The 458,577-nt window shown below is 52.2% G+C and overlaps 29 protein-coding genes and 3 long non-coding RNA genes across 81 annotated transcripts; 17 read left to right on the top strand and 15 right to left on the bottom strand.

Annotated features, from left to right (window-relative positions):
- The first annotated feature begins 3,158 nt into the window (after positions 1-3,158).
- On the top strand, positions 3,159-10,268 carry LOC311445256 (uncharacterized protein). Its single transcript, XM_084537183.1, has 3 exons — positions 3,159-3,196; positions 4,751-4,842; positions 8,544-10,268. The coding sequence occupies exons 2-3, from the start codon at positions 4,776-4,778 to the stop codon at positions 9,740-9,742; spliced, it is 1,266 nt and encodes a 421-aa protein (XP_084393309.1). The 5' UTR covers positions 3,159-3,196; positions 4,751-4,775; the 3' UTR covers positions 9,743-10,268.
- HMOX2 (heme oxygenase 2) lies at positions 9,232-19,426 on the top strand. 6 transcript variants are annotated; one of them, XM_084537191.1, is made up of 6 exons: positions 9,232-9,343; positions 14,311-14,421; positions 16,194-16,311; positions 16,998-17,489; positions 18,445-18,565; positions 18,649-19,426. In XM_084537191.1, exons 2-6 carry the CDS (start codon positions 14,339-14,341, stop codon positions 18,771-18,773), a joined length of 939 nt encoding a protein of 312 aa, XP_084393317.1. In that variant the 5' UTR covers positions 9,232-9,343; positions 14,311-14,338; the 3' UTR covers positions 18,774-19,426. The 6 variants fall into 6 exon arrangements, with proteins under 6 accessions (XP_084393317.1, XP_084393312.1, XP_084393313.1 ...); XM_084537186.1 differs by lacking the exon at positions 9,232-9,343 and adding an exon at positions 10,460-10,617; XM_084537187.1 differs by lacking the exon at positions 9,232-9,343 and adding an exon at positions 10,475-10,552.
- Positions 18,881-38,514, bottom strand: CDIP1 (cell death inducing p53 target 1). 7 transcript variants are annotated; one of them, XM_084537193.1, is made up of 6 exons: positions 38,380-38,514; positions 23,551-23,644; positions 23,063-23,161; positions 22,385-22,528; positions 21,838-22,102; positions 18,881-21,414 (listed from the first exon to the last, which is right to left on the bottom strand). In XM_084537193.1, exons 3-6 carry the CDS (start codon positions 23,145-23,147, stop codon positions 21,303-21,305), a joined length of 606 nt encoding a protein of 201 aa, XP_084393319.1. In that variant the 5' UTR covers positions 23,148-23,161; positions 23,551-23,644; positions 38,380-38,514; the 3' UTR covers positions 18,881-21,302. The 7 variants fall into 7 exon arrangements, with proteins under 7 accessions (XP_084393319.1, XP_084393321.1, XP_084393322.1 ...); XM_084537195.1 differs by lacking the exon at positions 38,380-38,514 and adding an exon at positions 37,501-37,949; XM_084537196.1 differs by lacking the exon at positions 38,380-38,514 and adding an exon at positions 37,222-37,364.
- Positions 38,515-38,600: 86 nt separating this feature from the next.
- On the top strand, positions 38,601-44,263 carry LOC311445252 (uncharacterized protein C16orf96 homolog). Of its 6 annotated transcripts, XM_084537178.1 has the most exons (14): positions 38,601-39,068; positions 40,168-40,272; positions 40,536-40,616; positions 40,820-41,150; positions 41,493-41,578; positions 41,744-41,854; positions 42,064-42,225; positions 42,480-42,568; positions 42,805-42,867; positions 42,962-43,057; positions 43,135-43,258; positions 43,342-43,441; positions 43,561-43,641; positions 43,774-43,977. In XM_084537178.1, the coding sequence occupies exons 1-14, from the start codon at positions 38,613-38,615 to the stop codon at positions 43,851-43,853; spliced, it is 1,965 nt and encodes a 654-aa protein (XP_084393304.1). In that variant the 5' UTR covers positions 38,601-38,612; the 3' UTR covers positions 43,854-43,977. The 6 variants fall into 6 exon arrangements, with proteins under 6 accessions (XP_084393304.1, XP_084393301.1, XP_084393302.1 ...); XM_084537175.1 differs by having other exon boundaries at positions 40,820-40,900; positions 41,012-41,150; positions 43,342-44,263; XM_084537176.1 differs by having other exon boundaries at positions 43,342-43,641; positions 43,774-44,263.
- Positions 44,264-44,793: 530 nt separating this feature from the next.
- On the bottom strand, positions 44,794-50,820 carry UBALD1 (UBA like domain containing 1). Its single transcript, XM_084537199.1, has 3 exons — positions 50,626-50,820; positions 46,572-46,631; positions 44,794-45,846 (listed from the first exon to the last, which is right to left on the bottom strand). Exons 1-3 carry the CDS (start codon positions 50,731-50,733, stop codon positions 45,526-45,528), a joined length of 489 nt encoding a protein of 162 aa, XP_084393325.1. The 5' UTR covers positions 50,734-50,820; the 3' UTR covers positions 44,794-45,525.
- A 3,664-nt stretch (positions 50,821-54,484) lies between these two features.
- MGRN1 (mahogunin ring finger 1) lies at positions 54,485-105,505 on the top strand. Of its 4 annotated transcripts, XM_084537149.1 has the most exons (18): positions 54,485-54,644; positions 59,020-59,138; positions 61,383-61,471; positions 65,673-65,819; positions 77,878-77,995; positions 81,978-82,044; positions 85,551-85,603; positions 88,962-89,009; positions 94,652-94,720; positions 96,722-96,881; positions 99,057-99,166; positions 99,907-99,972; positions 101,724-101,947; positions 103,090-103,213; positions 103,719-103,764; positions 104,457-104,564; positions 105,066-105,112; positions 105,272-105,394. In XM_084537149.1, the coding sequence occupies exons 1-17, from the start codon at positions 54,557-54,559 to the stop codon at positions 105,104-105,106; spliced, it is 1,677 nt and encodes a 558-aa protein (XP_084393275.1). In that variant the 5' UTR covers positions 54,485-54,556; the 3' UTR covers positions 105,107-105,112; positions 105,272-105,394. The 4 variants fall into 4 exon arrangements, with proteins under 4 accessions (XP_084393275.1, XP_084393273.1, XP_084393276.1 ...); XM_084537147.1 differs by lacking the exon at positions 105,066-105,112 and having other exon boundaries at positions 105,272-105,505; XM_084537150.1 differs by lacking the exon at positions 99,907-99,972 and having other exon boundaries at positions 54,487-54,644.
- A 232-nt stretch (positions 105,506-105,737) lies between these two features.
- Positions 105,738-108,430, top strand: NUDT16L1 (nudix hydrolase 16 like 1). Of its 2 annotated transcripts, XM_084537473.1 has the most exons (4): positions 105,738-106,238; positions 106,378-106,453; positions 106,532-106,638; positions 107,384-108,430. In XM_084537473.1, exons 1-4 carry the CDS (start codon positions 106,011-106,013, stop codon positions 107,840-107,842), a joined length of 870 nt encoding a protein of 289 aa, XP_084393599.1. In that variant the 5' UTR covers positions 105,738-106,010; the 3' UTR covers positions 107,843-108,430. The 2 variants fall into 2 exon arrangements, with proteins under 2 accessions (XP_084393599.1, XP_084393598.1); XM_084537472.1 differs by having other exon boundaries at positions 105,743-106,238; positions 106,378-106,638.
- A 3,069-nt stretch (positions 108,431-111,499) lies between these two features.
- On the bottom strand, positions 111,500-130,922 carry NAA60 (N-alpha-acetyltransferase 60, NatF catalytic subunit). Its single transcript, XM_084537146.1, has 7 exons — positions 130,816-130,922; positions 119,114-119,229; positions 117,622-117,751; positions 116,219-116,315; positions 113,675-113,909; positions 112,636-112,821; positions 111,500-112,175 (listed from the first exon to the last, which is right to left on the bottom strand). Exons 2-6 carry the CDS (start codon positions 119,221-119,223, stop codon positions 112,665-112,667), a joined length of 729 nt encoding a protein of 242 aa, XP_084393272.1. The 5' UTR covers positions 119,224-119,229; positions 130,816-130,922; the 3' UTR covers positions 111,500-112,175; positions 112,636-112,664.
- A 328-nt stretch (positions 130,923-131,250) lies between these two features.
- INTS15 (integrator complex subunit 15) lies at positions 131,251-140,498 on the bottom strand. The gene is made up of 6 exons (XM_084537145.1): positions 140,125-140,498; positions 139,614-139,835; positions 138,165-138,330; positions 135,819-136,346; positions 133,199-133,238; positions 131,251-131,945 (listed from the first exon to the last, which is right to left on the bottom strand). The coding sequence occupies exons 1-6, from the start codon at positions 140,317-140,319 to the stop codon at positions 131,747-131,749; spliced, it is 1,350 nt and encodes a 449-aa protein (XP_084393271.1). The 5' UTR covers positions 140,320-140,498; the 3' UTR covers positions 131,251-131,746.
- LOC311445244 lies at positions 131,957-137,226 on the top strand. The gene is made up of 3 exons (XR_014698317.1): positions 131,957-132,597; positions 134,345-135,587; positions 136,702-137,226. It is a non-coding gene; the product is annotated as an uncharacterized lncRNA (long non-coding RNA).
- A 677-nt stretch (positions 140,499-141,175) lies between the features above and the next one.
- On the top strand, positions 141,176-145,202 carry LOC311445241 (deoxyribonuclease-1-like). Of its 2 annotated transcripts, none has more exons than XM_084537142.1 (9): positions 141,176-141,429; positions 142,550-142,697; positions 143,082-143,170; positions 143,308-143,391; positions 143,488-143,603; positions 144,006-144,118; positions 144,531-144,685; positions 144,762-144,858; positions 144,980-145,202. In XM_084537142.1, exons 2-9 carry the CDS (start codon positions 142,551-142,553, stop codon positions 145,031-145,033), a joined length of 855 nt encoding a protein of 284 aa, XP_084393268.1. In that variant the 5' UTR covers positions 141,176-141,429; position 142,550; the 3' UTR covers positions 145,034-145,202. The 2 variants fall into 2 exon arrangements, with proteins under 2 accessions (XP_084393268.1, XP_084393269.1); XM_084537143.1 differs by lacking the exon at positions 141,176-141,429 and adding an exon at positions 141,859-141,920.
- A 2,738-nt stretch (positions 145,203-147,940) lies between these two features.
- Positions 147,941-151,069, top strand: LOC311445242 (deoxyribonuclease-1-like 2; the record flags this gene model as incomplete). The annotated part of the gene is made up of 8 exons (XM_084537144.1): positions 147,941-148,087; positions 148,375-148,463; positions 149,336-149,419; positions 149,561-149,661; positions 149,773-149,885; positions 150,025-150,179; positions 150,287-150,383; positions 151,019-151,069. 8 exons carry the CDS (start codon positions 147,941-147,943, stop codon positions 151,067-151,069), a joined length of 837 nt encoding a protein of 278 aa, XP_084393270.1.
- A 232-nt stretch (positions 151,070-151,301) lies between these two features.
- Positions 151,302-157,678, bottom strand: ECI1 (enoyl-CoA delta isomerase 1). Its single transcript, XM_084537141.1, has 7 exons — positions 157,585-157,678; positions 156,937-157,056; positions 156,300-156,427; positions 155,536-155,682; positions 154,066-154,187; positions 153,506-153,684; positions 151,302-151,844 (listed from the first exon to the last, which is right to left on the bottom strand). Exons 1-7 carry the CDS (start codon positions 157,622-157,624, stop codon positions 151,678-151,680), a joined length of 903 nt encoding a protein of 300 aa, XP_084393267.1. The 5' UTR covers positions 157,625-157,678; the 3' UTR covers positions 151,302-151,677.
- A 164-nt stretch (positions 157,679-157,842) lies between these two features.
- Positions 157,843-160,480, top strand: PTX4 (pentraxin 4). 2 transcript variants are annotated; one of them, XM_084537140.1, is made up of 3 exons: positions 157,843-158,492; positions 158,613-159,123; positions 159,383-160,480. In XM_084537140.1, the coding sequence occupies exons 1-3, from the start codon at positions 158,199-158,201 to the stop codon at positions 160,015-160,017; spliced, it is 1,440 nt and encodes a 479-aa protein (XP_084393266.1). In that variant the 5' UTR covers positions 157,843-158,198; the 3' UTR covers positions 160,018-160,480. The 2 variants fall into 2 exon arrangements, with proteins under 2 accessions (XP_084393266.1, XP_084393265.1); XM_084537139.1 differs by having other exon boundaries at positions 157,843-159,123.
- A 546-nt stretch (positions 160,481-161,026) lies between these two features.
- CLCN7 (chloride voltage-gated channel 7) lies at positions 161,027-178,089 on the top strand. Its single transcript, XM_084537138.1, has 25 exons — positions 161,027-161,193; positions 164,159-164,230; positions 165,372-165,443; positions 165,573-165,638; positions 166,243-166,375; positions 166,612-166,721; positions 167,455-167,535; positions 167,737-167,799; positions 168,321-168,404; positions 169,437-169,530; positions 170,127-170,191; positions 170,514-170,630; positions 170,953-171,007; positions 171,568-171,628; positions 171,965-172,103; positions 172,686-172,779; positions 174,173-174,342; positions 174,679-174,730; positions 175,055-175,182; positions 175,387-175,472; positions 175,712-175,844; positions 175,976-176,035; positions 176,358-176,534; positions 176,646-176,726; positions 176,837-178,089. The coding sequence occupies exons 1-25, from the start codon at positions 161,059-161,061 to the stop codon at positions 176,921-176,923; spliced, it is 2,415 nt and encodes an 804-aa protein (XP_084393264.1). The 5' UTR covers positions 161,027-161,058; the 3' UTR covers positions 176,924-178,089.
- Positions 178,090-178,729: 640 nt separating this feature from the next.
- PERCC1 (proline and glutamate rich with coiled coil 1) lies at positions 178,730-180,607 on the bottom strand. The gene is made up of 2 exons (XM_084536449.1): positions 180,468-180,607; positions 178,730-179,620 (listed from the first exon to the last, which is right to left on the bottom strand). The coding sequence occupies exons 1-2, from the start codon at positions 180,491-180,493 to the stop codon at positions 178,834-178,836; spliced, it is 813 nt and encodes a 270-aa protein (XP_084392575.1). The 5' UTR covers positions 180,494-180,607; the 3' UTR covers positions 178,730-178,833.
- A 2,491-nt stretch (positions 180,608-183,098) lies between these two features.
- Positions 183,099-200,975, top strand: LUC7L (LUC7 like). 3 transcript variants are annotated; one of them, XM_084537136.1, is made up of 11 exons: positions 183,099-183,283; positions 184,838-184,932; positions 189,887-189,985; positions 190,674-190,784; positions 191,479-191,622; positions 192,066-192,242; positions 193,076-193,164; positions 196,936-196,965; positions 197,910-198,074; positions 199,155-199,216; positions 200,614-200,975. In XM_084537136.1, the coding sequence occupies exons 1-10, from the start codon at positions 183,223-183,225 to the stop codon at positions 199,180-199,182; spliced, it is 999 nt and encodes a 332-aa protein (XP_084393262.1). In that variant the 5' UTR covers positions 183,099-183,222; the 3' UTR covers positions 199,183-199,216; positions 200,614-200,975. The 3 variants fall into 3 exon arrangements, with proteins under 3 accessions (XP_084393262.1, XP_084393261.1, XP_084393263.1); XM_084537137.1 differs by lacking the exon at positions 199,155-199,216 and adding an exon at positions 183,659-183,729 and having other exon boundaries at positions 183,100-183,283; XM_084537135.1 differs by lacking the exon at positions 199,155-199,216.
- Positions 200,976-201,677: 702 nt separating this feature from the next.
- FAM234A (family with sequence similarity 234 member A) lies at positions 201,678-221,585 on the top strand. Of its 3 annotated transcripts, none has more exons than XM_084537134.1 (12): positions 201,678-201,692; positions 207,600-207,902; positions 208,965-209,081; positions 209,401-209,586; positions 213,390-213,520; positions 215,714-215,843; positions 216,293-216,431; positions 216,812-216,952; positions 217,168-217,246; positions 217,680-217,832; positions 218,698-218,800; positions 218,953-221,585. In XM_084537134.1, exons 2-12 carry the CDS (start codon positions 207,638-207,640, stop codon positions 219,162-219,164), a joined length of 1,656 nt encoding a protein of 551 aa, XP_084393260.1. In that variant the 5' UTR covers positions 201,678-201,692; positions 207,600-207,637; the 3' UTR covers positions 219,165-221,585. The 3 variants fall into 3 exon arrangements, with proteins under 3 accessions (XP_084393260.1, XP_084393259.1, XP_084393258.1); XM_084537133.1 differs by lacking the exon at positions 201,678-201,692 and adding an exon at positions 205,651-205,801; XM_084537132.1 differs by lacking the exon at positions 201,678-201,692 and adding an exon at positions 207,104-207,521.
- Positions 221,586-223,107: 1,522 nt separating this feature from the next.
- Positions 223,108-227,658, bottom strand: RGS11 (regulator of G protein signaling 11). Of its 2 annotated transcripts, none has more exons than XM_084537130.1 (17): positions 227,550-227,658; positions 227,022-227,118; positions 226,676-226,726; positions 226,499-226,605; positions 226,365-226,416; positions 226,221-226,279; positions 225,952-226,028; positions 225,746-225,827; positions 225,553-225,621; positions 224,886-224,915; positions 224,746-224,807; positions 224,457-224,570; positions 224,211-224,326; positions 223,939-224,026; positions 223,685-223,823; positions 223,533-223,615; positions 223,108-223,461 (listed from the first exon to the last, which is right to left on the bottom strand). In XM_084537130.1, the coding sequence occupies exons 1-17, from the start codon at positions 227,607-227,609 to the stop codon at positions 223,341-223,343; spliced, it is 1,407 nt and encodes a 468-aa protein (XP_084393256.1). In that variant the 5' UTR covers positions 227,610-227,658; the 3' UTR covers positions 223,108-223,340. The 2 variants fall into 2 exon arrangements, with proteins under 2 accessions (XP_084393256.1, XP_084393257.1); XM_084537131.1 differs by having other exon boundaries at positions 224,886-224,909.
- A 521-nt stretch (positions 227,659-228,179) lies between these two features.
- Positions 228,180-231,922, top strand: ARHGDIG (Rho GDP dissociation inhibitor gamma). Its single transcript, XM_084537129.1, has 6 exons — positions 228,180-228,603; positions 229,666-229,848; positions 230,557-230,640; positions 230,724-230,800; positions 231,186-231,249; positions 231,331-231,922. Exons 1-6 carry the CDS (start codon positions 228,195-228,197, stop codon positions 231,528-231,530), a joined length of 1,017 nt encoding a protein of 338 aa, XP_084393255.1. The 5' UTR covers positions 228,180-228,194; the 3' UTR covers positions 231,531-231,922.
- Positions 231,923-232,131: 209 nt separating this feature from the next.
- PDIA2 (protein disulfide isomerase family A member 2) lies at positions 232,132-236,631 on the top strand. Its single transcript, XM_084537128.1, has 11 exons — positions 232,132-232,427; positions 232,820-233,026; positions 233,256-233,389; positions 233,455-233,592; positions 233,665-233,781; positions 233,860-233,985; positions 234,069-234,263; positions 235,713-235,833; positions 235,996-236,177; positions 236,265-236,351; positions 236,507-236,631. Exons 1-11 carry the CDS (start codon positions 232,178-232,180, stop codon positions 236,585-236,587), a joined length of 1,638 nt encoding a protein of 545 aa, XP_084393254.1. The 5' UTR covers positions 232,132-232,177; the 3' UTR covers positions 236,588-236,631.
- A 2,322-nt stretch (positions 236,632-238,953) lies between these two features.
- Positions 238,954-316,469, bottom strand: AXIN1 (axin 1). 7 transcript variants are annotated; one of them, XM_084537105.1, is made up of 11 exons: positions 316,213-316,466; positions 315,290-315,389; positions 313,362-314,330; positions 275,216-275,356; positions 265,588-265,684; positions 257,345-257,482; positions 250,963-251,516; positions 247,475-247,651; positions 245,978-246,223; positions 240,320-240,487; positions 238,954-239,417 (listed from the first exon to the last, which is right to left on the bottom strand). In XM_084537105.1, the coding sequence occupies exons 3-11, from the start codon at positions 314,237-314,239 to the stop codon at positions 239,291-239,293; spliced, it is 2,526 nt and encodes an 841-aa protein (XP_084393231.1). In that variant the 5' UTR covers positions 314,240-314,330; positions 315,290-315,389; positions 316,213-316,466; the 3' UTR covers positions 238,954-239,290. The 7 variants fall into 7 exon arrangements, with proteins under 7 accessions (XP_084393231.1, XP_084393229.1, XP_084393230.1 ...); XM_084537103.1 differs by lacking the exon at positions 315,290-315,389 and having other exon boundaries at positions 313,362-314,333; XM_084537104.1 differs by lacking the exon at positions 315,290-315,389.
- A 16,024-nt stretch (positions 316,470-332,493) lies between these two features.
- Positions 332,494-335,358, bottom strand: LOC311445232. The gene is made up of 3 exons (XR_014698316.1): positions 335,046-335,358; positions 334,046-334,177; positions 332,494-333,845 (listed from the first exon to the last, which is right to left on the bottom strand). It is a non-coding gene; the product is annotated as an uncharacterized lncRNA (long non-coding RNA).
- Positions 335,359-344,162: 8,804 nt separating this feature from the next.
- On the bottom strand, positions 344,163-349,446 carry MRPL28 (mitochondrial ribosomal protein L28). Its single transcript, XM_084537096.1, has 5 exons — positions 346,077-349,446; positions 345,848-346,000; positions 345,545-345,679; positions 344,835-344,921; positions 344,163-344,545 (listed from the first exon to the last, which is right to left on the bottom strand). The coding sequence occupies exons 1-5, from the start codon at positions 346,365-346,367 to the stop codon at positions 344,468-344,470; spliced, it is 744 nt and encodes a 247-aa protein (XP_084393222.1). The 5' UTR covers positions 346,368-349,446; the 3' UTR covers positions 344,163-344,467.
- PGAP6 (post-GPI attachment to proteins 6) lies at positions 346,512-366,765 on the bottom strand. Of its 4 annotated transcripts, XM_084537080.1 has the most exons (13): positions 365,831-366,763; positions 361,327-361,504; positions 359,452-359,659; positions 359,228-359,361; positions 358,562-358,827; positions 357,040-357,365; positions 356,164-356,257; positions 355,599-355,722; positions 354,673-354,809; positions 352,375-352,553; positions 351,720-351,866; positions 351,146-351,262; positions 346,512-350,284 (listed from the first exon to the last, which is right to left on the bottom strand). In XM_084537080.1, the coding sequence occupies exons 1-13, from the start codon at positions 366,441-366,443 to the stop codon at positions 349,988-349,990; spliced, it is 2,820 nt and encodes a 939-aa protein (XP_084393206.1). In that variant the 5' UTR covers positions 366,444-366,763; the 3' UTR covers positions 346,512-349,987. The 4 variants fall into 4 exon arrangements, with proteins under 4 accessions (XP_084393206.1, XP_084393207.1, XP_084393208.1 ...); XM_084537081.1 differs by lacking the exons at positions 346,512-350,284; positions 351,146-351,262 and adding an exon at positions 350,305-351,096 and having other exon boundaries at positions 365,831-366,764; XM_084537082.1 differs by lacking the exon at positions 346,512-350,284 and having other exon boundaries at positions 351,226-351,506; positions 365,831-366,764.
- Positions 366,766-367,104: 339 nt separating this feature from the next.
- Positions 367,105-381,910, top strand: LOC311445228 (uncharacterized protein). Its single transcript, XM_084537102.1, has 2 exons — positions 367,105-373,057; positions 381,662-381,910. Exons 1-2 carry the CDS (start codon positions 372,692-372,694, stop codon positions 381,701-381,703), a joined length of 408 nt encoding a protein of 135 aa, XP_084393228.1. The 5' UTR covers positions 367,105-372,691; the 3' UTR covers positions 381,704-381,910.
- Positions 374,932-375,829, bottom strand: LOC311445225 (hemoglobin subunit alpha-A). The gene is made up of 3 exons (XM_084537097.1): positions 375,615-375,829; positions 375,262-375,466; positions 374,932-375,157 (listed from the first exon to the last, which is right to left on the bottom strand). The coding sequence occupies exons 1-3, from the start codon at positions 375,707-375,709 to the stop codon at positions 375,029-375,031; spliced, it is 429 nt and encodes a 142-aa protein (XP_084393223.1). The 5' UTR covers positions 375,710-375,829; the 3' UTR covers positions 374,932-375,028.
- Positions 375,978-378,853, top strand: LOC311445229. Its single transcript, XR_014698315.1, has 2 exons — positions 375,978-376,845; positions 377,175-378,853. It is a non-coding gene; the product is annotated as an uncharacterized lncRNA (long non-coding RNA).
- LOC311445227 (hemoglobin subunit alpha-D) lies at positions 377,829-379,027 on the bottom strand. The gene is made up of 3 exons (XM_084537101.1): positions 378,719-379,027; positions 378,362-378,566; positions 377,829-378,004 (listed from the first exon to the last, which is right to left on the bottom strand). The coding sequence occupies exons 1-3, from the start codon at positions 378,808-378,810 to the stop codon at positions 377,876-377,878; spliced, it is 426 nt and encodes a 141-aa protein (XP_084393227.1). The 5' UTR covers positions 378,811-379,027; the 3' UTR covers positions 377,829-377,875.
- Positions 381,631-388,165, bottom strand: LOC311445226 (hemoglobin subunit pi). 3 transcript variants are annotated; one of them, XM_084537098.1, is made up of 4 exons: positions 386,137-388,165; positions 383,641-383,810; positions 382,478-382,682; positions 381,631-381,908 (listed from the first exon to the last, which is right to left on the bottom strand). In XM_084537098.1, the coding sequence occupies exons 2-4, from the start codon at positions 383,733-383,735 to the stop codon at positions 381,780-381,782; spliced, it is 429 nt and encodes a 142-aa protein (XP_084393224.1). In that variant the 5' UTR covers positions 383,736-383,810; positions 386,137-388,165; the 3' UTR covers positions 381,631-381,779. The 3 variants fall into 3 exon arrangements, with proteins under 3 accessions (XP_084393224.1, XP_084393226.1, XP_084393225.1); XM_084537100.1 differs by lacking the exon at positions 386,137-388,165 and adding an exon at positions 384,159-385,495 and having other exon boundaries at positions 383,641-384,007; XM_084537099.1 differs by lacking the exon at positions 386,137-388,165 and adding an exon at positions 384,159-385,495.
- Positions 388,166-388,309: 144 nt separating this feature from the next.
- NPRL3 (NPR3 like, GATOR1 complex subunit) lies at positions 388,310-438,701 on the top strand. 10 transcript variants are annotated; one of them, XR_014698314.1, is made up of 15 exons: positions 388,463-388,655; positions 391,212-391,281; positions 396,547-396,585; positions 400,268-400,397; positions 404,108-404,182; positions 407,312-407,465; positions 408,282-408,363; positions 417,376-417,513; positions 418,268-418,424; positions 418,881-418,987; positions 420,250-420,379; positions 430,168-430,357; positions 430,859-431,063; positions 431,489-431,681; positions 437,930-438,701. XR_014698314.1 is itself a non-coding variant. In XM_084537084.1 (14 exons), exons 1-14 carry the CDS (start codon positions 388,538-388,540, stop codon positions 438,093-438,095), a joined length of 1,749 nt encoding a protein of 582 aa, XP_084393210.1. In that variant the 5' UTR covers positions 388,474-388,537; the 3' UTR covers positions 438,096-438,701. The 10 variants fall into 10 exon arrangements, 9 of the variants coding, with proteins under 9 accessions (XP_084393212.1, XP_084393210.1, XP_084393213.1 ...); XM_084537084.1 differs by lacking the exon at positions 430,859-431,063 and having other exon boundaries at positions 388,474-388,655; XM_084537086.1 differs by lacking the exons at positions 396,547-396,585; positions 430,859-431,063 and having other exon boundaries at positions 388,310-388,655.
- A 2,436-nt stretch (positions 438,702-441,137) lies between these two features.
- Positions 441,138-457,146, bottom strand: MPG (N-methylpurine DNA glycosylase). Of its 3 annotated transcripts, none has more exons than XM_084537094.1 (5): positions 456,952-457,146; positions 451,861-452,009; positions 451,027-451,252; positions 447,668-447,872; positions 441,138-441,660 (listed from the first exon to the last, which is right to left on the bottom strand). In XM_084537094.1, the coding sequence occupies exons 3-5, from the start codon at positions 451,246-451,248 to the stop codon at positions 441,266-441,268; spliced, it is 822 nt and encodes a 273-aa protein (XP_084393220.1). In that variant the 5' UTR covers positions 451,249-451,252; positions 451,861-452,009; positions 456,952-457,146; the 3' UTR covers positions 441,138-441,265. The 3 variants fall into 3 exon arrangements, with proteins under 3 accessions (XP_084393220.1, XP_084393219.1, XP_084393221.1); XM_084537093.1 differs by lacking the exon at positions 456,952-457,146 and adding an exon at positions 456,721-456,800; XM_084537095.1 differs by lacking the exons at positions 451,861-452,009; positions 456,952-457,146 and adding an exon at positions 456,721-456,793.
- Between the last annotated feature and the right edge of the window lie 1,431 nt (positions 457,147-458,577).

Here is a 458,577-nt window from a genome sequence, read left to right as displayed (position 1 = left end):
AAAGATAATTTTAAATATCACATCTGTACTGTCAGGGTTTGGACATAACCTACGATGCTTTCTCGTTTATGAAGCTGACAAAATGTCTCTTGTAATTCTAAATTTTTTCTCAGATGACAGATAAAGGGTTTAAAATCTTTTACAGCCTTTAAGAACGCAAGGACATATCTGACATTTTGCTGCACATTTTCTGAAAGCAATTATTCATTCTCCTGCTCCATTAATCCGTAAGCAAAGAGTGCCTCCCCAAGCTAACATTGGCGTTGCCATCTGCCAATGATCATATGTTGCCCGTTTGATTTGTATGGGGTTCTGTGTTTCTTACCTTCTCGATGCAGGCTCATATTCTGCCTTGGAAAATCCATTGTCATCATTTTTTATTTCCGATTTTGTAGTGGCATCTAAAAAAATATATTGATACTTCTATTTGTTTTAACACTTCCAAGGCTGCAGAAAAAAAACACACATTTTCAATTAAGGTTTTAATTGTTTTTTAAGTTAAAAAAAAGGAGCAGGTACATTACTGGCATTGATGAAACCTTCTGTCTTACCAAGATGTACCATGTGAACTTTGAATGAGTTCTGGAAAACACTGCTTCTAAATTCACTGTGGCAGTCAGAAGATGTGTGTCATTGATTTATGGATACTGTTTTGTATCCATTTTTTTTGTATCCATTTTTGTGTTGTTTTGTTTATTGCCACATTTCCTGCCTAAAAAAATAGTCTCAAAAGGTTTATTCTGAAAAGCTGTGCGGCAGATGTGTTTGTAATAACCTTGCATATGATAAGAGCGCTGTTGCGTTATACAGACGCAGGTCTGTCCTCTTACTCTAAAGTCACCCTGTCTGTTAATGACGTTTCTTCAGTGGATATAATCCATCCCCATGGCCAAGACCTATGCAGGAGCCAATTTAGCCACAAAACACGAGAGTACTATAAAGCATAGAGTAGTGACTGCTGTGTTTTCCCTTAGTACTGGGCCAACAGACTACAAATATTATGTTTATAGTGCTAGCGTTTAGATTTCATGGGGATAAATATGAAAGCAATCCTTCCTGCAGTTCTTTTAGAAGACAAGATCTGTTTGGGAAATACGTTTCAAATGTACTCATTTGCTTTTTGCTAATGCTTTAAATCATTCCTGTATAACATTTCTTTCAGAGGCATTGTATATAAGCTGCTTGTTGTTTAATGAAACACCAGAGTGCCTGGAAGAGACGACACAGCCTTCAGCAAAGATGTCTCTGTGATTCAGCTGCTGTCCCCAGAACAAGGTTTCAGAGGTACGTGCAGTGTTTCTCTGCCCAGGTCTCTTGCCACTGGCTGGCCAGCTGCTCTAGTGCCCAGACAGTCATCTAGTAAGCTTAAACTGGGGCATAAGTTCACCTCAGTATGGGACATTCACTCACTCCTTGCCTAAGCTCAGCACAAGCCCACTTCCCCCTTTCCCATTGCACTGTACCACAGCGAAGGCCACATTGCCACTCGTGACCTAGGACAGTCCAGCTACCTGATGCAGCACACCTGGTAAGTCCTGATCTGCCAGCAGGACACTGAGCCCAAGTCCAAATTGCCAGGGCTCTGCTTTGCTGCCCTCTGGTGCTTTCTTCTCAGAAAGAGTTGGTTATTGTCATGTCTCAACGTTTGTTTGTCTTCATTGAAATTCTGCAACAAGGTGTCTGTGTTTCAGCCCAAGGTGGGTGTTTGCTGTTCACCTGACAGAAACCTTCCCAGAAATGCTTTTTCTTTTATACCATTTACTTTCCTGGGTGTTGGTGCAGAGAAGGGTGAAAGATGGTCGTGTTTGGCACAGTGGCATAGCCGATAGACAGGCACTTGAAGGGGATTGAGCAAGTGAAGCCAAGAGGAGAGAGGAATGGCCTGACTTTGGAAGTACCGGCAGCCCATAGGACATCCTGGGCTGGAAGGGGCTGCAACACATTTGGGTCTGCTGGCAACCCCAGAGACAGCTCCCAGACTTGGCAGTGTGACTCATTTTCCTGCCAGTCTCCCAGTTTTATGAACATAAAATGTTCGTCTCACATTGTAGAGCTACTGAGGTTACAGGGAAGACTTGGAAGGGCTAAATAACAACATCCAGTTTTAGAAACGTGGCAGCACAAAGGGAATGACAGGCATTAAGCTGGCTAAAATCATCCTTGGTTTTGTGCTCTTTCACTGGAGCCCAGCCATATGCCAGGGCTCTCTCCTTGTGCCATGAGAGGCAAACAGACTGCTTTTCTGGGCAGTGAAGTCCCTTGTTCAGTGTCAAGTGACTGGCCATCCTGTTCATGTGGTGGCTGCTTGTGACGTGAGAGGACAGACAGTGATGTGCTCTGCCCAAAGCCAGTGCTGCTGGCGCTGCCTCCTGCCCTGGCAGCCTCAGCCTGAAGCCAGCGAGCTCCTGCAGCACCCAGTGCCTGCAGCTCCAGCAGCACCTGCTGGGAGTCTCACAAGCTTTCATGCTCCGATGTTTATGGGAGGCTAGAGTGAGAAGTCCCCTTAATGTCCCTTCAGCACAGGCTGGATGGCAGAGTCACCCCAGCACCATGAGCCCAAGAGGAGGAAGGATTTCACCTTAGCGCCCTGCTCTGTGCTGATATTACTTATTCAAGTGTGTTGTGTTCTTTCTCTGCTTTCTCTGAAGCATCTGTCTTGTCAGCTGCTGGGCAGGGAGCTGTGTGCTGTACTCAGAGCTTGGGTTTGTCAGCCATATGTACTCCACATGGGGTGTGCAAACAGTGTGGATGTGTTTTGTCCCAAGTGCAGTATACAGGAGCCCTGCACCTCCTTGGACTCGCTGCCCGCTTCTCACGCCTTGTGGCACAAAATCACAGTGAGCACAAGCTCCAGAGAAATGGGGACAGAGAACCAGAGGCATATGAGCAACATACCTCAAACAGCTTCTGCTGCAGCTAATGTCTCCCAGTGGGAGTGATTTTTCCCTGTGTGCACACCATTGTGGTGATGCTGGAGCCAGGAGGAGGTGAAATCTAAGTCCAGGAGGGTTTAAAACAGAGGCCGTCTGTGGGACTGGGGATGCTGTGATGGAAGTTTGAGTTGCACACCTTTTCCTTTCATTGAAAGAGGTTGTCCTTGGCTGGAGGAAAACAGCACAGCTTTGTTCTGTGGAGATGTGTGGGCTGGGTGTCCTGGGAGAGCCCCGCTGGCTTCTGGCACTCTTCAAACTCTGAGGTGAGGAAAGCTGGAAACCAGATGCGTCTCAGCCATGCCAAAGCGATTGCAATCAGATGTGTGAAGCATTGCCTTCACACTTAGCAAGTGTTTTGGCAGAATAGCTGTTAGCTACCTGTGGGTCAGCTCCTTGGGTCCCTGGAGCCCAGCCCAGCCACTGTATTGTAGCACCTGCCTCCATTTTCTGGCAGACACTCATCTCTGCCAGTCTGGAGGTTGGAAGAGACCAAAGCCAAGCCACTTGTACATGTCTCCTTCCCACCCACCTATCACATGTGATTTGTCTCAATTTTCTACTGTGGGCAAGGACAGTTCCCAACGGATGTGTCTTCCTAGGCAGGGATTTCCCCTTTGATGCACTCTCCCTGCAAACACTTGGCAGTGCTTAGTGTTACGTAGTTATCTTTGGAGCAAGTAACTCATTTCTCCTCTCCTAAGGAGAGGATACCCATTGCCAAGTCAGGTATTGTTTCTTGCACGGAGCAAGATGGGCAGCTGGTCGCCAATCTCAAGGGCTCTGAAGAGGAGTTGCCAAGTGGCCCCTGTGCAAGTAAAGCATATTGGACTTCTGGGGAAATGCTGGTCAGAGAGGTAAAAATCTGACTTGCCAATGTCTTAGCCCCTTCTGGAGATGGGCAAGAACGAAGATGGAGCTTGCTTGTGTGTCCGTAGCCTGTCAGCGTCTCACAAAAATAGCAGAGCTGACACAGAGTGCATCTTTCCCATCTCCCCAGGGCTGCACGCTTGCTTTCTGACAGCCAGGGACCTACCATCAGCTTGCAGTCATTCGTTTGGCTTCTTTGTTGCTTCTGCAGCTGGTTGGCCCCTCTGGAGCAGTTGTGCTAGACTGAGCATCAAATATGCCTGACACTTCATACCAGTAAGCTCAGGTCAGACTTTGAGGAGCAGAGCAGGCTTTTGTGTTTGCCAGGAGCTTTCCTGCTTGCGGAGCCCTTGCTAGCTCCGGGCTGGGTGGCTTCCTGGGGGCTGTGGTGAATCGTCCGTGCAGCCCCACTGCGCCCTGCCCATGGGGTGCTGGGGGAGGCCTGGCCATGCCCCACTGGGGCGCGTCAGCAGGGTGAATCTCTCTGTAACATATTAATTTTATCTCATTTGAGCTTTCTGGGCAATTCCATTTATTAGCAGTGCTTCTGACTGAGGTGGGTATCCACGCTATTTAAGCGATGAACAGAAGTAGGTTCCTTATTGGCCAATACATTAAGTTTTGTTTTGTTTTGTTAAATCTTATAAAATGCATTGTGAAAGCATTAAAATGCATTATAAACGCATTGTCAGAAGCCGGGGGAACCGGCGGCCGCCCGCCATTTTCCGCCTCCCTCAGAGGCGAAGGCGCCGCCCGCCATTGGCCGCCGCCATCACGTGACAGCCACAGCGGCCGCGGGGGGCCGGGGCCGCGGTGCGGGGCTGAGGGGGCTGCGGGGGGCGCTGGGGCTGCCCGGGGGGGGCTTTTTGGGGGGTTGCGGTGCCCCCTGACCCGTCGGAGCGCCCCGCTGGCAGGCAGAGGCTGGCTCACGGCTCCGTTTTCTCCCCCAGCAGGCCCCCCGGAGCGGAGCCGGCCATGATCTCCCAGACGGGCCGGGAGGCCGAGCTGCGGGCCCACGGGAAGGCAGCTCCGAGCCGTGCAGGTAAGGGGCCGCTGCGGCCGGCTGTGAGCCTGCCGCCGGGGGAATTGCTCTGGCACCCCCGGGGCCTGCCGGAACGTGCAGCAGAGGTACCGGGGCACACCGGGTCCGTCCAGCGTTGGGTGCTCCAACAACGGCTGTCAGCGGGCACAGGCGAGAGCAGGCAGCGCGTCTGCGGTCTGTGCCTTCACAAGCTCCTGAGTGAGACGTCTTGGTATCTCATAGCCCACTTCGTATGTTCTTGCCTGCTGAATTTATTTGCGTTTTTAGCATCCATGACAGCTTACAGGAAGGAATTGCACAGCTTCGTTAGCTGCCTCCTTTGGGTTGCTTTGAAGCCTCCTTCTAGTAGTTTGTATGATGCCAGAAACTCTTTTTTCAGAGCAAATGGTGCAGAATGGATCCCTACCCACTCCGCAGACCACTTGTGCTTTTACAGACATCTGTTATATCCCCTATCAGCTGTAGCTTTTGCAAGCAGAACGGACAGATGAGTCATCTCCAGTACAGAAGCTGTTCCACGCCTTTGATTGTTCATTTTCCAATGTATTTTTCTCAGTGCTATTAGAGCTTCTGTAAGATGGGGGATCCATCCGACCCCTTGCATGTAATCAGGATGTGGACTTACTGTGAATTCAGAGAAGCAGGGAAGAATGACACTCTTATTTTTCCCTCTATTCTTTTCCCAACAGTTGCTGATGTTTGGTTAGCTGTTTTGCGTGCCCTGCAGGTGTGTTTTTCATCAATGTGTTCTAGTGCCAAGATGCTGTTCCTGAATGATACCAAGAACACCCTAGGCTCATCCTCGTATAAATGCAAGATATAGATGCTTTCCTCCCCTGCAGTTCTTTGTTTACCTGCAGTGAATGTCCCCTGCCACCTAATTGGTCACTATCACAAGGCTCTGCCACAGCTGATCTTTACGGTCATCCTTTGTTTCCTTAACCCTGGATAACACAGACACATCAGCAGATGTCTCCATTTCCCCCTTTGCTCCATTAGTACTTTCTTTTGGGTCACTTTTTCCATGGCAATTTAGTTTCTTCATCAGTTATGTTGAAGGAAAAATGTCATTCAGGAATGTTTTTGGATGCCTGATCTCCCTTTTGTTAACACTGGTGTTATCTCTGAAGAACTCCAAGTGGTTTGTGAGATGAGACTACTTTTTCCAAAGGCCATGCCAGCTCTTCCCCAGTATGCCCTCTTTGATCATCTGTCAGTAATTCTTATATTCCAGTTTCTGTTCATTTGCTTGGAATGTCTGTTGAGCTTCCTGGTCCCTGCATCTCCCCTTGAGCCTTTTCTCTGGCATCACATCAGCCACCTTCCAGTCCTGACAGTGAGGTACAACAGTTAAAAGAGTCCAGCTGTGTTGTGAGGCCACATGAGCAGCACTGCTGAGTTGGAGCAAAGGTCTGTACAGCTCAGAGCCATGTCTCGGGGATTTCGGGACTGGCCAGAAGTAGATGCCAGGGAACAGAATAAGCATACGGTGACACCTCCCAGCACACTCTACCATTCTTCCACTTAAAATACTTCCAGAAAGTTACAGTCACCATGATTTCAATTAAACCCTTTACAGACAACTTTTCCTGGATACCAGTTAAGATTTCTGGTAGGTCAGAAGTAACAAAAATGGTTGTAAAAGTTTCATAGCGGAGAGCTGGAACCATGGCAGTAAACAATGTAATATGAAGCTTAAATTTTCTGAATTTCCCCAAAAAGTACAGAACACCATAAAAGACTTGATTCTTGTGTGCTTTGAAGACTTCTTCAAGTTCTACATAAAGAAGCAAAATTCTGTGTAAGTACCAAATTTAGGGTAGATGAAGAACATCTCTCTGCCACAACAGCAGCACAGCAACGTCACTAGCTTCATCATCTACTCGGTAAGTCTGATGTACAGGTCAAGAGCTTCATGCTGGTCTGCCAGAAATGTCATTTTAACCTGTATTTGGGCATCATCTTACACTTTTCCTCCAGGCCTGGATGGACGGAACTGCAGGCAAATGGAAATACCTTCATGGTGAAGAGCAAAATTCCATTTCCTGTTTCTCTCAAAAGATGATTTAATGAAAACTTTGAGGGAAAAACTGGACTGACTGCCATACCAAATTGCCATGAAAGGTATCTCAGGAGTTTGCTGTGAAATCATACTGCGATGCTTTCTTACACTGACTACAAAGAGGAAGATTAAACGTGTGTATGTATTGGTCTGGTTAGAAATTGTAGGCTCAAAGTCCTTCCTTTATTGCATACTTACGGTTCAGTAGTGACTCTCGTCTTCCAAGACATGCAGTTCCTTATCGCAGCTCTACCAGACCACAGGAAGCGCCTGTGGTTTGTACATCTATCCCACAGGAACAGTTTGTTACCAGCTTGTTTCACAAGAGTTTTCACAGAATCAGAAGGTAGCAGCCAAATCTGTGTCACTTTGGGGGAGAAAAAAATCCAGAGGTCTTTGTGGCTGTGGCTTTAGACTTCAGCCTACTCCACGTTTTGGGTGTACATATACTCAACAGCAAGACAGCCTTTATCTCTGGAAGTCCATGTAAAGAGATGCCGTGGAAATCTGTTTGCCTGATGAACCTGTCTTAAATTCGGATGTGACACCTCTCTTCAGAGATAGGTGTTGCCATTTCGACATCCCACGTACTTCCCTCCGATGTCCATTTCCCCTTCCCTGCCAGCAGAAGGGTGCGTGCTCACTGCTCCTGGCTTGCCAACTGAGTGTAGAGGCCTGCTAGGAGCTGTTCCTCCACTGTCAGCAATTCCCACAGCACAGTCAGGGTTACAGGCTTTGGAACCTGTTAAGGTGCTCCTCAAACCAGATTTCAGCAGTGGAAGGAGTCACTGCGCTCTGTGAATGCCCTGGAAATCTGTACAAGCACCTTGTCCTTGAACAACTTTCAAGTGACCTGGGTCTGCGTAGCATGGATTGGTACCGTTAACACTTCTGCAAGGCAGCGTGAGCAAGAGGGCCGGTTTTTGCCTGTGTGCCAGGAGGCGTTCATACCTTCAGCTGGCGTTACTTCCACTGACTCGCACTACCTTCGTCTTTCTTGTCTGTCAGATTTCCTCCGTTCATAATCTGGAATCAGCTGTGCTGGGCCTTCGGTGTGCTCAGACTGTGTTCTGCCAGCGGTGGCTTTGACAGTGGATTTGTTCTGCGCTGCTGGAAACAGAAAGTTACTTTGCTGCTGCTGTAAGATTGGCATCAGCCGTGCTCCAGGCAGTGGGCATGTTTCATGCCTTAGGGCCAATGTCGTCTTTGTGCATTTGCTCTCTGCATTACCAGCAGCACAAGTAAGAGCAGAGATAGCATCCTTTGTAATGAAAGTCACGTTCTGCTGAACAAGGTAGTTCTTTATGACCCTTCTCTGAATCCGGTTCAACTTTTAATAGCATTTTCAGTTATAGTATCCCAGAATAGCAGCAATCTTCTTCCATTTGAGCATTAAACTTTTACCTGCGATGTGCATATAATTTCAGTAGAGTCATGTTCCTGCGGAGCATGCAGGGCTATTTTCAGGGTTTGTTCTGTGAGCGCTTCAAAATCCACCCAGTAGATTGGAGGGAAATACCAGAAATTTTGAACCTTCAGGTCAATCTGCTGAATTTTTAGAATTTGTCCCCTTTTGCTTTCCCCTGTCCAAAGCTTCCTTTCTTGCCTGTTACTCTTCTTGATTCTCATTTTCTTGCAGCTGAGGACAGGATTGCGAGCAAGAAAGAGGAGAATCCCCACCAAGGCATTCCTGGACCAGGGAGGCCCGAGGGCTTACTGCCAGGACTATCCAAGGAGAAGAGTTCCCAGAGTATTGCACATGACCCGGTTCCCCCCCACAGGCCAGAAAGGGTTCAGAGACCTCCCCTGGGGAGGAGTCAAAGTCGAGTGACGCTGCGTGGAAAAAGTTTCAGGAGGCTGCCAGACATCATCCAGCAGAGAAACCCCGCTGTGGGGAGACTGACGATATGTGGGGACTGTGGGAAGAGCTTCAGAGTGAGCTCCAACCTCGTCCAGCATCGGAGAATCCACACTGGAGAGAAACCCTTCACCTGCTCCGACTGCGGGGAGAGCTTTCGGCAGCGATCGCACCTCATCCAGCACCAGCGGGTCCACACCGGGGAGAGGCCCTACGAGTGCACCGAGTGCGGGAAGAGCTTCAGCATGAGCTCCAAGCTGATCCGGCACCAGATCACCCACACCGGGGAGAAGCCCTACAAGTGTGCCGAGTGCGGGAAGAGCTTCTCTGGGAACTCGCAGCTCATCCAGCACCAGCGAGTGCACACCGGGGAGAAACCCTACGAGTGCAGTGACTGCGGGAAGAGCTTCAGCGTGAGCTCAGCCCTGACGCGACACCAGCGGGTCCACACCGGGGAGAAACCCTACGAGTGCGCAGAGTGCGGGAAGAGCTTCAGCCAGAGCTCCGAGCTGATGAAGCACCAGCGTGTCCACACCGGGGAGAAGCCCTACGAGTGCGCGGAGTGCGGGAAGAGCTTCACGGTGAGTTCTGCCCTCATCCAGCACCGCCGCTTCCACCTGGGCGAGCGCCCCTACGGGTGCACTGAGTGTGGGAAGAGCTTCACGGTGAGCTCCCACCTCATCCAGCACCGCCGCTTCCACACCGGGGAGCGCCCCTTCGAGTGCACCGAGTGCGGGAAGAGCTTCTTGTGGAGGTCGGCCCTGCTCCGCCACTGCAGGGTGCACACAGGAGAGAGGCCCTACGCCTGCGCGGACTGCGGGGACAGCTTTCGGCAGAGCGCCCACCTCACCCAGCACCGGCGCACCCACACCGGGGAGCGGCCCTACGCCTGTGCTGACTGCGGGAAGGGCTTCACCGTCAGCTCTGCGCTGCTGCGGCACCAGCACATCCACAGGGCCGGGGAGCCGCAGGAGGGCTGAGGGCAGGTTAGCTCTGGTGCCCCGTGACATCCCCGGGGAGAAAAGCCTGGTGTCGCTCTCCCTTCAGTCTGTTGATTGAGTGAAAGCAATTTGTTTTTAGGAGGATGGAAAGTTGACTCTTCAGATCCTAAGAAGCAGAGGTGGAAGAAAGCGGAATGCAGAGAGCTGAACTGGAGGCGTGATGCTGTGGGGGGAGGAGGTGGTGGTCGGAGGGATGGCTCTGAGGGGAGACAGGAGGAGCAGCGTGGGATGCCTCCGCGGTGTGCTTGAGGAAGGGCAATACCCGGCCTGTTCTCCGGGCACGTTTGGAGAATTCAGAGGGGGCAGTAAGCGGGGCAGCAGCGAGCCCCCAAACACCACCCAACCCCTGCGCCGTTGGGGGGCTCTGGCTGCCGTCCCCCAGCCCCTGCGGGCCTCCCGCGCCCCCTGACGGTGCTGGGGGCTGGCTGTTCCCCCTGAGAAGCGCGTTGTGACGCTGTACGTCCCCGCGGGTGCAGATCTCCAATAAAGCAAAAACCCCCCCTCAGCCACCGCCCCGTCTCCCTCCCGCCGCCCTCACGGCCGGGGCCCGCCCGCCCCTCAGGAGCCCCCCCCTCACACTGCGCCTGCGCGGCCCGCTGAGGCGGCCACAGCGGGGGCGGGCCCGAGAGCCCGGCGTTTCCTCCAATCGGCGGCCCCGCGCGGGCCGTCGGAGGCTGCTGATTGGCCGCGCCGCCGCCGCCCCGCGGATAAATGCCGGGCGGCCGGGCCGCGCCTCGCGTCAGCGCCGCGGGGCAGCGCGAGAGCGGCGGCGGCGGCGGCGGAGGGGCGGTGAGTGGTGCGCGTGCGCGGCGCCGTCCCCATGGCAACGCGGCGGGGCCGGGGCCGCCCCTGAGGTAACGGCGGCGCCTGGAGGGGGGGGGGGGCGCGGCCGGGACTCGCCGCCGGTGCTGGGCCCGGGGCCCGCCGCCACCAGGCCGAGGCGCTCGGGCTCGGCCCCGCCGGGATCCCGTCACATCCCGGGGCCGGCCCTCAGCGGGGCTGGGAGCACCGAGGCCTCGCGGCCTCCCGCTGCCCTCCGTGGGGCGGAGAGGCCGCCGTGCTCCGGTCTCCCGGTGCCCGTCCGTGTGGGGCCGTAACGGCCCGGTGCCGGCCTGCTGGGGGTCCCGGCACGTCCAGCTGTGTGCCCGCTGGGCTCCTCGGTACCCCGGTGCTTGTCCCGCTGTGCCCTGCCGCCCCCTGCCTGGCCCACACGAGAAGGTGAAGCGCTGCCGGTCACCGGGAGCTTCCCTCCACGATGAACTCGCTGAGGTGACTGCAGCTGGAGGGGGGCAGGAGCCGTGTGTGCTTGGGCACCGCTGGGAGCGCCTGAGGCTTGAGGTGCTGGCTGTGTGGGGTCAGGGAAACGCCGTGACTTCTGCTGTGGGTCTCCATTTGCACCAGCCGAGTGCCTCCCCAGAGGGAGAGGAAGGTGAGAAGCTCTTCCCGTGTAATTGCCAGGTTACCTTGGTGATGGCTTCCAGCTGCTAGGCCTGGAGTTGTGGGGTTTGTCTCACCTTTGAGACGCTTGGGTATGTCCAACCGTGCTGTGCTGATTCTCAGCACAAGGATGCAAGCTGTGTGCGTTTGGGGAAGCACCTTCAAGTCGCGTGCTAGTTGAACAGCAACTGTGAACTCTGTACTGAGTGGGTGTTCTGTGAATTATTGAACTTCTGAGAGTGCCTGAGCAAAGCCAGGACTTCCAGTCTCGGTTCCCTACTGCAGTGTTGTCCCTTGACTTCCTTCAAAGGGCAGGGTCAGCCCGGGGTTAGGCATTGTCCTACACTGAGAACAACGGCTGCGCACCTCAGGTGTGAAGCTCGCTGTGCAGGTGTCTGTAGGGGAAAAGCAAGTGCTGGCTAGATGAGATGGGGACATTTTCTAGGAGAGCTTTAGCGCTGTTATTGGAAAACAAATGCTTGGAGTGCTGAGTTGTCCCGTACCAAAACTTCTTTCCACTTCTCCTGCCCTGCTACCTCAGGTCTCGTGGCCATTGGACTCCTCCCAAGCAGGGTGCTGGGGAGGTATGTGTTTACCCTGAACATCAGCCAGGGGCTGGATGAGCACAGAGCTGCTCCCAGCAAACGAAGCCGTGTTCTGGCCTCCGAAGTGGAGGCAGGCAGCTCCTCAAACCTCCCTCTCAGCATGTAGGACACTGCCTCCTTTGAAGGAGAGGGATGGCCCAAGAAGCCAGTGCTCTGACCAGTGACCATGTCATCGGATTTCAGCTGCTGGTTTTGACTAAAATCAGCGGTCTGTGGTGAGGTGGGTTATAATGCTTTGATTTTTCCCCACCTCCAAGTTTCAGGATCCTAATATGGAAGAGGACGGGGTTTTGATTGGTGCTGACTTGTCTCTTGAGTTTGTGGCTCATCAGGGAGCTGTCTGTGCTAGAGCCTGTATCAGGAAGATCTACATGTAAGCTTCCTTATTTTCCTGGACGTGTGCTGTCCTCACCTCGTGCTGAAGGGCCTGGTGTCCCTGCTGGATGTTTTGCTGTGGAGGTGAGCACGTCAACCCGAGCTTTAACAACAATGGCACGCGAGGTGTGGGTCTGAGAGCGTGCCAAGGTCCTTAAATGACTTCTTGTGTGCTAACCCCTTCTGAGGGGAGCAGTGCAACCTGAACAACAGCTCACCCTGCTGAGCGGTTGTGCTTCTGCAACGCTGGTCACAGCTCGGGGCAAGTGCCCGTGAGCCCCCTCAGGTGCTCTCTGCATAGCCTGGCGAGCAAAGCGCCGGTGTTGGCAAGTGCTACCAAAGTGTGCTCAGGGACATGAGGCTTGCCTTGGTGAGAGCTGAGCTCAGGAGCTGTGCTGTGTATGTCTGCAGTGGGCTGGGAGCCTCTGACCACTGCTGCCTCTGAATTTCTGGAGTTTGTTCTGTGTATTTCTTCGGGTTGGGGTCACCTTCTGCCTTATACCTCCTCCAAGGGATGAGCGGTGCTGGAGCGCCCTTCGTGGCTCCTGGTGCCTGCTGCTTTGCATCCGGGGCTGGGAAAGCAGCACAGCACGCCCTGCCTCGGGGCTGCAGCTCCTGGGAGGGATGAGACAAATCAGAACCAGTTCCTCTGGCTTAGATTTGGAATCTGCATTTCTCGGGCAGTGCCAGGCCTGAAGGCAGCTGAGCAGAAAGCCAGGCTGCCATAAAGAGCTCCCCCCTCTGTCAGCAGCGAGCTGGCTGGCTTGCTGTGCAGGCAGCCTGGTCCCACTCGTGCCCGCGGCAGGCTTCAATCTGAGCCTGGGGCAACCTGCAGCACTGCAGGCACCCCCTCGTGTCTCCGTGGCTGTGCTCAGAACACCTCCGAGGCTCTCGCTGCCATGTGGGGCTGGCTGCAGTCCCGAAGCAGCCTGGTTTGGACCCGTTGGACGCTGCTCTGTGCTCCCACCCAGGGCAGGCCCTGTGGCAGTGAGTGCAAGGAGCACCCCAGCATGGGTAAAAGCTTTGCCCTGGTGCTGTGTCCCCGAGCTGGGGCAGGGCCCTGCTCCTCCACACCTGGGGATGAGCTCAGACCCAGCTCCTGCTGCTCTGCAGGGCTGTGAGGGTAGCTGTAACCCGAGGGCTGGAAGCTGGGGCAGTTAATTTATAACTAGCGCTCTTTGTGTTAGCGTTTTGCGAGCTTGGAGCCACCAGGTGATCTCCCTGTTCTGGCTCTGCACAGACTTGCTTGGCGTGCCTGCAGCTGTCGATCTCATCTCTTTCCCTGGCCTCCAGACACGGGCTGAGTGGTGAGCCCACGGGTGCAGCCTGCGCAGGGAGGTGGGAGCCAGGCTGGGAGAGCAGGAGGGGTCCCTCCGAGCAGCCAGGGCTTCCTGGAGAGCCAGCAGGGAGCTCAGTGCCTGGCTCATCTGGCAAGGCTGCCTGGAACTCGGTGGTGTAATCAGCACAGCACCGATTACAGCTCCATTTTCTAAATGAGGTGGCTGGATTTGTGGCATAGCCAGGGTGTTCGGCTGGGCTAAGCCAGGTAGACACCTGCTGCTGCTTCTGGGTGCTTCTCATGTAGCCTGCTACTTCCATGTCTTTTCCTTTTGCAAAAGGGGGGGAGGGAGGGATTGCAGTTGCTTCTGGGGTTTGGAGTAAACCCTGTTCAGTGGGAGAGGAGTGTCTGAGTGGTAGCAGGAACACTGTCTGTAGCTCACTGTGCTCAATAGTAGCTGCTCTCATGCTTTGTGGAGAACAGCCTGGGGAAGGCAGAGCAGTGGGGTCTGCCCCTGCTTTGGGACAGACTCCAACTCCAGCCTTGGATGATCTGTTTGGTAGCAGCAGTGGAAAGCGGCTTGCTCCCAAATTCAGTACTGGTTGCTAACGTGGAGATCTTGGGGTGTTGGCTGGGGGTTAGTGATGAAGTTTGGAGGAGCTGAACTGAACAAGCAAGGCTGTTCTCTTGGAAGTGTCCTGGTGTGCAGTGAAAAGGGCTGGTGGCTGCTCCTTGCTGCCCCGTGTGTGGTGCAGCTGCAGGACTCCCTGCTGGGCTGCTTGGTGCTTCCTACCCATCCCTTTCGTTAAGGCAGCTTCCCTCTAACATCCCGCTCCAACTTTGCCTTTCAGAGTGCCTAATCCCCACCAGAGACCAGCAATGCCGTCCCTTGTGGAGAGCTCAGAAGGGGGAGACGAAGGGGAAAGCTTACGCTATGAGGAAATGGAAGATGACAACGTCAGGTGAGTAGCGCTGGCCCTGCCTTACAACATGGCACAGACACAGTCTTGGGCAAGGCAGGAGAGCTCCCAGGTAAAGGAGCGGTGTTTCTCCACGTCTGAAAGGGAGTGAGGGACTAGAATAGGTGATTAATTAAATGCACGTGCAGTAAATTCTGTTTAATCAACAGTGTACAGTTCCACCAGAAAGGGTGGAAGGAGTGGCAAGGAGTGACCTGGCCAGGGCTGTCAACAAGCAGGGGGTGTTTTAGGCTTTGCTATCGAACTGAAACTTCAGAAGTGCTTTGGCCATGTAGCAGTCTTGTTTGTGCCTTCCCCGCCAAGGTGAACTGGCCTTTCATGGCTTGCTGGACAGCCTCATGTGACAGCAGCGTCTTGTTTTGAAAGATGACTCTTCCAAAATAAGGGTGAACTCTGCTCCAGTGAGCTGCATCCCTTGTCTTTGCGGAACACTCGCTGGTCTAGGCAAGGGGCTGTTCCTGGAGGTCAGCTTAAAAGACAGAGGCAGGCACAGTGTCAGCCTCCTTCCTCAGTTATGCTCTCCTCCAGCCTTTGTAGTAGCTACATGACTGCTCTGAAAAGTGCATGCGGAGCAGCCTGAGTAAGCTGAGCTGGAAACAAGTCCAGCTGAGACTGAGGCTGCCCTACAGCTAAAGGAAATAAGTAGTTGCGTTTATTCCTACAGAGACTGGGGCTGTTTTGTAAGGTGATGTTCTGCAGAACACACATGGACGTTACTTAATTCAGCGGTACACAACTGTTTGCTTGTCCCTCCGTACAATTAGTAGCTGCCAGCTTGTAGACGTGATGCAGTTGCACTCAGTGCAGTCCATCAATCATGTTTTAAAAGCAAAAACTTAAGGTATGTAGATGAGAAGGGCGAGTAGGGTGGCTCCCAGGGTACCTGAATGGATGGGTTTGCTTCTCTTGGAGTCACTTCTCATGAAACTCAGCCTGTTCTGCTTCCAGGCACTCCTCTTGTGTCTGGGCCTTCTCTAGCCTGTTGGATGCATGAGTATGGAGTGTTCAAAGTCTCTCTTACAGCTGACGTACACAGTTTTTAGGACTGCTTTGCTACAGATAGCATGTTCAAGATGCACTGTGGCATAATTTTGTGAGCGTAGGTGTTGAGAACTGTACCTAACTTCAGGTAGTGCAGTGGCTGTAATCCAAGATGATACATTTCTAGAAGGAGAGCTTATGAAAACCTGCAAAACCAGTGTAATGCAGGATAAGTAAGCTTTTTAAGGATTTTCCTGCCCTGTTCCGTTGCTGGGTTCTCATTTCTTCTTCAGCAACTAATACAATACCACTGATGCCCCAGTTAGAAAAGCTAAGGTCTTGCCTGTGTGTTCATCTGCAGAGACCAAGGAGGGATACTGCTGAGGCTCCTGGGCTCTTTAGGCTGCCCTGGCAGTTGCCCTTGATACACTCAAGGTCTCCTTTTTCAGTGTTGCTGGGGCTCACAGGGGTGAGAAGCAAAAGTAACAGTGCAAGCACCTGGGGATTCTTGGCAATTGCTTCGGCATCCTGGGTCTGAGCTTCTGGTAAGGATCAGGCCTCTCGCACTGGCAAGTCTGGCTGGCCTGTGGGTGCCTGGCTGCTGCCCCCATCACTTCCAGGTGGTGCCAGTTGCAGCCTGGGGTGGGCTGAGGGACCCCCAGGATGGCTGCCCTGGGCTGGCGGGGGTGGAGGCTCCCACCAAATGCAGCAGGGCCAAGCTGCTTGCTGTGCCTGGAGGTGGAGTGAAAGGAGCTCTCCCTGCTTGCCTGCAGCCCCACCGACCTTTCAGAGCTGCTGAAGGATGGGACTAAGGAATCCCATGACCGTGCGGAGAACACGCAGTTCGTCAAAGACTTCCTGAAAGGACGGATCAAGAAGGAGCTCTTCAAGGTGAGTGTGGCTGTGCTCCTTGGCAGTGGAGCTCCTTGACGTACCCAATAACTGGTGCAAGCTGAAGTGTGCTGGCCCAGAATAACTTGGGTGGAAGTGCTGGGCATCTGGCCATGTGTGTGTGGGCTGCTTGGGGCAGGTGCAGCTGCCACACAGACACCAGTGGTGTGAGCTGCTCAAGAGTGAAGTCTTGGGTGTGTTTATGGCACTGATTTCGGCCTCTGGAGACAAAGCTAGTTTCTGTCTTAGTCAAAGCTAAATCTTTGACTTTGCATAAAATTCTGAACAGAAGGGGTGGGTTTGGGGGTACAAGTAGCACTGTCTGATCCTGAAGGTCTTGGCACACTCGGTATTCTCTAGCACGAGGCTGTTGGTGCTGGTTGTACCTTCAGGATGAACTCAGTCCCTGTGCCTTGCCAACAAGGTGACAGGAGGCCCAGAGCATGCAGCTGGCAGCATTCAGTTAATTCTTAGCTCCTGCTCTGTAGGCAGTGTTGTTAGGAACACTGGTAGAAAAGATTCTTCAAGTGACACGTGCCTGGTATGGGCTCTCCACGCAGGTTTTGTGTAGAGCCGTGGGGTTTTCTCCTCGATTACCCCAACTCTCTGCAGGGGTGGGGAAGTCACAAGGTGTCGTGTGCCTCTCAAGTGAACGGCCTCTCACATCCGCTGTGCTTTGTCCGTAGCTGGCTACTGTGGCACTTTACTTCACGTACTCTGCTCTGGAAGAGGAAATGGATCGCAATAAGGACAACCCGGTCTTTGCTCCTCTGTATTTCCCTCTAGAGCTTCACCGGAAAGAAGCATTGATCAAAGACATGAAATATTTCTATGGAGAAGACTGGAAAGAGAAGATACAGTGCTCAGAGGCAACGCAGCACTATGTGGACAGAATCCACCATGTGGGGCAGCACGAGCCTGAGCTGCTAGTGGCTCACGCTTACACACGCTACATGGGGGACCTCTCAGGTGGCCAGGTGCTGAAGAAGGTAGCCCAGAGGGCCCTGAAGTTGCCCAGTACTGACGAAGGGATCCAATTCTACGTGTTTGAAAACGTTTCTAATGCACAGCAGTTCAAGCAGTTGTACAGAGCAAGGCTGAATGCGCTGGACTTGGACAAGAGCTGTAAGGAGCGGATCGTGGAAGAGGCCAACAGAGCCTTCAGGTTTAACATGCAGGTACTGCATCCCTTGAGCCCCTATAGATGTAGGTGCTGCAGCTTCCAGCCCTGGACCAGCTTTTAGGCCTGGGTTAATTCAGCCCACTGCTCGCCTGGGCATAGTGGTTTGGATCAGAGGCCAGATGGAGGTGCACTGGTGTGTGTGTGGGGGGGGGTTCTGCCTTTGCTGCGTGGGATTCTAGGTTGAATAGTTCTTTTGCTAGTTTCTGGAGACATGGCTGGTATCAGGCAGGAATTCCTCCCACACACCAGCACCACAGCTGAGTCCTGGAGGCTAAACTGAGATGACTGCTGTAAGATTGCCACGGGCTGTATGGCTTTGAAGCAGCAGTGGGAGCAAAACTCTCACTTTGAAGCAGCCTCAATCAATTTGAGTGCATTGCACCTTACTCATCCCCCATCTCACCCAGAGATGCCGCACGGTGCTGAGTGGCCAGACATGTCTGTAAGCTTGTGTCCTCTTGATACTTCCCTCAGTGTTTTCCTGTCATAAAATGTGACTGAGCTGCACTGGGGGATGAGCACAGTCTCAGTTACTGGCTGCAAGCTTTCATCTGTGCCCACAGCAGGTCGCTGTGGTTTAAGCTGGTCAGATGTGTGGCAGGACGTGGTAGGCTCCTTTGTTTGTTGGGATCCTTGCAGAAGCTCTGGCAGCAGGGAGGGGAGAACTCTGCCTTGTGGCAGGCTGGAGGGCAAACATCAGGGCGATGCTGCGTCTCACTGCTGGATTTAACAGCTTTTGGTATGTGCTACGCCTTCTGAGCTGTGGCACATCCCAGACGTCACCACACATCTGCCTGCAAGGCACTCCGAAACGAGTACCAAATGCTGCATCTGGGGCTGGGTGGAGGGAGGCAGCAGCAGCTCCTGCTTGTTCTCCAGATCATCCCATGGCTCTGGAGGAACGCTGCCCGGCTCTGCTCACCTTGTGTGCTCACTGTGCCCACGTGCAGGTATTTGATGAGCTGGACAAGATCGGCAAGTCGCTGACAGAAGAAGCCCAGGAAGGAGGCCTTCCAGTCCATGATGGAAAAGGAGACCTGCGCAAATGCCCTTACTATGCAGACAAACTAGGTAGGTGGCGGGCAGCGAGGGAGCAGCTGCATGAATATGGCGAAAGACTCGCAGCACTGACGATGCTTTCTGTGTCCTGGCAGGCAAGGCAGCACCCGGCTGTCCCTATCACGCTGCCGTGGCTGTGGCCAAGCAGCCCCTGGTGCAGCTGATCCTCGCGGCTTGCGTTGCTGTGGCAGCAGGAGCTGCGGCGTGGTACATGATGTGATGCCAAGGCTGCCACCTGGCTCTTGGTGGTGGCAAGGCGCACCCTGTCCTTTTCCAAACTGTTCCCTCGCCGTTGGTGGAGTTGACTGCAGGGAAGTAATGGGGGGGGGGGGGAATTCTGGGGGACTGTCCAAGACTTTTTGCACACCAATAATGCAAGCACAGTAATGTAATGTCTTTAGCTAACTAGTGTACAGGACTGGTCTGGTGAGAAGATGTGAGGATTCCAGTTCAGCGCTGCTCTGCTCAGGCTGGAGCAGCTTTTAAGGCTCGAGATGTCTTGTCCTGTAGTGACAAAGTCTACACATGCTTGGCTTTTCATCTCTTTCCCTGGAGCAGTCTCTGGAGGGTGTTTCCTGCCCTGGGCTGCAACCCAAGAATGTGTCATCAGTCTTTTCAGTACTCAATTTTGTACCCTGAGAAACTGATGTTTCTGTCATGCTGTGGTGGCTGTGCCATGGGCCCGTTAGCTCAAAGGAATGTCCTGCTTGTTGCAGTGTCCCAGGGACCAAGCATAACTCACGGGTGGAAGCTCCCTGGGTGAAGGGACAGGACCAAATGTGTGGGTTGGGGGTATGGAGGTGTCAGATGTATATTGTGCAACATCAGTTCTTTGCTGAAGCCTTGACTGGAATAAAAACTTGCTATGCTGTAGCTGGGGAAAGCCAGAGGCATCAGTGTGGGAGAATGTAGGGGTGGGAGGCTGGGATGGAGGTTAATGGGGTGAAGCGGTTTTGTCCTTTTCTGACTCACCTACTGTGTCACTCCTGTCATGCCCACCCCATCCCTGCTGTGTCCTCTTGTTTGTTCTTTTACCCAGCTCCTGTGAGGAGGTAACTGGCTGCTGCCCCTGCTGACCTGGGCCTTTCCCCTTCTGAGGAGCCTCCTGGTCACCCCTCCTCGTCCTCTCTGATGGGAGGAAATGTTTCCCCCGAGGCAGGTGCCCTGTGTCACACAGCTGCTTCCGTGCCCTCTGTGTCCCAGAGCAGTGCTGGGCCTCACCAAGGGCTGCTGGTGCCTTCCTCCAGCACTGCCCCTCTTGCTGCCTTCCTTGGTGGCTGTGTGGAGAGGAGCGAGGTGCCTGGGCTGCAGCCTGGGGATGTCACCTCCCTCCCCCTAACACCATGAGCTGGGGGGATGCTGCCCCTCCCACACACACTTACACAATCCCTTCCCAGCTTCCTTGGGGCAGATCTGTGCGTTTGGGAGCAGGGGGAAAAGAAAAGACAAATGCTGATCTCAGGGTCTGATGTTTATTTACATACAAACACTGGGACAAGTGCCACAGTTCCACCTCTGAGCAAACAGCAGCTGCCTGGGGCTGTGTTTGCAGACCTTACTGAGGAGCCTTCCCTGCCCCCCCTGCTTAGCTGGGGGGCTGCGTGCTCCAGCTGCAGGAGCTGTGGGAAGGGGTGCGAGGTGTGGCCATAGAGGGACTGAAAATGCCTCCCAGGGCCTCTTGCCCCTGTCACAGTGCTGCTGGCAGCTGGTGTTGCTGCCTGCTTGCCCCCATCCTTCTGCCCTGTATGAAGTGAGCTAAAAGTAACCCCCCACACCCACATGCAAGGAGGAACGCCACGGGGGTGCCCCCCAGACCCTGCTGGGCTCGGGGTGGGGATGTGGGTCTGCTCCAGAGCTGGGAGCCGGGTAACAAACTCCCCTACTCTACAGTGCTGGGGGCAGGTAGCAACATGCTGGATGCACTTCTAAGGGCTTGCCAGGTGGGCGAGGAGCAGCCGGGGGCTTTCCTTCCCCAAAGCATCCCCAGCAGGGCTGGCAGGAGGCGCATGCAGCTGGTGCCCTGGCAGGACAGGTGGGCTGATGAGGGGTGCAGTGCCGCAGCCCCAGGGCAAGGCAGCCACCCTGGCCTCACACACACACACACACGCCTTGAAGGCAGCTCTGTGTGCTCCTGGGGACGTGCTGCCTGTGGGCTGCACCCTGACCTGGCTGGAGAGGGCCTGGAGCCACGTCAGAACCTCACACTGACCCCTCTGTCTCCTCAACACCGAGCCTCCACCAGGCCCGTTCCTAAAAGAGCTGAGCCAGGTGACTGCATCCTCCCGTGTGCTCCGTTGGCTGCTCGGGCTCCCCCTGTGCCCTCCAGGTTAGTGCCTGCCCCTGCTTGCAGCAGCTCCTGCTCAGGGCACCGTGTCTGAGGGGTGGGTGCCTCCGTCAGCTGCTGCTTGTCCCCAGCTTGCTCCAGTGTTGCCCTGGAGCATACAGGGTGCAGAACCACGTCCCGCTCCTGCGTGCTGCCAGGCAGCTGCTGGAGAGAGCCCCCATGCACAGCAGCTGGGGCCTCAGCCCCCTCGTCCCCTGTGCAGCCACACCAGCGTCCCCAGTCCACCATTCACATCAGGACCGGAGCTCGGGGAAGGTGGGCCCAGCTCGGGGCAGGAGGGAGGCAGGGGGATGCACATACACACCACCAGCGGGTTAAGCGAAGGAGTGTTGCACACGCGTAGACTAGGACGGCAGTGGGAGAGGGGCCGGTGGCATTCCAGTGGCTCGGGCTCCCGGGGCGCTGTTAGCACATGCGCTTGTACGTGTAGATGTAGGCCTTGCAGTTGGGACACGTGTGGGTCACGTCCTTGAAGTCGTCGAACAGGCAGGGGATGAGGCAGCAGCAGAGATCACACCTGCAGCACAGGGAGATGCAGAGCTGTGAGCCCACCGTGGGCACAGCTGCAGGCGCAGAGGGACAGCAGGAAGGGCCCACGGGGCAGGGGGGTGGCTCTGGGGCCAGGAATCTGCACCAGCACGGTGAGTGCCTGCTGTAAGGCAACACCACAGCTCTGCAGTGCTGCGGTTCTGGGCACAGGCACCTCCACCACAGCAGAGCCTTGGAAATCTTCCCCCGGCAGGAGCTGAGGGCTCCAGGCACTGCCCCCCCAGCAACCCCCATGCGGCCCCAGCAATGATTCAGTGCCGAGGCCCCCGCTGTGTCCACCAGCACGGCCAAAGCCGCTGGCATCGGGGCCACCAGGACTGGTGCAGAGCAAACCCCATCACTGCACGGCTGCTGGTGGCGGGGAGGCCCCAGCTCTGCCCGCAGCACCTACCCCACGAAGCAGCAGAAGAAGCCGAGCAGGAAGCTCATGAGCCCGATCTCATAGGAGATTTTGGTGGTGATGGCTTGCTGGCAGTGGGGACACACCGTCTGCACCGGGGCGCCCTGGAAGATCTCTCCCTGCAGCACGGTCACCGTGGTGGCAGCCCCCGAGGGGACGAGCACTGTTGCCGTGTGGCCACCAGGCGATGGATAGTGGCCCGGAGCAGGGTAGTAGCCCATGGGAGGGTGAGGGCCTGGCGGTGGGTAGTAACCTGCTGGGAAGGAGAAACGGGCACAGATAAAGGGCTGTGGGGGGCAGACGAAGCCACATCCCCAGGGCACGGTGCCCTGCTGCTGCAGCACGCCCTTGGTTTTGGGTTTGGGGGCTGCCCTGCTCCAGGGTGGGCGCCATGCCCCCCAGCCTGCCCTAAGGAGCCCGCTGCATGCCCCTAAAGGCAGCCCCAGCGCCCCATCACGGCCTCCCCTCCCTGAGACACCCCCAGGACCCCCACCCAGGACCCCCGCCCGTCACCACCGCGGCTCCTCGTGGCACTCACCAGGCGGCACATAGGGCCCGGAGCCGTCAGTGGGCATGTGGGGGGGCACGAAGCCCGGCTGCGGAGGCTCATAGGGAGGGGGCCCAAATTCAGGAGGGGGGACGGGAACCCCCTGGGGCTGTCCCACGGCTGGGGAGACGCCATCTGGAAGGAAACACAGAGTCACGGGAGGCAGCAGAGGGGAAGGGGGAGGTCGGGGCTTGGCTGGGTGGCCTCTGCTTGGATGGGGGCTACGGAATGGGAAGGGAGGGCTGCAGGGAAGAGGTGAGGGGGACAGAGCAAATGGGGAGGGGCTGGGACAAGCATGGGGAAGGAACTGGGCCTCTGCGCCCCGTGGGCAATTCCCCCAGCACACAGCAGGAGGCCTGTGGGGCTGCGCTGAGCGAGGCCAGAGCCTCGTCCCCTGGGCCACAAGCAGCCCCAATTCCCCCCCCCAGCGAGCAAGCAGCGCAGGGGGGGCTTTCTGCTCTCATCATTGCTCCCGGGACCTCCTGCCCTGGGCGATGCGGTGACACAGAGCAGGGCATCGCACCAGCCACCCCAGTGCCTGCACGTCCAGGGCAGTGCAGAGAGAAGCAGCCACGGCCCAGCTCCTCCCGGGGAAGCCGCGCTCCCCCTGCTCCTGCCCTCCCAGCAGAGACCCCCCCAACACCCCAGAGCAGCTGGGACCCCCGGTACCTGTGGCAGGGGGCGGGCCGTGCTTCTCCTCTATCAGCGGTGCCGAGGGGCCGCCCGGGTAGGGTGGCGGGGGGTCGTTGGACATGGCTCGGGGCTGCCCTGCAAGGAAAGGTGCCGTGAGCTGAGACGCCTGATGCCCACGGTGCCGGCTGGGAGGGGGTGGCTGCTGACCCGAGGCTGGGGCTGGTACCACTGCGGCATCGGCCTCAGCCCCACTGAGGGGAAACACAAAGCCACAAAGCCTTGGTGTGAGGCCGGGCAGGCCGTGCTGGAAGCTGACCTGCCCTGTGCTCCGGGACCACAGGCAGGGAGGAGCTGCCCACAGCTTCCAAAGCCCCCCGGCAGAGCCCCGTGCAAAGCTGCACCCCCATGGGGATGGCAGCACCCCCTGAGCCTGAAGCACAAACTGGGGCAGAGAAGCAGAGCCACAGAGAACACCTCTAAATATCACCGTGGTGTGGGACAAGATTGATGACCGTCAGGCTTACCTGGCCTCTTCCTTGCTGCAAGGAGCTCAGAGGTCTTGATGCAGAAGACAACTTCTCAGTAGTGTGCTTCAGAAGCTGCCTTACCCTCCCAAACCTGCGTGGAAGGAGACAGGGAACAAGTGACATTAAGGAGCCACCGTGACAGCGCAGCCTTGCCCGCCGTGCCCCCGCTCCCCCTGCCCAGTGCAGATGTGGGCGAGGGGCTCCGGTCAGGAACCGCCTCATTGTGCTCCCCCTGGCTCAGCACGTGGCAAAGCCACTGCTGCAGGAGCTGAGACGCTCCCCGGGGTATTTCTCACCCCAAAGACCCTGCGGTGCCCGGGGGGGCTGCAGCACCTTGCAGTGGTTCCCCCGACAGCCACCTCGCAGCCTCGCCGGCTCCTTCCCGCACAGCTGGAAGGCAAAGCAAGCACTGAGGCATGGGCTGCAGCCCCAAAGGCCCCTCCGGGAAGGCAGAGCCCCCCGGCAGGGGGCTGGGCATTGTGGGGTTACGCAGCCACGGTCCCCCAGGCCACGGTGCTGGTGCTGCCATCGCGCCTTTGGCCGTGTCCTGGCCGAGGGGGGGCTGCCAGGGAAGGGCTCCGGCAGCTCCGGCACTCCAAGGAAGCGCGATGACATCAAGAGGCGCGATTTTCCTGTTTACTCTGGCTCGGTTCTGCCTGGTAGGACGTGACTAAATTGGGAAATACAAGTGAGAGGCTGCTCGCTCCATGCTTGGGAAGGCTGCCACCAGGCACGGGGACGCGGTGACATTGCTGTCAGTGCCCGGGAGGCAGCGCAAGGAGCTCCCCTCGTCAAGCCAAATCCTCCCCCTGCCCGCGGCCGGCCAGGAGCCAACGTGACTGCGCCTGTCCCGTGTCCCTTGGGCTGCTGCTCCACTGGCCAGCTCAGCGTGCTGCAAGGACGGGGCTTTCTCAGCAGCTCCCACTCCAGCAGCCCACAGGCGAGCAGGAAAAAAACGCACCCAGGCGATAACCAGGCTGCAGAAAGCTGCCACGGAGCTCGGGGTGAGGGTGCTGAGCTGGGCAGCAGCCACCAGGCTCCCTCAAGCGCCAGCGCTGATCCCGCATGCTGGGAAACTGCTCAGCTCCATGGCACCACAGCAGGCTCCTGCCCCAAGGCAGCCCTGTCTCACACAGCAGGTCACAAGCCTGCAGAGGAGCCCCGTCAGCACCGTGAGCCATGGAGAAGCGTGCTGATACACCCCGGAGCTGAGCAAAGCCCAGGAGAGCCATCGGGTCGCCCCTGGATGTCAGTATGTACTCCCCAGCGTTTTTAAGATGCAGACGCACACAGCCCAGCTGGAGCAGCTGGGTGGGTCAGCCTGCTGCATTTCCTCTTGGTTTTCTTCCTTAAAAGCCAGAGGACAGAGACACAGCCCGTGTCATGCTTTCAGCAGAGCCGCTGCAGCACACAGCAGTCCCAGGCTGAGGAAAGCACCTGAGCCCAACGCACAGAGCGCTGCAGAGCCCTCCTTCTCCTTCAGTGACCTACAAAGCCACAAACTGGGCCGTGCTCCTTTTAGCTTCACTGGGGATGTCAAGAAAAAGACGGCTTACTCTTCCAAAAGCAGCCAACCAAGCCACCCTGCGTGCCAGGAGCTGCCTGTCCCCATGCCTGACAGGGATCCTAGAAGCACCCAGCCCATTTGGGGTGTCCCCAAGTCCCTCAGCCTCGCAGGCCAGCTGTGCACCAGAGCTTCTCTCTCTCATTACTGCTCAGATGCTGGCAGGCCAGCTGAGCTCCCAGCAGGAGAGCAGTGGATACATGGAGCCCCAGAGGTCAGGAGCTGCACCCAAAGCAGGAACCACCCCAGAGCTGCAAGGCTGACTGCTGAGTCCTGGAGGATGCTCTGGGGCCTCAGCAGAAAGGGCAAGCCAGGCTCACCTCAGCCTGTGGGACGCTGCTCCTTGCTCAATTCCCCATCCCAACCCTCCACCCCTTACGGAGCAGCAGGAGGACAACCAGAAGCCTCCACCAGGGGTCTGGCTGAACGAAGCCGTCCCTCCCCAGCGCCCTGCCACGGCTCCAGGCTGCAGATAACGGCGAGGGCGATGGGCAGCAGCTCGCAGAGCCCCACGGGCACTGGGAGGAAGGAAGGACGTGCATGGGCTGCGGGGCTGTTGTGCTCGGAGTTAGCAGGCTCCGTCACTCGTAATGCAATATTCTGCTTATTAAAAGAGCTCCGTAAAGAGCAGGGCATTGGCTGCGTGCCCTTCCCTGGAGGAAAGGAAAGCCTGCTCCTTTTAAGCTTCTCAGAAGCCGTTTCTCCTGTGCTTTCTTTTATCCTAATGTGAGAAGCACAAAACCTACTGCAGCCCATTTCCACCAGCACCACGTGGGGCTGCAGGGCACGAGGGCTCCCCTCTGCGCCCGGTCTGCCCTGAGAGCATCACTCACAGCGCTGCACAGCCCCTTGCCCCCTCTCAAAAGCAGCGGGGCCAGAACCAAGCGCACAGACCCTGCCCTTGTGTGCCCATGGCAGTGGTGCAAGCAGCCCTGCTCCCCGGAGCAGCATGCTGGCCTTGGAGGATTACACGGCGAAGGATTACACGCTCCCTGACTGTCCTGCCACGGCAGCCTTTGGGGTCTGAGTGCCTCTGCAGGAACAGATCAGAGTCCGAGCTGCTCGCGGTGGGGTGTTGGGGAGTGGTCAGGACCACAAAGCTGCCCCACTTCAGCCACGCTGGTTTCCTGCAGCTGCAGCACCGGTGCCATCTGTGCCACGAAAGCAGCCGAGACCAAATTAGCTCCTCTCACGTGGGAATAACCATTCCCCCACACGCTGCATCCACACTAGAGCTTACTGCAAGAACCGTATTCATAAACCAGCTGCACACCCAGGGGAAAATAAAAATCACAAATAATTTAGGCTGAGTTTACCAGGACTTGAGTTTAAGATCTGATGGAATCAAGAATGCAGGTCCTTTGGGAGCAAGGTCTCACGATCATAAGACTCAACAGGAGCTGGTTACCAGCAAAAGGACGGGGGTGGACGGAAGAGATTGTATTTCTGGCGAAGAAATGCAGGTCGGTTCTAAACTGGAAGAGCAGAGCACAGCTTCTGCTGGCTGCTCTGCTTTAACCTACCTAGAGAAGATCACCGCGCGATCACTGGAACATGGCTCCTGTTAAAGACAAGCAAAGGGCAGGAGTGGGCTGGAGGCACAAGCAGCCGAGCAGAGCCAGGATCAGGGGGCAGCGGGACCGCTGGGTCAGCTGGATCAGCCCGTCCCTCCTTCCCTCTCTGGGGACACCACCAAAACTGCCAGCGATGCGTTGGTCACGCTGCTCCTGCTGTTCCTGCTGTCCCACTCCAACCCCTGCTGCTCCGAGAGGTAGGAAAAAAAAAAAACACTATCCATCAAAGCAGTGCGATGAAAACCTTACAGTTTCTAGCCTGGGTTTATTTGTAGCCAGATTATGCCCATCTGTTCTTCAGCCCGAACAGCTTTCCTTCGCTCCCTGCTCTCTGCGAGCAGCCATCATATCATGACTCAGACTTTGTTTTGCTGGGCTGAGCACACCGAGCACTCGCAGGGTTTTTCTGGGCTGTGTTTCCAGTGAGCCCATTGTCTCCCTCACATCTCGAACGGCCACTGCAGCAACCCAAAGCCGTGCTCAGCCTTGGCACCATGAGCACCTCCTGGGGCTGCTCAAGCTGCTCCAGCGAGCTCCATCCACCCTGCAGTGCTACTGTGGGGCTGCACCGGGTCACTCCTGGCCCTCTGCTCCTGCCTCAGAGCTCGGGGCTGTTACAGGAGGCTTGCATTCAGCACAGACACGCTATGTGGATGCCCATGAGCAGGCTAGGCTGGAGATGTGGCTTAGCTAAAGGGAAGAGCTGAGAGCAGATTGCACTCCCACTGCTGCCCATGGCCCTGTCCCAGGAGAGCACAACTCCCTCACAACACCAAGGGCAGAGGACCCAGCCCACAGCAGCCACAGCCTCAACCCACACAACCTCCCTGCTCTGCTCTGTGCTCCCCGACCTGCCCAGGGTCCCCCATCAGGCAGCTCTGGGGCAAGAAGAGGAGCTGAGCTGTGCCAGGTCTGTCCAATATTTTTAAGAGGAAAAAACACGCTACATTTCAATGTGTAAGTAAGAGAAAAGGATGCAACCACTTCCAGCTTCACTGTAGACCAATCAGACACAAACTTCAGCTGCCAGGCTTTGTAAATACATCTTCAAAAATAAAGTCAAGAGCTCTGAAAAAACTGGGCTCCCTCACCAAGGCCGGCCTCTCCCCTTTTAAAAAAGGAACAGCGTCGTGGCCAACACCACCTCATCTTCCTGGCCCCAGGGAAGCTAACCATGTGCCACCGGCTTTTTCCTGCTGCAGAAATGGGTCTGAAAGTCTTTTCAGAGTGATGCCAAGGCCTTGCTGAAATCAGATACTGCCAAAGACACACGCAGATGCAGCTGGGGTTCGGCTCGGCTTCCAGCACGGGCCTCACCTCCCTCAGGCAGGATCGCTGCCTCGGCTCAGCCTGGTTTGAAGGGCTTCTGCCGCTAGAACGCTTGGCCAAAAAAAGGTAAATACCTGCTGATTCAGGACTTAAAGGGGAGAAATACTGAGAACAGGGAGGAAGTTAAATTTGCTAGGGATGAGCACAAAGACAGGTCAGATGTTAGCAGAATGCCACTCGATCGGAAGCCTGTTAGCCTTTAGAAGGGCTTTAGGGGCACGAGCAGAGGCTGCGGGGAGCACTGGCAGCTTGGAGGTGGACGGAGCCACGCCTGATGGCAGTGAGCACATTGACGTTTGTGAGCAGCACCCCCACGGCCAGCCCAGACCTCCTGCGGCACGCTCACTGTCACACCTGTGCCACCGAGGGAGCCACGGGTGCTGCCCGTGCCACGCGCATGCCCACACGCCTGCTCGCACAGCTCGCGGGGACGTGGCTCAAATCCCACCGCTCCTCAGCACCGCGCGCCCCGCAGCCGGCAGCGCTTACCTGGAGAGGAAAGACGGCAAAAATCCCCGCTGTGAAAGCAGTGCTGGGGCTTCCTTCTGCCCGCCTTTCACGCAGAGCAAAAAGAGCTGTTTTCTGTGTCAGCCAGCCAAACTTCCCCCGCTGCCTTGCCTCTTCCCAGGCGCGTTTGCTGCCTCCAGCCTTTGTGTTTCCCCCCGGGGCCAGGAGGGAAGGAATAACAGAATAACAGCAGGCAGCGCTGCAGGGAGGGCACGCACTGGTGCTGGACCAAGCAGCACGTCCCCCCGCTGCACCCCGCCGGTCACCCCAGCGGCACCTCAGGAGCTCAGCATCCTGGTCCTGGGCAAGCAGCAAGAGGGCGCATGCCTACAACACAGGCGTGCACGGCGCCGACGGGAGCCCAGCGTAAGGACCAGGGGAAAGGTTTGCTCTTTTTCCGAGCGACTCAGCCGTGTGTCCCCGAGCACAAGCCGTGCGCCCTCAGCGTCCCTGGAAGGGAGAGGAAACCCGCCGTGCAGAAACAGCCGGGCTGTTCTGTCCCACACCTCTGCAGTCAGACTTCAGCTGCGGAAAACTGCTCCTTCCAGGAGGGTCAGGCTCTTCCTTCGGCGCAGAGATGGAGCTCAGCAGCAGTCCTTCAGAACAAGGGCTGCTGGAGGAGAACGCGATTCACCTCCATGCTCCGGCCGTGTCAGACAGCTGGGGCTGCTGTGCAGCACGCCGGGCTCTGGAGAAGCATCCCCACTGTGGTCATTTTACCTTGGGACCTTGGACATGCCATTTGACCTCCTGCGTGCCACCATACCCCAGCAGGCAAATCAGCCACGAGCAGGATCCTCGCTGGAAGCCAGGAGCTGTGGCCGAAGCGAGCTTTCTCAGGGTATTACATCCAAAGCACCATCAGATAACCTCCCTGATGCAGTCCAGGCACAGCTGTTCTCAGCCAGAAATTCAAATTACAGCTTCGTGCAGCTCCTCTATATGGATTTCAGCAAAAGCAGAGACAAAATCCCCCTGCTTAAGACAAGGATGGTTTATCTGCAGCACCCCCAAAGGGTTACATGCGGGAGGAGGGCTTGCAAGGACCTGCTGCCGCCTCTGGGATTCTCTCCAGTGCTTTTCGCCTCCAGATGGGCTGACCCAGCGCTTGTTAGCTGCAGAAACAGCATTGCCAGGACCCGGTTAACCTGAGCATTTAAAGAAAAACTATCCAAAATGAAAAGAACAAAGTGGGGCAGCTGCTGCAGGTTCCTGAGCTGCAGCAAGCGTCACACTTCTGCAGAGCTCACCGCGCCGGCAGCAGCATGTGACGAGAGCCAAGAGGGGCTGCAGGGGAGCTATCAGCACGGAAGGGCTAGGAAGCGAACACCTCCCTCTCGAGGGGTGCTCTGTGTCAGGCATTTCCAGCTCCTGACCTGCTCTCCAGAGAGGACGGACTGCAACAGGCCAGCTGTTGGCGTGGGTGAAAAGATGTGAAATAAAAGAAACGTGAAGGGCAAACCTGTGTTCCTCTGCACCTTAGCCATCTGCTCCTGAGAGACTCAGGTGAGAAATGGGGTGCCCCACGCCAGATCTCTGGAGAACCAGAGCCTTTCCGTGGGACTTTTGGTGAAGGTGACAAACAGCCCAAACACACGCTCGGTAACACCCATGAGAAAGCACCCAGCGAGATCACTGGCTGTCGTCCAGCGCCCAGGACATCTACCTGATCTTTACCCCGAGTGGAAAAACACCACGTTACGTCTTCCATTTGTTATCTGCTGTACGTTAATAACACAACCTGCAATGACCTAGAGCAAACAAAACAAGATTACTCCAATACTACAGTGTTTTAACACAGCACCAAGCTTAACTGCGCCACGACGTTAGCTGTTTTTTGCTTCAACCACTCAAGCAGCTTAAAGGCAAGTACAAATCCCAGAGACGAAGGGGCAGGAGCCCTATAGTTCCTTGCATTACCAACAACCACAGCTCTGTATCTTGTCCCTGACGGCAGCCTGTAACAGATGCTTAAAAACGAGTTAGGAAGGAAGCACAGCACGAGCCCCCTGACCTCCCCCCTGCTCCCGGAGCATCAGGCAGCCTGGGGCTTCCCCAGGGACCACCCTGAGTTCCTCACAGCCCACTGGTTTGCTGAGCTTACATATGGCAGCAGCAAGCTCTGCTCTTCAGTTACCTCCACAAAAAAGAAGCATTACAGTCATGAGAAGTTGTTATAGCCTGCTGCCTGCCCCTTCCAGTGCCTGCCTCCCAGTTCTCTCACAGAGAAGATGAATACAGGGTGATTGCCCACTGCTTCTCACAGGACAGCCCAGCTTTCTATAGCTCCCTTTCCCAGCACTGTATTAAAAATATTTGATTCCTTTATCCACGCTATTTGTTCATTACTCCCTCATTCTATAGAATTTTTTGAGAGAAAGTCAAATAATCCAGCTACATCATTGCTGAATCGAGCTGATTAGATGTGTGACTTCCATCAAATAACACACTGAGCTCCAAGGGAGGAGGAAATTAAAGTCGTACAGGATCAGCACTTTTGTGGAGATGTAGCCGCATTTCAGCTTCAGAATTAATCAGTGCCCAAGAGCCTATTCAGAATTCCCTTGCAGATTTTGCAACACAATGAAATAATTTCGAATACATCGATGGTGATTCCAGATCCACTTTCCTTCCAAGAGATGTACAAAATACATGTCCAAGTACTGGTGTTTTCTTAGCTAAGGCACAGCACCAGTTTGCTATAGGGCTGACTCCAGCCTCCAAAAACATTTGTGCAAATGCTCTCCCCACAAATACCCCTCTCTTGGCACCAGAGAAGCTGCTGACATCTCAGTTTAGCAGGTACAGTGTCACCTTGCGTTTTTTTCTGAGGACGCGTGAGAAGCGCTCTGTGTCATTCCACTTTACTTAAGACCACGACAAATAAGCGTGGTTTGGGGTTCACCCCAGCTGCAACGTACGCCACGAACTCTCTTCTGAGCCCTGCCACCAAGAAGGACCACAAGCACAGCTCCTGGGGTCCCGTCTCTGCTTCCAGCCAGCCCGCGCTGAGTATCCGTGTCTTTGGTTTCAGTTTGCAGCACCAAGTTCTTGCCAGCTCCTTCATAACCCCTCACCCCAACCTCTGCTCTCTGCCGAACCACGGCACGCAGCGAGTTGCTGCACATCTGTGCCTCCGGTCGTGCCAGAAGCTGCTCCCCGTGCCCCCAGCTCACCGCTGCTGCCTGCTGCAGGGCAGCCCCAGCAGGGCAGATGGCAAGGGCACGCGGAGCCCCATCGTGAGCCCGCCTCGCTTAAATGTAAGCAGATCCAAGAGGAACATTGACAAAGACACAAATCAGCCAGCCACACTCTAAGATCTGCACAGAGCGCAGGGCTGCATTCCCTTGGAAAAAAAAGGTGAGGGAGAGAGTCGGCATCCTCATGCCTCCCCAGGACACGGCTCCAGGCGCTGGCACACGTAGGACAAGAGCCACACCAGCTCCAGAAGAGCAGACATAGAAAGCAGAAGACCTTGTGCTGAAAATCTAGGTATTTCGACTGATTTCCAAGGCATCTCCACTACTCAGCAGCACACTTCCTCAAGTCCCTCTTCTAAGCATTTCTAAACCCTTTCTCAGCCTCTCTGTCAAGTTGTTACCGCAGCGCTTCACTTTTAGACTTGGAGAGCTGCTGATCAGAGGGTTTCGAACAGTCCCAGGAGCAAAGGCAGGGTCACTGCTCACGGCAGGAGATGAGATGGGTGGAAATTCAAGTGCATAACGCTAAGATGCCCACAGGATAAACATCATTTTATTTATTTATAAATAAATAAATAAATAAATAACAATTCAGTGGGCTGCTTTGCACTCACAACTGACTAGAAATCCAATCTCAAGGTAACAGCAGTGCCCCAGACACAGCTTTCACATCTACCATTTGAGTCACTTGCAGTGGGTCCTAGCACGAGTGGAATTTACAGCTGCAGCGAGGGGGGCTGCCTCCATCCCAGCTACTAATTATTCTCAGAAAGGCTAATTTAATCCGGCAGTGAATGTTCTCAAAGCCTCCTTGCACAGAAACGCTTTTATCTTGGTTGGCTTAACAACAATACAGCAGACCCAAAAACGTGGAGGGGTGCTGGAGGAGAACACTGCCCTTGTGTTTCCAGTTCTCCAGTATTTTGTCTAAGAAATTTATCTTGGTAACCACAGCCTGTGAGAAAACAGAGTGCCTCTGTTGTTTTTAAAAGCCAACTGTATTTTCTAGGCAAAATATACAACAGCTCTGGCTACTCCCCCTCGTGTATAACTGCCTGGACAGAGCAGTGCGAGCCAGCAAATATTGCTCAATATTAGGCACCGCATTCGCTTCCAGCCACCCAGCTGCGGAGCAAGAGCTGTGCCGCCCGGCCTGGGAGCACTGCCTGCCCTGGAAGGTGGCTTCCCACAGCCCACACTGCAGAGGAATAAACTTCAGAAGAAAGACAAAATCCTCCGTGGCGAGAAGCTGTGTACCTGCCTCGTGAGGCATGCCAAAGGGAATCCCAGGGAACGCTCCAGGTTTGCAGCCTCTGCAATCCGTGGGGGCGGGCAGTAACTAATTAAGTCATCAGAAAGCTGCTTTTCCGTGATTTTAAATCCCAGTTGGTATTTTCCCTTTACTTCTCACCGTGTTACCTGTGCTGTATGGACACGGTGATAAGAAGTGACCCTCACCTTCACAAGGCAGATCACTGGAGAGCCCAGCACAGCCCCCTGGAATTAGAGGGGATAAAACAGGGGCTTTAAAGCATTACAACAGGCACAGCTGTAACAGGATAACTCTGTGCTCTTAGGAGTGTCACCATCACCCTGCCACTAGGGTAAAGCTAAAGGTGCTCGGCCTGGACCAGCCTGGTTCTGCACTGCTTTGGTACAGGGGCAAGAACAAACCCCAGGTGGCATCCAGCAATTTAGGACGATTCAGTAATCCGGGGACAAGGAAAAGATCAGAGGCAAGCAGGGCTTAAAGCCAGGCCAGAGGAGGCAAAATAAATAAATAAACAAAGTAACACAAACAACACTCCCCTTGTTGCTATCAGCCAGGAACTACTGTCCCAAGAATAGCCTATTCAGAGACCAGGAAACTCGGAGAGCAGCAGGGAAGGGCTGAGTCATGGCCATTTGGAAAAAAAAAAAAAAAAAAAAAAAAACAACAAACCAAACCAAAAAAATCAGCCCAAAAGGGAAGGAGAGAAAACACAGACAGCAGCTGTCCTGGGTCTTGGCACTGTGAATGAGTCAACCCTGTATCGATTAACAGATTAACAGGCAAGGCTGGCGGTGCCCTGCGACCAGCACCCTGCAACCATGGCACAAAGCAGACTCACAGGCTGGAGGAACAACTCCCAGCAGGGCACTGCCGTCCAGCTGAGGGCTTGGGAAAAGAAGCCTCCGGCTTGCCCTACCTTGAGCTCTGAGGCTCAGCGAAGCAGGGTGAGAAGCAGGAAGGTGCTGAGCCCTCCCTGCCGTGCCTGCTGCCCCAGGGTCCCGCACACAACCCGCACCCACGTGTAGCTGCCCCTCGGCCCCCGCACCTCATCCTGGTGAACGGCTCAGTCACTTTGGACATCAGTCAGGGCTCCCTTTGGATTGGGAGTTTGCACGTGGTTTGCAGCTCGGACACCCAAACTTACCTCTCCACAGCAGTGGAAGCTAGACACATTCCTTCCAAAAGCACCTTTTCCAAAAAGTGCAATAGGTAGCCAGCCTGTTCGGACAAGGCACAGAAGATTTTCTTTCTAAATGCAGAGAGTAGGTAGCAAAGAAGGCTTGGGGACACCCTCAGCTGGGAACGTCTGGTTCCAGGCATGGGGACCACCATCTCAGCATGAATCCTTCCTTTTATAATCTTAAATTCTCTTAATCTATAAGAGAACTGGGTATTATTCCATTTTCTTGCATATAAAACAGGTAAAGGAAACAACTGCTACTAATACAAAGCTCCTTTGCTGATCACAATAGGTGACAGAGACATAAATTACCCAAATCGCATCTAAAGCCCCAGCTCTCACCTTTGTTCTCTGACCAGCTCGGGTTTGAGAGCTACAAAGCCCAATACACAGCTCACAGCTGTTACTCACGAGTCCTAAGATGCTAATTACATTGCCATCTTTTGGGGCTCTCCCTTGTATTTGCTCACATGAATTTTAAGCCTGCTGAGAGAGCCCTGATGAGGCACAGCTGCTCTCCAGCAGGGCCTCGCTCAGGAGCTGTGCAGGTGAACCCATTCCCCTCCCGGCTCCATCCTCCGCCCGGGGCTGTGACCAGCGCAGGCCTGCTGTGCTCACCAGGCTCCCCAGCAGCCTTTTTGCACTGGCACAAAGGCACTACCTTTCAGACCGCAGCCACAAGATGCCTCCGAGTGCACGAACCCAACGCTAAATCTTAACAGCAGCCAAGAGCTTCCGTCAGCGTCTTGTGCCAGCAGTAAAAAGCGTGCTCCCCCTGCCTCCGAGACTTTGTACTGTTGAGAAAATGGATTGTGGTTTCCTATGGCTTCTGTGCTAATTGTCCTCCCTCTGATCAGACAAGGAAATACATCCTCTGCATAGCAGCCATGCCTCTGACACTGCCTAGGAAAATCGTGTCGCTTCTCCCTAGCTGCGAGGCTGATAGCAAGGGAACAGCAGGAAAACAGCGATGTGAGCATCGCGTCCCAAGGCAGGAGCTGCAGGTCACGCGTTTTCGGAAGACAAAACAGAAACACATCTGTGTTTGCAAACTGGTGCCTTGTGCTGAAATCTTTAGCAGAGTAAATCTCCATTTCAGCCTAGAATGCTTTGTCTTTGTAACAGCTGCAAAATCAGGACCTGGAATTAAAAAAAAAAAAAAACAACCAACCAACAAACAAACCCAAATCTCCCAAGATTTGCAGAACAACTGGAGTTCCCAATGCAAACTCTCACTTTTACTGTACGGGGCAGAAGGGAAGAATGCTGCACAATTTGCATTGCTCCTTTTAGAACACCGCTGACTGCTGCTGAGGGCCATGGGGCATATCAGCACCTACCTGGTGTTTCCCAACTCCCTGTCCTTCCTGTTTCCAGCAGCTCTGCACTCATCCGTCTGGGAGAACAGTTTCTCATCCCTGTGCTGTCTGACATTTTACTCAGAAGTTAGCATACCTGCCTGGAAGCTTGGAAGTACCCCCAGTCCTGCTGTCTTCATGATTATTTTAATCTCCATATTACCTAAATACTATTTCCTCCCCAGTCTCAGCTGGCAGCCAGCAGTCTTACCCTTAGCTTAGTGCAAAGCTGAACACAGAAAAGCTACCACAGCACTGACCCTACGTGCAGCACATATACATGCCCACGTACACACCCATGGTAATACCCGTACCAACAGAAGTAACACATGGTCCTGCTGTAGGCCCTACAAAAATTGCCATTTCAAAGAATTTTTAAAACTTCTCTTCTTGCAACCTAAGGTATTATCTCCTGATTAAATCAAGTACAAGAAATTGAATGTAGAGCTTTACAACAGTACCACAGACAGATGCAGAGGACCTAACCTCATTCTTCTCTTTACCTATAAGCAAAAAAAAAATGATCTTGGATCTGAGCAGCTACTAGAAGACTGCATATCTCCCTCCCAAACCACTCATACTGGAAGATTTCTGCATCAACCACGTCTTTTATATGCAAGTGTTTATCTCCTAAATTCTAATTTGAAGGAGGAAAAAAGATAAACTTTTACACAACGAAGTTTCTTGGAGCCCTTCTCTCACCGTGTCAGTGAGCAATGCCGGCACTGGTAACACTTCTGCAGGTCACAACGCTGCTCCAAGGACCCAGAACCCAACAAAACACAGTGTGGGTGTTGGGGACAAGCTCTTGTCTGGCCCCTGGCTGAATGCCCTTTAGCTGCAGGAGAGCATTAGCTGCTCTCCCAGTGAGCATCCACCAGTCGTGTTTCATCTCGAAGGAAAGCAGCACCATGATTTGCATCACTGTGCAACTTCACATGCTGATCGGGAAGTGAGCTTCAAAACCATGCTCATAAACTGAAACAAGGCACTGCTGGAGACACCTTCCCTCCCGAGACAGGCTCCAGCCCGAACAGATGCCTGAGGAACTGAATTTCAGACAGACCCACGTAGAACCTGTTGAGGGAACACACCAAGAAACTCTGCACAGCCTTCTGTCTTCCTAGGAAGGGCTGAGGCTCAGGAAGAGAAGATCCCTCTCTGCTGACTGTCCCAGATACATTCGTAACAAGATCTTTTGGTACTCAGCATAGGAACACACACCCCCAGCACCTCCCTGGCTGCAGCCCTGTGTGGACGCAGCCACCGGAGCCTCACCAGCAGCACGGGAAGGCTGAGCGTGCTCGCTCCGCTCAGCACCAGTCTGAGGGGAACACCTGGGGCAGCGGTTCCATCATCCCATCCACCATCCCATCCTTGTTACAGCCTCACCCCCCTCCTGCCCTCAGTCCATGCCACGCAGACAGCCTCGCGTAAGTTCCTTAAGTCCCCCAGCCCTCTACTGCCTACCTTCAATCAAACCCTCTGGAAAGCACAGGGCCCAGCTGAAAAGAAAGCACTGTTTCAAGCATGTTGGTTGAAAGGAACAAATAGGAAGACAGCCTGCAGGTTCACCAAGTGTTTCTTAGCATATTTTACATCCAAATAACTATAATTTAGAACATTTCTAGTTAAATTCACTGTGTCTGACACCTGGAGTATGCCAACCCCTGGTACACTCACCAGTTCTGCCCGGTGCAAGGAGACCGTCTCTGAACAACCATTCCAGTCCTGCCACGGGCCAAGGGGCACCCACCTACACTCACAGGTACTCGGAGAAGTTTCAGCTTGAGCACGACTCCTGCGGGTGATCTGGAGGATGCCGGCACGAGAGTGCTCATCCCAGCCCGCCCCTTCCCACTCCCTGTGGCTGGGGAGCACCCCCCAGGTCCCCAGGCCCCCTCCCTGCCTTTAGCAGCGGTCGCAACCCCCCGTGCACCCCATACAGCAACCCAACGCCACCTTAACAGCTCCCGCAGCTTTGCCTGTCTGGTCCCCTCGGGAGGCAGAACCGAGATCCCGCTGCTCTGACGGGTAAAGCCTCCCGCTAGGTACGTGCTGTTGCACAGCGTTATCCATTAGCTGGAAGGGCTCTCCTCCTTTCACAGGGCTCAGGCTGCCAACGTGCTGACAGATAATTCCATCCCCACCATCGTCATCGTCCCTTCTCTCCCTGCTTGCCAAGAGAACCGGGTTTGTTCGGTCTCTACCACGGGCCCGTCCTTCCTGATCACCAAGCGGGCAGCTCCAGCCCCAGCTCTCCTCTCCGGAGCAGGGCTGGCTGGAAACACCTGCGTTGGTACCGCCGCCGGGCTCCCTCCTCTCCTGGGGAGCCGCCTGGGCACCATCCTAGCGGCCCCCTCGCAGCTGCTGGCAGCTCACAGCCTCCGTCCCCATGAGCTGGCGCGACCTCGGGCAGGGCGCTCGCCCTACAGCCGCAAGGCTCTCCCCCAGCACACGACCTCGCCTTGCCTACGATTAAATTTCACCCTTCGCAGCAGGCCGCTAGACGCCGACCCTTCTGCCCCAGCCCTTCCCCACCCTGCTGGGCGCACCGAGATGAAGCTTTATAAGATCTCCCCGGCACCCTGCTGCATTTTGGGGCCATCTGAGACCCCTCTCCCAGCCCATATCCCCCCGTGGCCGGCGCTGCACCAAGCAGCTGACCGCGTTTCTCCCCGATTCCCTTCCCGGGGGCAAACAGCGCCCAGCCCGGAGCCTCCCCGTGCCCCAGCCCGCAGCACCCCGCTGGGTTTGGGGTTTGGGGTGCGGGCTGCGGGCTCCCGGCCCCGCTCCCCCCCGCTCCGTGCCCCCGGTTCCCCGGGGCCGCCCCGCACGTACCGAGCCCGGCTCCCGGCTCCCGGCTCCGGCGGCTCGGGGCCGGCACCTGGCGGGCTGCGGGGCGGGGCGGCGGCGGGGCGGGCCCGGCAGCGCTGTCAGGGCCCGGAGGAGGCCGGCGGAGCCTCGGCCTTGCGTAGCCGGGCAAGCCGGGCACGGTGCCGGGGGAGCCGGGCAGGGAGCGGGGCCTCCCCCCCCCGAGCCCATGGCCCGGCGGACCCCGGCCGTTTGGTGGGATGGGGCCGGGGCAGAACCCTGGGGTATCACCGGGTAACGGGGCTGTGACCTCAGCCCCAGGCGGGCAGCCCCGGGAGCTGGAGGCAGCAATGAGCGTCTCGGTCACGCTGGCGGAGCTGGCGGATGTCGCCTTCCGCACGCCCAACGGCTGCAGCGTCAATGCCGGTGCCCTCCACCTCCTCCTGCGAGGCCTCCTGGAGCACCTGCGGCTGCAGGATGCCTCCACGCAGCTCTCGGAGGACGAGAGGGGGCTCCTGGAGCCCGGGGCTGGGGCTGGGGGCAGGCCCCGTGCCCTCGTTCTGCAGGCGGAGGGGCGGCCAGGCAGCCCCAGAGGGTCCCCGGGCATTGTGGAGCCGCCGAGCCCCAGGCAGGACGCGGGCAGGCCAGGCACCGACGCATGCCAAACAACACAGCTGACGAAGAGGATGGAGGCAATCGAGGAGGGCATGACGAAGGTCAGCAGCTGTCCTTGGGAGTGTGCCCATCTTCAGCAGGGTGCCAGGCTGCTGGCATGGCCCTGTGCCGGGCGTCATCCTGCCCTACACGGTGTCCTGCCCTACACAGGGATGTGTCTGTGTGGTGCCTCGCCAATGCAGGGACTTCTTCCTGGGGATCTCTGTTGCCCTAAGACTGGAGAGCCTGGCAAAGTGTAGAGACATGTTTCAGGCTCAGCTGCCACCAGTTACACTGTGGGAGTCTCATTAAGGAGCAGTATTTTAACATGGGCACTGGCCAAAGGTCGTTTTGGCCACATTACACTTGTCTCCAAGGCTCTAGCAGCATAAACTCTGAGATTTGAGTCTGCTGGGTCCCATCCTGCCCTGACAAGAGTCCCCACAGTTGTACTTGGGGCCTGGGGTGTCCCAGTGCATGCTGAGTCTCCTGTCTCTGCCCTGCGACACAGAATGGCTGAACTGCAGATGACAGCAGTGCTGCCTCGTGGGCACCTCAGGACCCCATCCATAGGAGACGTGGCCATGGCACAGGTTCAATTTATTTGGCTGTTAAAGTTCAGATCCCATGTTGGAAACACAGTATGCGGCATCAGAGCTGGCTTCATCGCTCAAGTTGCACGTGGCAGCACAAGGATGAGCTGTGAGAGCTTTGTGCCCTCCCTGCTTGGAGAAGGGCTGGTGTCCAGGCTGGACTGTGGAAACCTCCGAGGCAGCACGGGGCCAGCCTGCAGTAAACCCAAGATTTCTTCATCTGTTGTGAGACCTGACAGCCCCAGGCTGGTCCCATCTCATATTTCATGAGCTCAGCTTTGAGCACGAGCCAAGAGCAAAGGGAAAAGGTGGCAGCACTTTGCCAGGGCGAGGCAGCTGGAGCCAGGATACATGTTCCCCTTCACCCTCTTTCATCCGAGTTTAGGGGAGCTCCATGGGTATGGCCACGGGCCAGCCAGATGTGATTGATGCTGTGGGGCTGTGGCCCCTGTGGGATGGAGCCCTGTGTCCCAGAGACACCTCCGGGCTGCTCAGCCTCCCTGCTCACCGCATCCCCCAAGCCTGCAGGGACCCAGTGGCACCAGCTGAACCCCTCCCTGTTCCTCAGGTCACGGACAAGCTCCAGGAGATGCTCACCACCAGCTGCTCTCTGAAAACCACCATCGAGGCCTTCCAGGAAGAGCTGCAGCTGCTGAAGGACAATTTCCAGAAGGTGCGTGCGTGGAGCTGGGCTGGTACTGGAGGGCCCTCAGCAGAGGGGTTGTGACAGGGATGAGATCTGGGTCTCGGGCTCCTTCCCACCCCAAGGAGGAACTGGGCGATGTGGGATCTGCCCAGGGGTTGTGGACAGACCTCACAGAGCCCCACCGTGGCCTGGGCTGGGCGCTGCTGATCCTTGCCTATCACTGCTGGTACTGCCCCCCACCATGCCCACTCCCTGTGGATACCGAGCCCTCTGATGTCCTTGTTTATCAGGCTGGTCTGGAGGAGCTGCGAGAGCAGGCGGCACAGCAGGACAAGCACAGCAACCTCCTGCAGAACATCCTGGGCCAAATGGTGAGCGGGGAGAGCCCCGGCAGAGGGGCTGGGAGTGGGCGCCCACGGCACCGGTGCTCAGAGGCACTCAGCGCCCAGCCCCTGCAACCACCCTGCAGGCTTGGGGACAGAATGGCACTGGGGGTTCTGGCAGGGTTTGGTGTCACTGTCCCCAACCCAGGGCTCTCCTCCTGCACCAGGGCTGATTTCTCTTCTGGTCACAGGCAGAGGTGCGACGGGAGCTGGGCACCTTCCCCTGGCAGGCCAGTGTGCTGTGCTCACTCTGCAGGGTGTCCACTGGCGAGGTTTGTGCACACTCCCGGCTGCCAGGCTCTTTGCTGGGGGCTGTCCCTTCGGCTCTGGCACGGCACAGAGCTCTCCTCCTTCCCGAAAACCTCAGGGCTGTTCCATTTCAGCTTTCCAGCCGGGAGCCCAGCCCTGAGGCCCCCCAGGAGCCAGCCCAGGAGGCACAGTGCAGGCTGAGCTGGCTGCCGGAGCGGCACGTGGCCGTGGAGACCTGCATCAGCTGCCACGAGAAGCAGCTCCAGCAGCGTGGTGAGCACTCATGGCCCCACCACGTCTGCTCGCTGTGCTGGGTTGTTCCACTGGGTCCTTGCCAGGACCAGTGCGTGCTGGTGCCACACTCAGCCATCCCGGCTGGGTCCCCAAGCTGCTGCAGCCTCCTTGTCCCTCTGCCTTGCTCCCAGACACACCGGCACAGACGCTGTGGACGTGGCTGCTGCCCACGGGTGCCCTGGTGCGGGTCATACCTGGGGGCTGGCAGCAGGGCTGGGGCATGTTCCCAGCCATAAAGCCACCCGGGTTAGGGACAGCGCTGTGCTGTTGGCCTGCAGGAGCCAGTGCTGCCTGGAGCAAAGCTTTGGTGTCTGTTTTCAGCAGATTCGGGGACCCTGGAGGATGTGGCCATCCGACTGGAGAAGGTGCAAGGCGAAGTAAAGCACCTGCAGGACAAAGGAGAGAAGGTGCCAAGATTCCCAGACCTCAGGGTTGCTGCCCCGTGGCCTGGGGTCTGCAGCCCATCACCCTGCTCACCAGGACTGCTCTGGTGTCATCTGCAAGCCTCCTTCACTGCCTCGTGTGGGTGCCTGCCATGTGCCTCACCCGGGGCCACATTTTGTCCTCCCTAGGGGCTGGATTTTGGCAGGGAGGTGCTGAGCCAGGTGGGGCAGCTGCAGGAGCAATGCATGAGACTCCAAGAGGCTGCGGAGCGGCTGTGGGCTGACACCGAGGACACCCAGGTGAGCATGGTCCCGGGCTCAGCTGAGGAGGAGCCACTCGTGCCGTGGTTTGTGTCCGATCTGGGCACTAGGAGCACTAGGCAGGCGCTAGGGCAAGGCAGATGAGGCACTGCCAGAGCAGGGAATGAGCCTTGTGCCTAGGGGAACCCCAAAAGGGGAACCCTGTGGGCAGGCAGGGCCGGGGGGCTGGCTGGCACTGTGCCCCTCAGAAAGCAGACGAGGCCGTGCTGGAGCCCAAAGTGAAGCAGGACGAGCTGCAATGCGCCATGGCCCAGCTGAGCGAGATGATGCAGGACCTGCTGCAGAGGATGTCCCTGCATGGCCAGGCCAGACGGAAAGCCCTGGAGCTCGTCAGCGAGGTGGATTCCAAGGTAGTGCTGTCACCTGGGGAGGGTGGTGGTGACGGGGACACGCACCAGGGGGCAGTTCCCCCGGTACCATCTGCACCAGGAGGGTGAGCCCTGAGTCTGCCAATGCCAGGAGTCCCCGTGCCAGGGCTGGGCACGACCCAGGGTGTCCCCAGCGTCCCTCGGGGGCAGCAGTGTCCCCTGAGAGGGGCCTGGTGTCCCACTGGGCCCCTCTGCCCTCCCTGCACGGGTTCTGTGCAGTGCTGGCTCCCCTGCAGGCGCAGTGGGAGCAGGTTTGGAGGCTCAGCAAGCAGTGCCACTGCCAGGGGCCTTGCTTCGATACCAGCGGTCCCACCGGCCTCAAGAGGTGAGGGCTGCTGGGTCCCATCCTGTCCCGGCACATCCCCTTCTATCCTATTCCACCCTGCCCCATCCCATCTCCCTCCACCCTGTCCTTTCTGCCCCCAGTCTGTGCTGTCCCTGCCCCTCCTGCCCTGCCCACCCCATCCAGATCCCCGTTGTCCCACGGGGTTCTGGCCACCCGGGGGACCTTGCGGGGTGGCTGCGTGCTGTCAGGGCACTCAGCAGCCCCCTGCGTTGCAGGCACCACTTCCACCCAGTGAAGTGCATCTCCTGCGACAGACCCCTGGCCATGGCCCCGAGGCCGTGAGTACCGTGCAGCCCCCCTGTGGGACCCCCCCTCACGCCGCACCCTCACTGGAGACGGCTGCCTGCCTCTGCCTTCCCTCCTCGTCCACAGGCACTTGGTGACGGTGCGCAAGGCCAGCCTGCACCTCCAGCCTCGTCCTGCCAGCGCCGGGGGCACCAACCGCGGGGCACAGCAGCTGCCGGGGAGGTGAGGGCTGCCAGGTGACACGTGTTGGGGGTCCCTCGCCCTGAGTAGGAGCACTAAGGGCAGTGCTCCCTTCCCAGGGACAGCGAGGGGAGCAACCAGGCCAGCCGGGGCCCCGTGACCCCCCCCAGGCCACTGTCCACCTCCAGCTCCCTCGCCACCGTCTGTCCCTTCGGAGCCCCCGCGGATTTCAGCTGCCAGCAGGTGAGCCCCCAGCCCCGTGTGCCCCAAACCAGCCAAGCCCAGCCTCAGGCACCTCTGATGGCATCGGCTGCTCCTCCCTCTAGGGCCAAGTGGATATTTTGGGCATCGACGGGGTCATCTACAAGGGCAGGCTGAGCTCGCAGGCTGCCAACGGGACCATCGCCCCAGGCAGGGACCTCCCAGGTAGGGGAGCGGTGCAGGGGCACCACGTTAGCTCTGTCCCGAGCCAGCACATCCTGACAGGGGTGCCTCAGATCCCTCAAATCCTTCCTGCAACGGCGTCCCTGCTTCTCGCCCTGAAGGCACGAAGTCCCCCCAGCCCCCTGCGGAGAAAACGCGGCGCACCCCCAAGTATGGCAGCCACTACGTGTCCCCCTACTCCTGTGAGTGCCTGTCCCGGGCGTCCTGCTCGCTGCCAGCCCCACCGCCTGGGCTCACCCCGCTCCCTGCGCTCCTCGGGTGCCACCCGGGGGTGTCGTGCCCCGTGCAAGGCCGGTTGTCTCCCTGCCCTGCAGGTGCTGCCATGCGGACCAGAGCTGTCTCCTCGGGGGGCCGGTGGCAGGCCGCTGCAGGTGGCAGGACGGCGGGTGTCTGAGGTGCCCGGGGGGGCTGTAGGAAAGGGGCTGGAGCCTCGGGGGATCAGGGGGGTGGGAGCCGTGCTGCCCCGGCTGCTCCTTCCCCCTCCAGCTGTGTAACACCACAGGCCATAAAGATTTGCTCTGCTGCCTGCCCTGCGTGGTCCTTGGGTTCGCTGGGGCACGTGGGGGGCGTCCTGGGGGAGTCAGCGACCACAGCCTGACCCCCCCAGTCCCTGTGGGGGCGTGCAGCCTGGCCACGGCACCAGGGGCAGCAGGGCACAACCGCACCTGTGCTGGGGCTCTTGGTGGGGCTCAGGAGGGAACATCCAGCTCCAGCCCTTGTTGTCCGTCCTCTGCTGCCTCCCCTCCAAGGGCAGAGGCAGCCCAGGTGGAACCACCGCTTGTAGGAGCTACTTTAGCAACACAAAGATTGAAATGAATTACTGACCGGAGAGCACAGGGATGCAGGGGCACGGGGAGAAGGCTCAGCAGGGGCGGCACCCTCACAGGGATCTCTAAGAGGGGATTGAGAGGCCAAGGAAACGATCAGAGCTGGAGAACCTCTCCTGTGGAGAAAAGCTGAGAGAGATGGGAGCTTTCAGCCTGCAGGAGGCTCTGGGGAGACCTTACTGGGCCCTTTTCATAAATAAAGGGGGCTTGTAAGAAAGATAAAGACTTTTTATCAGGGCCACATAGTGGCAGGACAAGGGGCAGTAGCTTTAAACTAAAAGAGGGCAGATTTGGGTTAGCTATTAGGCAGAAATTCTTCACTCAGAGGGTAGCGAGGCCCAGGCTGCCCAGAGGAGCTGCGGGTGCCCCATCCTGGGCAGTGCCCAAGGCCAGGCTGGGGGGGATTTGGGCAGCCTGGGCTGGGGGCCACGTCCCTGCAACCCCCCTGTGCCCCAGGCGGCCTTCCCCACGTCCCACCGCTGCTGCGAACGAAGCAAAGACACGGGGTTGAAAGCAGAAGAGCGTGTATTGCAAGCGGCTGCGGCGTGTCCGGAGAGACTTCCAGCCGCCAGGAGAAAAGAACAGAGGGGTTAAAAATGATCCCAGTCTCTAGGGTTACACATTGTCATGCAAACAGCCCCGGGGCAAACCCCATCCCAGGAGGGCGAGGGGGACGGTGCCGCTCCCCAGTGCTCCCCCCAGCCCCACTCACCCGCTGGCCCATGCGGGGTGCGGGGGCAGCCCCTGTTCTCCTCCTCCTCCCCAAAAAACAAGCGGTGCGGGGCGTCCACCCCACCAGGACGCGTGGGGCCGAGGGAGGGGGGACACGGCACGGTCCGTTCCGTGCAGCGGGGCGGCACGGCTGGCGCGGGGACCGTGAGGGGGTCTCCTCCGTTAAGTGTCACTCGCATGCAAACTCCAGTGTCCCGAGAGAGAGGAGGGGGTCGCCCCCTCCCCGAGAGCCCGAGCACAGCGTGGGCCCAGGCAGAGGCTGGCAGCGGCCTCGCGTCCCACGCAGCCTCCCGCTGTCCCTGGGGAGCTCCGTTCAGCTCTAGGACAAGTAAAAACTACTTCAAACCAAACCCATGCAAGGCAGCTATTTGCTCGTGTGTGTCTCTGTGGCCGCCAGACGCCCTGGCGGCGGAGTTCCTCTCCTCTTCGGGGAGGGGGGGAAAAAAAAATATATATATATATATTTATACGCAGGGGTCCCCGCCACGTTCGCTCTCCGCTGCGGCCTCATCTCTCTGCCTCCATGGTCACGTTGGCCTTCTGTTCTGCCGTGGCCTGCTGCGAGACGGCGGCCGGCCAGCCCGCGGGCTGCACCGGGGGGGCCGGAGTCCACATGCTCTGCTGCTGGCCGGGGGGAGAGGCCGTGGGCCAGGCGGGGTTGAAGGCCCCGTGCTGGGGCAGCGGCGGGGCCGGGGGCGGCGGGGAGGTCGCCATGGAGGCCACGGGGCTGCTGCTGTTGAAGCTCTCGGAAGCCTTGAGGCGGGAGAACATGGTGAGGGCGTCGGGGAAGTTGGGCGGCGTGGCCGGCGTGTTGGCGGGAGTGCACATCTGCGGGAAGGAGACAGGGGGTCAGGGGAGGCGGGCGGCTCGTCCCGGTGCATCGGCCCTCAGCGCGGCAGCGCGTGGAGCCCCAGTGCCTCCAGCTGAGCCCCGGCTCAGGGAAGGACACTTGGGGACCTGTGGGACCTCGCTGCACAGCCCAGGTCCTCTCCTGGTAGGGGGGGACCGGGCAGCCTTCCTGATGATGCCCCGCACCCTTTCCCCTCCACGCACGGCCACGCAGCAGCCGCTGGTGCGAGCTGTGCTGCAGCTCCCTTGCTTTGCCAACTCCTTCTGGGTGCTTCCTGCAGGCAGCGGTTATTTAGGGCTCTGAAGATTAATCCTGTGGTAAGAGCTCCTGTCAGAAGGCCTGGGCAGGACCCCGCTGCGCCTCCTGGTGCCACCAGGGGCCTGCAGCTCTCTGGCTTGGCAGGCACCAGGCTCAGCCCCTGCCCCCCAGGAGCCTGGGCGCACTGCGGCCACGCCGGGCGTTTGCTCTGCACGCTCCAAATCCCCAATTGTCCTGGAGAGTCAAATGAGGCCACGGCAGGCAGCAAATCCCTAAGACACATCTGCCCAGGCAGATTACGGGCTGCTGGAGCACGGGAGTTAATGGAACAGAGCCTGGGGAGCGCGGGGAGAGCTGAGGCGGGCAGCAGCCTCGTGTCCGCACGCCCCTGTGCGCGCACACCCCACGTGCGAAGCAGCGGCTGGAGAGGTGGGAGAGCACTTACCATCTGATGGTGGTGGCTGTAGGGGATGTTTGTTTCTTGAAAAAAAGCACTGAGAGCAGTCTGAAAGAAAACAAAAGGAAGATGTTAGCAGCAGCAGGGAAGCACAGCGCCCCACCTTACTCCTGTATGCACCAGCGGGGCTTTGCGTGGCCGTGGTGGGGGCAGCAGCCTGCCTCCAGCTCACTCCCTGCTGCAGAGGGCACTCGTGTGGTGCCAGAGCCACACTGCCCAGCGCCTTGCATCCGTTACCCGTTTTGGCCACCTCCTGGCAGAGCTGGGACAACATCCAGAACAGGCCCTGAGGGGCTGGGCTGCGCATGCCACGGAGCCAGCAGCAGCAGAAGTTGGAGAAGCGGCCACTTTGGGAGCAGACCCCAGCAGGGGTTTCACAACTCAGAGATGCTCTGCAACTGCTGCAGGCAGGGGGAGGAGGGAACCTGAACCCAAACCCAGCAGGGGAAGTGGCGTGGCAGCTGGCGAGACGCGTGCCCTGAATGGGACGGGACCACAGGCACAGAGCTGCACAGGGCAGAGAGACTGAGCCCGCTGCAGCGTTTTGGTTTGCTTCCAGTTCAGAGCAGCCATAACCTGGTGGCTGTCATATGCCCATGGCACGTGACGGGCCGAGGAGGGCTGCACGGAGCGAGTGCCGGGCGCAGGCTGGCGGGGAGGGCAGCCCAGGCGCAGGTTTGAGGGCTGGGAGGAGACGGCGGCGGCTCTGGGGGCACACGGGGCTGGGCTGATGTCAGGTCGGCAAAAATGAAGCTGCCCCATGTTCTGTGCCAGGTTTTAGTTGAATTGGGGCTAGAAAACGGTGCTTTGGTTCGGCGGCAGGTTATACACAACAGGAACGTTCGGGCAGCGGGCTGGGCTCATCTCTGGGCTAAGACAAAGCCCCCACCATCCGCTCACCCCTCCCCGTGCCTCGGGTGCGAGACACGGGGCTGCAGCAGCACCGAGCCCTTGCTCCCCCCTGGCAGCCAGCAGTGGGGTTACCCGAGCTGCTCGGACACCCGAGAGGCAGAGGCAGGCTGTGCCAAGCCCGCTGCAGCCCGAGCACTGCAGCCACGTGAACGCTGTGCTCTCCTCCTCCCGGTGCCCACAGCCGCACGCTCGGGGACGAGCGTTGGCAGCTCAGCCGGCACGGGGCCTGTGGTTTCCTGGCTGAGCTGCTGGCAGGACCAGGCGGCGTTACCTGGCTGCTACAGACCTCGGTGGGGGAAGCAATTGGTGCTGCAGAGCGTGGTCACTGCCCAAGCAAGGCTGCTGAGGTGATTCCTGTGTTCCTCACGGGGCAGGCTGCGACCTCTGCAAGCGCCCAGCACCTCGGGCAGGACGTAACGGGAGGGTCTGCGGGCCTGGAGATCAGCCCCAGCACCGCGCCACCTTCATCCCGGGTGAGGTCGCACGGCTCTGCCCTCAGACGCTATCTCAGGCAGCGGGGAAGGCGATAAGGAAGGGGGAAAACAGCGAACGGGAAGCAGGCGCAGAGGTGTGGGTACAGCCCAACGCCATAAGGCGATTAGAGCTGCTCTGTGCTCCTGTGCCCCCAGTGGCCTCGGGTCTGGGACCGTGCCAGCAGCAGGCGGGGGCACAGGAGGCCCCTGCTGTCCCCACACCCAGCCCCGGGATGAAAGCTGCCCTCTGGGCACAGGACACACCACAACCACGGCCCCTGTGCCCCAAACACCGCGCTCTCCCCGCCTCAAACTGCCTGTTTCCAGGAGCAGCAGCAGAAGCAGCTCCTCCGCTCGCTGCTCCGGGCCTCGTGTACCCCCCAGCCACAGGGGGGGGCATCCCCAGGGGCACCGGGTGCCAGGGCCATAAGGCCCCGCGCTGATCGCAGCGTTTCTCCGCTCCCCAGGGTGCCAGGAGGCGGCGGCAGTGATGGGGGCCCCTCATCCCGCAGGGGCCCCCTGCCCCTCAGCCACAAAGGAAGGGGAAGGAGCTCGCTAGAGCATAAAGACAGCAGAAGAGAAAGTGGAAATCCCAACCAGAGCCACAGCGAGCAGAGCCGGGCACCTGCTCCTCCCCTTGCACAACCTCACCACCCTGAGCGGAGACACCGCGCTCTGCAGCAGCAAAAAGGCACGAATTGAGCTTTTTTTTTTTTTTTTTTTTAAACAGCTGACGTCTTCTTATTCTTCCCAAGCAGCCCCAGGGGCAACCAGTGCGTCAGAAAGCCAATTAATACTCTTCTACCTGAGAAAGGAGCCCGGTGCACGGCTCAGCCCCGAGCTCAGGCTCTGCCAACACCTCGCTGCCGGGGCCCAGCCGCGGTGGATGTCCGCTGCCCTTCCCGGTGCCCCTCCAGCAGGGGCACCCGTGGCCCCTCAGGGCCCCGCTGCCAGCCCCAAGTTGCCTCCTTCAGCCCCCTCAATGTCCCTGCCGGTCCCTGGGAGCAGGGAGGCGATGGCAGAGTGCAGCACGAGGAGGCCCCGGGTTCCCTGTGCGACAGGAGCAAAGCCACAGCGAGCACAAGGGGAGACCCACGTGTTAGCCACGAGCTGCTGCCCATGCCCTGAGGACAGGGGAGCATTCCTGCAAAATAAACGGCTTCCTTGTCAGGGGCCCGGACACAGTACGGGCTTGGAGCAGCTCATCCTGCAGCAAAGGCAGCTGTACGTACCCCCAGAGCAGCTTCCCACCCGCCCCCACTCCCACGCGCTGTCCCGGGCCGTGTTCCTTCCCCCCAGACAAAGCGCAGGGCCAGCAGGACACCAGGCAGCCAAACCTCTCCGCAGCACCCTCCCCCAGCAGCCCTCAGGGGATTGGGGCCGTCTGGAGGTTCGCTGCCGACCCAGGGGCTCCACCAGCAGGTCGGGCTCAGCGCAGAGCCAAACGTGTCTGACCGGGGGGATCAGGCCCCTGCTGGCTCCCCAAGGAGCACATCACCCCACGGCCTCCCTCTCCCTCCTGCACCCCCGTGCAGAAGCAGCGAGCAGGGCTGGAGCAGGCAGGTGCTGCTCCAAGCACTGGCAAAAGGAGCCGGGGCAGCAGCCTGCGGGCACCAGAGGGCTCGCACCGTGCCCCTGAAGGAGCGCTGTGAAACCAAGGAAACTCTGACTGAAGGCAGCGGAAATTAGCGCTGAACTTGCCTGCACTCCACCAATTTATTCTCGCCACAGAGCCGGGCCAGCCAGCAAACGGGCACCAGGCTGGAATAACAAAAGCCTCAGCACATCGCATCCGAGAGGTGCGAGCGCTCCGGAGCCGGGAGCCAGCACCTCCCCGGCGTGGCTCCCCCGAGGAAGGCATGCCCAGCGGCCATTTTGCAAAGGGAATTATCTGACCGTTGCACCAAAAGTGAGTGGGAACACGGTAATGGCTCAGCGCAGCGCGTTTGTTTACAGCCCAGCTTCCTCTGAGTCATGTGAGCGCCGAACCGGCAGCAGACGGCTGTTTGGACTTGTGCAACTCGCCCAACGGTGGCAAAGTTCCGCCAGGAGCCCTTCGGAGGAAAAAAAGCAACTTCTGGGGGCTGCCACCAGCCCTCCTCCCGTCCACGCTGGGGTGGGGGGGGTTGCTCAGAAGGCCCCAGAGGGCCGCCGCCGCCGCCCCGTGTTGGTAAACAAAGCCCTGGGCACGTCACGCACGCAGCGCGCCCGCCGCTCTCGCAGGGGCCGTGCCGGGCGAGGCGTGGGGTGGGCACGGCGGGGCACGACGCCTGCCGGGCCCACGAGCGTGCAGGGCCTCGTTGGGCTTGGTTTGAAGGAGCCGGTGCGGTGCTGGGCACGCCGCCTCCGTGCACGCCGAGCGGCTGGCGAGGTGCTGCCGCGCTGCCTGCTCCATCCCACGGCCGCCACATCGCCGGGAGGCCCCGGGACGGGCTGCGGGGGCTGCGGCTCTCGCCCAAACCCCGAGCAGTGCCCAGGGCCCGGCGGCTGCACGGCAACGGCAGGGCCTGGGGCCACCGGGGGCTACCGGGGGGGGGGTGCCGGGCCCGGAGCGCTGCGGGGAGGCCCTGAAAGAGAACGAGGGAGCCCCGGGACACATCCCCACCCCCCCCCTCATGTTTGGGGCCCGTCCCGGCCCCGGGGCGCGGCCGCCTCACCTCGAACTGCCAGTGCGCCGCCTGCAGCAGCTGCTTGGCCTGGTCGGCGGCGCAGCCGGCCGCCAGCACGAACTGGTTGATCATCACCTGGTGCTTGAGCTCGTCCATGGCCCCCCCCGCCCCCTCCTCTTCCTCCTCCTCCTCCTCCTGCTGCTTCTTTTTCTTCCTCCCTTCCTCCCTTCCTCCTCCTCCTCCTCCTCCCGCCGCCCTCACGGCGCCGCCACCATCGCGCAGCCGGCGCGCCTCACGCCAATGTTTACTGGGCACTGACTCACGGCGCCCGGCCAGCCCCGCGGGGCGGGAGCGGAGCCCGCCCCCGGGGGCTGCCGGGATTTGTAGTTCCACCCCCTCCCTCCGCCGCCGCGCTGCCCCCCCGCGTAGCCGCCGCGCGGACTACAGCTCCCGGCAGCCCCCGCTTTGTTTGCAGGAGCCGGCGGGCGCTTGAGTGACGCGGCGCGTTGGCCAACCGCCGCCCGCCGTGCGGTAGTACCTGGCCATATATGGTCAACAACGCCGCTGCCCCCAATGAGAGGGCGGCGGGGGCGGGCCCGGCTCCGGGCGGGGGGTGATGGCGGGGGGAGGGGGGGGGGCGCGGTGTTTACAGGCGGCCGCGTGCCGCTTCCTGCTGACGTGCGGCAACGGCCGCGCGCGCGCACGGCGGGCACGCCCCCGGGGGGGGGCTGAGGCCTGGGGCCGTGGTGGTGGCAGCGAGAGAAAATGCCGAATAAAAGTCAAATACCTGTCGTGAAATGTGAAATAAAAGTCAAATATCTGTCGTAAAATGTGAAATAAAAGTCAAATATCCCTCAGGAAACGGCTATAAAAATCAAATGCCCCTCAGGAAATGCCGCATAAAAGTGAAATGCCCCTCATGAAACACCAAATAAAAGTAAAATGCCCCTCATGAAATGCCAAATAAAAGTAAAATGCCCCTCATGAAATGCCAAATAAAAGCAAAATGCCCCTCATGAAATACGAAATAAAAGTGAAATGCCCCTCATGAAATGCCAAATAAAAGTAAAACGCCCCTCATGAAGTGCCAAATAAAAGTAAAACGCCCCTCATGAAGTGCCAAATAAAAGTAAAACGCCCCTCATAAAACGCTTCTAACCGAACGTGCCCGTGGCTCTGCCCCGTGAGGTGGCAGCACGTGAGGGAATGTTCTGGAAGGATTCAGGGGCTGCAGGCTGAGGGGTGGTCCCGGCACCGCATCCCTGCCCGCACCGCAGCCCCTGTGGCGAGGCAGCCGCTGGGTCTGAAAAACATGAAGGAAAACCCCAAAAACTCCAAAAGGGAAGGGCCAGGGGGAGGCCTGCAGCCCATGGGTGTGAACGCAGGTCTCCCGGAGGGTTATTTTAACCAGACACAACCAGACGCTCTTGGAAATCTCGAAGTTTGATTCACAAAGGGGAAGGGTTGGCCCCCGCCTGGCAGCGCTGTCGGGGCGGGTCGCACGCCCTTTGGAGCCGGGCAGCGTTCAAAGAGGCAAAGTTCAGGGGCTCGCCGCTCCTCCCGGGCAGGAATAACCCCGGAGAGCCTCCGGGGCTCCCGAGCCGTGCTGTTTTTACAAACACCCGGACAACAAAGTGACAGCACCAGGGAGGGGGCAACAGATTCAAAGCGGTTGGCGTCACCGGGCAATAAAAGCCCTGCACAGCCGGACTTTGGCTGCTGCTGGTGAGCGGCAGGGTGCAGGCGGTGTAATTCCTGCTTGCTGCGGGTGTGCTCCTCGCTGCTGCCATGGCAGGTGCTTCCCAGGAGCCTTCTGAAGGAGCTGGCTGGAGAAGGGCGCGTGGCAGGGGAAGCCGAGTGCCCTCCTTGACTCCTGGCCGGGACGGAGGTGTGTTCCCCGGGTCACGCTCTGGTAGCTGAGGTCCCGCTTCAGAGCACCGTTCCAGCCCCGTTTTTTGGGGAGAAGCGGTGTTCTGGGTGACAGCCGGGTCTGGGACATGGCGATGTACCTTGGTGGCAGCGAGCGTGCTGGTGGAGTGTCCTGAGAGCAGCTTTACCTGGCTCCCCCTCAGCTTGGCATCGCTGCACACACAACAGCCCCTGGGGGCTCAGGATGCCCTCGTGGGAGCGCTTTGGGGATGTCAGGGACAGTCTCCTGCCCTCCCAGCCCCTCTCCCTGCCTCTACACCCACAGCACAGTGAGGGGAATAGAGGCTCAGGGAGCCTGGAGGTGACAGAGCCACAACTGTGGCTGCAGCACAGCCCCGAGAGCTGTGGAGAGAGTGGAGAAAGTGGCACCCGGGAGGCTCCGGGCAGCCCAGGGCCCATGTTCCTCTGCTGCCCGATGAGCCCAATGTTCCTGGGGCTGGGGGAGCAGCCAGGTCCCCACTGTGCTGCCGGCAGCTGCTGCGGCCCCGAGCCGCTCGCTTTCCCTCCCCCATGCCTCCAGCAGTGGGACGGAGGCCGGCGGTGGTGCAACATCCTGCCTTTGTGCGAGCCAGCACTGGGCCGTGGCCAGCTTCTTTGGGGCTGACAGTGTGGCCCAGGGCCCTGCTGCTCATGTTGGCCACCCCCTCCGTGGCTGCTCCTGTCCCTAAAACCACTCAGGGGCCATCCTGGTGGCTTCAGGACACCAGGACACGCAACAGGCAGCACCAGTGCTGTGCAAAGCCAGGCTGAGCCCTGGTGCTGTGCATACACGGGGATGAACTGCTGTGGGGATGGGGCAGCATTTGGTGCTGTCTCACGGTGTCCCCCTGGACAAAATGTCTGGCACACAGGTAGATAAATACACGATGTGATGGGCAGACTGCTGGCCCATGGGGTGGGCTCGAAGGGTTGTGGTAAATGGGGTGATGGCAGGATGGCAGCCAGTCACTGGGGGGGCTCCACCAGGCTCCATCGGAGGGCCTGTTCTCTTCCAGTGTTCAGAAGTGACTGCACACAGGACTTGAATGCACTCTGAGTAGGGCTGCAGGTGACACTGAGTTAGGAGGAGCTGTAGGCTGCCTCAAGGGTGGAGAGGTCTCGCAGAGAAGCCTTGATGAATTAGAGGGCTGGGCAGTCACCAGCTGCGTGAAGTTTAACAAGAACAAGTGCTGGGTTCGGCATCTGGAACAGCACATCCCCACGCACACTCCCTGTGCATCCCCGTGCAGGGTGCACCCTTGTGCAGGGTGTATCTGTGCACGCTCCCTGTGCACGCTTCCTGCTCAGGGCGCATCCCTTTGCATACTCCATGCACATCCTCATGCAGGACACATCGCCGTGCAGTGCATCCCTATACGCACTCCCCATGCACCCCCGTGCAGAGTGCATCCCTGTGCAGGGTGTCTCTCTGTGCGTGCTCCCCATGCAGGTTACACCCCCCATAAGGGTGCATCCACACGCACAGTGCATTCCTGTACATGCTCCTGTGCATCCCCAGGCAGGGTGCATGCGCCTGTGCAGGGTGTTTTTCCATGCATGCTCCCTGTGCACTCCTGTGCAGGGTGCATCCCCGTGCATCCCCTTACAGGATCCATCTCCTTGCAGGGTGCATTCCAGTGCAGAGTGCAGCCCCATGCATCCCCTTACAGGGTGCAGCCCCGTGCAGGGTGCATCCCATGCGGGGAGAATCCCAATGCATCCCCTTACAGGGTGCAATGCCTTGCAGGATGCATCCCCTTACAAGATGCATCCCGTTACAGGACCCATCTCCTTGCAGGGTGCAGCCCAGTGCAGGGACAGCCCCGTGCATCCCCATTACAGGACCCATCCCCTTGCACGATGCACCCCGTGCAGGGCGCCCCCCCCCGCCCCGCTCCCCGCGGAGCCCCGCCCCCTGCCGGCGCGGTGCGTGCCGGGAGCTGTAGTCTCGGCGGGGAGCGGACTCGCTTTCCCGGCGTGCCCCGCGGCGCGGCGGGCAGGGGTCGGGGTACGGGTGCGCGTGCGGGCCGCTCCCCGCCGCTCCGCGCCCCCGGCCGGCCCCGCCGCCGCCATGGGCTCCCTGCTCAGCCGGCGCATCGCGGGCGTGGAGGACATCGACATCCAGGCCAACTCGGCCTACCGCTACCCGCCCAAGTCCGGTGAGCCTCGCGGCCGCGGGCACGGCGCCTGGGGGCGGCCCGGGCCCCTCAGAGCCACCCCCGCACCCCCCCCCTCCGGTGCCTGCCCCCGGGGGCTGAGGCGCTGTGAGGGCGGCGGGGCCGTGAGGGGCGGCGGGGCCTCAGCTCCTGGCACGGGCAGCGCCCGGCACCCGGCAGCCGCTCACAGCCGGCGGCTGCTGAGGGAGAAGTTCGGCGGGGCTGGGGGGCAGCAGGCTGGGGGGACAGCGGTGAGGTTGGGGTGTCAGCACCGACACTGGGGTGACAGCAGGGACATTGGGGTGCCAGCAGTGAGGTTGGGGTGTCAGCAACTATATTGGGGTATCAGCACCTCTATTGGGGTGCCAGCAGTGAGGTTGGGATGTCAGCAGTGATATTGGGGTGCCAGCACCGACACTGGGGTATCAGCACGTATATTGCGGTGCCAGCACCTGTATTGGGGTGTCAGCACCTGTATTGGGGTGTCAGCAGTGACATTGGGGTATCAGCACCTATATTGGGGTGCCAGCACTGACACTGGGGTGCCAGCACCTCTATTGGGGTGTCAGCAGTGATACTGGGGTGCCAGCAGCGATGTGATGGTGACCCAGTGCCTCCCCCCACCTCCAGCCCGGCCTCGTGCGATGTTTTCCTTATTCCCATACACCAAGCTCAGCAGCTCTTCTCTCCCAGGACGGCCGCTCGCTGCCCAGTGCCCGTGTTGGTGTTGTGCTGCAGGCATCCCAGGCAGGCTCAGGGAGCTGCAGAGCGCCAGCCCGAGCTCCTTCCCTCCCTCCTTCCCTCCCTCCATCCCGCTCGGGCAGGTGCGGTGTGGCCCCGCTCAGAGGCTCGGTGCTTTATGGCCGTGAGATCGGGGCCGTGTGATGAGGGGAGCCAGGTTCCCCCTTTCCGATGGGAGGAGGGGGAAGATCTTCTCAAGCAGAGCCCCGACATCCCCGTGCCTTGCCTTGTGGCAGGTTTGCAGGCAGGGAAAGGCCCCGAGCTGCCAGCTGGGCTCTGTCTGCTGTGTCCTGGGCCCTGCTAGCAAGTCCCTGACACACACAGCTTGCACCTGACGTGTGGTGACACTTGGGAAGGATGTTAGATGCAGGCTGGATTAATTATTGCTACCACACACGATGAACATTAAACTGCTTCTTTGAAATCCTCATCCTGGTGTTTCTGTGCTGCTGTAATTACCTGGGCCAGGATTTAACGGCGTGTTGCGTTTTAGCTGTGTGTCAGTCAGGTCCGATCTGCGTGTTCACGTGCACCCAGCAGGGCTCTGTTGTCCCCCGTGCTGTCAAAAAGCACCTCCCTTGTGAAACCAAGCAGCTATTGCTTTAGTTGAGTAAAAAAATATATATATATTTCCTTTAAAGGCAGTCAGGTGCTTGTTAGTTGTGGCTGAGCTTTCTGTCACGCTTGTGGGCGTCCTGACAGCCTGCTGGCTTCAGGCTGGGGCTTTCTCTTTGCTTTCCCCAGGTTTGTCCGACAAGGGGGCTGTTGACTTCGGGAAGGGAGAAGGGCTGCTGGAGCTCGGGGGTGCTCCCTGCAGAAGAACAGGTCCTGAATGCTGCCGGGCTGGAGGGTGAAAGAAGGTCCCTGGCAGATGGGGTGTGACACATTTCGGTGTGTGCTGAGGGGTTTTCCTGACCTCCTGGTGCTCCCCGGGCTGCTCAAACCTCACTGGTGAGGATGCAGAGGGCAGGGAGCAATGAGCTTGCTCCTCTGCAGGCATCCCGTGTCCTTTCCCTCCAAACCCAAACTGCTCTGGGCTCTCAGCGGGCGCCTGGGCGAGCTGCTGCGGCTCTGCTTGGCCGCCGGCCGTGGTCGGGGTTGCTTTGGGGGACACAGGTTCGCGTTCTGGAGCCATAAAGCCCTGTTAGGCAGGTGGAAAAGGACCCGAGCACAACGTGTGGGTATCCCGGCTGTGATCCAAGCAGTCCCAGAGGGAAGGAGCTGCTTTGGCAGGCTGCGCCCGGCGCTGCCACCTCGTTGAGTCACGGCCGCTCGCTGCTCTGTTGACTTTTGGCGTGGTTATGGCTGCGCCGGTCGTGCTCTGGGGCTGTGGGATCCGCCTCGGTCCGTAGGAACCAGAGGCACGGGCAGGTCGTTCAGCGGCCTCGCTGCAACCTCTGCGTGGTGTGGTAGCTGGGAATCCGTCTGGGAAGATGCCGAATCCGTCTGGGAAGATGCCCTGCCTGTTCCTCCAAGGTCCTGGGTGCGGATCATCCTCATTGCCTGTCCTGTGGCACGGGGAGACAGGGCTGCAGTTCCCAGTCCTCGCTCTGCTTCTGTGCCTGGAGCAGCAGAACGATGCGTGGTGTTGCCCCCATCGCGTTAGCAACCAGCCAGCAGCGCTCCGGTGTTCCTGCAGCTCGTTCCCCAGCTCGGCTCTCGTTCCTGCAAGCTCATCTGCAGCACGGAGCGCGTGCACGTGCCCTGGAGCCGGCTGTCCCCCTCTGGAGCAGCCTCTTGCGATAAAACAGCAGAGCCTGGCCTCGTGGGAGCAACAAGAAGCCGGGTTGGAGCACTCTGAAGCCGGCCTGGTTTGTTGTTTGCTGTGAGAATAAAGGCCTGCCCCCACGCTGGGCTCGGTGCTGAGCAGTGTGCTCGGCTGGGTGCCTGGGAGGAGCCTTGGGTCCAGTTTTGCTTGCGTGAGACCAGTTACTGAGCCAGACTTGGCCATTCTGGATGTTTGGTATTTTTATTTTATTTTTTTTCCCCAGACACTGTCAGGTTTTCCCCTGCCACCGTATCTCTTGCATCTACCACTTCTACTTCACCTACCTTAGCAGCATCCCCCGTTCTTGTTCTTTTCCCTGATACTCTCCCATATTTTGTGCCAACCTTCTCTGGGGAAGGGAAGTTTTGGGCAGAGTTTAAGCTGAAGGAAGGGCACGGTTTTCTCTTTGCTCTGTCTTTTGTTTCTCGTTCCCCCCAGCTGGTGGGATTCGTTCCTCGTACGCACGTGGCTGCTGTTTGCTGGTGGCTTTCTGGCTGTAGTGGTTCTGTGCAGGGTTAATCCCCAGATCTTTTCTTTTCTTTTTTTGGGCCTGTAGTCACAGCCCTGTGTGAAGCTGGGCTCGCATAAGGCAGGCCAGGGGTGTCCTACAGACTGCGGGATGCATGGGAACAGGGTCCCCGAGGCAGCGTGGACTGGATAAAAACCTGAAGCAGCGTTTGCCGTGGAGCTGGAAGCAGAGCCCCGAGATGCAGCAGGGTGTTAATGCGTTCTCACAGACGCTACGAGTTCTGTCAGTCGTGTGCCAGGTGCGTGGAAGCAGGGCATCCTGGTGACCAGATTTGCACAGAAGAAGGAAGAAACCTATTTTTTTCCCTCTGGAAGTTCTCCTGAGGTTTCTCAGTCCTTGGTGTGACGTTTCCACAAGAGCTTTCCCAAAGCATTTCGTCGCCGGCTTGGGCAAAGTCTCGGCTGCTGGTGGCAGTGGGTGAGAGGAGCAGCCTGGGGACGTGGAAGGCACAGGAAAGCCCCACAAAATTTCGTTTGCCAAGTACCAAATGCACTCACGTGTGAGGAGGGAGCTGACTCTGACCCTGCTAACCGGCTGCTGCGATTCGGAGGCATCCTGCACGAGCGTTGTCTTCACGGTTAATCAGATGAGCTGCTCCAAAACACAATCCTCCTTGACCCATGTAAAATGTGAAATTAATTCCTAACGCCCAGCGTTCGTCACGCTGTTCTGAGCCTTAGTCTCAGCATAACCCACGGCGGCGTGTCCTGGGTCGAGCTAGCTGTGCTAGGAGCCTGCAGCTTGGATTATTTGTAATTTGTTGCTTCTGGGAGGGTTGGGAAAAGGTTGTCTGTCACCTGGAGCACCTACACTTCCTTACGTGGATTCGAGGCAGGTTCTGGACCGATGCTGAGGTCGGTGGTGGTATCTGGGAAGAGCAATGTGCTTCTGCACCGCAGACAGCTGGGTGCTCGTCAGCTGAGCTCAGCAGTAGGGAGCACTCGTCGGTAAAGCACTGCCATCTGTGCAGAGGAAGAAAAGGCTTTCTTGAAGCATAAAGGACAAAAAAAAAAGCCTTAATGGCAAAAACAGACCCATTCATGAAAGCCCTTCCATTTCGGAGTAAATTACGCTTGCTCCTAGCTAAAGGGGTTGCAAATCCTTCTGTAATGCCCCCGTAACCATTCGGATGATTCCTTGCTGCTGCCGTGACTCGTTTTAAAATAAATGTGCTCTCTGTGCATTGCACCTAGGGAAGTGAATGCATGTTTGGCTCAATCCTTAACCCTCCCCTCCCCCCAAAAACCAACCAACCAAACAAAAACCCTTCAGGGAAAATCATAAGGTCCAAGCCCTTCTGTTCCCTGGTGTTTATTATTATTTTATTTTATTTTTTCTAGGAAACTACTTTGCAAGTCACTTCTTTATGGGAGGCGAGAAGTTTGACACCCCTCACCCCGAGGGCTACCTTTTTGGTGAGAACATGGATCTAAACTTCCTTGGGAACAGACCCGTTCAGGCAAGTTCCTGCATTCTGTCCATGTTACACTTTTTTGCTCAGAAAGCCTCCTCTTCCGATTTCCCAGTTGGAACGTGGAGGTACTTTGGGGCTCACAGATGTCTTATGAGACTAGAAAAAGCTGCCTGCTCCAGCGATTTGCTTGTTTTGTGGGAGCAGGCGGTAGCGCTGTCGTGAGGGGCAGGTAAAGGGTCATGTTTGAGGTTTCTTTTGTATCTCAGAATTGCTTGAAAACAAAAGGTGACCGAGTAGGAGCCATTTGGGGACGTTTTCAGAGTCCCGGAGAGGAAAGGGAAAAGAGCTGCTTGCTTTGCCAGCTGTTTCCTAGATGTTTCTGCAGCTTCAAAACATGAAAAAGAAAAAAAAGATGTAATGGCTCTCATCTTCACAAAAGCTGTGAATATTGGTTAATTCGTGCTCGTAGAGCTCAGAGGGAGTTTAGTCTCATCCTGCTTTACAGCTGCGGGAAACTGAGGCAGGATGCCTTGATGTTTTGAATTTGTACCGGGGATGAGCACGTTCTCCCTTCTGAGTTATCCAAGGGCTGTGCCCTTGGTCTTCTCTTCTCAAGACCGTGGTTATTTCAGAGGGCTCCGCAGGGAAGGACAAGTGAGAATGCAGAGCCCCTGTTTAAGCAGGAAGTGCAGGTGAGCAGCAGAACTAGGAAGGAGGGACTTTACGTGGGAATTCCTCTGTGCTAACAGTGCTGTGCAGGCTTGGGGGTGCTCGCCAAACACCCTGTGCTGTCTGCGTGCAGGGCAGCGATTAAAAGCTGACCGCTTTCCCTTTGCTCTGTGACTGCCAGTGAAAGCAGAAGACACAGCTTGGTTCAATATCCCCCGTGCCTGTGGCTGTAGGGACTAACCTGGGAGTCTCAGAGTTCAGTTATCTGCATGTCTCAGCCTGGGTTTCCTTGCAGACATCCTTGCTCTGAATTTCATCATTTCTTCACAGGGGAGTGGGTGAGAGTACTACTGACACAGTGGGACCTTTGCCAAACAGGCTTAAGAGAGGGAGGCTGTTGTGCTGTATAGTTTGCCTATGTGAAGTTAATGCCCTTTGGCAGCTCTGATTAATCTTCAAGAGAAGACACTCGAACATGCAGCAGCAAAGCTGCTTTGTGGAATTGGGCCAATTTCTCTTTTTTTGAATAACTGAGGTCTTGACTGCTCTGCGTGCAGCAGTGCCGCTGACCACAGCGTTGAGCAGTCAGGTTGCGAAGAAAGTGAAAGCCAACCCTGGCAATTCTCTGCTGCTTGTGGCTGTGCCGTGGGACCTTCTGTGGCATTCTCATGTTGGTCAGGAACCAGCACATTTTCTTTCAGTCTCTGTTTCTCATCCCACCGATCCGTTTTTGAGCCCTGAGCGGACAGTGCTGCAGGGCTGTGTCCTGGAGAGCTGTGTGTTCGAGGGACCACAACCCTCGTGCAGCTGCTGGTTACGTCCAGAGTAACCTCCAGCCTGAAAGCCCATCCCAGAGCTCTGCCTTCGTGTCGGGCTGTTGCTCTGAGGAGGAGTGTGCCTGCATTCCCAGTCTGAGCACCTGCCAGGTTTGGCAGCTGTGTGAGCGCACGTTTCTGCCTCAGCGTGCCCCGAGCAGGCAGGAGGCACAGCTGTAAGGGTGGTGGGCCCCACAGCACGCAGCTCACCTCCGTGGGGGTCCTGTGACCAGCGTGGAGAATTCCAGCCCGAAGCCAGGTCCTCCTCTATTTAAAGAGAAGGTCTCTTGACTGTGAACTAGACTGAGACCCCTGTTCCTGTCTCTCTCTCTTTTTTTCCCCCGGAACATTTGCCTCATTGTTTCAGAATAAAAGAGCCCTCCCTGGTAATCCAGAGCTTCTGCATGCTGATTAGCAGCCACATCGCTGTTTGCATGCTGTGACACACGTAAAAGCTGCATTTTTGCTGCTCACGCTGGAGGTCATTTCTTTAGTGGAAATAAAAGCTAAATAAAAGCTCATGAGAGCAAGGCTTTCTACACTGCAAACTCAGAGTGCGGAAAAAGAGCTTGTGAAAGCCCCTTGTACTCCTGGTTTGAACTACTGCTGGGCCAGGGCACGATTTTCACTCAGAAACAGGCTTTATTTATCCATAAATATAATTCTCTATTACTGTTCTTTGTGGCTGCTGTTGTACTGAGCACACTTAGAGGTGTTCCTTGATTGGGGTAAATTGTTTGTCAGGTAGCATGCTGCTACCTTCAATTGCGCAATAATAAGGCAATTATTTGCATTTTTATTTCAGTTTCCCTATGTAACTCCAGCTCCACATGAGCCTGTGAAGACGCTGAGAAGTTTGGTGAATATCCGCAAGGACTCTCTCCGTCTCGTGAGGTACTGTTCCTGCCTGAACTCTTTGTTTCATTTAACCCAGCGATTGGTGTCCAGGGGGACAAATGCTAAACTGCATTTGATAAGGTTTTGAACAAATAGCTGGATCCCAAATCTTTGTTTCATCAGAGCTTTCATGTAGTTCACGTGCTTCTTATCCCTGGACTTAAGTAATCTGTAGTTCCAGAGAGAACCAGTGTCTGCTCTGTCTACAGGAGAAACTGGAGTGGTAAACAAAACCTTGATTTTTGCCTGGAATCGTTAGCACAAATGGAAGATACTAGTCAGGTCAATAAACCGTGCAGACAGATTCCATTCTGCATTGTTGTGCAAGCCAGCAAGTCGTTTCTGGTGCAAGTCACTGGCTGGGAAGACTGATTGGTCTTGAGTGAAACTTCCCCAGGTTTCTTCTGCTGCCAGGATAAAGTTTGGTGGGAGCGTTATGTGCTTGTTTAAATGGCTTGCGTCCCGTTAGCAGGCCTGGGTAATCTTGGAGATCTGTTACCTTTCACTGCGGAACACTGAGATCTAAAGCAGCACCAGCAGAAATGTGAATTTGGGTTAAGTGCAATGGCTGACACAGCCCTTGGGCTGCCCGCTTCCAAACATATGGCTGAGGAGCTGGGGCCCAGCACACAGCGCTTTGTTTTGGTCAGGGCGGCTGGGCAGGTGGCCAGCCAAAGCATTTCTCAACGGCCCTCGAGTCGCTCTGAATTCTGTGTTACGGGCTGGAGTACTGGCAGGGGGCCAGCTTCAGCTCTCAGCCAAGGTGATTCGGAGAGCACGGCACAATGTGAGTAATCTGAGTCATAACAATGCAAAACACGAGTTTGTTTTTATCTTTTTTTTTTTTTTTTTTTTTTTTAAATACCAGTGGTTTCAAAACTGATTGAGCAGGAAAAGAAGGCAGGATGTCTGAAGAAGTAACCACCGATGAACTGCTCCGAATGCTGTCCAGCTTTTTCAGCTAAAGGGTGGGAAGTGCTTCTCTAGACAAAAGTCTCCCTTTCCTCCCAGGACTTGCTGTGGAAAGGGCGTTTCGTTCTCCTTGCAAGCATCCGCATACACAGCACAACATCTGTTGGGAGCCGAGGGGAACGTGGCTTTTTTCAAAGGGAGAGGATTTGCTGTGAGTGGAGGAGCTGGGCGGGTGTAGTACACGCAGTTCTGTCGCTTTGCTTTCTGTGAGTTCACGTCCTGTCCTCCCAAGCAGAGCTGTAGCTCCTGGGCTGTTTGGAAAGTAATGTCCAGGTGCCTTGGCAGTGTCTTTGCCCTGACAGGGTTTGCATCCCTGCAGTTCCCAGTGCTGTTGATCCTTTCTTCGCCTCGTGGGCTCTCACAGGCTCTTGTGCTGCTGCGTTAGTGCTGACGACAGCACCACCACCATTATTCTATTTCATTTTATAACAATGTAGACCGAGAATGGGATTTTAATTGCCAGTCCCCAAGGGCACAGTCCGTCTTGTGCTTTTCCACAGATCTGGACTGGAGACTTTTCCTTTTTCCCTCTGTACATGTATAGGCACTTTGTGCCCTCTCCACCTGGATTTGTAGGCAAGCGGTGGTTAAACCTTGGAGATTCTTTCCAGAAGCAGTTAAATTTTCACTTCCTTCACCAAATAAAGTAATGCTGAGCTGAGGGTTTAGGTACCAGGTAGATTTTGATGGTTTATCAAGCCATTTGGTCCTTGCAAGCCATTAGGTTCTGCGTGTGTTTAACTGAAAATCCGTTGATCATGCCTGAACAGGGTGTTGATCCATAATTTGGAGTACAGAGCGTTGTGGAAGAACATGAGGAAATTCTCACCCTGGCTTTCTGCCCTGCTCTGACCAGACAAAATCCTGAGCCTTGCCAAATCCTGAATATTTAAAACAGCTTTGGAGAGAAGCAAAAATCCTGTGGATATTGGTGTCAAAGTTCTGAGTCTTTGATGCCTCATGTGAGTGCTTAAATTCCAACAGAATGAGGCTCTGGGAGCCTCAGAGGAGGGTAGCACGAGTTTTGCTGTTAACCACTGGCAGTAAAAGATAGTCTCGTGTCTGTCTCGTGCCCCTCTTGGTCCTGGCTTGAAGGCTGTGGAGGCGCTTCCAGTTGCAGGAGGGTCAGCTCACGAGGCAGTGTGTTTCCTGGAGCAGTTGCACCCCGGCTCGCACTCTTCTTCAGTGTGGTCTTTGGACTTGGAGTAGATCATCGTGGCACAGCAACGAGTGCTCACAGAGATGGCAGCCAGTTCTTATTTCATCTGGTGATTGCCCTGAGACTGATGTAATCCATTTATCCGCACATCTCATCTCATCTGTATCTTATGCCTTCCTGCCCACGTGTGCAATGAGAAAAGGTCTATGAGCTAACTCTCATCAGTGGCTGCCTGGAACAGCTGCTGGTTCTCCCCTACTCTACTTCTTCTGGAAGAACAGGCAAGTGTCTGTTAGCCTGGAGATCTGCTCTTCTTGCCCTTTGCTGCCTACCTTGGATCAGAGGAGGGCAGTGGAGAAAGCTGATTTGCAGCTTGTGCTGCTGCTTTCTCTGGACACGCGTAACGCTTGTGAGTGGTTTGTTGCCTTCTGTCTTCTTGGGCTGATCCAGCACAAAATGCTGAAGCTACACTCTGTGTTTTCTATGAAAACCTGCACTGCTGGCTAGTGTTGCTTGTGTACATCCTTGAAGTGCCACGATTTTACTCTCTGAATGCTGCTTGCTTCTGTGAAAATAATCTTCTTCTATAACTGGCTGTTGTATCTTGGCTGCTGCAGGTGTTTAGACTACCAATTCTTGGGTTTTGTCTTTTTTTATACTAGCATGTTGGGTGTATTCTAGCTTGATTTACTGTTCCGATGTAGGTGAATGTCTGGCAAAAGTCTTGTTTTGAGCTCTCCAATTCCTTCAGACAGGAATGCAAGTGTATGCCATAGAGATACTGCTTCATTGAGGTCACGTTGTTACAAGTGTTTACGTAAGGTATTTGATTATGTGGCTCTTGAACTTTATTTTGCACTTTCTGTATTAATTTGCTGGAGCTGAACATTTCATTCTTGTTCAGCACATTAAGTAAAAGTCATGCAGGAACTCTCTTAATTAGGCAGCAGTTATTACATCTCGGTGAACTTGGTAAGTACGGACTCCCTTGACAATTTTTAGATTGAATTATGGAGGTATGCCTAGCCCATTTCTGGCTCTTTTCATCAGTGCAGCATGTTCGTGGAGGCCCTTTAATGAAGGGAGAGGCTGCCTGATACTGGGAAGTCAGGGATGGTGCCAAGCTTCTGAATAGCTCAGCTGCCTGGCGTGGACCCAGGCATCTTGGCAGCGAAGCTGCCTCTGATGGACAGTGGGGCTGGGCAACAAAGCAGTGTTGTTGTACGCTCCTCAAAGCCAGCCTGCTGCATCCACCATTCCTACACAGCACACGAACTAACTGTGGCACCTGAAGTTGTAGGGTTACGGTGGGATTTGAACTTACCTTTAAGAATCTGCTTCTGCTCTGCCAGTGAATCACATCCTCCCCCTGTTGCTTGGTGCTCAGGGGCAGGGGAGCTCTCCACATGGTACGTGGCATTTGCTGCTTGTTCCAGGGTCTGTTGGTCTCCCTGGCCATTGGCACGCCATAGCTCACTGCTCATCCATAGCCATACCTCACTGCCCTGGAGCCTGTGCGCTTCACAGCACCTGTTTTACTGGGGCAGGAAGGAGGAATAATCTGTGGTGGTGATCAGCCGCCGCACAGTTGGATCCAGCTGTCCGGTAGCCCAAATCCAAGTTATGACTCCCCTTACGTTTATTGAAAAACCTTGTAAACTCATTTTTGAGTTGGTTATCCTGCATCAGTTTTGCAGTCGAATGTTTAATTTTTATTTCTTTAATAAATGTATGTAAGCTTCAGTCATGAACGTTTCTTCTCCTGACGTTTGATGTTCAGTAGGTCACCTTGGCTCTTTCTACGGCTGTAAGACTGGGAAGATCCCTCAACATCATCTCTGTGCAATTCACTTTGGAGAAATAACTTACTACCTGTCATAATAACTGGACAAATCTCGGAAGAAATTTCCTCAGAGGAAAGAATGGAAATCTCCTGGGCATTGTGGAAGCCTGCAATGCCTTGCCTGCCCAGGACACCTAGATTGGACTACTTTTGTCTTGATTTTCAGAGTGAACTTTGTCACTAATGAATGCCTGATGTTTTAATCCTCTGGCATTGTCTTTCAGGTATAAAGATGATGTTGACAGTCCTACTGAGGAGAACGGGAAGCAGAAAGTCCTGTACAGCCTGGAGTTCACGTTCGATGCAGATGCCCGTGTTGCCATCACAATCTACTGCCAGGCTACGGAGGAGTTTGTCGGTGGCATGGCCGTGTAAGTCCTGGGCTTGTGGGCGTGTGGATGGGTACAGGAGCTCTTGGGCAATAAGGATGTCTAACATCTCTTGTTAATCACCATTTAGACAATGCTGCCACAGGTGAAATCTCAGTTTTGTTTGATATATTCTGATAGCTTTGAATATTGCTTTCACTTCCTTCCCCCCACATAGCCAATTTCCTCTCATTCCCTTTTTGGTTCATCTTTTGTGTGTGGGGAAACCATTTTGTGTGCAACAAAGGAGAGGAACTCATGGCTGTATGCTTTGTAAGCAAGATGATTTATGAAATTCAAACAAACAAACATCGTTTCCCCTCAAATGCTACCTGTTTTTTCCACATCACCCGGGTCACTGGGTTTTTGTGTTCCCTGTGATGGGAGCATCTGGGCCACCAAAGAGAAGTTCAGTCTGACATTTACATAGTTAGTCTGTGTGCAAATGAGGCCCACCTAAAGCCCCTTCTGGCGTGAATGACCACCTCAGAAGAGGCTATTGAGAGATGGCTGTTAGGAGGATTTACCGCCCAGCAGCCCTGTCTCTGTTTCCTGCTAGGTACAGACTGTTTTGGGTAGCTGTATAAAGAACAGTCCAAACATGGTCAGTGGAGTCTTCCTCATATATTTCATTCTAGTAATGCATCTGTACAAATTTTCCAGCCTTTTTCTCTAAATCACCACGTTTAAACCCTTTCAATCGACACTGTATCCAGTAAGAGTACAAAGTTTCCCCTCTGTATTAAGGGTTAGGGTGGCTGAAACTTACTCTTCTGTGTGGTAGGTATCCTTGAGCTGCTGGTACATCATGGCAGGCTTCCAATAACCATAGGACTAAAGAATTCTTCCTGTTCTATGGGTAAAGGAAGATTCAGGCTGCAGAAGCTCTTGGCTTCTTCTAGTAGAGGCTTTTGGCTGATCAGCAGCTCTGTGCACGCAGTGCTGACGGCTTCTGCAGTTGTGCTCTTCGTTTGGGGGTAAGGTGAAGTTTTATTTGAGTGATTTTCAGAGGTTTCAGCGGGGAGAAATGTATGAAGACCATAAAATGGCTTGTATGCTTTATGCAGAGTATAAACAGCCCACTATTGATCAATGAGAAAATAGTTTTAGAAGTGAGACAAGCTCAGTGCTCCCATCCAGATGTGCATTCCTCCGAACTAGAGGATATCCTGATCGAGGATTTTTAGGCCCCTCGCTTCCGTTTGAGCCTGTGGCTGCCTTTATTTTGGGGAAGGTAGTGAATTAGCTCTTTCTAAGTGCTTGAAAAATATCTTTCACCAAACTCGGAAAACCTTTTCTGTTTAGATCCAGGTTTTCTTGAGCAGAGCTGAATGCAGCATCAGCATCATGCATGGGTGCCTTAGAAATCCTGATAAAGTTTCCATGTTCTGTTTCTTAGGTCCTTAGGTTTCCTGTGAATTTAGTGCTAGTGAAGTGTTGGAATGGCAGCCTTGGAGATTGAAGTCCTCTTTTCCTAATACAGGTACAGCGTGGACAGGCAACCAGTTTCCCTTGTGCTGCCCTGCAGAGCATTCCTTGTGCTTTGAAATAAGAAAGAAACCATCTGTGGGCTAGTGGGGAGAGCTGAGGGCCTCTGTGGCCAGGGTGGATGCATTTATGTTGTCAAACTTCAGGCATGGCTTAAGTGATCTAAAACAAGACTTGCTGGTTTATTTCAATCTTGTTTTGCATACTCGTTTGTTAGTTTATCCCAAATGAAAATTTGGTTGCCACTGATCAGTAACAACAAAACATTTCCATTTACAACTCAGTGTAAGCTTCAGATCAAACTTTGTACTATATTTTATGAAGACTGTAAGTCTAGAAAGAATATGCATATGGTTTTGAATTTATTCTTTCAGATTCTTTGTTTTACATTTTCTTGTGTTAAAATGTTATTCTGAAAGAAAAATGTGTTTTCTCATTTTGTTTTTTAACCAAGCCGTGCTGGGGTGGAAAGTATAAGTTTATCACCCAAGACCAGCACTTTAACATTCTTGTTGGTTTAACTGCTCTGCATTGGACTTTTTAAAGGCTATTAAGACAAGTTTTGCCTTTAATAATAGCTGTAATACTTCCATTAAGCTATTATTGTGTAGAACTAATTGTTTCTGGACTGTGTTTTCACTTCTGTAATTAGTAGCTCTCTCCTCTCAGAACTCTATCGGTTAATTGGAGGTCGAAAACACAGTTTCTGGTTCACTTAAGAATGTGTTTTACTGAAATTTCATACCATGCACTAAGCTAGTGGCTGCCCCCAGTTCTGTTGTCTGTTCTTTAAAGCTCATGCAGCAAACATAGCTGTAAATTTAATTCCTGGATGGAGTTTCTGGAAGTTAACATAACTGTTAACTTCAGAGAAAAATGTTTTTGAAAACACAAAGTTTCTAATCCACCCTGTCCATGGTTCACCAAAAGACGGATCTCTGTTCAGATGATGGAGGAGAAGCCTTTGTTCATGAACCCTGCCTACCTCTGCACGAAACCAGGATCAGTGGTCGGACGTTGTTCCTTGCTAACTGAACGGGGCTGACGATGCTGAGCTGCCCCGTTAGTGCACAAAACCCTTATGTTGGAAGTCAGGGCACTTGGATTTCCCTCTTGCTTCCACTGCTGGCCTTTTATTTAATAAGCTATACTTTAATTTCCCCATCGTGCAGGAGTAATGAACTGTCTGTTTCTGCTCTGGAGTTCTTGGATGATAAATGTTACATAAGAATGGGGCGTGGGGGGCTGCACCAGAAGCCAGTGAACTTTTTGGAAGGCATGATCCTGATTTCATGCAGATGTGTAGGTAATAAGGGCTGGGGGAAGTGAGATACAAAGACTTTATAAGCTGCTTTAATTCAACCCAGGCTATTTTTCCATGTGGAAGTGGCTCATGAAGCACGTCATGGGGCTAGTGCAGCTGCCCGAAGTAGGCATCTCTGCTTCTCTGGATTTGCTGGCTGCTAGTAAAAAAAAAAAATCCTTTTGAAGCTCTGATTTCAGCTTTGCAAAGCAATTCTGAAAGGGCAGTGCTATAATTACCTTGATTTATTATTTTCAAGTTCTAGTGGAAAAAAAAAAAAATCGGGCTACATTCTTTGAGCTCTAAGTGCATTTTTAGTGCATTAATGGGAATGCAGCTTCCCCGTGTGGGGTGGTAGTTTTCCCTTTTTCTCCATTTACTTTGGTGCTAACACCTATGTTTAAAGAACAAGCACGTGAGAAAGCTGCACTGTGTATAAATTCTAAACTTTATTGCTGTGTCCAGTGCTTGTGAAGAAGATTCTCTTTAAAACAAAACACTTTTTTTTTTCCACTTTCCTGAATTGATGCTAATTCCTAAAATGGGAGAAACTTTCTGGACCATTGTCTAAAGCAGAAATTTCCTCCTAGTCCCTGGCCTGCAGCATGGCTCCTTAGAAGTGCTAAACGAGTTATTCTTGCTTCTCTGCTGGAAGAACTGCTGAACCTGATAGCATCCGGGATCCTGATAGCATCAGCGCTCCTGCTCCTGTGAAGCTCCTGCTGGGAACATTGTTGTGTTCATGCAATTTGGCGTGGGAGGAGGGCTGGGAGGGGAGGTGGCTCTGGTGAGCAGGGGCACTGCTTGTTGTAGAGCCTCTGCTCATCTTGGAGCCACGGCACCTGCATTGCCTGTGTTTTGTAGGCCTGCCTTTATGATTAGCTAGCTGTGACCAGAGGGAAGTGCTTCTGCAATCTAGGAAGCTTCCTCCTAGAATCGCTTGGGCTCTGTTTAAAAGCTGCTGACTTTCTCAGTATGGGCCTGTGCTGCCTGTACTGACCTGTCTCACAGAGCAGACTCTCCCGGAGATGTGTTCAGCTACGCTGTTTCCCAGCCAAGATCTTGGTAGCACGTAGCTCCCAACCACTGTCCTCTTGTCCTGAACGGCTGAACTCCGAATTTCACAGGGAGCTGGATTGTCACCACTGCGGGGCCGTAGGTGACCAGTAAAGTGTGGAGGAAGCATATGTGTGGCTGTTCGTGGCTGTAAAGCTGCCTACGCCTCTGTGGCCATATTCCTGTGGAAAGATGTCCAGTCCTTTCTGGTGCTATGGGAGGTATCTGCAGAAGCCTCTTGGACAACATGGGAATTAGTTTAAACCCGCTGCTTTGACCATCAAAATGTCTTTTCCCAGTTAGGGTGAGCTCAAAGACTTTATATGAAGACACGTTAGTTCTCAGAGGACCATGGGTGCATGACCCAAAAGATAACCAGATCTACCTGTGTCTGGAGCCTTTTTAGTGGCAGGGAACTTGTGGTGATCTGCTTCTGAACAGCTCAGGACCCCCGTTATCCTTAGTTTTATTTATTTTTGTGGTTGTTTCCATTGGTTTTGGTTTTGGAAGTTGCCAGGTGTGCCTGTTTGGCTTGTGTTCCCTATGGCAGTCTCGCCAATGTGCTTTAGCACAGCCTTCCCTGGGGATCCACCCTCATCTTTGGGTAGTGGTGGGTGTGTTCTTGGGGAGTTAGTCTGTAACCTGGCTGCCTCTGAGGGCGTGATGTTTCTCAGTTTGTCCTTTTCTTTGGCTTCAGCTTCCCTGCAGCTGGGTAGAAAGCAGAGAAGAGCTTGGCTGGGGACACTGTGGTAACTGCTTGACTGCTCACCCGTGAGGACAAAGCTCAATGGCATTGAGGCAAAACAGTACCTGTCACCTTCAAAAAGCCTTACAAACAAATTTATTGTGAGAATCTGTGACGCTAACTGGGTTTTCTAGTCAGAGAGGCAGCTCTGCCCCTCTGGTGGAGGGGTTCGGCCATCTCACGCAAAGACTTCCTGGGTTATTGCAGTGCTCCTGGACAAGGAGTTGGAGGGGACTTGAGGATGCTGCTGGCTCAGCTGGTGCCGGTAGCGTGAAGGCCACTTGGCTGAGGTAGATCAAGTGGGCTCTCACAAGTCGAGCCTTGAAATGGAGAAATAACTCCTGGGGAGAAGCAAATGGAGGAGACCAACAATGGCGTTTGGGATGACGCAGTGCTGGAGACTTGTGGCCTGCACTGCTGGGAGCGAGCTGGGCAGGGATGGGGTCCCTGGCAAGACGTTTGGTGGGACAGAGAACCTGGGATGTCGAGTCAGAAGGATATTTTAGGGATGGGGGATTAGTGAATGATTGGGTTTGATCAGCTTGGTGAACTCTGGGGTGCAGGTTTTGGGCAGGCCAGAGGAGGTGTGCGTGCAGGAGCTAGGCAAAGGGTGACCAGGGTGGGCTAAAAGGTGTGAGAATCTCTGCCATAGCGCAGGGGAGGCATGAGCACGCAGCTGTGGAAGCTGCGTATCAGCTACTTGCTAAGCCTGTAGTTTCCCTCAGATAAATGAGAGGAGGCTCTGTGGCATTGTCCTTGCAGGGCTAACAGTACTTCTCGGCAGTTCCTAGAGAACAGTTAGTTGAAGGAATTCCCCATCACAGCCTGCCTTTCCCTGCAGTGAATGATTCACGTGTTCATGCCCTCAGATTGGTTTTAGGGGACAGGTATGTTTTTTGGAGCGGGCTACAGAGGTGTTCATATTCTTTTTGTGTTTGCTCACTGAACTCATCCTTTCCTTTCTGGCAGAAGCCCCGATGTGCACACTGTTAGGCTGTTCCTGGGAGAGCCCCCAGGAATTTTCCAGCTGTAGGTATCCTGCTGACTAGCAGGAAGGATTGTGCAGTTAAAACATGACAGCAGTGGTTGTTTCCTCAGGGGAAGAAGTCAAACCAGCCCTGTAGCTGGAAGCACTTAAAACAGCCAGCTCGGAAGACGTGAACCATCCAGGCAGATCAGGAGCTGATGATAAATATGATGTGAGAGATCTGAGTTTTGCAATCCATTCTTATGACAAAGAGTTTCCTCTTTGGGCAGAAAAGATACTCTTTCGTGTCCTAATAATATTGCCAAACTGTTTCTTCATTATAGAGAGACAACGCAATGAAAACAGTCCAGTTTAGCTCTGTCAGTCCTTGCCCTTTTTTAGGACCGTGCTGTTTGTGTTGCTGATACACAAATGGGTGTACTGGAATTTTTAAAACCCATTTCCTTGTTTATTTTGCAATGCCTGCTACACATTACAAACATCCTACCACAGTCTTTCAGGCTGACAGTGGACGTGACACTGCAATAGATCATGTATTTTGTCTGCGTGTGGAGGTTTGAATAGTTGGTTCACAAAATGAAATCCAAGTGAAATGTGTAGCTCAGCGCATGGCTGTTTTCACTAAAGCTTGTGTAGGAGAGACAGCGGCACTCGTATTCCTTTTGGTTATTTAATAGCCTCTGTCTATTCAGGGCCTTTGAAAGGTGCTCTTGCTGTTTTTGGCTGGTGACTGTGGTGATTAATATGAATTCTTTGTGCAGAGAGATTTCTTCTGTGTGAAGAAATCAGAGGCAAGTGCTGTGTTCTGCTAGGCACAAGCCTTTACAGCCAAAGCCTGCTTTGATCCATGCAGACACCAGTCCCCAAGGGACCGTAGTGTACAAAGTTCACATGTTGGAAAGCTAAATTCTATAGATTTCATTGAACAGACAAACCCGCTGTCTTTAATAAGAGTTCTGGCCTTTGTGCCTCCCTCTGTAGCTGTTGTGTAAGTACCAGCTTTGAAGCCCGCTTAGAGTCGTGAGTGCAGCTCTCCCTGCAGTAAGCTCAGCAGCTGAGGCTAGATGTCTGCAGGTGCTGGAGCAGGATGTGGATGGCGAGGTTTCAGTGGCACGGTAAGGTGTTTGTTTCCTCCCGGCCTGGAGTGGAAGTTTAATCCTGGGTGGAGGCGGGGAGGAGGAGAGAGCACGTGTGGCAGTGACTGTAGCACGCCAGCCGAGCACCTGATTAACTTCCAAACTGCGTGGGAGCTCCTTTGGGCTGGATCTTGCCTAACTCTGACTGAGAGCTGGGTCTGTGGCCTTCTTACGTTTTGTTAGTGTTTGCTTTATCAATAAAAAATCACTTTGTGTTATTTGGGACGCTTGTTCAACTTCCTTCTTCCCTGAAAGCTGACCTGTCAGATCCTGTCCTGAAACGGGAGATGGGAGAGGCACCGATGTGCTTGCTCCACACCAACTCCTGGCCCCTTTGAACATCAGCAGGACATGACCGGCTCCCTCCTCATCACTTGTAAGAGGACCTGGAGCCTGCCAGGCAGCCACAGCCTGCAGCAGTGGAAGAGCTGGGTCCTGAGTTCCTTCTAAAGCTCCTGTGTGGCTCCTCAGTAACTCTGGTTTGTCGTCAGTTCTCTGCAAACTGCCAAGCAACATGCAGAGCTGTGCCGAAGGAAGAGAACTGTTGTCTTGTTGAGAGGCTCCTCCAAGTGCAGGCTATCTCACAGCTGTTAGTAACCAGAAATAATACCTTGGGGCCACGGTGCTACTTGCATCCTGCTGTTCCTTGTATGCTTTCCTCTGAGGAAAGGGGACTGGACAGCGCTGTGCGCGACTCAGGCATGTTGGCCAGGGTCCTTGCTCGGTGCTTCTCAGTCCACAGACCCAGCACACTCCTAGCAGGAACCATCTTTTTGTGCTTCCAGTGAGCGTGTGGCAACAGAGCTCAGCTCAGCAGGTTCCCAAGCACCAGCATGTCCCTGGTGGTTTGGGAGCTAATTAAGGTGCCCAGCAGCAAGCCTGGACTGTGTCTGGGGAGAAGCTGCTTGAGCCACAGGCTGAGCTTCTCCTCGCAGGCGGTGAGTGCTTCTCAGCTGATAGTGGAGGAGTGAGACTTGGGAAATAATTTGAATTTATTTCCTGTTCTCTCAAAATCCCTGTGTGCAGCATCTCATCTGCTGGTTCTGTTATACAGCTGGACTTGGGGGTGGAAGGGTTTGGAAGGGGGAGGAAGCAGTCAACATGAGGTGTAAGTTTTGCTCTGTGGGAGTGAAAATGTGTCAGAGGTTACAGGAGGAGGTGAGGTGCATGAATCTGGAGGTTGCTGCTGCAGGCAGTCGTGTGGTACCTCGCATTGTTGGGGATTCTCACAGCTGTCAGGGGGATCCAAGCAAACAAACAGGTTTAAAAAAATACGGACCGTGATTTCTGTTTGGAACTGATCTCACAGGACAAATCCCACTTCTTCATTGTTCTGAGCTGCCAGCAATTGCAAGGCAGTTTTGTTAGGTCTCCCTTCTGGGCCGTGAGCAGAGCTTCTTCACTCTTGCTTGCTGTAAGCTCACAGCACCAAAGGCAGGGAAGAGAAGACTTGTGAATACACCACTGGCTGCAGGTCTCCAGGCATTCAGTCTGAGTGTCCAAATCCAAGGCTGACATGCTTTTTGGCAGTGTGGACCAGACAGTAAAAATCTCCAAGGCAGAAATCCCAATTGGTTCACTTGGGGAGGCTTCCTTGATATTTTTGTGATGCTCTTCAGCTCAGGAAATCTGTGTACCTGGGTTGTCTCCTTTCTCAAGGACTTAGAGCAATGTGTGCCAGCAGAACATGGATTACAAACTTTTTTTTTTTCCAGCAGGCATGCTCTCTGTGGCAAGAAACATGAGTGATCTGGAGAGATGTCAGAGTTGGCATATTGTTAGATACCTTGAGAGCTTTTTAATCAGAATTTCTGAAGGGGCTGTGTCTTCTCTCAGCAGCTCCTACATCTCTTGATTGTGATTTGGTTTTCTCTTAAATATTTGGTGGGAACCTTATCTGACCGAATTTCTGCTAAGACTTCTGTGATTTTTCTCAGTAGGGCCCCCTTGCATGCTCTCAACTTGGAGGAGATTTCTGCCTGGTGCGGGAAACTGTCCAGATGAGAAGATACTAAAACATTCTTCGTGGCCAGCCTAATGTGAGCTATGGGACTTCTTCCTAATACCCCCTTGAAGTGAAAAGGCAGATGGGTGGATTTTCTCATTAGTTCAATCCTCTGTAGTTGTGGTGTGGACAAGCAGAGATCTCTGCTCGTATTCTTCTGCCCCATTCTCCCTGGGCAGTGTTGCTTGGTTTCCTCAGATATGCTGTTTTGGGCTTCTGGAGCTGTTATATGCAGGTCCTCCTGCATTTGTGGTACTTTCCACGAGTATATTTCCCCCTTTTTCCCAGTGTTGCTGCAGAGCATGTCATCCCGACCACTTGCTCCTCCTGTGCCCTTCAGTTCCAGTAGGTTCCCGACTTGCTGTCACCGTAGATAAGCCCCTTTTCCATCCCCTGCCTTCCCAGCTGCACAGGGAGAATTGTGCCTCTCTGCAGAGCTGGGAAGCTTTGAGAGAGCCACAAAAGGAGCCAGATACAGGCTTGCTCTATTCATTGTGCTTGACAACTCAGTAAATAAAACTTCACTCAATCGCTCGCTCTGTAATTCACACACAAAAGATCTGTCGTTCTGATCTCTCCCACACCGTGCTTTAAATGCAAAGGATGGAGTGAGACCTTCTAGTAAAGCAGCACAATTTCAGCGCAGTTCCAAAGTCTTTGAGGGTAAGGCATTGTCATAACTAACAGTGCACCTACCTTGGCAGGAAGAACAGTGCACGTGGTGATCCTGCTCTTCATCATGGCCTTTTAGAATTTAATATGGATTGTGTGACACTCGATAAGCCTGGAGGCCCATTGCCTCCTGAATCCTCAGAGGGTGCTGGAACTACACTAGCTTCCAGGGAAATGCAGCAGATTGTGACAGTGGGGAGCCTGGATTTTCCTCTTGGATATGAGAGGAATTAAAAAGTATTCACCATCTACTGGTATTCAGGTTCTTATAACTTCAGCTGCCAAACAAATCTTAATCGTTGTGCTTTAAATCTCTGGATTGGATGATGCTGGCCTGAGCCCTGGAGGGCAGCCAGCCGTCCCTGGGGGCTCCTGCGCTCTGACATCAGGTAGGGAGGCCCGTAACTGGCAGGGGTACGGGTGCTGAGTGCCTGTCCCCCCCCCCCCCCAAACCAAGGTGGGTGGATGTGGGAGCGGGGTTCCTTTGGCCTCTGCATCAGCTGGGTCCTGAGAATGTGCCTTGCCTTTCCCTCCTGACTGGGGAGGGGAGCGCAGTGGCTGGGGTGCTAAAAGTGCATTCAAAAAGCAACCAAGTGTGGCTGTGGGAAGGAGATTTAGGGAGGTTAAGTTCTGAAAGCAAGAGAGAAAATGTGCATGAAATAGTTTTGGCAGGAAGCAGGGGCAGCTGCTGCTGCACCTTGTCCTCTAGTCACTGGTGGTCGTCTCCCCCATTACATCTCTGCACTTGCACTGCTCCTGTTACATCATCCACGCTCTGGAGTGTAAACTTTCTGTAGCTGCTTTTGTAGTTTAAGGCTCAGCTGTGTCTGCTGTGGTCATCTCTGCTGGCCTCCAGCTTGGCCTTTTCTTCAAGGCAGGCGGTCTCAGGTGTGACGCTCGGTTCTGCAGCTCTTGGCTGACCGTGCACCTTGAGCTTCTCCCGTGGCTTTTGCTTCACCACCTCTGGCAGTGAGCTGCCCGGCTCTTGCTCCTTGCCTACAGAGAGCAGAAGGTATTAGCTCTGAGGCAGAAAAGCTTTGTGTTGCTCTCCTCTTCTGGTGTGCTGCACTCCTCCACAACGTGTGGTTAGGCTGGAGCAGCTCGGAGCTTTCCAACCTTTGCTTACATAGCTGGTGGTTTGTGAGCTGTGTCTGTGTTTCAGAACAGCTGAATGTCCTCAGGAGCACCGAATCCTGTTTTACAAGCAAGGATTCTCTTCTCTTTGCCTTTGTGCACGCTCTGTTAACTGCTCTGCTCAACAGGGCTTCATGCTGAACAGGCCACAGCAAAGCAGTGCCTCCATTCCCCTCTGGTGATGTCCTCTGTGATAGCCCAGTCGAATTAAGGAGAAACTCAACGTAGGGTTCCTGGTTCTAATGCACCACCCGTCCCTGTAGCCTGTCCCCTGGCTGACGGGTTGGTCCCAGCCAGCAGCAGTCGGGTTTGAGCAGTCATCAGGGCTTCAGGCTTGCAGCCGCCCAGCGATGTTTGCAGTGGCTGGAAGCCAGCACCCTCCCAGGCTCGCTTTATGAAGCTCTGCCTAGGAAGTAAGGGGTAGTGTGTGGGAGAGGGAACATCCCATTGTCCTGACCGCCTGGTAACGTTGTTCTTGTCGAGCTGGAGCTAGACCTGTCTGTCCGTGTGCTGGGGGAGCTCTGCTGTTTCTGCACTGTAAGCCTGTTGGACGAGGGCTCTTCTGCTTTCTGTGCAGTCTGCCAGCGTGCTCTGAACACACTGATGGGAGCTCAACAGCACAAAGGCTGGAAGTAAAACCAGCTTCAGATGTTCCCACCCCACTTTGGAGGCCACTGCCTCCCCTCCCGTGCCAGAACCAGCGCTGTGAGAGGCTGTGCACCTCCAGCTCCGAAACCACCCGCCCGAAAGGGGCCAAAATTCCTGGTTTGCCACTGAAGCCCGCTGCAAGTCACTCACTGGGCAGCAGGAGGTGAAATGTCTCTTGGTGCTGGAGGTGCCCAGTGGGCTCTGCGTGCAGAGGATGCTGGCTGGTAGTGATGCTCCTCCTCTCAGAGATGTTTGGTGTGTCAGTGCCGGGGCTCGAGACGGGGAGAGCTGTGACTCCCCTAGGTGGCACCGGGGACTGATGGGGGGCTCCGTGGGGCATCTCTGGGGAAGCACGCGAGGAATGTGAAGGGCTGGGGAGTCAGTCCAAGGATGGTCCCACCAGGATGGGCCCGTGCCAAGCAGTGTTTCTCACTGCAGACCTGTCCTGCAGAGCCACAGGAGAGTTTTTGGTGCTGTGTTGTGTGCTGACGCTGTGTGATCACTCCTCGTTCTTCCTGGGTTTCCTGCAGAAAATAACTGTGTGCTGGGTGGGAAGCCAGCATTGCCTCGGCTCTGGATTTAGGGAGCTAGCTTTTGCTAGGCTGCTGCACCCCACTACTCCTCTGACCCCCAGTGTTTCCAGGCAGGTCAGTATGGATCCGATCAGACCTTGCCTGTCTGCGCTGCTTTCCCTTCCCCACGCTCACCATCTTGCCTTTCCCTTCCCTTTTTGTATTCCCTATGAATGGCTGCCAGCCCCTGCCAGCTCTGCCTCTTAGAGCTGCCACTTTCGATTCCTGAAAGGCAGACAGGCGTGAATGAATGAGAGCCTAGCAGAGAGCAATCACTTGTTACAGCAAGTTTTCTTTTCCCCCCATTTCTTCAGATACAGCACAAAGAATCCCTCTCTGCAGTCTGAGACGGTTCATTACAAGAGGGGGGTAAGCCAGCAATTCTCCCTGCCTTCCTTCAAGATTGATTTCTCGGACTGGAAGGATGATGAGGTAAGTCTTTCCTTGGTGCCCCCTTCTTTCCACAACTCCGTTGCCCCAAAAGCACTTGTCTCCACTTAGTGTCACTGAGGTGTAGCTGAAATGTTCACACTCACAGCTGCTGTAGTGTGTTTTGTGGGTACGAGACAAACAGGGCCATGGGAAGAGCAGATACAAACGCTGCCTGGGAACTTGGCAGGTAGGTGAGGCAAACAGGAAAGAAAAGAAACCAAAAGCAGCGATTTCTAATATCACTGATCAGCTGGCGTCCCAACAGCTGGCGTAGGAGGGAGACTGCAGAGATTGGCCCTGGAGCTGTTCCAAGAGGAACCTGCCGCTCTTCAGCCTTGTTCTCCCTGCCAGCCAAAGAGCTTATGGGAACAAAAGTGCCCCTGCTCATTTGCTAAATATTTCCCAGTTACCTTGGGATAGGGTTGCTAGAAGCTCTGAAAAGCTCTGTCTTGATTTTTATTTATTTTTTGCTGGTCCTCTAAACCAGATTCTACGATGGGGTGCGTGCAAGACAATTCACTGGGGGGTGAGAAGAACTTTAGTAGCAAATGTATATAATTCATAAATCAGCACACGTATATTAGGAGTGCGTGACCACAACTGTTTTACTGATGGGAGTGAAAAATCAAAATAGCTTGGAGACTGCTGTTGTAAGAGTCCTGTTTAAGGGCTGTGTCCTGCATTATTAGCAAGCAGCACTGTGCTGTGGGGGGATATTCTCCCTTCCAGGACAGATTCACTGGTGCATTAATACCAAATAATGGGATGCCTTCCTCCTTTTAGTTTAACCTATAACTGCAAACAGGCGAAGGCTTGTTTTTAATTAAGCTCTGTGGCTTTTGCTACGTAGCAAGGTCTATGGAGTCCTGTTAATTTTGATATCTTTTCAAAATTCCAACCCAGGCAGTAACTCTCTGCTTCTTGAGCCTCTAGACTTTGGTTCAGGGGCTTCCCCTGCATGTTACACAGGGCAGGGAGGCCTTGGTCTTTGACCTGCTCTGTGCAACATTGCCTTACGACGTTCCTGATGCAGAGGAGCCGGTCTGTAGCTACTGATAATATATTTGTTCCTGCAGACCCCTCTCCTGGGTCAAAACTGATACAGTGCTCGTTTCTGCTCCCAGGCCTGTATAAGGGCATTGACTATGTGGACCCTGGTAGGAAACGCTACCTATTAAAAAAAAAAAAAGTCATCTTTCATGTATTTTGAAAAGATTGAATAGCTATTGTCTTGGATTTACAGTTTTAACTAGAATCAGTCCCGCGCTTTAACAAATGCTGTGGTGGTTACCAAGAGCCTGCAGAGTCTGGTCTCCTGATGTCCTGGCTTCTCTGCCAATATATGATTTCACAAGTTCAGCCTACAAAAGCCTGGAGGAGCTGCTTTTCAACCCCTTCTGTCATCTGAGAGAGTTGAAAAGGAGGAGCTCAGATCCCTTTCTTTGTAAAGAAATTGAGAAAACTAACTTTCATTTTTGTTCCTGCCAGCAAGGTTTTAATTTGAGTGCCAAAGTCATGTCCCTTTAATAGCTTAGAGGGAGAGATGCTGTGGAAAAGTAAGGTTCTAGTCCCTTTTGCTTGATTCTGCTGCATCCTCTGATCTTTTTCGTTGGTTTTATGGGGGCTCTGGTTGTGCAGAAAACGTGGAACAAGCAGCGTGAATCAGAAGAGTTTCTTCTCCCATTTTGGCTGTGTTACTCTTTTTCCTCTTAAGTCCAGTAAAATGCTAAATCTTCCTAATTGTCCACTGAAATGCAGCACTTTTATCTGACAGCTGGCAGAGCGTTATCTTTCAGCTGGGTACAATTACATGCTTCAGATTGCTTTCCAACTTCATTGTTAGTGTTGTCAAAAAAATAATAAAGGTTTCGTTCATATTTTTGTTCAGTGCAGTGCTCACATATGATGTAGTTTTTGGCTGGCCAACAGAACGGAAAATAGTGTTACGTTGAGTTGTTATGTGGAAAAACTTTATAAAAACACAATTTACTTTGTTTTTGTAGCATATTGGTTTGCTTGCAGACTGTAGCGTAAGGCTTGTGTTGACAGTTATTTTCAGGTCCCAAAAATGATTGTGAAATGGACCCTCGAAGAGAATGTCTGAGAATGAAAAAGTTTGTCATAAAGCAACCACAACTGGACGCTTTACTCTGATGTGACTTCCTCTTCAAGGGGACAAAAAGTAACTTTTGTCTTACAAAAATAAATCAGAGCAGAAGGCAAAGCAAAGCCATAAGCTTCTTGCAGCAATGTTAATCAATCGTCCTTAGTGAATTTTATTTTCCTTCTGGCATGCTATAAGAGTTCCAAAATGCAAAATAGAAAATAGTGGCTCTATGAATCTCTTCTAACAAGTACTGAGAGGTTAAATGAGCTTTTTACGTTCTCTGTGTTACTTTGCTGTTTTGGAAGGAGATTCTGGTAGTTTGAAGGAGGAAAAAAATTGTTATACAATGAATGAAAATAAGTATCCCTCAGGTTTGCAGACTAGCTGAGACAGCAAGGGTCAACCCATAAGGTCTTCCAGTGCGGGCTTTCCATTTGAAATTGGATATGCACATTTGAACAGATGTGTGCATGTACAGAGCTTCATAACGCAGCTAAGCGTTGTTCCTAGAACAGGCACGTGCAGGTTACGTGTCTCTGGGCCACTCAGCTTCTGCAGCAAGTAGTTTACAGAATGGTAACCTCGGGATTTCCTCTTCTTCCACACATCCCATGGAAGGCTGGCAGGTTCTTGTAGTCCAAAGCCCAAGGTGCAGCCAGGCAGGTGATGAGCTACGGCACACCTGGTGCTGGATGCCAGGGTGTATCGTGTCCCTGTGTACCGTCATCATTCACTTCAGGGTGAACGTTTCGATTGCAGTTCATTAGAGGAGGAACCATTTTCAGCAATACTAAGGCTTGCAGTGAGGGTTGCCTTGCCTCACATCTAGTCTGGGTGTTTTGGGTTTCCATTTGTGTCAGTGACCAAGATTATCTGAATAATTTATCTTTTGAGAGGCTGGCTGGAGGAAATGGCACCACAAATGGTGCTAGGGCATAGGGAAGGAGCAGGAGGCTCTAAAGCACTACTTGAACACTGCCATGGTGCTTTGAACTGAGTCTCAGTTTTCACAGGGAAACTGAAAACAGACAGCCTGGAGCACCACGGTGAAATGACATCTTCTCTCTCAGCAAGAGATAAGATGAGAAAACCAAGTCAGTAGTTAACAAAAAACACCAGAAATCCAGTTTCTGAGCCAATCCATTCCTGTCTTAGGACAGTGTTTGTAAGGTTGCATTTTTCTTGTGTTTATAAGATCACATGGAGCTTATGAAGTGCAAGGCAAAGGAAGAAATTGAGCCTAGTTTCCTTGCACTCAAGTGAGATCTTAAATTCTCACTCTTGTCCATCAGAAGGTCGAGGATCTGAATTTCATAACATGCCAAGAGATGGAGGTCAGTCTGATGCTTCTTTAAAATGTGGTGTGAGCTCAACATTCCTTCTACATCTTCAAGAACTTCATGCAAGAGTGTTTTTTTTTGTTTGTTTTTTAGTGTAGAGAGCATAATGTGTACTGCTGGTCTATTTTGACCAACTTGTCCAGCTACAAATCATACAGGAGATTTTTAGGATATATGAATTAGTGAGAAAATTCAGGCTGAGATCCTTTGCTTTGCTAGCCACTGTTAGTGTTTAGTGTCATCTCCCTAGTGGACTTCCTTCAAAAGCTGTTGGCTGAATTTCACATCTTCCTGCTCTATCAGGAATTCACTGTGTTCCTTTGATACCAGGGATTGTAGGCCCTGCAGAAAGGGTTACTTCATCAGTAAATAATGAGGAAGTTTCTAAGCTGTAGTGCTTGCTGAAGTCTCGTTATCTCAGAGCTTGTAGGTCAGAGCTGGGTATCCTGTAACTTCATTCCTTTGATGCTAACGCTATTGCGAGTCTTCAGCCTGGTGTGAATTGTCTAAATTCGACTTGTTTCTTTTCCATCAGCTGAACTTTGACTTGGACCGCGGTGTGTTTCCTGTGGTCATCCGAGCGGTGGTGGATGAAGGGGATGGTAAGCATGGCTTGTTCTCACTCAGACTTCTTCTGGCTCTCCTGCAGGTTACGTGACCCTTCAGGGAAGGCCTCATTCTCCAACAGTGAAAACATTTTACAAACAGCGAAGGTTTGGGTAGCTTTTCCAGAATAAAAATTCCCCTTAAATCCCACTTAATTAAAAGGGTCTGTCTAACCACAGACTCTTACATAAAAACATACTTTTAAAGAAAACTTCCATTTTTGACAGGAAAAATGGCCAGCTAGTTAGTGGTGGAATAGTGTTTAGGAGACCTAGGGTAAGGTCCTAGCTCTGCTGCCATTGCCCAGCCCAAATTGGAACAAATGACTCCCTCTCTCTGAGTTTTACATTTGTAGAATTATAATGCAAGGATGGAGTCGGTCTGTTCTCCCCCTGTGAGGTGTAAGTTATCTTTGTAAAAGCTCTAGCTAATTGTAGGGTTGGGGGGCCTTCCGGTAGGAAAGGCCAGAGAAAAAGAAAGGTCCTTAAAATCCTCAGGCATCCTCAGAAAGGGAAAAAATCCATTGATGATTGTATTATTTATTGCAATTACTGTGCTCTGCTTCTTATGTGAAAGTGACCAGAAACGAACTGCATTATTTTACAGTCCTCTGAGCAAAGTGAAACAGAGCTGGATGAGCCAATTTAAAGTATGACTAACAAAGCATAGTGCAACATAAAAGAAATTACTTTTAAAATGCATCTATTTTTAGTGATTTCAGGCACTGTTAATAATACTGACGTACATATACATACATATGCTTCTTGACCATAGATATAAAACACCTTCCACTGTGTATTGAGCTTTTGCCAACATATTTGTACTTTCTTATGGTGGGCAATTCTAGAAAGACCAAAAATAGAACGGGAGGCAGCATGGGAAGCATACATTTATGCACATACCATGTCTGCTCTAAGCCAATAGTGTGCTGTCATCTATTTTAATAACCTGAAAAGGCAACTGCTTTTAAATCCTCTCCTGGAAGGAATATCAGCACAAAAATATGTGACACTCAAGTGAGATTGGAGGAAATTGTTGTGTATTCTGGTTCTTTTTAAACTGGTGAGACTGGAACGAGCTGGCCTTATGTGTCTGGAGTACCTTGGAAATTACAGCCAGCCTGTAACTACTTGTGTTAAATAAATTTGAATGGCAAATTAAAACAGCAGTCAGCAAGATGTTGGTTTGGACTGAATTCTGACAGAAGATGTTTGCATTCCTTGAAGTTGAGCTTGTAATATTATCACTCACCATTCCTGGCAGTGGAATTGCTCTCAATGAAAGGTACAGAAATCCTTAATGGAGGGAAGGTGCCATGCAGCTGTATGCATTGTGAGTGAGTGGGATATGAAGGGAAGCATTATCTCTTATCTCTTCTTGGCTATTCAGACTTCAGTCAGGGTCCTGAATTTCATGTACTGAGCGAGCTAGAACAGACTAGCTCTTGGCTGGCAGGGAGGGAGCTTGCAGCTGAATTCCCAGCTTTAGCCCTCTTTTCTATGTGCTGTTACATTCCTGATTGCACCCTAATTGTCAGACCGTTCTTGCAGTGAATTATCCAGCAAAACTGCAGGCTTGGACTCTTATCCCATGTTCTGCTGTTTCCAAACACAGTCTCTGTGCCAAAATCCAGTGAATGGTTCCCCTTGTTGCCTCTGCTGTTCTGGAGGCCCAAAAGAAGCTATGAAGCTCCCATCCCTCTTAGACATCACATGAGTCATTTCCTTCAGCTGTTACCTTCCTGGCACAGAACTCATAGCAGCATTTGTACGTTCTTCTGTGTGTGCTGAGCACAGGTTCCCCTAGGCCCAGGTGGGGCAAGGTGGTGACATACCTTTCCCTCCTTCAGTGACTCCTCCAAGACCTCTGCCTCCCATTCCCATACAATGAGTCTGAGTGTAGTTAGGCAAAAGAGTCCAATCAGCTGGAGCTAAAATGAACTTTGGAGTCTTCAGCCAGAGAAGTTGAGATTGTGCCTTGGTTTCCCCTACTTGGCACCTGTGTTTCCTTGTGTTTTTGTGTGCAGACGGTGCCATGAATGCAGTCCAGAAAGCTCTGACAGCCCCTTCTGAATGCTGTCAGAGGGAGGTCTCAAGGTTAGAAGAGGGAAGGCAGGATATATGTCACTGGGGATTAAATCAGATAACTGGACAGAGATGTTTTCCTGTCCAAAAATGATATGAGAAATAAAGGTTTTACAAGCATGTAGGATTAGGTGGTAATAAAGTGGTGTGTACCAGGGCTGGAAGGGCTGCCAATTGTTGTTACACCAGATGGATTTATTCATCTCTGTGACATATTCAGGTAATTAAAAACAGGAATAGGAGGGAGGAGCAGAACCCCACTGAGCTTTGTTTTACTTTCCCTTTCCACCCTCTGGAAACAAAGCGGTGTCGTTCATCGCACCGATATAACCAAGGCAGGTAGACGAAGGCCATGTCTGTGCAGGGCCTGCCACAGCCCTGCTGGGTTTCGTTGTCCCTCAGGACTGTGAGGGGAACCAAACCGAAGGCGAGGTTCGGGGGGGGAAGAGGCAGAACTGGACACGGCACTCCTGGTGTGGCCCCACCAGTGCTGGATGGAGGGAAAGGCCTCTGTTGGCCTTCTGGTGGTACCTCACCCCGCAGCCAAGAGCACCGTCAGCCATCTTGACAGCACAGGCGTGCGGCTGACGCACATTCAGCTCAGTGTATATCAGGACTCCCAGGGCCTTTTCTGTCAAGCTGCTTTCTAGCTGGTGTTCCCCCCCACGTGCAGGACTCTGCACTTGTGGAACTTCTGCAGGTTTTTGTCAGCCATTTCTCCAGCCTGCTGAAGTCCGCCTGGATGGCAGCGAGAGCCTTTGGTGACCCAGCCACTTTCAGTTTTGTGTTGTCTGCGAATTTGCTGAGGGTGCACCCTAACCCGTCATCCCAGCCATTAGTGAAGATGTTAAAAAGACTGGATGCACTATGGACCCCTGGAGTGCTCTGATCATTGCTGGCCTACAACTAGACTTTGTGCTACTGACCACTGCTCCCTGGGTCTGGCTGTTCAGCCGATTTCTGACCCACCTCACTGCCCGTCCAGCCCATACTTCAGCGTTTTTTCTCTGAGGGTCTTATGTTGTACAATGTCAAAGGCCTTACTGACGTCCAGGAAGGTAATATCCACTGTTCTCCCCTCATCCATCAGGCAGGTCATTCGTTATAGAAGCTTATCAGGTTGCTTAGGCATGAATTCCCCTTGATGAGTCCATGTTGACTGCTCCTGAGGCTTTTCTTCTCCTTTGTGTGCCTGGAAATCGTTTCCAGGATTAGTTGTTCCATCAGTTTCCCAGGGATCATGGTGAGGCTGACCCATGTGTAGTACCCCAGGTCCTCCTTCTTTTAAACTGCTAGGAGATGAGGATGCAATAGGTGACAATTTAGTCCATTTTAGTAAAAAGACAAAAATTCAGCTCATGATGGTGCCGTGTTTGTGTTGTTTTCAAGGCTTAACCAGAACTGTTCTCTCTTTGCAGTGGTGGTTGAGGTGACAGGTCACGCCCATGTTCTTCTGGCTGCCTTTGAAAAGGTAAATGAGTTCTTTTCCCTCTGTCCATGTAATTGTATATGTAAACCTTTCCATGGGTCATTAGTTTGTATTTATATACCACTTAGCACAATGGAGTCCTGGCCTGTGACTGGGGTTCCTGGCTGCTATTGTAGTACAAATAATTGCTTGCAGCAACTGCTGTGCAGCCTGTAATTATCACTTGTACCTGAGCTGGTCAGTCAGCTGATGGTAGCTGGTGTTTCCTGTGTGTGGGGAGAGGGTGTGCCTTGCTGTCTGTGATGTTTGCAAGTGGTGAGTGTTGACCAAGGCTGCTACCATGCAGTTTACCAGGGCCTTGTGATCAGTTTGCAAAACTGGATCTGCTGTGTCCAGAGCCTGTTGCACCATCGCTTGGCCTTAGTGTAAACTAAGGACCAAGCCCTTTTAAGGAGTTAGGTTACATCCTGCATAAAGACTTAGGACTCTACCGCTTTTCAGTGGCGTGTTTATATGTAGCAGACGGCCACCTACACGGTGAGGCTAAGCACAGGCAGTGATAAATATCTCTTCCCATGGTACCTGGACCATGCAAACAGTTAAAAGATCCATAATCACTCCATGTTGTCTCTGGGGTAATACTGCAAACATGTGTCCTGGGCAAGTGACACATATAGGGACGTCCTAAGATGATGCAAGAGATGCTGGAGCAGAGTTGGGTATGTAGAGGGAAGCAGCATCAATACTGTGCTGGTAGGGACTCTATGCTTCTAGGCTGGCATGTGGGCTGACTTCTCCTCGGTCTGCTTGGTTCCTGCCATGTCCAGGAGTAAGTTGCCAGGTCTTAATCCTGCTCCATCCAGGTGGATAGTGTGGATGGTGACAAGCTGAGTCAGAAGGCCTGGGAAGCACAGTCAGTCCTCAGGAAGCCCTGTGGTTGCAAGGTGCCCTGAGTGTTCCAGTCACTCTTTTTGTTGGACTCAGTATGTGTTGAACTTACTCCAGACAATTAGGGATTTGTGAGAAATGAGATGGGCAGCTGCTGCACCCCTGGAACTAGGGCAGGGTTGTTGTTCTTCTGGTTGCCTCATCCAGCTGATACCGAAGAATGTGAGCACTCAGGAATCCCTCACTCATTGTTCAGCAGCACCTGGGAGAGGACGGTGTGGGCAGCAGGCACTGGCCAAGGCTGTAGAGTTTGAAGCCCTCTTGGTGGAACAGCACTGTAGACAGAGACCTAGCCCTGCAAAAGGAATGGTCAGCCATTTCTGAGGAAAGAAAAGCATATGAGACCACGAGCTTCCTGCACGTTGCAACCTGATTTTGAAGTATTCCATATGTGTTTACCTTCCCCCTCTGTGAGACTCACCTGTGTTCCTCTGGCTGCTGCCTTGAGAGATTTTTGGTTGTAGCTATTTTCAGATTGTTCTGGATCTAGAAATGCAAGTATAGTTTTTCCTTACAAGGAGTGTGTTTAATTGTTGTTTTCCTTGTATCCAAACCTAGTGCTGTTGCAGCAAGTAAGCCCAGCCTCTGTGGTCAGGGAGCAGAGCTCTCCCTTGGACTTGGATTTGTCCCAGTTTCCCATTGTAGCATCTCATGGCCAGCACTTGATAATCGTGCCTTACAGAAATATCTGTCCCCAAGGCATCTTCCAGTGGAGAAAGTCTAGTCCCCACAGTTGTGAAAAATAGCACCTGGGCTGTGACTGATATGAGTGGGTGCCACATTGACCTGTACATGTTAAATATGCTGGAGATTGTTGTAGCTGTTGTGATGTTTTCCAGTTCAGTAATGTTTTCAGTCCCAGACAGCTGTAAACCCTGAGCAAACAGTAATGCAGCTGGCTCAGGGGCAGGAAAACAGTGCCAATCCCTGCAGAGTGGTCTGGTGAGTATTGGGAATGTGTTAAATATGAGGGCAAAAGTGAAGCTTTGGAAACTTCTGACTCATGAGTTTGGAAAGTGGCTTGAACTGCTCCAGCTCTGCAAGAAGGATTTCAAGGATTATAGCTAATTTCCATGGACCATGCAGAGCTTCTGAGCTCTCTGGATACACAGAGATGATGGCAAATGTCCCTTTGTGTTCAGAAAGCTGAACAAAAATACAACAAAATGCAACCAACTAAAGCTGGTCAGGCCATTCCCTCAGTGCTGTCTTATGTCCAGTGTCCAGGTCTGAGTTCAAGGAATGAAGCTGCTTCCCTTATTTTTCCTGTCTGTGTGCTGTGAGAGGGAGGTGCTGTCCAGTGGGGCCAATTCTTGTGTCTGATCTTTTAGCTGAATGCTTAAAACAAGATCCAAATCTTTGCTTTTATTAAAGGTCAGAGGGCAAAGTGCTTGTTGAGTTTTCTCTTCCCTGCTTAATTAAAATGTATTCCCCATCCTTAGAATAACTGCAGCTTTTGAAGTGTAGGTACATAAATCCAGAGGAGGTTCTTGCTAATAAGCACTGCTCCTGATTGCTGGAGCATTCTCAGAGAACTGATAGACCAGCAGGCCTTGGTAGCTTGCTATTCGTGTGCATCTTTAAGAGCAGAATAGCAACCTTGACACTGGCCTTGCAGGTCTCTCAAAGGCAGAAACTTGGCACTTGACACTTTGTGTTTGCCTGGAAAACATCAATGTTTTGTCTTTTGGTGTAATGTTGTTGTCTCTTTCTCCTGAAACTAATTCAGCAAACAGCTGCATGTCTGCAACTGTTCACACCAGCAGGGCCTGCTGGAGTTTCCCCTGAATCTCCTTCCCTGCTCTCAGTGCTCTGGGGGAAGAGTTAGTTGGGTTGGGTTTATTTGGCCCGTGTGGGTGATGGAGACAATAGCAGCACACTTCCTAACACCGGGTATATGCAGGATTGGTCCAGCTGTGCCTGCTGCCACTGAGCAAATGAAACGCCAGAGGTGGTCACTGCATCTCTGAAGGTGGTGATGTGGAGCACTTGGTTTAGACTGCATCTAGTGGACAAGTCTGCTCAGCCCCTGCCACCCCCAGCTTTCCTGGGGCTCTGGCCTCAGGAGTGGCTCTGACTCTGGATGTTATCTAGGGTGTTAACAAATACCTCCTGCCAAATGTTGCTGGACTTGCTGAAGAAGTGTTCGCACCCAGTTGAACTGCTTGCAACCTGAAAGCATCCGGTGTGCCGGTGCATTTTTGTGTGTGCTCCAGTCCCCCTCAGCCAGGCTGAACCTGAGCCAAGTCCATCCAGCTCTGCGCTGGACAGGACCAGGAGCATGCCAACATCCCATTCCACTGCTTGCTGGGAATGACTGCTAGTCAGGTTGTCCTGGTTAGATGCATGTGCCACCCTTCCCTTAGCTAGCAGTCAGTTTTGGTCATGAGTCTGTCTTAATTTGTACACCTTGACTGTTTAATGTATTTCTTTTTTTTTTTTTTCCTCCTAGCACGTTGATGGCAGTTACTCTGTGAAGCCATTAAAGCAGAAGCAGATCGTGAGTACCTGTTTCCTGTTAATTAAAGACATTTACTGGTGTCCCACAGATACCCAGCTGTACCCAACGGGAAGCTTTGATGTTCGTTCACCAAGAGCCTGAGATCTCTGCTGGTTCGCTCTGATAACACAAGCAAAGGCAGCGAGCTGCTGCTTAATGTTAGGCTAGATGTTGTGCAGCTGGGTGTGTTGGGGAACAAATACTGCAGCACGGGGCTGGCTGAGCAATTGTGTGGGTCTCTTTGTCCTTCTCTGGGAGTCAGGCACTATGTATAGATCCAGGCTTCCATATACGTTCCTGCCTTGCATGTGTTTGTTGCTTGAATACAGAACTGGCGGAGCCCTGCTAGCTGTAGCACAGAACTGATGTTTCCATCTCTGCACAGGTGCAAGTAAATTAGGTTTACATAAGTGAGCTTAAGCACTGTGTGTGTTAGTAATGCGAAGCACATCTGTTTGTCCACGCTGCCCAGTGGCTTTAGGTTGTGTGTGTTGTGCTGTGGAAGGATATTTTTTACCCTGTGTCCTACCCAGAGGCAGAAAACTGCTGGATTTCGACATGCGTATGCATTAAGATACTGGGGGGTCTTGTGTATGTCTTCTCCCCACACAGGCTTCCTTTTTGTGTCCATAATATCTGTGGAGATGTCCCAAGGGACTGAGGCACACATAATAAGGGGAAGACAGGAGAACATTAGGGTTCCAGAGCCCTCTTTAGCCCAGCCCTGTGTGGTGTGATGCACAGAAGCTGTGCAAAGCCTCATCAAGACTGTAATTGCATGCTGTCTTGCACAGAGGGAGGTACATAAGCAACTGCAAACTGCTAAGATGGCTAAGAGTTTAAGCTTCTGAAAGGAAGCTTGGTAGTGATTGTGCTGCAAGAATCAAATTGAAATGTCTTGGAGAAAGAGAAGAGATAATGTAAAAGTTAGGAGTGAGCTGGTCAAGTGTGTCTGGGAGACACCCTGATTCCTGAAAAACTCTTAAATACCCTGACAGCTCCAGTATGCGTCCTGCCTTTGTGTGAAGGATAATTCTCTTCAGGTTAGGTCAGCTCAAGCTGATGTGAATCTGGTGCATGGCCTTAAGAGGCAGGAATTCAGCAGATCATGTACTGAGAGCAGTGGGATCTCTGGTGGTCGCTCGTTCTCGCAGAGCAGTGCTGTATTTAAAACTTGACCGAGGTGAGGGGACTTTCAGTACCTGACCAGCTTCCTCCCACCATTCCTGCGCCTGTTGGCAGTGATCCTTTTCGTTGCTGGAGCTCTTGTCAGGTCTGAGAATTACTCACTCGATTTGTCTGGATTCTTCCCACATCTTGTGATTTCTTCTGTGTTGCTTGGAAACTTGGCTGTTGCCATCCGTGCTGCTGTGACCTCCATCCTCACCGCAGTACACGCACCGTGCAGCGGCCTCCTTGTCACCGTTGTTCCTGAGCATGCAGTATGTGCGTTGTCATCCAGGAGGGATAATCACGGATAAGGTTAAATTTGTGCTTCATGCTGCAGAAATGCATTTTTGCATTGTCTTTTTGTCCTCCACTCCCCAAACTTTACACTCTGAAGCTCCTCATCTTCTCCAGCTTTACCTCCTCCAGGCATCGTTCAGTTCCTGGCTTTTTGGTGCTCCCTCCTCTTCCTCAGGCACTTCTATGGTACTTTAGACTACCCCGTTTTCAAGAACCAGCTCCCAGTGTGGAGGAACTGACAGACGGTCTTCCCTTTTGTCCTCTAAAAATCGTTTTGCTCTGACTTCTGGTTGCCTTTTTTGTTCCAGCATGTTATTTTGTTCGATGACTGCGTTAGGATGAACAGTCCCTTTCCTGATGCAGATGCAAACTGGCTGCCTCGAAGCAGCAGCTGTAAATGGCTTTCTGTCTGCAGAACCTGTCTTGCAAACTGCGTTCAGACAAAATTTCTAAGCTGTGTTGAAACCAGGTGCTTACAGAGATGGTGTTTGGGGCAGAAGGTGCAAATTTCTTGCCCTTGACAGTTTATTATAGTTTGGAATAAACGTTAAGTACAGTGTGGTTCGGCCTCCCTGGACTGGCCAGAACTGCACGAATCAGGGTCCCTGCACCCAGTGTTGTGCCGCAGCCCCAGCGCGAGCTGCTCAGCTTGCTTGCTGTGGGGTGAGAGCCTCGAGGGTGTGGGGAGACCGGAGGGCAACGTGAAATGTATCAGGCGATGAGCTGTGGTTTTCAGTCAGCCACCGTCAGCAGTTACACGACCATGGAAGACAAGCTGGAAGAACAGGGAGCTGGTTGGTTTTCCTTTGAGTCCACTCCAAAAAAAAAAAAAAAAAAAAAAGGATGGGGAAAAAGAAAAAAAGCCTCAGGCTTCCTGTTCTGGAATGTCTATACAGACAGGGGTCCTTTCTCTGAGAAGACAGAGCTCCCTGTCGTGGGCCTTCAGGAGGGTGAATCGCTCCTGCTTGCTAGAGGACATTTTTCATTCTTGAGCTTTGGAGTGGAGCTGGAAGTCAGCAATCCTTCAGGCCATCCACACGGGCTGCCCGTGTGTTGCTGCTCTTTTACCTGGCTCTTGGGCTGTGCCCTGGAGCTTGCGTTGCACTGAGGCATCTGTCCCAGGAAGGTGCCCGGTGAGGGTCCCCCAGGCTCACTGCAGGGTGCGTGCTGAGGGGTGGTCCCTTCACCGTTAGGTGTGTGCCGTGTTTCTGCTTTGTGTTCCACTTGAGCTGTTGCTGAATGATGGCCAGGATTCCTCTCATCTAAATTAAATGGCCTTTCGGTACCAAGAAGGTCATTAAGTGTCTTGATTAGACGCTTTCTGATGAACTCAGGGATGAGTCATTTGCTCTAAGATGGCCCAGGTCAGAAAAGAGCCACCAAATGGTGTCAGGTACTCATGCATATAAAAACTGCGCAGCAATTCACCGTCTGTCTCACCAGTGCTGTGCAGAAACTCCCAGCCTGTCCTTCAGACTCACTTGTGCCCAGCGAAAGCAATATTAGCCCTTGCTGTCCCAGCTTTATCCCAGTGCTGGTGGTGAGTTACTGGCAGCTCCAGCCCGATGTCTGTTCTGAGCCCTCTGCTCCTCGGCCCTTAACTTGGCTTTGTTGCAGCATAGTTCCTGGCTAGGTCCCACACGTGGTGTTGACAGTCAGAGATGGTTCCAGAAAGGAGTCCACAGAGCACGCAGAGGCAGGTTTGGAGTGGGAACATCCAGAAGAGCCACGCTTCTGAAGGGAGAGCTCGTGTGCTCTGCTGGGAAAGGCTGCCCAGCTGTGTGGAGCAGAGCAGCGTGATGCCAGCCCCACCTTTCTCACGTTTTCTTCTGCTCAGAGACAAGCACTGAGTTCCTGAGCTGACAAAAAGCAGCTTGTTTATCTTGCCTTATTTTTTTAATGACAGTACTTACGTGTCTGTGAGCTCTCTGACTCGGTGCTGGATTGTCGTGCACACTGTTGCCCCGTGTGCTCCGTTCTCCATTTAGCACTCCGGACTTCCCAAACGGAGGCCTGTCTTGCTGGAAGTGCTCTCCAGGGAAGTTCCCACCCTGCCACAACGTGGTTAGCTGACTCCTGCAGTGAAACAGTGTGTGCTTGTGTGTCCTTACTGGCAGAGCGTGTATCCTTCCCACTCAGTGTTTGGTTGTGGGTACTTTTTTTTTTTTTTTTCCTTGGCAGTTTGTAAAATTTAATGCTTATATGTTCTCTCTTATGGCTTTTAAAATAGAAGCAAGCTCTCGCTAGAAGAACACACAGTACCACCGAAACTAGTGTAGCATCTGCACCCATGAGAGCATAGAGCAGCGGTATGGAGTGTATGTTGGGAGTAATCCATCCGTATAACATTGTAAATGCTTCCCCATCACTGCTTTTCTTTTGCCTTCCCCTCCTCGCCATTGCCAGGATTCCCAGGTGCCTCGTGCATGCATTGATCTCTAAAGCTCTTTGGGAGCAGGAAGCAGCAGCTAATGAGCTTGGCTGCTTTGATCTCTCAGCCAAGATCAGTTATAATGTATGTACCAACCTGTTTAAAAAAAAGAAAAAAAGAACAGGACTGAATACAAACAGATGGAATAGCAGCAAAACACGACCTGGACTTGGCCAGTGGCTCCCGTGTGCCTCAGCTGAGGCTGTATATAGCAACAGGAGCCTTTGGGAGGATGATGTGGTGCAGGATGCGTTGGAGGAGCGAGAAGGTGAAGGACTGCATTGTGCAATATCACCTGCTCCTCCTTATTCACCCATTTATTTTACTGCTTTAAAACCTATAGCTCTTACTACAACGATCTCTGTTGCACTGCTCATCCTTTTCTCGCTGTGATTTGAGGTTCTCATGGGGTTTTTAGAGGCAAGCAGTAAAATGGATACAAAATCCTGCAGAGACTCTCGCCTCTCCCTTCCTGACATCTTTTGCTCTTTGAGCTGACCACTTCTGCACTCACTATCACTCATCACGATCCTCCGAGGAGCCAGGATGCTGTAACAAGAATCTCTTTGAAATGTCGAGTTATAAAAGGACAGCTCCCACATAATTGTTCCCAAACTTCCTGGGTGAGTTGTGAGACACTGCAGAGCATTTTGCTCGGCAGTCCAACTGCTGACCTCATTGCCTTGAAATGCAGGCCTAGAACAGATCGTCTGTAAAAGCTGCACGCCGAGTTAAGCGGGGAAACTCTGGAATTAGTTTGTTAAAGCTGCTGCATCCCAGCTCAGAGCGTTTTGAAACTGGTGAGCAGGATGGATATAACTGGCTTCTGCCCCCATCTTGGCACGTGGTGTGTTCTGCATCACTGGAAGCCCACTGCACAGCCATTGCTCTTCTGAGCACCTGGCTTGACAGAAGAGGGAGAGAGGCCGGGTACACCTGGAAATGCCAAAAGCCCTGGGAGAATGGTGAGCCACTGAAACACGGCCATCAAAGCCATTGAAACCCAGTGGCTTGGCTTCACTGCTTGGTGTCAACTGGGCAGCTGCTGGAGCTGCCAGGAAGGCATTTCCTTCCCTTACTCGCTCTGTGCGCCAGCTGGGTACCTTGCAGCTGCTTCTCCATGCTACCTGCTGCTGGGTTTTGTGAGGAGGAGCGCTCCTTGCTCTGGGGAAGCTGTGCAGCAGCAAATCCTGTGAGACTTGGGGCTGTGAACGATTCCCACCTGTGCTTGGCACTGCTTTCTGCTGCCATGCTCCAGTTCAGAGATGCCACCAAGGGCCTGGAGACAGCAATAAGTGACACTGCACTAACGTAGTGCTTACAAAGCTTACAAAGGTGGGTGGAAATTCATCTTGGCTAAAGTTAAGCCGTGCTTCATGGAAAGAAGGGGCTGTGGAAGGCCGATTGCTTCTGGCTTATTTGAGCTTTGGGCATGTGTTCCCTCGTGATCTCTGAGACAAGCAGAGTGTGTGTGTTTGAGACGATTTTGACAGTGTTTGAAGTGGCCAGCTGGGCTCTCAGCTCAGACCAGATGAGACAGGCACTGCTTTGGAGCAGGGACAGACTCGTTCTCCGAGCCATCCTTTGTGATGTTTGTTTTTATGAACATTTTCCAGCAGCTCTAGGGGAGCTGGTTGCTATGGGTGCCATGTGGACATTTTAACTCAGGAAAGGAGGGAAGATGATCACGAAACAGCAGTGACAACAGGGTGGCTGGCACTCTAACCGCTGTCTTCTTCCCCAGGTTGACCGGGTGAGCTACCTGCTTCAGGAGATCTACGGCATCGAGAACAAAAACAACCAAGAGACCAAGGTAAAGGAGCTCAGAAGGCTCCTGCTCCCTGAGGGGCGGGTTTCCAGCCTGCACCTTCTGCTTTCAACCTTATTTACGAGTTTTGGCAGGGCAATATGAAGACACTTCCCAAAATGCCCACCGAGTCTGTGGCGTGCTGGGGAAGCCTAGGGATGGCAGCCCTCTTCACTGTTATAAGACCTGAACTATCAATGGAGCTGTGCTGAGATCATTTTAGATAGTGGTAGGCTCTTCAGGATATTCCCTGGGGTGGGCAATGCTGGGAAGAGGTGTTTCAGAGCCTGGAGGGGCAGTCCTGAGGCTGCGTTTGGTGCCCGAAGGCCGCTGGCCAGTCTAGGTGCTTCCCAGTTGCTGTTGCAGTGCAGGGAACTGAGCTGTGCAGGGCTTGCTTGCCCAGAGAGCAAGCTGGAGTCACCCACGGGAGGGAGCGAGGCATCATTAACGTCAAGGGATGTGTACACAGATGCTTTAACCAAAACCACTGCCTGTCGTGCCGCATAGCCCCAGGCGGATTGTGTGACTGCTTCGTGCTTGCTTTAGCCTTATGCAGAGCTGCCCTTTGCTGCCACCTGGGCTGCAGAACATACCAAGCGCCAGCCTCGGACTGCTCTGTGTCTATTAGCGTGTGATTTGCAAACAAAGGAGAAGCCAGACTTCCTCTCCAAGTAACGTGGTGTCCTGCCCAAAGCGTACTGTGATCTCTGTTTGCCTGTGCCAACAGGTAACACCTGCAGAGGCAGGAGGGAGAAGATTTATTTTTCACCCGATCTTTTTAAGAGGATTAAAAGCTGTTTAGGTCTAGCAGGATCATGGGATGAATCTCTTGATCCAGCCATCACACGTGTGGCTTATCAGACAGCTGGCTTGGGACCATTTCTGTTCTTCCTGGTACACACAGTGAGCCATATGACCAGGAAAACAAAAAGCCTCCCCTCCCCACCTCCCACAGAGATGAGGAGTGCATGTGATGGCACAGGCAGGCTGGCAGCCAGAAGGGCAGGTGTGGATGTGGCAGCAGCAGATGCTGTTTATGGCTGTTTACACCAAGGTTCCCCGTGGTGTGGCACGTGTTAACCCCGGAGCACCAGAGGGGCCTCGTGAAGTGGTTCTGATGGGAACAGGTAAAAGTGGAGGGGCTGCTGTGCTGGGTTACCAGTTTGTTGGGCCCTGGCGTAACTTTTGTGCATTGGTAGGGAGACTGGGGGGTCTCAGGGGTCAGTGCTGAGCCCTCGTGGTAGGAGGGTGTGCTTCTCCTGCCAGAATTAGCTTGCTTGAATGACTCTGATCCAAGTTGTAGGGCTCTGAGGGATGGAAAAAGTAGCATGATGCAGGTTCACCATGATCTTTTTGCTGGGTTAGCTGCGAGCAGCCCAGCACCCCAGGCTGGTTCTCCTACAGCTACATCGAAGCTTGTGCCAGCACCAGGGACTGGGAGAGATGTCAGGAGAGCCACCCACTCGGTCAGAGGAGCTGTGGAATCTGCATCAGGCACGGCTGGGGTGCTGCCTTCTGTCCGGACCCAGCACAGCCTCACCTGCTGCACCCAGCAGCCCCTCCTGGGAACCTGCCCTCTGTAGATGTGGGGCAGAAAGGCTCTGCTGCCAGGAGCCTGCTCCATGCAGCCCCTTGGGAATTTCCAGGCTGGCGGCAGGCAGGAGCTTGTTCTTGGTCCCCCTCAGCCAAGGGGATCCCTGCCCCAGAGGGGCTCCCCGCTGCTCTCAGCACGGCTCTGGGAACAGACAGCTGTGCCAGGAATTGGCAGCACTGCTCCCTGGCTGTTAGAGAGCTCGGAGCAGAGCCCTGCGAGGAAGGGGTGTCTGCAGCAGGGCCGTGTGGGCTGGCACTCGTTCTCCCTGAGAGCTGCCTGTTGAGAGCAGAAGAAAGAGGATGGCAGCGCTCTCACGGAGTTTTGGGTGGGAAATGTCCCCAGGCTGCGCAGTCCCTTGGCAGTTCAGCGTGGCCCCTTCCGTTCGCATGCCAGAGCCTTTCCTCTTCTTGCAGCCTTCGGATGACGAGAACAGTGACAACAGCAACGAGTGTGTGGTTTGCCTGTCAGATCTCCGCGACACCCTCATTCTGCCCTGCAGACACCTCTGCCTGTGCAATTCCTGCGCTGACACCCTGCGCTACCAGGCCAACAACTGCCCCATCTGCAGGCTGCGTGAGTATGTGCCCAGGAAACAAGGGCGTCTTCCTGCCTTCCTCGCTTCCTGTTAGGTCAGCAGGGGCTGTGAGGATGAGTTTGTGTTTCATTTACCCTGTCCCAAGGCTCAGCACGAAACATGCTGCTGCTCAGACTGATGTCTGGAGGTTCCTGGCACCTCCAGCTGAATAGGGAGGGGAGGACGTGGGAGAATAGCAATAGCCCTTCGTCCAGCGCCTCCCTGGGCGTTTGCCCTCTTCTCTCCCTCTCTCCTGAAGGTGCAGGTGCTCTGAGCAGCGCCAGGTAGGTGGTTCTTGTGTTTTGGTGAGGAAGGTGGAAAATCTCCCCAAGGAGGGAACGCAGAATCTTACCCTGAGTGTCTCTGGCCTAGGCAGCACCCAGCCCCACTGGAGGGCTCTCCAAGTACTTTGCATGATTTTTATTTTTTTTCCCTCTGACTACCTCATGTAATCTTCACCACCACAGAGGCAGAGACGAGAGCACAGTCAGTTTGGAGTCCTTTGCTTGGTCCCCACCCGCTAGGCGAGGTGTCTGGCAGCACTGGCTCTGGTGCAGCTGAAACTGCAGCACTGGCTTGGTGCCATCCTGCTGCTGTTAGCATGACTCCCTCAAATTTTTTCTTAAAACAGACTGAAAACCCAGGTTGCTCTGCATGGTGCTCCCCTGGCCCTGTATTAGTCACCCACGGGGCTGGGGTCTCCAGTTCCCAACGCAGATCTGACAGTGGCTGCAGCGCTCCTCGCTGTCTGGAGCGAGCTGGTGCGCTGCTGGTAGGTCTCACTGAGTGCAGGGAGCGAGGTGAGCCTCCTGGGGCCAGCCACGACAGGAGGGGAAGGTTGCACAGAGCAGTGGCTGAAAGCAAAGCCGCTGGAAACCTCAAACTGCTTCTGTGCAGACCTCTCCTCTTCCTCGGCGTATTCCTGCTTTGCCCTTTTGCTTGGGGGTCAGCCTGGTGGTTCTGCCTGCTTGCTGTAGGGGGCCAGCAGGGTGGGCACTGAGTACACAGCCCCGATTTTCTTCCTGCTCAAGGCTCTCAGGGCTGGGAGGTTCTGCTTAAACCTGCATTGCTCAGCTCCCGGAGGGTGGAAAAGGTGAAATATCCATTCTGACACTCAGGCAGCACTTGCTAAATTCCATGTCCCTTCACAAAGGCACAGAGACATAGGAGCCTCAAGAAAATGCCCGTGTCATGGCTGGAATAGGGAGATCATGCATTTTACCCTGTGCTTGGTCTCTGAGGTGTTTCATTGTTCCTTACTGAAACTTCTTAGGGAAAGAAAAAAAAGAGCCTAAGACAGATGTTTGGCCTGAGAAAGTAAGTCTGAGCAGTGCAAACTTGGCAAAGAGGCAGTAACTGAAAGCAAGATCTTATCAGAGGAAGTGCCAGACAGCCTTGCCTATAAGTAGCACAAAGTAAAACATGGAACAGCGTTATCTCGTCTGTATTCTGGGGGGGATTAGGCTGTATTTGTTTGAAAAGTATCCCTGTGTCGGACTTCCTGGGAATCTGCATCTGGGGAGCGCAGATGCAGCAAGGATGGATTTGCACCTCTGTCCTCTGGCTTTTGGCCGATCTAGCGGGCGGCTGGGCGCAGCAAGGAATCAGGAGATGCCTGGGCTTTCCTTGTGCACGAGCAAGTCCTCACAGCTGCAGCAGAACAGCTGGCTGCTTCGTGCACCTTTGGCACCAAGGAACTAGCAATATTAAAGATCTGCAGATAGAAAATGGGCAGGGAGTGGAGATCAAAGCTGTTGTGGTGGGAGGGCTGAGGGATCACTGCTGGAGACAGGATTTTAGCCAGCACCCTCTTGCTGTCGTGGAGTCTCTCACCAGCACAGCACTGGCCAGCGAGCAGCTGATAGCAGGCCTGGTGCTGAGAGGACATTCAGGGCCAGTTGGACCCCACGGCTGAGACTTGTGGGGTCTGAATGAACCCAAAGTGTTTTTACATCAGCTCCCCACCATTCTTTAGCTTGTGGTGTGTTGCCTGAGGCTGAGCACGGCCTTTCTTACCATGCTGTACAGTGTCAAGTGTGATTGTCCAGCAGCCAGACCGCAGTGCTTGGCTTTGGCCTGCTCCCTGTCAGCACAGGCAGCTCTCTGGCTGATGAGGAGCTGCAGCATGCAGCTGGTACGGCCGTGTGTTCACCTTGCCTGCTCTTCTCTCCCAGCCTTCCGCGCCCTGTTGCAGATCCGAGCCGTGAGGAAAAAGCCAGGGGCTCTGTCACCGGTGTCGTTCAGCCCCGTCCTGGCCCAGAGCGTTGACCATGACGAGCACTCCGTAAGTAGAACTCACCGCCCAGTACACACTGCGTGCTGCTCTCAGCCTGGGCAGGCAGCGTGCGTGTGCACAGCTTGCTTGGCCTCTTGGCCCTTCTGGAGAGCTGGGACCTTCCCTTCCTGGGTTAGTTATGTGAAGGTACAGAAATTTGGCAGACTCAGGGCACCTGGCTGGGCAAATATGGGTGACAGTTTGACTTGCACACGTACCTGTGTGGCAGCGCGTTCTGATGAAGTCCCTTGGCACTGGGATTCCCAGAAAGGCTTCTTTGTGCCAGCCTCCCTCAGAGATGAGGGTCTGGCAAGCAGCTGAGTGAGCATGGGATGGAAAATGCGGTGCTGGTGGCCTCAGGGCCACATCACACGTCTCTGGGGTGCTGAGGGCTCGTTGCCTGAGCAGTGCTACTGCACGACTGGCTCTGTCAGGACATGAGGTTGGAGTGAGGAGAGGGAGATCTGCCACTAGATCATCTTATGGCCCTTAACGGGAACAAAAGGGGGTTGTCACAGAGCAGCCTAGTTTTATCCATCTGTCCTCTTCAGTGTTGGAGTCCTGCTGCCTAAAATCGGGGCTAAGAGATAGGGTAAGGGGAGAAACCACAAGGGTTGTAAAGAAGAGCGAGGTGTTTAGCTAGAGGAAGGCGTGCGCTGTCACCTGGAGCAAGGTGAGGGAGTTCTGGGTGTCTCTGTGTTACCAGCCTCAAGAAAAAAATACTTCAAAACGTGGTTTTCTCTTGGCAGTGTCTCTTTAAACCCCTTAAAGTGAACACTGTCTCCCTGCCCAGCAGGAAACCTAGAAGGGACACAGTAAGTGGACTCGGTTGTGTTTGTCTCCTACGGTGATGACTTGCCAGCAGTGTCACTAGCACGTGAAAGTGTTACCCACACGAGGCTTTGCTAACACGCTGGGTTTGCCTTGTGCCCCCGCACAGCCTGCAGCACTCGAGTACTGTCTCTGTGGTAGCGACGAGATGCTCACACCCTGCACAGACCATCACTGACCTCCCTGGCTTGCGTGCACAGGGATAAACGAGGCAGGAGCAGCTCACCAGAGGGACCTGATGCTGACTCTCAGGGGCTGCCCCGCACTCTGGAGCCTGGCTGCAGAAGACATTTCCGTAGCTTTGTAGGGCTGTAGGCAAGCTGCTGTCCCCTTGGCTCATACGAAAGCTCCCTCTCACTTGTCTCAGCCCTTGGCAGCTTGGTGTGGGCACTTCTCACTCTGTTTTCTAGCCTGATGCAGGGATGTGGAGGTAGACAAATAGGCACAGCTGGGCTTGGTTTTGCATCGGGAGCGCTGGCTGCTGTGAGCTGTTTGGCTTTTACAGGAACAAGAAGGATAAAGCTTGCTGTGTTGAGAACTCTCCAAGTTGGTGTGAGAGTTTGTATACAGAATGTTGTGCTGGGGACAGATAAACAGCAGTTCTGGGGGACTGGGAACCCAGAAGTGGGAAGGTGAGGAAGGCCCCTACACCAGGCAGGGTCTGTTTGTCCCCTCTTTGTGTACTCCCACTGAATGCAGCCGGTTGTCAACAATATTAAGGAGGCTGCAGTCTTCCTCAGGCTGGCCCAGTGCAAAGTGGCCCAGGAGAGAGAGCAGAGCAGTGTCTCTCTGAGCTGTTCGACAGCTCACTAGTTTCAGCCAGGGTGTTATAGTCAGTGGCTGAGAGATCGTCCTCCAGCCTCTGAGCTGGGCCATGTGGCTTGAGCTTTTGCTGACGTGAACCACAAAGAGCAGCCTTTGAACCCTCAGACCTTGGTCTTCACAGGCAGAAGGAAGCATCCCAAACTTGAGCCCGTGGGTTTTGCCTCCCTGACCTTCCTGTGTACAAAACAGCACCTGTGAGCTGCTGTCTGGAAATGAAAAGCCTCTGTGGGGATGGCTCTTGAAGCTGTGTCCTGCAGGTGGCAGCAACTGTGAACTTATTCCTTGTTCAGCTGATTTGGTTTCTCACAATCCCCAGCCGTGATCTTGGGCACAAGCTCAGAAATATCCCAGGGCTATTTGTTAGGGGGTGTAGGTTGATGCATGGCCCCAGCTGCCACCCACTCTTTCCTTCCCCGTCACATCTAGCTCCTTCTGTGACCGCAGGTGAGTCAGCTGAGCCACCAGCTCACCCCCAGCCTAGTGGCTGTGTTGGAACAGGTTGCTGAGGGGGGCTCATCTGCAGCCCTGCGCTCAGGAGATCCAGAGCAGAAGCTACAGGAGTTCGTGGCCAGGCAGTTCAGAGCTCAGCAGCATCACACCAGCTGTGGTACAGCCCAGAACCACGTCCCTGAGGATGCGGGGACAGAACAGATGAAATCAATCTAAGCCTGGACTGCTGCAGGCTTGCCTCTTGGTTTGCAGGGGGCTGGGCTGCCCGTGGCCGGCTGGGTGGCAGCGTGAACTCATTTATCTGAGTCCTCAGGGCCTGAAGGATCTGGGGAGGTCACTGCTGGGCTGCCTGGGAGGCAGTGCAGGAGGTGTGGTGCTGGGCTGCAGCTGGGCCTCCCCCCGGGGGGGTCTCCAGCCTGGTGAGGGTTTCTTAACGTGCCCCTCTCTTTCTCACCCGCAGAGCTCTGACAACATCCCTCCGGGCTACGAGCCCATTTCCCTGCTGGAAGCTCTGAACGGCCTTCGCTCCGTTTCCCCCTCCATCCCCTCAGCTCCTCTGTACGACGAAATCAGCTACTCCGGCGTGGTGGATGGGATGCCCCCCGCGAGCCGGCCGCTGGTCGGGATGGACAGAGCCGTGGAGAGCAGCCACCAAAAGGGCAAGCGGAGCAAGTCCCCAGATAGGTCAGCACGGGGACAGAGGGGTCCGCTCTTCTTGCCAGCCCCGACAGCTTCTGGCCACACAAACTGGGAGCTCACAGGGCTCTGGCACTGGTCCTATTGCTGGTGGCACTGGTATCCTGCAACGTCAGGAGGCCAGCGGGTGCTCAGGCCAGTGAGAAGATTGGGGAACCACCTCTGTGCTCAGCCTGCAGTCACCAGCTCGTGTCCCCTAAGGGTTGGCTTGGAGATGGCTCCATTTCTAGTGCAGTTGTTCCCTCAGCTTGTGTTTGACAGCGAAACCTTGCTGGATTTCAGCTTGCCGTGGAGTTCCCCAGGACCAAAAGAATGGGGAGAGAAGTGCCCTGAATTTCAGAGGACAAAATGCTGAGTTGGGATCCTTCAGGTGTTGCCTGAGGCCTCCTCTGGTGGCTTTGTGCTGGGGGATGTAGGTGTGGATCCTGTGCAGCGTCCCTCGCAGGGACAGAAAGCTGAGTGAGGTGGGGTCAGGTGTGGTGCTCCTCGCTGCGCTCCAGCTGCTCCTTGCTTTTTGCCACCTCCTCATCACCAGCAGCTCGCTGCCTGCTGGGAAGCCCACCCCAGGGCCTGGCAGGACCCCAGGGGGCTGAAGTTTGCAGCCTCACCTTGACTTAGGGTGACAGGGATGTAAGGACGTGATCTTCACAGATTGTCACGGGGAGAAAGGAACCACGACTGCCTCCGTGTCACTTTGGCAGGACCTGCAGTCAGAGCTGGAAGTACTGTCGTACATCCTGTGGTGCACAGGGAGGCTGCTGGGCACGGATTTGAAGTGAGCTCCGTGTCTGCCCTGTGATTTTCCACTCCAAACATTCCCCTAGGCAGGGAGCCCCGTGGTGGAGCTCTGTGCTAGCTGTGCCGTTGCCCCAGCAGAGCTCTGCACCGCGCGGGTCTGCCCCGGGAGCGCTGCTGTTCCCTGCTGTTCAGAGCTGATTTTGAGAGCTGTGGTGAGCTGAGCTCCATGGTTTGAGCTCCTGCTCCTGCGTTGCCTTCCTGCTGGTGGGGGGCGTGCTGGGCAGGGGATGGGGCAGGGGTGGGGGCAGCTTCAGCCGTCACCCCCGAAGCTGCCAGGAGCACGGTGCTGGCAGCGCTGTGGCTCCTTGCAAACGGCCTTCCTCTCGCTGCAGCACGCTACGGTCTCCCTCGTCCCCGATCCACGAGGAGGATGAAGAGAAGCTCTCTGAGGACTCGGATTCACAGCCAGCGCTGGGCGGCAGCGAGCTGGTCCTGAGGGAGACCAGCTCCCCAGAAGTAAGTCTGAGCTCCTCTGGGAGCTGCTCTGAGCCAGGGCTGCACTGCGGGGCTACAGGGACACGAGGCGGCTCCTGAAGGGGCGTCACTTCCTCAGTCACAGCGTAAAGACAGGGGCATGAGCACGAGTAGCCCCGAGCCAACAGCCTGAGCCGCTTCCATTTACCTACAGGGCTAAGGACACGGCCTGTCCTAACGTGTCCTGGGAACCGGGAGGTGGGAGAGCCCCACTGGGCTGCAGACAGCGCGTGGTGGGGCTGACACTGGCCCAGCACCATCCTCGAGGAGCCCAGCAGTGTTTAGGGCAGGGCTGGAAGCTGGGCTTTGTTCTTCCAGCGTCCACAGGGCTCTTCTGCTGCCACTGTAAAGCTGCCCATGGTGCTGCTGCGCCCCTTGTTCCTCCCTGACACAAGTCCCTGGCCTCGAGTACAGCTCTGTGGAGAAAGCTGGAGGGGGAGACGAGCCCAGCGAAGGCTGAAGTAACTTGTGCTGTTCCTTCTTACAGAGTGTGGCAGGGGAGGAGATCGAGGAGGCCTTGTCCCTGCAGCAGGGTGAGTGTACACTCGGCCATCAGGCCTCGTTTTTTGCCGTGCTGTGAAAAGGACAGCCAGGTGCTGGACATACTGCATCAGAACCATCTGGCTGCTGAAATCCATCGCTCTGAGCTGCTGTGTCACCAGACAGCTACCAGGGCTTCTCCTGGGAAGCGAGGGAGAAAAGTCAATGGCTCCCCCCCCGTTTATTTGCCAAGCAGCTCTTCTTGCTCTAAGTTGTGCACAAGTAGCTGGGTTCAGTTCAGCAGCTGGGCTCCTCTGCCCCTCAGGGGCCCTGCTCCTCTGCTCAGACCTTGCCCAGGGATGGGGTGGGAGAGCTTTTGGGGGGCTGACAGGCGGAACAGCAGATCCTGGAGCCTGGTAGGGCTTCAGCCCAGTTTGAAAGCCTGCAGCTGCTGCCCCACGCAGCTGCTGCCCACCCTCAGCGCCACGTGTCGCACTGCACAGCAAGGGAGCAGTGCCCGGCTATGGACCCAGCTTCTCCCAGCACAGTGCTGGCTATGACTGCTCATCCCACGGGCACCGCTGCAGTCCTGGTGAGATCCTGGCTGCCTTTTGGGCCGTCAGCCTGCCTGTGAAACACCGCGAGCTGGGCTGGTGTGACCAGCAGTGCCAGGCCCCCCTCCTCACACGGAGGGTAGCCCGTAATGGAGCCTGTGCTGACGGGCAGCGCTCTTGGCTGGTTGCAGGAAGCTGCCCTCCCTCTGTCGAAGACGTGCTGCAGGACGGCGGCTGCGGCGAGCACAGGAGCCTGACACAGTCCGAGACCGACCCTCCGGTAGACGTCTACCTGCCAGGTAACGGCCGTGCCGCTGGGCATGTGGGGGTGCCGCAGACCGGGGGGTGCTGTGCGTGCAGCTCCTGGCTCCGAGCTGCCTGTGGGGGGGCTGTGGGCTCGGTGCCCAACCCCTGGCACCTTCCCAGCTGGGCCGGCGTGCTGCAGGCTCACAGCCAGGGCACAGGGTCAGCGTGCGGGGTCCTGCTCCGAGCAGTGCCCAGAGCTGCTGCTCGCGGGGGGCTAACACAGGGGCACCTCGCCCCCTTCTCTCTCTTCCTCCCTCCCCCTTTTGTCTCTGTCCTTCCCCTTTTCTCCTCTCTGGGCTGCGAGCAGTGCACCCACCCAGGCACCCACGGGTCCGTCCCGGTGCCGCGGGGCTCCCTGCAGGCGGGGCGGGCCGGGGGGAGCTGAGCCTCCCCCCCCACCCCCCCGGTGTCTGCAGGCTGTGTGCGCACAGCAGCGCGGTGCGTTCGGGCAGCTCTAACGCTTCCCTCTGTCTGCCTTCCTCCTGCCTGGGCAGCCCTGGGGCCCGACTCCTGCTCTATCGGTATAGAGGAGTAACCGCCGGTACGTCCCCTCCTCCTCCTCCTCCTCCTCCTCCTCCTCCTCCTGGCGGCACCCCCCGGGCACCGGGCCGGGCCCTCGGGGTGGGGGGGGGGTCGCGAACCCGCCCCGGGCCCGCGCTGCGGGGCTCCCCCCGCTGACCTCCCGCTTCTCCCCCCCCAGGCTCCTCCGACTTCGCCCAGGCGCTGCCCGGCCGCGGCTCCGCGCAGCCCCTGCTGCTGGAGCCCACGCGGCTGCACCTGGAGGACGAGCACGGCCCCGAGCGGCTCTGAGCGGCCCCGGCCCCACCCGGACCCGGACCCGGACCCGGCCGGGGCTGCGGGAGGGGGGGCGGAGGGAGGGGGGGGGCGCGGGGCCGGGAGCGGCCGCGGCAGCCAAATAAAGGCGGGACCCGGCGCTGAGACTGCTCCAGGGGGCGGGGCCTCGGGAGGGGGCGGGGCTGGGGGCGGGGCATATGGAGGGGGTGTGGCCTTGATGGGCGGGGTCGGTGGGTGTGGCTTCGAGGGATGGGGGCGTGGCTCCGGGTAAGGGGCAGGGTTTCATGAATGGGGCGTGGCTCAGGGAGGGGGCGTGGTTATGGGTGACGTAGCTGGGGGTGGGCTCGGCTCGCGTGGAGGCCCCGCCCTCTTTTCTCCCGCCGTGCTCCTCGCGCCCTTCCCCCCCCACTCCGCGCTCTCATTGGGCCCCGTGCGGCCGTTCCCTAATATGGCGCCCGCCGCGGGCCGCGCCGCCCCATCCCATTGGCCGCCCCCCGGCGGGCCGCGAGAGGGGAGCGCGGCGATTGGCGGGGGCGCGGCGGCGCCCGGCGCCCGTTGGTCCGCCCGGCGCCCGGCCCCGCCTCCTCGGCGGCCGCGGCCTCCGCGCGTGCGCGCTGCGGGGCGGCGGGGCGGGCGGCGAGGCGATGGCGGCCATGGGCGCGATGGCGGCCCTGGGGGCGCTGCCGGCGGGCGCGGGGGCGCTGCCGCCGCTGCCGACGCTGGGGGTGCCGGGCGTGCCCGAGCTGAAGCCGCTGACGCGCTACGAGGCCATGCGGCTGGGCCCCGGCTGGAGCCACTCGTGCCACGCCATGCTCTACGCGCCCAACCCGGGCATGCTGTTCGGCCGCATCCCGCTGCGCTACGCCGTGCTGGTGAGCGGGGGGCGGGGAGGGGGCACCGGGACCGGGGACGCCGGGACGGGGCTGCGGGGATCGCGGGGGTGTCGGGGCCGCTCCGCTGCGGGCCTTGGGGCCCCCCCCAGCCCCCCCTGACCGCGCGGCTCTGTTGCAGATGCAGATGCGCTTTGACGGCCTGCTGGGCTTCCCCGGGGGGTTCGTGGATCGGCGCTACTGGTCCCTGGAGGACGGTCTGAACCGGGTGCTGGGCTTGGGTTTGGGCTGCGTGCGCCTGACGGAGGCTGACTATCTGTGCTCGCACCTGACAGAGGGGCCACATCGCGTGGTGGCACACTTCTACGCCCGGCAGCTGACCCTGGAGGAGCTGCACACCATCGAGATCAGCGCCGTGCACTCCCGAGACCACGGGCTGGAGGTGGGGCGCGCCGGGAGGGGCGTGCGGAGCTCGGGGCGCTAGGGCCGGGCCGGGCCGGACAAAGCTCCCCGCCGGGCCGCCCCCTGCGGCAGCCGCGTGGCGCCGGGAGGGCTCCGGCTCCCGCCGCCCCCCGTGGCCGCAGCCCCGCGGCGCCAGGCCCCGGGCGAGGCCCGACCCGCGGCCCCCGGTGCGGTGCCGTGCTCGTTGCTCCACCCCGAGCCCTCCCCGCGTGGCACGAGGGCAGCGCAGGAAGGCGGCCTCCTCCTGGGCACTGCGGTCACCCCGGGGCAGAGCGAGGGGCTCCCCCTGTGCCCACCCCGTGCTGGGGGCTGTGTGAGTGGAGGCAGCTTGGCCCCGGGTCGTGGCACGGTTGAGGAGGACGCGTGGGTGAGCGGCAGCATCCTCAGGCAGGGCAGAGCAGGGCGTGCAGGGAAAGAAGGGCAGCCTGGGGCAGCCTGGGCAGCGGGATCCCCCCTGGGGGGCAAGAGGGGGAGCAGGGCCAGGGCTGGGTGCTGTGGGCTGGGCTGGGAGAACAGGGGGCACGGGGAGAGGCAGTGCAGGGGCCTCAGCAGGGCTGGGCACAGGTGAGGGCAGGTGGTGGTGGTGCGGGGGGGAATCTGCCACCGGGGCCGTGGGCTGGTGGGGCCTGGGGTGAGGGTGTGGGGCCGTGGGGGGGTCCCGCTCGCTCCCGCAGCGAGCAGAGGGCACCGCGGCCCCTGCTGAAACGCGCTCCGTGCTGTTGCAGGTGATGGGCATGGTTCGTGTCCCCCTCTACACCCAGAAGGACCGCATGGGTGGGCTGCCAAACTTCCTGGGCAACTCCTTTGTTGGAACTGCCAAATTCCAGCTGCTCTTTGCCCTGAAGATCTTGAACATGGTGCCGGAGGAGAAGCTGGCCGAGGCGGTGGCAGCCACGCAGAAGCCGAAGAAGCCGGCGATCGACCACGCGGCAGCGGCTAAGGCAGCGAACGAGCTGGCGGGGCCTGCTAGAGCGGGCAACGAATTTCAAGATAGTGCCGAGAACCAGGCGGCTGCGCAGGCCGCGGCTGAGCTAGCGGAGCAGCCGGCGGCCGTGCCGGAGAGCCAGGCTGCGTTGGAGCAGCTGGCGGCTGCGCCCGTGGCCGAGGCCGTGGCGGCAGAGCAGCCGGTGCAGCCCAGGGCAGACGCTGCGGCAGAGCAGGCGGTGGCTGAGCCGATGGAGTGATGCCGCCCTGTTTGTGATTGATTAAAAGTGGGTGAGGAGACTAGAGACTTTCGTCTAACTTTCCAACCAGTCGCTGGCTGCAAATGCTGCCCACGTGATTCCACTGTCCAGCCAGGAGGGTTTGGATTTGTCTGAAGCAGGGGAAAGCTATGTATTTTTATGGCCATTAAACTCTAGCGAGCTTCCCAGATCAATCTGCGCAGCCCCCTGCAGAGAGTTCATGTGCTTACGTGAAGGTGCTGAAGCCTTAGAATTATGCTTTGATTTCAGGGACACACTGCTGCATTCAGGTCCCAGTTTCATTTTTAAGGAACAAAACTTAATTATTTTGAATTGCCCTTTGTTGACTTGGACAGAGCTGTGTTTTGCAGTGGACACAGCTGAGGAACAAGGCTGCTGGCCGAGCACCTCTGCCCGTGGCGGCAGGGCTCCACTCGGCCAGCGGCAGCGACGCCGGGCTCCCGCTCGGAGTGCCAGTGTATGCAGCGACTTGCAGTGAATTCCCTCTGGGGCATGGGGACGTCCTCGCGTGGGTTTCTATCTGGAGATCTGTGGGAGCAGGAAAGTGGAATAAATGGCTTTGCTGAACGCTTCGCAGTCGGGACCGTTCTTGGCTGCCAGCGCAAAGCACCAGGGGGTTCCTTGCGGCCGCTGTGCTGCCGCCCCTGCAGGCGTCCTCGTGCCTGGCGAGCAGCCGGCAAAGCGCCCAAATTGGGTGCCCGGGGCGGCCTCGGCACATGGGGCAAAGGGGCTGCAGGACTTGGGGCAGCGCAGGGGGCTGCAGCTCTGTAAAGCTTGCGCTGTTAGGTTACTCCAGAATGGTTTGTGCACCCGGCTGAAGCCACCTGTGCCACTTTGGGGTGCCAAAGCACCTCCAGGGCCTTGGCTGTGCACGTCCGGAGCGTGGTGGGTGCTGGTCTGGGCTGCAGCTGGCCCTTGGGCAGCAGCAGCAACCCCAGTGGCACCGATGCTGTGGTGGCTGCAGCTGCAGGCCCCGCTGGCTGAGGCAGGGGCAGCCCTTTGGGCTCAGCCGTGCTACCGCCCTCCACCCACCCTGCAGCCCCATTGCAACACGGCAGGCGAGCAGGGCCGCGGCGCTGCGTGGTCCCGACCTGTGGAGCAGGATCTGCGCTGCAACCGCTGCTGAGTCAGCTCAGCCCTGGGTGAGAGCCGGGCAGCCCCAGGCAGGAGGGAGGCAGCGCTGCCTCCACCAGCAGCCGCTCCCCCGCCAGGCAGAGCAGGCAGAGGGGCTGCGGCGTCCTCCCAGGGCTGTGGTGGGAGCACCCGGCTCGCCCTGGGCCTGAGCTGTGCTCAGCCAGCCCTGGGGACGGTCCCAGCAGCACCCAGTAAGGCCCCATTTGGGTACTCAACAGCCCCTGGCCTGGTGGTGCCTGGCAAGAGGCAGCCCGGGAAGGGGCCGCGTGGTCACCTCGCCTCTGCTGAGCACGGGGTCAGGGGACGGGGCTGGAGCAGCTGAGGCGAGGCAGGAACCTGCATGAAGTGACAGACAACTCGCAAAAGAGGGTTGGTTTAATTGAAGACATTTAGAGAGAGGCTGACGGTAGCAGCACGATGCTCTTCAATAAATAACGGGCTGTGAGGCAGGGCTGTGACTGACACCTCAGGACAGGGTGACAGGGGAACAAGACGCACAGACCAGTCACCAGTCCCTGGGGACGTGCTCGAGGGCAGCAGAGGAGTGAGGGGGTGTGGGGGGCAGGATACAGTGGGGTGGGGGAGCGCCAGGCCCAGGCCCCCAAGAGCGATGCAGAGCTTCATTCTGGGACAGAGAAAGCAAGTGCCAAAGAGCCAGGAGCTTCAGTTGCTAAAACCCCTACAAACCAATAGAAATGTTTAGGTAAATAAGAAAAAAAAATAAAGGTGGTGACCCAAAGGAGGGTTCCAGGGTGCCTCAGTGAGGAGGGACTGTGGGAGCCATGCCCCAAATCCCCTGCCCACGGGAGGTGGGCACAGCAAGGGGCGGTGGCTGCGGAGGGGACTGGGGTCGGCCAAAGCCCCCCCAGCCAGGGCCACACAGCCCCGGGAGCTGGGGGCAGGGGGCGTGGGGCACAATGGGAGCCCCCTGCGGTGCAGGAGCAGCTCGGGGGAGCTGGTGGCGGTGCAGCAGGGCCCCATCCCGTGAAGCAGCCACCTCGCTGCAGGCTGTGCTGGGCTCGGGTCCTGCGCTGCTGCGGCACGCACAGAATCTGTGCCCAGGTCCCGGTCCCGCTGTGCCCCAGCCCCGGGGCCGCTCACCTCCCTGCCCCAGCAGATGCCTCAGGGGCTGCACCACGGCTGAAGCCACCAGCACCAGCCCAGCTCATCCTGCAGCTCCCTGCCCCAGAGCTCTTTTTACATGTTTTCCCTATGTCTGCCACAAAATCAAGCCCCTCTGGCCCTGCACTGCCTGCTGCATTTCGCCCAGCACAGCCTGACCTCACGGCACTGCCTGCATCGCTGAACTGACACAGAACGAGGAGCAGGGGCTGAAAGGGGCCTCCGGAGTGCACCAGGTCGACAGCCTCAGAGTGAGGCCCCTGACAAGCTCAGAGCAGGTTCCTACTGCTGGAGGGGCCCCACAGACGGAGGTTCTCCACACTGCACTGTCCTCACACCAATATTTTTCTCCTATCAACCTCTCATTGAGCCAAACCCAGTCTAGCAAGCAGCTCCTCCCCACAGCACAGCCTTCCACTTCCCCAAAATGCCACCCTTGCAGCCCGTGGGGCCTGCCAAACGCTTCCTGCAGCCAGGAAGGCCAGCGGGTGAGCTGTGCCCCGCAGGGTGTTCTGTGCGGGGGCATCGGGCTGAGGCAGAGCCCCCCAAGCAGTGCTCAGCACCAAGCTGCTCCCAGCCTCCTGCAGGAACCTCCTCCGGGAACCACCTGCAGCAAGCTCTCCTCCTGCACCCTGCTCCTCTTTTACTCCCATTTTAGGGGCTTACAAACACCAAACTGACTCTGTACCATCACGCAGACTGCCAGATCTTACCACTTTCTCTCCCCCTAGGTCTCACACTGCCCCAGATCACGGCTCAGCCCCTCTCCCTGCCCACACACTCCACCTGCTGCAGCTCACGCTGCCTTTGCTTAAGCCCCAGTTTCAAAACTGGCATGCAAGAGGGGAGGGAGGAACGCGGTGCTGAGCAGGGAGCGAGCCTCAGGTGGGGAAGGGGAGCAGGAACCCCTGCACCTGGGGCACGGGCGCTGGCTCAGCTGCAGCAACTCCCCCCCTAAAAAGCCAAGCGCTCGCTCCCTGTGCTCCGAGGTGCAGGAAGGGCCCTGGCCTGGCTGCAGCACACGGGGACCCTGGGGCTCTCCCCGCAGGCTGGAAGTTACGTGCTGGTGAGCCCAGAGCCAGCCTGGCCAGGCCCCGAGGCCCCGCAGAGCCGCAGGGAGGGCGGCCGAGGGCACAGCCCCATGGCCATGCCCACAAAGTGCAGCCTCGGGCATGCCAGCGAGCAGCCATGGGGGCTTTTCTCCAACAGAGAAGAGCTGGAGTGGTCTGCGTGCAGCTCCCACACCCACGGCCCTGCAGGAGCACGCCCCAAGGCCAAGGGAGGATGCAGGCAGGGGAAGAGAAGGGCTCTGGCTGCAGCAGGGGCTCCCCAGCCCCAGGCCCCTCCTCTGCAAAGTCCCAACTCAGACAGAGGCAGAAGGATCTATACAGTATAATATATTTCACTATGAAATAGCAATTTCATTCCCTGCCTTCTACTTGGTGCATCCTGAATTAGGTGCTTCTTTTTTACGCCACGCCCGAGGGCTGGGCTCGTTTCTCAGGCGAGGCACGTGCCCTCCCCGCCGCCCCTGCCAGGGGCAGGAAGCGGGGCCCAGAAGCAGCCGCCCAGCTCCCCACTTCCCCCTCCACCGGGGCAGACTGCGGCTGCTGGCATCGAGGGCCTGCCGGGGTGCTTACAGCTCACGGAGGAGGTTGCCCAGTGCAGATTCATCGCCCTCCTTCGCACGGCCTGCTGGGGCTGCGGCACAGAAGCAGCAACCGAAGCCCTCCACGTCACGTGTACGAGCACAAACAAACCGTCCAGAGGAAGGGACGTGGCAGGGGCAGTGCAGCACGCACACAGCGGTGATGCAGAAGGGCCTGGGCCCCGCCAGCTGCCTCACGCCAGAGCCAGGCCGGCCCGGGCAGCGCTCGCAGCCCCCAGCCCACGGGGACAGGTCGGGGCTGCAGCCAGTCGAGCGCGAAGTCTGCAAAATCTTGGTCAATCTGTGGAATAAGGAGTCCTTTCCGGGGGGCTGGGTCACTGACCAAGAGCCATCATCTCTGGAATCAGTGCGGAGCCGGATGGTTCGGGAGGTGGAAGAAGAACAATCCTACAGGAAGACAGAGAGGGCAACTGTCTTAGGGAAACCAGTCGTTACAGGTCTCACAGGGTACCAGAGAGCCACTGTTCTGCAGACGTTTTGTCAGAAACGTGCAAACTGGCTGTCAGTTATTGTGCTCAGACACCGTGTTGGGAAATATCGAGGACTCGGTTGTTCCGGGTCTTTCAAGCTGGTCTGACAGAGCTGGGAAAAAGGCCAGAGACAGCAGGGACAAGCTGGATCTGCTGTAAGAGTCTGGGCTCAAGTAAACAAGATCAGAGTTCAAATTCCCTTCAAATGCAACCAGCACCAGCTCAGCTACCAGCTGGAGGCCAGAGCGCAGCGATGCCCAGGACGCCTCACCCAGCAGCTCGCACAGCAGCTGCCTGCAGGGCTCTCGGCTGCCCCCAACAGCAGCCAGGCACATCGCTGCTGCCGGCAGAGCAGGGAGCTTCCCCCCGGTACCTACCTTTGGTTTTTGTACAGCTGCTGAGCAAGTCACATCGTCCGGCTGTATTCAATGCCGCTCTTGGCAGAAATGCCAGACCACGGCAGAAGGCTGCAGAGAAGGCTCTGGGCTTGTCGATATATCCTCTGGGGAATTGAGCACGGGCTCAGACTGGCTAGTGTTGATCCAATGTGCTGTAGGTAGTCAGTGGACAGCAGTTAAGGACATTTATAACCTAACTTCAAAATAACTTAAAGCACTCAGTGGACTAGCACTTGCTCAAGACACCCTACGACACAGCGAAGGCTGCTCTGCTCAGATATTTAGACAGATCTGCTCCTCACATTGCTCTACTGCTCCTTTCTACCAAAAGCAGGCCTACCTCACACCACAAAAGAAGGCAATTTGGGAGCGCTGGCCCCAACTTGTGTGGAAATACGTAATTGGAGCAGTTGCTATAGTTCCTTTGCACTCCACAGCAAGTTACTGTGGGGGCTGCAATCCACGCACCTGCACTGAGAGATCTGGACTGTTTAGCTACACCTAGGAAAGGTCAAGTTTCTTTTCCATGATCCAGCAGCCTGAAACAAACTCCCAAATTCAGTTTGAGAGCAGCCTGCACCAGAGCACCCAGAGGCCAGGCCAGAGACACAGGGCATCCTAAGCAACAGGAAGCAAGACCAAGGGCTTTTCTGCCACACTGCTGGCTAAATCCCACAGTGCACATCCAAAGCTTGCCTTGCACGTTGGCTTAACACGAGCATTTCTCCATCACAGGCAAACTTGCTCCAACTTCATTTACCGCACTACACTGCCTCCTTGAACCGTTCCCAGAGGATCTGGGGAAGTCTAGGCACAAGAGGGTCACTGTCAAATCTGTCTAACATTGCCTTCCTTCTGGCTTCAGGGAAATCAGCTCGGTTAAGCTCACAACAGAGCAGGCACCAGTCCCCACGTATAGCCAGCTCACGCTTTGCTAGATTGCCATTTTAACCCTAAAACATGGTTTGGTGCCTGCTTCGCATGCTTCACTGGCAACTAGGCTGCAGGTAAAGGATATAAGATTGTCCAGGGCGGATGCCCACCGTTGATGTACAGGACGTAGGTGAAGCCATCTTTGAGGACCCCTCTTATGGAATAGTAATAGGGCAGATAGTGGTGCTGCTTAAAGTCTCTGTTTTCGTAGAAGTTTATTGCTGTGTTGTTAGTGGTGAGGACGTGCAGGTAGATGGCTTTGCAGTGATCTTGGGCAGTTGTTGATATATGGTCTTTTAAGCTTTCAAGCAAGAGAGAACCTGTTGAAGGAAGGAACAGCAGAATTACACAGCGTAGCTGCTTGCTAAGGGACAGCACGGGGCTTCAAAGCTCCCAGCTGAGATCTCGGGCACCCAGCAGCAATTGCTGCCCACACTCGAGGACCCCAGATCCCACTCATTCCCCAGAGCTTCACACGGGCATTAAACAGGACAGTGCTCCGTGGCTTTAATATGAGCCTCACCTCAGCTATGAGCACAGTTTCGCAGAACAGGTTTATAAAGGCAGAAATGTTTCTGATTCAATAACCACAAAGATAAGTCAGGCACAGAAACCTGCCAATGATACTCATCCCCAGGCAAGCAGCTCTTGGCTTTGGGTAAGGCCAGTGAGTCATTTTCAGTGCTATCAGTCCCATCATGTTTATTTTAGGGCCATTTAAAACAGCAGAGTCAAAGCAGGACTTTACAAGCAGGTTACGGCGTTGTGTCTACTGAATTCAAATTTAAAGATTTGGCAGGATTTTAAGTCCCCTTCTTAGAAGAGGTGAGGCACAGTCTCACTCAACCTGACTTTGCCACAGCCACTAGCCAGCAGGGGAAGAGCAGAGCAGTGCCCAGAGGATACCCCAGCCACGGAAGACTGGCCCTGGAGGTTCATCCAGGCACGGCCTGAAGGACCCGCAGAACCTGCAGGGCTAACTTCCTCCGTCAGGTGCAGCAGAAATCCTTTAGCTAATACAAGCACACGGATGAGATTTACGCTGCTGTTTCACAATCCCCAGGGCACAGATGATTTTCGGCAGGGCCCACAGGGTTTTGGAGCAGAAGTCAACAGCAGTGACCCTATGGTTACGTGAGACTTAGCAGGAGTTTCTATCAGCCAAGTACAAAAAGACACTTGGAGACCTCAACAGGAGGACGGTTTGATTTTGTTATGAGATATGCCACTCATGACTCACAGTAACCCAACTGCCCTCTGGTTTAAGAATAGCAGAGAACCAAAGTCTTCCAATGTCTGCCGGAGAAAATTCAGAGATTTAATGCTTAAAAGTGTGCCTGGGCTGAAAAGCCTCCTGAGTGAAAGACTGAAGCTTCAAACACAAGTAGAAAAACACTTGAAAAGGGAGAGGTCTCAGAAAAAGCAGCAGCAGGAAGCTTTTTTAGGTTGTTTTGCTACAGATGCAAGTCCAAAGATCTTCAGAAAGCATAGCAACTTGCTACCTAGATTTAATGGATACAGGAAATGCTGATACTGAAAGGAGAAAACTCTAGCAACATGGAGCTGAAAAAAATAGGATTTGGAAACTGGGACTCAAAACAGCCACAGTTTTACAGAACAGAAGACCCCCTTACTAACTTTTGAACATTATTCCATGCAATCATTTTCTTCTGTGTACAGAAAATTTAGACAAAGCAGCATTTCAATTTAAGTTTTAAATGCAGCAGTCCCACTGATGTCTCTTCTAGTCACTTTTTAACGCATCACATCAGTTTGTACCTTTCTAAACATGAGTGGGGAAGAAGGGAGGACTCGAGGAAAAGAAGCTGATACCTGTACCCACTGAAGAGACTCCAGGTGTGCAACTGGGTCATCCTGCCAAACCTGGGCTACTCCCTTTTGCAGATCAAAAATGCAGATTATGCTTGAAATTGCAGCAGCAGGGCACTTATTTGATGACAAAACACATCCTGCTCTAAATGGAGCTGGGCCCCTTCTGACTGCAGGTTTCCAAATGGCTGCAGAATTGCTGTGTGTTGCAGCAGGCACTCAGAGCTCACCTTTATGTGCACTTGACAGACTAAACCAGGTCTGAGTTACGCTCTTTTCCCAGTCCATCTTTCCCTAATCATCTGTTCTATTTAAGTTACAAGTTTAAGAGCAGCTACTTTTCTGCCTCAGGTACCAGGCTTCTGACACCTGTGGAAGAAAAGCAGAAGGCAGGGAGTACACGCTCCCCTTTTGTCCCTACCAGACAGGCTTCAAACCCTGCTCCAGGATGAGTGACAAAGTACCAGGACTTCTCAGCCCCGGCAGCTTTTCTCAGACTCTTGGTGCAGACAGCAGCAGGAGCGCAACTTTTGGGTGTGCTCAGCTGTCCCCTGGGAACGAGAGGGACTGCACTCTGCAGAACCATTTGTACATTGTGCTGTTACACCAACAAAAACTTCTCAGTGTACCTGCACTGCCAGCACAAGTGGGATGTGAGAGCATCACCTTAACTGCCGGGACAAGTCACAGACAAGTTTGTCTCAGAAGGGAACTGGAGTTGCACGGTGCAGCTCTTTAGTCCAGTAGTCAGGTGTAGCAAGTAGGACAGCAACAGAACTGTCACGTAGCAGCATCTTACCTATTCCATGTTTCCTGAACTCCTCCACCACTCCAAGACTTAGGATGTAAGCAACTTGAGTGTCCACAGGAAAACTGGAAGCTAGGATGTCTCCATCCTGGGTAGAGATATGACAAGTTATTTAGTAAGATATGTGGGGAGGCAGAGGAGAAAGCAAGAATCCTGCACTGGAACACCTGAAAACAAGGCTTTAGCAGGAATTTTCCCTTCAGTGAGGAGTCCTAGCTGAAGCTTCTGGGGAAGGCGGTGGGGAGAAAAATGAAATGAGCAGGTCCTCTAGGTGGTATTCCTGCTTCCCTATCATCCTTCCGATTGCAGAGCACACATCATGATGTTTCCTTACTATATACGTTATGTCTCTAAGCCCACAAATACCTGCACTCTTCGCCAAGAAGGATTCAAACTGCCATTTTTGGAGTTATGCATCAGTGTCTAGATCAATTCCCTGTAGCTTATCAGGGATAGTCTTTATTGCCTGCATTCTCAGTCTGAGCTGTAGTGCCGTGGAGGACAAGAAACATGCTCCACAGTCCCAGTTGCTTAGAACAGTACCTGAACATGCCCCTGGCTTTCAGTTTGGCTAGAACAAGAGCCTTTTGTTAGAGTTGCTGAAGACAGTTTGACTTTGGGTAGCTCTGAGGTGAAGCCAGATAGCTAGAGTGAAGAGACCAGTGCCACTCGGCGCTCCTGGTTCCTACCAGTGTGTCCTGGTTTCAGTTAGGACACAGTTAATTTTCTTCCTAGTAGCTGGTAGAATGCTATGTTTTGGATTTTTTTTAGGCCACTCTCCTGTGTTGTTCTCCCTGCCATAACCTGGGGGGTCTTTTATCTCACTGTCTTCAGTGACCACCTCTTCTTCAGCACTCTGACCATACTGTGCTGTCTCTCCTGACCTCCAAACTGTCATCCCTGTGGCCTGAAATTCCTGCAGACTGGTCACCTCTGTTTTGTGTTCAAGACAGTGACAGCGAACGAAGGACACTCGCTGCTGCAGGAAGTCACAGCTCTCAGGAGTGACTCAGTACAGCTAAGGAAGGTCATGCCTTGCATAAGAGAGGAGCAGGTACACAGACCTCAGCCACTAACACTGACCAGGCACACTGAAAACAGGCTGGCAAAAGAATTATTAAAGTGGCTTTTAGTCTACGACTGCATTACCTGATCCCTCCACGCAGCACATCAGGCAGCAGGAACAGGCTTTCTGGTAACGGGCCGCTCAGCAGCCCATGTTCAAACACATCCCACCACCCCTGCTTCATTAGCTGGAAATCACGTTCTTGCTTTTTCACAATTAACTCCTGACAGCTCCTGAGCAGAGGCGGGAAAACTACCCCAAACAGGCCCCATCCCAATTAAGCACATCAAGAAGCGAGGTATCTTGTACCGAAGCAGAGTCCTCCTACCTCTTTATGCACCTTTGTTCTGCTCTTGATCTCTGCTACTATCATTCCCACGATGGAGCCTCTGTATGTGGCTGCGAGGGAAAAGAACTTCTTGTTGGAAGTGATATCTCGGTACCATGAGTCAGGGTACCTGGGAAGGAAGGAAGAACAGGAACATTTGGAGAACAGATCCCACAGGAGCAGCCAACATTGCACTCCACTTCAAACAAGCAGCAGCATCTTTAAGTGCCAGTCACTGGAACCGCAAGCCAATTTTAGACAAGACTGAGGGAGGGAAGCTGAAAGGTCTATGTTCTGCAGGGAAATGTAGTCAAGGAGCTTTGGACTGACACATGGCTGAGCTCTTTCTATGCTATAAGCTTAACTTACTCCATAAAATCCGGGCCAGTACGTTATCTACCTTTCCTGACTTAACTGCTGTATGGTACCATGAAACAAACTGCTGTTGTACCCCATTTGGCAGCACGCTTTTTTCCCCCAGTTGCACTTAAGAAGCCACGGAGGTTGCTCCTGTCATGGTCCGCTGCCTTGCTAAGACAAACTTGCATTTTGTATTCATTGCCCAGAGCCTTCGCTTCCATCATTGCAGCAATATCGCCTCCTTCAATGGCACTGCCAGCAGCTTCTCATCAGGAAGGTGCTTTGTGCAGCCTGTGTCTCACAAGGGCTTACATTCACCTCAGCATCACCACGGCTTCAGGTCTGCTGTGGGACAGCCCAAACAATAAAAATGAAAATGCAAGTGGGCTGCGTCCAGCCAAGCAGGAGACAACAGAGCGGGACAAAGCAGAGGACAGCTCTCCTTTAGATCTACAGAAATGCCTACTATAAAATTATTTATGCTGACAGAATATATTTGATAAAAAATCTGTGAGGCCTTTGCTGCTTAGTTTTGCACAAGTTTCCTCCGTCCAGAGGTTTGGGCTCAACAAAAGCCCACTTCAGAGGGTGCAAATGGCCCTGTGAGCTGGGGACAGCACAGCATGCCGCTGCAGGAGAAAAAGGGACCCCAGGCACACAGCAAGCACTGTCTGGTCTCCCTCCTGGGACATTCAGAGCAACACCCCGTAGGAACAGGAGCTCCTTGTTGGTTTGGTTCACTCTGAGAACACTCTCCTGGCACACACTCAAGAACACACCTTCACTCCACAAGCACAGAGACACTGTTTCTCTTCCTGCAGGTACGATCCTTTCCCATGTCTTACAGTCTTTCCCAAGAAGCTGATCCACCCCCTTAGTGACAATGCCCATGTTCCTGCCAACGGCTGCGTTCTGAACTTTCAGATGCTGTTGGGGCTCTGAAGGACAGGCAACAGCAGCTCCTGAACAGGGACACCACCACAGCACGTAGAAGGGTCAGGACGCGCTGCTGTCGTAGCAGCAGCCCAGATGGCTGCAGAGCCCTCAGTCTCCGTTCTGAGCTGGAGCAGCACAGCCCCACACCCCGTGTTTCTAGATCCCCGCCACCTCGTACCCACGACCAGGAACGTACTCGATTGGGAACCAGTCACCACAGAGCTGTTTCACCGTGTCTATGTCATCGTGGCAGAGAAGACGCAGGTTTACGTCGGAAAGTGCAGTCGGAGGCACCTCCTCTGTCATTCACGCCTGCAAGAGAAGAAAGCACGTTAGGTTTGACCAGACAGCTCCGACTCGGCTTCAGGCTGGCATCTGTGCACAGGCAGCTCCCAGTACCAAGGGAATTCTCTTCCGAGCAGAACAGGTTCAAAAGAGCTGAAGTGAACTGTGGCATCACCAGCTCGAGCAGCGACCAGGACCCCTGGTGCCGAGAGGCCGGGCGCAGCTCACTGCTCACTTCGTGTCCTGGCACAGCCTGCCAGCACCACGATGGCCACACAGGTGACAGCTGCGGTGACAAGCACAGGGCAGGCTGCTGATGCTGGTGAGAAGAAGCACGTGGCACGACCCAGACCAGAAGAGCAGAGAGGGACGCTGCACTGAATGCAGCCAGGAGCGTGCCAAGCGTGCCTTCCAACGCGTGGAGCTCTTCCAATCTCTGTACGGGATCAACATTTTGTCAAAACAAAATTAAACAAAGAGCTTAAAAAGGAAGCACTACTAGAAGAACATCTACAAAGTCCCCTTACACAATCCTCTGGTCTCCACTTCACATGTAAGTAGGGCTTTTAGAATCTTTTTTGCTTTTTTTTTTTTTAATAACTTCTGCTGGAGAAATGGGACAGTTTCCCCTCGTTGCTATGCACTACAGCTCCCCGGGTGCTGGCTCTGCAGCCCAGCAGAGCACACTCAAACACAGAAATCCCCAAAGCCCCCTCTCCTTCACCACAGTATGGCCACAGCCCTGCTAACCATGCACAGGACGCTTCCAATGTCCTCAGACCTCTTTAAAAAGCTATCAGATAGGAAGAAGCAGGCTGTAAGTGGCTGTAAAACCACGTACAGCATGAAGACCAGAGCTTGAGAACATGCCTTAGGACAAAGCCCCAGAGGGCCAGCAGAGGCAGGGCAGGGCACAATTCACTCCGCAGCCGTCCACCTGCAGCTTTCTCAGCCTCATTCCAGCCCTCCTAGTGCCAGGTCAAAGAACAGGCCAGGATGTAAAGAAAAATATACCCATGGTTTAATCAGATTTCTTTTTCCTTTATTTTCTTCCACAAATTTTAGGAGGTCCAAATCTTGGTTTTGAAAGGCTGAGTTATAAGGAGAAAGCTGCACGAGTGCACTCCCTGCTGTAGGAAGGGACGCTCAGCTCTCCGGTGCTCTTGCTTTGAGGCTCGGGGACTTGAGAAGGAACCGATTTCAGCAGGCTCCTGCTGGGCTGGCTCTGCCCTTTGAGCAGCTTCCTTTAAAAATCCCATCAGCTCCGCAATACTGCAGGACAGGCTCCGGGCTGGGAAAAAGGAGAGCACAGGAGCAGAGCAGCTCCAGCCATGGCGAGGCTCCAGGCCCCCGCTGTCGCTCCGCATGCAGGCACGCGGGTTTGCACCAGCAGCGCTCCTCTTGCTCGTAAATCTTCTAATTCCTGAGAGGTTTCGATGCTCCTATAAGTCAACGCCCTTTCTCAGCCAACCGTTTAAAAATAGTCTCAGCACTGACAAACTGGAGCTAAACGAACACCCGTGAGAGCAGCGGATTGTCGATACTGAGCAGGGAAGGCAGGCACCTCGCAGCACGGAGCAGCCGCTGCAGGAGAGGCAGGGCCAGCACAGGACACGTTCCTGCAAGGATCAGTTCGTGTTTATCTAATGTTGTATTCTCCAAGAGCTAGGCGGGCATCGTGCATTATCCTGGAGCTGAAGCCAGCTTTAAAAAAGGCCAGACAAAGCCACGAGCACCCTGCTGAGCGGGGTAACTCCCCTCCCAGCACCAGGCATGCGAGCACGGACTCGCTCCGTCCTCTATGCATCGCACGCCCAAACCTGGGTGCTTTACACATTTGAAGAAAATTTAAATGCAAGAAAATACAAGGCCCCTGCCTGGCACCGCGTGTTTCACAAATACCCAGGTGAACACTCGAGACCCAAGCCCTGTCCCTCCACACAGCCCCGTGGCACACTGGTGTTAGCAGAGCCCGGAGCAGCGCGGAGTCCAGAAGCAGAACCGACACAAACCGTTTGTCAGCCCCACACGTGTTCGGCGCCACCCTGAGAATGCGCTGGATCTCTCAGCTTTGCATCAGATGAGAATTGCTTTTCCCCGTCTACCCATTTAAAGCCAGATCTAAAACTGCCAAGCCTGCCTGCTTCCAAAGGCTGCTCCAAAGGGAAACTCCAACGCGCCACACATGCACAGGAGGGCATGGTGCCTGCTGGTTACGTGCAGCAGAAAAGGCTTTGTGAGAGCCCAGAGACCCAGCCCCAGCCCCAAATCAGGCCTGCTTTGGGCAACTGTGCAGAAAAACAGCTTGTAAGACTCACGCTTTAAGAATTGCCTTTCCAAGCTAGTTTTCTGGGTTAAGACACCTCCTCCTGTGGGCTGCACTGGCAGAGGCCAGGCTTTCTAACAGCACTGGAGCCAGCTCCGTTACGCTACCTGCTGCACCAGCAAAGAGCTCTTCAGGGCAGAGAGGAGGAAATCTACAGACTACGCTGCAGAACTGTGGATTATAACAGGGATCTCTGTGGAAACCTGCAGTTAACAGCTCACTAGAAACCTACTGCCAGGTCTTCTGCAGACACGGTGCCAGGAGGAGCTTTATGGCAGCACCGAGAGCCACCCACCTGTCTGGCTGCCTCGGGGAGGACGTAGGGCACAAGAAAAGCAGGTGTTTGAGATGGTGCTTTAGGCACGGCTTGGTGCCCACAGTGAGAATGAAAAGTTAGCAAAAGGTTTAAGAAAATACAGGTGCGAAGCTGTAGGGGAGATGTGGAAACAAGCTAGGATGCCATTTTGGGGGCAGGCGAAGCGAGGCACAGCAGCAGTCGTCATGGCCAAATACAACTGATTTAAATGGTATTTTATCTCGCAGGAATGTTTGCTTGCAGAGACAAACAGTTCCTACAGGTTCACAGCACCACCTTGCAGCAGTCCCACTGCTAAGATGTCCCGCGACCTACCGAAAGTTGCTGTAGGGCTCCAAGGCCCTTCTGGCCATGGCACTCTGCAGCCATGCAGCTCGTTAGCAGCGTTCAAGGATGACAGTTAATGGGAGTGACCAAGTGTGGAGAACAGGACACACTGCCACCACGGAGATCATCAAAACCATTTATCCCAGGAGGTTTTTCAGTCTTTCTAACCACTACTATTTGCAAACAAAAATAATAAGTTCATTTAGAGATATAAAAAGTGTGAGCATGCAGGACTTCGAGGGGCAAGGAACCATTTGGATGGCACAAAGAGGCCAGGAGCTAGAGGGCAGCTAAGGTGGCCTGCAGCACAGGCAGGCAGGGCGGAAAGCTGAAGGAGGGAAGTGGAACATCAGCACTGCCAGCACTGCTGAAACAGGCTGGGCCACGGCGGGCAACGAGCCTGCCATCCACGAGGAAAAGTAAAGGCAATTTAGTGGAAAGCACAGAATTTCACAGGACAAGGATTTTGTGGCAACCCGCTGAATGCGAAGTGGCCCACGTTTTGTGGCCAATCACTTTGGAATACACAGAGCCTTGTGTCCTCACGCCAGCCAGCTAAGAGGCAACTATTTGCCTCTAGTTAGTGCCTAGTAAACTAAGATCCCACAGGCATGAATGCAGAAAGAAAGAACCTATGCCATGAAGGTATCCAGCACAAAAAGCACTTAACTACCATTGGATTTTCAAGAGACCTTTGGGCACTCTGTCTTCAACAGCGAAGGCACAGAACACCCCCACAAAAACCTACACTGTTTTTAGCCATAGAAAATAGTAGGCCAGAAAAGGGGCTCACTCAACGTCCTTTCAAAAAGGCAAAATCAATCATATTTCAGGCACTCTCACATGTGCTTTACAACTAGTTCACAGAGCGATTACTGAAGCTGCCTCCAAACCTGTAGCTCATTGGTACACGAGCTAGCAAGTTGGCACTTGGCAAAGATAAAATCAGCCACGACAGCACAAAGCAGCTAAGAGCAGTAGAGAGAAAGGTCGCTCGCTCTCAGTGCTGGGAGAAAGGAGAGCAGCTGGAATTAGAGACAGCAATCAGAAATGCTTCTGCACTCCCCAGATTTGCAGCAAGTTGTGGAAGAAAACGAAGAGAAAGTTGTGAGATTAATGATGCACAAGTGGCCGTGACATGGGAGTGACACCACTTAGACTAATGACAGAGGAACTCCAAATCCTCACGCATAAGCTGATTACCAGCTCTGACAGCGTTTCATAATCATTATTATTTTTTGGCCTTGTCTGAAGCACCTACTGTCCGTAATCACAGGCAGGCCACACGATCACTGCTCCTGCTGCAGCCAGCAGTCTCCGTGGACTGCAGGCAGGACGCCAGCTGGGTGCCTTTGTGTCTTGGGAGCACTCGAAGATAGGTTTGGTTTGCACACAGCTCTCAAGAAACTGGGAAAATTTGTAGTGGGCACCTGCAGGGAAGAAGAACACCTGCTTTAACCATTAAGAACTTAGATATTCAGGAACTACTGCCCACACGGGGAAAAACACTTAGACCAAGTCACACGAAGAGACAGCTACCAGGAAGGACATGCCCAGAAAATGGTTTCTGAGGAAGAAACAACCTGTGCCAAAACCCAGAGCCTGCCCACGCCAGACTCAAAGCATTTCTGTGTGTGCAGGGCAGGGCCTCCAACACAGGCATGCAGGATGTGAACGCTGTGCCACGCCAGGCACCACAGCATCAGCCCCTCTGTGCCCTTTAGATGCTGCTGGGGTAGTTCAAACGTTTTCAGTAGCAGCTTCTTGCCAAGCTAACCACTTGCTGCCAGCCGCGGGGACCCCCTGCGTTTGGGCATGCCGTTCTCTGCCCTCTCAGGGAGCTTGTGGCTTCTAAGGAGCTCTGGAGCTGCCCCAGAAGACAAAGATGGGCAGGGAAAGCAGGAGGTGGGAGATGCATCCATGGGCTTTGTGCTGTGAAGATACCAGCGCCAGTGAGCATCCTTCCTCCTGCTGCAGACGTGACGATGGAACCGCCTCCAACTCTGCTGGGAAGGGTGCCACAGCTGGGCACGGAGCAGGTGAGACCAAGGATCTGAGCAATGTGCCAGCACACAAAGTCTTTCAATCCACAGAGAAGTCCCAGGTTTTCCTGCCACGCAGAAAAGTGAGGTTACAACGAAGCACCTTACAGTAAGGTGAGGCAGAAATTCACTCACGTGGCATGTCGTTGTACATCCCCAGCACAACCATTAGAGCTGCTCCCAGAATTTATTTCTAAGTCCCTCCTTTCCTTTCTCCCATTAGGGAGAACTTGAGATCACAACAGCAGCACAATTAGAGCAGCGAAACACTTGAGTGAAAATAAAACCTCACCCACATTTGCTGGCAACATCCCGCCCTAAGAGCTGGCAGGATATGACTGTGCCAAGAGAAGCTCCACCTGTAAGCACCACTTCTAGAGCCAGCTTGGTTTTACAGGACAAAGGCGTGTTGGAATTATGAAGGAAAAAGCCAACATCAGTGTTAAAGGCACCTCTAGGTATCAGCTATTTATCTACTGCAACACCAAGACACCGAGTGCTGACCTCTGAGGCCATGCAGTGGCTGCTGCAAGGCAAAGCGCTTCAGCCCCACGCAGCTCATCAGAGGAGATCCGATCCATTTTGGAAACCCGCAGTGAAATTACCTCCTTTCTTTTAATAACTTTTTCTCAGGTTTCAGCCTGTGTTCAGGTGACGGCCACAGCCTGGGACTGCTGCAGCTGACCTGATGCTCTGCCTCTCTGCCTCACCGGGCTTTGACCAAAGGCTTTGAGCATCTGTGGCAGTCTTCTGCCTTACTTCACTGAGTCAAACTGCAAAACGTTACCTCTAAACCCCAGATCTAAGAGAGCAATTTTGGCCTTGTGTGCGTTGGACAGCTGCAGAGGAACTCATCATATTCTCAGTAACATTTGGCAGCAATGGGAATAGGATGAACAGAAATAGTAAGTACATTAAATAAACAAGCTGACTTAACGTGCAATTAAAATTAAAGCAGAGTGTAAGATCCAAAGCTACTACTTAAAAACAACGTCATGCACATTCGGCATCGGTAAGTCCTAGCTTGAATGAACTGAAGGTCAGCATTTCACACCTCTGTCCAAAAAGCAGCGGAGCCTTCAGCTTCCAGCAGCAGCCCAGGGGATGGGCAGGACCCCTGAGCTACCAGCGCCCACCCAGCGCTCCGAGGGGCGTGTGGGCACCGACCTATTTGCACCACCAGCACCTCCAGCTCCCACCATGCAGGAGCAGGTCTCAGTTTGAGTTTAGCTTAGAATCAGCGCTCCAAATTCAACAGGGAGCTCAAATGCAAGATAAAGCTCGATGCTTACTCGAATTTGGCAAAAAGCTGCTTAAATGCTTTTGAAAATCCCTCAAGCAGCTCCACGCCTTCAAAGCCTGGCCAGGCGATCCAACACGTTAAGATTTCTCCTGTTCAGCACTACGGGACAGGCTTTAACACTGATTCTGCCTCATGCATCCCACACACATGGCTTGGATTTGAACAACGAAAAACCTTAAGATGCCATTTTTGTGAAATTTTACTTGGATTTCCACTTCCGTCCAGATAAGCTCGTGAAAATCCCAAATAAAAAATTTATGCCATGGAAACGTGTGCAGCAGCAGACCAGAGCTGGGTTTCCCTCCCTGGAAAGGCAAGGGCTGGATTTCCTTGCCCTGGAGGTGCCGCCCCAGTAAGGGCAGCAAACCCTCATTTGGGACTGCGTGGACAGCCCCCAGGGCCCAGCAATGAGCCTTCCAGGGAAACAGAACACAAAGTGTTTAGGGACATCTGGCATCCTCCCTCGCTTGCAAACAAACAGGAGGTGGCAAAGCCTGGGTGAAATTGCAAGAGCTGCTCAAAATGCAGGGCAGGAGCATGTGAGCTGCGGCCGAGCAGCGCAGCGCCCAAACCAGACCCAGACTCGGGAGCTCGGGGGCTCCGTCTCTCTGCCCTGCACCATCTGGCACAGGGGATTTGGTTTCCATTAAACCATTCAATCTGAAGCAGCCAAAGGTTTAATTCCAGCAAAGAAGTAAAGATTTCCCTTCTGCATTTCATTTTAAGCTTGCTGTGTTTTTAGGTTACCGGTCTCGCAGGGAGCGTTCCACCCAGATACCCCTGTAACTGAGCTCCTTTTATTTAATACAACGGAACCGCGGCCGGATTGGAAGAGATGATGAATTCATTACCAAGAATGTCAAAGAGGTGCTTCTAGGACTTAAGTCAACTTTAACAAAGCAAGAGGAACCAACATTTGAAAAAAAATAAAGTATTTGGTTTGATACCTAGCTCCTGCTTCTTCTGGTCAAAGAATAATAATAAAAAAAAGGTTGGAAGGCCCCTCTGGAGGGCATCAGGCTCGACCCAGCCTGGGTCAGGTCACCCAGCACCACGGGATGGCTCCTCTTGCCACATGCAGAGGGCACCCGAGGACAGCCCTGCTCCCCTAGCACCCACAGGACACACTGACAAGGCTGAAGCGCTACAGGAGGAGCCCCTGCAGATTTTTCAGGGGCTCTGCCTTCCAGCCACAGAGAAGCGTTTGAGAAATACAGGCCTGTGTGAATAAAAACGATTTTCAGCCTTGAAATTGGCTCTCTGGGACCTATTAACGCTTACCAGTGCTACGTCTCTGATTACCAACCAGGCAAGGTGAAGAAAACACTGCAGTGTGCCCACCACGTGGATCTCTTCTGTTCCTGCTTTGGGAAGAGATCAAACTCAGGCAGTATGAGCTTGCTGCAGACATTCCTGCGTCTGGCAGGTAAAAAAAAAAGCCCCCAGCTCTGTGTCCCCGGAGCACACCCATGCCTTCAGACTGAAAACCATGGGAATTAAACACGCTGCCTGGGATCCCAGCGTGGGCACATCCCCTGGGCAGTCGCCACTTGGTGCTTTCACCTCGTGCTCCTGCTCCTGCTCCCTCCAGGAACCATGTTCAGGCTCGCTGAGGACGAGCGATGAGGGAGCTGCAGGAGATGTGGCTCTCCTCACTCCCAGCACATTACACAAAGCATTGGAGCTCAGCGCTCACAGGCAGGTAGCACGGTGGAAATGTCACCTCCTCTCTCGTGTCCTTCACATCCTACGGGGTTGTTCCCCAAAACTGCCAGCACTTACTTGCCTAAATTAGCAGAAGCAAGCAAGGCTGTTTTAATGGGAAAAGTAGGACAAAACCATGGATTTTATGCCTTGGTCTGAAAGTAATATCATCATCTGGCTGGAGCAGGCTCTGATGCTGTGATATCGTCATGCTGCGGGAGTCCGTGACTCCTTTGGATCTCAGTGTTATATTTTTCTTTAGTTTCTGCCAGAACCAAAAGCAGCGAGTCCAAAAGCTCTTCGCAGACACCTTGTGATTCAGCTGCACGCACCAGCTCAAGACTTGGTGCTTCTCATTTTGGCTCCTTTAGCAGCAACCTCCTCCTGTGCACAGAGCTGATGCCGATTAGCTTTCCCCGCAAACCCCCTGGGCTGTCACATCTCCAATTCAGGCTGTCAGCCCAGCACCCAGCCCACAGACCCCACCTGCCTCAGAAACAACAAGCCAGCAAGAATGTCTTGGACAGAGAGCTGCGGTTATCTCAGCACCACAGAGACTGGAGGGCAGCCTTGGTTTTAGAGGACACAACTGTGCCAGTGAGCCCTCAGGCTCCCTGCAAAAACGAAAGATTTCTGTCTGCCTGAGCCAGCCCAGCACAGGCAGGACTGCCACCCGCAGCACCCTGCCAGCCCAGCCTCAGCACCAAAATCCTGCAGGCGTCGTTTTAAGGAACGCATTTGCCCCTCGCCCCCTGCTCTGCCCAGAGCGAGGCGCACACCGCAGGACCTGGAGCCAAACGCACGGGATCGCCGCAGCCTCCAGCTGGCCTCCTGCCGAGAAGGACCCGAATTTGACACAGACTGCGAAAGAGGCTGTTAAGAGAGGAGAAGGCAAAACGTCGTGCTAGCTGCGCAGCAAGCAGCAGTTACCTGAAATGAGAGCACTCACTGTTAGGGAATTCCTTTTATATCCGTATCCCCGGTCCTCTGGGCTCCCAAGGTCTGCTCCGTCAGCCTCCCTGCAGAACAAACACGAGCCTCCCACTCGCCTTCTGGGCTGCTCCCTGACCCTGCAGCTCAGGCTGTGGCACTGAAGCTGGAGATTTCACGTGAGCCGGTACCCACGTAGCGCATCCCTGAAGCGCACTGCAAAAGGCACAGCTTCCCGCTGCCCCAGATAGAGCCATTCCTCTGGGGAACGGCGAGCAAGAAGCACTAAGAGGGTTCTGCTGGTAAATCTCTCCCTGGTAAGATGCGGCAGAGAAAATCTGCTTTGTGGCAGCAGCACTGCAGGGAGCTCCAGCCAAAGGGTCACAACAGAAGCTCGGGAGAGGAGACCCCACGCCTTGCACACGCGGAGCACGGCACGGTTCCAGCAGGCAGCTGCTCCTCCGGAACACGAGGAACCCCAGGCAGCTCCTCACACACGCGGGCCCGCTGCCATTTCAGGCTTAGCATAAACAGCTCCACACAAGATGTACGTAGTGACTAAAAAAGCCCGAAAATCAGCCTAGCGGAGTGCTAACACGGGGAGAGGGAATTTCGAGCCTGCCTCCATTTCCCAGCCGCTGTCCTCATTACCACGCTGTCGGCAAAACCCAGTCACTGCCTACGCCAGCACAGGAGACGCTAGCAACCAACTTCGTAGGGGTTGAAAAAGATATTCCTTCCCTAGCTGGCAGACAAACTCCCTACATTTGTTCTTCTCCGTGATCTTGTACTTAAAAGCTGCTTTTCTTCTCCTTCCTCGGTGTTTTCCAGTGTGAGAAAAAAAAACTTCCAGCGTTTTCAGCTAAGGCTGGAAAGCTGACCGGCTCCAGCTCTACCTCTCTGCTGGGAGGAGAGCGTGGGTGGGAGCAGGCGGTGCGAGACACGAAACTCTTTGTGCCACCCGCAGCCAGCAGCGAGCACAAGGAGAGCAGAGCTGTGACGGCTTCAGGATCAGCTCCGTGAGGCGCTGCCAGGGGAGTTCCCCTGCCCCACACCCTGCCAGGTACCCACACCAAGGCTGTCAGGAGGGCCAGCACCCCCTGCAGGGGTTTCTCCAGCTCCTGCCGGCTTCACGGTGCTGGGAGCAGCCGGGGCAGAGCGAAGGAAAAGAGGAGGAGGAGGAGGAAGGCTCCTGGGCTCCCACACAGGCACCTGGCAGAGCCCTGTCAGACCGTGCTGGCCCAACACCACTAAAAGCTGCCCCTGTGCACGTAAAGATCATCCTTTCTGGGGAAGAAACAGCACCAGGCAGGGAAGTACTCAAGCAAATAAATACACGTGGTGAGCTGAAGGCTCGCTAAGCTTCCAGCTACAAAGGACCGGTTTCCTGATTTCCACCTGCAGCTCCCCCAGGGTTTCACACCATCCGAGGCCAGCCTCGGCACCAGGAGACGCGGTGACACCCCTCTGGGCTAAGAAACCCCTCTGTTTTAAGAGAGCATCCCTAGAACAGCAGTTTCTCTGCTCCTTGCCCATTACTCAGATGTGTGAAGGCACCTGGCCGTGCACACACCAAGCAACCAGCTGAGAGACGACAGCGGGTTCAGAGAACAACACGGCGCGGCAGGACAGGGCACGTTCCTTTACTGCTGCCAGGCACGTAACGACTAATTAAAGCACCAATTTCCGAGACGTAGCAGAGCTGCTTTTCTGCCCTATGCATTAAAACCGCCTCCTGTAGCAGCCTGGTGCTGGGCACTCCCCAGCATTGCAGCGAGGAGCATGAGGCTGCCCCAGTGTCCTCTTGCAAGAGAAGGCAGCCCATACTCCAGTCACTGCACACTGCGAGTCTTATTTATTATTATATTATTATTATTTGCATTTAAAATATCATCACTTCTTAGAAATCTCTTACAGCTTATTCATACGCTCAAGTGGCTTATTTAAAAAAAGAAAACAAACAAAACAACAACAAAAAGGAAACAAAACCCGGGTGCTGGCACGCCCAAAGCGTTACCAGAAGTATTCTCTTTAAAAGCTTTTAAAGAAAAGAAGTCACGGGGGTGAAAGGGAGAGCACACTGAGAAAGGAAATAAATCCAGCATGAATTCTTAACGAAGAGGCACTCCCAGCTATAAAACGTTCATAAAACCGAGATGGGAGAACGGATGAACCAGCCTGCTGGTGGTACTTTGGGGCAGGGCACGGGCTCTCGGGACAACCAAACCCGAAGCTGCCCATAGCTGCGGGCAGCCCCCGGTGCCACAGGACCGATACAACAGCAGAGCAGTCCGTAGGGTGGCAGATACAAGGAACGGGAGCTGGAAAAAGGCAAACGCTTCCAGTTTGCGCTGAGAATAGTGATGGAAAACCCACGCCCGGTGCGTGCCCAGCGCCCCGAGCACCTCGGATCGCAGCACAGGGATCCGGGCAGCGGCCGGGCCCTTTGACAGCCCCGTGCGGCCACCAGCGGGGAGCCGGGCCCTGAGCACCTCGCGGCTGTCCTCGGGATCCCAGCCGGCTGCGGGGGAGCCGACAGCCGCGGGGGGCCGCCACAGAACGCCGAGCGCCTGAGGTGAGGCCCGCGGCTGGGCCCGCCGGTCCCTCCCGCACCCCCCCCCCCACACACACACACAAACCGGGGTCCCGGCCGGGTCCCGCTCACCTCGGGGGGGCGCGGGGCGCGCTGCAGGCGGGGGGGGGTCGGCACCGGGCGCTCAGCGCATGGCGAGAGGAGGAGGAGGAGGAGGAGGCGGCGGCGGCGGCTGAGGCCGGGCCCGCGGCGGGCACCCACCGGCGGCCGCTGCTCTTCCGCGGGCACCGCGCAACAACGCGCGGCCCCATTGGCTGCCGCCGCCGCGTCAGGCGCAGGCGCGGCACGCAGCGGGCGGGCCCCGCACCCCCCCCCCGGTACCGGGGCCTCCTCAGGGCCCCCCCCCACCCCCCCGGTGCCGGCCGCGCCCCGCTCAGCCCCACGCAGCCCCCGGGGGCTCCCCGTGCCGGTGCAGCCACCCAAAACGCGTCCCCTTCCCCCGTTATCCCCCCCGGCCCCTCCAGGCCCCGCTGGGAAGAAAGCGACACCGACACCGCCAGCGGCCCCTCGGCTTCTCCCCCGCTTCCTTTAATCGGGCAGCGCCGGGCCCTGCCTCAAACAGCCGGCTGCAGCCCCACACTGACAGCACACGCGGCCTCCGTGGCTCCCGGTACAAATACCGACAGAGGAATGACCGGGCTGGGGCAGCCCCGCTGGGGAATCCCATGGCTTTCCTCCCCCGTGCCGCACCGTGAGGAAACGGAGCGAGGGCGCTGACCGAAACACCGCGGATCCAGAAGATTTCTGCCCGCTGCAGTCCGTTGCCTTCTCCTCCCCGCTCTTCTCGTCCAGGCCGTCTGCATCCCGCGGTGGAAGCGGCTGCGACCTGCAACCTGCAACCTACCCGTCTAGAGTCTGCTCTACGCCCCCAGGGCCGAGCCCACGCGCAGGCATGGCCCAGCTTTCGGTCAAAGAGGGAAATGTGGGTCCCGAGACATTTGGTTTCCTCTGTGAGGCTTCCCTCCAACGGAGGGAATCTGGCTACCTCCCGCCGCCGCGGCTCCTAGCGGATGGGCCGGTACGGGAACGTCATCCCCGGGAGGAAGGTTTGCACGGGGTGAGCCGGGAGCGCCGGGTGCGCAGGCAGTGCGGGGTGCGCAGGGTAACCCAGAGGAGGAGTGTGGATATGAGGGTAAAATCCTGGCGGCAGAGCTCCGTGGGTTGGTTGCTGTACGGGACCTGAAATCACCAGCTGGAGCAGGCTGCGGAAGGAAATGCAGACAGGGGAGTTAGCGGGCTGTTGGAAGGGCTCTCCCCTGCCCACAAGGGCTCTGCAGACAATTCATCACCATGCAGCACCACTCGCAGGCAAGAGGACACTGATTATGCTCTTTACAGCTTCCAGCAGATGCTTTTCTCTTTTTTTTCTTCCCTTTTTAAATCTGGGTGCACTTTGCAAAGAGGCACTGCTCAGTGACTGCCAGCTAGGAGGACTCCCTGGCAGGAGCAACACCAAGCTCTGGGGCCACCAACCCTACGGACAGATGCTCTGAGCTACCTGCCTGGGCACACAACAAACCTTCCAACCCCCCGACTTCGACTTCCACCTTCCTTCCCAAGCCCAGGGCAGGATCCCGTGTGGAAAGCCCAGGTCTCCGTGCACCTCGTGCCTCAGCAGTGGCCCTGCTCGCTCCCACTGGAGGAACTGGAAGGGGTGAGAGCTCACTGCACACCACGTTTCTGATCATGCAGAAATTCAGGTTTTGAGAGACCCGGTGGTTTCAACCACTGCTCATTTGTGGCCATATCAACGTTATTTACTTCTGCATTAGGAACTTGATCTACACGGGTGTTTAAAAACATAGAAACAAAAGCAGGAGCCACAGAGTGATGAAGATAAGTCTCTGTTCTCAGGTAGGTGTCTGCTGAGTATTTTTCCCCTTTAAAGTCCCTTTATAAGCCACTATGCAATCCTTTTTGGCTCATTTTTACTTTGTGACTATTCCTCATTCAAGTGGGCCTCACTTTCTGCTGAAGGTGTTTTATTAAAAAACAAAAACAAACTGCTTCTAGCAGAAATGAGATCTGTCAGTTTCTCTAAAGGCAGCAATGCTGCTTTTGGGTAACATTCCTTTTTCTTTAACCCTCAGGTGTTAACAGAACATGAAACATCAGGTTGGGAGCAGCTTAGGCTCAGGTAAAATCAGTGCGGAGCTGGGGATGAGACAGGTCCCACACTGTAATTTCATTTTTCCTGTCCATTTGTTCTGACAGAGGCTGGGCAAGATCACCTATATGGTTAGAATCACTGAAGTCTCCTCAAGACCAGAGTCCAGCTTGCAAGGGGAAAATAAACCATGACCTTTATCCTCACTGAATAAAGTGTCTGAATCAAGGCCAACTTCCAGGAAGTGAACACAAATTTTTAGAGGAGTTTTTGTCTCAACAGCCTTCAAGTATGCATCTTGGAATATGTGTCACAACAAACACAGCTAGAGAAAGAAAGATCTCTTACTTGTTATGCGGTAGCCTGGAGCACACAGTTCTCAAGTCATCTGAAAGAGAACACAAGATGTAACAATGAGGGTAAAGCAGCAATTAGAGCAATTTTCCCCTCCACTCTCCTTTCTAAAGGAAGATTAGTGAAAAGGCTCCAGTGATCCACAGAGCCAGAATCCCATTCTCAAGCCAGTAACCTTCCTAGAAGAGAGGTTTCTCCACCTCACCAGTCTTACCCCATTTTTTTGCTGAGATCAGCTCAGCTTTTCACTCTTCACCATCCATTGTAGGTTCTGCATTTAACCCACGCGACCATGTGGCAAACACAACCTCGTTTCAGGGCAGACCAAGCATCAGTACAGAATGTGCAGCTGGCAAAGCGCAGCCCTGCCTGGCTCCACACATCCTGACTGCGGCCGCTGCCGTTCCCAACGCAGAGCTGCTGCCAAGGGAGAGGACAGGCCCCAGCTCCCTGCGCTTACAGCCACCGCTTCCTCTGCCCCGAGACACCTGAGATGCTGCAGGCCTCCCAGCACAACAGAAGAGCTGACCATCAGCACAATATCCAAGCGATCTAGCCACAGGAACACAGCTCCATCAATAAGTAACTAAGTTAACGCGAGGTGTGACGCTGCTCGGTGAATGTGGCTTTCATGATGGCAAATGGATCAGGGCAAAGGCAAAACACATCAAAACGTACCCCAAAACCCTGAACTAACGGGTGTTTCAGCTGCAGCTTATACTGAACTACCTCACCTTCCACTTAAAAATACAATAAACAAGCACTCAGGAAGTGCTGAGTGACTCGCTAGGGAGCAGCAGAGCTGAAAACAGCCATTTACTCCAAAGACTCCACTTTTCTGCCTTCTCTTACTACACCCAACATTACTCTCCAAAAGGTTAGGAAGAAGAACACTGAGATGTGACACGACAGCACCGCTTCAGCCAGGGCCAAAGCCTCAGGCACCTGCTTTGGCTGGGCTGCTCTTCATGGCTGGGAGCCTGTGCTAAACGTCCGGGCTCTCAGGGAACTCCAGGCCCTCTCACTGCACCAAGAAGCCACCGCCTGTTTTCAGCGCCGCTTCAAGAAAACGGTACGTCTGGGGGGCTCTGTGTGGTACTGAGGCACTTCCTATTTTTTTTTTTTTTTTTGTCTCCACAGGTGTTTCAGAAAGAACTGTTTCTGGAAACAGGAAGGACAGATGAAAGCCACGTTAGGCTTCTTTAGTAAGTTCAAGACAGACCATAATACAGCCTTATTACAGGAGAACTGAAGGCCCAGAAACTCCACATAAAGTTTTTGTTTGCTTTTCTAATTTCTTGTCTAACGCATGTACCTCATGGTCTATCTGTTTCATGGTCTCTCCTCCAGCAGGCAAACTCGGAGAAGACAAAATGCAAAGCAATGTAACGGTGCTTTTTAGATAGCTACAAGCAATTCCTGGCCCCAGACTGTTTAGGAGGAACAGAGCTGTCCTGGAAAGTAACTTGAGGCAGCCAGGAGCAAGCTCTGCTCGTGCTCTCAGCCAGAGCAAGCAGCAGTCCCAAACACAGAACCAACACTGCCTCATCGCCCTGCTGCAGCAGTGACATTTGACAGACACTCGCGCAGCACCGCATGACTGGGCATCAGTCGAGGATTTCACACTGCTCAGGCTCACACTGCTCTGCTACACGCCTGTATCTAAGCTAGACATTGCAGTCAGTCACAGGCTTCCAGCACAAGAAATGCTTTCAGTACTTTCTTCCTGCTGTACATACGATGATATACACATGACTCGACTTCCAGAGCTGGTTATGAGCTAGCCCAGACGGTTTTAACATGCCGAAATGCAAACTGAGCACACCTAACAGCACGCCTGGCCTTACGTATCCTAACAGTTCTCTGCTGCCTCTGGTTTTGGGCCAGAACTCTGCCCCAGGCAGCCCAGCACAGCGCTGCTGGAGGCCTGCACCGTGCAAGGCAACTCGGAGCAGGCTCCTCTGGCTCCTGGGCATCACCTTTCACGTTTCAAAGCAAGTTTGAAAAGCTGGCAAAAAAAGAAATCAGGCTTGTAGTGTGCACACTGGGACAGGTGCCGTGGTCCCACGTGACGCATCTGCCCTCTGCTCCCCAGTGGCTGCTCCTGGAATTGTTTCCCAAGGCGGGGAGAGTTGAGGAGAGGATGCGGGACCCTCGCAAACAGCCACAGCAGCCCCACAGCTCAGGCCAGCTGGGAGCCACTGCCGTTCCCAGCCAGGTAACTGCTGTTACGTCTGACCTACTCTCTGTGTTCTGGTACCAACTACACAGCTCACACTTGTGAACATGCTCAGTTTGGCCCCAAGCCAGACACCCAGATATATCCAGCATCCTGCACGCTAGGTAGAAGATCAATTCTCCAGCTCTGCAAGACAACAGACAGGTTAATTGCATCAATTATTTTTTTTTTCCTTACTCCCCATCTTGTTATTCTTCTCGAACTATTTCCTGCACCACGCTCTAACATCGTTTCCTACGAGCAGCTGGCTGCTCCTGTGGCTAAGAATGTGTTGATCTTGGCTCCCTCCACCCCAAAACTCCCTACCATGACACCCATGTGTTGAAAGAAAAGAATCCAACACCAGGGGCTTTGGCAGCCCCCTCAACAACTTACCTCGAGTGCACAGGAGCGCTCCCGATGCCATGGCCACTTGCAAAGCCTGAGCCAGCCTGTCCAGGGCCAGTTCAATCTCTTTGGATGCATTGAGAGGGTTGAGTTCATCAGACAGCCTGTTGATTTCCTCAACAAGCGGAACCACGTGGTCAAAGGGTACCAGCCCCAGGCGCCCGTAGAGGTTCTTCTCTGTTAAGTGCCCCTGAAGCATCATAAGAACCTGCAGGACGGTTAGATGCAGTTTTGAATACAGCTGATGGCAATCTCCATCGTCCCCTTCAGCCGAGTCCGTGGCCATCTTGGTGTTGGGGTGTCCGTTTGAGAGAGAGGCTTTCTGCTTCTTTTTGTAAGCCAACGGGGCCTTCACGCACCAACGGATCAGCCCAGTCAGCGGGGTGAGCTCTAAAAACCCTATGGGCAGGTTGGCTGCAATAGGAGTGTTTAGGAAGGTGATCAGGATCAGGCGGGGGTCTTCGAAGATCCAGGAAACAATCAGCTCGAGCAGTTCTGATGGAGGGATGAGATCATCTGCAGACAGGAAAGATATTGCTCAGTAAGCACAGCCTTGCACTGAAGCACGGGACAGCACTCTTACTAATCTCTCCCACACACATTTCCTGCAGTGTCACAATTACAGTTTCAGAACCTCCCCATGTCTGCTTTTTTTTGTGTGTTTGTTTAAAAAAGATGCTCTTTTGTCCCTGGGAGACACAACCACACTCCTGTCAACTTCAGCTTCTTCACCTACTTTGAAAACACCTCCAAATGCCAATGTTTAACCCCTTTCACAGCAAAGCTCTCCTTTTTTTTTTTTTTTCTTTTTTTCTCCCACCTGTCATCTGCTCACTCTCTAAACTTGGTCTCCATTCATCCCTTGCCACAGGAAGCACAATGGGAGAGAAGACAAGAAAAACTCCTTGGCATTTCCTTCTCCTCACCCCAACGGTTCAGCTAATTCCCTTTCTGACTTACCTAAACAAGCTTGTCTTGTGTAAAAACTTAGAACAACAGTACCACACAATAGGTGAAGGATTTAAAGGTTACATAGCTTCAACTAAGAAGCGAAAGGTGGCCACGAGTTGAAGCTGGATTACAGACAACAGAAGCATTCACGGTGATTGCGCATCACCCTGTGACAGCGGCAGGATGCTGGACTGATTGATGTGCTCTTGGTGCAAGCTGACTCAACACTGAATTATCTCATCAGGTCTCGGCTGAAAATGACTTACAGGACAAATCATTTGAACTACCTAATTACTAATAAGCCCCAGGTCCCGAATTGGTACTTCCTAGCTTCTGAGACTTCTGGGTGTCATACAGGCTGCTGGTTGTGCAATCAAACCCTGTCCTCACAACGTGGTGGAGACTATTCTTTGAAAAATAAGCTTCCTTTTATCACCTCAAATAAACAAAGGTAAAGGTAAAAAAAAAAAAAAAACATACTTCCTGTAACTATTTTCTTTCTGATAGGTCTTTTAAAGCTGGATGAGACTTCACGTGGCTGCATAAAATAAAATACTGAGGAATAACATACTGCAAGCTCTACCAAATACTCAAAAAAAAAATTAAAAAAAAAAAAGCTTAAGCCTGCACCTCTTTTTCACTAATGCCAAGCTGTTTATCTGGAGAAGACTGAAAAATACCTCCTTTATCCATAAAAGATAGCATTTGCTGTTTTTGGATGATACGTGATGTTGGCATTTAGTGTGTGGTTATCCTTGGCCTACCACAAGTTCTCTCTCTCACTGACTAAGCTAACTCAATCTTATTTTAGTCATATGAATGTTTCCAGTGTCTGAGCAGCATCAACATGAGATGGGGCATATCAACAGGTCAAGCGCACTCACACACTTGACGAGAGCACTGGAAGCAGGCTGTCAAATCTGTTTCTTACCACTGCTCAACAGAATCCCTTCTCCAGCCTGGGAGCATCCACAGTCTGTGTCTCCCCCTTTTTGGGAGGAACTCGGTTAAGAGCCAGGCCCAAGCCTACCTGCTGGATAGCACAACGAGGAGGAAAAGCTGCCCAGATGGGTCAGGCTGCACTCCCAGCACTGCTGTCAGTGAGGGCCCCCTGTCCTTTGCCCTGTGTGGAGGACGCTGCCCTTTGCATCAGGCGTTGCTTGGCTGCTTCCCTATTACAGACTCTCCCTTCAGCCACCAAGGGGTTGCTTTGTCCTCACCCCAGTGACAGATGTCACATCCCCATCACACCCCTGAGCTGCTGCTGGCAGCAATTCTCTCCTAACGAGCGTCTTTACAATTTAAGTCATTAATTTGCTTGCAACAGTTAATCTGCGTTGCGTTATACCACACCTCCTTGTAAGACAGCCTAGAAATATTTACCTGAAGAGAGGTCGTAGAGAGCTGTGACCGCCGTAATGAACTGGCAGCAGAAGCGAGGGCTGGCACTGAAGATCTGTTTCAGCGTTTGGATGGAGCCCGGCACCAAGTTGCAGTAATCGTCCACCAAGGCTCGGGCCAGCCTCACGCAGTACACGGCGGGGGTTCGCTGCGGGGATGAGAGCAAACCGTGAGAGCAGCCCAGAGCAGAGCACGGGAGGTTCCACAGAGCTGATTTAGAGTCCACCTTGCCCAAACAATGTGCCCGCCCACGTCATCCTGCCACTTTGCTGTTGCCACGTTTGTGTTTCCACTTTCCCCAAAATGAAAGTGCTCTCATGCTCTCGCTCCATCTCTGCATATAAAAGAACCACTCACAGACAGGAATAAAATTACTGTGTCAGGATATTAACATAGACAGTGATATTTCATGTTTACAATACCCATAATTTAAAAATAAAACCTCTTATATCAACATTCTCACTTAGAAGAAGAATTTTTCACCAGCTCAGGAACAACGTGCCGTAATTCAACTACTTCAGCAGCAGAACAGCTGGTTCAGAAACCTACCAGTTACACCTGACATTCCTAACATGGACAATTCTGTGCAACTTAAGAGCTGCATTCTTCAAAACAGACCAACCAACCCCTGTACCTGTCTCTGCTGCCCAGGGCACATCCCCTCCTCCTTCCCCACGGCCCAACAGACAGGAGGAACAAAGACGCCACAGGAGCAGTAACAGCCTCCCCTCCAGCACCCTTCTCTCTCAGCGCAGTCTTTCTGCTCTTCCCCCTCTACAAACAGGCGACTTCTGCACCTCCCACGGAGGCAGCAGGAACACAGAGGCACTTCTGACAGTCTGCAGGGGGGAATATCAGCAGGGAAGGAGGGGACATCCTTCACAGGGGCATAAGAGATCCCTGAGGTACTGCACCCACAGAAGACAGACACAGGCACTTCCAACACAAGTCTCAAGAGGCAGATTTGCCTCTTTTGCCATGCCAGAACTTGCACATTGGGCGCAGCTTATCTCCCAAACTCCAGTCTGCTCCTTTATGCAATGTGACTGTGATCTGCCCTTGTCCTCTTCTCCCAGCACTGCTCAAACTCTTCACTGCCCCTTCTGACTTGCTGGAGGGGAGGGGGATAAGTGCCACAAAAAATCAACGCTTTCACTGACAGTAAAAGAAAAGTTTCTTCAGCCAGTGCAGCACATAAACAGATCAGCAAAAGCTCTACCCCGTGCTGGAGCAAAGGAATGGACAGGAGCACAGAAGTGGTGTGAATGTGGCCGCAGCAGGCAGCTGTTACTTCAGCTAACACTGCCACGGATGCGCTGCTGACTGCAGCCAGCTGCCACCAGCCGTTAGGTGGCACGAAGCGCACCCGCTGCCCGTGTGGCATGCTCCCTTCTGCCTTCCTGGCCTGCCTTGTCTGCACAGGAACCGCACCTGCAGCCAGAAGGCGGCACACTCCAGGACGGGAACCCTGCACACAGCCACCGCCATGGACACCAGTTTCCCCAGCAAAGCCATCCTGTTGTCATCCGCTTTGTTCCCTTGAGGGCTGAAGAGAGACGAGAAAATGAGCTGCCGAACCGAGTCCTTGGTCTGCTCCTGGAAATAATTGCACATGATCTCGAGGAGCTGGAGTTCCTGCAGCGAGTTCAGCCTCTGAAAGGAAACGAGAGCAAAGAGAAATACACCTGGGGCTCTTGGAGAAGGGGGAGCCACTCTGGGGAAAAGCAGGACGAGGAAGACCGAGAGCTGGGACACAAACCCACCCCCCCAGGGCCCACCACACACCCCCAGCTCCCCCATGGGGGCATCCAAAACATCCCCACACCCACAGGCCCCGAGCACCCCCCCCATACACACACAGGGGGCAGCCTGCCCTGCACCGAGCCACCCTCAGAGGGGGGTTAAAACACCCCGAGCCCCTCAGCCGAGCCCCCGGGCCCACCTTGGGGGGGACGCCTCGCTCCTTGGGGACCTGGAAGAGGAACTCCTCCAGCAGCTCGGCCGGGCCCTTGTCGACCAGGGGGGGCAGCGGCGCGCTCTGCAGCTGGCTGCTGAAGTAGATGTCGAGGTGGTACAGCACCTCCTTGGCGGCGCTCAGCGCGTCCCGCCGCAGCAGAGAGTGACGGATGTCGCTCATGGCGGCCTGCCCGGCCCTGTATGGCCCTGTATGGCCCTGTATGGCCCGGTTCGGCCCGATATGGCCCGGTTCGGCCCGATATGGCCCGGTTCGGCCCGGTGCGGCCTGGCCTGGCTCGGCCCGGCCTCCCTCAGCGCAGAGCGCGGGCGGGCGCTACGGCTCCGCGCGGCGGCCAAAAAGAGGCCGAACGCGGCCGCCCTCTGCTGGCCCTGATATGGGGGGGGGGGGCACAATAATGCCGGCCCCCAAGGGGGGGGAGGCCCCGTGGGAGGGCGGCAGCTGCGGCTGGAGGCCGGGAGTGGGGCACGGCCAACGGGCAGGGCAGGGCTGCGGGGGTGGTGACAGCCCCACAGCCGCCTGAGGGCCCCCCCAGAACAGCAGGGGACTCGGTGCCGTGCTGCCCCCCCAAGTGTCACCTCAGCACCAGCTCTTGGGGACACCGCCACTGGGATGGGGACAACGCCACAGGGAGGGTTTGGGCATAGGGACCCATCATCATCATCATCACACTCTCGCCTCGCTCCCTCGCCTCGTTTCGGGGCACCCCTGGTTCCCCCTGTCCTTGTGTCCCATGGGTGACGCTGCCCGCGGGGCTGTGGGGGGCTCGGAGCCCCGCTGCGGGTGCTGGATGGGCTCGGCCATGGCCTGCGTGCCCCATTCCAGCTCCTCGAACCATCGGGCGAGGGGTGGTGTGGGTGAAATAAAGGCGTTTTCAGACAAAGCCCAAAAGGCCGTGCCCAATGTGGTCTTTCTCCTCCAGCAGGAGTGGTGAGAGCGGCCCCGTGCCCGGCACCTCGCAGTTGGCACTGTCTGTGCGGGGTTTATTTACACCTCGCAGATGGCTCTCGGTGTTTTTATCGATTCAGACCTATTCTTGGCCTTTCGCTGGACCTGGGGCTGGAGATACCGGTGCTGGCACTGGCTGAAAGAGCTGCTTTTTAATTTTCCACTGAACAGACCTTTGTTTCTGTGAAAAAAAATGCCATATAGAGCCTGAGGCCTTGCACACGTGTTGGCTGGGCGACTCTTTGGCAAAGCGAGCGTGTTCCTCCCCATAAATGCAGGTGCAGCTCCTCCTTCCCTTTCCAGAGACCAAGGACGGCACCAAAGGTATGTCAGGCTCCCCGACCCTCCCGAGGATCACATCTCTGCAGTCACTTTCCGCAGCTCAGCTTATCTTTAGGTTATCTTTATGGGATGCTGCTCGGGGTCTGATCCCCGGTGTGGTTCATGAGCGTCACCCGAGTGTCTGCCTGCGCACCCATATGGGCACCTATGGGTGTCCGGGCATTGCCTGGGAGCCTACGGAGGTGGATGGGTGCCACAGGAGCAGGGAGGACTGGCAGGGGTTTGGGCTGTCGGTGGCACTGCCAGGTTGCAGCATCACCAGGATTTGGGGCATTACAGATTTTAGCCTTTGCAGTTGTAGCAGGGATGGAAGTGGGCGAAGGGGAGCGCTTCTACTAGATCGGCTGCCCCAGCTGCGAACACAAGCCTGGGGTGCCCTGAAGCTGGCTGTATTTCCTGCTCTTATCAGCAGGCTCATTATCAGACACGGACACTGAGGGCAACGCTGGTCCCAGCGGTGCTGGGTGCTCGGGGTGCGTGGGTTTGGCCAGGGTTCAGATCCCATCGTCCGGGCAGGATGTGGTAAAACATTACCCCGGGGAGCTCAGCGCCATGGGAAATGCTTCCCAAATGCCTTTCCCTGTGGGCTGGAGCAGCTCTGCTGCCTCGGAGCGAGGTTGGGGCAGTGGCGGTGCTTGGGGGCAGCAGCTGGCAGAGCAGTGTTGGGTGCGGGGGGACCCTTGCCAACCCCAGGGGAGAGCGCTCCTGGTGTGGGAGGACACATGCAGGGGTGCTGGGGGTGTCCAGCCCTTGCTGTGTCCCAGCACAGCTGCTGTGGGGTCTTTTGGGTGCCTGGTGCAGACCTGGGAGAGGCACAAGCCAAGGGACTTTGGTGTCCCCTCCCAGTGGGGTCACGGAGAGGGGAGGAAGCCCACGAACCCCTGTGTGATGGTGGCTGTGTCCACGCACACCTCAGCGACCCAAAGAGGGAAAAAGCTTGAGGCTGCAGCTGGGTGCTTGGAAGGGCTCCCAGTGGTTCACTGGAAAATGGATGCCTCCCAGCGAAACCAGTAGGGCCACTGGGAATAGCCCAGCCACACTCGTCTGTGCCAAACTCCCCTCCCGGCCGGGCAGGCTGAGCTCACCCCTGCCCCTCACGCAGGATGGCGGCCTCGAAGCTGCTGCTGCCGCTGCTGGCTGCAGCTCTGCTGCTGCACGGGGCCGCTGCGCTGAGGATCAGCGCGTTCAACATCAGGACGTTTGGGGACAGCAAGATGTCCAACCAGACCATCGCAGACTTCATCGTCTCTGTGAGTGCCGGGGGGAGAGGAGCCGTCGTGGCCACGCTCCGGTCCCGGGGATGCAGCTAGCCTGGGGCCGGCAGACACCGGCTTTCCGTAGATCCCTGTCCATGCTGCACCTCCCTGCACCTCCGTCCCTCCACACACACCCACCCTCACCCATTTTCCATGCCTCCACCCCCCCAGCCCACCTGCTCTTCCCCCACTCCTGTCTCCAGCCCGGGGCTGCCTCCATTCTCTCTGGCCCCAGGTGCTGCCCGCTGCCACCCAGGCCCCTCCGAGCAGCCCGTTTTGGGGTACAGGGGGCAGCCTGGGGGGGGTATAGGGGGCAGCCCAGCCCAGGCACCCTTGGGTGCACACTGCGGGCGAGCAGCTCCGGGCTTGTGCCCCCAGATCCTGTTGGAGTACGACCTCACCGTGGTGCAGGAGGTGCGGGACACTGACCTGAGTTCCGTCAGGAAGCTGGTGGCCCAGCTCAACAGGTGACCCCGGTGGCGCCGGGACAGAGCCTGCGCTGCCTCTGGCTGCGCTGGGGCCACGCAGAGCCCCGTGGGCGCCGGCACAGCGGGAGCCTCCTCACCCTCCCCACCTCCTCACCCTCCCCACGTCTCTCTCCCAGTGAGTCGCCGTACCCCTACAGCTTTCTGGACAGCATCCCCCTGGGGAGGAACAGCTACAAGGAGCAGTACGTCTATATCTACAGGTGAGGGCCAGCGGGAGGGGAGGAATGCCACCAGGGCCGGCTGCTGCCCCCTCCAGCGGCTCCCGAGGGGAGGTGAGCACCTCTGGGTCCCCCCAGGTCAGACATCCTCTCCGTGCTGGGAAGCTACTACTACGACGATGGCTGCGAGTCCTGCGGGACCGATGTCTTCAGCAGGGAGCCCTTCATCGTGAAGTTCTCCTCGCCTACAACACGTGAGCAGAGCTGGGCAGCCCTGGCACCGCTCGCCCCCAGTCCCTTTGGGGCTGCCTGCGCCTGGCACAGGGGCTCCACGGGGCTCTTTCGTTGCTGTGCGGGTTTCTCCCACCCGTGGGTGCCCCAGGGGCATGGGTGCCTGCTTAGCACGGCAGGCACTGCGTGCTGCTTCCCACCACGTGCCACGTCCTGTGTCCCATCTCCTGTCGCCTCCCGTTGCCTGCCATCTCCCATCGCCTCTCATTTCCCACCTCGTGCCGCTGCCTCCGCCTCCCCAGGACACACTCCCCCGCTCCCCTCTCTCTCCCACCTACCCCAAACCAAGGGAGCTTGCTAAAGGGACACGAAAAAAGCTCAGGGGCTGTCCTGGCTGCGGGTGCTGACTGCTGCCTCTCCGGCAGAGCTGGCGGAGTTCGTGGCAGTGCCCCTGCACGCGGAGCCCAGCAGCGCGGTGGACGAGATCGATGCGCTCGCCGACGTCTACACGGACGTCATCAACAAGTGGGCGACCGATGTAAGCGGCACCAGGGAGCCCTGCTCCCCCCACGGGGCAGTGAGGTGGGCTGGGACACGGCCCCGGGGCTGTGGCACGTCCTGGCGGCCGTCCTTGGGTGGATGCATCCCGTGGGAGACCTCATGCACCCATCAGAGCAGGTGCCACCCGGCAGTGTCTGGGCAGGGAGAGGGGATGCAGCTCCCGGGTGGCCCCAGTGCCCTTCCTGGGGGCTTTCCCCCCCCACAGTGCAGAGAGCCAGGTGGGTCTTGCTGCCCTGCGTGATTTCGGGCAGCCCTTGCTGCCCCGTAATGGCCATGCTGCAAGGACTTGGCTCCGGCCACGCTGAGCGCACAGCCCGGGGACGTTCGGCACAGCCTGGGGTGGGCAGGGCTCATCCGAGGGGCCACCCGTCCCTCATTCTGCCCCGCAGAACGTCCTCTTCCTGGGTGACTTCAACGCCGACTGCTCCTACGTGACCGAGGCAGAGTGGCCCTCCATCCGCCTGCGCAACCTCCAAGCCTGCGAGTGGCTCATCCCTGACAGCGCCGACACCACCGTCGGCAGCACCGACTGCGCCTACGACCGGTGGGTGCCGTGGCGGTGGGCGCGGGGGCACCAGGGGGGACACCAGCGGGTGCTGACCCCCACGGTGCCTCGGCAGCATCGTTGCCTGCGGCTCCGCGCTGCGCCAGGCTGTCGAACCCGGCTCCGCTGCCGTCAACAACTTCCAGCAGACTTTCCGCATCCAGAACAAGGATGTGAGTGAGGGGCCGGGGGAGCCGGGGGATCGGAGCAGAACGTTTGGGCCCCGGCTGGCCACGACGATAATACCAGGTGTGGAGAAGCAAAGCCACCTCTCTGCCTTCCCCCTGCACTCAGGCTTTGGCCGTCAGCGACCACTTCCCTGTGGAGGTGACACTGAAATCCCGCTGAGAGGTGCGTGGTGGTCAGCAGGATGCCGCGACGCAGATGCGTGTCCCTCACCGCCAGGTTCAACGAAGCTTCCTGACTGCTCCATCTGCTGCACGCTGTCCCTGCAAGGAGACAGCCTCCCGGGGTCTCGTGGCTGTGGGGTGCTTTCATTAAATATTTGCTCTTTTCAGCCTGTGCTGCTCGCTCAGAGGGCAGCTGGATGCTGCGAGTGCCCTCTGTGCGTGCACGCCCCGTGCCCACGCTGTCCTGTGTGTGTGCTGCCGTGCACACGCACTCCCACATGCCTGCTGCACACCCTCGTGTGCAAACCCTCTTGTGCACGCTCCTCCATGTGCAATGCACACAACCCCACGCACACGTGCACCCCGTGCACCCCCAGTCTCCTTCGCTCCATCCCCTGTGTGCACGCCTGCGTTCCCCCAGCTGGAAGTGCCCGTGCCCACCTACAAACACTCAAACCTCCCCCTCCTGGGTGCTGTGGGGCTGCCCCACACGTGTGCCCCCAGCCCCACACACGGGTGAGCCCTTGCCCCAGTCCCCTAGGGCTCATTTCCACGTTTCCACACCAAGTTTTGGGGGCACACCCCAGGGCATGAGGATGGTTGGCAAAGCAACCCCATCTGGAGCATGGCGATGGGCTTGGTGGGTGCTTGGGGTGCTGAGCTGCTTCGCCCCCATGTCTCCAGCCCCCAGCCCGAGCTTGGTGTCCCCCCACAATGGGGCAACCCCGGCATGGGGGGGCTGCAGCCGGGAAGGTCCCTGGGACCTGGAGCCTCCCTGCTGCTGTCAAGAGCCCAGGAAATTTCCCTGCTGTGGGAAGAGCAGCTCCTGTCTGAGCAAGCAGCAAAGCAGGGTGTCGGGAAGGGCCTGGGAGGGTCCAGGCGGGATTCCTCCCCCTCGCTGAGTCGCGGGATGCCTCCAGCTCTTCTTCCAGCTCATGGGGCCGTGTCCTGCTGGAGCCCGCAGGGTGCCTGATGGGCTCCGGTGACGGTGGTGGGAGGTGGAGGATGTGAGTCAGCTCCCGGCGCAGTGCTGCGGTGCCCTCCCGGGGGTTTCGGTGCCTTCCCAGGGGTTTTGGTGCTCCTGGCACAGAGCCACCTTGTCCCATTCCACAAGAGCTCCGTGTGGTGGGAGCACGGGTCCCATCCTAGAGGGACACCCAGCCAAGGGGGATTGACCCGTGGGGGGAAGCAGTGACCGTGTGTGTGCTGCCGATGGGGAACAGGACGCAGGAACCCCCCCGGGCTGGGCACGAGGCCTCTCCCCTCCCCCTGCAGGTGTGGGGGTCCCACCAGGTTGGTTGGCACCCGGAGAGCCCCCGCATGTCCTGGCAGCACCTGCAGTGGGGCGCCAGGCTCCGAGGAGGATGCTGGAAGAGGAAATGCTTCTCCCAAAGGAACTGGGCCACTCACTGCCTGCAGGGATGGTGGAAAGCCCGAGCTGAGCAATCCTACAGGAATTCGTGGATGCGTTTGAGGACACCGGACTCACCCATGACTGGTGGGGAAGATGCTGCCCGGTGCTGTGTGCCGGAGCCCAGCAAGCCCCACCATGAGGAACCGTCACCTCCCCAGCCCCGGCTGCCGGCCACGCACCTGCCCCGCCACCAGCACGCCCCAAAGCCCGGCTGCCTCGGGATGCCAGCCCAGCACCAGCCCCGGGGCTCAGTCCCAGCCATGTCACAGCTTCCCCAGTGGGATGGGGGCAGCACCACGTCCCGGGGCTGTTTGGGGTGGCTGATGGGGCAGGGGCTCACAGCTGGCCCCTCGCACGGAGGCTCGCAGTGGCGCCGATGGCTCAACTGGCTTGACCCGAACAACCCCACCATTTCCTCACGTCCCTTCTAATTACGTGTCTGAATCACCTGCATTAAAGCCATCACCCCCAGCCGCCCGCCCCACTGCTCGGCACCATGCTGGGGTGAGGAGCACTGCGAGCTGGGCACCCCCTGAGCCCCCTGTGCCCCCAGCCCCACCGCTGCCCCACCACCGCCGCTCCCCCCGGGTGCCCTCCACGGCACTGAGCAGAGGCGCTGACGCCGGCCCCACCCTGCCCCTGTGCAGGTTTTGGTTTCCCAACGTGGGAAGGAGCCCAAACCTGTGCCAAAACACCCACGGGGGTGTCCGACTCATCCTGCTTTCCCAGCACCTCCACTGGGAATAAAACAGCCCTCCTGCCGCCGGGAGGGCAGAGGTGCTGCGCGCTTGGCACAGGTAAGGATGGAGCTGGGACTTGGTGCCTCTCGCGGCCGTGGCGCGATGGGCTGGGAGCCGGGGCAGCCCCATGGGGTGGGCAATGGTTTGGCCATGGAACTGGAGGGACTGGGATGGCTGGAACTGGGATTTGCTTCGCTTTCCGAGAGCGTCGAGTGGTGCAATTCCAGGGCAGAAAGCTCCCAGCTTTGGGGAGCACCGGGGCAGAGGGGGTGAAGGGGGATCGTGGCCACATTTAAGGATGCAGAACAGCAGAGCAGAGTCAAGAGGGGACTCTGAGCAAACTGGAGGATGCAAACCAGCCTGGGGAGCGTGCAGTCAGAGCAGGACAGCCCCATGGGGAGCGGAGCCGGGAGCTGGGTGATCCCAGGGCTCGCAGGCGATGGGCAGAGGCGCTTCCCAGCTGATTCACCGCAGCAGGACGGGCTTCATCTTCCTCTGGGACTGGTGACCCAGCAGACAGCCCAGGCTAGCTGCACAGGCTGCCCCAGGCAGCACGGCCAGATCCAGCTCTTCTGCCCCAGCCGAGCACAGCGGAGCAGTGTCAGTCCTCCGTGGGCTGTGGCGTGGCACATAGGAAGGACCTAAATGGATTTCTTCACTCTATCCCCAAATATGAAGCATATTCCCAAGCCCAGAGCAAACCCTGGCTCCCATCGCTACTTCCCTGCGGCTCAGCATCCCTCCCAGCAGGATGGGGACCGCGGTGCTGGCACTGTCCCTGCTGGCCGTGGCTCTCGTGTGCCCAGCCACCGCCACGCTGCGCATCGGTGCCTTCAACATCCAGGCGTTTGGGGACAGCAAGATGTCTGATGAGGCCGTGGCGGGCATCATCGTCAACGTGAGTACTGCTGGTGCTGCACGGGGACGGGCTGTGTGCATGGAGCCAAAATACAGCTCCTGTGCCAGGGACATGGCTGTGGCTGGACGTCTTCCTGGTGCCAGGGATGTCCTGGCTTGGTGGAGGGCAACGTGGGTCATGTCAGGGACACGCTGTGTTCTCGCTGAGCCTCTTTGGGGACATCTGCCTCGGCACTGAGGGATGTGTGGGTCACCCCGGTGCTGCCGTGGGGTCCCTGCTCACCACCCCAGCACCCCGAGCCATTGCCATTGCTCCCGTCCCCGCAGGTCCTGCGCCGCTACGACATGGTGCTGGTGCAGGAGGTGCGCGACTCCGACCTCAGCGCCGTCACTGAGCTCATGGAGCAGCTCAACAGGTACCAGCAGGGCCGGGGCTGGGGCCACCCGGCAGCAAAATGCCGGCGTTAGGCAGGGAAAGCAAGGTGTTTGTTTGCAGAAAGGGGAATAAGGGAAAATGCTGGAGCTTTGTGAAATAACAGCCTGGAGCTCGCTGGGCACTGTGCCGGAGCTTTGAGCAGCCGCTGTGGATGAGACAGGGGGAAATGGGGTGCAAGTGCTGCAAAACCCTGGTGGAAGCTGAAATCATGCCCGAATGCAGGAGACAGAAAGGAACTAAAACTGTCACACCGGGTCTGAAAAATGCAACAGGACAGGGCAAAGCCGAGGCTGGGGATGAAGGCGTGGGGGCGAAGGGTGCGCGGTGGGACTGGGGCTCTCCAGGGGCTCTGCGTGGCCAAACCTGACAAATCCGCGGGGCAGCAGAGGTGGCTGTGCCGTGGGCACAAAGCTGCAGGTAGCCCAGGCTGCCACGGGCATGCAGGGGACCCAGTTCTGGGCGAGGGCTGGGGCCGGGGCGGAGGCCCCTGTGCAGGTACGCCCGGCGCCGATCCCCCCTCGGGCATCACCACAAAGCCACCGCGGCAGCGAGGGTGACGCTGGGCCCTGCGGCAGCCAATTAACCTCATTTAACTAGGATGCAAATGATGACGGGGAGCATCCCCGCAGAGCAATGGGAGGCAGGGACCAGCCCCGCGTCCTGCCAGGGCGTGGGGAGGACGGAGCCCGTGGCCGGCTGGGGGTCACCACGTGGCACTGGGGCAGCCGGTGGCTCACGGTGCCCCCCGCGGCATGGCTGCGGTGCCCCTGGGGCCAGCAGAGCCAGGGCCACCCCAGGGCTGTGCCAGCACCGTGACAGCCACGTCACCATCCGTCCTTTGCATCTCTGCAGCGTGTCCTCAGCCCCGTACGACTACGAGATCAGCGGGCCCCTGGGACGGGAGAACTACAAGGAGATGTACCTCTTCATCTACAGGTAACGGGGTGGGCACACTGCTGTCCCACTCGGGTGCCACAGAGGGGACACCGGGGCCAGGATGGCCCTGCTGGGGCTCAGGACACCAAAGCCACCACGGCAGGGCCAAGCCCCAGCGTCACTGTCCCCTTGGTCCCGCAGGACGGACGTCGTGTCGGTGGTGGACACCTACCAGTATGAGGACCCGCAGGACATCTTCAGCAGGGAGCCCTTCATCCTGAGGGTCTCAGCGCCCCGCACCAGTAAGTGCCGGGAAGGCAGGGACGGTCCCCAGCTCCTCTTGGGGTCAGGATGCACAGGGGGGTGCCCGTGGGGCTGTGGCCATGTAGGCTCACACGTCCCTCTCCCCGCAGAGGCAGGGGAGTTTGTGATGGTGCCGCTGCACTCGGCCCCGCACGACGCTGCCGCTGAGATCGACGCGCTCTACGACGTCTACCTGGCTGTGGTCAACAAGTGGGGGACCGATGTGAGTACCCCTGGCAGCACCGCGCCCTGGGCATGGGTCCCCACTCCCAGATGAGCACGGTGGCTGGCTTGGGGGCTGGGATGGCTGGTTTTGGGGCAGAGGCAGCCCTCCCATCAGCCCCGCGCCCCTCTTCCCGCAGAACATCGTGTTCCTGGGGGACTTCAACGCCGACTGTGCCTACGTCAAGCCGAGCGACTGGGCCTCCATCCGCCTGCGCACCAGCGACATCTTCAAGTGGCTGATCCCCGACAGCTCCGACACCACCGTGGGCAAGTCGGACTGCGCCTACGACAGGTCAGCACCGCCACCACCGTGGTCCCTGTGGCCCCGGGGCCCCCCTGCTCATCCCACCCCGCTGGCAGGGGCAGGAGCAGCACCCACGGCATGTTCCTCCCTCACAGGATCGTGGTGTGCGGCGCCAAGCTGAAGAGGAGCATCGTGCCGAACTCAGCCACGGTTTACAATTTCCAGCGTGCTTTCCAGCTGGAGCAGGAGGAGGTGAGTGGGGATCACGAAGAGGGGCTCAGGGTGTCTTTGCTGCACCCGGAGCTGCCCAGGGCGGTGAAGCCAGGTTGCCCCAGGCAGCTCCGGGTGCAGCAAAGACGTCCTGACACCGCGGGGCTGCCAGCGTTTGCTCAGGATTAGGCAGCCCAGCTGCAGCAAGGTAGTTGCTGCATTTGAGTGTCAGCTCAAACATGGGTTTAAAGCAGCCTCGGCAGCAGCCCAGGGTGACTATGGCCATGGCACCTGTGTCCCTGCCCCGTGCCAGGCTGTGGGGACACCAGCAGACACACACAGCCCCTCACACTCCCCTCCCGGGGCACAGCAGCCACCCACATCCAGCCAACGTGGAGCCCTGGGTGCTGGGGGACCCATGGGTGGAAACAAGAGGGGGGATTTGGGGTTGTTGCCTGTCCCCGCGGTGAAGAGATGAGCATTTTGGTGGCCTTTCATGGGCAGGAGAGGGCATGGCAGGGGCGGGACCTCACAACTCCAGGGCTGGGGTTATCCTGTCCCCCGCCAGCAGGCAGAAGGGTCTCACACAGCGGTGAGAGCTGCCCCACCAGCACCATGAGGGGTCAGGGCTCACTCAGCCCTGGCATTACACCTCCCCACCTCTTGCCCTCCTGCAGGCCCTGGCAGTCAGCGACCACTACCCCGTCGAGGTGAAGCTGATGGCTTGAGCTCCTCCTGCGGCCGCAGCCCACGATCCAGCTCCAGCTCCCAGGACCTCCCCCAGGAAGGCGCTCTGCAGCCCCATCCACGAGCCCTGCACGGGGGCTGCTCTCGAGCACGGTCTGCAGAAGGGTGACAGCCAGGCCCTGGGGCTCCCAGCACAGCCCCCCCGGTCCACCAGGGGCCGAGAAGGAAGCCAGGAAGGACTGCAGACAGGCTCAGGAACGAAGCACCCACCCCTACCTCATCAAAGACTTTATTGACAAATTTCACTTTCACAATTAGCTGTTGGACAGGAGGGAGGACGACCAAGGACCCTTGGCCAAGGAACCTGGGCCAAGGACCCAGGCTGAGGCTGCGGGTGCTGTCAAGACTCTCCCTGCCTGTTCCTTGGGTGAGCTGAGCAAGCAGCTCTCCCCGCTCTCGGGAAGGCAGCAGTGGTGTCAGGCACTCTATGGGGACTACCGGGAAGGGTGGGTTGGGGCAGCCACAGGAGCAGGCAGCACATCACCAGGCGCTGACACTGCAGACGGCTTCAGCGTGGAAGTCTACAGCTACTGCAGTGCTTTGGAGGGTCATGAACGCTCCTGGGACTGAGCCCCAGCTGGCTGGCTCCTCAGCTCTTCTTCTTCTTCAGCATCTCCATGTACATGCGGAGGGACTTCTGGATGGACTCTTTGGAGATGAAGCTGATGAAGTTCTGAACGTCTTCTTCCCGGTGAGCTACCAGGCGGTCCAGCACTGCCTTCCTCATCATGGTCTTGGTGAGCTGACGGGCATGGTCTGTGGAGAGGAGAGCGAGGCTGGGGGGCACGCACGGCCCCCAGTGTTACCAATCACCTCTCGGCCCCTGTCACCACGGGCTGGGACCTCCAAAGCAGAGGCAGCGCACACCAAAGGGCTGGCGGGGTCTTTAAACCAGCAGGGAAAGGTGTAAGAACAACCTGCCTGGAAGCTGAACTGGAAACATTCTCATGCAATAAATTGTGAACTCTATCCCTTGGTGGGGAAATGGCTGATCTACTGAGAGAAATTACAGAGCGAGTTGTGCACTCTCCCTCTCTTTGCGCCCTCTAGAGCCCAGCCTGCACCCAAATTCCAGTCGCTGGGCTCAGGACAGCAGGAACTGAACAAAATCCTCTGTTACCTCAAACTGCTCTGGCTCCAAGCTCTCCCAGCCCAGACCCCTTTGACCTCTGGCAAGACATTCTGTTCATGCCAAGCATGCCATACAAAAGCCAGCAGCATCGTCCCCACCAGCTGCAGGCTCTGGGTTGCGATCCCTGCTCCAGCCTGCACAGTTCAGCAGGGGTATGGGGATGCTGCTGGAGCAGTGCTGGGTGCTGGAGCCAAGGCCTCGAGCACACATCCATCTGCTCACACACTGTGTGCAACAATGCAGACACAAATCTGTCACACTGCACGAGTTGCAAACACGTTACACATGTTGCAAACACGAGTGTGGCAACAGGAACCGTGAAACGAGGGTGAAATCTCACATACTGAGAACCCAAAATGGCTTTAGCACCTTCGTGGTATCTTCACCAGGACAAACTCTTGTTGGCTATGACTTTGGGCTCTGCAGAAGGACCTGCATGGTGCCTCCTGCAAGCCACGGGAGAGCACAGCAGAGACGTGCTCCCCAGTCTCAGGGGCTGAGGACCAACTGGTTTCACCCTAACACCAAGACAGCAGGGCCAGAGAGATGTTTAGGCACTCTCTTCCAAAACCAGGACACTTAAGTGACAGTCCTGGGACCTGCCCATTTCTGCCCAGTTCCATTCGGATTTCTATAGAATGAACTGCATAGGGTGATACGTAGCTGCACCCAACTGCAGCACCTCAGAGGAGGCACGCAGTGGGATAAAACAAACCTAACTGTGGCCTGTGGAGAGCCCTCTCCTGGCCCAGGAGCCATGGAGCAGCCCACACGTGCACGTGGTGTTTGCATTCGCTGTCTGCCCTAACGCCCCCAGCTCCACCTCAGCTGCGGGAGCGCTCAGATCCACACCGCTCCTCCGAAGGGCAGGCTGGCAGCCACCCAGGCACCCCCACCCTTTTCCCTCAGCTCTGCAGGATTTTCCTCTCCCTCCAGCAGAGCAGGATTAGCTCACACGCTGGGTTAACACCCCCGCTGACAAACACAGGGATCCAGCCTGAATCTGCAGCTCAGGCACCTCTGGATCAACTCAGCAGTGCTGGCAGAGTGAGCTGAGCTGGAGGCAAGTGCCCTGCGCACCCAGCAGACCGTCCTGCTGTGTGGCAAGCACATCCCTGACAGCCCAAGGCTGCTTGGGCTGCTTTGCTGAGCTTTCCTACCTCCCAGCCACATACACCTCCAGCTCCAACAGATACACAGCTCCCAGCCTCAATGCCTGGCCCTCCCACACAGGTCAAATCCCTACTTCTGCGTTCGGTCACTGCCCAGGAGGTGCCTCCCTTACCGGGAAGAGCCAGCCACTGCTGCATAACAGCCGTGGCCCTGTCCTTCAGCTTCTCCTCTGGCACCAGCTCGTCCACGAGGCCAATCCTGTGGGCCTCAGGTGCAGAGTGGAGGGAGCCCAGCTGGAGGGAGCTTTCAGCAACTCGGTGTCCCACAACGTTGACAAAGGTGTCCTTAAACCTAGAAGAGATGGGAGGAAAAGCTTTTGCAGGTACACGCCCTGTAGCCACAGGGAAGTGTACTCCCAGTCCGAGTGTGACCACAGAGATCTCCCAGCACTGGTTTTAGAGCTGACCGAGGAGTCAGGACTGAGATCCTTGCAGGTGGAGGCTGCAAACAGGGTGTCAGAACGTCCCACAGCCTGAAAACTTCTCGGATACTTACAGGACAGGACAAAGAACTGAGGTACCGCACGGGCTGCAGCTGCAACTACCTGAACACTCTGTTGGGAAGGACACACACAACTACATCTCAGTGGCCAGTTAAAGCTTATTAAAAAAACCCTGTGAACTCTTTTTGGAGACCTACTCATGACAATAGAAGCGAAAGACACTGGCCTACCAGAAGGGAGCCACAATGCCCAGCTGGGCTTCGTTCAGGCCAATGCTGAATTTGGGGTTCTCTGCCATGATTCTGTAGTCACACGTCAAGGCAATGAGGCAGCCTCCGGCCGGACTGGACCCCTGGCAAGGAGAAGGAAGGAGTGAGTCTAGGTCAGCCCCTGTGCTCTAGCTACAAATGTCTGCGTGCCCTTTTTCTCCAGAACAGTGACAGAGCTGCCATGTCCAGAGCAGATGTTCCCCTCTCCCCAAGATTCCAGCCACCTGATTTAAAACAGCCACTAGAGAAAATTTCTGATATGCTTACCAGAATTTATTTATTTATTTTTTCTTTCTCCCTAATGCTGTTTCTTGCATTCCACAGCCTGGAAATCTAATTAACTGATCTATTCCCACTGAGTTTTGCTCTTCAGTTTACAGACTCCTGCAGAGAAAGTGTTACTTCCACTTGCAAACACTGCAGTGGAGATGTCGTATGGCATTTTCTTATGATTTTGTAACTCTCAACGCCACAGAAATGTTTCTGCGCAAGGTCTTTGTAACACCATCCATCTATAAAGCTTCCATTTCAGCCGTGACTCAGGGATGGCTTAGCCCTGCATAGGATGCCTGTGGGATGCTGGTCAGAGACCCAGCCACCTTCAAAGGCAGCCTGCTGGCAGACAGAACCACGAGCTGCCAAAGCACTCGTGGTTTTCACTGCACTGAAAAAAGCACTGAAAGAAGCACTCAGTGATTTTCACTGCACTGAAAAATGGAAACAAAGCGTGTGGGTAATGTGTCCATGGAGCACTTCCCTGCTGGCCAAGAGCTGTGGCTGGAGGAGCAAAAGCCAGTGAAAAAAGGACTAACGACATACTCTACCACCCAGGGTCCAAAGCATCACTGCCCAAAGGATAATTCTCTGCACCACTGCACAGCTCCCTCCCCATCTCCTCCCCTCCAGCTATCAAAGCAGCACAACAGCCAAACAACCCTGGGCAACTCCGACGAGTCTCTTTTGAGAGAAAGCAGATGGTGTGCACGTGACAGGCGTCCTTTGGACTCCTCCTGCCCTGACTGCTGGGCCCCTCTGGTTCTCACCCACCCCTGATGCCTCCCTGGGCTTTACCACTGGCCTACAGCCCTCCTCCTGGCTCTCCCACACGCAGGACGGGCTTCCAGATGGGTTCCTGGGGCCGGGAATGGCTCTTGCTGCCAAAAGCACTGCTCTGCCAAGGACATCAGGGTCCGAGCCCCCCAGACATGAGTGCTGTGCAAGCTCTCCAACACCACCAAGGCACTGCTACACACGCAGCATACCCAGAGCCAAACCTACCAACACGTCCTGCCAGTATCCCAGGCATCCCAACGCTGTGTTTCAGCACTGGCAAGCCTGATTTTTTGGCTGTCCCTGCCCACAGCCCACAAACAAGCCCAGCAAGTGACAGGCCACGCGGGGCGGCTGGGAAGGCAGATGTAAAGGACTTGCATTGACTGCAGCGACCGTCACCATGTTGGAGCTGTACAGCCGGAGCCACATCTCCTGCACGGCCCTCCAGAACTCAGCGTAGTGCTCCGTGCTCTTCCCACACATCTCGGTGATGTCCAGGCCAGACGAGAAGATTTTGGGGACAGCCTGAAAGCAGGAAAACACAAACAGGACCAAGATTAGCATTTAACCCTCTATACCCTGGCAGCCTGTGGAAGGGGGATGCTCTACTTAAACCTAACAGGGCCTTTCGGGGTACTGAAACAATCTCCCCAATGCTCCTGTGGCCTGGAGCACCATCACATCCTGCAGGGCTGGGATTCTTTGCTTGCACCAAGATTTTTCATCATCCAAGCCCCGGTGTGGGTCCAACAGCCACGCAGCACAAAATTTGCCCCGTCCCATTCCCGGGCATGACCTCGTACCCACAGCACATCTGAAAATACGTTCTGGCTTCCCCGGCACCCTCTGGGCAGCTCAAGAGATCTCAGAGGATTTGTCACGTTTGCAGATTAGCAGCTTTGACTTTAATGCCAAACGACAACACTTTGTTGTTATTCTTGCAGGAGAAAAGGCCACAGAGGAAAGACCCGTTGGCCTTTCAAGCATCCCTTGCCCCTGCTCCCAGAGCCGATCAAAGCTGCTTCCTGCTCCTCCGATGCCAGGGACTGGGGAGCCAAGGGGCCAACCACGAGCAAGGGAAGGGCACCCGTGGCTGCCAAGTTGCCCTGCAGCTCGCACTGCAATCGCGGGGCAGCACGTACGGATGTGAGGATCACGCCCCGACAGGCCCGGTCGTTCTCCAGCTTCTCCAGGCTTATGCAAAACTCGGTGAGGAAGTCCAGGCTGAGGCTGTTCACCGGAGGGCTCTTAAACTTCATCGTAGCTACACCTGTGCCATGGTAAACACAGAGACATCAGAAACCCCTTGCCACGGCAGCATGCACCACACGTTCACCTGTCTTGCCCAAGACAGGTGCTTCACCTGCCTTCCTGCTTTCCCACTTTACCCAGCCCCTACCTTTTCAACCCTCGTTCTCTACAAAGCCCCCATAGCCCTGGGGCCAAGGGCAGGGCCTCTGCCTGTACCCGGATCTGCCCGTGAGCCCAGCTCAGCCGGCATTAGCCTGCAGCCGTCCCCGTGGTGGCTGTGCCACGCATCCCAAGCCAGCCACCTACCTTCAGGGTGTCCCCACCATGCTGCTCCCTCCTCCTCTGCTCACGAGGACGAGGCCAGGCCACCGGGGGGACAATGCTCGGGCACGGGACCCCACGGCAGGCACCCCACGGTGTCACCTGGGGGCTGTGGGGGGCTCCCGGCCGCACCGCGCACCCACCACCTGTGACACCCCCAGCCCCAGCCCTGCTCCCCACGGTGCTGCCCGGTGCCACGAGCCGTACCTGCGCTCTCGTCCAGCTCCACCAGGACCTTGTTGTTGCTGAAGGCGCGGCGCTGGGCGGGCAGGGGGCTGGGGGGCAGCCGGGGGGCTCTGCCCCATGCCTGGCCGAGGGGCAGCACGCCTGGGGGTGGCGGTGGGCTGAGGTGAGAGGGGGCTGCACCCCACAGAGCTGCTGCTTGGGGGGGCACTGGGACACCGAGAGTGGTGGTGGGGTGGCACCGGGGGGGGACATGGGGGGGTATGGGGACATGGGGTACGGGGATGGGGAGATATGGGGAGGGTGGGGGGCACAGGGTACGGGGATATGGGGGGTATGGGGGGCTTGGGGGGCACGGGAACACGGGGTACGGGGATATGGGGGGTATGGGGGACACGGGGGGCGTGGGGGCACGGGAATACTGGGGGTATGGGGATATGGGGAGGGTGGGGGGCACGGGGGGCGTAGGGGCACGGGGATATGGGGGGTACCGGGATATGGGGGGAGCGTGGGGGGTGTAGGGGACACCGGGGGGCACGGGGACCCGGGGTGGGGACACCGCGACACGCAGAGGGTGGGGTGAAGGGGACCCCCGGGGGGCTGTGGCGAGGCTGCCCCCACCCCACCCCCGCGGGCAGGCCCCGTCCCGTTCCGCCCCGCTCCGCCCCGCACCTGTCCGCGCCACGCAGCGGGCGAGGGCCGGAGCCGCCATTTCCAGCCGGAGGGTCAAGGGGACGCGGCGGGGCCTGGGGGTGGGCCCGCCCCCTCCGGTAAACCACGCCCCCTTGATGTTAAACCACGCCCAGTGCCGTTAAGCCACGCCCCCTGCTCCGGGCAGAGCTCATTGCTCTCTGCTCTACCTGAGGGGAAGGGGTTTGGGGCTGGGGGCGGCCTCTGCTCACAGGGAGCCAGTGATGGGAACAGAGGGAACGGCCTCCAGCTGCACCAGGGGAGGTTCAGGTTGAAATGAGGAGACATTGCTGCTCAGAAAGAGCAGGCAGGCACTGGGACGGGTGGCCCAGGGAGGTGGCGGAGTCACTGTCCCTGGGGGTTTTCAAGGAGAGGTTGGATGTGGTGCTTGGGGACGTGGTTTCGTGGGTGATAGCGGTGGTACGGGGATGGTTGGACCAGGTGATCTTGGAGAGCTTTCCCAACCTTCATGACTGTGATTCTATGATCTTGCACCATCCTGCACCATCCTGTCCTGTCTTGCACTGCCCCGCTCTGTCCTGTCCTGCATTGCCCTGCCGGCCCTGCCCCGCTCCAGTTCTCCCACCGGGACAGCCATGCTGGGGCAGCTGGCAGGGAGCAGCTCCTGGGGCTGGCCTCGGCAGCAGCTGGGCCACGCCAGCACCGCCTGTGAACCTCATCATCAGCTGCCCCGGGGAGCAGTGCGGGGGCCAAGTCTGGGGCCGGCAGTGCCGTGTGGGCAGACGGTGTCTGACAGCGGCATGGCGGGGACGGTGCTGCCCCTCTGCCTGCTCCTGCTCCTGCTCCTCCAGGGTGGCTGGCCCGAGACACCAGGACCCGCAGCCCGCGCTGGCCCCGTGCTCCGGCGGCTGCGGGTGCTGGAGGAGCAGGTGGGTGCCTGGGCTGGCCTGGGAGTGCTGTGGCATCGTGGGTCCCTCGGGGAGAATGCCCCAGCAGGATGGATGTGGGCACATCCAGCAGGGCGGCTGCTTCACCCCGCTCCCTTGCAGTTTCGCCGTTTCCAGGAGGTGACACTGAGCCATCTCCAGAGCATCGCCAGGAACTACAACATCTCCTACAACATCGACAGGCGGTTTCAGGTGCTGGCGGAGCAGGCAGAGGCGGCTGATGCAGCCCGGGCTGTCCTGGGTGCCGAGCTGGCCCGCCTGGCTGCTGCCGGCCGGCGGCTGCACCGCAGGGTGAAGCGGCTGGAGGGGACGGTGGGTGCCTTGACCCCCCAGCACCACCTCCTCACTCGCCCTGAGGCTGGTGCTGAGCCACACAGCCTGTGGGACACAGTCCACAGCCAGCAAGAGCCACGGGGCCCCGTGCCCCAAAGCACTGCCAGCCCTCGGCCCCTGAAGGTGAGGCAGCAGCCACAGGAGGAAGGGCACCGGCTGCTGGTGGAGACTGGGACCACTGGGATGCCCATGGAGGACACGGAGCCCCTTCGTGACGCCCAGGCTGTCACAGCGGCGCTGTCTGCCATGGCCACGGGCCCCCAGGAGCAGCTGGGGACAGGTAGGTGCTGGCCCCAGAGGGGTGGCTGCTTCCTGCTGCCACCCGGCTTGGCTGGGGGAGAGTGTGTGTGTGTGTGTGTGGGGGGGTGTTCAAGCCCCAGTGCTGGCAGGAGGCAGAGCTCTGCGCCCTTTAGCTGAATTTTAAAACAGGACTGCACTCAGATCCTGCAGCGGGAGTTACAGAGGTTGCATGGCCCCTGCCAGAGCACCAGGGACGTTTGTCCTTGCAGCCCTGGCTGAGCGCTGCTCTCCCTCCCCAGCCTGCGGCGTGGGCTCCGTGCTGCTCTTCCCCAGCGCCTCCTCCAGCAGCGCGGCCATCCTGCGGCCAGGGCTCCACGCGGGGCTGTGGGCGCTGTCGCTCTGCACCTGGGTGCTCACCCCGGCCCCCCGCCTCGGCACCGTCCTGTCCTACGCCAGCGAGGATGGGGACAGCAAGGTGGCCGTGCACGGCCAGGACAAGGACCCTGGATCCATGCGTTTCGTCATCGGGGACACGGCGTTTCGGGAGCTCCCGGTGACACCGCTCCTGGATGGCAAATGGCACCACCTCTGCCTCATCTGGTCCTCCCGCCAGGGCCAGTACCGCTTCTACGTGGACAGGAGGCTGCTGGCCGCTGGCTCTGGCTTCCAGCAGGGCTATGAAATTCCCACTGGTGGCTCGCTGGTGCTAGGCCAGCTGCGGAGCCACATCAGAGCGGGATTCAGCCCCACGGGAGCCTTTGTGGGCCGCCTGGCCGGCTTGGCCCTCTGGAGCCGGGCTCTCCTGCCCGGGGAGGTGGCCAGCATGGCAACTGGCCGGGGGCTGCCCCGCAGGCCCCTCCTGACGCTGGCCAATGCCTCCCTGCAGGGCGAGGTGCAGAGGGTGGCGTGCACCTGCCTCGAGCGCTGCCCATGATGAACCCGGCAGCTCTCTGGGTGCTGGGCCACCAGGCAGCGGGCAGTCTCGTGTTGTATCCCCTGGGAAGTTGTGGGCTGGTTTGGGGTGCTGGGGGCACCAGGCAGAGGTAACCCCGCTCCCCTTCCCTCCCTGCTCGCTGCCTGCAGAGCTGCTGCCCCGGGCAGGGCACGCCACCAGCCCCAGGGCATGGCGCGTGCTGAGGCAGGGCACGGGAGCTGGGCAGCCAGGGAATGCAGAATCCCATTTTTAGGGGTCCTCTTCTTCACAGTGATGTCTGGTGACGCTGCTGTGCCTGCCCTGAGCACCTGAGGGACGTGGCTGAGCGCTGCCAGCACCGCTCTCACCCGGGGGGCATGGGGCTGAGGGAGGAGGCAGCCATGCGGAGGCCTGCTCCTGGCTGCAGGAGCACGTGCAGCCCTTTCACTCCTAATAAAATGCTCCGGGCAGAGAGGAAACCTCAGTTATTGGTGGTTTTGGTGGTCTTGCTCTGCGTGGTACCTCTCGGTGACACTTTGAGCCCTGGTGGGTGCAGCACCTGGGGACCTGAGGGTGTGTGGGGGTGGGCAGGCCGTGGCACGGTGTGTTTCTGGGTGGTTTTACATCCTTTGGCCTCCCCGCAGGCTGGCTCCTGCCCAGCACCTGCCCCTGTCCCACACAGCGGGGCTCGGGGCTCGGTCACCCGCTCGTGCTGGCCGCGTGCCCCCTGCCCCGCAGCTTTTCCCACTGAGTCAGGCGGCGGGGACGGCACGGAAACACCCGTGACCGTGTCCGTGACCGAGCCTGGAGGGTGAGGGGCACCCTGCCGCCACCCGCTGCCTGCAAAGCCCCCCGGGGGTGGCTCCGGGTCCGTGCTAAGCCCCGCACCCCTTGAGGGACCCCCCCCGCCATCAGGGTGTGTGTGTGTGGGGGGGAACAGGACTACAACTCCCATGATGCAGCGGGGCGCGGGAGAGCTGCCGGGCTCACGTGACGGCGGCGGCGGCGGCGCGGGTCACATGACCGGCGGGGGAGCCGGGGAGCGGCGGAGCCGCGCCGCCCATGGCCAACGTCGCCAAGAAGGTGTCGTGGTCCGGCCGCGACCCCCGCGACGACGACGACGAGGACGGGAACGGGGACGGCCCCGCGGGGGAGAGCACCCCCCTGCTCAACGGCACCGGGCACGGCGCGCGGCAGGTGGGGCCGGGGGGCGCTCCCGGGGGCTCCCCGGGGCTCTGCGGGCGGTGCCCGGGGTTGGGGCTGGGGCTGGAGCCGAGCGGGGGCTGCCAGCCCCGGGGGGAGCCGCGGCCGGGCCCCGAGGTGCCGGGGCTGTGGCTCAGGCTGGGCCGTTCCCCCTCCCACCCCTACCTCCCGGTTACCGGCAGCCGTGGCTCGCTCCGGGGTTGGGGTCGCCAGGGAGGGTCCCCGGTGTGAGCCCCCGGGGGTGCGGGCAGCCGCTGGAGGCGATCCCGGGGCTTCCCGGCAGCCGTTAGCACGGGCGGGGTGATCCTGCACTGCCCCGCTGCTGGGCAGCTCGGAGCAGTGGGCTCATTAGGGTGATTTTAGGGTAATTAGGGGAAGCGCGGGGGCTGTTGGGTTCTGCTGCGCTCTGCAGGCCCGGGGCTCAGCGGGCTGGGAGGAGCTGGGGCGCTGGGCTGAGCACCAAGTAGAGCCCAGGCCTGCCCAGCACCTGTAAAAATCTGGTGAGCTGTGTGGGCTGGGAGCTCCTCGAAATAAGGCTTGGCGAGGATGGATGGGGTTTTGGGGGAAATTTCTGAGCCCCCAAACCTGGCCCCGCTGCTGTGCTTCACTGTGACTCCGGGTACGTGGTGGGACCGACAGACAGCAGGACAGACACCGCTGCTCCTGGCAGTGGCGCTGAGCTCTGAACGGCTCCAAGCACAGCAATCCCCCTCGAGGAGTGGGATGTGGGAAGTGTCACCGTGTCCCTGCAGCTCTCCGTGGCCAGCTGACACCAGGAGGAGTGCAGCCACGTGTGACAGCTCTGTGGCACCAGGCTGGGAAGCCAGGGCAGGACAGGGCAGCTTCGGAAGAGGGTGGGAGCTGCTCAGCCCACGGGAGGCTTCACCTGGCGGCGTGGCAGTGCAGCAGAAGTGGCACCAGTGCAGTTTCTTCTCTTTCTCACATGTTCCTTTGATGGAAATGAAAGCGAGCTCAGTGACAGGAGGAAGCGCAGCTCTTTGGTTCTGACTGCTGGGTGGGAGGTTAGGAAGGGCTGTTTGCCTGGACGAACGTGCCCGTGGTTGTAGAGGGGGTGCTGCAGGGATGTGGCCTGAATCTGTCTGTTTTGGGGCTTGCCAGCTGGCTGGAAAGGGGGCTGGGCACGGCTGTGGAGCTGTGTGAGCCTTCATCCCCTCCTCGGGGCCTCCCAGTGGCTTGGGTCCCAGCTGATGCCCTGCAGGGAGCGACCTCGCTGGCTCCCCATGGGCAGCACAGCCCTTCCGATAACGGGTTTGCTGCCTCATGACCTGTTGGTGCAGAGCTTTGGGGAACGTCTGGCTCCATCTCCTCTGGAACCTCACCAGGTCGCTTCTTTGGTCACCTCCCTGTGCAGCTCAAAACGAGTTTGGAATTACCTCTGGCACCCAAACGGGGCTGCCGAGGGCTGGGTGACGCCGTCGTTCGTCCCCCGCCGTCGGGGGCAGCTCTTGCAGGGGGTTTCCTTGGGGGGCTCAGGGCAGGGGAGCTGCTGGGCCATCCGCAGCCGCTGGGCTTCACGAACAGCGCGTGCTGTTGTGTGGAAATAATTGCTCTGCAGTCACGCCAGCATCACACGCAGCCGGGAGCAGCAGCCAGCCTTCGGGGAGCGCTCAGGAGTGGGGCTGGCCGTGTGCTGAGCGGTGCTTTGGGCCGAGCACAGATAACTGGCTGTGGCCCTGATCGTCTCAATCCCTCCCTGCCCCTTCTGTGGGAGGTGGGTGCTGACAGAGGGAGCTTTTTCCCATCCTCCAGGCGTGAGCAGGGACCGTGACACGAGTGGTGGCTCCCAGCTTGGTTCCCTGTTCCTGTCCAGGTCTAATGGTATCCCCAAACCTGTGTGCTTTGAAGCCAGGCAGAGGGAGGCTGCCCTGGAAAGTCTCTCCTTTCACCCTGCTGGAGATTTGGGGTGGGGACCGGGTCTTTGCTCTGTTCCCAGAGTAGTGGGGTCCTGGCAGGGACCTCTGTGCCACCAGAGCAGCTGGGCACTGAAACAACTCGCTTCTGCTTCTGGCTCGTGACCCTGAGCTCCCACTGCTCCCGTGTGTCCCCTGGGAGGTGACAGCTTGGCGAGTGCCTGGCTCACGGGGCGAGTTTGAGAAGTGGGGGCAAAACCCAACTGCAGGCCAGGGAGTAAATAGGAATGGGGAGCTGGGAGAAGTGGGAAAATAGGTCAGGCTGCCAACACAAAGGGATATTCTTCGTCTGCGGTGACGTGCACGGCTCCCGGCTGCTCTGGCCTGCGCGTTCCAGGCAGGATCGGGGGGATTAAAGCAGGAGGGGCTCGGTCTGGGATCCGCCAGCTTGCTGGACGTGCTGGGAGCCCCCTGTTGCTTGCTGTGGCTCGTTTATTCCCCAGACTGTCAGCAAGGCTGGTTGGGGACAGGGCTGGTGGAGGGATGAGGGCTTCGGGCTGTTCTTAGTGGCCGTGCTGCTTGCACCCTCATGTGTTTCCCAGTGGTGGGGGTGCTGGTGGTACCTGCTCCTGGTGGGCTCCTCGTGGCGCTGCCCAGCTGCAGGCTCAGCCACAGCCCTCGCCTGCGTTGGCCAGGAGATGCGAGTTGCCCAAACCAGACCCCGGGCTCCTGCGTTATGCAATTGTGCTGCTGGTGACGAGCCTGAGAAAGGAGAACCTGCCCCTGCCTTCCCGCTGCCAGCGCCTGCTCCTTCCCGGCACCGTCCTGGGCCCCGGCTGCAGAGCGCCGTGCTGCTTCCTCCTGTGTGCGCCAAGCTGGAAGGCGAGGAGTGACCGGCCTGTGACTGTGCTGGGGGACAGCCACCTCCCTGCCGTGTCCCCTGCGAGCAGCACTTTGTGGGTGCTGCCCCTCGGGGGGCTCTGGCTGTGCCAGGCAGGAGGTTGGCGTGAGGTGGGAGAGCTGGGACTCACTGAGTCGGTGGTCGTGGTGTGTTTGGGAGCTGACCCGGTTTCCCCTTCTCTTTGCAGTTCACTCCTTCCTCCCTGCTGCGCACTGGCCAGCTGAGCAATGTGGATCTCAACGAGGACGTCCGTGAGCTGGTGAGTGGCACAGACAGGGCGAGCTGCTGGGCTCCCCGCTGCGAATAACCCGAGGGGATGCTCCCGGGGCAGCAGTGTCAGTAACAGCAGACCCCTGGTCGCCTTCCCCTGGTGGCACCAAGTGCTGCTGAAGATGTTTCTGTGTCCCGAGCTCAGGCTGGCTCGGTCTCACTCCTTCCTTGTCCTTTCTCTGGAACAGGACAAGGGCAAATGCAGAACCGAGTGGGGTGGGGAGGATTTCTCCCTTGTCATGTGAGCTCCTGCCCGGCTCGGGCAGCAGGCAGGAGAAGCAGCCTTGAGTCAGCACACAGCAAGGGAGGGGACCTGTGGTGTGACAGCCACCGGGAAGGGATCTCAGCTGTGCTCCTTCCCAGGGCCGGGGCTGGCAGCAGGCACCCTGTGCAGACTCAGGTTTCAGCCACCCACCTGGAGAATCTCCCCAGGTTCTCCTGCCTCAGTTGAGCTTCACCAAGTGCGAGTGGGAGGAATTCTGTTAAATATTTCTTATGGAATTCTTAGAAATGCGTCTTCATCCAGAGCTTTGGAGAAAAGGCTGGGCCGGCTGTGGCTGTGGCTGTAACTCAGGGCCAGGAAAAGGGCATGTGATGCTGGGGGGGCCCTCCTGCAGCCGTGGTGAATGCCCTACATCAGAGCCAGGAGAAGCCTGCGTGATTGAAGGTGTTTGTGAAGCAGAACTTGATTTCTGCCCCAAACCCGAGGTCTGCTTGAAATAGCTCCTTGCTTTAGGCCAAAGGAGTTTCCTGCCGAGGTGAAACGTTGCCTTCTGCTGGGAGTACGGGGACGCTGTGTTAGAACAGCAGGTCGGTGCTGGCTGTGCCAAATCTCTGCCTGCTTGCTCCTTGCTGCCCCTGGGCAGATGTCCTGCCTGGGACCGAGGAGGCGGCCAGGGCTCCAGGCACAAAAGGCTCTTTGAATCGGTTTAAATCTGCCCCACGCGCTGCCTGGTGGAGTCACCCCAGGTCCTGGCCTCCTGGGCAGCCTCTCTCGGGCTTCTCCTGAGCTGTGGGGCAGTGAGAGCAGCCCCACAGCAGCGGGGTGGTGCAGGCACTCGGTGTCAGACAGCCCCAGGAGCGAGCAGGTCCCTGCCCGGCCCCAGCGACCTGTGCGTTGTGTCCCGCAGGAGACGGAGCTGCCTCGGCCGTACCCCAACGAGATCCCCCACAACGAGAAGCTCCTGTCGCTCAAGTACGAGGTATGTGGGCTCCTGTTCCTCCCTCATCTGCCCCTTATCCTGTTGTTATCTGCCCGAGCAAAAAGTCACGCTGCGTCTATGTTACAAGCCCCCTTTGGCACTAACCAGCATCTCCCTCTTCTGAACTAGAGCCTGGACTATGACAACAGCGAAAACCAGCTGTTCCTGGAGGAGGAGAGGAGGATTAACCACGCGGTGAGTCTCGCCGTGCTGTGGCTGCCCGCTGCTCCTGCGGGCTGACAGCCCCGCTGCGAGGAGGCACGGGGAAGCCATCACCCGCTGCCCGCTTCTCAGTGCAGGGGGTTAAAAGGCATCTCGGGCCACGGTGGGTTTATTACGGGCATCAAGCAGCTTGTGGAGACCTTGGAGCAGGGTGGCCAGATCCCCAGGAATCCAGCGTGGTGGCTTCCAGCTCTAACAGGAGCCGTGGTGGCATTGCTGGGAGGGAAGCGGAGCAGAGGGATGCCTGCAGCATCTGCGTAGGGAAAGCCTCGTCCTGGGGGCTTTGGGAGTCAGTGCTGCAGCAGGAAACAACAGGAGAGTCTGCTGAGAGGCCTGATGGAGGTGGGCAAGCTGGAAAAACGCAGTTTCTGTCCAGGGATCCCTTGGAGGGTTGAGGACACTGGGGGATGGCTTGAAACAAGTCAGCTGCGGCTGGGCTCTGCAGTTCTGTGCCTGCCTGTGTCGATTCTCCCTGGGCAGCTCTCCGCAGCCTGCAGCTTCGGCCTGCATCAGGAAAGGTGGGCTGGGAGCCCCCCGTGATGCTCTGGGGGGCTGACACCGTCTGTCTGTCCGCCAGGCCTTCCGGACGGTGGAGATCAAGCGCTGGGTCATCTGTGCCATGATCGGCATCCTGACCGGCCTCGTCGCCTGCTTCATCGACATCGTGGTGGAGAACCTGGCCGGGCTGAAGTACCGAGTGGTGAAGGACAGTATCCTCACACGGAGATCTGAGGCTCCTGGGGGCCGTCAGGGGGGCGGAGGGCTGCAATTCCTCCCAGGGGCTGGGTGGGATGGGTCCTGCCGCCCGTGGTGCTGAGCTGTGCTAACGGAGGAGGCCGTGCTGCCTGCAGGACCTGCAGCTCAAGGAGCTCCCTGGCAACCCCTCGTTGTGGTGGGGGGCACGTTACTGAGCTGGCACTGGCCTTTCCTTGATTGACCACCTCAGACATCGACAAGTTCACGGAGAAGGGGGGCCTGTCGTTCTCCCTCTTGCTCTGGGCCACCCTGAACGCCAGCGTGGTGATGGTGGGCTCCGTCATCGTTGCTTTCATAGAGGTGAGGGCTTGGAGGCCGCCTGCCTGGGGGTGCTTCTGTAACATCAAACGTTTCTGCTGAACTGGCTCTTGGCAGTGCAGCTCTGTCGGTGTGGTGAGGTTTCTCCTCTTGTCAGACGGTCAGGGCACGCTGCCCGTTGTCTGCAGCCCCAGCAGCTTGGGGCAAAGGAGGTGGCAGCAGGGTGTGCTCCTGCCTCGGAAGCAGGCTCGGCTCTTGCTCTCCTGTCAGTTCGTGCAAGCCTCGGGCCTGGCTCAGCCTCTTTGCTCCGTGTGTACGTGAGCGTCGGCAGCGAGCAGGCTGACCAGGTGCCTCGGAGACACCAGAGGACAGCCCAGAAACTGGCTGCTGACCTCTGGGGGCAGGCTGTGGCTGGGAGGGGGGCGATGGCTCCCTGCGAGCCTCTCTGAGTCACCAGCACCTGCCTTGTTGCTTTGCCCTCGCTCCTGTGAAGTTCTCCCTGGCCACCAGGTGAGAGCCTCCTGCAGCACCGGGCCTCTCAGCACGGCGCCGTGTTGGGGGGGACCTTGAGTCCCTCAGGGGCTGTGTGTCTGTGAAGGTGCAGTGGGTGCAAGCCCACCTCCAGAGCCTGTCGGCAAGCTTTGGCCTTGCCTTTGGGCCTTCCCAAGGATGTGCTGGCGTGCCCTGCGCTTTGGGGACAGGGATAAGTGACCGATGTGCTCCCAGTCCCTGCCCTGTCCATGTCAGCCACAAACACCTTCCCCGTTCCCCGCAGCCCGTGGCAGCCGGCAGCGGCATTCCCCAGATCAAATGCTACCTCAACGGCGTGAAGATCCCGCACGTTGTCCGCCTTAAGGTAAGCGGGAGCTCGTGGGATGAGCTCGTGGGATGAGCTCGTGGGATGAGCACCCGCTGCGTGCGCTGGGCTGGACCAAGCGGGTGGTGCCCTCGTGCCACTGGGCGCTCCCCACGGGTGCCGTGGCAGAGCCTGGCTGGGCTCCCTGTGGTGCAGCAGAGCCCCCTCGTGATGCGCTGTGCCCTCTGCTCTGTTTTGCAGACCCTGGTGATCAAAGTCTGTGGGGTCATCCTCTCGGTGGTCGGCGGCCTGGCCGTTGGGAAGGTGATGTGCACGGGGCGCTCCCGGGCGTGCTGTTACCCACTGCGGGGCAGCCTGGCGCTGCTGGCCCCGCGGTGACTTCCCACTCTCACTCCCTGGTCTGTTGGCCAAGGTGGCCATGGCACGGCCTGGGGAGCAGCAGAGGGCGTGCAGTGCCAGCCCCAGGATGTGTGGGGCCACCAAGAACACGGCTGTGTCCGTCCCCAGGGGTGTTGGATGCAGGGTGCAGGTGCCCCCTTGAGACCTTGTAGCCTGCCCCTTCTGCTGGAGGGGAGCTGGTGGGGACAGGAACCACTCAGAATGAGGATCTTTGGGGAAACAGCAAGGTCTGCATCTGCCAGAGGGAAATTCTCCTGGGCTAGAGTTGGAGATGGAGCTGGTACAGGCAGAGCGTGGTGTTGCTGGGTGCTGGTGTCCAGCTCCTTCTGGGTGGTGATCTGAGGGGAAGCAGGCAGCCTTCCCCAGCTTCCCGCAGCTCCACGGGTTCTTCCTTCCCCTGCCTGACCCTGCTGTCCTGCCCGCAGGAAGGACCCATGATTCACTCCGGAGCAGTGATTGCTGCTGGCATCTCCCAGGGCAGATCCACGTCTTTGAAGCGAGACTTCAAGGTTGGTGCTCAGGGCTGAGGGGCTGTGCTGCAGGGGCTTGGGATGTGTTCCCTGGCTGTCCCTATCAGACCTCCCCAGCCAGGAGATGAGTGTTGTGTAGCCCTGTCTGCACTTTGAGCTCCAGCAAAGGGCCTTTGCCTCCTTCCCTGCTGAGGCTTGGGGTCTGCCAAGCGATGGCCCCTGAAAGATGCCATTGTGAGCATCGAAAGGCAGGAGGGAGCACAGCTCTGTTCCCTCTGCTCCCATCCCCATTGGGTGCAGGAGGAAAACTCTCCTCGCACTGCCAGCATAAGTGAGCAACATAAATCTTACACAGCTTTCATATGGAAGTTGGCCTGATACGAATTTTTCTACGTGTTACCATGAGATGCAGAAAACATCCTACATGCACATTAATATTTCTCATTGTACCATCACAGGAATAATTGTCTGTGAAGGTGCTGGTCCTAAATTAATCCTATGCAAATTACTGGGATGGTAATGTTAGTTGCATGGCATCGTCCACGCAGGTTGGAAATTAGGAAAAAATCAGGTTGGAAATCAGGGGAAATTTCTTCTTAGAGTGGTCAGGCACTGGGACAGGTTGCCCAGGGAGGTGGTGGAGTCACTGTCCCTGGGGGTGTTCAAGGAAAGGTTGGACGTGGTGCTTGGGGACATGGTTTAGTGGGTGATGGTGGTGGTGCGGGGATGGTTGAATCAGATGATCTCGGAGGCCTTTCCCAACCTTTATGAGTCTGTGATCCACCAGCACCTCTCCCTGGTGAGCCAAGACCTCCCTGGTGCCAGAGCCCAGCCCCAGCCTGGCTCTGGGTTGCCGGAGTTCTGTGCGCCTCGGGGAAGGCATCTGGAGGGAGGCAGGGAGCTGTGGCCTCCAGCCAGCGCTGCGTGAATCCCTCCCTGCACCCCTGGGGGTGCCCAAAGTGGACAGTTCCTTGGGGCTGTGTTGGTGGCGAGAGGTCACACGTGACGTTCCCTGTGTCTCCTCCTGAGCCTTTGGCCAGCCCTGAACCTGCCTTCGTTTGGGTATTCCAGATCTTCGAGTACTTCCGCAGAGACACGGAGAAGAGGGACTTCGTCTCGGCTGGAGCTGCTGCTGGTGTCTCGGCCGCGTTTGGTGCCCCTGTGGGTACGTGTCCTGGTTCTGATGCTGAGCAGCGCCTGCACGCACGGCATACCAGGAGGTTGCTCCTGGCTGTGAGGGGGTGGCTCTGGGGACCTAGGACACTGCAGTAGCCTGGGCTGGGAGAGCCCAGCGTTTACCTCCAGGCTTAAACACTTGCCTGGAAGCCTGCAGGGTAGGTGAGGTGTGGTGGGGATGTGTGAGCAACTAAAAAAAATGGTGTGCTGCCATCCTCTACCAGCTCCAGTGCTGAGAAGAGAAAAAAACAAAAGCTTCCCCAAAAGTTAGTGATGCCCCAAACCTTCCCCAAAAGTGCCTGGCCTCCCTCCAAGCTGTCCTGCCCTGCCCTGCAGGCCTTGTGAAGAGAGGAGCTGGTTATCTGTGTCTGATGCTGAACATTGCCTCCCTGAGGTGGGGGAGGACAGTGAAGGGGTTTTGCTGCAAGCAGTACCTCGTCGGTGCCTTGGTGGGCTTAGCTGGTCCCTTCGCTGGAGCTTTTTGGTTGTGGGCTGGGTGGGTTTGGCTGCCTCAGCTGGTGCTGCTAGGCAAGGGTCCGTGCTCCGTGCCCCTTGTGAAGATGTTTGTTTGTCTTGCCCTTGCAGGGGGCGTCCTCTTCAGCTTGGAGGAAGGGGCTTCCTTCTGGAACCAGTTCCTGACGTGGAGAATCGTAAGTGCTGGAAAGCAGAAGCAGGAACTCCAGAGCTGCCAGCTCCGGGTCTGTGCGCAGCCCCTGGCACGTTGGGATCCCCCCGTGCCCAGCAGCAGCTCCTGGGTCCTGCCTCTGGGCCTCCAGGGGCCTGAGCCAGCTGCAGCTGTGTCTGGAGCCCTCTCCACCATCCCCTCAGCGCTCCCATGGGGAGCGTGGCTGCTTGTCTCCAGCACACGGCAGGCACCAAGCCCAAGCCGAGAGCTCGGGGTTATTTGGGGTAGCGCAGAGGGAGCAAGGCTGGCTGTGTCCAGCAGTGACTCTGGGCTGCATCTCTTCCTAGTTCTTTGCCTCCATGATCTCGACGTTCACTCTGAACTCTGTGCTGAGCGTTTACCACGGCAATGCTTGGGATCTCTCCAGCCCCGGGCTCATCAATTTCGGCAGGTTTGATAACGAGGTACGGTGTGGATACTCTTCTGTGTGAGGCTCTGCTGGGGTGTTAGGAGCAGCGTGGGGGGGTTGGGGACACCAGTATGCCTTCACACATTGCCTGGGGACTGAGACAGGCTCGGGTTTGGCTGGATCCCAGAGGATCCCAGGCCCATCGATGTGAGCAGGAGGTGTTTCTGCAGCCCCCGCTGGGTCCGGGTGCTGTGGGGTGTGCAGGGGATGTCCTGGGGGAACTCCGGGAGCTGCTCTGGCTCAGGCTGTGCTGCCTGAGCAAATGGTGACTCACTGCAAAAGGGTCAGCAGATCTGAAACCCAGCTCTTGTTTTTAGAAAATGGGATACACGATCCAGGAAATTCCTATCTTCATCTTCATGGGAGTGGTTGGTAAGAGAGTTCTGCTCTTTCAATTCGATTAGTCTGAATAATTCCCTCTGCTCTCTGTCTGGGCCTAAAAACTTCAGGATCCTGTTTCCTGGGGGAGTGGAAAATACATTTAACTCTAGAGCAGAGGCTGCTCGTGGGGTTTATGGGGCTGAGAGCTGGATCCTGGGCCAGCCCTCGCTCACTCCTGTAGCAAAGGCGAGCCAGTTCCATCTGCGCCCTGCAGTTACTCGGTGGGGTTGGTGTGTGGCAGCCCAGGGCTCTCAAGCTGTGGTGCTTCAGCCACCCTTACCCCTCCAGAAAGGGGAAATGGAGCACGTCAGGCACTCCCCAGCGTGCTCACCCGGCTCTGCAGCTGCCTGGGTGCCTGTTGGCCTGTCCCTAGGCCAGTGCTGTGCTTCTGGTTTCAGGGCCTGTGGTTTCCCCCAAGCAGGGGCAGCAGCTGTGTGTCACACTGGCTGTGATGTCGATGTCTCCCTGAGCTTTGCTGTTTCTCTTGCCTCTCGGGCAGCCACGGGAGGGTGCGACCTGCGTGCTGACACCTCCCTCTTCTGCGTTTGCAGGTGGGATCCTGGGAGCCCTGTTCAATGCCCTGAATTACTGGTTAACGATGTTCCGGATCAGGTAGGAGCCTGTGGGTGGCAAAGATGACTGAAATGGGTTGGCTGGCACCTTCTGTGCTCCCTGCGAGTGGTGTGCCTACCCAGAGCCGGGCTGTAACCTCATACCCAACGTGTAATGTGAGAGGTGACAGCTGGAAGCTGGGCACAAAGATGCCAGCTGCCTCCTGCAGCCAAGGCTTTGACCCCCAGCATCCTGCCTTTGCTCTGCCCCTGCTGTGCTTCTCTCTGGTGACCTGAGGGCCCAGAAAGGCACCAATGCTGCACACACCCAACTGTTAGGTGTTCCTGAGAGCAATGGGAGAGCTGCTAAACCCCGTGTGATGTGCTCCCTTCGCAGGTACATCCACCGGCCCTGCCTCCAGGTGATTGAGGCCATGCTGGTCGCAGCGGTGACGGCGGCTGTGGGGTTTGTCATGATTTACTGCTCTCGAGACTGCCAGCCCATCCAGGGGAGCACGGTGGCCTACCCCCTGCAGGTAGGAGGTGCTGGGGGCAGACCCTGAGCCTCGGCAGGGGAACAAAATCCTGCTGGGCTTTGCTGGTTCCCCTGCAGTCGGTGCCTTGTGCTCCGGGTGGAGCTGGAGGCCCCCATGCAGCAAGCAGGGGGTGGTTCTGCTGGCCGGCCTGACCCAAAGCTCTGGAAATAAAAGCGGCTGGATGTTTTTTCATCTGAGTCCTGGCTTGGCAGGGACAGAGGTGAAGGCACTGGCTGGCAGGTTGTCACCAGCCAGGTGGCAGTGGTGAAGTGGTGGTGTGGGCATGTGGAAAGCAGCGTGGTTGTGGGAGCCCTTTGCTCATGGTTTGGGCACTTTCCTTTGGGCTGCACAGAAACGTGTGAAGCTGCCAGGCCAGAGATCCTGGAGAAGCATCTCTCTCACTCTGATTTCATTCCGTTCTCCTCCTGTATGGCAGTGCCCTGCCCTCAGCTCAGCAGGGTTGCCCCATGTCCCCAGGTCTACCCTGGGCTCCTCAGCCAGCCAAAGCCCTGCAGTCCTTGCTGCCCCAGGGCAGCCCATATCTGCCACTTCTAACTTGTTTTTTTTCCTTCCCCTGCTTAGCTTTTCTGTGCTGATGGAGAGTACAACTCTATGGCCACTGCCTTCTTCAACACACCTGAGAAAAGCGTTGTCAACCTCTTCCACGACCCTCCAGGTCTGCCTGCCCAGCGAGTGCTTCCTCAAATACAAGCAGAGTGGGGCAGGGTTTGTGCTTGGTGGCTGATCTGTTCCCTCCTTGCTTGTGCGATGAGGCAGGGGCTGTCAGCATGCCCCAGGAAGGCACAATGGGATCTGGCCAAGTGCTGTGTGGGGCAGCAGGCAGCGAGGGGCTGTGCTGCTGGTGGCCAGCTGGGTGTGCAGGAGGGGCGATGTGAGCCTGGGTGCATCCAAAAACCTGCTGCTGCTGCACCACGGCTGAGGCTGGCCAAAAGCCTTTTGGGGGAGCTCGGGGAGAATGGGCCCAGCAGTGCCTGCTGTGTGCAGAGGCACCCAGCAGCGTGGCCGAAGGGCTGTGGTCCTGGGGCAGCTGGCGGGCAAAGGCTCAGCTCTGTCTGTGTGTGTCTGCAAGCTGGCACCTCCCAGCAGCGTGGGAGCAGGTCTGAGCCTTGCTTCTTCTCTGGAGTCTGTCCTGGAAATACCCCAGGCTGTTTTCTTACTTAGCAGGGCCTTTTGCCCCTGAATGACTTTACCTTCTGGGTAGGTTGTGGAGGTGGATTTCTGCAGCTTGGATTTGCTCGAGAAATTAAATTTGGCTTTCAGATCCCAGCTCCAATTTCCCTTGGACCCCATGTAACAATGACATGCTCTCTTCCCCCCGGGCCTGCTGCTCTGAGTTTTTAGACCCTTGGTTTGGGGTGTGCAGCTCAGTACTTAGCACAGGGATGGGTGTCCCATGTCTCAGGGCTGCTCCCTGCAGCGCTGGGCCCTTCCTTTGGTCCATTGACCTCTGTAAAGGAGAGAGGTTGCAAAATATGGATTCAAACTAGACTGAGCCTGCTCATCAGTCCTAAAAATTGTAATAGGCTGAGTCCTGGGGATGACAGTGTCTCGCTGTGCTGGGGGACAGCGTGAAGGCATGCCCTGCACCACGGGGGCTGCGGGACAGGGAGCGTGTTTGTAGGACCTGCTCTGCTGAGCTGATCCCCAAACTGACCGTAGCACCTCCGTCCTCCTGACCTCCTCCTCCAGTGCTGGCAGTCCCTTGGGACTTTGCAGAGTTCATCATCACTTTTCCTCGCAGGAAGCTGAGAAATGCAGGGCTGAAAGGGGCTGGGTCATTGTGGGCCACGAGATGGGAGAAATGCGTGTGCTGGACTCAGTGGGACGGGAGGGCTTTGGATGGCACTAGCAGGGTGCTTGTCAGAGGTAGAAACAACCCGGAGAGCCAGACTGAAAGGCTTGTGCTGTCAGGGAGGATGCTGGGGGAAAATCTGGAGGAAGGTGCACCCAAGAGGGGCTTTGTCTGCAGGCAGTGAGCCTCAGGGGCTGCTGCTGTCTGTTCTCCCCTGGCTGTGGAACCAGCACTGACTCTTTTCTCCCCACCCCAGGTTCCTACAACCCCATGACGCTGGGGATGTTCACCCTGATGTATTTCTTCCTGGCCTGCTGGACGTATGGCCTCACCGTGTCCGCGGGGGTCTTCATCCCTTCCCTGCTGATCGGCGCTGCCTGGGGGAGGCTGTTTGGCATCTCCCTGTCCTACCTGACCAAGGGCTCGGTGAGTGTTTGATGGGAAGGGGGTCTGGGGTGGATGTGGCACCCTGCTCTCCTCTTGCTGCTGGCCCAGCTGCATGTGCAGGCATGGTTGCAGAGCTGGCTGAGAGCCCGGCACAGCGGCTGGGAGAAGTGTGGAGAGCATTGACTCCTTGCTCCATGTTTTCCTGAGCTGTCTCTGAGCTTTCTTCAGTCCCGACGGAACCCTGCAGACATCTGGGCTGTGCACAAGTCCTCGGGCACTCCCTGCTCCTTGGGAAGGGGTTTTTGGGGCTGGGGCACTGCTTGTTATCTGTGGATGAGCTGGAGCCAGCCGCTGACTGAGCCTTTTCTCTCTCAGATCTGGGCTGACCCTGGGAAGTACGCCCTGATGGGAGCTGCTGCACAGCTGGGTGAGTTGCCCCCCTTAGGGACTTGTGGCCACCTCTGACTCGTGTCATAGTGAAGGTGGCAGGGCAGGAAATGGTCTTTGCTTCCCTGGTCCAGCTTTTTCCCTAGCTGAAGCGAAGCCTGCGTGGTGTTGCTAAAACCCCAGCCTGGGTCAGCTCCCTAACAGCCCTGCCAAGTGCGAGCAGCATCGCTGGGCGGGTTGGATGTGCTGCCTGCCTCGCAGGGTGCCTGTGTGGGAATCCTGGGGTGCTGCTCAGAGACTGAGGGGCCTTGGGTGCTCTCTCCTGCCCCCCTAAGTCCCTGGTCCTTTTGGGCGCTTCTTACAGGCGGGATAGTGCGGATGACGCTGAGCCTCACGGTCATCATGATGGAGGCAACAGGCAATGTTACCTACGGCTTCCCCATCATGCTGGTGCTGATGACAGCGAAGATTGTGGGCGACTACTTCGTGGAGGTGAGGGCTGGCTGTGCTCACTGGGAGCCCAGGACTGGGCGAGAGGCTGTGGGTGAGGATTTGGGGTGCTGCCGAGCTGGGGAAGCTCTAAGTGAGGACTGGGGGTGTTGCAGAGCCTGTGGACTCTCAGAGGGGGGCTGCTGCCTGGCTGCACCCCCTCAGCATCTCAGCAGGCCTCTGCTGACAGCTCGGCTCTCCTTGCAGGGGCTGTATGACATGCACATCCAGCTGCAGAGCGTGCCCTTCTTGCACTGGGAGGCCCCGGTGACGTCCCACTCCCTCACGGCCAGGTAGGTGGGCTGGGGGCCACCACCAGCCCTCAGACCGTGCTGTTGGCCCCAGTCGAGAAGGGTGGCGGTGACCTGCTGTGGTCACAGGTGCCTGATGGTCACCAGCCCCTTCCCCAGCAGCGTGACATCCCCCTCCACGTCCCCCACAGGTTATGGGGGGAGCAGGGAGGTGTGTGCATGGGGGGGTGAGTTCGGGGCATGCTGCTGCTGAATTGTTTCCCCCTGACTCTTCCCCACAGGGAGGTCATGAGCACTCCCGTCACCTGTCTGCGGAGGATCGAGCGGGTGGGCACGGTTGTGGACATCCTCAGTGACACCTCCTCCAACCACAACGGCTTCCCTGTGGTGGAGAGCAACCCCAACAGCACCCAGGTGGGCTGGGTGCCTGCTGGGGGGGATGGGGATGTTTCTGGGGTCGGCTGTGCGAGGGCTGTCCGTGGTGTGGGACCCTCACACCCGCCTCCTGTCCCCAGCCTCGTTTGACACCCGATGCTCTGTTGCAGGTGGCAGGGCTGCGGGGTTTGATCCTGCGCTCCCAGCTCATCGTCCTGCTGAAGCACAAGGTGGGTGGTGCTGTGCAGGGGCTGGGTGGGCTGCCTTGGAGCCCTGCTGCCAGAGCACCCCTGACATCCCCTGACATCTCCCTTGGTTCTCTGTTTGGGGGCTGCCGTGCAGCCTGTGGGCACGTTGGTGTGCCCAGCAGCCTGCTGTGCCTCACCGGGCTCACAAAACACCCCTATTATCAGAAACAAGCTGCTCCTGCCTACCTCATGCTCCTCTCCTCTTCCCTCCTGACCCTGCCTTGGTGCCCTGGTGTGCGCTGTGGGGCTGCAGTGCCCCAGTCAGCGTCTCGGGGTGGTCGCTGATGGTCTCTCTCCCCCCAAGGTTTTTGTGGAGAGGGCCAACCTGAGCCTGGTGCAGCGGCGGCTGAAGCTGAAGGATTTCCGGGACGCCTACCCCCGCTTCCCCCCCATCCAGTCGATCCACGTCTCCCAGGACGAGCGCGAGTGCATGATCGACCTGAGCGAGTTCATGAACCCCTCGCCCTACACTGTGCCTCAGGTAACATTTGGGGGCCCCTCTGCGCCCCAGTCTGTCAGGGAGCCGACCACAGTGGGGCACCGGAGCCAGCTGGGGCCTCTGTGACCCATTCGTCCCCGATGTGCCTTGCAGGAGGCGTCTCTGCCACGGGTCTTCAAGCTTTTCCGGGCCCTGGGCCTGCGGCACTTGGTGGTTGTGGACAATCGCAACGAGGTGAGTCCCCACGGCCACCAGGCGCTCGCTGCGTGCGGGCAGACTGGGCTCGTTGGGGTGCTGCTGTTGTCCCCGGGCTCATGGGGCCTGATGCTGTCCCCTCCCCGCAGGTGGTGGGCATGGTCACCCGCAAGGATCTCGCCCGGTACCGGCTGGGGAAGGAAGGGCTGGAGGAGCTCTCGCTGGCACAGACGTGACGTGGGGCAGCGCCGCCCAGCGGGATCGCACGCTGGCCCCTCTGAGACTGGGACCCTCGTTTGGTAGAGGCAGGGGGAGGACTGGGCTGGCTCCTGGAGGTAGCGTGGTGCCTGGAGCACTGGCACAGCTGTTCTGCCCCGGCTCTCCCATGTGTCACTGCCTTCCCACCTCTGCCAGCTCCTCTCCTCCTCGCCCTTTCCTCTGCTTCCCTGAGGGATCAAAATATGCTGTCGGTTCTCTTAGCTCTTTGAGTAAGCTCACCGGGGGTTGTGTGAAGGCTGCAGCGTGCCTGGGGAGCCAAAGTGCCCTGCTGAGCTGGGTACTGTCTCCCTGCCCTCTATCCCTGCTGCTGCCCTGGGCATCCCGGGACTGGCCACCTCCTGTGGGGCTGGGGCTGGCTCTGCAGGGATGGGAGGTTGCAGGGCTCTCCCCTGCTCCCAGTGCCCTGTCCCCTCTCCCCATGCTGCTGCTGGCTGGCTTGGGCTGAGCCCTGTGTCTGTTACTTTGGCCAGAGGGGATCCCTGCCCTGCCCCCTGTGCAATAAAAGGGCTCCCATGGTTCAGCAGCTGCTGTCTCTTGCTCTTTCTTGGCTCCCTTGACTGCTGTGCCCCTAAGCCTGTGGGGTGAGGGCACGGCGTGGCCCTTCCTCGTGGCTTGGAGGGGATAAGAAGGGGAGGGCTTCCCTCGGGTGGTGGTCCTGGAACGTGACCCTAGTGTGTTCCCCTGTGCCTCCAGCCCTCCCCTCGGTCTCCTCAGTGCTGCTGCATCTCCCCTGCAGTGATACTGGGTTGAAAGCGACCCCAGCTTCATTCCTTCACTTTCTGCACCCTTTGCAGCAGCCTGGGTCCTGCTGGCCTTGGCTGCTGCCCCCTGAAACCAGCCACCACATCCAGCCACAGGGACAGAGTCAAGCCTGCAGCTCCCTGGGTGGTGAGGAGTGCTCCAGCCCTCACGGTTCCTTGCCCTCGAAGCTCCAACTCCTTTATCTTCCCCTGCCCTCATTACCCCATGTGCTGGCCTTGGCCCTGCTCCGTGCACCGCACCCCTGGGGTGCGAGTGCTCTGCACTGTGTTCTGGGGGGGAGCTGGGCAGGGAGAACCTGGCCTCTAGGGGCTTTCTACTGCGGGCTACTTCTGTGCTGAAATAAACCCTGTTTGTACTTTTACGTGGTGCTGCCTGGCTCTTGCTTCCCTCCTTCCCTGGCCCCACTGCCTGGGCTCGGGGGAGCCCTGGGGAGCTGAGGCCCTGGGCTTGGTGCTGGGGGGTGCCCTATGAGGGGGAGTGCTGGGAGCCAGAGGTCCCTGGCAGGCCTGGGCTGTTCAAGGTTGCCCCTTCCTGGGTGCTTTTCCTTTTCAAGCCTGACAAAGAGCCACCACAAAGCCGGGGATGCCTCTGCCGGGCCTTGGTAACAGCGCTGGGCTCTGGCAGCAGCCAGGAGGCCTCAGGGAAGGGCTGGCTGTGCTGTGGTGCCGCCCTGTCCTCCCTCTGGGTCTGACACCCAGCGGGGTGGTGGTGGCAGGTCCCTGCTCCCTGGGCAGGCAGCGGGGTCCCTGGATGGCAGCCGGGTGCTTTATGAGGCCCTGCGCTGCCCTTTGCCCCGGCACAGCTGAGATAAGGGGACGGGATCCACGGAGTTGGGCCCGCAGAGCAAACACGGGCTGCTGGTTCCTCCAGCCATCCCGCTTCCCTCCTCCTGCTGCTCCTGGAGGGGCGCAGAGCCCTTTGTCACCAGCGGCAGGGCTGCCCCCGTCGCAGCGGCGGGTGGCGAAGGACACCGTGCACGCTCGTGCCTAGCGGGAGTCATTTATTCACTCGTCCCAGCTCCAGCTGCCCCAGCGCTGGCAGCGGGGCCGCGGTTTGATCATTAACTGGGTGGCACGTGGCGGGGCCAGGGTCCCCTCTGGTGGGCTCAGAGCCCCACAAAGGGCTCAGCATCCAGCCCCAGGCGGCCTGGTTCAGGAAGCAGCTCCCGCCCAGCACCCGGCAGCTCCGGCCCCGGCTCCACCGTCCAGTTGGCCAGGAGGTCGCTGAAATCGGGGGTGCCGGCGTGGAGGAGGCTGGCGGGGCCGGGGCCCGGCTCCTTCCAGAAGGAAGGCGGCAGCTTCCTCCTGTGCATGGGGGTGATGTGGCCGTATTTCCTCTCCAGCCGCTGCGTCTTGCCCCCGGCTGCCCGGGGCGGCAGGCACCGGTGCACGCCGTACTCAAAGAGCTCGGCCAGCGGCCCCAGCCTCTGCGTGGCCCCGGAGCCCCCCCGGGCCATCACTGCCTCGGGCTGGGGCAGGCTGGCGGTGCCCGGCTCGCGGGCGGTGCACCGGGGTGAGCTGCAGTCCTCGGGTGTGCCACGGCCCCCAGCGGGCTCCTCCTGGCCCCGCCGTCCGAAGTAGCGCTGGATGTCACCGCTGATGAGCTCCGAAAACCGGAGGAGCCTCAGGGTGGCCTCAGCAGCATTTGGGCCGGCCAGCTCCAGCCCCCTGCAGCTGGTGCTGTCCTCTGCTGCCTCCTCTTCATCCTCCTCTTCCTCCTCCTCTTCGTCATCCTCTTCCTCCTCCTCAGAGAGGTCGGGGAAGTCGGGTTCGGGGCGTGCGGGCAGCAGCAGGCCGTGTGGGAAGGGCGAGGGCAGCCGCAGCCCGGCCAGGGGCCGGATGACGCCTGCAGCCATGTCAGGGCGCAGGGGCAGCCCGGGGCCTGGACTCACCCTGCGGGGCAGGGACAGTGGGGTGAGGGTGGCAGCACCCCGGGGTGTCCCCGTCCCGGTGCCCCACAGCAGCGTTTGGCCCCAAGGTGGCAGCAGGGGGGTGCTGCGTGGGGCAGTGGTGGGGCAGCGGGGCTGTACCCCCCATCCGTGGGACAGGGGGCAACTGAAAACATCCCCCCGAGCCCTGGGATGCGGGGCAGCAGGGTTGTCCCTGCTATCCATAGGATGTGGGGAAGCACAGACACCCCCCAAGCCAGAGAGCAGGGTTTACATCCCCCCAAAAGGTGTGAGGCAGCAGGGTGTCACCCCAGGGCTGTGTGTGGAGCTGGATGAGGCCCTGGGCACGGCACCCTGCCACCATGGGGTGCACACCTGGGGTGCTGAGCCCCCTGCCCATGCAATGGTCCCGCAGGATTCCCTGTGGCAGGGCAAACCTCCCCGCACCACCCTGGCTGTCTCTGACCACAGCTGGGTCTTGCTGAGCTGCGCGAGGACCCCTCTGTGTTCATGGATCTGTTCCCTGGGGTCCCCAGCCCAGGCTCGCTGCGGGGCATTCTCAGCCACATGCCTGGGAGTGCCATCACCCGGCTCCAAGAGGCTTTGGGGGCAGCAGTGTCTCTGGGACAAATCCTGATGCCTCCTGGACAAGACTGGGACAACATCGCTGCTGCCCCTGTGCATCCCTCTGCACCCTGTCCCCTCCGTGGGGCTTCCAGTCCCCTCCATGGGGCCAGTCCCCTCTGTGGGGCCTCCCCGGTGCCACCCGAGGCTGGAGAACTGCCCCGGTGCAGGAGGGCATCGCCCGGGGCCACAGCTCCTCCGCTGCCTCGGCTCAGCTCGGCACTCACCTTGGTGCTGCTGCCCGGCCATGCATAGGCTCCCGCGCCGCTCCCCCTCGCTGTCCCTCCACCTGGGCCTGAAGTATTTATAGCGGAGCAGCGAGCTGACGGCTGGCAAATATTTGGTAGCTGTATTGTAATAGTAGACTCGGTAAACAGAGCTGGGGTTTGCTTTAGCACCCAGCAACGGGAGAGCGGCGCGGGGAGGGACGCGGGGACGGAAGGCAGGGCTCACCTTAATGGTTCACTAGCCAGGGGATTTTCAAGTGTTGTTCCTGTAGATTCACCTATTAAATCGGCAGCCCCAGCTGCCAAACTGCCTGCACACTTGTACCGAGGGCTCTTATCTCCCTGCTGATTGGAGGCGAAATCAAGCTTTGTCAAATAGGCGTAAAATTAAATTTCATGCTATTTTGACTCCTGGAGTAGGGATCTTCTGAAGAACACACTGCTTATCGGGCCATGCCTGTGCAAACAGGCGCTGCGGCCGTGACGGGCCAAACCTCCTGCCTGGAGCCTTTGCAGGGGTCCCACAGTGCTGGGCACTGCTCAGCCCCCTGTCTCCAACCTTGTGCTCCTCTGCAGACCCCGAGATGGTTGTGGAGCTCAGCTATGAGTCCCAGGGTGGGTTTTTGAGTATTTTGAGGTGTCAGGACATGGCCCCAGTGGTGTGGCTGGTGGGAGAGGCACTTTGGGGTGGAGCAGTGGGGCTGGGTGCCCCAAGGCGGGTGGCCCTTGTCAGTTGGTGCTGGATGCAGGGATGGGGACGTGCGTGTGGGAAGCAGCTGGGGCAGCCCCATGGCAGGGACAGCACCCAGGATAGCAGCACCCTCACCGCAGGCAGGGTGCTGGGATGCCCCATGCCTCCTGCGTGGCTGTGTTGGTCCGGGCAGGCTGTGAGCATGGTAGAGGACCAGCTGGTGACAACAGAGCAGCTTGAGGTGGCTGTGGCCCAGCTGTGCCATCTCTGTTCTGGCACTGGGACCTGCTCTGGTGTGGCCATCTGGGGGGACGCAGAGCACAGTCAGGGGACAGGGGACAAAGGACAGCTGGGGAACCTGGGTGGCTGGATGGGGACACAGGATGGTCAGGGGACACAGCACAACCCACGTGGGATACATGGGGACACATGGGACAACCCACATGGGAGGATACACGCAGGATGGCTGGCAGCCTGACACAGAGCCCAGCTGCCCAGCACCGTGCTGCAGCCCTTGCTGGGATGATCCCAGTGGGGTTGTGGATGCACTTTGGCCTTGGGGCCAGGCAGCCCCTGCTCCAGAACTGTCGTGCCCTCTGTTTGTGGGGCTGATGGTGGCTCCCAGTCTGCTCCCACAGAACTGTCCCTGTCCCTCAGCACTGAGACGGGCCCCCCAGCCCCTTGCACGGCACAGCACCGTTGGGGACAGTGCCACCCAAGGCACGGCTACCACCCACCGGGCCCCCACTGTCTGCAGCCCCAGGTGCCCCTTCCCCAGGGCCGACAGCAGGGACTGAGCTGTGGCACTGCCACTGCCACCAGCCGGGCCCCACAGTGCTGCTGTCCCCTCTACAAACGCTCACACTGGCAGCCCCGGGGGGACCCGCAGCCATTCTGCCCAGGCACCGCTGGGCAAACAGGGCCAGCGGGAGCTGATAAGCCCCGGGCACCCTTCGATCTGCTGCCTGACGTCACCCGCTGCCACCGCTGCCTGCCTGGCGCGGCCTGGCACAGCTTGGCACAGCCCAGAAGGGTTTGGTATGGGATAGCCTGGAACGGTTCAGTATGGGATAGTGTGGAATGGTTTGGCATGGGATAGTGTGGAACAGTTCGGTATGGCATGGTGTGGAACAGTTTGGTACGGGATAGCCTGGCACAGTTTGGTATGGGATTACCTGGAACAATTCAGTGTGGCATGGCGTGGAACAGTTTGGTATGGGATAGCCTCTAACATTTCGGTATGGCACAGCCTGTACAGTTTGGAATGGGATAACCTGGCACAGTCCAGTATGGGATAGCCTGGAACAGTTGGGTATGGGATTGCCTGTAGTAGTTTGACATGGCACAGCCCAGAATGGTTTGGTATGGGATAGCCTGGAACAGTTTGGTATGGCATGGTGTGGAACAGTTCGGTATAGGATAGGCTAGCACAGTGTGGTATGGGATTACCTGGAACAATTTGGTATGGGATAGCCTGGCACAGTTTGATATGGGATTGCATGGAACAATTCAGTATGGCATGATGTGGAACACTTTGGTATAGGGTAGCCTCTAACAGTGTGGTATGGCACAGCCTGTACAGTTTAGTATGGGATAACCTAGCACAGTTCGGTATGGGATAACCTGGCACAGTGCAGTACGGGATAGCCTGGAACAGCTTGGTATGGGATTGCCTGTAACATTCGGTGTGGCATGGCGTGGAACAGTTTGGTGTGGGATAACCTGGAACATTCGGTACGGCACAGCCTGGAACACTTGGGTACGGCACTGCCTGTAGCATTTTGGCACGGCACAGCCCAGCATGGCCTGGCACGGCCCAGCACGGCCCTGCCGCGGGTGCCACCCCCGCCTCCCCTCCCCGCCCCGCGGACTACAATTCCCGTCAGCCCGCGCGGCGCCGGGAGGGGCCGCTTCCGCCCAGCGCCCGCCGCCCGTCCGCCGCCGCCGCTCGTCCGCCTCCGAGGCCGGAGCGCGGAGCCCAGGCCGCAGCCCGGAGCCCGGAGCCGCCGCCCTCCTCCAGGCCGGAGCCGCCCGCCCGCCGCGGCCCGGCCCGGCCCCGCCGCCATGTCGGCCCAGGCGCAGATGCGGGCCCTGCTGGACCAGCTGATGGGCACGGCCCGGGACGGTGAGTGGGGGCGGGCGGGGCCTGCAGGAGACGCCGCGGCCCGGCCCGGCGCTGCCCCCCCCCCGCTGCGGGCACCGAGCCCGGGCCCGAGCCCGGAGCGGAGCGGAGGGGCCGGGGCCTGCGCCTGGCTCCGGGGCCTGCCCCTGGGGAGGCCCCGCTGCAGCCCGGGGTCCCGTCTGCGGCCTGCCGAGCGCGTAGAGCCGCTGGGCGCGGTGCAGGGCTGTGAGGTACTCGGCACTTGGCTTCCTAAGCGAACCAGTGCCCCTGCTCGCTCTCTCTCTCTCTCTCTGCGTGTTGAGTTGCTGTTGAATTGCTTCCCATCCTTTTATTTCATACAAACTGAACAATTGTGGCCCCTCTATTTTATTTATAAAGGTTCAGTGTATCTTTGCCTGCCTACATCAATCTGCAAGGGAGTTGCAGAAAAGCCTCATGTTCATCGAGCCGTGAGTCACAACCAATTTTTAAAGCTGTTATAACAAAAGAAAAGTGTTTGCTTTTTTTCACGAGTAACTTTAAAAGTGTAGCATAGAAAGAAAAAAAAAAAAAAAACAACAAAAAAAAAAACATTTTGAGTAGACACAACATTATTCCTGGATGCTTGCAAATCCTAAACTATTTTCATACGTTAGTATTCCACATACCTGTGTCATATACACAGCTTAGCTTTAAAATTGTCACATACCATTACCACGTTGCCTTTACTTTTATGTATCGTTCCCCTGACTTCCTTACTGCAGGTGTGGGCAAGAAAGCTTTTCCTTTAAAACTTTTCAACAGTGGGCATAAAATTCTGCAGCTGAGGTCTTGAAGAATGCAGATGGGTATAGTATATGTTGGAGCTCGCAGTGTGTATTGACTAACTTTGTTTCCTTTTTCTTTTTTCTTTTTTGCTTTTTCTGATATTGTCTTGTATAAGTGGCTCCTGAGTAAAATGTCTTCTGAGGGCGGGAGGCGGGTGGGAAGTACTTTTCACGTTCCAGGCCAAGACCTACAAGATTCAGCTTTGCACGGCCTTGGAAAACACACTGCTTACTTGGTTTTGAGACCAAGCGGACTGCTGTCTTAATTATCAGCTTAGCAAGTAGCAGTTGCCTATACAAACTGTCCAGCACAGCACTGTTCTATGATTCGTGACCCTCCGATAGCATGGGTTTCAGTATCTCCTGCCCCTTCATCACAGTAAAAAAATAAAAAGGGAGGGGGGTGAAAAAAGGAAAGCATTGGCTGCAAGCCAGACTGTCTCCTTTTTTCTCTTCTGGCTGTGCTGTCTCTTTATACGGATGACAGGCTTTGGACGTTACTTGGCTCGCCAACACTGTGTTTGACACGGTGTATTTGATGAATTAATGCTAAAATAGTATTTATTTTTTTTTGCCACTTAAAAGTTTTCCAGAATATCCTGCTACCCTATAAGCGTTTTCAAGTAATTTGGGGGAGCAGGAACGACAACTGTTTTAATCTGCATATTGAGGTGAAATGATCATACCAACATCTTTGTTACCTTATCAGCATTCTAATGTCTCCTTATTTAAAACCACAAATGAATTTCAGGAGATGAAACCAGACAAAGGGTGAAGTTTACAGACGATCGTGTCTGCAAGAGCCACCTTCTGGATTGCTGTCCTCATGATATCCTGGCAGGAACAGTAAGTACCTTCTCTGTAATAAGGAATTCTGGTAAGGCAGAGGTTGTTACAATTCTCTTGGTCTCCTCTGTGCCATCCTAGGTAACTTCTAGGAGGTGCAGCCCAGGAAACATCAGGCTTCCCTTGCCCTAGAACAGCTGCAATTTTATTTTCAGTTTTGGTGACCTGTGTTTGGAACCACTGAAGTCAGGAGTTCTCAGAATTTGCTCGAAATGCTTTTTCTCTTGCAATCTCACGTGAAGTTGCAAGATTACTTCTATTTTAACAGCCTGTGATAGTTAGGGTATGAAACTCCTGTGGAGGGCACGTCATAGCCTGGTTGAGCCAGCACATTGTCTTGGGTGCATTCTTCATTCCATTGCCTCTTCGGGTTAGCTGGATTTTTCTCACGAACTGCAATAGCCCTCAATTCTTGAGCTTTTCAGTCTCCTCGTTTAAACCACGTGATGTTTTCTGGATGGAACCTCAGCTTTTTTCATCATCATGGGTTGATGTGCTAATGGCAGGTTACAGCTCAGGCCAGCTTCGCCTTTAGAGTTGGTGTGAGCGGTGTGTCACTCCGCCTGACTGGTTTAAAACATTTGAGGCAGCTTCCTTAGCTGTTGCCCTCTGGGGATGCAGCTGACGAATTTTCAATGATTTAACTCAAATATTCTCTGTGTGAGCAAAAGGTGATGTGGTAACAGAGAGACTGTGTGGAGTAAGTATCCTATTAGGTGCCGGATGGAAGGTGCAGTCTGACTTTCAGAAGACGGTGTGTGTCTTCTGTGGTTGCTGGATTACATGATTGCAGGATGGAGATGAGTGGATATTGGAAATCCATCTTCATCCTTGCTGTTTGGCACTAACTACTCTGGCATTTCATGTTGTCCATCCACTTACACATTTTTTTTTTTTTTAATGCAGTCAATATTTATAGCCCTTCCTTCTGTCATTCTGAGAGCTGGGTTTGACACAGTGGGTTACCAACAAAGGGCAGGGCTGGCAGTTAACTCTGCCTCGGATTGTAACACTGTGGTCACAAAACTACAGTAGTGCCAGCAGAAAGAGCTTTAGCAACATCTGCCCTGGCTTTGAGCATGCAAACTTCAGCTTTTAAGTGGCTGTTGCTGCAAAGTAAGCCTGGAAGAGCTGAATACAAATTTTTGTATTTTTGAACCATTGTAAGGGACGCAGGGCAGAAATTTGAAGCTCAGATGTGTTTTCCAGCGGCTGCTCCATCAGCCTCCACATCACCTCACTCTGCTTCAGAATTGTAGAGCTGCTTAAATCACCTCCTGCCCGTTTCCATCCTTTGTGCAAGTCACGGTGGGTTGGGATGGATTTTTTCAACAGCTTTTTGAAGATGCTGCCTTCCGCCTCTTCTGATGTGCTTCCAGGAAGCAGGTAGGTGGTGAGCCGAAGGGGTCAAATGAAGGGATTGGAGCCAGTGTCAAAGCACAGGGGAAGCGTAAGGTGCTCAGGTGCATTGTGAATCTCCTGGGTATAGCAGCACATCAAAAAGCTTCTTGGTTCTGTTGTTACATGTGTGCAGTGAGTTGTCTCTTTACTCTTGCTGTGGAACTTGCAATCAGAAATCTCACCCAGGAGCAAGAAGGAAGACAGCTTTTGTGCAAGTGATCTCGTGGATCACTCGGATTATCTTGTGGTGGCCTTGAAGTGGCTGTGGAGCTCTCCGTGCTGCTGACAGCAGGTTCTTGGGGGCAAGAAAACATATTGGTGCCACAGGTCACTGTTGAAAGAACATGTGATGTCTGGAATGGGATTGACATTTAGCTGTCAGCACTACCAGCACAGAATGAAACACAACTGAGCTGTGCAGGCTCTCCTCGTGGACCCAGTCAGGTTTACGAACATCTTACAGTGCTCCGTTCATGGAGGAGATGTGTGGGTGGCTCAGCATTAACTGCACGGAGTGGTGTCTCTCTCTCTGGATGTGTGTTAATGCAAACGTCAGGATCTTGTATGTTTTTGGAAACTTCCAACAGGTGCTCTGAGCCTTCTTGTAATGGTTATGATACATCGTTTCCCCGAAGGCATTGTTCCTGCTGCATCGTTCAGGTACAGATAGTTCCAGGTAGTGGGAAGCTGGTTGGAGCTGAGCAGGCGACTGAATCTGGTCAGCAGCAATGATCAGTGAAATGTGATGAAGCACCTCTCACTGACCTTCAGGTGCAGAGTAGGAGAAAGAGTCTGGCCTTTAAGTAAGGCTCTGGACTTTTCTGAAAGCTGCAGGAGGCACGTTGGTGTTTGCTTTGTTTAGGTGGGCTGTGCCTGGCCATAAGAGCCCTAATCCATCAGTGGAAGCACACATGGGGATGGTGTCATCTGGTAATGCTGAATTTCTCATTCCACTAATGAGTGGACAGATGAGTCTGAAGGCTGTCCAGGGAGAACATTACTTGGAAATTGCATTCAGGGAAGTTCCGTGTCCCTCAGTGGGAGATAAGAAAGATGAAGTCTGTAGGTTGCAGAGGTGTTTCATGGGGATCTGTGCTTTCCTTTTTATAACTGGGCAAAGCTCCAGAGCTCTGATTACTTCTGAAGAACATTCCTTGTGGAAGCAGACCTGGTGAGTTAACGGTTCACTAGCGATGCTCGTAAGAGATACCTCAGGATGTACATGGATTGTGCAGCAAACGTGAGCAGGGCTGATGGTCAGTGACATCTTAATGTGTTAGGTCAGCATGTGCATGGGGAGTTAGGCCATTACTCAGGCTCTCCTGTCTCAAGAACCTGTATCACCAGCCAGCCATGGATATTGGTTGGAACAAGTCACAAACACTGCTGGAAAGGCTGAGTGTGTGATGACGCCTCCCTGATGGGACAAGGGTATTCTTTGAAACAGCAGGTCAAGTGATTTTACCTGAAGTGAGCAATACACATAAGAATCTTCGTGCACCCGGATATCTCAAAGGATCTGGAGGAAGACCTGAAGTTCACATGCTGATAAAGCCAGTGAATTCTCCCCTAGAGAGTGAGTTTAAGAGGATTGTTGCCTTTTAACAGAGTGAGAGGAATAAAGGACACATTGGCTCTTCTGAGGCTTTGGGTTGGAGCTCCTCTGAATTGGGGCTGTGGCTCAGCTTGCAAGAAGGGTTCAGATAAGAATAATTGTGATCTGTGACAATCCCAAGGAGGATTGCTCTTTCTCCCTGTATTGGAAAGGGATTTCAGTGGAATGACCAGACCATACAACTAAAAGATTTAGGTCACGTCATGCTTTAATGTTGTAGGAAGATTTTGTGGCAAAATTACAGTAGCTCTTCAGCCTTCCTTGAAAAGACTTGCCTGAAGATGAAATCTTTTAAGCTCTGAAAATACCAGAACAGTTGTGGTTTTTTTTTTTTTTTTTTTTTTTTTTTTTTGTAAGCATTACGTTTCCACTGCTAGAAAGCTCAACAAGGCTATTCCTGGATAAAGTGTCTGTAGCCTGCTATCTGTAGTCTCCTGTTTCTGGTAAATCTGAGCCAAGAGAGGAAGACTAAATAGTGACAAGTCCTTTTGAATTGTTTTCTTTGTTTAAAAGAAGTTACTAGCACAGGTAACTGCTGAAACCCCAAACGTTACCCGGTGGAGCTTGCTTTGGTTACCTTGTTTAATTCTCAACGCTTCCGCTGCTGCTGGCTGAACGCGTTGCTCCACGTGCATATCCCTGGCACCTCCTGCTTTAGGTTGTGGTGTTTTGCTGGGATTCTGCATTGGTCCCAGTTCAGCCGTATTTAGCTTCTTCTGCAATTCTGACTTCAGTGTTGCCGTGTTTAGGTTTGGGCTCCTTGGGACTAGGAGAGAAAGGGATGACTGGTCTGAGTGTTCCTTCACGAGCTCACCTGTACCCTGCCATTTGTACAGCGTGCTGTGGCTCATGCCACAGCCTTTTATTATTTTGGCTTTCAGAAATGTCTTATTCTTTTTCTATTTTAAGAATAAGATGAATGTTCTCTGTTACATATTAATAACATAAAAATGCAGTTTCTGTGTTCTGTATGCATAATTAAACTCAGTTATTTGGCTGTTAGCTACCAGATTGGGGAAACCCAGTAAATTTAAACTGCATTAACTGCAGTAGAGATGAAGAACAGAATTCAAGTCGGGGCTTTCTGGGAGAGGAGATGCTCTTTAATTCCCATGCCTTATGCGTAGGAATTAGCTCCGTTGAGCTGGTGGGGTTTAAAGTTGCAGCTGCACGTGGGAAGGGTTAGCTGTAGAATTACGAGCCTGCTGTAGGTGAGCGTGGAGTTCTGCTTTTCTAGCAGCCGTTCCCCTTTTTACCTTAAGTCCCTTTGTTCTTAGAATCATAGAATCACAGGATGGCTCGGGTTGGAAGGGACCTTAAAGCTCATCTAGTTCCAACCCCCTGCCATAGGCCGGGATTCCACCCACTAAATCAGGTTGCCCAGAGCCTCGTCCAGCCTGGTATTGAGTGCCCCACCGCCCTCTGAGTGAAGGATTTCCTCCTAGAGCATTTGTTCTTGACAGAGCATTCCATCTGTGTCCTGTGCCTTGGTATGTTTTGTTATGTTACTGATGTTCTTTCTGATGCAGATGTGAGCTTTGATCTCAGGGTATGAAGCTTTGTGTTTTGCTGTTCTGTAGCTCTGAAGCACCAGAGATGTTTGGAGTTGGTGCCTGCTGAAGAAGTTCCTGCTGCAGTATGCTGTGCCTTCCCAGCTCCTTCCCAGCAATTTGTAAGACTGCTGTGACCTACAGCAGGAGTAGGACTGGACTTAAAATATTTGGGGTGCTTTAATGTTGTCCTAGGAACTCCTAGAAGAGTGGTTCTAGCAAGCATGTGGCTTTTCTGGCTGGTTCTGTTATGACAGTTTAAGAGGAAGTTCTTCCTGAAGAGACTTTACTTTGATATTGTGCACCTGTCAAGAGTTAAGCATCTGCTGCTTGTTGCCATAATGGGGGGGGGGATTCTCGCATTAATTTTCCTTTTTCTTTTCAACAGCGAATGGACCTGGGAGAGTGTACAAAGATCCATGACTTGGCATTGAGGGCAGACTATGAGATTGCAAGTAAAGAGAGAGACCTGTTTTTTGAGCTGGATGTAAGTATGGAGGGTGGGTTTTGGAGTTATTTGGTTGAACAATAGAAGTCGGTGGGTATTTCAGCTAACCCTATTATTTGACATATTGTCTGGCAAGAATGTGCAGCCCCTTCCCAAATGTCAGCTTGATGCCGACATCAAATTGTAAACGTAATTATGACCCTGGCAACCCCATTAGTCCAGCTACCTGGGAGGCTCTTATGGCATTCCTTGCATCCCACACCTGCTGCTCTGTACCAGGTCACTGTAACCTAATGGTCTGTCCCAGAAGAAGAATTAATGTTAAAAGCCTTCTGCTCTGTGATTTCACTTCTGGCCAGATTTAGCTTTCTCTGATGGTACGAGCCTAGTGGAAGAGCAGTCATCTTCCGATTTCATGCAGTGCTTTTTATCTCTGCACCCGTTGCTCACGTAACGGAAGGTGCAGTACAAAGCAGCAGTTATTTGTGAATTCTGTTATATGTCAGAGTAAAGGAACAGTGTCAGGTTCCAGACAGATGACAGACATTAGGGCAGGGTTTTTTTTCTTTGACTTTCTGCAAAGCTTTTTATATTTTTTTTTCTCAAGGCAACTGTTCTTGAAGTTGTTTGTGCGCTGTATGGAGATTGCACCAGCTAGCTGTTGGCTGTCAAATTGGCTAACACATGGAGAGCATCTTGGTTCACAATTCTCTTTCTGAATGTGCAGGCTATGGATCACCTGGAATCCTTCATTGCCGAGTGTGATAGGAGAACAGAACTGGCTAAGAAACGCCTGGCTGAGACACAGGAAGAGATCAGTGCTGAAGTGTCTGCAAAGGTATCATCCTCTTGTTAAACCCTTGTTCTGAAAGGCTGTGCAAGAGCACTGGTGCTCTGCTGTCTCCTGACACCATTGATAGTGGGAAGCTGTGCTCCACAAAGACTGGCTGGATTCCAGCCATCACCCTCAAATGCTGCTCTGGCTGTTCTTGTGTCTCGTTCCGAGGGCTAGAGTAGGGTAAAATATGAACTCTAAAAGATGTTGCTTTAGCACATCTATAAGGTATATAGGTTTCCTGTCCCCTATTCAGTGTTCGTGTACCAGCTTAGGATAGTAAATCTATCCCGTGACTTGTTATCTTCTCATGTAGCAGATGCTCATGTAATTTCCTCATTGGGAACTTCTTTCACCAGGCCAGTACAAAACACATTTCCAAAGCTGGTTTTGTGGAGTCTCTCCTGTCCGATAAGCCATGAATGTGCCACTGTTTGCAGCAGAACTGATGATGTCCTGTCTACCTATGGTTACTTCATTTACTACCTGTCTAGAACTGTGTTGCCTGTACTTAGCCTACCAACATCTTTTTGTTGGGATTCCTTTGACTTTTGGAGATTGATGATGATCTTCAGCAGTGGCTTATTTATGTTAAACAGGTTTTCTGCTTTAAAGAAAAAGGAAAAGTTGTCCTGCAATCTTTGGCAAGCTTTTTGTCTTACCAAAAAAAAAAAAAAAAAATTCTTATTTTCTGTAGGCAGAGAAAGTACATGAACTGAATGAAGACATTGGAAAACTCCTAGCTAAAGCTGAGCAGCTGGGAGCTGAAGGAAATGTTGATGAGTCTCAAAAGATCCTGATGGAAGTGGAAAAAGTCCGAGCAAAAAAGAAAGAGGCAGAGGTATGGTGGTGTTCTGGGAATTGTAACAGCTGGTTGAGCTGTGTGATAAACAGCTGGGCAGGTCCTACCTCTTATTTTGCCAGCACCTCCTCTTTCAGTTCCAGCAATGTGCTGGCAAGTAGTTGGCGGTGTAGTGTGATAGACAAACAAAAGCTCTTTAGAAACTTTTATCTGGTGAAGAGAGATGACTTGGAGGGGGTGGCAGTTCTTTCTCTGAAAGATCTGGTCACTCTGAAAGATTTAGTCACTACTCTATCCCACTTACAGGGATAGACCAGCAGGGCAGCTGCGCTTGCAAAGTGTTTTGTATGGCACCTCCTTTATATTGAGGGTGCTTTTATGACCCCTGAAAGCAGCAGTGTTGGTTTTTGCAGAGGTTACCCTGGAGGGTTGAGGTTGTGTAAGGACTCCTTGACATTTGCCTGGTTTTTGCCTTCTTTCAGGAAGAATACCGAAATTCAATGCCTGCATCCAGCTTCCAACAGCAGAAGCTGCGTGTGTGTGAAGTCTGTTCGGCGTATCTGGGTCTCCATGACAATGACCGGCGTCTTGCTGACCACTTTGGAGGCAAATTACACTTGGGTTTCATTCAGATTCGTGAGAAGTTGGATCAGCTGCGGGTAATCTTGTCTGTTTTAATCCTTCTTGCAGTTCTGAGGTTATTCAATATTTATATTAAGCTCATATAGAATTCTTTTCAGTCCTTGTATAAGCCCAGAAATCTCTGATTTCTGAATCCTGGAAACTTCAAATCGAGATTTGCCTAGCCTCATCGTGCGGTCTGTTCTGGGTAACTAATGTTGGACCCTTAGAATAAATAGGTCAAACTAGACTGCTGCTGTAACTTCTTCCTCAACTACACGTGGCTGTACTCATGGTCTTTCTCATTGGTTTGGCTGAAATTTGTCACTGAGTTTTCTGACTATCTAAGAGCGCTCTGAGACCTCTTAATGAAACGCTTTAACTGGAGTTCCATGTAGTGCTGTTAAGGAAGGAGGTCGGTGGTAGCTGAAGTGCTGATCAGCAGTTTTCTGGAATGGTTTGTAATGGCCAGGTGGTACTAGCCTTGCTTGCAGGCAGGAACCTTTAGCCTGCTGGAGTAAGAGCGGTGATCCCTGTGCCGTACTCCTCAGAATATTGAGGTCAGTGCCTTGATTGATTATGGCACAAGACCAGGGCACTCTTCTGTTGTGTATAATTGTGGTGAGACAGACCCTTGCCTCAAAGCCTGTGGGCTCATCATTTAGGGCGCAAGCACAGCAGATTTGTGAGTGGCATTTCTTGGGCTGATGCAGGTTAGTGCAGTTGTAAGGAAAATGAGAATCTTTATGGAGATCTGGACTAGCACATAAAATACTGTGAAACAGGTCCCTGTCTCACTATGTGAATAGTCTCCCTGCAGATCTCTATCCTGTTACCGTATGGCTGAAATATGATGTAAATTTCTTTCTAGAAAACGGTGGCAGAAAAGCAAGAGAAGAGAAACCAGGATCGTTTGAGACGGAGAGAAGAGAGAGAACGAGAGGAGAGAATGGGCAGACGGTAGGTGAAAGTCAAAACCAGCTTCATAAAACAGTTACTGAAATAATTTCTTGTATCTTAGTATTGCAGGAAAGCAGCATGTGCTGCTGGATCAACTGTTGGACATGCTCTGGATGCTGTGTGAACACCTTGGCGTTCAATTTGGAATGAAAACAAATGCACAGAATCCCCACGTTAAAGTGATTGTGTATTATTTTAACCCCCACTGTGTATCTGAAAGATAGAAGCTCAGAAGATGTGCAGTCTTCAGGCTTACGTTGGTCTAGTCCCTGTGGCTGGGGAGTCTGGATGAAATGACCTCATCTATTGCATCCAAGTGGGAAAACTTAGAACGAGTGCTAGGTCTGCTCAGATGGCTCTTGTCATGCAAAAGTTCTCTGGGTAGTCCTCCTTGCTTCTAGGCTAGGAGATGACAGCAGAGTGGAGCTAGTATCCATGAGCCAGGTGGCAGGCTGCCTGACTTACTCAGAAACTTTTCTACAATAGCAGTGAGGTACGTTTGGCACAACTTTGGAGGATGCTTTCCAGGACGTCTCTGGGCTGTCCTGCACAGAAGGATCCCAAGGAGTGGCTGGTTGTGGCAGTTGTGGCCGTGTGTGTCACCTTCTGCTCATACACGTGTAATCCTGGAGCCTGGGAGTGGCTACCACGTTGGTATTCCCATGACAAGTTCTTCTGCCTCTTGCCAGCTGAACTGGAAGAACTAATTCTTCCGTGTGCGTAAACAGCTCGGTTAAACAGCCTGGCATGAAGACAGCGGTTATTTATTGGTGGTGGTCACACAGAGGAAGTGGCTGAGTAGGAGCGCTGTTCTTGTCACAGCTTTTTGCCAGTTACCTCATGTTTCTCCTCAGTCTTATATTTGAATCTGAAAAAAAACACCTTGCTGCATGTGGAGAGTTCTTTTTGACCCTCAGTGTCAACTGAGGCGTCTGTTTCAGGCGTCCTCTGAGGCATATGAGCTACATAACTGCAGTGTGTCTCAGGTAGTGCTGCCCTCTGGGTATACGTTTCTGGAAATGCTAGCAAACAAGTACCAGAGCTGAAGGACCTTGGTTTTCTGTGGTCTGGGGCTTGGCAATTGTCGTGCATGAAGATGTAAGCTCCAAATTGTCATGCGTTCCCTGATTTGAGTATTTTATTTGGGTTCTCTCACTGGGGATTGCCTGGTGTCATAGGAAGTGCTAGTTCATGCTGCAGCTTTCTGCTGAACTGCAGCACTTTATGATGAGCCTTGCAGCTTTCTGGCCTCTGTGCAAGGTTGTCAGTAGTGCAGTTGTACTTGAGAGCTACAGAATGTGGAACTGGCTGCTGAACCCAAGAGTCAGATGAATGGGACTGATGCGTGTTGGTGTTCTGGAGACAAAGATGGCAATGAGACAAGAAGCATCTTCCCACGCAGCTGTTTCGTGGTAGGCTTGTTCTGGCTCGCAGAAGGACCCCTCTAACCTGGAGAGTGTCTCTCCATAGTCTCTTGTATTCCTGGAGTTTGTTTCTGCGTGAAATTGGTTCAACCCAGTGGTTGCCTTCAGGAAGAGCACTCTGGATCTCTAACTTGGTCTGTGTCTCCCCAACCTCTCATCTCTGCTTTCTCCTTTCTGTAGCACGTGTGTATTTCATGTGTATTCCCAAAATCTCAGCTCCTGGGAGTTAAGGAGGCTCTTGTGTTCACAGCATAGGTAGCTCACATGTGGATGCATCTGATAAGGGGTTTCTGAATATTTCATGCTATAAATATAACAGTGTTAAGAATTGGGATGAGTTGGCCTGGTGTCTGATTTCTTGCTGGTTTTATATTTTGCACCAGTTAGTCTGTGGCAGGCCTTTTCCCTCTCTCTGTCTGGAGGCACCTCTGTGCTCCTCTGTTCAGATGTCAAAAAAAAGCATGTTTTGATGGTGGAGCCAGGGATGATGTATAGGGGAGGTCAAACTGTTTTCCTCTCTAAAATGGGAACTTGACACAAAGAAGGAAAACAGTTTTCCCAGTGGATGCTTAATGTCAACTGGGACTAGAGCCCAGATCAGTTGATTTCTAAGCACCTGCTCTTCTGGGTGCTGTGCAATGCCATGCTTACAGGGGTGTTTTTCTGACAAAAACTGATCAGTGACTTCTAGCAACTTCAGAGACTACCTGTCTTAAGCAGAACTTGATACTTAAGGAACCACAGAAAACGTGTTTCCTGCATAACTTTTATTGTTTTGTCTTCATGTGCAGCGTCTTCAGGGGGGTTATTCAGCAAGAGGAAGAATGCCACTTGACTTGGAGAAGTCTTTTGTGGCTTTTAGGCATTGTGACACATTATGGAAGCCTGTGGATGGGTTTGAAAAACTCTTAACTCTTATAGATGTTATTAATTTGTCAAATAAACTGTTTTCCATGTAGGAATGAGTGAATGGTTTTGTTGCCCCTAGTGGTGAATGCAGAGAAGTTCTGTGTTCTGTGTTTGGTGTTGCTGGTGACTGCTACCCAGTGATCCCTTAGGACTGAAATTCTCTGGAGAGCTGGCATGTTTGGAAGGGCAGACAGCAGTATTTGCTTGCCAAGTACACCAGCAAACAAGACTATGGAGTTGCTGAATGGATTTCCTTTTTAGTAAGTTAGGCAAAACATACATGTAGGTTATGAAACTCAGCACATAGCATCTGTGATGCAGGACAGAAAAAATAATAAAGCGCAGCTTTTGACTTGGCTGGGCAGCATTCATCTGCTGTGACCTGATGTCTACTGATTCAGGCTGGTAAGGAAAGTGCAGCTTTTTTGGATGCTTCCTGAATTTTCAAAAGCTTAGCGTTATGGAGTGATTATCAGGAGTTTGTGTGCACTCCTGCTCAGATCGTAGTCACAGAAGGGTGACCAGGCTTCTTGCAGGGGATGTGGAATAGCTTTGTGTGGATGTGTGCACCAGTGATTCAGAATAAAGTGATCAGGAGGAGAAGAACGTGAAGAACTTGGAGTAACGACAACCATCAAAAAATACAACTGCCTGCCAGGCCTCTCCAGTGCGTCCTGCAGCTCTGTCACTTCTTGTTACGTGAGAAAGTAGGTGTGTAGCTATTGCCTTGCTCTCCTGGTTTATCAGCTTTGCCTTCATCTGGTCTTGTCATGCGTGGCCTGGTCTTGTCATGCAAGGTTTATTCACCTGACTCCCAAGGTCAGCTCTACCTGGTTTACACTCCTTTTACCTGAAGTCCTTTCTAAATTTCTGTTTTTTCTTTCTACTACGATTGAACTCTTGTGTTCATTGTGAAGGGATGTCAGGGCATATTGATTCTTTTAATATTGTCTTATCCAGGTATGGTTTTAAAATGTATTAATAAAGTAGATACTTCTTTCTCTTTTTTAAAATTTTATTTGTGTGTAACTTTCATCTGCATCTCCTGTACGCTGCTAAACAGCTCCGTGGCTGTGTAGCTGGAGCATCCCCTGTGAGTCTGTATGCAGTGGGAGCAGTTAAGGGTTCAAGGCGAAATCACTAAACAGAGGCTGGCTGCTTTTCAAGTAGAGCAGAAAGAGGCTGTTCAGTCTGTGTGAAGTTCGGAGGTAGGCTGGCTTCGAATGTGGCCATGGAGAAAAAGGAAAGGCATTGTCCTTCAGGCGGAGTGGCTCCTTGAGTGGTGCTGAGCAAGGATGTTGCAGGAGTTGAAAGAACTGTAATGTTATTTACAGACTGTCAAAAGTTGGGAAACTACAAACAAGCCCTGTAAAAACTAGTGTTTCTGCAATGTTCTGCAACTGTACCTTCTCTCACTTAACTCTCCTCTCCTTTCTAGGTCTGGATCAAGAAATAGAGATCGTCGAAGGTGAGTGCAGTTCTCCCAAATGCCTATTTGTGTTTTTATCTAGTTACTGTGTTTTTTCACGGGTCTCATAAATGGAGCTCATTCTGCGCCACAGTCATTTTGTTTTGCTCCCTGAAAGAAACAGGAGCTACTGCTTGGGCACTTCTGCAGGGTTGTGCAACCCATGTCCCTGTTGGACTAGAAAGCATCTGCTGGCTAGCCCAGGTGGGACAGAGGGTGCTGTGTGCTCCATGATACCAGTCTAAGAACACACTCAATACCTTTTTCAATAAATGTCTAATACCCCTTGATAGTTTTTGTATCTGAAATGTATCTATTATATATACTACTTCAGATGTAAAAAAAAAAAATAATAATAATAAAAAAAATAATAATAATTTTAAAAGAAAGATTCAAGATGAAAGCCCCAACATCTCTGTGAAGAGCTTGCCTTTATGGTATGACAGCATTCCATAAGTGATCACATACCTGGAGGTCATCTTCTCTCCTGTTTCCCACATACATTGGCATCCTTTATTTTGATTTTAGAGCAGATTGAAACAAATCAATTTTGAAAGTGCAGTACTTTCACAAGGGGGGCTCCTTTTGGCAGGCTGCCATACAGGTTGTGGTAATTTCACGTGAGGTTTATTTTGCCTTCCCTTCTCCTCCTTCAGTCAAAGTGAGACAAAATATTGCAGTTGGTAGGCTGTGCTCTGGGCATCACCACGTGCTGATGTTAGTGGTGCAAGTGATTTTCATAAGCTCCCCATCAATTCGAATTTACCGTCTGGTGTTTTGTTTGTAGCGTGAGCCCAGGAAGGGAGGAGTATGTTCACCTGGGGGGTGATCTGTGCTGCTGATGCTTGGGGTCGGTGTTGCTCTGGAATGTGTGAGGGTGCAGGTGTACAGAGGGGTTGAACTGGCCCATCTCCGGAGCCTGAGGCAGTCTGTGTCCCCTTCAGATCACGGTCTCGGGACAGGAGGCGGAGGCGCTCGAGGTCGGCTTCCCGTGAACGGCGGAAGTCTCGCTCCAGGTCCCGAGACCGGCACAGGCGCCACCGGAGCCGTTCCCGCAGCCACAGCCGAGGTCACCGGCGGGGGTCCAGAGACAGGAGTTCAAAACACAAGTACGTATTCCTCACATGAGTGCTTCTCTGCAAAGGGGAGTCCCTGGCATCACAGAGAGCCTCCTCTGATCCTTAGAGTGAGCAGGAGTCTGACGGGTTTCTCAAGTTAGAAGCTGCACGTGCCCTGTACCAGCTCCTGGGCCAAAGCAGTATTCCCCAGTGGCAGTCTGTAGATGGCCTCACATGGGCACAGTGCCTTTGCAGCAAGGTCCCAGCTTGAGAGTGGAGTCTAAGAGATAAAACTGTCATTCCCCAAACTGTGGTGCTGAGCCTTGAGAAATTGCTGGGTTTCTTGCATAAGCAGCAGCTCATAGTCATGCTGGTGCTCACTCAGCCTCCCCAGGCATGTAAAACCCAAGTAGCAGAGGCAGTTCTGACATTACATTTCTGTGTTTACTTTCTGCTTCCCAGCTTCTTGCTATCAGTGCTGGAATGGGGAAGGGAAGAGTATGATTTGGGAACTGGGGGAGGCCTTCTATTAGGGTAACAAAAAAGCTAGTTGAGAGATTTTTAAAAATCTCCATTGGGTGAGGGAGGGAGAAAAACAGCTGGAAGGAGGAGTTATACCATTCTGTCACTGAGGAGAAACCCTGTAGTCTGAGAAAGGGCTTTAAGCCTCTTCTGAAACTCAGCAACACGCCCCCTGTGCTGGAGGAAGGCTGAAGCAGGCATGTGTATGTAGGAGTATTAGGAAAATTGAAATGAAACCATGTGTTTCCTTACAGCCCTTCCAAACCCAGAAGCAAGTTTACCCCCAGGTGCTCGCTGAAGTTAGGATCTAGCCTTTATTTTAATGCCCTTAGTTAATAGGGGAGTGCTTAAGGAGTGTCTCACCTGATTAGGCACTGCCATTTAAGTACGATTCAAGAAACAAACCTACTGTTGTGTGCCTTGTGTCACTTTAGCTAAGGGGTAAAAGAACATATTTTAAAAATACCCGATGAAGGGGAGGGGAATAATGGTATGAAAAAAAGTCTGTTAATACGTGGGGGGTATGTGTGTGTGTGAATACTGTTGATTCTCCAATGGCTGAGATACTAAAGTCCTTTTTTAAATCTGTCTTGAACATGAAAAATAAAGAAAAGAAGTTTGGACAATTAGGAAGTGAGGAAGACCCTGTAATAACTATTACTAAAGAGCAGGTAAGGGATGACTTCGAAAACCTTGAACACATTCAATCAGCCCATTGAGATTGTAGGAGGACTGGCTAGCTGACATACCTCCACAGAGTTACTGAGCTGGGGAGAGACCAGTGTCAGTTTAAGAAAACAAAGCAAAATGAACAAACAGGAAAGCGTTATTCCCTGGAAAGGGTGTAGCTTCTGTTTTCACTCAGAGTGAACAAAGCCTACATTCTGGTTCTGCTGGTCTGAAGTCTTGGTTCTATAAAGAAATAGCCTGTCACGGGATTTGGAGGTCTGAGGGTAAGAGAACTATGGAGAGCATGGCCTGTTGTGGGGACAGGAAAAGAGTTAATTTAATCAAACACTCATGTTGTTTCTTGTCTTCCAGTTAAGTGACACAATTTAAAGTAACGAAAATGAAGTGGCTCAAGATACAGAGGGCTGTAAGGTTTTAATGTAATTGTGCAAGAGTTCCAAACTTTAAAACCAACACGAAGGAAAGCTGGAACCTGTAAGATGCCTGCCAGGTCCTCTTCTTGTGACTACAAAGTAGGACCTGTGTGCTGAGTCCTAGAGTACAACCTGCTGGCTGTGCAGGGTCTCTGACAGCCTCTGCCTGGTTCCACAGGCGTATGGGCTGCTAGAGAGAATTAAGGGCCAGCACCTAGTTGATAAGCAGATTTCTGACAGTTGGCATGAATCATACAGGGTAAGAGCCTTTTAGGATTGTTTCTAGTATGAAAGCCTCTGCTTAATGCTGTGTGGGCTGACACAATGAAGCACTGTTGAAAATCTGTAGCTATCATTTCAGCAGGCTGTGCAAAGATTTGCCTGTTGTGTGCTCCAAATTAAAAATTGGTATCATCCTGACTTGGAACTCAGGGTGCTTGGGATGGCTGCTTGTCAGATGCAGAGTGACAGAAGCCTAGGCCTGAGCAAGCCTTTGAATCCAAAGAATACAGCTGGTATTTAAAGCAGTTGAGCAGAAGTCTGCTAGCTTAAAGTGTAACCCCAAAAAAACCCTCTATAAAAGACACAAGCAGTGCTGAATGACAGGTGAGGAAGAAATTGCTGGTGCTTTAGTACAGCCTAGTAAACTAGCAAGGCACAATGGGAACACCTCAGAGGGACCCTGTGGCAACAGCTGTGGAAGGCTTACTCTTAAGGAGAGACTAACAGGGGCTGTGCTGTGCACTGGGCACTGCAAGCTTTATGTGAAATACTCAGGTGTGCAGAGGGACCGGGGCTTCTATTTGGGCAACACTTCTCCTGATGTTACAGTCCCTGGGCACATTTTTGTAAGAAACTTGTGTTATGTCATAGCCCTGTTAGGAAAAATGTTGATGTGTTGTGCATATTTTATTCAAATTCTTTCATCTGTGGAGCTTATAGCAATGGTTTACTTTGTACTTCAGATCTTCTAGAGATCGATCTTCAAGAGAGAAGTCCCGAGACAGAGAGAGAAAAGAGAAGAGCTCTTCTGAGAGGCGGCACGAGAGCACAAATGGCAAATCTCGTTCCAAGAGATCAGAAGAGAGAGAAGCTGGCGAGATCTGAACTCAAATGATCTGTGTTGCACTGTAAATAGTCTGATAAACATTCTACACAAAGCCTAAATTTCCCATTTATATTTACTGAATACAACTCATCTTTTGTAGTTTTGAATTTTTATTGTTTGGCAGATAGCTGTGAGTTTGTAGAGACACAGAGTTACGTACTGTTTAACAGGTTTTGTTTTAGTAGGAATAAATAAAGCTGACCGATCGTTTTCAATTCAGGCCGGCGTTCGCCCCGTGTGTGTTGTGATGCGATGAGCGCGGCAGGTGGGGAGCTGAGCTGCTGTCCTGTTTGTGATGCTTTTCAAAAAGATTTTACCTGATGCTTTGCACAGTTGGAGTTTGCGATCATTTGTAGTGCTGGTTCCAATTTGATTAATTTTTTCTTGTATGTTAAATGGAGAGGGTTGGGTTTTTTATCCCTTTTAGCATCCAGCCACCTCATTTTTAAGTCTCCAGCCTCTGGGAGCTGCCTCCCTGCTCCGTGTTGAGGCAGACGGTGCTCGGCCCTGCTGTGCCCCTTTGTCAGCAGCTCTCGATTTTGTGAGGGTGACCAAAACTTTAACAAACACCGGCTGCGGGCTGTGCCCGGAGGGTGAACCTGAGCTTGATGCGGGCTCAGAGGCCAGCAGGGCTGCCCTGCCCCTCGGAACGTGGCCGCCTGGGGGCTGTGTGACGGGCAGAGAGGGGCCGGGCAGGCTCGGGGGGGAACCGGGGGGACGGAGGGGACTGCCCGGGGACTCCCCCCGGTGCTGTGTGGTCCCGGCCGTGCCCGGTGCTGGCCCCGTGTCCCGCTCCCGGTCCCGCTGCTGCGCGTTGAGGCCCCGCCGCTCCCCCTCAGCCTCCGCCTCCTCCCTCCGGTGCCGGGGCGGGGCCGGGCCGGGGCTTCCGCCGCCAGCCGGGAAGCGGCGGAGGGGGAGGAAGGCGGAGGGGAAGGGGTGAGTGCGGGCAGCGCCTGGCTGTGTGTCTGTGTGTCCGGCTGTGTGTCTGTGTGTCTGGCTGTGGCTGTCTGTCGGTCCTGGAGGGGGCCGGGGGGTGCTGGCGGAGGGGAGGCGGCGCCGCGGGGAGCTCGCAGCGGCCGGCAAGGGACTGGGGTGAGGCAGGAGGGGGGCGCCGCGCGTAGGGCGAGGGGCTGGGGGCTGGGGGTGCAGGAGGGGGCTCAGCCCGGGAGGAGAGGCTGTGCCCGGGGGGCGCTGAGGCGCTGGCACCGGGCCCGCAGAGCCCTGGGGGTGCTGGAGGCAGGGCTGGACCGGGCCCTGAGCGCCCTGCCCCGGGGGGAGGCGTCCTGCCCAGGGCACGGGGGGATTTGGGGGAGCTTTGGGGTCCTTCCAACCCAAACCGCTCCGTGGGGCGACCCTGTGAAGGCAGACGGAGGCCCCGCAGCTCCCAGCGCTGTTCCAGCCCCCCGTGAACGTTTCTCTCCTCTGCAGACCACAGGCTCGGTGTGCAGGCGTGAATTAACACGTTTCTGGCAGGAATAAAACGCTTCAGTGTCCCCAGTGGGGCTCTCCCACCTTTTTTTTTCACCCTATTTTGGGAAGCGAAAACTCCTCGCTAACTGCTGGGAGCCCTGGGCCTGGAGCAGGGGGGCCTGGAGCCAGCCCCGGGTGCCTGGCCCTGCTCTAACAGCCCGGCAGCGGGCTCAGCTCCTGGGAGAGCAAAAAAGGGAAAAAAACAAACAAACAGCAATTTCTGGGGAAGCAAAGAGGGGTCTGTCCCGGAGGTGGCCGGCAGTGACAGCAGCAGGTGGCAGAAGGCCATCGCTCGGTGCTGCCCGGAGCCCTGCTCGGCCGTGGCTGGTCTGTGACCTGCGCAGTAAGGGGAGATCTGTGGAACAAGCTCTTGACTTAAAAAACGTAATTCCTCTTTTTCTTTTTAATAAATGTACGTCAAACGACTGCAGCATCTTCTAATGAGCTTTCATGCCTGGTGATCCCCCCGAAGGAGCTCCCCTGCTCAGCCCCTGGCAGCGGGGAGGCCCTGTGGATGCGGTGGGGATGTGCCTGACGCCACAGGCTGGCACAGCTCGCTAATTAGCACGCTTAGGGCTGACGCAAGGGGTCTGCAGCAATCAGTGAGGGCGAGTGGCTTTGAACCAGAGGCACTTACAAGTTCTGGGATGATAAATTGCCCGTGTGTTTGTTGCTTGGTTATTATTAGTGGCCTAACCTGTAATCAGTTCCACGTAGCTCTGCAGTTTTAGTGCTGTTCTTTAGTGCTGTGTCTCAGGATGATGTTTTTCCCATTGCCATCCTGGAAAAACACTGGCCCAGGCCTTGCTCTTGACTAAACTAATCAAGTTTCTCCATTTGAACGCGTGACTGCAGTGAAGACTGCCCTGGAAAACGTGACTTTTCTCCTACAAATGACAGGGATGTCACTCCCTGAGACTACATCTGGTTGTACTCCGGAGAAGTTTCCAATTCTCTTACCGTCACTGCTCTCTGGAGTTAGTTGTGGCTATTGTGGAGGGTGAAGTATCACTTAAGAAGCACCTGGTGTTAACAGAAGAAAACCAGCAGGAATGTGGGAAGGGAGGGAGGACAACTAGCAGCAGTGCAGCTGTGTCTGAGCCCCGAGGTCTGAGTTTCAAACCATGGCCTTACAGAGGCTGCCGGGGTGGCAGAAGGAGCTGGGGGCACCCCACGGCATGGGAAGGGGTGATCTGCCTGCAGCAGTTCTCCCTGCGAGCCGGTGGCTGGGACTTCGTGTCGAGAGAGAGTTATGAGCTGCAGGTGACCCAGCAGAACGATAAGCTTGTGTATGGAGGGCAGTCTGCGTTCGGAGAGGAAAATCTCAGTCTGGGGAAATCTTAACTTATTTCCTCTCTACTGGATCCTGGTGTAAGTAGGACTGCAGAAAAGGGAAAAAATTGGCACTTTTTGTCATTAATTTCTTGATGTTGCAGCAGGTGGCTGCCCAGTGAGCTCACTGCAGTGCTGCGCGGTGCAGCCAGCTTTGGAAGACAACCCCGAGGAGAATGTTGCATCTTACGCAGAGCAGCATTTGGAAGCTGTTTGGTCATCGTGGGTTACAGTGGGGGGTTTCACCAGTTCCTGCTGGCACAAAAGGAACCTATAAGGTGTTGTAAAGAACAGCACCGCAAAAAGACAAAAAAACAAGCTCTGCATTTGGGGTACTAAAACGGCCAGTCCTAATCTGACTCAATCACCCTGTGAAAAATGTGAACGTGTTGAACAGCAGATCCAGGTCTGATATATTGCTAGAGAATTTCCAGGAAGAACTGGCAGCTTGTGAGATTACTGTAGTTAGGAACGTGTTTCGGTATTTTATGGGTGGAAAATGAGTTAAACCTTCCATCACACTCATACTTAAATGATTTGTGTCCCCGGTTATCGTACATCTGGCTTCACGTGGTTCTCTGCGCTTCTCGAGCAGCGCCAGCTCTCTGATGATGACAGTTTGCCCTTAGATTTAGGTGCAGCTTGGCATTGACCGCTTGCTGCACGAGTTTCACTGGTTTGGTTCAGATCAGATCTTCCAAGCTGTAGCTTCAGGAGAAGAGGAAGGTCGGTGCGCCACGAAGGTGAGTTACGCTGGGGGACTGCGCTTGTCCTGAGAGCGGCGGCAGCGCCGTGGGACGAGAACGGGGACAGCAGGGACTGTCCTGAGCAGGGCCAGCTTGTGCTCGCTGTGCTGCTGTGGGGGAATGGCCTTCAGAGCTTGGGGATGGAAGTGTGCCCCAGCGAAGGAGGTCGTGTGAGGTACAGAGCCCTCTGTGTACATCGGTCGTGTGCAGCCCCTAATTATTCCCTTTTCTAGGGAGTTTTTCCGATGGTTTCTCGCGGTGAGGCATCCCATCCCCCAGCAGAGGGCCAGTACTAGCCATGAGGTGTAGCACGGGCAGCATGTGTAAATAATGCAGGAGCACGAGGTCAGGTAGCAGCGTATTTCATTGCAAGGTGCTCGGGTGCCTTGGAAGTCCCAGTGAGTTACGCCACGTCCTCTGCCAGAGGGAGACAAAATGTCGGCTGCGGGAGGGCGGTGACTCTCCCGAAAGGCCCAGGATCATTTTCTGCTTGTCTCCAATTAAACTGATTACCGGAGTTCTTTGTTGTTCAAAGATCAGTCTGTTTCATGTGCTGCCAGCATGTACTTTGGCAGCTGTGGGCAGTGGGATTTCCTGCATTGTCCGAGTCTTTGCCGCTGACCTTTGGGGCCGTTGTTCCAGCACTCCCTATGCCCTGGCAGGGGTGCGAAGGGCAGCGTTCAAACCCCGAACGAAAAGAGAAAAGAGCTGCTTTGAAGGGAAGGAGGGCTGTTTGTAATCCGTGGCTCCTAGGGCTGTTGCTGCCAAAGGAGGGGAATTGCTGGGGCTGTCAGTATAATTATCACTTTTTTTTTTTAAAATTGTTCTCATTGCAGCCTGATGGCAGTGGTGTCATTTATAGTGACTCAGAAACCCGCCGTCAGCGCGGCGTTAAGGTGATGCCCATCAGGGCCTAGAGAGAGGAGCCTGGTTTCCTTTGTGCACTGTTTTCAGGAAGAGTTGCAGGTGCTGGAAGCACTCGACTGTGTCCTAGAAGTTCCCTGGCTTCCCTCCCCGTGGCTGCTGTGTTTGGAGAGGCTGCTCGGGCTGCGCTCGAGCCCCAGCACGGCTGTCACCCTGGTGTTGGAGAGGGGCCGCCTGTCCCTGCCGGTGAGAGCAGGTATGTTGGTGCAGCACAAGCCATCTGCCTCACCACGGGAGAGGTCATGTCACCGATTCCTGCCTTCTTCCCCCATTACCGGGCCGGCAGAGGCTGTCGTTGCTCCTCTCCTGTAAATCATTTGCTCAGCATGTGACTGTGGCCTCGTACCTTGACCCTGCTCTCGAGGGCTGGCTGCTCCTCCTGGGGCAGAGCTGGCTCTGCACCATGCCAGGGAAGCGGTGCTCAGCTCGCTGCCGCTGTGGCCAGGCCCGGGGGAGTCAGAATAAACAGCTCTCTCTCTTCTTCTCTCCATTTGCAGTCTTCCCACCATTGTTGAGTGCCTGCCAGGTGCTGCAGTGGGTTCTGAAGCAGTCGGCCCCGTGGAGTTGTCTCAGGTGTTGCTGGTCGACTGACGGGAAGGGCAGATGGGGTCTGTAGAGTGAGGTCTCTGGAAGATGCAGCTTCTGCACTATTGATTTAATTGAATTTGCGTGGGATTGCGCAGCCTGAGTTAAATTGTCTGGGGTGAGATCTTGTACTCAATGTGCTGTCTCAGAACAAATGCCAGAGGGCTTAGGCTGAAGCGCTTCAGAGCTGCAGCCTTGTCCAGTAGGTGGCTGCCAGCAGCGTGCCAGGCTGTCCTGGTCACCAGTTGTGCTCAACCTTCTGCTTTGATGTAGTTTTGTTCCCCTTCAGCTGTGAAGCCTAACGAGCCCCTTGTTACACGAGGTGAAGGCTCAAACGCTCTGCGTCCTGTGGTGGCGTGGAGCTGGAGTTGTTTTCTGCTGGGGAAGTAAATCGCCCAGGCAGACAAGCCAGGCACGTGACCAGTGGGGCAATGGAAAATTGGCTTGGTTTGTCGTGTTTATTTGCTCTGATAAAACTTCTTATGACACTGTCCTGCAGCTTTTTCCAAGGCTACTGGAATGTGTAGTTGTTTATTTCTTTCCTCCTGCTACTTTTTTAAAGAAACACTAGAGAGAGGCCTGAAAACTATATTTAAAGTTAGTTTTTCTTATTATTATTGTGGGTAATGTTACGGACTTCTGAAACCAACTAGGTTTTCTTTTATTCCTTTTCAGAAGGTAATCAGCAAAAACCCCTGTGGTACTGTAGCTGTAGCTCAAAGTATTCTGACAGAGGCTGACAGTTTGCTGCCTTGAGATTACCTCTGGAATGTAGGAGCTCCTTTGAGTGCCAGAAGTTGATCAAAGTTGTTTGCCTTGCCTGTCCTCTTCAGCCTCATATTGCAGATGGTCCGGGGCTGTGAATTCAGAACTCCTGACTCCTGCAGTGGAAAGCTGATGGGAAGGGTCCTGCTGGTTGCAGTTCCTGCACTTCGCTCCACCTCTGGAGTGGGAGGGAGGAGCCTGGCCCCATCCTGCAGAAAGAGCTTTTCAGTCAAGCTGAGGAAAAGTGGTTTGATTATTTGTGGCAAGGGGAACCTGTCTTCCCCAAGTGCAGTTTCATTAATTATAGATTATGATTTATAGCAGGAGAAATGAAAATAGCAGCTGTTAGCTCCTCTTCCATTCCAATGAAATCCAATTTGCCCAATTCTAGTCTGAATTTGTGCTTTTGTTATCCTCCAGAGAGGAAAGTAATTGTTCTCTTGCCTGCTGTAGGGCTGGGTTGCAACACTTAGCAAGTGGCTTCTCATCAGGGCTGGTGCTGAATAGCTTTGTTTTGCTCCTACGCAGAATACGTTGGAGTTTGTTTCTCTCCCCGGGAAGCTCATGTGCTCATTACACCAGGGAACATCTTTATGTTGGGAAATAAAGGTCACGAGTGTTTCCTTTCACCTATCCAGCCAGGAGTCAGACTGAAATACGCGGGAGGTGGTGAGAAGTCTTTTCAGCAAAAGGAGCTTTTGGCGTGTTTTTCACGAGGCAGCCAGTCCGTTCAGCACAGAAGCCATCACCGCTTTTGTCCTTGCTCTGGGCCTGGCAGCGCTGATTTCCTACTCTGGAGACCGAACACAGCTATTTTGGGGTCCTGCTGCCTCTCCCCGTTGCTCTGGGTAGGAGACCTCCGGTACCAGAGGTGCTTTATCCAGCTGTGTGACAGCGCGCTGACTTGCCACCTCCTGTTAAATGTTCCTAGTGTGAATATCAGGTAGCAAGAGAATATTTTGTCATTTTATTCTATATTCCAAAATGTATTTTAACTGCTCTTTCTGTTCTCCCCCTGCAGGTGAAAGGGGAGAAGGGTGTCTGAATGAGTGAGCTGCGATGGATAACAAAGACTCAGAAGCTGAGATCCACCCTCTGAAGACAGAGGATGTAAAAGCTCAAGAGAACCATGAAAACTTTGCTGAGAGAAGAATTATCATCAAGCAGTCATCACAACTGTCTCGGCTGTCCCGGTGGCGCACTGCTGCCTTCTTCATCTCATTATTTCTGTGTCTGATAATTGTGTTTGCTTTCTCGTTTATCATTCCTTGCCCAGAGAGGCCTATTTCGGAAAGAACATGGTTCCAATACTATGAAAATGCAGGTGAGCTTACTGTAGCAGAATAAGTACTTAGCAATGGTTCTGTTCCCTTGCATGTTGTGGATTTGAACTGTGGCTCTCTGCCTCAGCACAATCTGGAGCTGGGCCTGCAGGGGTGCTCCCCTCGGGAGCGAGAACTGTGAATACCTGACCTGGATAAGCAAAGGCCCGTCATAATTGGAGTGGCCTTCCAGGAGGTGCTTACAGGATCTAATTGAAAAATTAAATGCTGCTCTGAAGCACTAACAAGGCAGCAGACTGCTCTCGTTTGGAATAAAAGAAATAGGGAAGGGTATCTAGGAATAAATCTTTATTGCAGTTGGGTTTGTGGAGTGTTCCCTTGAAGTTGTGCTTAAGTTTGGGGACCATTAAGCATCTTTTCCCTGTCAGTGTGACTTTCTAATTTTTCTCCATGGCTAACAGGAAGGGGAGTAGAATAATTGCACCTTGCTTTTTTATTAACTGCACAAATTTATAATTGTTTCAATTAGCTCTTTAACCTTTGTACTGCGCCTTGGTGACTGGGTGTTTGCTTCTGTCAGTGCTTTTCTTTAACCTTGTGTGTGGTGGCTGTATGCTGTTTATGCTATAAGCACAGAAGTAGTGTTCACCAACAGGGACTGGACTTTGTGCTTTAATGCCTAAATCTAAAATTCTGCTACTTTGAGCTAAAGAAGGGTGCTTTTAGCTGAGAGTGAGTAAGATGATATAGCTGGGGCTGGGTTTCATGATTTGTTTGTTTGTCTTTTTTTATTTTGGGAATAGCAACCCCACACCAAGACCAGAGTTGTTCTTTGTTAAACATAGTTCAAATTCTGGATGCCTGGCTATAAAAAGAGACAAATCCTCTGAGGGATGGAAAAAAATTCCTTTGGCACTAACTTCCAGTCCTTAGTACTCATGTAGATGCCTTTTTTTTAATACAAAAGCCAGTTTGTCCTAATGTTTTGCTGTCAGAGATGGAAGCAGTGAGTAGGACTCTAGGAATTTGTGTTTTCCTCCAGCTAGCTGTGCTGTTGGTTGAGGCAATCCTCACTAGTGCCTGGCTTGTGATCTCTTTTACAGTGGCTTACCAGTTTCTTGCCATAGAAGATGTGGACAAGGACAAAGTGCAAGATGTCATCTTCGCTTTCAGAGCTAGCAACGGCAGCAGCAACTCCAACCGTACTTGTTGGGACGAAGGTAGCTGAATCTGAAACAAAAGGCCTTGTAGTAAGGGCTGCTCCTTCTCTTTTTGTTATAAGTAGTGAGGCTGCTGTGGCAGCTGTCCTGAGGGGGGTGCTGGTGTTGGAGTAGTGCCCATCGTGTTGATTCTCCTCCGTGTCGTGAAGTTGGAAGCAGCGTGTGCTTCTGTTAGAAGAGAAATGAAGATAAGGGCTTGGGAGAGAAAATGGGGTTAGCTGGGAAGGGATAGGGAACGGGGCAAGGCGCAGCACCCAGGAGGTGCAGGGCAGTGGAAGTAGACACGGGCAGGAGTCCCTCTGATGCCTCTTCTCTTCAGGTCTCCCTTCTCCATGTGCCTTTCTTGCTGCTGTGTCTGGCAAAAACGGCAAAGTGCTGTGGGAGAAGCCGGCTGCCAAGGAGGTCGAGTGGATGCAGTGCGGCATCGGGCAGCTCGGGGAGGCTTCGGAACCGGGTTGCCTCGTCGCGGGGAAGCCGGCGTCGCTCACCGCGCTCAGCCGGTCAGGTGAGTGGCAAGGGGGACAGTGCTGGGCACAGGGGACGGTGCTGGCATCCCTCACCTGTCAGACCTTGGGAACAGCGAACATCAGCACGACATGACAAGACAATACGTGGATGATGTGCAGGGCATTTATCATCTTGAAAACCTTGCCAGAGCCATTGGCTGGGCCTTTGAGAACTGCCTGTTCTCTCAGCCTGTCTGTTCCAGAGACTGGGCTCTGCTGTGGTGTTTTGTGCCAGCTGCTGTATTACAAGAACAACTTTTCAACAACTTTTGAAACAGGAGAAGCAGTCACTAGCTGTGAATGTTACTTTTTGCTCCCGGGAGCTGGGCATGAACCCCTGATATTTCTCAGTCCTTTGTGTGAGCGCTAGGAGTTCCTGCAGTGGCAAGAAGCGTGGGAGTTTCAGGGATTTAAGATCTAAAATCACCAAGGGGAGTATGTAGAAGCACTCAGTGGTCTGTTTCAGTAGTCTAGGGGTTTGCCTGATTTCTCTGGAAAGCCTTCTTCATTTCTGCACCTATAGATGGGGGGTTCTTCACTGCCTTGCCTAAAAGGGGAAGGGTGAGGGTAAAGAGTGCCTGTGCTTCTCTAGGAACAGGGCAGTGATCATCTGTTATGCCTTGAACCTTCCTCTCTGAGGAAGATTGAAATACATTTCCATTTGGGGGGTCACTGTTTCAAAGGTTATAGGCAATGCATGTTCTCTCTTGGAAACATGCCAAGGATCCTCCCCTCTGTATCCAGTAGTGCATCCCTTCCACCCTGTTTTCCAAAAACAGGGAGAGAGAGATAGCAATGGAAAAAGGGATCTGAGGAAAAGATTAACAGCTTTTAATTTCCACTGTAGCTGGAATGAACAACGCACACACAGCTGGAAAGATTCTGTACCAACGGAGATATCTTAGCACCATTTTGTTCGTCAACAGGCTTTAGCACAGGATATTTATAGACATTAATGAAGTAGTTGCTTTTAGGTCAAAATGTAGATAGGTGACAGCTGAGCCAAAGCCATTTAACTGAAGGCAACCACAAAGAAATAGCACAAGCACGTAGAGAAACAACCAGGCTAAGCCACAAGTCACAAGAACAATGTGGTAGGAAAACATTCCACAGGTAAATTAAAAGCAACAGATGAAAAATTGATTCCGACAGAAAGCTGAATAACCCAGCGGTTGACATATTTGGTACATTTTTGCTGTGGCTTTATGTAGGTTAAAAGGGGTTTCCTAGACTTTCACTGTGGGTTAGGAGGGCAGATCAGAATAAAATATCGGGTTAAACCTATTTAAAGTGTCAAAGTCTGACTTTCATCATGTTGTACTAATAGCAGTAGCCAGATTAATATTTAGCTGTTAATGATTCATCATCATGGAGGATTGATGAGATTCCAGGGACCTCTACCTTTAGTCTCTGCCTGTAGGATGTTTGATCTGAAGATGCCGACAAAATTAATGCTTTTCTGTCAATCCAAGTTGTATCAAATTTTGCTTTCTTCATTGCCAGAATAAGTGACCTGAGCAAACAAGAAGGAAAGCACAGGTATCGCATGCGTCTGTTTGTGTGGGACATTTAACATTCCTTCATGTGAAGATAAACAAGCCAGCTGGGACACAGGAGCTTAAGATTAGCTTTTTCAGGTCAAAGCAGAGGTCTGTGTAGCTGGGTATTGTCTCTGCCATGGCCAGAAGCAGCATTCAGAGGAAGAGCATGTGATGAACACTTCTGTCTTTACCTTGTCCTCTGGTAGCTTGCACTGTGAACCCTGTGAGCGGTTCTGGTTCTCACTGGTCTCCAAAGGGATGTGGCAGAAAGGGGGCCGCTATGATCAGATGTCTGAAATTTCTTCCATGCAAGAAAGCACGAAATAAACCAGAAGTCTTCAGCCAATGTGTGACAGGCAGAAAGCTGTCTATAAAATTACGAGCGACATGTAAAAGAACAGGGAATGGCTCTTTCATGTCACAGTTCTTTGCTCAGTGGTTCTTTTATCCAGCAGAAGGTTCAGAAAACAAAACAAAAGCAAAACAAACAAACAAAAAAACAGCAGGGAATAGTTCTGCACATCCACTACATGTTGAGGGCCAGGAACTTACAGGTGTTTAGTAAACATGTGGGCAGTGACATTAAAGAGTTTTAGCACTGCTCAGTACAAGACACCTGCCTTTGGCTCCGGTAGCCTGTGAGCTGCAGACTGTTACACTCGGGGGCAGCAGGGAGTTTGGTTCCTTGGAGTGAGAGCTGAACTCAGTCACTGACATTTTGAAGCCCTAATTTTATTATTCCTTCCAGACCCAAAACAGAACAAAACCCTTCACCCATATTGGATTTCTTGTCTAATTTCTGTCTTGGTTTATGTTGCCGTGCTTTTGCAATGATCTTGGACTCTGAGGAAGTATCGTAGCACTCCAGATGGCTGCCAGAATAGTCTGATCTCCTGTTAATAGAGCAAGGTGGGACTGGATTCACAGTTCATGCCCTTTGGGAATTGTGTTAGAGCATGAAAGGTTCTTAAGTTCTTTGCATTAAAGCTGTCTCAGTTACCTGTATGTGTTTGTTAAATCAGACTTCTTTTTTTCCAGAGAGTAAGAGACCATCCTCCAAAATCATTTTCCCCATATAGCCAGCAAATAATAAAGCATTATGCATTGTAATATGGATTTCAGCAGCCTGATTTTACTGTTGCAGCTTTGGACTACGCTGAAGCCAGGATATAGTCTTTTAAAACTTAAGTTCTCTCCATAATTTGTCTGCTTGTTGTTTTCAGGGGTAAAATTCTTTGCCTTCGCATTATTTCCTAGGGGCATTCTTCTGTTTCATATCTGTTGTCATAGTAACAAATCCAAGTACCTTTTTTTTCAGTGTTTCAGTAAAAGCTTTGACGGAATCACACCGGCAATACAGCCTGCCTTAAATTATTGCAGACAGTAGGGTAGTAATTCCTCGTCTTCCAGTACAACTGCCTTCATGACAAAGAACATGATTACTTTGCATTCCTGAACTGCTGGTGGCTGTATAGGATACTGTTTAAAGGGGAGGGAAAGCATTTCCCCTCTGAGCACCTAGTTAGACACTTAAGTCTTCCTTAAAAAGAAAAAAACAAACACCAGTCTCCTCTCTCAGCAAATTGTGCTGCAAATTCCCCCAGTGGTGTCTGGAAAGTCGCCAGCAGCAGAGTGTATCTGAGTAAAGCCAAAGCTCTGACACCTACATTTACGAGCAAATGAGAGACAAAATTGTCTGAAGTGCTGTGGGCCTTCTTCAAATGCTGGAGAGAAGAGGGATGTAAACTGAGTTGTGAGGTGTCATGCTGGCCTGAAAGTTTTGCAGGAGTCAAGTTGCAGGAAAATGTGTTGTCGGGAGTAGCTGTAATGCTGTGATCAGAATTCAGCCTCTTTATGATTTTAAAATGCCTGCACAAATTTAAATACAGAACAACAAGATTTTGGCTTGCTAAAAAGAAAGGGTTCTCCACAGCATGAACGTACCGGAAAGCTTGTTAAGGTAACACACAAAAAAGCCAGCTGTTCTTTGTGCCGTGCTGATTGACTTGTGCCTAGGATATTAGCCTGCCTTTGTGCAGGCAGCTGGAGTTACTTTCCACTATGAGCTGAAATCGTGGATACAGGCACTCATTGGAAATGCAGAAATGCAAAAATACCCCATGATGAGTATAAATGCGGTTGCCTTGTGGTGCTGATGGGCTGTAAATGGTTGCTTGCTGCAAGGAGGAGCAATGGTGTTTTAAAGCCTCTCAATGTAAAGTGCATTTTAGTGAACATTTCCCAATGACTCTGTCTTCTAGGGCGTGTTCAGTGGAGACAGTCAAATGACTTTGGAGCTAATTATACTGTGCTGACTCCCTTGTCAGTGATTCCAGATGTGGATAGTGATGGAGTTCAGGACCTGATAATCTTTGTTGCTACAGGAGATAAGGTATGTCACTCTAAAGCTACGATAAACCCTGTGACCAGACCACAGGGCATGGCAGGAATGCTATTTATTTCAGTCTTGTAGCCTAAGAGGAAGTGCCCAGAGGCCTCTGATATCTGTGAGTTTGGGGAAGGTTTTTTCCCACCCTGCAGAGATGTACTCTCAAATCCATGCAAGCGTTTTATGGCTTCAAAACAAAAAACAAAAACAAAAACAAAACAAAGCAAAAGAACAGCCAGGAACCCCTCTCCCTTTTCAGTCTGTGCTCTTCACTGCATCTTCTTAGGCTGTATGTGGAGGAGCGTGCCTAGGCAAGATGAGGTTGCAGTTTTCTGGGACAATGCTCGGAGAAGTGGAAGTGAACAAACCCTGACAGGTTTGGCTCTTAGATCAAAGTACATCTGACAGCCAGAGCTTTTGTACAGCCAGTGGTCTCTCTGGTACCTTATGAGTCTGTGCTTATGGTCTTGCTTTGCACGGTTCTCTTCCAGGTGTCCCTGTGCTGGTTAATTCTGACAAGTTCATGTAGCGAAATAGTTCTAATTGCCTTATGCCTGTTCCAGTATTGCATTTTCCCATTTCTTAGAGGGGAAAAGTCATGTAGCTAAAAATATTTGTATCATAATCCATCTGTATCCATGACTGAGTGATGCTCATCATCTGTATGCACAATCAGTTCTGTTTAAGCCATGCAGAAGTTATGGTTCCCTCCAAGTCTGAGGGGAGGAGTGGGAGCCCTGTCTCCTCATACCAGAGCACTCTATAAGCAGATTGGGTTTTGCTGTCTGAGGCATTGTTGGTGCCAGAGTCATCAGAAATTCTATCCTCTCTGACTCCTACATTTCTCTTCTGTTTTCTTTCCTTGCTGCTTTTGCTATTCCAGTTATCTCAAGTCTTTTTTGGTTTTGTTGTTTTCTTAATCTTAGCCAGTCAAGGAATGGTTGAATGTAGTCTCTGTTCTGCTAAACTGCCATATGATTTGTTTTCCATGTAACCTCTCTAGCTATCTTGGTATGAAACCCCTCCCTCCCTCTGGACTTGGCAAGTACTCTGTCAACTCCAGTAAAAGTACATTGTGTTTTGAGAAATCGCAGAAATGGTGGGAAGCTTGAGTGGAGCTCTGGAGCTGGAAAAAGGCAGTCCCTTTGGAAGGGAGATTCAGAACTTCAGTAAATTAGCTTTGTTGCTAACAAGGGCTGCAGCTGAACATGACGTTATGCTGCAGTTTCCTGAAATGGCAGGGCTTTGAGCAGTCTGCGGGGAAGGTTCTGTGTGCTTGTGTAGCAGGGGGTTTAGATGCCATTTTTTTGTGAGTCTTAGTGACCCCTACCTGCTGCAAGCTTCAGCACAGACACATCCTGGAAAACAAGCCATTTTTCAGGATACATCGCCTGTAGCACCTCACAGAAAGCGTTGGGCAATGCAGTGTGTAAGGTGCTGTTTGTTCTCACTGGCTACATGACTGCCACTGGCAGTTTCTGTCCCTGGGGCAGCTGCTGCACCCGTGCTTGCGGGTAAAGGTGCAGCAGTTCATCAAGTGCTGGTGTGCGTCTCCTCCCGGTGCGGGAGGCTGGGATCAGCTGGTGGATGCGTTGCACTCCCCCCTCAGCTGCCTGCTTCATTCTCCCCAGCAAGCTCTATCCCCTATTTGCCTACCAGGCTCTCCAGTTTCACGTCAAGAGCAGCAGATTTTGTTTTGTTTCCCTGTTTGCCCCGCTCAAGGAGGAGGAAGGAAGGTCTCTGTTCTTCTCTGACTCGGCGTCTCTGCTGGATGCTGCTTCTCAGTCCTAGCGTGCTCTGCTCCCCCCAGACCGTGCCTCTTGCCCAGTCATTTGAATTCGATCCTGCCTTTATCCTTTATTCTCTTGGGTGAAATATTTTGAGTGGATTCTGTTGCTCTGGTACCTGCACTAAGAGCATAAAGAATCCTGGCATCTTTTTTATCCCTATGGACTCAATGTCAGCTTTAGGAGGGGTAGGCTAGGGCACTGCAAGAATTTATATTTAGCAGAGCTGTGTTCCCTGGGCCTTGTCAAGCCTGCAAGGAGAGAAAAAGCTGTGCTAGCTGCTCTGCCAGCACAGTGCTTCCTGCAGGTGATGTCAGGTACTACGTGAAGCCACTACATGAGAACGCTTGAATTGGAGTGAAGCAATTTTAACTTTTTTTTCTTTTTTTTTAATCCTGTTGCTGTGTAGATTAAGACCTTCATCCATTCGGGAAGAAATGGCAACGAGATCGGCTCCACTGAAAGTCACAGCATGGGTGGGAAGGCTCATTATATCAGTCTGAACATAGGCTCTTCCTCCTACTTCCTTTTCTATACAGGTACAGTCCTGTTCAGGACTTCAGTCGGAAAGAATTATTTTAACTGTGAAATAAGTGTTACTAAACAGTTGTTGGAAAGAGTGTTTTACATTCTCAAAAGCTATGTCATGGTTCCACCTGGTGAAAGAGCTATTTGAGGCCAAAAGAAGGTGGGACCTTGCTGAAACTAAGGTTTGGTACATACTGTAGTAATCGTATTTGAAAAAATGTTAAGAATGTAAGTTTTAAGCAGCCATTTAAATAGCAAGTGATTGTTGTGAAACACTTGGATTATGAACAGATACGATGCTAAAAGCATTCAAAAAGGCAGGCTTGAGTCTCAAAATATTGCTAAAAATGCAGTTCATCATTCATCTGCCAGATTCATTTCAGACATTATCTGGAAATCTGTGGAGTTCAGAGCAAGTGCAGGATAACTTACCTCCCTCATTTTTGCTTTGTTTGCACAGCCAACTCTGTCTATGCATATTCCCTGAAAGAGCTCTACAGTGCAGCAACTGGGATGGAAAATTCGCTTCCCAGCCTTGAGCAAGATCCTCTGTGGGAGAGGAACATTGACCCAACCACACACCGCTTCTTCCTTCCCAGGCATGGTGTCACATCTTGGTTGCCGGTGGTTTGGAGGGCACTGATGTTCCTGACAGGATGGATTGCTCTGCCGTTGTTCTTTCCTGGCTATGCAATTTGGCCTAAGAGCACATCCAAACCTTGGGGAGAGAGCTGGCATTGATAGTCTTGTCAGGGTTTCACAGTAAAGGAGGGAAAGCAGATTGTGATTTTGTATTTGCATGCAAGTGGAGCACCTCAGACAACTAATTCAGTGGGTGGCAAATGCAGAGCCTGGTGCTTCACCTTCCAGCCCAGCTGGTCTTCCCTGCCTGTTAGGATGAGCCTCTGACTTTTTATTATGCAGGGGAAAAAAAAATCCCCTATCTAGAAAGCATAATCAATTCTCTGTTCTTGTTTAGCTCTGGAGACATTCATTACCTGGTAAAAATTCCCGGGGCATCACGGGACAACGTCCTGGTTGTGAACTCGGAGATGGCTACGCTGATCAATCCACAGAATCTTCAGATTTTGTGGACCCTCAATGTGTCCCATGTTATGAGGTAATGCTGCCTGCACAGATCGTGTGTAGCATTTTCAGGTTTCCAGCAGCAGCAGTCCTGGCAGATGCTATTTTTTCATTTGAAATATAAAAGCCTGCAGTGTTGTAGCAGCTGAGTCTCATACAAGGGAGTTGCTGGGAGGCTGCTCTGAAAGACCAGGGCATGCACAAGCCATCAGGTTGTATTGTGATCTGTCCATTCTTTTCCTTTCTCAGTGAGCCACGGCTTGGTTACTACAAACCTGATGTTCTTGGTGTTGTCCTTGAGAGTGAGATCGGGCCCAACAGGAAGAAGGTTTGAAAGCTCTTCCTTTTAACTTCCCTTTTCTCTGCATGTCTCAGCTCAAGCAGGCATTGAGCTGAGGGCAGCTGGTACAATGTGCTGCCTCCAGCTGATTTTAGAAGGCTTTTAGCTAGAAAAGAATCTCTTTTAAGAAGCTGCTGAAGCCAGCCCAGGCACTTTCTCTTCTCAGCAAGTGACTTTGATGACAGAGCTTTGAACTCCGTGAAATAGCTTGAAAAAGTTGAGACTTTACTCTTACATGGTCCACCCAAGGTCTCACAGCTCTGTGATCAAGTGGAAGCTCAGCTTCAAGTGTTTCCTCATCTTCCTATGTGTCAGATACTTGCTCCCATAGACAGTATGAGGTAGAGACAGCTGACTTGGCCTCTTCCTCGTGGCTCATAGAGCTCTTTGATCCGAGTTCCTTTTCTTTCTTTCCTGCTAGGTTATGATTGTTGAGGGTGGATCTGGAGCAGTCCAGTGGGACCTGAAGCTGAACTCGAGAGCAGAGAGCCCAGGGCTAGCCACACTTTCTACTGCTGATCACCGGTCCACCTTCCTCATCTGGGGTGAATACAAGGTTGCAGGAAATGAAACGGTGGGTAGTGCTGCTGCATGGCTGCTGTTTTCTAAACTTTGGGTCAAAATTGTCTGGAGACACCCCCTTTACCCAGCGTTGACATTCAGATCTGTAGGTCCTACGAACACTGCAGCATTCTGCACAGGGTGTGGGGTATCCACGTGTCTCTGACCAGCCCTGTCTGCTTGCAGTGTGCAGACCTCTGCCTGTGGTCTGGTCTGTAGTAGGTCCTTACCATGGCCGTAGCATTGTCCCTACTCGCAGCTGGTGGTGGCACCAGCAGCTTTTGTCATCCTCACCCTGGCTACGTAGAGAAAAGGAACTTAGTGGCTGTATGAGCAAAGTAACTGGATTGCCCAGAGCCTTGCCTTGGTGTGGTACTGCAGGTGAGTTGAGAGGCTGCTGGCTTGGTACCCCTGAGACTGCTGCTGTTTGGTCTGCACCTTCTGCAGCAGTACTGCAGACTGTGACCTGTGGCACGTGAGCATCCTCTCCGTCTCCAAGGCAGGCTGCAGCAGCCCTGATACACAGCTCGGCTATGGAGCGGCGGCTGGCAGTGTCAGTGTCGCTTTGTGTTGGAGGGTGCCTGAACGCCAGCTGAGTTTTCTGTGCTCTCCTTGCTAAGTCTACTAGCCCAAGGGCAAAATCTGTCTCCTGCACATAGCAGACAGGCCTGCTCTGTGCAGGAAGGTTGGGCTGGGGAGGAGGGCACCAAGCAGTGAGTAAAATCCTATCCCTTGTGATGGTGGCATCAAACAGGATGAATTGGCTAGAAGTAGACAAGTATTTGGCTGGATGTACTCTGTCGGGCATGAAGTAATAGCTGAGCCTGGTCTCTGGGATAACGTGTGTGAGTGTTCTGATAGAGTCCTGTTGGTTACAGGGATCCACAGCTCCTCAGCAGAAGTTGTATCTGTTCCATCCTTCCTACACTAACGTCCTGTTGGAGCTCCGCAATAACACAGACCAGATCATTGCGTTCAATGGTAAGTCCTGGCCTTGCAGCCCTCCAGCAGGGAGCTGCAGGAGGACACCGACTCCTGGTACCTCCTGGGCTGCCTGTGGGTGCGGTGGTGGGCTTGTGGACGGCCTGAATGGAGACCTGAGGCCGGGCTGTTCCCTCTGCTCTGTGTTACAGCCGCGCTGTTTGAGCGGAGCCGTCACGCCTGCTATGTGCTGCTGACGGGGCCTCAACCCGGCGAGGAGCCGGGGTTGGTATCTCTGATGAAGCGCAAGCTGAAGGAGGATGTCTCGGAGAGCAAGGTGATCTGGCTGAGCCAGGTGGCTGTGGACAGTGAGCAGTACATCCGGGACCGCCTCTACAGGATGCGATTCCACAGCCGAGTGTGAGTTCGCTGGGAGAGCAGGAGAGGCTGCTCTGGCCCCTCTCCTCTGCAGCACTGCACTTAGCAAACCCCGATCACGGATTCCAATGGGAAGCTGCCTTTCTCGATCTGCAAACCAAAGTGTGGCTGGCAGGGAAGCTCCCCCAGTGCCTGGGTATGCCCAGGCTGTGGGAGCAGCTGCCGGCGCGTCCACTGTCAGAGCTGATGGGACTTCAGTGCTTGGCCGCCACTGAGGTGTCGTGAGCTCAGGGATGAGGGCTTTCCACTTGGTCCTTCTGCGCCCGCAGAACTGTGCTGACTCAGCCTCTATCTGGAGGAAAACATGCTCGTGGGGATGCCTGAGCTGATTATTTCCTGGGTGCTTGCATGAGAAGTGGAGCTTTGGTGTGTGGTGTTAGATTTCCTTTCTGAGTCAGCTCTCCTGGCTGCAGAAGAGGTGCTTGACTGCAGAGCCATTTGCAATCGTCCTCTCCTGAATTTGGGTCCCCCTTCAATAATGGGTGTGTAGTGCTAGACCCCAGCCATGGCTGATGACTTGGCTAGGTCCTACCTGTGCCAGCAGGGCACAGATTAAAGTTTCATTCTCCTTAGAAAATGACCTTTTCACCTGAGAATAGCCCCGTGTACCCCACCCAGCAGTCACAAGCCTACCTGTGTCTTCTGTGCTGCTTCCTTTCCTGCCAGGCTGTACAGCACTGGTGACACTGACAGGGAGCTGGTCTCCCACCTGATCCATACGTCCGCATCCCAGCCCCCTTGTGATTGTAGGTGATACAATAACATGAGGCTTGCTGGTCCCTTCAGGTGTGGACGCCACCTCTCCTCTTGGTTTCGAGGTGCCAGGGGATCTAGGACACTTACTAGAGTAGAATTGCACTTTAACCTTTCCTGGGAGCTTGGCCTGCTGCTCCTGGGAGCTCTGAACTCCAGTGGCAATGCCAGCTGTCCTGAAAATACTAATTTGGTCTTGCAGCTACTGAGGAGTCTTTTCCAAGTTCTGTCCCCTCTGCCAGGAGGCGGGCAAGCTGCAAGACAGATGTAAGCCACTACGCAAAAACACAGGCTGTATGTGCAGCACAGCTCCAAGGAGAGCTCTGTGCTGCCTCCCTGCCCCTCGGATTGAAGTGATGCTGGGAGAGGATCTCCAGGTGTTGTTCTCTCTGAAGGTGCAGCCTGGCAGCCTGAGGGAGTGGGTCTTGCTGGCTGGGACGGGCTGCTGTGTGAAGGTGATGTCTCCCTTGGAGATGTCTTTAGTGTGCTGTGTCTGCTCTGCCCTGTTCCTGGTGGGCACCGGTGCAGGCTGTAGGAATGATGTGCAAGAAACCTGGAAACCAGTTTGCATAGGCTGCTGGGTCCTGAAAGCTGCTGTCCCCACACCAGCTGCACTGAGACAGCTGCTGTTTGCACGCTGCTGGGCGTCCCTTTGGCTGGTGAGAGGGAGGTGGACAGAAAACACAGCTGAACACGGTGGAGTTTGCATCCTAAAAAACCTCCCAGGTTTTGTGGTGCTGGAGGGGGGTTAGCCAGGGCCTTCCTGCCTCATGCAGTCTCAGCTTGGGGCACCTGCAGGCATACTGCAGGGCGAGCAACTTGAGACAGAACTTGAGAGCTTGTGTAGGTCCAGGAATCAGTTCTCTCGGGGCAGCCACTGACATTTCCCGTGCTGCAGGGCGGCTCCGGGTACTGGGGCCACGCAGAACTGTGCGTGTGGCTGCGGCTCCCCCAGCCTTGCAGCAAAATGAGCTGTAGCATCTGCTGCTGCAGCACCATAGTCTGGCCACACACCCACCCGCTGCTGCCCTGCGGCCCCGTAGCTGCTGATCGGGTGTGCTTGCACCCTCTGCCAGTCAGAGCTGTGCAGGATGGGTGCCCGGTGGCCTGGATCTGTGTGGTCAGCACAGATTGCATCCCGCTGAGGTTCCCGGGGCAGCGAGCACGCCCAGGCTTTATTCTCACCGTAACCACGCTGGCTCCCTTCCTCCTCAGCTCCCTGCGCAGGCCTGACCTTCGTGGTAGGCACACTGAATGTTCTCCTTCAATAGTGCTGGGTTTTCAGCTCTTGGGGGGCTTTTCTGGCTTTAAGTTGTCCGTTCATGTTTCCAAATACTTTGGAGATCCAGAATTCCCTGTGGCAGCTCAACTAAACGCATCAGTGCCAAACCAGCACCTTCTTAACAAAACAAGTCCTTTTTGCAGCTTCTTTCCGTGTGTAATTGTTTTTTGCAGTATTTAATGAATGACTTTGTGCCTTGATTCAATAACTCAGATGGGTGATGATGGCATTATATCACTGTGTTATGCATTAGTGTGTTTTTTAACACTACGACTGTTTGGATTGGTTCTTTAACTTATTGCAAATTGTGCTGTATAGGACTTGGTCTAACTGTAATGGTTTCAATAAATCCTCTTTTGCATTGTTTGTAAATGGTGCCATGCTTTTTTTGTGGCTGCTAACAAACAGCTGAAGTTATACAAGAATTCAGAATTTTGGCAGCCCTTTGTGTGGCTTCCCAAGGGCAGAAAAAAACTTTTTGGAAGGGACCCAAGTGTCCTGGTGACGCTTGCAGCTTGTCTTTGGCTCTTTGGCGGTAGGTGCCCACCTCTCCCCTTCGTTACGGTGGTCAGGCTCGCCCTGGACAAGGCTCAAACCCCGGGAAGCAACTGGAATGTGACAGACCTGCCAGCTGAGCTGGTTCTGGGCCAGGAGCGTTCAGCGATAGTGAAGGTAACGGGAAGCAGCTCAGTGTCCCTTCTGGAAGAGGCCGGGCACCACGCTGCTAGAAAAAAGGGTGCTTGGCCCCTACGGCTGCTCTGTGGAGGGATTTGTGCAAACTTGTCTTTGGCTGCCACTGCAGTGAGCCCCTCTCGAGGGGCATTGCTGTGTGGGCAGCGGGCTGCACAGCCCCTCGGGTGCCTGACCTGTGGGAGGCTGGAGTTAGATAACAGGGCTGGGCCAGCACATCCCTTCCCCCTGCCTGGGGCTCGCTGACCTGGTTTTACACCCCAGATTCCTGCTGCAGTCCATCAGCATGAAAATCTCACTCCAGGGCTTGGATTTGGATCAAGCCAAAGGGAGCCGCGTGGCACGCGGTGTCTCCTGGAGCGCGGGACCATCTGTCGCTGCCCCGTGGCTGCCAGCGCCGAGGTCCCAAGCTCCATCCTGGCACCGAAGCTCCTGCAGCTTCCCCAGCACCTCGCCCCAGGGCTGCTCTCTACGCCCCAGCACTGAGCTGAGCTACAGCCAGCCCCTCTGTTCTGGGGCTCCTGAGCTCTACGGCAGGAAGGGATGCTGTGATCCCAAGTATCTGCAGGGTCTCTCGTTGGCTGCAGCACGGGCTGGCACCACGTGGCCCTTGGTGGGCTGGGGACATCCCCACCCGGCCCTGCTGTGCGGGCCCCGAGTGCGTGTGGGCTGGACTTGGCACCGAGGCTGAACGCCAGGGGCCGTGAGCCCCCCTCCTGTTTATATAATGGCCAGTATTAATCCCCCACAGCTGGGGCTCGGCTCCGGGAAAGAGAATAATCCTGCGTGAGATCCTCAGCCTCTGCTTGGATTAACGGGCTGAGGGCAGGGAGAGCAGCTCAGCCGCCAGCCGTGGGGCCTTTACAGCCCCCGTTTGCTGCCTGGCAGCATCTTGCTGTGCCCCTGGCCTGGCTCCAAGGCCGTTCATTTGGGCCTCCCTGCGCTGCCCACCCATACACAGGGGGCTGCAGGTGGGCCCAGTGCCCTACGTGCCAGCTCAGCCATGCCTGGGGGTGGGGGCTGCATGTGGGAGCCACTGGGGTGGGATGGGGGCATCTGTGCGTGCCTGGGGGGCTGCTCCCCACTGCTGCCAGCCCACTGGGGGCACATCTAGCTGGGCGAGGGGCAGCCACCCCCTTGTGGACCCCCCCTCCCCTGCTGCAGCCCCCCTGGTCACCCCTCCCCGACCGTGACGCTCACCGCAGCGCTTTCCCCACGGGGTCCTTTATTTTCTGCACGTGTTGTGTTGAGCCCCGGGGGGGCTCCTTTGGGAGGAGGATGGGGCTGGGGGTGGTGAGCAGGGGGCACAGTGTGGCCAGGCTGGCCGTGGGGCGTATGGCTTCTCTCCTTCAGTGCTACTGCAGGCAGGGTCCTGTGACGGGGCAGAGGCTGGGGGCCCCTCCACTCCCGCCGTGGGCTGGGACCATGCGTGGTCTCCTAGCTCTCCTCCTCGGGCACAGCCGTGGGGCCTTTGATCTTGTCCTCTGCGTCACCAGCGGGCAGGAGCAGGGCCGGGCTGGGGCTGGAGTGCCGCTGCTTGCGCATGAAGGGGAACACCCTGGGGGCAGAGACAGGGTGAGCGCTACGGGGCCGCCCCCAGCGCCCTACAGAGCCTGGTCCCTGCCTCACCGCTTCTTGGTCTCCGGGGGGATGACGGCCTCGGCCAGGAGGTTCCTGTAGAGCTCCGACTTGAGGAAGCGCGGGTAGGAGTCCTGCAGGGAGCAGAGCCATCAGGCCCCGGCCCCCCAGCACCGTCCCAGCCCTGCCCAGCCCTCGCCCACCTTCTTCATCAGCATGTAGATGTGCATCTGGGCGTCGTCCATCACGTAGCGGTGGGGCGTCTTGATGCCCTCCAGCGTCCGCTCCATGGTCTTGCTGTCGATGTTCACCCAGCGCGTGGCCCCGGGAGCCAGGAACTGCCTGGGGGTTGCACCCGGTGATGAATGCCCACCCCAGGGCCGGCTCCCACGCTCGGACGTGGCACTGCCATGGCCGGGTCCCCACAGCTGTCCCCTGCTGCCCCTCCAGTGCTCACTGGTAGATGGAATCCACGATCTCGGCGATGCGGGACTGCTCCCCGTAGCGCAGCTCCTCGCACGCCTCCCAGAAGCTCAGGTTCTCAGCTGGGGAGGGGGACAGGGTGTTGGGGAGGGGGACACGGTGCTGGGGAGGGGGACACGGCACAGGACACCACCCTCCCCAGGCCATTCCAGCTGGTCCCACGGCAGGACTAAACCCCCCTGGGTGGGGAGCAGCTGGTGTGAGGTGGGCAGCAGGTCCTGGGGGGTCCAGGGTGGGCCCACTGACCACTGAACTCCTTCTTGAGGAACTCGAGGAGCTGTGCGCGGCCCAGCGGGTCGGTGAGGAGTTCACTGAAGTCGAAGCCCCAGCGCTCCACCCGCAGCTTCGTGGGGGTCAGCACCCTGCCGGCGACACCGGGGCAGCGGGTGAGGGGTGGGGGGGCTGCATGCGCAGCCACATCCCCTCCCTGCGCCCCGTCCCGGAGTCGGTGTCAGGGCAAGGAGGGTGGGGACGGGACCCATGGGTGCTTACGTGGGGGCGTTCATGGCCCAGTACGTGGTGTCGTCGGTGATCCAGGGGTTGCTGGGCAGGCAGCCGGACATGATGGGGTCGTGGGGCACGTACTGCTCGTTGAACTTGATGTACCTGCCAGGAGTGGGGGCTGGAGGTGGCCAGGGCTGCTGTGTCCCCAGCCCCGCTACCTGCCTGCCCTGCTCCCGGCCACCTCGGGGGATGCTGCAGGGCCGGCTCGGGGCCAGGACACGTCCTTGGGCTCCGTGGTGTCCTCGGCTCTGCCACCACCACGGCCGCTGCCGCTCACCCCTCGAGGCAGATGGACGACTTCACCCGGGTCCTGGCCATGGCCTTCCTGCAGTACTCGATCTGGGGCCGGCCCACGGGGCACGTCATGGCCCTGCACCCCCTCTCCCACCCCCTCTCCCACCTCCTCGCCCCGCTCACCTCCCGCTTGTAGTAGTCCATGTTCTTGGCCTGCAAGAGACGCACGGAGCCGGGTGAGGGCCTGGGAGGGGGGCCAGGACCTCATGCCCTCCAACCCTGTCCAGCACCACCCGGGGAAAGCACCCCTATGTGCATCCCCAGCCCCACACAGTCTCCAGCCCTCCCCACATCGATGTCCCCCTCCCCAAATTGCCCAGCACAGCCCTGGAATGACCCAGGCATCCTGCCCCCCGCCCCGGTGCGACGCGTGGGTTAGTGACACTTACGTGGGCAGACGACACGGCACGTGGAGAAGAGAAGAGAAAACCTGGAGGTTAGTAAGGACCAGCCGGGCAGATGGGGGGTGCTGGGGCTGCGTTAGTGGGGCCACCACACGAGGGAAGGGCCTGGCCGGCCCCAGACAGCTTGGGGTTGGGGCTGGGGGCTGCCAGGTGGGTGCTGGGGGCACAGGCAGCAGGGCAGCCCTGGGGGGGATTAGCAGAGGGCACAGATGGCAGAGGGTGCACGGGCAAACACAGCCCCTCCCCCAGCTTAGCAAGGGCAGTGGGGACAGCTGGACACACAGATGTTAGCAGAGCTGGGGTTCACCCCCCAAAAAAAAGCAACGTGTGCACAGCCTGGGCTGGGACAGCCGCGACCCCCCAGGGCAGCTCCAGCCCCCACCTACCAGCTGCACGCGGCTGGTGTGGCAATTCCTGCGCTCAGGGCCCTGCTCCAGCACGCTGGGGGCTCCCGGCTGCAACGAGAGCAAAGTGCCAGGGTTGGAGGGACCCCCCCACCGTGAGGGACCCCCCCCAACACCACCACCCCCCAGCCCCTGCACCCAGGGCTGTGCTTGGTGCCAGTGCCCGGGGCCTCACCGGGGGCCGGTTGACGAGCCAGTACGCCTGCTCCTGGCAGTCGATGACGATGCGGTCGCCCTTCCGCCGCTGCTTGGCCGCCCTGTCCGTGGCAAAGGCAGTGCCTGTGCCCCGTCCCCACTGCTTCCCCTGGGCAGCAGCAGCACCAGCTTCTGCCCAGCCCCATCCCTGTCCCCATCCTGGTGCTGTGAGCGCCCTGCACTCACCGGAGCTGCTCCCGCGCCTGCATGACCACGAAGTCCCATGTGTGGTTGATCCTCTTGTGCAGGAGGTTGTAGTTGTCCTGGGGAGCAGCGGCCAGGTGGCCACGGCATCACACCCGTGCCCTGCCCTCCCCTGGCCCTGGGGCCCGCAGCATGGGGACCACTGCACCGGGTGCAGCAGCGAGCATTGGCCCCTCCTGGATGAGCTGAGCCCCCCCAGCTCATCACACACGTGAGCCCTGCCGTGGGCCGGGCAGGAGGGCACCTCTCACCTTCTCGTGCTCGATCAGGTCACCCTGCTTGCGGATGTTCTTCTTCGCCAGGTAAATGGCTGCGAAGGGAGTGCAGCCACCTCAGCGGGGCCGGGAAGGGGCCGCAGCCCGTGGTGACAGTGGCTGCAGCAGGTCGGCACCTACCATAGTCCAGCTCGGTGGCCGGCCACTTGGTGCTGGTCCAGAAATACGGGGTCTGGGGCAGCAGAGAGGGGCCAGGCTGAGCTGCGGCACTGAGGCTGCTGCAGCGCCCGCTCTGCCCGCAGAAGGGCACGTACCTGGAAGCGGTAGGGCGACTCGTCCGCCCGCAGTGTGAGGCTGCGGGGGTCTTTGAGGGGGTAGATGTAGCCGTGCTTCACGATGAGGTTGCCGAGGTGCAGCGACTCTGGGGGAGCGGGAGTGGGGGCTGCCAAGCGGCTCAGCAGCCCCGGCTGCCCTGCGGCACTGACACTCACCCTCCTCCGAGATGCCGTACTTCTGGATGAGCCACTCCACGATGTCGTTCCCTGGGGGCCGTTAGCAGGGTGTGACAGGGCCCCCCCATGCAGCGGGTGCCAAAGGGGCGAGCGGGGTGACGGGTGCCCTGCCAAGGACGTGCCAAGCTGCCCGCCCCGGGCGAGCGCCTGCCCTGCTCTGCCAATGCATAATTGATCCCAGCTGCATTTCTGAGAGCACACGAACGTGGGGAGGCGAGTGGCTTGGGGCTGGGGTGCCAGAGGGCTGGGTGCTGGGCACAGGCAGGCAGCATCGCTCGACTCCCTGCCATGCGCGGCCTCGCAAGGAGCCCCAGCTCAACCTCACCTGTCATGGCATGGGGGATGACCGTGATGAGCAAGCGCTGGTTCCTCATCTTGATGCCCATGTCCGGGTCCTGCATGCTGACGATCATCCGCTCCATCTGCCCAGCAAGCATCGGCCACACTCAGCCCTGCGGCTGGTGGCAGAGGGTCCGGGGACAGCCCGACTGCCCGGTGCAGGGCAGGCAGCCGGGAGGCACCTTGGCACCCCTCCGCACGTGGGACACCCTGCAGCCGGCCGAGGCGCGGGGAGCGCTGCCGCCGGGTGTCACCAGGTCACCGGGGAGCCCCGTTTTTGGGGAGCGAGCCCTGCCGGGGCTGCGGAACTCCCGGGGCCGGGGGCCAGGCACGGAGCTCGGGTGCCCACCCGTGAAGTGTCCCCGCGTGGGGCGCTGCCCGGTGCCTCCGGCGCTGCCAGCAGCGCGGCCGGGGCAGCTCCCCGCTGTCCCGCGGGACCGGTGCCGGTGCCCGGTCCCCTCGGAGCCCCGACGGCCGTTCCCCGCGGTGCCGGTGCCGGGCGGTGCCGGCTCACCTTGCTGAGGCACGGCATCTGCAGGCGGGGATGCCCGCCGCGGGGACCACCGACGGTCATCGCGGGTGCGCTCCGCTCCGCTCGGGGCCGCGGCTTCCCCGCTCCCGGTCCCCGGCCCAGCCCCGGCACCGCCCCGGTCCCGGCCCCGGCACCGCCCCCGCCCGGCCCCCGCCCGCCCCCGCCGCGCTCCCCCTGGCGGCTGCCGCGGTCCGAGCCCGGTGCCCGGCCGGGGCATCCCGGGGCGCGGCGGCGACCCCGGCCCCGACCCCGACCCCGTTTCCCCGCCGCTCCCGGGGCGGTGCCGAGGGCGTTCGGGGAGCGCCCCCCGTGGCCGAGCGGGGCCGGGGGCGGCCGCCGGGGCCGGGAGCGTCCCGAGGAACCGGCCGCATCCCCGCGGCTGCCGGCGGGGCCGCACCGGCACCGGGCGGGGCGGCTGCGGGAGGGCTGCGGGGGGGGGGAGGATGGGTAGCTGCAGGCAGCAGGCGCTCGGGGCTCGCTCCCGGGTGCGGGCAGGGGATGGAGCCGCGGGCAGGGTGCGGGCAGGGTGCGGGGGGATGCGGGCAGGGTGCGGGCAGGGCGCCCCGGGGGCGGGCAGGCGCGGTGCCGGCGCGCACGGCGGATGAGCTCACTGCAGTCTCGCCGCCCATGAGCGGCGGGGCTGGAGCCGCCCGGCGCCGAGGGGCGGGGGCGGGCGGGGGCGGGCAGCGGAGCCGCCGCGTCTGCGGGAGCCGCCGCCGCCGCCCCGCCGGGCCGCGCCGGGCACCGCCGAGCGCAGCGGGGGGAGCGCAGCGCCGGGCAGCGCCGGGAACGAGCGCGGCCCCGTCCCCGTCCCCGGGCCCCGGGGAGAGCAGCGGGAGGCGGCGGAGCCGCGCCCCGGGAGCAGAGCAGCGGGCATCACCCCCCCCCCCCCATCGGGGCGCTCCCCCAGCCCCGGTCTTTCGCGACGCCCCCGGGAGCGCTGGGCCCGGCCCGGCCCCGGCCATGCTCGGCCTGGATGTGTGCGAGGCCGGCGGGCAGCTCCTGGAGCTGCTGTGGCTGGCGCTGTGCTACCGAGGTGAGCGGCGGCGGGGCCGGGGAGCGCGGCCCCCGCAGCGGGGGGCTCGGGGGTGGGCAGCGCCCGGGGGGCGCGGGGGTGGGCAGCGCCCCGGGGCCGGCCCGAGCATCGCCCCCGGCAGCCAACAGGTGAGCATCGCAACGGGACCGGGAGCGGGGGACGGCGCCGGGGGTCTCCTCGGGCCGCCCCCCCTCCCGCCCCGTTGCAGCCCGGCCTGCGGCACCCGGCGCTGGGCGAGCCCCCGGGGGGGTCCGTCTGTGCGCGGCCGGGCCTGGGGATGCGGCCGGGGCCCCCGCGCTGTGCCCGGCCCCGCTGCTGCCCCGGGGACCCGCTCGGCTCACCCCGGGGGCTGGGGGCTGAGCGCGGCGGCCCCTTCTCCCCCCAGGCTGGGGCTTCCAGGGAAGGGCATGGGGGGGATGCGGCAGGCAGGGCAGGGCAGGGCAGGGGCCCCGAACCCCCTGGCTGCAGGAGCATCACCCGCCTTTGTGTGTGCGCCACCCCCTCAGCTGGCTGGCACCCACCAGAGCCGCTGCTTGACTCAGACCTGTGTTTTTTTTTTTTTAAATTATTATTTTTAATTTTTTTCTTTGCACCCTGTACCTGCAGCTGCTGGTGGTTTGGGGCAGGAGACGGGGCTGGCGGCTGCCCAGCAGGGTTGGAGCAGGGGCTGCGGTGTGGTGCCGAGGACCTCCCTGGGTGCCCAGGCACGCGGGGTGCCTGCAGGCCACGGCGGGTTGCAAACGTGCCCCGAGCTGTGCACCACGTAGGCACGGGCTCGTCTCGCTTCATGACCGTGCGGAAACGCAGCTGGCGGCAACGCCTCTGGGCTCAGCTGTGCCACCGAGCCCCGGGGACACGCAGCCTGGCGGTGTCCCCACAGTCCTGAGGCAAGGGAGACAATGTGGCTGCAAAAGATGGGGAGATGATGGCCCACATTCATTTGGGGGGTACCTGAGCTAAGTCCCCCCGCCCCAGCCCAGCAACCCCTGTGTGTCCCCGGGGCTTGCGGGGGGTCCCCTGGGGTGTCCCCAGGGCGGGACTGCCACTGCCTGTCCCCCGCAGACATCATGGCTGACAAGGAGGGGGTGACGCTGTCGCTGGAGGAGGAGGACGATGCCGACGTGGCCCTGGCGTACAAGACGCCGGCGAAGAAGAGCCTGCAGGAGATCCAGCAGCTGGACCCGGGGGATGAGAGCCTGCGGAAGTACAAGCAGGCACTACTGGGCACCATCCCTGCGGCCGTGGGTAAGGCCGGGGGCCGCGGGCTGGGGCTGGGTGCCCCGAGCACCCCCGGCACCTTGTGCCAGGCGATGCAGCCTCGGCGGGTGCAGGGAGCTGGGGCATCCCTGTGGGTGCCGTCTGCCTGCGCCCACCCCGCTGCACGGAGACACCGGCATTCCCCTGCTGCAACGGGAACGGCTGCCCGGGGACCCCGGTTGCCTTGGTTACAGGATCACCGCCGCAGTTTCCATAGGAACGGGTACAAGGGACCGGGGAATTCATTGGGATGACAGAGATGGAGCGAGCGGCTGCGGGGGCTGACAGCTCGTGGCTGTCGGCGCTGGGCCCCCCAGCCAGGCGGTGACCCCAAACCCCACAGCACCCACCCTGCCTCGTGCTGCTCCCCATGTCTGCCTGGGGCGCAGCACCATCCCAGCACCCCAATGCCCCAGCCAAGGGGGTGCACGGGAGCTGGGGAGGTGCGTGCAGACCAGTGGGGTGCACATAGGTGGGTTTGATGCCGAGTTTTGGGCTGGCCTGAGATGTCCCTGAGCCCTGCCTGGGCTGCCTGCTGGTCACTGGCTCCAAACTGTGGGCACCGCAGCCCTTTGGGATGCTGTAGGGGTGCGTGGGCAGGGAAGGCCCTGGGGGCACACAGCACAGTTGCTCTGTACTGGAGGTGCCAGCTCTGTGTGGGCTGGGTAAGGCCTGCACCCTGCCTTTTGTCCCTAGATGCCAGCGTGCCCAACGTGCAGGTGACGAAGCTCACCCTGATGTGCGAGCAGGCGCCGGGGCCCATCACCATGGACCTTACAGGTGAGTGCTGGTGGAGGGGCTCCCGTGGTGGGAGGGAGGAGGAGGAAGGGGTTCCAGGCTGATGGGGCTGCCTCCCACCGCAGGAGACCTGGAGGTGCTGCAGAGCCGTCCCTTTGTGCTGAAGGAGGGGGTGGACTACAGGGTGAAGGTGTCCTTCAAGGTAAGGTGGATGTGGGGTGCCCTGTGCCCACCGGCTGAGCTGGGCATGGCCCTACTGCTGCCCCACAGGGTGCATTCTGCCACCCACGGGTCCCTGCTGCCACGGAGTCTCTGCCCCTTGCCTGCCTCTGGCTCTTTGCCCCTCCGGGGGTCCCTGCCCACCCCGACAATCCTTCCTCCCCAGCACCACTGCCAGCCGGGGTCCCTGCCACTTTTTCTCCTGCTCAGTGCCCAGTCCTGACCGAGAGGCCAGATCCTGGTGTAGTGCCTTACAGGGCTGTGGGGGTGGGGGAGAGGGGGGCACCCCAAAGCCCAGGGGACCCCAGAATGAGGAGGGGGACACCACACCATGCCATGCCACGGCATCCCTGCCCTCTGCCTTGCAGGTGAACAGGGAGATCGTCTGCGGGCTGAAGTGCCTGCACCTCACGTACCGCCGCGGCCGGCCGGGTGAGTGGGGGCCGGGGCCAGGGATGGGGGCTCTGCCGCCCCGGCCCCACTCACTTGTCCCCCTCTTGCCTTCTCACCCAGTGGACCGCGATGTCTTCATGGTGGGCAGCTACGCGCCGCGGGCCGAGGAGTATGAGGTGGTGACGCCAGCTGAGGAGGTGCCCCGGGGCCGGCTGGTGCGCGGCTCCTACCGCGTCCGCTCCCTGGTCACCGATGATGACAAGACGGAGCACCTCTCCTGGGAGTGGGGCCTGTGCATAAAGAAGGCCTGGGAGGACTGACCCCCCCAGCCCCGCACCCCCACCTTCCGCCAGCTCGGGGACGCGGCTCCCGCGTCCCCGGGGACCCCTTGCTGCCCGCCGGCGCTGCCGCGCTCGCCCCATTCATGTTAAGGTGTGGGGGGGTCCCTTAGCAAGCGGGCACCCACGGTCGTGGTCTTCGCAACCAAAGTTATTTTTAATTGCTGTTTTTTTTTAATACTGACGCCCGACTCGTCCTTGCGGCATCTCCATCGCTGGGTCTGTGGCTGTGAACCTGCTGTAGCGCTGAGCGGGGCCTGCCCGGCCGCGTGGGACGGGACCACCGCGCGGTGCCGAGCTGCCGGCCCTGTCCGACTGCCCGGTGGCAGGCTGTGCTCTTCCATCGCCATTAAACCGTACAGACTTGTCTCTTACTGCTGTGTCCACGCGCCCCTTGCCTTTGCCCGCCCATCCCGCGGCTGTTCCTTGTCCCTGGGCCAGGTCCCGCTGCGGAGACGGGGTGGCTGGAAAACAGCCACCTGGTCCCGCTGCCTTATCTGTGGTGCTGGGCAGCCAGTAGCGGAGGGCCACGAGCTCCTGGGGACCGGCACCACCCGCCCCGGGGCCCTTATCTGGCCCCTCTCCCCCGTGCGCCGGCTTTGGCAGTGGCGGCTGGCAGCGGTGGCACCATGCGAGGCTCCGGGGCCCGGCTGCTTTGGCTCTTGGTGCTCTCGCTGGCCTGGCTGGGCCCGGCCTGGGGGGACAGCGAGGGGCTTGAGGGCAAGGATGATGATGGGGAGGTGGTGGCAGAGGAGGAGGAGGATGAAGATGACGATGTGATCTCGGATGAGCTCGTGGAGGAAGACAGTGTCCTGGTGCTTCACGAGCACAACTTTGCCCGTGCCTTGAGCGAGTTCAGCCTGCTGCTGGTGGAGTTCTGTAAGTGTCCTGGGTGAGGGCAGGGGCTGGGGACAGGCAGGGGTACAGGGCAGAGCTGTGAGTGCAGGGCAGGGGGCAGAGGTGTGGGGCAGGGGCATGGGGACAACAGGGCTATGGGTATGGGTAAGAGGGGCAGGGGCACAGCGTGACAACACGGGGACATAGGGTTTGGTGCAAGAGCACACGGTGTGAGGCAGGGCCACAGGGCAGGGGCATGGGATATGGGGCAGGGACACAAGGGGTGTGGGACACAGAAGAGTGTGGGCGTGTGCTGGAGCATGCCAGGCTCATGTGTGACATGTCCTTGGCCACCCACTGAGCCCCACCCTGGGGACCAGGGACACCCCCACACCTGCTGGGCTCTCTGTGGGTGACACTGGGCCTCCACACAGATGCACCGTGGTGTGGGCACTGCCAGAGGCTGGCCCCTGAGTTTGCCCAGGCAGCCGCCAGGCTGAGGAACGGGTCGGAGGCAGTGCGGCTGGGCAAGGTGGACGCCACGGCGCAGACAGCCCTGAGCAATGAGTTTGGCATCCACGCCTACCCCACGCTCAAGCTCTTCCGTGATGGCAACCGCACTCATCCCCTCGCCTACAGCGGTAGGGCCACGGCACCGCATGAAGGCGGCAGTATCCACAGCGGGGGGGCAGCGGGAGGGACACGTGGTGGTGAAGGGGTGGCAGCGTGGTGACGGTGAGTGGGTGGCAGCGATGGTGAAGGAGGTGACAGCCGGCAGCCTCGTGGTGGTGGTGGTGGCCTGGGCTGGGGGGTTGGCAGCCTGGTGACGGCGGGTGGGTGCCTGTGGTGATGGTGGCAGCCCCGCTGCAGGCCGCATGGACGCCGAGGGCATCGTGCGCTGGATGCAGCGTCGGGCCGGCCCCAGCACCACGCTGCTGCAGGACACCGACACCGCGGCCGCCTTCATCAACGCCCAGGACATCGTGGTCGTGGGCTTCTTCAAGGTGGGACAGGGACCAGGCCGGGGCTGGGCCAGGGCCAGGGCAGGTCTCATGGTGGGGCCATGCAGGACCTGCAGGGCGAGGCGGCCCAGGCGTTCTACGAGGCGGCTGGTGAGGTGGTGGACGTGGCGTTCGGTGTGACCAAGGCGGACGAGCTCTTTGAGGCGTATGGGCTGTCAGTTGACACGGTCTGCCTCTTCAAGAAGGTGAGCAGGGCTGGGGAGGGTGGGGGGTCCATGGTGGGGACCCCTGGCGCTCACTGGCCCGCGTCCTGGCAGTTTGACGAGGAACGGACGGACTTCCCTGTGGACCCAGCACAGGGGCTGAACGCAGCTGAGCTCACCCGGCTGCTCCGCGTGCACAGCCTGGAGCTGGTGATGGAGTTCTCCAACGAGGTACGGCCCCCGTCCCACCCTGTCCCCAGCACCAGCCGCAGGGTATCCCAGCCCTCACCATCCTCCCGCTCCCTGCAGACCTCCAGCCGCATCTTCGGTGCCAATATCCCCCACCACATGCTGCTCTTTCTCAACAAGACCGTGGAGGAGCAGCTGGCGCTGCGGGATGACTTCCGCAAGGCTGCCAGCAGTTTTCGGGGAAAGGTGAGGCGGCCTGGGGGTGGGGGTGGGCACGGCAAGGACCCCTGAGGCTCCCTGGCCTCAGTGCTGCCTGTCCCTCTGCCCAGGTGCTCTTTGTAGTGGTGGACGTGGATGGGTACGGTGCCACTGTCCTGTCCTTCTTCGGCATGACCCCTGCGGATGCCCCCACCTTGCGCTTCATCAAGATGGAGAACAACCGCAAGTACCAGATGGCTGAGGACGCCTTCTCAGCCACAGCCGTGCGGGACTTTGTGCAGGCGGTGCTGGACGGCAAGGTCAAGGTGAGAGAGCCGTGGCTGCTCACTGATACTTGTGCAGCCAGAGCTGAGGATCTGGGGCTTATATAGTCATAGAATGGTTTGGGTTGGAAGGGACCTTACAGACCTTCTAATTCCAACCCCTCTGCCCCTCCCACCAGACCAGGTTGCCCAAAGCCCCATCCAGCCTGGTTTCAAACACTTCCAGGGATGGGGCATCCACAGCTTCTCTGTGCAACCTGTGCCAGTGCCTCAGCACCCTCACAGTAAAGAATTTCTTCTGAATAGCTAACCCAAACCTCCCCTCTTTTAGTTTAAAGCCATTCCCCCTTGTCCTATCACTACACCCCCTGACACAGAGTCCCTCCCCACCTTTCCTGCAGCCCCCTTTAGGTACTGGAAAGCCACTGTAAGGTGTCCCTGCAGCCTTCTCGTCTCCAGGCTGAACAACCCCAGCTCCCTCAGCCTGTCTTTGTAGGAGATATGGTCCAGCCACTTGGTCATCTTTGCAGTCTCCTCTGGACTTGCTCTAATACATCATTGTCCTTGTGGGGCCCAGAGCTGAGTGCAGGGCTCCAGGTGGGGTCTCATGGGAGTGGAGTGGAGGGGGACAATCCCCTCCCTTGCCCTGCTGGCCATGCTGCTGCTGGTGCAGCCCAGGATACAGTTGGCTTTCTGGGCTGCCAGTACCCACTGCTGGTTTGTGTTGAGCTTCTCATCCACCCACACCCCCAGGTCCTTCTCCTCAGGGCTGCTCTCGATCCATTCTCCACCCAGCCTGGATTTGTGCTTGGGATTGCCCCAGCCCAGGTGCAGGACCTTGCACTTGGCCTTGTTGAACTTCTGGAGGATCGCACAGGCCCACCTCTCAGGCTTGTCCAGGTCCCTCACCACACAGCTTGGTGTCTTTCATCATCAATCCTGCTGCCCATGTCACTAGTAAAGCCGTTAAACAGCGCCGGTCCCAATGCTAACCCCTGAGGAACACTGCTTATTACTGATTTCCACCGTGACATTGGGCTCTTGACTGCAACTCTTTGAGTATGACCATCCAACCCACCGAAAGGTCCATCCACCAAATTGTCTCTCCAGTTTAGAGACAAGGATTTCATGGGGGACAGTGTCAAATGCTTTGCACGAGTCCAGTTTGTCCTGCAACTGACTGTGCAAGGAAAAAAAAAAACTTTATGGAAAATGAGGCAGGAGATCATCAACATTGAGCCACACACGATGGTATGAAAGTAGACGGGGAGCAGGGAAGAGATGGTCCAGAAGTCAGCACAGGAATGCTGAACAGGGCTGGGTACCACACTGGGGTGGTGGGGATGGCGTTTGGCAACTGGTCCTGGCGTGCCTGGATCTGCTGGGTCTGCAGGTGGTGGTGGGGGGATGTTCCTGGCAAACCCTGGCCCCTGATGCCTGTGTCCTAGCACTGCTCACCATGGGCTGTGGCCATCCTGGTTGTCCCCACAGCCCCATCTGCTGAGCCAGACGCCCCCTGAGGACTGGGACACGCGGCCTGTTAAAGTCCTCGTGGGGAAGACCTTTGAGCAGGTGGCATTTGATGAGACCAAGAACGTCTTTGTGAAATTCTGTAAGTGCTGTGGCTCCCTGTGACCCTTCCTGAGCTCCATCAGGGGGCTGAGGGCTGAGCCCCCTTCCCACGCCAGGCCCTCACCTGAGGAACCCGGCAGCCCCAAATCCTGGCCCCCTCGCTCAGCCAGGGTGTCCTCCCAGCACTGTGCCTGTCGTGCAGATGCGCCGTGGTGCTCCCACTGCAAGGAGATGGCGGCTGCTTGGGAGGAGCTGGGTGAGCGCTATAAGGACCACGAGGACATTGTCATTGCTGAGATGGATGCCACGGCCAACGAGCTGGAGAACCTCACCATCAGGGGTTACCCCACACTGCACTATTTCCCTGCTGGGCCGGGCAGGAAGGTAGGGTACAAGGCATGAGTGGGGCACCTGGGAAGGGGGCTGGGCCCAGGCATCACTCCTTATCCTCCTTCTGTTCCGTGACTCCAGATGATCGAGTATAGGAGCACCCGAGATGTGGAGACCTTCTCCAAATTCCTGGAAAATGGGGGGACGCTGCCTGAGGAGCCACCTGTGGTCAGTATGGTCCCCCTTTCCCTGGGGAGGGGTTTCCATCCACCCCAGGACGGCTCCAAGCCCCTGCAGGGCAGGGGATGGACCCTGCTCTGCCCCACAGCAGGGTGGGGACGGGGTGTGCGTGGCCCTCCTTGTCTTACCACCACCTTCTGCAGGTGACCAAGACCCCCGAGAACAGCACAGGCACAGAGGAGCCGAGTCCGTCAGGCACGGCTGAGGCCCGGGATGAGCTGTGAGCCCTGTCCCACCTGCGCGGGTGCTATAAACGCCCTGGAAACAACGTGGGCTCTGGTCTTTGTCTGCAGCTCTGCAGCATGGGGGTGCAGCTGCCGGCAGCCCCCGCTCACCCTATGGGGGCCACATTTGCTCTGGCCAGGGGCACGTGGTGCTCGGTGGCATCTAAGGGGACAGGGTGAACACAGGGGGTTCACATCTGGGGTCAGGGGACAGAGCCCCCTGCCTACAAGCTGAACCCAGGAAGTCTCCCCCATGGGGCAGCTCAGCCACAGGCCCGGTTCCCACCCTGCAGCCACAGGGGACAGACCCTGGTTCACCAGAGATGGCTGGCACCAGCATCATCCCTGTACCCATGCTAAGGGCCTGGTGCAGGTCTCATAGTGCTGCTCTCAGGACACCAGGCACCGTGCCCTCGCCCTTGGCCCTGGGCACACCCCATGGGGTGGGTGCTACAAGGGTCCTTTCACCTCCCCAAGGCCCTGGGCCCATCACGGGGCTCCAAACACTCTTTGAGCTTCTCCAGACCCTGGCTCACAGCCTCTGGGACCCCCTGGTGCTCCCACAACCCCCAGCACTGTCCCCTTTCCCTGTGCCTGCTGCTCTCAGGCCGTGGGCAATGGCTCTGGGGACAGGGCCCTGAGGGGCTGTGGCCTCCACGTCCACCCTGTGGGTTCCCCGACCAGTCCCACCCACCAGACACCCCAACGGGCTCCCCTGGGCCTGGATCTCTGCTCCGCAGGGAAGGAAGAAACCAGCAGGCGTTGGGCTGTGGGGTTTTATTTCATTTTATCCAAGTACCTTTGAAAAGATCATTGTACAAGTCAGCACATGAGGATGCACAGGAGACATCGCCAGGGCTGCACAGCCAGCAGAGGATGCTGCACTTAGCAAATGTACATATTTACAGGGAACCCCCTGAGAAAAAAAGGGGGAGACGGAAATCCCAGGCATGGTAACAACCTCACCAGACACAACATGATCAGACCTTAAAAAAAGAGGGAGGAAAAAAAAACACTCATAACGCTGTTCCCTGGCTGAAAACGATGGCAGATTTTGCTGGACTTCACATAGTGATGGGCAAGTCCCAGGACCGTGTTTAAAAGGCACTCGGTGACATATACAATAGGCTGAGTCACATCCCCGTGTGGTGCCACGCACACAGGGCCCCCAGCCCCACGGGCAGCTGCACCACGCTCCAAGGTGCTGCAGCAGCAGAGTGCAGAGCCGGGACGTGCAGCTGGGCAGGGCCAGAGCTGATGTGGAAGCCCCCCACGAGCTGGTTTTGGGGGACACGAGGGGGCTGGTCTGGCTGAAGGAGCCAGCGCAGAGCTGCGGCTGCTTGGGCCTGGAGTACGGCCCGGGCTGGTGGGCAGGGGCAGGGGGAGCGGGCAGCCCAGGTGGGAGCAGGTAATCCCAGGAGGCTGCCTGGAGCCCCGTCTGCACCCTGGTGGTTAACCCTTAGAGTGAGTGCAGTGTTCGGGTGACCTGGCCCTAAAAGAGCCCCACAAAATGGTATCAACAATTCCCTTCGCTCCTAGCACTGGACTGCAGTGCCCTCACACGACCCCCTCAGAAACACAGAACCTAAAAAAAAAACCTCAAGACTCATAAAAAGATGGGTTTTGTCCTCATACTTAAAGTGTCTCACTGGTTACCTCCCCATACTACATCTCCTAAAAAGACTCCTTGACTGAAGCCTGACTTTGGCACTGGAGGCCTGAGCACGTCTGCATGGGGCACACGGGTGCCAGCCCTCCACGGAGCTGCTGCTCCCTCCTGGGAGGAAAGGTCTTCTCCGGGAACAGGGCACATGTGGAGGACAAGCACAGGATGTGGGATGCCAGCACCCAGCCTGCTGCCCCAGCTCCACAGCATGGGGTGGGAGCTGCTCCTCGTGGATGTCCCACGGCCCTGCCAGCTCGCCCCGTCCCCTGCGGCTCTGGTACAAGGCACCACGGGAAGCCCCCAGCACTGAGACCTGCCACCGACCCCTCTTTCCATCGGGGAGTCACTCAATCTCAGAAAGCTCAGGAGAAAAACCACCCTACCAGGTCCTGTAGCTGCGACTGCCAGGGAAGCAAGAGGCCGACTTGTTCAAAACATCTCAGCAATCTTCGGAGGGGCGCAGGAACCACAGAGCAGGGCCCCTCTGGAGCAGCGACGCCTTCCACACGAGCAGGGCACAGCAGCTCGCTGGGCCAGGCGCGCTCTGCCCGCTGCAGCAGCGTCGCTCAGGAGCCATCCACACGGAGGGGACAGGGCAGGGTGCTGTGAAAGCGAGGACCACACCGAGTCTGACGGATGGCTGTACACTTTGGGTGAATTCTGCAGTACCTGTACGTTTTACATTTACATAAGAGCACTGTGACATTGGAAATATTTTCCTTTTATTACAATATATCAAAAATATGCAGCTTTAGTAAACAAGGTCATATTACACTTTCTAATGCACTGTACAATGCTACATTACACTTATATTCGGTATGGAGAGGGAGCCCAGGCTCCCACTGGCAGGTTCGTGGGGTGAAACGACTTCCACTGGCAAAACAGCTTGCGCAGAGCAGGCTGCCGCCCTCCGCCCCGGGCTCGCCCAGCACCTGCTGGAGTAGCACCGCCAGCGTCAGCCCCAGACCTTCTCCTCCGGTCCCAGAGTCTTTCACAGTCCTTTCCTTAAAGCCTTCGCAGCCTCTCAGCCTAGTCGCCTAGTCGATCTTTTCCACCTTCCCGATGATCTTCTCTTCAAAGATGGGCAGGATGGTGTCATCTTCCCGCACCTCCTCGAAGACCACACCACAGTCGAACTCATCACTCACTTTCTTAAAGTAATACCTGGAAACCCAGAAACACGGCGACAGCGAGAGGTGAGTGGCCACGTGGGACACCAGTCATACCCAGAGACAGGGTACAGCACTCCCTGAGCTCATGGGGAACGGGGAGCAGCTCCAGCAGATGTGGAGGCGCCTGAGGCCAGCATCCACCCGTCTTCACTCTGACCAAGGGTGTTCAGGATTCGTGCCAGCATATTGAGGCTCAGGCCCTGAATCCAGACCCATTCACCTCTCACAAAAGCTGGCTGGAGGTCCCCATGTTGGTGGGACCCCAGAACATTTCTAGGCAGACCTTCCCAAGGCAGTTCCTACTTGGAAGGGGTGACTGGCAGAGCTACACACCCCATGCCTGGCTGCCACGCAGAGGACAGGCACTCTGGGACTCCAGTAGGGCCCAACCTGTTTGTCCTCACTGGAGGCAACCCTGGGAGTTGAAATGGCTCTGGAAGCTGAAGGGTTCTCCAGAACATCATCAAGCACTGGTTGCTGCTGCTCCTTACCAGCCCAGGACACCGTGCAGCCCTGACATGTCTGTTCAAGGTACGAACTGTGATGCAGGACATTTCTGGTAGAGAACCCAATCTCCCATGTTCTTGTAACCTGCCTCTTCAACAACCAAACCTTTCCAGCCAAACACGAATACAACCCTCCTTCCGCGAGGCAGGATTGCTGCTGCAAGTACTGGTTCTGCCCCTGTTTAAAAAGTACATTCCTGGCTCACGATGGGACTTATTTTTCTTAAGTGCAGGAACCTCCAGTGGCAACCAGGCATCTTTTACTGTGCTGCTGGATTCCCACTGCAGCACAGCCTGAGAGCCCTCCTGAAAGGCTCTGGAGAACTCCAGGACCCTCCCGACCTACCTCCACCATGGCTCCTTCACCTTGGCAGGAGACAGCCCTTACCTGTAGTTCCCTTTCTTGGTCAGCAGCTCCTTGAACTGTCCCAGCGTCACCACGCGCCCTTTGACGAGGGTGCGGTAGGGGATCGGCTCTCCGCAGAAGTAGTAAGCAACCACGATGTTCTCACACGGCTGGGACGCGCCGCTGCCCGGTCTCTTCTGGGGCTTCAACCTGTTGAACACAAATAGAAGCAACCTGCTGAGTATCAGCCTACGGTGCTCAGCACAGCTTCAGTGCCATAGCCACCGCTGGGTGCCGGTCTGGGCATGGGGCTGCCCAGGCAAGGGGTTCAGGTCATGTTCCACCACAGGGTGGCAAGAGGTGGGCAGCAGGAGGTGTGATGTGGCCTCTGAGCGAGCCTGGGACTGGCAGGCAGCCTGCTGTGGTGGTCCTGCAGCTCCTCAGGCTCTGTGGGGAGAACAGAGGCTCTGATGTCAAAAACAGGAGCTGTCTCAGGGCCACCGGGCTAGCAGCCAACTTGTTGAGATTGCTGCACAGGGAGAACATCTCCAGCCAGCCCAAGAGGAGAGCCCATCCAAGCAATTACATGGCTTTTTAAAGAAGCCATGTGGCTTCCCGGCTCATCCTTTCCAGCACCGGTGCTGGCAGGGAAGGGAACCTGTTGGTGAGAGGAGAACAGCTCAAGGACAGGCTTCGCTGCCCGTCCCGTCCACACAGGGTGGCCAGGCCCAGTTAGGCTGCTGGCTAACAACACATGTCCTGTCTGCACTGCACGATGGATTTTGGAAGGCTGACACTGCCCTCAGACCCCCGGTGAACTGACTTTAAATCTCCTGTTTTCCTGACTCTTGAGATGTCAGGCTGGTCTCTGCCTCCAGCCCACATCCTGGCGTTTGCTACGTGGTGCCATCACTACACTGAAAGTGTCAGCCCAGTCCTCGTCCTATTTTCAGAGGCAGACAAAAGTAGCAACAATTAAAATGATGGTACTTTGCATTCCTGTACAGCCTTCACCTGGGCACTGCAAATGCTGCACAAGCATTTGAGCAGCCTACACAAATCCGTAGCTTGGCATGTGTGGTCTCGGCAGAGGCAGCGTTCTCTTTCAAAATGACATAAAACAAATTTGGCAGCTTTAAAATGATTTTAAAAGCACACCGGGTAAAAAAGATGATTTTGTATTTATACGACTGGAAAGTTGCAATGAAAACAGAATTTGCCAAGCACATGAGCTAATCACAGTTTTGGAAATGACTGTGACCCTAACCTTTAAACACTGGCTCGCAGGCACAGCACCTTTTTAATGGCATGCCCACATAAACATTGGCTTTGCAAACCAAGACCAGAGAATTTTTTTTCACCTCTTTCTAAAGCCATGAGAGGGCTAAAGTTCAACCGAACAATGTTTCTGGTGCTTGCTCTGCCTGGGAGACCTCTGGGGAAAATGCTGCATCCTGAGAGGTGTGGGTCTGCTCACGGTGCCAGCAGAGCTCTTCGAACCCATCCTCATATCAAAGCACAGGATGCCCTTTAGCTAGAAAAACATTAAGAAACTGAATCATCCTTGGAAAAAAAAAATCTTGTATTTAAAGGAAAAATGGGTCATAAATTCAGGCAAATACTGTGCATCCTGTGAGCCAGAAGTTAATTGAAGGGGTTTGGAAAACCTCAAAGTCCCTAAGCTTCTCTTAATGCTGCTAGAAACAAGTCATGACTAAGAGACAGCTGCTCTGTGCCCAGGGGACCTGGCACGCAGGCTCCCGGGGACACAACGGCGTGCACAGCTCAGGCAGCACGGCGCTGGCGCCGCTGTCCCACAGGGCTGGGGGGTGAGCAAGCCTTCATCTGCTCAGCACCTCCTGGGCTTGCAAACGCCCATCCACTACGACAAACGCCCTGAGCCCCCCGGGGTCTGCACTGGTAGAAGCAGGAGAGGGACTGTGCCAACAGCCGGGAGCCTTCCTCCTGCTGCTGCGTAATTCACTCCTGAAAGGCCGTTTCTGAACGTGCTCAGGCTGGCTCCTCTATCTCCTCTTCCCCAGCCTCGGGAAGGGGCCATGGGGATCGTGTGGCTTGTGGAAAGCACGCAAGGAAGAAAGAGCATCCCAAGTTTCTCCTGCATCCGCTAGAGAGCGAATGCCTCTTGCACGTACACCGTTTCAAGGGCTTGTCAAAACAGACAGCCCTCCTGCTGCAGACTGCAGAGAGAAAAAAGGGGATGGTGGAAAACAGGCAGGGGTTAAAGCAGCAGCATCACAGCACGCACTCCTTCCCAGAGCACAGAGAGGCTGCCAGTGCCTGAAAACAGCAGCTCTGTACTGCTTCACAGCACTGGAGTTAAAACCAAACCCTGCAGCTTTGGATCTCCCTGTTTTTGACATAAATCAACATAGGGATGGCTTCTGGGCATCCGAGCAGAGGCTGAGGGCAGCTTCAGTTCCTCTGGAGCAGGAGGGGGAGGGAATCACAGCTGGACCTGCCCAGAGGGTTGCAGGGACCCTGTAAGAGCAGGAGGCCACAGGCAGCAACAGGGAGAGCAGCTGGACACAAAGACAGGGCTCTTCCCCACGGGACAGGATCTGCAGAGGCAGTAGGAGCAGCTCCTGAAGGACGCTGCCGGTGATGGGACAAGAGCTAGAGGGTTAATGCCTTCTTGCAGGAAGAAAAATCATCTTTGGGAACATCACACAGCCACAGAACACACACGCATCACAAAACTGCAGCAACAGATCTCTAGCAGCCTGAAGCAGGGCTGATCACTGGAAACACAATTTTCTGAGCTTTCCTCTCAGGAGAACAAGGCAACACAACTGTCTCCACTTTCGTCATCGCCAAGGAATCTAGAAATCTCCTGAGACCACTTCTTACCCAGATGGGCCCCCACTGAGTGTGCTGCTCCACCAGGCCACGTCTAAGCCCTGCTGCAGTAAAGCCTCCACCTGCGCCCATCTCCTGGGCCTGCAGCGTGACCCTCCCCAGGAATACAGACAAGTAACGCTACCTCTCCTCTGGGACCAGCTCCCTTTGCAACATTTGTCATAAAATGAGATAAAATGTTATCCAACAAGGAAACAGCAGCACTGATCCAACTTATTGCATCTACACTTCACCAACCTGTCAAGAATCTCTAGCCATGTAATCCAAATGGCTGATGCGAAAGGGAACCTGAGTCTGTTGGAGCACACGGACAACCTAGCGGTGATGCAGCTTTGCCCAGCACAGCGAGGAGGGGGCTTGCTCCAGCTCAGCCAGGGGCTGAAGAGCTTTGGAAAGCCTGAAATGCAACCAGGGGATGTTACCTTGGGAATGTCCAGCTCTGGTCCTCTTCCAGGCTATCTAAATTAATTCCAAACCGAGCTAACCCTAACATTTTTTTTGCTTGCGAGTTTCTAAAATTCTTTTGCTGCTTGCAAAACCCTTTTCTCTGCAGAGCTGCTACTAATTACTTCTTCCAGCTGTTAACATAACTGAACTGTGACACTGAGCTACAGAAAATGGCTCCAGACTGGCTGCACAGACAAGCAACCTGATGGTCACTGGGACAGGGCTCTCCCCAATGGGCACCCTGATCCGCAGGTCATTCAGTGCTGGACATTTAATCTTGAATTGCTTCCTAGCAGCTGTCCTGCTGGTATCTCAAAGATCAATGCTCCCTGCAGAACAGGGAGAGAAAGCCTGGTTCTGCAACAGCAGTGTGACTCCTTCCAGAGTATTTATGATGCCCAGTGCAGCCTGTGCGGATGCCCGTGGGACAGGACTGGGGAGCAAGCAGGGAAAGGAGATGGCTACAGAGGGCTGTGCCAGCAGGGGAACAACTCGTGAGGCAGGGAAGCACGCCGCAGGGGCAGCTGAGCTGTGCAGAGCTGGCACTGTATGCTCCCCTGCAGCCAGCTCAAGCCCGTGCCTCAAGGACACCTCCAGGCTCGCACCTCCTCCCGTGCTGTGGGGACTCTGCCTCCCCAAGGCTGCCGATGAGCCTGGAGGCTGGCTCCAATTTCCCAGAGCTCTCCGAAGCTCCTGACTGAAATAAAAGGTGTTTCCAGGTGAAATCCCCTCGCTGATTCTCCTCTGCTCCCCAGCCAGCCTTGGGCAGCCCCTCTCAGAAGAGAGGTGGGGTCTGTTTTCAGGCACGCTCCTGTGCTAACCGTAACAGGAGCCCTCTGAAAAGGTGCTAGCTCAGGCGTGCTTCTGCTGGAGCACCTCATCCTGCCAAAATCCAGTAGAAAGATTTAAATGCCAAGAAATCCTTCACTCCCTGGGGGCAGCATCCATTCTTGTGTGCTACTGGACACGGGCACATTTGCTTTCCATTAGCAGTTCCTCCCCAGCAAACGCTGCTCCCTGGCTTTCCACGCATCAGGCGGGTCAGCGGGATCACTGTGTCTCCAGAACAGCCAGGCCTTGCGAGGAGGCAGCACGAGTGTGCAAGTGGAGCAGCCCAGCACGGCTCAGCCTGTTCTCTGCTGGTCTGGAGGGCACACACCACAATGCCGCGGGGTTTCTACAAAAGCTGTGTTTACAAGACATGCCAGGCTGCTATTAGCATATTCATGACATATGCATAGAGCCCGGGCTGGCGTTTCCAAAGTGTGCATCTGCATCTAGACATTTATGGGAAAGGTGCATGAATTTAATATGACTATAAACGACTCCACTAATAAACTCTATCCAATTACACCAACTGAAAGGTAGATCAAATAAACTTGGCTCAACCTGACTTGGGAGAGCCCTCTAATTACCTGTCTTTCAATCTGTCTCTGACATAAATATGCAGAAGTCTGCTACAAGGCCACTGCAAGCAAAAATAATTGGAGTTCAGCAATTAGAGGAGCTTGTTTTTTAAATTACACTCATGTTTCTAAGCGTCAGACTTGAAAGTTTCAAGTTCTCAGAATGCAGCTATAAAGCACTGGAGTGACTACAAGCAACTCCCATTGTGAAAGGTTTTTAACGGACAAAGTGCTTTTAGCTCTTAACAGTAATTATCCAGCATTTCCAAAACGTTTTTCATCTGATAGCTCCATGTGCCTTGCAAATAATCTTCCCTGAAAGATAATACAGGAGAATTAGCTCTGCGACAGGCATTAAGCTGAGTCACAAAAAGCAGTGACTTGGGCACAGCCACGCATGAGGCAGTGCTGCTGTAGCGGGACTAGAGCGCGGTGTTCCCATCTAGATGCCACAAGCAGCCTTTGCTGGAAGACTGGAGGAGCTGTAAATGAAGAGCAAATGCATACTCTTCTGTGCTTAACTTTGCTGCATCCTGCTGAATTCTGCTACCGCACCAGCCAAGGCCTTTGAAATCTCTGTGTGAGTGTGAACAAGCCGAGAGTCAGCGCCAGAAAAGAGCAAGCGAGCCCACGAGCTGCAGTGCAGTTAGTACTGCAGAAGGGAGCTCTTCCCCAGCCTGCTCCTTCTAGACAGGCTCCACTTGCCCGAGCTCTCAGCAGCTCCTTCCCCATCCTTTCAGAGCTCTTCCAGACCCTCCATCCAAAAAATGTAAGCCTCAAGGTAGTTTGTGACATGCACCACCAGGAAAGGGCAGGTCAGAGGGACTGGGGCAGATTTCTCTGACCTCTGCACACACCTCCACCAGTTAGTGCTGGAGACTGAAACAGAAGGGGTTGGACATCTCCCTCAGCTCCCCACCTTCAGAGCAGTTTTCCCCTTCCCTCCCACGCACAGCCCCTCCTGCCATACCTTTGTTTAAGGGGGAGTTTTCCAGCCCTTTTTTCCTCCTCCTCCAACCTCCGGCGAGCTTCTTCCAGCTGGGTGAGAGGGTTGGGTGCTGGATTGGGCGGCATGGTGGGATCTTGGATGAAAGGGTGAGAAGGCTGGACAACGTTCCGGAGCTGGGCACTGACCCACGGGTGCACTGCAACAGGTCGCTCGATGGAGAGGGGTCGGACCATGTCATGGGACAGCTGTTTCTTAGCACCTGAAGAGCTGCACATAAATACAAAGGTTTTACACAGATTGCCAAGCCGCTCTGCACATGCTCACAGTCACTCCTAGATGGACAATCGCTTCCACAGCTGGGCTCAGGCACCACTGGGGAGCTCCTTACAGCACGGCTGTGGTTTCTGGATGAGAGGGGAGCACCATCCAGCCCCTGCAGCCCCGGACATTTCAGGGCAGCGTGTCGCCACCTACTCTAGTGTTTTGGTGAGACATCAGGGTGACCCAACCCAGACACATAGATCTGCTTCAGGGCTCTCATGAAATTGAATGCACAATGCACAGAAATAAAACCAGCCAAAGGCAGCTCAACGACATGCACAATGCACTCAGCAGGATCCGCCAGAAGATGTCCCCATGTGTGGTGCCACCGCTGCCAGGCTGCGAGCCTCTCGCTCCGAGCCACCGCCGGGCAATGGATGTGGCACCAGCGTGCTCGTCCTTCCCCTGCTCCAGCAGCACAACTTGCTGCCTGGCTTCACGGTGGCCTGGCGCTGCCCGTGGCTCTGTCCCTCACCCCAGCTGCCTGCAGAGCAACCTGCCTGGCCACTACTGTGAAGCAAGAGGAAAAAAACAACAGCATTTTCTGGCACTCAGCTACTCGGTAACGCAGCCGTGGCAATGGGGACGAGCCCCCAGATCCCTCTTGTCGGTGAGGCCCTGAAAGCACGGCTTTTTGCCACAGAATGGCCAGGCTGTGATTATGGATCTGTGCCCACAGGAGATCTGCTTGACTACGGAGAGATGCCCAAGACAGCCACCATCTTTGGCTCTACTCCACGCAGGCGAGGCCATCCCAGAGGATGCTCCCAACAAGCCGAAACCGTGTCAGGCTGCTTACTCAGGACCAATGGCTCCAGCACAGCAGGTCCTACATTTCTATCAACACCTTGCAAGAGTAACAAGCATTTATGTAGAGCAAGTGCCTACAGCAAAAATACTGCCTCCTGTGTGCCACATTATCCACCCCGTAACCACAGCAGCAGTTGGTGAGATTCCTCTGAGGCTTCAACCTCCCCCCCACGGCCACAATTCGTCCTCTGGAAAAAAACTGAACTTTATCCTTATAGCCCCGAGCAATCCTCATTCTCCAGAGGATCTAAACTTTGTGCCTGGTGGATGCTTGCCTTCTCCAGATCTCCAGGAACAAGGCAGACTGCTGCACATCCTAGAGACACATGCCTTACGCAGGGGATGCAATACAACAGTACGAAGACTCCTCGCTCTACCAGCCCTTACCCATGGTTTGTTTTCTTATGCCTGCTGATCTCCTTCTCTCCTTCTATGATCCACTGAAGGATCTTCTGGTTTCTCTCCACGTCTTCAGGAGATCCTGGCATCTCATAGTTGGCACCATCACTTTTCCCTGAATCGGTCTTCTTAACATTTCTTTTTGAGAGCAGACTTGCTTTCCCACTGCAAGAACAAAGCTTGAGACATTAGCGCTTTGCCTAAGCCAAACCACCACAGACAGTGGCAGAGGAGGGACATGTCCATCTCTAGACATATTCAGCCCTGCCAGGGTCTGCTGGGCTCTACCACAGCTCAAACCGACCATGCCACAGCTGTGGCTAAGAGCAAGACTGGCTACACTGAGGCACATCAGCTGTCTCTGGGAGGGAAGGGAGCTCCTCTGGCAAATGAGCCATGGCAACGTGGCAAGAAGCCCAAGAGATCTCCTGGCAAATGAAGGACGGTGTTAAACCCCCAGCTCTTTGCTCCGATGCAGTAACAGGCTCAGAGCACGAGGTTCATCCTGGTGCTGCAGTCTATAGGCTGCCTCTCCATGTCAGATCACTGCTCTTCACCCGAACCCTTCCGATCCCCTCCCCAGAGCTGCTGACCAGCTTGCTAGCACCCCAAACTGCTGTTTTACCATGCCAAGCGTTTGCTTCTCACCGTGATCTGAACTGAGGCTTCAAATCATGGTAAAAGATCACAGCCCACAGAGGGGACTGCCTTCTGCAGGCTCTCACCCACCTTCCAGGGCACAGTGGGAAAGGCAGCTGCTGCAGACGATGCAGCGAGGCAGAAAGGAGGCAGTGGTTGACAGGCCCTTGGTGTGCTCATGGCTGCAGCGAAGGCTCCTGCAGTTATCCCACCTCTCCTTGCCACTGTGCATGTGGCTGTGCCCAGAGGCACAGCTGGGCAGCCACACGCTGGCGAGGCCACACAGAACGAGCCTGTGCTGGCCTGCATTGCCATGGGCAGTAATTTCATGGGCCCCCATCACCCTAATCACCCACCTGCTTTACTCCGCAGGCCCTCCCTACTTCTACTTCTGTATGCTCATGAGCACAGACAGGTAAAAGAACACCACAAAGGAGTAACAGGGCCCCAGTCTGCTTTGCTGGGAAGAAGTGAGATGGGATTCCCAGCAGGGGTTCTTTGGAAACAGTAACCCAATGCTGCAGGGTGGCCAGAATTAGTGGGAAATGACTTGATTGAGAACCGAGCAGGAGATGTTGCTGTGTTTGGGTCTGGCCAGCATGCCCCACACGGCCACTGTGGGACTCAGAGCACTGACACCATGCAGGCGATCAGAGATGTGGATTGTCTTCTGCAGGTGCAGACTGTGCAGATAAAAACTCTTTAGCTCAGGAAACAACATGGACAGGGGGATGCTGACAAGCAGTGAAGTCAGAGCAAACTGAGAATTTGTTCTCAGCTTCTCACCACACAAGGACTAGCAGGTATCATATAAAATTCGCCAGCAGCAGGTTCAGTGCAATCAAAAAAAAAAAGCCTTTTTCACCAACTCGTACTCACACTGCAGACTGGGGAGGCCAGCAGCCCAGCTGGGTTCAGGAACCAAACAAGCCATTGCAAGAGAGCACTGGCAGCCAAACAGGAGTGTTCAGGTGCAAACTCTCATCTTATGAAACTCCTAACCTGGGGACAGGAACTCTGAGCTTGTGCCAGAAGGACGGCTCTGACTGTGCCCACTTACATTTCCCTTGAATGCATACTGTAGTCAGTGCCAGAGAGACCTGTATCTAGATGTGGCTTTGGGTTAACCCAGCATGGCCACGTCTATGCTTTGTTGAAGCAGCCCAGCCACATTTCAACCCCACAGAAAGATGTAAGGGCTCTCTCCCTGCCTGCCAGCCTACAGAGCAGTTTGCTTCAGCTGCCTCTATGCTCTGCCTCCCTCATCTCTCCTCCAGAAGGTTGTTCCTACACATTGCAGACCCACCTGGCAGCCTGCCTTCACTAAAATCCCACCCCAAGTACACTGCAAAGCCTTGCCCCAAAATAACATACCTTAAGGAGCTAGCCAAGCTCTCAACTACAGTTACTCCACATTTATCATCACCACTCATTATTCAAGGTAGCCCTGAGCCTCGCCTTCACAGTAATTCAATAACAGGACTAGCAAAACCCACTGCTGCAGAGAATAAACTTCGTCCTCTCCTCTCAGCACACAGACAGAAGATGGAGGAATTGGGTGGCGGATGAAAAACTGAATGTGAGCTGAAAATGTGTGCTGGCAGCCCAGAAAGCCACTTGTGCCCCAGCCTGCAATAACAGCAGCACGGGCAGTAGGGTGAGGGAGGGGATTGTTCCCCTCTGCTCCGCTCTCATGAGACCCCACCTGGAGCCCTGCACTCAGCTCTGGAACCCCAGCATCGGAGGGACGGCGACCTGCTGGAGCAGGTCCAGAGGAGGCCATGAGGATGGTCAGGGGGCTGGAGCTCCTCTGCTGTGAAGAGAGGCTGAGGGAGCTGGGAGTGTTCAGCCCGGAGAAGGGAAGGCTCCGGGGAGACCTTACTGTGGCCTTTCAGTATATAAAGGGGACCTACGGGAACGATGGGGAGACATCCTTTATCAGGGATTGAAATGACAGGGCAAGGGGTAACAGTTTTAAACTTAAAAGAGAATAGATTTAGATTATACGTTCAGAAGAAATTCTATGAGGAAGAAATCCTATTTCCTATGAGGGCAGTGAGGCCCTGGCCCAGGCTGCCCTGAGGAGCTGTGGGTGCCCCATCCCAGGCAGTGCCCAAGGCCAGGCTGGGTGGGATTTGGGCAGCCTGAGCTGGGGGGAAGTGTCCCATAGCAGGGGGCTGGAAATAGGTGATCTTTAAGGGCCCTTCCAACCCAAACCATTCTCTCATTCCATGTTTCTAATCCAAACAGACAAAGGAAAAACTGTCAAGAGCACACATGGCAGCGACTTCTCCCCTGGGCAGAGATGGACACAGCCCTGCCTGAGAGAACATCCCCCTGGGATAGCAGGCCACAGCAGCACCAGAGCAACCACCCCTTATATATGAAGAGAAACGAACCCTTCTGGTGAATAAATTACGCCTTGCAGAAAGGAGTACTTCTGTGTCCTCTCATAAACAGCTTAAGAGTCTGGTTTCTGTTGCCCAGGCCCTAAGACACAGCCCTACACTTATCAACTCCCAGTGCATGGTTAAGTCGACCAGCACCTCTGCTGCTTTAAGGAGCAGAAGAGCTACTTTATAACCAAGGCAATTAAAAATCCTGGTTAGAGGATGTCTTTTAGCACCAGACCCAGAGGTGAAAAGGAGCTTAAAAGGGTTATCAGGAAGCATATTCATTTCTGAGGGGGAAAAGCAGTGAGAAGCCCTCAAACCATGTCCCATAAGAAAACACGGCTCAGCCACCCTGTTTCACTGGCATGCTAGAGCCCATTTATGAAAGAGCTTCCTAGAGAAGCTCCAGCTCCGGGACTCCCACTGGGTGTTGCCCTGACTCACCTGTAGCCTAAAGAGTCCATGGGGACAGAGGCCATGCCCAAGTTTTCAGTGTAGTTTCGTGACTTTGTTGCATAGTTATGTGAATCTACATTCCAAGCAAAGCTGTTCTGCACCCGCTGCGTGGCCTCGGCCTCAATTTGCTCTTTTGGTTTCATCACGCTGTGGTGATGGATGTGGTGGTAGACATGTTTATGGTGGTATAAGTTAGCTGCATCCAGTTTCATTCCTGATTTTGTTGTGTGTTTGCCATGCCCTGGAGGAATTGTTCCTAGTGTCCCTGACAGCTTTCCTAAGTGGCCGCTTTCTGGAGACCGTGGCTTAGGAGAGTGGCGGCCAGGTCCTGGAGATTGACAGCCTGGTGTTTTCATCACACGCTGTACGTGTTCATCGAGGATGCTTTCTGGGTTTTCTTCATGTGCATCTCTCATCTGCATCCCAGCACAGCCCATCTCAGAGTAACGAGGAGCAAAGTGATGAAAGGCTTGGGCAGAAGGCATCTTGTGGCTAATGACTGAAGGACCAGAAGAGATGTCTGCTTCCTCACCTTCTTCCTCCTGCAAGAAACCAGAGGACAATCAGAGAATGACAGCAGGCTGGCACAAGGGGTTTCTGGAGGTCTCTAGTCCCACCTCCCGCTCACAGCACGCCTGCCACCAACACTCAGACAGGTGAGCCCTGGCTTTGTCCAGCCAGGTCTTGAAAGCCTTCAAGATGGAGATGCCTCCCCTCTTTGGAGACCTGTCCCTGGCTGCGCTGCCCTCCTGTGGAAAACTTCCTAGTGTGCAGCCTGAGCCTGCCCCGCATCCGGCTCAGCCCGCACCACATCGCCCAAAAAGACCAGGCCACTGCTGACACAAAGCCAGGATTTACAGATGTGCCTTTCTTATAAGTGTACCGATTCAATCGGATTTATACGTGGGCAGAGGTTTGCTGAAAAGCTCCCCAAGTCCCTTGAAGATGGTTCTGCAACAACCAGCAGCGGAAACGCAGCTTACCGCACCGTACCTGCAGCTTCCTACAGGCCTTCGGTGAGGCACTGCTTCAAAGATCAGCAGATGAAGCACAAAGTCACAGGACATGCAGCAAAACCATTCTCAAGTCAGGAGATAGCAGGGGGTTTTCTCACCCGAATGTTCCACAAAGCAAGGCAAACAGCGGGCTTGTAACAGGAGCGTGCAACTGAAGGTCAACAGCAGCCTGAACGGTTTGGAAAATCAAACACCGTCTTCTCCCAGGCATGCTAATGCTACAGCAAAACGCTTCATGCAGATAAAGACACGGGTTGTAACTAACTGCTTGCTCTTATGGTTCCCAATGGTCTAGGGCACGCTGTTGTTAGCACCTCTTTAGTCTGTGCCAGGAGGAATAAAACTCCTCCATGCTAACAGCCACAATTTTGATGCTGACAAACTATTTTATGCTCCAACATAAACTCAGATGTTTATGAAGTTTCTTTATTGGAAAACAGGATTCCTATTTTTTTTAATCACATAAGTAGGATTCCAGCAAGTCCTTTAATCCCGCTCTCTCTTCCTCCTTTGGCACGTTTGCAGCATGGGGAATATCTGCCCTGCCAGATAAATGCATCTGCGAGAAAACACTGCCTCTCATCAGCTTTGCCTGTCAGTTGTTATCATCCATCACTCGCTAACCAGCTTCAAAGTCTGAGCTGCCAACCACAGAGCAAGAAAGCAAATAACAGACTTCCTCCAGTGGCACACCTGGGGGTTCCAAACTGAACCAGGGCCGATGCTGGGCTTTGAAAGTGCAGACGACGTGGACACTTGCAGCCTTCTGCCAGCCTGGGCTTCTCCTCCCGGCTCCAGTCCTGCCCTGCTGAGGTGCCTTTCCCTTCACTCTCTTTGTGGCCACGGCCCCTCTGATTTCCCTGCCTCGCTGCAATGCAAACTGACTTCAAGGGATCCAAAAGATCTATTCATAACACCCTCATCCTTTTGCAAGAACCAGAAAGAGGCTGTTGTGCAAACGCATTGGAACACGGCTGATCCAGCATGACAGTGATCCCGGCTGTCACGGGGACTCCTAACACCAAGCCACTCCGCAGAGATGGGACTCGGTGTGTGACACGATGCCCACTCATGGACACACCAGTCGCTCACAAATTGCTCCTAACTTCAGAAGCACCTTTCATCTCCAGTGGCAACGCTACAGCCTGCCAAATGCCCTCCCTGGGCAGCTGGGTTGGATACAGGAAAAGATGGAGCACGCACTGCCTAAATCCTTAACGCTGGGTTAAATAGTTATTAACAGATTGTGCTGACCCACTGACGTACCCAACGCTTTGGAGGCTCTGAGGGCCGGTACCTACATGCTGGAGAGTTCTCAGGTTTAAACAGCAGCTGGTATCTGCAGGGCAAGATCTGTGCCTGGGGCAGATCCCTGATGAATGGCAGCACGTGCTTTCTGCTCTGGCGGTGCTGTCACACTGCAGCAGGGAGGCACAAGCGTGCCCAGGATGAACCTGGGACTGCCTAGCCAAATGGGTGCTTGGGATTTAGGAAATCTTCTGGCTACCTGAAATTCAATTGTGCAAATAACTGGGATCTGGTACTTTGTTTTGCTCCAAGACTGAGATCAGGGTGGGCTAAGGGAAGGAGAAGGATCTGGGGGTGTTGGTCAGTAGGTGGTGGAGTCACCATCCCTGGGGGTGTTCAAGGAAAGGTTGGACATGGTGCTTGGGGACATGGTTTAGTGGGTGATAGGGGGATAGTTGGACCAGATGATCTTGGAGATCTTTCCCAACCTTAATGACTCTGTGATTCTATGAGCAGATCTGGACCCTAAGCAGGTCCTCTGCCAGGAGCAAGTGCTGCTTGTGTTGGTGGTGTGCTGGTGAGCTCTGGTGGGCAGGTGGCTTCCTGACCCCAGCACTGGTCTCAGCCTCGCGTGAAGCAGGAAAGCCCCATGTTGAGACAATGGCAGGTAATGAGGGAAGGAGGCCCTGCTTCCACACCACCCTGTGTGAGACATCTCTACTTGCCTAGGATATCCAGAAGTAAAAAGCTTGCAAATTAACCCCTGCGCTAAACCAGGACAGATTCTTCCTCTTTTTAATCTCTTTGCCTGAGTTATCTGATCTCAGTCTGTGCCTGGCAGTGCAGCGCTAGCCCTCCCCTCCTCCCCAAACCTGCCTGCACCCAGATGAGCCGCTCTCGCCCGGCGGACACCTGCCCGCGGCTGGCATGGGTGGAGGAAAGGGGAGACGAGACAACACCGAGCTGCTGACCGAAGGAGCCGCAGGCAAGGGTTTGGTGTGGCTGCCCTGGGGAAAAGGCCATCCCCCAACCTGGCATTCTGGGTTTGCCAGCACGGAAAGCCTGGGGAGAGCCTCCCCACCCTGACCCAGAGGTGGGGAATTGCATGTTTTAATTTGCACGGTGGGGAGTGACAGCTAACCAAATCCTCTCAAGGTACTGCTGGATGCCTGCAGTCAGGTATCCCCATATGTTTTGCCTATAGCTTTCTGTGTTTACTTCTACAAAATTACCCCTGAATTTTGTTTCAGGAGTTTTTACATCATATTTAACTGTTATCAGATAAAAGTATCCCGGCAGGTTTTCTCAGCTGATTAGGTACAAACCCTGGTTTCCAGGAAACTATCTGAAGAACTGCTCTGGTAGGAGCAAGGTGATAACTACTGCATTATGAACCCAAGAAACCGGTGGGTTTGGGGAGCAGCCTCCTCCACGGGCTCAGCTTTCCTGGATGTGCAGGTGCGTGGGATGGCAGCGCTCCCCCAGCACGGGCTCCAGGGCTGTGTTTCAGCATCTTGCTGCAGCCAGCAAGGCTTTGCGGCTGGGCTGGAAGCCCCGGGTGTCACAGCCACTAGATGGTGCTTTGTTGACATACTACTGTCAGAAACATCTTCCATCAGCTCGCAAAGGCAGAGACAGCTGGATGTATGCTTAAACTTTGCTGGCTGCCAGCTGAGCTGTTTTTACTCTCCAGCCTAGCCTTTGAAATATGCACTGATGAGCTATGGATAAGCAACACCGTGCTTTAAACCTCCCCCCCTGACTTCTCCCAGTCCCAACCATCAGACTATTACCGGTCGGTAGGCCAAAACAGCTCACCTAATCACATGGAGTGCATTTTCCACCTTCAGGCAAACAATTTCTCTCTCTAATTAATGTTTTATACTCAAATGCTGAGAGTTTCAGCAGTGTCTTTGCTTCTCCTGCACATAGCTCATTTCAAATTCACTTGGTTCAGACAAAGAATTAGTGGCCTGCATGATACAATACTGCAGCTACATACACAGACATGAGGATGGAATGGAAACTAACAAGGCAACATGCATATCACCCCCTAGTTATCTCCTGTGCTGCTCAAAATAATTAATGAATTCATTTTTTTTTTCCTGAAAACCAGAAATCTTATGGTCTTTTCAGTAAAAATCACCTGGTTCTAAACCAGATGCCTTTTCCCGTTTTTATTGTATGATGAGGCTTTGGAAGGGAGCTTGTAGGCAGCTCAGTATGGGGGAAAAATATATTTTTTCTAGCTTTTGCAAAATATTTCTTCTCTGATTCTCTACTAAGCTGAAAACTGCTTACCATGACTAATGCCTTATGGTTTTCCCTGTGCTACTGTTCAGCGAGCCATGCAGACCCAGTAAGAGGTCACCCTGTAGTCCTAGTGTTCAGGTCATAGAAAAAAAAGCTGTGATCTATCAGGACTCAAGCTCTCCTCTTGCTGATACCAGCAGCTCTTACACCTTAAATGCTGACCTAAAAAAGCTACAATTGCTTACTCTGAGTTTTTCCCGAATGGCTAATGCCAAATGCCAGCCAGTCAATGGAATATATTCTGAAGACAGAAAAGAGGCTCAATATATAGCTTTAGTGGGAGTCCTGGGCTTAAAAATAGATTAAGTCACACAAAAATATGTTTAGACAGACTTAGTTTTATTCTCTGGCACATATGTGTTTGCTGATTTTATGGTATTGCTACTGGCAGCTTCTTCAAGGGGGTAGAGGGCAGGGATCATGTATTTGGGTACAGGTGGGGGGCAGCAATGTACCAGTGGGAGCAGGAGAAGGGGACTGGGTTAGCGGGAAGTGTTGCTGGTCACATTGGCTTTGTCTACAAAGCACTAGTTATGGGAGAGGAAAATAGCCCAATTCTGGAAGAGCAGGAATCTAATCAGAGAATAGGACCTTGCTGGTCTTTTTCTGGCTAGATGCTCGACACAGAAATGCAGCAAGTTTGCTGGATAATGCTTGGCACTGGAGTGAAGCTTAGAGGTTACTCTGCCTTCCTCATTTCTCTGCATTTGAATACATATGCGATTTAAAGCGAATACTACAACCTACAGATCTTTTTCTGTTTAAAGCGCTACTAAATCAACTTTTAAAATCATTGATGAATATTTAAAAATACTCTAATGTGCTTGAAGGGTCTGCCCTGGAGCCATAGAGACTCAGCTTCTCTAAAAGCACAGAGCAAGCTGACATAGGCACGGACACCTCTTTAAAGGAGAGCTGCAGGGTATACTAAGCACAGAGCCTTTGCCTCACAGCTCCAGCAGCTATTATACTGCAGGGACCCAGAACCTCTTCACATGGGGCTGTAGTTACGCTGACATTTGTGACGTTCAGTAACACTGTCATGTCCTCTGTAAAGGCTCCTGTATCTCCAGCACAAGATAAACGTGTGAGATGCCGTACCTCAGAAGAAACGGTAAAGCATCAATACTGCAGCACAGCGTGTCTCACGCAGGGAATGAGACAACCAAACTCCCTTATGGAGCTTGTTGTGGAGCTGAAGGCTTTGCAAGCTTCCCTTAGAACCCTTCACCTACCTTCCCTTGGTAGCATTCACCTACCAAGTACTCAAGCTCTGAATGGCCCCAGAGGCACAAGGGCTCACAGCACGCAGTGCAATGGGCTGGGTTTCCCAGGTGAAGTCATTGCATTGCTCTGGCCAGGAGAGGATTTCTGGATGCTAGGCTAGGAATACGCTAAGCACTAACAGGCAGAACCCTTTCCTTTTTGGTAGAAATGGGCTGCTGGCACACACAAATGCCTCCAAGCATAACATCATCTGCCATCTGTTTGCCACACAAAAGGGAAATAGGGATCATGCAAAATGCCATAGGGGAAAGCGAACCCCCATTACATTGTCCCCATCCTTGCATAGAAGGGGTGGCTTACAAAGTCTGTGATGGACAGGAGAGCAAGGGCACCAAAGAAGATGGAGAGCACCCACAACCCTTAACTAGAGACAGAAAGCCTTCAGGAACCCACAAGCAAGCGACGAACGTGGTCACCCAGGTTGCTTCCACAGCAGCTGAAAACTTCCTGCTGCATACAAAGCAAACAAATTCCAGGCTAGCACAAGAGGCGAGGAGATTACTAACCGCTCGAACACGTTTAAGGCGCTCCTCTAACTTCTCCTCTGCTTCACGTTCCTTTTGTACTTCTTCCAAACGATTGATCAATTCTGCAGCAAACTTCTCTGGTTCAACATGGATATCCTTTGGCATTCGATACGTACGCTGGAGGAAAAACATACTAGGGGTTAGCAAAAGGTGCACGAAAATCACACATTTATTTTGGAGGCTTAAACAACTGGAAATGCCAGTCGTTCCAGTGGGAGTTCAGGGAGGACAAGCTGGCAGACACCGAGGTGCAGCCTAGGACTGACAGGCTGGAAGCTGAGCCACTACCACAAGCTTCCTCTCCAGCACCAGCTCTGTGCACCCCCTCATATAAGGGAAAGGTTTCCAATAGCCACAATCAGCAAGCTCTTTTGGCATCAGACTCCATTTTGGGATGTATGTGCATGATAACTCTCAAAATTATACATGGCCAATAAGAATATAAAATTATACACAGCCAATAAGAATAGAATACGCTTACAGTAATGTTTTCACTTTGACAGAACTCTGCTGCACACATGTTCAGCTTACCACAGGTGGATCAGTGTGTGTGCCTGTCAGTCTCTGCAAATCTAGCTCACGAGCAGAAAGGAGCAGAAATCCAGCCATCTCCAAGAAATCTTGCTTTCCTCCATCTTCCAGCACAGCTTCTGCTAAAATCTACCCAGCCACGAAAGGTTCCCATAAAGCATCCTCTCTTATCAGAGCCCAGCCGTGGCATGATTGCATCTCATCTTTTCAGAGCTGTGCAAAGATTCCCTCCTTGCTTTACCAATACAGCAGTCTCTGGCAACCTCACAAGCACAGAGATACCATTTTTCTGCCTGCTCTGTGTGAACAAATGAATAAAGTTCAAGGGCACTCTCAGTTCCTTATGCTGAGTTACCTTGTTCCTAAATTCCTGAGCTCTGAGATAAGAAGTTTGTGCAGTGAAGTATCAAGCTGACAGCCACTGTATTTTTTTCCCTCTTTTTCATCCCTTCTGAATTATTTTGTTACTCTGCTAGTAGAAGAAATAAAACGACACAGCAGAGAGAAAATAATAATCTGGAGGAAAAATATAGGGAAAACTCAACAGTATAAAAACCTGCATTCAAATATTTCAACACCAGCATGAGAGAAATAAATACTTCATAGGGCTAGAGATAAAATTAAATATGAAGACACAAGATAACTCATAGTGAGGAACAAATGAAGCACCAGAAGCAGAAATCGAGCTTGGAATCTTTAAAGGAGGATTAGAGACCAATCGAATTTACCCTGAACCAGCTTAAAGACCAATGCAGAAGACTAAAATAATGCTTTGCCTCCAAACTAACAAGAACATGCAAATCATATTGTTTTTCTCTTTCTGCCAACTGCCGAATGGAAGGCAGGGGGAAGAAAAATAAAGGCAGCAAGTATCCCACTTATGGCACTGAGAAGCTGGAGACATCTTTTATGACACCCAAGTTAAGTTATCATGTCTCAGATTAAAAGCACCGCTTGTTTTGCCCATTGAGATTAAAACTCAGCTAACCCTGCCAACAAACTTCAATTTCCACTATCATCTCCTTGTTCACACTGGGTGGTGCTGGGCCGTGGGGTCCCTGCGGGATGCCTGCGGACACGAGGCAGCTCTGCAGGTGAAAGGACTGCCCGCACAGTGCGCTCGCTGTGCATGGAAAGCAAGGGGCCGACACAGCGACCTGAAGCTGTCCCAGGCAGGACTGGACCCGACAGAGCTGGGAATGCCGCCAAAGGCAACAGCCCCAAACAAACCATCCCCTTCATCCAGGGCAAAGTGCTGTCCCTCACTAAAGAGAAGGGAAATAACCCAGATAACAAGCGTGAGGGCAAAATACCGTTTCCCTTTGGAAGGACAGAAAATTTGTATCCTACTGTCCAGAGCTCGTGTAGTTCAGAAACATGCCTCAGTTGTGCATGGCCACAGGGTTAAGACCCAATAGAGATGGTTCCTGCTCTGTTATTCAGTGGGGAGCCTCTGGGATCCATGTGATGTTTCCCCATTCCTCAAATATCTGGGGAAGCACTTCTGGCTAGGGGAGTCTGCTTCCATCAGCAAGCGAGCCCCAAACATTGAACACTGTCTGTGCCATGAGGTAATGCCAGCAATTCCAGAAATGGCCAGCAATGCCAGCAATCTTTCACCTGACAAGTCACAACCAGTCCAGCGATGTGTTCATTCCCTCCTGCCACCTCACACACGTCAACTTTCCCTGCGGTTGTTTATGGGACGGCAGCACCAAGCCCTGCTCAGAGCAGGCACCATGCCGTTAGGAGCTTTCCGGGTGCAGGGGAAGAATTCAGGGCTCAGCAGATACAGGCTCAGATCTCCCTGTTGCAGCTATTGCAGCAGCTTCCCCAGAAAAGCAGAATCAGGAAAGAATTTCCCATTATTTTCATAGCCCTTGACGCAGTGCAACGTCCTCAAAGAAAATCTCTCCCAAGCACCCAGTCTGCTGCTGCAGCAGGTGCAAACATTGAGGTTTGTTAACCTGCATGTTTCAGTCCTGGTAAAATAAGGCAGCTCCTCCAGGCCCAGCAATGCTTAAGGACTGCAGCTCCAACTCCAATGAGTACCTGAAGAAGTTCAGGGTCACTAAAGCTTGATAGGACAATTTTGGCCTTTTACATCATAATTCAGCACATTTATCCACAGTCTCTCAAAGCCTGGTAGTGACTGAAGCTAAACTACATAAATGAAAATAATTGAGCCTAAGAACCTATACAGTAAACTCGTTTTCCTCTCTCTTTGATAAACTGCTGTGCGTGCAAAACCACACTACCTTGTCCTTCTGGCTTTCCGCTCAGCACAACAGCGTGCACAGGTCCTAGAGCAGCCTGTCTGACAGTGGAAGATGCAGCCCCCAGTGGGAAGCAGTCCCTGTGAGAGTCTCTGTCCATCTCCCTGCCCATCAGTTGAGCTGAAATAAATCTCACTTGACCATGGATGAAGAGCACAGCACGTGCGCAGTATTTTCCTGGTGAGTACCCATAACGGTGACTTGCAGAAAGCTACCAAGCAAAATGATGTTCTGAATTGCCACAGCTCTGATTTTATTCCTAGCTCAAAGGATGAGCTACACAGACTTCCCCAAATACTAACAGTATTGGAGAATAATGAATGCAAAATCCCTGCGCTGAAACAATACAGCCCACTGCTATCTCCTCTGGGCAGTAATCACATACTGCATTGACCTGGTTCAAAAAGCTTAAGACAACAAAGGGTTTGAAACTTTTATCAAATGACAGGCCCAACTTAGGAAAGGAGACACGTTTTACCAAAATCCAGCCAGGCTGAGCCTGTGCCCAGAGGAGGATCTGTCAGAGCTTCAGGACTTTGAACCTGCCCCTGTCTCCTCGTGGGCATACAGAGCCCTGCAAGGGAGTCATAAATAAGCTGTTTATTGTTCTAAAATCAGAGGGGCTCCAAATGCTTTTGTTCCAAGTAAAGGATGCAGCATTCTCCAAGAGCTGGCTGGTCCAACACCCACTGTTTTTGGAGGATACAGCCCTCCAGTCTGGACCAGAATGAGGTCTCTGGCCTTTTTGTGTCAACAAGCTAGAAAGGAAGCACTCTGTCTTAAAGAATTGCTGTTTAATCTAATGTTTTATCTGAAGTTGTTTTATCTAATGTTTTATTTAATTATTTATCCACTTTTATTTAATGCCACTAGTTCAGACAGGGTCTGTCCAGAACCAAACCATGCTGGGCTGGGGAGGTTACAGAGAACAATGGACGGGAGGCTGAATGCCAGATGGGCTGGCAAGAAAGAAATAGTTTGAACTGTTCTGGATGAAGTAATCTTTCTTAGTCAACTTAGTCAATCTTCTCAATCAACTGTTAGGAAGGATTTCTCGGTGTACCTATCACCAGAACGCTGTCCTCTCTCCTGGACATATGAAGTGTCTGAAGCTCTGGTAGCTTTGGGAAGAATCAGCATGCTAAGAACACGCTAGATATACAAGCACCCAAGTTGTTCCATTTAGCACCTGCTATCATGTTTCTTCCATCTTTTCTTGGAGCTGATGGAATGAGAGTTGCATGGATTTTCTCCATGAGGCAGATGCAGGTCTTGGGTTTTGATGGATTTCCCCTTCTTTGAGAAACTGTGGTTTGAAGACCAGGTTCTGCATCTGAACACATTGTCTTCCTAAATTAGTGCCTCGTCTGGAACACCACTTATGCTGAGCTGTGTTTCTTCAAGGCTTGAGTGGGCTTCTCACCTCCACTGTGAGGTGAAGAAACATGATAAAGCTGCCAGCTCAGCATTCAAAGCTGAATGAAACCTCAGGCAAGGATCTGCACATTTGTCTCCAGGGCTGATAGCTGGGACTGCTGAAGTTGTACTCTGTCCTTCCTCACTCTTTCTTCCCAACTGAGTTTATGCCACCTTTTCAGCCTCATCACAGTGACAGTGATTTTACTATGATCTATAAAGAAAAGAAAAGGCTGAAAGAGAAGAATCTCGCTGTGGCTTGCAGGTTCCCCTTGGGGAGAAAAAACCTCAATTGCTCTAAGATGAAATAACTTTTCCAGTGTTACCACTGGGCAGAGGTCTCAGTCAGCCCCGGGGATCCATGCTGAACCAGTTCTGACAGACCTGACTGGGCCAAAGAATTACATGTTGATAAATCTCAAATGCCTTCTACAGGTTTGATGCCTCCATGATGCTCAAGCAGCCGATGTTAGATCAGAAGTCAGTCTTGGAGATGAAGTGGAGATGGCAAGTTAGATAACACAAGAGGAAAGAAATTTTCAACTTCTACGTTTCCCAGATTAACGTATTCCATTGTGGGATATGTTTTTAAAGGGCAACTGGTGTTTTTGTGCCAGAAACAACTGTGGCAGAGCTCATGGGTAGCTGGACTTCAGCATCCACCCTAGTAGCATTCAGGGACTAGCAGAGTCCCACTGCCATGAGGCATTTGAGAAGGACACACATCGGATTATGGGAATTCCGAGCACGTCCCCAGCTTGCAGGAGCAGAAGCCACCCAGGCAGAATGAGACCAGGGCTCCTCATCCTGTCCACTCCTCACTTGTACAGCACTGCAGAGTAGTCGCTCGAATCCTGTTCCACTAAAGGACACCATGGAAGTCACCTCTGCGCACAGGACACCCTCCTGGGAAGGCTGAGTGTCCCTTCTCACAGGACAACCGTGCAACATGCTCGCAGCTTCCTTGACTGGGGGCAGGACAGGAGAGCTCCACTTGATGGGAGCTCTACAGCTACAAAATGGCTTCTTCATGCAAGTAAACAAACACAAAATTACACACACAAAAAAAGGAATCCCAAGCCATAATGCTTGAGGTTGTATTTTTCTGAATTTGCCAGGGAGAAAATGGTGTTTACCCTGTCCTGGGAACTGCTGCATGCCAGAGCTAGGGTAAATACAGTACAACAGCACAGGTAAGGCCCTGCATTCTTGGGGCTTTTACTCCTCCTCCTTTGGGCATTTGCCTGCTCTTTCCTTTCTTACTGCCCCAAGACTTTGCTCAAATCCTAGAGGAAGATGGAAAAATCACATAAAAAGCAACAGGCACCCACTATGTAATAGGTTCCTGGGAGAGGCACAAAATAAAGGTCTTGTTGCTTGCTAGAAACCTTCACCTGCTGCATTCCTGGGCACAGCGCCATTTCAGAAAACACAACTTTTCCCAACTTAGAGTGTTTTTAAGTTTGTAAGTATGGAATACGCAGAACACTGCTGTCCATGCACTAAAATCTCCTGCTACATAGTGGGGAATCCTACATGACTAAAACTTGTTTAAAACTTGTCTGGAGGCAGCACGGCTGATGAAACTAGCAGGCAATCTCCTATAACTACAGTTTATAGCTTCTAGACCTGAATAAAATAAAGACCTAAATAGTGCTGCTATTAAAAGCAATATAAGTTCTTTCAGAATTTTGCATAATAGCCCCACACCTCATTTGTCAGGGAACAGTAAGGTCTCTAAAGGACTTCTAAAACGACTTTTTGGAGGTAGGAGGTTCTCTACTATCAGCAGGAAAACACACCATGCACTCTGCAACACTTACTGGTATGGATTCTGGCTATACTGGTTAGATATGAGCCCATAAAGACCTTCACTCAAAGGCTGCAATTTAGTCACTGCTCCATGTTTAAAAGCACGCTAACCGCCAGGTCCAGGCAGCTCACAGAGACTGCTCTAGCTACGGGCTGCATGATATCCTAACCACTGGCTTTAGAAAGCAACACTTGAAGAAACATTTGCATGGCTCTTTGCTAATTGGGTAAGTTTAATTCAATAAACTTGCAGTTAGAGGTGATTTTAAAAGACTAACTTCATAACATTTCACACTGGTGTTGTCAAAACATATTGTCTAATTACCTTCTCCTTTCTTGGCTGATTGATAAGTGAGGGCAGAGCAGTGCCTCTCTGAAGTTGATGCCAATTCTGTGTCAGTAATTGGCTGGCAGGAGGTGCCAGAGTGTCTGAACTAAACTTATATTCCCTGGAGAAAGACTAGAACTAACTTGACTTCTCAGTCTTCCACTCCCATAAAAATATGCGTCAAGATGCCTTTTTGCCTGGGATTTAAAATTACAGCACAGAATCTAATGGGAACACTGAGTGTTTCATAGAAAAATCCTTGTGAAGCGTCTGTATGTAGTTTAGAAGGAATATGTAATTCTAAAAGACTGTGTAGATAAGTAGGATAATATATAAATTTATAAGCAGCAGGTGGCCAATTTAAACCTTGTTTTTTACCCTCCCACCCCCTTTTAACTGGTTTCCAAAAAGGTCGATAAAATTTAATGCTAAGTAAAACTAATTAGTCTGCAAGGAACTGCTGCTGGAATGACACTTACTCATTTTAACAAAAGAAATGTTTGGCAGATGGAAGTTTGTTAAAGAACAGCTCACTATACATATTTAATGCTCCATACTCTGAGTTTATAACCTGCAGTTCACTGAGGCATTGCCAGTGCACACGATCAACAGAAACCCACTATTATTTTTATCCAAAAGGTAAAACCTCTGACAAGCTTTGAAGTCAGAGAACATTCACTCAGTAGTTCCCACTGTTCACTAACAGCAACAACAACAACAACAAAAATAAAGGCCAAGCTTTCAAACTTCCACTCTAACAAAGCAGTGCTTACAGTAAAAACTGCATCAAGTGAAATAAAAAGGCACCCAGCCAGCCTTTTCAACAGCAACCACACTGCAAAAGCAACTGTATGAAAAGAGAGGTGACTAAGCAAGGATGGCTAGTGAGTGTCCACAGCCAGGGTTTTTATTGTCAACCCAGTGATCAAAGCATAGGAGACCCTCTTAAATCTAAGGCAAATAATCTAATTTAAAAAGGAAAACAAAGAGTGATTTTTTTTTAAATCAGATTAAAACGAGGGTGTATTTCTGCTTGCATTGTGCTGCTTTGAGCAGGCAGGATGGGAACAGCTGTGTCAAGTTTGAAGGCACTTCTGGAAAAAGCAGATGGAGGCTTTTTTTTTCTTTCCCAATTTGTTTTGTGCTGGAGTCCAGCTGTCCAAAGGGAAAAAAAGCACCTTTATTCCCTGCTATATATTAAATGTCACCTGTAACTTCTCACAGAAAGAATATAATAAGCAGAGCTGCAGATGGTGCTGCAGAGCCCCGAAGCCTCATCTTCCAAAAGCTGTTTGCTTACCTGAAGCAACTGGGGAGACAATACCAGACAACTGGCAATACTTATGTCTGCACCTTCTTTGCTTTCCTACCACGTATTCCCAGACAGGCTTTGCAGAGTCCTTGAGAATAGCTTAGAGCTCCCTTTTGCTCCCTTTTGCTACCCACTGCAGGAATACTGCTCAGGACAGCTGCATTTTTCCCCACCTGACTTTGGCTACATCAGCCTTCGTGCCCAGTGGCCTCCTACCCCTCCCACAAACATCTCTGTCCCCCCAGCCTACTTGCAGGCAGACACCAGCCACCTCAGCCAGCCTGCGCTTCCATTCTTGTCCTGAAGAAACTGGCTACTGACCAAGCACTTAAGAAAATTGTGTTTTGGGTACCCCTGGGTGATGAGGCTGGCAGAGGACTACCAAGCTTTCCTCCTCTTACATGCCCTTTCTCAGCACAGTGGATTCCCATCCCCAGATGAATGCAGTGCTAACGGAGGTTAAACTTGAGCAAGCAGAGCAAATGCGTGCTAGAGATCTCACGCACTTCGCATGTTTACCTTTGCAGAAGGAGATAGTGCTACTTACAGGAATGTGAGGTAGTGGCACACGTCCATTTGCTTTGGCACTTTCCTGCATCTCTCTGCGATGCTGCTTCCGGAGTCTGTATGGTGGGATCCCATCTCTGCCAGAATAAAGCAACAACACGCCCTGCTTTAGTGCCTTTCGTTAGATGGTCTCCATCACACAACATTCATTGAAGCCCTGTTGCCACAGAACGGCAGGAAGGAAACCTCTTAAGAGTCTGAGAAAGGCTTCACATGCCCAGGGCGAGTGCAACAGAGCAAGAGGAACGATATGGGGAATGGTGTTCCTCCGGGTCCCTGGAGCTCCCTACCAGGGGCACTTACACAGCATCCACTGGGAGCTGAGTGAGGCAGGACTCCTGCAACTGTTGCCCAAGGTAGAGGGCAGGGAGAAGGACTTGGACTGCATCCTGGTACCTTTTATAGTTGGTTGCTTTCTACAAAAGAGACAGCAATGTACACAGTAAACCACAGGGCAGGCTAGGAACAGGGGGAGGAGGAGGAGGAGTGGGAGCTCCGTGAGGGGAACTTGGTCAGGGAACAAGGTGTATGTTTTGAAAAGAACATGGTAATTTCTCAAATGGCTTATCAAAGCAAAGGGTTGACTTCATGGCTTTTAAGATGATGTTTAGCTCAGTTAGAAATGACAGACTTGATACTGAAGTTATTGGGTGAAAAAATCCAGTGCTTGCCATAGAGGAGGCTGGTGTAGCCATGGGCAGCAGCATGCAGGCTAACCAGCTCTGCTCAGTTTGTTTGTTCCCTTGATGAAAAAGCTGGTGATGGAGGTGTCTGCAGAGAAAGGTGGAGGGAAGGAGACCGGTAGCAACGAGCCTGTCCCCAGAAAGACCAGCAACTGGCTTCGTGGTTCTGCCACGAGCTGCAGGGTGGTACAGACCCACTGCTGAGGCCCTTCCACAAACATGGGGCCTGGGGGCACGCTGGGTCCCAGCAATGGGGTGTTCAGAGGGGTCACAGCTCCCAGGCTTTGTGTTGAGCACTGCCGGCGGCAGAGCATCACTGACCGGGTATAGCTTCAGGAAAAGGAAGGAACCACGTTTTGTTTTCACCACTGAAACCATCACAGGATGAGAAGAACGCAATTGAAGTGGAGCTTAGTTATGAGATAAGGAAATGGGCTCATGTCCTAGTGAAACGGGGTTATTTTGAGAAAAATCAACTAGTGCAAAAACAAATGCCCTCCTAGTGCTTGGCAATTTGGAATTTTCCTCTTTTAATTTACAGATTCTGCTTATTCAGTAATGGCAATGTCATGGAAGTGTGTGGAAATGAATGGAGTGGTTTAGTTTGTCACAAATATGAAATAAGTTCCATGCACATACGTTGCCTTCTTCCAGTCGCTACCCTACGCATCTTGGTGACCAATTCAGTCAAAGTGCATCTTACAGGACAAGATGTTTGCACAAGCCAACTGTAAGTACATTTGGCTTTTAGGTAAGCTCCTAACCCCCTCAACTGCTAAGCACAGCTGTTTCTTGAGAACATAAGCAAAACAGTTTAATGAGCTCACATGAGCAGATTTTCAAAGTCTACGTGATGTTTGGCAAGGAAAACGCAATTTACTGTATTTTTTTGCCTGAAAACCTCCAGAGTTACAAGCATGAGCCCGGGCAAGGACTGTCACCATCAGTTCTCTTTCCCAAACAGGAGCCCCGTCCGTGTCTGTGGTGCCTGCTGCCCCAGCTACTCTTTGGAAACGAGGCTCCATACAGAATTGCCATGAATTTGCTCCCGTGACCAAACTGCACCATACGACTGCAATTTCATTCAGTAACCCTGGCATTCAAAATTAAATGCATTAAAATAAAATAAAAACCATGATTAACGACAAGTGTTTTTTTGTAGGAAGACAAATGACAAAACAGAGAATTAGTCTGGCTAATTACAGCTCTGGCTACCGGCTGCAGGTAATGCAGGAGGAGGCAGAGCATGGCTCAGAGCATCACCTCCGCTGCGCCCAGTCAATGACACTTTACAAGAGCAGAGCAATTTTGCAGAGTGTTGCTATAACAACAGGCGATCACGATAGCTTTCATTAGAAAGCTTCATTTTCTTTAATGATGAACCTCCATTTGAAAAATAACGTAGAGTCACAGTGGTTCAACAGTTTCATCGTATCAAGACACAGTTTTTTTCCAGAATGGATGGGAACAAAAGCACTGACGATTTTTACTGACTTGCCTTTGCTGGGGAATGATTTTAGCCATTGCCGGGCAGAATCAATAAACAAGAGATCAGCTTAACTGCCACACAAAACCCGGGCACTGGAACACAACTTCAGCGTTGTGGCCGCATGGACGTTCACGGGAAAAGCAGCATTATACTAGAAGGCGCAATTTTTCTTTCTTTCTTCCTTTTTTTTTTCTTTTTTTTTTTTTTTTTTTATTCTCCACAGCAGCAGTCCCAGCGGAAAGAGCGACTTTTGTTCAGAGCACAGTAGCGAAAGGCTGATAATGGCCTCTAATCTATCCGGCTTCAAACACATGTTCAGCCCTGCTGTGCTGCCTTTGATGTCATTTTAACTAGATTCCCCAATGCCACCTCTGAACTTGGAACATTCCTTCGTTCAATGTACTGTGCCAACTCAACCAGAGGAAGCAAATTCAAAGATAAGCACTTTAATTTTATCCCAACAAAACCTTATTCAATAGATGGGGGAAAAGCAAGGAAAACCAATACCATACTTTTGTTTTCCTTTTGTCAGGTAGCTTGCTTTGAGATATTTTCAATAGATAGAGAAATAATATATATATATATATATAAACTTTTTTAGAGCACATCTCCTTTTAAAGTAAAACTTTCCAAACTGTTTTTACTTGTTTCATCATGTGATTTTCTTTCGCACCAGAAAGTTTCATGCTAAAATGCAGTGTGGGAAACATGGGCATTTCTATCATTTATTTAGTGAGAGTGCAGTTGGTTTGCTGTTCTGGCAATGTGGTGGCTTCCCCTCCTCTGCCCCCCAAACCCACCTGCAGGAGCCCCCGATGGGCACAGAGGGTCTGCTGCTGCCTGGCAGTCAGATGCTACCACCAGGCGCCTTCTTTGCTCCTCCACAGAAAGCCTCCAAATTTAACCATTAAGCCTAACAAGTTGGAAAATCATCATCTGGGGTCTTTTAAATTAAAAAGCTGTTTAACTTGTTTAAATAGAGCAGAACTCAACGTCATTCAGGATCACTGACCATAGGAAAGACAGGAAACAAATCGGCAGAGAAGCCAATATTTTCTACCGATTACTCTTAGCAAAGCACCACTGTCACCAAGAGACCTTTCTCACATCAAGAAGCACGAAGGGAAATGGCCAGGCATTTTGGCCAAAGGCCAGCCATCTGAGGAATACTTCCTCTGCAAGATTTTGGGGAGCAGCAACCACTATTCTAAACCATTTCACTCTGGGACACGGCCACTTGTGCTCTGGGTGCTCTGACTTGATTTGGGGCGAAGGGACCCTGGGGCACCATGCTGAGGACCCTGGCTGAGCCATGCCACCGGTGCCTGGGAAGGCAAAGCCCATATCCAGCCGAGGGCGGTCAGGACACGCGATGAGACCCAGCAGAAAGAGTATGAGGTGATGAGACCCAGTGAGAGGAGCATGGTTATTATTCGTTTAGCTGGAGCACAACGCCAGGCTAAGAGACACGACCTCTCATTCACTGTTGTAAGCGCCTGCAGAAATAAAGAGAAGAACCATGCTGACCTAAGGCATTTCTGCACTGGAACTGGAACATCACGGGGCGATTTAATGCGTTTCAGCCTCTGCCTGGTGCCTTCATACCTAGATCTGCCTTGGTTTCCCTCGAGTATCTCTGCTGTGACAAGCCCTCCTGCCCAGCGGCTGCCTCCTCCCCTTAGGAAAGGCGCTGCTGACACCAGGGGTTATCCAAGAGAGGAATCACAGACTGTGTAGCAGCACCTGTGAGTGCTGCCATGTGCCTGAGGCCGGGCTGGCAGCCCCCAGCAGGCAAGTGACTCTGCTGCCCTGGTGGCCATGCACAGCAGCCGGGCTAGTGCTTGCAAGGAGCATGGCACCGGGTCCTCTCCAGGCTGCACCTCCACACGAAACAGCTAAAACAACACAGCTGCTGCTCCTGTTATAAAAACAGTTTTCAGCAGAGGACCAAAGCTGGTTTGCCTACACAGGCAGAGGAATTTGTATGGCACAGGAAGACTGAAAAACAATCAGCAGAGCCTAGGTATTTAAGAGCAATGTTTTTTAAGCTACTTAAAATGAAAACCCCTCCAACAACAGTGACTGATAATATATTCATTACATAAATTGAACGCATTACAATATTTACTTGTGCTAGGAATGACATCCTGTTGAAAACTCGTCTTTAAGGCAAGCGTGCTTGTATTGGGTACCACGGAAATGACTTTTAAAAGCACATACGTGCGCTGGGCACTTTTGAAAATCCTGCCTCTGTCTGTTTGACCTAGCTCAGAGGGCCAGATGGCAAGAATATCATACAGGCTTCTGCTAGCGGTTTTCCGTAGTTGGGCTGTGCACGAAACCTGTGGGGAAATTACACTTCCAAAACCTGCTTTGCCACGATCGGTAGAATATCAAAGCTTGGAAGGGAGCTGGCGACAAATGCAGTACATCAAAGAACAAGCAACTGCGCAGTGTGTGGCGCTGATTTGCCTTCTCCCCCAACTTGAGCTGGCTACCAGTGGCAGGCCATGCCTGACACCACGCCGTGCTCTTTGTGCATCGGCACGCTTTCCTCAGTTTCCTGTTAGAGGGCTGGGGCTCTCCTCAATCAGCCTGTGTCTGCATCCTCATTGCCCAGACACAGGCTCCTCTGACGTAGGGTCACAGAGGTTTCCACCTTAGGATCCCAAACCTTTCATGCACTGTCTCTGAGCAGAAGCTGGATTTCTTCATTATGGAGCCTGACTTGTATATGTAAACAGCATACATAGACAAAAACCTTGCTCATCACCAAATGAGGCTTTTGTTGCCATTTTTCTTAGAGGAAGCCTAAATTCAAAGCACAAGCACCAAGACATGCAAGTCTTGTCAAGCAGCAGGAGTCCCTGCTCTGACGTCGTCTGGTTGTTCTTCATTTCTGCTGCCTTAAGCAATTCGGCAAAAATTCCTTTGAAAGTCAGGAGGCAGATAGGTTCAGCAATACCATGTAAAACTGTAACACAATTTGGTAAAGAAGAGCAAGTATTTAATGCAGACACGGTTTTTGTAAGCCAAAGGTCAAGGCTGTATGTCCAGAATCCTAATTAGGGGATGAATCTGCATGCAGTCAGTTTGAGACGCACAAAAAGAAAGATCACAGGTACACTCCTATGATTTTGAGACTTACTTAAAAGGAACTGCTGAGATTGGGCTAGGTATTAGCAGAAGGCAGTACATATATCAGCAATAATTAAAGTCCTAGAAGCAGCCTGCGGTGGGCACAGAAGGGATAAAATGCCTAAAGGAAAAAGGAGCCAAGAATAAAGAAGGCACAGGATGGTGAAACAAAAATAATTCTGCCTGAGAAAGGGAGACATTATGGCTACTGAAATAAAAATTAGGGGGTTGAGGAACTTGGGTGTAAATGATCACAACTTCTAGCAGGTATAACTATTAGTGCAACCCCATGAGGCCAATGGACCAGTGGAAAAGGAATCACTAAAAGCTTATTAATTTTGAAGAGTTCTTACATCTGCTTCTTCTGATAACAGAGTTATATGACCCCTGCTGGCTTCAGAATACTCCTCCGTATCACCTGATGAGTCTGAAGAATTACAGAAGTATGTGACAAGGCAGCTGGATTGGTATTACACTGACTCCTTAAATTAGCAGTCCTCTACAGTTTTCTGTAGTACCTCCCGTGGTACTTTGACCTGCATCCTCCATTTTGCAACACGGGTATGGTGCGAGGAGCTAGTGCCAGCGGACTCGAGAACTGCTCCTAAACATCTCCGTGCCTCCACAGAGCCAGCAGCAAGCCTGCTTCTGGCTTGCTTAGAGCTATTGCAGCAGATACAGATGTCTCGTTATCCACCAGGGCTTTCAGTTCCAGTGCTGTGAGTTCCACCTCACATCTGCCGGATCCCTCATGCTGCTGTTTGAGGGATCTCAAGCGCACAAGCACGAGTCATGACCTTCATGCTCTTGGCACAGAGTGCAAGCAAAGGCCTGGTGGCAGATCTGCTGCATGAGCACTGCGAGGGGAAGGGGTCCCTGAGGTCCCTTCATGGTTATCCAGCAGCATGCACGCTGGCACTGCCTGGGCAGGCAGGTGGCCCGCTCTCCTGAGTCTGCAGCCACATCGCGGATTCACTGGCTCACTGGATGAACCGAAGGATGAACTGGATGAACCGCTGTGTTTTGGTGCGCACCCATTGATGACATTTATGACACAGGCTGGAAAGTTTCTTGAACAAGGTGTGACAGCTCCCGACATTCACACTGAGACTAAACGAGCCTCCTGGAGGGCTTTGTGTTTACAGCACTGCTGTTAATAAATGGTCTCCTAATTCCATAAAACTGTCATTCTTTGCTTAAAGAATCAAAGGCTTCCTGCTCTACAGAAAGACAGTTCACATTTGAACTACTAAAAAACAGACAAAACACTGAATACTTTCCCCCAAATCCTTTTTTTCATCACAGAGAAGCAGCAACAACAAAGTCTCAGCCCATTTTTAATTCCTTTGCAGATCATCTTTAAGGAAGGTATCTCACAGGTGAGATGCACTGCTCTGTCATGAGGGCAGTAACTAGAAAAAGCAGGAAAAGATTTGGAGGGAGCTTATCAGTACAAGTTACATAAAAATGCAGTGGTCACCAGACCTAACCTAGAAGCGGTGGTTATTATGTGGTGGTAGCTTCCACTTCAGCATAAGAATATTCTGAATTTACAGAGGCAATTCTTTCATCGAGAGTTGTTCCGTCAGGAGACAGGCTAGTATCCACCCTGCTTTTTGTGATGTTTATTAAGGGAAACGTATTGAAGGGATGGAATGCCAAACAGTGACTCTAGAAAAGTTGTCAGCCAAAATCTCTGCGTCATCCCGAGTATCAGCAGAAAGGCCTGGTGTAAAACTGTTCCCCTTTTAGGGAATCAAAAGTCTGGCTGTAAAGTACTGTCATTAGCAGTGCACAGATGAATGGCCTCACACTTTGAACTCCAGTTTTGTGATGAATCTCTTAGGCTAACTTAGAGTTGTTGGCTCCCCAGAGCCACAACTATCAGGATTTTCATGTGTTTGTGTTACAGATGTCAAAATTTTGGCAATTTCTTCACAAAGGGGAATGTCAGATGCTGCTTTATTCCTGAAGCATACGGCAAGTGCATTGTCCTCACTCTCTACATCACTAGACTTTTGCAGGTGGATAATGGAATACAGATGGCCTGGATTCCTAGGTACCTTTATGAAGTTTTGTGTTATGTGTCTGGCAGTGAGATGAGAACAGTTGCTCCCTAGAAAGCCTAGTTCTGCAAATAAGAAATGGCCCCAATCCTGAGCAAAGACTAATTTTGGTTGGGAAGGACCTCTGGAGGTCTTTGGTCAGCCCTGCACACAAAGCAGGGCCAACCTTAAAGTCCAAACCACACGGACTTGTGCTGGCAACACTCTTCCAATGACCCCACAACGTCAGTGCAGGTAGACACAGATACACCTCTGAGACATCACCACAGATCTTTTTGAAGCTCAGTGCTGTGCCAAGTACACACTATTGTCCTGTGACAGCAGTTTGTATCCAAAGTACTTTAAGGCACGGTGGACAGTTGCAGTGTGAAAGCTGTAGGTTTCTTCTTTATTTTTATTTTAATCACTGAGCAATCTAATAATTAGCTATAAAGTTGGATGCTATAGAGAGAACAGGCCCTTAGGGCTGCATAAGTTAGTGTAGTTCAGCTTGTCCTCACCAGCATGTCTGTCAAGAATGAATGAATCAAATGAACGGGCAAGTCAGATGTTGTCACTGTAGCATAGCCAGGGTGAGCTGAAAGATCAACTTGTTTGCACATTCTCAGCTCCTACTGTTGCACATGGTTTTGAACATGTAGAAACCCCAAAAGTTGGATGATCTATTTAAATGATCACACGAGAAAATTCCTAAGGGTGCATGCATTTGCACACAGAGCTGACACAGCAGGCGGACTCTGCCCAGTAAGTTGTCTCCACTGGGGAAAGCATACCTTGAATTCTCATTTGGTTAGTTTCTTAAGTTTCTCTTAGTTTCTTCAGTGATAAAAGGACTGATGCATTTGCTTGGCTTACATTAAGGCATGGCAGCAGGTATCTGCTAAACCTGCAGCAGAGGGAGGAGGCTCCCATAGGTATACAGACCCTAACCATGATGTGGAGACTCCTCAGTTTCAGTTTTTAAGCAGTTCTGAACCACTAAAGCCACACAGGGATCATTTCAGTTGTGAAGTACTCACACAAGAACATCTGATTAGATGAACTAGCCGAGAACAAATGTACCAGTCTTTACTGTCGTGCTGTGGCATGAACAGGCAGAGAGCTTCCAAACCTGTGGTAACAAACCAATGGGTAGCAAAGCACAGCCTGGCTGGAACAATGATGTAAAAGATCCTACCTGGCCTTCAAGACCCATTCTGCCGCCTCAGCACATGCAGCACACCCAGCTCATCCAGCACAGCCCACGCTGGCACGTGCTTGCAGAAGGATGGCAGCTCTGCAGGACCCTCTGCCAGCTCAGGCTGAATGGCTTCCCAGGTGCTGGGGTTCTTGAGCACACCTTCAGTGGCATCCTATAGCCCAGCTACAGAGATTTAGTCAAATTGTATTGTGTCTTCAAAAGCTTCTCAATCTACTTACTCTTTCTACTACATATACTCAAAGGAAGAATCTGGTATTTCCTTGCAGTTGCTATTACAACGTGCTTTGAAGGAAAAGCTGTTTCCAGACAGGCCCAAGGCACAGGGCAACTAAGGCAGCACTGGAAGTCTGCAGTGAGGACCATGGATGTAAGCCCAAGTCCCCCCAGTTGTAGGTACTGTCCTAATCCAACTTTTCCTTATGATTCACTATACAAAAAGAGGATAATTGAACGCAGAGATACAACTACAGTTGAGTTCTGCCTTAGCTTTGGATAAGAAGTCTGAGGAGCTTCCCGAGCTGTATTCCAGCAAAACAATTACTAGAACTCGTCATGCTGCCTTTTTTTCAGTAATCAGCCACCCAAATACTGTGGTTTGCAGGAACAAGTGGGAACTTTGAAGAGATAAAAGACATGAAAAAGAGCAGTGGTACAAGTCTTGATGGGGTTGTCATCTGATTCATCCTGACAAGGAGGAACCCAAAGATGAAGAGGAATCCAAAGAGAGCTCATGTCTATTTGCACTTGGCAAGCAACACTGCCGGAACTCCTACATCTTTTATTTTAGTTCACTCAAATCGTTTGATGTCACAAATACTCCCAAGAACAGCGAGGCTGCGTTGCCTGCACAGTGACAAAACAACTCAGCTTGACAAGAAAACCAGAATGATCGTGACCTTGTTGAAGTCAGATATTCTGCCCAATACCACCTGTTGCAATGCCACCCTCAGTCTAACACAAAATCAGCACCCCCACTAAAGAAACGGCCACCATTCTCCCATTTATTGCCACAAGAGATTAAGGTTACTTACACGCTGCTGTCTGTCAGCGACATTGTGTCTGCATCACTGGACATGCTCTGCTGCTCGCTGTCGTTGGCACTGGTGGCTGGGGCCAGAGCATATCCCGTGTTGACATAGTAAGGGTTAACAGGCTCTCTCCATGACCCATGCCTGGAAGAAAAATGAAAATGTCAAATTAAAAGGACACAATCTTGACCCTACTCCACCGGGTTCTCTGCATCACTGCGCAGAAGGACTCTGTCTTTGAGCCCCAGCATTGGTGACACACTACAGAATACGCTGTGTTCATATTAAGTTGTATTGATAAAACCATGAATGATTTGACTGGAAGCAAAAGGGAATTCATAAAGATGATACTGTCAGAGTTGAAGAGAGACAGGGAACAAGACTATTATGGCAGAAGTCCAGTTCACATTAGGATTTACTGTGTCCTCTGGTTAACTGCTAGCAGCGACACTTTGTGAGCACTGCAGGACATGTAAAAGCAGTATCGAGATTATTACAGTATCTTTCTTAGTAAAGGCAGGCTTCTTTCCACTTTTCCAACAGTGAGCACAGCCCACCGATTCTATGCTTGCTTTTACATCCCACCTCACCTCCCTCTAACATGTTTGCCAAGGTAGGGAGGTAAGTAAGAAATGGCAGTTGCTTACAATGCCGAACCTGAAGCTGACTTCAAATGTCACACTCGGGTACATCAAACACTTGCAAATTCCCCCAGCAGGGACCATCTCATTGCACCTGCTTTTCCAGTGGCCAACCTGTCCATGAACCTACAGAGGCTACTTTGTACACAATCCCACACGCCTTGTCCTCCAGACAGTTACTCAAGATGCAATCTCTCGTACACATCCAACTCTAGCACACCTCAGCTCAGTCACGCCACACGGGCATCTTGTCACTGCAAGGTGTTTTGAAATCCACCAGAAAGAGGAACAAGCTGAGATGTTCACACCAGCACAGCAACAAGCATCATTTAATCCCCCACTCTCCCTGCCTACCCCCCTGCATGAAGAGCAGACAAACATCATTTTACAAATTCCTGCGTTGTCCAAGCTCTGTTACCAGCTCTGAAAATCACAGCGATGTTTTATTTTAGATTACCAAGTTCATCTGCGTGATCTTTTGTTTAGTGACTCAGCAACAAGCACCTAGTTGAGGTGGCTCAGAGTGGACCTTGAGCAAACCCTGCCAAGGAGGGCATATCACACAACTTTCGTTTCCTAGTTTTGCCATGAAAAGCCTTTATGCAGTGGTCAAAGTCCTACAGGCAACAAGAAACAGTCCCTGCCATGATGAGTTTACTTTTAGATAGGATAAAACAAACAACAACAACAAAAAAACACCATCAGAAAAACATGTACGGAGTGAAGGTGAGGAAGACACCAGCAAGGAAAAAAGTAGGCAGTTTTGGTGTATTTTTTACAGAGTATGAACACAGCACAACCATCAGCTTGCTATCACCTACTGGTCTTATCACACCGGCCACAACATGACACGAGCTGGGAACAGCAGACAACTCATTCAAAGTGGAGGTTTTCAGAATGACTTATTAATGCTACGGAATTTGGGATACAAGGACGGAAGTACTACCAAAGTATTTCAGAAGTGACTTAGACAGGGCTACAGCCTTTGGCTAGCACACTGCTCACACAGTTCCTGCTCACCCTGCCCTTATGCTCCTAGGAACAGAACCAAACCATTTTCCTTGTAACGCAAGGGGTCACGGACACCACCACGTTCACAGGTCACTACGAAAAAACGTATTGTTTTAGGCCCATTATGTGGTCAGTTAGAGGCTATTACCCTCCTATTCTCACAGAGAGAAAACTATTACTTTGCTTGCCACAGAACAACAAAATCTCCAAGCTATTTCTCTGTGGACGACGGAGCTTAGTGTAGCTGCAGAGTAGTGTAAAGAACATCTAAAATGGAGTCACCTGAGGTTTTCCACTGCTGTTTGAGGCACAGGGAGTCTTGTGAGGTTTTGCCAGGCTGGTGCAGGACAGCGTCGGTTGGGTCTGAATGCTAACCTAACCTTGGGACGGCCAGGCATCGTGGACATGTCTGAGCACACAAACTTTCTGTCCCTTTAAATGTGCACTGAAGCAGCCTTATTTCTAACTTCCATCAGACTTCCAAACAGATTTCCAGGGTAAATATTAAAGACAGGAAATAATTTGAACAAGTTCACCCCAAAAAGTAAAGTATAACAAGTGAAAACCTTACCACCACCCATTCGCCAGCTCTCCCCTTACATAATGGGCAGTTCTGAAAATTAAATGAACTCGGTGCTGTGCAACCCTCCTGTCAAATCCGATATGACAGTTGTGTGATGGAGGCGGATAAAACCTCTTAAATTGAGCTGCGAATGATGGATAGGTCAGGCCTTCCCTGCAGGCAAAGAGAAGGAAGCTTTTTGGACAACCCAATTAAAACATAACACCAACTTCTGGTGGACATTTTGCCAGGCTTCTCCGGAAGTGGCATGGATTATTCCAGCACTGTGTTAAGAAAGCTCTATGATATACAAAACAAAATGATCACTTCAAAGGGAAAGAAAACACCTTCAACATCTCCAGATCAGCCCTGCTGCTACAGCAATGCTTTCTGCTGGGATATCAGCGGTACACAAACCCCGTGGTTTTGTTTTGTTTTTTAATTGCTATAACCTATACCTTCCCTTTTGGGAGCAGTGCTTCGTACTGTGCTGGGGCACTGGGAGGCACACGGGGTCCCTGCTGAGCTCCAGGCAGCGCCCTGCCTGTGCGTGGCCGTGCCAGCCCAGCACTGGGCCCTGCAGACAGTGGGAGCTTTGTAGAAGCCAAGGCATCAGGACCACGAACCGTCCTTTGTGTTTTAAGAGTTCATTGGGCCCGAATCTGGGATGGTCGAAGGAATTCCCGTGGTAGCAGTGACCAGAGGGGTGCCTGGAGGTCCCTCACCCCTGGGAGCAGCCGGGACGTACGGGCTGTCCTGCAGCACCCAACGGGGCCATGGGCTCTCCACGGAGAACACAGGAAAGAGTTTGGTCACAACTGTTGTATTTAGCTAAAATTACACACTTAAGCGTGTATACAACAGGGATTACTTCCATGTTAGCTCTGCCTCTAATACATCAATGCAAATGTAAACTTTCAGTAAGCATAAGTACATGGAAAGGGTATAGGATTTCAAAGCAATCATAACAGGTTACATTACTTTTGAGGAATCCATCTGTATTCAATCCTTCTCTTAATGTTCTCTCTCCCTGACAACTCTCTTCAGCTGGCTCGTATCACCATTTGAATGTTTTGTGCTGTGCCTCTGAAGATCGCTTTCAACGTCTATTAGCAGGAAAACATTAAAGGAACATGGAGGCTAACAAAAAACCGGTCACTTCTGATCTGGGAGGGGAGGCTGCTTTAAAAGGGATACAGACACACTCAGAGCGATTTGAAATGTCAGCTAAAAACTTCACATACCGAGCTCTATGTGCTGATAAGGGCAATAAAAGGAAAGGTGAGCGTTTAGTTAGACTTCAAAAAGATTCCTGCAGACTTCCGGAACTCACTTTGGACCAAAAAATTCAATTATTTTTTTTTAGAAATTAACATGTAATGTTTCACACACTGCAGAAATAAAGCACTTCTCTTCTGCAGCTCTCAGTTGCTCAGCCCTCAGAGGAACCACACACGGAACAACTCTAATAAAGCCCACAGTGACCCAGCTCGACCAGCCGCCTCTTCTTTTCACACAGCTCTCCACTGAACTTTGTTAATTCTATTAATGCCGACAGGGGCCAAAACAGTTTCAGAAAACCGGTAAGCATCTCCTTAGGGTTTCCTTCTACCTGTTCAGTGTTTATTTTACATATTCCCTTGGCTGTACCCCTTTACCTAACAGAATCACAGAGTGGCTTGGGTGAGAAGGGACCTTCAAAGATCATCTAGCCCACCCCCTCCATGGGCAGGGACATCCCGCACTAGACCTGGTTGCTCAAAGCCCCGTCCAGCCTGATGGTGAACTCTTCAAGCACTCAGACCAAGACCAGCACACAGAATTTTGAACGTGAGCACCACCAGATCTTGGAGCTTCGATGTCAGCGAGAATAGAGGCGAGGACAGGAAGACTGAAGAGGCAGATTACCAGAAGTTCTCCATGCATCCTGAGTCTCTGTGGGCATCGTTTCCCTTCCAGCTCTGGTCTCCCAGTCTCCTTTACACAATTCCAAGCTCACAGCTATTTCAATTTAAATCAAAGATGCAAAGTGCCCTTTTTTTTTTTGCTAAACACACTACTCTTTGCTCTGTTTGAAAAATGTAGGTCCAGCATGCTCTGGGTAAGAACTGCATTACCTTCAGCATCCACAGCGGGAGAAAGATGCAAGCATCCTGTTTGCAAAGCCAAATACCCACAACACAGTTCCCAGCAATGATATTCTAAATCCCATGCCATATTCTGAGCCTTTGGTCCTCAAAGGCTGGGTGAGCTCTTTTTTAAACATGGGAGAAATCCCATTTTCTAGATGGCTTCAGCAGTAAGGCAGCTGATGATCATCCAAACTGCATGAGTTGCCTTGGGAAGCTCTGAGCTGTAGGAGAAGCGGGGACGGGGCTGTGTCCCAGAGAAGGACATCCCAAAAGCCATGCCCTGCAGAAACTCAGGATCTCTCCTTCTATGAACATTTCCCATATCCATTAAAAAAGCGACATACTTCCCTCCAAGAAGAAAAAACAAAAAACTTTCAAATTGACCACTTGTTGAGTCTGTGACTGGCGAGAAACACTCAAACACAGCTCTCCTACCTCCTTTATTTACACCTACCAGCAAGTGGGCAACTGTCACATCCTTCATGCAATACCACATTCTGTTATCACAGCCAGTCGATCAAATTAAAAGGTGCACTCGTTAGCTTATGATGTATGAGCTGAAGCATATTTAAATAGCAGGTGCTGACAACAATGACCGAGTGGCAGGGTCACCTTTAAAACAAGAGATTTGAATGGTATCTACAGAGAAGTCTGACTTAATTACATTACTCTACCAACTCAAGAGAAAAGTTGTGGTTTCCAATCCATGGCACCATCTACCACAACCAAGGCTTGCACTGTACTGGGTACACAACTGTTAGAAATGCCCCAAAGCATCCAGTGTTCTCCAGCAGACCATCACTGGTGTGTTTTGGAGCTAGGAATGAAATGCCTACAAAGATGCAACACTAAAAACTTTACTCTTGACTGGATTTAACCTGCACTAAAGACACAAAGCCTAGTCTGGAGGTTAAAACTGGGGATTTAGCTGATAATTTGATTGCAAATCCTCAGGGTTCCTCCACTCAAAACTCTTCCCAATTACCATAGGCAGTCAGATACTGCTGTGCATCTGAACTTCATCATTGCCAATGTCAAGCTAATCACATGTGTTCTAAGCAAGGGCAGCTTCTTCAAAGATGGCATCAATTCTGGACATGTTAATCTGTTCTTTGAGGTATCCAGATGGCTCTCACCAAGAAAGTTCACTTCTAGCTCTGCAGCCTGCGAGCGCAGCAGCCCGAGCACTCTGTAGAGCATTACAAAGAAACCAGATCAAAGTTCTGTCTTATACAAAAAAAAAAAAAAAAAAAGAAATCTGAAGTTTGAAAAGCAACAGCAGCCTGTCACTTGTAGGCTTAAAGACGACTTCTGCATGCTCCACCTATCAGGGAATTTATGATTACAGTCTGGCTTTTAAAAGCTGATGAAAAAAAAAAAAAAAGACGCTCTTTAGCGCTCCTTGCCTTTGCAAATCTGTATCTTCTTCCACGGTTACTCATCCTCCCACGCCGGAGGAAAAAGGGAAATAAATAAAAACTTAACTAAAAGTACAGATAAGGGCTCTTCGCCTCTTTATTTCTAAGGCATTCGGTTCCATTTTAGGAGCACACTGAGATTATTTTATGGGTAGCTTCAGTAATTATTGCTAAGCATTGAAGCACAACCACAAAACCTAAACCCAAGATCTAACAATCTACGTTTCCAGTTTCTAACTCCTTTGCATCTACCAAGGATATAATGCTTCTCAAGACTAAGGTACAGAAGATGCATTCATTGAAATCAGTAATTTAGATCACAGGATACAGCAGGGTGGGTGAGAAAAACAATTAGATTTTGTGAGAATTTAGGAAGGAGGCTGAAATAAAGGAAAGAATTGATTTGCTTAGTAGGCAAATAAAGACTAAATGGGCTAAATATTTTGGTTGTGCTGCCCTATCACCAACCTAACCTTAAGAAAGGATTTCAGACAACAAGGTGCAACTACAGTGCTCCACAGAAACTGAAGAACAAGCCCCGTGACATTTCATCTGACCATGTTTCTCTAGTGTCAGCCCTCCCAGCTTCTTCCTGACAGAGAAAAGCTTATGTACATTCTGTTACCCCAATGTAATTATGTATTCCATCCATTAGTTATCCACCGTAAAACCGTTTTTGCCACACAATAAAGTCAAATCCTTCCTAAAAACAACACAAATCTTCCCTAGAATTAGACTAAAAAGCTCATTTACTTTATAGCGCAATGCACAAGAAATTAATTAAAACAAAAGAAAAAATATGGACAACACCATGTCTCACACCTATTAACAGGCTGCTTGGATCATACTCCTGGAATAAAGGAAAAGTAGCAGAATATTTTGTTCCGTATCTAGCAATAACAGGTATCTGCTCAGACTCATTGCAACATGTTAGCCTGAATTTTCGTCATAACGTAGCTTTTTAAAGAAAATTATGAGATTATTAGTATCAATTCTTTTCCATTATGAAAGGTTGACATTAAATAGGGAAATTCTCTATAAGATACACAGGATTTTTGCCTGCATTAATTGTGATTTGACAAGGGCCTTACTTATTTGGAGCAACCTGAATCCATCAGTCATTCAAAAGGCTCTATAGTGACCTGAGAAGCTACTAAAACCAGGGCACAACAGGTTTCCCGTGTGCATTCTGAACAGCCAGGGCATATTGCTCCCACTCATAAGCTGCACTCGCCTCTATCTATTGCATGTTGGACAATATCCCATAGGAGAAATCCTATTTTTAATATTTTATTGGAAAGAATCCAGCTCATGCAAGGATGTGGTGAACATCAACACATGTTGCCAGAAAAAAGTTGTCTTCGTAACTAAGCTTGTGACTGATATTAAACTGGATCCTGAAGGCAGTGAGCAGAACTCGAAGCTGAGGAACAAACCCTCCTGACACCCCCAGAACACAGTGGGCCTGCCCAGGATGACAGGCGTGAGGGGAAACATCGGGACAGAAGCACCAGTGCACTGTGAGGTCTCATTTTGCATTAAAATAAATACAAGTGTTTTCAAATCCCAGGGCCTTGCAGTGTGCACAGGAGCTTGGGATCCCATCAGGGGATGGAAGCTGGACAGGAATCCGCACTCCCAATGTGCTCCAACTGCCCAAGAGCCTGGGTGGGCACCATCCCAAAGGAAAAAAACAAAAACAACAAAATGCAAAATGAGTGGGGGTGAGGGCATGCTCTGACCATGAAAATGTGCTTCCCAGAGGCCACAGGGCTTGCTGACTTGTACACGGGCACGCAGGATGATAAGGCAGCCTCCTTTCCACCTGCTTAAACCGAGAACTGGCGAAAAATTCGGCCCCAGGTGGATAGGTGAACCCGTTAGCAAAGCAGAACTGCCAGCCATCCAAAGCCCTCCGCACCACGCCAAGCAAGCAAGCACCCGTCCCTTCTTCCCAGCCTGGCTGCAGCTGAGGATGCTTCCTTGGCAGATGAAACACGCAGCCGAAAGCATCTCCCGGATTTCCAGACACCCACACAGTGCAGCTCCACCCCAGAGCATCCCCCTCGCCTGCTCTGCGAGCTCAGCAAGGGCCTTCATGAGGCAAATTACTTCCAAATGCCTGCCTCTGAGGCGCGGGGAAACGAAGAAACACAGGTTTGTACCTGGCTCTGCTCGTAACCTAAAGAAGGCAGCAACTCCACTTTTAAAACACCACTGCCTGCAAACTATCAAATTAATCCCGGGATTTCAACAGCTTTTCTTCATTATTTTTCATCTCAACCAAACCACAAATTTACTTAATGACTAAACCAGGCAAGCGAGTACTTTGTTTTCCAGGCAGCGGGAACCTTCCTAACGGGATCCAGGTTTTCGGCAAGCGTGTCGGCCCGGTGTCACGCGAGGCAGAGGGTACATCTATGGGTACATCTGTGGGGTGTGCTGGCCCTGATGGCACCACCAAAGCCACCAGCACGGCAGCCGGGGTCGGCCCTGCCAGGCGGCAGCAGCGCGCAGCACGCGCTGGGCTGGGTGAGGCAGTGCCTCAAGTCGGAGTCAGGGCCCAGGCAGGAGGAATACAATAAGAACAGTGTGTTCCAGGAACGACCGAATAAAGAAGAGAGCATGCTTTTGGCGAGCGGGATTCAGCGCTATAATTCCGTCTGCCGCTTTTCTTCCCTGTCTGAAGCAACATTGTTTGTCCACGCTTCTCTGAAATGGAAAGTATTTCCTCCTCCCGGCTCGTTCCAAAGAAAGATCTGAGGAGGCCTGGTATAACCAGGCATAACCGGGGCTTCTCCAGCGCCTCAGCTACTCCTTGCCAAAGTTTCTGCTCAACAAGAAAGGGCTTACAAGATAAATTACGAGCAGATTTCTCTGCAAGCTCATTAACTGAAAACCAGGGCTGTAGGATGAGTAAGTTTTTGGACGGGAACAGAACATCCAGCTTTGGCCGGTGACTGCAGCGTGTCTCCTTCCCTCCTAGGCACCCACAGAGCCTCTTGAGCTTTCAACATGGGACGGGGCAGGTATGTGCCTGCAGATCTGGGGACCACACGGGAATTACAGAGCCTTTGGATTCAAAGGGCAAGTCAGTCACAGCTCAGCTCTTCCTTATGTTGCTGAAGCTTTTCAGGAGGGCATAAAATCCAGAAATGCAATCTGTGCTCCATATTGCTTTCAGGGATACATTTCCTGATACTGAAATCAAAACAGCAGCGCTGCTGATGGCTGAAATGAAAGGGCAAGATATGCAAATCAGGCCGGCTCCATTTGATAGAGACTAGTTAAACTTTGACATTAAACTGCTTGTTTGTATTGCTGGGCCACTTAACACGGGCTGAGCTGGACAGCCACAGACTTACTGGCTCCACTTAAATCTTCACCGGAACTATCAAATGAAACTCAATAATCATTACCAATGTTGCCCACAAGCTTGGTATTTTAATGAAAGTGCAAATTTGGGTGTTAAAAGAAGCAGGTTGATGTCATACTTTGAACATCTATGAGGCCTGTGACTTAACCCCTCAAAAGGTTTGAGCCCCGAGAGCTTTGATGGAGGCCTACCGATGATGAGGTGCACAGGACTACTGCGGATCTCCTAGTAATGACCCTGCATAAAACCCAACTTTTTTTCACTGAATAAGGTCTGCCACACCAATGCCCATGAAGCAGAGATGTCTGCCTCCAAGTGCAGTCAATCACTTGCACCTTAACTCCTGAAGAAAGGAACCAAGCATTCCACCGGCTGAACAAGAACCTCTGAGGTGACCAAACTGCATCCCCAGCTGGTAACAACACCAGAAACATGGAGGGTTGGCAAGACCTGGCAGAGATATAGCTGAGTGTCCGAGTTTTTTAAAGTCTCCCAGAGGGGAGATTCAGCTGTTTAGAAACATCCTAATCTTACCTCTCCGTATACATTAAAGGTCAAGAAGTGGGATCAGATATTGGCAGCATAAATAAAAAACCAGCTCAGTAGAGCACAAGACCCTTCACAAAGACATTTCATACCTTCACATCAGCGATTCCTGCAAAGGCTTATCTAACTTCACTTCAGATTAGGGAGTGCAGGTAAGTTTAAACCAAGAGACCATTAGATCAGGGCAGGGAAGAAGACCTTCCATAGGAGGCGTTTGCCTCCATGCAGTGCTTTAGCACCAGCAGGAGTTGTACACATCAGCTGACCGCCACCATGACAGATGAGCAGGTCTCAGAAGTACAGCACCATGAAACAGCTGCTCCAGTAGTTCTCTGGAGGCTCACAATTCCCCAAACGGGGTCGTTAAAGGATACTTGTTGGATCGCATTAACAAACAGCAAGCTGTAGCAACAGCAGAATACTGGCAAGCTGCAAAAAAGCTTTTAAACTTCCTCTGTCATTTACTACTCAGCTCTGAAGAGATGTCAGCATCAGAGTAAACATATAAATCATAACTCAGTCTCCTGGTCTCTACTGGGAGCCAGTAATCTGACGTTCCCTTCTCCACTTGCGCTGACCTGGCAGACGTACTGCAGCGGCTGGGTGGATATGAGCTTTTGGCCAGGTCCATCACGGAGTGACAGCAGTGACAGGTCCCCAGGGGAACTGCAACAGCGACAACCAGAAGGCATGAAACACACAGAAACCGGTCTAAGGGAGACAGAGACCATTAAAAAGGATCTTGCCATTTTGATGCATACTTTTCTTTTTTAAGAATTTAGCAGATTAACAGCAAATAACTTCCTCCTGTGCCCCAGAAAATACAGAGGGAAGTTAGTCTTGTGAGAGTGTTACTGAATCTTCCTTTAACACTAATGCAACTGTTTTAGACGCAGAGTGAAGTCTTCATTCACAGTCCTACTCTGCAACAGCCACCTAACTTTGCATCCCCAGCAAGACCTGGAACCCAAATCATCCACTGCTGCATCAGGATCACAGGAGGTCACATTTTAAAACGATTTTTGAAGTCAGAAGACTCAGTTTCTACTTTCTTGTAGCTGTACTTTTGCAAAGAGACCTAAATTCAACGGCTGACTGGCAAACCAAAGAATGCAGCAATAAGAAAGATTGAGATCGGCAGCATCTGAAGCACATGTCACTTAGCAATGCTGATTAACTGCATATACCTTGAACGTAACTAGAAGGAGCCTGTTAGGCACACTCAGCTCCAAGACATGACAATATTTCCAGAGGTATTATTAAATAGCTCAGGGTGCAAGAATCTTCTGCTAAAAAATGAAGGAAAGGGAAGGAGCAGGGGCAGAGAGTGACCGAGAAGGAATGGTGGAGACGAAGCACTGTAGACTGACCGCAGCCCCCATTCTCCCATTCCCCTGCACCGCTCAGGGGGAGGAGGTGGAAGAGGGTGGATGGGGGGAAGGTGTTTTTGGTTTCTTTCCTTTATTTCTCACTTCTCTAGCTTGTTAGCAATGGGCAATAAATCTTACTATCTCCCTATTCTGCATCTGTTTTGCCCGCCACGATAATTGCTGAGCGATCTCCCCATCCTTATCTCCACCTCCGAGCCCTTTGCATCGTATTTTCTCCCCTTTCCCTTTGAGGAGGGGGAGTGAGAGAGCAGCCGTGGTGGAACTCAGCTGCCCACCCGAGTAAAACCACCACACTGTTAAGGCACTGCTCAGAGAAGTCCTGTGTTTGTTTTTTCTTGGTGCACTTTACAGCAAGTGAAACTTCACTTTAAGAACTATGCTGGGGTTTGTTGTTATTTTTGCCTTATAGAATTCTTCTGTTTTGGTTCTCGTCCATTAGAAGAGGCAGATATATGAGCTTTTACCTTTATTACACAAATTCCACAGTATCTTTTCATCTGGTATGCATTATTGCGGGGATATATATGAAGTACCATGTCCATTTAAAGTGCTGTAAAAGAGCTGTTTGAACTCTCATTCCATTCCTACGTATCTTTATACAATTAAAACCAGTTGACAGTTCCATTTAGGAGAAATAAGTGACAATGCAAGCAATGTGCTTTTGTTCTAAATAAACTAGCCACTGTCCAGATAAAAGCCAGCTGTTTTCTTTTTTTTTTTTTTTTTAAACCTCAATTTCTTAAAGACACAAGGCTAGGTGATCAAACTCTATGAACTTCTGATCTCTCTTTACCTCCTCCAGAATTCCTGAGTACAACCTATTTGCTGACACTCAGCCAAATTAAAGAGAGGAAGGAGGCTCCAAAGACACGGTGATAATTAGTGAAAATGGGAAGGTTCGGAAAGACTAAGTGCTGTGAATAATGACACGGCTGTGGCTGGATCTCAGCCGTGACAGGCAGCAGAAAATCTGCATGGAGGAGAGATGTTACAATGGCCACAAATGCAAAAAATAAAAAGTTTCAATTTTAGCTGATACCTTCACAGACACTGCAGTGAACACACATGCATTGCAAAAGCCACGTTTTGGGGGCTCCAGTGCCAAGACCTGGTACAGTTCTGCATTTTGGATGGCTGCCCCAAACCACCTGCAGTTGACGGGATGTGTTGCTGCTCCCGTTCATTGCTCTTCAATGGAATCGGAGCCCAGAGCAACGCGGCACAAGTAACACCACCAGTCTGAACCACTGCTATGCACTGAAGTCGTCTCAGCTGCCCTAGCTGGAAATGAAGTTCTGTGGACGAAGGAAAAGAAAAGTCTGTTTTCTGTGGAGGGCCCAGAATGTGAGAGCTGTGAAACACCGGAGCTCACCTGCGTGACAAATAGTCCAGCTGTTACAAAACGCGTATGTGTGATACTACTCACGCAGGATTTCATTGCCCAAGCAGGTATTACAAAAATGCCTCATTAGTTTAAAGGCTTCCTTCCCCTGAAGATAATAGGGCAAAACAACCTACAGTTTTGAAAAAAAAAAAAAAGTTTTCTGCTCTTGTACTCATGTATCATGCTACCGATTACTGATCCTGAACTACCTCTGCAGAACTTAACCTGCCCTTGGCCCAGGGTAAATGGACTGATACCCTTCTTTTTCCCTCTCTTTTTTTTAATTTATCTGGCATACATCACCCAAACCTTATACTGAGTGCAGCATAATTCACTCTGCTGGAGATTACTCCATGGTACTTTTCACAAGTGAATCTTGTATTTAATATTTGTGATGTTAGTCTGGAGAAAGGAGAAGCTATTATCCTCAAGTATTAAAAGCTAACTGCAATGCTGAAATAGACAAAATTTTCTCAGAATTTGGATGCTTAATTTGAAATGCTCTGGGCCTAATAATCAGCATTTTTGTAAGACTTCAGCCATACATGTGCATGCTCAGCACGTCTGAGCTGGGGTCTTAAGCTGAGCATAGAAAAACTACAGCATGTGCTGCAGGGATGATCCTAGGGAGATTTGACTTACAGGATGTCTCTGGCAGAAACCAGCAGGGAAACACCTGGGTTTTTCTGCTTGTATCTTCTGCCTCTTTCTGCTTTTTAGTGATGGCAAGAGGGAATGCAGATGCCTGGTACACCTTCCTTCCTACCTGCTCTCTGTTTCTTCCCCCAGCACCACTATCCATCCCATGCACTGAACTAAGCAAGAAACCAAAAGAAAAAGAGTCACTGATCACAAGCATCAACAAGTAGCTACAAAAGTAGAAACAGCTATGAAATTCCCCGTGACAGCACCATCAGTCTTACAGCATCTGTGTCTTCAAGGAGCATTCCCAGCATGTCTCTCCTGGTTAGTTTTATGGGTTCAGTAATACGGTTAAGATCACAGCCCTCAGAGGCAAACAAGGTTTCTCTCCTCTACCCTGCAATTCATTTGCACACAAGATATTTCCACCCTGTTATCAAAATTGGCTGAGATTAACAGGTTAAAACTCCTTATGATACGGACAAAGTGAAAGGCATGCAGACCAAGCATACCAGGTAAGCAGTGTTTCCCTCCTACATAACAGGGTTGAGCTAAGGCTGAACCCTTAGCTACAGCACCTGAAAGCTCCTGGGAGCATCAGAAAACTCCCTCCTGGTTTCAACACCCCCTGCAGCCTCCTCCCTTGGGAACTCCCCGGATCACCTGCTTGCTGCTGGAGGATCTCACTCTCCTTACCTCCTCCCCTTTCTTTGCCCCAAATGCCTTTTTTTTTTTTTTTTTTTCCCCAGAGTGCATTTTCTAGAGGATTAGAGAAGAGAGCTGGCTCACCTAAAGATGAGCACCCAGGACTCCAAAATTAGGAGCAGCAGCAACAGGAATTGCAGTTTTCAGCCTCCGAAGTCTGAGCCACTATTATCTCTGAGTGAATGTGCTTCTCAGAGAATCTGGCTGCCAAACTGTAACCATCTACGGCAGAACTTGTGCAATTTTCAGAAGCTTACAGTTTAGCCAGATTTGGGTGGATTCTCACATGGATAGCAAAAGGTACGTTCAAACTGCCACCACCAATCCCATCCCCAGCAATCTGCTTGCCAAATGATACACCCCTGCTTCAAAGCAGGAAAGTTGGAAGGTTATCAATGGAAAGTAAATTGTCAGACTCTGACATGAGCAAAACAATGTAATTTCCTCCCCCTCTGTTTTTGCTGAAATTTGCCAAAATAATTCAGCCTTAGGCAGAATCTCAGTGTGGAAGAATACCAAACAACCCAGTCTGATAAAGATATGAGCAACTACAACAAAGCTTTATATAATGGGAAATGTTAGGCAACCATGCCTGCAGCCATCGCCGCCAGCTCCGCCTGTATAGTAAGGGAGCAATATTTTAACATCGCTATTAACCCCCCCACAAAACTACCAGCAAGCCTGCAACGTGATTCATAATACCCTTGGCATAAATTTTGATCGCAAAGTTGATGAAAGCAGCCGGCCCCAAACCTGTGTGCGAAAAACGCAGATGAATTAAACAAAACGTGCAGGAGCTTGTGACATCAATGTCTGAGCCTGTGCCCTTGCGTTTACAGCTGTGAGACTCCCTTGCATGACATGATGCGACAGCAGAGAGGCTTGGCTTCGACTTCTGCTGACAGTACCTTGTCACATCCAGGGCAAGAGAACAATACTTGCCAGTGGTTCTTATTATAGGCCTGATCTTTCTGAACTATGTATACATCCACGATGCACAATTCACGCCTTGAATAAGTGAGCAAATAGATAGTCATCTGCTTTGCGTGTGAGCGCTTGCTAACACAGCAACTGCTCAATGCTCATCATCTTCTCTGCTCAAGACAATAACAGATGTCTGGCACGCTGAAGACATGCGTTTGTCGCACAGCTTTAAGCAAATACTAAATGAATTTGTCAGTTCCACTGCTGGTGACTTACAGGCCCTCCACGTGCAGGATCACAGCTGCTTACCTGCCTGGGGGATCGCCTGCTGGAGGGGCAGGCTCTCTTACCGCAGCGTTTGACCTCTGGATCTTCAACTCCACAACTCCTCTCTGTTGCACCACTGGAAGTCTACCTTGGCCCAGGTGCGGGATCAGAATAATTAATCAGGCTGCTTCTCCGGCAGCAAGAAAGCGGCGTTCCCAAGCAACTAGTTCTTGATAAAACCTGCCTAATACCCGCCAGGGTTTTTTCTCTGGGAAAAGTTAAGGAATTGGTTGGGACAAAGAAATACCTGCACATGTCCTTGACTGCAGCCAACCCTAGAAGATCAGGAGGCTGTGCCTGTCAGGGGCAGCTACCCCTGAGATCAGGGAAAAGAATCTTCATTTACTGATGGAAAAGCAGGGGTATGTAAAAGCATTTTAGGGATTTTATTATGTATTACTGCAAACAGAGGAGATGCGGGGCCATGACAGCTCCCAGGACCCCGGTCAGGAAGACTCAGGCCTCATTTTTGGGAAGAATGCCAGTGCTGAGGAAGACTTCTGCAGAGGGACAAACCTCTGGACATCGAACTTTACTGAAAACATGGTAAGAAACCAGACAGGGAATATAGCCCCTGAAAGGCATCTGAGAGAGGAGATGTCTCTGTCAGTGATGAGGAGGACCAGGACACCAGGTTTGTGATCCAAACAGCAGGGGAGGAGTGAAGTGACTTCTTTTCAGGGAAAAGTTGATACTGGCTGGGAAATTCAAAGAATCCCTTGTCTCTCACTCTCTTGACTACTGAAGAATGAATTTGCTGCAAAAGGATGGGTTGGGGATAATCAGACCCTCCAGATCTTTTCTGATCCTGATCAATGCCGCTTTCTGAAGGGAGCAGCACCAATAGAACAAGGCCACCCACCCGGCAGAAAGTCAGCCATGGGGAGCTGGAGGAACAGGGGTTCAAACAGAAGTCTAAAACATGTGGAACATTTAGTTCTAGAGCAAGAAAAGATTTTGACCCAGTTTCAGATTTTAGGTCCATCTCCTAAACAAAAGCAGCTGAAGTTTAAATGAGCCAATTCTGCAGACCATTACGCTGCTGTTACACAATTCCTTCTAATCCCTGAAGTGGGGAGGATGTGCCAATGCCAACCCAGGCACATCTTTGTCATTTCAGCTGGACTTCCAGCCTTTCCTCTGAAGATTTCCTTCTGTTAAACCATTCCTGATGAATGCCAAACACTAAAAATCTCCCCAAATATTTATTGTAATTTCTCCGGCTACACTACCACAAGTGCCTAAATTCCCCTTCTCGGTCAGAGAGCTATCTAGACCAGAGGTCTCCAAATCTTGCAGCCTCATAAACATTACAAAGGCTCATGAGCCCCTACGAGCAGCAAGGGAGAGATTGTTCGTGCCACAAAAGGAACAAAAATGACCAGCCATCCCCTGCTGGCTATTCTCCTCCCCTGAGAACTTGGTCTAATCCCCTCCACCCTGCAGCCCCTAAAAGACAATGTGCCAAGGAAGGGGAGCAACTGCTGTGCATACTGATTCCCCCCTCTCAGCATCGGTTCCTGGAGGATCACTGCCAGCCAGCTGCAGGAGCAGCTCCCTCTGCGCGGCAGTGCCAAAGCAGAAGGCTTTTCATCCCTTTTCATCCCTTCCTCTCGCAGACTGCCCAAAGAAACCACCAGGCTGGTTGTACCTCTCCCAGATTCAGGTGTCAGCAGAGCTCTTCCCACCACCTCTCTGCATCTCCAAAAGCCCGGCAGACAGAAGGGACGTGGAGCAGATGCAGCTCCTGCAGCCAAGCCAGCCACGGAGGCAACTCGTGCTCATCCAAACATCTGGGGGAGAAGGCAGAGGATGCAGCGCTAGGAGCACGTTTACACTTCTCTCCCAACGCTGAATTTGCCAACGCAGCACCCTTTGGGTGACGAGGTACACAAGCTCGTTGACAAGCCATGTGGGGAGCAAGAGCTCACAGCACCAAGAGAAAGGAGGGAGGCAAGCCAGGAACACCGGGTTACAGCAGCGCTCAAAGCCACTCCTGCGCACTCAGGCCCACAGTGCCAGGGTCAGCCCTGGAAGCGCTGCCGTCTCTAAAAGAAGCCACAATTGAGAAGGTAACATTATAAACCTATAAAATGCGGTTTTACTGCTGCTGACTAGCTGGGACACGCAGAACATGTGTTGCAGGGAACATTGCATGATTTTATTAGCAAGCACAAAGCCATTCATGCGGAGTGGCCCAAATGGGGTGGGCTGAATTAAGAGAACAATAGCAGTTCATCAGATGGCCCTTCCTTTCACATGTGTCTTCAACTTACCATGCTAACAAACACTTAACGCAGCTTGGAAGTGTATTTTCATCTGAAGAGCCTCACGTTATTAACACGTTAGATTAAAATCAAAATAATTGACGATGTAACATGCTCCTGATGCTGTTCATTAAATGACTAAATCGAAAACAGCAGCAGCCAGCCAGCCTCCTCCTCTTTTTGGAAACTCACTCGCGATCAAGTGACTATTTGCCTGGTTTAGCCCGAGCCAGCGCTCTGCAGCTCTGCTGAAGCTAAGCCGGATGGTCCTGCAGCACGACGCGCTGCCTCGCTGCCCAGGCGTGAGTCATGGGAGAGCTGTGGACCCCTTGAGCTGGTCAGGGGAAGATGTGCTGAGATCCAGACCAATCCAAAAGGAAACAAACACGTTGCGTCAGAGCTTAATGCTAACCACGTTTCAAATTTGATCACGGATTCCAGTTCCCCAAATAACAAAACAATAGACACCAAAGAGGAAAAGTGGAAACTGCTGCTTGGGGAAACTTGCCACAACACGCTGGCTGGAAGTGCGCTGGGACATAAATCCTGCTCCAGCAGGGCTGGGGCTCAGCGCTCCAAGGGCTCAGCAAGGCAGCCCGCTTTAAAGCAAAGGCTGCCTGCTGCTCTGCCTGCTTCCGTCCCCGTTTCATTTCCAGCACTCCTTGCAGCCTCCAGCTGATGCACAGGATTTACACTGCTCAGTTACCACGGGCAAGAGAGATGGGAATAGATAGATGAGCAGAAGAGACGGCACGGCACGGAGATGGGCGCAGGGAGCCCAGGGCTTGGAAGGACAAACTTGGGAAGCCACACAGCAGGCTATGGTTCGGAATGTCCTTCTTGCAATGGGTTCCTGCAGCATCTTTAGGATTTAGAGTTGCCCCTGTCTTATTTCATGACATTTTTCAAGAATTTGCTTTCAAAACAGTTGGGTAGGTGAGCGGAGATGACACTGCTTTAGATGTCACACAAGGAACAGCCTGCGTACTGGCTGGAATTACAGATTTGCCATGGGACACCAGTACAAACGATAAAGCAGCAGAGCCCTGATTTAACCTTTGTCAAAGAATTCCTAATCTCCTCCAAGATTAGACTTTTGTTCTTCTTAACTGCCAGCCAGACAAACACCACCTAGACTGCAGGGGGGAAGCCAGGCCCACAAACACAAATTAATTACATCAGCTGTAATTCACACCTCTGCCTGCTTTTGAAGCAACCCGCTAAGTGCTTTTGCATAAGAGAGTTGGGGAAAAAACCAGCAGTGTATCAAACTGAAACACAGATTTCTGTAATATCCCTGTGGGTGATTTCACACAGATGCAGTTGTTTCAGTGCTGCTCTGTGTTTATCACCTCATCCAGTCCAAGAGGACCCCTCCAGGACCTGCCATGCCAGGAACACAATGGCCATAAAGCGAGCTCAGGCAATCACTTCACCAACCTGCAGTCCAGTCCCCTTTTCACACAGAGGATCGGGCAGAGGAACTTCGCAGCAGCTGCAGATGGACAGGGCAAGCCGTGCCAAAGGGATGCTGAAACATAACTAAGGAAGACACCATTCCTCAAGGGCTGCAAAATCCCGTATCAACATATGGGATTCATATCACAACATATCCCCTCCGCAAGCTGGGGGGGGGGGGGGGCTTCCAAACAGCACCGCCATGCAAACAATTAACGAGAAGTGTTTTAGCTCAGCCAACCTTTGCAGCATGACCTTGAGCCAAGCAACGTGACGCTGCCTGCAAATCTCCGGAGAGAGAACTCGGCATCGCTGCCCTGACCAGCGGTGGCAGGCTGTGGGTAGGACAGCACCAGGGACCGGCGCTGCTCCCACCGGTTAGCACCCCAGAAATTTTTAAAGATTCAGTCAGTCCCATGCTGATGCTGCACAGCTTCCAAGGGAGAAAGACAAACCCATTTTCCTATAAAGGAAAAGAAATGGCAGAGTGGCTCCATTTGCTTTGATAGGAGAACCGCATCACATTTACAGCAACTGTGTCAAGGAGCAGGCTCAGATGTCCTGTATCTGATCTGGACCCCAAATCAACTGCAAAAGTGGCACCCAAAGGGATGCTCCAGTTATCTCCCCACCTCCTTCCTGCTCCTTCCCCTCCGCTGCTACAACCCAGACAACTAAAGATAGGAGAAGAACACGGGCAGCTTAATGATGGATGGGTGAAACCTTTCAATGTATCAGATTATCACTACCCGGAGGCTGATGAGGGAGATAGCGGCCCAAAGCTCATCCTGCTGGAATGGCATGTCAGCAATGCCAGTGGCTTTCTGCTTCCCCACCAGCCAGCGGGGTGGCAGGGGACAGGATGGGCGCACAACTCGGCCCTCCCAACTTCCCTACCTACCCCAGAGCCTGCAAAAATTTCCAGCCGTTTCTGCAGGTTGAGTATTCCTGACAGCTTCCTGACATACGCTGTACAAGAATTTCCAAACCAACTAGAAAATGAAAAAAAAAAAAAAGAAAAACTCTCTGGACTAATTGCTTGAGATAAAACTACCACTTATCTCCCAAGCGATTACACCTGACCCTTTGGTGCACGGCAGTTCTCCTGTGAATAAAAACATCAGCTATTTACCCAGGGTGGGATATTCATGAGGACCTGTAGGTGTGTCAAGACAAGGTCAGTAAGGAGAGGTTTTTTTTTTTTTGGCCAACAGATACAGCTTGGAAAAACAAGCAAGAAGCAAGCCTTCGGGCCCTCAGATTACACGCCTGGTCTGCAAGAGAAGCAACAAACTGCAAGTCAAACACAGGCTGAGAACAAATGCTCCAAGTCAAATATATTAATCAATTAGATAATTGGAGTGAAAAAAGCTGATCGGTGCCCCCAAAGCGGATGTTAGAGGTTATCAGGAAGAGATGTGGTAAAGCTACCAAAGACAGTTGTCCTCCACGAAATACAGAGGTTACGGGGTGGTGAAGTTTTAGGACACATCAGCCAGTACCCATCCTTCCTCGAATGCAGGATTTTTAGGAGCAGCTCCCAGGCCCTTCTTCAGAGGCACATTCTAGACCTCCACCAGGAAATGAGAGCTGAAAGGCCCTAGACAGAGCTGGTGGTTTGTGCAAAACCAAAAAAATTCACCTGCCAATAACTGGTTATTTCTGCCCTCTGACCAAAAAGCTCCCTGCATCGGGGCACACGTGTTGCATTTCACACGTGGATCCTACAGCAGCAAGCCCGTGCAATGACAGCAATCACCTCCGTGCAGAACCTGCCTCTCAAACCCTGAGACCATCGCAGTTATAACAACACTACGGCTACTACTGAAGGCCAAAATCTTTCTTTGCATAGACTGGAAAGAATCCCAGCAATTTCAATGACAGGAATCTCCCTGCCTGCCTGCAATCTCCTGCAGATTTTCGAAGCAGTTCCTCGACGCTGCCTAATTCCAGCTCAATATTCCGCACAAGCGAGTTATTTCAAACATTTTCAGCCCATGTTGTTGTGTGCCAAGGTAGAGTTGGGTGTGAAGAAAGGATTCATTTAGTTAACTCTGTTTTACTCAGCAAGTGGAACAAATTTCATCACCCCCTACAAGTCCATTATGTATTCTATTTATACCACAAACATTTGGTGCACAATTCAGGAACAGCAGGAACAGGTGATGTAATGCACTGTACAAACAACATTCTATTCATACAGTGGGAAAATAAAGTGCATTCTCTTGGTTTCTTTGATCACACTTAAAACAATCAGATTAGAAGTCACAGATAACCCAATACACACTGGAGATGAAAGGGCTCTGGAGAAATAAATCACCCAAAGTTAGATATTAAGCAAGATTTCTCTCTCAACAATCAACTTATCTGTGGATAGAGGAGGAATGACCATGTGGTTTCAAAATCCTGCCAGGCATTTTATTTATTTTTATAATACCATAAAGCTACTCCACCCACTTTTTCAGAATGAACGTTGCATTACACAACACATCAAAGAGACTTTATGGCCTAAATTAAGCAATAAAATAGTTGAGATTGTGCGTTATGCTGAAAATTGGCTGGCTTCTTGTGCCTGGTGAGACGGGAGGTGAACACCACATGTTTCCAGAGCACCTGAAGAAAGCTTGGGGCGGAATGGCCTGAGGTATCAAAGCGTGTGGCACTTGCATTTAACAAACCAACATCATGTCTGAGGCCTCCAGTGCTTGCTGGGACCCCCTCCTGCCCTGGAGACGGCATTAATGCACAGAAATCTGTCATAAGGCACGGGATGTGGGCACTGGCATGAAATGCTGCCACACCAATGGGATATGGCATCCTTCATGCTCATGGTCTTTAAGGACTGATTTGCAGCGAAATCTCTGTGTTGGAGGCTGGGGGCTGTAAGGATGTGGTTCACCTCACCTTCAGCAGCAAGAAAAGGATAATCCGTGGGAGACAGCAGTTGGTAGGGCTGCTGCTCCTGCACGCTGCGCTGCCGGCTCCTCGCCCAGCCCTGCCTGCCCGCTGGCTCCTCCGCTTCCCTGGCTGACACAGACAGAGGAGAAACGAGGGCTTGGGGCATCATGACAGGAGAAAGCTGGTGGCCACATCGCTTTGCAGCAAGGCTGAGTTTCCAGGAGCAGCTCTGGAGGTGCGAGGAATGACACCGTGCAACAACACGGGCAGCTTCTGCGTGCTGGCGTGTGCCAGTCCTGCCCCCACCGCTCTCTAACTAAAAACAAGGTTAAAAAAAATAAATAATTTGGGCCCTATCATGCTTTTCTGTGGCCTGACTCATAAGCGTTTGATCTCCCAAGGCTGGCAAGAGGTGTTGGAGCCTGCCCCACGGAGCCCCCAGCCAAGTAGCAGCAGGGACGAGCCAGGCTTGAGCCGCTCCTCGCATCGGTCAATGCGGCCACTGTTGGGCGTGCTGACTCACCGCCTTCCCCGAGAGCTGTTCGACACCCGTCCTCTGTCAAACCAGCAAAAATAAAGCTTAAATCATTCTATGTTTGTGGAGAGTTAGCGTAGCAAAAAGAGGGTTTTTGTTTTAAGGTTTTGTTTTGAGGTGGTTCCTCAAGGTAAACTTTTTCAGGCGGCAGAATTCGGCCACATGCTTCTGTGGGAGACTCTCCAAGCGGCTCCTGCTTTTAATTCGTGCTCTAAAGACACAACGAGGACGATATTTAAACCTACAGACTGCATTTAAGGGAAACACACACACACGAAAAAATGTTCTGGAAACCCTCAGGTATGGGAGCGGAGCCATTCATGAGGCAGCCTGGCCTGGCACAGTGTCTCCCAGGGATTCAGACGGGAACGAGAGGGCTTTTAATTTCCAATTTTCGCCTCTCTTACGTGGGACTTGGAATCCCAGACCGGCTGTGTCAATCCACACCACATCTCACCCCACAGATCCCCAGAGCTGTGCCTGGCCTCAGCACAGCTCAGGTGTAGATGAGGACGTGACAGCACCCAACCTGACACTTCTGTTACTGCTGCTGTAAAAAACAAAACCCACACGGAATGACAGCAAGGAAGTCCACAATAACATTTAAGTTCAATTAAGTAATAATTTTAATGTCCCATGAAGGACCGACAGCACCCTCCTTCAGCTGGAGAAGGACGAGGCCAGGGAGAGGTGAGGCTCCAGGCAGGCCTCAGAGGAACACCGACCCGGTTTGGCCCAGGGCAGCAGCACACTGGGCATAAAAACACACTTCCCTTGTGGAGACCAGGCTAAGACACGCTTTTGGGCCTCAAAAACTCCCAGTTTGGCCTGCTCTAGCCTGCCTACCCACCCTACGTCCAGGCACCACCCCACATCAGTAACAATGGCGATTCTCTCTCTCTGTCAACTTCCTCCAAGGTGCCAAGTTTTAATTAACTGATTTTTCCACAGTATTTAGGAATGCCAGGAAGCTCCAGCCTATCTTCTGATCAACTGCATTTAAGCAGTTAATTACTATTCAGCCCTACTCTTCCTCAAGCTTCATGTGCTATGTCAGAATGAAGAGCTACCAGGACCCTGCCACGACGGCAGCTGTTTGATGCGTAAGCGTTTTAGGGAAGAACAAGTCAGTCTTCTGCACAAGCCATAAATACGGTATGTAAGGTTTCTAGATTCTTTGAAGGCCTCCAGAACTTTGTAGGAGACGGGGCTCATTACGAACAGGTCACCTGATGCAATTAGGAGTTATGGTGGAGTCTCCAAACTTATCTCAATCAGACACTCTTGATTTCCTGTTTGCGGCATTGACAAACAAAAAGCTCTACATTACGGGTAATTACACTTCACAGAGGACAACAATTAAGAAGTAGCCAATTGCATTTTATAAGCCCGGGATAATCAAAAGCTTCCTCAAATATTTAGAGTCGCAATAAGCATTTAGAAACGGTAACTCCCAACAAATTGCAGGTAATTTAGAGTAATTTCCACAGATGACATATTCCCTATCTACGCTTAAAACCTTCAAACTCAGTTCTGAAAAATACTGCCCGAGTTCCTGGAATGTATCACTGCTGATTTCTAAAAATAGCCTGCTGCCCATTCCCACCTCCGCTGGCTTTGGAGGCGAGATTCCTAACCTTTGGTTGCCATACTGCACGGAGAAACGCGCTCCCAGGAGCGGAGATTTCACATCAGCTATCAAAAAAAGATATGGGCGGATCCTCAAGCAAATTGCAAATCGAAACAACAACAAAAATTCCGCTCCTGTTGCTGTTATTTGAAAATAGGCTCTATTTCAGTGCTACATCATTTGAAATAAGCCTTGAAGTTTTTAAAGGAGCCGTCACCTGCTTTGTTTGTAACCCAATACAGCAGCTCCCACGCAGTCAACGCACAAGAACCATGATCAAACAACAAATTAAAGACCATTATACGAAGGAAAGAAAACATGCCTTTCTCATTTTTAAAGCTTAACCTTTTAGACGGGAGATTTAAAAGGACCCCTAGAGGAGCAGAGGCTGACATGGCTATCATCTAGCAAAGATGATTGTTACAGCATGGCCGTTTCATTTCTCACTTTCAGTGCAAGTTTTTTTTTGGGGGGAAAAGAACTCCTTTTCCTTGTTCATGTGGTGTGGGTTGCTGGAATTACCTCCAAGCAGAGCTCTCACAGTATTTCATGTCTCTTTCCAACGAAGGCTCCCTGTCTCCAGCTGCCAGTGCCATTACTGCAGCTGTGCAAGGAGATGCAGTTCTGCAGGGCTCAGGGCTGCACAGAAGCTGATGAAGTCCATAAGACATGCATGTGACAGACAAGGATCTGCTTGGCAGTTATTTTAGAACTAAAATCACACAAGTGTTGGCTGGAAGGGACCTCTGGAGGACTTGAGTAGTCCAACCTCCTGCATGAACCAGGACTGCTGTCAACACCAGGTAAGGTGTCCAGGGCCAATATACTCACCGAGAGCCTGCCTATTTTAAGAGATCTGGTGAGAGAAGTAAAATTATAATCAACTGTGGTGAGATATTGGAACTGCCTTTTCTGATCCTGCATCGCAAGGACCAATGGAAGAGCAAGGAGGGAGGATTAACGCAAGGAAAGCCAACAATATGCTTGAAAGAGAACGGGACGAGCTTCACCACGCTTCTCTCCAAGAAATGACACACACCTGGGTCGTCCACGTGGGAAGCTGGAGGCAGCAAGAACAGCAAAGAGCTACCAAGGTACTCCTCTGGGATTCAGAGGGCACTTGGATCTGAAACAGCTCCTGATAGCTCACGTGGCCAACAGGACCCCACCAAATCCGTGTGGCAACGTCCCCCCTTTCCTACCATGTCCCCCACTCCTCATGCCGGAGTGTTTCAGGGTCAGTTTACAGCTGACCCTAAAATGGGTGGAAAATTTGTTTTCAGACTATTTTAGCCACAATTATGTTGGCAACAATACGATTAGAAAGAGATCTCTCTACTGTACTCACAGAGTGCTCTACTTGTCCTCCGTGCCCAGGGCTGAGTACGCTGATGGTCCAAATGCTGCTCACACTCAGCTATCGCTCAGGACTGAATGCAGTCCCATTTGAGAAACTCGCTGGTTTTATTAACTTGCTAACTATACAAGTTATATGATTTCAGATGTTTGCTCTTTCAATCCTGATTTTACCTAATTGGTGTATCAATGTTTGGTATTTAATTTTAAAATGAAAACTACTTACAAATTTCAAGTTTTAAATGAAGCACATTTTTCTTCCCTTTTAATTGCTTGCTGTGGCTTGGCAACACCTTTGTGGACAATAGGTGTTCCTGCCACTACTGTCCCATCTGGAACAAGAGGTTTGGCTTCAGTCCCACCCTCTTTCCTCAGCTCAGGCTTCCAGGATGATTTCCAAAGCTGGGAAATGAGAGGATTATCCTACTCCATACCACCTGAGGCAATGCACTACACCCAAGTCCACAGCCCAAGATGGGCTACCTGGGAGGGTTTCTGGCAGCACCGGTGCCAAGCCACAGACAGCAATTAACAAGGAAAAAGGGTTGCTTGTAGCTTGACTGCCGGCGATGTGGTTGATGGCTCGACACAGAAGAACCAACACGGGGTGAGAAAGAGAGCAGTCCTTTCAGAGCTGACTCAGGGCATCACCATCAGGGACCAAAACTCAGATGACCTTGCTGAGTCTGAGCAACTGCTGACTCTCAAATGCATCTTACTTCTGGGGAGGCAAATTCAGCTGTAGGAGGCATCTACCCTTCTGAGCACGTGGAAGACCTGCGGGAAAGCAAGGCCAGCATCTCCCCTGTACAAGTGATGGAATATCAGCTCACCCACTGCAGCTCCAACGAGCCACGTCACCCGGCCTGGGAGTGCCAAACACAAGGCAACGATATTTGTGAGGGATAGCAGGCTCCCCTGGACAGGAGCTCAAGCACTGCATCAAGGAAGGAAAATATATCAAGATGGGGCCAGCTGGCTTCTCTGCCAAGACTGCTGCAGGATTGGAAAAGCCTCCTTGAGCTCCTGACTACAACTGCAGATGTGGGCAGCAAGACTTAGCAGGAACGGGGCTGGAACAAGCCCTGCTGCTCCCGCAGTTCCTGCCTTCCTCTGATCTGCTCACAAGAAGCGTGATGGAGCAGTGGAGCTCGACCCAGCGCTGTCCAGACCAGAGAGGCAGCTTGTGATGGTGGTCCCAGGAGACCCTGCCGCTCCTAGCCCTGCTCCACTGGCCATGAGCACAGTGAAAGCTGCCCCGTGCCTCTCGCTGGAGGAGAAACGCACCCCAGGCCTGACGAAACCACCAGGCGTTGCTCTGCGGTGACACCCAGTGCAGTTTAGGGTGATCTCAGGCACGCTGCCCTCCCTGGCCACGTGAGCAGGAGCCCTGCCCTGCGCGGCTGCTTATCTGGGCCGGTGAGCTGGGCAGAGTGCTATGTTAGCACAAAAACAACCACCCCGAACGATTTTCAGCCACTTCGGCGCAGCGCTTTTCCAGCTGCCTGGCAAGCAGAGGAAGAGAAGCATTTGGAAAAGGCCTCTTGCATACCAGGGGGCTGAAAGTAAGACCAAGCTGTGCCCAGCTGGACAGGTAGCACCAGCACCTGCAAGGCCATGCCAAGACAAGCACCGTGCCCTCCTCCACTCCTCGCACGGGTTCAGAAGGAAGCTGCCGGCCTGCTGCATCCTAGAGAGCACACAAGGCAACCCACAGACAGCAAATCTGCATGAAACAGTTATTAAAATGGTGCGAACCATGGCACCCTGCCTGTCCTAGTGGCAGCCACTGCTACGACTGGTTCGACCTCACCAGCTTCAGCTTTAAAGGCAGAAAGCCCGGCAGAGACAAAGGTGTGCTGGGTTTACCTTTGAAGGGATTTAGATCTGGAGCGCGCAACACCAACAAACTGCTGAGCCAGGCATTTACTCAGGTGCATAAACAGCACAGATGGCGAATGCCAGGCTTGCAGGAAATCTTCTCCAATGCTTAAGAATAAATTCAACTTGTTTTTAAATAATTACGGATGAATCATTCTAAAAAACTTCCTACATTTTATCTTCAGTTGCTGACACTGCTCATGCAGCTGTTTTCTTTTGTTTGTTTGTTTTGTTGTTTTGTTTTGCTTTTGCAATTACACATCTCTCTTTACTTGCACTCAGCAGAGTACTTCAGGCAGCAGAAAGCCCAGGTCCTAAACCACAGGCTCACATTTCCTTTTGGTGTTTGGGAATGACAGAACAGTTAACACAAAACCTAATTTATTTGAGGTGGGAGGGGGAAAGAGAGGCCACGAGTTAATTTCCCTTAGAAGCCGATGGTCCCCACCCAGAAACCTGCACACAAAAGAAGCCTACCTGCCTTTTAAACTGGTAGGTTAGGTCTGAGACCAGAGCTAAGGTTTGTCAACCATGACAAGCTAAGGCTTGTTTAACAGTCGACTGGAGGGTTGAAAAGTCTAATAAAACTAAAGGGCCTTCCATAACAAAGCTTCTGCCACTTAGGGAGAGCATTCACACCCTTCCAGTAGTTCTTTTTTCTAACACGCAAAGGTATTCGGAGTCTCTAAGCGAGCGAAGCCATCCTAAAACCCAGAAAATACCTCAAACCCTAAAGCTTCAGCCTGAAACGAAAGCTGCAAAAACTGAAACGAGCATTCAGGAACAAACTGCTAGCAGTGAGAGTAACTAACCACAGGAAGAGATAACAAAAATGCTGCATGACCTCCCATCACTTGGATGCCTTTCTAAAATAGACACTTCAGCCTGACCACAAGTGATTGTGCAAGAATCGCGCTGGGTGAAGCTGTATGACCTGTTATCTTGGGGATTACAAAAGGAAAGTTTTTTCCCATGCCCGTTTGGAAAGTTTCCTCTCTGCAGAAGGAGGCAAGCTCACGGATCAGCTTCAGCAGGCTCCTCTGGCCCCACCGGCCAGGACAGCGGGATGCTCTGCCAGGGGCTGGTTCCCCCAGCGGCCAGCACTCACACCGCCCCCAGGTCACATACTTTGCTGCATACGTCTCGAGGGGAAAACCACAATGCTATTTTACAACGTGACAAATCCTGCGCTCCAGCGACACATGCACACCCGTCTTTTGCTGCCTGTTTCCATCTCGTTTCAAGCCCATCTATTTTTTTTTTCCAGCACCGGCGCGCCTCGAAGAGGAGAGCGAGCCTTTTCAAAGTCCTTTTTCCCAAGGGAGGAAAACAAAGTCTCCCTGAACGTGCAGATGTTCAAAAGCACATTAAATGTAAATACTTCCACAACAAAGGAGGCAGCTTTTGCTTTTTCTTCTGCTGGCAGAGAGCAGGATCAAGCAACCACGGAATGAAGGGTGATGGTCTTAGTCCAGCGCTTGCAGATCAGCACGAGACACACTGCGCACACCTGAGCTTGCCAGCGCTCCCAACGCCTTTGTTTAGTGGCTTTGCTCAAAAAGAAACATTTTTCATTTCCTACGGAATAAATGTTATGACAGTCACATGGACTGAATTAAAAGTACAAAGACAAGCCTTCTTAGCAAAAGACCTTAAGTTTTTATTAAAAAATAAAAAAATAAAAAAAACACACAAAAAAGAACCATGCCCTGTGGAAACCCAGTGTGGGTACGACCATAAGGAGAGCAAGAAGGTTCCCAGGTCAGGTTTTACAATCTTTTGAAGCAGGAATGAAGCCTATGTCCGAAGGAGACATTTCATGATGCAGCCTGTACAGAGCTTCCTTTTCTTCACGCTGCCGCAAATGTTACAGCGCAAGATCTTGATGTCTCTGCTCGGGCACTCTTATTTATACACAATCAAGCCCTTGTGCAGGAGATCAAGGCTGTATTTCATTGATTTGACACGATAGTTAACCTGTGAACTTTGCTCCTGCTAATAGAATAATTTCTATTTGTTGATTCCTCTTTTGGGATCCTGGAGGGCAGCAGTCGCTTCGGCCCCGCATTCATTTGCATGTCTGGTGCCAAACAGTTCCAAGGCTTTTACGTGTGCCTTTTTTTGTGTGAGGCACATCCGAGATAAAGGCAATCAAAGCCAGCAGCTACAGCAGGAGAGCGGGTTGCTGTGCCTCTCATCTCGGATCCTACCTGCCAGTTCCCAGGAACCCTTCTGAGGCGCTGCTGCTCCTGGCTCCGAGTTGTGCCTCTCCTATGAAAGCCTGGAGAGGTCCTCAGCTATCAGATGACCGATGCCACATGAATGCACGCGCGGGCCCCAGCTCCCAAAGCAACGCCTGGCCCAGGCTAGGAGCAGCGGCAGAACAAGGAAGCCACTCTTCCAGATAAACCTCGCCCAGTCTGAAAAGCTGATTGCCAGCCAAGAAAAAGACCAAAATTTACGATTCAAAAGGGTAAATCTGTTGAATGCTAAAGGCATGGTTAGCTCCAGTAGAGCTAAGACACTCTAAATGTGGCCTGCTGAAAAAAACCCACAAACAATTCCATCCCCTCTCACCTACTGCTCTCCTTCCCCCAGCGCTAGCAGTCATCTGAACACACCATGAGACAGAATGACAGGGTACTACACGCACAGAAACAAACAAACAAATGACAAGAACAACAAAAAAACAGAAAATGGAGAGAGGGAGAGGTCTGAGACTCCCTCAGTCTGCGATGGGAGAGGGAAGATGTGGGGATAGGGGGTAGAAGGAAGAATAAAACCCAGCAGCTCCTGGTCATTAGCTCCGGAGTTAAGCCCAGGGACCAATACGAGGTCCCAGTGCTGACCATCTATCTCAGCAGGGTATTTCAAAGAGTTTTTTTCCTGCCTCTGCCTGCTTTTGATCAAAAGAAGTCGAACATATTCTAACAGCTGGTACTTTAAGGGTGAGCTGTATTTTGGGGGCCTTGGCACCAAACAACTCCAGATCTTACCAGAAAATCTTACTCCGGAATCGTCAGAGTAAAGATCCAATCTCCACGTGGGTTTTACAGAATTTGGATACCCTGATTTAAAACCACAGCGGTTCTACTTAGATTCCTCACTGCCTTACAACAGAGAAGAACCAGGACAGCGAGTGACCACGGCTTTGCTTTTCCACATGAGTGTGACCTGGTACAATCTAATTCCCAAGCACAACTCCCAGAAAAGCAGCTCGCTGTGTTGCAAAGTGAAGGGGAATGAGAAGATCTTTGCCCCCAGCAGGGTCGGTCCCTACTGAGGTGCCCAGAGGCTGAGCAGGAATCCAGAAGGGGCCGCAGTGCCCTCCAACCAGCTCAGCAGCCCCCCAGCTTACAGGAGCACTTTGCCCCGCACAGTGCCCAGTAACAAAGTCCAGGGACCAGATCACAGGAGGCGTACGGTGCTTTTGGCAGCTACGTTTTCTCTAGAACTTAAAACGTTTTAAAATGCCCATGAAACTGGCTGCACATGACTCCATCATCAAATTTCACTTGAAACAGGCAGCAGAAAGATCCCTCCGTGTGCCGGCTGAGGCGCTGAGGAACTCCCTGCTGCTCGGGAGCACCCCAGCAGCACTGGGAACATCTCCTGGAGTGGCTGTAGCCCGAGCCCCATGCACACTGCAGAAAACAGCGAGCCTCGTGACAAACCCCTTGCCCCAGAGCAGCTCCCCACCATGGGACGGGATGTCTGCAGGACGCTGGTCCCGTTTGGAGATGCCAATGCTACAAAGCTGCGCTTCCAAGCGGAGCGGGCAGCACTCAGCAAATTACTGGCACCGGGATCGACGGCGCCAGACTCGTTTTGTATCTGAGAGCTCAAAAGCGTAGCGCTCCTCCGGTGCTGTCCGGCTTCTAAACTGCCGCCACTAAATAAACAGCGGAGTTATGACAGGCCTCTGTCACGGAAGGGACTGAGAATGAGCCACTGCTGACACACGGCCTCACCCATGCGGAAACGGCCCCGAAACAGCCCCAAAAAGGCCCCAAAACACGGGCACTGCTGCGGCCCAGCCCAGCAAACGCCTCCCAGCCCGCAGCACTGCCGCTGCCGGGGCTCTCCCCAAGTGTCACATCTTTTCAGGAAGATGCTCAGAATTACATTCACCAGCAATTTGACTTTTTAATCATTTCAATTACTGTGACTAAAACCCTTCAATCGGAACAAAACAGGGAAAAATCACCCCTCTCCTTCTGAAGCAGTCTGTCTAGCTTAACGGACCATGCCAAATCGTGGAGGTTCTTGCTTTTGTGGTCTTCACGTATTTCATTTAATGCAGATAATTAACCTCAGTTTCTAATTTCAAATCCTCCACGTGAGGAAGTGAAGTGACTGGATACATTCACTGACAGACGGAAAATTAAAATACTGCTACAGCTTCTCCAGGAGGCTCAGAAGGCAGGGCCTTGCAGAAGATCTTTCTTCTTTTACTTGGCCGATTAACTGTAATTTGCTTAATGGATTTGAGGATGAGCCTAATAATCCAATGATATTTCCAGGAACTGATTTAGGATATGAGCACCCCTGTTCTGAGACATCAAGCAGCAATTTTCCACACTACACACACAGTCACTTCCGAAACCAGATTTCTCTGCTGATTCTAATAAAACGAGGCTGATGTTTTATTTTAAATACCAGGGAACCGCACGACTGGCCTTGTGCTGGGCAGCCACCGGGCCATAACCCCTGGGAGCACTTTCTGAAGTGCCAAACACGCAGGGGTGGACGCGCTGGCAGCGTGCTCCAGCAGGCAGCTGCTGAAGGCAGCAGGCAGGGAGCGGAGTGCTCCTTGCTTGGCTCTTGGCAAGGTGCGCTCAGCTGGACAGGAACCGAAGCAAAACTGCGGAAACAAAAGGTTAAATGCCAGCAAGAATATTGCTACTGCAAATAGCTCCTAGGGCAGAGGGGTGGGCTGGTGCTGCACACCCAGGGATGGCAGTGGATGGAGCATCAGCAGGAACGTGGTATTTCCATCTTCCAGCTCCGCAGCACAACGAGGGAAAGCCGCAGCTCCAGCGGCCCCACACACTTGACTTTCCATCCTGCACACAGCGAGCTGGCCCCGGCTCAGGTATTCAAGAATTTTGGACATCCGTGGGGATGCCCATAGCCCCACCCTACCCTGAGGCCAGCGTGTGCCCCTCAGCACTCCCACCTCTTCTGCAGTCCTTTTCCCACCAAGCAAGCCTGGCCTAACAGGATTTCACAGTCTGTTCTGATTGTTAATAAATCCAGGATTATTAAAGAAAGGACTATAAATCCAGGACTATTACAGAGAACAGATCCAAGAGGCAGTCATTTTTAAAATGTCCAATAGTAACTAATTATTCAAGGGATTAGTCCATTATGGAGACAACAAAGGAACTCTTAAAACATAAAGCCAAGTTAAAGTTGAACTGCAGATCAAAACCAAGGTGCCCCACGTGGCCCACCTCCTGGGCACACTTCTCAGTTCTGGGATTGATTCATTTCTCATTCAGCTTTTTCGTACCCAATTCCTTCTGGACGGAGCAGAGCTTGAACCAGCCCGAGTTCCAACCTCATCCTCAAACTACAGCACTTCATGATTTGTGTCCTCATTGTAAGTACACATGAAAAGAGGAAAAAAAAAATCTTTAAAAGAATTAGATTAAACTGCTTATAGAAGTTTGCTGCCTACAGTCTCTTGTGATTTCTGATCTCAGAGTTGGGTAGCAGGGGCTCTGGAGGCCTTTGGCTCAGCGGACAACCATTATCAGCGCTAGACCACGTGGGCCCTGTGCTGTCTAACCGAGCCATGATGCTCTCAAGGGTCGGAGATGCCCCCACCTCTGGCAACCTGTTTCTGGGCTTTGCCATGCTCCTCATGATGGTTTTTGTTCCTGATGTCCGACCTGATCTTCCCTGGTTGCAATCCATGCCTGCTACTGCTGCTGCTTCTATCATTTCCGACTACCAGGGAGAATTTGGCTTCCTGATATTTATAACCGCTGTAAACTGCTATTAAATCAACCCAGAGTACTCACACCTAGGCAGCTCTCTTCAGCCCTCCTTGTTGGCTCTACACCTCAGGAGCTCTCTGCTGGTTCCTCTCTTGTTTCTCAAAACCCATCTTGATCTGTGGGATCCAACACTGGACCCAGTATACCCTGTATGGCCTCACCAGCACCAGAAGGACGGGGGGTAGCTCCCCACTGATGTAGCCCTGAACCCCTTGGTGGTGGCCATCTGTGAACACCAGGATAACCAAACCAGTCCCAAAGTGGTTCAGTATGATCATGGTAACTTCATCCTTTTAAAAGAAAAGATTTCTAACCCAAATAAAACTCAAGCACAAAATAAGGTAGCTGGAGGAGGGGTGAAAGTGCTATTAATTTAATAAAAGAGTGCTAAAAGCTAAACTGTCCTTGCAAAGAAGCCAACCTACTGATCCATAGCCAAACAACAAATGCACCACTTCTTCATCTTGATTTGTGTAGAGGCGAAGCTATGGGCACAAAAGGTATTCTCCTTCAAATAAAATCCATTTTAGAACTTGGCAAACGCCAGTACAAATACTTTACACTGTTAATGTAAGCATTTCCATGCCGAAATTTCATCAGCTTAACAATGTCTTTAAAAAAGCTGGCGTAACTTCTGTGCAAAAACACAATCCATCTCTGTCTCGTGTATCTTCCAGCTCTCTCAGTCACAAAGTCACCGCTCACTGCCACTAGCATCAGACCCTGCCATCCCTGGTAGAATCGGTAACTTCTCTCAAGAACGATGCAGAACCAAAACTATTCTTTCTACGACTTATTTGCTTTTCCATTTGGAAGTAGCCGCTGCTTTGCACATTGCTGTGGGCTGTAACAATTACAAGTTGTGTTATGGGCCCAGCAGTTTTAATCCAAACCAAGACACTAGCTAGGATTTCAGGTTGCACCAAATTACTGCCAGAAAGGCAGGGTCAAAACTGGAAAAAAAAAAAAATAAAAGAAAGTTGAGGAAATGTTAACATAAAATATTTAAACATTCAACTTAATGTTAAAATTATTTGAAATGTCATGCAAATACTGCTCCTGCCATCACCCCTTGACTCCCACAGACCCAGCACAACTGAAGGAGCACCAGTGCCCCAAGGATGCAGCCACGCACCCGCAGCTTCGAGTCCCGAAGAGTAGAGGTGTAGAAGAAAAGAGGTGGCTTCCCTGGTAGGCTTGTCCCAAGCCACCGAAACTTAAATATGTTAAAACCCAGACACTCCTATCAATGTTTCCCAGGCTTGTCTTGTGCCCTGGCACAGAAAGGGCCCAGGCCCCGTGCTGTCACACTCACAGCTTTATTCAGCCAACCCCAAACTCTTCTTTCTGCCATCCTATATAGGTGTAGTCTTTGCCAGCAGCTTTTTTCCAAGCAAACGGCCTCTCCTGGCGCCCCAGTAGCCTCGCTCAGAGGCACGTGTGCTGCTTCTGCCATTAAAAGCAGCGCCAGCAGGGCGCTAACGTGCACCTGAACTCTCCTGGACACAGACTTTTGCACCTCCAGTGTTCCACTCACTCGGCACAATTAGCACCAATTCCTTTTGAGTCAGAAGCGTGCAATTTAATGTTTAATTACGAATGAAGCAGCGAACCTCAAAATCAGGTCTGCCAGCTAAATTTCAGCTTCCTCCCGAGGCAGGCCAAACTCATGACCGTCGGCCTGTTTTGCACCCGAAGCAGCAGGGCTCCCACACCTCCCCTCAATCAGGCTCCGCTGCTGCTCTCGCACAGCCCTGCATTACTCACCAGGTTTAAGGCAAGTCTCAGGCTAGAGGCTGTCGGATCCCGCTAGAGCCTCCCTCAGCTGCTTAACTCACTCTCTGCGTGCCCCGTTACGAAGCACAGGCTGTCAGAGAGACAGTTCTGTTGGAAGAACCAAAACAAGGGGCAGAACCAACCCAAATCTGCAGCCTGGCTGTCCAAAGAAGGCAGAGCTACTCACACGTAACACCGTGAAAAGAAAGCAAAGGCAACCTCTGCGAGCGCTGCTCCCCACAGAGCTTTGGGAGTGCAGGTTTCAGAAGCAGGAGTGGAAACCCTTCTGATGTAAAGCTAAAGAGAGGACGGAAGAAACCCATGCAGACAAAAGATGCAGCTGTGATGTGCCAGTTTGGCCACCATGTGCCAAATTCCCAGATTTTTAGGCTGTGTATATTTCACTGGAGTGCTTGAAAACCAGCCTGCAGGGCAGTTTTGAGGCACGGGTTTAATTTTTGCTCCTCGTATCTGAAAAACCCAGTCCCAGTGTGTCAGAAGAAGGTTAATGAAAGATTTAGCCGCGCTCACAACCATGTTAGTGTTGGTTTCGGAAGCTGTGAGTTAATGCCCAAGATCTTCGGGGGTTACCCTCTTTGAAGTTCACTGATCCATAACCAATGTCCAATTAATTTGCAGGAGCCTAACTATAATGACTATTGGCCTTTTCCTACACGTACAAAAACACAGTGGGTAACAGTGATGCTTTTCGCTTCGGGATATTCTCCCAGACATGCACACTCGCACACCTTCCAAACACCCAACGCCGGCAGCGCGGTGTTGCCTGCACTTTGAGCAGCTTTCACTCGCACGAGCACACAAGCACCGCCTTAAGATTTATGAACTTTCTGCTGCAAAAAGTTTGGAGCTGTTTCAAGATGCTCATTTGCTAACAGAGAAACGCTTCTATTGCATTTGGTCAGATTCCTCTTTATTTAGTTTCTGTGGAAGCTGAGGAAGAGAAGTTAAATCTTGGGAAGATTAAATAGGCCTTCAGATATAATGCGAAACAGCTTATTTCAACATTCCCTCAAGAACAGAAATGAGAAATTCTTCCACACACATGCACAAAAACTGTGGAAATTCTCAAAATAAATTGGGACGCTGCCTTTCAAATGGTCTGTGCAGCTATCGCTTCTTGCTGCAAGCAGCTCCACCAGCTTCCAACGCACTTACTCACACAATAAAGTAAATAAAAATGCTTGCAGGATAAAGACGCTCCTGGTTAAAAAAGTCTGTTTCAGGCAGCTATTTCTATACAACATTCAGGAAGCAAGTTATTTCAACCACAGGGTCTAGCACAAAGATGAACAATCAACTCCTAAATTAGTATCTCAGCAGAGTTTTAGAAAAAAAAAAATGCATCGACTACACCGTTCAGCAGCACCTTGCACGGTGACGCTCTGGACACTTCTGCAGGTGACTTACCAGCATTTAAAAAAAACAATCACTTATTTTCAGGTACTGACTCCAGGCTCAGAAATGACTCCTGCTCTGGTGAGAACAGTAAACACCTCCATGCCTCCTTACCCAACAGGTCAACGGAGTGTCTGTAGCCACAATGACAGGCTGTTGGACACAACAAATTAATAGCAATATATTTTTTCTGACCTCCATCCCCTAGGTAAAGGTTTATTTCACGTTGTTCAATCTGGTACGAAAATGCCCAAGACTGAGGAACTCCACTCCAAAATACTTCTATTCCATACCACATTTGTTAACCATTTTAAAATCTGGTATAGATATATTCAGGTAACGGGCAAACTGCGTTTTCTTCCTGAAGTTTGACCTGAGCAGTCCAGTATTCCAGGTAGGTTTTTGCTACCCACTCTAGAACACAAACTAAACACAACTCAAGTCAGTTATTTTCAATCTTAAAGCCATTATCGCCTAAATAAAAAGACACTTAAATTGTGGGCTTTTCTAATCCTTCACTTAGGGTAAGTACCCAATCGCTCGTTGAAAACCCACTTTAACAAACATTCAGGGTTTTTATTAACTCCCCAGGAAAGTCCCAGGACCCTGGGATTTTGTTTTTCAGACTCCTGATTAAAACAGCAGGAGTTCACATGAATTCCCATTTTTTTCCCCGGAGTTTCACATGCAACATCCCCTCCTCAAAATCTGTAAGAAAACAGGAATCAAAATGAAAACATTTCACCATCTGAAACGCGCTGAGACCTTGCACAGGGCGGGATGCATTTCCAGCTGCCAGCCTAAAGGGACGGCTGAGGGAGATTAAACACAGAAATGCTTTTCATAAGACAGGCGGCTTTGAAGAGGACACTTCAGCTCCTTCATTTCGTAATCTTCACAAAGTGACAGATTTTAGCCTAAGCAGGTCTTAGAACAAGGAGATTTTATTTAAAAAAAAAGTAGGAATGTGTTCTAGCTGCGTTCTGTTGATTCAGCAAGGGTTAGACACACACACACACTTATTGATCCCAGAGAACTCCCCGCTAAGTTAATTGTCTGGAATTTTTACTGAGCTCTCAGCAAGTTTCAAAATCCGTGTTGGCTGGAAGTGGGTGGGGGACCCAGCAAAAAAACACAGACTGCAGAACTGTGCAACTCCTCCAGAAAAACAAAACAAAACAAAAAAGCAATTATTTGGAGGGGAAAAAGCAATTATAAGAGGGGAAAAGCTGCAACATGGAACGATTTTAACTGGATTTGGCAACTCCTACTTTGATGCTGTTAGAATTTGCTATCAGAGATCTCGTGTGCAAAACTGTACCATTTTCAGGGAGCATTACAGACCCCATTTGACCCACAGAAATGTTACAAACACTAGGTTATTTCCTGCAAGCTTCCTGCAGCCTCTTGTTGTGGCTCATCACAATTTCCTTGTATATTTACAAGAAGTTTTACCACAAGCTTCACTTGTCTGCACTCCTGCAACTGAACGCCGACCTTGTGCCGCTGCAGGCTAACAGCCAACCTGAAACTGCAGCTCCCTCTACTCCCTCAGCGCGCACAGGGACTGCCCACAGCTCCCACCTACACCCAGACCACGTTCAGGAGCACTTTCTTGCAGCGAGGAACATGCTGCAGAGGTGATTCAGGGAGATTGGCCAGACACGACCCAAGACACCCTTAAAATAACTCGCATTGCATTCAAATACAGCCACATTCCAGCGCAACATCCATGTGATGCCATCCCATACCCATGCTGATGCTCAGCCAGCCCCAAGCACTCCCAAACAAACGTCCTCCCTTTCTCAGCGCCTCCGAACTCACAGCAGCTCCCTCAGGGCAGCCCGGAGGCAGCACAGAGCACGTACCTGAACTCCCTCCCCTCGCTGTACCGCCGTGTGGAGCTGGCACGTTGGGTGGCCGTCTCCAAAAGCAGCTTCTGGGTGAGCCTGCTCGAGGGGGCAGAGTCCCTGCTGGCCTCAGGCTCGGCGTCTTGGTCACATTTCCACTCCTCATCCTCATTCAGAGTAGGCAGATAACCAGGTAGCCCCTTACCTGTCCCAGACCCTGAGCTCGGATCGCTGTAAATTTTTGGACTTTCCCCACCTGTCCTTGTGTATTCCAAATAAATATCCGACTTAAGGAACAAAGGGTAGGTATTGTCTTCTATCATGCACTGAATCTCAGTTTGGGCCTGGTCAAACATGTCAGGGTCAATCTGTAGTTTCACGACACAGTCTTTAATGAAACTTTTTGTGGCTGGTTTGATCTGCCGGGACACAATGCCATTGTTGTCGAGAATGTATTTTTTGTAAATGGCTTTTGCCAGTTTGAGTCTTTTTTCCTCATTGGACACGCACGGCTCCAGCTTCCTGAAGCCACTGCAGGCAAACCAGAAGTCCAGCAGATCCGCACAGTCCTCCTGTTTCAGGAAAGTCCTGAAGAGGTTGATACCATCTTGATCATCGAGCAAGGAGTGCAGCGACTCAGCCCACTTCAGGTAGGGTGGAGTTGGCGAAGCACTCCCCTCGGGCTCATATCCCAAATCCAAATCAGAGCGCCTCGGCGTTGCGGTGGACGTCTCATTTCTAACAACATCACTTTTGCTAGAGTAAAAACCGTGGCTAACTGGCCTTGGATCTGTGGACACGAGTTCACCCTCCTCACCAGGAACAGGCGGCCTTGGAGCATCTTCAGTGAAGCTTCCTCCAAGGTCCAGAGGGAAGCCTTTCCCCTGGATATTCATTTTTCTGGCGTTTGCTCACACAGGAACAAAGGAGGAAGAGCTGAGACCTCAGATCACCAATATCTGTAGTTCCACTGTGAACGAGTTTGTTCTGCTGAAACAGATGAGAAAGAAATATGTTAAGCACTGCAAACAAACACCCTAAGATTACAAGCTGCTGATACTGCTCTGCTCTGCATGATTACTGTACCAAATCCCCCTTCTCATCAGAATCAATGACAAAGCTCTCAGCAATTTCAGGGATCAGGATGAAACAGGTACTCTCTTCCTTCCTCCAAAAATGACAGAATATTCCAAAACTGTATCCAGCATCTGCCCCAACTGATAGCACTGGTGCTACAGTAACAGCCGCCAGTTTCACATTATAGGTGTTTCCTCAGCACCTGGGATCTGGAATTCACTGTGTCCAAGAGATTTACACTCAGGTGCCAAGCAGTAACAGCCCACAGGACAGGCACACGGCAGCTTCTGCACTAGGATCAACTTCTCTGCAAAGCCACCTGGACAGCACGTGTCCCAAGGCACATCAAGGCAGTGTGTTTCTACCTGGATACTGGCCTAGGAAATTCTCATCCCTAAACAGGATTTTACATTAAGGCTGGTGAAAAATATCCTGATAGAATACCCAGTATGTACCAAAGCTGAGATCACACCTTAACCAAACACAGGTGGCTTTTGTACACCCCAGTGGCATACCACCGCGACATTCCTCTTTGCGTTGGAGAAACGCACTGCATCGCCTCATCTCGCTCCAGGGGAATCCAAACGCATCACTGACCCCAATATTTTGGGCATGCGAACAACATTCTTGCTTCCAATGGGCATGTCAGTACAGGACTTCAGGTCTGGCACCGTTTTTCATAGACAGAGGCCATTTAGCAAAGGTTCATTTAAGCTAACAGCAGTGCATGCTGTGAGCCTGGGAAAATTTCAGGTCATCAAAGGAGGAGAGAATCACCCGAAGACGGCAATCGGATCGCACACAGCGTTTTAAGAACAGGGCTGTGAGGCAACATGGAGGATGGGAGGTGTGGGGGGAGAAGGACAGACCCCGGGCTGCTGCCTTCGCTCCTAGACAAGGTAAGAGGCGTTTCAGACCAGCTGCACCAGGTGATCTCTGAAGGCCCGTCCCGACGGAGCCGCTCTGTTCCTGAAAGTAGCCAAAGTCTTGTTTCACAGAGCACCACCCGCCCGAAGGCCCTGCAACCCCTGCAGCCCCAGCCGCCTGCCAAACCGCTCCTCGCGCTGGATCAACTCCACCGCACACGAAAACAGCGCAGGGAACACGCACCCCAGCGCAGCCCGCCTCCCCGCGCTCGCCGCGCCCAGATGAACACATCTTTTGGATGCTCTGCCTTTATTTTTTTTTCCCCTCCCTCTGTCCCTCTGAACCCAAAGCCACCCAAAGCTCCAGGTCCTCCCTCCCCACCGACCCGCGAGCCGCGACCATCCCCGGCAAGGGGCGAGGGGAGCCGCGAGGCCCGGAGGCCTCGTGCCCAACCTGCGCCCACCACAGCGGGCACCGGAGCCCCCCGGGGCTGCCCCAGCGTGGCCCCGAGCCGCCGGTACCGGGCTCGGGTCCCCCCCCCTCATCTCGTGGCGACCGCACGGAGCCGCCGCCGCCTCCCGGCCCGCTGCGAGTTGCCCCGCACGCCGCCGAGGGCTCCCCGGGAAGCCGCTCGCAGCCCGGGCGCTGTCACGGCCCCCAGCAGCACCGGGGGGGGGGCGAGAGCCGAGGAAAGGAGGAGAAGGGAGGGAGGCACGAAGCGCCCCCGCCGGACCCACCGCCCCCGCGGCCCGGCCCGGCCCGGCAAGGGCCGCCCCGGGCGCCCGCCCCCCGCTCTGAGGGCGGCCTAGCCCCGGCTCGGCGGCTCCCGGCGCGGCCCCGCTCCTCCCGCACGGCGGCGGCGGCCTCCGGCGCGGCCTCGGCGCAGGGCCTGGGCTCGGGGCCGCCTCCCCGCCCGCTCACTCACCCGCACGGTGCGGCGGCGGCAGCGGCGGCGGCGGCGGCGGCGGCGCGGGGCCCGGCCCATGCGGCTTCAGCAGCAGCAGCGGCGGCGGCTTCGGCAGCGGCCCGGAGCGGCGGGGGGAGGAGGCGGCGGCGCCCGGGACGAGGAAGCGGAGGCGGCGGCGGCACAAAGCGGGCGGCCCGGGACGCCCATGGCCGCGGCCGCTGGCTCTGGCGGCGACACGGCGAGCAGCCAGCCCCGCACCGCTCCGCTCCGCCTGCGCCGCTGCCTCGCAGCGCCGGGGAGAGAGCGGCTCAGCCGCGCCCCCCGCGCCCCCGCCCGGTACTGCGGGCCCGGCCGCGGGGGAGGAGCGGCCCCGGCCCGGCCCCGAGCCCCCGCAGCCTCCCCGGGGCCTCCTCTCGGGGTGCCGGTGCCCGGCCCGGCAGGGCTCGGGGGCTGCCGGGGCTCGCCCGGCCCGGGGAGGCGGCCCCGGGGATGGCGGGGGCCCTGTGGAGACCCCAGCACAGCCCCGGAGCCGCTGCTTTGTTCGACACCTGAGCAGCCCGAGGTGGGAGCGCAGTGTGCAGTTGCCTCCCTCTCTCCTTTTTCTTCCCCCCTCCTGCTTGCTGTGGGCAAAAGAAGCCCGGAGGAGCGCAGCCGAACGCCCTGGGCATGATGCAGCCCGGGGGAGGCTCGTGCTTTGGAGACCTCTGGTTCTGTGGCACAGCAACAGCTGGGGGAAAAAGGCTGGGAAAAGGCCTCAGCCCTCGAAGTGACCCTTGAAGCTAGCTCGGCGGTGCCACAGGCCTCCTCTGCTCGGACAGGGATCGATTGGCATGCATTAATTTGAGCACCTCCTCGAAAAGACCGCAGGTCTGTGGGGCAAGGGATGGAGCAGTGTGGATGCTCCACGAGCGGCTCTTGCCTTGACAAACAGCTCGAGCAGTTGTCCAAACTGCAGCTGTGTCTCCTGCTTCTCTGTGTAGCTGAGCAATTCTGCAGCAAAGAGGAAAAAGGCAACTCGCCAAGAGGTGGCACTGCGCGGACTGAAATGGGTAAAACAACATGGAGCCTCTTGAGAAAGGCCTGAGGAGATCGCGCCTTACCCAGGGGTGGCTGGTTATAGGAAGCTTCTGGCCAGAAATGCCCCAGCATGTGGGATGTAACACGGTCTGGGAGTGCTGGGTGACAGTGCAAAAAGAAGAAGGGGTTAGCATATGCAGAGACTGAACAAGAATAGTCCTGCAGGTAAATGCAAAGCCTGTTTCTTCCCTGGAAGGTGAGGATAGCCAGAGCCCTGGACCCAAGCGAGGCAGATCCCTAGGTATGATCCCAGAAAATAGAGAAGCAAAACGAGCCATGAGGCAGTCCCCTCAAAATCAAAAATGACACAAAAAAATTCTGGTAGGGATTGGTTTCTGATTTTTCACTCATTTAGCATTCTTCTATCACACGCACCGGCGTGTTCAACATTTTTTTTTTTTGCGTTTGTGTTTTGTTGTGCACTCTCAGAAACTGACATGTTTTTCAGCTTCCTAAAATGCACAAAAGTTCACCCCCAGTGCAGTAGCACTCCCCTTCCCTGGCGGAGAGCCTGGCAGAATGGTGCAGGTCCTTGTGCTTTCATGTGGATGATGCTCAGAGCATGTAACAGTGCAACACTGATCTCAGGCATAATAATAGAAAAGCTGATGTGGGATTCAGCTGGTAAAGAATTAAAGGATGGGAATATAATTAATGCAATCAGCCTGGTTTCTGGAAAATAGCTCTTGTCAAACTCTGATGTCATCCTTTGAAGAGATTACAAGTTTGGCTGATAAAGGTTACGGCATAGAAATAATAGACCTGGACCCTGTTCAGGCATGTGACTTAATCCATATAGTATTCTGATTAAAAATTAGCACAATACAACATCAAGAGGGACACCTTAAAGGGACTGGGAGCTGGCAAACCGACAGCCATCAATGGGGAATCCTCGCAGAATGGGAGCGCTCTCAGTGGGTGTCCGCAGGGTTTGATGTGAAGCCCAATGCTATTCAGCATTTTCATCAATGGTCTAGAAATAGATTAAAAAGCCCTGCTGAGAAAAATGCAGGGGCCAGGGAAACGAGGGGGGCAGGAGACACGGACGAGGTCAAGACAGCTGTAGAAAGCTTCATAAGCTGAGTCTGGGCAAATAAAATGTGGCTGAATGTAAGCAGCTGCAGAACGGTGCCTCCGAGGGGCACAGGGTGCAGGAGGGCACTGCTTCTCATGGAAACCTGTGCTCTGCAGAGGGCTGCCTCAGAAAAATGCTCAGGAGGAAGGAAGAGCAATATAGGGGCAGCAGGGCTCTGGAAAGTCCTGGCTGAGACCGGTGTGGAAGCTACAGCAGGAGGAAGCAGGCCAGCTTTGGCCAGAGGACGGGGGAATGGCAAGGAGCTGCATGGGTTTAGGTGGGTAGGGACAACAAGTGAGAGCAGACGTGTAGGGCACATAGGTCACACATCTGCATTTGAAAAGGATGCTGAAAAATTAGAAGGTGGAGAGTTATAACTGACCCCAGCTCTAGAGAAGTCACTTTGCAGGGGGATGCCTGAGATATGCAGCCTGTTCAGCTATTCCAAAGGAGCCCAAAAGATGCCTTCATTATAGCAATTAAACTTCCTGGGTGAGAGACTATCAGGTATTAGAGAGCTTTTAGTCTCTCAGAGAAAGGCCCAGCAAGAATTCATGGCCTCAACAGAGTTCAAATGAGAAACTGAAGCCAGATTTCTCCATGAGAGTTGTCAGAAGGGACACCCAGAGGCAAGGGAGGGGAGCAAGGGGGTGGGATGAGGAGTTTGGGTGCAATGAGGTGCACGCAGCTGAACCACCGGAGCTGCCACGGAGCTGCTGCTACCCTTCCCTGCAGCTGCTGCTGCTTACGGCTCCTCAGGGCACAGGGCAGCAGGAGGAGTGCCAGGAGGCTTCTCCTGCAGCAGCTGGCTCCCAGCAGCGTTGCCTCCAGCTCAGGGGACTCAGGCTGAGGCGAGGAGCCAGCAGCCATCTCACCCCATGGCTCCTGCAGCGAGACCGTGCAGGGAAGGCGTGGAGGGCACTGTCCCAGTTACAGGTGGCTCCCTGACTCCTGCTGCAGCTCTCTGAAGCCCTGTCAGCAGCCACAGGGGAGGCAGGAGGTTTGACGTGCAGCTCAGAGAAGCAGGGCCTTGGAGGCTGTGGCCACATGGAAATTCGGCCAGCTTTTTGCTGGGTAAGATTGACTATCCCACTCGCTACCAAATGTTTTGCCACAGGGCTCCTTCCACAAGGGCAGGATTGCTATGCAAACCGAGTCTTCACGGGCCTAGAAGGAGCAGCCAGTTCTGCCCTGCTCCAGCAGAGGCGCACAGCCTCAGATGCTGTCAGCAAGCACTGTGTTTTCCTCTGCATTGTGTGCATTCAATGCTGCACCCTCAAATGCTCTCTCCTGCTGCACCTCAACTCTTGCTATGGCCTTTGCAGCTGCTGCTGCTTGGAGAAGAAAGTCTGTGTCCTGCTTTCTACGTGCACTACAGTGTGCTGAGGAGGACTTGATGGCACTCAACGGGCAGCAATTTCCCATCGCTGCAGGGGACCCTGTAAGCTGGGGCTGACTTGTTGGGGGGTGTGAAGACTGCCCAGCACAGCTGCAGTGGCTCAACACCTCTGGTCACGATACTCTGCTCTGGTTCAATCATTGTTAAGTCCCAATTTAGCAGTTCCTTTTGCTAGGTGCTTCCCTCCCCAACGATCTCCAGCTAGATGGCTTGTGCTGGTGCAGCGCAGAGGTGGGCTCATCCTGGGGGGACACTGCTGAATGAATGGCTCTGCTACTTGTCAGAATGTGGCTTTTCTGAGAAATTCAGGGGAGAAATCTCTGCCCCCAGCTGTTCAGTGCTCCTTGTCCACATCAGGATCAGGCTCTCTGCATCTGCCCACAGAGCAGGTAAGATTTAGCCAGGCAGCCACCTCTTCGCAATCTGCAGAGGTGAATACCCTCCAGGCTCATGCCAAGCTCCCCTGCCTCTCTTTCATTTTCTGTTTCTGACAGGGTTCAGTGAAAATGGTGAGAGCCATGGGCTCCCTCTGGAGTCACCTTGCTGCTTTTCACACATCCATTCACCCACACCAAGGAGCCCAGTCCCTACGTTTCCCAGCTCCAGGTGTACACAGTTTCTGCCTTAAAGAGCCACCAAATACCAGACAATATCACAAGCTTACCTAAAATTCAAGATGACCACATCTACTGGCTTCCCTTGGCCAACTAGACAGGTAACCTCATCATAAAAAGAAACTGAGTTAGTTAAGCAGGACTTTCCCTTTGAACCCATGTTGGCTATGACAAATGACTTGACTTTGTCTTTCAATGTATTTCACTAACTTCCAGAATAATCTTCTCCATAATTTTACCAGGCACTGAAGTGAGGCTAACAGGCCTGGAATTACCAGGGTCTTCTTTCTTATCCCTGTTGAAAAGTAGAACAACATTTGCCAACTCCTACTTGACTGGGACCTCTCCGGATTCCAAGACCATTGAAAAGTAGTTGAGAGAGGCCTCACAATAACATCATCCGGCTGTTTCGGTACCCTGGCTGAATCCCATCGGGTCCCGTAGATTTACATGCATTCAGCTGGAGCAACAAATCTCAAACAAGTTCAGTCAGCTGGGAGTTTGTTGTTCCTGCAGACCATGTTCTCCAACTCCAGGGGTTCCAGAACCCAAAACCGGTGTTAAAGACAGAGGCAAAGAAGGCATTAAATGTCTCCGTTTTATCTATGTCCCTATTTTGAGGTGATCAACCTCATCAAGGAACGGACCAACGTTATCTCTGGTCCTCTTTTTGCCATTAACAGACTTAAAACAGCCCTTCTTGTTGTCCCCCGTACCAGCCAGCTTCAACTCTAATTTTGCTTTGGCCACACACCTTTTCTCCCTACAATTGTGAACAGCGTCTCTGTAGCCCTCCTGACCTTGCTTCCAATGTCTGTACGCTTTCCTTTTCTGCCTGCGCGCTGCAAGAAGATCCCTGCTCGGCTATGCTTGCCTTCTGCCCCCCTTGCTTAACTTACGGCACTTTGGAATTGTCTGCTCCTGCACTTTTAAGAGATAGCTCTTCAAAAGTGACCAGCACTGACAGACCCCAACACCACCAAAAGCAGATTTCCAGGGAACCTTACCAACCTGTCCCTGAGCAGCCTGAATTCTGTGCTCCCCACATCCAGGATTGAAGAATTGCTGACAGCTTCTCTCCTGTCACCAGAGATCTTAAACTTGACTGCTTCATGGTCACCACGGCCAAGGCAGTCACTGGTCACCACTTCATCCATGAGACCCTCTCTGGCTGCAGACAACAGATCTAGGAGGGCACATTTCCTCGTCAGCTCCCTTAGTACCTGTACCAAGAAGTTCACTTCAATGTGCCTGGGGAATTTCCTGGAGCTGTTTGTGCTGGCTGCATGCTATTCCCAGCTAGTATCTGGGGACTTAAGGTCACCCATGAGGACAAGAGCAGCTGATTCAGAGATATCCCTTAATTCATACATAGAATAATTCATCAATGTTGTCATCTTGGCTGGCTGCTGTGTAGTAGACTCCCACAACTGTTTGAGTGTCTGTCAAGATCCAGGGCCTTAAATACATTGTATAAAGGTGCCTAGGAGGAGAGATTGCAGGGAAGGGGTCCACTGGCCATCTCAAGCAGAAACTTGCTTCCATTCCCACCACCTTCTACCTAGTGGAAAGGGAGCAGGGGCTCCTGTGTTAGCTACAAGTGGCTAATAAATCTGTCCCAGGGATGGCAGAGCATGAATCCACCACTCAGTCTCCTTCTCAGACTCCCTGATGCTCCTCCCCTACCCACCACCTCCCAAAACTCTGCCGCTAGGCTGAGCACTTCTCATACCTGGGTGCACCTCCCACCGTTGTACTCACTCCTGCCATCAGATGCTGACAGAAAGCTTGGGCACACCCTGCAGCCTGAGACCTTGCTGTAGTCTAAAGGGTTTGGGGCTGTATCCCAGCATCCTGACACTGTGCACACAAAGCTTGCATGGTGTGAGTCATAGAGCCTCGCTGCAAAACATTTACTCCGATCTGTCAGAACTGCAAAGTGACATTTTCTGGTAGCATCATTATTTCCCCTCCAGATTGGCTTTGGAGCCTCAAGGCTTCCTGTGTCACTTCTGCAAAGGTTGAGAGCGTTCAATTCACCTCCAGGAGTTACAATATTCATCTCAAATTAATTCTGCTCTCCACAGTGACTCTAACACAGTGTTTCCCACTGTACAGGGGCAGCTGCACAAATCCTCCCGTCAGAAGCAGCACGGATCAGGTTGGATACAAGGACCAAATCCCGTGCCATTAGACCCACGTCTGTGGAGCCTGGTTTTAATCCTGCCTGCTGCCTGGCTCCCCCAAAGCATGGTGGTGCCGACATGGCACTGACGTTTGCCAGCGGATGGCAGGATAATGTCCAGCACATGCGTCCAACGGCGGGGATGTGCCATGGGTGGTGCATGCATGAGAGCCCATTTTCCTCCGGCACGGGCATTTTTGGGATGAAGCGCACTAGATGGTGCTGTTCAACCTTTGGCTGTGATTTAAAAGGACCCTACAAGGTTGTAACTGGTGCCAAATTTAGGTTTTATAAAAACAAAACCTAACAAAAACAACCCCTTTTTAAAACCAGAAATACCCTGAAGCTGCTTGACAGCCATCTAAGCCCAGCATCTCTCTCTGAACAGCCATCCCCCACGCTGTCTGCAGCCCTGTCTGGGTCTGCCTCCCACTGACAGGCGAGCTGTGCAAATCGCAGTGAGAAGCTGCCCAGAAACATGCTGAAACTGGGAAACAGACTCAGCCATTGCTGCTGTGCAAAGAGCCAGCAACCTTTTGGGGATTTTCAGCCCTGTTTTTGTCTCTACTGATCTGAAATAGGGACAGAAGTGCCAGGCTGTGTTGGTGACTGATGCCTGCGGTGTGCAGTGGCTCGTGTTAGGATCTTCTGACGGACAAGGGCTGGGGGAAGGCTCTAGCAAAGAGTGTTACAGAGGGCTGAAAACCCTGTGAGCATAAATCAGTCCACTTGGTGGCTGGAAAGCTAGAGAGACAGGGACACAGAGATCTTACGCTGATCCCCGGTGAAGGTAGAGAGCAGCTTGCCCTCAGAGGTACCCTCTGCTAACCACATTCCCTCATGCCTGAAGTACGCTCATTTATGAGGCAGTCAGGGGTCAGCTACACAAATGGTGATGGGAAAGATCTCTGCCAACAAAACACGTCATGGGATGGAAGAGGAGGCTCACAGCTCGCTCTTGGGGCACTAGCAAAATGACCCACGCAGAGCAAGAGGAAGAAAATGAAGTGGCAGTCAAGGAAAAAGTATCAACATCATGGCACAGGGCCTGGGATGAGCTTGGCTGGGATGAAGCTGCCATGCATTTTGATGTGGCCAGCTCATCTCAGAGCTGGGGCCGGGCACCTTAAAGATCTCAGCTGGGAGAGAGGCATCTGCAACCTGGTGGCACTGCCATGGCAGCAAAGAGCAACAAGAGCAATTTTGCAGAGGGGAGTGAGGCATTTGAAGCAGGTGATGATGCTTTGAACCCTCACAGCACCCCTTCTTGCAGGAGGCACTGGTCTAAAGAGATCTCCCTGACCCTGACAACATCAGTCTCCCCTGAGCACCCACCGTGCAGCAGGAACTGCTTTCCAAGTCCCCACGCTATGGTTTGCAGCACAGGTCCCACAGGGAGCCTAAGCAAACCACCGCATTTGGATTCACTGCCTTGGAAGAGACAAACACACCCAAATTTCTCAGCTTGCCTTGAATTTGCCTCCAGCACTGGGCAGAAAGGATGAAGCAGCAAAAGGGTTGTTCCAGCTGAGTGCAGAGTCTGGCTCCCATTTACAACACTTGAGACACAGTAAAAAGTAAATCAAACCATTGATCAAATGCAATTCAAAGCTGTATGGAGCAGCCATATGGAGCTTTCTCAGACAGGGCATCACTCCCGGCACCAAACTACTTGTGAGCTCTGCCTCCTTGTGCTGTGCTGGCTGAATGTTAGGGCCACCTCTGAGCGGTCCTTAGCTGATGGCCTCCCCTCCACCTGCCTGTCCTGTTGACTCCAAACAACTTTTGCCTTTTTGGTCAGATGCTTTTTTTTTTTTTTTTTTTTTTTTTTTTAAACGAAGACCACGTGTGAGTCTGCAATTCCAGGCATATGGGAAGGCTGGGGGACTTGTTCTCCCCAGTCCTTCTCCAGCAAACTGACCCCAGTGTCCCAGTTCCCTGTCACCCCCAGGCAGCCGACAGGCAAAGCGTGCCCTGCTGCTGGCTCTGCCCATCAGCACTCACTCAGGGGCTGCTGACATGCACAGCACTTCTATGAACACTGTTCCCTCTGCAATCTCCAGCTTTGGCTGAGTAGGTTGCACAGAGAAACGGGGATTCAAAGCTTTCATATGCAGACAGTCTATGTAATTTGTCTTATTTTCGCCTTGCCTGCCTTGGTTTTAGGTCGGCATGCATGGAGTTGTTAGCCTTGAGCTGGCAGGAATCTGGACTCAGTGCTCAGGGGATCCCACCATCCAAATTCCCTGCAGGTGCAGTCCCAGGTTAAATCACTCCCGTTCCCATGTGGGTGATCGCTAGCAAATCCTCGGGGTCCCCAGGGATCCCTGGGGCTTCCCTCTCCCAGTCACAGGGATGGACCAGGTGGATGGGGCAAAGGATGCTGCACACAGCAAAACCAGGAAAAAACTCCAGCTGTCTGTCCAGGGTGAGCTCCTTCCAGGAACTTAAAGGCAGGTGGGGCTATGCCACCTCACACAGCCACCTGAAATGTTTTTTGCAGCTTCTAGGGTTTGCCCACAGTGATGCATATGCCCATATCGTAGGGGGAAGCCCCTGCATGTTATCCAGAGCCCCATACCATCCTGGCACACTCGCCTGCTCTCCCTGGGGGACTCATTCTGCCTTCTGCCTTGAGAGACATCACAAGCTTGATATTTCTACTTATTGCCTCTAACTCTGCTTTGCCTCCCTATGCAGGATTAAGGAGCCCCCAAACCTGGTGTTTCCCCCAGAAAGATTACAAAGATTTCCCCCACAAGAAGATCACTTTGGAGGCTGCTTCAAATGAGCTGATCAACCACTCCTGTCACCAGACTCTGCCACCAGCCTTCCTGCCAACCCCAGGCTCCTCTCTCTGGCTGTCGGTGTCCTCTAAAAATGCCAAGATATGCTGGGGCTCAGGACTGTAGCTTTGGTCAAAGCTTTCCCAGTTCTCCCGTCTGACCAGCCAGGGAGAGTCACAGCACTTCACTGGCAGCTCTGGTCTGCTTGCTTCTGCACCTTTGTAGTAACAGCAATTGCTACTAACATTAACGACTAATTCACTATTTATGACCAACAGCAATGACTATATTCATCCATTTAGTGTGCCCTGTCTGCCTCTTGTTCCTTTGCCCTTGGCTGCATTAGAACCGTTTGTTTGAACATCTCCTCACCTCTTTTGGATCAGCTGCTTCAGGTAACTCCTGGGCTCCCTTCCCATCTTTCTGCCTAAAGAATTTCCTCTCCCAGTTTTTGCTTAGGTTTGGAAATCTCATCCATGTAAAGTGGATGTAATATGTATTATCAGGCGTTTGTGTAATGACCAGTAATACATACCCTCAGTCTCCACCGAAAGGAGGTTGAGGGAGCCATCAATAGATAACCTGTCAGCTATTTCTTGCAGTATTGATGCTGTGGGGTAGGTGCAATCACCTTCTTTTAGAAAATCATCTGTGATTGATGAATAAAACTGCATAAAACCTGCACCAAACACTATGGAACTGAAGCTACAAGTGAGATTTAGGGCTGAAATTCAAGTCCTTAAATGCCAAACCTGGAATTGCAACTGGGAACAGGCCTGGCTTCTTCTGTGACTTGTTCAGTGTGGGAGCTCAAGGCGGGCAGAGCCTCGCTGGCTCACAAGGATGCGGCAAGCGTGCAGCTCTGCCCAGGGAAGGAGCTGTGCAGAGCCTGTGTGCCATCGTGCTGGGGAGGACTGCATGGCACAGGCAGTGCCGGGGCCCTGCACACTCTCGTGCCATTCCCAGCACTGCACCTGGCCCCTTCCCTTTTGGGAAGAGTTTTCCAAAATGACAAAGAAAATAGAGCCTGCCTGCAAGACACCTGGCAGATAGGAATTCCTCCAGTTTTGATCCACCTGCTCTGCCTCCTCACCTCTGAACGTTTTGGTTGCAGCTGCATGCTCAAAGACACTGGCGATGCCTGCATGGAGGGGCTGGCAGGCACGGGGGGAACCCAGCACCTCCAGATCTGCCGGGGACACTGCCACGGAGCCTCACTGGGGGCTGGGACTGGGCGCTGAGGCCCCCTGGGCACCAAACATTTTGGTGCCAGGACAAGAAGCCCCCTGCCTGTGTGGGGTCCTGCCAGGCCAGCTTGAGCCCTGAGCACACCAAGGGGCACCGCCTGGGCAATACAGTCAGAACAAAGAAGAAAATAACCACCGGGCCTTTCCCTGGATCTTGCAGCAGTGGGGCTGCTCCTGAGGGCCCGTGTTTTATGGGGTGTGGGTGAGCCCCTTCCCCAGGAGCCTGCCATGCCGCTGGGAAGCCCACCACAGGCACACTCAGCCAGTGTCCCCAATGTCCCCTGCTTTTCATCATCAGCTAGTAAAGGTGGGCAACCCTGGGTGATGGCCCGGCCCGACGCGCCTTCCTGCACCCACCTTTGGGGTCCCATGGCCTGTGCCCCCCACGCCTGCCTCTCTGCGCTCCGTGCTGCCAGGCTCGTTGCTCCTCGCGGCTGGCCAAGGGTGGGACGCCATCCACGCGTGTCCCTGCAGCACCACTCTGCAAAGAGAAGAGATGTCAGCTTGTCCCCAGCAAGCCCTGGGGGTGACACGTGGCAATGGTCAATGGGAGAGGACGTGCTCTGGTCTCTCTGTGAGCACAGCTGCCTGGATGCGGCCCCCGGACACACAGGGAGATGCCTCTGGGACCACCCTGCCCAGGAGATGCTGCAAGGCAGCCGGTGACACCCTCTGGTCCCTGCTGGCAGGAGGGTGCCACAATGCCATGGCCCCAAAGGATGGGCTTCATCTCGCGGCCCTCCATGAGATGGAGGTGACTGGAGTGGGTTCCGCTCTTCCTCCCACCTCAAAATGGGAGCCAGGTGATTTGGGTACCCTACTTCCCCCCAAAAAGTGTGTCCTACAAAGATGGTAGCCAAGTCATAGAGCCTATTTGCTCACAATTCTGAGGCCAAGGATACCGGGGAGCCAAATAAGCCTACCTTCCCCAAACCCTGCCCCAGGGCTGGCTGGGGAGGTTGGGCATCCCAGGAATCCCTGGGTATCTCATGGCATCTGTCCCAGCTCTGGAGTGGATACTGGTACAGCAGTTATCGGTCCCACATTGCAGAGACCAGGCAAGAGGGAGCACTGGTGGTGGTGGGGCCGTTCCTGTCCCTGGTCCCCAGGCCTCACTGTGCCCCTGGGGCTCACCCACCTGCTCCAGGGCATCGCTTGCTTTCCCTCTGTGTCTGCTGCTCCCGGTCTGTGGCTGCTGTCTGCCTCCACAAGGGGTGGGACGAGGTGGGGGCACAGTGGTCACTATCCACAGGGGGGAAAGCAGGGACCATCTGGCAGCTGGGTTGTGGCTCTCACATCGTTGATGGCTACGGTGAGAGATGAAGCCTGCTGCCAGGGCTGCCCCAGAGCAACCTGTGTTAAGCCAACATGTTTGATCCTGGCAGGAGAGGCATATCTCCTTCATCCATCCGTTAATGATCCCAACCAGCTGGCCTACTTGGAGGTAAGGAAAGGCTGATGTCAAAAGCACTGCTGGAAATATTGGTTGCTCCACTGCTGCAGATCTGTTTTGCAATACTGGGCAAGATCTTCAGGCTTAGATGTGGTCACTAACCTCACTGAAAAAGCAAGCTCAGCACTCTGTGATGCCTTGATGTCTGTCATACAGCCTTTACAGATGTTCAACCTGAATATTTTGATATGATCCCTATCAGCAGTCCATCCTGGAGAGCAAGTGCTTGTCCCCATACTCCTGGCTCACCCACCCTGGAGGGTCAGCTCTCCTGCTCTTCCCAGCAAGCTAGCAAAAAGATTTTCAATAAGTAACATCTGCTGGCCATGTTTTAACCCACATCTGGCCTGTAGTTGTTGACCAAACTATTGCAAGTTGGTTGCATGCTGCAGGTTTCCCAGTTCTCGCCTCTCTCTGAGATGAGGCCTGCTGATAGTGCATCTGCTTTGATGAGGTTCTTCTCAGAGATGTGGAAGACAGCCAATGAACTTATCATGCAGTTTGGATTTATTGGGAGTCCAGCTAGTGGCCTGTGGGTTTATGGTCAGCTTTGGTGGATTTGGGAGGCTTGTGAGGAAATCTGAGAAACACTTGTGCACACAGAACAAGCTCTGGGAATCGTTTTACCTGTGCACACTGTCAGTGTTCATGACACATGCAGTTCAAGTCTCAATTTGGCCTTGTCTTCTTCCAGGAGAGCTTCCAGCCCATGAAATTACCATGACAGCTGAAATTGTAGCTGGTTTGCTCAGGTTTAACACAGCCAGACCCGGGCTGAGGCAACGGATCCTTATGGTCACATTGGGTGCTGCTGATGGAAACCCCATGGCATTTTCTCCAGAGGTGAGTGCTTAAAGTTGAGCCCAAGCCCTACTCCCTCCCAGTAGGCTCAGCCCATTCTGTGTTTGCCCTCTGTTATCTTCTTCTCTAGCGTTTAATGATGTTGGCAGTGGTGCAGTCCAGGAGCACCTGCTCACTCACATCCAAGTAAGCGCATCTTCTGGGAGCACCACAGTGCTCCACATCAGCAGCCAGTTTGAGGCCCAGGTTGCACTGAGCTAAGTCATCTCTCACAAAGCACTCTTTGGTGGAAAGAAAACCCAGAGAGCATTGACCTGGGACCCTTGAGCAGAGGAACTGCGTGGTGGAGGACGACGGCTCCTGCTGGAGGGGTGCCTGCCCAAAGCCACAGCTGACTGCGTGTTTCCATGATGGGTGGCATGGGGCCACTGGTTCCCTGCAGAATTGCTGAAGTCCCTTAGAAATCCTTCAACTGGATGCCAAAATAAGTAAACTATTTTGCATGTTTCCATTTCTCTGCTCCTCAATCCATTGGCAATGACTATCCGGGGCCGAGCAGTGCCACTTGCGCCCCTGCTGATGCCATCAGCCCACCAGGCGATGGTGGCGAGGTCACTCCAGGGCATCAGGGTGCAATGGCAGTGTCAAGATGCCAGCGAACTCGTCCTGTTCTTGAAAGAAGGCAGGAAAATTTAAACCTCTCATCCTCACCATGCATGAGGGGAGCACTCAGAAGTTTGTCACAAGCATGTTTTGGCTTCCTCAGCCCCCAAGCAGCACCCCAGGTGGTGTCTCCAGCACAGCAGCTTGGCAGGGGTTGATCTGCGCTGCCTCTTGCAGGTCTGACACTTCCCTGTGCTACTTGGCTCAGCTGTGCAGCCACAGCGTGTGTCACCTGCCTGAAGAGATGCCCTGGCAGAGGTAAAGCACCACAGCCCCCACATGACTGCTGAGATGAATGCCTGTGGAGAGGTCCATCACCCCACTCCTGGAGCACGATCTCCAAATCTAGCTCACTGGAGCAAGCACTGGTGGCTCTGGTGCACCAGAGCTTGGGTCCTGGTTCCCTTTCAAGCAGCTCCTGTAAGCTGCAGCTCCACAGCCACATCCACACTGCCCCTTCCTGCAGGCAGTGCTGAGTTTTCAGCAGAGCTCCTAGGTGGTTCATCTGCCCTCTAATGAGCTCTGCTCATTAGGCTGCCCTGCCCCAGAGGGCCAGCTGGGGAGATCCCAAACCTGGGCAGCATTAAGACCTCCCAGCCCTGCAGCCTGGAAAGCCTTTGCCAAAGGGCTGCCCTCTGTGGGAGCAGGATGAGGCTGCAAACAAGGGCAGCCACCTCTTGTTTCTCCTGTGGAGTGGTTTTCCTTGCTGCTTCACACCTCTCAGACAGGGCAGACTGAGTTTGGATTTGCATGGGATGTTGCTGCAGCTCTGGCCAGGTGGCAGGGGCTGATGGAGAAGGTGCCATTTGCTCTGGCCCCCAGGGAGGCCAGGCAGAGTTGTGCAGCAGGAGCTGGGAGCACAGTGAACCTGAGGACCTTCATTAGATGACACAGATGCTCCTGAGAGCCGCTGTGCCCTGGAGAAGTGTCAGCTCTGAGTGCTCGGGCAAGCCAGCATCTGGGCTGGGGAGCCATTTGCAGCTAATTGCTGGTAACGGGCACCCCAGGGGCTGCCTGCTGGCAGGCAGGATGTGCCACACCGAGGGGAGCAGGTTGGGTCTGGGCTGGGGGAGTCCTAACCAGACGAGCTGAGAGGCTGAACCCAGCCCAGATGTGAGACTGGGTTCGTCTGCCTCTGTGCTGAGCTGCAGCTGACGAGCTGGGCTGCTTAACAAGTGTCACCTCTTCATTTACGGGAGCAGGCAAAGGTCTGCAGGCGGCTGCTTGATGGGTTGAGGCATGGCGCATGGCCGGGTGTTTCTGGCATCGAGCAATAAAAGTGGAGGGTATCAGAGCTGTTGTGATGCAGAACAGGAAAAAAACACTTGGAGAATAATTCACTGTATAGTTCACTGAGAGGAAACACAGAGAAGTGGGGGATTTCTGTCTTAGGAGGGGTCCAAGACTTGCTCCAAGGCACAGGCAAAACTGCCCTAGCACTGGATATCGGATATGAGGCTCCCCTGGCCTGCTTCTGCCGGCATTTCTGTGGCCCCTTTCCACCTGTGTTCACCATTTAGTGTCCTTTATCCTGTGTGAAATACCACACTGTTCCACTCCTAAAATCCTCTCCCCTTCCCATGCCGTGGCAGGCAGGTGAACCACAGCGGTCTGAACGCTGCTGGGAAACTGCCACCCAACAAATCATGCCGGCTTCATTACAGCAGACCTGGAGAAGGGGAACCTGGGGCTCAGGAGCTGCCGAGGGAACAGCAGCCTGAGTCCCAAGGCGTCCCTAGGATGTGAAGGCTGGGAGCAGGGAGAGACCAGCGTTAGTGGCTGTGAGCTTCACACAGCCTGCTCTGTCCTTAGGGAGGAGAAAGCAGGAACCACTTGGCAGAGGTGCTGGGCTGGGCAGGGGCCTCGTGGCTTTCTGTGTCCACTTTCCTGCAGGCGCCAGGCCTTGGACTGTTCTCCACAACGCAGTGCTGCTTCCCAGCCTTTGGCTCCTGCCCCCATCAGGACACAGAGGCTACTCCGGTCCCTCCTGCTCTTCAGGGCCAGGGCTACATTCCAGTTTCCAGCCTATCTGCAGACATTTCACACTCTTTGTGCTTGAGCCAGCCATGTCCTTCAGCTGATCCAGCTCTTCTCCCATGGTGGTAGCAGACAGCAGTCTGATGCCCTACATCTTCACTTTTTTGACTAGACGGACTGGTGGCAGTGACCAGCCTCGGGTGCTGCAGAAGACAGGAGAGCCCAGGGCAGGCAAACACGAGCGAATTGGGCCTCATATTGTATTTCAGCCTCATCCTTTATAGAAGCAATTGGCAGAAGCATGAGAAAACGTGATGGTGGATATGCAGTACCAAATCTTGCAGACTTTGGGCTCAGCATCTTCCTGTGGCAGTGTGCCAAGGATGACGATGTCTGTCCATGCACCTCACATCCTCGGAGGCTCTGCACAATCTCCGCAGTGCTGGGCATTTCTTTTCCCACGTCGTTAATATCCATCCCATGCCCTTGCAGGAAGGTGATTCCTCCCACCCCAGAGCAAAGACGTCTTCCATGCGAAACCTGTATAAATCCTAGGGGCCCGGAATGGCTGTTTTGGGGGGGAGCCACCCTGTGCACAGCCAACACCTCCTGGTAGCCGCTCTGCTCCCGGAGCCTTCCCCATGGGAGCAGTCACTCCAACACCAGGCCTGGGGCAAATTGACCCTTGTAGCCCTTTCTGCTGTCAGCACAAGGCAGTCAGCAGCCAAGAAAGGCTGGGTGGGAGCCTGAAAACCTGCCTGTGCCTCCTCCTGGCGGGCATGGTGCTCGCTTTCCCGCACACCCCTGCCCCAGCTCCGAGTGCTGACGGCGCTGGGAGCTCTCAGCCCCACACTCCCTGCCCGGTGCCCGGTGGATTTCCCAGCACCCAGGCCCTCCCATGTCCTCACACTGCCTCAGACCCGAAGGGAGGCAAGGGGCTCGGGTCCCAGCAGGGTCCCAGCTGCATCCCAGTGAGTCCAGGGGCTGTGGGGCCAGCCGGAGCTGGGAACATCCCTGCCCTCTTTGTGCTTTGCCTGGTAAACTGCGCAGTGCAAATATCAGTCGGGTTCTTTGAAATGAAAATAAAACTGATAGAAGTCGGGCAAATCCTCTGCTCCGGCCCCTGCTGCTGGCCCAAGAAGTGTCTCTTTCTGGGAGCTGCCGAGCCAGCTCCCAGAGTTATAAATACATTATGTATGCCGGTGTCCGTCGGCCAGAGCCTTTTGTTGATGCTGAATATGTCCTGGCCAACAAAAGTGGACTGGATTAGCCACAGTGGATTAAAAGATTTTCTTCTTAGAGTTTACCTAATAATATAACAATTGACATAGAAGGTCTCTTTGAAACCTACACGACTCTGTTATTTTACCATCTGTGAGTTTGCTTTCCATGAATATGATGGGGCGCCTGTTTGCTGGTGGTGGGAATCCTGCCTAGAGCTGAATTTGTTACCAACAACAGAAATAAGCCCGTATTTGAAGGGAGGCAGCAGGAAGGGAAAGTAGTGCAACTTCTGTCCACCTCCCTTTGTTCTCGGCCCTTCTGCTCATGGCCAGCAAGGCTTTGAGATGCCGCAAGTTCGGGAGGAAAAAGAGACCCAACCAAGTGGACTCAACCGCTAGGAAAGCCTTGCTCAGCCTGCTGACCAGTGCCGTGAGCTGATCTGCAATTCAAGGTGTCCTGAGAGGTCCCGCCTGGAATAAGCTCATTTTTTAATAATGAATTTTGGAAGGGAGCTGCTTGAGTTTCCGAACTCTCTCTGTGTCCCCAGCTTGGTGCCGCGAGCCGGCGGAGTTCGCTCATCTCCGTTTCAGCCGTTCGGAGCCGGGGCGGCGTTCGGCTCTCCCCGCCGTCCCTGCCTGACATCACGTTTGCAGTATCCATTGCAAGATGGGTCACGCAGCGGCAGCAGCGACACTGGAAACATGGAGGGCAGCAGCAGCAGGGGAGGAACACTCCCCCCACCATCCTGCGGCTCTCCACCACTCGCCCCCTCCGCTAGCCACCACAGCAGCAACCGCACACCCCTGTGTCCCGGCCCTTGGGCTTTGATCTCATAAAGGGGCTCCATTTACAAGTCTTTAATAGCAGCCTTTGGAAATATCCGTCCTCAGAAGTCTCGAGTAATGAGATTTGGAGACTATGATCAATTTAGGCACCGCTCTTTCTCGCTTGCTTTTTTCTTTTTTTTTTTTCCACCCCCCCTTTTTTTTTTTTTTTTGCAAACACACTTCTCAAGCCGCGCTGACTTTGTGTGCGATTGTCGCACCATCCAAGACCTGGGGGGGCCGTGTGGGCGGCAGGAATATGGGGCTTGCGTCTCCCAGCTGGGGGCCTTTGATGAAGCTGCTTTGCGAAATTTGATTTGAAAGGCCTACGATAACAATTTGGGGAGAATGGTGGAGCGTTTTTCCGCACGGATCTCTTTGTCTCTTGCCCGAAGGGGGTTTCATTGTGGGTTTTGGGGCTGGGGCGAGGGGGTCGGTGGTGGCCGCGGGTGGGGTGGGGTGGCGGAGGGGGCCGTGGCGAAGGAGAACAATGACCGGAGAGATGGGGAGAGTTGGGATTTCTCACCTGCCTGCCCCGCTGCGTCGCGCGCCGGCTGGGTTTTCGCAGTCCGCCATGACGGGAGCAGCCGCCCTGCTTGCTGTCCGGAGCACTTTCCAAGACTCTTGAACCTATTTCCCTTTCTTGGCAACTGTGTGGCTGGAAGATGGGAATCTTTACTTTATATTGCAGCTTTGGCTTCTCAGCCTGATTGGCTGCGGCCAGGACCAAATGATGGTCCTTCCAATCCTATTGTAACTATGGCAACCAGCCCCTTTAGGCACCACCGATTTACTTATAATTGCTGGGTAAATAGTCAAGACAGGCCGCTTTCATCCTGCATGGAAAGATTTATCTTCCTTTTCTCCTTTCTTTTTTTTTTTTTTTTTTTTTTGGGGGGGGTGGTGAGGGGAAGAAGCCCTAAAGAGCAGCAACACTTAAGCGAAACTCTTTGAACGCTGTTGTAGAAAGCGGCTGCTGCCCCCCCGGGCAGCCTTTCCCTGCTGGCTGCTCCCACCACAGCTGCTTGGTTGCACAATGCCTCGATGCCAGGGCTTCCCGGCACCATCACCCAGCCCTGGCCACCAAGAAGCTGCTCTGGGGGGGACACATGGCACCCTACGGCCACGAGGGGCCAGGAGGAGGGTTTGGCCACCACAGGGTCTTGCCGTGAGGCTGCCAGTGACTGCTTTTGCTTTTCACGTGGGTTTCACATTGGTTCCTCTGGAGAGAGAAGATAGGGCCAAACGCTTCCCCTGCAGCCCCCGCCTCCTTCCCCATGGCTGCTGCCGCTGTATTAGCAATTCACGTCCACGCCGTGCTGGGTTTCTGCCCAGACACCAGCCAACCCTCCGCACGGCTCCCAGCTGGGTGGGAAAGCCGCAGGGAGCCCTGGGGAGCAGGAACAAGGCTGGATTTGGGGCTGTGGGAGTGGCTGGGGTGCCGACACCGTTCCCTGGCCCAGTGGCGGTGCTGCCAGCTCCACAGGACCCGAGGTCGACACTGGCCGAAGTGAAGCAGCTCCTACCTCTGCTCCTGGCCCGGCTCCGCCATCTCGCTGCCAGGGTGCCTGCCTGGGCCCCGCTGTCTTCACACAGAGCACCATTCGGGCCTTGTGTAGGGCACAGAGGTCCTCATTACTCCTGGAGGGTGGTTAATGATGATGGACAGAGCAATTCATGAGGCAATTAGCTGCAGAGGAGCCTTGTTGCCAGACCGGTGAATGCGGACCACATGGCCCATAGGGCAGGGGAGCAGGATTTTATGCTTGTGGCTGGGCAAGTCCCACAGGTGATGTCCTAAGAGGTACCTGTGGGTGGGATGCAAGCAAGAGCATGGCTCTGGGCCCGTCCCTGTGGTCAGGGACAGATGCTTCAGCCAAAGAACAGCAAACCAGCACCTGGTTCAGCCTCATCAGCTGGGACACCTGCCTGGGACTCGCAGCATCCTTCTGTCTGCATCAGTGATTGCTGGCGGCTGACCAGCAGCTCCAGGAAAACAGAATTAAAGGGTCTTAGGGGGGATCTAAGAGTGGGAGAGACCTTGTGAACAAGGGGACCTCCAGTGAGAGCCCGCCCAGCCCTGTGGCACCCTCCGTGGTGAGGAGCCATGCAGCGGGACTGCAGCCGGGGCGGCTGTGCAGAGATCATTGTGTGTTGCACAGCAGGGATGGTAAAAAAACCAAGCATAACTGCCTGTGCTGTCCAAACTGCAACCAAAAGCATAACCAGAGCATGGCTGCTGTGTAAGGACAAGGAATCGTCCTGCTCAGCCTCCCGCACGTCGCTGGGATTTCCCTGTTCCTGGCTGTGCACAGGCACAACACACTTAGAACTGGCTTCTCTGCATGTGGAGGTAAGATCCAGGCAGGAAGGAGCTCCCTGCATTTCCCTCTGAGCTGGCAGCCCCTGCCATGGGGTGGGCTCAGTTTGTGTGCCAGGCTGGCCCCAGTGGGCAGAGCCAGTTCATACCACGCTGCCCCGCAGTCAGCCCCGCTCCCTCCCCAGCGCCCGTGCCCATCGCATGTTGGGACACAGCCTGCCCATGATGGTGGTGAGCATAGACCTTGCATAGAGCTGCCCAAAAAGCAAGACTTTGTGGCTCCCAGCGTGTGCTAGAGAGCTTCATCTGGGTTCCTCTGGTGCACTGTGTGTTTATTAAATGAGGATCCAGGAGAGATTAAATTTAAACACATGAAACATCAGGGGGGAAAAGGGAACTCAGAAAAGTATCTTGAGAGAAAGGAAGAAGAACCAAGCTCATCTGGCAATTCCCTCTTTGAAGGAGTCCATCAGGGGGGTTGCAGGAGGAGGACTGGGGTTTTGCTGCCTGGAGTCCTCACTTCGGTGCTTGCTGCAGGAGGAGCCAGGGGGTTCCCAACTTTGTGGTGGGGAGTGCAGCAGAGACAGAAAACCCACCACGAAGTGCAGAGCCAGCTGAGAGGAGAGCAGCAAGGAGTCATGGTGCCAGGGCATCTCCCCTGCTTCTTCAGGGAGCGGAGGATGAAACAGGTGATCCTCAGGCAGCCTGATGTACCTGCTGCCTGGAACCACCTGGTGGACGTGACACCAGTTTTCCCTTTAACCTGTTGCAGGGAGATCCAGGAAACCTCAGGCCACCAAGTCGGACATTTGTACCTGCAGGTTAGCAGAAGTGCAACTGGAAATAGAATTTGTGGGCACCTGAGTACATATTCCCTAAATACTATCCACCTGGGGAAAAAAGCAGATTACTCGTAAAGGGAAGTCCTGTCTCTTAAGAGCAGCCAACTTTGAAGGTGCCAGCAGCAACACTGGAAAGGGTGGTACATATGGTACAGCTGTGCTGGGCTTGCAAAAGGCTGGTGACAGGGCTGTCACCAAAGGCCTCCAGGGAATGGAGCAGCTTAGGGGTGGAGGGGCAGTGACAAGTGGCAGGGCTCGGTGCAGGAGGGGAGCATTTCTTGTGGTGGGGAGGTGGCTGGGGAGTGCGCGGCACCTGGGGTGGGACTTGGGTCTTCTACAACCTTGTGGAAGCTGTACAGAGCCCTGGAGCTTGCTGTAAATGTAAGAGACTCAGGGCTGGGGCTGGGTCCAGCTGCAAGGAACCGCAGAGAGACCATTCGAGGCCCTAGGCAATAAGATGGCTGATGAAATTCCTTCCTGAGTGGAGTGTTTCCATCCAGCTGTGAGCCAGCTTGTTGGTGTTACAACAAGCAGACCAGTGAAAATATCTGCCTTGTGCTCAGGAGTGGTCAAAAAAGCAAACAGAAGGGAAGGCCAGAAGACCACAACAGATATGAGGGAAGGGTGTAAGTGTGGTTGAAGCCACCAAACGTGATCTCATCTAGGGGTAGTCCACACCAGAGCATGGAGCAGGGCAGCTGCCCAGTGTGGGAAGGCAGGATTGTGGCTGTACCTGCAAACACAAATACACCAGACCCATCAGCAACCTCAGGACAGAGACACTGCCATGTCTCCAGCTGCCCCAGGCAGCATCTGCTGGGCTCAGACAGAGGGGCCATGACTGGCAGCTGAGGCTGGCACGCAGTGAGTGCCATTGGGACATCCCCAGCTCCCAGACCTGTTCCTGTGCCACCTCTCGCCCCCCAGCACTGTCATGCTGCCACCACAACTACCTGAGTGGAGTGGGTTCAGGACGGCACGTGCAGAGCAGACCGTGGCCCCAAGCCAAGGAGCTTGCTGGTGCCTGGGTATTGTGGGGTACCCAACAAGAGGGGCAAGGAGTCCTCAGAAAAGTGGGCTCAAGCGGTAGTGCCAACCTGGAGATGGCCTTTCCTGGCCTCCTCCTCAGCCAAACTCAGAGAGCTTTTCCAGTTTTGCTACAGACACGCAAAACTGAGCAAGATGTGCTTCCCAGGAGCACGGCAAAAAGGATGAACAATGCTAATGAGCAATGTGTACTATTTCTAAACAGCCCCCAGGCTGTTGGCAGCCCCCCTGAGAACAAATCCCTGGAGAAGCACCCCAAAAGAGACCAACCAGGTCAAGCAGACCTGCTGCGGTGGCACAGGAGAAGGGCAAAAGTCAGCGAGGAGGGCAGGGCGGGGAGCGCTGCCCTGCAGAGCAGGCACCGCGTGCAGCCATGCCGCTGCTGCTCCCGGCAGCTCATCCCGGTGCCTGGTGAGCCAGGCAAACGGTCCTCCTCCTCCTGGGGAGCTCAGCTGGCTGCGGGGGAGATAAAAGGGAGGCATTGACGTCAGGGCTCTCGCCACCCACGTGCAGATAAACAGGCGGCTGTTGGTACAGCCGGGAAGGCTTGGCTTAAACAAACACGCCAGGCAGCTGCCCGCAGAACGTGGCTGGCCCTGGTTCAGCCAGCACTTAAGCAGGCGGCTCGGCCCCAGAAAAGCCAAGGGGAAGCAAGCAGCAAGCCAAGTGGTGTGCAGCCACCCCACAGACAGCGTTACAGCCCCCGCTGGACACCCACTCACTGCGTGGCCTTGGGAAATGAGCTGGCCTCCTCTGGCTCTGGGTGGTTTTGGGAGCCCTGCAGGATCCCTTTGCCCAGCCCTTGCACCCTCTGAAGGGAACCCTCCAGCTGTGCTCGATGCCGAGGCGCACGCGCCAGGGCCAGCAAGCGAGGCCGGCAGAGCTGCTGCTGCCCTCTGAGCATCCTCTGTCGGTTCCCATGGAAACTCCCCGGATCCCAGCCGCAGGAGCTGCTCGGGTTTTGTCTGCACTCACCCATCCACCGGCCCTGCTCGCTGCCCTCCTCCCATCACATGCCCAGGTCTGCCCCTGCGGGAGGTACCCCCCAGCCCCTCTGCCAGCCCCGTCCTTCTTCCCTCATACACCACTGCAGAAGGCTGCCCCTCCAAACATGCAAGATACCTTCCCCATAGCTCTCAGTAGGCCCTAATTCTCTGTTTGCTGCAGCAGATCATGTAGAAAACAATATCCCGTGGTGGGTGACAGGAATACATCTTTCTAGCACCTCAGTAGGAAGCTCAGGAGCTGCTGGCAATGCCACACCAGGTCCCATCGTGGTGCTGAACCCAGGCAGCCAGAGGCAGCAGGGGTCTAGGCACAGCTGGGGGGGCCCAGGACTTACAGGGAGACCCCAGGCCATGTGCCAAGGGGGGTGCGTCCGGGCACCCAGGCCCAGGTGGCTGGTGCAAAGGTGCTGCTGCGCTAGCCAGCTTCCTTTGCTGCTCTTAAAACCAGGCAGACTTGAAAGGCAACCTTTGAAAATCTGTTTTAAAATTGCTTGTGCATCAAAATGTGACTAATTAAAGGCAGGAGGCAGAGGCTCCACCTGCCAGTCCTTCCTGCATTTATCTGCTCTCAGGGCTTGTATCCAGTGGCTCAGGCTGTGGCCCAGCAATGAGACCTGGCTTTGGAAGCTCCCATAGAGCCACAAAATACTGACTTCTTTCAAGAGCTGAGACTGGGGAGCCTGGCTTTCCCCATGCACAACAGCAAGCCTGCCTCACCCCAGCAGGAAGGCCTCCCGGCTCCGCAGAGCTCTGCATGGCCGTGCTCCACTGCTCCAGACAGCCGGCAAGCTCTTGTGCAGGAAAACACGAGGTAACCTTGCTCTTTCTGTAGCACAGCTCAGCAGAGGAAGGGACAAGCAGGGCCAGAGCTGCAGGGAGAGCCTGTACCAGGAGCTAGATAAGATCATCAGTGTCCATCCTGGCGGGGATTGTGCCTGGGTCCATGGCTCTGGGTGCAGGCTGATGGCACGGCCAGCACTGCGGTCACTCCGTGAGGAGAATCAGGCTGCTGATGGGAGGAATCTGAAGGGCTGCAAGCAGACATGGGAAAAATAAAGACACCTTGGGAAATCCAGCCAAGAAAAAGAGAAGTTCTTCACCGTAAAAATAAAAGAAATGCATGTGGTAGCTTTGTTCTGTTCCTGGATAAAGAGGGATAAAAGACATTAATAAAGCCACAAAAAAAAAAAAAAAAAAAAAAAAAAAAAAAAAAAAAAATCAGTATGTCTTTTCCAAATCTTCAGGACAGAGTACTTAAATCAAAGTGCACTTCCATTCACTGGCAACAGAGAAAAATCTACCAAGGAGGAAAACCTGTAAATCTGCTGTGGGGCAGGGCCGAATGGTTCGTACAGGAAGGACACATGGCTCCCTCTGCTCCCTGCCAGGCCGGGGAGTCCCAGATGGGAAGGGCTGCCCGGGGCCCAGCACACATTTGGGAGGGAGGGTGCCACGACAGAGGTCCTCAAAGAAATCCAACTGCCTTGGAAATCCAGCTCTGTACAGCAGAGCGCTGTCCTCACAGCGAGGAATGAACCATCCAAACCATCCGGCGATGGCCGTGAAGCAGCGCAGCGCTGGGCAGCCCCGAGGCGTGGGGTGAGGGCGCAGCACCATGAAATGGACTCCCATTTCCTGCCCTTGTCAGAGCGTTCTAGCTGGACCAAAACAGCACCATTTTAAGCGTTACCATGGCGACAGCCGCCCAGTAAATGGATGCAAGGACTGCAGGCGGAATGGCGCTCGCAGGGAAAAGAGCCCACGGTCAGTCCCCGGCAGGCACGGGCTGCCCCTCACGCCCCTGCAGCCCCTCGACGCGGGCCCACTGCGTGCAGGGGGAGATGTGGATGGAGGCACCCCACGTACCCACCCTGCACCCTCCACCCAGCTCAGCCCACGGAGGTCAGAGAGGTTGTGGTGGGAAACAGGGAGCAGAAGAGTCCGTGGTAGGAACATGGGGAGGAGTGGATGCTCTCAGCAGTTAATGCGCTCTGCATATGTAGATGCGACAGCTTTTTGTTTATTGCAGCCCCTTACTGTAAAAACTAAGCTCACCCACAGGACTGCTCCCCTCTACACCCAGGATCCTGAGTCTGCCCCTCCAGACACACATCTTGGCTGTGGAGCATGGCCCTGTGAGAGCCACCAGCTCTGCTGCGAGGTGACGAGCCACATTCCCTCCTGGGCTGGGGCTGCTGGCCAGGACAAGCAGCGAGTCAGAAACCATCAGGACGGGGAAAACAGTGACAGGGGGAGAGCTGCCAGGGCCTTCTGCCGGGCACGGGCTCCAGGCTGGCAGCCCAAAGGCATCCCCAGGGCTCGGGCTCTGCTCGCAAAGATCCAGCCCATCCACCAGCCACCGCCCAGGGCTCCAGCAAACCTGTGTGTGGCCGATGGCTCCATCCCGCCCAGCACGCCTGCAGCCACTCCTGGAGGCGGTGGCTCTGCCCAGGAGCTTCTTCCTTGCATGGATGGGGGGAAGAGGGAGCACAGCCTGTGACTGCAGGAGTTTCAGGCAGTCTGGTGGCTGCTCATATGCCAGATAACGAGCTGGGTTATTTGACTTGCTCTCCTGCTGCCCAAACCAGGCTCCTCCTCCCCAAACAGTAGGTGCTGGGTGGTTTTCTTCAGTTTGTTACTGATCCCCCCTCTTCAAGCTGGTGGTTGTTTTACAGGGAGCTTCACAAGGTGGATTAGCTCCTAGGAACTGAATCACAGAAAAAATTAGGTTGGAAGGACCTCTGGAGGTCTCCAGCCCAACCTCCTGCTCTGAGCAGGGCTGTCTGCAAAGCCAGAGCACGTTGCTCAGGGCCTTGTGCTGCTCTGAGAATCTCCAGTGATGGAGATGCTGCCAGCTCTCCAGACTGTCTCAGAGCTGCACCACTCCTCTACTCCTCTTGGGGAATAATTTTTCCTTCTGCCCCACCGGATTTTCCCTTGCTGCTGCCCATGGGGCCCTTTTCCTATGTCCTGCTGGCACCAGCCCAGCTCCAGGGTCCCTGCAACCCTTGTGGGCAGTGCAAGGTGTGATCTGATCCCCTGCTGCCTCCAGGCCATCTTGACCCCTACATTCAGCTTTCTGGTGGAAAGTCAGTTCTGTTGATTTCTAAGCAAACACAACAGCAATATTTGAAAGGTGTTTTCTGGAATTGTCTAGGGAGTTTCTAAATCTCTCCTTTTCTTGATAAATGCCATAGGATGGGGGATGACTTTTGGGCTAAATTCTCGCGTTCACTGATGCCAGGTTTATGATGATTCACAGCACCGCTAGAAGTCATACCCTCTGCAGTACCACCACGCGGCTTTAAGGCTCTCATTTTGGAGTAAATGAAAATGCAGGCTCACCTTTTCACCCATGTGAAAAGCAGGGGTATGGTGTTTTTGTTAATGCTCCCAAAATATTACTTGTTTGAGTTCAGATGGGTCTGTTAGGAATTTACAAGTGAAATACTGTTTAATTCATGAATTTAAGTGGCCAAGAAAGTAAGTTGGTTGAGGAACACAGCCTTAACCTCCAGCAAGTTTTTGGACCTGTGGTCAGGCTCTGAGCTATTCCTCCACCTCAAGGTGACCTGACTGGGAGTGTCGCTGCTCAGACTACCCCAAAAGATGGACATGGGCTCCCTGCCTCACCTAGCAGAAGGGCGAGCCAGCCCTGCACGACTACCTGTGTAAGCACTCACCTTGTTTTCTGTGAAACTGCAGCACCATCCCTGGTCCACAAGCAATGAGTTTCCAGCCTCCCTCACGTCAGGAGCGTTATCTCCAAAGCAAAGCTGATTTGCAGTAACCCTCTAACCCTCAGTCCTGGCTGAACACATGGGCATGGTAGCCCCAGCCTCCCCCACCAGGATGAGCTTTGCTGTTGGTGCAGCTCTGCTGTTCCCTCCAGAAGTCAAACCAGAGTAAGCAGACATGGAAGATGTTCCCATAATGGGCCCAGCCACAGGAGAAGGACACAGAAGTTCTTTGGGAGAAGCTCCAGGTGACATCAAGCATGGGTATAGGGAAAGGAGCAAAGAGAGGGTTTCACAGCAAAGAAAGGAAGAGAGAATGGAAGGATCAGAATCAGAAGTCAGGGAGAGAAGGCAGGATTAGCCACATCCTCTGCAGAGAAGCTCCTGGAGCTCCTACTGCACTTTTGCAGAGCCTGTTAGCCCTGCCCTAATGGGACAGGAACTCTCCCCCACATCTGGCCAAAATCTCCCACCTCCCCTGTGCTTCCTCATCACCTACCAAACTTTCCTAAAACTGCAAATCCTTCATAACAAGCAGACATGATAAGCACTGAGGAGCAAAGGTAGCTCAAGGACAGGCAAACCAGCACTGCAGCTGGGGAGGACATATGGCCAAAGCTCTCCCCTGAGGCGTATGGGCACCACAGAACTGGAAAATAATTTTACATAACTAAAATCCAGCCCCACAAAAGGAGGGGCTGATCACCATCTCTCCAGCCACCCCAGACAGCCCCCTCACCGAGGAGCTGTGAGGCACTGAAGGCATCAACAGGGCACCAGGATCCAGGCATGGGCCAACTGCAGCACTGCAGGCACAGAACTGTCACGTTCCAGCACAGCTATGGAGGGGGAGCTGGGACAGAGCCACCGTCTGGAGCTTTGCTCAGAGCTGCATTAAAATGCATGAGCTGTGCTAGCCCTAATGATGAGCAGAGCTGTCAATGAAGAACTCATCCCAGCTAATTATCTCTAATGAGGGCAGAGTGTCAGGGTCCCTGAGGAGCTGGGCAGCAGCTTCCCACTCAGTTCAGTTGCAGAAGAGCGAGAAGATAAGTAAATGTCATTGTGGTGGCCTAGCCAAGAAATCATTAATTAGGCAAATGTGACCTTCTGTGCAAGTTTCCTCTTAGGAACCTTGACTCCCCAGAGCTGGGACATGCAACCAGGCTGGCAACACCCATTTTTACCACCCAACTTGTCCCCTACTCCCATTTAGAGTCAGCACAGCCCCAGCGTGGCAGCCCCTGACCAGCTGCACAGCTGTGGCACACTCAGCTGCTGGCTCAGATACCCCTTGTGAGGGCTCCAACCCATTCCCAGTCTCCAAAAGCAGCAAAGAAATCTTCACAAAACACTTCAGTCACATTCACCCAAACCATCTCCCTCACTCCCAGCCCTACGAAGGCTTTATGCCTACCCAGCAATGCCCTCTGCAGCACTCTCCTAATTTTCAAGACAGAACAAATATTGGGAATTTGTGCTCCCCTGTAGTTTTACATTTCAGTGGAAAATAAGCCAGACAAGCACTGCTCGTTTCTCTCATTGTGGTTTGGGGTCACGCTTTTGGGGCACGATCATCTCTTCTCCGCACAAGAGAGCTGTGGACTGATCTAAGAAAAACCACCACTACATCTTGTGGTCTCTGCAACACACTAATGACCAGTGAGGATCAGAGTAAAGTCCACTGACATTCCTTAAAACGCACATTTAATTTTAGATCAGGATCACATGCAGTCAAGTACTGCACGGGCAGAACCACCACATCAGGTCAGTCTTACAAGAACGCTTTTCAGAGGCCACAGGACAGAAGTAATTTCCTCAGCCAACAGGCACAATTCCTCACTGAGACTAGGCTGCTTGTTAGATGTTGGTAACTGCAACACGCCCCTGGGTGTGCTCACTGTGGGGCCTCTTCTACATAAGCGTGGCTTAGGCAGAAGGCTCACTGAACCCCACAGCTCCATCTGTAGCTGGGACTTTGTGCTGAAGATTTCTTCATTGCTTCTGAAGTGCCTTTTCTTTCAGTTGGTTGACAAGTTCTTCAGCGTACACCTTGAAGAGTGGGACAGGGTCCTGAAAGAAAATGGAGGTTAAACTATTTAGACTGAACCTGGGCAGCAGCAAGCCTCACACTAAGCGACAGAAATGCCTAGACGGGGTAGGATCTGATATTACAAAGCACTTTAACCCAGCACTGTTTTGGGCACCCAGATTTAACGGGGCTCAAGTGGCTTCTCAGGGGTTTTGGAGCACTACTTCCATCGGTGATGAGTGCTCAGGATACTGAGATCAGCTGGATGCACAGCATGATGCAGCTAAGACACCTCTGTGCTCACAGGACAGCACTGCCTCAGAAACTCACCTTTTTTTCTAGGACCCTCTGTTTTTCTATTGCTTCTTCTAAACTCAAGCCAACCCATTCAGCCTCCTCTTCTGGAATCACGAATTCCTGTGACAAAAGGAGAAACAGGTGCTGTAGTCTCTCCAGGTGAGGAACATGCAAGTCCCCTCTTCACCCCACTCCCACAAACACCTTTCCTCCAGCAGGAACACTACTGCAGACAAGCCTCAAGCACTGTCCCCTTGCTCATCTCATTTCTGGCAAAGCTCCCTTCACCTTTCTCCTTTTCCCTTTTGCAAAGCGTACAGCACTGTGTGTGCTGCTCTGCCTCTCCTTCCAACACTTCTGTGGCTGATCACAGGCCACAGATGACAACCACCATCAGCTACATAAAATTAAACAATCACACTCAGGCAATAAGGGCTCCTCACTGCAGCATTGATAAAAATTCTCCCTGCTGTTGGTAGTGTCAGCTCTTACAGTGCTTGTTGTAGATTCACTACAGAAACCCAGATCTTTGTCTGCCTCACTGATGAATACAGAAAGCAGCAGCTACAGAGAGACGGGAAAAACCTAGCAAATGATGTTTAGGTCTTTTATATCCATACCCTGGATACAGGAGAATGAACTGTAGCCTGTGCTGCAAGGGGGTGAACAAGACGTTATCAGTCGAGACCAGCAGTGAACACTGCTGCGGACCCCAGAGCAGAAGCAGCAGGTCGGGCACCCACCTTGTACTTATCATAAATGGCCTCTCTTCTGGCTGGGTCATCGGGATGCAGTTTGGGATCTCTCCGTGCAAGCCGCAGCAACATCGTTCGCTTCAAATCCATCCCCAGCTTCGAGCCCAGATCTGCTTTGGGGGTCTGGCGAGAGAGAACTGACAACATGAATGTGCACCCACGGGCAAAGCCGAGAAGCCAGGAGCCTACCAGCATGCGGATAACCCCATCAAATCACCCAGACACCGCACGGGACACCCGTAACAGGGGACGACGCTCCCCGGGTGTCCCCTGACGCCTTGAGGCCCTTGCCTTGAGGATGTAGAAGTCGAAGCCGTAGGCCTGGTCGATGAGGTCGAGCGTGCGCATGGTGACGGTGACGGTGAGGGTGGCGTCCAGGATCTCGCTGTAGAGGCGCCGCTCGAACAGCTGCGGCTTCCACACCTTCGGCAGCCGTGTGGAGAGCTGCCCAAGGCCGGGGCCGGTCAGCGCCGGGGGCACCGGGCACAGGGGGGTACGGGGAGGGGGGAACCGTCCTCACCTTGTCGTTGCGGGCATAGCGGAAGCCTCGGACCCATCCCTCGCCGCCCCACAGCCCCCGGTGCGCGGCGGGCGGCAGGAAGGGCAGCACGGGCACGTCCTGCAGGCGCTGCCTCTCGCCGCTGCGCGGGTCGCGGCGGTAGCGAGCCCCCTGCGGCCGCCAGTGCACGGGGGCGGCGGGCGGCTCGTCCTCCTGCAGCGCCCGCAGGCAGTGCGCCGGCAGCCGCGAGCACAGCCCCTGGCGGAGCCGCAGCGCCGGCCACAGCCGCGGGGGGAAGCGGTGCAGCGGCATGGCCGCCCCCAGCCCCCACGGCAGCGCCAGGGGCCGCCCACCGGCGGTCGGAGCCGAGCTGCAAACGGCGGCCGGCGAGGGACACGCAGCGGCCCGCTTCGCTGTCTCCTCCCCCACAAAGTGCACAAACCCGCTTCTTAGCCGTTTATGAAACACCTCTCCCTTTATTAAGTTATAAAATCGGAAGCTTTAAAATCGGCCGTAGAAAATAATCCCGGGTGTTAACAGCGAACACGTAACCGTTCCGTTCAGACGCAGGGATTTCCTCGGATTTTACCCGAAATAATTAACACAAATTAATAATAACCGTAATACAAATTAATAATTAACGACCAACAGGAAGCCCTTCCCCCAGGCCCACAGCACGGTTCTGCGTCACGACCCAAAGCGACACAGGGGAGCGAGGGCAGAACTTCAGCGACCGGACAACGACGACGACGACGGAGGTCCAGGCGTTTCTTCACCTGAAGCTTCACAGCATTGAAAGCCATAAAGGAAAAGGCCTGATGAGGAATTATTGCTTTAAAGAGTTGAGGCAGCACCCCGGCTAGCACGGCAGCAAGGCACGGAGGCCGCAGCTGTGAAGGTGCGGCTGCTGCCCACCCACGTGCTCAGCCCACGACACGCTGAGAGGGCAAAAAGTGCCTAAAAGCAGTAAAATTGGAACTAAGGAGGGAGTGCTAAGCCCTCCACCACCAGGGGATAAAACCGAGGGTGAGATCCATGCTGCTGGCATCCCGGCCCCTGGCCGAAAGCTGTGAAACAAAATACAGGGACAGGGCAAGCGGCTGAGACCTCCTCACCACGGAGAGCTCATCTTTGTGCCCTGAGGGACAGCAGGGACGGGTCTGGGCCATCCAACAGCCCCGGGTGATGGGCAGGAACACACTGGAGAATGAGCCTGGGTGTGGGCCACTGCTGCCTGCTCGCCTTTTTTGTATATGAGTGGCAGACGGTGAAGGAGATGGGTGAGATGTGGCCTTCAGCCCCTGCAGGCTTGCATTGAAGAAAAGCTTCACTTTCACAGCATGGTGGAGGCTGAAGGCCCCCCGAGCCCATCTGCGCCGCCACCTCCACCACCTGCGATGCCCTCGCAGGGCCATCCTGAGTAGGGGACCCTGGTCTATGTCCAGGCGGCTTTGGGAGATCTCTGGGCCTGGCCCTGGGCACCGCTGAGCAGGGCCTGGCTCCACGCTCTGTGCACCCTGCCTTCAGGGATGTGCAGGCATCGGTGAGATCCCCCTGAGCCTCTTCTTCTCCAGGCTGAGCAGTCCCAGCCCTTGCAGCCCCTCCTCACAGGAGAGGTGCTCCAGTCCCTTCATCATCCCTGTGGCCCTACATTTGGCTTTTCCCAGTATGTCCAGGTCTCTCTTGTACTGGTGGGCCCAGGACTGGACACAGCACTCCAGGTGTGGCGAGGTGCAGGCCCTTGACGCACTGGCAGTACTTTCCCTGATGCAGCCAAGGGTACCATTAGTCTTCTTTGCAGCAAGGGCACATTGCTGACTCTTGTTCTACTTGGTGTCTACCAGGACTCTTAGTACCTTTTCTGCCAAGCTGCTTTCCAACTGGGTGGCATCTAGTATGTCATGCTGCCCGGGGTTATCCCTCCTCCAGTGCAAAGGCAGAGGTTGGATTAACAGGCAGATTAATTAGGCAGAGGCTAGGTTAGCTATGAGAAGAGGTTAAAGTACAGAGCTGAGGAGAATGCTGGACATTTTTCAAGGCAAAGAAATAACCCTGATTCCTATAAACTAGGAAGCATTGTTCTTCATTAATAGCTCTTTCCTTCCAAAAGGAAGAGGTCTGACTGCAGGCCAGCTCTGAGCAGCATGCACACTAGAAAGGAGCACCAAAATGCTTATGTCAGCTGTCACCTTAATGCCACATACGTAGTGTTTGCCATCATTTTGATCCCAGAGGAGGAGGATGTGCACCAATTACTGGGATCACAATTTTGTGAAAATTAGCCAGCTTGCACATAGAATTGAACCACAGGCTGTACCAAAAGCACATGATTGGATGTGGAACATTAGTGTCTCTAGCATAGGAAGGAGAGCTCTGTACTGGCCAAAGCTGTTCTTCCTTAGCCATCTGCCACAATTGGAATAACCAGGCAGGGAACCATGTATTTGAGCCCTTAACTACAAAATAAGGATGGGCAAAGACTATTTCCTGGTTGCCAGTTCTGTGTTTCTGTCCTTGCTTTCCAATGTCCAAGTGCCCTCCAGTAAGGCTAAAGCAAGACAGATGCTCCCAAGGAGACTACAACCACCTTGGGAGCCCAGGGAGATGCTCTTGGTTGGACTGGGACAGTCCCAACAGCCTCAGACCAGCTGTGGCTCCACAGCGCATCCAGCCTCAGAGCCACAACCGGTTGAGCACAGGGTTTGCACAGCACCGATGTGATGCTGTACGCAAAGCACAGGAAAGGTGCTGAGTAGGTTTGAAGCACACGTTAACAAACTTGCCGTAAGGCCATACTGTGCTCAGACTATTGCAAGACTGGGGCATGCCTTCAGGCTGGAGCTGCGCTAGGGCCCTGGATTCCAGCGCTGCCCAGGTTGATCCCAACCAAATACAGCCACAGAGTGAACTATTGCTGCCCAAAGGTGCCGGAGGTGGGGGCAGTGTTACTAACTTAACTTGCAAGTGAAATGCCACAGCACATCACCAACCTTGATGGAGTCCTGAGAGATTCTGCCACTTATGTTGGCTGGGCAGAGCTGCTGAACCCACAAAAGGAAGTCAGACAGCGAATACCTGAACACAAAGAGAGGACGGGGAATATTACAGCAGCCTAGTTCCTTCTGGATGAACCAAGAGGGACAAAGAAAAATTTAGACTAAACCCTGCACAGCTGTGAGTTTCACAGTTATCAGGTAGACGCTACTGATGCCTCTTGCACATGTTTTTTTCCACATTCCTGACAAGTCTGATCCTGAATCCAGGGCCCAAATTCAGGTCTCATTCATCATTTCCAGAAGCCAGCCTATGTAAGAGCAGCACCACCTGTTTCACAAAGAGAGGGCTCCAGACCCACATGGGAGACAGCAATCAAGGCCCCTGTGTGTGTGCTGAAATCAGCTACCTCCCTCCCCCCCTTCAGCACCAAGGGCACTCAAATGCATTTGCCTCCAGGTCAGGTACAGAAGAAATCTGTTCTTCTCTTGACAAAGCAAATTTTGATTGCAAGATGGCATGGGAAATCCCTGTCCCACAGCCCTCTGCTAAGAGAGTGAGTCCAGGAAAAAGCACAGCAGCCTGTGGCTCCAGTGCAGCATGGGCTGAGCCCAGTCCTCATGGATCGGGTAGGAGGGGAATAAGAGTTGACAATTTCCCCCAAGGCCACGGAGGAGGTGGTGGGGAGACTATTCCTCAATTTAGAACCACAAAGAGCCTGCCCCATCCCAGCAGTAAAGTGTAGGGGATCTCAAACTTGCCTTCAAAAGACAAGCTTGCTGTCTTCATGTTTAAACCCAGTCCAGCTACTGCGCTGTCCCAGCCGGTGAATGAGCACGTAACAAGATTGCCAACGTGCTACAGAGGGGCAGCCCAGGCTGGCCTGGCAAAGAGCAACCTTACCAGCCCTTCACCTCTGTGACCTGGCAACAAGCAGTTCAGGTGACAGCATAGAGCTCCTCACGGTCATTCTGGCAGATCTGATAGCGACAAGTGAGCTTCTGTGACCAAGCCCAGGGCTTCTTATGCTTGTCCCGAGGCGGAAGCAGGAAAGCTACACTGCCAGCCACCAGCACGTGCCAGATGCTGTGGGTGTAGTAATAGTTCTCATTGGTTTCCATGAATGCATATACTGAGATGGCGATGAAAGCCAAGGTGATCCCTGGTAGGAGGTAGAAAACCCAGCGCTTCCATGAGGAGGGGTAGCAGTGTCTGCGCTTTACTCCGTGGTAAACCTAGAGGTGTGAGAGCACAGAAGGGTTAAAGCAACTAGAAGCTTATGCATAAGAAACACACAGCACTGCCTGACCCAGGAACATCTGTTAAACAGTCCTCACAGCAAAAGGGTATGCCTGCTGCCTCTGTAAAACTTCAGCCTCCCCTTGTCTTGGGCCCATCCCTTGTGTGCCAGACCCCCCATACCCAGCTATGGCAAAGCCCTGCATGCAGACGGCAATGCTGATGCCACCATTCCAGGGAACAGGCAACAGCCAGCCACTCTGGTAGGACTCTCCAGCTGCTGGTGTGCACTGAAATGAGGGGAGACCTCATTAATGTACACAAATATCTGAGGGAAGGTGTTGAGAGGATGGAGCCAGTCTCTTTTCATTTGTGCCCAGTGACAGGACAAGAGGCAATGGGCACAAACTGAAGCACAGGAAGTTCTGGCTCAATATGAGGGGGCACTCTTTACTGGGAGGGTGACAGAGCACTGGGACACATTGCCCAGAGAGGATGTGCAGTCTCCGTCTCCAGAGATATTCATAACCCACCTGGGTGCCATCCTGCACAAGGTGCTCTAGGTGACCCTGCTCTGCGGGGGGGCCAGACTAGATGATCTTCAGAGGTCCCTTCCAACCCCACCCATTCTGTGAATTGGAGCTGCAGCTGCCAGACTGTGCTGAGACCCATAAGCAGGGGATTTCTCAGCTATTGGAGGGACCAAAGGCGCCTTGCCCTGCGCTCTGTCCACCAGGGTGCTTCAAGGAGATCAGCTCCCATGTGTCAGTGTTCTGGTAAGTGGGGCCTGCTCTGTCACCATCATTCTCTGGAAAGGAGCAGAGGGCAGCAGGTTCTGTCTGGCTGCCCTTACTTACCCATGCTGCAATCATGATGACGAGGGCAAAGAGGCAGGGACCCATCATGTTCCACACCCCTCTGCGGTCCAGCTGCAGGGACATGGCAATTAACAGGGTCCCCAAGACGAAAAGGACCTGGGAACGAGACACCACATCAGCAGCTCACCTGCTGCTAGAGCACAGATGGCTACGCCAAAGGCCTAAGGCAAGGAGAACTTCATCTCCTGCCTGTCCAGCCCTGCACACATGCATGACTTAGAAGCAGTACCTTTAGAAGGATAAGCCAGAGGACCCACAAATACTTCCCCTCAGTCCTTTCAGGCACAGTCCCTACAAGCATGCAGGTTCATGATCCAAGATCCTAGGATAAAACCACCCTCTGGTTTAAAAATTAGGGTGGATGACAAACAGCCTTTGTTACCAAGGTGGGCTATCCAGAGAGCAAGGCTATCTTGCAGGCTGCAGAGGAGGATCTGCTGTATGCGCTGTCTTATTAAAGTGCTGCCACAAGAGGGTGCAGCACGGCCACTTGTGTCTCGGCTGACTCAGGCCTGGCCCTGCAGTGCAGGAGCAATAAAGGTCTGACACTCACGTATTTCAGAATCTTCTTTACCCGAGACATGCACAGGATTGTCACCCAGATGGACACCACAGAGCCCAAGAAGTCACAGTACTGTAGGGTGTCGTAGTCCAGGATGCACATCACAGCAACACCTGGCTGGTCACATGCGTGGTAGAACTAGAACCAGGAACAAAACCAAAGGCTAACATGAAATCAGCAGCACCACTCAGCTTTCTGGAAAGGAGAAGCAGGAGTAATCTCAGCCCATGGTAGCCAAGATCCCTCCTGACAGCATCTCCAGGAAGCTTCACCAAACCAGCACAGTGTTACAGAAAAAAGCTGGAGAGCTGCTATCAGTCTGCACCCTCCCAGCAGCAGCTGAGGTCTCTTGGGACAGTAACCTTCAGCAGAATGCTCCAACCCCATCTCAGCTCCCAGGGGTCCCACCCCCAAATATGAGCACCTGCAGTGTGGCTGGAAGAACTCAATGAAAATAACACTCCTGTCAAACTCTGAAGGGGCAGGACATGTCCATGGAGGTGCTTGTTTGATGATCCGAGAAGCTCCTTGCGGAGCTTGAGCATGGACAGCTCCACCAGTGATTTTAGCCCAGTGCAGCAGGCAGGATCCCCTTCCTGATGCTAACAGGGAGCTGGCAGAGGACCTGACAAAAGACAATCCCTACCGTGGAGAAGAACATGGTGTAGGTGTAGACAGAGGCCTCCACCAGGTAGTAGCGATAGACAGCAACTGCTATTGCTGGCAGGAACATGAGGTTACTCAGCGTGAGCAGGAGGGTGGCCAGGTTCTGCGCACCAACTGACTGGGCCTTGGTGTCATCCGTGCAGCTCCACCCGCTCCAACCTGCGGAGCAGAGAGGCCTGTGTGGATCTCATGTGGCCCACCTGCAGCATCCAGCAGGAGCCTGGGACCCCTCAGAAGCAGCAGTAGCTCCCCAGGACTACCCCTGGGCCTCCTCTCCTTTGCTCTAGGAGGCAGCATGTTAGGAGGAGGAAGGACAAACCCACCCGCCCCCACTGGGAGCCCATCACAAGCCCAGCATCTCTGGCAGCTTATCCATTGACCTCCATTTCACCCAGGACTCACGCAGTGTTTATACTGAGCAGCTGGCTTTAATAGCTCTGCTGTTTGCAGTTGCTGGCTAATGAGCCCTGCTGCCATAGCCCTTCTTGCTGATCTGCTCCATCAGCCACGCATGCTCCTGTTCTCAGGATGCTCGCTACTCATTGCACGCTCTGCTTTGGAAAGTGGCTGGCCCATGCTACTAGGTCTTGGGGAAACCCCAGCAGAGCCCAGCAGCTGTTCCAACGACATTCCCCAGGTTATTCCCATGTGGCAGGGGCTGTTCTACACACAGCACAGGTCTGTCCAGACTGGTACTTTTCTTCTCTATAGTAACTCAACACACATGCTACTTTCTGGTGATAAATCAAATATTTGAGGCTCAAATGCTTAGGATGCTCTCTGCTGCAAGCTGGGTACAAGATACTGCAGGGGAAGAACCCTACAGATCCCAGGAACCAGGGAGGAAAGTGTTCCACAACATTAAGGAAGTCATCCTGTCCTGCCTCCTGCTCCCAGGGCAGACTGCAAAGCCAGATCAGGTTGCTCTGGGCCTTGTCCAACTGAATTTTGAAAATTCCCCAAGACAGAGACATGGATATAGTGCAAAGGTGAACAACTCTGATGGGAGAAAAATTGTTTTCTTAGCTTTAGCTGGAAGTTTCCTGGCTGCAAGCTGTGTTTATGACCTAGAGAATTTCCCAGAGAACAATGCAAAGCTCTGGGCTTGATACTGGGGTCAATTCTTAGCCTGCTGTCCAAGGACTGAGCTGACAGTCTTCTATAAACTAAGCTTTATTTATTTATTTATTATTTTTATTCAAAGTTAGAATGCCCATGCCCTCCTTTTGGGGAGAGGAGGTCAGTCACAGGGCAGCCTGGGTACATGCAGGCTCCGCAGTCAGAGCGGAGTTAAGAGTTGCACCCATCCCATTACGGTGCTGCTACAAACAAGCCCAGCAGCTCTGTCCCTTTCTCCCTGCTCTCACTGCAGAGCCCACAGGAGGCTGCGCTCTTCAGTTTATTTCTGGGTCATGAATATGCAGCTGGGGCATTTTGCTCCAAGTGATTCAGCAGAAAGCTGTCCTCATCCTGATTCCTCATTTCCCCTGGGGTGCTGTGTGCTTCCCAGGACCTGGCACCCCTTGAGGAAATTAGGATGTTGCTCTCCATTGCAGTCCTAACCTAGTAGCAGAACTGCAGCAGACAGCAAGGACATGCTGGATCAGGTCCAAAGCAGCAGTGAACCATATTTTGCCTTGTCCTTCTGCTAAAAACAGATGCAAGTATCCATCCAAGCACAGCACAGCTATCATCCTCCCTACACTAGTGACTCCTGCCCAGTCTTCTCATCTCATTATTATATTAGCATCTGACACCAATGTCCCTCCTCCAGTGGCACTTCCAAGTCTAAGGGTTGTCTTGCGTGCTTGCTCTTGAGATAGCATGAGACAAAGTATGGACAGAGACTGCCAGCCCAGCCTCACCACGTCCTGTATCAGGGCACTACATAATAAGCTGCCCTGCAAGGCACATGCTCTGATGCAGGTGCTTTCAGGCAGCCCTGCAGGTATTCAGATCTCACTGGGGATGCTCAGAAGCACCTCCCCAAGCCCTGGGGGACTCAAAGCTGGAAGTGACCTTTCAGCAGAAAGCTGTCCTCAGCCTGATTCACCATTTCCCCTGGGATGCTCTGTGCTTCCCAGAACTCCTCAGGGGAATCAGGATGCTGCCCAAAGAGGGCACCGTGGGCACAGACTGCACTTTAGGCAAGTGCTGTGACTCCAGGACATTCATAAAGCTGTGACAGACCCTCTTCCCTCTTGTCTAAACAGCAGCATGGAAAAACGTGGCCTCCCCTTGGGGAGTATGGCAAAGCCTCCTAGGAAAAGGCACTCACCAGCTTTACAGCTGCAGCCCGCATAGAGGTAGCCGTGTCTTCTCAGTAGACTGCACTGTCCATATGGCCCACAGTCATTGAAGCAGGGGGTGAGGTATGCTATGATGGTCACTTTGGCTTCTGCGGTGTTACATTCACTGCAATGAAAGCAGACTGTCTTGGTACCCTGGTCCTTCTGGGCAGCTGTGTGCCAAGGGAGCACTCTGCTCCAGGGGTCTGAAAGAGCCTGGCCTCGCTGTGTCCTACCCCCAGCCACTTTCACATACACAAATTCTCTGCTATTTTGGCACAGGGATCCTTCACACCACAGCCCACAGTGGATCTGCTTCATTGCTCCCAAGAGATAAGAGCACAGTCAACTCCCTCTCCACTCAGACTGCCAAAGCAACGTGCAGACAGGCCTCAACTCTTCCCCAGACTCCCGTAAGAGGCTCAGATACCCATGACTAGTAGTCAGGCCCAGCAGTTGCCAGCACCACTTCTTAGAGCATGTTCAGCCCCTTACGGAGATGAATCACCAGGAAGGCAAACCGCTAGACTATGAGTAGAACTGAACACATTTCAAAGCCTCCTTGAGGAAGTAACAGCAGCATTTTCATTTATAGCACAGCTCTTTCCAATTTATCACCTCAAAATACATCTGGGGAAGCTCACCCAGGCAAACTCCACCACCCATGTGCAGTCAGTGTGAGACATGCCAGCTCAGCACCAGACAAGCTGCTTGAGGGCCCACAAGAGAGCAAGGCAGCACTGCCACCCACCTCCTCCCCCTCTGTAGCCATGGCTTCACTGCTACCACATGAGATGAGCCCACGACAGAAGGCAAGACAGTGACAACAGGCATTTGCTTTTGCTTATGTTAGTCAAAGGCAACAAGGTAGAGTGCTCCAAACCAGCCTCGAAGCCACGCAACACAACAGACTCACCCCTGGCCCTTTGTGCAGATGAGCTGCAAGGAAAGGAACCAGTCGTCTGTCTGGGGGTACAGGACAATCACCATCGCTTCTGCAGAGGACGTGCTCACACTCAGAGGGTAGCCCTGGAAAAAAGCTTAAAGACAAGAAGTTGCTGTGATACACCAGGACTTGGGGAGAAGGGCCTGCACCAATTCCAAGCTGAGATCAGCTACACAAGGCAGCTGGACCAGCCTGGTTGCTTATTTAGTTCTCCAGTGCAGTGTTCGGCTTCTCTGCACACCAGCAAAGCCTTGACCATCCCCAAACCTGCCAACAAGGCTGGAAGAGAGCTGGGTGCTAACCACGCCTTCCTTTGATGGAGGCTAACTCCTGGTTCCAGACTAGCACCTGCACCCCAGCACCCCAGGGCATGTGCTGGAACTGAGTGATGAAGGCCTCAGGAGGTCTTGCACCAAAATCAGCTTCCCCAAGACAATCTACAAAGGACCCGAGTTCATCTGAGGTCATGAGGTCTAAAAGCAAAGTCCTGAGGCAGCATAGCTGAGCTGGGGGCACGTGTCAGTGGCTCTCATACCTGTACTGCACTTCTGCGTGGTATTGAGGGACAGCACCGGTGAAGCAGCACTCAGACACGCTACCACAGTGGCATTGGCCTGGCTCAGAGACGTCTGTGCAAAAAAATAAAAAATTCCACATGAGAGCACCTCAATGCACTGCACAATTTATCTCCCACACTGCCCGTGTCCTACGGGAGCAGCAGGTGATATTAACTGCTGCAGATCAAGGTCATCCACCAATTCACCAACTCTTTCTGGGCAAACCTGCATTCACCCCGCTCTGCATCGTCACTGCATTATGCCTTTGCTGAAAGGCTCAGGAAGAGAGTCTCTCAGGGAGACTGCATGGGTGGAAATGCCACCCAGCCAGGACATTTACACTAGGCCATCGCTTCAGCATGAGCACATGGTGACAGCAAACAGAGGCAGCAGGACATCAGCCCTTGGGAAGGCTCTAACTAGCCCTTGTGACAAACATCACAGTCACACTTTCAGGTAAAATGATTCCTTGGTGCCACCAAAGCGATGGGAATCAGTGACTCAGACAGAAACATCCCTGGGTTTCCCTGAAGAGCCTCCTCTCTTGGTGGCAAGGCTCTAGGTTCCCACAGAAGAGATGGAGATGCAATTATTTTCCATTTCCTCTCCTTTTCAGTGCTGCCACCACATGCCAGCAAGCTGTGGCATTTCACTTGGAACTGAAAAGCAGGACATCATGGAAGTGGCTAGAACAGGTTCAGAGGGCTTTGTGAAGAGACAATAACAACAGAAGAAAGGAAAATAGTACTGCTGGTACCTACAACCCCTGGAATTTGTTGACAAACCCACCCAGGAACAGAGGCAGAGACGAGCACTGCAAAGAGAAGACCATCACACAAATAAAGCTACTACACCTTGTTAAGCAGGAGATTCACCACAAGGGAACCCCCGCTGTCCATGCCAGTTTTCAAGTTGAGGAGAAGCAGGGTTGGGGAGATGGAGTACACGGGCACAGCAGGACCATTCAGGAGCCTGTACCGCACAGACACCACATCCAGGTCCTCCCGAACAACGGGCTGATTCTGGAGACAGAAGCTCCTCTGCTCAGATGCATTGCGTAAAGCCGTTCCTGTAGACTGAGTGGGGCTCCCTGCTATTCCTGTGCTACCTGGTCCAGAACCAGCTTGGCTCTGGTTTAGGCTGAAGTTAAGAAATGAACTGGTACTTCCCGGCCTACAGTCTGTAAAGGAAAAAAAAGGAGAGGAGTCAGAAGAACCAGGATCAGCACCTCAACCAGGCAGGGCCCCAGGAACTTCAGACTGTCAAGCGACAGCACAAACTGTGGGGGTATTTCAGCTGCTTCAGACACTTCAGTATTTATCATCTTTACAGGGGAAACTCTAACATCAGCATTCACAACGTGGGGTTCTGACAAAAGCCAGGCGAATGGTACAGTGGGTGGCAACACCCTGGAGCTGCAGAGAAGCAGCTGGCAAGCAGAGGAACAGAAGAAGGGATTACACACAACGTGCCCAGCAGCCAGGGAGTATTCACTAACCAATAACTGAGCACAACACTTAACTGCCCCATAACCACTGGCTGCATGAAAGGCTGTAGTAGTTTCCCAGACCTGGGCATACAAGGCTAGGCAAAAGAGATAAATTAACCCAATAACAGCTAAAGGCACAAACCATGAAGTCATAGTAACTGGAGCCAAATGTGACATTTGAAAACTTGCTGGAGCCTGTGTAGCTCTAATGCCGCTGGTGTTGCTGTGTGTCCCCTCTCACACTTCAGATGCCAGTGCCAGGCCCTCGAGCATAACGGATGAGGCTCTGCTTTGAGGAAATGATAGCAGAAGCCCTAGCAGAATATTTTCAAAAATATGCCTGGTTGGTGAGCTTGCAAGACTCCCAACAGCCAGACAGGGATGACTGTCATGTTACAAGTGCCTATCACAGCCACAAGGACCCCGTGACCTCCTGAGGCATGTAAAAGTGAGACATCTCCTCACAACCCAAGATCTTGCCCCAAGGAAACCTCTGTGAGATGACTTCCTGTCTGTAGCCTGCTTATGGCCAATAGTCAATGTATCAATACAGTCTAGTGCATCTACCCAAAACTATTCTCCTCACCAGAGTTTAAGCTGGTCACAGCCTTTGGAAAATACCATTGCTTCAGAGATCCTGGCACAGGCATTTCCAGAATAGGAAGGTCCAGGGAGTATTCTTCTTGGATGAATATTAGAGCCTACACTTTTGATACTAAAGCAACAACTAGATCTCAGCCCTCAAGGTTATGCCCAGCCAACCAGCATGCTGGGAAAACCTAAAACATAGGGCATCACAGCCAGCCAACCAAAGGCCTGAGAGAGACATAGCAGACACAAAGTTCTTGCTGATCCCTCCCATAGGGGTAGAGAAAATGGAAACCCACCTGTGAAAGAAGTCAGCATCTCCATGGACACACTGGCATTGGCAGTGCCAAGACTCTCCACCATGATCTGCAACCACTTTTCCCAGGGGAGTGAATCCAGGCCCAGGCTGCAGTTTACATTCCCTGTGCAGGTGATGATCTTCTGGAAGGACTGTGGCAGTGTGATTGAGCCCAGCACAACCCGCACAGAGCATGCCTTCTGCTCACTTGTAACGCAGCTTCGCAGCTCAAACCACATCCTGGCAGTGTACTTGGGAACAAAGACCCTGCAGGAGAAGCAACCAGCAACTTGCACAGCTTGTACTCTGAACACAGACCAGCCACAACCCACCACAGATTCCCACAGGCATTGTGGTAAGAACTAGGTTGCCCTGATTTGTGTTGTGAAAATCTTTCCCAGGGGAAGGGCCTCTAAGAACTACCAGATTTCTGCCTTAGACCTCTACGTCTGCCTGCAAAGAGTCAGAGAAGGGCCCTCTAGTGTGCTGCCCACAAACCTACCACCCTGATGCAGGGAGCTTGTCAAACAGACCCAGAGACCCCCAAACTCCAGGGCATAGTCCAGCCCAGCATGGAAACAACAGTGGCTTACCCTAAACAGCATCAGTGGGAAATCTGACCCCATACCTACGGCCCCAAGTGCTTCCAGCCGCTGCTCTCACTCACTTGACATGCAGAGGCTTAGCAGGTGAGACGATAGTTTGTGGCATGGCAACACCAGGCTCCAGAACAGGCATATCAGCGAGTCTAAGCACAAACATATCTGCCTGAAACATATAGGTGCAGGGAGTGGAGAAGCCCTGCAGGAAGGGAGAACAGACTGGTCAGCTGTGGCAAGAGACACCGGACAGAGTATGCTGGCTGTCCAAGATGCTCACCAGAGCTCTTACCTTCACTTCAATTCTGCCAGCAGCCTCAGGGAGATGTGCAGCAATGAACCAGTCTCCTGCAGCAGGGCTCGTAACGTTCACAAAAGTGGTGTTTTGCACTGCACTGCTCAGAGTGATGCTTATGTTGTAGGAAGGATGGACAGTCGCATTTGCAGGAAATTGAGTGCCCAGTGGATTAATTACAGGAGGGGCTCCATAGCGAAAGTGCCTGCAAGAGAAACCAGAATGCAAGTAAATCGAGGGAGGTATATACACCTGCAAGGTAAACTGGGATACAAATTCGTCAGTGGCCACCCAGGTTGGCCTGAGATCAGAGAGGCTGCAGGCTGGAAAGACGCCACATATTCAAGTGGAGCACAGAGCTATCCTTTTCATCTGGTGAGGACTGGCTGGTATTACCTTATCTTGGATTTATTTAGAGATTAGTTTAACTTGACTGCTTATTAAGACAAGGATTTACATCGTTCCATCAAGCCTGAAAGAAAATTTCCATAACACACGCTTAGGTTAAGCCCCAGTCACAAAACTACTACTTTTTTCCTTTTATAACCATCAGCAAGTTCCCCCTATAGTCAGCTAGGCTAAATTGTCAATTAAGAGCTTTCTTTTTATAGAAGAGATCTGCATGTTTCCTATTTCCTCCATTAAGGAGGGCAGACAGTCTAAAAAGACACCAAGCAAGGCCTGTGTGACTGACTTTAGAACACAAGCACCTCTGCTTTAAGATGAGTAGCTCGAAGTTTGAAATATGAGAAAAGCAGGGAGCTAAGTAATGCATGGGATATTTGGACAGCCCATTTGGCATTCAATTTGCTCCTTTTTGGGACTACTAGAGCACTACAACAGAACAATGAACAATAACAGGTCCAGCAAGCAAGCATGACAGGTTATTTGTCATTAATCTGTTCGAGCTTAGCTAAACTGATCTCCACAGTCATTTCTTAGGATATTGTTTAGCTTTTGTCTTGTCCCTCACATCCCTAAACTACTGGAAAGCCTTCTGGGATGCAGAAAACACACAGATCACCTGTTTCAGGCTGCTCAGGAGCAACAGAGCATTTATCTGTGCCCAGCACAGACTAGGTAATGTGCAAGCCAGCTGGTGCAGCAAACTTCAGTTGCTTTTGGAGTGGCTGAAACTTTAGCAAGCTGCAGCAACCCCTGTGGAGTAGGTCCTAGCCATGTAAGGTCTCTGAGAGTCCAAAGCACCTCTTGGGGAACCACCTGCCTAAGAAACTTAGTACCCTCATGAAATACAGCTCAAAGTCTCAACCTGTTTGATCTCAAATCCTCTGACAACTCAAGAACTGCTTTAAGCAATATTTATTTTGATGCCATTGAACGCTCCATCTTCACGTCTTCAAATCTTGTTTTGTTGTGTCAGCAGGATTAGGCATTCCTCTCTTATCTGTGCTCCATACACAGGCTGCATCCTTCAATATAGTGTTTCTGGTCTCTCCAGCTCCTTTGTACTGGGGAATTTGTCCACCTTCAAGCATTTTGCATCCTCTCAGGCCCTTTGCAGTTCTGCCACATCTGCACAGCACCATGCACAGGATCAACAGACACAGAAAGGTCCAGGAACACCTTTGGTTATGAACAGCAACAACAGCCTCACTGTGAAACTCTCTCCAGCATTTTTAGACATAAGATATGTTTCTTAGACATAATATGTGATAGCCCTTTGATCCACTGGTAACATGAAATGCTTCTACAGATTTAAAAAACACAGATTTAGTGTTAGTGCAACACTAAGGAATTGTCTGCTGCAACAAATTCACAGCCTCCTACAGAGAAACAACTGCATGAGCAACAAGGACAAGGGAAAGACAAGAAAGCCCACATGTGCAAGCAGTGGCACAGGGACATACATACACTGTGACCTCCATGCTGGTACACTCCGGTTCTTTCCCCCTGGACGCTTGCAGAAGCCAGCGAAGCAGCACAGTATCTTCTGGCACGTGGAAGTGGAAGACCTTGGCATTCCCATACCAGCTGTAGAAGGACAACTTCTGCGCACTCTGAGAGAAGTACTCGGAGACATACAGGGAGTCTGAAAGGGAGAGAGCAAAGCAGCTGCTGGGGTGGCTGCTGGGAGCAGGTTGCAGGGCTACAGCCACCCACAGACACACACAGGAGTTTAAAGGTAACTGGAGAGAAGCCCTTTGTGTCCTTAACCTCTCAGCCCAATTCCTCTAGATACTCGCTGATCCACTGCACTCCTCCCGAGGAATGAGATGAGATTGAGCAGCCAGAACTGCACAGATCCCTACCACAAAACTGTCCCCTACAGCCAGACAGCACCGGAGGAACCTTAACCATGCTCCACAAAACATGCTGTGAAGATGACAGAACACCTGAGACACTGAGGAGGAGGAAAAGGTCAGGAGGAAAAGATGGTGGCAAGGAAAGCACGGCAGAGCGGGCAGCAGCCCAGTCCCAGCACCTTAGGCAAACCACACACAGCAGGTGGACAGGGTAGGACGAGGCGGGTGCAGGTAGCACAGGGTGCTCTGTGCTCCACACAGGGAATTTAGCTGCAGTTTCTAGGCAAGAGCTGTCTTCATAGGTTTCTGTTGAGCACGTGGGCTGATGTTATCAGTCCTCACAGGCTCAGGACACATGCACTGTGCCACATGCTGTCCTCCTGCAACACGCAATGTGACGAAAACTTACATGCTGCAAACTGCACTTTGTTTTCAGAGATGTACCTTACAAACCCTAGAGATTTTCCTACCTGGAAGAAAGGCTGCCCAAATAGTGTTAACAGCCCTTGGGTAGGCTTGGTCATGCAAGAGGACAACAGTTTTTTAGTGAACGCATCAGAGTACTACCTATGTCTTCCATCATCCCTCTGCCCAACTATGCTTACAGATCACCCCTAGCCTGCAGATAATTTCACCTGCAAAACTGCATTGGTGTCACTGTTAGCAAGAAAACAACCAGACTACAACTCAGGGACAGAAGAAAAACATCACACGAGGGTTGGGAAGAGGGCAAAACTGTGGTGAGAGGGCAGAGACAAAGCTGTTCTGCCCACCAGAAAACAAGGTTCCTCACACTCAGCAAGGGGAGTAGAAGAACGTGCCCACACATCTCTACCAAGACCTCCCAGTTGCTCCTTTTCTATGCTAGAATTCTCTGGAGTGGGGAGAAACTTGTAGCTTTCAGATTCACATCCACCGCTTTGATCAGAAAATAAAGCAGCAAGAATTGTTCAGCCCGTCTTCATCTAATGCTGCTCGGGGTCATGTGGAAACACACAGGACCCAACCGAGTTTAAGTAAGGTGCCAGAAAAAGAGGAAGAACACTCCTCAGGCAGGAGCAGAGCCTTGGGACATACTTTGTGCCAAGAGGAAACTAATCCTAGCAGGAAATACGATTCATGCCCCAAAGCAGGACGCAAGCTAGCCTGAACACACGGCACTGCAAAGAGACAGGAATAGTAATGATGGGTTTAATTTCCTGGCAAATTACCAAGCTAAAGCCTCGAGGCAGATTGCAAACCCAACAGAAAGGAGGAAACAGGAAAGCAAGAAATACCAGCCACGCAGCTTTCACTGCTGTCAAAGCACAAGCCAATGGGAGAATTTACTCCACAAGGGAAAGGGCACGCTGGCGGAACACTGCAGGCACCTTCCTGCCCCAGCCTCACGCCACGGGGTCCTGCAGGCAGAGCCCGCACAGGGCTCCAGGCACAAAGGGAAAGGTGAGCCAGGATGGGACAGCACAAAGCCCACTTGCAGATGACAAGACAGGAATTGGCTGAGATCTGCTGTAAACCCCGCTGTATTTAAAGAACTACAGAAGAGAGAGGTCTTTAATCAGTGGCTTCTCTGCACCTAATTGCTCTCTGCATGCACACAGCGCGTTCATTTCAGTGACATCTGGGACAAGGGGAGACACAGACAGAAGGAGTGATAAGGCTGGGGTTGCCATGGCTCTGCTTAAAGGAACAGGTGGAGTAGGACAACCTGAGCAGGGATACGCTGTCCTGCTAGTGCCTGACCTTGACAGAAGCTGTTCCACCCCTGCTGGTGGCCAGGCTCTGCATGGCCAACAAGCTGCAGCCAGCACCCACCAGCAGGTCCTTGCCCTCAAAGGGCCACAGCAGCTGAAGACCTATGTGCGAGGTTTTGGGGGAGCAGAGGGCTGGCAGGCTGTAAAACTAAGAAGTCAAGCAATCAGCAGTGCTTTTTATTAAGGACCAGTCAATTACAATGCGTGAGGTCAAGCACAGCACCCAGGGAAGGTCTGCAGACCTGCTCCGCCTCAGCACAGCCTGTGACAGCTCCCAGGTTAAAACAAGAGCCACGGCTGAGCCAGCGTGACAGCAGCATGCACAAAGTCCAACCACACGTGGTTTCTCTTGGAGACAATCTATCCATGCTCCTGCTCTTAGGCTTGCTATGCTGGGCACACAAGAGCTGCACCCAGGAAATAAGATGAATTGATTCCCACTTCACCCTCAGCCTTGGGTTGACAAGGAAATGCTACACGTGGATAAAACCAAATATTAGTAGACAGAAAGACAGGTCTCCACAAGACATGGCCTCCTTCTAAAAGCAAGTTTCAAATGTATTAAGCAAAAAAACAAAAGTGGTTTTAAGAAAACAAACAAAACATAGCAGAACCACAGATGCAGAGAGGAGATGCGTTCTTTGAATTTCAAAATAAAGAACCACTTGCAACAGCTTGGATTTGCTCATCCAAAGATTATCTCATTCTACTTTTATCCATAATATGTTGGCCGTTGGTTTCAGAGCTTCCCACAAACAATGTGAGGTCCCAGTTTCAAAGCAGATGCAAGTGTCTCTGGAGTTTCAGAAGAGCCACTACTTCCAAAGGCAGCTGGCTCAACCCTGTGCAGAGCTTAGGCCAAGGAGCGGCTCTAAAGGCTCATAAAGAGTCTATGAAAATGCCTGTGTACTACACCAACAGTGGCCAGTCAAGACAAGAAATGGCTATGTGGCAGGTTTTTTTTTTTTTTTTGCCATTTATAATGTAACAGAAACCGTATTTCTTTAGTCCATGTCAAAATCCCATATTTACATGTTCCAAAAGAAGGTCACCTCACTCCTCTGGGGCAGACCTCATCTTTACCAGCTCTCAGATCTAATCCCAACGTGGCATTTCTCCCAGCCGACAGGATGACGCCAAGAAAAACCTAACAACACGCCTCAAATACAGGGTAGCTTTCCTCTGGGCTGGAAACCCAGCTAGCAGGATGCCAGAGGAGGGTGGGCCGGGGGTAAAAGGACATCTCACCTTGGCCTCATAGGCTTCCCAGAGCAGCCCACATGCTTCACAGACTATGAGGAAGTACAACATGATAATCACCACCAGCAGCTGATAACCGCAGTCAGCGCCAACTTACCTCCACAGCACGCCGAAGTATCTGAACAACCTCCCAACATTTTCCCAACACTGCAATGCCTGGTGGCATCTCCAGAGGACGGGGTATGGCCCCCAGCCAGCAGAGCCTCTGCCATACACACGATGGGAGCCCCGGGCATGCCACCACAAACAGCTGCCCACTGCTCTGCTCACTGCCAAACCCTCTTCCAGCCCACTTGGGCGCCTGCTCCTGCCCATCTGCCTCGACACAGTGGAAGTGAACTCACCTGAGAAGCAACACCACAGCTACCACCGCACACACGGTGGCAAGTTTGCCTGGGTTCAGGCCCTGATCTCCAAGGGAAAGAGATCAATCTCTTGCTGCTCCACAGCACCTGGTACAGCCAGAATGAAGCACTGCTCTGCTAGAGCACAGGGGACAATTAATAGAGCTCTTGAGCAACAAATTACTCCACAGATCGCAGCGCTGACCAGCTCAAAGCAACCTCTGGCACCAAGCTGAGGGACTTTCCTCGGGTCTGTGCTGCAGATAGAAGCTTCTGCCCACTGCAAAACAACATTTGGTTGATTTTCCTCTGGGCCCTCGACCTCCCTGCACCCTTCCCCTGTCCAGGGAAGGCAGCCCTAGGGCTTCCATGGGCCAGGCGCCATCTCCATCAGTCATGTCCCTGTCCCCATACCACACACCCCAAGCCTCCTCCTGGCCAAAGGGCCAACACAGACACCAGGGCCACCTTGGTGAGCACCGGGGACACCGCAGCATTTCTCGCCTCGGTGCCTCCGGACAAACTTTGCTTTCTCCCCACGGACACGGTGACATCCACGGGGCTGGGGACACCCCCGGTGGTCCCGGGGGGACAGAGCAGAGCAGAAGGGCACACGACAACCGCAGGGTCCCCGGGGAGGGGAGGCCTCCCCCCTCTCCTCCTCCTCCTCCTCCTCCTCCTCCTTCCCAGCCCGGGGACACCGGAGCGGACAGCGCACGGCCGAGCAATCAATCCCCCAGCCACCCGGACTCACCGGAGCCGGTGCTGTTACCGTGAGCGGCGGGGAGCCCCAGGAGCACCGGGAGCTGCAGGAGCACCGGGAGCAGCCGCAGCCCCGGGCCGGCTCCCTGCGCCATGGCCGCCCGCCTTATCCCGGCATCGCCGCCCGCCGCCGCCCGGGGCTCCGCAGCGCCATCGCCGCCGCCGCCGCCCGCTTCCGCCGCCGCCTCCCCGCCCCGCTCCGCCCCCGCCACAACCGGGGCCGGCCCCGGCGCTGCGGGGCTCTGGGAGAGGATCGGGGGAAGCCTTTGGGACCCCCGGCTCAATAGAGAGCTTCTGGGGAGCCCGGGATGCGTGTGGGGCTGGTGGGATCCGTCCCCAAGGCCTGGCAGGGTCCTGAGGGATCGCCGGGGTGGAAGCCGGGACCTGGGGACAGCAGTCATCCTGGGGACGTCGCAGAGCCCTGTCAGCACCCCGAGACCTTGGGATAACCGCAGGGAGCCCTGAGACTTCACAAGGCCCTGAGGTCCCCCTGGCACCCCAATAGCACGAGAGGTCCCCGAGAGCACCAAGAGAGTGACCTGGGATGGGCTCAGAGCCCCGTGGCCGTGTGCTGCTCCCAAAATCCCAGAGGAGTCCCAGCACATCCTGGCTTGCCAGGGGCATGCCCCGTGGCCACCAGGAGGTCTCTGGGACAGTCCCTGTGTGGGCTGGGGTCTGGTTCATCCTTACGCTGTGGCCTCCCTTCTCGTGCCCCTGTGAGGGCAGCAGCACCCCAGCCAGGCTCCACGTACGCTGTGGGGTGGTGCAGCCACCTGCCACAGGAACAGCAGCACTGGGAAAACAAAGGGCTTAAGCTCGCCATCATCCTCATCTGCAGGTGCTGGCGTGGCATGGCAAGCCCTGTGGTGATGCCTGGCTTGGTGCAGCTGGTCTTTGGTTCCCCTTCCTCCTCCTCCCTGTGCTGCATGGTGGTGGCCTTGCTGTGGGAAGCAGCACGCTTCCTTCTCTGCCACCCTGGGCAAGCCGCATCTGATCCATCGCGACTTGGTGTGAGAGACCCGCTCCTTGCCACGGCTGGTCCTCCCCAGCCTGCCGGCACCAGTGGGCTCTGCACTGCCCCATCTGCTGGGGCTGAGCCCCTGGAGTAGCACGGGGCACTGCCGGATGCATCATGTCATGTTAATTCTTGCTTCAGCTGCTATGTACACAGGGAACAGGTTATTCGTCTCTTGTCAGTAACTTTCCATGTGTACCATGGCTGAAATATTCCCCTTCCCCTACTGACCCACCCCAGCGCAGTCATACCTCAGAGGCTGAGTTCTCCGTGCCTGAGATCAGTGACCACAGCTTTTTTAGCACGGAAGTACTGCTGTTCTGTTGTCACAAGTGGGGTTGGCCTCAAAAGAGAGGATATAACCTCACACTCATTCTTCCCGAGAGAGAATGTCAAGAATTTCCAAGAAAATTCCTTGTTTAATGAACTAGCAGAAATTCCTTATCTTCCTTGTGTACCATTAAAATTCCTGGAAATCCCATGTGTGGGCTACATCTGAAATTTGCTTGTGTGTGTGGTTAAGGGTTTATTTGAGGGTTCTCTGGAGTTCGTGATGATTTTTGCCACATTTTTCCCAGGCAGAAAATCCAGCTGTAGTGATACCTGTTTCTTTTGTGGTGCCAACAAAAATCTCAGTGTTTGGAAACCCCCAGGTGAGCTTCTGTCTTCACTGAAATCTAAGGGAGCACGGTCCTGTCAGGACCAGAGGTTCTGTCTAACTTCAACATTTGACTCTGAATACAGTGCAGGTGCCTGTGCCAACAGGCCAGCCTGTGTAACGGCTAGGGCTAACAGCAGCTGCTTACTGCTCTTTGGTCCATGAGTCCCTCCTCAGGAAGTCACAGGAGGAACAACCTGCTCTTGATCATGTCTTTTCATGTCTTTCTTACAAGGTTTCAAACAGGCCTGGGGAGAAATTGTGACTATGTACTGAAACAACCCCATCTGAAGCTGTGATCTGGAAAAATAACTAATGGCAACTTGTCCAAATTCTATGGAGCATGAGTTTTGATAAATACACTTCTACTGTTAAAAAAAGGCACTCAGCTGCTCAACCATTGAAGAAGGTATAAAAGCTTCCTGAACAAGCAGCCGCACATTTTGTTGTATTGCTTTCCATAAATCCATAGCTGGAATCTTCCTGGCCATACACAAAGGTCTCTAAAGAGCATAGAGCTGGCACAGTCTGCTCCCGTATCTATTTGTCTGATTTTGGTACAAGGAAAGTTAAAAAAAAAAAAAAAAAAAAGTAGATCAGGGTGTAAAACACTGTGTTCTAAACGGGTCCTGCACCTGGGACAGGGCAACCCTGGCCGTACGTACAGACTGGGTGGTGAGACGCTGGAGAGCAGCCACGAAGAGAGGGATCTGGGGGTTGTGGTTGACACCAAGCTGAATATGAGCCAGCAGTGTGCCCTGGCAGCCAGGAAGGCCAACTGCATCCTGGGGTGCATCAAGCACGGCATCGCCAGTCGGTCGAGGGAAGTGATTGTCCTGCTCTGCTCTGCGCTGGTGCAGCCTCACCTCGAGCACTGTGTGCAGTTCTGGGCACCACAGTACAAAAAGGATGTGAAACTGTTGGAGAGTGTCCAGAGGAGGGCTACAAAGACGGTGAAAGGCCCAGAGGGGAAGACATAAGAGGAACAGCTGAGGTCACTTGGCCCATTCAGCCTAGAAAAGAGGAGGCTGAGGGGAAACCTCATCACAGTCTACAGCTTCCTCACAAGGGGGAACAGGAGGGGCAGGTGCCAATCTTTCTCTTTTGTAACCAGCGATAGGAACCGAGGGAATTGTCTCAAGTTGCGATAGGGGAGGTTCAGGCAGGATATCAGGAAGAGGTTCTTCACCAAGAAGGTGGTTGCACATTGGAACAGGCACCCCAGGGCATAGTCATGGCACCGAGTCTGTTGGAGTTTAAGAAATGTTTGGATTGTGCTCTTAGTCACATGGTCTGAATTTTTGGATAGACCTGTGTGGTGCCAGGAGTTGGACTCAATCTTTATGGGTCCCTTCCAACATGGGATATTCTATGATTCTATGATTTTAACCATCTCCAGTTAAAGCCTGGGATTGTGTCTACCTTGCAGCTGATTGCCTAAATGAATTCACTGTGGCAGGGGATCTGGAAAGGAAGAGTACTGCATCCCATGAGCATGGATCAAAACTCTGGTGTTAGTTGTATGCTCTGACTTCAGATGGAATACTAGACATTTCTCCACCATTGCAGGAGACTGGTAAGAGGTTTTCTGTTGTAGTCCATGGAGTAACATATTCCAGAATGGAAAAAATAAGAAGTCGATTGTTTCAGTGTAAGGTGACACAGATACAGAACTACGATCTTAACCAGCAGATATTGAACTTGAACTGACTATTACAGCTCAGGAAAAATATCCTGGAGTTTTTTTTGATGGTTCAACAAAATTGTAGTCTTGGTGTGCAGAGCAGTCCAAGAAGCCAGCAAAATGTGGTGATGTCATCAGGAAGGACTCTGAAGGCAATAGAGAGGACATTATTTGGCTGCTAAAAGCTTCGTGCACGCACATCTATGCAGTTGTGGCCTCTGGACACAGTGGACATATTGTCCTGAGGAGGGCAACTGAGATGGTCGTGGGCATGGGGCAGCTGCAACATGAGGAGGGCCAGGGAAGGCTGGGATTTTTCAACCTGGAGGAGGGGGCACAGAAAATTTACAAGATCACAAGGTGAATGTGCACCTCGTGCTCATTGGGTTTTGTAACACTAGAACTAGAGACCATTGATGAGTCTAGTAAATTGGTTTAAAATGGATGAAAGGGACTTCATGTGAGGCAGGGAGGGAGAATAAACTTCTGGAACTTGCTGCCACAGGAGGTTGTAGAAACAAATGGGATCAGCAGGTTTATAAAGAGATTAGCAAATTCAAGAACAACAGGTCAATAAACAGGTGCCGAAGGCAACATGCAGGAATGTACGCTCTGAAATCATAACTACTGATGCTGCGGATGTTGGAAGAGCAAAACCAAAAAAGGCTAGGCTCATGTGATCACCCTAAATGCCATCTCCTGTTGTTCAAAACAACACTGGGTGAGATGAACCAATGATCTGATCCAGCACAGCATTTCTTATATTCTCAGTTTCATAATTCCTAGGCACATTCAGATCTTCTCAGGTGGTTGGTGCATGGTAGGAAGACAGACAATTAGCAGGAAAAAAAAATTTGCATTTCCATTCCAAGTTGAAAATCTGATCAATGTCCAGTGGATAATATCCAGCAGGCCCAACATGAAAATGATGTAATTTCATTGAAAAAGGTTGCTAGAGGTACAGTTTAGTCACAGTGGAAATCTGGCTAGATCTAATTGTCAGAAAAGACATGGTTAGCCACAAGAAGAAAGTGGGAAAACAGTGCAAAGGAGTAGTGCTAAGTTTCTGCTGTTTAGTTGATGAATGACTCCAATACTGCAGTGACAGCCCTGAGAAGGAATCTGTGGTCAACATCAAGTTACCACAGGCCTGCTCCTTCTCCTCCCAGATGTAAAATCCAAGACATGGAACCTGCCACGAATATCTCCAATGGCAAGGGATTCATCATGTTTGACCTTTTTGGTCATGGGGAACTCACAGAATGACACCTCATGGGTCAACTTGGAGGGGGATCAGCAAACAGTTTTTCTAAGATGTTAAATTTTTGTGATGTCAAAGAAGAGCAGCCAATGTTTAAAGTTCTGATAATGCTTGTTTTTGTCAGCCCCTTTCTCTCCGGAAGGACCAGCTGTGCAGTAGCTGATGCTTCATATGGCTGCTCCACTGGGAGCAATCTCTGCTTTTAGGAAAGTAAGGAGAGAAAGTATTTTAAGTCCTTCATCAAAACCAACATTATAGAGAAGGTTGACTCTGTCTTTTTTGACTATTTTATTTTTCCCACTGAATCAACACCTTCCTTATGAGGCTTTAAAGAGAAAACTCCAGCAAGTTCAGTAGCCTGATGTCTGAGATCTGACAAGGAAACCTCTCATGAAAGGGGTCTTGAGAGCTGGAAACAACTACAGAAAACAGAGATGCAAGGGCACAAATCAAACCTGTACCAGTGCAGAGGAAGGGCAGGAGGAAAACAGCCTGGCTAAACCAGTGCTCTCAGTTGCCAGAAGGAACCACTGACTGGAGATGAGGCAAACTCATTAACAACACGTATTAGGAAATAGCTGCTAGCCTGTAGGGACATGATCAAAGGACCAAGACACAAAGGAAGATATAGCTTATAAGAGTCTTAAAGGCCAAAAATAAAACATCCCATGAGGAAGGTGTTGATTCAGCAGAGACAGGAAAAGTAGTCATAGAAGAAAGAAAATAGAATCAGTCTTCACAAAGATGTCATTTTTGATGAAGGACTTACAACTGGCAAAAGAACAGTTAGAGAAGGTGGGCAGATGCTGAAAAGAGTGCATTAAAGTATATTTAAATGATTCCAGTGTTTTTAGACTGTTTGCCTGAAAAAAAAAAAAAAAAAAAAACTAGGGAACTATAAACCAGAAAACTTCAATTCACAAAACAAACACAAACAACAACAACAACAAAAACAAACAGTGGGATATTTAATCGAATAAAGGGATGAGTAATAACCATTGCTATTGCCAAGAATGAATCATTTCAGATGAGTCTGTTTTCCTTCTGTGACATATTCCAGTCCTTGGTTCAACATCATTATTCACTGTTCCCTCATCAATAACTTATGTGTTGTAATGGAGAATACACTTATTAAAATCTCGGATGTGCTTGAGCTGGAAGAGTTGTGAGCACCCCAAAGCACTGGGTTAAAATTCAAAATTATCTAATTTATCAGAGAGACCAATTCAGTATGGGAAGTCTGACATTTAGGAAAGAAAAGTTGTCCAAACACAAGGCAAACAAACTGCCTAAGCAGCAATTTTTTGGCAAAGGACCTACAGGTTGCACTAATTGCAAGTTATGCTGTTGGCATATCGAATGACAATATGGGATGTAAACACAGAAGAACCAGTTGTAAACACGTTTTCCCTTATCTCTCCAGAAAGAGGATCTCTCAGCTGGTATCCTAAGATCAGCTTTCAAAAAGAAAAGAATTCTGAATCCTCCCATTGCTCCTCTGCTAAATAGGAAAGTACGTTTTAAATGGGAAATTCTTGGTAAACTCCTCTAGGAAGCTTGCCTTCTTCCAGAAGTATGTGGTTCCTTGTCCCTTTCCACGAGGCACTCTCCAGGACCATGACTTTTTATCAGATGCTAATAAGAGAAATATCCAAGCTACCTGGATAAAGCTGTTTGCAGTCTCTTGAGAGGCTGGCAAAACTGTTGCAATCAGGTAAGCCATAGCTGTCAAGTTCATTTCCCGGTGTTTCAGTAGAAATGAGCTCTCAGATGCCACTTGCCTTGGTGACAACTAGATAACAAAACACTTTGTTCCTACAATCAAGTTAAAAAACGTGATGCCCAACGCAGTTGCTCCCAACCGGTTGACCTCTGAGCAGCGGCAGCCCCCCTCTCAGCTGCCCCAGTGCCATGGCTGAGCACGGCACCCCAAGGTCTGGCACATCCCTGAGGCCAGCAGGGCTCAGCTGTCCTGGCTGTGTCCCCCCATCTCCTTGGGCACCCCCAGCCTGCTCACTGGCTGGGCAGCATCAGGAGCAGAGAAGGCCTTGGCTCAGCAACAGCTGGAACACCGGGGTGTGACCCATGTTTTTACCAGCCTGCACCCAGAACAGCACCACATGAGCTACCATGAAGGAAATTAACTCTATCCCAACTAATCCAGCATCCTTACTAATCTTCTGATGCTATTAACTACCTTCTCCTGATACACGTTCTTTGTGGAACATTCCGAACATGAGCCAGCAGTGTGCCCAGGTGGCCAAGAAGGCCAACAGCATCCTGGCTTGTATCAGGAATAATGTAGCCAGTAGGGTCAGGGAGCAGATTGTCCCCCTGTGCTCTGCTTTGGTGAGGCCGCACCTCAAGTGCTGTGTTCAGCTTTGGGCCCCTCACTACAAGGAGGACATTGAGGCCCTGGAGTGTGTCCAGAGCAGGACTACGAAGCTGGTGAAGGGCCTGGAGCACAAGTCCTGTGAGGAGTGGCTGAAGGAGCTGGGGGTGTTTAGTCTGGAGAAAAGGAGGCTCTGGGGAGACCTCATTGCTCTCTGCAGCTACCTGAAAGGAAGGCATGGGGAGCTGGGGGTTGGCTCCTTCCTACAGGTAACTAGTGATAGGACCAGAAGGAACAGCCTCAAGTTGCACCAGGGGAGGTTCAGGCTGGAAATGAGGAGCCATTTCTGCTCAGAAAGAGCAGTCAGGCATTGGGACGGGTTGCCCAGGGAGGTGGCAGAGTCACTGTCCCTGAGGGTGTTAAGGAAAGGTTGGACATGGTGCTTAGGAACGTGGGTTAGTGGGTGATAGTGGTGGTACGGGGATGGTTGGACCAGATGATCTTGGAGATCTTTTTCCCAACCTTAATGATTCTGTGTTTCTTTGTTTCTGGTGCAAAACAGTATTTCAGGATAATTCCTAGGGAAGGCAGCCTTCTGGAAACCCCCTGAGAACATGGACAAACTTACGTAAGGAGGCCTGCACACTGTTGGACAGCCTGGCAACTGCTGGAGGCTCCAGCTCGGGCTGCAGCCAGGAGCAAGGCTGCACTGCCTGGCTGGCTCTGATAAGGGGACCACGGCTTGAGGCCCCCATCTTGTGGCAGTGGGGGTGAGTGACGGCGACAAAACATTTGGCTGTTTGGAGCACAGTGCTTCTGTGGCCAGGCAGAGATGAGGCGCTGCCTGTTGGGACAGGCTGCCTCCTCTCAAACTTCTGCCGTGCTGTGTCCTACCTAAGGACAAATTGTGTGAGAGCCATTGGAAGTGAAAGCCTGGCAGAGACAGCAGCCAAATCCTGACCCACACACATACTATTCCCCTGCATTGCTTCTTACACTTCACTCTTCATGCACAGGGGCAAGTGTCTGTCCTTCCACCCAGACCCACCAGCGTGGCACATAGGCCAGGGAGCAAGGGGGCCCATGACACCTTCAAGTTGGCTCCGTGTCGTGGCTTTGCTGTGCTGGCTGCCCCAGGGCGTTCTTGAATCTTCATCCCTGCACCAAGCACCTCTGAGCCCTGGCAGGGACAGGACACAGTTACTCAGCACCTGGCAGGTTTTGGGTTGCTTTCCCTAACCCCCACCCCCCCAACTATCTGCTGCCCTGGTCCTTTACCACACCCGCAGGCTGGAAAAGAGCCCATGCGACTCTTATCAGCCACTTGCAGCCCCCCACCTGCCATGGCCACCCCACAGCTGGCCACGATAAGGGCTGGGAGCTACACAGAGCCCCCAGCGCTGCTTCACAGCCTGCTCTCCTTTTCCTGCCCCCACATTATACTGCTGAGGCTCCGTCCCAAAGAGCAGGATCTGGGACTGAGCCCCAGGTGTTTGAGGGCTCCCCTAGGAGTCCCTTATGCCTGCTGTCCCCTCAGTGTGCCCCTAGCACCCCTACTAAGCAGCACACTAGCAATGCATCATTAGATGGGAACAGAGAAGTCCTACAAGCATTGTACAACCAGTTGTGGGGCTGCATGGAAAGCTGTCCCTGCGCAGGGGGTCCTCACCATGCCATCACACAGCTGGTGGCAGGTGCCCGTCCTCCAGTCTCCTGCAAGCGCTTCCAGGATGAGGTAGTCTCTTCCCATGCAACTTTATCCTCAGCGTGGTAAGGGGTGCACAGGACTCTCCACCCCAACTGGAAGGATCTCAGCATGACTATGGTGCTCTGATGGGAAGGTCAGGATGGGCCGGGGTTGCAGGGATCTCCCAAGGACCAGCTTCTGGCCACTCTGTGGCCTTTCCTCTCCACCAGTGCCTAGAAATGCTCTGCTCATACCCACAGCTGGCAGAGCACTGTCTGCCTTCTGGGCACCACCACCCAACCACCTTCTCTCCAAGCAGGAGAAGAAAAACAGAGCCCATTTCCCCATGCGTGCCCACCTCATTCAGGGGATCTCCAGTTCAGGTGCACAGAGCCCCAGAGCCGCTCCCTCCCTCTCCCTCCCCATGGAGGAACAACCAGAGCAGGACACCAGGGCTGGAGCACAAATGCAACAGATTTTATTTCAGATCATTTGGCTTCTCGCAGTTGGAAGGCTGGCAACAGGGTGGGTCCAGCTCTAGCCACAGTGCCGTCTAACGGTACTTGGCAGTCAGCACAGTGCCCACGGCGCACATGAACTTGTCCAGGGAAGCATGGACCTCTGGGGTCAGGGCAGCGGGGTGGTGGATGGCAACCACCACCAGGAAGCAGTGGCCCAGGAACTGAAAGGCAAAAGGAGACGGTGAGTGAGTGGGGGAGGTAAAGGGGTGGCCGGATGGCCCAGGAGGGGTGCTGAAGAGGAGCTGGGGGAAGTCACCAGACTCACTCTGAAGTTGACAGGGTCCACACGGAGCTTTTGGGCGTGGAGGTCACTGAGCTTGGAGAGAGCACCCGCGATGTCATCAATGTGGTTGACAGCTTCAACTAGGGCAGCCGCCACCTTCTTGCCATGGGCCTTGATCTGAGCAGAGCCATGCTGCAGGTCAAAGTGGGGGAAGTAGGTCTTGGTCTGGGGGTAGGTGATGAACATCCTGTGGAGCAGAGCGAGTCAGGGCCAGCGGGATCAACGGACGGGGGACAGATGGGGTGGGGTAGGACACAGACAGTCACGGTGGGGGAGAGCACAGGGTTAGAGAGGAGAGGATCGGGGACGGACAAAGGACGGGGACAGACACCTACCTCTCCAGGGTCTCGGCGCCATACTCTTCAGCATGGCCACCGATTTTGGAGAAGATACCCTTGACGTTGGTCTTGTCAGCCGCGGACAGCACCATGGTTGCAGCTCCGCGTTGGCAGCCCCCAGCACGGGTGCCCCCACTGGTGCCGCCGGCCTTATATCCCCGTGCCGGCCCGGGCGCCGCCCGCCCCCGCCCGCCCCGCCGCGGCTGGACCTCGGCCAGGCGGGGCCGCCGCCCTGCCCCGCCTGCGGCACCGGCACCACCGGGGGGGGGCGACCCCGGCATGAACTGGGGTCGGGGTTAGGGTTAGGGGGGGTCTGACCCCGGCACGAGATGGGTTTAGGGTTAGGGTTTGGGGGGGCTGATCCCGGCATGAACTGGGTTAGGGTTAGGGTTAGGGTTAGGGTTAGGGTTAGGGTTAGGGTTAGGGTTAGGGTTAGGGTTAGGGTTAGGGTTAGGGTGAAGGTTAGGGTTAGGGGAGTCTGATGGGGTTAGGGTCAGGGGGGTCTGACCCCAGCACGAGATGGGATTAAGGTTAGGGTTTGAGGGGGGGAGGCGACCCCAGCATGAGCTGGGATTGTGGTTGGGGTTGGGATTAAGGTTAGGTTTGGAGGGGACTGACCCCAGTACAATCTGGGGTTAGTGTTGGGGTTGGTGGGTTCCAACCCTGACAAGAGCTGGGTTGGGGTTAGGGCTAGGGTCTGTGCTGGCACAGGTTAAGGTTAGAGTCTGTGGTGACACAACTGGAGGATTCCCTGTCTCCTGGGAACAGGGTACACACAGCAGTGCCAGGGGGTCAGCACCAGGCACAGATGCAAGCACCAGCCTGCAGGAGCTGACAGCTGGGGAAGGAAGGCACGCAGGGCCACAGTGGCCCATGGTGAGCCCTGTGCCCCCTGAATGATGAAGGTGAGGAGGGCAAGGAGGATGAGGAGGGCGAGGAAGATGAGGACGGCTGGCAAGGTGAGGGCAGCAGTGCTTCCAGTAGGTTCGAGAGCAGGCGGGTGGAGGACAGTTCACACCCCTGTTTCCTCCATGGCCAGTGGTTCTTATCATTTGTGTTTGGGGGAGATTAGCTTGACCTGGCACCATGTCAGAGCATGGAAGGAGGGGGGAGCAGAGCCCAGGGAAAGAGTAGCAGGGCAGAGTGTTTTCATCCTGTGCACACATTAGTGGGGCAAACCGCAAAAGCAGACGAGCCCTTCAAACTGAAGGCACAGGAATATTTGGGGGTAAATGGAGACAGATTTAGATAATGCTTCAGAGCATGGAGGAAAAGCACTGTGTGTTCATGAGTGCACTCACAAAAGCAGGAGCCAGCATAGCACAAGGACTCCCCAGAGCTGTTTCTGTGCATGCAGGGTCCCAGTATGCCCAGTGGCCTGCACTCAGCCACTGCTTTCCTGATGCACTTTCTCTCATCCCTCACAATCTCTTGTTACCTCCCTCTGGCGCCACAATGCAGAATAAACCCTGGGCTACTTTAATATCTTATAACCTATCATCTCCTTCAGATCTAAAGCCAATTATTTTGTTTTGTTTTGTTTTGTTTTTGATTCAGGCTCCAAGAATGTGAAACCAGCGGCATTGGAGTACAGCTCTGCAGGGAGCAGCTCACACCTCCCCAGATGCCATGGGAGGAGCAGACACACAGGGCAGGGGCACTTCTCAGGCACTTGCTAGGTATTTGTGGCTCAGGGGCTTGAGACCAAGAGCAGTGTTTGTACTTCATGGTTCACAGTGGATTTTTTTTTTCTTCACTCTGTAAACTTGTCTGATTGCCTGTGGAGCTCATGCAGGCACTTAGCTCCCACAGCATCCCAAATCAAATCCTAAACAGTCATGGTGACAGAGCCAGGAAGAGTTAATCTTTCCCCATAGAAAATCCTTCAAGGAGATCCAGGAACCATGGTTGGCCTCACATACCCTTACCCCCCACCCAAGGTTTGCAGGCATGGGCAGGTGGCAAGCTGAGCTCTGTCCCCGAGGTCCTGCTACCAGCTTCAGGATTGTGTTTAACTTGGCAGGTCCCAAGTTGGGATGGGAGAGTGAGCAGGGCCCTGGAGAGTAGCCATGGACCCCAGAGCCAGTGCCCCCTCCCCACCTCCACAGCCAGCCCCACCAGCAGGTCTCTCCATTCTGAGGGATGTGGGGAAGCAACCCAGCCCTCCCTGGGACCCCCAATGCCCAGTCCCAGCACACACGGACACAGAGCTGTGGTAATGGTGTCTTTATTGAAGGCGCAAGGGTGCAGGCAGTGGCTCATCTGTACTTTTCAGCCAGCACAGCAGCCACGGCCGACAAGAACTTGTCAAAGGCAGCGTGCATCTCGGGGCTGTAGTCTTTGCCCAGGTGTGCGGCCAGCACCACCTGGAAGCACTGCGCCAGCAGCTGCAAGGCAAACCAGGGCTTAGTACCCCTGCTCTAGACAGATGGCCCTGAGTCCCCCTCAGACCCCCACCTGAGTCCCCCTGAGGCCCTAAGTCCCCCTGAGTCCCCCACCCTGGCCCTAGCCCCTGCCCAGCTCCCATTCCAGACACAATCCCAGCCTCTGGCCCACGTCCCAGATGCAATCCCAGCCCCTGCTGTCTGGCTGCTGGCCCCCAGGACCCTGGAACCCAGGACCACAGGACCCTGGCCCTCAGCCCCCAGGACTGCCAGACCCCAGGAACCTCAGACCCCTGGACCCCCAGACCCTGCACTCCAGACCCGCAGACCCCAGACCCAAGGACCCTAGTCCCCGCTTGCCTTGAAGTTGACGGGGTCAACACGCAGGTTGTAGGCATGCAGGTTGCTGAGCTCAGACAGGGCCTGGCTGAGGTTGTCCAGGCTCTTCACGGCATTGCCCAGGGCAGCCGCCACTTTCTTGCCGTGGCCACGGACCTGTTCAGAGCCGGGATGAAGGTCGAAGTGGGGGAAGTAGGTCTTGGTCTGGGGGTAGCTGAGGAACATCCTGCCGGAGTGAGGCCAGTCAGTTTTGGTGCCCTGCTGCTTTGCCCATCTCAGCCCGCACCCCATGGCGCTCTGGGACCCAGCCCACACCCGCTGCAGGGCTCCTGTTCCCTGCTGCCCCCCCCGTGAGTGCCCCCTGGGCCCAGCCCACACCTCTGCAGAGCTTCACTTCCGAATTCCTCCTGGTGGCCAGCCACCTTCTCCCACAACTGTGTGATGAGCTTCTTGTCCTCGGCGGTCAGCATGGTGGCAGCTGGCGTGGCAGGCTGGCAACTGACGGGTTTCTGTGGTGGAGACACCCGCGGGTCCGAGCTCTTATAGCACCCTGCGCTCCCGCCCCGGCCTTATCTTATCAGCGTGGAGGGGTGGAGGGGCTGAGGCCACGCAGTGCGGGGACCAGGGAGAGGCTGCAGCAGTTCCTTGGGGGGCCCCAGCTTCCCCAGAGGGGGCCCTGGGGGCCCGGCCCCAAGGGGGGCCCAGATGGGGCACCACTGCTCTGCTCTGCCCTGCTCTGCCCTTCCAGCTGAGCTGGCCCCCGCAGGTGGCCTTGCCGCAGCAGGCAGAAGGGATCCGAGGCAGCCCCTCACCAGGCCTGGGGCTGGGGAGAGCACCCAGCAGGGCTGTGCCTTGCAGTCAGCAGCAGCCATCAGGACATCCCATGGGTGCCACAGGCCAGCCACAGCCTTGGTCTTCCTTGCTGGTGCTCCTGTCCACATATGCCATTCTCCCCTCACCAAGGCCCTGCTTGGCTCTTTGTCACTTGTGTCAGGGTGGATCCCACACCTGCCCGTGGCCCTCCTGTCCTCCAGCCTCTGGCACATGCAGCCCACTCTGAGCAAAGATCACTCAGGCCGTCTCTGCTCCCTGTGCTGCCTTTGCTTTCTGCATGCTCCCAATGCCTCTGAGCTAGAGCCATGGACAACCTGTGGGGCAAGCCCTTGCAGGTCATGCCATGGACCTGCTGTGGGAAAGGCATCTCTCCATCAGTCCAGAAAAATCTGGGTGGGGGAAGAACCTCTTTCATTGGCACATTGTCTTTCCAGAGTCATGGAATCATAGAATCCTAGAATCATAAAGGTTGGAAAAGATCTCCAAGATCATCTGGTCCAACCATCCCCCTACCACCACTATCACCCACTAAACCATGTCCCTAAGCACCACGTTCAAACTTTCCTCAAACACCCCCAGGGATGGTGACTTCACCACCTCCCTGGGCAACCTGTTCCAATGCCTGACTACACTTTCTGAGAAGAAATTCTCCAAAATTCTCCAACCTGAACCTCCCCTGGTACAACTTGAGGCCATTCCCTCTAGTCCTATCAATATAGATCCATACCTGAATGATTTGCAGGCCTGCACTTGTTGCCTCATTCCCATCCCAATATGTGCTCCTGCCTCTCCACAAATGCTAGGACACTCCACAGGGGCTATGGTGGTTGAGGACTGTCATATCTTTCATTTATCTCTATATGAAGTCATTGATACAAGTTTGGGTTTAGGGATGTACCAGGTGCTGACCTACCGGATCCCCCTGACTTGAGGACATTCAGGCTGGATATCAGGAAGAGGTTCTTCACCGAGAGGGTGGTCGCAAACTGGAACAGGCTCCCCAGGGCATAGTCATGGCACCGAGTCTGTTGGAGTTTAAGAAGCGTTTGGACTGTGCTTTTAGTCACATGGTCTGAGTTTTTGGGTAGACCTGTGTGGTGCCAGGATTTGGACTCAATGATCCTTATGGGTCCCTTCCAAACTGGAATATTCTATGATTCTATGATTCTGCCTTCTAAGTTGTTGATTTAAACTTCTTAGCTACCCAAAAACCCACCAATATAGTGTGCTTAAAAATCTTACTGGTCACAGAAAATGCTGTGTTACACTTTAACAGGTTTAGAGCAGTTTGATGGTTTCAGACCTTCTGCATCTTCTCTCTCACAATTACCCAAATTCAGAGCCTAAATTTTGTAAATTAGATGAACACTACAGCTCACTGCACCAATTCAGGCTTGTAGATCAGAATTTGCTTAAGACTTTGCACCCATCTTTTCATGTCACAACTCCTCTGAGACACACATGGACAGTGATGTAACTTGATAAATATCTCACTGAAAGTACAGGGATATAGCTCAGCAAAAGAAACAGGGGTCACCCAGTCCTTAGACACAGATCCTTTCTAAGATGCACTGTATGTTGTTTGTTCCACATGTGTGGGGAGCTTATCTAGTCTTTGGCCTGTTCACAGCATGTGGCTTACTTAGGTAGAGAATACAACAACAAATGAAGGGACTTCTGATTTTCAAACTGCTCTAAACATTCCTGTATTTTCATGAAGAAGTGATGCATCACTGTAAGTCTTGGGAAGACTTTGGAAGAAGTAAGGATGTAAACAAAACAGCTCACACATCTTTTAGCATCTGGGAGCTGGGAAGGAGTCAGTGGGAGTCAGGAGGGCCTTGGCCAGTGAGGCGTGAGTAGATATGTATGGAAGATTCATGCCTCCCCCGTAGGTATGTATGGAAGATTCATGCCTCCCCCCAGGGTGACTGTTGATACAGGTCAGCAATACAGGTGACCTTTTTCCAGACAAACACTCATAATTTCTGATCCTCCAGATGTCATCAACACTCCAGTGTTGATGTGTTCATTCCAGTCACCACTAGTTTTCCCAAATTTCAAATGCATGCAAAGTTCCCAGTATATAAACAGGAAATGTTAAGCTGAGGGGACGGTCCCTTTACCAAACAGATGTGACTAGCAGGTGTGATAGCCCAAGGTGTTCAAGAAACACCAAATACCTTGACCAGACCCTGTGAAGAAGAGCATGCAAATACAATGCTCAGCATCACCTTGTGCACATCCCACCATATGAAATGCAGCTATCGTTCAGAACAGGCTGTGCTGGATTTTGGAGAGGCCAAATGAAAAGCCTGGGTCCATTCAATATCCTAGAAGGGTAAAAGAATGCTTCCTAATCAGCTTTCCATATTATGTAGAGATTTCAGGACACCCCTTCCTGAACACTACAGTGTAAGTGGAACATATGAAGATGAAAGCACAGAGACCATAGCTCACAGTTGAATTATTTATTGTGGTTTGCAGATGACCAAGCCCCTGCATAGGGGATTTGAGAGGACTGCATAGGAAGGAGTGAATACCCCAAAGCTTGGCAGCTGTGATGTGCCATGGATGTGCGTCCCTCATCCTCTGTGGAGGCCGTTTATCTGTACTTCTCAGTCAGAACAGAAGAAACACTGGACAGGAACTTGTCCCATGCAGCATGAACTTCTGGGGTGAAATCACTGGGATAGCGGGCAGCCACGGAGCACAGGATACAGTGGGAAAGCAGCTGTAAGGGAAAACAAGATAAATTCAATTGTAATCAGTAACAGATGCCAGTCTGAGGGTCTGCAATTGACCTTGGTTTGTCCCAGAATGTCTGGGATGACAAATACATGTCCCAAACAGGTGATGCTAGTGCCTGAAGAAGGAGTGTGTGAAGAAGCAGACTGGCCTCTTGTACTGGACAAAAGCCACTGCTTGATATAAATCCCTTTTTCCAATTGTCTCTTTCTTCTTCACTGAAGGGAATTCAGATTTTATTAAGACTATTCAGGGAAGGTGATACCACCTTACATGTAGGGAAGATTGATAAATTACAACAAAGGCAGAAAGGACTCAGGTCTGTCTAACACAAACCACAGAAGCACCTTGAATAGTTCTTTGCTTGACCTGAACCATATGTTTTATTAGAAGATCCAGTCTCAGGTTAAAAATAAGATTGGGAACCAGCAGCAACATGAGTTGACAAGGCTGTACCATACAGTCAGGGATCAAACAAGCATTAGCAAAATGATCTGTGGTCTGTAGTTCTGTGACTGTCTGTTTTCATTCTTTAAAATGTCTGTGTTCACTTACCTTGAAGTTCACTGGGTCCACTCTAAGGATGTAAGCATGCAGCTCACTGAGTTTGGCCAAAGCGCCTCTAATGTCATCAATGTTCTTCACAGCTTCCCCAATGGCATTCATGACTTTGGAGCCATGGCCACGAAGCTGAGTTGAGCCTTGGCTGAGATCAAAATGAGGGAAGTAGGTTTTCGTCTGGGGATAGCTGGAGAAAAGCCTGGAGGAGAATATGATAATGAAGTTTGGCATTGGAAAAGGCATGCATGATCTGACAAAACCTCTGGGCAAGTACACTGAAAAACCCACCAGCTTCAGAAGTACACTCCTTGAGAAGTTAACAGAGCTTTGGAAGCTTGAAGCTGGCATCAGGAGGTCTTTCTGCTCTTAAACCTCTTCTGTAGTATGTACAGATTAAACAATGGGCTAATCTACACATACTAGAGAAGAATGAAATGTTTTTTTTTGTTTTTTTTTGTTTTTTTTTGTTTTTTTTTTTTAAAAACATAATGTATTTTTAAAATAAATATAAGCCCCAAATTGTCACTACATTTCCTGTATTACACTGTAAGCTAGTTTCCAGGACTTCTGAAAAAAATCTGAAAAAAATATTAACCTTTTTGTGACAGCTTGCTTAATTTGAATGACTGGTTTGCCGTGCTGTCCAGTTTTGTTATTTCCTAACAGTTTTTTATGTATTAACTGGAGCCATGAAACATGAGTACCCAGTGAATTTCATGGACAGCCGTTCCCTTGGTGCCCATCATATGACAACTTACATGATAAACGAGTGAAAGTTCATTTCCTAATAGAAATAACTCTGTTTTAGGTCATCAAGTATGAATGACTCTGAATTTCCCTTCAGGGCTCCTACCTATCAGTTCTTCTGAATTTCTATAATCAAAGTAAACCCATAAAATTGTTTAGGAAAGTATCTTCACTGTAAGATTTTGAAGCCATCTATTAGAATTTAGTAACACAGACGTAATTCCAGGGGAAAAAAAAAAAAAAAGAAAAGAAAAAAAAAGTCATATTAGACACCATGGAGATAATCAAGCAATTCTCATCAGTCTCAGTGTGACTGTATGAATCTTACCCATATGACATTTACACAAGAAGCATCCTAATAGCAAACTCAGAGGTGGCACCCTCTGGAGAGGGTGTTCGGAGTGACTTACCTCTCCAGTGATTCTGCCCCAATGGCATCAGCTTGGGTAGCCACCTTGGTCCAGATGGTGATCACGGCAGCCTTCTCAGGTTGAGTCAGCGTCATTGTGTGGGAGAGTGCGGGCTCAGGCTCCTTGCAGTGAACACTCAGAGCAGGTTTGTACTAGTTGCCCTCACAGCCCTGGTTATAAAGAGGCAGAGGAGAGTGGACCTTGGGGTCTGTCCACGTTCATTGGTCACTCCAGAGGCCCACCCAGGGAGGTGGGAGACTCTTATCTCCCCGTGAAACAAAGCCTTTTTCGGAAAGGGTCAGTGCACTGGCCTTCTGTTTTGCTGGTGTTATCAGCTTCTTGCTTCTTAACATAATGGCTATGTGGCCTGAAAAAAAATGTCTGGACACATATTGATACATGAACAGAGAGAGAGTGCTGGAATATTCCAGTGATGGCAGATTAAGACACGTCTTTAAACTGAGGAGCAGGTGGATTTCAAGCATACTAAGAAGCTTGTAGAAAAATCTTTACATTACCTTGCTTCACAGATGTCAACACCAGACCATGTCTTTCATGCATATCATACGCTTCCAATTTATGTGGCCATCACATGTCCTAATATTATGTTAAATACTTCCTGGGTAGTGCTGGGAACAGGCTGGGAGATGCACAGCATAGTTCAGAGTGGGAGTGAGACCCTGCTTTTGTGGAAAACTGTGCAGATTTTTCCACCTGTTTCAGCACTTCCAGGCATTTGCCAGCCTCTTGCAAAGAATTAGAGACCCACTCCACTATTGATATTGCTTTTTGCAGAAACAGTAGTAATGATTCCTATGGATACAGGAAGAGAGAGCTTATGAAGTTGAGACCTTATGAAATTGAGAATATTTCTTCTAGAAAGAGGCACGTATATGTGAGAAAACCCAGTTGGATGCACATGCTTCCTTACTGTCCGTGGATCTCAGTGCTGATACCAGAGGGCTTCCTGAGACAGTTAACATAGATGTTTCCCAGCAGTTTATTTCCTTAACCTACAATTCCCTCCTATAGATATCTGAGTTACATCACTAGGTGCCTCATACCGCATCTCTTTGATTTCTAGCTGTATGGTTCCTACCGTTAATTATCCCTGGTGCTGTAAAATAGCCCTCAGAACCTCAGACAGTGCTGGTATAAACTGTGCTACATGCTGGACATGCACAGGAAAGCCTGGTCCCATGCTAGAAAGCTTGTAGCTTCAGGGCTTGGACACACTTGATGGGTGAAGGACCAAATGAGTAAAGGAAAGACCAGCACAGGTCTGTAATCACAGATACATGGGCAAAATGTCAAAGAAATACCCTTCTGGAGATGGTTGCTTCTGATCCTCAGAGAGTATCCTGCCAGCACATGAAGCAGAGGTAAATCTCTCTGCCACCCTGATAAACCACAAAAGCAATACACACCACTGTGCATTGGCAGCAATGCAGAGCAAGCTGGCTGGTACAGGCAGAGGCGTCAGCGCTCTCTGCCCAAATAGCCTTGCACACTTGTGCTGAGGAGTTGATATGTCTAAGCCAGATTCCTTGCCAAGACATGTCTCTGTTTCACAACGCTACCAACAGCTACAGACGATGCTCCCCAGACATGGTTGTCCTGCTAAGATGAAAGCCCTTCTAAGTATCTAATGATACTTGGGTCATGTATGCATTGGAGTATGTCCAGCCAACAGTTATCTGAATCAAAGTAGCAGTGCCAGTGCAATCATATCACCCAGCTCCCCTAAATGTCACACAGGCGCATGCACCAAATGTGGAGCTTCTCCTGAGAACTATGGTGTGGCTGTCCCGTGCTGCTGGGCACTGGAACCTGACTGCCAGCATGTGTTGGATTTGGGGTGTGATGTTCTTATAGTTGTTTTTTTTTGTGTGTGTGTGGGGGGGGGGTGGTTTGTTTTGGTTTTTTTTTGGCCTTCATATGAAGATAGGCCTCTTCTATAAAATGAAAATATTATATGCAGTTTATATAGCATAAACGGAGGGAGGTATCAAGGGAGGCTGTATTCATCACCTCTTACTATATGAATTAAAAAAAAAAAAAAAGAAAGAAAGAAAAAAAAAACTTGCAGATTTCCCACAGGAAAATTACTATGATAATAATGCTGCTGTTGTTTGTCTCCTCCCAAAAGTGCTGCCTCTTATATTGCCTACTGCATGGCAATGCTCCAAGTTCTGCTCAGTGAGAGTGCTTGAGAGAAGCCACTGTGACTCAGATATAGCCAGGCAGAGGCCAACAGTACTCCTTCCTATTTTGTTGCCAACTGTTTAACCTGAATATCAGTCCTCCATGACTGGAGGATTAAGGCCTGTGTAGGTACAAGGATCAAAGCAATGCCTGCACTGGAGGCTTGTTGGTTTATATGTATAAATTTTCACAGAATTTGAATTCATTTTCCAAGAGTTGCTCTTGCATTATCACAAAAGCCAGAGCAGCCAACAGGTGACAGTGGTTTGCCAGAAGGACCTAACCACTTGCCTATGATCAGGGTTGTGCTGGGGACAGCTTCAGGAGCTCTTTAGAAACATGCTTGGTGGGAGAAGTATGATTTAGAGCCATATGTGGCAACGTGACAAGAAGAGTGATGGGCTCTGCCCTTGCATGGGCTTCTCAGCCAAGTTCTTCCATTCCACTGTTTCAGCTGCCCACAGTACACAGAGGCGTGGAAGTCCTGGCCTGCACGATGCAATGAGTTGGACAACACAGCTGCTGTTATTCCTCCGGTCACAGGGTTCATAATGAAGCCATGTCCTCCGGCAATGTGCATCAGACATGCCGTCCTCTCTTTCTGCTGCTTCTCATAATTATGTTTCTTAAATCTGTAGCAGAATGTGCGCCCTGGTGCAGATGATGAATCTTTGTCATGAATCTGTGAAATGTCACCAAAGCCCTGGAAAAGAGCAGCGAGGCTGGGCTGGCACACACTGTCATCCTTCACAGCAGCTTGGCCTCAGGGCTGCCTGCCCTCCCACATCCTGCTCCCACAAGAACAAACAGAACAGGCAGCAAGCAGGAAAAGTGTTTTTTAATATTAACATAAGTCTTTTTTAATCCTTCTTGAAAAGCAGGCTATCAGATTTTCTCATTATAAAAGCTGTAAGTCAGCAATAGACCTGTTTGCTCATTATAAAAGTGGGATTATAATTTCCATGAGCCCTGACTGTAAATCCAGTGACTAATTGAATTTGTGCACCTCTGTGAGATCATGGATAACTGTCCCCATGAGCCCATATTCTGCACAGGGCCTGCCTCCCTCTCAGGGGGAATTTCAGTGCATAACGAACGGTGGCACATATATCTGCTCTAACTGACAAATGTGGAGTGTATTAAGTTTTGGGAATCTTAAAAGTAGAATCTAAATCTTGCCTTTATTCTTTAATTTCCTTCTAGCACTCAAAGAGCATGCAATATTCTAAAGCTTTGCTTTAACTAAGCTCACCTACAAGAGTTGGAAATGACAAATATGTCTGTAATTTATAATTTAAGAAAGTAAAATTATGCCTTGAAGCAGAAACACTGGGAAATTTTAACATAGCTGCCCAGCACTGGTGCATGAGGAATGCTCTGCTGTGATAATGTGACTGCTCTTTAATCACTCTTAAACAACTCTCTCGCCTCAATGACACCTTCTCTTGCTTCAGTTGTTATCACCTGCCTTGCAGAGAATGACAGTGCTGATTAAGCCCTTTGCTGCATGTGCTCATCTCCCTTTCACTCTTTCAACCACCCATCTTTCTGCCTGATGTCCCAGGGAAGAATCTTGCAGAGAAAACTCCAGAGTTTTCCTCAGATTATTCAAATATCTAAATATTGCAATCCAATACAGAAGAATTTACATGCAAAACCCAGGACATCCTCTGTCATAATTGTTGATAGTTTTCTGATCTGATTAGAACACAAAATAAGACAAATGCACCAAAGCAGCTGCTAGGCAAATAATGCTGCAATTAGTAAGCTATAGGCATTAAATCTATAAATTTACAGGAATGAGAAGACAAATTGCATTAGCAGTGCACACTGTGCTGCAAAGTGCCCTGAAATCATACAATGAACATAGAAAATGTGCACTTCCATGAGCACAGAGGAGAGAAGACTGATTTCCAATGCGTGCCTCCTGTGGAGACCCTTCAGTGTGTGAGCTGTGAGCAGGGACAGGTTCTTCAGTTACGGACGCTTGCTGATGGCAGTACCACTGACCACCAGCTTTTAGTGAAGTTCTAGAGCTGTAATAACAGAATGACTAAAAATGACTGAAAGGGCATGAAAGTAGTGAACGGGTTTGCAGGCATATGGGAAGAGGTGGGAATAAACCTTCCCATAGAAAGCCAGATGCAGTGTAGGGTTTTGCAAATAATGGCAATCACTGGGCCAAGACTCCCACAGCCAGTGCGAGGCTGCCAGGGCAGGTGCCCCAGCCGGGAGCCGGTGTCAGGGTGGGCTGGGTGCTGGCACTGCCCTGCGGCACCACAGCCACCGGCTGGGGCCCAAAGGGCTGGGGAAAGAGCGCTGAGCCGGAATAAAGCCGTGGTGCCAGGCTGAACTAGGGACACCGTCCCTAGGCATGTGAAGGACTGAAACGGAATGGATACAGCCAGTGCTGGCTGAAGGACTGAAACGGAATGAGTACACCGGGTGCTGGCTGTACTGAGGGCACTGCCTCAAGCGGGAGGTGCTGGGCTGTCCTGGGGGCACGGCTGTGACCGGTGGCGGTGCCGAGCCGAGCCGTGCCGGGCTGCCGAGCTCCGCCGGCCCCGCACCGGGGCAGCTCCGCCCCAGCGAGAGCTCCAAGGGCCGGGGAAAGCGGCGGCGGCCTCGGAAGCGGAAATCAGCCGAGCCGTGCCGCCTTCCTGCGGGCCAGGCCGTGCCGAGCCGTGCCGGCATGGGCGAGAGCACCAGCCCCATCAGCGTCATCCTGGTGAGCTCGGGCAGCCGCGGCAACAAGCTGCTGTTCCGCTTCCCCTTCCAGCGCGGCGCCGAGCACCCCGCTGCCCAGGCCAGTAAGTGTGTGCAGCCGCTGGGGTCCGTCCCGAGCCGAGCCGAGCCGTGCCGAGCCGTCCGCCGGTGCTCCTGCACCTGAGCCCCTCGCCCAGCTCACAGCCCTCTGCGTGTCCTGGTGTGCCCCCCCCGCACGCCCCTGTGGTGTCACCGTGCCCTCATCCCCACAGTTGTTGGTGTGTGGCACCCCGGAGGCAGCCTCCCCCTTCTGAGGCTCATTTCGTGGTTGGTGTCCCCTTCACACACACACAGCTCCTTGTGCCTTGCCCTGCCTGGCACGGTGCGCACATCTTCGTGGCTCAGAGCAGGGCTACAAAGCTGGTGGAGGGCCTGGAGCACAAGTCCTGTGAGGAGCCGCTGAGGGAGCTGGGGGTGTTCAGTCTGGAGAAGAGGCTCAGGGGACACCTTATTGCTCCCTGGAAAGAAGTTTCGTGATTCTATTCTGTTCTTTGTGGGGCAGCCATCTGTAGGCATGCACACCTTGGCACGGGGTGCTCACACCTCAGCGGCCGGGCTGTCCCCAGGCTGCTGCCACAGGGCACGGTGCCGAGCAGGGGCTGCCTGCGGGTGCCCTGCCTGCAGGTGCCCAGGCTGACATCTCTGAGGAAGGCGAATTTGAACCATGGTAGGGACTGACGTTACTCGCAAGGCAGTGTTGTGTTGCTGTTTTGTTTTGTTGGTGTTGGATCAGCTGGAGCACTGGGGGGTTTTGGAACTGTGGAGGATGGAGGAGACAGAGTAAGGAAACGGAAGGGGGAAAGATACAGATCTAGGAGAAGGAATTCAGAAGAGACAAAGTGAGCTTTAACCAATAATGGGTAGAAACTAAGAAGCTTCAGAGAATCGTAGAATCATTAAGGTTGGAAAAGGCCTCCAAGGTCATCTGGTCCAACTGTTCCCCTTCCACCACTGTCACCCACTAACCCATGTCCCCAAGCACCACATCCAACCTTTCCTTGAACACCCCCAGGGACGGTGACACCACCACCTCCCTGGGCCACCCATCCCACTGTCTGACTGCTCTTCTGAGAAGAAATGTCTCCTCATTTCCAACCTGAACCTCCCCTGACACAACTTGAGGCCGTTTCCTCTTGTCCCTTCAGTCCATTGTGTTGAATAATAAGGTGGAGGAGGTTTCATTTATACAGGAAAACAGGACCTTCCGGGTCTCAGCCGGTTGCTGCGGAGGCAGTTTCACTTGTACCTCTTTCTCCATCTCCAGCCCCAGCAGGTATCTGGGAAGCACTGAGACCTGCTTTCAGCAGGAGTCAGCCTGGAGCCAGGAGTAGGATAACTGTGCGTGTGCCTCTAAATGAGAATCAGTGTGGCCACTGCTACTTGCCAGCGGGAAGAGGTGGAGGCTCTGCAGGGTGACAGGCTCCCCAGGGTAGTGCTCATGGCACCGAGCCTGTTGGAGTTCGGGAAGCATTTGGAAAATGCCCAGACACATGGTTTGTTTTTTGGGTTGTCCTGTGAGAAGCCATGAGTTGGATTTGATCTTTGTGAGTCCCTTCCAACTTGGTATATTCAGTAAATTCTATAAATTCTGTGTAGTCTTCTCTTGGGTCTGCAATGGCTGACATGAAGCCATGCTTGTGCTGGCCCTGTGCAGCCAGCGTGGCTGGTTCTGTCCTGCACTTCGAGGTGCACTGCTACTAAAAAGCCAGAGCAGCTTTGAGAGGCCTTAGCATGGTTAGTGCCTCAAGATCACAGCGTCATTGCTTGCAGATCTAAGCCATTTCCAGGCAATGTAATTGCAGGTAAGTTTGAAATGATTTTTGATTTCTGTGTGAGTTTGGTGCCTAAGAATATTTGATGATTTGGACCTCAATAAGAACATACCAAACTGAACATGAGAGTCACCTGGTAGGTGAGTATCGTGGTCCGTGGCCTCAAGTTGTTCTACATGAATCTTTGCCAGCTGCCATGTATCATGGGAGATTTGACACCCCTTTTTAGGTTGTGAGTAATTTTTTACTGAGCAAAAGTAATTTTTGAATCCCTCTCTGTTTTTTATAAGAAAAATCATCACGTATATATATCATGTGTATATATATATATCACATATATATATATTTGCTGTCAGTTTCCCTCCTGTCTCTCTCCTGCTTTTTGTTTGCAAAAGATTTTGATATCTGACATCGCAGAGGGGGCTTCTGGAGCATTATCATTCTACTGAAACCTGAGTAATAATAAGGGAAATTAATTGGTCAGATTTTTATTTTCCACTCTCTTGAATTGCAAACTGTTACCTGGTACTTAAGAGAAAAGTTACTTCTCTGTATGTTTTGCTTTCTTCTCTGTATTCCCTGAAAATGTAAGCTTCTCCTATTTTTTAATGTGTTTATGAGTAAAAATAGAAAAATAATAATAATAAAAAAACCCTAACATACCAAGATCTGGTATTTCCACTTAAAAAGGAAAGGATTCTTACTTTTAATGTTACTTTTTTGGAGCTTGATTACAGATGATTTTTAAAAGGACACAGACAAGTATTCTTTAATGTACACTTTAAGGAGGTTGTTCCTTGAAAAAAATGTCTTTATTCTTTGCTTTAGATAAACCAAGGAGTCGATATGCTGTGAATAGCTCTGGTGACACCTCAGAGGATCAAGATGGGGACTCCAGGTAGGGAGAAAACGTTTCACTTTGTCTGAGTTTGAAACAGGAGGAGATGGCCTCTCTTTCTCTTGCCTGCTAGTTCAGCAGGCAAATTCTCTTACAGTGTATAGAAGACCTGCAAAGAGATGCTTTAATGCCAGGTTATGAGCAAATCAGTGCTTGTTAATGAGGAATGTCTCACGAGTGAATGCTAGTGAGTCTGTTGTTTTCTGGGCAGGGTATTGTTCAGATATTTTGTGCTTGTTAGAAAGGCAGTATTACTCTTTCAAAGCTAGGAGTATTAATCCTTTGGCAAAATTCCACTTTTCTCTACCTGCATACCTCTAACTGGATATATTGTATAGTTGCCTCAGATTCTTCCTTAGCTCATATAATTGTCATACAGAATTGCTCTATGCTAATGAGTAACTAATTTTGTTTCTCCAGACATAGCTGCTTGTGTATCCATGGAGTGAAATAGTAGCTCAAAAGGATACTGAGACTTAGAGATAGTTTTTCAATTACAGGAAATCAGTGGGTCATTGCACTGAAAAAATGCACTAAAAATAATGTATGTTGTTCAGCATGCATATACATAGAAATGGACCCTCTAATTAGTTTTTGGAGAAAATCTGTAATTTGCCGCATTGTTCTAAATTTATCTCTATCAGGTATGAGACAAATCTGGGCCATAGTTCAGTTCCAGATCTTTTTTGAGATGTGTCTTTTAATTTCAAATATTAACAATGGCATAGTTGGTGCTGTTCTCTAATACAAGAATTAAAAAAAAAGTTGTCATCACTTGTCCTCAAAAAAAGAAATGAATATCCCAAACTTGCAAAGTTTAATCTTGTTCTTACATTTGACTGAGAATAGTTTCACTGAAATTAAAACCACCTATAACAGGAAACTTCATCAAGTTTGTATGTTTTTCCAGGACTGGGACCTTATGAAAACAGATGTAACACATCTTGTTTAGGGTCATTTGTATGTATTGCATCTTTTCGAAACCTTTAAATAGTTCTACCATGTCTCCATGGGACGTAGTGTGCTATGAGCCACAACTCCAGTGGGACCACACTACGTCTTGAAGTCTGATATTTGTTGAATGACATTTCAGACTGTCCTGTGGACAGCATGTCCTAACATGCATGTTAGGAGGGCTCTGTGCATGTTTGTTGGTTATCTCAGGGATTTTGTTGGTAGCTGTTCAAAAACCCTGTCTCCAGTATTTCCCTAGATAGATTTAAGGCAATATTGGAAGCGAGCCAGCTTCTTTTTGATACCTATTCTTGTTGCCTCTTCCACTTTGGCAGGTTGGACAAAACACATAATGCAGAGCTGTGCTCGCCAGATGTTGTCTGTGGTGCTGAATTAGTGTGATGCAATATTGGCTACTACTGTGGTGGAAGAAGAGCTTTTATCACTTCAAATTACAGTCAGATGAGAAAAGTGCTCTTAATTTAGTATTCTGAAACTGGTTGTAAGTGTATTGAATGTGCTGGCATGTAACCTAAATTAAACAAAGAGTTAAATTATTTTATTATAGTGGAGTCCAGAAATTAGTGGTTGAAGGCTAATGCTCGAGTCTGTTGGGTCAAGTATTTGTTATTAAGCTTTTAGTGTTTAAAAGAATTTAGGGAACCGACTTCTCTAGGCTCAAAGTATCAGCTTATTGGCAGTCCATCAAGTGGGTCTGGACAGTTCTGAAGTGCTGAGTGAGAGAGTATTAAGACAGAAATCCCGCTCTGTAGTGATGGTCTTCAGAGAAAAATTGCTATTTGTACAGCCTTACATATCAGTACATACAAATCCATGCTGTACTCTCTGTAGCTGATGGTTGTCAAGTTTACTGGAGTTCATAGCCTTATAGTTACATCGATGTAGTTGAGGTGCCAGCCAACGCAGGTCTATTAGCAGGAGGGCCCTTATTACTATCCTATGGATCTGTCAATCGCTGCTATTCAGGTAAAAGGGGAGTGGGGGAAGCGGAGCATCCGTATTGCTCTGCCAGATCTTGAGGCCCAGCACACTGCTTGTGCTGCTTCCACAAGTATACATCGACATTCAGAAATGCAGTGTTTTTCAAAATTGGGTTTCTTTCAGTTTTGTTTATGGAAAAGCCTTTCCTGAATACCAGTGTAATTCATGTTGTAAATCCATTGAAAAAGCTGCCTTTCACACTAAGACAGAAGAGAAGCTTTCAGATTCATTTAATGCAGCCATACAACTGATGCAGCAGCTAAATATCCTTCTCTTCAGCGATAGCAACTAGTAAAAGAAATAACTGAAGCTTTCATATGTAGGTAGAAACCATATGCAAGTCTTCGGTACACAAGCCCATCTTCCAGCACAAAGTGAAAAGCGATTTTCAAAGTCATGTACAACAGGTGGCTCAGAGTTTTGATCTGTATCTGTGTTAGGAGTAACAAGAGTTGATGCCTGTGGAGCATAAGAGATCCTTGGGGAAGAGTAGAGGCTGAGAAGTGCAAAAGGTCTTGGACAGAGCGAGATGCATATGATTTATGACCTGTGTGAGTAGACTAGGGAAGGAAAGAGCTTAAATATCATTTACTGTAAAACCAGTACTGTTGCTGAGCCCGTGGGATTATTCCTCAGCAGTGTTCTGATTCTTGCTCCTGAGCTCCAGTTTGGAGTGCTTTTTATGTTTCTGCTGAAGGCTGGAGAGACCAGGAGTGGAGCGACTGGATTTGTGAGAGCCATCCCTGTTTCTTGAGTGGCAGTTCTGTCCCTGTAGGTTTGTTCTTGTGCAGTGCAGTGGTGTAGCAATTCTCTTCCCGAAATGCTCGGTTTAGTAGTCCACAGAGTGAGAGGGTTTGTCAGCATGAAGTCCTATCTGTGTTCTGGTGGTATTTTCTTATTGGAGTTGTCCCAGATGAAAGTAATTTATGAAGTGGCTTTGTGTTATTTTTGGAAGGCTTCCTCAAGGAAGTGTTGGCAAAAAGATTCCTTTAAATCACCACATATCAGTAATCTCTCCAGATGTTTTTGGCAGCACAAACTGGGGCTTTGGAGAGGGCAGCCTGCTGTGTTGAGTGGTTTGATAACGTTTTATGTTCGTTAACAAAGGTTATTTCAGATCTCTCTTGCTGCTACAATAGTTCTCATGAGGGTTGGATGCATCTTCTTTTATAGTGGATGACTGTCCATGATTTACTGATAATCTAGGATGAAATGTGTCCTAGAAAAGGTTCAGTATTGCTTTTTTGCTAAGCTGTTGGAACCCAGATTGATTACTTTTGAGCGTACCTCTCATGGAGCGGTTAAGGTATATGTATTTCTTTATGACTTCAGAAAATTAGATCAGTTCAGGTGCCTTAACTCTCCATTTCCATATTTGTATGCATAATTTATTTTCTTGTGACCTTCAGACATGAGTTTCCTGGTCTTCATTATACTTTGTTTTTTTAAAGAAAAGTGCAGCCTATTCATGACAGTCCTGCCTCCGGGTTACTGGTGTGTATCAGCTGTGTTGATTTATCTTCAGTGGAGCTGTGTATTTGGGTCTTTAGAATACAGATCTTTTCTTATCCTAAAGGCAAGTCAAGCATCAAAAGTGTTCAAGGTGTGTTGATGATGGCCAGGCAACAGAGAGGTATTGTTAAGATTCTGTCACTGTCAAAGCAAATCACCTGTCAAGTGTCTCTCTTTGCTGGCTTCTTCTCAGTCTTACATCATCTGCTCTCATCAAAAACATGCTTCATTTTTTGAGTGCTATATCAATAATATATACCCTTCACAACTTATGGAGATGCCCACCATCCTGGAAAAAGGTAAGGCAGTAAAGACATGTAGCAACTCTTGAAGTCTGAAGATGATGCTTTGTTAAATTTCTTTGAAGTGCATTTTGTAGTTTTCTTTGGAGGGGAGATACTCAGCAAAAATTCTAATGAAGATGCACACAGAGGAACATATGTTACACCAGACTTTATATTTTTTAGTAGTGTAACCAACTAACTGAGGGAGATTTAGTAAGCTTGACAGCATTGATGTCATTAATTGGCTACATGCTTTTTGCTAAAAAACAAAACAAAAAAACAACCATCAAGTTACTGACAAACAAGGACTCAAATGTCCCTTTCTATCAAACAGTAGTTCTCCTGTGGTAATGTTTCTGTCTCCTCTGTCCCTCTTTCACTGGACCTCAGTATTCTCCCTTGTTATTTGTTCTGAAAGGCTTCCTTTCTGTAAGCCTGTGCTTTTCTGTTCACCCATCCATCCGTTTAAACATCCTTTCTGTAATATCACCCCTGTTGTATATTGTTTGTCCTTTGGGATTGTTCTACCTTTTCAACATGACTTGTGGAAATCTGCAGTCTTTGGGATTAAATAATTGTTGGAGGTTTTCATTTTGTCTCATTTCTACAGTGGACAGTATGAAGCTTTTATCAGATTAATTTTTCATTACAGATTCATTTTTCCAAAGTACTTTTTCCCTTGTTATTCGGAAAAAAACAAAAACAAAACAAAACCCAACCACCAAGCAGTTGATAGAATTAAAATAGGTATTTATTTCCCTGATACAAAAGTGAGTGCAGCTGCTAACAGAGCCTTGCTCTGCACACCGTTCAGGTTCTTTGCCTGAAAACTTTTTCTGCCTACTCTTCCTAAGTTACCTTCATGCTTGTGCTGTGATTCTGGACACACTTGTACCTATTGTTTAGATCCCTGTGGGAGAGCAGCAGCAGCTGTTTGTGCAAAGCCCTTTAAAAATAATGCTGGCTGTGTGTAGAACAGTGTTTGCCATCCTCTTTTTCTAAGTCTTGTGGGTATGGAAGCACTAGCACCAGTGGTGAAGAGCTCTGAGTCAGCTGGGGCTGCGTGGGATGTTCCTTTGGCGAAACCTCTACTGACAGTCTAGAAAACAAAGTGACGTTTATAATCTGCTCTAAATCAGACTACAACATCTTCTGTGTTTTTGTTTGTTTGTTTTTGTTTGTTTGTTTCTTGTAAGGTAAGCATCAATTTAAAAATGCAGTGTAAATGCAATTCCATAAATGCAGCACATTGTGGGAGGACGTTACAACAGTGTTAGTGAGAAGACTAAAATGCCTTCAGTTTCAGTCTGCAATGTGTCCCAGGAATTCACCTACCATTAGTTTTGAGTCTTCTCAATACTTGTCATTCCTGTACAGAAGTTTAACTCTTAATAGATCATCGTAGTATTTAATGTTATCTTTTCTCTTTTTTTTTTTTTTGGTGTGTACTTGCCTCGTTTATTTTCTTTTGTTATGTTTTTGTCTTGTGTTTATGGCCATGTTCCCATTTCAGAGACCAATGTCCTCTAACTGATGAGCAATTGGTTTCAGGGTAAGACCAAATGTTCTTAATAATCACCTCTGTCTAGAATGGCTTTCTTTTCTCACTATCCTTTTAATTGTGCTTTGTTCCTGGTTTCTACTTCACACCGAATGATGACATAATTATACGCTAAATCACAATGTCTGTAGGAAATGTATCGCTAAGGTTTTATGCTAGGATAATTACAAAGGTCCTACTAACATCGCTGCGCTTTCTGTAGGGTACCCAGAATGGGTGTCATACTGTCCCTCTGTGAATTGAGGAAAGTTGTGACCCTCCAAGAATAAAAAAATGTATAGCCTTAACATTGTAGTTATTCTGACAAGGAGCCCTAAAACAAATTGCTTTCTGACAAGCAATGAGTTAGAAGTACCGACCAGTAAGTACGCTATTCAATCTCACAGTAATTACGGAGAGCTCTTCAGAGACCAGGTTTTGAGCGGATGCTCCGGTTGCTTGCTCTTGTTGCCCCACAAAACTAAGCTGGGTGACTGCATTATACCCCTTCTTGAATGTGTGGAGGGCAAAGTACTTATCTCTGCCAGGGGCCCCAGAAGTATTAAGCCTCACCTCTAGTACCCATGTAGCAAAGATGATCACCCAGATAGTCAGCTCCCTTTCTAAACCACTTCAAAGACGAATTCCTTAGAAATAACTTACTTTGACTTCCTGTGAACCTTAAAGTTATTTTCCATCCTTGGGAAAAAAATATGTTTTTGTTCGATATTCTTGATATCCCTCCTCTTCTGTATGCTAAAGCAAAAGCAATTGTTGGTTTAGCTATGTCAGTTCCAGAGGAGGTGCTGGTGACAGCAGTCAGTCTGCACTAGTGTGGTTTGTATCATACTGCTGGATTGTCTGCTGCTGCCACAATGTCAAGCTCACCATAGGATATTTTGGGCAAATCAAAGCTTTTGTTTTTTTTGTATTTAGTTTCCAGTTGCTGAATTCTTTAGTAAAGGGAAAGTTTGCTTCCCTCTGTAAATCACAGAGCTCGGGCTAATCCCATGAAACAAAAAGGAACTGTTACTGCCCAATTGTGAAACCTAATCTGCTTCTAACAAACTCTTGGGCTCTGATAAGTCAGTGTTTTTAAGTCATCTTAGTATGCTACAGAGATTAGAAAACCAGTTTTAAAATATCTAAACTAAAATGTTGTTGTTTAAGATGAAATGATGAACTGAAATGAAGGGAATGACATATCAGTTGTCCCTCAATTTCCCTCTTGTCCAGAGGCCTAAGAAATGTATAAAAGATGTGGAATGTTTTCGGAGGGATTTGGAACAAACAACCAAACCAATGCTTCTAGGCTGTCAGACCAGGAGAATGAGTCTGGAGTCCAGGTCTCTCTGGAGAGCCTGTGGTGATACCAGGTGCCTGTACCCATCAGGTAGACCCCCTGCTACACAACAGAGGGTTATATATCCTGAACATGTCATCTGGCTGCAGTTGCAGCGCTCTTCCAGAAAGAGAGGTCTTGGCTAGCAAGAAGATGGGGAAGACATTACAAAATTAAGCTTTTAATCTTGTGCTCCTCACAGAGCCAAATAGGAGGTAATGCAGAGGTGGGTGTCAGTGTCGTGAGCTATCCTGGGGCACTGCTGAACTGTTACATTCAGCACCACAGCTGTGTGTGAAAAGATCTCGTGGTGGAATTCTGTGTAAAAGTGAAATCTTAACAGAGGTGTAAGTCGTCATTAATGAAGTTTGGTTTTCCAGCTCTCAAGGCATCCTTTGCCAAGGCTGGGGGAGGGAAGAACAACTCATTTTTTACAAGCAAGCAGGCACTTCCTAGTTTACCCTGTTTCTACCTCTGCTTACTAGAGCATATGCTCGTTTTTGATCCATTGTTCTTAGAGTTTTCCTGGCTCTGTGACCAGGCTAGTATCTAACACAGCTGGGCATGGCAGAAAGAGGAGGGAAAGCTCACTGCTGTCGTGGTGACTTTTTCCTATTTTGGATGTGATCTCCAGGAGCTGTCACGTGAAGTCCAGCTGGAGGAAGCTTTACCTTTTCCTCATGAAATCCATGTGTCGTGCAGCCCAGTCCAGCGCAGTGGCCGGGGAGCACGGGTTCAGTGGCCCCAGGAGTCTCTGGCTAGTCTGCCCATCTCTCTGCTAGCCCTCAGCTGTGTTCAGCATCCTGTGTGAGCAGAGCAGCCAGGGATTTGGAACTTTGTACAGAGCTGCTCCCTCCATTAGCCAAACATAAGCAGGATGGTGAGGAGGACCTTTTTGTACAAGCATCAGAGGCTTTGGCAGTTTGGAAAGCCCCTGTATTATCCTGCATCTTCAGTATATGTAGGTCTAATGACAGCAATAGCCCCTGGGTCATATGCAGATAGATACAGACTAAAGACCTGGCTGTGTGCTTGTCTTAGTTTCTGTGGTACTCCATAACTCACTCAGAGTGAACCAGGAGCGTGGTACATTAAGTCCTTCCCTGGGCACTGAGGGCTCGCTTGTGGCCGAGAGATAAGGTGAGTGCAGAACACACCCACGTCTGCCCTTTTCTCTGAGTGATACTGTGTTATCCGGGAAACCTGCGTGGTGGAGGGGGATGGTCTAACAGGGACACACATCCATGAATGCAAATAAAGAAACTGGATTAAACATTGCCATTATTTAAAAAACAGTCTCATCAGAAGCTGGCTTGAAATCCATTTGGTTAAGTGAGGGTCTTAGAGAAATCAGATGAGGAAAGAACATTGCTAATATCAAACCTTGCACTACTGCTGTCGTGAAACAACAAGAAGTTCCCTCCAGCAGCTAACTGAGGTCCCCTTTCGTATAGATTTGAGCTTCAGTGTCTCAGGGGACACCCTAAGGAACATGAGTATTTTTAAAAGAGAAGGCCAATGTTGTAAGGTCATCAGAAGTGGTTGCAGAATTCTTCCATTTTCACACTGGAATTCTTACCCAATTTGGAGCTGTGGCTGTATTTTACTTGGCAGACTCCTTGTAGGTACTTGCTGTCCTGTCTCGTGGTTGCAGTCTTCCCACCACAAATCCAGAGCAGTCCCCAGTACCACTAAAATGTGGTCAGCACTGAGGAGAGCCCATTGTCATGAATTTGTCTTGGTTTAGTTTATCAAATGAGGCCAGGTGATGCTAAGCAATTTTCAGCAGGGTGCTGCTGGTCCTTTGACCGCAGGTTGAGAGCTGTTAAGTGAGTAACTTTGAGTCTCACTGACTAGATTTGGAAAAGGAGGGACAAATGTAGAATATATTTTTCTTTTAATTGACTCAAGCTCTGTCTTGCCTTCCCCTTTGCCGCAATGGGTGGCTTAAAGATCTTTGTTGTGCTTGAGTGACAGGCTGTCTTGATATGTAGTTGCTTAGTAAGTTCATTAATCTGCAGCTAAATCCAGGCAATGGCTAACTCAGGCTGTTTTTGTATTTAAACAAACTGCATCTAATATTACCAATTTATTTTGCTGTGCATGTACTGAAATAAGCATGACACCACAGTCTTTGTCTTGAACGCTTCCTGTTTTATAATTGTGATGATCTGACAGATGTAATTAAGGGATTCTTAATTTTCTATAATTGGGGGTATGCCAGGTACAGCAATTTATACACAATTTACAACTTAAAAAAAATCTCACAAGTTAAATACATCTGTATTTGGAGGAACATTCTGGGGGTATGCTTTTTGAAAACTGTAATAACTTTTGTTTCTGCTCTTCAAGGTTTTCAGATGTCATCCTGGCAACGATTTTGGCTACAAAGTCAGATATGTGTGGCAAAAAATTTGAACTGAAGATTGATAATGTTCGCTTTGTTGGCCACCCTACATTGCTTCAGCATGCCCTTGGGCAGGTATGGTAAGAGGTCTGCTTGGGGGGCATGCTTTCTTTTCAAACTCCATGGCTTAGTTAGGAAACTTAGAATTTAGAATGGATAAGTTTGCTTTTGATCCTGTTTCTTCCTGATTTCTGATTCTTGTGGATGCTCAAAGCTGCCTTTCTGTATTTCCAGATAACTACAGTGAGTAGCAAACTAAGGGAGCTGTGTAAGTGACTTACAGAAACCCCAGTCTGGTCACATTAGAAAAGGAGCTTGGGTAAACAGAAGTTTGCTAAGTGGTCCAGCTCAAAAAGCCGTTTCTCACCATGTTAGTTGTTGCAACTTAGCTTTTCATCACCATCAATTAGTATGGCAGTAAAAAACAAAACAAAAATCAACCAACCAAAAAAAAAAACAAACAAGCCCAAACCCTAACAAATGTTAAAAAGAGGTCTAAAATTTTCTTGTGGAGAAAGTTTGGCTGCTGTTTGTATTCAGACCTTGGTTTATGGTCTGTGATTGGAGTAAAAGCAGTTGTCACCCAGGTATGGAAAAGGCCCTGCTTAAATCTAGGAAAGAACTTGCATGGTTCTGCATGCAAAATATTCCCTTTCCCATTCCTTATCCTGACAGACTGTAAAAATGAACCAGGCTTTGGTAATTTCTAAATCCAACACTAATCTGTATCACTGAACTGCTTTCATCTCCTTTTTTGTCAAATTTGCTAAGTCGTTCATTTTTCCAGGCAAAAATCTGCTTGCCAATTCTGTCATCCTTTCTATCTATAATTAGAGGTGCAAACAGATTGTTGGCAACTGCTGCTTGGTATTTAGAGGACCAGACTGCTTTAGGACTGCTTTTATCCAAGTAAGAAGCTGGCTTCAAGCATCAAAAGGTGCCAGTGTTCCACTTCTGAAACTCACATACGAGTACAAGAAATGTGACTGAGCATCACCAAGACTCAGTTCTCAAATGTTTGAGCTGTTTTGGAAAACAGAATACAAGTTCCCCCAGACTGTGCAAGTACTTCAGTAAACACAACCTGCTGTGTTCAGAACAGCTGGTGCCCACTACCCTAGGACACTAAAAGTTCCTGGTGCTGGTGGGAGTGAGGTCAGGTGCTGGGAAGCTTAAGCAGTGTTTTGCAAGGTAGTTCTTGTTTTGCCATTCACATTTCTAGCTCTGACACTTAGAGCAAATAGAATGGTGGCAAAGAAGAGACAAGAAGGTGTTGCCTTGTTTTGTTTTTATAGAGACTGTTACAGCCCACCTCAGTAATGTGTGGCAGTTGACTCTATGAAATGATGGAGGAAAGGGCTAAGGAAGGGAGAGAGTGAGGGGATGCTCCAGACCCACTGTGCTGCTGTATGGGAGCAGCAAGGACCAGCCGCTCCTGGCGGATGGGCAAGCTGGGGTGCTGCTAGCAGGGCCTGTCACCTGTCTCACAGAAGGCAAGCAATGAACTGGGCCCAGGGTCCATCTGGAGAGCTCAGCCAGGAGTAAAAGGAGATGGAGCCACAGGTAGGGCTAGAGGACAAGGCTGCTGTGTACATAGTGCAGTCCCTCCAGGAGACACACTACCTACAGCATAGGTCTGAGGCCTATCCAAGAGACAGGGCTGGAGACCCCCAGCTTCAGGGACCAAAGGCCCCATACTGAGCTTAAATGGGGCTCCTGGGTCATGCATGGGCAGGTGTGGGGACCAAGTGGTGTCGGCCAAGGCCATTAAGAGTGTTTGGTGCCCTCAGGGCCCTGACAACAGTGGTCTGTTCTCCCACAGTACCAGGTTCATTTATTTTGCCAATCTTGTCCAAAAGGCACAACTTCATAATTGTGGTGTAGTGAGTCTAAACTAAGTTGAAAAGTTGTATTTGCATTTGTTTACCACACGTTACACATTTTCTCTGCTTGTAGTCACTTTTATCCTAATTGCATGAAAAACCTCTTCATTTTCAGTTTGTCTAAATAAAATTACATCTGTGTAAATAAACAACATTATAGAGTGCTGTAAATGCCTTTTTGTTACTTCTAGTAGAATCTTTTTCTTGGCTGTGTCTTATCACCCCAGGAGGCACCCAGAACTTTCTAGTTTCCAGAATCTTCTGGATGTGGCAGCCCTTTCTACTAGTTCGTTTGGGTCTAAATCTGGGACCCTTAGGCAGTTAGTAAGAAGCTAGATTATTTCATCCCTGTCCCATGGAGCAAAAGCAATGACTGAAGTAACCTGACAGTCTCTGGTTTGGATTTCTTTGCAGTTCATGCTGCAGTAAGTTACTTCACAGGACAACTCAGCAAATTCTTCTTCAAATGAGATTGAGGAATTACAAGAGCACCAACATTTAATCATGTGCCAGACTGTCTTTTATGTAATGATATTCTGAATTCTTAAATTCTTTCATCATTTTCTTTTCCAGCTTAGGTCTTTTTTTCCACTCAAGAGGGGATATGAAAACTAGCTGTATTCCAGCTGATGTTAATGGTTGATTTTAAGGAAAGAATAGGATCAGTCCCTGCACTTAATGCTTTTAAGTCTTTATTGAAGTTCACAGGACATCTTGGAACCTATATCTCCAAAAGAACAAATAAGCACAGTAAATTGTTTTTGCCATACCCCTTCTCACTGCCTTTTTGATAGAACTTCATTTAACAATTTAGAAAAACAAAGGTATGCGTTACTACTTCTAGTTTTTCTGATTTTTAAGTGAAAGCATTCAGGAGTTCACCAGTGAGCAGTTTGTTGCTGATGCTCAGTACTTGTCAGAAAGGCTGGAAGCAGCTTTGCTGTTGCTAGCTTCTTTGTGTTTGCCCTGCCTCGGACACTGCATTAACTTTATGCCCATTCATTGTGGTGTAGAGGCAGAATATTAGGCTAGATGATTGTTCAGGTGGTTTATACTTCAGGTTGGACTGAGTGTTCAGCAGGGAGCTTCGGGGAAGGCAGGGGTGTCCTCTGGATTTTGTGCTCCATCTTGTGGTGACACATAGTTGATTCAGAGATGTTAGTACTGGATTTGCAAATACAACTTGCTTGTCTTCGCTTCCTCTGCGCCTCCCCACAAGAAAGCCAGTACATGTGCTAAAGATTATGACACTAGGAAGCCTTCTGTTGCAGAAAGAACATTTTTTGGGGGGAGAGGGGGAAGGGAAGGCGTGCGTGATGGAGAATGCATTTGAAGTCCTGCAGGAATGTAAACCAAACCTTTTATCTTAGTATTGTGCAAGTGCGTGAGATTGAATATGGGCAGTTCTCGAGCACAGTTTTTCTGATAAAAACAACAGCTTGCAACATGATGCAGTCCAAATGGGGATTTTAGGAAAAAGGAGAATATGTGTGGCATGGGGTGAGAAATCTGTAGTGTTTTCTGTGGTTAACAATATATAACAATTGTTTTAAGAAAAAATTATATCTAGGGCCCCTAATGGTGCTAGAATACATTAGTAAAGACATCTACTAATGCCGCTGTCTTAACCGATACACATTTCTATGATCCTTACCAAAATGTTTTGGTTTATGTTTTACCAGCTTCTCAGAAAGCATAAAATAACTGTAATACTTTAATAAGAAAATAATCATACAATTTTATTTTTTACAAGTCAAATTTTGATGGTAGAATTTGATTTGTCTGCTCTCATCTCTCAGCAAACTGTTATTTGACTGAGTTTTCTTTTTTTTTTTTTTTTCTCCCTTGATTACTTGTTCCGGAGGACAGTAGCATATGGGATTTCTTTCAAATATTTTTCAGGTATCCAAAACTGATCCCTCGCCAAAGAGAGAGATGCCCACTATGATTCTCTTCAATGTGGTGTTTGCCCTAAGGGTAAGTAAGGACTGCCTTCTAGTCATCTGGTAATGGAATGTCCTTCACATGTGTAACAGAATGCAGTAGGCTCATGTTGCCATAATCTCTTGTAAAACATTCAGTGCCCAATTTCACTGGGAGATTTTCATTTGAAATAACAAAACAAAGTAGAACACGACACTGAGAAGTTAGTAAGATTTCCAGCCCAGCATTATGTAGCCTCAAGCACAGTTGTTCTGTTCAGGATACATCTTAGAGCTTTTTTGTTCTGTTTTTTAAAAACCCGGACTATAAAGGCATGCAAGAAATCACTTTGAAAAATAGATATGAACCCTGTTACAAATCTTGCATGTGTCTTGTCTGTTGTTATTGACGAGCTGCTGACCTGCTGTGATGTTTCTAATCATGCAATTGAAGCTTGTCCAAGTTAGCTATGTGGAAAAGCAGCCTGTGTCTTACTGTCCTGTATGCCAGATGCCATTCTCTGCTCTACTTCTGCCTGGGGTAGGTCCAAATCCATACAGCACATTGCTGAGCCCTTGTAGCTCCATGCAGCTCTGGCCTTGGTGGTCAGTTCAGCGCCAGAAGCAGAGGCAGCAGCAAGCATGGACAGTGACATGTGTTTGGACAGACTTACAAGTTAGGGCCCTGCCATGGCTTTGGTTAACCCAAGCTTGTTCAGTGCAAAGCCATGAAGAAATCTGCTCTGTGCTCTCTAGAGCCATTACATTTTCCAGTAAGGTTTGCCAGCTTGGATCCAGACCTGGATGGGTGCTGGCTCTGTGTGTTAGCACGGTGCTGTAGTTTCTTGGAAGACATATCAGAACCAAAGGATAGAGTTTAGGCTCATGTTTAGAAAGGAATGGCATTTGTGTGTTTTTTCCTCTCGTCTCATAGCATTTTTCTGAGTGGGAACCATGTTCCTGGTATCATGGGCTTGCAGTTTCATCCAAGATTGGTCTGTGGATGAAGGTGCTCTCAGTTTAATGTCTGAAGAGTTTTTTTGGCTGTCCTTCTGTATTTGGACAAAACCTATCACTTTTTCTTTTTTTTTTTTTTAACCCTGATGCTCTTTTTGAAATGATACTTCAGAACAGCACTATTTAGAGCCCTTGATCATGCTTGATGATACAGAGCCATGTGCCTCTGCTCATTACCTGCAGGCCTCTTTATAATTAGTTGGATAGTGTTTGAAAGCTGCTTCTTTTTAGCCATGAGGCTGTTGTAAAAGAAGGAGCATGCCAGGGAGCAACTGGCTGTATGTAGCATTCTGAACGAGAAGCAGGAACATGTGAGGAATAAATACACTTTGATGTTAAACAAAAATCTGGAGCAAATATGTATGTTTTCCTTGGAGTTTCTTTTTAAGTCTACTCTGTTGATGAGATGTTGGTATCAGTGTTAAGGGATCCTGGTTTCACTAATTTGATAGTATAAAACCCTAGAAATTTCATTATGTTCAAGCATTATTTGATTTCTGAGCTCTGGCTTTCTCTTCACAGCCCACAGGTTACATCTGTGGAGCTATCGTATTGTTTTTGTGGCACATATGCATGTGAAGCAACATGCTGAAAATGAAGGATGGCATTGGAACAGCTGTCCTGCTGGAGATGGCTGATTTTTGCTTGACTAGGACTTTGGATACCATGTCATGATTTTAAAGCCTCCAGCTCCTTGACTGTGAAGTGACTTTTTTTTCCCCTTTTAGCACCGGTACTTTATACATGGCCATAGTCCAAGTGGCTTTTCTTCAGTGGAAAGGCAAGGTTTCACAAGAGACAATTATCCCAATCTGAATCAAGCAAGATATCGTTCATTGAGTTCTGCTGGGAATCCAGTGTTGCTGTGCTTTGGAACATTCTTAGGTTAGGAAGATCCAAATTTGCAATACAGAAGTTGATTTTAAATTTCACGCATTAAGAGCTGTTAGCTTCAAAAGTTTTGATCTTTTAGTAACACGTACATTCCTCTTGTCTGCATTTCTTTAGAATCTGTTTTCTAGTGGTTCTCCTAGGAAAACTCACTTTTTTGCATTTTGGCACTGTGAGGATACTGATGTACTATGTGCTTAATATAGCATTTAATTGTGTTTGCCAAATGAGACACTCTTACTTCACAGAGAGCTGTCAAGTTTTTGGAAAGTGCTATGTGTAAAGCAAGCGAATTTTTTTTTCCTAGCAGAGTCTAGTGCACTGCAAAGTGTGGGTGGAGGTATTCTGTGATAAAGATGAGCCCATCTGCAGCGGGCAGACAGAGCAGGCAAAGTCCCAAACACTGTAATCAGCACTGATCCTGCTGTGTTTAAGCTCAGGGTTACCAACGTGTCGTGACTCAGCAAGAAGAGTGGAATTTGAAAATGTTGACTCATGGTTTGCTAGTTTACATGCCAAGTTATCACTTGCTAGAACTGTAAATTCCTTTAAAAGTCTTAACAAACATGAAGCAGCTGCTTACTGTGCACTTTCTGACTAGAGCTGCTGAGTCCCCCCTTATCAGCTGTACTTATGTGATAGATTTTTCTAGCACTTTCGTTCCGGGACTTGCACAAATGCAAGTGTTTGTAATAAGCCATATTTGTGAAATGCTTTGGAATGTATGTCCAGATTCATTTTGCTTTTGTATCAAAGTGTTGATCATTTGTTGGTACTACTTACATACTGACAAGACAAATGCTAGTTGTATAAGACAAACTTCAGTACAACCAACATGGTGAGAGTGGGCTATGTTAAAGGCACTGCAGTCCTTATACTCCCAGTGAATTTAACCTGAACATTGTGATGCGCTTCCTTTTCAAATAACTTGACATTTTCTTTTCTGGCTATGTGAAATTGAGTTCTTTGGTCTCTTTGCTAGCAAAAGGCCTAGTAACAGCTGGAAAAAAAAACAAAAAACAGATACGAGTATCATACTCCAGGTGCTGTGTTAATTTGATGTTCATGAACAAGTCTATAAGTCCCTCACTTTCATCTTCCTTAACTTTCTCTGGGAGCTTTGTTACTGTCAGAGAAAACTCTATTCTTCAGCCAGTTGCCAGAGAGACCGGTATCTGCTGAAGATAATTGCTTTGATTACTTATCCATCACTCTAGTTCCATAAATGTGACTGTGGCTGAATGACCAGACAGTTTCCCTTCTGTGTTGCCTGTAGGCCAATGCAGATCCATCAGTGATAAACTGCTTACACAACCTTTCCCGTCGAATCGCCATCGTCTTGCAGCATGAGGAGCGCCGCTGCCAGTACCTGACCAGGGAGGCCAAGCTGATCTTAGCTATTCAGGATGAAGTGTCTGCCATGTCAGAAAGTAAGTGTTGAGCTTAGCTTTGTGTACAACTCTATTTGTGCAGGAGCACTTTTTCAGAGAAGTGCTGATTGTGCCTTTTTCTTTTGTGGCAGCGATCAGAATGAACAAGTTTTGGTGCTCTTTAGCATTTTTACAGCTTTTGACTGCATTTTTCCTCATCCAAGAAAACTATCCCTGTGCAGAGACGTCAGGTTTAGAAGTGAAGTAATTTGGTTGCTTTCCTTGCTAGCTTGGTTCAGAACAATCATTGGAGAGGGTGTACTGAACCATCATGTTTGGATCTGCCTGTTAGGATGATGTGGAAGAACTCATATGTAGCTACTTCACCCAATGTAGAGCAAGTTTCCTATGCTCTAACACTATGTTTAGTTACTAGACTTCTTGTGTGGAAATTTTACTTTTACATGTAGTTTCCATGGCCAACAGATTTTTATGCACAGCATTTTTATAGACCATGCTTTATAGCAACTTATTATACTAATATGCACCATCTAAGGTGAACTCTTACTGACACATCATCTTGCTTCAAGTATTGAAAATAAAACCTAGTATGTATAGAAACAAAAACACTGAAAATGATCACGTCAAGTTCACAGGTAATGTGTTTAACTAAGTTGAGGATCAGAAGTTGGCATTAATTCATTGTTATTATCTTAATGGTTAACTTGGATTATCATAAAAGCTTTGAAATAGAAATGTAGATTAAAAAGATATGGATTCTGTGCCTAAGGTACTGGCTTTGCCTAGAGGGGGAAAAGGAAATTCTCTCTGCTTTGAAATTATTTGTTTGCTTCCTTGTTTTGAAATTTTCCATAGCCACAGAAGGGCCACAGTCACCTTTTCATCATATCCTGCCCAAGTGCAAATTGGCCAGAGATCTCAAAGAGACTTATGACAGGTAAGCAGGTTTTCCTTCATGGCTCATAGTATGTTGCTTGTCACTGAAACCTCTTGGCCCTGTTCCTTCGGAGGTTATCTATGTCTTTATGCTGCTGACTCATTGAGATTTGGGTTTAGATGAGGTGGAGGCTAGGTGTCAGGTAAAATGTTTGCAGAATCGCTATCCTAATCATCACCTTGGTCTCCCTTTGGATATATTATGTTTCTTAAAAGTCGGTGATCTGTTGCAGCTTCAATAATTATTTTCCTCTTTGGCACAAAGGCACATAAGGATAAACGAATTGTAAAACTGAAAAATCTGAATATAAAATATGAATATTTTGTCTCTGTAGTAGTGCTATAAACCTGCAAGTAAGAGAAAAATGCTGCGTATAGCACTGATGGCAACGTTAGATACTGCCTTGGCTTCATTTGGTTACACTGTGCATGTCTGGACAGTGAATTTGGATTAGGTGGTGAGACTTTCAGCAGAATGGAAAGTGTAACATGCTGTTTCTTGACTGGATTAAAGGTTCTGGTGAGGATTTCAAGGAAGCGTTGAGCTAGTGTTGAATTTCAGCAGGAGTCGGGCACCCAGCTCCTCCAGCATACTGCTTCAACCGTATGTCAGTGCTGATTCGTCATGCAGAGCAGACACCTTTATTCAGGATATGCACTTGGCAGGAGAAAGACAGAAGACAGAAGGGTTTGGTGGGGTGAAAGATGAGCCCCTTGACTAGTGTGTTTGTCTGGACTTAGGAAAACTACTGTTGAGTTCCTTCGTTGATTGTCAGGCACGGTGTATGAACTTAGACCAACTCTTTAGCTTCCCTAGGTCACAATTTCCTTTGTTCAAATGGAACAATCACGAAGACCGGGAAGGCAAGGCACTGAAAACCTAGATAAATTAATGATTGTAAACACGTTATAAAACTTCTAATGAGCTGTTTTTACTGTGTTCAAGAGCTGTGAATTTCAGCCTATTTGGAATGAGTGTAGCACACTGATCAATTAGATTCTCACAAAATGTATACTAAATTTTAAAATAAGGCTGCTTTTTTTTTTTTTCTTTTGCATAGCCTGTAATTCTCATATCAAACTTTTCACTTGCTTTTTACGTTTCTCTGTTCCTCTCAGGGTATGAATTCGTGACTGGGCAGATACTGATCTTGTTTCCAAACATTTTAGTGACACAGTGACATCTTGTGGCATTTAACTGTGACTGGAGGAACATATAGCCCAAGCTCATGGAGTAGTACTACTGTCCTTCCATGCAATAAGGAGTAGACTGGCCATGGAGAAACACACATTGGTGCTGGCTCCCAGATATAAAACAAAGCAGTCTCCCTCATTTCCCTCATTTAGGCATTGTGGGTGGGGTAGAGGACATGCATGTCATATTTTAACATGATTTTGCATGACATTGTCACAAGCAAGTTAAGAATTAAACTGTTGGTAAAAGGATAAATGACTTTGCATTTGATTGGAAAGCTCTCTTTGAAAAGTCATTAACAGTGTTAGCTGGATAGGTAATAAGGTGGTGTTCTGCATTTTCCATTAATGCTTTATACGAGAAAATAGGAAATATGCTTATTACACCTGCAGGCAGATAGGGTGAGAGGTGCAGCAGCACCTTGCAGGGCAAGCATATAACTAAAATAATTTTTTGGTCAAGTAGAAGAAACTGTCCAGCACTGGAGGGACAGGGACCTGCTGGAGCAGGTCCAGAGGAGGCCATGAGGATGGTCAGGGGGCTGGAGCTCCCTCCTCTGCTGTGAAGAGAGGCTGAGGGAGCTGGGGGTGTTCAGCCTGGAGAAGACTTTTAATACCTAAAGGGGGCTTGTAAGAAAGATGGAGAGAGACTTATAACAAGGTCATGTAGTGATAGGACAAGGGCTAATGATTTTAAACTAAAAGAGGGTGGACTTAGATTATGTATAAGGAAGAAACTATTTATTGTAAGGGTGGTGAGGCCCTGGCCCAGGCTGCTCAGAGGAGCTGTGGGTGCCCCATCCCTGGCAGTGCTCAAGGCCGGGCTGGGTGGGGATTTGGGCAGCCTGGCCTAGTAGGAGATGTGCCTGCCCATGGGACTAGGTGATCTTTAAAGGTCACTTCTAACACAAACCATTCTATGATTCTGTGATAAGTGCATGCAGTGACAATGTACTGTTTTAAATATATGGGCATTTCTGGCATAGCCTTTGGCATAAGGAAATGTCATAGTTAGGTGGAGAGGGCACTTTGAATTGCAGATGGGAACCCATCTCCCCATTTGAGATTTGCTCAAGCCAGCATTTCCTAGTGCCTGCTTGTTTTGGAATTCCAGTCAAATGCTTCTTGAATTATTGCAGTTGCTTCAGAATTGCTGTCTAGCCTTTGGTTTCCTGTAGATGGTGCTGAGGTGTTTCAGGCAAGACCCAACATGTCCCTTAGTAAGCTGGTTTGTAGTAAACCATGAGTGTACAAATCTTTTTATAGCTCAATGTCCTTTGCATTTTGAATGAAATGTCCTTATTTTATAAGGTAGTAATCAGTAGCCAGGTCATTTTGACTGTAGTGCTACTGCTGCTGTTGTAACTGAGTATTATTAAACTGACAGTTTGGAGGTAAGCAACATTTAGTTCCTGGGACCTTTTTGGCTAATACCTAAAACCAGATGTTTCTCTTCCATTAGTTGAGAAAACAAGTTTGAAAATCTTTTTCACCTTCCCCTCAGAGGAAGGGGAACCTTTCCTGCTTTTACAATGGGGGCCTCCTGTAAGCCAGCGTTCAATTTAAGGAATTAAGACTACTTTCACCAATTGTTAGAGCGGATAATTTGTTAGCTTGATGATAGCTAAGTGCCCATCTGTTTTTAGCAAATTTTTATTAGCTTTATATTAGAAGAAAAGTGAAAATACTATTTTTTGAGGGGGAGGAGAGGATTGGTTTTTGTTTATTTGTTTTTAATATACAAAGAGCCTTTATACATTTTAGCCTAGTGGGATTTGAACTGACTGGTGGATCTAGCCTCTCATCAACTTAAGGGGAAGAGGAATAATTATATGAAAATTAATGAATTATTATATGTTATTTATATGACTGTACTATGACATATAAGCCAACTACAGTTAGTTGACCAAAGGACAGTGAGTGTGTCTTTTACAGGGAAGAGTAAAACTATTTGAAAGTTCCAAATAGTCACAACCTCTAGCAAAAATAAACTCAAAAGCTACAAGCTCACCCCTACAAAACTAGCAAGCATGTTATTAATATATGGTGTAAACAGGATAAACATAAGATGTGGTGTGTGTGTAGGAATTCATAACCAGTTTATAAAATGTGAGGTGGGATTGGCTGTGTTTTGCTGATAGTTGTGAAAAAGAAGGCTGGGATTCTGTAGGATCTGGCCAACTTTAAGATTCCCATTTTGGGGGGATTAAATCACAGTTGCTATTCAGGGCAAAGCATAAGAACAGAGCAAAAGAGCATTGATATTCCCTAAAATATTCCACAGCTTCCTGCAGCTTGCAGCTCTGGAGGTGCTTTGTGTATATTCAACAGCCTTAAGCTGATCTCATTTCCCAAAATTAGTTCACTCTCCTGCAAGCCAAAGTAAATATTTAACAACCACAACATCCTCTGATAAGGAGCTCCATGGCTTAACTGGTTGCTCTGTTTCTTTCTGTTTCTTTTTGAACTTTGCTCCTCCTCCCAGTCTCATTAGATGTATTTTAGGTCTTACACTAGAGAGACAGCGAACAGCTTTTTACTGGTTACTCCTCCCTGATTCATTTTCAGATTACTACAAAATCCCCTGTCAGTATCCTAATCCCTTGCTATGTATCCCTCAGCATCACTCATGGTGTAGCATCTAAGCAGAGATTTCCAACAAAAAGTGTTGAAATTAAGTTTTCATGAGAGAAATGGAACATCAATGAGGATTTAATGGAGGATTAGAATATGGAGAATGAAGCCATTTTTACCCAGTTTGTCTGTGGCAATCTGTATTCATACCTGTGCTGTTCAATGTGTTCATATTGATAACTGGCCTGGAAAAAGGGGCAATGTGTGAAGTGACAAAGTTTATAGATAATAGCGAAGGGAATAAAAACGCAAATAGATGAGGAAGATTTGAAGAAAGGTTACTGGAGACCAACTGATCAGCAGATGATATTCACTATGGTTGGGTGTAAAGTAATGCACATGAGACAAGGCAAACCTTGTATAATATATAACTGTTCTGAAAAGGGCGTTTGGAATTAGAGCAGATGGTTCAGTGAAAAACCTCGGGGTGCAGTAGCACTGAAAAAATCCCCATAAAACGTGAAGAGAAGTTGGGAAAGGAGCGAAGAAGAAAAGAGGTAATCCTGTACGTTTCTTGTAAATCTACCACACCTCTGAAATCTTTGTGTAATTCTATGTTTTCTGTCAGGGGCTATGTAAATGTGTCCCAGAGCCAGAGGCTCACGGTACAGTGCTGGCCAATGCAGTGTTCTCACCTTCTGTGGTCCTGTGTCTTCCTGGTGCTGGACTGGGGGTGGGATAGCGAGGTCTGTGCTCTAAGTTTTCCTTTGGATTTGACCTGTTCACTGCTGCTAGGTACAGATGATTCCACTTTGGTTTCTAACTGCGTTTTGGTCTCTTTAGGATAGGATCAGCACAGTGGAGCTAGCACCACATCTTTTGCATACGGACATCATGTTATAGAGTTACATGTGCTCAGTGAGCATGGATATCACCACTTACACAGGACGGTTTGCTCCACAATTTTAGTTGTTTGAGAAGAGCAAAGTCGAAGTGCAGCTAGGTGACTCCGTAACGCAACTTTGATAACTTACAACTTGTTTGCTTGGTTCTTTCTTCTGTTGCTAGTTTTTGGTGTTGTGCTTCTGTCCCTAAAGAAGGAAGCTTCTGGGTGTGCATGGTCCCCAGCCAAACAGCTGGCAGCCAGCTCATGGGGATTCGTGAGGCTTACAGTAAAAAGCTTGATAAATAGATGACTTTGTGGAAAACAAATAAAAATGAAAGCAAATGCGGATCCAAACTTCAATTTCACACAACAACAGCATGGCTGAGGCCTGAGGCCCCTCTGAGCCCATGTGCTCCCCCCCCGTACCCCCGCAGGGCCACCCCAAGTAGGGCAGCCCAGGCCCATGTCCAGGTGGCTTTGGGAGCTCTCCAAGGAGGAGACTCCACAGCCTCTGTGGGCAACCTGTGTGGCTCCGACACCTGCACAGCACAGAAGTGCCTCCTGGTGTTCAGAGGGAGCCTCCTGTGCTCCAGTTTGTGCCCACTGCCTCTGGGCCTGGCCCTGGGCACCGCTGAGCAGGGCCTGGCTCCATGCTCTGTGCACCCTGCCTTCAGGGATGTGCAGGCATCAGTGAGATCCCCCTGAGCCTCTTCTCCAGGCTGAGCAGTCCCAACTCTCGCAGCCTCTCCTCACAGGAGAGGAGCTCTAGTCCCTTCGTCATCCCTGTGGCCCTACATTTGATTTTTCCCAGTATGTCCAGGTCTCTCTTGTACTGGTGGGCCCAGGACCGGACACAGCACTCCACGTGTGGCCTCACCAAATCTAGGTAGAGGGGAAGGATCACCTCCCTTAACCTGCTGGCAGTACTTTCCCTGATGCAGCCAAGGGCGCCGTTAGTCTTCTTTGCAGCAAGGGCACATTGCTGACTCTTGTTCTACTTGGTGTTTACCAGGACTCTTAGTACCTTTTCTGCCAAGCTGCTTTCCAGCTGGGTGCCCCCAGCATGTGCTGGTGCTTGGGGTTGTTACTCCCCAGGTGCAGGACTTTGCACTTCTCCTTGCTGAATGTCATGAGGTTCTTGACAGACAGTGCTTTGCTCCAGTGTGACAGGGTTCCTCTGGATATCTGCATGGCCCTCTGGTAAATCACACTCCTCACAGTTTTATGCCATCTGTGAATTCAACGAGGGTGCACTCCATCCCATTGTCCATTTCACTTTCTTGGACTTTACTGTATTTCATGAATCCTTGCATATATCTTAGTAAAACTAATTGATTTTGACTGGCTAAGTGCAGTCACATACATTGTTGCTGGTGGATGTATTTTGTTCCCAGCCAGATTATTAGAGACTTAAATTATTTTCCATCCACAAGGGGAGGAGTGAAAGAGAAATCGTTACATAAAGCTAGCTATAGTGAAGGTTTGAAATTGAATGCAAATGTAGAAAAATGAAATTAAAATTGAAATCAGAGCTCAAAATATGTTTTTCTTGTTGTCTTTAATTTTAGGCTATTGTTGTATAATGCAATGTAGACAAAATTATGCTGTGGAGAATGTAATTATATAATTAAAGCTTTTGCCTTAATGCACTTGGACCAAAGAATGAAAGGAACCAAACATATATTTTTCCTGAGTGTTAGAGTACACAGGGAGAATATCCCTGCAAATGTTTCATATTTTCATGTTTCTTTCCTTTGTTTTGGTAACCCATTTTGACAACCACACTAGCTTTCACATAGTCTCTTAACTCATTTGTGCAATTGATTTTTTTGTCATGTTTTCTCTTGTGAGTGTTTGGCCCCCTACACAGTGCGGATAACTACTGCTTCAAGGTGCCCTTTACCTTGATGTATTTTAAGATAATTCAGCTTTCTCTGTCAGTTGGTGTATGTCTGGTGGGTTAAGCAGTGTTACCGGAGTTGCAGCAAGACAAACTGAGGTGTTTGCCATGCTTTACATGTTCCTTCAGGGTTTGTAGCCTCTAAATGGGTGTGAGATGGTAGCACCAGAGAGTGGATTTAGCTTTTCAGGGAATTTTTTTTAAAGGAAAACATGTATAGTGTTTGTTCCATTAACATTTTGGAAAATAAATACTTCTCAGTGTTCAGTGCAGGATTTGAGAACAAAACCATGGCCCCTGCTTTACAAAAGCTTTGTCTACAGTGAGATTTGACTTTATGAGTCTGATCATGCAAAAGGCAGGACAGGATCTTGTTTGTGCTCTCACCACTCTGTTGTGGTTTGGTGAATAGTTACACTGGCAGCCAAAGCTACCAATGCTTTTGTTTTAAAGCTGAATTTTCTGATCTCTCTGAACTCCTTATACAACCAGATGAACTTGAAAAAGAGCATGTTAGTTTGTGGCCTAAAATTAAGTGCTCGGAATAAATGTTTAAATCACCACATAAAGAATGTTCAAGACATGTATTCACTCTCTGTCTGCTCCTGGCTTGTTTTTAAATGTGTTTTGAGCAGAGGGGAAATTCTTGGGTTTTATCTACACAAAAGTCATATTGCAAGTCTCAACACACTCAAATTTAAAATTTAGACTGGAATGTTTGCAAACTGAAGTTTGTAAAAAGAATCACAGAATCAGAATCACAGAATTGTCTAGGTTGGAAGAGACCTCCAGGATCACCTAGTCCAACCTCTGACCTAACACTAACAAGTCCTTCACTAAACCATATCACTAAGCTCAACATCTAAACATCTTTTAAAGACCTTCATGGATGGTGATTGAACCACTTCCCTGGGCAGCCCATTCCAATGCCTAACAACCCTTTCTGTAAAGAAGTTCTCCCTAATATCCAACCTAAACCTTCAAAATAGTGTTTTGTTTAGAAAAAAATATTTTAGAACAAACTTCAAAAGCAGAGGGCATCTTAAGGGAGCTAGAGGTTTGTTGTTTTTTTGTCTGAAACCTGGCCTGTAAAGGTCTACCTGTGATTCTGTAATCTATAGTTACAGACCTACGTGCGTACTCCTGATGGATTCCAGCCAGCTCATCTTTAGGAGTTGGTGCCATGGAGTGATTAACATTTTGAGGACTGGTTTTTGTTCTCGGGATGAAACATTCTGAGGACTGTTTTTTTTTTTTTTCTTTTTCTGAGGATGAGGTTTGAATTCAGGCAATATTCATTTAGCCTCTGATGCACTTTGTTCATCTTGGAGGACAACAGCCTGTAGGCATCTTGAGAAGTTCAGCTCTCCAATGTAGACAAAGTTGGCTTTGGCTTAAGAATGATTAGGGAGTTTGGTTTTGTTTCTAACTCCCTATACATAGAAAGATGTTCTGGGCCTTTTCTCTTCCTCCTTGCTCCGTCCCATGGTCTCCAGCAAAGCTGTTTCCAGGCCAGTGTTTCATTTTGTCAGACTGGGCAGTGTTGTAAAAATTTGCATGGGGGTGCTGGCTTAGTTTCTTACAGTATCTTGCCCACCTGTACCCATTTTTCAGCAGCTACAGTTACCTACCTAGGTATGTTTCATCTCTTGCTTAGATTTACAGACTCCTGTTTCCATTTCTCTGTATTGTTTCTGACTTGATTCTGTTCATTGCTGAAGTATCTGGAAGTGTCACTACCCAAAGCAAGCCCTATAAGGTATCTCAGTTGTTTATCATATGATGTATGGATCAAAAGATGTCGGTTATGTTTGTGATATAGGTGCTCTTGTCTGCTTTGTGGAACTGAGATTTTGGCAGAAACTACTTTTTGTGGTTCAACATGCTTTTGAAATGCAGGAGTGAGGGCAAATAAGGCAAATACTTATCCCAAATGGAAACTTTGCAATTCTGCTTTTCAGCTTGAGAGACTTTTCTTGGATGCATATATTTAAGTCTCAAGTCTCTGAACTGTTTAAGGATTCTGAACAAACGGAGCTTTTTCCAGAAAGATGGAAAATGGTGGTGAAAACATTGTGCCTTATTTATCTTTGCCCTTTCCATCTCTGGTCTAGGGAATTTTCTAGTGTAGTGACCTTGCAGGAGACCTTCAAGTAACTGTTCTCTCTTGAGATACTGCTGCAATGTTAAGAGCAGAGGGAAGTGGCAGCCAGTGGGATATAGTCTTGCAAATTTCCCCAAAGCCTCATAATACATAATGTTCTGTAAATTAAGGAATCCCTTGCAGCCAGGAATCATCCATCTTGTTCTCATCCAGTCTGGCGGTAGACATGGTACACTCACCCTTCTCACCCTTTTCTTGCCCTGCTCTGATTCCCGTGCAGAAATCAATCTGGTCCACTATTTTCACTTGGTATACACTATAAATGCTGTATGTATTTATTTTTTTCCCGTTATAGTCTCTGTACAACAGGAGTGGTCCGATTACATATCAACAACTGGCTGGAAGTGAGTTTCTGCCTGCCTCATAAAATCCATTATGTTGCAACAAACTTTATTCCTCCAGAAGCAATTGAGAGAAGCCTGAAATCGATCAGGTAAGAGCAAGTCCTTCAGCTGCAGTTTGTCCTTTCACCAGGCCCAAGTATTATGCTGCAAATGATTGTACTGGCACAGCTGGGGGGATGAAAGGACGCTGAGTGGTGGGTGGCTGGGGCGTGAGCTGAGACAGGACTCCCTGAATCTTATGCTGAGGTATCGTGCTGCTGCTGTATACGTGGTGGTGCAAAGCCACAGCTTTCATGTTAACATAAGGTGGTTTGGTTAACATAATTGAGTTTGGTAGGCAGTGCTGCGGGAGAGGTCGGCACTATTTGCATTCAGAGAAATTGTGTGTTCATTTGAATCTGTTGACACAGGACTGATTTTTTGTAAAGAGGAAAGAGAGCCTGGGCTCTTTGATGTCTTATTTCTTGCTCTCTATGGTTACAGCTTTTTACCTGCAAAACTAACTCAGTCCTGCCTTCTTCCTCTCTTCTACTTCATTCTGTATTTCAGTGATGCAAATGTGCAGTTTTCAGTCAAATTCTTTAGGGTTAACTGTATGCCAGCACAGTGTCATTTCTTCTCTAGTCACTAGGGCATCCAGTTATCATATAACCCTTTATCCCCATTTTGTGGGGAACATCTTATCTTGTAACATAAAAATAAGCTTACTCTGAATCCACTTACAGCAAAAGGATGATATTAGAGTGTCATTTTTACCAGCTGAGGTATCATGGCCTGGGAATAACTAAACCTTCAGGAAAAGTTGCAGTTTACTGGGCAAATATATTCCTTCTTTTTCTGCAGGCCTTACCATGCCTTATTACTTCTAAATGATGAGAAGTCGTTGCTTAATGAGCTCCCATTGGACTGCTCTCCTGCCCTGGTGAGAGTAATTAAAACTACCTCTGCTGTGAAGAATTTGCAGCAACTGGCTCAAGATGCTGACTTGGCATTGCTGCAGGTATGGGGAACTGTAAGCTGAAATTCTTTTAATTCACAAGACATTTTCGTTCTTCATGCCAGTGGGTTTTGGTGGTATATGAGCATGCTAGTTTTTTTTCAGTGTGAGCAGAGTGCACAGAGAAAGCTTGAGCCTTACAGTGTGGGGGAGAGATGGGCGAAATGAAGATCAGTGGTGCAGTGATGGTGCTCAACAGTCCTGCATCCAAAGCTGAATCATGGGTTGCTGTGGAAATTCTTAACCTTGTCAAATGTTTTTTGATGTGCCACATGTTATTTAAACCCTGAACTTATTCTGAAGGCAGAGTTAAAAGATAGAATATTTTGCTTTCATTTCAGCTCAAACAAGACTTTTTGGTCATCTGATAAGACTTTTCTGTCATTGTATGGAAGTCCTGGTGAGATTTTGAATTTTGTTTTTTTGCTGTCCTAACTTTTCCCTGTTTCCTTAATGCAGGTTTTTCAGCTTGCTGCACATCTTGTTTACTGGGGAAAAGCAATTATTATTTATCCGTTGTGTGAAAACAATGTCTACATGCTTTCTCCAAATGCCAGTGTCTGTCTGTAAGTAGTAGGAAGATCAATGATTGTATTAAGAAATTGGTGAGAAGTGCAGATTTTCTTTCCTTTCCTGTCTGACTGGATACAGGGTAGATCTTTCGTTGTGTATGAATTTGTTGCAGTTGTGCAGAACACTAATCATTACATGAGCTGGAAATTGCAAAGCCACATATGAGTTTGTCTGGGGTAGGGAGCGGTATCAAAGCAGTTCAATATGCTTCTGCAGTGACATGGGACTTGGAAACAGTATTTACATTGTGATGCTACTCTTAGTATGTCCCATCCTTTAGTACATCACTGTGTCCATATCAGAAAAGGTTGTATGATCCTTAAGCAACGTGGAAAGACTTAGAAAACTTGATTAAGTTGAATCACTGAATATTTCACGGGACTGTCTGGGTATCTGGCACACAGCATCACCTGAAAAGAATCAAATTAGCAAGTCAGGGTAGTGTTGCCATCAATATTGTGTTGTTTCATATGATGGCATTTCCACTTACATGCCTTTCAGTAGACTGAAGGTAATGCAGATAGTCTGAGGGAAGGTAGTGGCAATCAAGGAAGATATGGAGGCAGCAGTGGATATTTTTGCTCTGCTGAAGATTGGCAACTTTTTCTGGGTTGTATTTTGAGATGTTTTTAGAATCTGTGTTGGAACTCAGTTATAGGAAAATACTTTTAGGTCAAAACTAATGGGATGGAAGTATAAAAATAGTCCTGAAAGGGACCTTGAGGTCATGCACGAACAGCTGTGCCTGTGTCATACATGGCAGTGCTGTTCTTGAAGACAAACAGTTTTCTTAATATTTAACTTGACTCTCCTGTACTTCTAATCAGTCATATTGCTTTCCTTGTTCAGCACAGGCAGGGAGAGCAGTCACATCTGCAGCTGCATTTAGCTTGTTTGAAGATTGTGCTTGTATACTGCCCATCCCTAGTCCTGTCATCTCGTGACTGACCAATCCCTGTTCCTTTGATCAGAGACTGCACAGGTCTAGACTTTTTATCATTTTTATTTTTCTTCTCTGGATTCCCTCCACACCCTCAGTAATACAGTGAAGCTGAATGTAATGCCAAGATGAAAATACATATTCTATGTGCTTACTTAAAGCAAGATGCAACATGCCATTAAGTACCCTTACTGTGTTTTTAGATGATCGAGAATATTTCATTTGAAATTGACACTTAATGTAATGCTTAAGTGGATAAATATTACACTGACCGGCAATATAAAACTGACTTCTGCTTTTATCTCTTTTCTGTAGTTACTCTCCATTAGCAGATGCATTTTCTTGCCAGTTTCGGGGCCACAATCTGCCATCGATGCTTTCCAAGTTCTCCCTCCCAGTGTCACTCTCAGAGTTCAAGAATCCACTTGCACCGCCTGTTCAGGAGGTGAGATGGGGGAGCATGCAAGAGCTGTTTGGACAGTGTATGGTTGCCCTGCTAAGGAGAAAAAGGACTGGTAATATTTCTGGAGTACCTGGTTAGGAACTTGCTACTGTAGGCTTAGAAGTTGCCACTTACTACATTTCCAAACATGATTTGTTGTTTCATATCCGTGTGCCAAAAAGCTGTGGGGATTTTCAAGATGAAGCTGTGTGGATGCTCTGTGGTAGCAAAGCACATTCCTAAAAGAAAAATCATAATGCTGTTTTTCCTTGAGTGATGTAGTATGGAAGAAGAGTGAAGGCCTGTCATAAACTGTAGGGCTTAATGCAAGTTTGTGGATTCCTCACAATCACATTTACTTTTATTATATCCCATCTGTTTTTAAAAGCAAACTGTCTATTCACTTAGCTTTTGGTACAAAACTGGAATTGTTTAAAGGCTATTGCAGGAAGTAGATTCAGCAGGTAGTCAACAGAAGCCCACGTGTTACAACATCAGCATTTTGATGTTCAGATTTGGAATAATAGCATATTGATTTTCAATTTGTGTGCTGTTATTTTGCTTGATCATGGTTTGCAGCATTTCTGGGAACTGGCGAAATGCAAGAAAGATCTCAGTAATGTAAGACCTCCAGGCTGATGCTGTTACATTTCCAAATGAAAAAACCTCTGAACAATCATTGTGGCAAAGTGAGCATAGGCAAATTTTTTAACTGGTATCTTGTCGTGCTGTTTGCTAGCCTTTGTACTTTGATGACTTTCTGTTTATATTAAATTAGTCACTGTTCAAATACCTAGAAGATTAACATCAATCAAGCACACAAACAATTGCGAGAGACGAATTTGTCGTAATTACAGGTTGGCAGAGATAATGATCAGAGATAGAGGTAACTACTTATGTAGCTTCTAATCCCCATAGTATATACTGGTCAGCTGCCATCTTTAGAAGCAGGGGAAGAGCAGTGACTACTGTTTTGTCAGTACTTTGCTGTAGTTGCAGACAAATCTCTGTCCTGAAAATTGAAGCTGAATCAATAGAGTTAATTTTATTTTAGCTGCAGTAGCTTTAGGAGGCATTTTTACTCTCAGTACTTTTTAAAAAATTAATTACCTGCTTTAGGACTTTTCCTTCAATACTTCTGGTTGTTTTCAGACATCTTACTTTTGTTTAAAATATATAAGTAAAATCTGCCACACACTACTGCAGTTATGAGGAAAGCCTTGAAACAACAGTGTGAGTCAATGTTTGCCAGAGCTGTTGGATGCTATAATAGCTCTTTTAGGCTGTGCATCTTCACTCTGATGCTCGCCTCTCCGTGATGGGGCTCTGAAAGTCAACAGCATGGGTGGTTTTCCTCATCCTTTTGGCATGTGTTCATGCACTGAGGATGATGCTGTGAAAAGCTATGGAACTGCCTCCTGCAATCTGAAAAGGGGAGGTGAGTTTCTGTGGTTGTGGAAGACTTGGGACTCCTTTGGCAAGACGTGCATGAGGATGAGCAAGACAAACCATAAACCAGTGGGCTGCTGTGAGAGATGGCTAGCTTCTTTTGCGTAAAGTTAAGCATGCCAATTCTTGAAGAAGATTGAAATGGAGGGGTGTTTTTGTATTATTATGTTCCTGTAGAAAAGGTACATTCCTCTGCTTTAATGTAGCTTTATAGAATTCCTGTAGTATTGTTTTGTTAGGAACTAGCCTTTTAAGGGAGATGAATCCCATCCCTATCCTGAGGTGGCCAGGCTCCAATTGTAATTAACAGAGATCTAGTTGACAGAGCAAGTAATCTGATGAAACGTGGGTGTTCTTTCTTTCTGCTGTGCGGCAGTAGAAGATGCTGCACTCTGAACTGTAAATATTGTCTAATTGTGTTTGCTTTGCCTTTGAAAAAAAAAACAACAAAGTTTGGACTTTTCATTGTAATTTTGTACATTGGAGTGGATGTTTTTTAATTTGTGGTGCTTTTTTTTTAAACGTTGAAGAAATTCACTCATGGTCATACCTTGTGCTTTTCGTCATGCTGACTGTACTGTCTCTGTATTTCTGAAGGTAGTCTGTACTGGAAGGTTGGTACTGTGGGAAGTCTAATTGCTAGTTACCTGTGAGAAGAGACCAACCCCCAGCTCCCCACGCCTTCCTTTCAGGTAGTTGCAGAGAGCAATAAGGGCTCCCTTGAACCTTCTCTTCTCCAGACTAAACTACCCCAGTTCCCTCAGCTGCTCCTCACAGGACTTGTGCTCCAGGCCCTTCACCAGCTTCATAGCCCTTCTCTGGACACACTCCAGGGCCTCAATGTCCTTGTAGTGAGGGGCCCAAAACTGAACACAGCACTCAAGGTGCGACATCACCAGAGCAGCATACATGGGGATGATCACCTCCCTGGTCCTGCTGGCTGCACTGCTCCTGAGACAAGCCAGGATGTCGTTGGCCTTCTTGGGCACCTGGGCTCATGTTCAGGTGAGCATTGACCTGTCCAAGCCATGGGCTGGCAGCTTCTTCAGGAGAATTCTTTGGGAGACCATGTCAAAGGCCTAGCTGAAGTCTAGGTAGATGACATCAACAGCCTTTCCCTCATCCACCAGGTGGGTCACCCAGTCATAGAAGGAGATGAGGTTGGTCAGGCAGGACTTGCCTTTCATGAACACATGCTGACTGGGCCTGATCCCCTGTCTGTCCGGCATATGCAATGTGATTGCACTCAAGATGACCTGTTCCATCGCCTCTCCTGGCACCGAGGTCAGGCTGACAGCCCTGTAGTTCCTCCTTACAACCCTTATAGATGGGCATCACATCAGCAAGTCTCCAGTCATCTGGGACCTCTCTGGATGACCGTGACTGCTGATAGAGGATGGAAAGTGGCCCTGCAATCCCATCTGCCACATTCCTTAGCGCACTCAAGTGGATCCCATCTGGTCCCATGGACTTGTGACATTCCAGATAGGGCAGTAGTCTCTAACTATTTCCACCTGAGCACTGTTTTTTTTTCTGCTCCCCATCCCAGACTTCCAGGTTCGGAGGCTGAGTACTCTGAGGATAAGTGGTCTGTCTAGTAAAGACAGATGTAAAGAAGGCATTAAAACCTCAGCCTTTTCCTTATCCTCAGTAGTGATGTTTTGATGCAGTTCCTTCCTTTTGTGTTGATGCAGTCACAATGCCTCATTTAAAAGAGAACACGTATTTTTTGTTTGCTCAGTTACATGGATGGAGGCGCTCCATTCCTCTGGGTAGATGAAAAATGGGACACTGGCATTTTTGTACTTGGGGTGCTGTGGTATTTTTTGTCTGGCAGGAGGTACAAACAACCTGCAATACCCTCAGTAAGGATAAGACTGCCTTGAGAGCTTCAGTGCATGTCTACTTTCTGCTTTGGTGTCTGTCTGTCAGGTAGGTAGGAGGCGGCCAGGCAGTGGCATCTATTGAGACTGCCTTTGCAGTACATTGCAGTTGAACTCTTCAGTGGTTGAATATCCATCCTCTGTCAGTGGTCTTGTGCTTATATTTGCCGAGTTGTTGGTCTTTGGGTAGGGATCTCCATGCTAGCTTCCCTTTTTCTCTGTTTAATCTGCCTTGCTTGGATAGCAGTGCTGCAGTAGCATGAGGATGAGCCTATGCCTACAGCTCAGCTGATATAATGGCATCTTGGTGCTGCCAAGACGAGGCGGCCCTGGTTTTCCTTTCCATTCTCAAGTGTGTGCACACATGCCTTCCTCCTTTCCCCCTTTCCTTTGTGCTGGTGCTCTGGCTCCTGTCCAGCGTGACTCTATTCACTTAACTTGTTTCAGCCTGGCTGGTTTTCTGCCAGGTTAGCAGGTGGAATTTGCTCAGGGGATCAGCAAGTTCCAGGACTGGCACAGAGCAAGGGAGGCACTTTTGCAGCTGGGTATGTGAGTGAGGAAAACGGAAGCAACTTGTAGCTAGAACAGCATTGATATCACATATTGTTACTGGGAAGAACTTAGCTGCATGTGTATGTAGCTTGTGGGCAATATTAGCTGCTTGGACCTGCAACTGTGTCTTGATCAAGAAGGTCTGAGGTTACATACAGAAGCCGAGGGTTTCAGTAAGCACGTTAAAATTTCATCTCAAAGCCACGTCTGACACTCACCTTCCTGCTTAGCGTCATTCTGTTTTCTCTTACCTGAGAACAATGTGATTTCTAAAGAATACAGCAAGCTTTTCTGCTGATAAGAGAATCTGCCCCTCTGATTTGCACAAGATTGTTTGTAGAGTTACCAGCTTTTTGCTCCCATTCTTGTTGATAAGCTAAGATGCCTATTATCATTGTGGTGGCATTAGCTAAACAAAGTGAAGAGCTGTGAGCTTTGAGTCTAAGTCCATATTCAGTTTATCTAAGATTACAGTATTAACTGAAGGTGTAATTCAAATTCCTTTTTTTAAAAAAAGGATCTGAATATCACCTAGATCAGGTTGTACGTTTGTTGATAGATGCTCTTTCTCAAAAGTTGTAGGAGATAAAGAGACACAGCCTAGATTCATTGCATACAAAGCAACTGGTTCAGTCTCGACAAAGAATATAAGTGTCTGTGTGCAGAGAACACCCACTTATGGCAGCCTGACTCTAGGGTGGCCTTACAGCCTTTTGGAAGAATATTCTTGTAGAATATTGCAGAGCAGTAACACCAGTCCTCTGGTCATGTCCCTCTATGCTGATGCAGGAGTATCAGGAGCAGATTAAAACTTCAGAGTGCAGCAATCACTGCTTAAGTGGCAGGGTGTCATCCAAGGAACATTGCTCAGTTGAATTGTGAAGGGGGGTGTGCGTGTGTGTGTGTGTGTGTGTGCACTTTTACAAGCACTAAGAAGAAGCAGCAGTTACAGCAGCTGGTTCTTTGAAGTGCTGTACACTCAGATCTGTGATGACCCATTGCCATTTTTCCAATCTCTCACTGGGATCTGGGATGAGTGGCAAGGTGTTCATTGGTGCGCACCCCTTCATGCCCTCATGTGAAAGCACTGAAACACTTGGAGCCCTAAAACCATTAGCTCAACACCTTCCATTGAGAGAGTGAGTGTACCAGGCATGTGCTTGACAACTGCAATTGCTGCATAGGAATGTTTTAATTCTGCTTCTCAGTGCAAGGTTTTCTTTGTACAATATCGGAGTTTCTTCATCCAGATACTCTGTGCTAAGTTTCTTGGCAAACCAAGGGTAAATCATAATACTTGTGGCTTCCCTCCTCCATGCCTTGTAGCCTCAGCTAGTTCATCTGTTTGAGACAAAGATTTAACATCTCTGTGCTGCCCTGAGGAACGAAGATGATCTTTCCATCCATGAGGTAGAAGGGATGCACCTATGTGAATTAGACATCCCATTTTGCCCCTGCATCCCCTTCACTACAATAGTTCATTATCATAATACACAGTTATTATTTCAGTTAACTACTTCTTCCTTGATGGGGCTAGGATAACTGTGGAAAAAAACAGAGAAATATGAGAGCTGCCAGGGAACAGAACATGCATGATTAGTTTTTCACCTTTACTTGAATAAAGTCAATCCATACTGCTGGGACAAAGGCACCAGCAGATGAGGCCTCTGCCTTACACATCCGGAAGACGTGCCATGCTTTGTGTAACGGCACAGTGGAAAATGAGCGTGTGTGTCAGAGGATGGGAGTGGGAGGAGAACTGCATGCTGAGAAGGCAGTTGTCTTCTGAGAAACAGACTGCAAATGGCACTGTTCTGCTGGGCATCTGGAAGGCATTAAAAGTCATAAGAGCTTTTGTTGGCAGAGGTATGGAAACAGTAGGGTTTTTCAGTGTAGCAGGTTAAAAAATATGGCTTTCTAGGCCTGAAGGGAGGGAATGGTTAAGCTCTCTTGGTAAAGTGAGAATTCAGAGCTGTCACATAATGATCAAAATGGCAATATTAAACAATAATGTTTTATCCTTCATTAATAGGGGTATTCTGAATTTGTTTTATGAAAACAGGATAAAATGTAATAGATCTGTTATTTGTAAAGCAGGATGGTTTGAATGATAAATGCTTAATGCATTTCAGCAAACATCCATTTCGTGCAGTGACTATGCAGGTGCTGTTTTACTGACACAGAGTGATGCTTAGTTCTCCAGTCAGACCATGAAGAGTGTGTGTCAAATTAACTAGATAATCCAGACTGGAGAAAGGGGGCTTACATATTTCAGCAGGCAAAATGTGCTGGTTCTTAACTAAGAGGATATCCTTGGGTAGTGAGAAATGCTGAGCTGGGATTTGGGTGCTTCTGTGGTGCTGTTTTCCCTTTCCTGAACGTGTTACTAGGCCCTGTTACCTTTGTGTTTTCTTTAGCTTTTTAGGCCTGGGAAAGAAACTACCTTAAGGAATCTGTGCAGGAAATGCATTTTATTTAACATACTACTGAACAGTTTTAGGAATGCTCCTTTTGATTCACAGAGGGAATGAATGCTAAATCCTGTTCCTCCAGGACCTGGGTCTGAGCTTTCCTGAGTGTCTCAAACTGCCCAGATGGGCTGCCGTACAGTGCCCACCTTCTCTGATTTTATCAGTAAACACAAGGCAATGTATTGTTACCAATGCCTTCCATGCTGTGGTGCATACTCTAATTCGCCCAGGGTCTGCTGCGCCACGATGGGGGGTGAGGAAAGGGATGGCCACGGGCTGATCTGTGCCAGTGGGAACCATGCAGATGCTGCAGCTGACAGAACCCCTCAGGCTGGGGAGAGGGGAACTATGAAAGAAATAGAGATGAAATTTAGAGTTGATTGTTGAATTAAACAATGAAGAATATTTCCTTTTATATTTCTATCATGGTACTGGTGTTTCAGCCAAAAAAAAGGCTGGCTATGGCTTCCTACAGTCATTTAATGACTGAGTGGAGTCAGTCCTGGGACTGAAGCATACCCTTTCCTGGGAAGTTTCTCTCAGCCTTTTTTGCTTCAGGAAGAACCCAGCTAATCCAGCAGACTGAGACCAAGCATGGAGATAAGCTTGTGTCCCTGAGGGATGAAGAGCATTTCCAACAGACAGAGCAGCGCAGATGGTGCGGGGAAGCCCGCTCTCCTACAGACCTTTCTGGAAACTCCATCATAGCTCAGGACGAACAGATGGAGAAAGGATATAAATTTTGTGTTCATGTCTAGAAGTGCAGGCAGCAGAGTATTAGCAAAGCCTCTGCCTTATCTTATCTGTGAAAATGCTTGCTGCTTTTGGTAAGAAATAAGTTTAAACCTGGAAGAAGTATTTTTGTGTACATAAGACAAAGTGGAAAAGGTGTTGGAGGTGTATTAGCAGTGATGGCACAATACACACAACTTAGGGCATAGTGCCTGCTATATATGCTTCACTGCCTGGTCTTTTTTCTTTTTTTCACTGCCTGGTCTTTTTTCTAGGACTGGATTTTAAGAGACTAAATTCCCACTGAAGTCAGGCTTATTAGAGATAAGCTTCAATGATCAATTTCTTTTACCTAGAGGTGGTTGTTCAGGCTCACTTCAATACAGAAGAACAATTCTCTCTGGTTTTAGAGTTACTCACTATCTCCAAGTCTCCCAGTCATGGCACAAAGACATTAGGCAGTCATTGTTTCAGGGAAGTGTCTTATAGTTGTAAATCTTTACCACCACTTTTGCCTGGCTTATTGTTCCACTGAGCCAAGGCTGTTGTCTCAGGGGTGGCTTTCTCTAGATATTTGCATAAGAGGATTGGAGTGAAGGTGTGTATGCAGAATGGGAGAGTTCCCAAGCATACAGAGCTGCAGCAAAAACAACTGGCTATTTTTGTAATTTACAAAATCACCAAAGTGGCCGGTGGAGGTTGGTCTAGGTCAGGCCCTACACAGCAGATTCTGCAGGTCTGGCAGAGCCTGTCTTTGTGCCTTGAGTTTTCTTGGATTTTTCTGAGGTTATTTTGGTCTATGAAATCTGCAGACCTCTTTAATTTGACATGAAACTAGGTAATTAGATGCTGCTGCATGCCAGCAGGTAGGAAATTTAAGTAAAACATAAAAGAGATCTTTCCATCCAGGCCTGCATCTGGAAGGAAGGTTTTTAGCTATGTAATCACTGGAATAAGCCTCTTCTATTTACAGGCTGATCTGAGATGTTAGCAAAATAATATGCAAATGTACTTGCTATCTTCTGCTAACTTCCCCTTCTCTAGATTTTCTTTTAAACATATAAAATTAATTACACCTTTCATGGAAAAGATGTGTAGAAGGCAATCCCAGATAAGATGTTTTAAAATTAAAATCCATTCAGCCTCAAAAAGTGGTAATCCCTGAAAAGACAGGGTGTGTGTTTATCTGCAAGCAGAAGATGTTTCTTTTGTGATTTGATAGCAGAGAAGGAACTGAAAATTAAATGAATTATGGAAAAAGGAAGATTATGTGGGCTGATGAACTTCATCTTGGGGGCTTGTATTTGAGATTTGGCCTGTTATCCTGATGATTAATACAGCAGAGCTAGCTTCCTTCTCAGAGTCTGAGCTCATTCTGTGTGTGTTTCTCTCACCAAAACAATGTTGGTTGCTATGAAATCCCCAAATAGCTTTTGTCAGTGAATCAGTGTTTTCAGAGCTGTTAGCTATGGGAAGGGTTGTCTATAGTGAAATGAAAAGGCTTTTTGTGTAGAAATTCAGACACGATGATGGGTTTTGAATGCTCCTCTAAAACTCCCGAAAGTAGGCCATGCCAGAAACCTACCAATGTTCCTCCCTCATTCTGCCTGCTGCTTTCAGCATCGCCTTTGGGACATTGTGCTGCTTCAGCTGCTGCAACACAAAGGTGTTTTGCTTGTTTGTTTAAGTTGAGCGTCATCTCTTGGCAGATTTTAAACTCTTGCCTGTCTGTACTATAGAAAGCTAGGTGCCTTTACAAGCATGGCCTGTCCTCTTATTGTGGAGAGATGGTGAGTAAATGGGCGATATTAACCCTGCATATTGAGAGGGGACTCCCTGGCAGCCGTAGGCTGCTGTTGCTTGTCCAGTTGTCTGCTGCCATCAGCATTACTTCTGCAGCAGGAAGGGATTCCTGGTGTGGCTCTGATACCCAGAGTCTCTCATGGTTCTGCAACAATTTCTCACCTGATGACAAAAGCCTCCTACCTGTGGGCACCTGTCTTGGTTGCTTCAGCTGTGTCCTGTCACCCTGCCCTCTCCCTGGCTTTCCAGGAGAAGATGAACTTTGGTCTGACCACTCTGGGATTAACCGTTTGGTGATTACTGGTTTTAGTGGGCGTTGTGTAAAAGCCAGCATGCTGATCCCGGGGCTCACACTGCTGGGCCTAGGCCATCAGGGCTGCATCTGCCTCATTTGTTTCGCATGCCCTGTGTCTCTCAGAAGGATGATCATTCTTTCTTTTAGCACCTACGAACATTTTTGTTAAAAGAGGACTGAACAGCTCTACGTGGGGTTGTATGGCTAAAGTATTAGGTATGGCCATATCTGTATGGCTAAATCTTCGTGTGGTGAGGGCATTCAGCTGCTCTGCTAGAACATAGCAGCTGCTGAAACTCTGGCAGGGGGGCAAGGTTGGTTTGTTTGAGTGCACTGGCTGTGCTGGCCAGTGTTGCATAAAGACGTGTTGGTCATTAGCAGTTTGGTAACAGCCTAAACATACACAAATGCTTTGGGTGTAATGAGCACACATGTGCCTGGTCACCTTTTTGTGATGGAAAGTGTAGGCTGATGTTTCAGAGAAAATATAAAACTGTTCTCTGGCATGGAAAGCATTTCTGGTTGTGATTTCTTAGGCTTTGTGCATTGTTTTTTCTCCTGTGTTTTATTTCACAGGTGTATAATGTCTCTTTTCTCACTCTGCAGACTCAGCTCATTCAAATGGTGATATGGATGCTCCAACACCGGCTTCTTATTCAGCTTCACACTTATGTCTGTCTGATGGTGCCACCAAATGAGGAGGATTTCCGGGCCCAGGATGAAGACATGCCCTTTACTGCCAGAGTTGGAGGCCGAAGTTTAAGCACCCCCAATGCTCTCAGCTTTGGCTCTCCAAGTATGAGCAAGCTTTTCTCTGTTGTTCAGACTACAGCCAACTTCTAGACCTTCTGTTAGCGATGCCTTAGTATCAAGATAACTTGTCTTTTCTGGAGTGCTTGCAAATTATGAATTGCCCTTCTTAAATTTAGAGCTGGGCATTAGTGAAAGTCTTAAGGGCTTAAATTCTTGTTTTTATAAACAAGTAGGTATTTTTAATTTGTCAAGTTCTCATTTGGTTATGTCAAATATTTTAATATTTATCAGAGGTACTTCAGTGCATTTTTCCCAAACAAATTTCTACTTCCTTGATGTGCTAAAGAGTAACCATGAAGGACCTTTGGTTGCACTGCTGTTACTGCATGAGCTCTTGTTATCAGGAGAGGAAGAAAATTGTGAAAAATTGTTTTAAACAGCATTAATTTCTGTGGGCTGTAGAGCAGCATGCAGAAAATACCAAGCTGGCTGTCAGTCTCACAAATGGTTGATTTCTCTTTCCTGACATATTTAATTTCCTTAGTGCCATTCTTCAGAGTGATTCTAGGAAAGCATTTTCTCAAAGAGTAAAGAAGATACAACACAGAAATCCCTAAATGTGCCTGCCTGTGCTGTCATGAGCAGCATTCTCAGAACGCTGAACAGCACTGCGGCTGGAAATCAGGATTGATACTCTGTGCAACCTTCAGCTTTACAGAACTCATGAATTAGGGCAGAAATCTTGGAACGTGAGTTTGATAAGTTTGCGCTCTGCTTATTTTGTCTCACTCACAAGAGGATATTGCTTCTTGGCCTTTCTGCTTGCTCCCACCTTCTGTGTTGTTAGGCTTTTCATGTTACCACTTCATGGTATTCCAGCAGAGCTGGCTGGGAATTTTCTTTTCAAGTGTTTTTATGGACTGTTTATGGTCTCCAGAAGTAGTTTCCCACATAAATTGATGACGCTGTTGAAATATTTGACTTTCCAACTGAGAAAATTCCTGTGCTGTCATATCACTAGTTGCAGATACATGTAGCATTTCCAGAGCCACTTTCTACAGATTTGAGGGGATTGTTTGGAAAGACCGCACAGAAATGACCTGAATTGATAATCTTTATGTTGTTATGCTGAGGAATGTAAACATTCTGTCTCTTTTCTCTCATCCCCTGATAGCTAGTAGTGATGACATGACTCTGACAAGTCCTAGCATGGACAATTCCAGTGCTGAGTTGATACCTGGTGGGGACTCACCCCTAAATAAAAGGATGACAGAGAATCTCCTAGCAAGCTTGTTGGAACACGAGCGGGAAGCTATCCTCAATGTCCCTGCTGCCCAAAATCCAGAAGATCTTCGCATGTTTGCAAGGTAGGAAATGAGTACAGAGCATAATTTTTTTTTCTTATCCTTACTGTTTTATTGAAGGATAGGCATGGACTCGAAGCAAATAGCATTAGCTTGGCATTTTGGAAGATAAATTGTTTTGATTTTGTTTCCTTTATAACTATTTCATACAGTTTTTGACAAAAACTAATATATATGTCACAAGAACACCTATTAACAAAATTCTCCATGTATGAAGGAGCATCAGGACATAAGACCCTGTTGTCCAACCATCACTGTTTACCTACCAGTTTTCCTGTGTCCACACATGGTAGATATAATAGCATAGCCTAAAAAAAAAATCTGGGTATGCAAAACAAAGACTTATTCATACTGACACATTTTGTGTTAGTATTTTCAAGCCAGATAGTCTTTATTTTAAGATTTCTAAACTACATGTAAATATGAGACAAAGAAAAAAGCATCAGAGACAAAGTCAGCCTGAATACTTCTACAGAACAGCTTACAAAGGTTTCAAGGACAGTTTTGCTGAGATAAGCTGCTTATTTGAGTAGGTTAGTTAGCTCTAGAAGTTAAAGTCACTATGTTGTGTGATTAGTAGCACCCAGTTTTGTTGTTACAAATTTCAACACAACAAAAATACACAAGGTGTGGTTCTGCATATGGTCAAAAGCAGAATGACTTCCTAACCAGCTATCTGTGAAAATGGTAGGGGGGAAATTTTTCCTTTCCTGAGCATTTCAAAACACAGTGGCATCACTGGAATGCAGCTTTCACTGTTTTTCATACTTGCAGAGCAGAAAACCACCTGGGGCAAGTTCTGTAACATTTTCCATACTTCACAAATTCAAGTGGTCATCCCTGAAAATATGGTTTTCACCCTAGGATGGATACAGTCAAGTAGCCTACAGAAACTGTATTGGCAAGAAGTTGCTTTTCTTATCTGTGATGAAGTTTGCAGCTTCATTACCAGATAAGTGGTTATAAAACCTGTGAGAAAGAAAAGTAAAAATCATAATTGGTAGTATCTTAAGAAAGAATTTGTGGGGGACACTTCGGGTGAGTTTAGTGGCAATGCAGATTCCTAATTATCCTGGAGAGAGGAAAGGATCTCATTATTGCTTCTCTGTCACTTCTTTCATCTGGATAAAGCAACAATTTGAAAGCTTTTGAATTGCAGATGCCAAAAATGACTTCAGTTTCATCAGAAAATCAGCTGCCGTAATCAGGCAGCTGTCTTAATGATGTGTATTTTGCAGTTTGTCCATGCACTAGGTTCTTTAGCAAAGCCATGCTGAGCATCTGCAAAATGTTAATTTCCATTCCACTGTAGATTGAATTGACAACCATAACTCACTCTTAAGTCAGCAGTGAGAAAGAGAGGAGGTAGAGTAAATAGATTGGTCCTGTGGGTAGGATGCTAGAGTGTAAAAATAGCAATGTTTATACAAGATGCTCTTGGTTACTTGTGATTTTATGAGACACCGCAACTTGGAGGTCGTGCATGTATTTTCTCTCATTTTGTCCTGTAAACCATTAGAGATGAGTGTCTGGGTGAGCATGTGGCTCTTAGTAAAAGTATAAATAATTGTGGAGAAGCCACTGCAGTGAATGAGCTGATCCTCCTCATTACCCCAGCAGAGGTTACTGCATCAGGTCTGCTTTTCGCTTCATCTTTAAGAATAACAGCCTAATGAGAGCTGTGCTACAGCAAATAGCTGTGCTGTATCAGCTGCCTACCAGAACAAATTCCTACTATAAATGCATAGTTAGTGCACTAAATATACTGTAACTGACCTTCTAAGTATAGTTTTGTGTGTGCACGAAGGGATGGTCTATTTTCAGTATAGCAGTAAAGTTCAGCCTGATATATTTTCATGTGTCTATGCCTCTGAACTCCTGTTATTCATTAAACAGATGCCAGAAAGAACTTGTGCCTGTCCATTACTATGCAAAGCCAGTATTTGCAAGGCAGAAACCTTAAGGGGGAAATAAGGGATATGGGAGCTTAGCTTTAGCATTGGCTGCATTAATCCTCATAGCATGGAATCGGAATTCAAATCCAAGTTGTTTCCATAGGTGTTGCTGGAGGAGGGATGGCATTGTCCTTCCAGAACTACACTTGAGAAGGAAAAAAGCTCTTTTTGTGCTAGATCTTCAGTAATGTATATAAAGTGTTCCTCAATGCACATCAAGCAGTGCTTTTAAAGACAGTTTGAGGCTTCTCTCCCAAGCCATGGGTGTAGAGTCACTTTTGGGATTTTTTCTTACTCTTAGATTGAGAAATAGAGGTCCTTTACTCCATAGAGGAATATTCGTAGGTGTTATTAAGCTGTGGACAGTTCTGCTCCATCTTCAAGAAGTGTTGGAAAGGTTATCTCTTTGGCTAGATATAAGCTAATTTTATTTGAATGACTAACCTGAGATATCTTTTTTTTTTTTGTCTGAAGCAGTTTAGGGAACTGCTGTACCACCACAGTGCTGATAGCAGGGCAGCTCTGGTAACTTGAACGGGGAGGCAGGGAGGACAGTGATGAGCAATGGAAAGAAATAATCTTCCATCACTGCATCTGGACCTGGAAGCACACATCTGTCAACAGACATAGTTGTGCAGCTTCAGAGGGACCCAAATGCAGTGTTATTCTCAGAACTGCCATCTTATGTCCTCTTTGGGTTCCATAAATGTTCACTGCCTGACAATGTGAAGATAGTGCCTGCCTTCATTGGAGCTGTAAATGAGGGTGCTTGGTGTAACCCTTCTGTGGGGCAGTGTTTAACGACATGCCATCGTACTGGGCACTTCCCTCCGCCCTGCCTGTGCTAGTGGTTTATCCCTGTGTAACAGCAAAATGAGCTTTCTGTTCACTCCTCCTTTAATTGCTGTATTTCCCAGGTAGGAGTTGCCTGGGACAGATGAAGCGAGGCATTTCCCAGAGCTCTGGCTTGCAGGCATGCACATGGACACGGGTGCATGCACGCGTGAAGGAGCCCAGCGCAGAGTTACTGGGCTCGGGTCAGTCAGGACAGACGGGAACCAGGAGCAAAGCGTGGGGCTCACCAAGCCTGACCACTGACTCGTGTGGTGCACACGCCTGAGCTTGTTGTCCATGGATATGTCCTTATTATTTTGTTAGAGACAAATGATACATTAGTGGGGGAGAGCGGCCATCAGACTGAAAGAAATTATTCCTTTCTATCTGGTGCTGCACCTGGAAAACTGTCTCGTTTCCCTCTCTCTCCTCCCCCTGGGTCATGAAGAGCTTGGTGAAGGGGAAGGGCCCGTGCTGGCTGCTGGGCTGGGTCTGGGGCATGGGGCAGGTGGGGAGGCTCATTCAGATGGGGCTTATTCAGGCCAGCAGAGTGGAGGCTGAGGGGGATCCAACGCCTGCCTGCAGCACTTTGGAGGGCAGCTACAGCAGATGATGGAGCCAAACTCTCCTCAGTTAAACGAGGGGCAGCAGCACCAAGTTGCAGCTTGGTAGATTCTATTTGGACATTAGGGAAAACTTCTCCAGGAGGGCGATGCTGCCCAGGACAGATTACCCAGCTATGTGGGAGGATCACTGCCCTTGGAGAGTTACAGAGCTTGGGCAGAAAAATCTGCAGCGTTGGCAATAGTCCAGCTGGGACAGGAGGCTGGACTAGGCCTTGGAGGTGACTTCCAGCCAGCGTTTTTGTGATATTCTTTAATATCCTCTCTAGCTTTTATTGGAATGGAAACTATTTCATCTTGACCAGTTACAAATCCAGACTCTTTTTGAATATAGGACGGATGTATTTATTGGAAAACTCCTACTTAGGTTGCATAGCTGTTGAAAACCAGGTTGCAATCATCCACACAGAAGTCAGTTGTGCCAGGGGTTGAGAGTTTGGACAGTCACCGTGAGCAGCTTTGTAGGAGGGAGGGAATACAGAGCTTTAAAAATCTTTAAAGTGTTTTTTTGAGCAGTGACACAGGTTAGGGGAGGAGGAGCTTTGGCCAGGGACAGATAGCAACACAGTGCCCAGACAAGGCTAGACAGCATTTGATTCAGCTTGGAAAATCACAGCAAATAAATTGGCCAAAATGAAATGGAGAATTCTAGAAAGCAGTCCTTCTGGGGGAAGAATCTGGTAGAAGTGATAGGTAGTCATTTTTAGAAAGAAAGGAATGCTAATCCCCCTGCTAGCTAAAATGTGAGCATGAAAAGAAAAAAATCCAAAATCAGTGTTTTCAAAAATTACCATTAATACTTCAGGCAATGGTGAGTTTTTGAGGCACACAACCCCCCGCTTTGCCTGCTAATGGCCACTGCTCAGCGTGCTGGTTACCATCGACTGGGGGAAGGAAGCTGATTAGCCTAATTTAAATGCCCGGTGGGAGATACTGCAGGAGGCCAATGCACTCCACTGATAGGGGAAATGTAAATATGACTGGAGCCCGTTGTTTGTTTGCATTTCAGACTTAGCAATTATGTTCTGCATAACGGTGCCAACGTGAGAGCTGGCAGATGTACATCAAAGCAGAAGGGAGCGTGCAGCGTGTTGTGCTTGCACTGCGTGCTCGTTTTGCTGGGGAACTGCACACCCCTGGGCTGCCTGCAGGGATGAGGCAGTGACCTTACCCGTGGCCAGGGAGCATGAGGAGGGTGATATGAGCAATGGGGCAAGATGGGGAGCAAAGAGAAACATCAGGAGACTGGAGGTGACGGATAGCTTAAAACGACGTGTGTGTGGTGTACATGGAGGGTGTGATGAAGGGAGGCTCGTTGCATACAGACTCCTTTCCAGGTGTCCATGAAGGGTGGTGAGGTGACTGGAGTGCCCAGCCTGAAGAGCAGAAGACAACCAGGCAAGCTTCAGTCCTTCAGTGAAAGCAGGAAAGGCCCCATCCTGCCATCACCTGAACACAGGCAGGAATGCTCTAAGGGATATTTGGTGTCTTTCAGGGGCTGTTCCTGCATGAGGACGGTATGAATGAACTGGAAAACAGATCTTGTCATCTCCACTCATTTTTACCGTCAGTTGGCATAAAGCAGCAGCCCAGTATGTTCCTAAACTGCAGATGGGTATGGAAACATGAGCAAAAGCTGATGAATTCCAGAGCAGAGCATGTGATGTATAACACATGGAGATGCACATCTTTATGTTTAACTGGAGAAATGACTCTGGCATATGTGTTTGGGCCTTGGCTAGTGGGAGTACTTTGAGTGACGTGCAGCATGGTTCCTTCATTTGGGAGGTTGTTAAGACAATTAAGAGGCTGTGCAGCAAACCTGAGCTGTATCTGAAGGGCTGGCTTGGTGGTTGTGCTCTGAGGAGTCTTGGGGGAGCAGCAGCTTCTCTGCCATCAGGGATGCCATCATGCAGTGCAAAGCCCACAGTTAGTCTTTGACCCTGCTGTGACTGTGCAGTGCTGAGGTGAGCTGATGTCTGTGCAGTATGGTGGTGCCCAGCAAAGCGGTATCTGTACTGACTAACAAGGACTGGCCATGCAAGTAGTTGCTGTGGCTTTAGCTTAGAGCCAGGGTTTAGGGGCTCTTTCAGGACTTCGTAATTCCCAGGCCTTCTTTGTGGTGATTCTGGCCAAAATTGCCATCTCCCTATTGCAACCACTTCACCCACCCCAAGCTAACCAAACCTCAGGAGTGCGTGACCTGTAGTTACCAAGCCACTTGGACTGCTCTGGAGGAAAATAGCCTCTTAAGTCTAAACTGTAGTTACCTAGACTGCTGCTGCAGATCTGTGACAAGCACACTGTAGATCCAGCTAAGAGACTGCAGAAGTAAATCTGTCACTTCTTGCTTTCAGGGCTTGTTGGCACTTGTGGTTCTGTGTTTTCTGGAGTTAAAACTACTGACAGTCTCAGGAAATGCCCTAGGCCAGGAAACTTTTCGATACAAGGAGAGCCTCTGCAAAACCCCCAGGCTGCATTTCCTCATTACAGACTAGCTGCCATGTGATGTAGGGATGGGGCAGCATGGGAGCAGGGCAGCCGTTAGAACAGCTGGGCACTGCTGAAGCGAAGTAAGTGTGATGGAAATTGCACACGTAAATGAGAATTTAGTGGGTGATGTCCCCTGTACTGCTCTCCCGGGGGACTTATGCACTAGGCATGTCTAAGATAGGCACAGATTTCACTCAACTCGCTTTTCATGTAAATGAGGGACACAAGCCAGGTGTCTTCTGATTTGCATTCCATCGGAGGGGAGACCTTGAGGGTGGCAATATCAAGTCTTGCTGCATCCACTTGCTTTTGGCCCACATGCCTCCCTTGTTCTCTTTCCCTGCAGGCTGCTGCACTATTTCCGAGGACGACACCATTTGGAGGAGATCATGTACAACGAGAACATGCGTCGCTCCCAGCTGCTGATGCTGTTTGACAAATTCCGCAGTGTCCTGGTAGTGACCAGCCACGAGGACCCGGTGATTTCAGTTTTCCAGTCAGTCTTAAAATGACTCTACTGGCAAAAACCTGCCACACGCTTGATGTTCTAGGAGATGCTTAAAACATAAGAGATGAATTCAATTCCTTCTTGCCACATGACACAGAGCAGGTTCTCTCCCTTCGTGCCTCCATTTCACATCTTCATCCTGCGGTTACAGCTGAGGCCAGTCTATGTGAGGGGCTCTGGGGCCTGCTGCAGGACAGCGTGTGCTTGCTCAGCTTGGATTCCTGCCGTGCCACCTGCACAGCAGGGGAGCTGCTGGGTCACTGTTTTCCTACTCCTTTACCAGGGCTTGTAAGTGTGGTCCAAGAAGATTTTTAACGGCAGTGTTACTGACAGTACATTTGGGTGGATGTTTTGCAGCAGAAATGCTTTTTCTGCTCTCCGGCAGTGTGACCGCTGGGTCATTTAGCCGTGGGCACTGTTCGTGGGCAGCCTCTCCCCACGGCAGACCGTGCTTGGCCTCTGCTCAAGGGCAGAGCAGAGTTGGCCTGGCTTTTAGGGACATGTCCCTGGGTGCCGAGGAATTCTGTCTGATCATCGTTATCTGGCAGCAGTGGGGACATAACTAAGAATGCAAAGTATCACAAGTAAACAGTTTCATGAATGAAAATGACTTGCTTTGTTATGGCTTGCTGCTTCCTCTTCCCAGTATCCTTATTACTAAGTGTCTGTGGGGACCCTGTTGTCACAAGGCAGCCTGTTTGCAGATTTGCAGATCTGTTTTTGACTGGGGCAGGAGGAGCTTGGTTACAGAGCAGGACTGAAATTGTCTGGCCATACTGCAGGTGCTTGGCTGTATTTGTTCCACAAAGCTGCAGGCTGCTGCTTGCCCCTCTGGGGCCTAGTTTGTGGCTCCGTTCCCCTCCCTGCAAGCACCGCTGCAGCTGCAGGGCAGCAGACGAGGGAGCTGGCCTGGGTTAAAGCCATCCAGCTGAAAACCAACACACAGGGCTGTACGTGGCTGTGCTTCCTTACCCAGTTCAGCAACGCTTGAGCAGCTCCCCACAGCTGCTCACCGTGGCGGGGTCCAAGGCGACAGCAAGGCAGGGACATTCTGCCATCAGCTGCAGCAAAGTGCCCGTTTTACCTCTTCCCCTAAGGCCAACGCTGAGCTCCAGCTGCTGCATGGGTGAAGGCAGAGAAGACGCAGGGGCCGGGGCTAGGAGATACTGAGCTCCTGGGCACCCCTACAGCTCTGTGCTGTGCATCCAGGAAAGGGCGCAGGGGCAACTTTTGCTTCCGTGGTGGTGGCTTCCAGGGACATGCGGTGTGTACAGACCACCAGGCTCCTCTTGAAGACCTTCCTGTATACCACACAGACCACACACACAAGCTTGAACTTCTCCCCAGAGCTGCAGGAATGTGAGAGCGGCTTCACTTGCCCACACGGCAGGGGTGAAAAACGCGTTGCCCAGCATAGCCACCACCAGCAGGGTGCAGCTGCACCGAGGGAGCCCAGGGCCCACAGCGTGCTGGATACCTGATGACAGCTACTTCATGCCGGGCCCTTTTGTGCATCACCCCCTGCAGCTGCAAGCAAGGATGTTACAGAAGGACAAAAGCGATGCCTGAGCTAGAATCAGCACAACGTTGCTGCAGGGCCCCTTGGCCCATCCAGTCCCCAGCAAATGCATCCCGGGGCGTTAATGAGCTGGACATAACTAAGCCCCTTTGGAGGAGCAGGGTAAGAGTCTTCTCATGTGATGGGGGAGTTGGAAACTTGAATTTTTCTTGCATGTGAATCCTGAAGGTGGAGAGGAATCCCTGTCATCTCTATTTGTGGTCACAGGGATGATGCTGATACAGACTGCTAGATGAAGCCAAGTGCCACACGGCACTGATGGGATGTGGTCACCTGGGCCCAAGCCCAGGGACACAGGTGAGCACCGGACCTAAAGGGGAAGGGGCCAGCCCACACACTGCTGGCCAGCACCCAACTGTGCCTGGCTGGCAGGTGAAAAGACAAATCCTGCCCAAGGTCAGCAGGGCACATTGGCACCAGCCCTGCAGCAGCATTTGTGCAAGCTGTGGCTGAGTGCAGCACAGCGCTCCCTCGCCCTCCCACCCCACGGTCATGGCACGGGAAGGCAGGGTGCAGCTCTCCGCGGGGGAAGTTGCAGCAACGCTGTGGCACAGAGGTTCCTAACACTGGCTGGTGGCCACTAAATCCTGAGACCCAGGCCATTATTTGGCCTGGCTGCATGGCTTGGTGCCGTATCTCCAAGGCAAACTGCCAGCAGGGCTGCAGTTCTGTGGGTTTTGCCCTGAATCCTAAGTGCAAACACACACACACCCCGTACCTCATGGCAGGTTGCAGTGCTGCGAACCAGAAGCCTCAGCATTGGTGCTTTCTCTGTGTTGAGGCTCACACACTCGTAAGTTTTGAACTGGTCTCAAAAGCAGCAGGAAAAATAAACAAAAAAAAGATGGACTTTATAGACTGGGGTTACAGATTGAACAGGGGCTCTTGTCCAAATCTCTGCTCAAAGAGAATGCGTCTGGTTAGGTCACGCAGGAGCTTGTCTAGAGGAGGTTTGAATGCCTCCCAGGACATATTGCTCACAGCTTCTCTGGGCTCCTGTTCCAGTGTTTGACCACCCTCATGGCAAAAAAGTTTTCCATGTAGCTAATGAGAATTTCCTGTTTTCTAGCTTGTGCTCATTACCTCTCATCCTGCCCCTGTGTACCTCTGACAGAACTCTGGCTCTGCCCTCTCTACAGCCTCCCACTAGGTAGTTGTAGGCGACAGTAAGATTCTTCTTTTACCTCCGCTCCTCCAGGCTGATCACCCACAGCTCTCTCCTCCCTTCCATCAGCCCTGCTGCCATCCAGTCTGTTGGCTATTCCCCAGAAGATGCCAAGTGGGAAGCTTCTTCTGGGCAGCAGCACAGCAGGCCAGCAGCATGAGCCTTCACCAGTCACCCACCTTACCAGAGCCTGGATCTGTTCACAATGCCTCCAGTGCCCTTCAGTGCTCAAAACCAACCTCCGTTTTGGCTGGGAGAGCCATTCCCATCTGCCTCCCCAAACAAAATTCCACCTTGCTGTCTTCATTGTGATAAAGTACGTTTATTGTTAAAAACCTACAAGCTGTCCTTGCTGCTGCCGCAGCGGAGCTTGAGGCTCTCATACAGAGCACCGATCAAGTCCTGGTTGGTGGCACACCCGCAAGACTCATCAGCTGCAAGGGGAGGGTCCCCTTACTGCCATCTCTCTCTCTATTTTCTTGTCTACAACACTTACAAATTTATTTCCTCGTAAATAAAACCTGAGAGGTTTATGTGACCATTCTCCCCTGTTGCCAACACCAATCCTGGTTGTGGCTACCACGTCCTGCTCCCCTGGTAGTTCATGTCCAGGTACCATCCAGATGGCTGCATCTTGGGTCAGGTCCCTTTGGTCAAAAGCCTTATCAATCCCAAATGCTTGGCAGAGCTTGGAGGGCCCGTTACACAGCTGCCAGTCCTTCAGTGGCTTTGCGGGTCCTTTCCTGGCAGCACTGCGCAGCTCTCTCATCGCATCTAAACCCCGAAGAGGCTCCAAAGAACGAAGTAAGACAGCAGCGCCTTCCCCTGTGCGGAACAAGAACCACACGTTAGTACAGGCTTGTTTGTCAAAAGCATCTCCGTGCTCAGCCCCAAGGCCAGTGGAAGCTCTTCATTTCTAAGCCTGAGGGTGCAGGGAATTGCCTGCAGCACCAGCCACAGGGCCTCTACTTCTCCCAGGCTGTCACCAAATCAGCTGCTAACCCATGGTCAGTGCCTTGCCTATCCTGAATATCTGGAGTCCCATAACTCCGTGTCCTTGATTCACCAGAGCTGATTTGCTCTTCCTTTACCCCACTTCTTGATGTTCCCAGGTCTCACTGCTGCTCCAAGGCTTGCCAGAGGACAAGAGGTTTTTCTTCTGTCAGCACAATGTTCGGGAATAAATACACATATGGTTCAGTTTTGGCATAGCTATCTGAAGCTGCTCCCAAACCCAGTGGATTTATAATAAACTCTGATTATAAGATCTCCAGCTAACAAAGGAGAGGAGGAATGAGTGTGGATGCTGCCAACAGAAAGAGACAGCTTGTGGGGTGACACTGGACAAAGCCTCCTGGCAGGCAGCAGCAGGCACTGGGAGCAGCCTGGGCTACCGCTGAGGGAGCTTGGGATGGAGGTGTTCCCAGCGCCAGCGCCCCGTCTGAGGTGTGGGTGGGACAAACGTGGCTTTGGGGAACTGCAGAGGAGTGCGATCCGAATCCTTGTGCCAGGGAAGCTCTCACAGGATGGGGTCCTGGGGCAGGCAGGGGCTGCACGGCCCTGGGAGCATCCCTTCTGCAGCTATGGTCCACCTGCGACGAGGAGGGCAGAAAGCTGCCATTCTCTTCTCAAATGCGATTTGTCACCCTGTCGGGAGCCTTTGGAGCTCCCCCTCATTTTGGGGACAGTGAAGCAAAGCTACAGCTCTGAGCAGAGAAACTCCCCTGCAAGGAGGCTATCCAGCTGAAGTGGGACATAAATACTTCCTTGATATTTTCCACTGGGGAGCAGGGAAGGTCTTCTCATGACCTTGAGTGGGCGAGCTGAGAGCCTGGCAATGCGATCTGTGTGCTGCCCCACACAGCACCCGTTGTGCTGGGGCCGCCCACGACATTCCTCCTCTCCAGCATCTGTGCTCTGGTGATGCTGCTCCACAAGAATCTCCTCTCCCTCTCCAGCCTCAAACATCTGGAGCCATGCTCAAGCCTGGCAAAGGCTCTTCTGTAGCCCACCAGATCCCTAGGGACCTGCAGTTTCCAAAAATAGAAGCCCTCTCACATTTTGTACAAGGCCCATAACAAACTGCTCTCCTGGGTTCCCAATGAACCTATAAACTGAAGGCCTGATTCTTGCTTTTGCAAGGTGTGCCTCTTGCCTTGAACCTGCACAGAACCCCCACCGCCCCCAGTGCAGCTCAGTGAAATAAACAGACTTAATTCCAACAGCTGTCCGCAATCTGTTTCCAAACACTCCCTTCTCTAAGGAAGGGGACTGATGCTAATCTAGCAGCCAAAAGCTGTTTCCCTCTCTGACACTGATTTAGAGCTCAAAGCTCATTTTAGATTTTTAAGAACATGCTCCATGTCCTAATTCTGCTTTTCATCCGTGCAAACAGAAACATCCTTCATGTTGGGATGCTGCCTCACTCACCAGGAACAACTGTGGGATTCCGAGGAGCTGCTAATTACACTACTTGCCTTCATCCATCACAAATGCAAGTGGAAACTGTGGTTACATGTGAATTAAAGCAAGTCCTTGGGAGCTCATGTGAAGAAAGACAAGCCCTCAGAGAAACTCCAGGTGCTCCAAAGCACCCGCACAGCAGTGGCAGGGTGTACCTGGCACTTGTCTCTGGCTGCTCTTTGTGCGTTTCCACTAGGAAGTTTTCCAGCTCTTCCTAGCTGTGTGCAATACAGACCCTGCTCTGCTCCAAGCCAGCAGCCCCTGAGCGTGAGAGCAACACCACGAGAGCTTTGGGAACAGCCAGCAGGCAGGATATGAGTGCAGGGATGCCTTGATGCTTTCTCTGCCCTCCCAGCCCGCAGGCTGGCACTCAGGACCCTCTGAGTGTATTTGCGTATCAGAAGTTTTACTTTAACTACCAAATAGTACCTGAATCCTGGCTCACCACCTGCCTGCCAGAGTGCTTGAGCCTTCCTTCTTCCCTTCCTGCAGCCTGCCACTGCGAGCTCGTGGGGTCACCTGGCTTCAGCAGCAGCCTGACACAGACACTGCCACCGCCACACCATCAGCGCAGCTCGGGTCCTCTGCTCCAGTCCAGAGACAGTGTATTTACCTCCCATGCCTCACAGAGTCACTCCGTGTACCGAGCAGAGTTTAGAACTAAAAGCTGGGGTCTGGCAGCAATGCAGAGGCCAATTCTCTCCCTGGGCAGCTAGAAATCATGAAATGATAATGAAGTCCCACACCCGCGCTGTGCAGCTTGCTTCTCCCTCCCTGGATCAACTCCAGCTCTCATTCTTGGAAACAGCTCCTGGCTGCTGTAGAGACGTTTTCTCCTCTCTCCACCCATCTGACTCACTGCTCTCAAAGCACTTCCTTCAAAGTCCTGGTCTAGGATCCAAAAGTTAGGGAGAAGTCCACCCTGTGTGACCCTGGGCCTGGGTAGAGAATCACCAGGATCCTGATTTTACACGAGATTATTTCAGATCTGGCAGCAAAATGCTCACATTGGCAAATGCCTGAGAAAAAAAAAATAATCACAGCAAAGTCAAAGAGAAGCTTGACTGGCATTTATTGTCTTCCTGAAGCAAGGGAAGCCCAGCATCCCTCTTAGCCCTTGGGAAGGCTCTTTGTGCTAAGATTATTCTGCTGTTGCCAAGATTCGCGGTAGGATTCATGCACGCTGAAGGACATTGGTTATATTTTTCTATAAACTTTTCTTCCTCTATCTTTTATGATTTCTCCAAAAACACAATGCAGTGACACACTCCATGGCTTCAGGCAGTACCAGTCCTGACAGTAATGGGAAAGGCCCCTTCCAGTATAGTCCCACGATTCAGCTTTCTCTTGGTGATGTACACAAAGATTTCCCCTTCCTCTGTGACAGAAAATATGAGACCACCCTTCAGCTCGTTACGGTTTTATGAACACAAAACCACAGCCAAATGGACTTGGCTGAATACACAAACAGCCTCAACTTCTCGCCTCAATGTGGCGAGGCAACGTGCTACAGCTGAAATGCTTTTGCCATCTGTCGGCAGCATCACATTGGGCTGAGGACTTACTGTTGAGGACACTGCAGTGGTGGTGGGTCGTGCAGTAAAACTTGCTTTTGTAGCTGTTCTGCCACACATCTCTGGCAGCACAGCTCTACTGGTGACACGCCTCTTCCTATCCCCGAGTGACACGGCTGAGCTTGAAGTCTCGCATAAACCAGATACAAAAACCAGAAGATGTTTGTCCCAAGTGGTAGGAAAACAGACAATGCTACGGGGCTACATATGAAAAAAAGGGAGCTTTAAAGAGCGAGAGGCTCAAGAGCCAAATACCTCATTCCTGAGAAGGTACGCGGAGGGCAGCAAGGAAGAGGGGCATATAAAGGCTTGCACACGTTACTGTCTTAGATCCCGAGCTGTTTAAGAAGCAAAAAGCTGCCTGCACAATTCAAGTCAGAGTTTAGCTGTTGTCTGCTGCAACAGTCTGACCTGTGCTGCTTGCCTGGTCCCAACAGCGCATGTGTCCGGGACAGCCCTGTGTAGCAGCTATGCCAAGAAGGTAGCAAAACACAGGCAACACTGAGAGCACGGCGCTTTGATCTTCCTCCAGGCAAGTACAGCTGCTTTCATTAAGTTAACAGCTCCACATCAGCGCTCTGGTCGCTCAGTTCAGGAAGCTGAGCCGCAGCAGGACAGCAGCCAGTGGCTCTCTTGAAATGCGCCCCTTCCTCATCAGGACCCTGCTGTGGAAGCAGCACGAGGGCTTGCCAGCAATGCAGAACTGGTCAGTATGACCTGAGCCGGCACAGTTACAGCAATACAAGGTCTCAGCAGGGGCATAGAAACGCTGAGGAAAAGCAGTGGTTGAGACAACAGAAATTTGGATACAGAACAGGCGTTTCCAGCATGAGGGCCAGATCACGCTACTCCAGCTGGTAAACGTGGCCACCCGATCGGAAAGACCAAAGCAGGCACTGCTGGGGCAGCAAACCTAAGGCTGCAAAGCAAAATCTGCTGGGCATTTCCTCCTGCACCCCAATCCTGCAGAGTACAGAAAACTCAAGTAAAGGCCTCGGTCACCATCAAAAGCTTCCCTTCTGACCTCACAGTCAACTTGCCATAGCAAAACAGGCCTAAATGAATAATTGATTATGCAAAAGTCATCGTGCAGTACCTGCTGACATTCAAAGAGAGAAAAATCATTTCTAGAGCAAGGGGTCTGACAGCTGTGGTGCCCAAGAACAGACAGGGAACACAAATACTTCCAGGGTCTGTTCTTACACTTACATCATCTCAGACTCTGTGTCCCCACAACACCATATCAAGGCTGCAGAGCAGACAGAGGCTGAGTTCATTTCTTTTTAAAGCACAGGAAGATCCTGGCAAAGACAGGTAATAACTTACTAACAGATCTTTTTGTTTCATACAAATTCTCTCTTTGCTTTAGTGCAGAGACTCACTGTCTTGGGCATTGCTTAGGGAACAAAACGTCTTGTCAGACACATGGGGGAATGTCCTAATGCAACACAAATAACATAAGAAACTAAAAATAAAGCTAAGAGCTCAGCTAAATCTTCAGATTTCCAAACAGCCTAACTTTTAAAGGTGTGGCTTGGAGCTATTTAGGAAGAGGGATATAAATTCTTTGTTAGCCATAATCACAAAAAAAGCAGAGACCCCAATCTCCAAATTCCATCAAAACAGTGAGCTCATTGACTGTTTTGCTACAAAACTAAACATAGGTATATAAGGGAAAATTTCCGAAAGCACAGATTTCAAAGAAATCTTTTAGAATTCAAAGGCTAAGCTTTTTTTTTTTTAAAGTAAAAATTATTATTCCTAATATTTCATACACTAAGAATCCCATCCTGAACAACAACAACAACAAAACATTCTTCTTTCATTATCTGAACAGATTTGGCAGAGACATCATAATGAAATTCATGTGTTCATCCATCAGACTCCAGACTTCCATTTAGGAAGTCAGGCTCTTCCCCCACAGTATTACCTGGCACTGTTTTTCTGCTTGGCTCCTGTCCAAAGGCCAAAACCTGAGGATTAATGGTCACTGTGACAGCACTTGCTTTCTAATTAGGAATATACAAGCAAGTTTTTTTTATTTGTTTTTGTTTTTAAGATCTATCTTTGCAATGGTGAAAAAGAAAAAAGCTTCTGAGATTTTTCAAACAAAGTAAGTGTTTACTCTAAGAAATACATGCTGCCATTTCAAGGTGTCTAATTAACCAATAGCTTTATTGCAAGGCAAACACTGTCATCTGTAAGTAAAGCAAAAAACAGGTCTACAAGCAACACCTGCTTGTTAAAAGGAGAATCATATGATTAGGGCTTTTATTATCTTGAGAATAACAGAAGATTAAAGATCCTGTAACAGCCTGTTTTTTTTTTTTCCATTTTTTTTTTTCCTTAAGATACAGCAAAGCAGCTAAAATGATCCTATAGTGGCTACTTACTTATACCACCTTCAAGGAACAAAGTTCACCAACTCACATGAATAAGGCAGCAGCTCTGGTCATCAAAACTGAAAGTTCCATCCTGTCCAGATTCCCTTCTAGTCCTTCACCTTTATTTCTGCATCTGAACAGCCATAGAGCTTCCAGCTGGGACAAAAACCCCATCTGGCTGGTCACTGCATAGCCAGAGATGGGCCCTGCTTGTAGTGTCTGAAGCTAACACACTGGCCACAGCTACAAACCATTTACAATGGCAAAACTAAGGTCCGAAGGAGAGATTATGACAAGTCATTGACTTCACAGAGTCCATAGGGAACTCACGAGTGACTGCACCACAGCAAATGTAGATTGCAATATCAGACCCGTGCTGTAGGCATTAAATCTTTTTCAGCCTCAGCTTACCTTGGCTGGAAACATTCACGCAGAAGTAAATCCCGTAGATCTGATACACGTACAGGGTGCCTGGTTTCATGAACATCGCTGCGTTTCGTTGAGTTTGCTTCCCACCTTTCGAGTGGGAAGCTTCATCTTCCCCACCCAGATAAGCTTCTGTTTCAACGATCCTCCCCCAGAGCTCCCTGCCGTCAGGAAGTCGGCGAACTAAAATCTGAAACAGAGGTCAGAGGGCATCAGTTAGCAACCCCCTGTACAAAACAATCACAGCACAAGGGTTGTAGAAGCAAGTCAGAAAAAAGGGCACGATGGTACAATCTACTCTCCTATACCTCCATGAGTTCAGTCTGTAAGCTAATAAGAACTCTTTCAGTTTCTACTGTCTGGGCCACATCCCAATACAAGAAATTCCTACCTGTCGTTCACTCAGCAAAATGCTTGGAGGGTCTAGATGTTACAGTATCATACAGAGCAAATTTATGACCATATCTACAACAAAGCAGCAATCTCCACAGCCCACAGAGCTTCTTTTGTGGTTATTTTCTGTATTCTCCACCTCAACCCTGCAGGAGAGCTAGAGCTTTAAGGCAAAAAAGCAGCACTAATATCAACTCTGAAGCACCACAAATATGTTTTCCTTTGATCAGAAGAAATATGACAGCAGCATAATTAAATAACTACTGTGACTGGATAGTCTCTCCTAGAGGTGTTTCAAAAAAGTCCTAGTGACTATAGAGACAGAAGTACTACTGATACTTTGGTTATTTTCTACACCATGGAGAGGGCAATTGCAGAAGAGCTAGAAAGTGGCTTCAGGCAGACAACAAAGGATCTTCATTACTGCAGTGTGTTCTTCACTGCTGCTACCTCCTTAAATAAAACACAGTTGATGGGGAAAAGCACAACCACAACAGTGAAAAGATTCTCTAGAAAAATAAACACTAAACTCTGTACAGCATTTTTTTTTGACCTGATTTCTAAACTTTTTTTTTTTTTTTTTTTTTTTTACTTAATGCGTGTTTATAAAATACTGCACTATGGTCTCATTGGTCTAATTACACCATGTTCTGTGCTTCCATACTTAAAAACCAGCAATTCAAGAATGACTTGCAAGAAACAAAGCATACCTCCTAATAAATCTTTTTCCTGGATTGTTAATGCAGTCATTGACCTGATCCAGTACAGATGCTCCAGAAGTCTGTCTTAAATGTTGCAACTCCTATATATCACATTTTCCCTACAGCAGTTCCCAAATCATTGAAAACAACGTTTTATTGGTTTTGTGAACAACAGTGACTTCAGAAAAGCACCGGTGTCTGTGAACACCCCAAAAGCACACGCAGATGGCCAAATTTTTCTTTTAATATGATGAAATGCAATGGTAAAGTTACAATTTTAAGAGTAGGCAGGCATTTCCCTCAGTCTTCAGACAAACTATTTACAGTTACAACAGTTTAAAATAATAAGCAATACTAATAAAGCAGGCACCTCCAAAATCTGGTAGAGCAAAGACAATAAATGCAGTTATAATTATAACAAAATGAAACCATAGATTACATCACGGGAAACTGGGAGTTATACTTTAAAGAAAATCTAAAATTAACACAGAATTTGCCTGGTTTGTAATTGTAGGCCTAAACAGGAAAAGTATGGAACTGGGACTAAAACGTCATCTGCCTGGGGCAACAGAATGCATGAGGATGTTGGAATCATCAAGACAACAAAAAATGCACTAGTACAAGAAAACTTCAGGTATCTTCATATAGACTAAGAAAATACCACAGTAGGATTGGCCATGGACCATATTTTTTAGATACCACCAACTGTCAGTATATAAACTGTCAAAGTGATCCAGAGCAAAATGCAAAGTGTCCTCCAAAGGCTCATCTCTGAAAAACAACTTTCACAAAGTTGTTCAATTTGTTGAGCTTTCAGCCATGAAGTGTAAAGTTCAGTGTCCTTCCACAAGCTTTCAGGTCTAAAAATAATCTATTACAGTATTGCTTACCAGCAAAAAGGGGAAACTACATAAAATGAGGAAGCTTGTTAGGAAGAACTTAAAAGAGGCAGCCAAAGGCCAAAGCAGGAAAGGCAAGCCTCTAGCAGGAAGTCTACAAAGAGCAAATACACATCATGACGTCTGAGAGAAAAGCTGAGAAAGAACAAAAAAAAGCAGCAGGGTTAAAAAACAGAGCAAAGGCATCAATTACAAGCAAGACAGTATCCTTCAAAAGTAAAACCAAAGCTAGACATGGCAATACATGCCAAAAACAACAGTTAGTGGAACAAATTCCTGAAGTTATCTAAACCAATGAGAACCCAGAGAGTTCACCCTACAGATAATAAAGGTATTAAAAAAAAAGCCTCAGATAAGATTGTAGCAGTAAAACTAAAAATACATTTTGCAGTTGTGTTTAGGAGGTCTCAGACTGGAACTTTTTACAGGGAGAACACTGGAGGAACTCCCTCCCATAAAGAGAGCCAGAGGGTTTTCTGAAGGACTTGCTGAGCAGAAGGGACACACATGATCTCCCGTACTCTGATTTCCAAAGGCTTTCAGCAAGGTCCATGGATTCCTCAAAATTTCTGCAGTGGGATAAGGTAGAAGGTACTTTCATGAACAAGTAGTTGTAGGTAGGAATAACATGTCAGAGTTTAACTGTGGGACTGTGGCATCCCAGAGGCCTCCATGCTAGGGCTTATGTTGCCTCATGTATTTGTGTTAGTAAGCTGGGAAGGGTGATTGTTAGCAAGCTCCCCATCTCTACTGACAATACTGAGTTATGCAGAACAGCAAAAATAAAAGCAGATCGTGAAAGACACAACTTTCATAGTGTACTTCCAGGTGAGAACGGAATATTCCAGTACCCTATGACAGTGGTTATTGGTCAAGAAAGGCCAAGGACCTGGCATGCTATTAGCATCTTAAGATATAAAATGGAGGTAGAGGAGCAAATGATGTTGACTGCACAGCATTACTTTCCAGTGGACAAAGCAGGAGTGGGCAAAAACAAATAAAGGAATACCTGAAAAGAAAAAATTGGCCTCAAGCAACCTTCAAACCACAAACAATAAAGTGTGTTTCAGTAAATCAGAAAATAAGTGAGAAAAATGCCACAAAAATAAACTAATTCTGAAATGTGACAATAAATTAAACCTAAAAAAATTACTTTTATGTCTTCATCCAAAATAGATTTAGCTACCAGTCTTTAGTTTCCTAAACTTTGCATGAGAAAGAATGAGGAGAACAGTATTCCTAAAATAGAAAAGCCCTAGGGTCAAATTGCAGAAAAAGAATTTCATCCTTTTACACTAAATTATTAGCTAGCACATGCTCCAGCACAGTAATCTCAGTCTAAATGTCTTACCTGTCCTAGAAAGGATTTGGCCAGACTAATACAGGGCTGGCTGAAAAAATCTGCTTCTAGCTGGAAAGACTTTTTTTTCTCTGTTGCAAAATATTTGCTGCTTTTTGGAGAAGAGTCCCCATCAGGAGTGGTGTTCAGGTTCTCCAAAGCATCAGAGGGAGGAATGCTGGAGCTCCTTTGGAGAGCACTTAATTCAGCCAACAGCTTTCTTTTTCTTGGCATAGTTCTAGAAAATAGATATAAACATAATTAGAGGATGTAAAGCTTATTTAAAAGTAACTCGTGTCCACACACACGGATTTTTACACATCTCTCCACAAAATGAATCTGAAAGGTTAGACAACTTAGGCAAACTACAGAAGCAGGTGACATATTTAGCCGGGTCTACATCAGGTTAAGCAAATACCGGGCTCTGCTGATACACAAATAGAAAACTGCAGTTTGAGTTTTCATCTTGTAAAGACTCCAGACAGAAAATAACTCTGTTCTACGTAGCAGTAAAAATATGTTTGCTTTTAGGTTAGGAAATTCAGAATTTGAAAATAAATACGAAGCAGTACTATGTTAGTTCTCCAAAAAAGGAGATGATCTGTTAAGCAGACAAAAAAAAATATGAAACAAACACCCTGAAAATTGTACCAAGTTAGAAGGTTCAGAGAAGTGATGTATCAATCATTTCATACAGTAATGTAGCTGGACAACAATCTAAGTCTCCACAGGGCACAGAACAGTTGAGATGGGAGATGCCCTATTTACAGTCGTAGTGTCAGACTTGTTTATCATGCTGTAAAAATGTTTGTATTAAGACCCTCACAAAATAAGCTTTAAATTCACCTGCCAAAGGGATGAAGAGCAGTCTGTTCCAGCCTACAGTATGTATTTGTGACAACTACATAAGACAAAATTGTTCTTCCAGATTTGTCACCAATTTACTATGCAAGATTCAAAAGTTTGTTTCTTTTTCTGTGCTGCAGTCCTTACACCTGTCAAAGAAGAACAAAGTTATTAATTCACTCTATGAAGCTCTTTGAAATCTATGCTGGCTAACAGCGTGAGGTGGGAGCTGGGGGCAATGGATTAGCACCGTGACTCCAACTAGCTTTGGTGGGAGATATTTCACTGCAGGAACATCTGCAGAGCACAACACAGAAGTGAGCTGTCCTTTTGTTGTGTATGCTGCTCCTGGTGCTTACTGGACTCTCAGAACCTCCCAGGTAGCCTAAGAGATTTTGGAGCTGTAGGTCATAATACCAACAAAGCATCATTTACTCAGGAACAGCTTACAGTTTTCTATTTCTTCTCAGGGTCTAGCAAAAGCCAGTCTCCCAGCTGGGACATTGTCATTTTGGGAAATGCTCTTTATTTAGCCTTTTTTATACAAAAAGGCTAAAAAAACAGTGGGGAAAAATGCACTGTTCCTGTACTCCAACAAGACCGGATACACAAAAAGCTGAAACCAAACTCTAAAAAAAATCCCACCCACTTATTAAATTCGGAAAGTGTCAGCCTTAAAAAGGAAGTTTTATAAGAGACAGCAGTGACATCAGGTTTTAAAAGATGCTTCACCAATGCTAAAATTCAACCAAATCTAGACACAAGGGAAAAAAGCAAGAGTTCAATATCCTACATAAGTGGAAATCGAAAGAGACCTACACACAGCTGAATCTGCAAGGGAAGTATATACATAGTAAAACTACTGCCACTCATTCTCCACTAGATCAGGAGCTTTTAAAAATGCCTGCAAAACCTTTTGCCATCAAAAATGATCTGTAGCTTGCTTGGATATTTTTCACAAAGACATCAGCAACAGTTTCCTTTACCTGCACTGAAACAAGAATGAATCACAAGTGTGGGTTCCCTGGTACTGTTACTTTCTACTTCAGAAGCAGAGACACATGCATATAAAGGTATGCAGTAAGAAAATCACAGTGCCATGACTTGCAAAAAGATGGTACGTTTGTTTCTTCCTGAACATCTAATTCTTTATTGCAATAATTCAGTGATGGTAGAGACTTGGCACAGAATGGCCAACTCCATGCCAAGCATTCTGCTCGGGACCATTGCTTTCACTTTGTATCAACTCTAAATTGTTATTACAGAATCACAGAATCACAGAATTTTCTAGGTTGGAAGAGACCTCAAGGTCATCGAGTCCAACCTCCAACCTAACGCTAACAGCCCTCCACTAAACCATATCCCTAAGCTCTACATCTAAACGTCTTTTGAAGACTTCCAGGGATGGTGACTCCACCACTTCCCTGGGCAGCCTGTTCCAATGCCTCACAACCCTTTCTGTAAAGAAGTTCTTCCTAACATCTAACCTAAAACTCCCCTGGCTCAACTTAAGCCCATTCCCCCTCGTCCTGTCACCAGGCACGTGGGAGAACAGGCCAACCCCCACCTCGCTACAGCCTCCCTTGAGGTACCTAAAAAGAGCGATAAGGTCACCCCTGAGCCTCCTCTTCTCCAGGCTGAACAAGCCCAGCTCCCTCAGCCGCTCCTCGTAGGACTTGTTCTCCAGGCCCCTCACCAGCTTCGTCGCCCTTCTCTGGACCCGCTCAAGCACCTCAATGTCCTTCTTGTAGCGAGGGGCCCAAAACTGAACACAGTACTCGAGGTGCGGCCTCACCAGAGCTGAGTACAGGGGGACGATCACCTCCTCACCAGAGCTGAGTACAGGGGGACGATCACCTCCCTAGCCCTGCTGGTCACGCTGTTCCTAATACAAGCCAGGATGCCGTTGGCCTTCTTGGCCACCTGAGCACACTGCTGGCTCATATTCAGCCGACTGTCCACCATCACTCCCAGGTCCTTCTCTGCCTGGCAGCTTTCCAACCATTCCTCTCCCAGCCTGTAGCTCTGCTTGGGGTTATTGCGCCCCAGGTGCAGGACCCGGCACTTGGCCTTGTTAAACTTCATGCAGTTGACCTCAGCCCATCGGTCCAGCCTATCCAGATCCTCCTGCAGAGCTTTCCTACCCTCAAGCAGATCGACACATGCACCTAACTTGGTGTCATCTGCGAACTTACTGAGGGTGCACTCGATGCCCTCGTCCAGATCATCGATGAAGATATTAAAGAGGACTGGCCCCAGCACCGAGCCCTGGGGGACGCCACTAGTGACTGGCCTCCAACTGGACTTGGCTCCATTCACCACGACTCTTTGGGCCCGGCTATCCAGCCAGTTTCTAACCCAACGAAGCGTGCGCCAGTCCAAGCCAAGAGCAGCCAGTTTCTTGAGGAGAATGCTGTGGGAGACGGTGTCAAAAGCCTTGCTGAAGTCAAGGTAGACCACATCCACAGCCTTTCCCTCATCCACCCAGCGCGTCACTCTGTCATAGAAGGAGATCAGGTTCGTCAAGCATGACCTGCCTTTCATAAAGCCATGCTGACTGGGCCTGATCGCCTGCTTCCCCTTCAAGTGCTGCATGATGACTCTCAGGAGGATCTGCTCCATGAGCTTTCCTGGCACTGAGGTCAAACTGACAGGCCTGTAGTTTCCTGGGTCTGCCCTCCGGCCCTTCTTGTAGATGGGCGTCACGTTTGCTAGCCGCCAGTCGATTGGGACCTCCCCCGATAGCCAGGACTGTTGATAAATGATGGACAGCGGCTTGGCCAGCTCCTCTGCCAGTTCCCTCAGTACCCTTGGGTGGATCCCATCTGGCCCCATCGACTTGTGCACATCTAAGTGCCGTAGTAGGTCACCAACCAGTTCTTCATGGATAATGAGGGCCACATCCTGCTCCCCATCCCCTTCCACCAGCTCAGGGTAAAAGTCAGGGTAGAAGTCACCTACCTCCCTCAGACAAAATTGCTTGTTGGCCTTTGCAAACGTGAGTCCCGCCTAGAAAGGAGGACGTGGATGGGAAAAGGGGTTGTGTGAAGGAAGGGACAGAAGAGGAATACTTCTGAAGAGTCAATCAAAGGAGTGCTTCACGCTGGAGACTACCCCCAGACTCTTCTGATGGCGTTAACTGGAACTTCCAGATCACCAGCAATACATGAAGACGTGCTGAAAACATGGCCAGTTTGTGTGGAGCACTAACTCAGTTGGTGAGTTGTGCTTTTATGGAACGCAACATCAGAAACAGGATCCGAGTTGCCTGGCACCTATTGCCTCTCCAGTTAAGCAATTCTTAAAAGCTGCAAGTGCTCTCACAGACATGCTACATGGGCAGCCCAAGAGCACCGGTAATTTCATTGCTACAGGCTGATCCTACACAGACCTCAGCATCTTCAGCTCTCATTAGAAACAGCAATAGGATTCCAAGGTTCCTTTCCTCAATTTTCAACCAAAGGAAAGACTTTTCCTACATTTAGTGATTCAGGGTTAATCTTTACAGTTAGAGAGAGAATATTTGTCTGTGCTCTGCATTGCATTACCAGGCATTGTTAAATAATTCAAGTCAGAAAACAGAACACTTGATCAAAGCCTTAATGGATGATGATCTGTTGAGATACAATTGTAAATGCAGGTTAAGATACATAGCTGACGTGATGTCCACCACAATAATGAACATTTTCAAAACCCCCAAAGTCTTCAGGCTCTACGTAAACAATGAAGGATCTGAGGAGAGAGGTCAATTTCCCGCACAGCTTGGGATCATATGCTGTATGGGACAAAACCAGCCTGCTAGTGGCAATGAGACAAAAAACATCTGATGATGTAATACAAGAACAAAAGCTAAAGTTTCTCCTATAAAAAGACACTTCCAGTAATCGAGCAAATCCCCACTTATTGTAGAGGCTGTGAAAATATGAGTCAGACATAGACATGAACGAGTAAAGCATGAACACGGTCCCTTTCATGCCACAGTAGCCTTGATTCTAACACAGCATTCTTATTTAGAAAAGCCTCCATTTTCCAAAACAGATTAGCAGCACATTTCCTGTAGACTGGGTATTTCCCCTCCTTATAGGGCCTAATTCATACCATTTTTTTTTTTTTTTTTTTTTCTTTTTGGCACGCACACATCTGTAGAGCAGTTGGCCTTCCAGCGTTTAGCTGTGAAATCTTCGAAGATCTTCCAAGATCTCTGGAGCATTGCTGACTGATTTGATTATCTGTGCATTTTGTTACATATAAAAAGGCCCCAGGAGGCTCTGCAGAAGAGAAGTGGCAGGACAGGAGATGGGGATCACTGCGCACCCATCTTCCAAAGGCAGCCATCCATTTATGCTTTGTTTCATCAGCTATCACGCCTCTTTCACCCCAGCTGCATTCACAGCACAGGGATGCTGTTTTCCCCTCAATTCATTATATGGCCTTTGCAACACCTTAGAGCCAGGAAGCACAGAAATTAGCTTTTATAGCATCAGAAAGGGATGTTTCGACACAGTAGCCTGAAATAAACACCACTGGTGACCGTGAAGACAGCTCCAAGAGCTCCTTTTCCTGGGAGCTCGGTGGCCAGACACACCGGGAAGCGTTCGTCCCTTGTGCTGCGGGAACCCTGAGGCGCAGGAGCCGTTCCCGCAGCAGCACCGGGGGCTGCCAGCACCCCGCTCCCCGCCCAGCCGCCGCGGTCGGGCCTCACGGGGCAGCCCCGTCCTCCCGACGCCTCCAGGCCGCGCACGCTGGCGCCGGGCCCCGGCTGAGGCGGAGGCGGCCCCGGGGGGCAGCCCCGGCCCCGCAGCCCGCCCGGGGTGGGCCCGGCGGCGGCCTCCAGCCCGCCCGGCCCCGCCGCACACGCACCTGGCCGGGGCCGCGCCGGGCCGCCCCCTGTCCCGCGGTGCCGCCGGACCGGGCCGGGCCGAGCCGGGCTGGGCCGGGCCGCTGCCGGGCACCGCCTCCCGGTGAGGCCGCCGCCCGCCCGCCATACGCGGCCGTGAGGGGCCGGGCTGCTGAGGGGGAGAAGGGCTGAGGGGACGGCGGTGGGCTCCGGAGCCCGTCTGTGTGCCCGCAGGCCATGATTTTTGGCCTTACCTCACTGTCTCCTGTGTCCAGGCACCAGGCTCTCTTAAAAAGGCCTCTATTTTATTTATTTATTTATTTATTTATTTATTTATTGCCGTCTTCTCACGGTGTAGGTGGTGATGGTCCACAATCAAGTCGATTTGCAACCCTTTCTCTGAGCTTGCTTGATCTTTCGTTGTCATTCCTTTATGGGCCGCAGGTGGCTTTGTAGCACATCTTTGAACTCTTCCTGGTTTTCAACATCGACTTTCTGACGTGTTGCTGCTTCATGTTAGTAACACCCAGAAAAATGAAATAGAAGGGTGAATATATGTTCCAGAGAATGCGAATGGTCACAAGCTGACTTCATAGAAAGCTGCATTAATTACTCCCTCAGTTCTCTGAATAACAAGCGTCTGGCCTGCAGAAGAAGAATCTTGGCTTTGGCTTTTACCCAGATGGAGCGTATGGTCAAAACAGGGTCAAAATAAGATTTTCCTCACCACTTTCTGGAGAGACACAGGCCTATGGATTCATAAACAAGTGTTTGCATAAAAGGTACTAGGAAAGGTCTGATTGATCAAAATGTATTTATTTCCTGTTTATACAGTATAGATCTCTCTATGACTTTGTTTAATTAAAATGGACAAATGGACAAAAATAAGCTCACAACAGTTAGGATTCCCTGGAGATATACTGTTGTCCAGCTGCATAAATGCATTTAGCTCCAGCGGAAAATCCGTCGCTTATTAGCAAAGAAATCAGGATATAAATGTATATACATATATACAATCATAATCAGTGTTGATTGACTGAATGCCTCCAGAAGAGCTTAGCATCTTGGACTTCCTCACTTGCATGGTTAACATCCCAGCTTTAATATGGTGTCGATATAAGAAAGGAAGGCCAAGAATGTGTATAAAAAGGAAGATAACCAAGCATCAAACTGGCCTTTCATCAAATTCCAAAAACTAAATGTGAAACTAAGAAGGAATGAGAGATGCAGAAAGGATTTCCTGGTGTCAGACTAGTTCAGCTCTGCAGACTTTCTCCTATGGGAGTCTGTGGGACAGGCACTTTCAGGAATGCTGACTTTGATGATGGATCTATTTCATGCCCAAAGGAAGTATTTCAAGCTTTTAACACCTGAAGAATGCAAATTGCTCCAAGCTACAGCATATGCCATGTTCTTCATTTGTCCAATAACTTCAGCGTAACAGAATTAAAACCTAAAATAGCCTCTTGTAAAAGCTGATCTATTTGGGAAGATTAAAGTTTCCCTGTCTACTGGGCAAAAGCACTTTTTTTTTTTTTTTTTTTTTTTTTCCCCTTGAAAGGAACGACTTGGAAACTGCTGTTAGAAAATCTGGCCTTCTGAGACCTGGGATCTGCAGCATGTTGGATGCATACAGAGGGCTGGGCTTTTCTTGGAACAAAAACTGTGTTTGCGAAGTGTTCTCCACAGCTTCCAGGATGTGATGACTGTTGACTTACCTTCCTTCTGCAGTGAGGACAGCAAATCAGCGTGGAAGCAGAAGAAAGCACAAAGGACAGATTTCCAAGTTTTCCCTGTATAAGATACCAAATCAAGTTTTTGTGATACTTGCTGAAACTGGATTTCATGTCCAGTTTGAAAGTGACATGGAGTCAGCTCCC

This window comes from Aythya ferina (genome assembly GCF_964211825.1).
Source record: "Aythya ferina genome assembly, chromosome: 15".
NCBI lineage: Eukaryota > Metazoa > Chordata > Aves > Anseriformes > Anatidae > Aythya > Aythya ferina.
This window is presented reverse-complemented; position numbering and strand designations above follow the sequence as displayed.

Excerpts from the sequence above, each read along its gene's own strand:
- LOC311445256 (XM_084537183.1), top strand. The coding sequence starts at position 4,776 with ATGATCTCCCAGACGGGCCGGGAGGCCGAGCTGCGGGCCCACGGGAAG. Across the intron at positions 4,843-8,543 it reads GGCAGCTCCGAGCCGTGCAG|CTGAGGACAGGATTGCGAGC; the intron begins GTAAGGGGCCGC and ends ATTTTCTTGCAG.
- HMOX2 (XM_084537186.1), top strand. The coding sequence starts at position 10,475 with ATGCCGGGCGGCCGGGCCGCGCCTCGCGTCAGCGCCGCGGGGCAGCGC. Across the intron at positions 10,618-14,310 it reads GGGCCGGGGCCGCCCCTGAG|AGTGCCTAATCCCCACCAGA; the intron begins GTAACGGCGGCG and ends TTTGCCTTTCAG. Across the intron at positions 16,312-16,997 it reads TCAAGAAGGAGCTCTTCAAG|CTGGCTACTGTGGCACTTTA; the intron begins GTGAGTGTGGCT and ends CTTTGTCCGTAG.
- CDIP1 (XM_084537193.1), bottom strand. The coding sequence starts at position 23,147 with ATGTCCAACGACCCCCCGCCACCCTACCCGGGCGGCCCCTCGGCACCG. Across the intron at positions 22,103-22,384 it reads CGGGCCCTATGTGCCGCCTG|CAGGTTACTACCCACCGCCA; the intron begins GTGAGTGCCACG and ends TCTCCTTCCCAG. Across the intron at positions 21,415-21,837 it reads TTCTTCTGCTGCTTCGTGGG|GTGTGATCTCTGCTGCTGCC; the intron begins GTAGGTGCTGCG and ends CCTGTGCTGCAG.
- LOC311445252 (XM_084537173.1), top strand. The coding sequence starts at position 38,613 with ATGGGGCCGGGGCAGAACCCTGGGGTATCACCGGGTAACGGGGCTGTG. Across the intron at positions 39,069-40,167 it reads TCGAGGAGGGCATGACGAAG|GTCACGGACAAGCTCCAGGA; the intron begins GTCAGCAGCTGT and ends CCTGTTCCTCAG. Across the intron at positions 43,259-43,341 it reads CGGATTTCAGCTGCCAGCAG|GGCCAAGTGGATATTTTGGG; the intron begins GTGAGCCCCCAG and ends TCCTCCCTCTAG.
- UBALD1 (XM_084537199.1), bottom strand. The coding sequence starts at position 50,733 with ATGGACGAGCTCAAGCACCAGGTGATGATCAACCAGTTCGTGCTGGCG. Across the intron at positions 46,632-50,625 it reads CGGCGCACTGGCAGTTCGAG|ACTGCTCTCAGTGCTTTTTT; the intron begins GTGAGGCGGCCG and ends GTTTTCTTTCAG. Across the intron at positions 45,847-46,571 it reads ACAGCCACCACCATCAGATG|ATGTGCACTCCCGCCAACAC; the intron begins GTAAGTGCTCTC and ends TCCTTCCCGCAG.
- MGRN1 (XM_084537147.1), top strand. The coding sequence starts at position 54,557 with ATGGGCTCCCTGCTCAGCCGGCGCATCGCGGGCGTGGAGGACATCGAC. Across the intron at positions 82,045-85,550 it reads GGTGGTGGATGAAGGGGATG|TGGTGGTTGAGGTGACAGGT; the intron begins GTAAGCATGGCT and ends CTCTCTTTGCAG. Across the intron at positions 104,565-105,271 it reads GGTAGACGTCTACCTGCCAG|GCTCCTCCGACTTCGCCCAG; the intron begins GTAACGGCCGTG and ends CTCCCCCCCCAG.
- NUDT16L1 (XM_084537472.1), top strand. The coding sequence starts at position 106,011 with ATGGCGGCCATGGGCGCGATGGCGGCCCTGGGGGCGCTGCCGGCGGGC. Across the intron at positions 106,239-106,377 it reads CGCTGCGCTACGCCGTGCTG|ATGCAGATGCGCTTTGACGG; the intron begins GTGAGCGGGGGG and ends GCTCTGTTGCAG. Across the intron at positions 106,639-107,383 it reads CCCGAGACCACGGGCTGGAG|GTGATGGGCATGGTTCGTGT; the intron begins GTGGGGCGCGCC and ends GTGCTGTTGCAG.
- NAA60 (XM_084537146.1), bottom strand. The coding sequence starts at position 119,223 with ATGACAGAGGAGGTGCCTCCGACTGCACTTTCCGACGTAAACCTGCGT. Across the intron at positions 116,316-117,621 it reads GAACAAAGGTGCATAAAGAG|GATGGAGACATCCTAGCTTC; the intron begins GTAGGAGGACTC and ends ATCTCTACCCAG. Across the intron at positions 113,910-116,218 it reads GTTCAGGAAACATGGAATAG|GTTCTCTCTTGCTTGAAAGC; the intron begins GTAAGATGCTGC and ends TTCCTTCAACAG.
- INTS15 (XM_084537145.1), bottom strand. The coding sequence starts at position 140,319 with ATGAGCGACATCCGTCACTCTCTGCTGCGGCGGGACGCGCTGAGCGCC. Across the intron at positions 139,836-140,124 it reads AGCGAGGCGTCCCCCCCAAG|AGGCTGAACTCGCTGCAGGA; the intron begins GTGGGCCCGGGG and ends GTTTCCTTTCAG. Across the intron at positions 138,331-139,613 it reads GTGCCGCCTTCTGGCTGCAG|CGAACCCCCGCCGTGTACTG; the intron begins GTGCGGTTCCTG and ends TCATCCCCGCAG.
- LOC311445241 (XM_084537142.1), top strand. The coding sequence starts at position 142,551 with ATGGCGGCCTCGAAGCTGCTGCTGCCGCTGCTGGCTGCAGCTCTGCTG. Across the intron at positions 143,392-143,487 it reads CAGTACGTCTATATCTACAG|GTCAGACATCCTCTCCGTGC; the intron begins GTGAGGGCCAGC and ends GGGTCCCCCCAG. Across the intron at positions 144,686-144,761 it reads ACCGACTGCGCCTACGACCG|CATCGTTGCCTGCGGCTCCG; the intron begins GTGGGTGCCGTG and ends GTGCCTCGGCAG.
- ECI1 (XM_084537141.1), bottom strand. The coding sequence starts at position 157,624 with ATGGCGGCTCCGGCCCTCGCCCGCTGCGTGGCGCGGACAG. Across the intron at positions 155,683-156,299 it reads GGGGCGTGATCCTCACATCC|GCTGTCCCCAAAATCTTCTC; the intron begins GTACGTGCTGCC and ends TCCTGCTTTCAG. Across the intron at positions 151,845-153,505 it reads GCAGTGGCTGGCTCTTCCCG|ACCATGCCCGTCAGCTCACC; the intron begins GTAAGGGAGGCA and ends TCCTCTCCACAG.
- PTX4 (XM_084537139.1), top strand. The coding sequence starts at position 158,199 with ATGCTGGGGCAGCTGGCAGGGAGCAGCTCCTGGGGCTGGCCTCGGCAG. Across the intron at positions 159,124-159,382 it reads CCAGGAGCAGCTGGGGACAG|CCTGCGGCGTGGGCTCCGTG; the intron begins GTAGGTGCTGGC and ends CTCCCTCCCCAG.
- CLCN7 (XM_084537138.1), top strand. The coding sequence starts at position 161,059 with ATGGCCAACGTCGCCAAGAAGGTGTCGTGGTCCGGCCGCGACCCCCGC. Across the intron at positions 174,731-175,054 it reads GGGAGCTGCTGCACAGCTGG|GCGGGATAGTGCGGATGACG; the intron begins GTGAGTTGCCCC and ends CGCTTCTTACAG. Across the intron at positions 176,535-176,645 it reads CGCCCTACACTGTGCCTCAG|GAGGCGTCTCTGCCACGGGT; the intron begins GTAACATTTGGG and ends TGTGCCTTGCAG.
- PERCC1 (XM_084536449.1), bottom strand. The coding sequence starts at position 180,493 with ATGCATGGCCGGGCAGCAGCACCAAG. Across the intron at positions 179,621-180,467 it reads GGCCGGGCAGCAGCACCAAG|GGTGAGTCCAGGCCCCGGGC; the intron begins GTGAGTGCCGAG and ends CCTGCCCCGCAG.
- LUC7L (XM_084537135.1), top strand. The coding sequence starts at position 183,223 with ATGTCGGCCCAGGCGCAGATGCGGGCCCTGCTGGACCAGCTGATGGGC. Across the intron at positions 192,243-193,075 it reads AGAAGTTGGATCAGCTGCGG|AAAACGGTGGCAGAAAAGCA; the intron begins GTAATCTTGTCT and ends ATTTCTTTCTAG. Across the intron at positions 198,075-200,613 it reads GACAGGAGTTCAAAACACAA|ATCTTCTAGAGATCGATCTT; the intron begins GTACGTATTCCT and ends TTTGTACTTCAG.
- FAM234A (XM_084537134.1), top strand. The coding sequence starts at position 207,638 with ATGGATAACAAAGACTCAGAAGCTGAGATCCACCCTCTGAAGACAGAG. Across the intron at positions 209,082-209,400 it reads CCGTACTTGTTGGGACGAAG|GTCTCCCTTCTCCATGTGCC; the intron begins GTAGCTGAATCT and ends TCTTCTCTTCAG. Across the intron at positions 216,432-216,811 it reads CACCGCTTCTTCCTTCCCAG|CTCTGGAGACATTCATTACC; the intron begins GCATGGTGTCAC and ends GTTCTTGTTTAG.
- RGS11 (XM_084537130.1), bottom strand. The coding sequence starts at position 227,609 with ATGACCGTCGGTGGTCCCCGCGGCGGGCATCCCCGCCTGCAGATGCCG. Across the intron at positions 227,119-227,549 it reads AGATGCCGTGCCTCAGCAAG|ATGGAGCGGATGATCGTCAG; the intron begins GTGAGCCGGCAC and ends CTTGCTGGGCAG. Across the intron at positions 226,417-226,498 it reads AGTCGCCCTACCGCTTCCAG|ACCCCGTATTTCTGGACCAG; the intron begins GTACGTGCCCTT and ends CTGCTGCCCCAG.
- ARHGDIG (XM_084537129.1), top strand. The coding sequence starts at position 228,195 with ATGAGCGGCGGGGCTGGAGCCGCCCGGCGCCGAGGGGCGGGGGCGGGC. Across the intron at positions 228,604-229,665 it reads GCTGGCGCTGTGCTACCGAG|ACATCATGGCTGACAAGGAG; the intron begins GTGAGCGGCGGC and ends TGTCCCCCGCAG. Across the intron at positions 230,641-230,723 it reads CATCACCATGGACCTTACAG|GAGACCTGGAGGTGCTGCAG; the intron begins GTGAGTGCTGGT and ends CTCCCACCGCAG.
- PDIA2 (XM_084537128.1), top strand. The coding sequence starts at position 232,178 with ATGCGAGGCTCCGGGGCCCGGCTGCTTTGGCTCTTGGTGCTCTCGCTG. Across the intron at positions 234,264-235,712 it reads TGCTGGACGGCAAGGTCAAG|CCCCATCTGCTGAGCCAGAC; the intron begins GTGAGAGAGCCG and ends TTGTCCCCACAG. Across the intron at positions 236,352-236,506 it reads TGCCTGAGGAGCCACCTGTG|GTGACCAAGACCCCCGAGAA; the intron begins GTCAGTATGGTC and ends CACCTTCTGCAG.
- AXIN1 (XM_084537105.1), bottom strand. The coding sequence starts at position 314,239 with ATGAATATCCAGGGGAAAGGCTTCCCTCTGGACCTTGGAGGAAGCTTC. Across the intron at positions 251,517-257,344 it reads GCCTTAAACGTGTTCGAGCG|GAGGAAGAAGGTGAGGAAGC; the intron begins GTTAGTAATCTC and ends GGTTTCTTGCAG. Across the intron at positions 247,652-250,962 it reads ATGGACTCTTTAGGCTACAG|TGGGAAAGCAAGTCTGCTCT; the intron begins GTGAGTCAGGGC and ends TTGTTCTTGCAG.
- MRPL28 (XM_084537096.1), bottom strand. The coding sequence starts at position 346,367 with ATGCCGCTGCACCGCTTCCCCCCGCGGCTGTGGCCGGCGCTGCGGCTC. Across the intron at positions 346,001-346,076 it reads GCTATGCCCGCAACGACAAG|CTCTCCACACGGCTGCCGAA; the intron begins GTGAGGACGGTT and ends GGCCTTGGGCAG. Across the intron at positions 344,922-345,544 it reads CCATTTATGATAAGTACAAG|GAATTCGTGATTCCAGAAGA; the intron begins GTGGGTGCCCGA and ends CTTTTGTCACAG.
- PGAP6 (XM_084537080.1), bottom strand. The coding sequence starts at position 366,443 with ATGTGCTGGGACTCCTCTGGGATTTTGGGAGCAGCACACGGCCACGGG. Across the intron at positions 359,660-361,326 it reads ACCAGCATGGAGGTCACAGT|GCACTTTCGCTATGGAGCCC; the intron begins GTATGTATGTCC and ends TTTCTCTTGCAG. Across the intron at positions 351,867-352,374 it reads ACACCATGTTCTTCTCCACG|TTCTACCACGCATGTGACCA; the intron begins GTAGGGATTGTC and ends TCCTGGTTCTAG.
- LOC311445228 (XM_084537102.1), top strand. The coding sequence starts at position 372,692 with ATGAGCCAGCAGTGTGCCCAGGTGGCCAAGAAGGCCAACAGCATCCTG. Across the intron at positions 373,058-381,661 it reads GGGTTGGCTCCTTCCTACAG|ATGACCAAGCCCCTGCATAG; the intron begins GTAACTAGTGAT and ends TGTGGTTTGCAG.
- LOC311445225 (XM_084537097.1), bottom strand. The coding sequence starts at position 375,709 with ATGGTGCTGTCCGCGGCTGACAAGACCAACGTCAAGGGTATCTTCTCC. Across the intron at positions 375,467-375,614 it reads GGCGCCGAGACCCTGGAGAG|GATGTTCATCACCTACCCCC; the intron begins GTAGGTGTCTGT and ends TCTGCTCCACAG. Across the intron at positions 375,158-375,261 it reads TGGACCCTGTCAACTTCAGA|TTCCTGGGCCACTGCTTCCT; the intron begins GTGAGTCTGGTG and ends TTTGCCTTTCAG.
- LOC311445227 (XM_084537101.1), bottom strand. The coding sequence starts at position 378,810 with ATGCTGACCGCCGAGGACAAGAAGCTCATCACACAGTTGTGGGAGAAG. Across the intron at positions 378,567-378,718 it reads GGAAGTGAAGCTCTGCAGAG|GATGTTCCTCAGCTACCCCC; the intron begins GTGTGGGCTGGG and ends TCACTCCGGCAG. Across the intron at positions 378,005-378,361 it reads TTGACCCCGTCAACTTCAAG|CTGCTGGCGCAGTGCTTCCA; the intron begins GCAAGCGGGGAC and ends TTTGCCTTGCAG.
- LOC311445226 (XM_084537098.1), bottom strand. The coding sequence starts at position 383,735 with ATGACGCTGACTCAACCTGAGAAGGCTGCCGTGATCACCATCTGGACC. Across the intron at positions 382,683-383,640 it reads GGGGCAGAATCACTGGAGAG|GCTTTTCTCCAGCTATCCCC; the intron begins GTAAGTCACTCC and ends ATTCTCCTCCAG. Across the intron at positions 381,909-382,477 it reads TGGACCCAGTGAACTTCAAG|CTGCTTTCCCACTGTATCCT; the intron begins GTAAGTGAACAC and ends TTTCCCTTACAG.
- NPRL3 (XM_084537084.1), top strand. The coding sequence starts at position 388,538 with ATGGGCGAGAGCACCAGCCCCATCAGCGTCATCCTGGTGAGCTCGGGC. Across the intron at positions 388,656-391,211 it reads GCACCCCGCTGCCCAGGCCA|ATAAACCAAGGAGTCGATAT; the intron begins GTAAGTGTGTGC and ends TCTTTGCTTTAG. Across the intron at positions 400,398-404,107 it reads TTCAGCATGCCCTTGGGCAG|GTATCCAAAACTGATCCCTC; the intron begins GTATGGTAAGAG and ends AATATTTTTCAG.
- MPG (XM_084537094.1), bottom strand. The coding sequence starts at position 451,248 with ATGCCAAGAAAAAGAAAGCTGTTGGCTGAATTAAGTGCTCTCCAAAGG. Across the intron at positions 447,873-451,026 it reads CCAAATCCTTTCTAGGACAG|ATTTTAGTTCGCCGACTTCC; the intron begins GTAAGACATTTA and ends CCTCTGTTTCAG. Across the intron at positions 441,661-447,667 it reads CGTGAATGTTTCCAGCCAAG|GGGAAGGCGCTGCTGTCTTA; the intron begins GTAAGCTGAGGC and ends TGTTCCGCACAG.